The 575,460-nt window shown below is 45.7% G+C and overlaps 3 protein-coding genes and 1 long non-coding RNA gene across 17 annotated transcripts; 2 read left to right on the top strand and 2 right to left on the bottom strand.

Annotated features, from left to right (window-relative positions):
* Positions 1 to 142,554: 142,554 nt before the first annotated feature.
* HAO1 (hydroxyacid oxidase 1) lies at positions 142,555 to 163,211 on the bottom strand. Its single transcript, XM_009093707.4, has 8 exons — positions 163,004 to 163,211; positions 156,710 to 156,861; positions 150,043 to 150,298; positions 147,010 to 147,185; positions 146,437 to 146,528; positions 143,743 to 143,901; positions 143,428 to 143,497; positions 142,555 to 143,049 (listed from the first exon to the last, which is right to left on the bottom strand). The coding sequence occupies exons 1-8, from the start codon at positions 163,138 to 163,140 to the stop codon at positions 142,979 to 142,981; spliced, it is 1,113 nt and encodes a 370-aa protein (XP_009091955.1). The 5' UTR covers positions 163,141 to 163,211; the 3' UTR covers positions 142,555 to 142,978.
* Positions 163,212 to 167,360: 4,149 nt separating this feature from the next.
* Positions 167,361 to 188,062, bottom strand: TMX4 (thioredoxin related transmembrane protein 4). The gene is made up of 8 exons (XM_030235376.2): positions 187,840 to 188,062; positions 179,298 to 179,413; positions 176,114 to 176,159; positions 175,365 to 175,493; positions 174,618 to 174,663; positions 173,067 to 173,168; positions 171,327 to 171,390; positions 167,361 to 170,891 (listed from the first exon to the last, which is right to left on the bottom strand). The coding sequence occupies exons 1-8, from the start codon at positions 188,022 to 188,024 to the stop codon at positions 170,614 to 170,616; spliced, it is 966 nt and encodes a 321-aa protein (XP_030091236.2). The 5' UTR covers positions 188,025 to 188,062; the 3' UTR covers positions 167,361 to 170,613.
* A 44,348-nt stretch (positions 188,063 to 232,410) lies between these two features.
* On the top strand, positions 232,411 to 556,256 carry PLCB1 (phospholipase C beta 1). The gene is made up of 32 exons (XM_030236244.2): positions 232,411 to 232,771; positions 242,567 to 242,644; positions 317,030 to 317,098; positions 421,006 to 421,146; positions 426,788 to 426,867; positions 429,274 to 429,327; positions 429,830 to 429,905; positions 434,674 to 434,774; positions 436,134 to 436,300; positions 449,530 to 449,676; positions 458,407 to 458,564; positions 461,731 to 461,813; positions 467,497 to 467,581; positions 468,052 to 468,229; positions 473,732 to 473,802; positions 474,370 to 474,466; positions 477,922 to 478,006; positions 479,065 to 479,189; positions 479,444 to 479,598; positions 481,229 to 481,393; positions 482,357 to 482,456; positions 484,350 to 484,454; positions 484,905 to 485,014; positions 489,098 to 489,230; positions 490,078 to 490,131; positions 490,645 to 490,864; positions 493,769 to 493,949; positions 496,433 to 496,509; positions 496,600 to 496,689; positions 499,755 to 499,812; positions 501,785 to 501,871; positions 552,931 to 556,256. The coding sequence occupies exons 1-32, from the start codon at positions 232,673 to 232,675 to the stop codon at positions 553,159 to 553,161; spliced, it is 3,660 nt and encodes a 1,219-aa protein (XP_030092104.1). The 5' UTR covers positions 232,411 to 232,672; the 3' UTR covers positions 553,162 to 556,256.
* On the top strand, positions 500,034 to 500,970 carry LOC127059384 (uncharacterized). 14 transcript variants are annotated; one of them, XR_007777128.1, is made up of 5 exons: positions 500,034 to 500,106; positions 500,222 to 500,429; positions 500,636 to 500,681; positions 500,727 to 500,795; positions 500,886 to 500,970. It is a non-coding gene; the product is annotated as an uncharacterized LOC127059384 (long non-coding RNA). The 14 variants fall into 14 exon arrangements; XR_007777129.1 differs by lacking the exon at positions 500,636 to 500,681 and adding an exon at positions 500,452 to 500,497 and having other exon boundaries at positions 500,222 to 500,406; positions 500,704 to 500,772; positions 500,909 to 500,966; XR_007777131.1 differs by having other exon boundaries at positions 500,727 to 500,772; positions 500,909 to 500,966.
* Positions 556,257 to 575,460: the final 19,204 nt, after the last annotated feature.

Genomic DNA, 575,460 nt, shown 5'->3' with positions numbered 1-575,460 from the left:
GCCGGGCTCCGCTCTGGGGCTGCTGGTTTGTCTGTCTGTCTGTCTGTCTGCCCTGTTACACACTGTAAAGAACTGCTGCTCCTTTTCCCTCAGCTCTGCCTGACAGCCCCGTGATTTCAGAGTTATAGTAATTCCAAGGGAAGGGAGTCAGATTTTCTCCCGCCTTCCTTGGCAGACATGTCTTTCACACCAAGACAACAATATAAACCTGGAAACCAATTTTTGAGCATATTTTGAAAAACTTAGTTCAGCTATATTTGACTTTTCTAGAACATAACAAGATTTAATTAAGAGATTTCAGGCTTTTTCTACTTTTGGTTCTCCTGTGATTTCAAATCAGCTTTGTTTCCCCAAACCTGACTTTGCTCAGTGATTAATTGAAGATTAAGGGTTTTCCCAGTTTGAAATGAAGTTCTAAGAATAAGCAAACAAACAGATCACCCTTACAGCATCTCTGAAACCAAAGCAGGTTGTGACTGAGATGCTGTTGGTCCCAACTCATTATATATCCACATATTTGTGTTTTTCAAGACAAATTCACAGTCCAGAGCACCACTGGACTTGCTCCAAAGAGGGATCACCAAACTTGAGAGACGGCCTGGGACTAAAGGCAGGAAAACTGCAGGAGAGCATATCCCAGCTGAGATCCTGCTTATCTGACACAATCTTTCCTTGGGTGATAACCTTGACTTTTGTTGGCTGCCTCTGCCATTCCTTGAACTCTTGCTCCTCAGTGACTCTCAGCATTTAAGTGAACTCATTAAACTTAAAGAGACATTTGAGAGCAATGTAATTGATTCTGAAGGAATCACCATCCGTGGTGGAAAGGCTGAAGGCAGAAAGCAGCTCTCCTTGGACACAGCTTGGAGAACAGGCTGAGTCAGCACTTCTCCCTCGCTCCTAAAGACTTCCTCTACCTTCAGGCACTAATTTGTCTGAAGACTTTTGTAAGGCTTTTGCTAAAGAGAACCAGAAATCCTATGAAAATGTGCTTTACTGGTAACACTTTCCATCTGTTCCCTGGGAGGCAACAGGCAAGGAATGGTGTGTTTGGAAACACCTCAAACTAAAGCACCGGGGCTGTCAGCTCTGCCCTGGGGTTTTTAACAGTTCAGCTGTCACTGACTTCACTGAGGGGGCAAAATTTAAACTCCTATTCCCCAGAAAATGTGATCTCCTTACTTTTTATCTTACACTGGGCTTTCAGGGGTTCAAGCAAGCATTCCAACAGAAGATGCCTATGACAAATGCATAAGCAATGCTGTAGGTGCAATATTTCCACCTGTTCCTTGGAGGAGCATCATGGTACAGTGCTGGATATAAGAACTGCTTTGGGTTGGTGGTTTTTGGGGGGTTGTTTCAGAGTTTGGTTGGTTGGTTGCTGTGGGGGTTTTGTTTTGTTTTTTCTTTGTTTGGGGTTTTTTGTTTGGTTGGGTTTTTTTGGTGGGTTTGTTTTTTTGTTTTTTTACAGTGATACACCAGTCTCTCTGTTCATTCACAGCACCATCCACATGGATCAACTTTTAAAATCAGCCAGATCATCAGCTTGGGGAGAAAAAAAGGCCAAACTCCCAAAATAACCAAAAATACAGTGTTAAAAAAAACCCCCGACCAACCAAGAAAAAAACCATCAAAGTAAACAATGTCAATAGCACTCTTCATTTTAGTATGGAGATGTCATGGCATTTCTATTTTTATCCTGTTACAGCTGATCAAACTTTTCTGAAGTTTGAAATTTCACCTTATTTTTTGATTCTGGCAATCAAGGAGTGTTTCCAAAAGATCTTCAGGGAAAACATAAGCACTCGTAGCAATAACTCGAGTTGAGACTTCATTCCAGAAGCAGGCAAATCAAGGACAACAGAGGTATTCCTGTAGTTCCTGTACTTAACAGAAGTATTTTGCTCTGATTAATCTGTGTTTTGTTGGCTATATAACCTTACTGTTATTCCCTATTAGATCTTTTCCCAAGGTTTAAAAATATATTTATTATTGTAAATCTTCAGCCACTATCGAATATCCACAGCAGAGAAATGAGCCGACCATTAGTCCCATTTAAGTGCTCACAAGTTTTTATCTTAACTGGCTGACTATTCCAGCCACATTCTTAACCTTTGCTGACAACAAATGAAGGAAATCATATGGCTTTAATACCTAAGGAGCTGTTCAAAAGAAAACTAACATACACAGTCTTGCACCCAAAAGATAAGGAACTGCAGAAAGCCAAAGCCACACCACATCTCACAGTAGCTGTACCTAAAACTAAAGCCATTTATAATGTCAAACTATGCTTGAAATGTAAGTCTCAGAAATACATTTCTATCTCATAACATTTTAGCCAGTCTTTACCAGCCAGAAACCACAGGAGGAACTAGCTAAAACTAAGCAATGTTTTCACTAGGAGCCAGCCCTCTAGCTGCTGCCCAAGGCAAGGGCACAGCACTGTGCTTCACAAAGTTCATCCAGTTTGATGCTCAATACAGAAAAGATTTTCTTTTCTGCTGGGGAGATTGGCACAGCATGAGCCACTGGTTCTGTTTTACACTTGCATTTGAAACACTGAAGGTCTTTAATGCAGCAATGGAGAACAAATCACAAAGGAAAGGCAGTTGACTTTGGAAAGGAGAAATTTAGATAAAAAGAAACTTGAAGTGTCTGTGCTAATAGCCAGGATTGGCAAGAATCTGAGTCCACAAGATATTTGCTTAAAAGTGGTTTGGGTTGAATATTTTTTTTCTGTAAAATCAGTCAGTGAAAGGAACAACAGACTAGAGAAGAAAATCTGCAAACCTGAAACAGCCAAGTGCGGACTCAAACTGAGGAGAATCCTTAAAAGTTTATCCCACATCCTCCCAAAAATAGAAGCCCCCTGGCATTATGGGGAAAATTCTAAGGCTTTCAGTCAAAACTCCCACAAATCCATGCAAAAGACATACAGACACTGGGAAGTTTGCTTAAGAGCAACAGGAACGTTAGCATATGTGTGTCAGTCACCTAACATTTCACCTCAGCTGCAGCCAATCTCTAAGGCTTCAAAGAGAAGGGAAAGAACCCCAACTCATCCACAAATAAACAACAAATGGTTTATTGTTTTTGCTCTTGTGATCATCAAGAGCAAAAACAATAAACCACGTTGTTCATAGTAAGGGAAAATAAATCCTCACTGGCTCCCGTGAGCTTCCTTTCCTTTATTGTGTTCTGACTTCCCCAGCCACCAGGTAAGTACAAACAAGTGCTAGTGCAGGCTGGAGCAGTGGAAGAGCCAGGGAAAGTCGGGGATAGTGTTCATTTCAGAGTCACACCTGCATGGAGAAGTAATTACAGTGAGCACAGGCTCTGAATCATTAGGTACCATGGACAGCCTTGCAATAATTTCACTGCAGCATCTCCTGAAGGGCACTTGCTTTGGGAATATTTACAGCACAGGAAGGTGGATCAACACAGATCTTTAAGATTGATCTATGTTAGGATCTCCATGAAAGAAAGCTGAGGGGTTTACTACATTTCCTGTGGAAGATTCCCAATTCCTAGAACTGTCTGGTTGCTGCTTACAACTTCCAGTGCTCAGCAGTTCTCTGGTTACACAGAGGACAGCCAAGCTTCTCCGGGTCACACTCATCCCCCTCATTTACACCTTCTGAACGCCGGTCTCTGCTTTTATTTCAAGTCTCCTCTGTTTCTCCTCTCTCCCTCGGTGCAGTCACCAGGCCACTTTGAACTCTGGAATCAGACCAGGTGCATTAGGTAATCCACAGATACAAAATTTAGCCAATTGCTCCCACCCCTGTTCTCCCCCTTCACTTTTCCTAGAGCTTTTTTCTACTCCCTTTCTCCTCCTACCCCTTTCATCTCCCACATTTGCTTTTAGGCCTAGGAAGGAGGAAGGAGAGATGGAAAACCAGAGGGGCAGGCTCAGCAAAGCTGGGCTCAGCCTTGGCAATTTGTTGTATGAACTCGGTGCTATTCCCTCACTGCTGAGCTGGTGCTTGGAGCTCAGAAGGCTGCACAGTGCCATTGTCCCCCTGCCAATGCTCTTTCCCCACCAGGCCAGTCCTCATTAATAAAGCCCAGCTGGGCTCCACTGACCTCGAAGCAGGTACCCCAGGGCTTGCAGCAGCTCCTTGCTAGACATCAGCCTTGCTCAGCCCACTGGAGGGTGAAGGCAGGCACTGAGGGCTGGCAGGGCCAGCATGTGCAGGCTGCTAGGGCAAGGAAAAGGCAGCAGAGGTGGGTGGCATTTCCCCCATGTCACATTCCTTATCCTGCTTGCCCCAAACATTTGGACAGGACACAGAGAAGGAGCTACAGGCACCTGCAGATGATTCAGCTTCAATAGAGGAAGCTTATGTGGTAGTGAAGGAAACTAATCAGGGTGGCTCTAGGAAAACAAATAAGTGCTGAACAGGCGCCAGCAGCGACTTGGCACTTCCAGTCAACCTCGCAGTTCCTTTCCAGTGCAAGCTGGGAGGTGAATACAAGAAAGTTTTTTCCTGTTGTACATGTGTCACCCTGCAGAGGTCTTGGACATGACAAAGTACAGAGAAGAAAGGAAGCAGCTCAGAGTGAGGGGATGAGTGTGCTATCCTTTGGGATGTTGCAAGGACAGCATACCCAGGGCCACCATATCTCTGGGCACCATAACCCGTGTACCATTCCCAGCTCCAGATGCAATGCCAGCTGCTGAGGGAGGTGAGCAGGGAGCAGGTGGTTATTTCAGGTACACCAAAACATCTTCACACTGACCATGGGGAGCTCTGAAACCAAAATCTTCTTCAAAAGTGAATAACAAGTTAGTTAATAATGCTCCAGAGGTTTGCAGTGGGGAAACAACACAAGTGGTGGGAAGCCCAAGGTTTATCAGCAGACCGGTATCATGAGCAAGTCTGAAGAGGGCTCCTGGATTAAAATCACATAACTTTGAAATAAAGAAAATAAAAGCAAAAATATGAGCTGCACTAATGACCATAGCTGTGGAATACAAATTGCAACAGGCTACTGCGGTTTATAATGTTAACCTTGCTTTTTTTTTTCACAAATCTACTGTGAAGGACAGACATACCACCTACTGCCTCATCCACCAGACTAAGGACTGAAGCTATTTTTGGCATTCGTTATGGTCCAGGTGGCCCATCTGGCCTGATTCACTCGGCCAGTTTTCCTTTCCATCTGGGAATTTTGACCCTCGTGCTTTCCAACTAATTGTATCACATTATCTCCTTTTTGTTCCCCACTTCCCTCACTGCAAAAGCTTGCAAAAATCTCATGCGCTGTGTTAGAAAGTCTCAATTAACCTCTAACCTTGCTTCAGTGCATGCGGCTTGGGTTACTTCTCACACCCAACCGTGGGCCCATTAACACGTTGTCGTAAAACAAAAACTGTTTTGACGGGCTGTAATTGCTGCTAAGTGATGCCGAACAAAGGCGCTCTTGTCCCGGGGCGGCCGGGGCCGAGCCCCGGGCCGGGAGCGGGGCTGGGACCGGGGCTCGGCCCCACCGGATCTCTTTAAGCGCCGGAGCCAAGGCGCTCCCCACCGCTATGAGCTGATGAAGGGGCCGCAAGGCACCCGCAAACCCGGCTGTGCCCCCGCAAGACCCGCGGGAAGATTTGGGGGGGTGGGTTTTACCCCCCTTCCCCCTCCTGCCGCAAATATAATTAGTTTATGTTAGCTGGAAAAGGTCGGAGGTGAGCGAAGGGCAGCGCCCTTTTTGTTTTTAGGCAAGATAGTGGAATAATTGCTTGACGCTCAGATCTGCAGGTGCTTTATGAAGCTCATTTGGGGCTGGCAGCCCGCAGTGAAAGCTGATTTCCCTGGAAAACGCCGGATTCCATGTGACAGAGTTTATTTGCTGCGGCAGGAGTGATTGTCCATTCATGCCATTCATCATTACGGTACCTGTTACAGTCAACACTTCCTTGAGCCGCCAGTCCTTTAAACACTTGCTGTCCTCCTTCCCAAGGCTGGCTATCGGCAGCTGAGGCAGGACCGAGCCTCCACATGCAATTCCGGAGAGGACACAAGGATGCCATGGGGGTTTGTGCCTTCCAGCCTTTCTCCTGTCCCACCAGGACACCGAGAAAGCCCTCACGGACAGTGACAGAGCCACAGGGTGCCCTGCAGGGAGTGATGCTCTCAAACAACCCCCGGCCAGCCCGGCTGTGTCTCCAAGCACCCTGTGACAAATTCCTGAAGCAGGTATTTCCTCTCAGTCAAGCTGCAGAAATGGCAGAGTCCATTCTGCCAGGTGTGCTCACTCAGAGAGCTGTAAATACACAGAGTTTGTCAAACATGCCATGATAAAAACACCTATGCCAAGGGAAAAACATGGACCATCCATTCCCGAGTCCTCCTTGTTTCTTATGCCCATTCAAATTCAAGTTTCAAAGAAACCATCCAGAAGATAGAAGTGGCACACTTTCAACATTGATCTAAAAAGTTATTTTCTGTTTTGTGTTCAATTACATGCAGTTCTTGTGTATGGAGCCTGGTAGTGTCCTGTCCTTTAATGCAGAAACTTCCTCCTGCTAAGCAGCCTGACTTTTTGGATGCCATTTAGTGTCATGAATAATTGTCCTACCTGCTACAAGAGCAGAATTATCCCTCTTTCTTCAGAAGCCTGTGCACAGTCAAAGATCTTTGTTTCACAGTAGAAGATCCTCGTTACACAGCTCCATCAGCTTCCAGAGCACAACCAGAAAACTTCCTGTCCTTTGTGCAAACCAGCAATGGTCAGTCCATGTCTGTACTAACATAAAACCCACCCCATCTTTTTGTCATTTCAAATATCCCCCCATTCCTCCAGATAACACTGGGCTGTTATCTTTGTTTCTTACTGTAAATAACAGCTAAACAGCATTAGCATTTCAAAGCAGGCTGCACTTGGAAACACACCAAAGTAGCAATTCCAGATACTCTGGAAAAGCTGTTTTGGTTAATTTCCAGGCAAAGACAAGCCTTAAGATTTCACCTCCTGATGTTGCCCGCAAGGGGTTGCTGACCCTAAATCCCAGCACTAACCTCCTGTGCCTGGAGGTACCACCTGGCCTCAAGGAAATCAAACTCTCTCAGAGCCAACAATTACAGCTCAGACATTTCCACATCAGTATTTCTGGCCTACTGCACTCATTACTGCTTTATATCTTATTTAGCTATTTATCTCCTGGCTGAGGAACAACGTTTCTACAACATTATCTGAGCCCTGATTAATAGTGCACAGATATTACCTAACCAGTGTCAACTGGCACTTCTCCATGGATCTGCACAGAGCAGCTTGAATTTCTATCAGGTGAGGATCTGGCCTGCCTAAGAGTGTGCTAACAGAAGGCAAAGCCCAAATCAAAGTGTTTTATCTCCAGTGATAAATGCTGCATTACACAGTGCATGGAGGATATACCTTCTGAGAAATGTGATCTTGGCCAAAGCCTGTACTGGGCACAACAGCTGGAAAAATGCAGATATTTTCAAGTAGGAGTGGTTGGAAATTGCCAAGAGCTGTCAGTTGAAGCCTGAATTTAGGCAATTTGTAATTGTCTAAGTAACAAGTGCCCAGATCTATCAGAGAGTTTAAAGAGACAAAAATCAGGTCTCTAACCTACTTTTGCAGCCAAGGAAGGCAGGCATTCCCAGGTGAAAGCTCAGAGCAATCCAGGGCAAAGCACTATCTTTAGTGCTGGCTAAAGACAGACCTGGGCATTAAAGTCAGAGCCCAACATTTCTCTGCCTGTTTTGGAAAGCTAATATGTATCCAGGGAAGCATAAGATCCAAAACAGAGGATCTGAAGAAACTGAAAGCAACAGAAACTGGAGGTGTGCAGCCTGTCCATCTTCTGAATACATTAGTGAAGTTTAGCACCTGAAGTCACACCTACATCCCCTCCTAGGTCCCACTTTGTGGCCATTGCAGGGTGCTCTCCACCAGAACTTCTCTCTTGAGCTCTAAACCTGCCAGAGGAATGTGGACAGCCACACTCCTCATCCTCCCACAGGTCAGGGTTTGCACCTGTAACCCCAGTAGAAATCAGCCCCTGCAATCAGGACAGGTGAGTTCTCTTCCTGGCACTGTTGGGTAACCCTTTTCTGTCTGTTCTTTCCTTTTATATTGAAAAGTTATCCAAGGAGACAGATGATGCACATTTCTTTTTCAGGAGATCCATGTTACAGATATTTCTGCCATTAAACATGGCAATTTGTATAAACAGTACAGGCAAATGATTCAATAAATGCATTTTTAGTCTTCAAGGAGGCACTTTGAGCAAGTTTTTCCCAGGGACAGCACTTGAATCAAGGAGAAAAGACAAGAGCAAAGTTTGACTGTCACATCCCAACTTCTGGCCTGCATAGCTGCAGAATGTTCCTCTGCCCCTTTCACCCATGATTCACCAGCATATTCCACTAAACTGCTGAAGCAAAGCCTATAATTAGGTTATTATCTTTAAGAGAGGAGTCTAATTGTAGGACAACAAATGCCAAGCACATGAAAGATTACTCATGTCTCACAACCAGATGATGATACCTTCCAACACATGCTTCTTTCTGTGTGTGGAAGGCTGGGGTGCCAGTTTCAGACAGGACTGCATCACTGACAGCTACTCAAAAAGACATCTGGAAGTGGATGATCTCATGTGGTGAAAAGGGACAATAAATTAACTACATGAACAAAATCATTTTCCCAGCAGCAAGGAAAAAAAAAAAAGAAAAAAGAAAAAGAATTCAACTGTATGCAAGGGGACTTGCAGTCCAGAGGTAGAAACACATGGGAATCAATAGCAGAGGTGGGAGGACAACTGCCACACAAAGGATGTGGGGAATTTAAGCAAATTAATAGCTGTGGGAAGATGAAACAAAGATGACTAAATTGTCAGGCAAATAATTTTGTTTCCCCCCCAGCCATCATTACCAGTTATTTGTTACAGATTCCATTAGGCTGCCTCAAAGTAGGTCAGAGAAGTTGGACCTGTGGGCTGAGCAAGGCTGTGCTAGAGGTGATGTGAGCTCTTATAGAGAGCTCAGCCTCTGGAGCACAGCCTGGGACTCATCTCCAGGAATGTATCTTGGAGACATGCAGCCTGAACTGGGCTCCTAAAGCCACAAACAGACAGCTCCCAGCTCTATTGGGTTTAAACTCAGTGAGAACTCCCAGGAGATGTGCCCTTAGGAACACAGTAAAGAGCATCATGTAGGGCACAAACCAAAAGTGCTGGTTTTTTAACTGTTTGTCAAGTTTGCCAAAATCATCAGATAAAGTAACAGTTACACTGAAGTACCTTGACTCAGATACCTGACTGTGAAGGCATAAGTTGAGGAATAGATATAAGTTTTAAAATCAAAGCTATTAATTCATGCCCTGGATCAAGCAACCAGATGCAGGGTTGAAGGAAATCTCAGCTCTTGTGGCAGAAGAGTGACCCATCCCATTTCCCAGCCCACTCACACATCTGCCTCAGTGACCTCCCACAGCAGTAAGATTGACAGAATAACTAATACACTGTGTGAAGTAGTACAGTAAAGTCTTGTTAATATTCCCTTTGCTAATCCACACACCTCGTAATTCACACACAGAAAGCCATGGTCTCTTCCCCCTTCTCTGCTAAGATTTAACAGATTGCTTTAAGAAGGTCTCAGATTACAAAGAGCTCAGGAATATTACCAAATGTGCTCCTGGACATTTCTTCCTGTACATGAAGGATAAATGGGAATCATCACAAACATCCACACAACTACTGACCAAACCCACAGCTTTACAGTCATATCCACAGCTGTTAGAAGGAGTGATCAAAGGGGGATTGTTTAATTTGTGTTTCCTATTTCATCTAAACAACCTCAGTTAGTAGTATTATAGGAAAGCTTCATCTCATTATGAAAGAAAGAACGCATTTCTAATGCTTCCTCCAAAATTCCAAGAGCCTTGGGAACACTCCTATTAAACACTTTCTCCCTGCAAAGTTAGTTCATGCTGTACCTTCAGTTACCATCTCCCACAGAAGCAGAATTCTTAACTGAGTTGGGTGGGCTTGTCAGCACTCCTTGGCTGGCCCACAGACAAGGCATTGGACTAGTGAGTACTGCTTGTTGTCCAGTGTCTTCCCATAACTCCTGTTGGGAAGGATGAAAGACAACAAAGTTTTCCCAGATCCATTAAAACACAGTTTGTAGAGCAGTCTAGGCCAGCAGAACTGTCTTGAAGGACTGGGAACCTATGAATGGATTCTTTCATCAGGATTGCCAGGAGAACTGTTGTGTTATTTCTGAGCCCAAGAGAAGTTCAGCCTTTGTCCCCATGGCAAAACAAGTGGGTTGCTCGTCTACCCAAGTCAAACAAGTTCACATCCCTTCTCTCCTCCTGGGAAGGAACATGGAGAAGATCTTGCACAATCTGTCCTCTTACTCATTGTGTGTCCTCAGCACAGCTAACCACAGAGCTGGGGACCACATCCAGAGGCCGCAGTAGCCGTGGGGAAGATCCTTCAGAAATCCACTGGAGTAAGACCTGCCAGCCAATGTTCCATCTGTCACTGCATTAACCAGAAACTCACCAACTGGATGCATGAGTTCCTAGTGCTGGTTTTGTTTCCTCAAAGTACACAAGAAATTCAGAACCTGCTCAATAGAAGAGAATTCTGGTTTCTGCCACCCCTCTCTTTCCCCACATGAGCAGAGCTGGATGAAACGAAACCTTCCTGCTGTGGCCGGCAGTAACATCTGCCCTGTCGGCTGCCCTCACTTAGCTCCACTGAACTTCAGCTTACAACTGCTTGCTGAAAAAACAAGCAAGCAAAACCTCCCAACCCCCACTTTAATAATTAAAATAAATAACTGGCAACAAGTTGCAAACACTTTTCTGACATCACCTTAGCGCCGTGTGTTACAGAAGACCACTTGTGCTGAAATTGGGCCTTGGGGCCAAGTGCCTCAGCTCCTCAGTGCACTCAAGTTCAGGCTGCTCCATTCTTCATTTCTTCTCTTGTGGCTGCTTGGAGTCAACAGCAACTTCACCACGTGCTGCACATGCAATCCCCAATGCAACAAGGATATCACAATTCTGCTCCTGGCCCCAAAACTCTCTGCTGGCAGTCACCCTCAGCAGGGAAGAGCTGCCATCCCCTTCTCTGGGGCTCATCCAGTTGTCCCAGGAATCAGCCTGATTTCCTTTTCTAAGTGATGTATTCGGGGTATCATAAAAGCAAGCTTTGTGTTGTGTCTTTTTTCCATTGTATAACCTCTCAATGGAGTCACTTGGGTCAGGAAAAGGGATTATTTCCCCTCATAGAACAGCTCTGTTGTTTTGACCCTGGTAGATGAAACTATTTATTTTTAAATGAAAGCTAAACAAATAAACGAAAGGCAATGAAACACCGAGAACTTGTTCTTGTTTGTTTGTTCTCGAGTGTTGAAGGCTTTAATTTTTTGGGTAGGTGGGAAGAGAAAAAAGGGTGAATGAACATTTTTTTTTTTAATGGAAATATCTCTTTTGACAGAAAACTGCAGTACCTTAAAAGAACTTCTGGAAGGAAAAATTACAGACTATCTACTTATGCAGCTAAATTCAGCATTTGTTCAGCTCAGAGTAATTTTTATCTAGTCAGGAGTTCCTGGCAAACATGAGTGAACGCAGCAGCATTCCAGCCTTTCCTGCTGTCTGGACTGGCCTTGCCACTCTGTACTGAAATTTCTGCAAAACGCTCCAGATTGGGATTCCTGGATCTACCACTTACAAGCTGCTCCAAATCTGATTTCTTCCCTGAGGATTTTGACTCCCATCAAAACCAACATGGCTTTTCTCTTTGAAATACAGTAAAATTGTCTGTGTCTCCTTCCTCAAACTCTTCTGCAGCAAAGCAGGTGAAGATTCAGAGCTAACTCAGAGAAGCCATTCAGCAGACCCAGGGGTGGGCAGGGATGAACTCTGCCCTGCATGGGGTCAGATTTCCTGCTTGCCCCTTTGCCTCCCCTTCAGTTCTCAGTCTGGTTCCAGAAAGCTCAGGTTCCCCAGGGATGAAACCACCCCAAAAAGAGCAGAGAACATCATCAGCCTCCAGGTGCTGCAGAGCACTTGGCCAGAGCAACTCAGAGCTTTTTGCAAGGTGTGAAGAAGGCATGATTTTAAACCTTGAACCATCTGCCACATATTCATCTGTAATTGCTTCAGGTATAATCCATAAATCAATAATCCTGGTAATCCTTCTGTCATCAGACTAACCTTGCTGCCTAAGCCTACTCCCTGGAGTAAAACATGGAGCTATTTTGAGTCATTACTACTGCCACAAGAGGCAGAGATTCCTGAGCTGGCAGAACTGGAGCCACACTCAGGGATGAGTCCAATGGGGTCCACGAGAGTTTCCGTTCAGTCTGATGGGGGTGAGAGGAAAAATATCCCTTAGAGCTTCCTGGCATTTAGGAATATAACAAAACAAGCCATCCCTTATATTAGTGGGAACCTCCCTTGGAAGTCACCACATGAGCAGTCCCCTCCAGATTATCTCCTGACAATTTGGCTCAGACCTCGAGCTGTGGCCTGTCTGCACCCACTCACCCAAAGGGAGCTCACACTCCTTGCAGCCCAGCTCTGCATCTGGCCATGGTGAAGGAGCAGCTTTAAGACTCTCTGCTTCATAACAGCCAATTTTATACAAACTTCTTTTGTTCAGAAAAGGGTTTTGGTAGAAAAGCTCCAATGTGATTAGTTAAGATGCAGAGTTCCTCAAACAGTACCACCAAAAGCCAGCACCATTAAGAAGAACCTATTTCTGCCTCCCTGCTTATCAAGTTAGACCTTTCTCCCTAGAACATTGCTGTTTATTTTATCAACTTGTTAGAGAAAAGCTGTTCCTCTTGGGGAGCACTGTGCACACACACACACACACAGATAATCACCAGTAATTTGCAAAGCTCTATATTTCACAAATTAATTCTGGCTTTATCTTGCCAATCATAATCTGCCAACAAGTTCTCAGGTCCAGCCATCACATTTTTGGTCACACTAAAAGCAGGAATTTTAATACTTGTATTGCAATTCCATATAATGAAGGTTGATGTTTAAAAAATATTTAAATTAAGGTCAAAAGTTTTTACTTTTTGTATTTATAAAGGAATGATTGCTATTTTTCTGGGAAATTAAGTTTGCACACCTACCTAGAACCTAATTTGTTTCTATTTTCTTAGTATTGTTTTTGACAAGTCTTCCTTTATTAAGCCCCTAAATTTATCCTTGAGTAAATGTGTGCTTGTTTAAAGTAGTTTAACACAGTAGTTAAAACCACTGGGGCTCCCAGGGCAGAACTTTGAACTTCATGCTCCCAGAAATGTGGGGCCCTGACCTTGCCAAACCCCCCTGTTTTATATTTAAATGGTCACAGATTTAATAATGGGCTGCAAGAAAGATTTTCCATTAAGTTCCTCCTTTACTTTGCTCCTAGTTAACAAAACTTACATAGGCAGTGGATGCTGCAAGAATTGAATGAGTTATCTAGGATAATCTGGGTGTCCCACTAGGTCAATACAGAAATTAATTGTGGGATTCTTGTCCAATCCACTTTGTTTCCTGGCGCAGTTGCAAGCCACTCAATTAGACACCTTTCAAGGCCTTTTGCTGGTCTAAATGTAGCTAATTGCTCCAGTTCTGGCTGGGATGATTCATCTCCCAGATGTCTCAGAGCCCTCCCCAGCAGCCCTCAGCAAAGATCAATACATGCACCCAGCCCGCAGGATATTCCTGTGAACAGGATGGTTTTACTCATGCCTTCCTTTTATATGATTAATCCCAAACAAGGAAGGTCTCCTGAATCAGGCTCTTGACACAGCAGCTCCTTTAGGTCTTGCTGGCTTCCCACACACAGGGACAGGCATGAATGCAGCCCCTTTGTCTGGGCCCTCCAGGTGCAGCACCATTCACACTTGAGCCTGACAGCACAACACAACAGTTTTGATTTGCCACTCTCCTCTGTCAAGTATTCTTTTCTCTTGTGCTGCTTCCTCATTTGCCCATGTATCAGTGGCAGGCCTGGCCAAATTGAAAATGAATGAAGCACAAAGACAGACTGGAGTTTCCCCAGTGAGGCTCGATGGGAAAGCAGTGCACGCTTTGGTTCTTTTTAGAGAGTCCTCAAAGGTCACTGGCAGCACTTGTAGCTGTGAGTCCCAGAGGGAAACACCAGAGCATCTGGTCCACTGGACTTTCAAGAAGAAATCCTCATTTGCTGTTGCTTTAGAGCCACAGGAAAAAGGATTGAAAATATAATAACCCTGACATTTCTTCCCCAGCTCCCTTTGCATATGAGAAAATCCAGGAATACAGGAATGAGAGAGGCTGGGCCAGCTTGGCAACTCCTTCCCACGGAGCAGGACACAGAGCTGTAGGTGGGAGCTGTGTTCTCCCAGCCTCGGTGAGTGCCTGCAACACGAGACTTTAACTCCATGTGGGGCAGCACCTTAGGCTGCATAAAACCTCAGCGAGGCCTCCTCACTCACCTGCCATTAACCCAAGCAGCCACCGGATGTCTTCAGTGCTCCATGCCAATAGCCAAGGAACAGCAATCCCCAGCAGTGGGAAACAGGTCTCTTAAGGATGGAGACACAGCAAATGACACCTGGAAGATCACAGTTCACTCACCAAACCTGGGCTTTAGCAGAAACCAATGTGCAGTGGTCAGACATTGCTTGAGGAACAGGTTTTTGTTCAATGCAACAATGGCTGTCCCTGGGACCTTCACCTGCAGCACAGACTGTCTGAGTTTCTCCATCAGCAAACTGGAATGCTGGACACCCCCCACCTGTGGAAGTGTCAAGGGAACTGCACAACACCCAGAGAGAATTTGGAATGCTGAGGTCCCTACTCCAGAACTGCAGGGACCTGGCAGGCACTTGCCCTGTCTGTGCTTCCCACTGTCCCTGTGCTGTTGAGCACATGGCACCAGGCTGACTGAAAGGGGGAAGAGCTGTCTGCCCTTGAGAGCTGCTTCTCACCCAGCTCTGCACACCTGCATCCAGCTCCAGCAGTAAAAGAAAAAGCAGGAAAACAAAGTGGATTTCAGTGATGTACATAAATACACCCACACAGAGGCAGGTGCTGTAAGCACTGTTTGTAGCATGGGGTAGGCAGAGGTGAGCACTGAGCTGGACAGCACCACCCTGAACATGCAGAGCAGAAAGACAGCACCCACCTGCTGTCTCTCTGCAGGCCCTTGGAGAGTGTCTGTTAGTTAACTAATTTCTCTCCATTTCTTCATTTTCTCTCCTAGTAACCCCTCCTTTCCTGTTTTTCCTGGTCAATCCTTTCTTCTTTCTCCTCAGTCTCACTGGTGGCTGTAATTCTGGATCACATCATACCATTGCTCCCCAGGATCAGTGCTGGACACTAAGAATTCCTCTGTGCATCCCAAACTCTCTGTGAAAGAGGACAGAAAGTCTCCCCCAGCTGCCTGCTCACCCTTAGGGATGCCTGCCTCCATGGCAGCTCACACTCCCAGTTGTTACTTCAGGACAGCTCACTGGAAGGAGCTGCACCAGGCTGTGCTCCCCAGCTCCTTCCTGCCCAGAACCTGTGCTGCCAGCACGTGCCTTAGGCACTCCTGGAAATGCCTTTTCCAATCCTGCCCCAGCCAGGTTTGCCAGGGCCATGGCCAGGCAGGAAAGGCTGGAGAGATGCAGCCCAAGTACAGCACTGAAGCAACACAGCTTCAGGAAGGCATGGGGTTGGGATCTCCTGAGGCCTCAGCACAGCACATAAAGAAATTTATCTTTCTTATCAAAACTCTTCATGTGCTAACAACTGCATATTTGTCTAAGTGCTTTCATATGCTTGGGTCTGTCTCACACAACAGCCATTCAGAGCCCTGCTGACTCAGAACTTTCTACTAGGCCTTGGAACAGCTCTGCCTTTGGGGGAGATGTAGCACAGCATTGAAAACAACCTACTTAAGGCTTCTCAGCTGTTCTGTCTCCCCTGGTATGTCCATTCCATTCACTCAAAAATCACTGCATCAGCAAAGGCCCCATCACATCTCTAATATTTCCTATGCCATTGTATATAAGTCACCAGGATTATTTTCATGGTGCAACAAATTAAATAAGCAACCTAGACACTTCTCTATGGTTTTCTAATAAATTTCTGCACTGTTAGTGAGGTGGTAAGCCTGTCTCTGGCTAACAGATGCACTATTTTCATTTCTAAAGAAGCTGAGGTCCCAGTGGCAGCAGACAGTGCTCAGGGCAGTGACTTCTGGCAGGAATACTGAGCAACTTTGATGAGATTCCCATCCAAAAAGTCTGATCTTTCCAGTGACCCTTCTATGGTAACACCTTGAGAAGGCAACCACATAATAGTTTAAATCTGCAATCATATTTTTTTAATAACAGAATCATGTTATTTATATGATTCCTCCACTGTTATCAAACAGCAAGGGAAAATGACTTCAGTGTGATAGTAAATAACATGGACTGCAACTCCTCATAGGAAAATTGATGATGCAGCATCTCTTAATTTTATTTTCTGGCTGTTTTTCTTTAAATATTAAACTTATTTTGATTAATGATCATCTCACACTTGTTTTCTTTGCCCCACTGTCAGGTTTTCAAGCATTTTTTCCTGATCTTTATGGAAAGCTTCAAAAGCTTTGTTAAGCACTCCAGAAAATTAAACAATAACTGAGTCTTTTGCTTTTGCTTTTGAAGACTAAATCTAATGAGAAGTAGATCAAGCTGAACTCTATTTTCCCAAGCCTTATTCCTGAGATCTGTTAGCACCTTGCCCCTTTATTCCTCTCTTAGCACCACAGTGTGTTTACAAGCTCTCTGAGCATGTCCAATTATGCCAAACAGATCTACTCAAACAGGAGGTACCATCCCCAAAATTGAGCAAGCAACTCTTTGGGGTAGCTATTAAAAAAAAAAAAGGAAAAATACCAAAACCACAAAAAACTGACTATCACCCAGATCCACTAATTCACATTGGTTTTGGCTTACTTCCAGGCTGTGTCTAAAGCTTTGAATAGGGACTAAAGCAGAATACACACACAGGAGTTTATTATTCCACTGCTGCTCGGAGAATTTAATGCCAGAGAGAGCAAGGCAACATGAGTAAGGGGACAATAGCTCCTTATTGCAAAGTTTTGCAATTTAAGATGAAAAGCAGTGTTCTGCTCTGCTGACAATTGTAATCCTTGTTACACCAAGCAGTGCCACAAATCCTTGGGCACAGCTCTGAGCTAACCCACGTTGGATGCTGTGGGCCTGGGTAACACAGCCCAGCTCAGCTGCTCCTGCTGGCAAACAGCTCCTGGGGCTCCAGGGTCAGCAGCCAGCCTGAGGTACTTCCTTGAGCTATCAGGGCTCTGGGAAGACATGGCTGCTCTCTAATGAACCCTGATGCAAAGCCATTTCAGGATCCAATCCCTGCAAACAGCCCCTCCCCTCATCACTATTAACCCTTCTGAGCAGTCAGAACCTACACAGGGGCTTTGAGGCTTTGATTTACAGCTCCACTCAGAAGCCTTCCAGCAAAGATCCAAACATGTATTCTCTTTCATCTCTCCATTTCTCCCTGACATTTGATTTTCTACCTCCAAAGGTTTATATGGAAAAGAAGAAGAAATAGCAGCAATCCCAGATTCTGATGCCACAGAACCAGGCTAACACCTGAGAGTTATGTGCCACTACAGGAGACCAGACTACACCAGCAGGCTCAGTGGAAAAATCCCTCCTTAGGAACAGAGGGAGGCTTGGAAAGCAGTGTTAAGGAATACACTTCACCATGGAACTGGATATTCTGCTGGCACCCAAGTACTGAGCCAGAGAATGAATCCCTACTCCCAAAGCTGGGCTGTGGATGGTCCAGCTCAGTTGGAAAGCCACCTGCTGCCTGAAGAAACAGCTCATGGCTGCATCTTCTTGTTGGCCATGAGAAAGCTGGGGAAGAGCCTGAGCCATGGGGTACTTGGATGATTTTTTACCCCTGAGCAAAGAGAAAACTGATTTGCAGCTGAAATCAAGTATTGGTCTTGATCAATCAATCAAAAGGCACGTGGAGGAGGGTCACACTATTGCAGCTCCCTAAACCTGCAACACAAACAAAGCTGGTTCCCTGGCACAGGCTGCACACAAAAAAATTCAAGCAAGATTTTGATTGCTGCAGGAAGAAATAGAACACAATCATGGATTTTTACACAGTTAAGTTGACGAGACTCTCAGATAGCAGAACTACATTGAATTATCATATATTCAATACTAACATGGCTATTATTCTTACAGGATAATTTATTTGTGTCCACCAAGTTGGTGTTTCTTTTCCACTCTGTTGTAATTCCTTTTTCTTTTATGCAATGTAATTACATTTCCACAAAGGCCATGTCTGCAGAGGGAGCATGCCAGAAAGCTGTCAGCCTTTCCTTCGCCCTGCTGCGCTGCCAGATGCAGAATGCATTGATTCTCTGAAGACCATGAGGTGTCTCATTTTGCCCAATTCTCCACGTCTGGGTGAAGCCACACGTGCAGACATCAACACAGCCAGTCTGCAAAGGTGGCAGCTCATAAGATCACTCAGTTTAGCTCCCTTCCACCACAAGGCACCTACATTATTAGGCTAGAAAACAGCACTGAAAGAATGAGAGCTGCTATTTCCACAGCAGATCACTCCAGACCTGCTGCAGCCACCTGAAAGGCAGGACTGCACAAATATGAGCAAACAAAGTAAGAGTTTTACCATTCCTGGATTCCTGTGGAACAAATCTGGAATTTTGCCATGCCTTTTCAATGACAGTGGTTTTGCTATCTTCTACCACCTGCCCCATTAGCAGAAATGAAAGCCTAAGTCATCTTAGGGTAAACTTTTGTTATTCCTTATTAATGCTCCATAAATCAGTCTTGTTATAAATCAGGGAATGTTCATTAATCAATTCTCAAAAAATATTTTATTTGGCTAAGAGTGTCAAATCGTGAAAGTAACAAAGCAAAAATTAAAACCATGTGCTAGAAGCGGGTTCATGACTGCATGCTTACGTCAACAAAGCCTCATAACTGCACAAATAATTACCATAGATCATGTTAACTTTCATTAAATAAAACCATGCTGAAAACCAGTAGTACAATCCTTATAAAGCACACATGTTTTCTAATACTTTTGTGTACTCAGGACAGCATTTTGCACTCAGTTAACTGCAAACTTGGGTTGCACATGTGTAAACGTGGGCAGAAGCTTTCCTGCTGGCTTTCTGTACACAGACATACTAAAAAATGTTGACTTAAAACCCCATTTCTACTACTTTGCTCTGTAGTCAGAGCAATGTTATCCTCATTTTCAGACAGACCATGTTGCTGAGTGACAGAAACAGGGAACCAGAGTTCAGGGATATGCAGACTTCAGTCCTCAGCCTGTTACTACACTGTTATCTAATCTTTGATGAGCCATTTGAAACAAAGTATTTAAACCTGGCTGAGACCAGATCATCAGTTAGTGTGAACTGATTTGTCCATTAATTAAGGTACAGTTCCTTTACTGGGTACTACCTGGCTCTGGTTTCCTTAACTTAATATCAGGCAACATTGTCTTTATTTAGGAGAAGGCAGTAATAAAAAGCTGCGCCAAGAACACAACAGAAGTAAATCCTCCCAGAGAAGAGAAGTTAAACAGCAAAATAACATATCAGTTCCCTGTGCAAGAGAACTCTGCCAATGAGAGAGTGTTTAGTTGGTATCTCTGTCTATTGTAGAAGACTAGAAAAGTATTTGAATAAAAGAAACCATCACATTTGTCACACAAAAAAGCCTAAAGCAGATCTGACCCAAGAGCTGGGCCAAGAGAACATCATGGTCACTTCCCTAGACGACAGCAAACCACAGGAACCGCATGAGTTTCAAATTCCAGCCTAGGCCCATTTCTGGGCCAGCTTTTCTTCTTTTTCCACATTTCTGTTTACTGATATTTATATTACAGCAGTTCCTAGAGGTTCTAAGTGATATCACACTGCTACTGAACTAGGCAACGTAAAAAATAAATACAGCAAAATAAAACACACCGAGAGATCTCCAAGCAATTAGAAATTAAAGCAGACAAGACAGAGAGCAAAGCTGTATCATACTCATTTTGATCACCCCATGCTCAAGTCAGTGAAAGCTAGAGAGGAGGTACTGATACAGGGCCAGGTAAAATGGAAAGGTTCAGAAGGCAGGGGGAACCAAAAAGAGTGAGAGACTCCCCAAAATGCCACTTCTAGAACATCTTAGTGTGCTGTCATTCAGCTCTCCTGGGGCTGCTGGGGGCTGATCCATCACACTGGAAAGCCAAAGGCTGACTTCAAAAGGCAAAACTCCTGCCAAACACAGGGCACGGACATCTGGGCATCGCCTCAGCCTGCCTGGGCACATTTCTCCTATTTAAGTTTCTATGCTCCACTGGTTATCAGATATCAAACTGGCTGTTTGATTTGCACAGTAAAGCCTACCCTGTGGAGCCTCCACTTGAGGCATTTTAAACAAACATTAGCTACAAACTCCAAAATGGGGCATTTACCCAGGCTTTTATATGCATTCAGTTGTGCAGGAAAAACAAATAGAAAAGAAGATAATTTAAGCCTTGGCATGGATGGAGCTTCATCTCAGAACTTTAGCACCTGATGCTTATTAATCAGTTCTGGCCTGAATGTTGGCAGAATCAAAAAATATTCTGCCAGGATTCTAATCAGAGATAAGCACTGACTGAATCTACAGAACAAACTCTGATTCTCTGCACAAAATTCAGGTTATGCAAAAGCCTCTCCTGATCTGCAGCAGGACAACCCCTCCAGTGTTGGGGCAGGACTGAAAGCCCCTGCCACGCAGGGAAAACAAATGCCTGCCCTGTCACAGGCCTGGTGCACATAGCACCCGTTTGCTGATGAGCTGCATTGATTCTGTGAAGTGTCCCATGAAATAGGCCTTCAAAGCAGTAAAGAAAAAACCCACCCTGAAAGAGGACAACCACTGTGAAACCACAGAACCTTCTTTGTGTCTCTGCTCTTCCCCGCCGGCTGGGCTTTGCCAGAGCGCACGCAGCAGAATGGAGGGGAGCTGGGCACCCCCCAGCCTGTGGGCACTGCCCTGCTCACCTGCAGGATGGAGGGGAGCTGGGCACCCCCCAGCCTGTGGGCACTGCCCTGCTCACCTGCAGGATGGAGGGGAGCCTGGGCACCCCCATATCCTATGCTCACTCCCTCCTTACCTGCCTCTGCATCTGTGTTCTGACATTCCAGAGCCAAACTCGCTCCTTTCAATCACCTGGAACTTGTGCCACACTATTATGGCAGCAAGAGGATGGATTAGCACAGCTACAGGTGGCCAATAGAGATCTCCATCACAGGAGTGAGGGGAGAAGGCTCTGCTGAAAGTTTCCAGATAAAATAAGAAGCTGAATAATTAATCAAAAATAATTGAGTTTTATCTGCATTTCCCTTCCTGGGCTTTTTCACATTTTTGCTGAATTGTCTAAAGATGGGTAGGAAAAGAAAGGGGAGAAAATTCCACAATGAAAGGAGGAAAAAGCCAAATAATACCATCTCTAAGGGATGTTGAAAAGCAGAAAGCAGCCCATGCATGTGCAGCATAAAAAATCCATTCTATCTGTCTCTGCTTGCTCATTCACACATCTGCCCTCTGTGCAATTTTCCCCACACACTTGAAGATACGACTAGAGATGCTGAACTTCACTTTCCCCTCACCCCATGGAAAATTGGATTTTTAATTAGAGGAAAATGTCTATTTTCCTTGAACATAGTAATTACATTTTTTTTCCCCCAAGTCACAAAGCTCATTTGGGAAAGTTTTACCTGAATGTTTTTGTTTGCCCAAACTGAGAGGGAGGTTGGTGGTGGAAATAAGTGAGGGCAAGGGGGAAGTTTTTTCTACATTTTTATTTTGGAATAAAAGGCTGGATTTCCTGAAAACGTTGAGATACAGAGTGTGGCAAAGTCTGCAAATTGCACTGAAAAAGAATTCAAATTACACATGTATGTTAATGCTTGCTGAACAGTTCTCTCCCCAAGGAAGGGGTCTGTCCATGGGATAAGCCAGCTCATTCTTCTCCTCCCTGAGCTGGGCTGCAAGTCTCCAGCTGACTGAAACAAGAGCACTTGTGTGCTGAATTGCTGGATGGTTGCTAATGCAGACCTTCACTGATTTCACATTTATCCTGCCTGAAAGCAGCCTGAGGCACAAGCTGAGCCCCTGTTCTAAAACCAGAATCACCAAGTGTTTTCAGTCCAGGAGAAGGGAGTTCAGTGAGAGCAAACCCAGTCCCTCCAGTGCTGGATATGGCTGTTACTTCCAACAAACAGGGGGAAAAGGTTCAGTCCACACCACCTAACCCACAGAATTAGTCTGGATCCAACTTCTCCTTCAGGCTGAAGTACCACAGATACAACAAGTGCAAAAGGGGCTGGATTCTGAAAACAAAGCTATTTACAGAGTAGGCTTGCTTCATAATAACAACCAGGGCCACTGCAGGTTTGCAAAACAGACAGTTTTCACCTGTTTGTTTATATCCAAGGGAGCCTGTGCCAGTGGCAACCATCTGATGATCCCAGGCATCAGTCTGGTGTTCAGAACTTTACCCTGCTCACAGAATAACCAAATGTATGTTTAATAAAGAATGCCATTAGTAGGGGCTTTATTAATGTTTTTCTTACATGACTCCTGGAACTGATTGTGTATGTTCAGCCACAAGTAATGAATGTGTTTTGGGAAGGAGATACTGCAGAAATGGCCAGGATATAATGATCCATAGAATGTGGGTAAATGGGAGAATGGAAAAGGGGGAAATCAAGCAATTCAGAATGTGAGCCAAAGACTCACTGAATCCAGCAGGCTTTGGATAAAGTTTGTTCTAAGGTTAGAGACGTGCCTTGCAAACACTGCAAGTAAAAGGGCAGAGCTGATCTCTTCAGAGAGCAAGCAAACAGAGATGGAAAAGCTCTTGAAAGATGTTTGAGGGGTGACAGGAATAAAATGGCATGGTCATGCAAGAAGGCAAAGGAATAGTGCAGGAAGCTTGGCTGGATATTCACAGCAAGGAGGATTTAGCAAGCAGGGACACCAGGGGGGAAGGGAGATGCATCCTTTGGTGGCTGAGCCCATTGCTGGAGCCACCTGCCACCAGCTCTGAGGGTGGAGATGGAGTTGCCCTCACTGCCACCCCTGTTTCATTTTAACAATGAAACACAGAGGCTTGTGGAAGCTTTTCAATAAACTGCTCTTGTTGGAAAGGAGGAAAATGGCCACAGACCATATGATGAGGGAAAATATAAAGCATTCTATTAAAAAGAATGCTTTAGTTCAGGCATAAAAAGTCCTCAGAAACTGAGTTGCATCTGCCCTGTCCCTCCATATCTGCTGCTAAATCTCACCCATTCCCTTTCCACCTGCACCTTACCTTGCCTTCCTCTTTCCCACTGACCCTCAGATGTGGAAATAGTAAAAGAGAAATAAGACACTGCTCTTGGTTTCTGAACCCCACCAGCTTCTTCTGAATTTACTGCCCAGATCTATTTTTTGGCAGGAAGAACAAGGAAGGTGGAGCTGGGACACAGCTGCAGGTGTGCAGCCACAGCCCACACTGCTGCTTTGTGTGGGGAGCAAGGGAAACACAGCAGGGTCTGAACTGTGCCTGGCAGGCCAGAGGCTCTTTTATCTCTCCTTGAGGGATGCTGGAGGGGAGCAGCTCAGCTGCTGCTCCATCACATCCATTCTTCCTGCTGATTTCTGGGCTGGGCAGTTTTGTATCACAGCTGATCCACACATCTGGCCCTTTCTCCTTTGGTTTTCTTTGCATTGGTGTTGGAAAAGCCAAGAACAAACTAATCTGAAATCAAAGCCAAGTCAGCACCAGAAAGAGACTAGAATAAGGGTTTGATACTTTCACTAGTACAAGAAAACAGAGAAGCTCTTTATGCTCAGCAACAAAACAGGACAACTGCTGTGAGGGATGAAGAAATACTGACACTTGCACTAAAGAAAGGCAGTGATACAGGACTTACATTCTGCTGATATCTCACTTCAGGCCTTACAGATCCCATCTGGGGCTGGAGCAGAACTCCCTGTAAGCATTTGGGAAATTTGTTATTTGGGAGAGGCCAAATCTAGAGCTCTGCAAGAAAAAAGGATACAACTCTGCCCATGTTTCTGGAGGGACAGCAGAGATCCCACAAAACCTGGTTCCATTTCATTTAATTGATGACTACAAAATTATACATTTCCTTTCCACTGCTGCCTCTCAATGTCACCACTGCACAAAGGTACCTGAAACAACTTTGCTCCCAGCAGTTCCCTCTTAGACACCAAAAAGGGGCTGCAGTACAAGAACTCAGTTTTGGGAGGGCAGGGAAAAGCCCCTCAAGCTTTCCCAGACAGGAAGTGAACTTCTCCTGCTGTGTTTTTGGACTGGTGAATGGGACTGAGCACTTTAGGAAATGCAAGCTACTTCCTTTATTTGCTTCAACAGGCACACAAAAATTCAAAGTCAAAAAATTCAGCTTTGTGTCTGCCCAAAAAGCCTGAAATTCAGACTGAAAGCAGTAAGGGCACATCTGTACTGGTGGTGCACACATCATGGAGTGGGATCTGCCAGCCAGGAGCATATCCTGGGGAGGATGTCCAAGTCTCTCTGTAAATCTTACCCATCATCAGGCTCCAGCTCCAGAAAATCTTGGCCTCAAGTAAAAATCACATTCCAAGCAGGTGTACCTCAAGTTTCTCTTTTGTTTTCTAGAAAAGCCAACTTGAAAGCATAAGTAGGCCAGCTCTGCCCTAACCATTTGGCCAACAGCTACAAGCAGCATTATCCAAGATATACACAAAATGTATAACACAGAGTGGACTGTTGTGCTGTGCCTTCACTACGAGTCCTACCAAACTAGCATTGTTGCAAGTATTAGAAATATGCTTTTAATTCCTTCTAGTTCCAGTACTCACTGCCATGGTCTAATTTAAATGTTGTCTCTTAGTTATTTAAATAACCTTTGTTCCTGAAGCATTCATGTCCTCAGAAGATACCACACCTTTTCTTGGCTGGGGAACCAAGGCCCAGACTTGTGAATTGTCCAAGGCCATATAAAAAGATATTAATAGAGGGAATTTATGTCATGGCCAACATCTGGTGTAGATTATTTACAAATAAGTTGGCTCTCGAAAAAAATAAAATAATAGTTTTTAAGTTTGTTTACAAAGTTGCTGCATGTTGTTTCCACTATTTTATTAAGAGCACATGGAGCCACGCTTCCAAACAGCAGCATTAAAAATAGACTAGGATTCACAGTGGATGAAATTCAAGCTTTGGTTTTGATAAGCATCCAGAAGTCAGGATTAGCCAAACTCCTTTGGTCAGCCAAGAATTTATAGCAAGACATTTATTATGGAAAGCTAGGGTAGGAGAAACCTAAACAGAAGCAAGCCAGAGTCTTCCAGACAAACCCACCTGCCCTGTAAAGGTGTGTCAGTGACACCTTGCCACCAAAAGGCAGCAAGGAGAATGAGAAATGTCTAAGCAGGTTGATCTGAAGTACTCAAAGAAGGTCAAATGCAGTTTATTACCCACAGCACCAAAGTCCAACAGATTTTCAGATGAGAATGTTGGAGAAGGATTTGCCTTTTCCATCAACACTAAGTTTCCCTGTGGAATAGCCTGGTTTGTCAGGAGAAGCTTGGAACCTCTAAGTCCAACAAGGAGTGACCTCTGAGATGTCCAGCTCTGTTCCACTTCCATTCACTGCACAGGTAAGCCCCCAAAATTCCAGCTGAGAATGTTCATGGCTTACCCTGGATTGAGTTACACTGTGTCATCTGAAGACACTGGCCAGCTTAAAGAAGGAGTAAAGGAAGAGTATCCAGTGTTTAGGAATTCATTAAAAAATGCAGATTAAAAGAATGAGAGCACATGGAAAAACAGTAGAGCTCTGACCACACAAAATCTGCCAAACCCAGGATTCTGCAGGAGGGAGGTCATAACTGGAAAGCTTTTCTGAGCATGAGTGGTGACCTTCACATAACAGCATCAACTGGATGCCTGCATTTGGATTTTCTATTTGTTTTCCAAACAGCCTGCAAAGGTGAAATGCTCAAATATTAACAAAGGTGAAATGCTCAAATATTAACATAAAAGGTTGGTAAAACATGGCTTAACCCAAACCTCGCTGCGTGCAGTTTCTGGAGATTTTAACTACCAGTTCTGTACATCTGTAAGAAATGTGTGAGTTTACCTTGGAAGCACAACCCTCTGTTCATAAACCTGGAACTAAGATGTACTGAAACAGCTTGCTGTCTTTGTAGGACTCTAACATTTAATCCTGTCAGACTTCTGCAGACCTGGAAATGGTTGGACCTGTTCCTGTCACAGTCAGGAAGGATTACTTCATTCTTTCTTCTCAATTATTTTTACAGAAACTTCAGTTCACCCAAACTAAAGCTGAGGACCTTCCTGTGTGCTGAGTATCTGGCACTTAAAAGAATAAGGCAGATTTACCCACTGCAAAACCAGAACACTGATACCAGACTGCAGCCAGATGCTGTTCTGAAATAATCAACAGGGTAAGGATCTCTCACAATCACTTTCCCTTGCTACTCTGTACCTCCAGATGGATTAGGACTGAGATTCTCATTACCTGGCACAGCTGCTTCTGAGACTTTTCTCCACTCTAAATCCATTTCTCTTCCATCATCACCATCCACATCTCAGCAGATCTTGCTGCTTCCAAGGTTCTTATTTGTGGCAGATCCTGCTTTACCTGACTGGGAGCACATCCACTCCAGCCTGTGCATTATGTGATCAAACTGGTGCAAACAGCAATGCTCACAGGACAATTCAGCAACTAAAGTTGAGGCCCCTTGTTGGCAAAACAAGGCCAGCCTTTGAGTTTCTTGTTTTAGAAAGTGTTAACTTACCAAAATTGAGTGTAACTTAATTCCCCTCTCAGATGATCTGTGGTTTGCTCAGTACAGTGAGAATAAAGACAAATGATTTTTCCTTCACCTGCTCTTTTGCCTCACCACAAAGGTACAGGTGTCCCTTTCATTCTCAAAGCCTGGGACACAAAATCAAAGAAGAGGGGAACCTAAAGCTCTGTTTATGAGGAGTTTAAATTTGTTATAAAATTGGTTCTCTCCACCTGGCATCATTTAAGCAAACAGGTGAATATCACTTATTGAAAAATAATGTGCTTGATTCTGCACTCAGCTCTAATGGAGTTGCAGTGTTATAACTCTGAACAGACCCATGAGATGTTTATGCCCTACAAATAAACAGAAGTAGCTTTTCTTTCAGCAAATACAATCTGTTTCACCCTCATGATCGATGTTTCCACTACTGAAAGAAATCCTAGTCCTACTTGGCTAACCCCACTATTAGCCAATAATGACTTTTAGAGCATTCAGCCAACCTTCTGGGAAAAACAATATTATATATGTGTTTTGCCAAGGCAGAAATCATAAGCAAAAATATTGGACCAGCTGACATAAATTAGCACAGCTCCATTAACAGAGGTTGCACAAACTAGGAGCTCTGCAGGAGAAAAGAAATAATAAGCAAACTTCCCTACTAGTTATAGGAGACAAAACTGATGTTTCAATTACCATATTATCTTAAATCATTGGTTACAATGGTTGAGATTATTTCAGTTCTTTCTATATTTTTCTTTTAAGAACACAAATTCCCACAGCTAATTTGAAAAATTACTCCACATAATATGCACGTGAGAAAATAACAAATCTGCTTTTAAGGCTCTAATTCAGATTTTTGTTATCAGAATGGGGCTCTGAGATGGTGTGCATAAAATTCAGCTTTTGATACGGTACTAAAGGCTACAAGAGATGATCTTGGAGAAGAGCTGGCTAAATCTTTACTCAGCTGCTGCAAATGTCTCTTCCCAAATGCCCAGTTTTACATGAAAGAAAGGACTGCTGTGTCCAGATGTGTCCAAAAGGTGTCCATGGATGAGACCTTTGTCTGGAGTCATTCCAAACATGTTTTACTGAATTCACACCACACAAGTTGAGAAGTGAAAAGTCACAGACAAAAGCACTTAGCTTTCATATGTCAAATAAAATAGAAATTATCTTTTTCAAAATTATCTCCATTTCAGAAAAGGAAAAAGAAAAAAGGTATTTTTCAAAACACAGCCTGCACAAAAGCAATGACTTCTGCTTATTCCTAACAAAGAGGTTGTGGTCCAATGTGGCCACCTTTTAAAATCTCTCCATGATGGAAACACTTATTTGGGTTGACTGTAGGACCAACAGCCTTACAAGTTACCCAGAGAAGTCCAGATGAGATTTTTGTGCTGATAGAGATTTGGCAGATAAAAGGATAAAGTGTTGGGGGGTGATCCCACCTGGAATGAAGGGATTTCTGGGCACTGCTGGCCCGTGCTGATCTCAAGCAGCCGATGCTCCGGCCCTTGGAGACTCCCCCATTGTTCCAAGTCAGCCCTGGGGGTTCATGACCTGCCTTGCTCTGACACCCCATAAACTTGAGCATTTCAAAGGAGCAATGACCCTACCAGCTTGTCTACTGTCTCTGATTACCCCAGGCCAACCCACAGCTGTTCCTCATCAAAAAACTAAAGGAACAAACCCTCCTCACAGCAACCCGAAAATCTGACGGGCATTTTTCCACTCTACTTTGCATATTTGAGTGCTGATTTGCTTATCTCCCAGCCAGTGCTAATTATAAGGTTATTAACCTCTCTGTGAACTTCATTCACATCATAACCTGGTTCCTCTCCCTGCTGACATGCAGAGGCATGAGGAGTGCTCAGTTTAAGAGGTGGAATATTCATCATAGGAAATGCTATTACTGGGATACCTTGTCCAAAACCACTATCCACAATTACTCTACAGCTGAAAAATCATATTAAAGTCAAAGACTTGCTGGTTTGTGGTCTACTGAAACAGCTTTAAAAGTACATTTATTTACAGCCCTGCTCATAGTAAATAAGATGAAATAAGTAATGTTACTCTGCTGATAGAAAAACATGTACACCAGTAACTTTGTCTCTTTAAAACCACATAAAACAGGGTCAATTTGTCATCCTCGTCTGAGCTGTGACAGGGAAATCCCTACTTTCTATAGACACAAAGATGTCAAAGATGTTAGAAAGCCAACACTGCAGGTGTAACAAATTTGGCAGAACCACCTCTCACCTGGCAGGTGGGTCAGAGCAGAGAATGTGTGCCTCCATGAGAAGGCTCAGCTCTCCAGAACTATCACTGCTGCCTGTTTCATTTTTGGGAGGCAAGAAAAACACAACAGCTTTTCTGAAGAACAAGTCTGCCATGAATTACACTGAAGTTCACAGAAATGCCTCCTGTTAATTCCTGTGAGCTTTGGATCAATTCCTGTATTTGGCAACTGAAGGGATGCTCGTGCACTGGAAACAGGAGTAGCTAAAAATAAATCCAGTAACAGAACTGAAGCTCTCTGCTTGTGTGGAGGCTCCTGGCAGAAGTGTTGCTGAGAGAGAATATGTTCAAAAACAAACATAAAACATAGGTTTGCCTTATTTCTCCTTAGTAATAGCAGTATTTTTTATGATGTCCTCTTGAGCATACCTTTACACTTAGAGCTATTTTCAAGTTTGCTCACCTAAAACTACAGGTAGAGGGCACAACAGACAAATCCAAACCCCCAAACTATTAATGAGTGCAAGCTCCTGTGGTACCTGAGCCAAAATGCTACTGCAGAAGTTTGATTTTGCACAAGGATATGGCTCAGAAGGTCCAAAGACCAGAAGCAATGAGCTGCAGGGTTCTGTCTCCTTATCCCCAAGTCTCCAACACACACAGGGGCAAAACTGTAACAGATGGAGACAACAGACAGCTCAAGCTGAGCTTTGCCCATGATAAGGAACTGGCATCAAACAGCCCAGAGGACCCTAAGGGTGTGCCAGAGCTACTGACTTGAGTGCAAAGCAGCCAAAGGCTGCTCTGACACACAGCAAATAAAGCTGAAAAAATGACATCTCTGCCTGGAAAATTCAACCACATGGATTAACTCAGGTATATTTAAATATTGCAGGATAACCTTTCATGTAAGTTCAGTTTTATTTCAGATGGTACCTGAAACTCCTGGATCTCTTACTGCATTTCACCAAAGGAGAAAGAAGAAGAGAAAGGAAGATTCAAGCAGAAATCTTCCCATAACTCATAACAGAGGTGGGAAGCAAGTGAGAGAAAGCCTCTGCTTTATTTGCACAGACACACACATCTTTTTATCTCTTTCAATACAGTGGGGGAGAAACATCCAGACTCAGCAGGCAGAAGCTCCTGAGCACACTGTGGCTAAGGACATCCAGGGCTCCAGAGAGAAGGGGAGCAGATGCAGAAGAGCAAACACTCTGCCCTCTGGAGCACACCATCAGGCAGAGGAGCAAGGACAGGACCCTGCAGAACACAGAACCTGCTCCTCCTCCCTTCCAGGCCTCCTCTGGAAAACCCCCACAAGCCACCCGAGGATGGTCCACAGAGCATTGGGATGATTTCCCATCTGGATGTGAAGCCAGGACTTCAATCCAGATATACCATTCCAGGAAAATATGGCTCAAATAAAGATGGCAATACTGGTATAAACAACCCAAGGTGTTTATGTGCCAGGCTCAGACACTCCTGTCAGCTGGGCAGGGGCTGCAGGCTCTGCCTTTGCTCTGAGCTGAAATCACACTGAATAAAATAAAATTTAAAAACCCACATATATAAAAAGTTCAAAATAATAAAAAATAAAAATAAATCAATTTAAAAATACATTTTTAAAAATAGCCATTCCTCATCAGTCTAAAGTGTTGGATTTCAAACCATTTTTACTTCAAACCAGAAATCTTAAATTTTGCATTTGCTAAAACTAAGTTTTCCAGAGGAATTCATCTGTACTTACACTTCACTTCACATGTTCAAAATGCTTTGTTCAGATTAAAAAGCCAAAAGTCCTAAGCTGCTAAAACCTAGATTAGACACTTCAGATTTCCAAAAATAAGGTGACTTTTCCAGGCTGAGCAAACTCAATTCCCTCAGCCTTTCTTTGTAGGAGAGGTGCTCCATGCCTCTAATGTGAGAAGTTAAATATGTATATATATTTTTTAAGGCAGATTTCATTTTGCTAGAGGTAAGTTTCACACACCAAGTCAACTAAAGGTGCATTCCTCAGCCCAAAAACAAATTCAAGTTGTTAATCTCAATGCTCCCACAATCACAGCAGAGAACAACAACTTCTAACTCACGTTTTACCTCCAAGATAGAGAATGAAAACAAGACTCGTGTAAGTAGTGCCCGTAACTCCTGTTGATGACAAAGGGGGCCCAGGGGACTGGATCAGCTGGGGGAACACCTGAAGGCAGGTGGGTGGAATTCAGTGACACCAGCAAGTCAGCACTGCTCACACATGCACCAAGTCAGTGTGCACAGCTCAAGCAGCAGCCTTCCCCTCCTCAAGAAGCACAGGATGATTCCATGTCTCTCCAGGTGCACTGAGCACCCCTGTCCCCCTTCAGGCTGCTCCCCACACAGCTCCTCAGCACACCACCGAGGCAGCTCTGTGGCTCAGGCACCATCTCCCTGCCCCAGGCTGTGGGTGAGGATTTGGCCATCAAAGCAGTAATGTGCCAATAGCAAAGGAAGTTAAAAACGCCATTGGGCATAGAACAGATTTAGTTTTTCCCACTTAGCTGTAAATACCAAAGCAGGGTGTGCAATTCAAACAGTGCCTTCTCATTCTTAAAGGGTTTAGCCTGGGAATTTGCTGTGTCCATGGAAACACCAGGAAAAGGGATTTCAAGTGAGATTTCCACTTTCTACCCCTTGCTTTATTGAGTCTTTTCACAATGCATGGGTTGCTGTTGGGTTTGCTTGCAAACAAGGACCTGGGCTTAATCCCACCTGTCAGGCAAGCACAGCAGACAGCTTCTCTTCATTATCCTGCTCCAAGCCCACTCTGGAGTCTCACATGGAGGCAATAAATAATCCTGGATTAACATCCAAGATACAGGTGGGTAGAATAGAAGCATGCACACCTTACCCTGAGAATGGGCTGACAGAGTCCATGCTTGGGATGGCTTTGTTAAAGCAGTCAGCAGGGTAGTTGGAAGATGAATAATTGAAGAAACAGCTTCTTTAATATGAACCACGGGCAGCATGTGGTGCAACTTTCCCTCTGTTTCCCCCTCCCCAACAAGAATTCTTCATATCAAGCTGGTTTGGTGCTAAGTGCACATATCTAGGAGGCATTTCTCTCCAAAATTTGGATCCAAACACACATCAAAAATAACAGTTCATCCGTCACGGTTGGGAAGCATGTATGACAAGAAAATATTTGCTTTGCTCTGGTTTTGTGTTTGGTTTGCTGACCGCTTATATCAAAAAGCTAGAACAGCTTTTTCATCTTGCCCTAGTTTAGAAACATTTATAGGACAGATGGTCTAAATTTGTGGGTTTTATAAACTTAATGAGAATGTAAAAAAATAAAAAAAGGCGCATATGGGTGCAATATTTTCTGGGGCTTCTTTGAGCTGGCCAAGAAGTAGCCCACTGCAGAGAGCAGCAACAATTTCATTGGGAGCTCATTCCAAGCTTTACAAACGACTGAGAAGAGGGACTGCCACAGCCTTTCTTCACTTCAGTGGCAGTTTCACTTGCCCTGTGTGGTATAGGGAAAACATACATTTATTTATTCTTCCCAGCAAGCAACGTTTCTTAAACTTTGCCTCCACATAACTGCTGAATGGGCTGGCTGTGGTAGCTCAACAAAGGGCACAGGTGGGGCTGCATCCTCTGTCCTGAACAGCCCCTTGCTCCTGGGGCTCCTTGCTGGCCCAGCAAAGAGTTTAGCTCTCAGGTCCCCTAGCATGATTGTATTATTTTAGTTCTCCATGCAGCTCTCTCTTTCTCCAGGCACCACCATTTCAAAAGGACTCTGGCAATGTCATCTGGGCTTCAGTCACACCAGAGCATGGGGAGCTGGGGTATCCCTATGGAGGTCCTGGTCCCAGGCCAGGCCACCAACTTTGGGCAGTTCAGCATGACTTTTGTCCTCAAGTGGGCTCCAAACAGAGCCACCATGAGCACACGATGAGGGAGGAGAGTTCTCTCTTCAGGGAAGAGCCAAGTATCCCAGTATCCCATTTCTTTCTCCAAGTATCCCAGTATCCCATTTCTTTCTCCAAGTATCCCTGTATCCCATTTCTTTCTCCACTTACTCCAAGAGCTGGTGTGTGTAAGTGTCCCTCAAAGTGAGCAGATCAGTGAACAGAGTAAAATCAACTTGTAAGGTCAGTGAGAGCCCTATTTCCTCACTATGAACCAATTAATAACAAGCACCCTCTTTTCAGGCTCTTAGTACCAGCCAGGCTCTCCATCTGAAAACTTCATTTCACCTGAAACACTTCAGGTTGAAACAAAGTAGGTTGAAGATGTTTTTATGAAACAACATCCTTGGTCTAAGACTGAGAGTAAGATTCTCCTGTTAAGGAAAAATCCTCCTTCATCCAGCTCCCCAGGCTGAAAAAGTGAATTTAAAAGATCAGTTTCCAGTTTTCCCTTATGTGAGCTATTAAAATATTCATGAACAAAGTGTAATCCATCAATACAAGCTCCACTAACTTAAGACCTCAATTTTCATCTTGGACAGTCCTCTTCCAATGAAACACACTAGGAGGTATGAAACTCAAATTATTTTCAGTGAAATATTTCAGAGTGTTGGCACAGAAGCTGTCATTTTTAGTTTGTGCATAAACACAGCATTAAGAACAAACAGGCAGCAATTCTCTCAAAATTATTGTCTAAACCCCTTTGCAATCTTAGGCATTCACTGCTTCATTTTACACCCAGCTGCTGCTTCCAAAATCTTCTTCAGGATTCTGGTGTTTTATATTATTCTCTTTAAATGTGACAGCTCAGACTTTGGTCAGGTGTGAAAGAACTGTGCAATACTTTGAGGAAATCTCAAACAAATCCTTTCTCCCACTAATTTCAGGGGAAATTTAAATGGGCAAGGCTTGCAGACTGTGCAGGCCTTGCTTTATTTTGGATTTCAGGCTCTCTTTTTCCAACCACTGAATAGGAATCTCACTTGTTAGCAAGCAGAGCAAAAGCAGCACAGGGCAGTGCTGTGCCCTGGTCTGACCCCCAGGATTCCTCCACACATTATCAGTTGGAGACAGGACTGCTCTGTGTACAAAGGCCTCATTCCCAAAGAGAAGTCCTCTCTAGACTTCCAACAAAATCCAGCTATGCTGGGAGCAGGAGGCTGTGATTACATAAAAATCACCTTTTCAGGCAAGGCAGAAGCATGTCTGCCCCCCACCAGCTCCCCAGCCACCCCCAACTCCCAATAACTACAGCTCTCAACAAACATTCAGCAAATATTTGGACAAACAGCCAAGGACTTCTCAGAACATCAAATGATTATTAAATCTTAAACTGTACTTTCCAAAAATAATTTTCTGCTGCTGTTGTTTGTTTGAAAGGAAGGGTAGTAAAATCCACAGATGTGTACAGCCATAAACCTTTAGATGAGACTCAATTTCCTTGATGTCCAACGATAAAATCCACTAATAAATGTGTGCAGATGCAAAGGCCTATTTGTTGTCCTGTCAAGTCAGGCCATGTGGAACAAAAAACCTAAAAGCAACCAGGAGAGGAACTAATGATGTAGGCTCGCCTCTGCCAAGATGCACTTACTGCAGTTCCTGTGACATTTAAGGAACATAATGATGGGACATTCCTTTTTAACTTTATTGTTTTGTCAAAAGCGGGGTTTTACAGCTGAAGATCACGTTCCCAAGATAGTCAATTAGGTTATGCAGATTTACACACACACTGTGATCTCCTTTGTGCAGCATGACCAGCTTCTTTGCTAACAATCACTCACATTTGATGACAAAGTTGGGGCTGGTGTCAATATCTCCCATATAGATCCGGGTTATTTTTTATTTTTTTTTATTTTAAATGCTTTCCATGAAAAGCTCTTTAGATCTCCTGGTGCATCAAGACAGCTTTTCTTTTTTCAATCTCCAGATAATTATTTCTGAATGTGCAAATATAGTTTTCAAGGGGAAAAAAACCCACTCTCTGGAGTAACCAAACACCAGATTTCCGCAGTATGAAAGCCATTTTAAGGCACTGTGGTGTGCTTCGTGGTTAGCCCTGCTTCTACTTAATTAGGGACCTAAGTTATAAGTCCACAGCTGCAGGAGAGCAGTAAATAGCTATTGCTGACTTCCTTATTGCCAATATGTACATCATGATTGCAGGGTGAAGAGCAGGGAGCTTTTTGTAAACACTGCCTTGTGCAGCAACAGTACTTTGATGTCATAAAAATGCTGTTACATATTTTAAAGTCTTAATTGTGGTCCACTGTGGTGCTGTCAGCTTCCTGGTGGAGCACTAACCCTTTCTGAGATTTCTGGGGATGCAGAACGCTCCTTTGCAGGTTTCCTAATTAATGCAACCTATCCTCACTGACTGCAAAGCACCAAGTCCCCCTGTAGCACATGATATCCGTGCTGAGGGTGAGGAGAGGGGGGAAGGAAAGGGAAAATGCCCCCCTTCCCCACCCCCCCAGTTTGGAGGGCATTTGCCTGCTCCATATTGTTCTGATTAACAGCATCCGCTTGCTCACTGTTAGGAACACTCCCCCACTAAACACCCTGGCCAGAAACCCCTTCATGCAGTGCCTCCCAGACAAGAGTCCCCACAGCAGTGCTCCCAAATAACCCTCCATCTTTCCCCAACCCTTGCTACAATGTCCAGGCAAACCCTCCCACCTCAGCACATTCTGGCTTTGTGCGTGGACTCTCCAGCCTCTCCCTTCTACCTGCATTCTTCAGGTCACCCAAAATTGAAAACCTTCAAATTTCTTACCTTATATTTTTAATACCCTATCTTCCTTCTATGCCCACTGTTGCCACCTTAGAAAAATTTTTTTCAACCAGTTCTCAGCCTTTTTCAGCCCCTCCATGGCAAGCAACTTCTGATTGCTACCCCAGAAAAGGTGGAAAGCTGTCTGAAAAAGCCTCAAATCTAAACAAGCAAAGCTTGCAGGAGCAAAAACTCACCTGGTGTCACCAAAACTGTTCTGTTCCCTGCCTGGTGCCAAGCCCTGCCCCTGGCTGCAGGGCCAGCTCCCCAGGGTGATAGGACAGACACTGCAGTACCCACCAGCCCTCCTGAGCTCACACCTGGCACCAATCACTGGCTCTGCACACAGCCCCTGCTCCCAAGCACTCTCTCCTCATCTCCAGGATCCACTCCTATGCTCTGGGCCTTGCAGGTTCTCTGCAGGACCACAGAAGTTCCTCCTGGCCTTCAGAGCATGCATTCTTCTGGAGAGGTCAGGCCATTGGCAAGGAAGAACTCAGCCTCAGAAGAAAACTTAAAGGAGTGGACAGGACAATGAAAAGAAGGACTTCTCCTCTTTTCCCACTTCTCTCCACATGTTTCCACAAAGGTTACAGGTGCCATGGAGCCCAGCTCCTCTCAGCACGAGGTATTTGGTAGGTGTGGTGGGCAACACACAGAGGATGGCACTTGCAGGCTCCCATTCTCTTTCATGGCAGTAAATAAAAGGCACCTGCTCCCACTTAGGCTGAGCAGGCTGTCAGGAACAGGCCCCAGGTTCTTCCCCTGTTGCCAGCAATGCATTCAGGGATCAAACATCACCTGCAAACAGGCTGCTGACCTTAAGTAGTCTTTCTAGACATCCTTGTAAACAGAAATCAAGAACAATGCTAGAAACCACAGAGGGAGGGCTTACATCTCCAGAGATGGGATTTGTGCAGAGTCCCTGGTAAACACCAGCACTCTGGAACTTGGCTTGATGAATGGGCTTGTCTGATGGCAACACAATGGGGACTGATGATGAAATGGTGACAAATGGGTTTCCTCCCGGCTGCACTCAGCTATTCTTTGCCATCTGCACAGTCTGTCTCACGGAAATGTATTTTGCAACACTGAGTTCATGCAAAAAACCCCAGAGTCCTGTCTGACAAAGGCAGCTCCCAGAGCAATAAGTGACTGGATTAAAGGCACAGAAGAAGACAACAGCTGTCTCCAAGGGAGTTGCAGACCTCCAAGAATGAGCCAGCAAAGAGAGAGATGGCTTTAGTTTATGCACCTGCATTTACCAAGCCAGCAGAGCATCTGAGAGAAGCCTCCATAGCTCAGTCTTTAGATGAGGGGTGGGGATATCGCCAATGAAAGGAAATGCAGGGAAAAAAGCTGGCCAGGAGAAAGGAGAAGAGTTAAGACAAATTTAATTGACTTCACAGTAGGGAGCAACAAAAGGAAAGACATTTGTGAAGCCATTATAAATTGGCAAGGAAAGCAGGGGAAACAGACAAATCAGTCACACAGGAGAAGAGCTTTGCCAGAGCTGAATTGTCCAGGCTGTTTCAAAGTGACACCCAACCCTTTTTGGTTATGCTTCAATTCAAGCTGAGCTTGTTGGGTGTCTGGGCCTGCAAGCAGCTCTTCTGAAAAGCTACAAATGTCACCCCCAGAGCTGCCTCTGGGTGGGAAGCTCACATCTGGGAGCAGCTTAAGATCCCTACAGGAACAAAAACATCTCCCAGTCCAATTACAGAGTTTGAATTTCTGCTCTGAAAGGGCACACCAGGAACGAGCTAGGGGAACAGAGCCACCATCCAACAGAGCCACCATTTTCCTGCTGTCCTAAGGGGATTAAATGATATAAGAAATGCAGCAGGATAAATGAGAGATTAGAGACAAGTTTTAAAGTCCTGGTTAGTCACTTGGCACGCAGTGGAATCCAAAGGCACACATCATTCCCCTGAAGAGATCCCACAGCATATCACTGATGGTACAGGAGGCACTCACCAGGAAACACAAGCCCTGAATGAAACCAAGCTCTTAGGATCAGGTGTACTGTGGGCTGCTTGGGCATAAATATGAAAATAAATAAGAAACACATGCAAAACCCCCCAGAAACACCACCAAACCAGTACATTTAAATAAATAAAGTTTTATGCTTCATTGACTGGCTATAAGTTTGCATATCCAGCATCACTGGATATATTTGCCTCAAGGCCCTTGCTGGCATCTTGTTGGCCTATTAGAAGTTCAGAGGAAAAATGTTGTATCAATAAGTGCCAAACTACTGACTCAGAGCATAAAGTCAGAACTTTTTCATGCTTAAAGTAAATGGGTGACTTTTCTCTCATCTTTAAAATCAGATAGCTCCTGCTTCTGCCAGTTTCTGTGTCACCTACTGGCCACTTGCTCTGTGCTCTAAGACTTCTGTGCATTTATAAACTGAGGCTGCTAGTGCTTTTCAACAGTCTCTCCTGGCTGCTGTTGGTGAAGCTCTGGGCTCCAGGAACCACTCTCCATTTCAGAAAGGTAGCATCAAGCATGAGAGGCCACCATACCAGCTGGAGTCTACAGCAACAAATAACCCTTATAAACAAATCCATCAAGTCTCCCTTATGCTGTATATATTTTAAGGCCATACAACAATAAAACTGATTTAGCAGCCAGCAGAAGTGGCATATCTTCATTCACAAAGCTTCACTGAGAGACACATCCCTTCCACTTTCATCTTTTTCTGGGGAAAAAAAAATCCTTCCAAAAACTCTTTTATGGGAAAGACCAGTGACCAGTCAGAACCAAACCAAGAGACACAAATCCAGGAACACCAAGTGGGGCTCCACTGCACACTGATTTGATGAATCATGTCAGAGGTGGAGCTTGAAATAACTATAAAACCATTGCCAGAATCCAGATTATAAAAGGATAAATTAGGCAAGCTGTCCCCATCCACAGAGTAATTGGGGAGCAGTTTTTAGCATAACCAAAGGCCCACTGAGGCAATATTAACCCTTAAGGGTCAAGGCAGGAGTTGTATTTACACTGGATGTGAGTGGGTACTTACATCCCCACCTACAGGCATGGACTTGTGGATACCCCCAAATTACTGACTGACTCAGGAGGCAACATTTCTGGAAATAATGATTCAGTGCCATGGGGTGGCTGCATGAATCTGCTCCCTCCCATCAAACCCAGCACAGACACCCTAACCTCAGGTCTGTGGTATTTCTCTCTTTGGAAACATGCAAAAATGTTGGGAGTGTTCAAACAGCTTTAAACAGTACAGAAGATCTTATCTGCTGTGTTGCATGCAGCACCCAATGCTGGCAGGCTACCTAGAAATACCATTCCTTTGGATTTAATTACCAGTATCTGTGTTTGTTTCATTTCCCCACCACCCACCAAAAAAATTTAAAAACCAGTGAGGTCTATAGACAGCTTCATTAGCTTAGGTTTTACAGCTTTATCTCAGCTTAGGTGCTTCTTAAAGCAATTTATGTTAACCTAATTTCTCAAAGGACACTGATTTCTAAAACATATTTATGATCCAAATGAATTCCTTCAAGTTCCTCCAATAAGCTTTCTTTTACCTTAGACAGTACAGAAGCATTTCCAGGCTGAAATCTCATTTGTGTCCTAAATTCCTGGCATGTCCACAGCACTATGTCTATTTTTCAAAGAATGTGAAGTTCTGACAGATGCATGAATAGGAGGCATCAAAAGGAAAGAAAAAGAAAGAAAAAAGCAAAAATGCTTAACTCCTTGAAGCAAACACACCTCAAAAGCCATTATTTTAGGAAGAACACAGTAACATCTGTCCACCTAATAACCAAGATTTAGGATAAGAATCTAGTTTAGGAACAAAACAAAATGGTTGCAGTTACACCTGGGATGAATTTGGTTTAGCAGCCCACTTATCTGTACGTAAAAGTTAAATAAATTCCCCTTAAACAGCAGGTTATCAAGCAGAAATCAGCAACACCTGCTATATTTGTACAATAACAATAACAAGCTGGGATGCCATTCGTTTATGGGAAGAAGAATGCCAAGTTTGCCAGGATTTGTTTTGGCCGCCGGTAACTCCATGGCTAATAGGCAAGGGATGCATTTCATGGAAAATAAGCTGCACCTGGATTTGAGTCATACCTTGTCCCCTTGAAAACCTGTCATATCCTCCTACTTAAATGTCTCTGATACAATAAACACATGAGCATAAACAAGGCCTGACTCTTTTGCCCTGTCTCTCTCTTCATTCCAGACAGGAAACATAAACCAGCTAACAGCCTGAGATGCATGAAACCATTTCTAAAGCTACTTCAGGCCATTTGTTTAATGTCATCCAGGATCTCTTTTGTGCACTGGACAATTTTCCTACCATGTGTTTGCTTATTGTGTTACCTGCTGCTGCATTTCCATGCAGAGAGAGCCATGGGATAGAACTGGAGCCAGCCTAGTCTTCACAGAAGGTGCCTGATCCTGCACCAATGAGGGAAGTAGGAGCTTCAAAAGGGACAGATGGTGCAGGTGGACTCATAAAACGTAGCTATGTTAATATTCTTGCAGTGAAAACTGTGTGAAAAACGTGGAAAAAGTGGTAGGAAAACATGGAAAAAGGGTATCACATGGGAGATACTACACATTTGTTACCAGCCATGGCTAGAAAAATAAAGATAGAATATATTATTATATAGAATATAAAGATAGAATATATTCTTAGGTCCCAGCATGAAGGAAGAGCACGTGGGTGGCAGTGCCAGCTTTGGAGGGGCTGTTGAGTCAGGCAGCACACAGGCCATTGGGAGCAATGCAGCCCCACACCCATCCCAGCAGACAGGGAGCAGGAGGGTGGGGAATGAAGAACTCCCAACACCTGCAAACTGCTGCATTCTCAGCTGGGACAAGTCCCATCACTGCTCCCCAGAGCACATGGCAGCAGGGAGAGCACAGCACTGGCACTCCCACACCAAGCTGCCTGTGCAGGAATGTCAACAATGCTCTCCACCACAGTAACACAGGTAGGTCATGCACACGTTCAGGGCATGGAAACCCCTTGCTTTTGAAAGGCCCCATTCTCCCAGCAGTTAGAAAACCCTTCAGGCCTGCTACAAGTACAAGGATTGTTGCTGTATGAAAATTCCCACTTCTATTTCAGGTTTTAAGTGGCATAATTCAGCCAATTTTCCCCTCTTTGCCTGTCATGTGTCACATTGAAAGGCAGGTGCAAAGCTTGCAGAACTTCAAACTTTCACATTTACCATATTTTTCCCTTCATTTATACATTGACTTTTCCATACAGGATCTACGCATGTCGACACACCTGAAAATGGGTAACAAGATCCCTTTTCCACATTTAATGAGTGCTTCCCTCATTATTCTCCTTCCTGAAGGGCCACACAGGTAGATGTAAAAGGGAAAATTAAAATGACTCAAAGTCACTTTAAGCAATCCCCAGACCACCCATGTCATTAGCTGCTCCTCCAGCAAACGCTCCATTTCCAGGGGTTCCATGTCAGTCGCAATAATTTCGGAGCACGACAGACCATAAAACCTCCTAGAGCTCCTTGACAGAGGCAGTGGGACACACTGTGGCACTCCAATAACTCAGCCTAAACACAGCAGCTCCCCAGCAAGTCACAAGCACTGGTTAACAAAGAACTAGAGCTTCCCACCCACCCCAATGATTTCTCTTAAACTGTCTGGCTCATCTCTCAATTCCGTTTTCTTTCTCGGGCTCTTCAGTGGGTGGAAAGAGGGATCACACAAAACCAGTTTACTGAGCATTTCTGAGAAGAGACTGCCTGGACTGGGGTTGTGTGTGTATGCCTGACTGCTGAAGTAATGTCAGGGCAACCAGGGAGAACATGGTGACCTGGAAAAAAGCCTAACCCTCGGGAAGGGAATGTGGGTAGTGATAACAGGGTTAGACAAGGGACAGAAAGGGAAATGGAGGCTCGATTTGCTGATGTGTGCATGTTCAGGCAAGTAGTATGGGAAATGAAAAGGAGGAACTGAAAGCATCAATACATAATCAAAATTATAGGTTAGTTGGCATAACATATAATGGAATAACTCATATGACTGGAAAATTAACATTGAACATATTCAGGAATAGCGCGCAGGGGAAAAGAAAGTCTGTTCAGAAACAGACAGGGTATATTGCAGGAAGACTGGGTAAAACAGCATGAAAAATGGTAAGAACCACAAATGCAGTTTGTTAAACCCTAAACTTGGAAGGTGATGATGAAGAGGCTTCTTGTTCCCCCCCCAAAATTCTACTGTAAGATTACCCAAGGGGGATTTAAGTCATCCTGATATCTTTTGTAACATCTGCTGTATCTTTCCCAAGATCACAGTGTCCAGGGAAGGCAACAAGGAGCAAACAGAAGCAACTTGGCTTTGATTAGTGAGGAGGAGCCAAAAGAAACACAAAGCAAAAGGCACTTTTGTGACACTAAGTAGCAACAAAGCAATCAGAGCAGCAGGAAGATCACAGACAGCATTAAAGCCACCAAAACTTGCTCACAGTGACACTGCTGTGTACCTCCATGCAGATGTGAGCACAGCAGTGCTGCACTCTGGTTTGGAAGCACAAAGCAGTGTCCCAGAGGAGCTATGATCTGGGTAAAGCTGTGGCATCCAGTTATTACCAACTCTACATTTTCCTCGTGTCCTAAAGGGAAAAGAACAAAAAGTTACAAATGCATTGCTATAATTAAATTTTCATCCGCAAATTAATTCCAAGAGGTGGATGATGAGTTCTGTCTAAATAATGTCTCAGAGGCATCTGGAGCAGCGCCTGCACCTAGTAGTAAAGCTTTTTCAATAAAAACTCCCTGCTCTGTGGCACTGAGTCACTCCTAGTAGCAGAAGTTCACTCCCAATATCACAAATCACCATCAGTGACTCATGTGATCCGGGCTTTCAAGGCAGGGCACTGATGGAGAAGCTGTGTTTGAAATGGTGCTCAAATGCTGGGGTTTCAAACGCTCCCAGGTTCAGTGCCATTTCTAAATGATCAGAGGGTAAGTCTGCTGCTGGTACTCTGATTATCTCCAGGAGCTTTCTCCTTTGCAGGAATTCTACCACTGACTGCAATCACCAAGTCACATTTCTAAGGAAAAAAAAAAGAACAAAACAATAAAAAAAACCAGTGTCCCTCTTCTGCAAGGACAGGTTGAAAGAGTTGGGGTTGTTCAGCCCAGAGAAGAAAAGTTATGGGGAGGCATTCCAGCACCCAAAGGGGCTACAAGAGAGCTGGAGAGGGACTTTTCACATGGGCTGGAATGACAGGACAAGAGGGGATGGATTGAAACTGAAGTGGGGCAGATTTAGAGCAGATAACAGGAATAAATTATTTACTGTGAAGGTGATGAGGCACTGGAAAAGGCTATCCAGATAAAACATGCATGCCCTATCCCTGGCAGTGCTCTAGGCCAGGTTGGATGGGGCTTTGAGCAACCTGGTCTAGTGAAAAGCTCTCCCTGCCCACAGCAGGGCAGCTGGAAGAAGATGGTCTCTAATGTCCGTTCTAGCCCAAACCATTCTGTGATTTGAAGTCCACGCAGGAAATGAATTTACAACCCACAAATATTATCATCCTATCTGTAATATCTGCTGAATTCCCACAGCAGATCCACAGCACACTTAGGATATCCCTGTCAGCCACTTGCAGCAGTTAAATAAAGAGATCATGCAAGATGGTTGGTGAAGCAGACAGCAAACTGGGATCCTTTAGAGGGTAAATCTGTAAATTATCTGGTTTGAGCTTGGGATAGATCTGTAGAGCACAGGTATAGCTGTTTTACCCTTTAGTGGAATCTCAGAGCTTTTCTACTTACCTGGTGATGTTTCTGAACTACATAAAGGAAATATTTAAAATCAAAGGCAAGAGCCCTTCTGCATGTAAAAAAAGATTTGGTCTCCTTGTCAGGGGTAGATGTCACAGCGCAGGGTGTGGCCAGACCACATTTGTGCTTTTGCACACATGGATGGACACCATTTTATTTTCCTTAGCAGCAGTTTACTTGGGATAAATCACTGTTGATATGTCAGGTAAAAACCCAAAACAACAATCACATTCAGAAATTATTACAACAGGCCTTGTGGCCAGGATGCCCTAAGGAGGCTTTGACCTTGTGACAGGAATTACAAAGCCCATAATTATCAATGGCATCGCCACAATACATCATTAAAGCTTTAAAAATTAGTGGGTTTCCTTGTATGCTGGGGATATGCCTTCAGTAGAGACATTCTGGAATGAACCAATCCACACCAGGACTTGTATCTGCACAAATTATGGGACTGTAATTCCACTCAAATATCCCACAGAGATGTGCCCTTTGTAAACCTTTCCCCTCAAGGAAAGGGTCACCTTTTAGGGTGACCTTTTAGGGTCACCTTTTCCTGCACCTTCTAGGCTAGCCACAGCAGCAGCTCTGCTCCTGGGGAGTGTGAGCTGCTGGTGTGTGAAGCACACCCACGTGGTCCATCAGGCAGTGACAGCACAGGCAGTGCTGGCTTGGCTCTCACCTGAGCAGAGAGCAGGGGGAAGCTCTGAGTAGCTCAAAGAATAACTTAATTTCTGTACCCTACGTCAGTCCTGGGTGGGTCACTCATCACTGAGTGCCCTGGTGTTAGTAATTGACTCAAACAGCAGAGCAGGGAGGGATGTTGGCATTTAGGCTTTTTCCACTCCCCTATTCCAGCAGGTATTTGACTGGCACTCAAAGCTACAGAGAACCCACAGAGAAAAGCAACGGCCTTGCCAATCTGTTGAAATTCTAAACAGCCAGATACATTTTAAAGTAAAATGTAAGTGTGCTGTCAGAGTTTAATCCCCTTTTCTGTAGCTGGCAATGGTAAGAGGGATGGAGGAAGCCCTGCAGAAGACAGCCCACATTCCCAGAAACATTTTCCAATCCCAGGTTTCTCTGAAGTGTTGCACATACATTGACACAGACCAAGGACAAACAGTAGCACATACAGAATGGAAAAAGCAGACAAGCCTTCAGAACCTCTCCTGCTCAGTTTCATCCTTAAGAGGAACATTTATTCACACAATTTGCTGCCACAGCTGAAGTGCTGCTCTAAAAAAATTGGCCCTCATTGTTTTTTGATGGACTGCCTTTTCAATTATTTTTCTTGCCTTTAGCATCCATCTTAATACTCTAACAGCTGCTTAAATGGTCAAAAAAATGTGATCTTCTGTAGAGCTGCTTGGAAAGTGCTTGATTTTTCCTGGGCAAAACTTCAGTGGAAATACATAATAGTTTTCATCTCAATTTTTCAAAGGAAAAATTTCAATTTTTTGGCTGAAACTCAAATACCAAAATATTTCAACCAAAACCTAAAATATTTCCATTAGGAAATGTTACTGCATGGTGTCCTGGGAGATGGAATTCCACATCTCATGCTCTCATTTCCCTTTATGCCCCATGATACAGCTGATTTCCCTTTTTCCAGATGAAAGCTGCTGCATCACTGAAGTTGTATTTCCTAATTCCTGGTGGGACACACACTAGAGAAATGAATGGGGATCTGAGGCTGAAGAATACCAGCAAATTCCCACACAACCCCTTCAGATTATACAGATGGAAACATTTTGGTTTTGAAGAAAGGTTTCAAGAGAAAGGTTTCCCTGGAAAGCAAGCCCTTTTTCAAGGTAAGCTTAATTGAAAACCTGTGATTTCTGTCAACAGGCAGTTTCAGGACAGCTATTTTGTTTCAGCTGGTTGAACAGATCCTGCTGTTGAGCATTATTCCAGATTCCCATACAGCCTGAGTGCTGTTAGCTACAGCAGCCAGATTTCCAAGGCTTTCTAGAAGGCATTCCATTTTTGGGGGGTTTGAAATGAACACCCCAATCCTGCAGGCTTTTGAGAAGTAGTGATTAAATGGCTTTTTGAGTTAAGGAAACACCAGTCTGGCTTTACTTTGTGGCACACATAAGTTGCCAGCAGAACTCTAAGCATGCCAGGGTTGCTTTTGGATGTGAAGGATGAATTTACATCTTTGATGAGACTCTTGCTTCTTCACACCACTGCCTGGCAAGCTCCAGGGGTGTGATCCCCTGAGAAAGAAGAGGAACAAGCATTTATGGAGCAGCAGGAACCCCAGACAGCACAACCTTGGGCATCCAAGGGCTGCAAAGCTCTCTGAGGGAAATGCCCTCTGTGAGTCACTAATTTTAGTGGGACAAAACCATTCCTTGGACTCTAAGTGAAGCCCAACTTTGCTCCCTTCCTAGGGACAGAGAAGAGAGAGGGCTGAGAGACACCTTACTGAACTCACAGCTGGGATGGGTTTGAGCATCTCTCCTTGAAGTCCTGTCTACCACTGAGACCTTTTGTCCACAGGTTCAGCTGATTTCCCTTCAAGTTGCCACATCACAGGGCTCTGCTTTGCCTTCCCAATCCAAAGGTCTTGGTATGGTTCTGGGCCTTACCAAGTGATGCAGAACAAAATTTCTTCCCAAATCTGCTAATCAAATCAGTTTGACCAGCCAGTCCTCTGCAAAAAAGAGGATTTCAAGTACCATGTCCAAGCACTGGCCTACCTCCAGTGTCATGTCTCCAGCTGGGAAAAATCTGGTGCCTCAGAGGAAAGCAAACAATAAATCCTTCCCAAGTCCTGCAGGCTGAAACCCTGAAACACGAGATTCAGTTACAGCATTCCATTAAAAAAGGGCTGGGAACCCACTGGAAGCAGCAGGGACCTTCCTGGTCTCCCCAAGAGGGAATGGACACCACCACACCCCAACCAGCTCTTCTCTGGAGCCAGATAACAGCACCAGTACCCTTCAGGCAGACACACTGAGTTTGCTTTTGTTGCATGGTATTTAGGGCTATTTTGGGGGCTGGGCAAGGGAGATGGGTGGGATCCCATGTGCTGCCTCCTCCAGAAGGACAGGAGCACCTGCACTGCTCTTTCACAGCAGCCTAAGTCACATCTCTCTCACACCTTGGCTTTTATACACCTTGGAATTGTCTGTCTGCAAGAAACTGGATCAAGTCCTCAATCTAACTCTGAGGACCTTAAGTGCTGATAAAACAATTTTTAATTCTTTTTTTTCTTTTCTTAATTTATTCCAGGGCTGGGTGATGTCACTGTTATGAAATTTCACCTTCACCCCAGGCTGAAGCTGCCTGACTTTGACCAGCCATTAGATCTAATGCTAAATATCAACAAACCAAGCTCTCTTGCAAGTCTTGGTGCAGCACAGAGAGACAAAAGCACTGCTGGCATGAACCCTTATACAGATCCAGAGGTCACACTTGGCACAGAACTGAACTGAGAACCTGGTCAGAGGTTGGAAGCTTCACAAAGTTTGTATGTTCACTACAGTGGAAACTAATTGACTGACACTTTCAACTAGAACAAGCAAAGAAATACCTCAGCAGTATTTTCACAGATCACACTCTTCCTACCTCCAGCATTTGGTTTCTTCTAACCTCAGATTATTTATTGGAAAGGAAAGCTTGAATTTCCAACCAGACTGATTGAGGGTTGAGCAGGGCTAGCACAAAGGGGGTAAGAACAAGGAAAAGAACCAAGCCCAGACAACACTGCAACACTGCCCAGAGCCAAAACATGCCCCAGCCAGTGAGAACCTCACTGTTCCAATTACCATATACTTTGGAATGGCTACTCTATTTCTGCCTGTTGCCCATATTACTCCTCTACTTCTGGTATTTCTTCCTCTAACAGAGCAATAAACATTTTTGTAACTCACTACCAAAGTAGTTCCTTATGGACCAGTTTAGATACTGTGGCAAACACCCAGGAGGAGCGTGTACATATCCAAATTACATTAATGAACAATCTAGATATTGAATTCATGTGCTGATACAATTTGTGGAAGGATTCTGCAGTTTATTGGTGGCTTTAGCCTTGGTTATCTTTCATATCTGCAGTTGCCCAGCTGTACTTCCTTGATCATCTCTCCCAGAAGACTTCTTGAAGTACAGTCTGGTCCAATATGCCCTTAAAAGCAAGAAAATATCCTATTAACCACTCCAGCTATGCTTCTGGAGAAGCAGTCAGGGCAGCCTTGAGCCAGGAATACTAGATTTTGCATGGATTTCCCTTACAGAGAGCAGATTTCCAAAGCTCTGCAGAGCTTGGGGACTAAACCTCTTGACCCTTGCTCCTATCAAGGAAAAGAATCTTAACCCAAGTTGGACACAATGAAGGTTCTTGATGCCATGCAAGGAGCAGTGCAAAGCTGTGATAACAATAACCACATGTGTGCCAACAGGACCATGCACATGCAGAAACTCTGTGTGCATGCTCGAATACCTTGCTGAATCAGGGCCACAGTAAATGCATTCTTTTCATAGAAACATTTTTCCATGGATCTGATCCAAAGCCCACCGAGGTCAGCAAGAGTCTTTCACTTCAATAGGATTTGGATCAGACCCTGTGAGCATTTCCAACTAAAACCAGCACTGGAATTTGTGCATGCCCTTGCATTGAAACAATTTGAGTCTAGTTCATTGTAAACCCTAAACTCAAATACTCCTCACCTCTGGGAAAGCTGGGAACACAAGCTGGATCTTTGCTTTGCTTTCAAAGGCCAATTCAAAAAAGATTCCAGCTCCAATGAGCACAAGCCTTTGGAACATTCATACCTGAATGAAGGGCTTAATTTAGAGAGAGCTCAAATATCTCTGAGGAGAAAAGTTTCATCATATCTTTCATACAGTACTGCAGGTTAAGTATAAAAATAATAATTAAAGACTAGCTGAAAAGGCATCTGCTGAGGAATGCATTTTAGGGTCTTCCTCCAAAGATAAGGATTCTATTTCCTAATAGCTATATAAATCCATAAAGACTTATCTATGGTTTCACTGCTAGATCATCACTGGAAAAAAAAGAGAGAAATCATAAAAGCATTCCACCTGTATTGCTGGCAGATGGCTTATAAATGTCACACAGACTCAGACCTACTACTGGCTCATACAAGAGGTATTAAATAAACTGCTGAACATCTGCTGGTAAATACACAGCAAACAAGAATGCAACTCAGAGCCAAACATCTGGTGAGTGTGGGCCACATCTCTGCTCATAAACTAAGCAATGTTTTCTGCTAATCATTAACAGAGTTATTGATTTTAGAAGTGTATCACACAGCTATAATTTTGTCAGAGAGTAGACCACATAAGTTGTTCTTTTTCTGGTTGTTTCATTTTGTCTTATTCCAAAAGTCCGTAAATTGACGAGCGGGACAAAAATTATAATTGACATCATCTGTGGGAAATATTTCATAAAACAACAGGCCCAGATGTAGGATTAAAGCCATGTGGTAGTAAAATACCACACTGAAAAAAGTCCAGGTTCCATGATTTCTTATGAAAACAGATGTGCTATTACTCCACTCTACTTGTTTTTCAATGCTTTTTACTCCAAATAATTCTCTTTTTTCCCCTCTTCTTTTTTTTTTTTTCCACAATTGCACTAGGGAGAGATCATAAATTGATTGCAGATGGCAACTTGTACTTCAAAATCCTAACTGTCACAATCTTTGAAATAAAAATAAATGAAACATTTTGTGAAATTATATTGAGCCGTGTTAAAAGTAATGAAGATTATACAAACATACGTCTTTTTGTCATTTATACAGCACCTTCAGGCATGACAACCAGATCTATTAGACAATACTTCTCTCCTTGGGAAGTAGTTATTTTCCAAGTGCAGGATGTACTGAAATATAGAAGGTAACCTATAGCCCGAGCACTCTTTATCCAAGCCTCAAGATGGTTGGAACCTCCTGCAGCACAGAGCCAGGAATGCACCTCCTCGATTCCCTCACATACAAAGAGGCAACATGGAAACAAGAGAGGATTGTTCCACGCATCCTGCTTTGTACATCGTTTCATACGAGTACACTCTTGACAAACACATTGTATAAGGGATCTGGGAAAGGCAGAGGCTTGTATGGTTTGAATCCTCATTTGTCAGTGCTGTGCAGGATGGCAAACAACTGTATTTCTTCCTAAATGACTTACTAACATATGGAGCCCATTATGATGCCACTAATTACAATTCATTAAGTTCTGAATTTATGCAGTTTCACAATGGAGTCAGAGATTCTCCATTTTCCAGTTATCAGAGATTTTGCAAGACATAATAAAATAAAGGTCTGAGTAGACTCCTCTCTGTCACTGCAACATCTTCATGCAAAGCCATTTTTGATAGAACTGATGGGGTTTGGTGCTGACTGAAAAGGGATCAATTGAGGTGCCTAGTGTTGGGATTGCCAAAGAAAGAAAGAATGAATATCTGGGAAGAAAGACCCAGATTCTCATTTGGGACAGGAGATGTTCATGTCCCAGTATACTTTGGGGGGAGCTGTGAAGGAAGTGGGAACGTTGCTTAGTTAAAGGGTAACCCCTTTCTTGACTCACATAAAGGAAGATTAAACCAAAAAATAGCGGGTGGAGAGCCAGAATAAAAGATTTTTGGGGACCACAAAAACCATTAAAAACACCCCTAAATGAGAATAGGAGCAAAGCCAACACCCACAAAAAGATGGGGGAGCAGTCTGAGAAACAGAATTGTTTCTTCTATTAAATCTTTATATCCAAGGGAGTTAACAGGAATGCCTCCAGCATTTTGTCTCCCAGGCAAACCATGCAGAGATGGGCAATCTTTGCCATTTGGCTCTGGAAACTCCACATCCTTGCTGTGAAATGTTTGCTTACAAGGCAGCTCTTGGGGCATCCCTTCAGCAGCAGAAAACCTTGGGCAACCCTTCACACACCAATCCAGAAGAATTCTGGTAGAATTCCTTCTGCCAGAAACGCCAGGAGTAGCCAGACTTGGTTCAAGATATGGAATGTACACTTGTATCTAATGAGATACACGAGAGTTTCCAGAGGCTGAAGGGCTGCTTGAGGGAGAAGGGGTGGGATTGAACTGTTGCTCAGTTGGCTGGAATAAAGGCTTTCGAGCAACAAGGGGAAGGCTTGGAGGAAGTTCAAATCAGGGTCATTTGCTTTTTGTAACAGATGAATGTGGAATCCCATGAAGCCTGGTACTCTGGAGCATGGAAATTCACAGCTCCAGTAAAGCCCCCGTGGAGGGACAGCAGTTTAGCACTCAATCTTCCTCCCTAAAGAGACAAGGTTTGAATCCTCAGTCAGGAAACTCCATTCCTCACATGGCTTGAGCCTACAGGCCAAAATACCAGGCAATGTGTGCTGGATGGGAAGATTTCAGGCAAAAGAACAATACTAGCAGGTCATGGAGAAAGATTGCAAGGGCTTTGCAGGCCAGGTGAGCACTGCAGCAAGAGCTTTGTTTACACAAATATTTATATGGGCTGTCTCCACGACCCTATCCACCCTCTCCCTCAACCTCCCAGTTTCCTAGGGAATGACAGTGTGGATTGCAAAGAACATCACTGCACACAGTAAATAAGAAAAGAACTGCTCTGAATGCTCCTGAACACTTTGTTTTAACCCATCATGATCTGTAGGTTCTGCCTTATGCCACCTCCCATCCCAGACCTCTCCTAGGAGACTTTGCTTTACTTAACCCACTGTAAAAACAACCTTGAGGTCAAATATTTACTGATTGTATGAAGTTTTGGGGTCAGCAATGACTATTGAATACATTATTACTGTTTTTCCTCTCCATAGTTTGTGGTTCAAAACAGACAACCCATTCTTTCTCAATTTGCAATTTTTTCAAAATGAGGTTGGCATTACAATCAAAATTCAGGAGGTATCTCCTCATTTGAAACCTATTTTCCAATTAAAAAGGTCACTAAGAAAACACAACTTTAGTGCAATGCAGTGCCCAGATTAAACAAAATAAATGAGGCACCTTTCTCAGTAAGTTTTTAAAATCAAGTCTTCCTTAAGGATGGGACCTGCCATGCTTAACTTTCAGCAGTTTCCAAGTCTGCAGAAACACTGAAATAGTATTTCTCTTACCTAATTATAATAAATCTCCCCTCTCAAATAAGACATAAATAAGCCTCATAAAATCTTCACCAGGGACATGATATTTTGAAAATCTGAATGTGACAGGGTTTGTTTGGCAGTGCTTTGGGTTTTTTTTTTTTTTTCAGTATGCTTTGGGCATTGTAGTTGTAAGTTATTCTTATTTGGACAGTGGTATCACCTTGGTACCACCTAAAAACCTGCATACCATGGCCAGCTGGCTGCATCCACCACAGCAGCCCAAGAAAATAAATCAGAGCAGATCAGAGACTGGGAAACCAGACATGATTCAGGAGGTGAGGAAAAGAATAGAAAGAAAATTATCCATATGAACACGAAGCAGAGCAGAGGAAAAGCCTAAATTAAGACCTTGATCAGCTGACTCCTGGCCCAGTTTTCTATGAGACAACTCCAAGAACTATCTCATGTTTTCCCATAATGGCTCAGGAGGCTGAAAATATTGCCCAAAGGAAGGTCTCATAGTGCTGCACACTGAGTCAGACACAAACCAGAGGAATGTCACATTTATTGATTTAGCTGGAATATCCAGAGATTTTAAGGGTATTGACCTTTTTTATGGCAGCAGTTTTATCCTTTAAAAACCTGCTGCTGTTCCTAAAAGAGCCAGCAACTTCTCATCCTTCCAGTCTTTACTTTCACACACTGGAAAAAGAAAGGATGTGTTTTAGAGGGATTGAAAAGGTCAGAGAAACAGAAGAACAGTAAAAATGGATGAAAGTGGAAGTTTGTTCCTAAATCAAGATGTGACCTTCACTTGAACAAGGCTGAATTTTTCAAGTTTCTATTCATTTTCAGGGGTTTCCCCATAGCATGTTAAAGGCCTGGAAATGCATTAAATTTTCAAACAAAACTTTTCTGAGCTCACACTGGATGGGCAAACGTGGCCAATAGGCTGCTCCTGAACCCCCAGCTCAAGGCCTCGCCTCAGCTGCTATCATTCCACAGCTTGCAGCAAGAAGGGACTGAGAAGAGAGAACCCACCCAGTCCTGCAATCAAGATTTTGTTTCATCATCACTAAGCCTGCTGGTATTCCTGCCAGAAGCCAAAACCACCCCACCGAGCTGCCTGAAAAAAGGGTGGTCGGTGCTAGAAGAGGATTTCAAACATTTGAGATGGATGAAAGGAAGCCCATGGCCATTAGCACTGTTGGAGACACAATTGTTATTATTAACACCATCTGCAACATGGACATTTTGGTCTTTGATGAAGGAAGGATGGAGCTGGAGACCACCAGCAGCAGCCTGGAGTGGGTGGAGTGGGGAGGAAACATACCACAGTAGCAGCAGCCACAGCATTTGGGATCAATGGTGAGGAGGATGGCTCTGAGCAGGATCTGTTTGCTGAGCAGCCATACGTGCTCGTGGGCATTGGCTCCACGCACATTTCACTAGGAGCAAGGGGAAACAAATCTTGGAGATCCAGTTCTGCTCTGAATTAAGGCCAGCCATTGTAACAAATCACACAGAGATTTGTGTCTATCAGCAGCTGGTCAGAAGTCTCAACAGCAATCAGCAAGAGAAAGTGACATTAGCAGAATCTGCAGTGAGACAAGGCTCTAGCACCAAAACCTACATTCGATGCTACTTAAACATCCTGAACATCCTGGTACCAACTGAGGAAGGCAGAAAACCAAAACAAGACACAACATTGCACATACAATTCACACCAAGGCCAGGCTGCACACAAAGGAGCACACCAACGCCATGGCTCGTGCTTCAGGCCTCGGGAGCTCTCCTTAGCCACACAGCAGCCCCTGAACTGCAAACAGAAACATTTGTCCAAAATACAGCAGCCAGTGGTGGCAGGACAGGCAGCACAATCCTCAACACCAGCAGTGCTGCCAAACACTCCCATCTCCTCCCCTCTCCAATGCTAGCATTAACTGCATTACCTCAGGAAAAGGGCTAATTGTGGCTGACCCCACCTTTTCCATCCTGACACTGGCCTCAGCAACACCCACAAGATGATGGCACTGAGATATCAACCACAGCTCCACACAAGCTGCAATTCAAGCCACAGCAAACACCAGCCCCTACAGCCTGTGGGAAGGCACATGACCTTGCTGATAGGGCAGCTGATACTCCATGTTAGGGTACTGGTGGATGTTTTGCTGCCAGATTCCAGCCTGGAGAGGCTTTCTCACTCTCCAGTAAAAGAGCAGGGTCTAGGAAAATTTACCACAAGACCAAAGTGAACTGGATGCTATAGATGCTAAAAGACTTTATCAGTGCCTTTTCTTCAGAACCAGCTGCTGAGGGAAGGGAAAAGACCAGTTTGGAATAGGCTGGAGGATAGCAGCCAGTAGCAGAGAACTTCTGTGCTTTTAACATCACTTTCTCAGTCTGAGATCTGGCATGAGATCTTTCTGCACCTTTATAAACTGACAGCTTCACTTGGTATCAGAGGTGATTGACCTCACCTTGCTATTTTGGGGATTTTTTAGATCATGGATGATAGGCTGGACTGCACAAGTCTTGGAAACAGACCTTCATTGGGCCATCACGACCTCCCCAAAGGAGCCAAAGATAAACAAGCCCCCTGTATAAATAAGGTCATGTTTTAGCTGGCCAGTCCTACAGGTTCTTCCATGCCAAAATCCAGGGCTAGAAATGACCTTGCAGCAAAGAAAAATCAGGAATTATAATTTTTTACATATGAGTAAAAAAAAAATGCATCATGTCTCGGCTTTGACACAGAACAAAACTTGTCGTTGGCAGGGGACCCACGTCATTTGTCAGAGGAGTAATTTGTGTTCTTGTGTAACAACAGACGCTAATGGGAAGCACACTCACCGCTCCAGCCCCGCTGGCCACCGGCGGTGCATTTGCATACAACCGCCAGCCTCTGAGTCCTGCCCGGAGCCAAATCACCTGGGCTGAGCCCTCATTGTCCCCTCACCCCACCAAAGTCCTCCCTTACAGATGGACCCGGGGTCATCCCTTCTCACTTTATTGTCTGGCAATTTCAATCCAGTTAAGTGACAGGGTCCTTGAGGCTGTTTCTAGGCTCATTTCTTTCATTAGCTTTTAAGAAACACAAAAGCCTGTGAAGCCATGCACTGGATGTCCTGCCAAGAGTCCCTTGGTTTGAGAGCCTCAGGCCCCTCTCAGAGGAAAATTCCCATCAGTCTCATTGCCCACTGAATCTAATCAGACACTTCATGATTTAAACATCACCAGCAAAGTTCAATCAATCCAGTTCACATCTTCCTGATCCACAAAGAAGCAGGGAGCCATGCAAAGTGGAATTTCTTGGCAGTAACTTGAAGAAATCATTTTTCACCCATTTCACCTGATGCACAGGCAGCCTTGAGCAAGGGTGCAGTGACTCAGTTGTCTAAATTGTCAGGAAAGCAGCCAGGGGTTTTCTCAAGCTCACCTCTCCCCATCACCACTGTTCAGCCTAGCAGCAGTAGCTCCATGGGATCTGCTGCCCTCCTGCACATTCCTGTTCAAGCAGCAGCTTTTATTTCACCACTAACAGCAGATCAGGCAGCAGAAATGCTCACTCAGTGGTAGTACCCCATATCCCCTCTGAAGTTTATCAATTCCACAAATTTCCATTTCTTAGCAGAGCATAGTACAATTTAACATTTCACAGGGTCACAGCTTGTCAGCCCAACTCCATCTCAAAAACATTTTAAGTGAGCTTTAGCCAGGTGCTGAGGATTACATATTGTTCCACATGGAGATTCAAGCATTCTACAGTATGGGTAAGGTTGGAAGGGACCACAGTGGGTCACTGAACCTCCCTGTGTGCAGGATCAACAAAAACATCGGCACAACAAATAGGACAATAGTAGAAGAGAGCAGTAAGAAGCAAAAAGATACTTAATCCTGTTTTTTGAGTGATTCTCCTGATGAACTACAGGAGATGAAAGCTGCTTGAGAAATAGCTGCTAAGAGTAGAATAGTGACACTTGAACAATTTTTTTCATAGAAGCACACCAGCAATGCCAAGGCAATTCATTTGGAAATACAGCAAGGGAATTTGCTGTTCTATGAACATCATCTCAGCAGCGAGACTTTGTGGCAATGATCCCAATACCCTTGCAGGTCACTTTTTTTCTGTGTGACATGTGACACTAAAGGGTTTGCTTGTGCAAGGTGCACAGTCCTTCTATTCCATTTAAAACCATGTCTAGCAGATCACAGCAGATCAGAGAAGTATTATTTGCAGAAAGAAGAATTCTTTTCTTTCTTTTCCCAGTTTCAAAACCTGCAGTAATGCACTCCATTTAGCAGACTCATAACAACAACTCAGAAGTAAATTTCTGGTTAACCAGCCGAGCACATTCCTGACCAGATCTTTGAGTAGCATTTTACATCTCTGTTTCTTTAGTACACGCCTGTTTTCCAATGCTAAGTTCTTTACACATTTCTAATTTGCTGACAAGCATTGGAATCCTTTTTCATTGGTCCTCCTACCTATGTTAAGCTCTACATGACAAAACATCATAACTGCTCATATCAAGTGTAGATCTAGACCACCTATAATAGCAAAGAAAAAGAAAAAAAAGAATTGTCCAGTGCTGGCCCACTGTCACTCTGTATTTGTATCAGGATCCTGTCTGTGTAACATTTTCACTTCTGGAACACAGCTCATGGGATGCATTCAGGGCCTGCAAAAAGTATCAGCCTTAGGTATTTGCAGTTTCTATGGACCATTGAAAGTTTGAACAGGCAGCTGGAGAAGCCTCTGGAGGGGTTTCCTCTCTAGAGTTCTTTCTTTTTCTAAAATGGTCAGTTTGCTTACTTACTATTCATCTGAAAAATCACAATAATTTAATCTATGCTGGATAATTTCAAAACCAAAAGATTACCACTTGCATGATACTGTACACAAACTCACATTTCCCAATCTGTCTGTAGCTTTGCTTCAAAGCATTAAAAAACTGCAGGATATAAATCAACATCATACATAAAGCTCAGCAAGAGCTTCATTGAGTAATTATCACAACAACAATTAGTACAGACTAACTTTGTGCTGTGGGAACTGGAAGAGGCACTGTCAGCTTTTCACCTGCTGGCCACTCTCTCAAGTCAGCCAAAGGAGAGAATGCACTCAGAATAACATCCAGGGTGGCATGGGGGACTGTAACTGCATCTTTTCCCCAGAGGTATCACATGGAGGCAATTCAGAGCTGCTTGCCCCAAATCCTAAAGCTGTAAGGTCCATGTGCCCCCCGGTGTTCAAGCACTGCTCTGCTAAAAGAGCAGCACCATCCCCACGCTGAGATGCTGCTTGACTGAGAGGATGATTCCTTAAAGGATGCATTCAGCTAGAGGATCATGTCTTTACATACTGGGGTCCAAAATGTGGAGCTCTCCCTCCCCTCTGAGATGTCTAGAGGCTTTTCCAAGCATCCCCTTTTTGTGATTGATTGTTTTGCAATGATCTTTTTATTCCATTTGGGACAGGAAGGTTTTGTGGTTTTCCTTTTCTGTTTAAAAGCAAAAACCAGCTGTTGCTTACTCATTTTTGTTACCTGCTTGCCAGAGTTGACTCTCTGCAGTTTCTTGTCTTGAGTTAAAAAACTCTGCACACACCTTGGTAATAGCCAGTATATGAAATACATTACAACCATTTTTAACTATCAGTTCCCTACTTTGAACTGCTTTTTCCCATTTTAAGAGCATTTGGAAGAGAGCAGCACTGAAGCACAGATGGCATCATTAGAAGTAAACATTGGCCAGGGTACAGTACAAATACCATACTGTGGCATCTGCTCTAAATTTAGGGCACACCACAGTCAAGTCAATAACATGGGTTGATATTGGTTTACCTTTTAATGAGATCCACAATATTAGTAAAAAGGGGGCAGAACAACATGTGAGACCCTTAGTTTGTGAGTCAGGTATCACTTCCTGAATGCTAACTATCTGGCCCAGGTTCAAAAGTAACTTTTAGGCACAGTCTGGATGCACGATTCTCCACATCCCAGTCCTGCCAAGCCAAAGGGAGGCAGGATTAGTTAATTTATTAAGGTGCTGACAGCGCCTCTGCACACTGATCTGCACTAGCAGTGGCTCTGAGTAGCCCTTAGCTTCTCCCCAGAGGAACAATGAGCCAGCATTTAATGTCTCCATCCACCTCTGTCCCAAGGTTTGATTACTGTGGAAGCAGCAAAAGGCATAACAGTGCCTTAAAACAATCCTACATATAGGCCAATGATAAGAATTTCAAGCACAGAAGTTATTTAGGAAGGCTACTGCTGGGGGATTTGGGAGAAATAAATAACTAGATCTTCTGTTTCTAATGTATTCCTGAAATGCAATGCCTCTTGTGAATACCTCAGGGTGCATTGCAGATCTCAGCAGTTTTTGAAAGAAGCCTTTTTGCCTTCTTTGCTGGCAAGGGTACAATTTTCAGAGCCCCACAGAGAACCAGACATGCCAATTCCCAAGACAATCCCAGCAGGAACTGTCTACTCATTGCTTCATGCAGATTTGAACCTTTCTCCCCAGGTGCTGCATGGACACACGGTAAAGGCCAACAGGCCCATGGTACCTGCTTAGCTCCTTGCCAACAAAGCCAAAAGAAAAGCACAAGAGATGTCTGTGATCCCCACACTGATGATGCCTTTCCCTTCTGTTGGGATGGCCTCCACAAATACAGGTCTTCTGCTTGCATGCACCAGGGCTCATCTTCTTAATGCAAACACTCCATGATTTACGATGGCAGAGGCAGAAAGCAAACCCTTTCTGTTTGTGTACACAACTAACCATCAGTTTGACTCCTGGCCATGCACAAGTTTTGCTGTTTTACTGCCCTCGATCAACACAAAATAAAATGTCTACAGAGAAATTGCTATTCATAGCAAAACAGGAGTTGCCACCTAAGACTTTCTGTTGGATTAAACAGCCAGTCCATTATTTTCTTCTTCATAGCTATTCCTTGTGCATTTCAACTGCTCTGTCAGACGGCTCTTCAGGGATTAAGGAGTAATGTTTCATTTTTCACTGATCCTTAACAAAATACAGCAAAAGTATCTACAATATAACAGAAGGGGTGCTGTCATTGTTCCAAGCATATTATATTTTAGACTAGCTGAATAACCTTTTGGGAGCCAGAACGCTGATTCACACATAAAATGTTACATTCTCTTATCCATTAAGCCACATTTATACAGAAATGCATTCTCTGTTTTGGACTGGGGTTTGCTCATCTGTAAAGAAAGGGACTTTATTCTCAACTAGGGGGTAAGATGAGCTAAGAATCTCATAATATTTTTCTTCCCATTACAGCTGGCCAGGCCATTGAGTACCTCAGTTACATGACCCACAGCATTAGGTAAAGCTATACTGAGTCTCACCTACTCCCTCCCGTTGTATGGCACTAATGGCATGCAAGAATTCCAAATGGGATTATTCTCCTTTTTTTCCTCCCAGATGGGGCTTTACAGTCTCATCTGGTTTCAGCAGCAAGTATTTCTCAATAAAATGCTGCTGCAGCAGAAGAGAGAGAACTGGGGCAGGGAATGAAAATGTCCCAGTAGTTAGGATCACCACCTTCCCTCCTTGATCTGGTTGACCAGGGGGGTCACACCACCTTCACTGTCACCTGCTCACAGCCAGGCTGCAGTCCCAGCTCATGTTACTCATCTGTCACAGCACTGCTACATCAGCTGTGTTTGGGTACATGCTCAGACTGGACCAAGCCTCAAAATCTATTTAAAAAGTTGCAGGCTCTTTCTCACAATGAACAGCATATTTTTGAGAATTACTTCAATAGGAACAGCCATTCAATCATTAGGCTGCTGGCCTTTTGAAAATCTGCTCTGAGTCACTTAGAATCTAATTATCAGTGGTATTTAAATCATCCTCATTAAGGGAACCAAAGATGTTTTCTGTAAAGATTCATTTTTGCCTCCAGATTTGTTTCATCAAGCAAGCAGAGGATGTCAAGATCTCCACAAAAGCAGATCATGGGGAAAAAAAAAAAGTCTCATACTGAGCTGCAGAACATCAGAAAACACTTAAAGATGTTAAGGCTCGAATAATTATGTAGCAAAAGCTTTTACATAATTTGTGTCACCACACTTAAATCTAAGAAAAACTTCAAGGGCCTCAAATATTTAAGATGCATTTGCCAGAGTGTTGGAACCTGGACTTGCAGGGAAGAGAAGAGTAAGCGGTCCAGTCACCAAGGCAAACTCCACCAGGGGAAAAAACTGAAGTCACATATTCGGAGTTTACTGAATGCTAAAAAATTAACAGAGCAGGACACTTTGCCTGTGCTGCCAGCAGTCTTCTCATGCATTTCAAAACGAATGTGAATTTCTGGTCAGAACAACAAACAGGAAACTTTAGCGCTAATCTCGCACTGTGGTGTAGGTGTTTGCATTTCACAAATGCAGGAGAAGTTCCCAGTAATGCAGCCTTTGCTGCAGTTCCTAGCCCAGGGGGCTCCTGCAGGTCGTGCAGTGGAAGTGAAGATGGAGCTTTGCCGTTGGTCGTGGCAGCGCTGGCTCAAGCCAAGTGAACTCCGCAGGGTTTGAGGCTGTGCATGTCCTGGGCTGCCTGGGGAGATGAAAGCCAGCCAGGACCAGCACTGCCACCTCTAATTATCCTGAGAGGTGCCATTCCATAGGAATCACCCACCCTTTGGCAGCAGGGCCTACGGATCACTTCTGGCTCAACCCAGTCCTTTTCAGTGGCAAATCTCTCTGTGCTCACCCTCTGCTCAGGAGAGAATTTCACCCTCCCTTTGGGTTTGGTAGCAAGACATCCACTCTCGCAGATCTTATGAGAACCACTAAATCATTTTCTCTGTCAGGGGCAGGCTTGGCACCATCCTCCCCATCAAATCCCCCTGCAAGTGACCTTTTCCACTCTTCCAACATGAAGGATAAAGGAAACAGAGACTAGCACATATATAAGAATAGACCCTCAAACAGAAAGTATTTGGGTTTCATTCTAGAGAAAAGACTCTGAAATTCCATGGCTCTTGTTGTGTAAATGTTGCCACCTCAAAAATGCTCTCAAGGTAAGGAGCAAAATGAAAAAGACAGAACAATCCAGCAATTTGACTCCAGCTGGTGTTACACAGGCACATCTCACTCCAAGGTCAGATTCAGCACTGATAGAAGCTGGAACACCAACCTCTGGCTACTGCAGTTATCAAAGCTGAGGGACAAATGCCCACCTTCCTTTGGCAAAAATGGGTGTCCTGTTTGGTTTCCCAGAATTGAAGAAAACCTGTACCTGCTGAAATCCATGCAGTGTCAGAAATTCAGGGCATCTGCTCAAAATGGAAATCCTCATTCTCTTCCCATATTGCCAGAGCACAAAGCCTGAATCATTAGGGAGACAGCTCTTTAAGGAACAAGGGAACAGGTTGGCAAAAGAGCCCTTTTACTGCAAAAGAAACTGGAACTGAAACCTGGCCAGGCCACTGAACACTGCTCAGCTGCAGCTCTCTCATGGTAATACCAGAGCTCCTACTCTAAGGCAAAACCTCCTCTTTATTGCAGTTCTTTTAGAGGAACGTGATCAGCTCCTTTCCCAGCACGAGCTGTCTCTCCCCACATCTGCTGCTTCTCCCAGCCCCCAGTGAAAGAGAGAAAAAAAGGAAAAATAGTTTATTAAAGAAAACAAACCCAGAGCTGTGCAACTGCTGTTTTAGCCCCAGTGGAGGAGCTTTTGTCTGGTTTTACAGGGCCTAACATGTGTTCGATCAAGATCAATTTCTGAGAAGATCTAGATGGAAAACAATCAGGTGTTATCAACAGTATCACTGGAGCAACATCAAAGCCTTGCCTCAGTGCATGAGCCTTGATGCACCCCAGCTGCTCCAGACAGAGCTGAAAGAAAAATTCCAGGATCTGACAGAGGTTGTGAGACACCTTGTAAAGATGGAGAAAATTAGCCAAGCAGGTGCCTGATGTGGAATGTTTCTAGAAACTCCTGCCTCAGAACTGAGATGTGTAGGAATAGTAAAAATAAGAAAAAAAATTAAATTATGGATGAATTCTGTAAAAAGTGCTTTTCTTAAAACTAAAATAGCCACAAATAAGGATTCTGGAGATGTCTGTCCCACAGCTGTTTGTAAGGAAGTGCTCCACACAGACCCTGGCACTAATCCCTGCTGGACACAGGATTATGCCCATAGCTGGAGCTGATTTAGAAGAAACACAGATCTGCTGTAATGACTCAGAGGAAACTCATACAAATTGAAACTGCTCATGAACCAGGACTTCGTGCTGGGGTCACAGGCCCTCCTAATTAGATACAGCCACAATTAACACTGCCCTGACAGCTGTCAAGTTCTAACACTTAGTTTGACAGCAGGGCTGTCCCAGTCCTTTTTCCCCATCTCTGAACAGTCCAGGTTGCCTCACACTTCATGTCACTGCTCTACCTAGAGACAGAGGGGAGGGAACAGGGACAGCGAGGCACCCAACAGCTCTAAAGTCTCTCTAAGGGCTTGGTGCTCAGATGCAGAAAAACATGCAGCTTCTATTTCACCTCTACTCACCTTCTATTTTCAATTCTATGCCTCTTCTTGGGCACATGAACTTCTGTGTGGAAAAGGTTAAAAACGTGCTTTGACATTCTGCCGATAGCCCAGGAGACCCACCCTAAGTATGGAGGGAGACCTCCAATCAGTGCTCAAGGCTCACTTAGTGATAAGACATCCCTTGGAGCTAAGCAACACATCTCACCCTGCCATGTGTCTCGCATCTGAGCAGCTTAGGCTACACAGCAGATTTAATCAGTTCCAGCTGGGACACTTCCTGTCTCCCCACAAGCTGCATTAACCCCTTCTTTCTTCAGTTCAGAGGATCTTGGAACATAGTTCTCCCAAGCATCCCACAAACAACACTACTTCTTGTTCCTACCATTTTAAACATTCCAGTATCACTCATGGCCCACACAGCACAGGTTTAACCCCAGCACTGTACAGAGCTGGGCAACCATAGGAGTCTGATCCAAGATGAAGTAGACTAGAAGAGAATCTTCACTACAAATCACTTAACTACTACATATTTCTTCTTAAAGATGGCCTTATTTTTCTGGATTTATACTCAATTATGTTTTTTGAATTAGATGTCCCTTTTTTTCTCTAAGATACATTCACAGCAACAGAACTAGCCCTAGTCAGAAACTCTACCCTTCACCCATATCTGCTTCATGTTTCTAGAAATCCAACAATGTTTGCAAGACAGGCCACCAGAGAAGCAGGCATATACTTCCTGTGACAACAAGCCAAAAACCAAAGCAGGACATAATCACCTCTCTGCTCCCAAGGCACATGGTACAGCTGGCATCCCTGAAAAGCTGGTCCAGTCAGATCACACAGAGAATTCACAGGACAAGTATCCAAATGGAGCAGTGCACCACCTTTCCCAAAGTCAATAGATCTTATGAGCCCATCTGGCTTCAGGACTAATATTAACAAGCTGTGCCACTCACTCTGACCTCCCCATGACCACTAATTCCTTCCTACCCTTACTATCCACTCATCCCAACATGTATTAGCCAGATTTCCCCCAAGCAGACAGGATATACAGAAGTGGTAATCAACACCAGGTGAGGTGCCTCCTGCTTCCTAGAGCCTGCCCTGGCTGCACTGGTGTTTGTCCCAGGGTTCAGCACACCCGAGGCAGCACAAACCCCAGGACGCATTCCAACATCCCCGGCGGCTCCGCAGCCATGCCGACATCCAGGGCCCGCATTCTAAAATAAACACAACTTTGCTTACACTGTATCTTGATCCTTCACCAAGGGCTTGGGCTCTGCCCAGGAGGCAGACACACAGACTCAGCTGGGCACAGAGATGGGCTTGTGGTTGAGGCCCTGGTCTGGGAGTTGACACAGCTGGGACTGGACCCTGCTCCCCTGCCATCTTCCTCCCTGACCTTGGACAAGTTGCTGGTTCCTCCGGGCCTCAGCTTTCTCCTCTTCAAAATGTGATGCAGATCTCTTGGTGCACTTTTCCAGTAGGGACTGACCAGGAATTCAAGTCAAAATTGAACTTCTAAATTGCATTTTAACCACAGTTCCCAACTTTTAAGGTGGTACCAACTAATGCAGATCCTCTGGCCTAGACATTATAACTTAGATGGATGACATTGCTGCTAGAAGGGAATCTGCATTGGAGGACTGGACCAGAGTTCCAAATTAAATTAATGAATTATGTGGCAAAAAACAATATCCAAGAAAATTCAGTAAGTGCAATATCTTTGCACTGAAGTGGGAATACTCATTTATGGCTAGAAGAAGAGGTAAGGACTGTGCAGAAGTGCTGGCTGCATGAAGAGAAGCAGGCTTTTGAATAAATAAAGCCCTAACCATCATCCTGGAACACATAACCAGGAGTAAAAACTGAGAGGCAAATGAAGTGCCCACTTATTCAGCTTTTGCAAGACCTCAGCTGAATAATTACACCCTGATTTGGACCATTTAGAGAAATTCCAGAGAAGAGTCATGGGAATGGTCTGAAGCTCAGGAATCATGAGCTGCCAAAAAAGACTGAGAAACTGGGGTTGCTTTAAGAGAAGAGAAATGGACTGCTGAAAAAAGGGGAAAGAATTAATCCACGGTGGTCAGAACAAATAGAAATATGATTAAGTTACACATATTCAGGAAAACATTGGGAGTAAAGGAGTAGTGAAGCATAAGAATGTTTTTCTTGGACAGAACATCCACCATTAAGAGAATTAAGGGCAGGTTAAATGAAAATCTGTAAAGAGTGGCATAGTTGGGTTTGATCCTGCTCAGTGAGAGGATGCCCTGGAAGAACTGCATCCCTCTCAGCTGCATTTTTTTTATTATTCTTTCATTTCTGAAGAAATTGGTCACCCATGGAGTCCACACCATGGACACATTCATAAAATGGACATACCCGAAACTTCTCAGGGTTTGAGTTTTCCTCAAGTTTCACCACAGCATGTTCAAGATGGGTGTTTGATTGTCACAGTACATCTTCCAGCCAGTTATTTTTAAATGTTTGAAAAAATGGATGTTGCCTTTCAAGCAATCTTGGTTAACAATACAAGATGGACTGAGGTATCCATCCTATCCACAGGTGTGCCCAGCACCTTTATTTTTTAAGGTCTCATTAAATGTTTTGCCTTAGTGACCCCATGGTAAAAAACATTGCAGAAATTGGGTTTCATTCAGAACTGGCTGATGAATCTATAGAAGGAGACACTGGTTAGTGATTTTGTAACACCTTTAACAGTCATTTTCCAGAAAATCAAAATTTTGGGGTTTTTTTCAGGAAAATCTAAGTCCTATAACACAGAGGTTGGACAATTTCATTGTGTTACCAGCACCGAAAGACTGAATCTCAAAAACCAAAAGACTCCACATAATTGGATCCAAGGAGGCAATCCAACCAAAGACCTTGAAATTTTTTACAATGATAGTTATTGATCTGAATATACAAAACTTTTTGCTAGGTTTTAATATCTAAAAAGTCCCCTAGGTGTGAATTTTGAAAAATAAATACATGAATAACCATAGCCCCATTGCTAAATTAGTGAAAGAAGGATATCTCCATAGTTTTAAGCCAAGGAAGTATTATTCAACAACTGCTTTCATTCAGCAAATGGGGGGAAATAGGGACAAATGTCATTAATTAACAATTAATATCCAAATTTCATGTGCACTGCTAAGTCCAGTGCCATGGAAGAAAACCTTCCAGGGCAGGTATGTTCTGGAAGCAGAGAAGAGATTGTTGCCTCTGCAAATACTTGAGGCAGGGGTATTTACAAAGAGACAGACCTGGGTTAACATAACTGCAGACAATCACTCTACAGCCTGGAGAAAAATTGAGTTGGGGGCTGCAAATTATTGCTCTTATGGAGTTTATTTTCTCCCTATCAATGACCTGATTACTACTCCACCCACTGACATTTAGACACTCTTCCACATTTTAGGAATCTATTGGAGAAATTGCTAGATTGTGCCAGAACAGCAAACGCTCTTTGAGCAAGTGCTGAGAACACATCTGCCTGCACAAGGTGCTTGGAGCCACAGAGCAAACCCCACGCTAAACCAGCAGGAAAGGGAGTGTGCATGGAATGTTCCCTCTTCCACCCAGAGTCTTGCACACAGATACTGAGAGATGAACTCTCACAATAAACAGGCTCATTCTCATTGCTGAACAACCACTGCTCTCTCATTGTAACACTCCCAGCTTCCTCCTCTGCTCCAGCCTCATCCATAACTTTTAGACTCCCCAAACAGGAGGAGAAACCCTCCCTTCATACCCCCTGCCAGGCCCAGCAGCAGGAAAAGCATTTCTTGCACTGTTGCTGTCAAACCCAGACTGCAGCAGTCACCTCACTGCACAAGCTCTGCCTCAGCATCTTAACCAGTTTCCACATCAGTTCAGTGAGAGACCACTGTGTTCCTTTTGAAATAGAACCAAGAAGACACTTTGACTACATTATTAATGTCACTGTGAAGATTCCAGAAGGAATCCAGAACAAAACTGAATCACATTCTGATGCACACCAACAGCCACAGCTGTATTAAGTGAGAACAGTCATATTTGTAAAGCACCAAGAAGATGACTTCTAGAGAAAGAGCCCTTTTAAATTCCAGTAGAGGATTAAGTGCATATCTGGGAAGCAAGCAGAAGATCAGAAACAAAATTAAAGCAGCATAATTCCTGAGGTAAACTAAGGAAAAAGGAGCAAGCACCCCTTTCTCAGGGCATCATAAATAACCACCCCTCTGCTCTGCTGCTTTCCTTCCCCATTTGAAAGAAACAATTTTAAAGTTGCAAAGTACAAACCAACCCTGCAACTAAAGAGGAGCCTGGTGTGCAAAGATTTGGATCTTTGCACTTCCCTCAATACAGAAGTTCAGGCAAGCTTGAACATTTGGGGATCATTTTTATTTATGTGTTTTTTCATTGCCCTGATCTTCAGTTCCCTGTAAAGTGAAGACAACAGCAGCTATTTCTGGTTCTAACTATATGACTTAGTTCTCAGAAAAAGAAGAAAACTTTTGGGAAAGGTCAGTGCAAGGCTGCATCTGCTTGGCTGAAAAATGCCTCCAGCCATTTATATGGGTTATACACAAATATTTACTGGGTTTTCAATAAAAAACAAATATTTACTATTCTAATTACAGCAGTGCTTGGCAAACACGATAGTCTGCAAATACAGAGCATCTTCCTAAGGAAATACATCCTCATCCCCTGAAGGAGGGCAAGAGAAAAACCTCTCCTTCAAAGACAGGGTGAGAGAGTTGGAGCTGCTCAGTCTGAAGAAGGCTCTGGAGAGACCTCAGAAACCCTCCAGTGCTTAAAGGGGCTACAAGAGAGCTGGGGAGGGACTTTGACAAGGGCATGGAGCAACGGGACAGGGAGGAACTGCTTCCAGCTGGGAAAGGGTAAGTTTAGATTAGATATTAGGAAGAAATGCTTCATCACTAGGTGGTGAGGCCCTGGCACAGGCTGCCCAGAGAAGCTGTGGCTGCCCCATCCCTGGAAGTGTTCAAGGCCAGGCTGGACAAGGCTTGGAGCCACCTGGTCCAGTGGGAGATGTCCCTGCCCAAGGCAGGAGGGTTGGAACTGGATGATCTTTAAGGCTTCTTCCCGTCCAAACCATTCAGTGACTTTATGAATAAGGGATGATTTTTATAATTTCATTTCCATCCCTGAATGTCAACCAAGTCAAACAGAATAGGATCTGTTTAGTGCATGCTGAAATGCGACTTTGACCGCATGTCATGAACTGATGGAAAGTTTTGCTTTCCCACTCTGCTCTCTATGGCTGAGGGTGCAGAGTACACAGTAGAAGCTTCCAAGGCATCAATATATTAGAGAGGAAACCCCCACATGTTTTAATAACCCACAGCTACAAAACTTCAGTCGAAATGGCAAGTGCTGTGATCCTTAATTGACCACGGCAGATTTGGAAAGCTGGAGAAAGCACTACAACAGTCAGGCTGATTAAAAAGGTTCAGCAGTCATTTTGTTCTAGCTAATATTTCAATACAGGGGAAAAAACTTGAGAACTCCTCCACTTACAACATCTAAGAAGTTTTGGTTATGGATGACTAAACTATTGATTTCTACTCTGGAATACTTCATAATGATGTCTTTAAATATTCAATAAACAGTCAAGTTTAATTTAAAATGACCACATAAGTTCTATATAAGGTTATAAAGAATGAACTGCCTATACACATTCATAGCTAGGCAGGAGGTGAGATAGCAAATAAAGAATGTTCAGCAACACATACAGACAGGTCCCTGATCATCTTAGTCCATACATTTTGGGACACAATGAGGTCTTCAGGCTTCAAAAGCCTCCATTAAATCCTTTTTAAGAGTGACCTGGGCTCCCGAGATAAGTTTGAGACAACCCTGAGTTAAGGCACGTATCAACCTAATCAATACAATTTCCATTTGGTGCGCCCACAGCACACTATCCATCACCAGTAATGGAACTGTGCATTGGAGGTTTGAGGTTAGACAGTCTTAGATTTCTTCCCTCCTTCATCTCACCATAGAAATCTCAAAAAACCTGAGCAGAGAGAAGGGGAGGGAGTTGCTCCCTTTGAATCATTCGTTACCATAAACCTGATGACTTGGATTCCAGTTTGGGACAAGCGTGTCATGAGACCTGTTGAAAAAAGGTCTGTTTCAAATAGACACACACCCATCTGGATGGTCCTTCTGGTTTTGTCTTCATTTTAGGTTTGGTTTGGCACTCCTGGTGCTTGTTATTTCACTTTTCAAAAAAAGCTGCCAAATGTGGACAGCGGGTGTGCCTTGTTGACATCTTGCGGCCCGCACAGTATGTCCATTTTGCTGATTGTCAGGGCAATATGATTAAGACCTTAAAATCAAGGGAGATTTTAGCCTGTGACATGTGTTGAACAGCAGCAGTGTTTGTTGAGCAGCAGCAATTAAGCCTCATTTCAACAGTCAAGGATGGCCACCTCCATCACTCTTCCTCAACCACCCTCCCTCAGTCCCCAGCTGTATCATTTGTCTGGGTCCTCCTTCACCCAGCAGGATTAGGCACAGCTCCGGCCAGAGCAATACCAGCAACCAGACTGAGCTAAATCCAAGGGCCTTCCAGCCCAGTACCCTGTGTCCAGCCACGGCCAGGAAACAGCTGTTTAGGAACAGAAACAAGGCAGGAGAATTATGTTCTTTGCGGTACAGTCTCCAAGTAATCAGCAGTTTAAGGAAATAGTTCCTGATTTCCAGAAGTAGACTGTTCCCACAAGATTATGTGCATCCAAGGCTTGGTGTCCCCTCCCAGCCAACTGGCAGAGGTTGGATATTCAATCTGTCAACCCTGAAACACTGCAGAATAGGCCAAATTCTCTGCCAATAAAAAAAAATAAAATCGTGACATTTCACCAGCGTGAAAGATATTAACATTATATGAGTTCTTTGGAGTCCTGTTTGAAAATGAAAGCATCCTAGGGCCCAGTTCTCATGTAGACAGAGGATCTTTAAATCATAACAGCAATAAGGAAAATATTAGAAGCAATCCTGAATTTTATTTGGCTTCCCCTGAGGCACCTTTGCCCAAGCCTGAGTGAGGTTTCATTATGAATTTAAAAGCTAATAGATAACCCCCAAACATTAATCTCCTTTTAAGCACCACACACTGGACACAGTACTAAGAAAACCAAGGTTCAGATGTGAATATATGAAAGAAATTAAATTTAAGTGCTGCAACTAACTATCCACATGGCTAAAGTGATTTACAGCAGCCACGAATACAGCCAAGCACTGATAGGAAGAGTAGCACACAGTAAAATGATACAGTGTGGCATAATATTTATTAATCTTTTCAAGAATTATTTCAGTATAAATTACTTCAACGACTCAGAAAATGCCTGCCAAAACAGTGTCACATATATCACACACCACACAGAGAGAAAGGGACCAAGGTATGGGATACTCTTATTAAAATCTCAGAATAATTTAAGTAAGAAGGGACCTCTGGAAGTCATCTACTCCAACCTCCAGTTCAAAGCAGGTGTAATTAGACCAGGCTGCTCAGGGACATGTCTAGTTGAGTCTTGAACATTTCCAAGGCCAGAAATTCCGCAAAATTTAAGTCATGATGTTAGAAAAATAATTTCATTTAAGTTGCAACTGTCAAACACCATTATTCCTCCATTACAGCATGCCCGTAACATTTACTACTTCCCACCATTTCTGTTTCTTATTGCTGTTCTGCTGAGACTCCAGAAAATTTCTTCATTATTTGATGAAGAAATTCTTTGTAGAGACCTCCCTCAGCTTCTGGAGCTGCTATGACAGGGAAGAGGACAGGTTCCTAGTTCAGCATTTGTCACTTGAGCCAAAGCATTTGCTAGAAAAAGCATAAGACGAGACAGTATGTGTACACACATTTCTAGGGAAGGATTCAGAACTTCCTCATGGATTGTAGGTTTTGGGCACAGGAAGAGACAGGCAACAGCTACAAGACACCTGAAAGTGCACTCCAGGCCACCCACAGCCCAGCTCAGGGCAGCCATGGATCTGAACAACTCAGCCTACAGAGTGCACCTGCATTTCACTTGTAACTGTTCCTATCAGGATTTTCTCAGGGCCCTCTGGAATTCATCATGGTTACTAAGACATAAACTGTGCTAAAATAAGAAGGAAGAAGCTGAGAAATCAAATTCCAAGACCACAAAAACTTGATAATGGGGGGCAGCAAAACACCTAGACTGTAACTAATCACATCTTCTGAGAAGTAGCAAAAGAATACAAAAGAAGAATACAAAACACATCAACAAGCAAAGGCACCAATAAGAAATATGTAATCAGTGTATACAACAGAGTTAAAATGTAAAAATAAGTACATAATATAAACAATAATCAGCTTCTACTTAATCATATCGGTTAGTTGGCCAAGAGTCCTGAATTTCCCAGAGCTCACACCCCACACCAGGAGCTCCCCAGACCTCTACTGAGATGTTTTTATTGGACAAACCCTCCCTGCCTTCAAGTAGATTCAGTGATTTGCAGGAAGAAATGATCTCCTGCTCCAATCAGAAGTTTGTGGGACTCCATCTTAACAGACCACAAGGTTATTGTGATAAAAGCAAAACCAAAAACCAAACAAAGCCCATCAAGAAGTCCACATGGAGTTCAGGAGTGGCCAGGCTAAGCCACAAAGTGATACACCTGGAACAATAAACCAGCTTCAGGGCCCATGTACACACTGCTCAGTGTCCCTGATCCACAAAGGAACAGGAAAACTTCCAAAAGTTCTGGGTTGGATGAAGGATTTCTATCCCCCTGCCCAGCCCAAACCATAATCTGTTTCAAAAGGAGGGGTTAATTGCATCAGGAATCACTCAGAGCAGGCAAACCATCCCTAGAATTTCCATTGTCCTAAACATTTGACTGCACAACACCATTCCAGACAATCCTTGGGCTGTGGTCCTCATCACTCTGCCATCTAACTTGGTTGGGAGGGATAACTAAGTACCAGTGGACAACAGCAATTAATGGAACAAAGAGAAGGATGATCGTGTAACTTGAAAATGCTTCTCCTGTTTTCCTCGAACTCCCACCCCACATTCTTATAATGAAGCAGAAGCCAAAAATTAACTCAGCAATGTATCGCAGAGTTGCAACAAAAAATCAGGTGGAGGAAACACATCCTCAGCTCAGTATGTGAAAGGCCAGGAAGGATTCTGATGCTTTCCCAAGCACAGAGACAAGGGAAGGCAACTCAGTTCCATCAGTGCCACCACCATCACAAATTCCATTATGCAAATTTTCCCAGTTTCTTATTTCAGTCAAGTTTTCTAACTTGTGGCCCAAAGTCTTTCTCGGGTCACAGATTTCACAGAATATCATGAGCTGGAAGGGACTCCCAAAGATTCTTGAGTCCAGCTCTGAAGTGAATGGCTCATACAGGGATCAAGCAGAGATTGAATCCACACAGTGATCAGAGAGAAGGGACTTTTGCAAGGCACAAAAAGTTTTTGTGGAATAACAACCCATTGGCCATCACCTTGCACATAGTGATGACAAGCCACAGTTAATGCTCCAGAAATTAAGTGTCTCTTAATTAACCTGGGTAACTAAAGAAAAATGGGGTTTTACATCCTAGAACAAAGGATTTCAAGCCTTTCCTTCTAGTGACTAGCAACAGCACGTACCAACATCTCTATTAATTCTTCAAAGCACAACAGAAATGAAGGTCAGGCATTTGACACTTGCAAACTCATCTGGACCAATAAATGTCTGCAGATTTTGGTGAACCTGCTTTAAAAAACATGTCTAAGTGATGTCACCCTTTCCCTGAACCGGCAATATCCCGGGATTTACAACATCCTCCCTGTACTGGAATCAAAGCACCACTGCTTGTTCTGATAAAAGCTTTAGCTTCACAGACATTACCCCGACAACACACCACCAGTTTAACAAAGGGCTCAAATATCAGACTGCATCACAGGACTCAGCCTCACGTTTCCTTCCTGCTCAGCTGCAGGGAGCACTCACTGGTGAGCCACAGGCAGAGGGCACACAGAGCCACTCAGAGCAGGCTGGCAGGCTCACCACAGCTCTGCAGGGGTTATTTATGATTATTTATGCACCTGCCTCTAGAAATGTACATAAAATAAAGCCATCCAGAGTCCATCATCCCTGCAGACTGTGATATCATCCCAAACAAATCTTGGGGCTCTAAGAGCCAACATAGACCCCCTAAAACTCACTCACCATTTTGAACTACCTCTTAATGGTTCATCATTTCCAGGAGCCAAAGTGGATCTCATCTGGGAGCCACTGACAAACAGGTAACAGCAAATGGGCTAATCAACACCCCAGACTTTCAAAGGAGCATTTTCTTGAGGAAAAAGCAACCTCTGATCTCTCACTCTCAGCCCAAGTCAGCCGGGTTTGGTTTCTCTACTTGCTACTATCTTCCAGCTGCACCAGGCAGTGCTTGCCAGGCCTCACTCTGAAGACTCACAGAACAACCAGGGCTGTAACCACATTACCAAGTCTTTCATTCTTACTCCTTGCTCTCAGTATCTACCCTTTTCCAAGGGGGAAAAAGTTGTGACATACCAGGAAACTTGGTGCAAAGCAGCTGAACTCCAGTCCTCACTGCTTCCCCACACTCTTTCCTCTTCCTCAGGAGGCACCTTCCCAGCAGCAGCTTTCATCCAGGCAGTATTCCTCAGTTTAACATCATCACCCTATAAAAAGGTCTCTACCTCAAGCTCAGAAGTGCTTCTGCTCACTCAGAGAGCAGTATATTCCCAATTCAGCTTTTCCTCAGCTTACAGCCCTCCATAAAAGCAGCACGAGCATACTACTTACACACCAGCCTTTCCCTACAAGCCCAGCTCCTTCCTGGCTATGAAACCAAGCGCAGGTGTGGCCAATTGAGCAGGACTGGCCACACTTAGAAGGTGCAAACACCTCCCACGTCCTACCAGTGACTAGAGGGGATTTGCTTTCAGATTGCTCTAATATAGCTGCAATAAGGAGAAGGGGGAAAAAAGTGTATTTGGTTATGGTTTAGGCAGCCTTCTGCTTCACAGGAATCAAAGTTATTTTTAGAATGTTCTTTATTTGAAATGGAAAAGCTCATTTATCTAAGAGCAGCTAAGTATCAAGAACAAACATAAACAGCTGAGGGAAAATTAGGTAGTGATGAACAAGGTGTTTCTAATTATCTGGGACTGGGCTGGAGTAGCCCAGTTTTAGCAGTTAATAAAGCAGTATCTTCCTCCCCTTGCAATGTGAACTGTTAATATGGCATTTGCAGGCGAGATGGAGAAATCATGTGTTCCCTATTTATTGTACCAGGAGGTTTGATGGGTGGCATTGGAACAGGCTAATCCATGTGCCCTGGGCTGCCAGCGCTGCTCATCAGCCTTCTCGTGGGCAGGGCTTTACCCTCAGGGGCCCAGACAATGACAGTAAGGAATTGTTGAAGCCATTCTGCCTCTTTCTAGGAGGTGTGGTCACACTGAAAAGGTGTGGAAAAGGTTTTGTCACTCCCAGGGTCCTTGCCCAGTTCAGAGGAGTGGCACAGCCATTGCAGGCTGTCCTAAAGTCTCTTCCCAGCTGTCAGATGCAGTCCAGCTCCAAGCCTGAACCTCCTATCCCACTCAACAGCAACACAATAAATAAAGGGAATTCTTGTGATGTTAAAGGATTAATTTTGACTGGAAGGGAGACAGAATTGTAACATTTGTTCATTATGGCACTCAAACCCAAGCTTTAACGGAGCTGATAGAAGTCTTTTCATTGACTTCACTTGGCAAAATCAGGGTCATCCTTAGATGAATTCCTTGTTTTCCCTTCAGATCCATTGGCAGCCATAGAGCATTAGAATCATGTGTGAGGTGATATCCTTACCTGTACATGATTGAGTCATGCTGCCATTAAGCAAATAGAAATTATGAAAGATGACAGAAGAAACTGGACTTTCTGCACGTTCCATAACACAAATCCTCTCTGTAGCATTCTTTCTCTTTCTGGAAAACAGGCTTTTACCTATAGATATTTCCCAAAAAGTAGCTCAAACTGACTGATCAGTGCCAATAGCAGGACAAAATCTGTGATTATCTGCATGACTTTTAAAGCCCAGGCTTTCAGGGGTCATGGCAACACAAATGCTACCTGTGAATACCATCATCCTAAACCCAAGAAAGGAAAATATTTAAGGTTTTCAGTCTGCACAAACAACCTTCCGTCATCCTGGCAACTTCATTCCATCTGGAACATCCTGTCTTCATATTTCAGAAAATACAGAATGAGGGAGGACAGGAAATATTGAGAGTTCACGAAGGAATTTTTGAAAGTTCTTTGCGTCAGAATGGAAATAATTTTCCTCCCCACTCCTTTTTGCCCCCTCTACCACCACATGCTACAGTATTTTCCATCTCATTTTGCTTTGTATTTGACCTCTTGGTGAAAGTCAGGAAACATCATCCACCTAATTGTGAGCACCTGCAGAGCTGCAGGTGAGATGGGAGACACATTCAGTGGGTCAGGGAACTCTCTGCTGATTTACAATAGTAACACCCATCACGCCCAGAAAAAGCAGCCTGTGCTCATTGTTGATGCAGGGGCAGAGGGACACGTCAGAAATGCCACTCGTGGTAGTAAAGGTGGGTATGGCTGCTTCATTTTTGAGAAACGAGGTAATCCTTAGTTTCAGCACTGTCTGGTCTGCATTTTCAGCAAACTTTGTTCTCTCTTTTGAAATCTTCCCCTTTTCTGCCTTGACCTAGACTGATGGGAGTACACACACACACACGTTCTGAGGGCGTGAGACACACTGCACTGCCTTCAGCAGCACTGACCACGCACACCATGTGCTGCCTATAGTACATCTGCAGGGCTTTTTCTGTTTAACTTTTAAACTGGACTCATATGAGACTCTCCCCAGCCAGACACCTCATTAAAGCTGACAGATTTACAATCCCCAGCTTGCAGTTTCTGGACTGTGGGTGGCCTTGGCCTTGGCCAACTTGCGAAATTTTGCATGCCACCATTTTCCAGTTGTAGAGTAGGAAGAAGAAGAACCCTCCTTACCTCCCATACTCAGCCCTGCTGCTCAGAGTGAAGCACTAATATTTCAAAGAGGACCTGCCTGTTATGACATGCCTCACCACCGATTGTAACAATGGAACCCCAACCGCAGCTGGGGCTCCTAATAAAAATAAATTAGTGCTGCTGTTGTAAAAACAAATAAATAACACTAATAACTTCAGGAGAATTCTGTCAACACAGATGATGGGCAGGGCTGTCAGAGTATTTATTTACTACATTTCCAGAACTTTGCTGTTGACCTTTTACCTTCTAGAAACAGCCATGCTACAGAAACCTCCCTGAAGAACAGTCTCTGTCTCCCCACACCAACAGCTGAGAACCCTCTGGAGAGCTGCTAGTGAGATATATGCACTGTCTGTCAGTGCTGAAGGAGTCAATTCAACCCCACGATTCAAACAAATGCGCTTTAAGAGCATCTAATGTTTATATTGGCTTTGTGTCTGCAACGCTATTTTGAGAATGGTCTGCCTAAGGCATTTTTCTCATTTCCAGACTGAAAGGTACTTTAATGGGGCCATGCCTGCAATGGTTTGGTTCCTGTGTTGGGCTCCTTGCCGAGGCTTCCACCTGCCTGTTTAATGGCAGAGCTTTCCAACTGCTCTGCACAAGCTGATATCTGGACTTCAGGGACTCTGCAGTGATGGGGCTGCCTGGTATCATGTGCTGCACCCTCCCTGTGTCCCCAGGCTGAGAGCAAGCAGAGCAGGGAAGGAGAAAGAAAAAGCAATATTTACACAGCAAACTTTCCAAGCATTCAGGAGAGAATGGCTTGCAGATGTATATGTTTAAATGACATTTACACTCCCATTGTTTCCTTTAACTTGGTGCTCATCTTACTCTGGGCTTCTTTGGATGAAAATACCCAATTCTGCTGAGAGCCATGTTCTGGGTGAGAAATAACACCCTTCCCCTTCCCTCTCAGATGTACCAAGTGCTAAGAAAAAGAAAATCAGCATGGTGGAATCGTGTGTTTAATGGGGAGGGCTCCCTTAGTTATATGAACTTAAGTCACTTGGGTCCCCTTCAGCCAGAATAGCAAGCAGAAGACTTCAGGTAGCTGGTACAGGAGTTTGGAGCAGAACTGGCACCCATGCCAAGGCTCCAGAGGGAAGGACAAAAGTAAGGAAATCTCAACACAATGTAATATTCAGGACCATTTTCCCCTCAGCAAAGGCACCCAGCTGAACCAAACCTTCTATTATTTTTTTATAAGCTGTGAGTCCAGGATTTCTACACTCTTTCCTTCCTCAGTAATCTTGGTCACACCTAATGCTCTAGGCTAGGCAATGAAAATCAGAACCTTACAGTTCTGGGAGTCAGCAGACAAAATAAAAGCCATTACCTTCTTCAACTGTTGACTGCTTACTTTTGGAATACCTCTGTGGATATGGGACATTGCAGATAATATAAGTCACATCACCCTGATAGTGGGCCAAGCACCAGGAATCAGCAATTGCTCATTACTGGAAGCCAGTGCTGGAGTTAAAGGCTGTTTCCTTCCACATGTGCAGACAGGAGGGCAAGGGGAAACACCACCAGACACTTCCAGTTTCCTCTGTGTTAGTGCTTTTGTTCTACACAAATATCTCATGTGAGAGCTGACAATCAGTGAGTGAAAATCAACACTTGGGCACAGATCACTAGGAAAACATAATGCTACCTTTTCCATAAATAATTAGGATGTTTTACAGACATTCAAAGTCCAATCTATCACTCACCCAAGCCAAGGACTACAGAGACTTTTGCAGGCTTTGCAACACCCTTACCATTTGTTAACATCTCTACAGAAAAATTCTATTTAATTTACCCAGAAGTCTCTTCCCAGATGCAATGATACTTTGGCATCCCACTCTGCAATATCTCTATTTTTGATTTTCTGTCTTGGAAATTGGTTTTGTGGTTGAACCACATATTTTTTTAACTTCCTATGATTGACATATGATCTGGGCTTGGCTAGAGGAGAGGGACATTCTGCATAACACATCATCAAGAAAACCTGCCCCGGACAAGGAATTTGTATGGACTTGGTCTGACTGGTAAAGAAGATCAGAATGAAAACATATGACTTGTAGAGAAACAGCCCTATGAAATTAACATGAAGGCAGGAAGAAAAATCAGATGTCTACTGCAGTGCAGCCCTCCATCCGGGGTACCTTGCACTCCTTGGGGTTTTGCTGAACTGACAATCTGCACACCAACCCCATCTGAAATACCCTGTCACCCCAGGGGTCCTCTGGATGCTGCCCTGCCAACAGAAAATGACAAGTCACAGCCCACAGTGCTGCTCAGGCTCCAGCTGAAGAGTGTGAAATGAGGGCTGAGGTGCCTCCTCCCATGGTGACTCGTGGCATCTGTCCGTCCTGAGATGGGGGGAGAGGGATTCTGCTGCTGTTTCTAATAACACAGTTCCTGATGCAGTCTGTTCCTCTTGGTGCCACTCTGAAAGCATTGCAGAATCACAAGACAGGCATCCAGCAGCACTGATTATGAGATGGTGCATGATTACAAACCAAAATATGACCAGGACCTGTAAAGTCATTCCCTTCACAGCTGAGGAAGCTGTGACCATGTGGATCTCAATTACACAGTGCCAGTGAGGAAAGAATTGTGCCCCCTGAACCCAGCAGACCTAACCAGGACTCTTCAGGATTGCTTTTAGTGTGTGTTTCTTTTCAGATGCCTTTGCAAAATAGCAAGTACCTGCTACAGAGAAAGCAATAACATGCTAGGAATCAACTTAAATCATTCCTATGAAGAATTGTCATAAGTATGTATTTAATTAGCATTGGGAGTGAAAGATCACACTGGATTTGCTACAGATCAATCCTTCTGGTCAATCCTTCACACATGTGAACTGCTGAAAGTACAGTGCACAACCCAACTGTGTAACACAGCAGAAAACCAGCTCCATTTGGTTCATTTTACAAATTCCAAATGTTATTTTTCAACAAAACCTTCTTCTTATTCTTTTTTCTTTTTAAACGGAACTGTCATTCACTACAAGACTGAATGGAAATGATCAAACTGCAGTCACTGGAAAGACTTCTGTACATGTTGGACTGGATTCTACTGGAGTAGCTTGAAGCAAATGTTTATATATACTTCCAGTGAGTTTATTTACTTAGGGTGAATGAAAATAGAAACTTCTTGGAGCAGGGAATGGAGAAAATCAGCTTTCCACGGAAACCACAGCTGAGAAGAATTTGATAACAGTTCAGAATAAGGAGTACTACAATATTTTAGTTTCACTAAAGACTTATCTTCCTTCAGAAATTTATTGCACCTTATATACTTATAACTGGTTACCCACAGGTTGCCTTCATGTGAGCACTCTGAAATACTGATTTTTGCAGAGGTATTTTGGTGTTTTACTAACTTGGGAAACCAAGTCTGAGCTATTTTAGGCAGAAGTCAAACACTTTATTTCCAACACCTCAAGAAATAACAGAACAGCCAATTATTTCCCTCTCCCCCTACAGAACATATGAAATTAGCAATATCACCCAATCACATGTCAAAGCCACAAAACTACTCCGTAAATAGCTTCAATACTTAGCCAAGAATGCAAACATAGGAGAATAAAGGAAGCTCAAGAGGAGTCATGCTATGCCCAGCACTTTTCTAATAAGTCCATCACTTCCATGCAGAAGACAGGTAGGTATGATGTGCTGTTGGCTGATCAGGAGTAAAAGATATGTCCTGTGAGGCTTCAAGGCTTGATGTAGGAGTTCTAGCGTTCTTTTCCAAACCTTAAACATCTTTCTACCCTTCCCTTCAAGGCACACTACAGCATCATCACTCAGTTCTTAACAATCTGTCCCTGACACAAGAAACAAGGAAGGAAACTGGACAATCACTTGACCAAACCCTGTTGTTTTCTTCCACTGAAGAGTTTCAAGCATTTTGGGATTCCTCACTGAGAGGAAAGCAAAGAGAGGGCTCTACCTTGGCAGAAGAGAGAGACATCAGCAGGAGCATGAGGCAAGTTTGGGTGATTTGGACTGGCCAAAAAACCAATGTCATCAGATGGATGTGAGAAACCTCCAGTGCAGAGTGAAAACTTGAGTAATAGGAAAATGGCATTGAAATCAGTTTATTTTAAAGAAATAAATTTTACCTTACGTAAGACTGTAGAACACCTGGTGCAAATGCCTTAGTTTCTGTTACCTCTGTAACAACTCTTACAGACTTCCTTCAGGAAAGGAATGTAAAATGCCTACATGGACAGTCACTCCCAAACTTTTCATTTGGTTCTCAGTGAGAGGATGCAAAACACCCAGAGAAGTAAGTCCCAAACAGATGGGACCCATAAGAGTGACTGGAATCCAAAGAAAAACAAATTAGAAAACACCCCAAAGAATTATTTCTCCTATTGAAAAAGAAGCAGTAATTACATTCTTATTATTCTGCAGGAAAAAAAATCAATTGCCATGTACTTTTCACCAGCAAAAAAAAAAAAAACAAATCACATCCAAATACTTTTTTGGTAAACAAATAATCCCTTCTATGGCTGAAGGTGAATAGCTCTGAATGTGTCACAGCATCTGCACGGCTAAAACCTGCTTTTCTTGCCAGACCTCATCACTCATAAAACAGCGTGGCATCAGAGCAGGCCCTGCAGTGCAATTCAGACACCAGTTGGGTCCTGAGGGAGAGAATAAAACAGGAGAGGCTTGCAACTATGGGTCCCATGGGATACCACCACAAAACAGACACAGATTTATTTCTGTTGTAACAAAATCCTTTTCTGATGGGGAAAGATTTGGTCTGGATTGTCACTTCTGGCCTCATTTATTGTTTGAGTACAAAGCTACAGGAGGAGTCACATTCATTTGTTTTAATACCTCAGAAGCAAAAGGCAATGCACCATTGGTCCGGTTTCATTTCATCTGTTTAAGAGAACATTTTGTCCTGTCAATGGAGTATCAAGTCTTGATTTGTGCCAAGCTCATAATAAAATTGCAGACCAACAATACTTCTGTTTGGAAATAAGGTCAAAGGTAGGAATGACAGGCATGAAAAGACACATCCACAAAGTCAAGACCATGACTTGAAAAGCAAAATAATAAGTTAACAGCCCTGAAACCACAGCTCTCCATGACTTGTGCACATTGTGTGGAAGGACAGACTGGTTTTGACTAAACTACCTCACTCTGCCAAGGAGTTATTTCTCATGAAAACCCCTCAGAGCTTTTCAACCCACAAAAAATCTTCCATTATATTACCTTTTCATTCAGATTTGGAACTGAGACAAACAGCAGTTTGTCAGGTTTTCTTCAAGATGGAAATTCTGGGGAAAGTTGCTCAGCTCTTTTTGTCAGCTGCCATGGAAGATGAATGATTGTCTAAGCAGAAGTATGCCAGGGCTTCCTCCGGGGTGCTTTGGCTGAGATCTGCTGAAGGACTATCCTCCTAGCAGGCACTGTCAAAAAGCACCTTTGTGACTTCTGCTGGACAGCTCCAGAGGGCCAGCAAGGAGAGAGGCACAATTGGGAGAGGTGCAAACAGTGGTCTGTTCACTACAGCCACTTCTGCTGCTGCTAACTGTGACAACACTCAGAAAATTCTTCTGTTTCCATGAGATCCTCTAAGGGCTGTGCAGCTTCCACAGGGTCAGGCTGAATTCTGCAAACAGGCTGTAAAAAGTTCAAGTTGTTCCATGCCTGTAATCACAGCCTTTGTATTTTGTTCATTAATGTTATAGTAAACAATGTGTTTTCTCAGTTCTTTACCAACAGTTGCAGAAACTGGTTCTCTGTGCTCCCCTGCCTGAACATCAGGAGAGGTCATCACATATTTCTCTCAGACTTCCCACCTGGATTATCAGTAACACTCTGTGTAAAGGCTTCCTTTGATAAAAAATGACCACTCAAACGGGCAGCACAGAAGTGGTTTTATCAATCCCTACTGCACATCCCTAAAGGAAACAACCAGATGCTTTTTCATTGGAATTCAGAGAAGGAGAACCATTCCCAGAAGCTTAACATAGCAGACTGGACACTTGCCAAGGCCCTCTGTGCCTGTGCCTGCCACACACACTGGAAGTTCTGCCATCAGAGTAGGCAATTCCTCTGTGAAAAACAGAGCAGCAAAAGGACACCAAAATCACTTGGACTTTGGGTGTGGTTCAGCTCCAGAAAGTGCTGTGTTCAAATTTACCTTCTCCAAGGTATTAACCTGCCACCTGACCAGCAGCTGCTCCAGCTGAGAGGAGGATGAGGTCTATTTATACAGGGCATATGGAAACATGTCTAGGAAAACAGAGGCATGGCCAAAAGTGCACCTGCAGAAAGGGACTTCCTTAATCTGCTTCCCCCAAATAAGGATATCCCCAATGTCAGCATGCTGAATACCTTCTGATTCACACCGGGGACCTTCCTTAGACCTTTCTGCCTTTTTCAAAATGATTCTTCTTTCACTTGTTGATAAATCCTTTTCTGAGGTTGTCTCTCAGCAGTGTGGAACAAGCAGTGAGGTTTACTTGGTTAACAGCACTGTACACACAGAAAACCCCAAGCCATTTGCACAGTACCCCTTCTCTCCTTAAGATCTCCTTCAAAGTACCCAGGCAGGACCTCTCACCATCACAGGGTACCTTGAGAAGCTGAGATTCCACTTGCAAAGTGGGATGTAAATATGGGAGAAGCAAAGCACAGAACCCATCTGTAATATCCTGGAAAATGCAACAATACTCTGGACAATAAGACTGTTCTCCTTAACCCTCCCCCTGTCCATCCACATTACAGCCATCTCTTTCAAATGGCAGAATCTAAACACAGCTGCTGGGTCTGTCCTTAGGCCAAGAGGCTACATCTGGCAGAGCAGCTCTAGATGTCCCTGATTTGGGCATTCCCAAAATAATGTCATCTCCTCTTGGCCTCTGTTCCTGTCACCACCCCAGTGCAAGAGCTCTGCTGTTTCTGTGTCATTCACAAGGAATCCTGCTATCAACCTCTCTTGTGATCATCACTCAGAACCAGGAATCCAGACCATTCCAGCATCCAGCCTGGAAACTGGCTTGTCTAGTGACTGAAACAACTTCAGAAATAACTTTTGGTCTCCACTGTAAGTCCCAGGATATTTTTCGAAGGATTATTTCCTTTACACACCCACTTGCATGCTGAGAATCTAACATTCCTTCCTATCAAAATCTGGGCTGGGCTCATAACCTTCCAAACAAATCATTTCCAAGCTCCTATTAATCATTTCTTTTTCATCTCTACCACAGAGATTATCCCTCTCTGGTCATTTTAACCTGGATGACATGGAAATTTTGAATAGATTTCATTTCATTTTTGCTCAGTAAGTGTCCTGTCCATGGCTGGTGAGAAGATGGGTGAGTTTTTCCAAAGTTAAAGATGTTACATACTATTTTACTTATTTCAGTGTGCACATCCACTGATGATGCCATTTTCCCAAGGTAGAAGGCCCCTGAGTATTTATTTTTCAATCACAGATGTCCCAACTTTTTGCACAGAACATACATTGTAGCAGGATGATCTCTTGGCATGACTAATGGCACTGATTATATTTACTGTTTTTTCTGTTCTATGCTTTCCAGTTCTTCCTGGTGACTTAAACAGCTCCGAGCCAAAGATTTCACATGAAAAATGCAGGATGTACTTCACATAACCCTGTGAAAACATGATGCCAGTACCTGGATGCAAATCCAATTTGGTATTCCCTGAAATCACTAAAACAGGGTGACAGGAGTACCCCAACCCTCTAGGCAGCACATCACATGACATTAAATCTTTGCCTAGGGCAGAGAGCCACTAGGGAAGTTAAACTATTCAGATTGCTTTTTAAACATTTCCTCACAAGCTGACACAAGGGCTGTAACAAGGCTGAAGCTCTGAAATAAAGACTTCAGGAGACATTCTCCTATACAAGAAATACTCTCAGAGCTCTGTTGCATTCCAAGTCTTCCCTGTATTCAGTTGCCACGATTCCACCTTCCCATCCTATGCAGTAGCTCAGACACACTATTCCTCATTTCCAGGAAATCCAAAGGATATTGCAGAGCATGGATATATTGGCTGTCTCTCTTCCCAGCTCATTCTGTAATAGTGACACATTTTCAGTGTTATTTCTGTCAGGGCTGTCTCTCCCCAGCACAGGTTAACCTGTACTAAGCACTGACATATTCACTGGGTGTCTCTGGAAAACATTCACAATCCCTGCAACAACATCCTGAACTCACATCAGCATCTCTTGAGTGACTCTAACATTAAATTTCTTACAGTTGTCCTTCAGCCCCTATTTTGGCATTCCTGAAATGTATCAATGTTCAGACACCAGAACTGACTCCTCAGCAGGGCAAATACTTCATGAGCAGATGACAGCACTGGCCAGACACAGTTGGCTTTGTACTTCCCATAAGATGGTTTTCCAGTTTAACCATGAACATACGATGATACCCTTGCCTATCAATCTAAATCAATCCCTGCCTTGAGAATATCAGCAACCAGCTCCTCTGATCAGGTACTTCAAATTATCAGTATTACCCTAACTGTTATGTTATCTAAAACTGCAAACCCATTTCTGATCCCTGACAGTTTGTCCTATCGGTCTCTGTCAGACAGCACGAATAATTAACTTGCATCTAGTACCTGCAGTCCCTTACTGCCCACAAGATTTTATTCAGTCTCAAGATCATTAACATATGAGTTTTTGCTCAAGAAGAAATTCCTAATGCTTTGAGCCACATCCACTTCCCCTTCTGCCAGCAATTGTCTTTGAATTCTCACATTATTATCTCCACAAACTGAACTACACCTCCAGGACATTTCTAAAGGGAAAATATTCATCTCATCTATTTTAGCTCCACTACAGTCAGAGGGGCATGGCCCAATGTCCACAGCAGCACTCCCTGCAGAGGCTATTTGCAAGGCGAATCCCTTCCATGCCAACACACAAACCCACATCCTGGACTCCTGGTGGACTGCTTCCTCACAGCCTTCCCATTCCTACACCCAGCTCTGGGCTGCAGCTGCTCCTTGCTGGTCCCTGCCGGCCTTCCCTGCCTCACTCCAGCAAGTGGGAGGTGGCAGGAGGAGCAGCCAGGCAGCCACGAGGCCACTGCTGCTGTTAGCACAGAGAGCTTGAGCCTGTCAGGCCCCACAGAGGCTGGCACAGCCAGGGGCAGTGACAGTGCCTGCAAATGAAAAGTTATCTCACCCCCTCCCGAGCTTCCTGGGACTCTTCTGGAGGTGATCCAGATGCTGCATAGCTCCCCATGAGCCAGTTACTGTCCCAACGTGGGGCTTCAGTGCTCAATCCCCACCCCATGCCAAGACTGCCTGAGTAGATTGTTCCACAAGCACGAGCTTTGCAACCCACACCCCACTGTGACTTCTCAGCTGCAACCACAGCCAGAGGTCACAAGCCATTGTACACAACCACCTTCCCCAGGGATCTGTCTCATTCCTGGAATCACTGTCAGAGCCTCTCTTGGGCTAGGTCACAGCAGTTCAGCATGGCCAGCCTGCGCAGGAGGGCAGAGTTTCAAGCAGACTAGAGAAAAGATAAGGAGAAGCTCCAGAGGGTAGTTGGTCACTTGGCAGAGTGTCAGGTTCCAGAAGTGTGTCACAGCTTCGTGGTCAGGGCTGTGCCCCAGACAGACTGGCCAGAACATCAGAGGGTCACTTAGCTACTGTCCCCATTTACACACAAACACCAAGTACACCCATCCAGCTGCCAACACATGTGCCAAGCTGCTGGCAGCACTGCCACATCAGGGCCACTGCTTGTGGAATCACCTGCCAGCATGGTCCATGCTGCTCCTCTCCTGACAAAGCAGCTGTTCCTCTCAGGCAGCCATTTGTTGTGGCATTTGGTGCTGCTCTTTCAGGTGTCTGCTTGGACAGATCCTACATATTGACCTGAACTAGCTTTATTTCCATTCTTAATCTCAACAGCTCACAGACTTTGTGACACTTTTACTCTTCAGCACTACAATCCTGCTACCCACATTATCTGAATTAGTTGTAAAATGGCTTCTCTCAGAACTGGAATACAAATCTGCTCAAAACATCACCCAAACCCTGTGAATTGCTGTCTGGCATCCTAAAGTGGGACCTTGATCTGAGTCTCAATTGGAACCCACTTTGAAGCTGACCTGCTCTGTGCAAGAGGTTTGACCAGATCAGAAGACAACAGAGGGGAAGGTCCAACTCTCACCTCTATTTCTGCTCCCAAGCAGATACACCCATATGAGCACCAGCCTGGAAAATACAAGTTTTTACTCCTGTGGTTGACAGTGCAACTTCCACATGATGCTTCTGCCTTCATTTGGACAAGCAGATGCAAACTGCTGTGCTCCAAGAGCTGTGAGCAAGAAAATAAACCTTCTCTCTCAGCAGCTGGACAGAACTGCTTCCTTAAAATACTTGATATTTCACCTTTCTGTTTAAACAGATATTTGCATCACAAATAGTCATTTACCTCTGGAAAACAAATGATTTCATTTAAATGATGCCAAAAGGGCAACTTCTGGCTGGTGTTGCTCAAAATTAAGTGTAAAAATCAGAAACTGACTGAAACATACTTTCATCTTTGAAGCTGTTCTGGCTTGGAAAAAAATCAGAATCTCCAAATTATATTATAAGAGAGAATAGGCTTAGATCAGATATTAGGAAAAAAGTTCTTCCCTGTGAGGGTGGTGAGGCCCTGGCACAGGTTACCCAGAGAAGCTGTGGATGCTCTATCCCTGGAAGTGTTCAAGGCCAGGATGGACGGGGCTTGGAACAACCTGGGATAGTAAAAGGTGTCCCTGCCCATGGCAGGGGGGTTGGCATGAGATGGTTTTTAAGTTCCCTTCCAACCCAAACCCTTCTGTTATTCTGTGATTGTATAGTCAGAGAATTATCTGCCTGGAAGCTTAGCAGGCTGACTTTAAGTGGTACTTTTTGTTTTTCAGGGACATTTGAACCTTAGGCAATATGCAGGGCAGGTGTGAATGAACAGCAGCAGATACCCATCATGCTTTATAGTGATGGAGCTGAGTGAAGAGGTTTCAATTGCTACTGTGCTTGAGAAAACGAAGCTTTCTCCAAAGCCTGTGGTTAGCCTGGAGAGGATTTCACTTGTTCTTCTTCCTTAATTACACTGCTGCCAGTTGATATAGCTTTCTCAGAACTTAAATATCAAAGGAAAACATGTTCCTGTCAATGCAGTAAAAAGCCATATTTAAAAGAACCGAGGCTTGATGTTCTGTGTTCTCACTTCTGCAAAAATCTGAGTGACTTCAATGGTATTTTCAATTGAATAAAGAACATAAACTAAAGCCAACGTTATTTCTGTGTGGATTTTTCCCCATAAATTTTTTGTTTGTTTTAAAGCAGTTGTTTAACATGGAAGACATTTGATTGATTAAAACTTACTTCCCAACAGCAAATAATTTTAACAACCTTATTCTTATAACCTTGTTTGTTTGTTAGCTGAAGAATTAGATGAAACAAAAAAGTCTCGTGACAGGCCAAGAGGAAAGGCACAAATGGAAAGGGATATAAAAGTCCACTAACACATTAAAGATGTATCAAAGAATGCAAGAGAACATATCTGTGGTCAGTTGAAGATGCTTTGAGCAGAGATAATTTCCCTGAATTATTATGTGATAACATTCTTCATCCCAGTACACAAAGCTCAAAGTTAGGATTCAGATTCTTTTTTACCCCATGAAGGCAAAACATTTCCAGGCCTTTTAACAGCCATCAGCTTGGTTTTCAAAGGAGCACAAACAGCCAATTTGGTTGGAACAGGGGACCAGACTAGAACCAGAAAAAGGATGTAGGCAATTAACTTCCATGTGACCTAAATTTTGTGTCAGAATTCATGGTCAGATGACAGCTCAGCCCACAGGTTTGTAGCCCTCTGTTACCAGCTCCTCTGTGTGTCCCAGTGTGTGCTACCAACTGTGAGTAGCCATGACAGTGACTCCCAGGACTTGCTGTTTACAACTGACACTGGGACACACACTGAGCTGGGCTATTCTTGGAAAATGCAACCAGAGAGGCTTTAAGAGCCACACCTGAAATAGGAACATCAAAGAAAGGGGCACAGTTGGCAGAGGACTAAAAAAACCAAAGTCAGTATAGAAAAATCTGATTATTCATATCATCAGAGCTGCCTCCTTTACTGTCTGTGAAACAGTACTGTCCACCATCAGGCAGTTACTGCCTTCAAGTTCCTCCAGGTTTCCTGTGCTCTTTTCCCTTTCCACCATGCAGGCTTTCTTTCATGTCAATCACTGTGCACCAGAAAAGCTGGGAGCAGAGAAAACTTGCAGCTGGTCACCTTCAGTCCCCTGATCTGTGCAGCAAACCTCCACCTTTGAAAGGCAACCTGCTGACTCCTGGCAGCCATGGAGCTGATTCAGAATCAGTCTCCCATTTGTATCTTGATGGAGTTAAAAATGAGAGTTGGTATCACAGGCATCAGCAACAAAGTTGTGCACATCAGAAGCACTTGGGAGAATTCCTGCTCTAGATGAGCAGTTCTTGTCTTTCTCTGGCCGTACAATCACTAAGGAAAAGTCACGAGGTCAGACACCCCCTGGGCTAGAATCAGTGGATTAATGTTGCTGTCACAAGAGGAAAATGGGACTCAGGATCCCCCCAAGAAACCTCCACAACTCAGCAAGAATGAGCAGCTGCTAGTTCGGCCTTTGGTCTCAGTTTTATTGCCAAGAATATAAAAAGAAATGTTCCAATCTTTTATTCCTTTTTTCCCCCAGCTGCTGACTCAAGTAACTTCCAGCATCACTACCCCTTTTTGCTATCCTCTAAAGCTCTACAGAGATAATAGCCTGATCTATAAAGTGAGAGCAACTCCCCCAGTCACCCAAGTATCTTAAGAAGAGGACATTCAATGCAGTCAGCCCAGATTTAGTGAATTACATTTTCATAGGAAGAACTGAGTATAAAGCAGACAGTGCAGGACAACAGCTGCACTAATGAAATCTTTAGTTACACCAGATGTCAGCTATGAAATGTAAGGAAGAGTCACTTGCATCTTATTTTTTTCTTCTTTCCTCTGTTATCTGTGCCCTGCATTTTATTGTTTAAACGAAATTTCTGAATCATCAGGAGATTTTTGTGGTTGTATAATGGCTGGAGCCCATTCCTACCACCCTTGAATTTCACTGCAGGCATCTGGCATGAGCAGCAGAGCTCTGGAAGGAGTCTTCTGGGTTTAAGACCACCAAAGAAACACAGGCTCTAAAAGGGACACAACTACAGCTGGAGACCAGTGAAAAGGAAACATTATTAGTGGACATTTGTGAAGTCCTTTTTCTTTGGTCTGACTGTAAGCCAGTATCAAACCTACTTAGGTAATGAAGATTTCGAAGTTCAGTTTCAATGAAACCAGCTTTTCCTTATTGCATTTAGGACAGAGAGGATCACTGAGGAGAGACCCAGGTTAGGAGGGTTCACTATGCTGTTCAAGTGTGAACAGTGTTTCTGCAGCCAGCAGAACAAGCTGCAGTGCATAAAGAGAGGTTTCACTGGAGACACTTCCTTGGTGGCTCAGCTTGAAGGAGGTGAGAAGAAGCACAAAAGAGGTACTAACACAGGAGATACTCTCATTTCAGACTCAACAGAGAAACAGTAACTGGCCGAAGGAATGACAACACATTTCACTGCAGACGCATAGCCCAGCCACAAGTGCAAATACAAATCAGGTGCTTAAAAAATGTTTGTGAAACATTTGGAGGAGACAGACAGATTATTTTTCACAGAGCCTCCCTTCATAAAAGGATACAATTCTGTTACATTTTCCATGGAAAGAAATTTTGATGGTTATGTTCTTAACAGGGAGGAGGGTTCTCTAGTACCTTTCAGGAAGAAGGAATTTGATCAAAAACTTTGGTTTTTCAATTCAAAATAGAAGTCATTGCTTTTTGTGAAAGCATGTGAAAGAGCCAGTGGTTTGCATGGACTTGTCTTCATTCCAAGGCAGAATAAAGAGAAATTTCACTTGTCATGAGATGGAGGTGTTATTGCTGGGACAAAGTAGAAATGACTCTTGAGAGCACAAGCACACCCCAGCCACTACAACCTGTAAGGGGGAGTCCCATGGAATCCCTGCAACTTCCCAGCCAACTTTACAGTTTATCAACTGCTTTCAAAAACTCACTGGGATTTATTTGTGCTTTGGTAAAATGCACAGTCATGCTCACACGGCTGAGAGAAGGAAAAAATGCACTTTTCTTTCCCAACAAAAAAATAATTTTTGAAAAAACACAATATGTTAAAAAAGGAAAATCAACTTACAGAGGCTGCTGCAGTACTTCCAAAGAATGGCAACGTGGGCTTATTGGTCAAAATTATAATTTTTTTACTAGAATATTTCAGTCTAGCTGAAGTTATTGCCTCCAGAAAAGGATGCAGGTGTCCTTTTAAAAGACCAGTAATACCCACTGCATCAAAACAGTGATTTCCACAGGTTTTTCTGACCCTTGAAAGCCTTCATCTATGCTAAAAGGCAGCACTACAAATTAATCTCATATGAGAAAGAGCACAATGAAACTGATAGATGAGGGTCATGGATGAATTATTCCTCTACAGGAAATTTAAGTGATCCTAAGATTAAGAAAATAAAGTCCAGCATCTCAGAAAAGGAGAGTACTCTTCAACAGATTTGAAAAATAAAAGTCCTCAAATGAAAACCATGTTGATAATAAGTAGCATGCTGGTGCAAATACTCTGCCTAACTTCTTCTGTGCAATTAAAGACTGTGTTGAAAAGCAAACTTCTGCTTTGCAAAAGACAGATAATTTAGACCATGCTTCTGCATCCACATTCCGGAGTCTCTGGCTTCTCCATGAGAATGGGAATGAGGAACAGCAGCTGCAGATCAGCACAACAGTGACAGTGGTGGTACTGATGGGTGCCTGGCCATGAGGAGCCCATTGGATCCTCCACCTCTCTAAATCCAGGCCTTTGACCCAACAGAAGAATGCAAAGATCCTTCTGGGGCCTGGCTGTAATTATCACCAAAACATTCTCAAATACTTTTTTCAAACTCTGTTTTAAAAAACTTACATGGGACAGTACTGGGTTGCAGCCCTAGTTCTCTAATCCTTAACACTTTGGCTAGTCAAAGTTCTAATCCTGTACCAAAATGTAGTGTCCAGAAAGTTTTAAGCATTTAAGTTTTATATGTTCTTACAGTTTACTTAGCATTACTATAAGCATAGCTTCTTATAAACATTTACATACTTTGGCTCTGCTAATAAAGTGTATCCTCACTCTTTTTTTTTTTTTTTATTGGGGAGCTATAAATTTGTGGAGAGCGAGAAAACCTACAACAACAATGGGGGTAGTGTGGCCCAAGCCAAAGGAAATTCATATATGAGGAAACAATGGGAAGTTGGCAAAAACAACATGAAGAAAAAAGGGAAGTTTATTGGATACACGCAAAGACCACCCTATGTGTGTGGGATATATTTGTGCTAAGTCTCACATCTTTTCTGTGATATTTTTTCTTTACAAGGTTCTAAGCTGTTTTTTATGAGATGAATAAAACACACAAGAGCAAAGTCTCCAGCAGTTAAAGGGCAGTAGTAGATGTCTCTGCTATGCATTTGCCTCTAACAGAATTCCCCTTCACTTTCCTCGAGCAAATCAAAACCATTGTTGGAAAAAGTTCTTTGAAGACCAACGACCCAAATTATCCTTTTGCAAAGGAAAGAGGTATTCAAAGCTTGGAAATCTGCCTCCAAACATATATGCACTAAATGCAGTATGGAGCAAATGAAGTGCACAGTAGTTCCTGCCCAAATCCTGTATGATCCTGAGCTCAAACAGAGACTTCAAAGGGCCTCCAGCAGAAACGTGCTGCAAATCCCACACTGCCTGGCACCACCCCATGGGAGTGTGCTCAGTTCCCCTTGGAGGTGCAACATTTTCCCTCATTTGAATCCAGGTAATTGATTTTATGTCTCAACAGCCATTTTCAAATCATGTTCCCTCAGTATTAGTGACAGGCCTAGCTCTTGTCTTCTTCTCTTCTCGTACAATTTAGCATCTCTAATTTGAATCACCAATTGCACTCTCCAGCCCAACTCCTATTTTTCTGCTCTTCTGTTTTGCTCTTCTGCCCTCCCCTCTCTGTGAGGGCAGCTTTGAGTTATGCACATGGTTACATTCTTCTAAGGATGTGGTAAATCCAACAGGCTTCAGTTACTTCTTATAAGGCCTCGAAACCTGTCAGTGGTGAGGGAAGGATGCTGGCCTCCAATGTGTGGGAGAAATGACTAAAATTAAGCACATGACAAAAATTAGCAGAAGAAAAAAGGAAGCTTCAACACATGGAAGGAATTTTGGTGGAACAAATAAGATTTGCTGGACCCTTCTCATATGATTCAACGATTCTGTTGTTGCACTGCAAGATGCAGTAATGGAAAACAGAACTGCTAGAAGATGGGAGGTAAACTGAAAACAAAACAGTATGCTACCTTACAGTGAAGGAGAGGTGAGAGTTACATGTTTATGGTGCATTAAAATGCATCACTCATTTGTCAAGATAAAATCCATTTTAAAACCCTTTCATTCTTGTTTTCTTACATGTAAGGTATTAGCAGTATTCTGCATTTTACAAAGTAATCCAAGATCTACTCAGAAGAAAGGATTGCTGTCCCTTTCTTGCCCATGAATCTTCAGATACACAGAGTCAGAGCAGAAATTCAACTCTGGCAAATATCTACAACAGGTTCAGGGTGCTGTAAACTCTGCTAACTCATAGTTACGAAGAATGCATGTCACCACATTTCCTGACAGGAGGGTCTCAGCTATGAAGACAGCTTTAATTTTCTACAGCAGGGTTCATTAGCTTTCATTTTACTGCATTTGTACCACTTTACAGTTTACATTTCACGCCACTGTGTTAGGAATCCTTCGGTATTTGTGGTTCTTGTAGAAAAGATTTGGCTTTGCCAGTCAGACACTAAACTGCAATCAGACCTTTCACCTTACAGGCAAAGTTTTCTAATTGTGATAGGAGGAAAAATTTAAAAAAAAAACACATTGAGAACTGAAGATACAGGCACTAATTAGGCACTGGAGAAAGTTTGGCACTCTTCTTATGAGGGATCCGAAGTGCATCCAATTCCAAAAGGATTAAACAACACAGAATGAGCCACCTTCAAGTGAAATGGATGAGAAATCAAATTAAAATAATTCAGTGGTAATAGTATGGTTTTCTCTTGTTTAATGTTTAGGCTGGTATTGCTATTTAGTGAGCCTGGAAAGACAATTTTAGAAAAAATCAGGATAGCCATTCTCATCCTGCTGTGCTTGTCCAGAGCTGAGATTTCACTGGGCTCCTGTGTTCGGTCCTCCAGAAGCAGCTCTTCCCCAAGTTCACTGTACTCCACTGAACTGAGAGTGCTGCTGTTCTGTGTCTGTTCCTGGCTTCCCCACTGCATGCCTGAGGCACAGAATCTGCAGCAGACACCCCTCCTGGCAGGACAAAAAGTGGCAATGAAAGCAGAAGAGCACACATCTTGAAGAATCTTTCATCTTCATCTTGGAGAAGGACAAGTAAAACAAACAAATCATGTTCTGAGCAGTCTCTTGCCTGTCATTCTTCTCTAATGTCTTTTCTCACTCTTGAGTGTCTGGACAGGCAGCTCAGTCAGACACACTCTGAATTTAACAAGAGTTTGGGGGAGCGTACACAGATTCTTGCAGCTCATGATGTCTTTAGCAAAGAACAGTCCCTGGTTCTCAGTCCTCTCTGCCCTTCTGTGGCCCCATGCTCAGAAGCTGTGCTGCTCCACAGAGCAGGAGCTGTGTGGGTTTGTTCCAGCAGGAATTCCATAAGGACACAGAGCTGGGCACTGCTGTGCCAGCTGGCACTGGTGGTGCTGAACTCACGCCTTAGTTTCATGAACAGTGAAGGTGAGGGAAAACAAAACAGCAGAGCTCTTAAGCCAAGATCTCTAAGAAGGCCTGTGCAGAGCAGGTAACTGGAGAGGGGTGTAAAGCCCTGCCTGAGGCTGGGTACTCCATAGACAGGTGCAGTGCAGGAGCAGAAGGTCAGACTGAAGTAACTTCTTGCTGTTACCTAGTTAGTTCACAATGTTCTGTAAAGGCTCTCTAAGTGCTCCACCTTAGCTATTTACTAAATTAAAAAATATGGCCAAGCCCCAGCAGAGATTGAATCACTTGTTCTTAGCAAAGGGTCTCTGACCCCTCCAGTGTGCTTTCTGATCCTACCCACTTGTAGTGCCTGTATCAGAATGAACTGCAGAATGGAACAGAGGCTCTTACATCCATTCAAGATTTAAGAACCTACAGAGCCCACTTAGCACACTTCACCCAGAGAAGCCTACAAAGGCTTTTCCATTGACCTCATAGAAGCTGGATCAGCCCCATAGGAAAGGCTTCAGCACAGCAAATACAATTTCTTGCCATGATTGTACTTGGTTTGCCAGAGAGATTAATTCCAGACATGGTGGGTTAGTCAAAATTTGGATTTCCACCGCACCCACGCAAAATGAAGGGTGAGAGGTTTCCTCCTGTTCCCCCTTCCCTGCCCAACAGCACTGCCACCTGCAAGAGGACAAACCTTGAACTAACACAGACACAGTTACATAAACCGACATTCCAGTTAATAGTCACTTTGGAAATTCCCAAGCTATGAGCTGTCCTGCAATCTAGAAACTGTGGTTTCCAGACATGAGCTAAAATCCCAAACCACTGCACAAGGAGTCATTGCGAACATTTCTGTGTCATTGTTTCAAAACAAAGCTTGTAATATTTTAATGCCACGACCACGAGAGCTTGTCTGCTGCAGCATATAAAGACTATCCAGTGAGTTAGGAAAGCACTCCAGCTTCCAGCCTGCTCCCACTCATTGACAAGTCTATTGGGAATACTGGGAAAAGAGTGCCACAGGGGGCCAGCTACTGGCTTACCTAGAGCAGTAACAATAAATATGCAGATGATGATAAAGACTCCCAGGAAACACTCTCTGCCCTTCTCACAGGTGACACCAGGATCAGTGTCTGCCCAGAGTGTGGGAGGCACAGGCTCTCGGCCTTCTTCAGTCTCTTGTTTAAGCTTGTATTCCCACCTTGCAGCCAGGATAAACTCTCCCTGCTCCTGTAGCCATGCTGTGGTGCAATGAACCATGTCAAGCGCCCTGAATCTTCAGGACAGCGAGCAGTAGCACCTGTATAGACTGGAGAAGGTGTCCTTGTCTCTACCTTCTGAACACTTTCATCTCATCTTAAGACTTTAGAGGTCACAATTGTTCACACCCAGAATTTTATAGCCACCAACTGTGACAGGCAGATCTGCTTTGATTCCTTTAACCATTTTTTCCTGGATCTCACCTTCTAGGGGAGCTTCATCTTCAGTGTTGAAGAAGAGCAGGTTCCACTTTGCCATGTGGAGTAACACCCACCTGAGACAAAGGCTGCTGGGACAAGGACTATCATTTGGCTTCTCCCCTTCATTCTCCTGTAACTCAGCAAACTCACAGGTTTCCTTGCAGGAATTCCTTTCCTGATGTCCTCCCTTAACAACTGGCTTCCTAAATTGTGACTTCTGAGAACCAAGGAAATGACTACATTTTAGATGGCCATTTGAAACTGAACACCTAGAATGGATGGGTGAAAGAATCACCAGTTTCTTTTGTTGCCTGATGATTATTCCTAGCTTGAGTAAGGAAAGCCAGAACCCTGAGAAGTGATACACCAAGGTAAAAAGGGAAGGGCCAGAACAGAAGAAACTAATCCAAGAACAATTATTTTGTCTGTTCTTTCTGAAGTAATAAAATACAACTAAAATTTTCTCACATTTAATTCCACAGGAGAATGCACATGTCTGCAAAAGTAAAAATACCCAAGTATTTCAGCCCACAAAGATTCCAGGAAAGTGACAAGAGTTTGACTGAGTCAGGATAACACAAACTATTAACTTTCTGAAGTTTCAGGACATAGAAAGAATTCCAAATTTTGCTTGATCAGCTGAAGCAATTTAGGGAATAAGTTTCTTTAATTTTATTGCCAGAACTTTAGCAAAGAATTTCATGCCAACATTAAGGAGAGATAGAGCTGTATAATAAAAGACATTATGAGTCCTCCTCCATGGCTTTCCTAGTAAGGTGATACCAGCCTTGGAGAACAAAGCATCTTTCAACTTTATAGAAATCTGGAGGCCAAAAGAATGCTAAAGATTTAAAATAGATTCAAGAAAAAAACAGGTTAAAACAGAAGCTTTACTTGTTTTCATATTAGAGTAGCTTTTCTCACTTTCCCCTTCCCAGGTTAGTTCACCCAGAGTGGTTTGCAATGCTGAATTAATTTTCTGCAGGGTAACACTTCCAACATACACCAGATATATTTTAGATGCTTTCATACTGAAATGTGTTTCAAACACTTATGACATTTGGTCATACCAATCTGTGATATTTATGTCCACCTGGAGAAAACAATTAAGATCTGCTTGGAGGGGATGCATACTCTTGTTTCATTCTGTTTAACAGAAAGAACTCACCAGCAGTCAAGTGTAAGACTGAATATTGCACAGGCCAACTGGGGCTACATAAAATGGTATTTGTAACTATCTGCATGGGGCAGTGGGGAGAGCTTTATATAAGTAATGTCCCTATAAAAATGCATCACAAACTGAAGAAAGCAGATTTTGGCAAGTAACATCATCCTTAAGGAAACTTTTGCTGACAATGCACAGTCTCACTGGGATGGATGTGGTTGACCAGTAAGCCCAGTCCAGTCCCTGACAATTGTCCCTGGTTGGAATCTGCAACTATTTAATTCTTCTTCTACAAAAATGACAAAAATGCTTTAAAGCTGGAGACTAGAATAATAAAACCATGTAGGTTTCTACAGAGAAAGTGTGTTTGGGGGGATCCTTTGATATGCTTTGTTTATTGTTGCAAGCAGCTGTAAACCACAGTCTATTTTGGTTTTTGTCTGATCTGAGTTGCACATCTGGCTGGGTTAGTGTCAGCTTGGTGGGGGAACTCCTCCAGAGATGTGTGCAGGAGAAATATGTGTATTCTGCAGCATGGTGTGCAAGCCTGGGATTTCTTTCCTTCACCTTTCAACCTTACACCAAAGGAAGGCTCTTAAGTAAAGCACAGTGGCTCAGGAATGACATCCAAGGTTTCCAGCTAAGCCCAAAGCTCCTCGGTTACTCACAAGACTTCCAGAAAAGCTAGCATGTCACTTTGGTCTTTGGTAACCACTTTGACCAAAACCTTCTTTGTTTGCCCATGGCCAACCAAACAGCACATTTTAGTGGTCAGCCCTGCTGCTGTGTCCCCACAGGTCCCGTGGAAATGTCAGAGACATGGAGGGACTTGGAATGTCTCAGGGTTCACAAACAGAAAATAGTCAGCTGCAGCACAGACACACCAAGAGCTATTTCTAGAAAAGTATTTACATCCTTGAAGCCTGGAACTTAAATCTGAGTCCCCATTCTGAGAAACTTGCAATGAAGGTCGCACACCTGCACACAGCCTCTAACCTTCCCATTGCTCTCCATGTCCTGAGCTCTCCCAGTGCTCCACAAAGGCCAGGGTCCCACACCCACACCCACCTCAGTGTGCCACGAGAGCACTGTGATTCTGGGAACTCCTTTGCAAACAAAGGTGCCAGTTTCTAAGGAGAACATTGTTGGTTTTGAAACTTGGGCTGGTATATTCATGCTTAATACATGGATTTGGAAAATGGAATTAAGACCAAAAATGTATTTTGAATGTGCTTCCTTTAGTTTTACAGCTCTGTGCAAACCACACAATCTGTTTGGGGTTTATAACACAAAATTTGACCTGAGGATCAAAAAGGCAGAATACGTTGTGTATGCACAGATGAGTTGTAAATAGGCCCCTTCTTTCTTATGAGGAAGAGTTCTTCAAGTGCTTGATACACCGTGGTATGTACTTCTGGAAATATTGGTGACTCCTAAATTTTGGATTGTTGGAACTATCTTTTTATAGTAACCAGTAGAAATTAATGCATTTTATCCAGATATGAAAAGCAAAACAAGTGACACACACATTATTGAAAAAATTCAATACATCTTGAAAGAAAACTGTAGCAATGGCAGAGGATGGTGCCAGCACCAATGCCAGGGTGCAGCATGCTCCAGACATTCCAAATTCTCTCCCATTGAGAGCAAAGAGAGCAAGAGTGCACAAGGAATCTGCTATCCTTTGGACTCTCTGGTGAATGTTGTAGGAAGCTGGGCCTGGCTAAGACATCTTTGAGTACAAATTTGCCATCCCTGTGGCCTGGAGCACCTGACTGAGCAACCACAAAATCATTCATTAATGAAAGCCAGGTTAAAGTGAAGTGCAAATAATCGGATGTACTAATTGCATCTGCAGTTGATGATGCACTCAGATGTTTGCAAAAGATAAAGGAAGAAATGAAAGAATTCTACTTAATTGACTAAATGAAATCAAAAGGGTTTTGAGAGAGACCACGGAAACATTGACAAATTAATCCCTTTGGTTCTCTCTGTTATACTGAACCTGTGACTGCCTGATTCCCTGTTTCCATGATGAGTTTCTCACTAATATTTCTGCCCTGGAGTATTTTGTTGGGAGCTCCCAGTAAGAGACATTTAGGCCACACAGAAATTTCTCCCTACAGCCTGGTCTTTACCCAAGGGGAGGCCAGAAATAGGAATGAGACAGTGTTCCCCCTACCCTCTAAGAATTAAACATGATCCTCAGCAGCTACTGCTTTCCTTTGGAAGCCTGCTGCTCACAGGAAGAAAAGCCTGGTGGTGTTCTGATAACACTTTTTCCACAATCTGTTTCCACTTCAGGATAAGAGAAAGGACATGATAAAGCAGAATCCTCCTCCTCATTCCCAGTGAGGCTACCAAGAATTATCCTGCTACTCTGAAGGACTGCAGGTCACTGTCACAACCTAAGACTTAGATGTGGGACAAAAAAATGTCCAACTTGTTTCGATTTTTCAAGACAGGAGTTGCATCCTGGGGAACTGAATGAGTTTTCCCATCTGTGAAATTCAAGGTATAGAAACACTTAACAGTGGCATCAGGGTATTTGTCAGTGCAAGATGAGCAGATGAAAGTGTTTGGTAAAGCATCTTCATTTAATATCATTTAAATGCAATGTGACAGACTTTACTGACTTGAGTCTCTCGGTCCCTTTTGGATCTGTAACCACCTGCCTAAAACCAGACCTGCTGAGGAGCAAGTGCTAAGCAGAAAACAACAATTCCATTTTGGCAGCAAAACCTGGAGACAGCATTTATCCAAAGGAATATAATTTGTCCAGGGATTACACTGCTTTGCACAAAAATCTTTGCAAAAATCAGCACGAGATGATAAAAGGGAAATAAAGAGAGGTCCAAATAAGAAACATTTCCTGGAACACTGGAAATTTTAATTTTCCCTAGAACATCATAGCTACTTCAGCAATATTTTAGCTAAGAGAACAGCTTTGTTAAGTAAGACTCAAATTAGAAAGGAACCTCATTCACTCCATCAATTCTTTTTCCCCTTTAGTTTGTCTTTACCATCCTAAGATGTTACTTTTGCAACGTAAGGATGGAGCAAAATCCCAGTAAAAGTCTAACAGAGACATTGCCAAGGCTAGCAAAGTTCAGTGAATCCTGAAGCTTTTTCTGTTCCAATTCCAGCTTGTAAATGGCCAAGGCTCTGCAAATTTTATGGGCCATCTGCAGGCCTAAGACAATTTATGTCCCTGGAATTACATCAGATCTTTAAACACCATTTTCATGAAAATAAAAAAATGCATAAAATTTAGGCTTAGCAAAACCACTCATACCCAGCCATATCACCAAAATCAACAAAAGCAGGTGTCTTTCACACTTCCTAATATGTGGTGACCTTTCACTGTTCTACAATGCATTTAGGCTTTTTTAATGTTCTCTTTTCTGCCACTTCCTGACCTCCTCTCTATCTCAGCAGAGAAGCAGGGAGTAAGATTTATTCAGGATAGAGTAAGAAATGACCTGGACATTGATCCAAACCACAAGCCAAGATGCCTGTGGCTTGACAATGTCTGGTTAATATTTTTTTCCAGGTTTTGACTCACATTGGAAGTAAAAGTGACAAAAACTCTACCGAGAGAAGCCTTTTCTTTTAAGATTCCTTTTCTGACTTTGTGCAGCTGTAAGCTTTCAGATTGCCTGGATATCCCATGCACCCAAGGCTTTGTGTGACACAACAAATAAAAAAGGACACACCTTGTTTCTTCTGAAGTAATCCCTAAGGGGTCAAAATCCTCAGGTATAAAGCACAGGATGGCAGAGTTTGTGTGCATTGCTCAGTACAGGGCCACACTCAAAATTCCCAATTGCCTCAACAGAACAGCAGTTTAGTTTTATGCTAAACTGGGAGTTTAGTCTTATTTTAAAACCCACAGTCAGAATGGAGTTTACATTTTTATTTTTCAGGCATGTCTCTCCTTTCCCTAATGAATATTCTGCTTTCATAAGTTGCTTTTGCTTTCAGTTCCAATGATTTTGATTAAAGAAATTGTAGTATGTAAGTACAAGGGAGCTTAGTTCTGTCCAACATGATATTTATTGGCATGAGGGTGCCACCTATTGTCATGACAATTGATGTGAGAAACCTTCAGCAGAGGTTTTTGGAGAGCAATGCCCTGCTCCTTCCTACCTTAGATCACTTCCAATCCTTTAGATGATTCCATTTTGGCAAAATTATGTTTCTGATCATACATGGCCTGATCACACAGGGATTGCTTGTTCCAATATGTGTTAATGTTGTGGAATGTGGTGATTGCAAGATCATACAAGTATCAAAGTACAACCCTCATGCTTGACCCTCAGACCCTGGTCTGCTATACCCACCACTAGGATAACAAATCAGGTCCCAAAAGCACCTGTATTTAGGATTTATCAGTACAAACATATGTATTTAGCAAAAAACATACCTACCAATTTACATTTTTCATGATTACTGAAGTTTTGAACTTCAATATCTAAATTCTACCAGGTACCCAGTTTGGGGACAGGCTTAGTAGTGGGAATAGCAAGAGAACGGTTCTGCTTAAATACCTGGAAAAACCACCACTACACCACCTCTGGAATTTTAAAGTGCTTCCCAAAAGGATTGTTCCATTTCTTTGACCACCAGCAGTCTTTGTAACCATGCAAAGTGTTGTTCTCAGCTATAAAAGTGATTACAGCTTTCTATAGTGCTGACATACCAGTGACAATAACAACAACATACCATTTTTTTAGTCTTTTAACTTTGAAGACAAGTTTTCAGTTTCCTAGCAGCTCAAATCATTAAATATTTCATATAGAAACTACTCCTAAATATGTAGGGAAATGAAAAGTTGTATAAACAAGTGTAATGTATGAAGTGCAAGTTTATTTTTGTGGACACCCACCTTGACACAGCAGTCTTCAGTTCAGGGTGTGGACACTCACCTTTATGCAGTGATCTGAAGTCAAACTGTCCAGCTGCTGCTTCAAGGAAGGAAACACCAATTTCTAGGGTGTGCTGTTTTGAGGGCCTTTGTGTTGACCAAAAAAAAGGCAGAGTAAACACTGGACTGGGAGTCAGTACATCCACATCTGCTTCTTGTGGGGCATTTTTAACACTAGCATTATCTTTAAGTAGATTTGTGGGAAATGCACAAAGACACCACAAAGCTGGTCCTTCATATAAAATATACTCACTGCATTGCTGTCCTAGGATATTCCAAGCTTTTGCCATTTTTCAGAGATACCAGGATACAGATGGATCTTCAGATTTATTTGGTTTGGTATGGATTCATGTTAGGTTTTGAGTTTTCAGCTTAAGGCTATCCCAAAGAAAACTTACCTAATCTGAAGTGACGCAGGGCTGCCTTTTCCTGGGCATGCAGGTAGAGAAAAACAGACCATCAAAGGTAGAATCAGACTGCAAAATACAAACAGCACTGCTGTTAACTGCTAGCTGGAGATCATTTGAGCAGACATGACCCTAAAAGACCACAGGTCTCAGTTTAAAATGCCAAGGCTGTGATTAGTGCCACCACTTTTCCCTCCCAATTCCGAATCCCAAAGACCCGCAAGACTTTGGTTCTTACACGTGCCAGCCATGGTTACTGTAAATGGAGTATTTGTTCAGCTTCATGTCCAGTGTGCAAAGAAAAAGAAATTGAGTTAATTTTCAGAGTAGTGGGAGAAAGAAGAAAACACTATTATAATTTGGCTGCTATTTGTAAAATTACTTTAGAATTTCTTAAGGCCTTCTTACATTAAAAAGGGGGGTGGGGGTGGAAGGAGAGTAAAAAAACAAATCTCTAGTTCCACATCTGTGTCCCCTCTAATCCAACTGAAACTGGTACAGACTATTGATAAGCCACAACAATTCTTACCCGTGAGCTGTAACATTTTTTCACATATAATGGCAGATGAGACCCAAAATGAGTCTGGGGACAGGACCCTCTTCACAATTTGGAGAATATTTCTAAGGCAACAAAGAAAAACCCTTTGTTTAGACTAAGGAGCAGCAAACACACATTTCCTCAGCTGGTAACACGTTCAATGAACTTGCTGACTTGTCACTGATCAACACATTAGATTAAAGGCTTATTTGTTGTATCCTAAATGAGTGAGTTTAATGAAAACAGCTGTTCTAGTAACACACCAGAACCTTTTAATTTGAGCAGCTAATGGGACTCCTAAGGCAATGCCAAAGAACACAGCTTCGCTGGGGAAGACACATTGCTTCTTTGCAGTCACCTCTCCAAAAATAAAAAAGGGATTAAAATAATCACTTTGAGAACTTTGTCTTGGTTAGTGCCAATAAATTCCTCTAGCTTACAGCAGATGCTCCCAGAAGCAGACAGAGGTGACCACAGTGTAGAACAATAGGAACAAGGATATTCCACAAAGACATTCACAGAGGTCCAGACCCCAGAAGGGAGCTTTTCCAGAAGGGTCACTGGGTTTTCAAACCAGCATCATGCATTTAGATTTTAAAAATCAATAAAGGTTTATCAGCAAAATAAATTTTAATGGAATTTATCCTGGCATAACTGGATCCACCTTGCTGAAATATGGAAATCTGTCACTGAAAATGTGCAGAGAACACCCTAAAGCTGGGCTCAGTAGTAAAGCTCTATCTAAGTCTCAACAGCACAATGTGCTTGCTCAGATAAACACAAAATGCTTTAAAACTTTTCCTTTGGGACTTCCCCTCTGTAGTATGCCTAGCTACCTTAATCCCACCACCCAGAAAACCACACATCCTTTCAACAGAATTAAATATTCTTGGTGCCACAGCTTATAATTAGCAAAAACACTGAGGGAAGAAAAAAAAAAACCTAAACCAAAATAAATCCAGCCAGAAGCACTTGGTAAGAGATCCATGCTTATTTAGCATTCCCTCTGTTGGCAGCTAAATGCACATTATTGTCAGGTAGTGTCCATGTGTGTTTGCTTTATCAGTACTGCCAGCTCTTTCTTTTCCCCATCCTAAATTCTATTTTCCTCTTCAGGAGAGCACGGAAAAGAACACAACAAGAAAGCAAACATGGACTCTGACTCTTACAACATTTCCATCCCTTGACATTCAACATGCAGTTGTATACGACTGGGTTTCCGTTTGCACTTCAAGTTACTCTCTTGGCAAAGGCCAGCTTGGAGCTGGCTAGTGAAAAATCTCTCCTTCGCTCTAGTTTTCCCACCTCCTTGCCTCCAAAAGCCAAAAATCACAATGTGCTGCACAAAGGGCACACTCAGTGGCTCTGAGTAGCCTGCCCCCTCTATTTATTTGCACTGTATGTTCTCCCTGGAGGCTGAGCGTGGCCATCGGTTCCCCTCCTCACCTGGGCTTTCTGCTCGACTGACACAGCAGCTTGATTGACACTGGCCATTGTGACACCAAAATGAGCAGACATGAAACGACACCAGAAAGGTGCCTCTGAACAACATTTCCAGCTAGAGAGGGGGAAATAATGGTCTTATTCTTGCACTAATTCCTCACTGAAAATGTGACCACAATGCGTCTGAAAATATGACCACAGCTTGTCTCCCATATAAATATCAGTTGAGAGCTGAAAGCCACCTGGCTGAGAGCCACCTGGCCAAGGCCTTTTACAACCAGGGAGCTAGAAAGAGTTGTAAATGCTAAAAATGCAGTAGTAATCAATGGTAGTGCACAATACCTAAGTATGAAGAAACTGGAATAAAATCCTGAGCTTCCCCATAGCCAGCTTCTTCATTTCTGTATGCAGGAGTCACAATCTGTGCTCCCTCCAGGTCTATGCTCAGCAATCTGACATGGTGGACTGGAAATTGCTCCAGCCCACCTCTGCTGGACTTGCTCCATGTCCAGGAGCCAGCACCTGGCCTTTGTGCCAGGTATGCCCACAGAGCAGGGCCAGGGGAGCACAAGTGGGAAGGGAGGCAATAGATGTCCCAGTGAGGATGCCACATTCCCACTGGGATGTGTGACACTGGCTGATTCTCCTGCTGACTGGCAGCACACAGAACCTGTGTACTGACACAAAATCGTTCATTCTCACAGGCCAAGCTTTCCCTTCACAAACTGGGAGGAAGTTCTAGCAGAAAGGCACAGAGGAAGAGCTCCATGTGGGTGTCAGTCCTAATTGTAGTAGAGCCTTTGTACCATGCACTGGATACTCTCCAGTGCTACTACAGACAGCAGCAAACCTTCTTTTGCCATGCCCAGGTACTCACTTGGTGTCTAAACTCACATAACACCAAATAAAAGCATCCACACTGGGTCTAACTTCTGCTGCTCCCAAAGTCAGTCATAAAAATGATCCAGACTGGAGGTAAAGGAGCCTCACTTGGCAAAATCCCCTCAGTCTCTCGTTAGGTATATTACAGGACATGATAAATTTTCTTCACATAAACGGTGAATAATCTGCTTAGCAGTAATAACAAGAAATGCAAACACTTCCTGAGCCAAAGGCAGACTAATACTATGCTGGCAAGCCCATCTCCCCACCTTAGTTTGGGAATGGTTAAAACAGTATAAAAGTGTAACACCAGTGGATAAAGCCTGTAGCAGGCTGTACAGCCAAGAAGTAATATTTTAATTCATGTGGGGAAACATCTTTGTGTGTTGCAGAGACCAAAACTCAGCTCTAAAGCCCCATGGGAGAGCTGATCTGGAAAGGCTGGATAATTCTGTCTTCGTTGCCTCATGGAGCTGGAGTACAAACAGGTGACGTATTGTGTGTTCTGGACTTCTCTTTGGAAAACTGGGCTCTGAACCACAAACATTTGTACACAGTCTCACCCTCTCAGCAGGGCCATCATCTGTTTAAAAAACATAAGTGCAGGAAATTCGGTGTGACAAGAGGATTGTCACACTCGTGGTTTTTTGCTACTTATTCTGATACCGGATGAGCATTTTCCAGAAAAAGGCAAAAGTTACAAAAAAAAAAAGAAAGAGAGAATCTTGAGAATTTCAGTGTTTCTTTTAGCTCCTCAGAGCTCTCAGTTCTTTTAGTCCACAGAAAGACAGACAAAAACTTGGAAATATGAACCCTATGTTGTTTTTGCTTAAAAATATTGTATAACTCTCTTTACTTTTGAAGCCTTGGTCATAATATTGCAGACATCAACTTGTGATTGAAGAACTAGAACACCAAAACTGTAGATTGCTCCCCTGCATATTCCATAGGCTATGATCAAAACACTACATTCATCCAATCCACGTATTATTTTCTATGCAATATTTTTTTGTGCCTGGAAAGAACCTCCATTTCTTTATCTGTGAAACTTTTCCTATAAACAGATACAGTGAGAGAAAGGATTAATTTTAAAGACAAACATATTTTTCCTGGGGAATTATCTGTTTGCTTGAGCACTTTATATAATTAGGCCAGCCAGTTCAAATTGTGCAAATTGTTTTACATATACACAGTTGCCCTTGTGAGTAATATGGATGTAATTCAAGTTAGAGAGCACACTCAGTGCTGACTGACAGCCCAGTTTTCATTGAGTTTTGTTTTCTTGTGGACATTTGCCCTGGGTGAATCGCGAGCCATACACAGAAAGAACATTTGTTTAAAGTTGAGAAAGTATCTGCAGATTTTTACCATCCCCTGTGGCTCAGCAAAGGAAAAGACTCTACACTGGTAGCCTGGCACTCTCTGGATTTTGCAGTTTGTATGGAGTGCACTGCATCCTTCTCCAGAAAGTACCACAGTAATGACCTTGCCTGCTTGGTCCTGCCAAGTAGCAGTTGGCAAGCGAGGAACACACTTCAGTGAGCAATGCCTTTAACTGATGACATTTTTACCCTTAAAACTCCATTTTTCACCTGAATTGAGTTGACCAAACAAATCAGTATGGGAACAAGAACATCAGTTTGGATGCTTCAGCATAACAACACAAAGCAAACAGGGAGCTGCACATACATATCCAACCTAAATCTGGGGAATTTTCACTTCATTCCTAAACCTTGTGAGCAGCTCCCAGCATCTAATACCCAGCCAGAAAACCATTTCCCTTCCCTTGATAAGTTTATTTCCTGGTGCTGTAAATAAGCCTATTTTTTAACCACAGAAAGGGAATCACAGCCCATGTGCAAAGGGATCTCTGAGACACCTTTGGGATCTGTGTAACCTGTGAGGCCCATCCTACAGGAGCCTAAACTGGAGCCATGCTGGCAGCGTGTAGATTACCTGCTTCCCACGGCTTTAACCTTGTTCTGCCATGCACTGGTAGGAGTCAAGTTTGAGCAGCAGGAGCTGCAAGAGCCTCTCCAGGTCTTGGGACAGATAAAGCTTCACTGACCAAACAGTTTCAGGTGTTCTAGGACTCCCTTATCACAGAAGTGCTCCTTCAGGACACTTCACTAGGCATTAGCAACATCTCCAATAGCTGTGAATAAGAATACCTGCCCAAATCCTCCGTTTCTTTGCTAGGTGGATGGAAATCCAGCTGATCTTGCCAAGTTTCAGGGTTGGCTGGATCAAAAATGACCTTGTGTATATACCCAAGTCCCATTTTTCACCTGGTCACACCAGGCTCCACCACTCAATGAAAGTCTCACTGTAACTGATATGATGTATCCTCCACAGATCCCCAGGCATTTGAGAAAGATGGTTATCTGAGCTTTCATTTCTGGGCTTCTACCTTGAGATTAAAGTACATTCACAAATTTGTATGTATTTAGATAGGAGGAAAAGCTCATGCTAATTTTGAATCCTGCAACTGCTTTCCCATCTGCTTGTATTTACAGCGTGCCAGGCCCTGGAATGAGTGGATTCCAGCAGGCTGGTGTTACTGGCAGCAAGCTGAAGCCTGCTTCAAACTGTTTGCAGGATCAGGGCTTTCTCCTCCTGGAATGCATTGCTGTAAAGGAGCACAGTTTTCAAATAAGGCATCTGCATTCAGACACTGACACTCACTGGAGACTCTTAAATGCTTCTTTTATGTAACTAAAGGTCAAACTGAACCTCCAAATGTGGAATTTCTGACATCCAATTAAGTAGCCCACATTAAAAATTGGGCCAGTGTTTAATTACGTCTGGAGAATACATGAGTTCAGCTGAGACAATTCACACTCACCTCGTGTTTCTCAGTGTTTTTGATGGTGGAACTGAATAAATATTCTTCTGCTCCACAGATGCACTGGATCAAGGTTTAGCTTGTTACACATAAAAAATAAATCAGCTCATATTTCCTTGACTTCATTTTTCCAGCTTTGTCATTCTGTCTAGGAGCACACTGCACGGTCAAGCCAGGCATGGCTATGCATGTTAATAACCCTTGGAACACTATGGATATTTCTGTGCAAACCCCTTTTTATTTTTTCCAAATAAACAGTCAAAGTGCACCTGATTGAAAGATACTTTTTTTTCCCTCTTTTTTTTTTTTTTTAAACTAAAGCCTGTGTTTCAAAAACCCTAAGTGGAACCACAACTGTGGTGCTGCTTTTCAAATCAAAAGGACAGTACAGACTTCACAGGATATGGCTCCCAGCCAATTGTTTAATGCTTGTAGGTCAATATACAACCAACTCAGCTTCTGCTGCCTAATTGACAAACCACGTATCAGGCACGGGAAGGTTAACAACTGAGCTTTCTTTCACCTAAGATCCTCTGTTCAGTCTCTGGGCCCTCAGCCCCCTTTTATTTTATCATTCACAAATATCTACTGTGAGATCCCTCCAGGCACAACAGACAAACTGCATACCTGGAAAAAAGGAGAGCCCTGGTAAAGCAGTGAGTGTCTGGTCACTCAGGAGCCAGCCTAGCTGTTCATCATGCTCCTCCATTCAGTCTGCCAAAGAGGTTTAGACCCACTGCTCCCAGTGTAAATTATTTGTGCATGAATGAACCAGGAAGAATTTCCTCCAAAATATTTTTGATTAATGGAGCCATGACACCAAATGTCAATGCATCACCAAGCAGTCTTGATATAACCCAGTTCCCTACACAAGCCTGTTTGTCAATTGTCAGTGTTTTAAGGTATCTCTTCGCAAAAACAAATGTTAAAAGTCTTTTCATAAAAATGTTTCCCAAAACACCAAAGAAGTAGCCTTCCTTTTATTGTAGGTTTTTCCCTCTGGTATCATTCCTTGCCTGTTTAAAGGAAAAAAACCCAAACTACTGTAAGGAGTTTTTCTGGAAGGGGACACCTGAGAAGAGCAGAGAACACAGATGCCTACCAAGACCCCATGCTCACTACTGCTCAGGAAAATCACCTGATTGTATGACTCCCTTGGTTCCTCCACATCACAGCAGTCACATGTAAATCCATGGAAAAACACCGGGCTTCAGCCAACACTGCAATAATTTAGGATAATGGGATATGCCTCAGACTAGATACATCAGCAATAACAGGGCATGAGAAGCTACTAATATTATTCCACTCAGTATTCTTGTCCAGATTCCTGGGGACGCTGCTCCTACCACATCATCACAGGAATACCTCATACTTCACCCTGACAAAGCTGCAGTGAAGTCCAGCAACACAAGCACAGAGGTTTCAGCTCTGTCTTTGGCCATAAGACAGCCTGTAGTGACATAAAACATCTCTGTGTACTGATCCCAGTAACACTGAATGGATAACTGTCATCTGGAAGAGAAAATCACCTGGTGAAGGCAAGCAGCTACTTCTGAGTACAACAGGCATCCAGTCCCCGCAGAGTCAGTCCCCCAGAGTTGAGTGCAGATTATCTGAAAGGCTAAACCCCTACATTTATCCATGAGTGTGATGTGCACCTCAGAAGGAGACGCAGAGTGGATCCATTAGCAGCACACACAGCAGCTTCCACCTGCTTTTTGTTCTGCTGTTGTTCTACCAGCTCTTGCTTTCAGTATTTTCAGGTGTTTCTGACCTTTGCTGTGTTTGATGGTGCTGAGCCAAGTGTAAGGACTGTGCCCATCCAACAGTGTCAAAGTGACAGACTGACCTTTCCCATGTAGCTCCTCAGAGGACATGGATAACTTCACAGGGATGCAGAGTCTGGGTCTGTGGTTCTATTAATCTGAGTGAAATAACTTTCCCTGAGTTGTTTCTGAAAAGAAGATCCCTCCTAGGCCTCCTTTCTTGCTACTAGTGTTGGTACTGCTGATGGAAAAGATCAGAATGGCTCTGTCTCATCCTTCCACTCAGCCCTTTCATGCAAACCCATCCTTTTGTTATCTTCAAAGGCTCTTGAAGAATCTTCTGAGGATATCCCTTTTCAGGACGGACCTCCTCATGTGACCAGCACAGGTGTGAACATGTAGCAAAGCAACAGCAGTAAATCAGCCCATGCAAAAGAAGGCAAAAGCAGATACAATACTGCAAAATCAGCCCAAAGAAATAAATTCTGCTGTTCTAACACTTGCTGGGAACTCGCAACATGCAGAACACCATGGACAGACAGCAGAAACTGGGCTCTGTGTCTAAGCTTTTCCTTTACCTCAAGAGACAAACCCTCACCTGCTTGAGGACCTCTCTGCCTCCCCCACAATTTCCAGTTTTCCTCCAATACACAGAAAGCTATCTTTACCCAGGTCAGCACAGCACAAAGGGCCCAAATACAGGAGTTCTAACTTTCCATCACAATGATTTCTGGCAGGAAAATTACTTCAGCTTTGGCAACACATATGTACCTTCAAAGATTTGAGGGCCAGTTGCTGTTTCTGCATGTTTGTTTCTCTCCCTCATGTGACATTGAGAAATGCAATTCCTCCTGTAAAGGGGGGGGGGGGGGAATTCCAGTATCCATCATTTTGAAGGATTGCAGTCAGTGCCATTAACTTGTGAATGCAGCTCTAGTCTAAATTACATTTTCTCTTAGGGCACACTCTGAAAGTGAAACTGAGCATGAGGCTTGAAACTAAACTGGATTGGGAACAGAAAGCCTGGGAACCTTCCCCCTTTCCATAAAGTTGCTGGAGCCATTTTACTTCACAACAGCACTGGATAATATATTTCCATTGGCCTGGAAGACAAAGCTCAATTTGTTTGAGTATCTTGAAGAAAGGGAATTGTTACAATTCACATAGTTAAGTAAGAAGTTCTTTTGAATTTGATGTTCAAAAGCCAGTCTTAACCTCCCTAAGTGTAACTTTTCAAGTCTTCATGTATTTTTGAGAAATTTCATTTGCATAAGGCTGTGCTGCTTTTCTTCAGAATTAATCAGGTAGAACTGTCACATCTATTTCTGCACTCATGCAGGACTTAATATTTTTTTCCATCTTTGACATTTTTCACATAACCAAGATGAAAAAAATTACAGTCCCATTTTCAAAATAAACTGCAGACAAGATTTTCAGAAGTGCCTCTGCATTTCTGCTCCCACTGAAATCAACACTCGAAACCTCAATTTTCCTTTCCTGTAATTACAAGCAAACCCATAAAAATGTAAGCTGATGCACTGTTATCTTCTCTAGCCTGTAGACAGCTTGAAACAATGTCTGAGGGATGTGAACTCCTGTCTCTCATCCTGGAGGAGTGAATCTGAAACCAGAAGTTGACAGTCTGTGTCAACATTGTTAACGCTTCCCCAGATGAGGATGTCAACAGAAATGCTCTGCTGAACTTCTGCAGTCTCCCACTTTTTCACTCAGTGCCTTAAAAAAACCCCAACCTCAGATCCTAATATGTACCCACAATCTGTCCGTGCAGCTCTTCCAATCTCCAGAACTCCTCCACAATGGTATCTTCTGCTGCTTTGTTCCTCTTCCATGTTCCTCCTTGCTGCCACCATGGCTCAGGCTGATGCATGACGAGTGCCAAATGTCCAACAGGAGAAAGCATGCTTCCAAGACCACAAAAACCTTATTCCCTACCAATTCCAAACTCTCAAACCAGACAGGAAATAAAAATAACTGAAAGACACTTATTTGAAGCTCTTTCATTAGAAACCAAGTTTATGATTTATGAAAGTATAAGATACGACTCGGGGGGATATTTGAGGTTGGCTGGACTGGATGCAGAACTGTTGTGCTGGGAAGGGACCACTTCCACAGAGGACACCAGAGCTCTGACACACTCTATTAAGCAGCTGAGCAAGAATTCTTGATGATCTTCCTCAAATATGAAATAGCTCCTAGTTGGGCCATACACAGCCACAGCACTGTCCTCAGATGTACTCTCCCTAGGATTTCAGAAGCTCACAGGTTATAAATACAATTACATCAGGACACTTCCTCTCCTTGGACAGAAATTTTTGTACTGCTAAACTGCCTCCTTCTCAGATTGCCCACTTGACTTTTATGCCATTCTTGCTGCTTCTTACTCAGCTGACACAGTGCCACAATGGTAGCATTAGAAAGGCTTCTGCTGTCATCCTAAAAATAATTTCACAACCCCAGCCCAGGCAGATTTACAAGCAGTTAAGAGTCTGATCATTTCAGTGCATCACATACTTGGTAAGATTTTGGAAACATAATCTATTTGTTTTCATTTTAGCTTTTTCCTCTCCCTTTTCTTTCTCCATCATTTACTCTCACCAACACATTTGTTGAAATAGAAATCAAATCTATTTTATGTAGTAAGCTATTTATGTTACAGCTTTTTCAACCCTCAGCCATCAGGTAAATATTTGCAGATATTCTGTGGTTTAATTAATTGGCCATGGGCTGCTGCAAGTGTGTGCACAATGCTGGTCTATTTGCAGAAGAACACCACCAAGGAATGCCTGTTTGTTTCTTCTCTTTTGCATACATAATATTTACCATTACCAGGTATATCAGATCAGGAGTTCTGTAGGAATTTACTGATTCTGCCAATGAAGTTTGGAAGTGGCTGTGTAGATCCTGTTCCTCAGGTCTCTGTGGCAATTCATAAACACTCTGGCCAGCCTCAGTCAATCTATGCCATTTGCAATGAAATAGATTTATTTTTTTTCAAATTGCTGAAATCTGTTTTCTTTCAAAAGTCATTTCAGAGTACTCAGAGAAATTCAGTCGACTTTAATTAATGTCATTTAAAGGATGCCCAATGCAAACACAGTTATTCAGGGCCAGTGTTTACATATTTGGACCAGTACCCCACTTTTATGCATTGTTCACCTCTACACTGATTTTGTAGAGGAGGACAAGGGGGAGGAGTGGAAAGGATGCTGTAATGAAATTTTAAATAACCAAAAGGTCCTTTGGCAGTTTCCTTATTCCCTGAAAAATTAGTGCATTGCCTGGAAAATTCAAAAAAACCTGATCTTAACTCCAGTGGAAACCACTTGTCATCTATTGTCCAGCTATGAGAAATGTTACTTTTCCTCTTCCAGACATGCTGCAAGCAGCAATCCAGCTGAACGCTTCACAGGGACTGGAAGGCCACAGGAGACCAAATGCAATCATCTACCCCGGCTTCCTGGATGACACGAGCCATGGAATTTCAAAGCCTATAACTCCTGCTGTAGCAACAAGCATGGTCATCAGAAAGACATCCATTCTTGATTTAAAGACTTCCAGTGATGGAGATGCACAGTGTTCCTGGGTAATTTTTTCCACCCTGGTTAAATAAGCTCATTGTTCAAAATGCAGCCTTACTCCTGGTTTGAAGGGATCCTCCTTCTTCTGTTTGTTGGCTCCTGTTACACCTTCCTCTGTCAGAGCAGAGCAAACTCCAGCCACAATCTTTAGACTGTGACAAAACTGCACACAATGAACAAGGCACTTCTCAAAATGCACAGCCTGGATTTTTTCATCTTTTGATGCAAAGGAGTATTCCTTGTTTACTCTTGCTTTTTAAATAGGGTATGGAAATAGCCTCTAAACAGATTGTGTCAAGCTTTACCACAAGGATAACTGAGATCTGGTTCAGACTTTCCAGCCTGTAACATTATCAATATTATTCTTATTTTAAAGAGTTATGAACACCTCAATATTCTTCAGCTCCATCCACCATGCCTTAACTGAGCAGATGAAATACCACTAAAAAGGTCTCATTCATCAATATCAGTGTGACATGAGACCTGCAAATATTTGATTCCACCTTCTCTATATCTCAAGGCAGATATACTTGCATTTTCCAAACCTTTTGGTTCATTTTCCCAGCCTTTTGGACAGGAATGGAGTTGAACAGTATGATAAATTTCTTGGGAAACCTCCATCTCTTTTCCTTTGTTTGTGAGTAGCTTGAGATATTTTCAGATTTATTTGAAAGGATTTGTGAACTTGTTTTCCATCTCTCTCTCAGAATAACTTACAAGAAGTTTGCTGTTAATATTTCATTATTTAATTTAGGATGCTGCATTGTGTAAGTTGTCCACAAAAATTAGTCATTACCTTTTCTATCCCATGATTGGTTACTCTGATGAGATCTGCCAAGGTCAAATTAGGAACTTGACACAGAAATAAGAAATGTTTCAGTCAGTGCTTGAAAAGCCATACAAAAAGGTCTTGTGGATGTTACAAAGTGCTCCAGGAAAGATCAGAGAGCAGGACAGGTGAGCTTTGGTGTGGACAGAAAGTTCAGGCTGGAAAATGACAAGCAGTAGAGCTGCCTCTGCAGCTGCTACACAAATGAAATCCCACTTCTTCCAGCACCTACCTGGTTGCTGCACCATGGACAGTTGTCACACTGTGAATACTCTTGCTGGTTCATGCACATTCATGAAAAAATGGACACCAAGACATTCTGAAGAGGCCTGGATTGAAATTCACCCTGATATCACCTGCTCAGGAGGGACAGGATGTGGACAACCAGCTGGAATTTTTAGGAGCAGCATTTAGCCTGACCTTAGACTTATTTAATGACACTTGGGAGCTCACACCCCTAGGACCAAGGGAACAGAGCCATAAATGACAGCTACTTCCTCCCTCCTCCCAAGAGTTTATAAATTGAGGGTATCACCCTGTATTTCTCATGCAGAAGCACCCTTTAAAGATAGCACTTTCAACATTCAGAGCTTATTCTGGAACTCTCTTAACTAATGCCTGAATCCAGTTCAAATCCAGTCCCAATGCTGACATTTGTGCATGCTTCTATCCAGTATTTTCTCAGGCAAAACTCCATTGGCTTTCCAAATCATTTTGCTTGAGCAAGAACATCAGGTTTGACCTTTCAATTGCACAGTGACAATTAATAACAGCTCAAAACAGAGATTATTCTTTTCTTTTTTTTTTTAACACAATAAAAAAATCCACTCTGTTACAGGATGTTTGCTGCCACTGAGGCTCTCTTCTCCCAAAACCAACAGAAATGAAGTGTTTTTTTCCAAAGAGGTTTTAACATCTCCTGAAGAGCCTCTACAGAGTTCAAGAGCTGTTAAATCAGCACCTTTCTGAGTGCCCATGCTTCCATCAAATTCAGCAGCTGATTCAGTCTCTATTCCCTGTATATTTAAATGCTACATATATATATAAACCAGCTATACATACAAGTATGTCTGTGAGGGAGTGGGAGAAAGAGCTCAGCTCCCATCCTGTCCTCTATCCATTCATAAATGTTTTTTTCCCCTCTTAACCTTAAGACAAGCAAGGGATATGGTGTGGTTTGGAGTCCAGTATAATTTATCTCCTCTGTAAATCTTGTGAATTGCTATCTAAACAACTGTTCAGTAGAGCAAAACCTTTGACTGATTGGTCCCACGTGTCACAGAGCCAGGTCAGATAGGTGCCTCTTTCCTTACTCCATGAATGTGAGAGGCCAGCATAAATTTCATGCCAACTCTATGTTTATTTAATTACAATATTAACTACAAGTGACAACAAAACCTGCCACTGAAAGGAAGAAGGTGACTTTATACTGTGGAGGAGACCAGGTGAGTAACTGCAAATGTATGACTTAATCCATCATCTCATTCTGTTCATTTATCCAGTCACACTTTTTTATTTTTTAGTTCTGACATTTAAGTCAGAATCCACTTTCCCAAAGCTCCCTCACCTTTCCAGTGGCTGGAGAAGAAATACTGAATTATGCCCAGATCACACAGTTTAGCCCAGTGACTGCCTGCAAAGTTGGACAAGAGGCACTTTACCTTCTCCTTCAGACTCACAGGCTCCTGAGGTGTGGGTAAAATCCTGGCCCCTTGGAAGAGAAAAGAAAAATTCCCACTAATCTCATCAGAACCAAGGCTTCCCTCCTCATATGTCCTAGCTAGAAAAGATTAGAAAAGCAGCAGTTCTGAATAGTTTAGGGTTACTTTCTATCTACATTCTCTCCAAACCTTGCTAGTATTTTCCTTAGAGCATGGCTGATCCTCAGATGAGAACTCCACTCCTGAATCCACATCCCTGAGATGCTACAAGGGAAAGAAAGCTGAACCTGTGGAGAAAGTACTGCCCAAAACCTCAAGCACTGCTGGTAAAATACCTGTTTCTGCTGTGCTTTTTAATGTTATTTTCCTGGGCTATTTTATGTTACCACACTTTGGTAGCACCTGAGTGATACCCTGACAAATCAAATTGACCAAAATGGAGAGCAATCACAGTGCCCAAGCAACACAGGTTTCTATCTGCCCTGTCTTTGGGAGCTACCAATTCTGCTTTGATAGAACTTTTACCCCAAGTACACTGATTTGTGATTTTAAGATAAATTGACTGCATGCCTTCTTGTTGCTATTTAGTATGAGGCAGGCTGGGTTTTGGATGGGTGGGAGCATTAAGAGGACATGGTCATTATGGTATAAGGGTCACAAGTTTTCCAAAGAAACTTGTAGTATTTCCCACTGATGCTCAGGCCCTTTAATGCCCATGGAATACCTTGCATGTTCAGATCCTTTTGCAAAATAATAGTTTCTTTTCAGCTGTCTCTTCCCAGCTCCACAGTAATGCAGCTGTAATTTCCTCTATTGGCTTCAAAATGAGCCCTGTGTGCCCACAGCTGAAACCAGAGGTGGTTGCTCCCTATTTTGATCAGCATCACTTAAAGAAGTTACCAAAGAACAGAGGGAATGTCACCCTGTTTTCATAGGAACTGGGTCAGCACTTAGTACAGAAGAGCTCTAGAGACCATATGCCATAGTTACTTCTGTAGGGACATTAAAATCAAATCAATTTAATTTGGCTTTTTCTATCTCCTATCCACACTGCACAACACTGAGCTGGCAGTAGAAGGAAAGGGTTTTTAGAGCTGACAAGTGTTACAGTGAGGACAGGCTTGCTGGACTGATGGACTTACAGAAAGGACAGAGTGGTTTAAATACTGCTAAATCAACATCCACCCTGAAATTTTTTTCCTGATCTTCTACCTTCCATTCCAGACTGTGTTCATCTTTATGCTTGCTGCAGTTGTATCTTTTAATCTTTTACCAGCTCATTGTAAATCTTGATATCATTCTAATAACAGAACTGAATCATGCTAAGACAAACATCTTGGCAGGACCGAGAGCTCCAAAACAGGAAGTCTTTAAGATAAGTCCATAGCTCAGAAAGTATCACACAGAGGCCCTAGTAACTCCTGAGCTGTAGAATTACCAGTTTTGCCAAAAGCAACAGATTTCCTTCTGATCTCAGAGCAACTGTTTCCACACAAATCACATGTGGAGACATTTTATAGGGGTTATGTTATCCATGCCTCTTCTGTTTTCTACTTGCATAGATTCTTGTATTTTGACACTACTTCTCCTCCCATATAAATGACCTTGTAAATTAAATTTATAGCTTCACAACTGGGGTCAGATCAGTACAGTTTGTTCTAGTTTGGAATATGGAATAGGAAGGAGTGTTCTTAATGGGCTTAGGATAGACATTACTGCTCGGGAATGGAAACAGACTCCACCAGTCACTAGAACAACAAACTGGGAATTGGGAATCCCTTATTCCATCTTGGCTAGGTGAACAAATCATGAAGTCTTTCTGTGGCTCCTGTTCACCCTTCAGTAAAGAGGAAATTTGATCATTCCTGTCCTCTTTAGAGAGAACTGATCTGCGCTGAGCACTGACGTATTGACATAGAAATGACTATAAACACATAAATCTAGGTCTCAGTGGTAAATGGTAGTAGTTAAATCAACTCACTGTTCACAAGAAAGACTCTGAGCCCAGCTCTCCAGTCATGCTCTGGGCATGCAGATCCTTACCCATGCAGCACTTATCAGATACATCCTTGGGGCTGGCAGGCTCTGTTTTGTTCCCGCGTGCTCCGTGTGCTTTATCCATTTCCTACGGGGAACACAACGAGTGCTGCAGATAGTGCAGCCCTGTTCCGTCTCAGAAATGGAAAAACAGCCCTAATAAAAGCTCATGGCAGCCACTGTACGAGTTGTGTGCCAGCGTGTAAAGCCTTCGGGAGAAGGGACAGAACATTTGTCCAAGTCTTCCTTAAAGGATGGTTTGCCAAGCTTCAAGTTTACACCCCTTCAGCACCTAAAGATGCCTGATTTCATATTTTGCTACTGGGTGATTAATACTGTTCATTACTGGAAAGTTATAAAACAATGCAGTAAACTATCTGGCTGTACAGGCACCATGCAGAGAGAAATGTTGAAACAGAGACAGTGTGAGCAGTCAAGACCCACTAACAAATTTGTTAGATGCAGAACTCAACAGACAGAAACTGTGCTGGCAGTTTTGTCACTGCTAGTGACAAATCCAGAAAATTACAAATTCATAAAAAGCTGAACATGGCTTTTTCTCAGTGTCTTTCTCAACCCTGCTCCCACCCCAGACAATTGCAGCATTTTGGCTGCCATTCTTCTGCTACAGGAGGCAAAGTTTAGTAAGCAGGACACAAGATCAAGAGTCAGCACACTTGGGCTTTATTCTTGGCTATGCCAGTGACCTGCTTGGCCTTTTCCATCACCCCATGGAAACAACCAGCACCTCTGTGAGTCTTTATTTCTGTTCCTGCACTTCCCAAGTCCTATGAGCAGAGTTGTCCCTACATGTGCAACACGTGCAATGCATAACAAATCCCCAGTCTTGGCCAAGGGCCTTAAACACTAAAACAAAATCAAATTATTGTTACTAAATGTCAAAAAATGCACTCTCAGAAAAATCAAATGGTTGGCAGAAGACCTGTAAAGAAATGTCATTTCTTTCCCTTTTTATTCCTCCGTCTCGTTCAACTTTCAACTTTATATATTAATCCTACAAATACTCATCCAAAAAGCAGGAGTCATTCAGTGCTTGTCTTTCAGGCCTAACACTGATGCTGCCCTTACTCAGGTAGTCTATCCATTTTCTAAATTAATTTGCTTTTTTTAAGACCCCATCATGCTCAGTGGTTAATAGATCATGCAGTTTACAGTGATAAAATACCTAACCAAAAAAATAGAGAACAGTCCAGTACCTTACATCCTCTTACGTGTTCTTCTCCTGCTTTCCTCTGCTAGGCTTCCTTGGCTCATGTTTTCAGCGTCTCAGAATAAAAAATGAAACACTTAAAACCTGTCTGAACAGAATGGCCAAAATAATAAGGAAGAGATATCACATAACTCAATGGAAAACTGAGTTTCATGGCAGTTACACCTAAGAGTTCAAACCTGTTCCTAACTCAAATGTGTCCCTAGAATATACCCTGCAACACAACAGGACTGTCTGCACTGCAGGAAGCTGCTGGCACTCCAAGCCAGGGTCAGTTTGGAGCACATTTGGAGGAAAAATGAAATCTTTGTTGCCATTATGATTGTTTCCAATACATCTGATAGAAGTCTAGACATATTATAACTAACCAGGGGGAAGCAATAGGCAGATTGCAGGTAAAAGAGCCAAGGGCTGCATGGCAGACATGGATTATCCATAACCCTCTACATTTCATCACAGGGAATACGAACAATGTGTGTGTTCATTTCACAAACCACACCAAATGGACAGGCTTGAGTCTTTCTGCACCATGGAATGTGGGGCAGCAGCACCAGCACCCTGAGCCTTAGACTCTGCCTTATGATTGACTCCTGGTCAAAGCTGGACTAGAAACAAATGGGGCTGAAGGCATCTGAAAAAATAGTGTTCCTCAGAAGTGAGGTCATCTCCTACTCCATCAGCTAGTAGGTAAGTTGTGTAACAGGAAAATCCAAGTAGAAATATCTCAACTGCCAAAGATTATGAATTCTTTGTTTTGCTTTGGAAACAAATGCACAGTAGAGACCAGAAGCACAGAGCAAGGAAGACAAAACAAAGGCTTTGTTTGTAAGGGGATGGAACCACTGCTCTCTGGTCAGGGATGAGGTTGGCTGATGTGTTTTCCATAATAGTCGATTGAAGAATCTCAGCCCTCAATCCCAGCCAAATACTAATCTGCTGAATTTATTACATTTATATTTTCAAATTAAAATTACCATCTGTAACTTGTGTGGCAAACAGGACAGAACATGTGACAAGAGAAAAAAGGTACCTCATGACAAGGTGGGCAAGTTCCAGTTGGTTTGAGGAGCCCAAAGAACTGGGATACTGCACGATGAACTTTTTCTTGCTGAGCAAAAAGTGCAGCAGTTTTATGAGGTTATTTGTTAAAAACCTCTCCGTTCACCTCAGCAATGGGCTGTGCAGCCCAGGTCTGGAAATGTAGTTGGTTTGACCAAAGTGATACTGTCAACACTACAAAGCCAAATAGCAGAGGAAAAATTACATGATAGCCAGAAATAATACATATGCACAAGCGAGAAGAAAATCTCCGCTTGAGTTTTGGGGGGTTTTGTTTTGTTTTTAAGATTTCTGCTCTCACAACCATAAACATTCTCAGGACAACAAAAAGTGATTCAGCATTGCAGCTACACTGTGTGAGGTGGGTGAAAGTCCAGGCCATGGAGCACTGGGTGTCTGCAGTTCTGCAGTGTCACCCAGCATTTCTGGCCAATCAAGCTGCTGGTGGTGACTTTATGGTCTAATTCTTAGCAAGGCTCAGGGCTTGAACCTTTTTCCTCTTTCACTGCTACTCTGAGACAAGTGAACTCTTTAGAAAAGCAGCCTGCTGGAAACAGCAGGTCCATTCAGCTCCAGTTGAATAAACTGCAAGCTATGAACTCCACTCAGGTAGCCAGCCCATGCTCTCATTGTCCCTGGTGCCAAGCCACGAGTTTAATAGGATTTCTGCACAGAAATGCAGATGGGTCTGGGCTCAGTGCAAATGTCACATTGCACATGCACAAGAGGTACAAATTACCTGCAAAACGATGCAGAGTAAAGCTGGCTTAAAACAATTATTTCAGATCCAGTCTGGTGCCAGAAATACTTTTTTATAAATCTCTTGTCCAAGGGCCTGCAAATCATATAGGTGAATATTTGAATTGATTTTCTAATCAGGGTAGCACATGGCATGTTATTCCATCTTACTGATCCCTGGAGGGTGGGAGCCTTAGGAGCTGCTCAGATGGGGTTTTCTATCCCTGCCATCATACCACTGCTTCCAGTTCCTATTTCCCAGTGCAAATAAAAGCAGAGCTGGAGCCCAAACATGCAAGGTGTTGCACAGACTCCCTGCTTACAGTCCCCTGTGCAGGCATAAGGCATTGACTGAGGGCATCAGGCTCCTTGTGCCCTTAAAGGAGCAGGGCACATTCAAACAACACCAGTGGGATGGGATGTAGGTGCTCATATCTCTTTGCCCTCTAGGAAGAGGTTACCTTGGACAGAAACATTATTGGTTTTCAGTCTTTTAGGGGTTTATTGATGACAAGAGCTAGGTAAGAAAAATCCCAGCTATGAAGCTAACAAAGAGACCTCCTATGCTCATTTTGCAAAAGAGAACAAACAAGACCAAAACAAAATCAGGCCCTTGATCAAGGACATGTAAAAAGTTGCTAGAAAAACTAGAAAACTTTTTTTTTTCCAGTTTAGACCTTCCTTCCCCATGGTGAAGTAGGCAGGAGAAAGGCTCCCACTGCTTTCCAACAAACAGCAGTGCAAAGACATCATTTACTTTTTTCACACTTGGTGATTCCTGTCCATTTCTCTGTGAAAATAACACTGACCCCCTTTTCTTTTTTCCTGACCTAAGCCAAACACAGAAATTTAGCCTACTTTTCCCATTTTCTTGGCATTTATTCCTGGAGACATTGTTTATGTTGTTAATTTCACTGTGGCCTGATTTTCCAACAGAGATTTGAGCAAAATTTGCAACCAGCTTGACTTGATTCAGTCAAGGTCTCAGCCATTACTGCTTCCAGGCAAGAAGTAGAAACCAAATCAGACTTTTTAGTGGGGGGAGGTTGTTCAGGTTTTTTCCAAGCCTCTAATGTGTATGTTCCACACAAGTTTTTCTCTATTTCTGTGTTTAAGAGGTTAATTAATTTTACATGCAAAATACCTTCAAATAATTTTTTTTCCTAACATAAACAGGAACATTAAGAGATACAACTCATGAAACATTTTGGTGGTCTTTTTGTGCATTTAGTTTAATTTCAAATTTTATCTAAATGCAGTCCAGGATGATGGACTGCAAATAGTAGGTACAGGGTGAAATTATATATACTTTTCATCCTTTCCTAGGATAATTCAAATTCTACCAAATTCTGATGGTTAGGAGTCCTAATGTTCTGTCAAATAATTGCTGCATATACATAGGGATAATACTATAGCAAAAGAGGTCAGGACCAGGGATAAAATTTAGTCGAAACATAAACTTTCAAAGATGTAAAAGTAGAAATGAAACAAGGCTGAAGTGGCTTATTCAGTAGATTGCTGACCCTATTTAAAACCAGAAAGGAGATTTTGCCACCCACTGTTTTGCAGCAAGCAGCACAGACTCTCCAGAAGCACCTCTGGGGATTTCTTCCCCCTCCAAAAAGGACCATATTTAGAAAATAAAGCCTAGAGGGCACCCAGTGTACATCTTTTTCTCACTGCATCTCTGGTGTTTTTTGATCATGTGTACAAACATAGCTGTCCTTCCTCTCTCATACACCTAAAAATTCTTTCTCCCTTGTCTGTCATGCTGGTTTGAACATCTGCCCTGCAGCAATCCCTCCCCCATCCCAAGGAAATCTCAGCAGGAGGCAGAGGAACTTTTTCATGGCCACTGCCAGCATTTCACATGATTCTGCTGGCTGTTGTTTGTTTGTAGCTGCTCTGTGGAGCAGAGAGAGTTACTGAGATTGACATCTGTGTTTGTAACATTAACATAATGGAAATGGTGTGTAACTCCCATCTCCCCAGCCATCAAGGGGCTGTCAGCCTTAGTCAGTGTCCCAACGCCCTCTCACTCATCCTCCTTAAAAGCAAACGAGTGGCTCTGCCTCTGTTGTTTCTTCCAGAGGCAAGCCCAGCAGAGTCCTCCTTCCCTCTAACTCACCCTCATCCAGGGGTTTGTGTTTTAGTAACTTGAAACATCCTGTAAAATCTATCAGGATTAGTTTCCAGTATAGAAGCACTTGTACTTGATCCAAGCCAATCAAATATTCCTCAGATACTAAGCCCCAGGGTTTAAGGGAGCACACCCAACATATTAAGCAAAAATGACCTTCTTAGTGCTGCTACTACATTCTCCTTTCTGACCCCTTTTGACACAATTTTGGCTGAGACAAGACTGAGAGTTAAAGCCATTGTGAATGGGCCAAAAATAATATAGTAAGAGTGTCTCTGATGTCACCAGGATGTTATATCCTTAGACAAAAAAAGCAGGGTTTAGATGGAACTGGACATTTTTTACATATTAGTAAAAGAGGCTTTTTAGTAGATAACATTTGGCTTTCAAACTCATTTTTCAATCTTTCCCAATGGAATTAGTAACCAAATTAAGGGGTTTAGGAGCTCCCACTACAATCAAACACAAGCCAGAACTTACAAGTCGTGTATGACCTGGCAGTCCAGAGGTTATGGTGACTAAGAAGGTAGACCACAGAAAACCAAAGAACAGGAAACTTTCAGTCTGGTGTTGATGGAAAAGCTTTGGATTAGATGGATGCAGTACTGAATAACTCATTTCAAAGCAAACAGCTCTACCAGAAGTTTCTGCCCCTTTTATGGAGGAAAGGCTGAAGATGTACGATGTAAGAATTCAGAGTTACATTAAGCTGCAAAGTCTTATTTTGAGTTATATACAGCAAGAACTGGGCTTACACAGCTCCCCTTGAGTGACTTCCCCTTCTGCCATCCACAGGTTCCACTGACTGACTGACTTCCTCAATTTCTAACCCCAGTACTTAATATTCCATCAAAGCTGGTTTGATGCTCAGTTCATCTACATGTACAGGCAATTTAGTGGAATTTCTGGAGGGCCATGGATGTACAATACTTATACAACTCAGTCCAGTCCTCTGTCAAAATCACTCTTTCTGTGCAGCCATGGAAAGAACTTCTTTTTCCACCAGTGGCAATTGCAGAAACATCCAGATGCTGACAATTTAAAAAATGGGAAAGCTTTTCAGTGGGATTAAAATCAAATCTAATCCAACATTTCCCCGTTCTCTGGGAGGGGGTCTTAAAACTGAAATATTGCACATAAGCATGAGCTTCTCTTGCTGACAGATATTAAGGGGCAATAAAAGAATGGTTCAGAAATGTCTGTGCCTCACTGTGTGGGGCTGTGCTGCCTTAGTTCCAGTGTTAGCTTGGATCCAGGTGAGCAGGTGGTTAATTTTAATCCTGACCACTAAAATGCAGCACAACTTTTCAAAGAAAAAGGAGGCTAGACTGAAAACAGGAGCTGATTTCCTTAAGTGAACTTAGGCTTGATTAGGTTTCTGAAAATATAATATAATGCTAAAAACAAAATTAAACTTTGACCGAGGTCAGCTCTTGAATTTCCACTGGAATAAAGGCAAACAGATGTCTCCACAGTAAAATGAACAAAACAAAAAATATTATAAATTGAACAAAAAGTCCAAATCTCACTAGGGCAGTTGTACATTCAGTTCCCATTAATATTAATTTGCAAGCATTCATTTATGAGAACATGTGTCATCAGCTGCTACAGCTCAGCTGATGAGTGGCAACTTGGTGACTTGAGGCCAAAATCTACTAGAGACAGCCTCTTTGTGCTGCCTGATGTTTAAAAGAATGTGGATTTCAATTAATATGGAGGGAGCTAAAGGTTAAAGTTAAAGGTTAAAGAATAAATATTTAAAATAAAGCAGACAAAACTCAAGAAACATTCATTTCAAGGAGCAGAGTTCTCCTCACTCTTTCCATTTTGCATAAACCTGCTTTGGTTACCTTCAGGCTTTCACTGAGGAGGTTCCTCATGACAATGCTGTACAAACCCCAGCTCTGCTCTGTGAGGCAGAAATGAGTTACCTGAATTCAAAGAATCCAGTCCTATCTAAATCCAGCCTAATATCACAGAGACATTTCACTCACTCGACAAAACTCAGACTAACACATACTGACAAAACTGGGGACTAGGGAGAGATAAAAGAGGCTTCCACAATGCCTTGTTTGAGTGCTTATCACAATATACCTTTCACATTCTTAAGAAAAAAGTCCAAAACAAAAGCTCAGTCAAAAAGCCCAAATCACTAAATGGCCAGATGCTCTTCTGGTGTGAATTAGTAAAGCCCAAACCCATGTACTGTGTAGGCATTTTTTTTTTTTTTTAATAACAACTCAGGTACAAGGCATTTGAGATCTGATTCCTTATTCCAGGCAACTATTAGATCCATATTACCATATACTTACAATAATATCTTTTTTGATTTAAAAATATTTCAAGATTTTGGTCAAAGGGGAAAAAAAGAGGAGAAAATAAGTGATTTTTTTTTCTTTTAAAGCCTCCATTCTATTTTCTGTCTTAAAAACCACGAAGTCTTAACTTTGTGGTTTTCTGACATGACATATATTCCTAGATATCAGATGTTGAGAAACATCAAATCACATTGAGAGGCAAATTAGGTTCATTTTCTTCCCAGATCTAGATCACCTGACCTTGACCACAATTTCTAAAGCCAATATCCTGTTCTATCATAAAGGTCAGTATTTGCTGATTACACTGATTTTTGCCATACTCAGCCTATAAAACTGGCTTTAAAACCTCTGAGAAAACACAGTTTGTCTGGAAACAGAAATTGCATACTTGGCTCTCACTTCTCTAAGCCTAATTTATAGAATAATTTAAATATTCTGGGTGACTCCCTGCTTAAAATCTTCATCAGAACACAGCAATAGCACAGGAGGTGTTGGGATGGGACACAGCAGGACCAACACCATGGTACAACTGAGCCACTGGAAGCAACACAGGGTTATTGTTTGGAGGAGGGAAAGTTTAGTGCAGAAAGGGAATGGAGGGCATTCCATTCCCTGGAACAGAGATTAGTGTCAAGGGGGAATCCTGCTGTGAGGAATGTACTGAGCCCAGAAACTGTCTCTGGTTTTATTACTATTTATAATTATAAATAAATGATGGTAAGCTTTCAAACTTTCCTTTCACAGCAAAAACCCAAGGTCATGGGAATCACCAATGCCACAAATAGACGAGTGAGATGAAGACATGAAAAGCTGCCCTGCACAGGGCCTGTCAGCTACAGGCTCCTACTCCTTCACTCCATGTTCCCCTCCTCCCAGAGCTCCTCATCTCCACTGGACAGACTCACTGTAAGGTGGGCACTACCCCAACATTAAGCTGCACTGGCAAATTTAAGAGCAAACCCAGGTTCACCACGCACCAGGCTTGCTGCTCCCCTGTGAGATGCTGCAGGGCTAGTGCAGGCATTCCCTTGAGCTCTGCTCTCAGTGCTGATGGTGATACAGCTGAGGTTGCTGGGAGGCTGGGAGGGCAGCCCAGCACAGACAGCACACCCCCAATGAGAGCTGTGCCTGGAAGGGCACCTCAGCTGTGGCACAGGGAGGGAAAAAGGGACTGGGCCAGGAGAAAGAGACCCATCTGCTCTGAGTGATGGCAAGCAGAGAGCATCAGGAGAGCACAACCACGATTAGGACAGCTGGTCTTCCCTGATGGACTGTCTCCTTCACTGTCCATCACCTTTCAACCTTTGTTTCCTGCTGATCACAATCTTTTAAGATCTTCACATCCTTCATCATTTGCACTCCAAGATTTCCCCAGACAGCCAGACCAACCCAAAACAAAAGATTCTCCTGCCACGTTCTGCTAGCTGCTGTCCCAGCCACTTCATTACACATCCACCCTCCCATTGCTCTGCTGTAGGGAGGTGCAGCTGTCACTCAAACCACACACCTCCTGTAAGCTCTAAAGAGTTCTGTCTTTGCCAGTGCTCAAGTGTGAAAAATCATTCTGCTGGAAATTTGGGAACCATTTAAATTTGAGTGAGAGTAAAAGCCCACAAACTACCTTCAAATCATGTAGAAAACTCATATAATTTTGCTATGAATCAGTTTCATTCTTTGCAAAAACAACCAGAGCCTTTCTACTGCAGGCCCTCAGCAATCACAGCTGTTAGATCACACAGCTCAATACAAGGTCTCACATTACAAGAGTTATTATAGATAACAGTAAATTTATTATTGAAAACAAGGTGTTCTGTGGCTGCTCCTGCACAGCACAAGAAGTCCTGGAATGAAAATTGCCCATCTAAAAAATAATTTTAATTTGGACAGCTTGCAATGAACACAGCCATATGCCAATCCCAGGGTGCTCTGCCTGCACAAGAATTACTGAAATAACTTCGCTGTCACTTGGGAAGCTCATTGAAACACAGTTTCTTTTGAATGTGTGGAGCTGGAGGAAATGTTTCTATTTAAAGCAACCTGTAGGTCACTCAGTACAGTCCCTTCCAAAGCAGGGCTTTGCTTTCCACAGAAAACTGCAACTCTCATCAAAAAGGCTAAAATACACCCAGCAAAAAGATTTTTAGCTTTTCAAATGACAGAAGTTTCTCAGAAAAATAAAATGTTCCCAACATCAGCACCAGGTATGAATTGCCTGGAGCCCCAGGACTAACTGGGCCACTGTTTCCTGCTGTAGTCACTCCCTCCCTGCAGCACTAATCCCCAGCTGAGCCTCTAGTTAAGAAACTGCAGCACCACCATGAGTAAGCATTATAGCTGAGTGAAAATTTCCCTCAGCATTTGTTCCTTTGCGCATGACTAACCAGGATATAACTTAAGGTATTTTTCTTACCCTCTCTTTTTACCATGCAGGCATACAGACAGTTACATTCTAGTGGAAAAATTACTCTGACCACTACCCTCACCAGTAAAGATACACATGCTCCTTTCTTCTGCCCTGTCCTGAATGCAGCAGTTTACCAGCAGGTACCTTGGATTATTTTGTCCTTGGAGCTGCATCCAGCTATGAACCAACAACTGACACCAGCACCATCACAACCACCAGTTCATAAGTCAGTACTACCTTCTGTCAGAAGGATCTTTCTACAGAAAAGCTGCAAACGAGGTTTTCAAAGGGAGATTAAGGATCAGCTTCTCCAAATTGTTTAAGGAGAGGCAGGTACTTCAAGGGGTTCTCAAAGATCCCTACAGAGGTTAAAGATCCAGATCCCTTTGGTAACACAAACATTTAGAACACCTAGATCTCTACTGAAACAACAGCAAGGCCACAAAAGCCTTCAGAGAGACACAATACCCTTTACCAAAAGTAACATAACACTATGTAAGCCCATATAATAAGTTAATGTAGTAAGAAAAAATAATGTAGATGTCATTTCCACAGGAAGAAAAAGTATCTACCTTCTGTAATCTTGGCGGCTAATGATGCTCAAACCCTTACACAGAAAAGCAGTGTGATCTTCGTAACATGACCAAGGGCCTACAGACACTGGAACTCTGGAGATACAAAGTGGCATTTGCTGTAAAACTCTGCTGCATAATCAAAGTTTATGATAATGGAGTTTTTTGTTTCTGTGGCTACAAAAAAAGCAGATTTAAAATGTGAACTGAACTCAGAAAAAAATTTTCATTTTGTCAGGACTACAGATGTTGCTGTTTAATTCCACGTTCAATGCCCAGTTGCAGCCAAAGAGAAACAACTCAGTATCTGTTTGTGGGGACACGCACAGAGCAGTGAGCTGTAGCTGTACTTTTCTGTAGCTGAGGGGCTCACTTCAGAAGCACCATTCTGTCCATTTTATAACTAAACTCTCTAATATCTTCCCCCTCTGTTCCTTGAGGCAGGGTTTGGAAAAGAAAGCCTCTAACTCTGTCATGCAGAGTGGAGATCCATCTCAGCAGGCCAGCCAGCTGCAGTCAGGCCAGGCAAACAACACCTAAATGCTGCCTTCAAACATCTCTCTCTATCCAGGGAGCCTTTTCCTCACACCAGATAAAATTCTAGGCACAGAAAGGGCCTGGCTGAGGGAGGGAAGGAGAAATAATATGGGATTTCCAGTTCTTTTTTTCAGTCACTACGAAAATATCCTTTGAAATAACAACCTTTAAGGTGAAAAAACATTTTTACTGCCCCAAGATGTGATTCTTAAGGGTTTTTTTTTCATTTTTAAAGCAGAACAGAACTCATGCATGCTTTGGTCATTTGTGAGCCCTGGCAGATTTCAGAGACGTTCAGAACTATGGGATATACTGTTTTATCCCTGTCTCTGGAGGCTCGCTGCTGGGAGACTTCTGAGAGCTGCAGGGGCCTCCCCTGTGCCCTCACACAGGGTCCAAGCACTGGAGTACCAGGAGACTTGAAATTGTGGACATTACAATTAAATCCAGTTGTCACTTCCCAGAGCCACAAAGCCCAGCCACGTCACAGCTGAACAGCCTGAATAAAATCTGTGTTTCTCAGAGGACAGGGGACTTTGCTGTACAAGTACCAAAGCCATAGCAGTGACTTTGTTTTTCTCCATGTCAGCCAGGAGCTGACCCATCCATTACCACAAAGGACACTTATTCAATGCTGATGGAGAAGGAAGTGTACCACCTACTGAGTCACCCATGCCACATCCTAACACCTGGCTGTGGCCTTGCTAGGCTTCCACTTAAACATGAATCTACCCTGAGTACAGATGTAGAAAAAGTCTACAATAAAACCTCAAACCACACGAGACTCTCCTGGATGGGAGGGTATACTGTGATCTCCCAAAGTCCATGGACTTCCAGAAGAAAACTAAAATTCATCTGCCTTGCTTTTTTCCAATTTCAGGGGTAACAACCATGCACATCAGATCCCAAAGCAAGGTGCGAAATTAAATCTCCTTTAAATCAGAAGCAAAATCACAGCTACAATTTATTTCTTCTTTTAAATTGACTGCACAAAACTATGGCCAAATCTGGCAAGGTGTTAGAAGCCTAATCTACCACTTACCCTAACTACCTCTGGAAGTTCACCCAAATTATTATCATTCTCACCAGAATTTGCAACACAAAATCGAGGGGTTTTTAAAAGCTAAACTACAGATGTTTGTTGCAAATTAAATTCTCGCCTGCTGGGCAATGAATCACTCACCACCCACAGTACGCCCCATAGTTGACAAACAAAGCAGTATTTGCCACCCTATTGCAAAACATGGTAGGGCTGTATTTTGGGAAATGATTCTTCACTAAATAAACATCACCCAGTGCAGTACAATGCTACAAGAGTCACACAGATATGACGCTACATCCTGTGGCTGGCCCTGAAACAAGCGTAAATCCAGCCCCATTGTGGGAACATCAGCTCACGGGTGGGCTCACTCAGCTTTGGTTTGCCTCAGTCAGACCACAACCCCTTTAACCCCACGCTGAGGACCTCAGCACTCAGGCAGGACGATCCAGCCCCCACCCTCCAAATCACTTTCTCCAAAATGCTGCCACGTGGTTTCCCTACACACTCAGTGTTTACCTACCTAAAGCTGCGTGTCCTTCCAGATCTTCCACCTGAAGAAATGAAGTAGCTCCGTGCTTGAGCTCAGGTTCCAAAACCATAAATGTGAAGTACGAGGGAAGTGAGAGGTAAGCTCAGGAAGAAGGAATAATTCTGTAATCAGCATCCTTTTAAAATCTGACTTGCTTGCCTCTTTTAAACTAATGTTTGCAACGTGTAATTTTGAAAAACCTTAACTGCTGGAAGTATCTACAACACCTGTGCTTGTTCATATACAGGATATCAAGAGCATCACCTAGACTATACAGAGTATCAAGAGCATCACCCACACTGGTGCATCACTGCACTTGAGAGAACATTGACAGTTCCAAAAGAAGAATCACCTCACTTCATTTGGCAAATAAAATTGCTACTAATGCTTCACTGAAAATAAACTTAATTCCTCTGGGACACTCACTGAATTTCCCCATAACTTTGCAATTTTCTTACAGAATAATTATTTTTATTGTCACTCCAACAGCTGCATTCTGAAATATCAATGTGACAAATTAAATAATTTGTTCAATTGCACAGAGCTTACCTTCTCAAAGTGCTCAGGCCAGGCTGTGATCCTGAACAACCTAGTCTAGTGGGAGACTTGTTGTTGCCCATGGCAGGAGGGGTGGGTTGAGATGGTCTTTAAGGTCCTTCTCAACCTTTTTATGATTCTGCAGACCCTGCACGATGAGCTCCTGCAAGAACCCATCCTTTCACACTCTGATTTCCAGCTACTCAAACCATTTGGAATAGAGATACATACAGGCACATTGCAAAAGGACAGAAAAATCACCTCACAGCCCCCTTATTCTGCAAAAGGAACACCAGCATCCATTCCCACAGAGATGAAATAAAAATCTGCATCACACATCAAATCCAAGAATGGCAAAACAGAGTATGGCAAGGAGGAAAAGGTGAGATTACTTGGCAGGCCACAGCAGGAACCTCCAGAAGGGCTGCAGGCCATGACACCATGAGGCTGCTTATGAAATCCACCTTCTACCTGCTAAATCAAAACATAAAGACTACAGCAGAGATCTCCCAATTTTGTTTGTAATTGGAATGAGCCACTTAAACAGCTCCTCTTTCTCTAGGTTATGGGCTAACTTTAGTGGCTTTGGATGCAAAGCCAGAGCAGCCTGGCTTCAGGGGAAATACTTCATGTTTCAGCCTGATGCTTCAGACTGGATTCAAGTTGAGGGGATGAGGCTATCACGTCAGCAGCACTCTTGCTTAATGTTTTGAGTCACACATTGAGTTAGTCACAAGACACAGTAATTGTCTTTCCATCCTTTTTACATCACTGAGATGAATAACCTCTCTTATGGAGCAGGTTTTCCTTGGTGCTTTTGATTAGAAACAAACGGGTCACCTTCCCAAAAAGCTACTGAGCAGATAAAAAACCCAACCAGAAGCCTACACACACACACACATGACTCACAATGATCTAATGATCCTGCAGTGAAAAGTAAAGTTTTTCTATTTACTTGTGAAAGGAATGTGGGCTGTCTCAGTCCTGGGAGCTGCAACTGGAGTCTGTGGAGCATCAGTGTGCAAACCTCTGGGTACAGCCCCACATTTCCTGGATGCAAATTGCTCCACCTCCATCAAGACCCCTCCACTTGCTCCCCTGCTGTCCAGTGAACCATACACAAGTTATCTTTCTCGTCCCACCTGGTTATTAATTTTTTTAACTAAAAAAAATCTCCCCAAACAGAGACCCTTTTCATGTGCAGCATCCACACTGAAATAACCTCCATGTTTTGGATTACAGCAATGAAAAGACGGGAGCAGCCGGACTTTGCTTCTGTCCTCAGGTCACTCTGCAGTTTGGTGCCAGAGGGATCAGGGAAAAGGCTCCACTCTCCAAGTGTGTTGTTGCTCTTCCATTCCACTTCTGCAATATTAAACCATCCAAAAAAACAGCGTGGGGGGAAAATTCAATTTACACAAAATGCCCCAAGCGTCCATAAGCGGGACACACTAGTACTCCTGGCACATCTCTTGCTTTTTAAATACTTTTTCAGCTTTACAGCTCGATGGTATAACAAAAACAGCTGCACAGGGTTGTCCTATATCCTTCCCTAATCTGTGCCTCCCTGTTTGTGCCTTCCCTCCCTGCTGCTTGCTGGTGAGCAGCTCCTCGACCCCTTCTCCTCACAGCACACCATGGATTTACAGGTGCTGGTGGGACAATCTCACAAATAAACACTAAATGTTTCAAGAAGTTGCCTTTTTTCTTACATAACTTTTTCTATTAAAAAAAGGCACCACATCCACACTGGTCCTAGATCACCCTGTCATGTTTTACAGAGCTCCTGCACGAGTATGCCCTGCTTACTCACTGTCCTTCCATGAGTTTCTGCACCTTAGTCTAAATTTCCCATGTCTCTCTCCTTTCCTTTTTTTGGGAGGCTTTTCCTCACTATTTTCACCACAGAAGCTGGAGACAGGTGATGGAGAGAGCAACTGGGCGGCCCCCAGCACCGTGAGGGGAAGCACCCCAAGATTCCTGCTGGGCTGGCAGCAGGGCTGGACGCAAATTCACCATTATTTCTTGGGAGGCCTAGATTTTAAAAAAAAAAAAAAAAAAAAAAAAAAGGTGGGGGGGGGAACTGGACTTTTTTTACGCCCCAAACACCTCCATTCCAAGCCGCGGACACAAACCCAGCACCGACGAAAGTGGCGGGGAGCGAGTCAAACATGGCGGCCCTCCGTGAGGGGAGCCTGCCAAAATCGCCACCGTGAGGGCAAAGCGCCGGGGCCTCATGGCTGCCTCGCCGCCCCCAAACTCCTCCCCGCACACCTTCCCCTCAGTACCAAAGACCCATCCACACCAGAAACTTCTCCGGATATTAGGAAATAACGATGGGGGCATTCGACCAGCCTCGGGAAGGAGCGGAGCTGCACCGGCTGCGTTTGCATTTGTACCGGGCTGCCGTGGGGGAAGGCGGGAAGAGGTTTCCCGCAGGGGCTGGAAGTGACCGGAGGCAGCCCCGAGTAGACTGAGCACAGGTTTTCCCTTTCCAGGGAAATAAATACTTGGTGTGTTGCAGCACCATCTGCTGGTTCCTGTAGATGGGATACACGGGGATCTCCCAACGGGGTGGAAAGGAATAGAAGAAAGTTGAGAGGGGGTTTTTAGCGGTGTCTTGCACGTGGGCTTGTCCTGAAGATGAAGGCATTGAGGTGGCCCTAAATTAGCAGTATAAGAAACGCCACCACCCAGAGAAAAAGTGGGCATATTAGACCCAAGTTTAGGGATTTTTTCTGAAAGAGTACAGTAATCTAAATCCTGTTTTTTTACCTATTCCTCTGAAGCAGAGGGTGGTGAATCTGCTGAGTCTCTGGGGAAGCATTTTCTTAGGTCACCAACTGGTTGTGGGCACTTTTATTTCTTCTGTATATCTAACTCGGGCTTCTTGCCCTTATTTCTTTATGTTTGCATTTCATGAAGCCCTAAACCTCTGAGCCTGTGGTCCTGTGCTGTGGAGGTCCTGTGCTGCTGCCCACCCGCAGCCACCATCGCTGTGCTAATAAGCCCTTGCTGCCTTCCAGTGGCTCCTTTTTCCAGCCGGTTTCCTTCCTGGGCTTGATCCGTCCCAACGCTGAAGTCATGTTGGTAAGCTTTATTGGAAGTTGTTCCTTGCTGGTAATTTACAGCCTGGTGAAGGCAAAAGGAAGAGGTTGGGATTTTTCCCCTCTCAGTGGCTGATTTGAGATAATACAAATATGAAGAAATACATTACTTTGAAACTATGTTATATAGAAAGGAATGGCGCTCACTTCTTTTGCTTCTTTAAAATTCAAGTACAATTTTAATTAAACCATGACTAAACAAAAGAAGACTGGTCTACTCTATGGAGTATTTGAAAAGAAAAAAAACTTCCCTTTACAGGGCCCAGCAAATGTCCAAGGTTCAAACAAAGTACGAGGTGCTAACGAACGGAGTCTTGACAAACCTTGTTTTCCTGCGCAGGGGCTCACTACATAATGATTTCATTCAGCAGCTACTGTTCAAGCATGGAAAGTGTTGGTAAAGAAATCCCACAGAGATCAGACAACCATTTTCCTAACTTAAGCTTCCCCCTCTGCTCCTCCCCCGTTTGCCTTTCGGGCCTCTGCCAGTCATAACATAAATATTCATCAGCTGATATTTGCAGTAGCTGTGAAGTTATGAATGAGGCCAAGCGCCTTTCCCTCCTGCCCCATCTGCAAAATGGCAGCTCCTGGTCTTAGCTCATGGTCAAACGACACTTTCCGAAATCCCCAAAGTGCACTTGCAGGCTTTTCAAATTCATTCGGGCTTTTAATGCACAAAGCAGAAATGCTGTCTACCTAATATTTACCCTGGGATTACTGAAAAAAAAAAATATATATATTACTTTGCTATGCTTTAAACTTTGCGATGCCTTGACGTAATAGACAGAAGTGTTGGCAGCTCAAAATGTTGGTTGGTTTATTTCAGGGGACATGACTGCTGCAGGTTTCCTTTCTGAATTGAATACCAGACACTTGAACCATTTGTTGTGCAGAAAAGAGAAACGGCTTTTATTCTTAATGCTGGTTTCTTAACCACCTGGGTGCTGTCAGAAGGAGCCATATGCACTGGAAAACACTTTTAATAAGACTCCTTTAAGCCTGTCTTAAACCCTGGATCCTGAAAAATGGAATCCCCACTGCCTGTCGTACATGTTTTCTCTCTGCAGATTAGTGAGGGGCTGCTGCTTTAGAAAAGTTCCATTTTCACAAAGCCTGAAATTATGCTCTCAAACCTACTGTGGGTCAGCAAGACAGTGAGATATCTGATGTAGCTACACCAGCAAAGTCAAAAGCAGAGATGTCACAGAAACAAGGTGACAGTGCAGAGCTTTAATGAGTCTAATTCTGCAAGGCATCAACACTGGCTCATAGAGGATTAAAAATCCTAAATGCCCAGAGCCATCGGGAAGTCCTGGTGAAGAGACTCAGCGCCATTCGGGATCAGAAAACTGGAACACCTTTTTGTAGCTTGGGCTGCACAAATCAGTCATGCAAACTATCCTGTCTTGTCTGATTCTCATAGATTCAGCCATAAATTTAAAAAAATACCACCAAAAACATCACCTTCCTAAAGGAAGGTGATAGACTTTGGAAGTTTCAGAGATATTGCAATCACCCCATTTCATTTTGACCATGAAAAATCAGAACATTTCAATCAACAAGTCTCCAATATCTTTTAGCCAAAGTAGAGGATATCTTCTAAAAAAAAATTGTACTTAATTTAAAGACTACAAAGTACAATTTACTGCATCCCTTGAGAACATTCCAACACTCATAATCCTTGTTGCTAAAAAAAAACCAATTTGTTTTAAATACCTTCAACTTTCAGCCCCAGCACCCTGTATGTTCTTTTTTGAGATGAAAGAGCCTCAAAATCATCTCACTTGCACCTCCAAACCAAAACCAAGTACTCACTCCATCTTTTTACTCATCTGTGTATACTTCTTGGAATATTTCCAATGGCAAAGGCTGCAGAAGTTTGGGTCCTGCATGGCAAAAAGGTTTCACCTCTGGGAAATCATACACAGGTTCACCACCAAAAAGTCATGGTCAGGGCAGGAAAACTTTTAAGGCAGATGTTGAATACACACCTTAGCGTGGCTCCTCTGTTCCCAGATACAACTGGGAGCTGCTTGGGCTGTGCACATTACGCATGAGATCAACAGGCAGCCCCTTAGCCAGACACATGTGCATATTTTTGTTGCAAAAACATAAATCACCTGCTGGAATGGATCACACATTCCCATGTATTCATATTTGTAGTAATAGACATATTGCTTTTCCTGTGTTAATAACCAAAAGCTTCTCAGAGGCAACAAAAATCCTCCAAGGTAAATTATCCAGTGCACAGATTCAGAATGGAATGATTGTGCTACAACCACAGCTCTAGAAATGATGGCAGCAGCCACAGTGTTGGCTGAGACACACTTTATGTTGCAGCCAACATCTTTGCTCATCACATGGTTCTGAAGATTTCCAAACACATCAGTAAACAGCAACGCCAATTAATAAATGAGCTAGGGGGCTGGATGTGCTCTACGGTTCCTTGTTCTTTGGATGTGCTCTACATCCTCTATAATAACTTGACAATATGGTCCCATCCATATCAGAGCAATAATGGAAAAAGGATTGAGAGTCAAAGGGAATAATTTTCTTTATCTTTTTATCATTATGGTAAAAGGGCCTTTCTGCAATAGATCAAAAGTATGGTTTTATACTTGCAGAGAGGACATGTACACCCAAACCCAACACACTTGAAACAGATAAAAAGCAGAGCACACAGATGGTTGAACTGTCTGGTTTGATGCTCATTAGCATGCGAGCAAATTATTTCGGTCGGGTGTGGTTTTGTAGTCTGTTATGCAGCAGTTACAAACCTACACTTAACTACTTGCAAGTCTCTGTCCCTAGACTAACAGGAGAAGGACTGTCAATGATGCCAGGAGGTCTTCCCAGTGTCTCTGGCACCACTGAATACCCAGAACATAAACTGGAGCTGGAGCTACCAGAGATGTCTCTCAGCCTGCTAGCAGGGAGCGCACAAAAAGCAAAGGTTGGGAGACTGAATCTGTTTAAGGTATAGTTTATGGATGAATAACACAGAGAGTAAAGTACAGAGATCATAAGCTATTTGGGTTATTTATATATTAAAGTGTGCATGTCATGTACAGGGACTGTTCATCTTTCCATTCACAAAAGCTGGATTGAGTGAAGCTCTGAGCAACCTGGTCTAGTGGAAGATGCCCCTGCCCATAGAAGGAAGGTGGGAACTTGATGGACATTAAGGTCCCTTTCAACCCAAGGCATTCTATGATTCTGTGATTCAGCACCAACTCTGTAACAGGGCAAGTTTGTCTGGGAAATAAACTGTAGCATTTAAAAGGTCGCTGCACAGGCCTTGCCAAACTAAGAACAATCACCACAGCAGCCTTGCCACAGAACTCACTGCTTTCCTCCAGCTGTGGCCTCAAAATTCCTGATAAAAGCAACCATCAAGCACCTCACATGACAGCTGAAAGTCCCTCCAATTCAAGTACTGTAAACTTGATGGGATACCCACAAAAGTTCCAGTGAAACATATGAAAACTTTGGTGTCTCTTGGGAAGGTAGAGAGAACTGAGCCTGTAGGTTCACTTGAAGGTCTTTGCCAGTCTCCTCTTTATATTCCTTACCTGGCTCTGGATGTTATATGGGAACCAGGGACTGGGTTTCTGTGCCACAAGACTCAGTGCTTTCTCTGCTGACATAAAGTGCTGCTGAAGCACCACAGGCCACCAAAGTCCCACCTAAGCAGGTCCCTTGTCTCATCTGGCAAACCTTCAACTTTAATCCCGGGTAGGGGGCTCTTGAAAAATGAAAATGAGCTCTTACCTTCTCACCAAAAATACCCCAGCAACACTCACATCTGTCCATACCTCTTGTCCAACTCTTTCCAAAGGACAAAGGCTCTGCCCAGAAGTCCCACCAATCCTTCTCTTCCCAGGTTCCTTGTGAAATACCACCCAAGGACATCACAGCAGAGGCACAGCAGTAAACACACAGCATGCAGTGAGGTGCAGTGCCACAGCCCCCAGTCCTGCAGCCATGCATTAGGAGCTAGGGAACAAACTCTCCAGCAGGCAGTGAGGAAATGAGGTGGATTAGTGCCAACTCTTACTCTTTAATTTCAGATATATTCTGTTGGTCACAGTTTCAGGAAAGCACAAGTTCCCTTTTCCTAAAATACATTTCTCTGTTTGTAGCTCTCTCAAAGAGCTTGCCAGCAGAGTTTCTTGTATGAAGGGCATTTCTTTATTTCTTCCAGGTTCTTGGGTAGAGACATAAGCTTGCCAAAAGGAATTTATACCAAATTCAGTAATTTTTGCTGCTCTTAACTACCTAATGGGAAGGCTGCAGATGTGTTGCACTAAAATTATAACAGAGACCCCCACCTACACTCTTCAGCCTCTCTCTTGGATAGAATATGTGTGCAGACCCAGAGGAAGGAAGCTTAGATATGGGAGATGATCCTGCTGTTTGAATTCCCATCTCTGATCAGTGTTCAGGTCTCACCTGTTAGGAAGATTGTTCATCTCACACCCATGCTAGGTTTCTGGGTCTGGTAACAGAACATGCTGAACTAATTTGCTGACCATAGAGTAGAGATGTACACAATACCCATCCTGAATTTGTGTAACAGCTGAGTTTATGCCACGTCACCTCATTGTAGGGTCTTCACACCTTCTTTTGAAGTCTTGGTGACTGTTCTCAAACATGAGACTCACCTCACATGAAATAAAACTTATGGTGAATACCTGCTTTGCAGGAACGTTTTTAATGACAACTAAGTGTTTAAAATTCACTACCTTCAGTTCTCCTAAACCAGCTCTGCTCTGTTTGCCTGTGGACCTTCCCTGTGGTTGTTGAATATTTGTGGTGTGTGTTGTCCACCCCAGAGTTACCTGCCTTAGAGAGAACAGCAAATTAAGGTAGTGGAAGGGAAAGTTAAGGGACTTAGCTGGGGGAATCAGTTTGTTTCTTTCCCCATTTTAGAGGGAGACTTTCTCTACCTCTGCCTCTCTACCTCTGACCCTATTGAGCAGAGACTGCTGCCTGCAGAAAAGCATCTCTGCAGAGCACAGCGCTGCCTTGCCCTTGACTGGAACTTACAGCTGCTACTGTCATAAAGTAATAACCAATGTTAACCACCTTCAGTCTAGTTATGTGAATGTCTTCCCTTTGGCTGAATTGCCATCTGTATGCACCTCCCAGCCTTCCACACCATAGAGGTGCCAGTTGGTTACTCGATGTGGATAATTACCTGAGCACCATGCAGGACTGTGGCAGAGTATTGATGGTCTCAGGGCAGTCCTATCAGGGTGCTCTTGGGCACAACTCATCCTGTCCACCTGAAGTGAACCACCTTAGGAGTTGGAAATCCCTAAGGGGGAATCAGATCCTTGAAGTTGTCTCTGGGTGCCCCTTTCCAGAGCCCCAGGCCCTGGGGAAACACAGGGCTGCCCTCAAGGGCGTTCCTGTGTTGGCACATAACCCACGTACCTATGCAAAGGAAGAAGCTGAGCTACAGCACAAAGGCATTTTGCATCTGGAGGACGTGTTCTCGATGCAGCAAAACATCTTTGTTATGAATGTAACATGTGTGGTACTCTTCCTCTGTTTGGCAGGAGATAAGAAAAACAGAAGCAATGCAAAAATGAAAACAAAATGGAGCACATAAGCATCGTGAAACAATTACAATGCTGCATCTCATTAGGATCTAAATCTGGGATTGCCAGTCTTGTTTTAAAACCAGTTTTGTTCAACACCCAGTGACAGAATTAAAAAGCTGACATATCTTGCTGTATTGTGGGCTGCAGTCACAGCTGGTGTAAATCAGAATAAACTAATGAAGTCAATGGAGCTTCTCTGATTTACACTAGCTGAGGTTATGGCTCAATAAGGTTAGGCTTGCTTTCTAGGAGTGTTCAAGGAAGCCAACTTCTGTGTGTCCTGTGATGAAGTGGTTATTTATAATGGCCTTCAGTGTGGTTTTGAGCCAAATTTCCACATCAAAAGTAGCTTTATAAGAGATATCCTTACAGTGAGGTTCAGTGCAAAATCATGACTTCAGAAGCCAGCTTTCCTCATGCACTCAAGTATTTGATTTCAGCCTGAAAACCATTTGAGAAGCCAAGAAAAGCAGAGCCATTCCTGCCTACTTCCCCAGCTCTGCTTCATCTTTGAGTCGCCTGCATATCCAGCAGGCCCGACCTACACTGCCCATTTATCAAGGCGAGTTACTCTAAGTGTCTGTTTATTTATGTTCAGAAATTCCCAGTAAGACAGACAAGTTTCATACTCAACCTGAAAAATTGGGGAATGGGGGTGGAGTTCTTACCAGTTCCAGAGCGATTTGTTTGACTTGGCCACCAGTGCAAATAAAACACAATAAAGTGTCCCGGAGTCACAGCGAGAGGTGGAGGTCACAAGAAAACAGATCATGTCTTTCACAGCTCCTCAGCTTCAGTGCACTGAGTTATGGCTCCTATTATTTACTTACTGGATTCTCCACCCTGTGTGCATGCTCCAAACATTCAAAAAGCAGCAGGTCTCTGCTTCAAAGGACTGACAGGCAAGTGAGAGAGAGGGGAAAATCTGTCCTGAAGCTACAGTAACCTCCTCCTCAGTTTGATCTGAAAGGTCAGATGTTCTCAGAGCCCTCAGCTGACTCCTGCCATCTGCTGAGCCAGCCTACAGTCCTGCACCTCTGTGTTCTCCTCTGCTGAGTTAAACTGCCAGACTCTCATGGCAAAGATGTTCCCAGCGCAGCCAAACCTGCTCAAGGTGGGATTTTCCAGAGGGATATTGGTTTTTTCCTTAGGAGAATCCTGCTCCCTGCATGTCCAGCCTCAGTGTGACCTATCAGCTGTCCAGGAAACATCACGAGCTCTTTCACTGATTTCTTTAGAACTTAGTGCTAAAAATGTGTGTCTTGATCTCAGTTGTTGAGATCCCAAAACAGGGCTGAAGCCTCTCCAAACCTCCTGAGTGGTTTCTGCATATCCTGTGGAGAATGCCGCCCTCTTCTACGGGTTTAATCCTCCAGGAGCTCGCTGGGGCTAAGGAGAAAACTTTGTGGCAATGCTTCCAAAAAGGGAAACTTCTGAACTGCCAGCAACAGAGAACTCCACGCACAGGCTGAACATCAAACACCAGTAAGAGCCTGCCTCGCCTCTGAACCTCTTGGGAAGTACCACTTCCTCCTAAAAAGCACAGGATCATCATCCTCTTTCATACCCTCAGGTTTTGCTTTTGGTCTCTTCTCTCTTCACAAAACATGTGATAAATATTTTTGCATTAAAAGCTGCAATCTCCTTTTCCAGGGAATGTTCCTGGTCCATCTTGGGAGGTGGTTGGAGAGCCCCATTCAGCACTGCAGTGATCATTCACCAGCCTCCCAAACCAGCTGGGATTTTTCTCAGTACCCAGGACACCAGCTGAGTGCTGTCTTTCTTGGTACTAAAATATCACGCATTTACGAAGTTTTTTCTGTGTAGATTTTTTTTCTTTGCATTTGTGACTTAATATGGAGCCCAAGTGAAGCCAGAAAATTATTTCACTATTAAACCCATCATGTTTGTTATTTGACATTTGGGTAGGCAGTTACACTAAAGCATCATAAATGCAAAACACTTCTGCTCCCCTCTACTTCTGTGCCTTGATCTAAGGACTGTCTAATTCTTCCTAAAAATTTGTTGGGTTCACTTGTTACTTAAGACAAATAATTTTCTACTTACGTATTTCACAAAGATCTATTTTTTTTGGTTACATTACTTAACATTCTCCTCAGAAATACTCTCACAAACCATGGAAAGATCTACTATCACCTGTGTGCTTTGATTTTTTTCTCAGCTTCTCCAGATGAAGCAAGTGTGGAGATAGATTTTTTTCTTAGCCTGGACATTGTTCAGTTTTTAAAATGGTTGAGAACACTCAGTCTTTCTCCTTTTTAACCCAAACCAAATAGAATTCCTACCTTTTTTATTATTATTTAATAATTTCAAGAAGTAGTTGTGTTTGGCTGTCTCAAAATCAAAAGAAATTCTCTTCACTGTGGAATATTTTAAAAAGAGAATTCTACCAGACAAATGAATTTACTTTCTGTTAACAGTCTCACAGCCTTTAAGTATTTGGCTCTAATTTTGGTTTTTAATGCTTGTCTAGTCTTACTAGGGTTGAACTGGAAGGCAGTCAGACGATTCTCAGATAACAGGCAGGAAAAAACAATGTAAACCCCTTATCCCAGAGGAACTCAAAATGGTGAATTACGTACAAGTAACAGAACAGTTTCCTCACCATCAGAACTTCTACTGAGCCACAGATTTTCAGAACTTTCCTCCAATCTGGCTGGGGCAAAGACAGGAAACTGCATCTTCTGAGCTTTAGAAATAGATCTTAAACATGTAAACACAAGATATTATGCCCTGTCTTTTAAGTAACATTTATATTATCTCAAATAAACAGTCTTGCCGAAGTTAGTCTGTAATTGACATCTGACACAGTCCACATTGCAACAGATATGATAAGTGCAGTAAACAGCAGAAATTATGTTTCTCTGTTCTCTGAGAAACATTCATATTTCCTTGCACAGATAAACTTTATTTTGTTGCTACGCAACTCTCACACAACAGACCACATTCTGCAGTAAATAAGAGTACAGATTTTACAACTGGAGGGCAAGCATGTGGCCTTTTGGGTTTTCTCCCCATTTCGAGTTCCAGCCCCAGCTTTAGTTCCCATTATAATATTCCATCATTTCATTACAAAGCTGCCTCTAAAGCTCAGTAAAGGATATTTCAAACTGAGCAAAGTGGGAGAGTCAGAATGCTCGAGGCTGATTGGAAACAAATGGTGGAGCTGGTGATGTCAGTGAAACCATGAAATTAAGGGATTTTTCTCTTTTTTGGTCTTTAAAAATGATCATTAAATTTTCACAGCAAGATATTCAAAACCTTTCCCTGTGTGGCCTTTCCCTGCTCCCTGTAAAACTGCCATACCTGCAAGGGAGGTGATTCAGGTGAAGAGCTAGCCCTGGTTTTACCCAAGATGAGAACAGTATAGTCTTAACTCCTTTATTCTTTACAGTTGCAAAATTTCTCCTGAATTCAGTGGATATTTGGGTTGTTTGGAGAACAGAGGCACAGATCCTGTGTGTCTCTGCATCCTCCTCGTGAGCAGAGTGAAGAACACCAACATTTATCTAACTTAAGGGTGTGCATGGAAACTCAATAGAGCCACGAGGCTCTTCCTAAGTCATGGGTTAATGCCTCAGTTATTCAAGTTTCCCTTTTGCACATGGCTGCAAATTCTACAAACTCTCCCAGGCAGCATCAGCCTTCCCTGCCACTATTAGCAAATCAGTCCAGGTGAAAAATGTGACTTGGAGCTCCAGGTGGATGCAGCTGGCACAGTTTGGGCTACAGAGACTTGCAGTAGCCAAGGATCTGACACACATCCAATGCATGTGCATAGCAGCTGTCTGATTGCAGAGGGGCTTGTGCCACTTAAACAGCTGAATTTCCCCAAATTTCCCCAGTTTGGCTTTGCTCTTTGGTTCCTTACAAGGAAGAGTCCTCTGGGCTCTTACAGCCTACGTGCCACAAGCCCTGATGCTTATAAAGTCACTAGGGAAAGGACACTCTGTTCATAGGAAAGCAAGATTTAATCTCTACAATCTACAGTCCAGTTTCTCTAAACAGCGAGCAAGAAGCATCTTTTGCATTTTAAATTTCAGCATTTCTGTTTATAGTTTCACTTTACCAGCTAAATTACTCCCAGGCATGGAAATTAATTATCAGCATTTGTTGCAAAACACCTTGAAGTTTCTGTGCTGGTCTTGTATAAAGGCCCATCTCTAATCACACCTCCCAGAGTAGCAGCTTTCCTTAAGAGCCCGAGAGATTTGGAAGCACCTGTAAAATTTTGAGTTCTTTCTTCAACAAGTGATTTCCTACGGAGCAGAGCGTTCCTGCAATCAGTCAGGACTGCAGGGGGAGGCCCACAGAGGGAATGCAGTTGGATTTTGTCTGGAAGCACAACAGACAAGGCAAGGCAAGAGTCTTCAGACCTAAATCTTGGAAAACAATACTTGATGTCTTCGGATCAGTGTCCTGCCAATTTCTTCTACTCTCCGGCATCCTGGAGGAGAAGTTGCAGATCAGTTCAAGCCCCTGATTTTCCAACCCACTCTAAGCCTTTTCTTTTTCTGCCTCATAAAAATCTCCATTCTGTCAGATGAAATCCACCCCTCAGCGACCAAAGATTTGCCACTAGTTTTCTATGGATTTATTGCTCTCCTTGTGGAAAAAAAAAACTAAAACAAAATAATGTGTTCACCAAATCTACTCAGTTCCCCATTTATAAGGCAGGGATAACAAGTCTTTTTCCCATTTCTCCCTAGACTAACCTGTTTAGATTGCAAACATTCCCCTTGTGCAAGTTGCTATAGCATCTTGCCTGGGGCAAATGAAAGCTCTGAGAAAAGGTGATTTCAGAAAGGAAATGTTGATGTCCCACCTGTCAGTGCCATTGCCAGGCGAAACTCTTCCTTCAGTATCTGGAGAACTTCTTTTGCTCCTTCTTCACCCTGGGCCATTGGGAGACAATGAGAACTACTATGTGTATGTTTATGTGTGTAGGCACGGACATGTATATGTGTGCCAAGAAAGATTTTCTGCACAAACATAAATCCTGAGGGTTGGTCATAGCAAATTTTAGCAAACAGCAAATCAGATGGTCTGGATGCACACAGACACATGCATGTGCATTTAATAGGGCTAAACAGGGAGTCCAGGGATCTAAAGTCATGCATTTGAGCTTTCCCTCACTTACTTGATAAGCCAGTCCCCAGAGGACAGGTCTCCCAATGAAAACAGCTTTGGCACCAAGAGCCAGTGCCTTGAGAACGTCCGTGCCTTTTCTCACACCTCCATCCAGGAACACCTCCACCTTCCCCTCCACAGCCTCCACAATTTCAGGCAAGACATCAATCTAGGAGACAGAAACCAGGAACAAAGCTTGGCTGCTCCTGAAACTCTATTTATTTTTTGAGCCAGTTCTTACACAGAGGATCCAAGCTTTAGAGCAGCTTAATGAGCAGTTGCATGCCTAAATATATACCCAAATAACACAGCTTTGTATTGAGAAGCAGCAGTGACTTTGCAGGGTAGAAGGTACATACAAAGGTCAGATTTATTTGGAGAGTTATATAAACAGAATGAGAATCAGCAGGGTCTCACAAAGTGGCCATCTGACCTCATGACACATATCTGACACAAGCCAGTATCTGATCCTTATGCAGAATATATGAAACAGCAGCACTAAGGAAGCCTTTTGGTGGTGTTACCTCCTAAACTCCCATTGTTCACTAGCTTGGGGATGAAATTGGATCAGCTCACTTTTCAAATAATCATCTTTGCTTCCATGTTTAAATTTCCCATTCATTTATCCTGAGGGCCAGCTCAGGAGCCCAGAGGCAGGCACTGTACCTACACACAAGGAGTGAGAGAAACACATGCCTGGAAGAACTTTGAGGTGGCTGAAAATTTTTAATTAATGCATTTTCCCTTTTGAAAATGCATCTAATTACAGGAATGACTATAGAGAAAAACTTCTTAATATAAGAAAAAATTAACTTTCCTCTAAGTTTTGAGCAAGGTGGGAAATAATTTCTTTTAATGCACATGCATGCAGCTTTCACTGAGCTCTGCTCATCCCCTTTCTCAGCTTATCCCCTACATACAAGTAAGGGGGGAAAGTATTTTACTGTTCTCAAGTTACAAGTGTGTAACCAGGGAATTGAGTAATTCCTCTTGCCATGCAAGAGGTCCCAATGAAAAGATGAGCCTCCTGAACTCAAGCCTGGAGCATTAATTACAGGGCAAATTTTCCTACAAGGCCACCTAAATAGTTCCTATTCATGAAAATCAGGAAAGGAACACCACCAGAAGCCAAGTATTAAGGAGACTGGAAACAGTGTGTGGAAGAAAGACAAAAGACACAAATTCACATCTTTCAAATACGGATGTAATTCATTTCCTTTCTAATGGATAAAAATGACTAGAAGATGGGGGGAAAAACTTGAAAGTGCACTTTGTTTTTAGATTTGGATTAAAATTTTCTTGAAGTTTGGCACTTGCTGTGATTTTCCCCCTCCCTTTGGTTTTGCTCTCTTGCCAGACATATTTTGGATCTATTTCCATATCCAGAGACCACTTTCTACATCCTGACAAACCATACCAACATTAAAGTGCTCTAATAACTAAAGCATGATGCAAACCATAATTAAAACATAGATTTCCTCAATGTGTAACTAGACACTAGAAATATTGACCAGCTTGGGTTCAGCTCACGATCTGAAACCCCACGAAACTGAAGCAAATTATTATGTTTCTAAATCAGAACCATTTAACATGACCTGATACAGATTCTTTATATAAACAGGCATTGTGAAGTAGTGTTCTTTGTACCAGAAATCCAGGGAACACGTCAGTTTTAGCAGCTCTCCTCTGCCCTGTGGTGTGGCAAAGGAGTAACCCCTAACAAGGAGTTTGCAAATGTCTCTTCTGCTGCAGCTGTCAAAAATTAATTTGTATTTCTTGAGCTCTCAGGGGTTCCTCAAAATGATGTTTTTAACAACCTTATACATTGTTGCTGTTGGATTACCTCACAGGCAGGCTTGCCCAAGATTTCAAATACTCTCAGTGAAATTGGGGAATGCATTCCCAGGAGGTGACAGGAGGACCTGTTCCCCTCTCCCTTCAGGGAACCATCATGGAAAACAGGAGGTTTTTCATTGAGAACATATTGGAAATACTCAGAGAGGCACAACTGGGCTTTGATTTCCCCTCCCTTTCATTCTCTTTTTATTTGTGCAGCTTTCCCACACCAAATGAAGCAAGATGAGTGATGACTGGAATTTTGGGGTTTTTCCTTCATCCTGAGCACATACTTTTTCATTTTCCTTTACTTCTTTCTTTTTTGCCGACGGAGAAATTCTCAAATCCCTTTCACCTTTGGAAAAGTCACGGGGTAGCACGACAAGGAAAAGGAAAAAGGAAAAACTGTAATTTAACCACTCTCTCCCTTTTCCAAAGGTGAAAATACTTGAAAGGAGAAAAATTGAGAGTTTCATTCTGCCTTTAGCTGTTCCTTAACTGCAATTTTTCAGAAGCCTCCAAAGAATATTTAAAGAGGAAAAACGACTCTAATACAACTTTCAGTGGACTGCAAATGGCAACCAGGGTTTTTTGAAAAAGAATGAGAAAGAAGACATGGAAGAGGAGAGTGGAAAAAAAATTCTGAAAGGTTTTTCCAATTTGATCTACCAGGGAAAGGCTGTGTCTAACTCAGAGTACAATGTGACATACATAGAAAAGTGGAGAGAGGATATTACTCATGGCTCAAGACATACAACACTTATTCCAGGTTCTTCCTCCAAGTTCCACATGTTAAGAGAAAGCAAACAAGAAGCCAAAAGGCAGAGAAAAGTAGAGATTACTGGAGCATATTGGCATCAGTACTCACAGTAGCAGGGACCCCATCAAGCTGTCGTGCTCCGTGATTTGACACCAGGATCCCGTTTACCCCAAGCTTCACAGCTTCTTTGGCATCATCAGCTAGGAAAAAGCCCAAACAAGATGTGTCCCTCCGTAAGGGGGAACTTGTAGACACCACAATCAGGGAATCACTAGGAAAATCATTGTCAGCTCATGCAAAGCCACCTTAGGACTTCAGCTTTCCAAAGCCTCGCCTCAACACAGAAAAAGGTTTTTATCTTTAAGTAATAAGACCAGAAAAGCATCTTGAAATGGTGGAGCAGAACATTTTATCCCTTTGGATCAGCAGCCACCTTGGTTGCTAGCCCTTATTTTCTCTATTATGTTCCAGAACTCATCAGTAAGAAATTCCTTTGCTGAATGATTTTGTCCACTGCAAAATTACTGGCATGGTGGTATTAATGGTGGCATTGGTGACAACAGCAGGCACTTCTTTAGGCAGCTGCTCCCTCAAACACCTTCACTGGCGAGTTCCTCGCTGTGCAGGAGGAAGTTACAGCCCTCCCCTTGCCCTGCCCTGGGAAGCAGCAGGGCTACCCACCCCTGAGGATCCCTTTCAGCACGATGGGCAGCGAGGTCAGCCCCCGAAGCCACTTGACGTCCTCCCAGCTGACGGTGGCATCGATGGCCTCGGCGACGTACACAGCCAGCCCGCTGTTCTCTCCAAAGTCCTTCCCTGAGGAAAAGGCCAGCTCGCTGCTCGAGAAATTCTTTAGACTAAAGTGACAGAAGACACAGAAAAACACTCTGAGGAGGATTTGCTGTAGTCACCATGGGTCCCTAATGGCAGCACTCAATGTGCCTGAGGTAAAGCTTTGCTGCACTGCAGGGCGGGAGCAAAACCAGCCGGTCCCAGCACGTCAGATCCCCCTCCTCAATGAGCCAAAACCTTTGGCTGACAAAGCATTTGATAATCAACACAAGCACTGGATCTTTAATATCCCATCCAACCCAAGCCTTTCTATCTTTCTGTGATGGTTTCATGATAAATCTGGGACAAGTTTCTCCGGCCCAAGGTAATAGTCTGACTTCTATGGCAAAATCAATAGGGTTGGGTTTTATTTTTCAAATCCAGGGAATTCAGCTGTGAGAAGAATAGGAGATCAGGGAGGAAATAAAGTTTCCTTATGCTCCATGAAACAGATGGATATCCATGAAGCTTTGCAAAGAATTCAGAATTTTCATCTGTCCAATAAGGCCGACAGCCAGCCTGTTTACCTTGTGTCCCTTTTGTACGTTCCTTGTAAAATGTAGAGAGGAAAGGAAGCTCATGTGAAAACATTGCTGTCACTTGGGTTTTTCAGCAACAAAATCTCCCAGGTTCTAGCACATCCATGTCCCAGTTGCCCTGTTCTTCTGAAACTGTGTCCTGTTCCATATTGGGCTATTTAATACTCACATTTCACATATTGGGAAGTGCATGAGTGTTTTTGCATGGAACCTGGCTGGTTTCACTGCTGATTTCATGCCTGCAACAAGCAGCATTTCACATGGCTTTTCTGTTCAGCTCCAGGCCCAGAAGCAAACGAGAAAGGAGCGGGCTCTCAGCAAGATCCAGCTTTTCAGCTGTTGGTTTGTGGAGGGTGGGGTGCCCAGAGAAAAACAGAACCATGGATAAGATTATATAAATAACTGTTGTTTTTCTTGGCCTGCAAAATGCAGATCAACACTTGGATGAATGTTGCCTTACATACATTTCAGAGCACAATGGCACCTTGTTGTTGCTTTGAAACTTTGTTGAAAACCCGAAGCCAAGAAAAAGTTATCACATAAATGAGCAGAGCCCCGTGCTAGGAGAGTTTCACCGCGGCCTCTGCAACAAAGCTCTGCCCGAGCAGCACTCAGGGATCTGCAGTGATTAATTGGAACCTTTAAGGATTTCTCCAGTTTCTCATGATTTCATCCTGTTCACTCGAAACCTTGTTATATTTGGGCAAATATAACAAATATATTTGGGGTGGGGTCAAAGTGCTTCAGAAACGCTCTCCTGCTTCCCTCAAATGTCTTTGGGTTGTTGGACTCATATTCAAGAGCTCCTCAACCCCAGGCCTTAAAATCCTATTGCCCCTAAAAAGTATTTTCATAACTGCCTAATCTTATCTTTTGGAGAAAAAGGTCAATGTACATTGATAATGTGTCAAACACAAATCTATAACATAATTACAATGTAGGGCACACACATACCACTGTGGTACATTTTCATGTTAGATGCATTAGGGCTTTCTTGCTTTCTGGTGCTTTCCTCCTAAAACTGAACTTTAACAGAGAAATCAGAGCAGAGTTCAGTTCCTCTGTCAACTTTCATCTCGTAGCTGCAAGTACAAGTGCATGGGGGAGAGCCAACACCCCAAGCTCTGGAGGCGTTTTTGCCAGTGAGGTAGAGAATCAGATTCACTGCAGAGCCCCATGGCTTATCTTCCTTTTGAATAGTATGGAAATTAGGAAAAAGCTCTAGATGAGATTCTTGCTAAGTACATGCTACATACAATGTGTGCATGGTATAACACAACAGTCTTTGGAGATACAGGAAGAACAATTCAAAATATTCAGAACTAGCTTTCACCCAGAACTCACCTCAAAGTTTATCTGCTTCAAAATACATTAAACTGTCTTTTTTCTCTGTCTCTCAATTTTTGTGTTCATTTTCATGCTCTAAATAATTCTAACATGTGCTATGGTAGACTGTGGTTGTTACCAAGACCTACATGCAAGAACCTCACAAGACTTTGAGTTTCAAGTCCTGGATATCCCATCGAGTAAATGTTCTTCCAGCCAGTCCTTGGCTGCTAGAACTGTGCCAGCACTTCAGCATGTGTTTATCAGGGAAGTCTCTACACTTTATTAATTTGTATTGACAAAAGGCCAGGCAAGTCAGCACCCTTAAACACCATTGTAAGGTTAAAAACACCATTGTAAGGTTAAAATTCTGGTTTAACAGCATTAAAATTGAATTCCTCTTTGGCCCTGCAGTGGGGAGGAAGTAGAATTAGTGCTCGAGTCAATTGTTATGCCACAAATTCTGAGACACAGAAAATGTCCCAAAATACACTGGGGTAAAAACTGCCCTCATGGAGAATTTAGAAAGACTGATACCCATATGTTTCTGTACTGGAGTAAAAGAAGAGTTGAAGTTGCTCAAAAAGGGGCTCAGGTAGCAACATGGCCCTGGACCCAGAGCAGTGTCATAGGACAACACAGAGAGAACTGTAACATCTTTTGGAAGGCAGCTTTGGCCCACTTCTGGAGCCCATCCAATTCTGCTGTTGGATCCCAGTTCAACATGAGAGCAGGTCACTCCAGGCTCTGCCCAGCTGAGGTTTGAAGATAGCCAAGGGCACATTGAAACATGCATCAAGAAATGCCCCACGTCTCTTACTTCAGCAGCCTGCAGCCTCACGCTGCATCTTTTACAGGGTGCCAAGAGCCAGGAAAGCTTTGTTTTGCCCCAGAGCAGATCCCAGCCCAGGCAGACACCCCCACAACCCCACCAGCCATTCCCCAGCCCCAACCTCTCCCCCAGCAGCCCGCGGCGGCCACGGCGCCGGGCCGGTCCCTGGGCGGGCAGCGGAGATACCTGAGGTGCGGGGGCAGCTGGAACTTGTTGCGGACATCGGCCCGGCGGCGGCCGAGGTACGGCGTGTCCACGGTGAGGAAGATGCCGCGGTAGCCGGCTCGCTCGGCACGCCGCACCAGCGCCGCCGTCACCCGCCGCTCCTTGTAGGCGTACAGCTGCAGCCAGCGCAGCCCGGCCGGCGCCGCCTCGGCCACCTCCTCGATGGAGGACGTGGCCCAGGAGCTCAGCATCATCCCCGTCCCCACGGCCTGGCAGGCTGCAGGAACACAAAGGGAGAGTCACTGAACGGGAGCATTCAAATAAAGGCATTCAAGGCTTCCAGCTTGGTGGATGTTGCCACGTTGCCTCCCAAAAATCACCCTCGGCTGCCAGGCCAGGCTGTACCAGCTAACCTCGTACAGATATGTCTCCGTGAATCTACCACTTATTCTTTTTGGAGTCATCTGTCACTTATTGTAAAATAAAGGAAAAACATGCAGTAAAACTCAGAAATATTACAGAAAGCCTTGTTTCCCTTGGTCTACCACAGTATGCATATTTTTAATGTAAATGGACCTCTGTTTCAAGACGTCATCCCCAGCCCATGGAGGAATTAAAAAGTGGTCTTTATGACAACATTTTATTAAATAAGGATTACAAGCCTCTTGGAGTGGAAACTTATGAACAGCTTATTCAAACAAATTGGTTACACCCTCCCAGGGCCACCAGCCAGTTTTCCCTCACTGGAAATACAGCAGCAATCACCCAAACCTCTCTAGTTCGTAACCATCCCGTTCCTCTCCTTTCAACTGCTGGACACAATTCCCTCCACATCAGGAATGCTGTTCACCCTGGAATTGCAAAACCCTCACATCAGATAAGGGAGACATGTAAATGTTATGGTTCAATCTGCCGTTAGGTGTCCATTTATTTCCATTTTTGCTTTTTTATTCCCACATCTACCTCTCTTGCAAAAGCAAAAATTTAGTTAGAAACTGCACAATGAAACGTTTTTGGTGAAGAGAAGATATAAATCATGGGGATATCACCATATCCTTTCAACTTAGCTGCCCATGTAGAAGTAGAGAAAATAGTGCTTTTCTGTTCTTTAAGATCAGGTTTAAGCAGTTTGGTTCAATGAGAGTTCAGCCATCCCAAACGGGGTTATGGCATTTTGAGCATGCAAGCGTGCTCACAAAATTCCCCTCGTCTCTCCTGTAAAGTTCACAGCTCTCTGGTGAAGCACCAGCTCAACACACACAGTTTAGATCTCTCAGGCAAATCCAAAGTTCACAGACAAAATTTTTCAAGGTTTTGGAAATCCCCAGTTCCAGTTCCAGGTCGATCTGTGCTTGATCTTGATCATTTTAAGGCTTATTTTGACAATTTTCTAGACTTCTAAAACCATGAGATACAGAGGCCTGAAGTGCTGCCAGGTTTGCTTGGGTCTTTTTCCTACCTCAGTTATGTTTCTCTAAAAATACACTCCAGCTTCTCACAGATTTAGCTTCAGTTGAAAAAAACAGAAGCAAATAATTTCCTCTAACAACCATATTTTACACTTCACATTTGGGGTGCTGCACATTATTTATTATTTCAAATCAGTCCTACTACAGCCATATTCCCACAGGATACTCTTGCTGCAATATGTGACATTTGCCAGAGTATAAGATGTTTTTGTAAACCAGCCTTTCGTTGTGCCATTGCATGGTTGCTTTTAGTTGCTTGTTTTTTGTGGTGGTTTTTTTTTTTTTTTTTTTCCAGGTCTTTTAATCCCAAGCATCGCCCAAAGGACACATTCACCCTTGTACACCCTGCAGGCTCCTGTTGGGCTCCGTGGCAGCACAGAGAGGGAGCTGGGAAAGTCCATGGGATCACAGAAAGGTAAAGAATCTCTTCCTCATCCTTAATCCAAACCTGCCCTCTGGCAGTTTGAAGCCATTCACTCTTGGAGAACTCAACTGAAGTGCTTTACATAGCTACAAATGGGACAGGATGAACTCTGGAGCCCCAGTGGGGAACACAGCAGTGACATTTCTGAGCCTTTTTTTCATCCTGAAGCCTCAGAGCCCCCTCCCCCCATCTGGTGGGGCATCACTTCCTTCCATGGTTTGGGAAGGGTATGGAATTTGTCACTGTGGGCAGCTCAGAGGAAGAATACTTCAGGGAGGGCACTGGAGAGGAGCCCAGCTCAAGCTTGCAGATTTTGTCAGGGTTACCTTGTATGGGAATGGGAACTGCTTTTTTCCTCTAGCTGGGCAAATTCCCATCATTTCCCTTTTAGGGGCATCTCTGAAGCCCAGCAGTCATTTTTCCCTGAATCCAGAGAAGCCACTGTCCCCAAGCTAAGGGCCAGAGGACATTCCTTGGGATAAACTCCATGTCCTTTTGGCACAGTGGTATTTCTCAGGAGCAGCAGCCATGTTCTTGGAGCATCTCCTGAGAAACAGAGTTGTTTAAAGAACTCCACCTTGCTCTCATGACAAACCACACTTGGCTGAGAGATCTCTGTCAGCCTCTGCTCCCTCAGCCCTTACAAACCTTGTGTGAGAGCCATGTCTGCCATCCTCCCATTGACACAAGGCATTTTGTCAGCTGCACAAGAGGGCTGGAGGGAAAGGGACACGTGGCCAAAATGGATCTGGGATCTGCCTGCCAAGCCAGGCTGCCGGGGCACATTCACAGCACTGAGTCCTCCCAGCCATGCCACTCTTGAGGGGAATCCAGGCCAGGTCAGCCCAGGCCACATGTCCCACATGAATATTGTCCTCTCCATGCCTCTGGAGTGACATTGATTTTGGGATAGGAAAGTTAATCTCATCTTTTGATCACCACATAGGTAACAGGTGGGTACAAAGTCCTGCTGCTTTCACTGTGTCTGAGCACAAAACGTAATCAATGGCCAAATCCCTCCTTCCCAGTCACAGCCACGTCTGATGGGCAGAAGAAACCCAAATTTCAGTGCTCAGCTTCACAGAGAGAAAAAGCACAGTAGCAACCTGTTGAGAGCCAAAGGAACAAAGGTGTTGCTCCCTCTCCAGTGGGAATGACAGAGCTGCCAGAAACTCTGCTAAAACGGGGAAGAGAACAGCTTTGCAGGCAGCACTCCTGTGCTTCATTGGGCAAAGCAAACTGTGCAGTCACATCACAGGTGATGGTGAAACCCTTCCTGCCTCAGCAGCAGCCTGGACAGGAGTGCAGCTGCACAGGGCAAACACAAAAACTCCAGCCTGAGCAAGTGTCAGTGACAGCTCTCCAAAGAGCTGGCCAAGAACACAGTCGGGTCCTCAGCCTGGTTTTCTGTCATTCATGGAGAAGCCAGGGAACTGCAATGCTGCTGTGAGGTGAGAACACAGACATTTAAACCACCCATTAAATGCAATGTGGAATGAGCAGGAAGATAAACATAAATCTCAATAAAATAATGCTACAGATCTGTTCCTAATCAATTAAGGTTGCAAACAACCTCAGCTATTTCTTCTGAGCAGCTGGGTGGTGCCCAGGATTTTGAGTCAGGGTACTCAAGGTGGGTCCTGTTGACACAGGGTTGGTTTGCAAGCACAGCATGAAGTCAGGGTGGCAAGTGAACGCCTTGGCATGGAGGAACAGGGAATCTGCTGATGGACAAGCAAGAGGAAAAAGATCCCATAGAATCAGAAGGGTTCCATTGAAAAATGTTTAGAGAACAGCCTTTTGCTCTTTAGTGGCTAAGATTATTCATCAAATTTGGCAAATATTTTTAGTCAAAGAGGTTGAAATTGGAGTGGGAAGGATGAGAAAAAAAACACCTAAGTCAAAATGTCATGTGTTGATCTTTTCAAAATGGAAATGTTTTCTCCTGAGCTGACACTTTTGTTTCAAAACAGAACTATAGCTAAAAGCATTAGCCAGTAGGAAAATGAAATAAAACATTATGTTTTGGATCAAATGAAACATTTCAGTTAATCCAAAACAATTTTCCTCACAATTTTTCAGTCTCTACTGAACAGAAAATCCATTCTTTGGAAAATTGCCACATACACTGATGAACTACAACTAAAATGCCAGGGAATATACTTGAAGGAAGACCTAGAAAAACTGGGACAACTGCCAAGGTGCATGAAATTGTTTCAAGGACAAGAGAGCTTTCTCTGTAAGGAAGGACTCCTGCTACATTCAGACAAGTATCAGAGAAAACTGAGGTGCAACCTTACTACAGCCTGCATGAACATTTTTAAAAATTCATTTATTAATTTAAAGTCTAGCTAACAGAAGTGCAGGTAAATGCAACACCTGGATTTGAGGCTGTGCAAGGTTTGACCATGACTGCAGTTTATTCTGCTCAGAGTGGGCTCACCTAACCTTTGGAATAACTTACATTGTGTTGGTTGGCCTGTCACCAGCAACTCTTAAAGTGACAATTGGATGATTTTCCTAGAACAGATTCTTTACTCCCACAAAAGCACTGCTCATGAAGGGGTGTTTCAGGTGGGCTGATAGACCCTGCCCTGTTCTGGGAAGGTGCACACCCCTCTCCACCAGCTTGGTTGATGTGAGACAGCATCCCTCAGGAAGCAGCAGCCCCCAGAACCCTGACAAGTCCCAGAGCAAGAAGTTGTGAGAGACACCGTGACATGTCCTTGTCCCCAGAGGGGACATTTACCCTACAGCACATGGCTAAACCTGCCAGGAGAGCAGAGCAGCTCCAAGCAAGACAATTCCTGTCACTCTAGGAAATTCCTCAAGCATTGTTCTCACAACACTGAGAGCTCAGGGAAGGAGCTGCCATTGCTCTCTTCTCCCTGCTCTGCAGGACAGCGTGGGCAGAACCAGGGTTATTCCTGGGGCTCAAGGCAGACTCGTGGCACACAGGGAGGCTCCTCTGGGAGCTGCTGTGTGCCAGGGCACTGGCTGGGAAGGAGCAGGACTCAGGCCACGCTGTGCCTCTCAAGGATCACAGCCACGGCAGAGGCACCACCCCAAACAGCCCTTCCTGCACACCTGAGCCAAGAAAAGCCAGGCTTATGGAGCATGCCAGGCTTTGCAGAAGCCACAGGACTATGGATCAGACTTCCTTGGCTTGTGCAAACCGGTGCAGCTGAAGCAGAAGCTGACTTAAAGTTTGCTGACTTAAACCCTGTGCTACCTCTGGAACACAAGTTGGATGTGGCAAACCCCCTGATCCCGAGTGTCCCTGGTTGAAGAGAACCCTTGAACCAAATGTGTACTTTACAGCTAATTTCTGTCATCTTAGAAGGTCAAACCAAAAGCTTGGCACTGAGTGCCCCTCTCCTCCTCTAACAGCACAAAACCAAAGCCTTTTCTTTTTTCTCCCCCAAATGCCAATGCAATACAGAGGATGTGATTTTAATACTGCCCCTCCTTTGAAAGCCATGAAAAATTCACCAGCTCCAATAGATAGGTTTACACAACCACCCATTCCAACTTTTGGTGGTGCCAGTACACTGAGCTATGCCAGCTTGAAAACCCAAGAACATTAAATGCAATAATCATGTGTTAAAGTTTGCAAATGTGTAGCCAGCCTTGTTGGACCACTCAACTTTGCATGCCAGTGTGGATTTATGCCTTAAAGTGCGGCCGGGCCGCAGCATCAGTGGGAATCTTTGCTAAGAAACATCCAGAATTTTGTGTTTCAAATCTCGCTCTCTCGTTGCATTAATGTTTGCACTTCATGTTTCAGAGTTTCCTCCCTGCACGACCTGGCCCAGCAGCGATCCCGGGAGCTGCCAAAGGATGGGGCAGCCCCGGGCGGCTCTTCCCGAGGCGATCCGAGGTGCTCGAGTGCCATCACGTGGAGCGCGCCGGCACCGACAAACCGGGAAAACGGCGTCGGCTCCGCATCCAGCTCCTGGGAGGGGAAAAGCGCGGCCCCAGCCATGCTGTGAAATGGGAGAGGTGTGTTTTTCAAAGGCAGCGCTGGAGCCCACCGCCGTGCACATCACAGCGATGAGAACTGAGAGCAGCTCCCACTGCAGGGCTCAGAACTCGACCCGCTTCACACCAGGATCTGATGCACTGAGCATGGAAACGCTGTCAGATGAATAAACCAGCCATGCACAGGATTATTTCTTTTTTAAATATCACCTATTTAGGTTTGTGCCCTTTTCCTTTCAGCACGGGAGCACTGATACGCACAGCCCTCACCTCTTCCTCAGATTTGGTGCCATCCTGCAGCTGGATTAAAAGGAGCAGGAGACAGTTCCCCATGTGAATTCTGGTTAATATCCTTTTGAGCTGCAGCCTCTATGCTGGCAACATCTTAGTGCAGCTTCTAGCCCAGAGAGGCCCTTATCTCACTGCCTCACTGGGATGCTCTCAAAGGGCTCTTCCAAACAAGGATTTTTGCCAGGCAAACAGAGGCCTCTAGAAGTTGGATGAATTTCTGGAGTCAATTCTCTAATAGGAAGAATGTTGCTGTGACAATGTTTACTGTTACACAGAGTGTACAGATACACGGATAGATGTTTCAATTTTATATGCAACAAATGATTCCCCTCTTGTATTCCTTCATTCCCCCGCCCCATTTCATGGAGATGGAAACCACACTCAGAAGAGTGAAACAGTAAAACACAAAGGCGAGAACCAACCCGGCTGCCCTGAGCAGCAGCTCCAGCCCCCGCAGGAGCCAGAGCCCGGCCGGGATGCCCAGGCGGGCACTGCCCCGCCCGCCCGGTCCCTCCCCGCTCACCTCGGGCGGTCGCCGTCTCTCCGTGGGGGTGAGCCATGCGCTGCATCGCGGTGGCGGCCACGCACACGGGCACGGTGACCCTGTGCCCCAGGACAGAGGTGGACAGGTCCATCACTGACACGTCCCTGAGCACCCGCGGGTACAGCTTCCACCTGGCACACACAAACACGCTGAATTTAAAGGGCTGCAGCATGGGGGAATGCACAGCTCCCAGTGGGCAAGAGCAGGGTGTGCTGCTGCCAGTGGGGCTGGAACAGAATCCCACCGTGCCACCCAGAGCTGCAGCAAAACCCCTGCAGAGCACAACACCTGGAGGGACCAAAGAGCAGCGAGGGTGAAGGAGGCAAAGACCCCCTGGATATTTTTGGCTGGTATTGTTTGAAAGGAAAGAGAGCAGCTGTAAAACAATGAGGTTCGTGGTGAGTCTCAGCCCCCTAAAAGCCTGGGGCAGAACTGGGTGCCAGAGGCTGTGTGCACATGGGGAAAGTCATCAGCCACCCTCAGTTACCCTTCACGGACTAGGGAACCAAGACACAGGATTATTGGTAACACAAGCCTGGCCTGCAGGCTGGGAACTCCCCTTTCCAAACCAGAGCAAACTGAACCACACTTGACCTGAAATTACCATTTACTGCAGCCAGGCTGGACACCACATGTTTGCACACACAGAAATTTACTTTTTTTTCCCTCCCACACACAGAACAGCATCAGAAGACCGTGATCCCTATTATAGGATCAACTAGACCCCATAATATCCAGAGTTTTATGAGAAGGGCTGCATTCCTGGGGATACCTGGGCCATGGGACTTGTCCCATCATCCAGTGCTGTCACAGCACTGCCACCACTAGAAGCTACAAGAAGGGGTGCAACACCTGGGGCTGCCTCTTCTGAGCTCAGCCAGGCCAAAGCTTCCCTGCAAGCACCAAGCTCTCACCGAGGCCTCCCTCCCTCCAAAAGGGCTCCCGTGGCTCCTGAACTGTAACCGCAGAGAAGAATTAAAAGTGTATGGTCTAATACTGCTGAACCTGAGCCACTGCTCAGCACCAGAGTGCTTGAGACTGATAATACCATGATTACCAGCACAGAGAGAGAATCAGAGGCACTGCTACCCTCCAACAGGGAGTAGAGGTGAGCTTGAGCATTAAAATGAAAATTAAGGGGGAAAAGACAAAATCTGTTTTATAGGAAGATCAAGAGACGTTTCCCCAAAAAGCCTGGGGCAGATCCAGGACAAGACTCACCTTTCTGCAGGCCTGGAGCTTGGGGCTGTGCCAGCTCTCCAGGCAGCGCTCCTCAGGGAGGAGGAGGACAGTTATGATGCTTGGAAGGAGATGTGTGGCTGTGCAAGTCAGCTGTGCTGCTCAGTGCCAAGACACACACGGCAGGAACATCTCCTCACACTTGTTTTCATGCCATTGTCACAGTTTGTTATTTTTCAGGGGAGGATGGGCTGAGGGTGGGACAAAGAAAACATGACTTCTTTCTCCCCCTTTATCTCCTAATCCTCATTCTGAAGGCTTCCACTCTGCCCTGAGGTATCTTTTCCCAGCAAAGAAAGAAAACAAAAATCCCTTTGTAACCTTGGTGATTTATACAGTCAAACCCCAAAGGATGAAGGATGTGAAGCATCTCCCTGTTCCCCAGGCTCCTGGTTTCTCAGATTGGTACCTGCCACTGCCATCTCACAGCCATCCTGTGAGGGTCAGTCCTGAGGTAAAACATCCCTGTGGTGCTTTTGGCTGTGAAGAGAAACAGGAGGAGCCAAAATCCTCCCAGCAGTGCATGCAAGAGAAGTGATGCAGTCCTGAGCAGGGATCCCTGGTCAGGTCCCATCCTCTGAACCAGATCCAGCTGGATGGGTGCTCCTAACCCAGAACTGAGCACACCCACAAAAACACCAAGCAGGTTCACTACCTGACTGTCATCACCCTTTAGAAAACCTGCTCTTGCTTTGGAAACTCGGGTGTTTCCAGCTCTGAGTTGGACAGACGCTTGAAAGCAGTGTTATCTGGGCAGGGAAATGCCCTTCACAGCAGCAAGGAAAGCTCACAGGCAGCATCTCCCCACCACCAGGGCACGTTCACTCAGCTGCACACAGCACCTGCTTCCTCCAAGTCCTTCACTGAAACATTTCCTGCATATTTTGGAAAAAAAAATGGATTTTTTCTTTTTAATTCATCTCCTCATCACCCACATCTTTTTCCAGCCAAGTCCACACTCGTGTGCTGCAATCAGCAAGTGAGAGTGAGTGCATCCTTCTTCCCAGCTGGAAGCAGGAGGTGCTGCAGAGGGAAGGGCAGTGAGCGCTCCCGATTTAGGCAGCCCCAGCTAAAAGCTGTTTGGAAGGAAGGATTAAAGGGAAGGAAAGGGGATTAATCTTTTGGGTTCTTTCCTTTTTTCTTCATGCTCAAAAAAATTTCTGTTTGTAAATGACCTTGCAGTGGGGTAAGAGGGAAGCACTGGCTACTTTCAGCTGGGAAAAACATTGAAATCTTCAAAATGCACCATATTTTCAAGCAGCTCCTCTTGTTCCTCTCCTGAGTTGTCCTAAATCCCCTCATGCTGCAGGGCAAGAAGCACATTTGGGAAAAGACACACTGCTCAGGCCAAGCCTCCATCCTAAACCCAAGCCAGTTTGCTGCCCTTCTGTCTCCTACAGCTCCACTTCCCTTTAGGGGCTGGTGCTGTGCCAGGCTAAGCAACAGCTGCTTTTCCTTGGGGAAAGTTATCTTCCCTCCCAGCATGTCTTGCCATTCACACTCTTTCTGTGCTGCACTGGGAATCTGAGGTGAAAGACATCACAACAACACAACTAAATTATTATTCCAAGCATTCCTTTCCCTTTCTCCCCCTGAACTTCCCAGACTTGTCTGACCCAGTCCCACCATCAGCCTTGCTTTTCTAACCAGGGTTTAAATTACCTCTGTGGTCATTTTAATGCCTTTAATTGCTATAAGGTAACAGCATTGGTGCTGGCACTGCTGAAGCAGCAGCTTCTGCTCCTTGCACAGGACAGAACAAGGCGGCTTCTCCCAGGGCCTCCAGGAATTCCATGGCAGGGTGGATTAGCAGGAGCCTGCTCCATGTCCCCCCTCCCTGGCATGCTGAGAGGGGAGGCTCCAGACTGATTTCCTGAATCCCATTGAGCCAAAGGCATCCCGACCTTGTCACAAAAATCTCTTCTCCATTCAGACCCCTCGCTTCTGTGACAGCTCGAGAGGGGATTTCAGCTCCAGACAGGCCTGGGAGGACACTCAGCATTCCAGGATGCAGAGCAAACCCAAGGAGAAGGCAGGCAGACACCACGGGGAATGACATATGCTCTGCCATCCCCAATCATCCTTTCTGGCCTCACTTCTGCCAGGGCCATTTGAGAACTATGAATAAGAAATACCTTTCTGGCCTCAGGAGGAACACACTGATGTCAGTATCAGTGCTGGTTCTTCCCTCAGCCCCAGAACAGCTGGCAGCTGGGGGAGAGCTGCTGTACCTGGTGTTAAACTCATCTCAAACACTGTCCTTGTGGAGGCAGTCTGGACTCTGGGATCTGATTACACAAAGCACCTCAAGGTCAAAAGGCCAAGACATTCCTCTTATAATCCCATGAGTATGAATTGTGCTGCTCCAAGAATTGCAAAAAGTGTTCCAAAGATGCTGTAGGATCCAGCAACACAACCATCCATTAGGGTTAGTTCTTAATAACAAGAATAATACAAGTCCTTAATAAGATCATCTATTTATTTCTCCAAAAATAAAACCATTTGTTTGCCAAAATAATAGAGAACTCACAGATGAACCCAGCACTGGTTTTCCACCCTCACACCTCACCTGAATAATCCTGCACCATAAAGCTACAGGTTAACCATTCCTGCTTCTGGTTCAGTTTTGTGTTTTCTCTTTAATTTAAACTTATAAATATTTAATAATCTGCAAACTTTCTAAATCAGACTGAACCCTGCAACTAAGCTTCTGACAGGAGAAATCAATGGGAAACAAAGCTGAACATACTGTCTTTCACAAAATCATCTGACTTGGTGATCTTTGTGCCTCAGGGGTGTAAAGTCCATCTGACTTTATATTTACCCACAAGCTGCAGGCAGGAAGAGGCAGGAACACCAGGACTGTGTGAGGCTCAGAGTGAGCAGCACTTCCCTGCCTGTAACAGCTGGGCCATGCTTCTCCCAACAGCATCCAAGGGGAAAAGAAGGGTTTTTCAAAGTCCCTTGTGTCAAATAGGTCTTATAAACAAAAATATGACAGTCTTTAGAGCAGGCTCTACCTTTTAGAGATGTATTCCCAGGAAGCCATTGCAAGCATGGTCTGAGGACTGTTCATGGCAGCATCCCACGTGCTGAGAAATTGGGATCTTGTTTTATGTCAGATAAATGCAAAGGGAGGGAGAGCAAAGACAAACACCTCCCAGCCCCTTCATCCCCACTCTGTTGAGGAGCAGGGACCCAGCACTGAGGGACTTTCAGCCACACCAAGTGTCACTAGCTTCCTCTAATGTCTCAGGCCATTCAAGGCACTGCTACTCAGTATCTCCAGTCCCACGCTGCCTGCAAACACCACAGTTTCAAACACCTAAAACTGCAGGATTTTACTGGAAATCTGATGGAAGATTCCGGAAAGATGAGCTAAGCCTGAAGCCCACAGACAACCAGCCCAATGTAAGGTCTCTTATCAGAGGAATCCATCCCTGTGGCAGGAACAGCTTCAGAGCAGAGCTGCCCTTATCTCCCTGCTCTGCTGATGCCAGCACAGCAAGGGATGTGCCCAGCTCTCTGTTGGCCTGTCCCTGGCAGCTTTAGATCCCACCTCATCATGATCAGCTTCAGCAGCTACAAGTCAAACATTCACTGCTCCTGCAGTTTATTGCCTGCAAGTGCTTCCTTGGAGTGCCCTTTCCTTAATGTCTCATTTTGCTTTTATGACGGCAAGTAGTAACAGAGCATCTGGAAGCATTAAAAAAGGTACAGTAAAAATCAGGTGAGTGCTACTCCATCCCCTCCTGCTCCTATTCACTCCTTAGGGCATTCTTTTGGCTTGTGTTTGAGCAGGGGAATTTCTGTGATGGCAGCTTCTGCATGGAGCTAGGAGGTCTGGAATAATCAGTGGAGGTGAGTTGTCTTCTCTTGACATTATAAAGCTTTTCTATATTTGTCCTTAATTTTAAGGTTCTGACCTTTGAGATCCTGCTAAATGAATTATCACAGAGTCTTCTACAACCTTCAACTTGCATCAGATCTCAGCTGGATGGCCCATAGCCTATGGAAAAGCAACTGGAGCAGTGAGCAGGACTGCAAAAAAGCAAAGCAGGGAGGGATGAAGCAAGGATAAACCAGGACAATCGTGGTTTGCTTTTTTAGGCTCAGAGGAACTAAAGACAAAGCCTTTGCAAAGACAAGTGCAGGGGGTTAAATGCCTGCACCAACACAGTCCCAGAAGGAAGGAGATGTCAGCAGCTGTTTGAGCAGCTTGACTGGGCTCAGCTGGGCTGAGGGGAGCAGCCTGCAGCTGCCTCCTTCCCTCTGCCCTGCTCAGGGACATTCGGGAGCAGGGGACCAACTGAAGGGATGCCATTTGTGACACTTCCACAGCGAGTGCCCCCTGACTTTGTGCTGACCTTCTGCTTCTGAGGCTAAGGCTGACCTGAGCCCAGGTTGTGACAGCAGTTTAGAGGGTCAGACAGCTCCCAGCATTTACAGTATCTCCTCCTGGTAAAGGGCTGACCTCCTGCTGGAAACCCCTGAGCACAGCTGGCCCATCCAGGACTGAGCCCTGGCTTTCGCAGCTCACCCCAGAGCTGGGAGATCCAACTCCTTCCTGCAGCTCTCATCTGGGAAGGCCACAGAACTATTTCAGTTTAGGAGAAGTAAGGAAAAGGCAAAACTGGCTAAGGACCTAAAAAGTACAACCCCACCCCAAGAGCCCCTTGTTGGCACTGTAATCCAAAATGTAGAAATTACAGTTTCATTGGCTGATTAAATACTGGAGCTGAAAGACTCTGGAGAGAACTCATGTTAACAAAAGAACCCAAATGCAGGCAAAACTAAAAAGGTGTTAATGGATTTTAGGGGCTGCCTTTTGACAGAAATTGTTAGGTGGAGGAGTGAAAGGGGAGAGAGTTGTCCTGAAAATCAGCTGAGAGTCTTTTTGCTAAAATAGAAAGGCATGTCAGAGAAATTGAGTTTTGTTCACAGAGCAAAATCTAAAATTGCACCACTAAATCTACCAATAATGCAGAACTTGCACCCCCTGCTTCCCACCCCAGCCTTCAATCATCCTCCTACCTGGAGAAGGCTGCGACATTTTCTGCCAGGGTCTCCTGGTCATCCGCCCCAGAGCGGTAATAATCGTACACGGACTTGGGCAGAAACCTTCTGGCATGCTCCTCAAAATCTGCAATGCACACTGGCTTGCCAGACATGTCTGCAGATCTCACTGGGTTACTTGATTCCCACTCCTTTAAACTCTGGAGTTTTGCCTGTAAATCATTAATATGGGACCTCATCAAGAGTCAACTTGTCTACATTCTCTCCCCCCAGCCCAAAAAAAAAATAAATACACCAAATTCTTGTGTCATATTGGACTTCAGCACCATCTTTTAGTTCATGTGGTCGAGGCCAACCTAAAACATAACAGAATAAAATAGGGTAAAAAGGAAGAATATTAGTAAGCAAGGAAAGAAATATGTAGTTAAACCTCCAGTACCAGGAATGTACCTTCCTCTCTGTCACCCAAAACATCCAGGAGACTGCAAGCAGAAAGAGTTTGCTCACACCCAAATAGCAAACTCTTGATTTGGATGATTTCTAAAAGCAGGACCCTGCCTGCACATTCAGGCTAGCACCCAACACAGGTGAGACTGCAGTTATTGCCATTGGAATCCTGGATACCAAGGCCAGTTGCAGAGACCCAGCTGCCAGAAATCCTTGGGCAAACGGCTCCTAATTTTCAGGTAATTCCATCTCCACAACCCAGAGGGCTCTCGTTATTCCTCAGGAGTCAGATGCACTCACTGGCTGGAAATAAAATCACCTTAAAGACACAGCCCTCAGCCAAAGTGTAACAGACTTGGTTAACATTTCTTGATTTCTCTGTGTTTTGAATTTTAAAAAATATGCAGAGTTTGAAACGAGTTTACAGTAATTGTTTGACAGGGAAATTAAAAGTATATAATGTGTCTATATTGATTTTTTTCAGCTGCAGATTGCACATTAATATCAATTTACACACAATTACACCACAAGGCATTTGTCACATATCAGTGTCAGGAAGAATCCAAATGCAAACTGCTTTAACCTTGGCATTTCACTGTGCTTGCAGCAAAAAACTGGGGACACGTCTGCTTGCATTTATTTAAAGTTTGCATCATCTGTGCTAAAAACAGGTATTTATCCTGGAGCATGAGAAAGGAAGTGCTGCATGATAGCTGAACATTCTAATATGTGCAGCTGAACTCAACCTTAATGAACTCAAAAGGTTTTTATGTTGGGAAGTTGCAAAAAAATCTGGAGGCAACACTGCTCCTCTCTCCCTGTTCTGTAATGTCTGCATTCTTCAAAATTCTTCCCACCTTGATATTTGATATTTATTTTTAATATTTGATATTTATTTTTCCACTTAGATGCTTCTCTGCCACATTCACAGGATATTGGTGATTTATTTCAATTGCCCTAATTTGCCCCTTGGGCTAAGAGTTCCTCTTCCCTCCCCTGCAGTGAAGTTTTTCAGGTGCCACCTTCTATGGATCCTCCCACATGTGCCACTCACACCCCAAAGCTCCTCTGGGACCACTGAATTCCTGCTGCAATGCAGCCAACACAACTTGGGATGCTCCACAGAGCTCAGGGGTCCAACTGGAACAGGAGCCTCCAGCAGGACCCACCACTTCCCCTGCTGGCTAGCTGCTGAGCTGGGGCAAGGTGGAAGGTGCCAGTATCAGCACAGGGGAAGCAGAACTAAGGAAAACGTGAGATTTAATGCCAGGTCTCCCAGCACATCTGACACCAACACACACAGCTTCCCTCCTAGTGATTGGCTCCTCATTTTAATGAATTTCTCTGGGTGAGATTTTCCTTGGCTGCTTAATGAGGCATTGGCTGTCTGACCTTTAACCCTGGAGCCAAGGAACAGCATGGTGGCTGAACAGCCAAGAGCTTCCCTGAGCAACCCCACAAACCTCACAGCCACAGTCCATGCCAAAAACCCCAGAGTCAGGGTGGTGTGAACATCCCCTCCCACATCTCCTGCTTCTCCCCAGCTCCTTTGGCAGGAGCTACAAACAGAGAATGGGGTCACACCTGGAGCTCAGCTGAACCAGGCTCTGCAATGCAAACTTGACTGTGGTTCAGAAAGATCCATCACCAATTCCAGAGGAAAAACCCCACAGAGGGTTACTGAACAGACACAACTTGTGGCTCAGAAAGCACTACCTGCAAAAGCAAAAGAGGCTTCAGAGAAAACCACAACCTGCTTGTCCTGGTGGCTGTGACCTGCTAGCAAGGGAGACTTCTGCACAGCATTCCAATGTGTCCTGTGTCCTTCTGCAGGATCGGAGAGACAACATCAATTGTCTCCTGTCAGCACACAAAAACCTCTGCAGGGGAAACATCACCCAGCTGGGACTTTCTCCCTTAGTTAGCTGCAGTAAAGATTAACTGGAGAAGTTAACTGCAGCATAGAATTCAAACATTTAGTGTACAAGCCATTGCCATTTCTCAAGACTGTTGTGCAAAGCTGCTTTATCAAGTACCTTCAGTAAGTAAAACAGTTATTTTGGCTTCTGAATTCCCCACCAACAATGTCTCCAAATAAAGTCATAAAACACCTGTTTTCTAGAGTGATTTTGGACACCATCTTACATCAGCCAAAGCTGAACCAATTCATTTTGTCCCCTCCAAGCCAACCAGGAGAACCAACAGAAAATACTTGTGGAGTTTTTACCCCAGCAGCCATCTGGCAACTCCACGGTGAGAGTCCAAGCCAAGGGATGCTGCAGGGATGAGGACAGCTCCTTGGCCATTTAGCAAGGGGCTGGAACAGGCCCCTGGATGGCTGTTTTGGGAAGTCTGGAGACTGCTGGGATGGCAGAAGAGTGCAGCGCTGAGCAGAGGACTCATTCTCTTGGGAGGAGCTGGATGGTTCCAATTACAATGAAACCAATCCAGGGTAGATTGTTACAAAGATCTCAGTGTTACTGTTGTCCCCGCAAGCACAGCAACAAAGACATAAAAAGTGTCCTTATCAAGGGGATCCTGTCATTTCCTGATGCGTGACTGGCACTTGGAATGGCCACTGTCCTTTCTGCATCCTCTGCAAGCACGTGAGGCACTGGCCCAGCCTGTGCCAGGAAAATCCGTGGTGTGCAGGTTCAGCTCCCTCTGAAATCCAGATTAACAGATGTAAAAGTCTGAAGTACCAGCAAGCTCCAAGTAATTCTAATGAGCCATAAAAAAAACCAGCCTTTCCATGTAAAATGGGAATTTAAATGAAAATATTAGGATAAACACATCCCCATTTATTCTGTGTGTTTAAATAGGAAGCTTTCCTTTCTCCTCAGGAAAGATGAAGTGAAAGTAAAAGCAGAGAGTTTTAGGGGTTTTTCTAATGGGAGAGGAATGAAGATGTTTGGTTAAAATTAAGTCATCACCACAGTGCTCACTGAAGTGAAACCCAACTCACTCCCCAGTAGAAGGGAATGACAGCACACTACTGGGCAGCTGTATTCCCAGAGCTGGGACTTAACACTGGTCCAGTTCCAGATAGAAAAATGAAGCTTTTCTTCCACTTGGGTTCTGTTCAGTCTTTCCCCTACAAAACTGGAGCTTGGATTTGTCTGACTGCTTGAACCTGATCAATACCTGATCCACTTTTGCCTGTAGTATTCCACATGGTGTTTTCATGGAGATAATTTCATATTCTCATGTCAGAAAACAGAACAAGAAGGAGCTGATGAGACAGCAAACAAAACGCTCCCAAGGCTTCATGTGATACCATTCCAACTTGCACTTTGCATTCAGAAATGAACCCAGTGGAAAAGAAGAAAACCAAAGTGAATGACAAATGGCCCAGGCACTGCAGCTGCTCCATGCACAGGGAGAGGCAGCTCAGGTAACTCACCTGAGCAGGAATCTGGGTGTCAGATCCAGCAGCTGCTCCAAGGAGGTCCAGGGATGGTTCCTGGCAGTCCCTTCTCCATCTGCACAGCTGCCCCTACAGCCTATTCCTGCAGCACTGCCTGGAATGTGAACCACACCCTGAGGATGGCTCTTTTAGGTCTGTGCATTTCTTGCTGGCCTCCAAATCCCAGAGGGAGTCAGCACAGCTTTGGCAGAGTTAGGGAGTTTCTCAGGGAGGGGAAAGAACTACTTCATGTGCAGGTGAAGCCTTCAAGGGTTCAGTTATGCTGTTCTACCCAGCCCCATTCTGAACCTCTGAGAGCCCTGGGTTCTCCAGGGAAACCCTCCAAAAGGAAGCAGTTCATTGATGTCCAGGTTCCTTTCAAAGTTTTTAAGGAATCTTCACAAGTCACAACCCCGATGATTAATTGGAAGGTCAGCATTATTTAAAAAAACCCAAAACTTTTGTTAACGACACAGATGAACCAACTCTGCACTGAGAAAATGAAGATTGACTCCAAGCAGGTCATAAATACAAAATTTTATGTGGCATTTCAGTAAAAATACGCCTAAGTATAAATCTGCAACACTTTCATGTAACAGACAACCCTGTGTAACATTTCCAAGAAGAAAACCCACATAACACGTGCCACTCCCACGGGGGCAGTAGATACAGAGCATTCCAAGACACACATACAGGTTTCACACAGATCCCAAGGACAGGAGGTTTGGAATGCTGGATGGATTTCCAGCCTCTCGAAAAAGGAACCTGCCAGATTTCTTTCCATGAGCTGCTGTTAAGCATTCCCGTTCCAGTGGCATGCAGCCCAATTGATATTTAAATTGCTTCTCAACAATTTCAAATTAATTTTGACACACAGCTCCAGTTCACAAGCCTTAAGGCACTGTCCTCCATCAAAACATTTTGAACAGTGCCAACAGCAGCTTCTCCAAGGCCCTTTTGTCTATACTGAGGTTGCAAGAACAAATTCCATTTCTTCATGATTAATCCTCACAGAACAGAGATAACAGTACACCCAGATTTCACAAAAGGTTGATCCTGACTGTTTGGAAACACACCAAGTTTAAAACTACTGTCATAGTCTAATTAGCACTACTCTCATGATCTAATTAAAATGCTTTTTAGTGGAAAAATACCTGATCCTGGAAGGTATATTAACATGACACTGCTACTGCACAGCTAATAGTTTTTCTGTTAAACACCAATTTAGCCTTTACAGTGTTTGCTGCCTGCTGTTTCCCTGATAAATATTAGTCAAAACTGACTACCTCCAGTATCACACTACAGTAATTTTCCTACAAACGTAAAATTAAGTTGGAGAGATCCATGGCTGCACAGTATCACCTTTTCTAAGCAAAGCCTTAACCACAGTTCAGTGATCTTTGCAGTAAGATCCACCAACACACATCAAACAGGGTCAAACCCAGCCACCACTAATACTCTCTACTGATGAAAACACAGGAACAACATCCACCCTCTGTTCAAGAGCCCTCAGAAGCCCCTGACCAAGCTCATTTCTAGATTCATCAGACAGATCTAAGCTGCTGTCACCTGCTGCCTGCTTACTTAACCCCTGCTCATCCGTGATCTTACAGCTCAGTCTGCCATGATGGAAAACACTTCTGACCTTTAGTTTTAATAACCCAAACCCAGCTGTTGTGACAAGCCACAACAGAGGAAACGTGAGCTGAGAATTCAGACCCACCACACCAAGGGGCTTCTGATCTCTGCCACAGCATCTCACAGACCATGTGCCTTTTAGGACAGAGTGCCACTTGTGGGTTTGTTTGCTTGTGAAATCCACAGGGAAACCCAACTCTTGTGAGAACACCTTTATGTCTTCTAAGTGCACCGTTCTTCTCTTCTCACTGTAGTGGCCACAAAGTTCTCCTGGTCTCTGCTGACAGAAGTGACAAAATACATTTTGTATTTATGACAGTAGCTTTCACCAGGCTGCTGTGTGCCTCACCTGCTGCTGGGCCATCTTTACCTGCTCACTTACATGGGACAACAGCCAAACACCACAAGCTCTTCTCAAGATAGTGCAATGTGTAGATATCATCAAGTCTGTGTTTCCACCCATGTGAAAGCACTTTTAGAGGTGTCCACTACATGGAAATCAAACTCCAGACTGGGAGTACTCCTTAAGAAATTCAAATTCAGGATATGCAGTGTCAATTTCTTCTTTGAGCAGCTCTACCAGACAAATGCAGAGCTTCTACCATATAGTTTGAAAACCTATGGGACAGGACATAAGATGGGAAAGCTGAGCTTTCTTGGCAATTATGTTCTTTGTAAGCATTAAAAAACAACAACAAAACAGCTTTCAACACAAATTGCCCCTATTAATCTCAGTCTCAAAGGAAACCAGCATTATGCATTTGCAGCTTCTAATAAGAGATGATCTCGCCTCTGACCACTCTTCATTCTTGAAGAACAAGATGAAATTCATGCATGTTAGCAAGGTTTATGCAACATATATATATATATTTTAAAATAATATCAAGATTAGGACACATCTTACGTTCATGGTCATACATCAAAGCAGGAACATACAGGATCTCATGGAGGGTACTCCTCACCAAAAAGACTTACATATTAACCCAAAGGAGTGATACACTGATATGTGTGATGACCCAAGTCTAACCACACCTAATGCTGTCTACCTGACAAGCCATGTACACAGGTCAACACTGGCACATTTGTTCTGACAGAAGCAGCAGAACCCAAAGCTCCTCACCACTATCCACCTGTCCCCTCTCTTTCCCCAACGTGGTGATTCCAAAAGTAGAAAAGTGATCAAAGCTAAAACCCCAAGTGTCTCTTCAGACAGCATGACTAAAGCAGCCTGAGCTCTGCCAAAAGCATTCTGAGTTGGGAATGACAGGACTGCACTGCACATGACAAACTTGTACTGGCAAGATAAACACAACTTACTGACTCCAAAGTGAGCATTTCCTGCTGCAATCTCCTGATGGGAATAAATTACCAAAAGAAAAAAAAACCTGTGCTTTGGCAAAATTTCCCCCCCCCCCACCAAAATAATTTCCTTTAAACCTTCTAGAAGTTCTAATACATTTCAAACATTTAGCTGCCACTCTCTTTCTGCCTGATGTTTTTAATTACTCCAACTCCTTGGGTCAAACAACTCAAGCTACATAGCCTCTGGATCACCAAAACTGACACATCTGGGGGTGAGCTGCAGGATCAACTTCCAAAACAAACACAAATAGAAATGGAAGAGAAAGGTGCTTCAGCTGAAAGTGATAAAAAAACCCCCACGGTACACAACATTTCTGATAGAAGACCAGTAAAGTGCCTCCTTTCACTAGTGAATTGTCTCTGTGCTTCTGTGGCATTTGGGAACAATCAACATTCAGACAGAAAAGTCACAGTCCTGCCAAGCTACTGTGGAGTTAAAAGTCCTGATCTTGCTTCAGGTCAGTCCTTAGAGGGACACACACACAAATGATCATTTCAGAGCTGCTGAACTGAGGCTGACACCCCCTTTTCCTCAGAGGACATGGAACAGATAAGACACTGATTCTGATTGTCACAGCTAAGGTCACACAACACACAGCAAATGTGCTTATCAAAGAAAGTAAGCAAGTACTAAGCTTAAAAAAAGAGGAGCCTGCTGGCAGAGCAGAGCTTTGCGTAAACACCAACGACAAATCAAGTGTAAGCTCCAGCTTCAGACCCTGGAGGGGCCTGACACATCTTTGGTCCGAGTGTACAAGAGACAGCGCTGGGGAAGCTATAGCTCCTTCTCAGCGCCCTGACTCTTTCGCTGCCTCACTGTGCTTTCAGTCTCTGATTCAGCTAAAGGCTGCTCGCTCAAGTCTTCCGTTTCTTCTCCCCCTGATTCTTTTCCAAGTGCTAAATCCTCCTCTGACTCATCAGCACTCGAGTTTGCTGCATCTTCTCCATCTGAGAGATCTTTGACGTCGGCAGCCTCGTCGGCGGAGAGCTGCTCGGCCTCGTCCGGCTGCTCCAGCGCCGCGTTCTCCGCGTTCTCCTTGCTGATTGCTTCTTCTAAACAAAGCAGAGACTGCAGTTAGACTGACCCTCACAGCAAAGCCTTCCCAAGCTGCAGGGACATTCTCTGGAATACTGATGAACATTACAATTGATTACAATTATTATTCCAACTGGGACTGGAACCAGATGATCCTTTAACTCCCTTCTGACCTGAACCATTCTGTGGTTCTGATTGAAAGCCTTTCCTTACTTTTCAGTTATTTCCTTAAATCTTCAGTAGATTTCTTCTCCACTTCCATTTACTCTCCTTGCATGGCAGGCACACACAGACTTTCATTTTATTCCACTGAGTTACAAACCAAAGACAAACCAATTTTACTTGGCTCCTGGGTTTTCGGTTCACACCTAAGATCTGAACAGTGTGCTGCCCTTCCTCCTACAAATTCACACCAGAAACTCCAGCTCCCCAGCCTCTTAAAGAGTTCTTACCAGGTGTTTCAGCTCTGTGTTTTGACTTGGCTGGGCAGAGACAGTCTGAAATCAAAACCAGGACCTGTGGAAAGGAAGAAGGCATTCATTAGCAATAATAAAAACAGCATTTATTAGCAATTGCAAAAGTCCCTGCACTTATTCCTATTAGATAGAGATACACAATCAAACTTACAAAACTGTATTATCTTGCTTAGAGATAAGAGCTAAATAAAAACATGGAAAAAAGTGCATTCTTAGTGTGTACTAACCAGCATTCCTTGCCTTCTACTACCCATTTTCTGCCTCCTACTTTACTAAATTTATTCAGTACTGACACTGCTCAAGCTGAAGGACAGCTCAGAGCACAGTTGAGAATTTTTACTTTCTGAAAATCCCTGAAAAAATCTTGGTCAAGATTTGCTGTATTTTGGGATGTTATTCCATTCCTATATCTGGCTCTCCAGTACAGGTGTGTGTTCCACCTCCTGTGCTCATTATTTGACCAGCCCAGTGCAGAACTCAAAATGCAAGGAAGACATTTGTGCCTCACTGTCACAAGCTAAGAATACTGCACAGAAAAAGAGAGAGCTGACACCATGTGAAAAATATATTTCAATCTTTGAAAAGCTTTCCAAAAAGAACTGGGAGATTAACTTCACATTTTTTTCAGTTTTTTTTTTTCAGTGAAGCAGTAAGAAGGAGATTTATCTTTTAAAACATGACATTGACTTGCTCCTAGATATACTAACTTGTTTTGCTCTCATTTGGTGAAAATCTACCATCTAGAAAAATAAAAGTTGTTGAAATTGAATAATCAAAAACATTTGCCCGTATACAACAGTTCTGTATGCACACTGAGTAGAAAATATGATTTTGCCTAAATTCAAATTTCAACTGCTTTGAAGTCACTTCCCAGAACTACTGGGAAATATACTGACAAAAATTTTTCTTTATTTCACTAATATTTGCTGAAGGGCAGAGATCCATGTCCCAGAAACAACTTCTACACATCTTACAAGGAACAGTGACTAAGCAGCAGGCTAAACCAGTTATCAGCAGAACTGTTTGAACTGCCCTTGCAGGTGCACAATGCACTTTTGGAACAGGCAACTAACCTGAAAAAACCTAAACCCCCAAACCTCCAAAGCCATAAAAACATTCTCATCCTTTGATTTTGAGTAACAATGTGGCAGACCCCTTACACTGCTGACTGCCACAAAACCAATTCCTCTGTGGTTAATAAAACTCTCCTCCACAAAGCCTGTGTTCTTACAAAGTTGGAATCTTGACCAACTCTGACCACACTCTCCACCTTTAAGTAGAAAAGTCGTGGATACAAAAAGGCCAATACAAGAGTCACTCCTTTTAGTGAATGGACTGAACAAATCTAAACTGAAGCATTCCATAAGAATTTGAAAAGATTTCCTACGAAGGTGACCTGGTTTGTATTGAGGGCAGTGTCCAAATGCTTCTTGAGCAGGGACAGGCCTGGGGCACTGACCACCTCTCTGGGGAGCCTTTTGCAGTGTTTAACCACTCTCTGCTTCCTCATGTCCAGGCTAAACCTCCCTGGCACAGCTTTAACCCCCTCTCACACACCCTGCATGTCACAGGGAAGAGATATTAGTATCCTATATTATTAAAGCAAGGTATATTTAAGTGTATCTTATGAGCAAAGTTGGTTTTATTTTTTTCACAAGATAACGCAAAGCAAGAGTTCTAGTTAACCAAGAAAAAAAAAAAGGAATGTTTTCTTACCAAACCCAAGAGCAGGCCAATCAGTAAGGTAGCTAAGATGAAGATGGCATAGGAAATCCAAACATGAACTCCAAGAGTGCCAGTGAGGTAGTTATGAATTTGCTGGAAATTAGAACAAGATACTTAACTTCATACCTGAGACCACTTAGGATTTCTACTGCCAACCCCATTGCATGAATTGCTGTCTGATCAAGCCCTTTCATTTAACAGTATTTATACTGAAATCTTCCCTTTTTGACACCATTAAATCTAATGGTGTCAAAAGGGTTTTTACTAATTTGTTCACATGGAAAGGCTTTTTAAGCAGAGGATGCACAATTCCTTCTCCCTGAGACACTCAGCATTACAGATGCCACACAACCTTTACTGCAAATGGATGGATGAGGAGCCTTAGAGCTTTCAGCAAAGTATCACAACATCCTTCATCCTCGTGTGGCATCTGCTCATTCACTAAATCAAACCATTCAGCTCTTCCTTAAGATTTTTCGCTCCTACAAGGAGCCACACACTCAAGAAATTATTTCACTTCTAAATTTAAATATAATAACCCAAACACACTATCAAGATTTCTTTCAAACTTCAATCTGTTCCTCAAACCTACAAATTCAACTGGCTGAGTCAAGAAGCACATGGAGTCAGTGAGCTGGTAAGAAGTCAATTATGACATTAAATCTCTTTCAAAACAAACCACAAGCAGCATTTACAGGAGTTTAAACACAAAAATTCCAGAGTCTTCTTTTTAAATGTCAGAACATCTTTTGATATTTGTTAAGGCCTAAGCAAAGATAGCAGAACAGGAGGAGTGAGGAAATGTACACCTGAAATATTCATCTAAGTGCAACACAAATTAGAGGTCTCTTCCCAGGACAGTTAATCTTTCAGGAAGAAAGAGTAGAGAAACAGCACCATTTCAGAGCAACTATGGGACAGAAACATCAGAAGGCTATAAAACGTAAATATTATCCAGTGAAAGAATCAAAGATACACAACTCAGAGCTCTGCTTGATTCTGTGTTAGTTTGGTGCTCAGTAAAAGTGATACGAACTTGTTCCAACTCTCAAGTACATTTCTTTTCTGAAGTACATTTTACAATAGTAACATATTTTGCTGCAATCAAATACAGCCTCTCAATCTCACTGACACTCAAAGGTTTTAAGAGGATGCTTCCTAACCACAGTCTGAAAATTCTCAGTATTTGGATGCCATGGAAAAACTTGGATAGTTCCCAAATGAAAGCATCTTGAAATATTTTAAAGTAAAAAATGCTTTAATATTTTAAAGCCTACATCAGTGTAGCTAAGCACTTCTCCTTTACTTCTGATAATTACTCTATTATCCAAATTCATCGTGTTCCTACACAAGTGGTATTGCCAGTTTGAACCCCAGACCCAGAAATTATTACTAAAAAACCCCTGTCCTCCCTTCTCCTGTGCAATACACAATGCAAGTCCCATAAAAAGATAATAAAAATACTAAGTTATGTACTGACTTTCGAACATATGATTATTCTAAGCATAAAAGGAGCATGGAAAGCACTACACAGTTACTTACCCTGATCCATCCCGAGAAGTGAAACAGCCCTGCCATGCCATGCATCCTGGAAAACAAGGAAATGGAAGGACAGGTTCAAAGCAGCCCTGCAGCTTCTCTCCCCATTCCTAAAAATGCTACAGCTCTTCTTCCTTCTCACATGGAAAATAAGGACCCTCTCTGGATCTCTGATGTGAATTTATACAAAATGGCTGTAGTCAGAATGAACTGCAGGCCACTCACGTCTTTGGTTCATCCTTTGTGCCATGCAAGCTTTCTACAATATTTCTAAGCAAATCCCTCTCTCTAAAAACAAATTCTTATACATCCTGTAAGCACTACACTGTTTGCTATTCCAAAGGGAGACAAAAGTCTCTCTTGTAAAGAAATAAACAAGAAACCCTTAAAGCTAAAGTACCAGTAGCCAGAAGTCATGAAGCAGTAATTTAAATAAACACACACTTGATTCCAGGATTCAGGAGATACTAGAAATGCCACTTTACATAATGCTCAGTGGCTATATTTTTTCTTTTAATCTCTTTTCCAAGATGACATAAACAAGCCCTAGCAGACAAACAAAAGCAAATGCAGAAAATCAGCTGCCTTCATAGGTGAGAAGCTGGGAATCAGGCTGTCAATACTGATGGCTTCTGCAAAGCCTGCAAGCCTAAGGAATAAAGGCCTTTTGTCTTTAAACTGTCAACAGAGGACCCTCAGTGAATAATGAGATATAAAACGTTGCTCTTGTTAACAAAAACCAAGTGTTACATTATAGAAGATGGAGACTTCCATCCTGCTACAGGCTCCACAGCTTCCCATTTCCTCTCCAAGATGTAGCCTTGAAGATCCTCCAAGGTGCGGGAGCCGCGGTATCTGCGAAACACTCCATCGTTGGCACTGCAAAACAAACCCCATCAGCACACACAGCCCCCAAACTCCGGGGAAAAACCCAGCCAAAACCCCAAAGGCATCACAGATCTCACTGGCTCGGAGCTGAGGGCCTGGGAACTGTAATCCATCATGGAAAAACCTCAGGTTTTGAACAGCAGGGGTTTTGCCATCTATAAAGCTGCTCTTTTTCTTAAATATTCACTGGCACTGCAGTAAATGCACAAAGCACGTGAGGTTAACAACCAACCCATTTCTAAATACAAGTCAGAATTAAAAGTGCACAAATATATTTCTTTTGTATATAAACAAATATATATGTATTTGTTTGTATATCTGCACAACTCCTAATACTGACTTAATGCAGGGTTCAATATTTTAAGGATGGCATCACCTTATTGGAGAAGAGATACAGCAAATGTCTTCTCTGCTCCATTTTTGATAGTATGGATAACAGGGAAACTTAGTAAAGTCACTTAAACTACAGACAAGCTTCACATAAGGATTTCATCACGCAATCAAAGGTACAGTAACCTGAACTGAATTCAAAACCACTGTTCCTTCATTTTCCCCTAAATCAAGTGACAAGTAGGAGTCAACAGCTGCTGTTTCCAGTATGACACACTTACTGGTAAATTGTAGGAAGTGTTGTGACAAAGAAACGACCACTCAAGCCTAGAAAGGGAAGAAAACCACACAAACAGTTCAGTAACACTGCAATTTCTCAGCATTCTGACTTGTCTATAAATAGCTACATATCTGTCTTTTAGAGCAGGCTGTACAGCTTTCACCACTGTTTTGTAAATACAGGTTAGTATGTCTTCAGATTTCCTATAAACAGTAACAGATACTGAATATGGGATATAAAGGAAGGAAGAATGTTTAGCTTGAAGGATGTTTACTGAGAGGTAATTTTCCTCATCAATGGATTTGTCTCCTCAGTATTTGCACACAGCTGAAGTTTTGGACTAGCCCAGCATTAGATGCACTCAGAGTCCATCAGAAAGGGCTGAATTCCTATAGGCAGCATCTGCAATTCATACAAAGTACCAGTGTAAAGAGTATGGTTATTTAACTTTGTCTTTCGGAAAATTCTGTGAAAATCTTTTGGGAAATGAAGGCCTTGTGCAGCCTTCAATAAAGCAAACAGCTCTAGGCAACAGGATTAGCCATGGAAAAGTATTGTAGCAAGAAGGTTCCTGCCTTTAGAGACAAAGACGAGCCATATTGAAATAAGCCAGGTATTTTTAACAGTTTCACTGGTAATGTTTCCCTCAGTGTGAATTCCTCTATGGAATAGTCAAAGGGTTATGGCTTTCTTTGTTGTTTGGTTTTTTTTTTGAAGACACATTAAGCAAATGATCTTTAAAGTCCCAGAAAGGAAAGCTTCTTTACTTCAACTTTTGAGCTCTCTGCCTTTATTGCTACAAGAGGCAGGGTGATGAAAAACTTTCTGAAACAGCTAAAAGTTGTGCCAGCACAGGGAGATAGAAAGCAAACAAACCCACAAGTGTAACAGCAGAATTAATAAAGCAGACAGCACAGCTGCACAAGGAAAAGTGGGTGGAGAGTCACAAAGAACATAATTAGCTGAACAACAGAGAAAGTCATGGGAACACTGACAGGCTTTTTGAAGTTCTTATGAATGCCACTCAGGCAAAGGAAATAAAACCACTCAAACCTCTTACCTGTGACCTGTCCTAGGATGAGCACCTCAGAAGCAACTCTGAAATCTAAAAGTTATGAAATGCATCTAAGCTCCCCCAGTATTTTTGGTGGAGGTTTGCTGGTTATCTAAGGCACCTCCCTAGATTGGTAAAAGCAGATGCGAGTCAGCTACAAAATTTAATAACACATTTAATTGTTTTGGTGCCTGTTTAATACAATCTTGAATTGGCTACAGTTAAGCATCTGTCTCTGTCTGTAAATCAGAAGCTGACACCCACTATGAAACCAGCAGTTAATCAAAAATTTAAAAACCATCTGAGGTATTTCAGAGGTATGCACCTCTGAAAATGCACAGAGAATAGAGATGTCATCTAAAACTCCAACTGTTTTCAGCCAACAACTACTCAAAGAAAACACAGAAGATCCAAGAAGTCTTGCTGTAATTCTCAGGTAAACATTTTGATCAGGAGCTTAAAAAAGGCACCACAAATATGCAGAATTCAAGGGTCCATAAGCATCTCCACTATGTGCTTATTCCATACTGAATGTCTCAATGGAGAAGATGAGGCAAGAGGAAGCACTTGAAGGCTGGAACATCAAGGGACTGATACAAGCTGGGAAGCCATTAAGACTCTGGTGGATTCATTCTTCAGGCATCTCCTGCAATTAAGCACCATGAATGGCCACTTTCTCCTGCCGGTTTGGGAAGTGCAATTATATGTAACTCTGCACTCATCTCGTGGTTTTCCCCTAATTTCACACATTTTGACTACTTTCAATTCAATGAAGGGGTTACATAACTAAGACTAATTAAAGTACCATTGTGCAATCAAGAAAGGAGACAGAGCACTTAAGCACAACTGAAAGGCTGATGCAAAGCCCACAGTAAAAATACCTCAGTAAGTTTGGAGAGCTCCATAGAAACTCATATCTTCCAAATTACATCAGCACCAAAGGCCAAATACGTAATAAATGTTTGTTTTCCACTTTGAGCATTCCTTAATTCTAGAAGTGCCTGCAGCTCTCAGCACTGAGCTGGATGTTGGAGGTTTATTACATGAGCTTTGGAACAAATTCATCATTTTGGTCAGTCCTTGGACTCAGAAGAAACCCACGCTTAGGGGTCAGGACTCTCAGCAACATTAGAAATCCAAGTACTAAGTTTACATCTATTAAAATAAGGTAATATTAAAACTCATCTGTTTAATACACTATATAATGATTAGTACAGGCAGCTTTTTGATACCAGATTTTCTGTATACTTGTGAACTTTTAACAAGACATGAACCTACACAGGGTCCAGAACAGGTGGCATTTTCTTGTCAACTTAGATTGCCGATTCTGAGACAAGAGTTTTGATACAGTAAATCTGTTCAGGATGTATTCAACTAATAAACACATTTATTTTTCACACACTTTATAAGGCAAAAACAAAGAAAAATCAGTGAAGTCTGGCTTCTTTTTTTCTAATAACATCTCATCCCTCAGTCTTTTGATACTTCTGATAAAGTCCTTTATCCCCTTAAAGCCCAAACATGAAGCATGAAGCATTCTCAGGAGATGCAGAGGTTTATACAATATTAATACTGCTTGTACTAAGAAACACTCAAAACTTTGAAGGGAGTCACCAAAGGAATAAATTAGATTGCACTTGTGCTTCTGTGAACAGTTAGGGAAGTGTTTTTATAAACATATTTGCATATGTGCATCACCAACAGGAAACAGTAATAACATCTTTAATACAAAGCACTGCCACAATTAAAGCAGACAATAAACCAGCAACATGCTGGAAACAGTTAGCAGCTTTAATTAAAGGAGGCTTGCTCTACCACACCCAGAAATTCTCCTAACAGGAGGCTCCAGAGCTGGAATCTTCTGCAGACAGGCTGGAGGAATGAGACAGGCAACACCTTCCAGTGAAGATTAAAATAGAGAATAAGCCTCTTGTAAGTCAGTATTAAGCCAAATCAGCCTCCAAATCTTTAATCCTTTAAACTGAGTTTATAAACTTCAGCTCAGAAATATGAACTGTATGGAGAAACACAGTGTGGAGAACATGATTTTGACTTGGAAGCCTAAACAAACAGCAAATGGTAGTTGTGCTGAATAACTGCTGTTAGTGAAACCCTCTGTTTCATGCAGTACCTGGCTCCTGAGTGACATCCACTTTCCCCACGGTGATGCCGAGCCGCTCGCTTTCCTTGGCAAAGCTCTCCCAGGCCACCTCCATCTGCTGACAGGCTGGACACCAAGGAGCGTAACTGAAGGGGGAAGGCAGGGAAATATTTTAACACACTTCCACTTACAGACATGCAAATAGATTTATCACACTGAGAATGTACAAACATGTCAATCACAAAGGAAAAAACCTACAGTTTTTTTAATCAAGTCTACTGAGTAAGACAATCAAAGCTTTTTTATCAATTCCTATGTTCCTCCCATGCTATTAGAACAAAACAAATCAGATTTGAGAAATTCATTTCCAAACTCCTCACCACTTCTGATTTATTCTACTTAAATAGGAAATAAAACACATTTCCATGGCAGCTATCTAAATTATTGAAGCCAGGTTGTCCTTTGAAGCAGTATCCTTCATCACAACATTTTGTATTGATTTCCCACACCTCAGAACTTCCTGAAATTACATTTGCCTTAACCCACTACTCCATACATCACAACATGCCCTTTTTGATAGCAGCCATGAGAGACTTAAAAAGAGCACACATCAAATTCCTGCTGCTCATACTTATTATCTTGTTTTTACCCAGGATTTATTTCAGAAAAATAGGAGTGCTCTTTTCAAGAGCTGAATTTTCTACACTCTCAATCAGAAGAATTAAACCAATTTTGCACCTATTGTCTGGAAACAGAACAGCTAATATAAAGGATAACATCAGATAAAATTGATGGTAAAATCCCCTTTTTCCACCTTTCTGTATTTTAGCCTAACTTGGTTGGCCAAGTCTGCATGAAACTTGTGCAGGGAACCAGGACTGGGAGGTACAGACTGAGCTGGAGCAATTGCCCATGCACAGACTCAGCCTTTTTCCAATGAGGAGAGACCTTCATGGGCTTGAATCTGATTTACCAGGGCAGGGATGGAGGCTCCTGGCAGCAAAAGCAGTGTGAGTCAGGGGACACTGTCCCTGTCATAGGGCTCCACAGATGCCACCATAAAAGCAGTGAGTCTGGGGACACTCTCCTGGTCACAGGGCTCCACAGATGCCACCATGCTCCCCATCCACTGCAAAGCACAGAAACACATTCCCTCCTGGGCAGGGTCCTTAGCACTAAACAATCACTGGGAACCTTTCCAAGGTTCTCCACTCCTTGGGTTTGTCTGCCACCACTGCTGTGTGACCTAGGGACTGGCAATCCCTGCTCTCTGGCTCTCAGCAGGAATGCTTACTTCTCTACTGGCTGCAGACAGAGATATCCCCAGCCACCCCCAGATGTTTCATATGAATAAAGCTTCATGTAAAACAGGTCATTTCTCACAGAAGAGGCGAAATGAAATGTACTCTGAGTGCTTTCTGGTAGTTTTTAAACTCCTGTGTTTAAAAAAGGAAATCTTGTCACTTGGCAGTTTATAGGACACAAATTAAAAATACTTGATTTATTTAACTATATTGGAATTTATGAGTCTAACTGTGGAAGCCTACATCTTGTCTTTTTAAGTCAACATCATTCTGTGTGAAAGCATCTGCAAAAAGGACATAAATCTTATCCTGCCAAGAGACAGCCCCTCAGTATCTTCCCAAAAGATGTTGGAAACAAGTCTCGCATGCAGTGATGTTTTCCATTGTGCTGCTGGCCCAGAGAGAGCTTTTAATAACAGTCTGGCAGGTACTGTACTTTACAAACAGGATTATTTCATTATACAAGCTTGACTGATAAATAAGAACCTGCTAACATCCATCAGATAATGCAGCCGGTGTTGATCTAAAATGAGAGAGAAGTTTGACTGTTTTCTAAATCCAGCTGCTCTAGATGTCTCAGATTCACACCATGAGATTTCAAAATGAATACATCCTTTAGGCCATTTAATCTGACTTTGGAATAGAAATATCAACCCCATCAAAATTTATATTCATATTTGACCTCCATGAGCATTTCTCCTGAATGAAGTAGAATATTCAATACACAACCAACACTCATATGATTGAAAATATATCCTTTAGCTCAAAGCAGCATGAAAATCTAAGCATGTCACAGTTCAGCAGTGGCAGGACATTACAGTGAATTTCACAAAAAGCCAAGGTTGTTGGCTGTCTAATTTTTAGTATCAATATTGGACATAGGATGGCAATAGTTCCATATAATGCTGCAAATCCAGCCACTCCAGGTGAACACTGGCACAGACAATCGGGATTAAAATATTTGCTTTACATTCCTGAAATTACACATCCAATTCTTGCCAGCCAGGAAACAGCCTGTCCCCACAAGCTCAAGAAAGAACTTGTAACAGACATCAGATTTCTGCCAGAGTTACCTCTGCTGTTTACCTCAACACCCTCACCTTCCTGAAGCTTTCATGTCTGCATTTGTTGTGCAGCATCAAGGAATTCATGACTGCCCTCCAAACATAACAAAAAAATTACATTACCGAAGCTTCATTGTGTCTCTTTCTCAGTCTTAAAATACTGAAAGAGTACGTGTAAGGGGAGGTAAGTTACTGAACAGTAAAATACCTCACACTTAGGACATCTTATCAAAAGTCTCAAAAAACTTTCTGCACCCTGAAGGACTGTGGGAAGTACTTGATTTCAACAGGGTTTTTAGAACTGTGGCAGACTTGTATTTCCAAAGGAATTATGGTACAACTGCCATTCTTAAATTCACAGAAAAAAATATCATCTGTAGGAGCAGGGAAACAGACCCTGGTGTCTGCTGTGGAACCAGTCTTTGTTACTTTCCAAGGCACAACATGCAAGAGCAGGTCCCTGGCAAAAGCAGATGTAACCAATTTCTTCTGCCATACTCCAGGCAGGCCAGGAAACAATCAGCACTTTGTCAACACCACCAAATTTTGGGCTGTCACTCCCATTCCTCCTCCCTGGGCACAGGGGGTAGCTCTATTAACCTGTAGGGCACAGGTGCAGTGCAAACAAGTGTGACAAGAAAACAGGCCTCTCCAAGTCAAAAGTCAAAGTCTTCTGGAATTTAAATCAGGACTTGGGCACTCTGCTAAGGAAAGAAAGCCTTCAGGAGCCTGTTACACATTAAAAGGCAATTCACTGATCTCCATCAAAGCTACAAGTGACACACTGCCAAACTATTCACTGCAAGCAGGTACTGCACATTCCTCAACACACACCTCATTCCTGATGCTTCCAGACCTCTTCCACAGCAGAGTTTTTCAGCTGAAATGCTCTCACACACGGTCATCCCACCACAAAAAAGGCAGCAAACATCTATCACTGCAGCAACACCTGACCTCAGCAGAATAAACTCACTATTTCCAAGGATCCAGGTGTGTTCTCCTGCCCCCTACTCCATTACAATACCTAAAGCTTTTTGCAGAGGGCATAAAGAAAGCAATTGAAAAGCAAAGTTTGAAGCGCTCAGACTCAGGCTTTGTTTTTGACTTCTATTTAACTCTGATCTAAATCATGAAATAACCTTAGGTTTTCAAATACCAACAGCTTCACTGAGGCCGTACAACGAAACCCAGTCAAGTGAAAACCAGTCAGAGCAAAGATGCCATTCTGCCTATCACCCCCAGTGGATCAGTAAACACAAAGACTTTGCTAAGATGTACTGATATTTGCCAGCTCCCAGCCACTTCTCTCTGTGCTTGCACCTGCCTGGCTACTGAATTCACCATTCCACCCTTTTCAAGTACATTTCACTGACTCTTTATCTGCCTTCTCACTACCATCACCAACAACCACAGATGGAACCTCGAGTACTATTCCACACTCTGCTCAAATGGCAATTTCACCAAGTTGCACCAGTCAAGGAGAAAGGAAAAACAGCTCATGGATACAGGCATGAGAGCATTTGCTGAACAGAAAATAGCAAAACCTGCTGAAACCAAGCAGCTTGATGGCATTCATACTGGGAATGCTATTGAAATAAGAGTAAAAATGTGGGGACAATACCCAACAGAATGGTAAAAGCAGCATCAGAACAAAATTCTTATTTTTATTGTTTTAAATAGTTTTGCCTTATTGCTACAGATCTCACAAGCATACAAAATGGAAAAAAAAAGACAATTCTAAACACAGCTAGGCCTTGGGGCACGTTAGGCAGCTTTGTAATACCAACAAAAGAAAAGCTCTAGATGAACTGTGTTTTCTCCTGGCCAGTGCCAAACCCTTCCAAACCAAACAAGGCTTTTTTTTTAAGAAGGAGAAATTATTTTTAAAATAGAAAGCACATCAATCAATGAAAAATTATGCTAATTATCATTGTCCATGTTTTTAAGTCCCCTTCTGCACCTGTTTTGTTTCTTCTACAAAGTATATTTCAGCATCACATATTTGCAGTTTCTGTTCAACCTATGCCCTGCATAACACTCAGCTGTGTGTTCAGTTATTAAATAAAATGTTTGATCACTTCCTCTGGACTCAGCCAGCAGAGCTGCAGAGGCTTCAAAACCAAAACAGAGTTTTGATAACTTGATTTTCATTGCCCCTGCTTTTTGGCCTTTATTGGGTTTTGGCTTGCTGGGTATTTTTCAGAATAGGAGAAGAAGTAAAAGACTAGACACCCTTAAGTGACAGAAAATTCTCAATCTTGTTGAATTCTTAACCTAGGTGACAACAACGGTTAAATATTTAGCGCATCTTTTGGGATTTTATTTGCACAAAGTATTTCAAGGCAACCAATGAAACCATCCACATGCCAAAACATTCAGTTTCATTTTGAGCACACTCCCCCGAAGCTGCAGACTCAAGGTGCTGGTGGGAGGGCTGAAGCCTTGCAACCAGCTGGCCACGGAGACAGCAGGGCAAGGTTTCATGACAAGTGACAGTGAAAAAATAAAAAGTATTCTTACACTGTAAGCCTTAGAAACATGACTATTAACTGGTCTCCTGATTTTCACCTGGCTAGAACTAAATGGACAATGAAGACATTCTTTTTCAGGTGCACACAGCAATAAGCCCGTGCTGAAACAAAGAGAAACATTTAATACATTTAATACCCAACGTGGGAACAAGCACATGAAGTACTGCAGATGCACCAAGAGCATAAACAGCTTTTTTAACCAGAAATACAAAGACAACGAGTTCATTGATAGGTTGGGGTTTTTGTTTGCTTGTTTTAATTTACATCAACAACAAGAGGATGTTAAATTAAGATAAATGAAGTTTGGAACAAGTTTAGTTTACAAATGCAAAATGCTGCTTTTAAGTAAGCAGACCAGAAATTAGTTTTGTGTTCCAGACAGACACAATATTAAAGACAAAAAGAAAACTCATCATAATGAATCATTATCTCAGCTACAGAACAGAGATAAGGAAAGAGGGAAACTTTCAAACACAGCTCATCCCAGCACCACACTCACAGCACTCCAGCCCAGACCTGTGTGCTGTGATAGCAACACCATCCAAAAAATGGTGCAATGTCTGGCAGATACAGAACCTTCTCCACAACATTTTTATCAATAAAATGCAGCAGCGCTTCCAGGGCCTGCAATTTTTCCACCTATTAATAATGAAATATTTGCAAAAAGCCAGACAAGTACACACACCTCAGCTAGGGGAAATGAAGGAAAAAAATCCCATTTCTGCTCCACAAGTAATTTCAAACTTAAGTTTCCCTATTCATGCACCTGGGAAGAACAAAAAAGTGGAATTACACAGTGATTTTCCAATATCCCAAATAAAAAAATGACATTAAACAGCAGCTGTACCTGTTCCTATCATGGCAGGAGGCCTCAAAAAAGCAGCTGATGAAAAAAATATTTTCTTTCATGAAGATGCAATAGTAAAAAAAAAAAGTACTGCTCAGAAAACAAGGGTCTTATCAATAAATACGAGGTTCTTCAAACAAATGAGGTTTTAATGAAGATCACTGCAGTCCTGCCAGCCAGCCTGAGACAGCATGGAAGGAATGCATGGACTGACAAGCAGGGCTCCTGTTTGGATCACCAGCTCTAAACCAGACAAAACCCATCAGAACGGCAACTACTGCAAGAATTGGATTAGGCTGCGTTTGCTGCTCTCCCCACTGAGGCCACTTGGGCTGAGATCTCACCCTAAGTTTCGGCCACGAGCCCAGAGGAACATTTAGACAAGAAGGACGCAGCTGCTGCCCATGGAAAAACTCACTGGCTGTAAGATGCTGCCTGCCCCAGCTTCACTCCCAAAATAAAACTGAATTTTCTCCCTTCTCTCAAAGATATTTGGAGGATGAGGACCCAGAGCAAGGATGGGGGGAAACTCGGATCAGATTTCACCCGGAAAGCGCACAGGGGAAAAAGCCCGGACCGGATTCTGCCTGGGAAACATTAAAAACAAAAACAAAAAAAAAAAAAATCAGTCCTAGAGCTCAAACTCCCACTAATTCCACACAGACAGCACTGAGTTTGCATCCTCATTAAAGACAAAGGTCCCTCCTCAGGAGAAAAGCAGAAAGCCTCAGTAATGAACCACAGGAAATAGTGTGAAGACCTGAGAATCTCTCACACATCAAACACCAAATGTAATTAGAGACTGATTTAAGTAGTGCAGCAACATGTACCATGCCCAGCTAACTCTAAAGCTAACTCTGCCACCATTGCTGTGGTCAGCAACCTCTCACTCCAAACCAAAAACCAATTTTTCAATTGCAGTAAAAGCTTCCCAAGGACTCTGTTTGCTACCCCAACCACTTCTCATTTCAGTCAATTTCTCTCTTTTTTCTTCTTCGGAGGCACACACCACTAGTTATTTAAATATTTTCGTTTAGAAATAAAAACTTTGAGTCACCATAAATATCCTTTTTTCTTAAAAAACACAACCTGTGTATGAACCAGTAACTTCCATACAATTGCTTCCACCTTGAACTAAGTGAAAAAACTTCAATTTAAAACATAACCTCAGAGCAGAAGAAAACAAATTTATTTTTCTCTCCACCTTTTAGATCTCAATAAATGGAGACACAAAAGCCATTCTAAATCGTCAACCACAACAGCTGGCATCCCCGGGTCACTATCAGGTGTTTCAAGATCATTACCACCTATTCACTGATTAACACCAGGGTCAAGTAGAATCCTGAGCCCTAAGAAAGGTGATAGTCCATCCTGCTATGAGACTGGAGATAAAACAAATTCAAGGGCAAGCCAAAACTTTCAGGAGCTAGTTAAGTACTTAGGAGGAAGGACGAGTTCAGATGTTCAAACTGCTTTAAACTCAAGCACTTGAGCAGAGTAACACACATGCCACAGTAAAATCCTATTTTATAGCTGCACAGCCCACAGGTACCACGTGGCTGTACTGCCTACTTAAACTACTTTTTTATTCATTGCTGTCTTAAAAAAACCCCTCAAGCTCCTTCCCCCCCCTTCTAAATACAAGCAGGTGAGCGAGGCTCCACCAAAAATAAAGTCACGTGCATATCAAGAACTGTGTCATGTCCCAAGCAAAGCCACCACTCCAGAACAGTCAGAAGTTAATGAAATCTGATGCATCTCCCTCGAATGAGAATTCTGAGCTCAAGTCAAGGCTGGGATATTATGTAATCCTGCCTTGGAAGCCTGCTCCTACTAAATGTTCCCTATGGAATTCAGCCCTCTCAGAGCCCACACAGAAACTGGTGGGGGAGCAGGGCAAGGGGCAGCACTGGACACTGTTCCCAGAGTGACCCTTTTAACCTTGGACACTCAGATGAGAAGCTGAGGGACAGCAGCTTCACAGGATCACGGAATGGCTGGGGCTGGAAGGGGACCTTGAAAGTTATCCAGTGCCAAGCCCACATCATGGACAGGGACACCTTTTTCTATCCCAAGGTGCTACAAGCCCCGTTCAACCTGGCCTCAAACACTTCCAGGGATCCAGGGGCATCCACAGCTTCTCTGGGCAACCTGTGGCAGGCCTCACCATCCCCATAGTGAAGAATTTCTTCCCCAATATCCAATTTAACCCAACTCTCTGTCAGCTCCCCCTTGGCCTGTCATGGCACACTCTTGTAAACAGTCTTCCCCCATCTTCCCTGTAAATTCCCCTCAGGTACTGGAAGGTCCCAATTAGGTTACCCAAAGCCTTCTATTTTCCAGGGTGAACAACCCCAATTCTCTCAGCCTTTCCTCAAAGGACAGCTGCTCCACTCCCCTGATTTACTCGGTGGCCTGCTCTGGGCTCGCTCCGACACCTCCACGTCCTTCATTCAACATCCCTCATTCCCCTCTGTCTGGAGTGACCCGTTTAACCTTGGGCACTCCGTGCCCGCACAGGCCGGGAACCGGCGGGGTTCTGCGGGGTTCCATCCCCGCAGACGGGGCAGTGCCCGCCGGCTGAGGGCGGGCACCGGGCACCGCGGGCACCGCCCGCCGCTCCCTCTCGCCGTGCCCGGCAGCCCCTGCCGGCGTGGGGAAGCAGCGCGGCCCCTCCGCAGGGCGGGAAGGCCGGCCCGGCGCCCTTCTCCCCACAGCGGGCCTGGAGGCACCGGCCATGCCCGCGGGGAACTCCTCGCAGGGAACCCCCCTCGCCCCCCCGGCCACGCTGCCTCCGAAGCGGGCGGGAAAGCGGCCGCTACTCACAACTCCAACATCCACTGGCCCTGCAACACCAGGCTCCAGTTGGAGCCGCACAGCACTCGCACGCTGCTCCGCGGCTCGCCGGGGCTGTAGAAGGAGGAAGAAAAGCAGGCGGCGGGACCCAGCAGCGCCACGAGCAGCAGAGCGCGGAGGAGCCGCCGCCCCTGGCGCCAGCGGCCCGGCGCCATCTTGGGCCCGCCCGCCCTCAGGAAGTCGGGGCAGGAGCGGCCCCGCGGGGGCGGTGCCTGCGCCGGGCAGGGGCGGCTCCTGCCGCGGCCGTTCCCGCCCCGCCCCTCACGGGGGGAGCGGCCGGACACGGGCTCCGAGCGGTCCCCGTGCCCGCCCCTCACGGCGAGAGCGGCCGGACACGGGCCCCGAGCGGTCCCCGTGCCCGCCCCTCACGGACGGCCGACGGGCCCGAGCGGTCCCCGTGCCCGCCCCTCACGGCGAGAGCGGCCGGACACGGGCCCCGAGCGGTCCCCGTGCCCGCCCCTCACGGCGAGAGCGGCCGGACACGGGCCCCGAGCCCGCCCCTCACGGCGAGAGCGGCCGGACACGGGCCCCGAGCGGTCCCCAGCTTTGAGTCCTGCTCCAGCGGGGCCTCAGGGCACCTGCTCCGGCTGCAGCTCGCAGTGCGCTCGGCCAGGTTTCCTGAGCTCTCTTGTCACCGACGCCGTGTGTTGAACGGCGGTGATGGCTCCAGCGGGTGCTGTGAGGCACCGGCGCTGCGGGCTCGCCCTAAAGCAAGTGCTCCCCGTTCCGAGGGGCTATCGTCCTTTTTTTTCTTTTCTGCTGCTAATAAGAATCCCAGCGCAGAGCCCCAGAGCAGTTCAGGATTCTGTCTAAGCAGGGCAGGGTTACCCAGAGCAGGTGACACAGGAGCACCTCCAGGTGCACCAAAAAGTTGCTCGATGCCTCCCTAGGCTGCCTTTCCGGTGCCGTATCAACCTGAACATAAAGCATTTCTTCCTCACTTTGAGGTGAAACTTTTTGGTGCATTCTTCACCCCATCCCAGACACATAACTCTGTTTTCCTTGACTTCAATGAGATTCCTGTCAGCCTCATCCTTTTGGTTTATCCAGGTGCCTCTGAACAACAGCCCTGCCCTTGAGTGGGATGACTGCACTCTTAATTAATGGAAATTAAGAGAATCGATTTCTTTAGTCAGCCTGGTAAATTGACCAGGAAAAAAGTAAAATAGAAGAGATCACCATACAGATCTAGGCTGCCTTCTTGTCTGTTGTGATAATCTGCGATCTGCCTGGAGATTATTTTGGCATAAAAGTAACTTGTGCTGAACAATTTAATAACAGTTACTACAACACGAGGCTGACAAGTTCTGTTAATAAAACACTCACACTTTTTTTCCCTCTGTAGAGGAAATAGTAACACTTATCACCTTAGAATTTTGTTGCACTTTACCAGTTCATTTTATGAGGCTCCTTTACATCAGTCCCATATTTCCCCACAGAGATTCTGAGCTTGATCAAACCATTCCTTAAAGCCCAAATATTGTTCTGGCCTTTACTTGTTGTCTTAGAGAGCACCAAGTTCTAACACCATTCTAGTGCAAGGATTTCACATCCCCAGAACTTCATACCTCCTGGATGTTTCTCACAGGCAGCTCCTCTCAGCACTGACCGTTCCTGGTCCCTGCAGCAGCCATCTGACTCCAGAGCCCACCAACCCACTCTTTTATAGCACTTGTTCTTATTGGCTTCAGCTGTGCCCTGTTAAGATCAGGCCTGCTTCTAATCTTTAGTAATTGGTCCAGCTGCAACTCATTGGGGGATAAGATTACCTTCTATGCCACCTTCATTTACCCATTCTGTATCCCCCTACATTTATTGTCACTGAAGCAGACTCAGGGTTAATACTTGGTGACAGAAGCAGAAGATGCCCCTAGCACCACTCTCACTGTGCAGAAATGGAACCAAGACATTTTTTTTTCTCTTTTTACTTCTCAGGAGTAGTGAGGCCTCTCCCAAGGGACTCAGTGACATTCTCCTCACCAGGTATTCCAACAGTACTGCTCTTACCAAAGAAGAGTGTTACTGACAGCTTCCCAGAGATCCCTTCATTTTCTGAGCCATCTTGCCACTGCAATTAATTCCAGCTGAGGATTAAATAAGTAAAAGCCTCTGAGAACAGGATTGTTGTAATATTTTTCATGTGGTACACGAACTCAGAGTCTCTATATTACAATTTTTCTAATCCTTTTGTGATTTGTAAAAGAAAAAAAGAAAAACCAACCCTTCTCTAATTTGTCATTGCCCTTCCTAAATGGATAGTGTAAAATTGGATGGCTTAACAATGTTTAAACCTGGGATATGTAGTGAACAGAAAAAAATGCAGGAGTAGAATTTATTTGAGAAGACACACACTTGGCTGATGTTTCTTTGTGAGAAGGCAATAAAGAAATTACTTTTTTTTTTCCTTTTCTTCTGCTAATAAGAACTTGGGAAACTTGAAGGAAACATTCTAATCTTTCTATAGATTTTCTAGGGAAAGAAGAAAAAGTGATTGGCCAAAGCAGAGTGAGGGTTGAGATCTGGTGGAGCCAAATTAGGAGAATTCAAGTGACAAAGAACTGATGGCACAGAAGGGAAGGCTGAGGAACATCTTATTTAGTGGTGGTACAGGGTGGTGAACAATTATAGCTGTGTCATTAAAGAACATGCAAATGAAGGGGCTGAGAAGGAACAACATGTAAAATGATGGCTCCAAATAAATGGGAGTGTTCCTGTGAATTCCAAAGAACAAGGAAAGAAAAACTTACTTTGTAACTAATTTATCAGTAGTTTCTAGCCACATCCAGCACAGAGGAGGTTTGCATTTCAGGCAAACGCTGATCAGGAAGGAGGCAGAGCTGGTTTCATTCCTGAAAGAGAACAGAGTGTTCCTAGATCAGGGGAGACATGTCATGGAGCTGCTAATCCCTGTGAAGCAGGTCAGGCTGGCCAAGATGGAGATGGCTCACCTCATTGAACCTGATTAGGAACATCCTTTAGGAAATGGGTAAAAAGGGAAAGCAAGGAGGGCCAGTCAGAGAAAACAAGTGTCTGGGCCAGGCCTTCTCTTGCTTCTGTGATGACTTCTGTTACTCTGTTCCTTCCACAATATACTCTCCTTTAGCTTCAGTGTGCTTCTGTTAACCTGCACTGCTCCAACCCTTTCAGTGTGTGTGTGGTGCTCTGTTGGCTCTGCACAGACCTGGAGAGCCACAGTTTTCCAGCTTCCAAACTCCCACTACTGCTGCAGAAAACCTGCAGGAATCAAGCTGGCACTTTAGGTTTCCACAGCTGTTGATTGCAGTGTAGCCATGAACCCCTGGTTAGTTTTGGACAGAATTTGATTAAAAAAAAAATAAAAAATCTAGTGTTTGTTTGTTTTAATCTTGATTATAAAATGGGAAGTTTAAGTACAGTATGAAAAGAACAAGTGAAGCTACATGGAGGGAAAGATGCCAACCTGACTTTCTCTTGTGACTCAGCTCTCAAATATTTCTGTGCTGGAATGATAATTTATCTGGGTGACCAGCCCTTGCTCTGCACAGAGGACACCACCAAAATACATTGTTTCCTAGACTTCCCCATCAGTAATTTCACTGTTTCCCTTGAGCTCTGCGAGCAAGACAGGGTTTTGTATTTTACCAATAGTGTCTGCATAGAGAGGCTGAGCTAGGTGACTTTTAAAAGGTCCCTTCCCACTCAAACTTCTGTGTCTCTGTGTTCACTGGACTAAAATTTGCCTCCTCTGATAGTGTGGTTTTCTAGTGGAGAAGAAGAGAGTTTAAAACTTTAGAGATTTTAGGTGTGTGGCACAAAGGATGAAGTTGGAAAATTCTTTCCCAACTTTTCTTAGCTTGGTTTCTATTAGGTTTATTTTCTACTTTATTGAATGTTGTCCTATTATTAGTTTGTGTGGGTGTCTTGTGGTAAGGAAAGGTATTCCAGCATTCTTGACATGTTCTCTCTCTCTCTCTGTGTGCCATGATGGATTCATGACACTGCCTAGAGCTGAATAAATTACTGCAACACTCATTTTCCTAAAATACTCTTGATATCACCAGCTACGTCATTTTTTCCAGTTCTCTACTGGATCTCCAGAACTACTCTCCTAAACTTTTGGAATTTGTTCTTGATGGGTTGGTTGAGAAAGTAGAAAACAAGAGGTTATCATCATACAGACAACAGTAATGTTGACATTTCTAATTTTAATTTGTGCATGTTTCTAAGAAAACAACACAAATAACAGTTGCAATATACTTTTCACCATGTGAATGCTAAAAGAGTTTTATAACTTAAATAATATAGTAGAGAGTAAATGAGATGTGGCCAAAAATACATATTCAATGCATTTTTTACCATGGATTTATTAACAATAAAGCTTGTTATGTTTAAGGAGAATGGTTTGGTTTAGAACAGGTAAATCAATAAATACACAGTGCTGTAACTGTTGGAAAGGCACCAGGGCTGTCCCTTTGATATCCAATAAAAATGAACAAAAGCTTTCAGACAAAACTTTGGCTTTTGACAAGGAATGTTCATATCTGTGCTTCAAAAATCAGACTAAAGAATTCATTGGAACATTAATATAATATACAGAAAGAGTTTTCTTGTTCATATTCATCAAGTTAATGTGAATCTAATGACTGCTCACCAAAAGGTAGGTATGCAATGAGAGGAGGAAATATTTACAGGGTCCTGTCCCCAGAATACATCCAGCTGAACATCTCTGACTAACTTTGAGTTTTGCTGTTCTCCAGAAATGTGAAGAATTAGTCCTGCCGAGATTTGGAATCAAGTTATCAAGGGTATGCAGCATGGAAAAATATATCTTATTTTCAAAAAAATATCACTCTCACTTTTATGCTTCTTACACAGGTAAGCTGACGTGCACCAACAGTTCTTCCCTACCCTCCTGAGTGGCTCTTGTTAAACTAGTAGTATTAAATAACTTTGAAAGTTCTGCTTTTTCACCTTGCCTGCATGTCCAGAGGGGAAGTTTGTCATGCACAGTCTGGAACAGAAGCGCACCAGAGTACAGCAGTGCTCAGTGTACAGCCAGAGGTATCTGAGCTCCAGGGAGCAGGGATAACACCAGAGCACACTCTGTCCTGGAAGCAGAAATGCCCCCGTGGGAGCAAGAGGAGCAGCCTGCTTGCTGCCTCTGGAAAGGTGACAGCTCAGCAGGGGAACTGGCACACAAAGAAGGAGTGTGGAGCCTGCAGGGCAGCCTGTTCTCCTGCAGTGCCTCCCTGCTGGCATCTCCCGAGGTCCCGAGGGGAGGGAGAAGAGGCACTGCCAAGCCTTATGTAAGCCCAGCCCTGTAAAGAAGCGCACGCCGGGGCTCCCTCTCCCCACACAGCCCCCCAGCACACAGGCACGCCTCCACAGCCTTCTCTGCACAAGGCAAGAGAGACGTCCCACAAGATCTTCTCCCACCTCTACTGTGCATCTGTTCATTTTCTGCCTGTCAAGCCTTTTCAGAATTTAAAAGATCTTACAAGAGATAGGAGAGCAAGCTTTCAAGTTTGAGTGCATCAGATCGGGACAGATCCCATATCAAAAGTGAATTTTTATTGCTTTGATTTTCCTTACCCTTTTTTTTTCCAAAGTGGAAAAGAGAGAGAACTGCAGTGTAAGGCATTGTTGCTTGCAATATATTTTTCTAAACAATAAAAATACCTTAAAGACAGCAGTACAATTCTCTCTTTAGGCTTGACACCTCCAAAGCCTGATATATGTGGCTGAGTTAGATGGAAAGGTATTATTGGGGTTTTATTAGATTATGGTGCATGCTCAAGCTGGCTGGGCTCATCAGGCAGTGAATCTGCTGCCAACAGCTGTGGCCAAATTCTGCTCCTGTACCTGTTACTGGTGGGGGTTTCCCTCTGGTTTTCTGTCAGTTGTGAGAAGGGCATGCATGTACCAGGACAGGATTTACAGCATAACCTGTCACTGACAGAGTAGTTATGATTGTGCTCCCAAATTAACCAGGAATCATTCTATTAAAGGAAGAAGAGTTATTCTTCCTTACACAGTACAGAAACCCAAAATTCAGGCCTTAATCACACAACTAAGGCTTGTTAGATATGTCATGGGTATTATTTAGACGTGGCTTTTACCATCTGGGACTTCTTGTTTCAACAGTAACCTTTTTCCAGCTCCTGTCTGGCAGCCACAGAGTTGTGTTGAAGAAGTGAATCAAGCTGGGTTAGTCAGGCAGGCCTGGAGACTCCAGCTGCCCTCAGCAGGGACTGCACAAGAATTGTGTATCCAAAAGCTGCCCTGGGCCCTGTGATCACAGTAAGTGCTGTTTCCATTCCAGGCAGTGCCACAGTCCCAGTTCTGGAATGCCAAACTCATTTTTAGCCTGTTTTGACTGCTGCAGGAGCTCAGCAGTGAAGCAAAGACTCGGATGGAAACCCAGACCAAGCCCACAGATGTCCTGTGGCAGAGGAGCTGCTGTGCACTCTGTAACACACAGAATAGATGCTGTGGTCTTAAAGGTTACAATGCATCAAAACTTCCTGCAGAAAGAATAAGAGCTCACCTGACAAGATGGCAGGTTTGGGAAAATGAAAGCTGTCGTGTCATAAGCCAAATTCTTGCTCGTAGTCAGTTTTTGGATAAGCATCTTAGAGACAAAGTGCAGCAGAGCCATAAATCCAGATGCCACTGCATATAGCTCTCAAGCAAAGGTTCCAAAAATCCCAGCCTCTGCAAATATCCTTTTTTATTCATCTGAACTCGGGCTGGACTAAGCAATTTCTGATAAAAGCAGCAGGATATACATGAAACAATGTTTCCCAGTGCATTGCTGTATCCACTTTTCAGAGTTTGTAGCATTCTCTCCCACCCTAAGAAAACGTTTTCACCTAAAGGCAATGAAAAATAATATTTCTGCTCCCCATCTGAACAATTAATGGATGTTCTGCCTTGATATTTATTCCAGTCTTCTGAGGCTCCTATGGGATCAGTCTTCTCTAATAATTTTCAAGTTTTGGAAAGTAATGTTCATTTCCAGATATTTCAAAACAAGCATTAAATCCTTATCTTCTGGATCTCCTGTTTAACCAGATCTCCTGTTCCTTTCCCACTTACCAGTGCATGATGTGGACTGAGTACAAGGAATGCTCAGCCTCTGTTTCTTTTTCCCTGGCAACCATTTAAACAAAGTAACAACTGTACAGGACTTTGCAAAGTGCTGGAGAAACCAACCTGTCCAGAGAAAGTTACTGAAATCCCCACTGAATGTAAGAAATGCAATTATGTAACTGTATTGTGCCATAGCTTTACCACTGTAATCCTCCTTCTCCTCCCTCTCCCAGAGACTGTTGAAAAGGAGTTGTTTGAAAGAAGAATTACATGCAATATGATCTGAGTTTAACTCGGCACTTATCTTTCATCACTAGTGTCCAATAGACAGTTCAGACCATTTATTCTTGGGACAATGATCTCAAACTGTTCCTGGAATTTCAGGAACAAAACCACTTTCAGTGAGAGTCAAAAATCAGTGGGGTGATTTTATGATAAGTTAGTTGCATGAAAATTGGAATCAATCCAAAAAGTTTTCTATACTGCAGTCTAAACCAGGTGGAGCTCAAAATTCTTGGTCCAGAAAAAAATATTTATTCATAACCAAAAATGCAGGTGAAAGATGAGCCAGCTAAACAAAGGTGATTTTCTCACCAGGCTGCAGAATTCCTACAAAATGGAATGCAAAGATTGCTTCCATCCCATAGTAATTTAAGTGGTCACAGCAACAGCTCTGCTCCAAAGAGCAGGTTAGGCTGCAGATTGTTCAGTGGAGAAATTGGGTCTGGTTGCTGAGCCACAGGAAAGCAGAAGTCTTTTAAAATGCAAATTGTCTGCAAAAAAAGAGAAAAGGCTACTCAAACTTCCAAGAAGCTGAAATTCTAATCTTTAGTTTGCCAAGGCCACAGAAATCTTCACATACACAATCAACAACTCCTAATTAAATGCAACCTCCAGAGTGCCCATAAATATTTCAGCCTATTGCAACTTTCTGACACATGGTTTGATAATTAAGGTGATCCCACAAGGAAAATGATTGATTTTGATCTGGGGGTGGTTCCTGAGCAGAGCACTTGTGATCCAGCCCTAGAGCACAAGGGTCTCAGGCACCAAATCCAGAGATTTTCCTTTTGAAAGAAAAGGAAAACTGTGGAGGGTGCACATTTATCTGAAGTGTGGGCTGATGATATGGGCTGATTTAAGAGTTTCTTTCAGAGCTACCCCTTTGCCAAAGAATGCATTAGCAGATATCTAGAAATAGCAGGCTTTATATGGAATATGAAGTTGGTGACTGCTCAGAGGATCCTTTGCCATCCTTCTCCCTTAAGAACTGTTCAGCTCCACAAGTGGACAATGCAAACCAGTTCTAATACCTGGATTATGTATGGTGACAATCTGATGGATATAAGCATGTGATGGATATTCTTTAAGCTGATATTTTACATTTTGCTGTCCCATTTCTGTGACTTTTTCCATGATAAGTTAATAGGAAAAAATGGCAACACAGAAGACAATGATGGCATTCTCTCTTTATGTCTCCAATTCCACAGGGAGATGTTTTGCTTCTGTTCTGGAGATTAATTTGTGAAGGGAAACCACCAGGAGTGTAAACCTGAAGCCAAAGGCATCTTGAATCAAGCCGTGTTCAGTGGCTGAGCAGGCACAGACACTTGTGACACTGACAGAGCCTTGGCCACAAACACAGGGGAAGATTATTTCCTGACTTGGATTCACAGGGAATTGTACTTTTGGCAAACTGTTAGGGTGTAACTATAAATTTACAGTTTATTTTTTGATTTAAACACGAGAAACATGTCCTGCTAAATCACAGCTTCTGACAGCACTCCTGGTCCTTCTTTCATACACGTTTGGGAATAAGCTGAATTAAATGCCTCGGTGAGGTAGAAGAGAAGAAAACTCTGTTGCAGTTTAGAGAACAGTAAAACATGTTTTAAAATTAATAACCCTCCAAGCAGTTTCTGAAATGCAAGGGTGTGATTTCTGTTGCAGAAAGGGGAAAAAAAGCCCTAAGAATGTGCAGGGAGTCAGGCAAGTCCCACCACACCCTAAGAAATGAGCTCTGCTGTCACTCTCTAAAACAGAGGGCTGTCATTTGGAAATGTAAGAGAGATTTTTTGAAGTCTTCCTGTCTGCCTACCATTTGCTGTTGCTTGTGGTTCAGTATTTCCCAGTAAAATCTGGGCTATGAACAAAAGGCCAGACAATGATAACTTTTTTAGCTGGTGACAGGTACTGGTTACTTCTGCCTAAGAAGAACTGTGGATTTTATGCCCAGAACATCCTTTGGGGCTCAGAACTATCCCTTAATATAAGTATCAAAAAATATCAAATCACGAGGGAATGAAATGAAAGCATGATCCCTCCATTAGTGCTACTGCAGCATCAATCTGCTATTTTCACATTGCATTCCTGTATTTTTTAAGTCTCTAGTAAAAGCACAGACAGCTTTTAAACCACCTGCTTGTTTCTCATCAAGGTAAATTCTAGAACCTTCTTTGGGGAAAAAAAAAACCCAAATCCATGCTGCAGAGGGGGCTTAACAAGAAACAGCTGCAGCAGAGCCCTGAGAGCACCAATCAGCCTCGTTAGCCCTGATCAGCTTCACCTGGGCCCCCCACCCACACCCTTCCCCAGGGCCTTGGGCCCTATTTAAGCTCAAGCTCAAGAGCTGTTGGGTCCTGCTGTGCCTGATGCTTGTCCTCAGGGCTTTGTCTGCTGTGTTCTCCCCATGCCAAGTGGCTCCTGTGCCTGGTTCCTCCTTGCTGTGTTGGAGGTAGGTGATGGGTTTTGTTATTTATACCTGGTTCAGCTCCTCTGGGGTGTTGTTCTGCTTAGGTCTGAGCTGGGCTTCTCAGCCCTGCTCCAGCTTTTGCTGCTCTCTCCTATCAGGAGATGGACGGACAGGGGCTGGAATGGAGCTCTGGGAGGTGAGAGTGGGAACTTTAAAAGCTAAATCCATATTTCTGACACTTTAGTAGCACTGGGAAGCATTTACACTTGCTTTAAAACCTCTAGATGTGGGCAACTTGTGATTTAATGCACTAAATTGTTTGGCTAGGTTATTTTTTTTAGTTTAATTGGCCTAAGTAAGGGGAGAAAGCTTCTCAGCTGGCAACTGCTCCACCCTGTTACACTGAGATGTGTGCTTGTCCCAGGCTCCTGTCCCTGAAGCCAGCAGGATTAGAGAGTGGGATTTGCTCCTGTGCTCCAGAATAGGCTGTTCAGGGGAGTAGATTACTGCAAGCCAAGCTAATCCTCTGACAGAGCCATTCCTCAGCCTGCAGAGGAATGGAGATTACTGCTGGTTCCTCAGCAGAAGAGAGCTAAGAAAGGAGGTATTTAATGCTGTCAAGAGAGCATTTTTTATGTCTGCTCTGAAAGCAGGTGTCACATTCAGCTCCAAAGCCCATTTCAGAGTATCTGAGTTCTGCGAATTATTATCAGCAGCTTCCTGGAGAAATCAGACAGGGACTGTGGGTGAATTAGTGCACCTAGGCCAGATGCAGTTAAAGCTTTTGGAAGTGCTGCAGTTTCAGTGCTCATCAGAGTCACCCAGCTGCTTATGTTTGGATTCCAATTAGCATCACTTGGTGTTTTTCTGCAGGGTAGCATAGCAAACCTGCCATATTTAATAAGATTGCTGTGCTGCTTTCACAGCTTTAGCTGTCAACCTGCTTTTGTTCTGAGGAAATGAAAAGATGGTTTGTTCAAATCCAAGCTGGAAGGGGGGAAGGTGTTGAAGAGGATGTGTGGACTTCTGAGCTTTGATGAGGCCTGAGAAAACAATGAGAGTGTGGAACTCTATATGGTAACTAACTGCCCAGTAAAAATATTTCTTTAGATCAAAAATTTCCTTTTTTTCTGACTGAAAACTCTCATCTTTCCCTCTGCCAGTGCCTCTTGCAGTTTGCAATAGTCTTGCTGTCTTTGAGCTGCTTTGCAGTCTCACTTCAGTTGTTGGTGTCTCAGAGCATCCAGGGGAGTGTAACATTATGAGGGGTTTAAGGAAGATAATGAGAAATAAAGCAGTTTCTTCTGCAGCATCTGGGTTTAGGAGACTTGAAGAGGTCTGTGTAGGCCTTTTTTTACACAATACTGTGTGCACACCCCAAATGTATTGCTGTCCTGAATACCTCACTGAAGGTAGTGGTGCTGATGCAAATAGGGAATGACTGATGTGGCCCAAGGCCTTCAAGCTCATCTGAGTAGAGCAGAGTTAAATGTGCTTCCTTCACTGGGCTGTTCTAACAACTTAGTTGTGTTTTCTGCATTTCATCTTGGTGCTTTATTCATTTGGACATAGCAAATACCTACTGCTCTTCCATTTCCAATGGGCCAGTCTTCACAGGATGATAAATGTTTTATTGATGTCTTTGCTAATAGGAATTTTGCTCTATTTTTGATTTGGAGTTACTTCCCTGACAGAGGCAAGGGGCTGGCTGGAAACAGTCTGGTTTTTTGAAATTCTGTTTTTGTGTTCAGAGGTACTTGACAAGCTGTATGACACTAGAAGTGAGCTGAGGGGTTTTCCCATTGTCTTCCCTTTATTCCTCCTGGTCACTAATGCTGTGCACATCACCAGTGCTTTGTGCAGGTGACTGCCTTTGAAAACACCCAGCAGAATGCCCTAGTGAGGAATGCTAATATTATTGCTGTTCTAATTAAAAATTATAGCAGATACCCTACTGTGGCTGCATTTCTCTTCACAGAGAAAAGCAAGGCACAACTTCCCAAGGATTTTCTGGGGTTCACATACTCTGAACCTCAGAGAAAGAAAAAACAGTTCTTATCCCATTTACTGCTCCTGTGTTTTGGAACAAGTGGAATGCATGGTGGAAGGTTGTTTACCTGAAGGGAATTGGGAATTGGATGCTGGTCTGAGTGTTGGGATTCACTGACCAGTTGAATCCAGGTGTGTGTTGGGACTGTCACTGACAGTCAGAGATGCTGTGGAGTGAGTGCTTGTGCAGATTTAGTTTAGATGTAATAGAATATAGAATAATATAGTGTAATAAAGTAATTAATTAGCCTTCTGATACCAATGGAGTCCTCCTTGTCGTTTCCTCCCCTTTGATGGGGGTTGCCTTCCTTCTGATACCCTGGGCCAGCTCATCCTGTGCTATTGGTGTTGAAAGGAAAAAAGTTGCTAAAATTGAGTTTGTGGAATTTCCCTTAGTTCCCTCCAAGGACTGTCAGACCAGGCCCATCTTTCTCATCTGACTGAACTTCAGGATGAGAATTGGAAGGCTGGATTGGACAAATTTCTGTCAAACCAAGGGTCTTGTCTCAACACAGGTTAATAACAATTTCCTGAGGAAAGAGTGTAAGTTAGGGCTGTGTGTGATGTTGGAAACTCTTGGCACCAATAGGGGTTTCTGGAGCATTTAATTTATCTTTAACTATCAGCAATGGACTTGTATGAATTTATTTATTTGGACTTGTTCATAGTTCTTGGGTTCTTTAACAGGTGGTTCCAGACCTTGATTGTGCTTTGTATTACAAAAGTAGCTCCTGCTTTTGCTTAGGACCTGTGGCCTCCTAAATCCAGCCCTTCAAGAGCTAGATAACTTTTTTTTCTTCCTCTCTCTTTTAGTATTTTGTAGACCAAATGACTGTGATGGAAGCTGGGCCAATGTTTTATGAAGTGGAAATAAACTCCTGCTCTCCCTTTCCTACCCCACTCCCAGTTAGCTGGCAGTGCAGTATGTTAATGACAGCTTGGGGCAGGTGTGATTTCCATTTGTGTGATGAACCAGTTGTGTACTTATCCTTTGCAAATGTGGTGACAGATTGGGAATGCATCCAGTTAGACAACCCATGTCCTCCTCAACACTTGCTTGTGTTGGTGGATGCTGAGCTCCAGTCAATTAACAGTTTGTCAACAGCTGATTACAGGATGGCAAATTTAAGATAGAGCCTCCTGCTAAGTGGATTTTGCCTCCCTTAGGATATCAGCCCCCAGTTATGATTCTGTTTTCAGGCTGAGCTTGTTTTCCTTGCTGCTGCTGCTACAGAGCCTGAACAGCAATTTTGTTGAAGTCTGTGAAACTCTGAAGGCTTTCTAAAATTTTCTCCAAAAAGAAAAAAGGGAAAGCAACGCTAGCATTGAAATATCTTGGTGACAAATCAAGCCTCAAGCTGCTGTGGAAAAATACTGTTTCACAAAAAGTGAAGGGACTATTTTGGTTACTGAGTCATAGGAGAGATGAGGTTGGAAGGGGCCTCAAAATATCCTGTGCTCCAGCCTGTCATGGCCAAGGGAGGAGAGAGAAGCCCCTCAAGCCCTTGTCCAGCTGCAGCTTGAAAACCTCCAGTGATGGTGTCTCCCTGTCCTTGGGGGAAGGTGAGCTCTCTTGTGAGGTGTGAGCTTAGATGTGAGCACTGTGTGTGCTTGCTCTTTAGCAGGACTGCAGGCTTTTGAGGACATGCTTGTCCTGCTCTTCCCAAGGTTTGCTCCCAAATGTGCAGCTGTCTCTTGAACCTGAGGCAGGTCTATAGCAGCAGATGGAGTGGCTGGCTCTTTCTCCTTTCATTGTTTGCTTCTGTTCAGCCATATCCATATTTCCAGAGACCCTCTATGTTTATTCCAGCTGTTTTCTGATGCTAAGGTGATGCCTGGGGTTATTTCTTCCACGTGTGCAGCATCCTGTGTTTATTTGTAGCATTTTAGGGTGTGTTCTTAGACATCAGTTCTCTGCAAGGCACAGATACCAGGCAGCTCATGCATTTCCTTAGCTTGAAATGAGAGACAAGTAGAGGCACAGAGTGCTTCAGGGATAAATAGATAAATAGTAATAAGTTGTCTTGACACTTCCATTTCTGCACTTAATGGAAGGCACTGAGAGCTGTATGGGCAAATGCTATTGGAAATATTTCTGTCAATGTAGAGGGGGGGAAAAACAGCACCAGATCAGAAAGCAGCATTCAATGCTGCCTTTTTCCAGGAATGTGTAAGGGCCCAGGCTTCCTGGGAGGATAGTCAGTCTGAGAGAATGTCATTATCTGACTCTGTGTACAAAGTAAAGATGGTTTTCTCAACTTTCTCTGCCCTGGAAATTGCAGGGCACCAGCATAAATGGAGTGCACAGGCTTGAAATGAGTTCCCTGCTTTTTTGCTCTTCCTCTTCTGTGTTGCCAGAGTGGATGTGGGAGGGGGGAAACTTAAAGCCTGGAACTGGGATGGCAAGGGAAGACTCTCCATGGAGATGTGCTCTCTGTGAAAGGAAGGATCATAGGTTGGAGGCAGAATGCTGAACTTCAGGCATCACTCCAAATGATATTGTGGTTTGGAGATACTGCTGGAGTTCAGGCAGCCTCTCAAGGCTAAGTTGTCCAGAGAGCCTTCTTCCATCCAACCCTCCACCTCTGCATGGCTGAGGCAAGAAGTGGGAATTATCTGTGTGATTGCTTCCTTTCACTATTCATGCTGCTTTTCACCTTGACCTGGCTTGCTGGGTACAGTTTGGGCTCTGCTTTTGTTTAGGAGTAGCACAGGAAGGAATGTCGATGGGAAATATGCAGACAACTTATAATTGCTCATCAGATATGACCCAAAGAGTTTTAGGATTTATTCAGAAAGTTTAACATGAAACAATTGAAATGTAAGATCAGGATGCCCCCATGAAAGTGCATTGAACAGATTTAAATCTAAGTGTACTTTCCTTCAGGGATAAAAACCCCTAATATGGGGTGAAACCTCTTTCAAGATCCATCAGTTCTGGAAAATACCAGTATCATTCTAAGCATTCAGAGATTTACTTGAGTTGTTTTGGGTACTGGGAAGTTTTCTGCCTTGACTTTGCTGTAGTAAGGAAGGTGTGTGGTGGTGAACCTCATTTGAAGTCCTTTGAGTGTGCAGCCCAGTGATAACTTTATTGGGTGCTTGAGTGATGTCTTTCCCCTGCTCTCCCTCCCTGCCCCAGTTCCTTGTGGCAGAAATCACTCCTGCAATTCACTTTAATGGGACTTTCCCAGGCCAGAGACAATTGCTATGGGACAGGTGTAAACTGGGATGATTCGTCGTGCTGAGTGCTTGATGAACTCTGTTCAGAGACACTTCCCCTGGCAGAGCTTCACTGATTGCAGTGGGCTGCTTTCTAACAGTATCATTCCATACCTGAGAATTAAATTTTCATATGGACTGGACATTTTTCTTTGCTGTTTTTTAACCACCTGCGTTTGGAGGCATTTAGGGGACAATTCCTTGTAGGTCTTGAATTGCAGTTTAACTTCAACCACAAGGAATGCAGGACCCTTACTAAAACTAGACAGTGTTCCTAACCTGCTGTGCTCACCCTGGGATGTATTTCAGCTCAGTACTGGACTCTTGGGTGGCTGTTGCTCCCATACATATTTAGAATTTCTTTTGCTGCCTCTAGAGAAAGTAATCAACTTGTCACCTTGTGCCCTTTGTATGTGTTATAAATGACAAAACTGACTAAAAGTGAAACCATGAAAATCACAAACTAAATCTGCCTGCATCTTCAGCAGCATTTTTAGTTAGTTTTGAAAACAAGGGGAATAAATCAAATATAACAAGATGTGCTGTCTCTGGATTTTGGGAGTGACAGCTTTTGACAGTTGGTCTGTTCTCTGCCTGAGAGAAAACTCAGCTGTACATAAACATGGGAAATAAAATTACTTCTTGGAGGCCCTGGTTATTGAACAGTCTATGTTGGCTGAAACTTGGCAGCATCAGCCTGTTCACCTCATTTATGGAAAGATGATCTGTCATTGTGCTATATGAAAAATGAGCTCTCTTTCTGGAATCATCTCTATTAATTACCAGGTTAAGGATCAGATTTCCTTGCTAAAATGAATTTGGACTTTGATAATTACTTTAAAGGGAGCAGTTCCATGGTTTTGTCTTGACTTTTCTTGTCAAAACATGGCTTCATAATGCATTATTTTATTGCAGTGTATTGAAGGAAAAAAAATGCTTAAAAAAGGACACAGAAATTGTGCAAGGCATGGTGGCAGGCTGAGATCTGAATAATTGTACATTTTTTGGAAGGAGTGAAAATGCTTGTGTCACTCTCTGCCACCAGCTCCTTCCATGATGTGCTTGGGAGCCTGGAAAACATTCCTGCCTGTTTCTTTCCTTTGGGGTGAACCAGCCAGGGCCATGGAGAGAATAGGAATAGCCAGACTGTCAAATTGCTCTTCCACCCTCTGGCCCAGGAGTGGGTGAGAACCAGGAAGCTCCTGTGGGAATAAACAGTGGTTTTAAAATGCCCTGTGAATAGTGAGCACTTGGCATCCTGCCTCTCCTCGAAAGCCAAGACAATGAGGCTCCTTGCCAGATTTAAAAGGTAATCAGGCTGAGCATTGGCAATCAGATGTTTTCCTGAGTGAGTTTGGATTCTGAATTTTATTTTGAAATCGAGCTCTGTTGACTTTTGTGTCCTTGTGTAACAGACTCAAGGAGAAAGAAACACTAAAAAATCCTGGAGATTTATTCAATAAGTTCTGAGCTGTAAAGCTTCTGCAGGCTACTTGTCAGGCACGTTCCAGCTGTAAAATAAGTGTTACTGAAAATATCTTAAGATCACTGTATAATTTAGTCAGCTTTGAATGTCAGATCATACAATGGAGCACATGAGCATATTTTAGAAGAAGAGGACTGGTAAAATTAGCCTGTTTCTGCTGAGACACTGCTTGAAGAGATGCTTGCTTGCAGTTGCCATTGCCTCAGGTGTGTGGCAGGGTGGATGGAGCTGCAGGAGGAGGAAGGGCTCTGGTCCCCTCTGGCACTGAACAATTCCCCTCCCCTTCACCTCCCTGTCTGTAAATCGGCACTGATAAAAAGCCTTCTCTAAAAGATTAGAGAACATTTCTACACTCCTGAGGGTTTTACTGTGCACTTGAATATTTTTTTCATTAGGAAAGAGTATTATTGATTAGCAATAACATGGCCACTTAGCATTTTTAAGGCAGATGCATATTATGTTCTTTCATCAGCTGTGATTCTGTGGGCACCATAATAATTCAGCTCTCGTTGTTCTTGAAATACCTTTATGGGAAATTATGTTAAAAAGCTTCAGGTCAGAGTAACTTTATTTCAACACTTGAAAAACTGTGTTCTTCTGTTTTGTTTTATTGATATCCAAATGCTCAAAGCATCCTGTGCAAGTTCATCATTTCTAAAAAGCAGCTTGCTCCAAAAACTGTGCTCAGTTTTTGGGTAAATGGAATAGCACATTTACTGAATGGCATTGTTAGACCCCCCCATTTTCTGAAAACTAGCAACTCTTTGGAAGAAGCAATGAGTTTTTACTGCTTCTCTCCTGCAAATGGATAGCACAATTCATCCCAGATTGCTCCGAGTCATCCAATTTTGATTGTTACTAAAGACAAAGAGTCACCAGTTCCCTTTGTGCTGTGCTCTGAGATGAGCAGTCTGGGGCTGATGGTCATGGTGGGAGAGAGAAATATCCACTCCAGTGAAATATCCATTTCACTCCAGTGAAATCCTCTGTGCAGATGTTGAAATCAAAGGAGTGCTGAAAATGCCAATTCTTTCCTTTTAGCACACTCTTTGCATGTTCTATCAGTTCTGCTTGATTTCCTGATGGAAAAAAAGTTCCTGCATTACACACTGGGGATAAATACTTAAACATGAATCAGAATTGGACAGAGGGATGTTGCCTCTGAACTTCCAAGGGGAAATGAGAGCCAGCAATGCAAATCTGTCCTGTCAGAGGATTGGTGATGAAACAATAGTTGTTTTTAATAGATCTGGTTTTCATTAACTTCAGAAAGGTGGTGGAACTTAAGAAGCTGTGTATTAACTGTGAATATATTGATTGATGTGCACAAAGCAGTTACTTAAATGGGAAGAGCAAAGTATTTTTTGCCAAACCTAAGTGAATAAATGCTTTTTTTTAATAAAGGGATTTGATCCCAATTCCATTCTGCCAAGACTGCCATGTATTTGAGGAAAAGGAGAAAAGGACTCAAATGGTGTGGGAAAAACAAACTCCCTGCACTCATAGGAATATATTTTACTTATTTGGATATTGGATACTTTTGAAGATTTATGTGGGCCTACTAGGAAAAGAATTTTCATGTTCTACAAATCTCAACAACCAGAGTGGAAGAGGAGCCAGGAGTGGAGCATGAGGATAATGCAGGCAGGAGGGATCAGAGTCAGATCACACTCAGGATTGTGTTTTTAAAATAGGAAATATATTCTGGAGGCTTTTATTCCTACCTTGTGTTTGTGCATCCACAAACAGCAGTTTAAATTCTTAGCAATTGCTACATTAGTGTGAGTTTCCAAGGATTTTAATATTTTGTGTATCACTGCAAACTGTGGCTCATAGTTGCAGCTCTGCTCAATTTGCCTTACTCCTGCCAGTTTTAAATTGTGACTATTTAGTTGAACTGCAGTCTGCTAAGACTGAAGTTTTTAAAGCTTTGAACTTGTAATCAATTAGACCTACAAAAGAAAAAGATGATGGAATTATTATAGAGTGGGGCTCAAAATTGAGTTTTGTTGGTTTTTTTTTTTTGGTTCAAGCAGAGATAAGGATGAACTCCAAGTTTAAAAAATTCCTTTATAGAAAATGTGCAGGCCCAAAGTATAATGATTGAAATGAGTGCTTTGAAGGTCAGTAAATTAGGCCTATCTTCACAAGGGGAGCTGAGATTTGATAAAGGCATTTCATCCCTATGTGACGTTATTGCAGCTATGAATTGTCATCAAAGGGCCCCAAAGTCATCTCTCCCTGGTCTTTTACATAACCAAAGGTGTGTAGTGGAACTTTCTCTTGTATTTTCATTTTAGGCTAACAGTGAGCATGTTTCAGGCATTCAGTGCTTATTCAGAAACAGATATTTCTGCCAGAAAGTCTCCATTAAAGGTTGCAGTTAAAGATCTGGCTTTGCCTTGGAAAATTTCCCTTCTGGTGGATTTTCTCCTGGCTCATGAGTCACAGCAGCTCTGTTCCTTCTGGATAGGAACACAGCTCAGGGTTACATGTTTTTGTGATGGTATGGACTTCTTTAACTGCTTCTTTAACTTCTTCAATTCCAGCTCTGCAGTTGGAGTTGAAGCACTGTCACAGCTAAAAAAGAGGAGGAGGTTGATCCCATAGGTATGGGATTAACAATTAGAATTCTTTGAACTGCTAGAATGCCCAGAGAATTTGAATTCTTTGAGTTGGGGAACAAGACAAGATTAGAGAGAAGAGATGAATTAGGGGAAAAAGATCAATTAGAGAACAATACAAGAATTCCATGAATGCTTGTATCTCACCTGCTCACAGAGGAATGCAGTTCAGCTTTGGCCCTACATGCTTAGAGCAGAGCAGGGTGGAAGAACTGAGGGCAAGGCAGCTCTGTGTGCATGGAAGGAAGAGAGGCCACTGGAAGATGCCTTTTAGTGGGAGCTTCCCAGAGGGAAAACCTGTTCCTGCTGTGTGTGTGTGTGTATGGAGCAAACCCCAAGGAGAAGTGGCTCAAGCAGGCCAAGAAAACAACAAAGGGAATTAGCACTGGAAGCAGGCTGGCAGAATGATGGATGGCTGCTGGGTTAGTCACTGCATGGCAAACTTTATTTGGCTTTCACGTAGTCTTGAGCCTCAAAGAAGCAGCAGAGTGTTCCCTTGGGAGGTTATTTTAAGCTCCCAAAGAATGTGTGTGCTGTTCCTCAGTATTGAGGAGCACCATGTGCTCACCCACCCTGGGTTCTTTAATTTAGGAGTGAAAATGCACAGCATCCCCTGGATGCAGAGCTACTGCTGCTCTGTGGGGACAGAAGGAGAAGGGATCTCAGTTCCACATCCACAGCAAGTTATTTTCCTTCAGGATCCATTTTGCAGCACACTGCAGCCTTTGGATCTCACTTATTTCATAGTCATGAGCCACTAGAAAAGGGAATAGAGATCACATTTGGCATAATGCCACATAGCGGAAATTGTTTTAGCTGCTAAATAGAAATTTAATTCAAATTAATTGTAAAACTGGCTTCAAGGTTCACTTTCAGACAGATTTCTTGAGGCTTACTTTTTAAAAGTGGGGATTTTGCAGGTTTTGTTGTTTCAGGAATAAAATGCTCCCATAATCAAACCAAAATGAGGTTTGAAGTGCAGCTGTGTGTAATGTTGGCATTTGGGCATGAATATCCAGACATTTATGATATTTGAAATATCCTTTTCTTGTGCAATGCACTTTGAACAGCAGCTAAATTAATTATGCCAACAATAGTTTGGTTTTGGTATGCTAATAGCATATAGATTATTGTGGAGATGATGCAAAAAATAAAGATTTCCTAAGAAACATTCAGACAAGTTTTTTCATCTTCTTGCAGAAGTCAAATGAGATATAGAAGCAGGCATCAGGTGTTCCTCTGAGCCATGCATGTTGTAAGCCTTGTTTTACCTTCAAATACACCTGATTCCCCCAAAAAGAGCAGCAAAACTTTCAATCCCCAAAGGTGAAGAACTTCAGTTTTGGGAGTTTGCTTTTAAGTTAAAATTTAGCAAATTTTCAGACTGTTTCTTGTGCAGATTCAGTAACTGCCTGTGCCTTTTCCAGCCAGGGAGGCTTCCACAGAGTGTGGTGATTCCCTGAGTGGCTGTATTTCTCATTTTCTGTCAGTGGTTGAGCAGAGCAGTGGTGCTCTGGCAGGCAGGGCACTCCTCAGTGCAGTGTGTGATGGAGATGGATGGATGTGATGCTTCCAGGACAGCTGTGCTCATTTCCAGGTGCTGAATAAACTCCCCACTCTACACTTCAGTAGGTGCAGGCTCTCTATGCAGCACAGATACCCAGTGGAGACAGACTGTTCTAATTTTTCAAGTCATGAAAGGCTTTTGACACTAGCTCTATTAATTTTCCACTAAGGGCAGGGAGTCCTTAAAATAACTGTTTAGCTAACCTCTGTGTGGAAGGGCTCTGCCTGTCACTGCTAAAATTGGAAGCACTCATTGTACTGATGGATTTTGGCTCTTCTCTGCTGCTTCACCTTTATCTCTTAAGCATAGATGTTATTGTTTGAACGTTGGTTTTCTGAGAAAAAAAGATCAAATGTGCATTTTAAATTAATCCTCCTTATCCTCTTTGCTGCCCTCTTCCCTTACAATTTCCTCCTGGAAGCTCAGAAGTGCTGAATGGCCGTGCAGTTGCTCTAGAGGGGTCCTGTCAGCTGAACCACCACCCCAAGGGCTTGGCCTGGCTTTTCCAGCTCACCTGTCCCTAGGCTGGGGCATATTTTAGTTTGGCTTCTCTGAGTCTTCACTCTCAGGACACAATTATTAATATTAATTCATTAACCCAGCTCAGAGTCCTCTGTTGTGGATTGCAGAGAGGTGCATGGCTTCACAGTTTTGTGCTGTCACTGCATTACCAATTATTTCCCTGTGTCAAGTACTTTGTTGTATTTTGATTTTTTCCATTCCACAAGTTGAAAAGCTCAGTGTGAAGGCTCAGGGCTGTTTTAGTGGATGGAGTTCATCACTTGGTGATTCAAACCTTCATGCCACATATGTCCAGCTTCAAAGATGTATTTACTGCTCAGCCTCAAATCCTAAAATAAATCCTAAAATCCCAACTGGAGTATTAGCAGCAGATGTCCAAGTAATTTCCTGACCACCTTGGAGGGGACAAAAATCAGCTGCAGCTGTGTACAAGGGGGGTGAGCTGAACCTTGGAATTGTTATGCATTTGCATGCAATTAATTTTCTTCTGATTTAAGATCTCCAAGTTTTTGAAAAGCAAAAAGGTCACCCTTTAGATGTGTTTTATAAAACTGCTTGTCTTTGTGAGGGGGAGAACAAGTGTTCTAGAACAATCTATTCTGTGAAAAACCTGTATGAAGCCAGCCTAGCATGACATTATTCATGGACTGCTCTCAGGACAAGTTAGATGAAAACACAGAGGATGAATCTGTAGTGTTTGAATTAATGATGCTCTAAACTTTATTTTAACATCATCCATTTGAAATTGAAAAAAATTCCCAACTGATGAAAGCTCTGAAGTGATGTTATACCTACAGTTCCTGGTGCATACTCTGTCCCAAATATTCTTAATGGTTTTTTCCTCCAAGGTATCCACTTTGGAGGTGCTCTCACACTATTAGGTCTGATGACAAAATGATCAAGATTTTTTTTCTCCCTTTTTAATGGGCCTTTAGTGCAAACAATACTGTAAAAAGTGTTGCTGGCTCTGTCTCTGTTGAGGCCCCATTTTTTTCACTTCTGTTATTTCACTCTGGAGTTTTTCTTCTACAGCTGGCAGTGCTTAGACAATCATCACATGGCTGCTGCCTGGTGGATTTCAAAGTGTTGATGTGAGTCTTCTGGGCCTATTTCTAGCAGCACTGATTGGTTTTTACATGGTGCTTATGTATTGCACTGCCTTAGATAATAGATATAATAAGTATAATACTTTTAATGGGTATAATAAATGTAATAGGTATAGAATAGGTATAATACATATGGGTGTTATAATACACATAATGGATATAATATACGGTGTAATAAGGCACATAATGGATATAATATACGGTGTAATAAGGCACATAATGGATATAATATACGGTGTAATAAGGCACATAATGGATATAATATACGGTGCAATAAGGCACATAATGGATATAATATACGGTGTAATAAGGCACATAATGGATATAATATACGGTGCAATAAGGCACATAATGGATATAATATACGGTGCAATAAGGCACATAATGGATATAATATACGGTGCAATAAGGCACATAATGGGTATAATATACGGTGCAATAAGGCACATAATGGGTATAATATACGGTGTAATAAGGCACATAATGGATATAATATACGGTGCAATAATGCATATATAATATCCATTATGGTACATGTATATGTATATATGTGTTATTGCAACATATATCTATAATATGTGTTGCACCTGGCACATCCTTAGATATTGCATCCAAGACCTTGCCAGTTTCTGGGTGGCTGGTGCTGAGGTGGCCCAGGAACAGGGAACACAAATCATTGATGTAGCTGCACTAATGAGCTGTGTAGTTCATTAGTGCAGCTAAATGCATTAATTAGCTGCCCAGTTGATGGCAGCAGCTCACATGGCCTGGGCAGCGTGTTGGCTTCCAGGGATTGTCAGCTCAGGGTGGCAGTGACTCCTGGCTGGCTGCAGTGGCTGTGAGCAGGGTGAGAGGATGAGGATGGCTTGGAGTTAGCACACCTGGGATGGGCTGAAGGGCTCGTTGCAGTGGGACTGAGCTGGAGCCTGGCTGCATGTTAGCCACACTTCCCACCACAGCAAGGCTGTTCTGTGTTTGCAGGCCACACAATTGTTTGACAAGCGTGTTCTCAGGCAGTACATCTCAAAGCACACAGCTTTCTCAATCCAAGTGCCATATGGCTTGTCAGGAAGGTCTCTGCTGAGTCAGAAGGATATTGCACGCAACCCTTGGCACGTGGCAGGAGAAGCATCTGCTTTGTGACGTGAGGAAGTGTGAAATGGAAGTAAATCACTTGGGTTTGTGTTACTGCAGTGCCCACTGGGGCTGCACTCTGCAGGCACTGCACAAACACAACGGGGTCCCAGATCCAAGGGCTCAAAAGCCTCTCTGCGCTGGGTTGGAAAATGTACCACTAAAAGTCAGTGTGTGAGGAAGAGCCTCCTGCATTACTGCATAGAGATCAGCTCAGAGTGCTGTAAAACAGTCAAATATTCTCACTGGCTGCACACCTGGCCTACCTCAATTGGAATCCAAGCTATCACAGCAAGGTTGATCATGTTAAAATCAGTGCTTTATCCTACTGTCCAACCTCCTCTGTTGCAGTCAGCAAGTCTGCAAAAAAGTATTTAGAGAATCAGCCTTTCCTTAGTAAGCCTTAAGAAAGCAGCACACTTGTTTTAGATGTTATTTATTAAATATGGCTTAATTAAAAACTGGTTTAGCTGAGTTTGGAGCCTGAAACAATTCCCGTTAATTCCTTTGAGAATATTTTATTCAATTTTATTAGCAATTAAATCTAGCCCTTAACCCTTTGGAGACTGGCAACAAATTGCATATTTGGGGAAAGCAGCTTAGTATTCATTGGTCAGCTGTCTGGAGACTGTAAATGTTCCAAGGATTAAATTGATACTTTTTTTTGCCACTGGGCAAAGTTGTCTGCCAAGTTTTCACCAGATGCCTGTTAGGCTGGGATTTACAAACAGTTCTGAGGCAGGGATCAGGGCAATCTGAGTGACTCAGCTGCTCCTCTTAGCTCTCATTTGAGCTGAGATGCCAGCTGTAAGCGAATTAAAGCATTATTTGGTAGTGTTCCCTGAAAACAGCGAGGTCAAAGCCATTCTCCCAGCTGACAAGAGGCACACCTCAGAGGAGCTGTGTGGCTGGCATTACCTGACTGCTTTGGGAATCCTCAGAGCAGCCAAGGAGCAGAGACACGAGGGATGAATTGCCTTTGTGGCACCAGCAGTGCCTTGCCAGCAGCAGGTGGGAGAGCTGCTGCTCCTCTCTGTGTTCTGGGCTCTTGGGATGGCCCTTGGGATGAGCATTCCCCTCTGGGCACTGCAGGCAGGCTGGAGAGCTCTTGGCTTTGCCAGCAGCTGCAGACTCTGGACAACCTGCAGGGAGCTCCAGTCCAGCTGAGGTTTAGCAAGAGGACAAAGTCTGAGGAAGAGAAGGCCAGATGATTGCTGCTCTGAAGTTTTGCCACTCTGAGGCTGAGCATGTAGCAGCTCTCAACTACAGCTACCAACCTAGGGGAGCAGGGGAATGTAGGAGGTGCTGAGGCTCCTTTCCAGCCCATTTCTCCTGACAGGACAGCAGAGGGCAAGTGTGTGGAAGGTAAGGATGGGAGGAGAATCCCTGTTTCCTGTTCATTCCAGCACTCAGAATGCCTGAAATCCATGAGATCTCTTTGCCACTGCAACTTACCAAGACCCTTGTGTGGCTCTGTGCTGTTGGTCCCTAGTGGTGTGAGTGAGGGCCCTAGAGAACTCATGGAATAGTCCAGAGCTGAAGCCAAGTCAAGATCTACCCCCAAAATTTCCTGCTGGTGACAACTGCCTGAGAAGAGAAATGGAGTTGGTAGAGGAAATACTGCTCCTGTGTGGCTCCACAGATGTTTATGGTCTCAATTTAGAACAGAGTCCCTCCCAGCAGCCAGAGCCCTGATTGTCTGCAGCCATCAGCACAAGCTGCTGTGCATGATTGAGGCACCAGATTGTCTTGTGTTATCCTGCAAGTGAAATACAAGCACAGCTTCCAAGGCTATGCTTCCTTTCTTCCAGGGCTGTTGTTTTTTTATTGGCCTTGATAGTCCAGGGAGCTTACTGCTGCAGACTTCTTCCCACGAACATTTGTGTTCCTGTTGCCAATGCATTCTGCTGTGTTTTGTCTTGTTTGCTGCTCTTCCCCCAAGTTGGCTGAGTTTTTAATATTAATAGCTGCTTCCTTCAGAGCTGTCTCTCCACGTGACCACTGTGGAGATGTTAATTCTTGACAAATAACAAGATACAACAATGGCTGTAGCAGAAAGGAAATCCTTTGGATGAGAGAGCTGGAGGTGTGACTGGTAACCAGCACACTGAGACTGGGTGTGTGCCTAACTCAGTCTGGCCCTTGATTTAATCCTGGGCAATTTAATTCTCTTTATCCTTTCTTTTTGCTTTTCAAGTGTGGGGATATTGCCCAATCATGTGCTAACTTGTTGACTCCTATGAGGATCCCAAGCTGTGTTGTTACCCAGTGTTGAAATAGAACTTACATACTCAGAACAGCATTATTATTCCTGTTATTAACTCTTTTTGCACTTTGTCTAAGCTGGATGAAAGCCCATTCAGTCTTGCTCCATGTGAACTTTTCACAATTCATACTCATATATAATGCATAATTCATATATTAAAGAAACATTTTTATTACCGTGCTAAGTGCAAGCAAAGGTAGGGGAGAACAAAGATACATATTTTACAATCTATTAATTCTGGGCCATTTTAGAGAGAGCAAAATACTGAGTGGATCACTCAGGCTAGTATCTGCTCTCCAGGCTGCTCAGGGCCATACACAATGGATGCTGGACCTTTCTCTGTATGAGGTGCATTATGCAGAGTTTTTTGGAGAAGTTGTAATCAAGACTAGGAATTATGCCAGTTCACTACTGGAGAAATTTATGGTATTTAGCACTTGCATAGCATTTACATTGTTCAAGGGGAATTGTAACAAACCAACCCTTGCATGTCAGCAGAGTACCATTGGTGCAGGTGTGAAATATAGTTACAAGAAGCCTTTTTAAAAAAAAGTTAATACCAAAATCAGAATTAAACCTCAAGCTCTTTACCTTTTGTAATGTGATCCATTTTATAGGCCTTCCTTTATCTCAAAAAGGAGTTCCTGAAATAAGGAGTGGAAGTTAGTTAAACCCAAGAATATTCTGCTTTATTGGAGGGCTTGACTCCCTGGATGTTAATATGGTGTTAGAGGTGAGCAAGTGAACTTGAAATGGATGCATCCTGTCTTTGGGTCTTAGACTGAGAACATCCTGCTTGGCAAGGACCCACAGCTGCCAGGAGAGTGGGGGTTTGGTTTTTAATAGATTTACCCCTTTTTGATTGACCTGTGGACTCCAAAGCTGTGAAACCACGAACTGCAGGTGACAGTGAAAGCTGGAGGCTGCACAACGGAGCACAAAGGAGAGATGAGAGAGGCATAGAAAGTTCCCTGGCTAAAAAAGTTGTTGTTATGAGTCATTATTGCCTGGGCTTGCCAAAAATCTTCTGACAGTTTTCTGTCTGCTAATTACCTATGACTCTTGGAATGCAACTCTTATAAAGCCAGTTTCTCTACTCTTCCCTTTCCTGGGAAAATAACCATCATGGATTTACTGAACAAGCTTGTAGTGCTGTGCTACCAAAGGGAGAAAGAACAGCTTTAGATGAGGATCCTTGATGCTGTGTTTCTCTTGTGCTCAGCACCAGCAGCCCTGCCTCTAAAGGAGTGCCCAGAATGGCTGGAGACCCTCTGGAGCTTCTTGCTGAGCTCATTTCTCCAAAATGCCCTGCTGTAGGCTCAGGACTGGCATGGGTGGGAAAGTCTGGCTTTTTCCTCCTTGTGTGACTTCACTGTATGATTGCACTTCCAGTGGGATTAGATTCTTTGTCACTTTCTATTTCTACTTGTTTGTAAAGGCTGGTAAATGTTTTAGCGTTTGTGACTGATCTGATTCTTCTTTTCATTTGTAAAATCGTGTGATAAAAGAGCTTTTTGAGAAGTCTCTCACAGTCTGTGTTTTGCTTTTAAGTCAGTGTATCTCTGGAAATTGGGGCAGCACAAACCAACTGTATTGGGATTTATTTCAGTGTTTTATTGAGACAGTCACCAGTTTCCTCTGGGAGGACACTGGGTGAATGGCTTTTCTTCATTAAGTGCTATTTGTTCTGGTCAGCATGGCTGCTCCTATTCCCATTCAAGTCTGATTCCTGTTTCCTTCCAGATCAGATTTTAGAGTAAATGGTCTGGGCACAATGAGGCAGCTGCAGTGAAAGCTCAGGGGCTCAGGTTCTGATGTGCATTTGAGGTCACTCTAACCTGAGGTGCTGGTTTCAAGCTGGAACAATGGGAGAAGGACAGGATCATGTTACTGTGAAGGCATCATTCATCTGGCTGTCTTTCAGCTCCCCACACTATTAGGCCTATTAAGAATCTGAAAAACTCTGAAGAGGCATTAAAGACTTGATGAGAGAAGTTCCCATCAAAGTCCATTAGCATAAATGAGTGGTCAGAGGGGCTGGGCCTGACATGTTTCATATTCTTTTGCTACAAGGGTAAATCTGAATTTCTGAAGAGCTTTCAGGCTCAATCCAATTCAAGATGATCTCACATGGCACTTAGCATTCCCACTGCTTTTCAGGCACTCTGAGAACAAGGCATGCATTCACTTCAGCAGATAAAAGGGAGGTGGGAGGAGGGAAGAGACCTGAAGCATGGCTGCAAGGGAAGACAGATTCCTGGGTGATCAGCTTTGCATGCAAATGGACCTCAGAATGGTCACTCGATATTCTACAGAAAGGAAAGAAAAGCTCCCATTCTGCTGTCAGAATTAGCAATAGATCCTTGGACATGGAAACACCACATGGATGCAGGAAACACCAAAACTTTGTGGTTTAATAAACCTGATTTTAGGTGTGGTGACACTGAGCAGTCCAAAGCAGGCTGAGCTGTACAGGTCACTGGGACAAACCTGCAGCTTTTTAAAGAATATACAGATTAAAGGAACTAATCATAATATCCTGCAATGTAACCCACCTCAGCCAATTCAGCCTTGTTTATACACGTCTGTGTCCACAGAAAGTTCCAGGAATGCGGTGTTCTGGCTCAGCCTGCCCATGGCAAAGAGTAGGAGCCAAGGTAGGAGCAGCTCCATTGGTGCCTGTGTGGCTGGGCTCCCCAAAAGGGCTCAGAGCACACTGGTCCCAAACTGCTCTTCTGGAGTGAGGCAGCCTGCAGGCACAATGAGCAGGAGACATCTGAAATAGAAGCAGTGTTAAAAAAAGGCTTAGAAACTTGCAGCAATGCCTGAGACCAAAACTGGACCTGGCACTGCCAGCAGCTTTCCTGTGGCATCAAGGCCTTCCCCATCTGTCCCTGGCTGAGCAGCCTCTGTGGTGGCACCAGGAGCAGCTTCCAGCAGGGCGGGGCACTCTCAGGTCAGGGTGTGGCCAGCAGGGATCCATCCCCCTGTGGGGTGTTTCCCTGCTGGGATGTGTTCAGGTCCTGCATGGTGATGTGCTGGTGTACCACCAGTGAGAGCACAGCCAGTGGAATGTGGAAATCAGGAGAAGGCTTCTAGAACTCGGTGTTTTAAAGCAAATTTGGGTTCAATTATAGCTGCTTGTTCTCAGATTTGAGGTGGGCAGGATGGTAAATCAGGTGTTGAGTAGTTTATTTAGCTCAGTTTCCAGGAGTAGCTCAGCATGCAAAGCACAGATTTCTCCATGCAGTGAATGCAGTTCAATACCTGCCTGTGTTTTCCCTTTGGGTATTTTGGCATCGAGGCATGGACCCTCCTAGGGGATCCTGAACTGAGTGCCAGAGGTCTTGGGAAAGTCTTGGTCAAACCACAAGCACAGGGCGTGTGCTGATGTGGATCAGTGCAAACTTAATCCCACTTAGCTACACACAGGCAGATTGTTACTTTGAGCAGTTTTACAGTGATTACAGCAGGCTTTGTGCTTATTTAAACCATGCCAGGGGAACAAATTTGAGAGGAAAATTCTCTTCAAATAGCTTATGAATGGATCAGGAAATCAAATTTCTACTTTTTGTGTTTACAAGTTCAGAAATATCTAACATGAAAAACATTCAGCATTTTAACTGGGTATTTAAACTGTTTATACTCTAAGCAACCATTAAATGTGTACTTGTAATTATGTATTAAAATTATTTGCTTGAGGAGGAGAGGTTAAATCAGTGGTCTATTAGAATACATTGCTTATTCATGTAATCATAAACATGTCAAGTAGGGAATAAAGCTGTAACCTTGCTAGCTGACAACAGGAATATCTGTAAGCAGGCTCACATTTCTTGGCCAGTTGGTCATATTTTGATAAATGGCATTAAACAGGAGTGCTATCTTCTGTGGATTAGCCACTGACTGGTGCCTCAGTATTCCATGTGAGCATGGATCCCTGAGAGACATATCCTGCATTTTTGAAGGCATGTCACAAAGTTGACAAAAAGCAATATCAGTTAGCAAATGTTGCTCCAAACTAGGATGTTCAACAATATAATTTATATGTCTATGTTAATGTAAGTTCATAGCTTTAGGTTATCACCGAAATTGCCCCTTCAATGGTTATATACCTTTCAGTCTGTGTTCTAAATGTAATAAATGAGCAGAAGGTGGGCTAGAACTTGCCTTTTCCTCATCCCCTGTCACTGTTTCCTCTTGCATCCACTGAAGGATGGAGATTCTCCTTTAGTGTTGCTTTGTACCAGTTCCTATCACTTGGTTGGATCTTGGTTTCCTCCTAAGTGGCAAATGAATGGTGACAGGTCTGATGTATCACAGGAGGAAGACTTGTGGGAAATGCTCATCCTCTCACCTCTTGCTTTCCTCTCTACCACATTCTGAAGGCTGTGAATGCAGGCATTTCCTACCACAGATCTTTCTCACCACCTCACAGGGCTGCAGTTGCTGTCCTGAAGGAGCCCCTTCTGCACCAGTTCTGTCTCTGCAAACACTGGATTTTGTGCTTCACAAATCCACCTGGGCTACAGCCTGATGAAGCAGTTCACAGGGAAATGTGTCCTGTGAATGGAACCAGCTCTGCCTGTCCATCTTTGCTTTCCCACCCCATGCCTCTCTGCAAGTCCTGTGTGCTGTAAGTGCCTGTTGTCTGACAAGTGATCCATGTTTCCATCACCTTCTGACTTTATGGTCCTTAAGGAAGCTTTTAGGTGAAAGTGGTTTATGAAAAGCACCAGGGCTGAACCTGGAGTCAAGCAAATGTGTTTTAAGTCCAACCTAAAAGTAATAGAGGTTAGAATCACCCTGCAAAGACTTTGATTTGATAATAATTTGACTGAAATGCAGGTGCCATTGCTAGGAGCCTTATTTCTGAAATACCCTGGTAATAATTTCTCTCATATTTTAGGAGTATACTGTAATTAGTAAGGATTTTTTTCCTTTAATCTCATCCATTGTGCTGGACCAGTTATATTTGTAATACAATACTTGATGAATATTCATATGTGACTCCTCATAAAGTTCTCTTAAAATCGATACTAAAAGGCTGAAATTGTTTGAGAGGTGGCAATTACCGACTGCAAGGGAATTATTCTCCACTGAACACTTGCAACAAAAATCACTGCCAAAATGCTGCTGATGGAAAGAGCATTAAATAGTGAGTGTAAATCACAAAGCTATTACAGAGGCTGATATAAAATAGTTCACTAATGGATCACAAACCGTGGCAGTTAGGTTTATAACCAGCAGACTCCTGAATTTAGACAAATAATAGGGTGTTTTATTGCATGAGGGCTTGAAGATCACTATATCCTTTATTGCTGGGCTGTTTAACAGTTACTGGTGAGCCTGTGCACTGTGTGCAGTGGGTGAGTGCTGCCCTGCCTGGGACAGTGTATTTGGCTGTGCTGTGAAGTGAGGCACATCTCTGACACTGAGCTCTTGGGGGTTTGATGCAGCAGGGCCAGCTGGATGTGTCTTTAGGAGTGCACCAGAGCTATTTGGTGGTTTGTGGGGCAGAGCTTCCAAATGCAGCCTCTCCTTTACCTGTGGGCACCCAGCACTTTCTGTGTGCTGTGGTGGGTTAAACTGGTACACAACAAATCAAGTTTGCTCACTGATGTGAGGATGGGCAGATGGAGGTATGGAGATCCTACAGCTTCCTTTAGAGCTTCTGGCAGCATTCCACATGCACTTTGCTGCCTTCTCTTTGTTCCATGTAGGGTTTAGCTGTTCAGAATGGTTTAAATTACAAATGGAGGGGTGATTTGAGTGTGTTTTGCAGACAGCCAGATTTTACCCACAGAGCTGCTTACCTGAAATATGAAAGAGATTTTTGACTCAAATGTGTGGTCCAGGTGAAGGAAGCAGAGCTAATCAAGAATGAGCAGTAATGCAGTGGGAAATGAAATTGTTATCCTGCATTTGGAGCAATTCATCTGTATGCCAGGGCACAGACAAAGCCCCCCTGGTTTGCCCCTTGTGTCACACCTCGTTATCCCTTGAGAGCCTTCAGGAGTAAATACTGCAGGAGAACAAATCCACAGAGTGCAGCATGGTCCCTGTGCATGTAGCACACCCCTTTCTGAAAGTCTGCCTGCAGCAAAGGCACAGAAATGTCTGTGTTTATTGCCAACAACTAAACACCTAAGATGGGGGAGTTAGAAAGAAAACACCTCTGGGGGTGTAAGGACAGCAACTCCATCATGGCCACAATAGCTTCACCTGCTGCAGTTCCCTTGGATAATGTCATTATTGCCACCATAGCTTCACCTGCTGCAGTTCCCTTGGATAATGTCATTATTGCCACCATAGCTTCACCTGCTGCAGTTCCCTTGGATAATGTCATTATTGCCACCATAGCTTCACCTGCTGCAGTTCCCTTTGATAATGTCATTATTTTTCTTGCACAGCTGACCTTGCATCATTTGGCATTAGGGGACACATAATAGCCCTTTAAATATTCAACAGTGTTTTCATATATTGAAACCTGTTGGTGATATTATCTATTATGCATAAGCAACCTTTCCTTTTTCATTTTCCACCCATGAAGATGTGTTGTACATTTCTCCCTCTCGAATTGGAGATGACAGGGTTTTTCTGAGTGGCTGTAGATATAAAATACCTAGCAGCAAGATGGCTTTTAACTCATTTTTATAGCACTGCAAGGCAGTATCTTCCTAACAGCCTTTTCTCAAACATGGAACTGCTGCCAGTAGAGGAGAGCTGTGGCTGTCTCTCTCTTAGAAAGGATGTTGTCTTTCACTGGGGTTAAGACTCTTCATTGCAGCTTTATATATTCAAGCAAAAATGAAGTCCTGTCTGTTTTCCAAGCTATGAGATGTTTTACAGGAAAAAGTTATGCAGAAAAGCCTCTTTGAAGCTAAACTGTTAGAGGCAATGCAGGCCAAATTCAAATAGTTATCCCATGTGGTAGGTGCTGCCCAAGCATGAATCCTCCACTTGTGCCAAAATGTCAAGTAACTGCAAATGCATCTCCCTGTTATCTGAGCAGGCAGCCTCTCACTCAGACTTTAACTTGGTTGGTGAGACAAGAATACCTTTATTTGGGAATACAGGCACAACTTTGAGATGAAAACACGACCTCCTGGTGGCTTGGAGAGCAGCCTGGGAAGGTGCAGGTCCCAGGGAGGAGAAGGCCATGGCCAAGGGGCCAGTGCTGCTTCCTGACAAGCAGCAGGGAGGAGATGAAGAACTGATGGGTTTTGTTTCCTTTGGGAAGTGGTGGCTGGTGCTTTCCTGCACTACCAGCCCCATGAGCTGCTCTCAGCTGGGATTTATCCACTGGTGAGTGCTGCAGTCTGGCTGGCTGCTGCTTTAGTGGCAGAAATGAGGTTTAAGAGGTTGGCAAAAGCAGCTGTAATTGAGGATTTAAGTGTTGCAGCAAGGAAAACAAGTGTTCCTTCTGTTGGAGAGGGATAATGTTGCAGATTGCTGGATTTAGAAAATGAAGGAAGAGCTCAGTGAGATGTCTAGGTGGAATACTTGTATGCTGTGCTGCAAACAACATTGCTAGTTAAATGTAACTAGGAATGTGTACACACACAGATGACATATGTTTAACACTTATTTTAACCACAAAAAGGGGAAAAAACCTACCAATTCCTTTCTTCCTACCTCAGAAAATTCCATACCCAATGTTCTTGTTAAATACCTAACAGAGTATGCTGAGGCAATACTATCCCAAAAGATTAATTCTTGCAGAAGATGTCTGAGAACAGCAGATTAAAAAATGTTCAGCCACCAGCAGTATCTAGTTTTATTTGAAATGCCTTTTTTTTTTTTTTAATGGAGGAATAAACTGTATTTCAGATAATTGCACTTTTAGCTTTGGTGGAACTAGAGGATCTTCAGGGTCCCTTCCAAGCCATTTTATGACTCAAACACACAAAAGTAGCTGAGAGTGCAGCATCCACTGCCTTGCCAGAAACAAGCCCCAGATCACACTGGACATCTGCTGCCCAGGCCACTCAGTGCCTGCACAGCAGTGTTTGCTAAAGCTCCCCAAATTCAGTGCCCACCCTCCAGAGAAACAAAGTCTGAGCAGATGTGAGAAGTTGCCCAGGCTGGAGCAGCAGTGAGGAGCAGTGATCTGCCCACTGTGTGAGAACTTTAAAGCTCTTCCAGCTGAAGTCTGTGGAGATTGGCACTCTATTCCAAAATATAATTGCAGTTCAGGAAGGAGATGAAGGAGATGGGCACTCCAGTGGCATCCTGGAAGTTGGCCTTTTCCTGCTGGTGAATGCTGGGATGTCAGAGCACTGCTGGATTATCTCTGGGGCTCTGAGCCACTGCTGTGGTCTTGGATATTTGCAGTTTGGTTTGAACTTGCTAGGTGGCTCCAAACATTTTCCATGCTCCCACCATAACTGGAATTATTCCCTTCTGTTAACAATCTGGTATTAAAACACTTCTAGCACAAAGGGAAGTGATCTTAGCCAAGTACTGGGGCAGGGGCTGAGGTGTGGATGGGCTTCCCCAGGGGAGGAAGGTGAGGAAAAATTAAACAGGGGGGTCTTGGGTGCAGAGACCTCACCTGTGGAAGAGACAAGGTCACAGAGCTGATCCTGAGCACCTGGATCTGGGGATTGAGTTCCTCACCTTCACACTTGGTTATGAGAATGAGGGGCCTGACTATTTCCACAAAAAGATTGGGGGAAACAGTTTTCCACCAGGGAAGCAAACTGGTCCCAAACCAATGCCTGTGTCTCCACTGCCCAAACTTGGTGTGTTTTTATATTTTTCTGCAGTGAAGCTGGCACTTTTTAGCAATATTCCATGGTACAACTAGATGTTCATTGCAGCTTGCAAGTCCCTTAGCAGGTAATAGCCCTGTCCTTTTTTAGGTGGGTGAGAAGGAGGTTTTCAGGGATGGGCAGTGGCAGGGGAAGGCAAGGAGCTCTGCCTCTGGAGTGGCAGTTTCAGAGCCTGTGTGAGAACACTCCTGTGGCAGCATTTTGCATCTCCTGGACAAATGGATTCCAGGCATGAGTTTGCATGTGAAAGGGCCCACGTTAAGGGGCTTTTGAGCTCCTGTGTGCCATTTCTGTCTGTGAAAATCATCTTTCCTGAACTGGTCCTGAAAGGAATCAGCACCTGCAGCTCATGGCAGTCAGTGAGGAGCCAAGGAGGGTCAGTGCTGTGTGTGATCAGGCACTTGGATGCTTGGAGCAGGGCTGCTGCTCTGGCATTGTAGTGATGAGCTCACGTTATGGAATTTGTGGTGGCTTTGTTTGCAGTGCCAAGCTGAAGTCACATTGCTGTTCCCCTTCTATTTTAGGTGTGTTTCTGAACTAGTCTGCAAGGCAGCTGTGCTTTAATTTAAATCCTTCTTCAATAATAGCTCCTATTGTGCCAGCTTTGAGATGGCATCAATGGCTACAATTTTATTGAGAGACTTGGGACCAGTATTTATTAAACACTACTCCTCAATTGCTATTTTTATAGTGCTACTCACAAGATCTTCTCCCCACACTGCTCTGTTGATTCTTGCTATTGTATCATATCTAAAACATCTCTTTTTTTTTTTTTGTTTTGTTTTGTTGTGTTTTATCAGTGTTGTAAGGGATGAAGGAGAACAGAGAAACACTACTTGATTAGGTTTCTTGGAAATCTGGACCTGGGTCTCAGCTTATCTAAGACTTCTTGTAAGATCATGGTCTCCAGGGGCAGTGATAATCCTTGCTCTGAGCACGCTTCCTTTGTGTGCTGAGACTGTAACAAACACTCCAAACTGCTGAAAATGTCTGTGTGCACTCCTGCTTGAATCCCTGGTGCATTACAAGCGTAGGAATCCCTTAACATCTTCTTGGTACTGTGAAAGCAAATAACTGCTATAGTTCTGGCTTTTCTGAAATAAATAAAAATATACTTTAAGGATAAGCACCTACATTCAGATGAATTCTAGAAGCAGACAGCCTGCTGGTAGATGATCTGAGATTTCACTGAGGCAGCACTGGTGGGGGAATGTTCATTCAAATGAGCCCCTGTGCCAGGCATTCCTTAGGAGTGCTGCAGATCTCATGGTGTAAAGTCAAGAGGTGTTTTTTATTGCAGCCTGTGACGTTCACTCAGCTTTGTTTTGCTTCAAGTTCTTTAGCTGCTGGCTGCTCTGAAACATAAGGTTTCCTTACAATAATTGCTCTTCCCTATTTGAAATTATACGTTGTGACCTTTTATGTGTTTACAAGACTACTGGGAAAATGAATGTTGAAACTTAAATTCATCATGAGTTGTTTCATCAAAACCATTGCATAATCTCAGAAAAAAGATAATTGCAAGACCATCTATTTGCTTTGAGTGCCTTTTTGAACCTGCACCAAAGCCCACAGAATGACTTCAACCCAAGTGTGACTGGGGCCTTTCAGTTTAACCTATTAGTCCTTTCCTTCTCACTTTTCCTGGAACAAGAGGACTTTTGGGAGCTGTGGAGCTGAATATCTGATAAAAAATGTGAGTGAGGCAGCAGCACTTTGGTGGTGATCTTGCAGTGCTATGGAATAGAGACAGGGGCTGTTTCTCCCTCTCCTCCTCCTGCCTGTGTTCTGCTGATAAATATCAAGATGCAGCCTATGGTGGCCTTATAGAAGGCATTTTTCCTCCCTTTTGAACCTCCTCCCTTTCCCTGGCAGTGTCTCCTAGTTGGTAAATGATGTTTCTGATTGCTCAGCAGGCATCCTGTTAGAGCAGATTGCCTCCCAGACAGCCAAGAGCTGCAGTGAGTGCTTTTCCTTGCCACACAGGGACAGGACCATCAGCAGAGCCATTCCTGCTCTGCATGTCAGGCTCTGTGGCTGTCACACAGGGACAGGGCCATCAGCAGAGCCATTCCTGCTCTGCATGTCAGGCTCTGTGGCTCTCACACAAGGACAGGACCATCAGCAGAGCCATTCCTGCTCTGCATGTCAGGCTCTGTGACTCTCACACAGGGACAGGACCCTCAGCAGAGCCATTCCTGCTCTGCATGTCAGGCTCTGTGGCTGTCACACAGGGACAGGACCATCAGCAGAGCCATTCCTGCACTGCATGTCAGGCTCTGTGGCTCTCACACAGGGACAGGACCATCAGCAGAGCCATTCCTGCACTGCATGTCAGGCTCTGTGGCTCTCACACAAGGACAGAACCCTCAGCAGAGCCATTCCTGCTCTGCATGTCAGGCTCTGTGGCTCTCACACAGGGACAGGACCCTCAGCAGAGCCATTCCTGCTCTGCATGTCAGGCTCTGGGGCTCTCACACAGGGACAGGACCATCAGCAGAGCCATTCCTGCACTGCATGTCAGGCTCTGTGACACTCAGAGAGGGACAGGGCCATCAGCAGAGCCATTCCTGCACTGCATGTCAGGCTCTGTGGCTCTCACACAGGGACAGGGCCATCAGCAGAGCCATTCCTGCCCTGCATGTCAGGCTCTGTGACACTCAGAGAGGGACAGGGCCATCAGCAGAGCCATTCCTGCACTGCATGTCAGGCTCTGTGGCTGTCACACAGGGACAGGGCCATCAGCAGAGCCATTCCTGCACTGCATGTCAGGCTCTGTGGCTGTCACACAGGGACAGGACCATCAGCAGAGCCATTCCTGCTCTGCATGTCAGGCTCTGTGACACTCAGAGAGGGACAGGACCATCAGCAGAGCCATTCCTGCTCTGCATGTCAGGCTCTGTGACACTCACGAGAGGGACAGGACCATCAGCAGAGCCATTCCTGCACTGCATGTCAGGCTCTGTGACACTCAGAGAGGGACAGGACCATCAGCAGAGCCATTCCTGCTCTGCATGTCAGGCTCTGTGGCACTCACACAGGGACAGGACCCTCAGCAGAGCCATTCCTGCCCTGCATGTCAGGCTCTGTGGCACTCACACAGGGACAGGGCCATCAGCAGAGCCATTCCTGCTCTGCATGTCAGGCTCTGGGGCTCTCACACAGGGACAGGGCCATCAGCAGAGCCATTCCTGCTCTGCATGTCAGGCTCTGTGGCTGTCACACAGGGACAGGACCATCAGCAGAGCCATTCCTGCTCTGCATGTCAGGCTCTGGGGCTCTCACACAAGGACAGAACCCTCAGCAGAGCCATTCCTGCTCTGCATGTCAGGCTCTGTGACACTCACACAGGGACAGGACCATCAGCAGAGCCATTCCTGCTCTGCATGTCAGGCTCTGTGGCTCTCACACAGGGACAGGACCATCAGCAGAGCCATTCCTGCCCTGCATGTCAGGCTCTGTGACACTCACAGAGGGACAGGGCCATCAGCAGAGCCATTCCTGCACTGCATGTCAGGCTCTGTGGCTGTCACACAGGGACAGGACCATCAGCAGAGCCATTCCTGCCCTGCATGTCAGGCTCTGTGGCTGTCACACAGGGACAGGACCATCAGCAGAGCCATTCCTGCTCTGCATGTCAGGCTCTGTGACACTCATACAGGGACAGGACCATCAGCAGAGCCATTCCTGCCCTGCATGTCAGGCTCTGTGACACTCATACAGGGACAGGACCATCAGCAGAGCCATTCCTGCCCTGCATGTCAGGCTCTGTGGCTCCCACCTAAAACCCTACACAACTGTTAGTTCCTGGTGAAGGGTGCTCTATTTTTTTTCAAGAAGATGCACTACATGTTGGAAAATGCTTCTTGTGGGTATGAATAAGAGCATCAGAGTTTGGCCAGGCCATGCTAGCTTTCAGCTTTGTGGTGATGGGGGACACTGTGCCTAGCTAGCCACTGGAAGTTGGGCTGGGACAGCTCACAGGTGGTAGGGGGCTGAGTCCTCTCTTCCATTCCAGGTGTTGTTGGTGACCTGAGCTTTATTCAGGTTGGCAACATTAAGAACTTTTCAGCTTCTCTGAACAGTAACTGGAAATTGAGGGGGTTTTTTTGCCATTAAGAGTTTCAATTCCCTGCAGGAGATGTGGCTTAAAGACCTGCATCACAAGGAAATTGCTCCAAGTTTTAGGAACACAGCTGAAAGCAAGTGTTTTCAGCCACGTAAATGGTGTCCTATTGCTTCCTGACTCATGTTTTGTCACTTGAGGAATTTCACCCTTCACAACTGCAGGGTCTGTGAAATAGCCAGAGTTGTAATGCAAGTCTGATGATTCATCAGAGGCTATTATGAGAATATTTCTGAAATGAACTTAGAGAAAAGTGTTAGTGGGAAAGGCATAAAGTTTCAAGAGGAGGGATGGCATCAAAATCTTTCTGTATTCATTTAGGACTATAATGAGATAAAAACAGCAATTGGGAAATCCAAAAATTGAAGATATGTCAAATTTCCCATGCAAAAAATTAAACACAAATTTTCTCCTTAACTTTGTAGCATCAGAATGAGTTGTACATGTTTTTTTCTCCAAATGCTTAATGGAAATGAAATATTCCTGCTGGCATACAGGAGTTTTTAGGGTACTCAAACTCTGGTGATCCCCAGAATCCAGGGTGGATGTATGCTGGGCTCATTGCCTTTAGGAATGAAATGGACAAAAGCCATCTAGAAGGACCTGAAAGCTGAATTCATTTGAGTTTAAAGGAAGAGGATTAGGCCAGATCTGTGAGCACTTTTTCACACTCATACTCTCCCATCTTTCTGAAGACAAACCACCCTGCCACCAGTTTCAATATATGTATTTTTTAACTGTACCAAACGTGTAAGCCAGGCTGAAATGAATTAGCTACCATGGGACAGGACTCCACCATGGTCATGGGAAATAGAGCTGGGAGCTGTTAGTTCAGTATTGCTCTGCCACAGCCATCCATGCAAAGGCTTTGGAATTGCAGCTGGGAATCCAGAGCAAGGCTGTGCTGGCTCATGATGTGCATGCTGGGCATCCACGTAGTGCAGGAGCCTCTTTGTGCCTCTGCAAGGCAGCAGGAGGTGTCTGTCCTTCCCAGACACTGCAAGAAGAGCACAAACCAGCCTCCTTCTCCTTGCAGGAAGCACAGAGGTGCCATTCATGCAGCAGCCACCTCCTTCAGAGTGCATCATTTCTGCTCTGCAGAAGGGCTGGGGGGTTTCAAGGCAAGTGCTGCCTTGCAGCCCATTTGATATTTTTGTCTTTTAGCTCCCCTCAGGGCTCAGCTTGGATGTAAATTAAAGCAGGTGAGAGGGAGCCTGCTTTTGAGAGGGCTCCAATCTGCCTCTGCAGCTGGGACTAGAGTTAAGAGCTGGAAGAGAACAAACAAGGCAAGGGTGCTGTGTTCTGGGATGAATAAATGCACAGCTTGGAAGTCAAACCTGGTAGGCCATGAAATCTTTCATAACTAACTTCAACCTTCTTGAATGTGTTGTGTGTTTCATGGACTGGTTTTAACCATCTGTAAAATAAATATATTCTGCTGTAAATTGAGCAGGGAAGTAAGAACAGATTCCAGTACCCAAAAGGTGAATTAACACATCCTGGGGAATGCACCAGCTGATTTTTTTAACTTGCCCTTTTAACTGCTGCAAGAATGGCAATTTTGGGTTCTTCTGGAAATAGTTTGGGGTGTTTTTGGCAGAGGTGAAGTAGGCAGGGAGTGTCAGGGCTGGCTGGGGGACATGGAGAGGGGCCCATGGGATGGAGCAGCATCAGGGAGGGGCCTCTCAAACCAGGGAAGAGCAGGGGAAGAGGTCTCATGAGTGAGGAGCTCTGCTGGCAGCACCTTCTGTCCACGCCATCCAGGACTCATTCTTTTTCACACAGGTGCTTTCTGGGGCATTGTGGGCTGTTTCTGGTGATGTGGAGCTCCACAGGTGTCAGTTGTGCCTCAGGTCAAAATCCATCCAAAATAAAACATGGTCCCTGTGAGTGCAGCAGTGACCCAGCCCCTTCATTTCCACAAAGACACTGTTTGTGTCATAATTTCCATCACTGTGCATTAATCTTTATTCTCCCAGTATCATAAAAACATTTGTGATTCTGATGTGAGGGAAAAATTAGGATGATTTCAACAGGAAATGGACTCTTGTACAAGATTCCCCTCCCCTTCCAGTTTCTGTGCAGCAGCTGCTGTTGCCAGGCTCTCTTTGTTGCTATGGTGGTGGTTTGTGTGCCAGAATTTTATATTCACTCTTCAGGAGTCACCTGATGGAGTGGCTGTGCCACCCAAGTGATCAGGCTCCCTCCTGGAGATGAAGGCAGTGTTTGGCTGCTGGTCTGTGTGTGTGGCACCAGGGGAAGGGAGCAGATTAAACATCCACCCATTCCTCTGGCCCTCAGCTTACAGGAGAACTAGCAGACTGGCTCTCTCAGTAAATGAGTGACTTGTGCCTCTCTCAGCACACCAGGCAGCTGCACCACACCTTGTGGCACTCCTTGGTCAGGTGGGAGCTTTGCTGTCTGCACCATGTAAGTAGGTTTTTATCACAAGGACTGAGCTCTCATCAGAGAGAGGGTCACATTTTCTGTGTTTCTTTCCCATAGAATTTAATGATCCTGCTCCCACTGATAATTAGAGTATAATTTGACCCAATTTAAAATGCAGTTAAGATGATAAGCTCAGGCTTCATCAGAAGTGTAATCCCAAATCCTGCATACACTTCTGTTTAACTCTTAGTATGCTCAGTGCACCTTTGCAGGGAAGCACGTGCAAGGCTGAGGCTCCTGCTTCTCTTCAAAATCTAGAATTATAACATTAAACTCAGGATAGCCAGTGAAATAGAGATTTAATATCTATTTCTCTGAACCCAACTTTAAAGCAGTAAATTTAGGTTTTAGAGCATTTCTCCTATCACTTCACAGAGTCCTTCTGTGTAGCTTTTGCCATGTCTTCATTTGACCTGGCTTTGGTCAAAGCCATCTGTTATTTAAATCAAGAATTACTCTTTTCCTGTTTTGTTCACACACACATCCAGATGTGTATCTAAAATTTTGTGTAGTCAGTTATTCCCCTGGAAATGAAATATTGGGACCTAAACACCTTCCATAAAGAATAATGCTTTATGGGTATATTGCATTCTAACCACTTGTGTTATCCATGCAAGGCAATCCCTTGGCTGTCTGGGCTGGGATTTTTGAGCCTAGAGAAATGAAGTGTCCTGAAATAGCTCTTGCAGCAACATGAGAGCAGCAGGTATCAGATCTGGTTTGTAGGATTTGGAATAACCACTTGAATAAGCCTATTGCTGAGTGGGATTTTTTCTAACACCACATCTTTCCTTCACTCTTGGAATGGAAGGGGCTGAGTGAAGAAAGAGAAGATAAGCACTTAGATGTTGAACTGAGCCTTTGGAGGAAGGTGTCTGGCTCTTCTGTTGTGGAGCTTGGTCCAACCATTTAAGGACAAGATCTTTGTACTCTTTCTGGGTGTGACAATCCTGCTGAGTGGAGCTGGTTTCCAGGTCACTGATCCCAAGCTTTGTGGAAAAGGAACTAGAGTGAGACAGGCTCTGAATTTGTGTTTGCAGTATGTCCTAGGCACTAAGAAATGTGCTGCCTGCTGCAGCAGATGCCAGTGAAGCAATAGCAGTAACACATGAGCCAGCTATCTGGGTTGAAACTAAAATTCCCACTGCTTTCACAGAGCCCAGGATCTTTCAGCACAGGCTGAATCATAGGCACTTTCCAGAGCTGTTGTTTAAAAGGCATAATGCCATTTCCTTTTGTGCTGCTTCTTCCTTTTGGTGGAAAATTCCTTAGGTACCTGCCATATCAAAGGTGTGATTCTCTTCAAATACTCTCAGATTAAAATACTCAAGTCTGAAAAAGCACAGAATTGCTCCAGACAAAGCTTCCCATCTGCAATGACAGGCAGCAATGTTAGAGCTTATCCTAATGCACAGGCCTGCTTCTTCCATGTTCACATCAATGGCTGCTGGGAGCCTCTGGCATCATCATGAATCCTCAGGTATCCTAAGTTGTGGTTTGTTTTCCCCTAACAAACACTGTAAATGAGCCCAGGGCAAGTGAAAGTGGATTTGTGGGTTTGTTGAGAGCTGCCACAGGAGCGCCACCATCCCTGGCAGGTTTGCATCTTCCCAAGATCTGATTTCACTAGACTGCTGGGAATGCAAGGGCTTAAAGCATCATAAGCACTGTAGCACCAGTACTCTCTGCTCTTATTTTCTGGGGATTTTAGGAGCACTTTCATTCTTTTGTCTGCTCTAAGAAACAAGATGAAAAGGCAGTTGTGAAAATGGCCCTGAAAATCTCTCCCTTTTCCCCCATCACGGAGCAACCCCATCCGTCAGCACAGCCAAAGGCAGAATTGGTTATTGCTGCTTTAAGCCATGGCAAATGGTTGGGAATCCCAGCCCAGCAGGCAGAGAGCAGGCTCTCCTCCTGACTGATGTGACACCCACGTCTGCAGGGAAGGTTAATAGGAACAGAAAATAGATCCAATGGGTTAATTGGCCTTGAAATGTGTTTGCTGTGTGCACGGGCTGTGGGGAGGGAGCACGTTCCCCTCCCACTAAAGGCAATCCAAAGCCTTTCCTTGAAGGGAAAGAATCTGGAAAAGGCCCAGAGGAAAAGCTTTAGCAACTCTTTACAGTAGGAGCAAATCAGCAGTCCAATATGCCAGTTTTGTGGCTTTTTAATTAAAAAACCAGAACCAACATCTCCACACTCAGATTGAGGAAAAAATACTTAGTACCTGTTTAAAACATCATTCCTCCAAACTAAGTTAAAAATACAGTCAAAGACTTTTTTTTTTTCTGTGCAATTTGTTTTGTCTATAGCAGAAGTTTGGCCTGGTGCCCCTAAATCCCAAGGGTCAGCTGGAAACCCCTACAGAGAAATTAGAAATCTCATGTGCTGTGTTATCTGATGTTTTATCTCTGTGATTGCACAGGGGCTCTCACAGAGAGAAGGTCGTTGGTGGAGCACTTTGCTCTTCAAAAACATTTTCCTTAAAACCTCTGGATTCAGAATTTTGCTGGGTGAGAGGATGTTTTTCCATCTTTATGCCTTCTGAGTTAAGTATACCTAAAATTGAATTAAGGTCACATTGCTTTGTTCTGAGGAAGCCTCTTCATCTTATGAGATCAAAAAGCTGTGGTAAAGCAGTTTGTGTATTTAAAGCAAGAAGCTTTGGGAATTGTTTGTGCCACTCTTTCAATTATAAGTTGTTCCTCTTTTGGCGTCACTGTGCGGGCTCATCGCTGTCCCTCTGCTTTTGCCATCACTTCTCTCAAAACTGAAAGCCAAGAAGTTTCACTCAACAAGAGGGAGAACTTCGGTGTTGAAGGTGGCAGAGTGCTGGAACAGCTGCACAGAGAGGCTGTGGGGTCTCCCTGTCTGGAGACATCCCAAACCCACCTGGACACGTTCTTTTGTCACCTGCCCCGGATCCCTCTGCCTCGGAGGAGGCTGGGCTGGGTGATCTCCACAGGTCCATGGTGAGATTCAGCGCCTCATCTCAGTGGGACGAGACGCAGGGACGCTCACTCTTGCTCTCTTGCTGGGCATTTCGGAGCGGTACCGGAGCCCCACGCGTGCTTCCCGCGGAGGGAGCCGGGTGCTTCTCCCATTCCCAGAGAGTGCCTGCCGGGGCTGTGCCAAGGGAAGGCGGCCGGGCGGTGCTGTGCCAAGGGAAGGCGGCCGGGCTGCTCTGTGCAGGAGGCAGCAGGGCGGTGCTGTGCCAAGGGAAGGCGGCCGGGCTGCTCTGTGCAGGAGGCGGCCGGGCGGTGCTGTGCCGAAGGAAGGCGGCCGGGCGGTGCCGGCAGCCGGGAGGTGGCGCCGCGGCGCCGCGGGCGCTGCCCTGGGCGCGGGGGAACCTCGGGGGCCGAGCCTGGCGGGGCGGGAGGAGGAGCGGTGAGGCGGGGAGGAGGGAGGGAGCGGAGCGGAGCGGGCAGCGCGGCGGCTCCGTGCCCTGCGTGCGTGCGTGTGTGTGCGAGGAGCGGGCGGGCCGGCGGTATATAGAGGATGTGCCGCCGCATGGCTCGCCCCGGCCGCTGCCGCGCCAGCTCCTTGGGCCAGCGCCAGTGAAGCCTTGTCGCCCTCGCCGCCCGGGCTGCCGCCTCCCTGCCCGCTGCCGGCGCCTCCGCCGGCCTCTCCGCCGGGTTTCCGGCGTCCCTCCCGCAGCGGCCGCTTGCCGCGGCTCCTCCGCGCCGGGGCAGAGCCAGCGCGTCCATGCGGTGCAGATGGCCGGGGCACAGCCAGGGGTGCACGCTCTGCAGCTCAAGCCCGTCTGCGTCTCCGAAACGCTCAAGAAAGGCGTCAAATTCGTCAAGTGGGACGATGTGAGTAGCCGGCGCTTCCCCCGGCGGGGCGATGGGGGCGGGAGGGCTGCGGGCCGTGTGCGGGCGGCACGGAGGTGTCCCCTGCCCCGCCGGGCCGAGCGGCGGCCGAAGGCCGGGCAAACTTTGTGCGAGGGCTGTCCTGTGGCATTGTGCCGGGCCGGTGCGGGCTGTGCCGGGCTGGCTCCTGTCGGGAGCGCCTTCCCCTCCCGCCTGCCGCGTTTCGGTGTGCGTGTTGCCACCTCTGTCCTCGGAACAGAGTTGTTTCTGCCTGGTCTCTCGTTCCATCTCCCGTCTCCTCCTCCCAGCTTCTCCTTTTCCTTCTGGCTCCTGCTCCTCTCGCTGTCTCGCTCGTTCTGGTGGAGTTGTCAAGCCCTGATGTTTTCTCACGGTTCGGGTACCCTTGGTCACCTTACTCCCTCCGCAGAAGACACTCTTCTTCCTTGGCTCCTTAGGGCATGAAGTGGCCTCACCCTCACATCTGCTTTCCCTGTACTGCTTGCTGCTTCCCAGCCCTTTACATTTGTGTAGCCTCACGTAGGAAAGGAGTGTGGTTTCCACCTCACCTTTGGTAGAGCAGCTGCTGGGCAGCTGGGATGTCCTCCCTGGCACGCTGGCTGTGCCTGGGACACTTTGGGAGGACAGGAGAGCTAAACAGGTGGAGTTGTCATTTCCAAAGCCTGCCGAGAAGGAGAGCAGGACGAGTTCTCTGCTGGCTTTGCTCCGGCAGTCCAGCCCTGGCTGTTGGTGTCTCAGTTGTGCGGGAGGAGCAGGTGCCCCAGAAAGTCTGTGAGTGCTGTCTTGGGCCACAGAGGCATCGAGAGACTCGAGCTGAGGCAGAGAAATGCTTGGGAGAGAAGACAGACAAGCTGAATGCCAGGGGGATTTTTGAGAATGAGTTGTTTCAGAGCTCTTGTATGTTTGCTGTGAGCTTGGCTGTGCTAAAGGCGTCCACGGCAACACCTGGAGGGACAGGTGGAACTTGGCTTGTCATATCTTGCTCTTTTGCCGCTGTTTTCAGCCTGTCCAGCAGCCAAATGTGTGAGCCTGACCCCTGTAAACCTGTGATAAACACTCTCAAGGAGAAAGAGAACATCAGAAACCAAACCACTTGTGGTGTGAAGTTTTATTTACAGTAATAAGCGAACACGTTTGTGAAAGCCTCAGCAAACTGACCTTGTCTGCAGTACCAAACAGTGGCTTGATACAGGTTCTGCACGTTTAGGAGCTAGGCTTGAATGAGAAAACGTTTGCTTTGGGTTGACATTTTCCTTAGGGTAGGAAAAGGCAGCCTTGTCGTTTGCAGTTATTGTTTTATTTTTGGTAAGTTACCAAGGCGTTTCCGTGTGTGTATGCAGAGGTCGAGCTAACAGTGATTTCAGTCTCCAGACTGAAAGCCCAAGCCCTCAGCCAACAGTTTGAGTTATTAGAGTTCTGTTTCCCCAACAATAAATGTATAGATAGAATGAAAAGATGAAGAGGAGTTCTCCACTCACAGTGGATGTTCACCTGCCTGCTACAGGCTGGTTGGTAAAAAGATTTACAATTGTAAACCTGAAAGCTGCACTAATAAAACATGGCTAAATTCTGGAGAAAGATCTGTGTTTTGGGTTCAAGGTGTTACTCAGCAGCCCACAGGTGTTACCTGGAGTGTGTGACTGAGTTGAGTCCTGTGGTGCTTTCACTGCAGCCCTGTGAAAGGTGATGCCTTTTTAGGCACACCGTGGTGAAGAATTCTGGCCTTAACTCGTTGTTGACTGTGCATGGTGTGCATTTCTGCACATTTCCCACCCCTCAGCCCTCCTGCCTTGCCTGTAGCATTCTCAGCAGTGGAAGCCCCACCAAGTCCAAGGTTTCAAGGGGAGGGAGTCTCCTCTGGCTCACACTCTGATGTTTGTTATTCACCATTTCTTCTGACTGTGTGTGAGAGTGGGAGTTCAGTTCTTCCATGCCTGTGCGTTGGGGCAGCTCTGTCCTCCCCTTGTTCCCTTCCCTGCTGTTTTGGGTTGTAGTTTAAAGATGGTCCTACTGCCTTTGCTTTGTACTTCATGAAGCAGAAGGGGTTCTTTTGAATTCTTACCACTTGTACCAAGTTTAGCCCGAAGCAAAGTTTCCTAGCTGAGCTTTAAACCACTGAGAATTTTTAAATGGGAATGCTGGAAGCTTTTAAACAAGAGTGTTGAGAAGGAATGCTGTGTTGTGTGGAGTAGCACCACAGAGTGTTTGCCAGCTTTGGGAGGGACACTGGGGCAAGGAGTGCAGAGCAGCCTGACAGAGGCTGTGGAGGTGCAGATGTGAAAGCCAGTCCAGGTGTGGAGCTCCCCTCCTGAGCCTCTGCTGGCTCTGTGCCTGGCCAGTGGCTGAGGTGCTGAAGCAGATGTGGGGCTGACAGTCCTCATGGACCCCTCTCTGAGGAGCAGCACTGAGATCTGCTGTGGGTCCCTGTGAGCCCCATCCAGTGCCTGCTGCCCCTGCCCTGGGGGGATGGTGCACTGGAAGGGGAAATGCTGGGGAGGGGGTCACATCAGCCACTCCAGGTCACAGGCAGGGGAAGGTTTGGGCTTCCATCTCCTCTGCACACCCTCTTCAGTTCTGAATTGAGACAGCATTAGGGTCAGTTAAAAAGCTCTGGCTTTGCAGGACAAGTCACTCCTTCATGCCTCAGGATTGGATGTGATGCTGCCCCCCCCCCCCCCCCCCCATCCAGTGCCTGATACACTGCTCACAAATTCCACGGGGATCGGGGTGTGAAGCACTGAAGTCAAGCAGTTCATTGTTGTCCTGTAGCTTTGCTTCTCCTCACACTGTTTGTGTTGTGTTCTGTGACACTATTCCAGGTCAGAAAGCAAGTTTCAGAATGGTGTGATGCTCTTGGTGTGTAGCTTTGGATTCACAAGGCACTGAGCAGAGAGCTGCTCTTGGGATCTGTGGAAGACAAAGGTGGCTGGCTGCTTTGGTCTGTCCTGTGCCTGTGTCCCCGTGTGTGCCTGGGTCAGACAATTAGCTCGGCTGAACTGTTTCTTGAGCTGGGCCTCTGTAGCTGCTTCTCCCCGAGTGCTGGGAGAGGCTCTGAGCCTGCTGGCTGCTGGTTTGGACAGCTGTGCCTTGTGTTCCTGGAGAGAGCTGACCAGGGGAAGGACTGGCTGCATCCCCCTGCCGTGCTTAGAGCAGCTCTTCCCCAGCAGGGTTTCAAGGGGTTAATAAATAAATGGAATTAAGTTCACAGGTGGAACTGCTTTGGTGAGAGTTTAAGTTTAATGTGGCAGAATGTGTTGCTAGGCTGAGAAGGGTAAGGGAACTTGAGTCTAAAGAGCAACTTCTCCCAGGAATTATCTGTCTTGAGGGCTGCAATCTGCCCTGGCTGACTTCTTCCCTTGTTTTTGTCTGGCCTGTAGTGGGAACAGAATAGACTTAACTGAGGCTGTCAGTAGCTCAGGAGGCAGAGCACAGCTGAGCTGATATTCCCTGAGAGCTGGAATTGGCACACTCTGGCCAGTTAATGTGATGGTGTAGGTTCAAAAATAGGTTTGTTTTCATTTCTTGCTTTAAAGGCTTTCTTATCTTCCCCAGTGATAATATGTACTGTGCATAAAGATTTGGACTGATCTCTGTGCCTCACACTATTTACTTTCACTTCTAAGTGAAGTGTGTTGCTAAGGTGAGTTCTACCTAAACTGAGGGCCAGGGTTGCAATTTTCTAGCCCCATCTTTTTTTTTTCTAAGCACTGGATTAGTGCAGCAAGCCTGGCTGGTAGCATTGCTTAGTGGCTGCAGAACTTCCCCAGGTGAGCAGCAAAATAGAACCCAGGTCTTTTCAATTTTTATTTTAATGCCTTTCTCTTAGAGCACTTTGAGCTCACAAATGCTTTATTCAGACAGAGTGAGTGCTCTGTTTAGGATGTTTTAGAGAAGACTATCAAGAGTATCCCCTTTAACCTTCCAAGTAAACATAACATCAGAGCATCTTTATTATGGACAGGCTGAGATGAAACAAATCAACAACTTGGAATTTTTCAGAAGTTACTTAAAATAACTCTTTTTTCCCCCCTGCCTTTTTTTGTTTGTTTTTAAACTGCACAAGCCTGCCACTCCAGTACATTAGTGAGGACATGAAAAATGAGAAACCATTGTTCTGTGTGTATAAAACTAAAACAATAAGCTGGAGAGTTTATTTTTTTTTTGTGAACACTTTCAGTCTGGAGTGAAGAGGTCAAGTCCAGCATTCCAGAGTTTTTGTTGTTTCTTCTTTGCTGCTAATCTTTATATAGTAAACCAGTATCAGCTCTGGGCTGCTTCAAAGTATTTTATCTGAATGAGTGTAAGTTGTGGCTTTGGTCCTTTGCAACGCAGGAGATTGAATTTACAGTTGTAAAGAGTTAATTTTTAGTAATTGGAGAGCCTGAACTTGGCTGGCTCTGTTGGAAAGCTCTTTATAACTCCAGTATGGGGAAAAATAAGATTTGGAACTGCTGCAGATGGGTTAAATGCCTGCCTGGGAGGATCTGGTGTTCAGGTCATAGATGGCATCTCTGTTAGTGGGATTTTGGAGCCCTTTGGAGTGGTTGGTGGGTACATGGGAAAGTGAAAACAGAAAACAACTCCTGAATAAGTCAGCATTCTTTGGGAGAGGGAACTGAGCTGGGAGTTTGGGTTGTGCACTGTGTGCTTTCCTCACCTCAGTGTGTGAATGCTCAAGACTGTTTTGGGTTTTTTTAACCAAACCTGGAGGGAAATAGTTAACACTCAATTAACTCTTGCAGTCTGTTTCTAACTATGCAGTCTTTGATCTATTAGAAAGTAAATGCTTCATAAGCACTTCTTAATTTATTTTCACAAGACCCATTAAATGACAGAATTGTCCAGTTTCCAGTTATTCTGTTGTAGATCCAAAAAAGGACCAGCATTAAAATCTCCTAGTTTTTAATCTGTGATGAGAGACCTTGGACCTCATTTTCAGCCTGCAGTGCCACACTGTCAGATGTTCAGAATGCCTCCCCTGTGATTTCAGCCAAATTTGAGCTCAGCATCTCTGAAAATTAGGAAATGAAATGTGGAAATGTAATTCCAGTGTTCTCTCACAATCAGAAGGCAGCCTTTGTGCTGATCAGCAGACTGGTGTAAATTATTTTCTCAGCATCACACAAGAACTCTGGCCATGCTGAAAACCTTCCTGGCTGGCATTTCACTGCCTTTGCTCTAAAGTTCTCTCTTTGTTCCTTGGCTGTTTAGCTTGCAGCATTTAGGGAATCATGCTAAAAATGCAGTAAGAGGCTGATTAGCTTGAGTGTGATATGCTGGGAGATGGGGTGGGGTAGGAGAGACTTGTGAGAAATCCCACTCAAGGCAGGCCTTCAGAACCTGCAGTGTTTGGGCAGCAGAAGGAGGATTTCTGTCCTGGGGTGCCATCACCAAAGCTTCTCCAGGGTAATAGTGAAGGATATCTCCTTGCATGTTCCTGTTGAGCAAGGGAATTTCATTTTACACTTGTAAGATCCATTCCAGTTTGGTTTTATGTTGTCCTTGCAGCACTCGTGTGACCTTCCCCAGCACTTTGCTCTTTGCAGGCTGTTCCCCTGTGGCAGGTTTGGTTCCTCTGCCCTGGGGAAGGAGGGAATCCTTTCCCTTCCACACTGTTTCAGGGGTTCACTGCAGGTGGGGTGGGCACTTTGTCCCTTTCACTGTGGTTCAGCTGTCAGCCTGAGGAGGTTCTTGCTTTTGGCTGTCTGGGTGCTCCTGTTCAGTCCCAGTACCCTCAGGGTATTTTGGAATTCTCAGCTGAGGGTCTGCTGGCCCTGGGCAAATTCTGCTGTCCCTTGTCCTTGGCTCCTTCTCTGCTTCCCCCAGGCCTGGAATCCACCTGACCTGGGGGTGGCACAAGAGCTCTTCTTGGGGGCTGTCCCCAGGTCTGACCCCTCTGCTCCACCAGATCTCAGGCCCTTTGGCCAAAGGGAAAGAAATGCTCAAGAGTATTTTGCCTCTGCCAGAAGGGTCCATACTTCTCAGCTGTGTGCTTCAAAGCAGTTTGGTAGAAATTTTCCAGAAGATTGTGAGATAATGATGTGTGAAAGTTTTCAGGTTGTATTTGAGGATGTTGAGTGTCTCTGAAAATCTGAGGCAAACCAGGAAAGAACAGCCAGCCTTAATAAGGCAGTGTCATGAGCCCCACCAGTCAGAAGAGCTGAGGACAGAGGCTGCTCTGCTTTTCTTTGGAGAATGATGTGAATTTGGACTGCAGCTGTTTCTAAGAGCTATCATCATTACCTGGATGTGATTGATGAAAACACAAGCTTGTGGTCATGCAGGGAAAGGTTCCACCGTGTGCCCAGCCAGGCCATGGTGGTGCTCTGATAAATATGCTCAGAAAGGAGCTCAAGCCAAGCTTTACCTCTTCACTAATTCTGTTTGTGTGATGATCTTTCCTGGTCAGTAGCAATGGAATGGAGGTGGCACTTTTTGCTCACAGGTGGTCTGAGGGCCCATCCCTTAACATCAGAGCCTGAAGCAGCCCTTTAATTGTGGGTTTGCCCACTGTGCTTGTGTTCTGCTGTGCCTGGCTGGTGAGGATCCCAGAGCTCCTTGTGGCACCTTCTGGGCACTGAGTTGAAACCTCTGCCTTCAAGTGTAAAAGAGTGAATATTGCTAATGCAGGCTCTGGGTTTGTGCAGCCAATTTGGAGGCACCTGAATGGAGTAAGCAGAGAGCAGCCCCATTACTCCTTTGAGGCAAAGTGGAGAATTGGCCCCGAGTCAGCCAAGAGGAAGGTGGAAAACTTCTAAAGGGGAAATTAAAAGCCCTTGAGGAAAATGGTTCTCTTTAGCTGAGGCTGTGATGCACTTTGGGACAGCCAGGAGCTGGCAGGGGCAGGCTCTGGGACACCAAGGCACTGCTTGGCATGGGCACCCAGGCTGGCACTGAACACTTGGTAACCCACAGGCACTGGGACCCCCTCGTTGCTCTTCCCTTCTGCTCACAGCTGGTTTTTGCCTTGCTCACCTCATCCTGGACCTTTTTTATGGACTTGGAATTGCCCCAGGAGTCTGGCCTGCTGCTCAAGGGGCTGGTTGTTAGTACCCAGAGGGATGGATAGAGGATAGAGGCTGCTCCCCTACTACACATTTAAATTTCCAAACCCTTCAGCTTCAGAGATGGGCAACACTTGCTTTTTCTTCTGTTTTATTCTCACTTTTTCATCTGAGTGGGCTAGGGGAGATATGAATGTCTGCCCCTGATTAGTTTGTCCTTGCGATTTTGTTATTTTTGTTTTCCTCCCCTTCCATTGTGTTCTGTCCGTAACCTTTTTGTTCAGAGCTGTGTGTGTTGGTCAGTCTGTTCAGGAGAGTTATGAGGTCAGCTCTTTGGGTGAGCAAATTGAATTAATGGACTTCAGGATGCTCATAAATGACTGCAGGTGTGTCCCACGGGTCATAAACCACAGCCATTCCCTGACCAGTCCAACAGTGTTTGTAAATAAATGCAGCAGTCAGTGTTGGTGGAAGCAAATATCTATTTCAGGGCCTTGAACTGGAATGTATCTTGCAGAAGGCTTTTTCAGGAGTCCTTTTGATTGTTTCCTGCCTTTGCAGAGTGGTACAAAAGCAAGAGACCTGTCCCAGGTGACAGAGGGCTCTGCTTTGCTCTGGGGTGGGTGGAAGGGCTTGCAGAGCTGCCTCCAGAAGTTGATTTCCATGGCTCCACACCCAGAAGTGAGCGTGGCCCTGATGTCAGGGCTGTCCCAGAGTGCTGATTACCTGGCAGAACATAGAAAGTGTGATGCACATGGCTTTTATTGCTGGGAGATGGATCCTCCTCCTCGGGGAGGATCTATCACCATTATCTAGCACCAGTACATGTGCAGAGCTCTTCTCAGAGCCTCCTGTTCATCAGCACCTTAATTGTGCTGTGCCTAGACCAGAGTTAATTACAAACACCCAAACACAAATCCCAGCACAGCCCAGCAGCTCTCTGGAGCAGATTCCCAGAGCAGGACTCACCCTGTTGGGATCAAGCTTCCTTTAGGCCTCCTGATGGATACTGGAGGTTCTTCCCCTCGTCCTCTCTTTGAGTCTGGGTTTAGTTGACATGTTACACATTGCTCTGAGAGCTGTGTGCCCTCCAGCACCCTTGGGTTGGGAGTGAGGAAGCAGCAGAATGAGTTCATCCTAGACAGAATTGCTTTGTGTCTGTTCCCCATCGCTTCCTTCCCTTTCCCCCTGCAGTTCCTCCTCTCTCATCCCAAGGCAGAAGGACAATGAGTCCTGGTCTTTCCTCAGTTCATATTTTCATGCACAGGCTGCAAATGACACAAGGAAATCAGCTCAAAAATGAGAGTTATGTCTCCAGAAAAGGGATTTTTTTTCCCCCTCCTTTTGAATGGTGGAGGTCTAAGAACCCTTTTTTAGGCTCTTGTGGCTACAGACAGATTCCTTCAGGGTCTGATGTATTTTAAACCCAAATTTGCACGTTGCTTCAAACAGTGTCCAACTCTCAGGTGTAAGGGATGTTAAAAACTAGGAGGAAATGGGAGGAAATAAGATTCTGCAGATTCTGCATGTCTGTTCTCTTAGGGAAGGGCAGTGTTTTAATGAAGGGTCAGTGACAGAGCTTTGGGCCCACCTGGGACATTCCTGGTTGATTTATTTGGTTGATTTGTGTTGTGTCACTTCCATCAACTTTCTTTGTGCTTCTGCTCCACTCTGAAATATGTTGGATTTAAACCTGAACCTGTTACAGCCCCTTTTTTTTTTTCCTCAAAGCCACATGGGCTGACCTCACACATTCCTGCTTTGGAAATAGGTGGATGCTAAAGCTGTGAAATACCTGCAGCACCTCAAGAGAAATAGGAATCCTCCCTGAGGAGGAGCTGTGTGCTTAGCCTGGGGAGCTGAGCCTTGAGCAATTTTTCTGTCCCTTTGTCTTTTTCCCTTCTGTGCCCCTTCCACAGCTCCTGAATGGAGTTTGGAAAATGGGTGGAGGTCTTGAGGCAGCAGTGTCTTTATGGATGCCATGGAAAAGAGAGGAGAAAGAGAGGAGAAATCCTGCTGGGAGCAGGGTCAGTTGGTGTTGGGCACCAGGGCAGCCTGATGGGAGAGAGAAGATGAGCTCCAGCTGTGGAAAAGGCCTGGGGAGAGCTTGTGGCTCAGTCAGGCTTTGCTGTCCCTCACTCAGAAAACAGGAATTTTAGGTGACAAGGCTGCCTTGCTCACTGTGCTAAGACATGGGCCTGGTTTTAAGTGACCTGAGCTGAGGATGTTACCAAATTAGACAGGTTTTCAACCAGTTTGAAAGTCAGGTGGAATACAGATAAATTCCCATTACTGAGATTTTCATGGTTTGATTAAACAAGAGATAAATATTGGAATGTTACAAAAGTTACAGACAAAAGTCTGAAGGCAAGGAATGCTGCTCCATGTTTTCTAGGCCAATTCAGCCTTTGCACAAATGAGTTTTAGAGGTGTTTGGTGTTGCTGTCTGAAGGGGATCAGATCAAGGGGCAGTGGACACCCAGCTGTGATGTTTTGCTGGGGGCTCTGGTTTGACATCCAGGGTGTTCTGCCTGTTGAGCTTCACCCTCTTCCAGCTCAGCTGGGCTAACTCTGGGTGCTGACAGGCCTGCAGTTATTGGGTTGTGTCAGAAAAAGGGAGGTGAGGCAGGTGATACTGAATCCTTTCAGAGCTAGTGATACCTTCAGGGTGATTCCTGGGTGTTGCAATTCATTAGCACGGATGGCAGAGCAGCTTGTGCATAATTATGTGTTCTGTGTGCTGACATGGATTTCTTGTTTGTCCTTTCTCTGCCAGGACTCCACTGTTGTGACTCCAATTATCCTCAGAACAGACCCACAGGGATTTTTCTTCTACTGGACAGATCAAAATAAGGTAAGAGAAAAGCTTCCAGCTCCAGAGTGGTTCTTCCTTTTCTCTGTGGTGTGCTGAGCAGTCCTGGCACAGCAGGCAGGCATTTACCAGCACGTTTTCTGGAGAGCAAAGACAGCAAGCTCATCCCTGAGCACAAATCTTGGAGAGCTGGATGGAAGATTTGGGAATTCCAGCCGTGCTGCTGCTGGGATGCCCAGTGAGGTGTGCACTTGTCCTGGTAAGGACAGGAATGATCCCTTTGGGATGCTGTTGTGGTTCATAGTTGGTTTGTGGCTTCTCTTGCCTCCTGCACGTGGAGGATTTTGTCTGTGATGAGTGGCAGAGTTCCCAGAGGCCACAGCTCCCTTTGGATCCTTCCTCCTGAGCAGCCATGTGCTCCCTGCCATGCCTGGTGGGCCACGTCACCGAGTCCCTCCTGATCCTCCCTGGCCACTCCGGAACATTCCGGAGTGCTGAGCTCACCCCGAGCGCTTGGGAAAGCTCAGAGCCTGATTCACCCTGCCCTGCCCCAGTTCCACATCCCTGCCACCCCTCAGAGCCACCTCCCAAGGGAACACAGGGCAGGAGGGCAGCACCTGGGGGCTGCTGGTTTGGTGCCCAGGTTTATCTATAGAATATATACAGAGGGATTGTTAGCATCCTGAGCACCTGGGGGCTGCTGGTTTGGTACCCAGGTTTATCTATAGAATATATACAGAGGGATTGTTAGCATCCTGAGCACCTGGGGGCTGCTGGTTTGGTACCCAGGTTTATCTATAGAAAATATAGAGCACCTGAGGGCTGCTGTTTGGTACCCAGGTTTATCTATAGAAAATATAGAAAGTGAATTTTAGCATCCTGAGCACCTGGGGGCTGCTGGTTTGGTACCCAGGTTTATCTATAGAATATATACAGAGTGAATGTTAGCATGCTGAGCACCTGGGGGCTGCTGTTTGGTACCCAGGTCTATCTATAAATGTATAGAAAGTGATTGTTAGCTCCCTGAGCACCTCAGGGCTGCTTGTTTGGTACCTAGTTTATCTATAAATGTATAGAAAGTGATTGTTAGCTCCCTGAGCACCTCAGGGCTGCTTGTTTGGTACCTAGTTTATCTATAAATGTATAGAAAGTGAGTGTTAGCTCCCTGAGCACCTGAGGGCTGCTGGTTTGGTACCCAGGTCTATCTATAAATGTGTAGAAAGTGAGTGTTAGCTCCCTGAGCACCTGGGGGCTGCTGGTTTGGTACCCAGGTTTATCTATAGAATATATACAGAGTGAAAGTTAGCATCCTGAGCACCTGGGGGCTGCTGGTTTGGTACCTAGTCTATCTATAAATGTGTAGAAAGTGATTGTTAGCTCCCTGAGCACCTGAGGGCTGCTGGTTTGGTACCCAGGTTTATCTATAAATACATAGAAAGTGAGTGTTAGCTCCCTGAGCACCTGGAGACTGCTGTTTGGTACCCAGGTCTATCTATAAATGTGTAGAAAGTGAGTGTTGGCTCCCTGAGCACCTGGAGACTGCTGTTTGGTACCCAGGTCTATCTATAGAATGTGTAGAAAGTGAGTGTTAGCTCCCTGAGCACCTGGAGACTGCTGTTTGGTACCCAGGTCTATCTATAAATGTGTAGAAGGTGAGAGTTGCAGTTGGTGTTGCAGAAAGCTGTATCCAAGCTGGGAATGGAGTGAGTTTCTCCTGTTACAGAGGTGAATTTTCAAGTGCCTGTCAAGGAAGTGCTTGTGCTGGCTGCCTGCTGGGGTTGGTGTTGAACTTGGTGGTGCTTGAGCTCTGGCCTTGGATGAGGATGTGCCAAAGAGCCCCCAGGTGTGGCTGCAGAGAGCTGGGGTGCCAGTTGTGGGGCTGTTTTTGGAGTCCTTGGTGATGTTGTTTAGGTAGCAGGGCAGAAATAGCTGGAGGAGACAGCAGCCATGCAAGGGGCAGGCACACAGGGAGCCTGTTGTGTTAGATGGTGTTAGATTGTGTTTGTTTATCTTCCTGTGAGTGCTTTGGAGGGGAGATGCAGCAGGGCTTGCAGTCAGTCTGTTTGGGAGCGTGCTTTCTCATTTTCTGATGGCAATCCTGCCTCTGCCCGTGCTCCTGCAAGGTTTTGGTGGGCAGTGGGGAGCTGGGCAGAGTTGGTGTCGATTGCTGGCAGTGAGTGCCCTCAGGAGCTGTGCCTGATCTCCAGAGTGTAAACCCAAATCCTGTGCCAGGACACAGTGCAGCCTTTTGCTCTGTTCCTTCCCTTGCATAAACTAATTGTATAAGCTAAAAAAGAACGATGGCCTTTGTAAGAATAAGTGGAAGCCCAGAGCTGGTTGGAGAGTTTATTTCACTTTTAATGTGTTTGGCGCTGGGGCCTCCTTCAGTTTCCTACTGTTGTCTGTAAAAACAATGTCTCGGAGCAGTTCTGTGAGGAATGGCTATTTATAGAATTGTTGTTCTCATATTCATGAAAAAATGCATTTCTAATGCTCAGAGCATTTTTTTTAAAGGTTAGGTATTTATACAAGAGGTTGAAGTGTCAGTTGGGTTTTTAAACTTGCAAATCAAGACTCTGTGAAGAACAAGAGGGATTTTTTCTGGTTAATAATTCATGACAACTAGGTGAAGCTTGTTTCTAAACACCATTCTAGCAGGGCCTATTTAAAGAAAGTGAATTTATATCTGCTGGGGTGCTGATAGTGCAAGGAGTGGAAAGGAAATGCCATTTTCTGCTCTTACAGAGGGTTTGGGTCCGTGTTGATGGCGAGATTGCCAGCACATGAAAAAAGGAGGTTGTATAGGAGATCCTCTTTAATTTCCTTCTCTTTGTGTGCAGTCCTCCTGTGATGACAGTGGAACTCTGTGAAGGAGTATGAGGACAATGCACCCTCTGTGTGATCACTCTCTTTTTTCCCTGTGTTATTTTGTTTAAGCAGTTGCTGTTGTCACCAGCAAAGCCTGCTGTTGTCTGTGTGTGGCAAGATAAGGCTTTTGGAGCAGGGGATGGAGAGGGAGAAGCCTGCTGCCTTGGTCAGGGCTGTGTTCCTGGGTGCAGGAGTGTGGAGGGGAGGCTGGGCAGGAGCCATCCCTGCAGCCCTGGGTGGGTCCTGTTTGCCAGAGCCTGTGGAACATGGAATCACTGCTGGACAGGGTGGGCTGCCTTGTCCTAATTGTGTTTTTCAGCGTGGAGTTCTTTTATTGCTGAAGATTCTGGAATATTTTCTTCTTCATCTGTATGCAGACTGCTGGCTGATCCCATATTATTACTTGAGTGATTCTCAACGTGGACTTGAAAAGAAAAGTTAATTAATGTGACAAGCTTATGTCTGTTACTTATCTTATTGTTTGGGTAACATTTCTTAACCACAGCAAATCCAGACAGTATTCATTGTGGGGTTGTTTTTTTATGACCTGACTAAAACATAATTCTGTTTCTTGGTTTGTTTTTTTTTTTTCTTTTAACACAGAATGCCATTTCTTCCATTTGTTCTTATTCTGGTCATGAGTGTGGAAGAAAGATAAAATTTACCCAGGTGGAGAGAGTGTGCTGGAGTAAAAAGGAGTGATAATCAAAAGCATTTTTGAGGAGATGAGCAGAGGCTGGAAGCATTTGGTGTGTTTAGCCCAGCTAGCACAGCAAAGCCAGGCTAAGACTGATTTCTGTCTATGGATAAATGTATTAATGGATGCACAGGCAGACTGGGAGAAGACAAAGGTGTTGTCAGGCAGCTGGAGTGTTGTTGCTCCTGCCTCCTTGGTCTGGAAGTTGTTATGCAGTCAGAAGGATGTGGGGAGAGGACACTCAGCCACTGCCTCAGTGAGATTGCACCGCTGTGCAAGGAGAGGAGGAGAGCAGCTGATTGCTGCTGTGCTGGGTCCATTGAGGGCTGTAAAAGTCTGAGGATGCTCTGTGTGCTGTGCTCTCTCCCAGCAGCACATGCTGGTTTGCCAGCTGGGCAGCTGCAGTGCCAGGGCAGCAGGCTGGGAGCGCAGGGCAGGCAGAGCCAGTGGCACTCCTGCCCCAGGAGCAGGCACTGAGCTGTGCCTGGTTTCTGGGAGCCTGCAGCACCCTCTCATGCCTGCTGTCACCAGAGGAAGATCTGGTTTGTCCCAAGGAATGCTTGTTGAGAAGCCCCTGCTGGTGATGTGAGGCTGGAGCTGCCCTCCTCAGCCCTGGGCCATTGGGGCATGGAGAGCCCAGCCAAGGGCTCCAGCTCCAGGGTGTGCAGGGCACCACTGCTGCCTCAGATTGAAAGGGCATTGGAGGGAAAATGGGTGGTGGAGCCACAGGAATGCTCACAGGCAGCCATTCCTGCCCCACTGACAGGCTGAGGGATCTCAGGGCAGAGAGGTTTGATCCTATTCAGTTTTTTCACAGAATTCTCAGAGTGACCAGGTTGGGAGAGACCTTCAGATCACTGAGTCCAGCCCAGCCCCAAGCCCTCAGCTGGCACCCAGTGCCACATCCAGGCTTTGTTAAACACCCCCAGGGATGGGGACTCCACCACCCCCCTGGGTTGATAATTCCAGAACTTTATCACCTTTCTGCAATAAACTATTCCCTGATATCCACCCTGTATTTCCCTCAATGGAGCCTGAGGCTGTGTGCTCAGTCCTGTCAGTGCTGCCTGGGGAAAGAGCCCAGCCCCCTGCCCACAGCCCCCTTTCACCTCTTCACTGAGGGTTTTGTGGTTTCCAAGGAAAAAGGGGGAGTTTGAGAGGAGCAGGGCTCTTCATCCCTGGCAGAGCATCCCTGGCAGAGCTGGTGCCAGTGCTGCAGCTGGGCACAGGAGCCTGCAGCAGTAATCCTGGGCTCTGAGAGGGCATGAAGGGACTCCTGGGGAGCAAAGGGAAAGGTGGGAAGGGTTTTCCTGACTTTGGAAGCTCCTCTCCCTCCTTGTCCTGCTGTGATCCTGAGTTCCTTTGGGCCTGCCAAGCCAGGAGTGTGGGAAGGGGGAGCCTGAGGGCTGTGGGATTAGGTCTGGCTTCAGCATGTCTGTAAATTCTCTGGCAGCCCCGTTGCCCCTTTCCAAGTGGAAGGTGATGTGGCATTTTCCCAGCTGCTGGGGATTTTGCCTCTCATGTAAGAGAGTGCTTTTGTGTCTTTTTTGAAGCAGAGCTGTAAAACACTTGGGTGGCTATTTGTGTTTTGACCTGTGGGTCAAAAATTACATTTACATTACATCTCTACATGCCTTACAGCACACTTGACACACAGACAGTAAAGACTGGAGCTAATATATCAATATTTAAAATACACCTAGCAATTTCATGGGAATGGAATATTTACTAGTACCAGGTTTAAAAATACCTGCTCCAAATCTCAGCTGTTTGGCTTGATTTATTCAAGAGCAAGGTTGCTCAGTTGTGCATCTCAGCCCTGAAAACATCCAACAAGTGCATCATTAAACATGTATTCACACTTCTCTCCTGGCTTTTAAGCAGAAGAAAACCTAAATGACTTAAACCCTTAGAAACCCCAAAAAATTGCATCATTAAACATGTATTCACACTTCTCTCCTGGCATGTAAGCAGGAAAAAAACCTAAATAACTTAAACCCTTAGAAACCCAAGAAAACCCCAAATCTTAAACCCTTAAAAACACAGGTCCATGTCCTGGCATTCTACCAGGGATAAGCAAGACTTGTGGAGGGTTTTTTTTGTTTGTTTCTTTTGTTTGTTTGGGTTTTTTGGGGGGATTTTTTTGTTTGTTTTTAGTTGGTTTTGGTTTTGGGTTTTTTTAATTTCTGTATGAGCTGCCTGGTGCCCTCAGTGCTCTTTTACTCCTGAGGCTTCTCCATGGACTTCTATAAAAATAAAAACCAAACTCTAATTAACACCTGCACGTTCTCCAGTGTCAAGGGGAAATAATGGCACAACTGGGGAAGTTTTTTATCCACTGGACACGTTTGACATCAGATGACAATCTTCCCCTACTGAAGGCAAAGTGGAATTGATTAGTGGATGGTTTTGCTCTAAACTTGCCCCATTCCTGCCTGTGTGAACTCAGTGCCAAGCTGGAAGTGGATTGCCCCTGATTTTTGAGAGCAGAAATTGATTTTTGCTTGTTGTATTTCAGTTGGGGATTTAAGGATAAGGTGGAGATGGCTCTGTGGAGGTTCTGCTCATCTTTTCACTGGGAATCTGGGTGAGGAGCCCTTGGGACAAGGAGATGTGAGGTTTTGCTTCTTCCTGAGCCTGGAAATGGGGAGTGAACCTGAGGCAGACAGTGCAGTAATGGTGGTGGCACAGCAAATAATCTGGGTTTGCACTCTTGGTGATGGATGAGTTTGAGGTGTGGCATCAGGAGGCACCGTGGTGATGTTGGGAACTTGAGAAGAAGCTCTTGTTGTTTTTCCCAACAACTTAAAATCAGCGTGTGAGAGGAATGAAGGAAGGCTGGGGAAGTGACAGGGAATTGCCACAGACAGTCAAAATGGGAGGAAATATTTCATGGAGGTCAGCTTCCCATCAGGCTGCTGATTTAAAGGAAATCTCTCTGCTTTCAAAACATGGAAATTGTTCAAGGCCCATTAGGGAAATGGTACAACATCAAACACAGATCTCGGAGCATTTCCCACTGCTCAGAAATGGAGGAGTTGGGTTTGATGCACAGCCCAGCTCCAATTGCTGAAGGGAGGAAGGCAGAGACCCTGAGACTGGGGCTGGGTGACTCTGGAGTCAGCCAAATTGATGTGCTGCTGAGATCTCAGGCACTCAGAACAGCCCTAGCCTCTTACTTCATGTGAGAATGTTTTCCTTGCCCTCTGCTGAGTGTGGGCTCTGACTTTGCTGCAAAGATGAGATTGTAGGGTCTCTTCTGTTTCCAAGGACTGAGACTTGGTAAGCTTTGGCTGTAGATGGGTGTAAATGCCAAATGTTACAAGAAAATTGGGAATTTCAGTTTTTATGCAAGAGATTTTCATGACCTGTCTGCTGGAGGCTGTTTGGCTTTTACAATGTTCAATTTCAAGAGCTCAGTGAGGAAAGCTTGTGTCCAACATTCCCTGGAGTCCCTTCCTGGGCTGCTGTGTGTGTCCCAGCTGAGCAGGGCTTGCAGTGAGCACAGCCACAATCCAGCCTGCCCTCTCTTCTTTGGCTCTTTAATTGAAGCAAGTCTCTTGTGTTGGTGCCTGCAGCTTGGACATGGATTTGGCTGAATGTGCAGCTTCAGCTTTGCTGACTGAGCCATTATTAGCACGGGTCCAAAATTGGCTGCTAGCACATCAGCCTTGCTGCTCTTTGGGAGAGGGGCTGATCTCCTGGGGTGCTGCTGGATTCACTTCTCCCTAATGCTTCACATCCTGGCTCTTCCTTCTCCCTCATTTGCTTTCAAGGTTTTTTTGTGGGTTTTCTTTTTTTTTTTTTTTTTTTTTTCAGCTGTGTTCCAAAAATAACCATCTTTAAATCAGATATATTCTGTCTCCATACCTGTGTCAACACACACACTCCCCTGCTCATCAGTGCTATGGGATAAATGTGTTAGAAATTTGGGCTTTTTTTTTTTTTAATTCAGGAGTCTGAAAGATTCTCTTAAAATACAAGTGAGTGGCAATAAATGTCAGTTTTGCACTAATCCTTATTTACCTTAAGGCTTTTTAGCACTAAAAATGTGGGCTGGACTCTGGTTCCTTCTCCTGCTGCTCCTGCAGATCTGGCATCCTGCCCACCCTGCAGTGCCCCATTGTGCCCCCCCTGCCAGTTTGGTGTGGGTTGGTGTGTGAGGACAGGAGGCTCTCTGCAGCTCCCTGTCCTGGGGAACCTGCTCAGTCCTGACTCTGGGACATTTTCAAGATACTCTGTATTTCAGGCAACTTTTAGAGCAATACAGCAATGGGTTTACTCTTTAATTTCCCTAAAAATAGAGATAAGTGAAATAAAGGAGGGTTTTCTGCTTTGAATCCAGATTTGCATGCTAAGTAAGCAAAATAAGCATAGGGCCATGTTGTCCATGGAGAAAATCCTTCTAAATTGGGGTAACATAACACAGTGGAGGACCAAGCTGAGTCAATAAATATACAAATGATTTCTCTGACAGAAAAAAATCCCTGGTTATGGTGATTGTGGAATTTGGAGATAAGGGAACTTTGCCTTTCAGTTCCTCGCAACAGCAGTGTGATTTGCTGCAATGCCCCAGTGGTCCATAACTCAGGGAGGTGTTTGAGTGCCTGGCACCAAGGACAGTGCAGGGCTCAGAGCAGCTGCTGGGAGTGCTGTGTGTCTCTGGGAATGCTCCTGGGGGCAGTGCCCCATCAGCACCCTGCCCTTGGGGCTGCCTGGAAATCCCCATGGCAGGGCAGGCTGGGCTCTTGGCAGTGATGCTGGCACTGCTGGGGAAGGATCCCAGCCAGAGCTGGGGCTCTGCTTCCTTCCCCTGACAGACACAGACCTGCAGGTGTTTTTGCCAGTGGAAGTGGCTGGGAGAGCCTGTCAGGGCTGCAGGAGGAGCACAGGGCTGCCATCCATGCTGGAGGGGTGAGGTGCAGGGCTCCTCTGCCCAGACCTGCGTGCTGTAAATCCCAAAAGATGCCAGAGCAGCTTGGAGAGTGGCTCTGCTTTTCTCCTGCCAGAAGGAGATGTTGTCAGTGTGCTGCCTGCAAATCTGTCTTGTCACTGGCAGCTCATCCCAGTGTCCTCTGCACACCCAGGCTGAGATCCCTCTTCCACAGCATTTTGGGCTCCCAGTCTGTGTTTCTGCTGGAATGAGGGACCCAGGCAGGGGCTGTAGCTAAGGTGAAGGAAGCTGGAGGCCAACCCAGCTCTTCTGACTGAAATATTTGCACTTTTTTCACCAAATTGTTTAGACCTCGCAGCCTTTGTGAAAGGGGGAAATGATCTGCCCTTTAGTAGCCACTGTGTGTGTTTGGAATTATCCAAAGGCTTATCTTGGTCCTGCTGCAAAGCTGCCTGTTAAAGTAAGATCTCTTAATTCCTTGAAAATGTATTTTTTCCTCTTGGTTGAGAATGGAGAAAAGACATTTCATAATGATGAGTAAATCTACTTTTTTTCCTTCCCTCTGCCTCCCCTTTTCCCTGGCATTTCAGTCAGTATTTGCAGGGTTTCAGGCTAAAACTGGGGGTCCTTTTTCCTCTCTTTGCTCTTCCTGCCTCAGGTAGTGCTTCACAGCTCTGTCTGGAGCAATATCTGAGTTCCTGGGCATGTCCTGTGTCCTCATGCAGCAATCCTGGCAGTGCCAAAGGATGGCTTTTGGCTTTTCTCCCATCCCTGGAGCTGCTTTACAGCACACACAGACTGTGCCACTCTGCTGTGTTTGTGTTCTGTTCAAGCAGCTCTTCCCAAACTGCCTTCAGAGCAGAATTAAAATGGGACAGAGCCTTGGGGATGGCTGGACTGGCAGTTGCAGGTGTCACTGGGTATGGCATGTCACTTTGTGCCTCCTCATTTGGAGTGCTTAGACACCTGGATGACATTGTAGCTGAAAACGTGGGCCTGGAAAGAGCAAGGTGAGGCTGCCACCAGTGAGGAGTGCAGGAATTCAGCCCCAGCCATGGCTCCAAATCCTTTGGGTTTGTGCTGGTACTTGGTCATGGCCACTCAGCAGCTTCCCTGGGCTTCTGCCAGGGGCATGGCAAGAGCAGCAAGGGCTGAAATCCCCTGGGCTGTTGGGGATGGCCAGATGTGCTGGGGATCCTGCAGCAGATCCAAGTTTGCACTTACAGGAACCCTGCACTTCCTCTCCGAGTCATGCCCAGAACTGGGAGCTTCTCCTTGGTTGCCACATTGTTCCATGGCCAGGACCAGGAGGAGCAGAAGGGGTGACTCCAGGGAGCCAGTCAGGAGTGCCAGTCTGCAGCAGGGCCAGCCCTGAGCCCCAGCAGTGCCACCACCGCCACCAAGGGCTGCTCTGCAGGGGACTCCCAGACCCCAGTGCCATCTGAGGACTGCCAGGGTTGAAATACAAACCCAAACTTGCTGCAGCTGCCCTGTGTCATGGGACTGGAGGCACCTTTGGCTCCTGCTGCTGCTGCAGTGGTGTGACCTCAAACTGTGGCCCCTGAAGGACAGATGGCCAACACCTGGAGCTGGCTTGTGCCCCCCCCCCCCCAGCCTGCACAGCTGGCCTGTGCCCCCCCCAGCCTGCACAGCTGGCCTGTGCCCCCCCCAGCCTGCACAGCTGGCCTCATTCAGCCTTAGCTGGCCTGTGCAGAGCCTGATGGTGGCTAACCCCTCTCCTCCTGACTGCTCAGTGGGCTTGGAGGTGGAGTGTGGTCTTCAGGGAGCCCCCAGTGCAGGGAATGATTGGCATCTGACTCCATTGATTCAGGATGCTGAACAATTGCTGTATTAAACTGTATTCTATTTAATTAATACTGTATTATAGCTATGCTAAAGATACTGTACTCTAGAACACTAAAAGATAGATGCTAAAGACAAACCTGTGCCTGCCTCCAGACAGCCAGGACACAACAGGACAATTAATATAAACAAGCATCACCAAAATCCAGTTACCAAATGCCTTCAGGTAAACAGTCTTCCTAACACATTCCACATGTGCAAGAAACAACAGGAGCAGAGAAGAAAGGTAAGAGTTGTTTTCTCTTCATCTCTCTGTGCTTCCAGGGAAAAACCTGGGAGAGAGAATTCTCTCTCTGTTCAGAGAATGTGAATGCCACAGTGGAGGGGAAAGGGAGAGGTGAAGTGAAGGATCCAGCTGGTGGCACTGGCTGGATTTCCTTCTGGGAACCTTAGGACAAAGCCCTTGAGTTTTGATCCTTGTGTAAATTGTGATTGACCAGTGTGAGGTCCCTCAGGGTCTGGAGAGACTGGAGCCCCCTCTCCCTGTGCCTGATTCAAAAGAGGGATTTGAAGCACATCCGTATCTGAGGCTGGTGAAACTGAGCTGTTTCAGCCATTTATTAATTTTGTAATTAATCTGCATGGTGATGACACCAACATGAGGATTATCTCTGAGTCATGAGGGCATTACAAGTCAATTCCCCAGACACTAAAAAATGCCAATTATATGGGCATGCCTGGCAGAGTAACATCCACGGGAATAAATCACACATAATCTTCATGGGCTGTTTCAGAAACTGTAAAATCGACTCCATTAGTGTGATAAATATCCTAGTGGCATTAGATACATTGTGTAATTGGCTTGGCTTTATGTTGGGAATATAGACTGTTGGGTGGTCTGAATGTTTATGTATTGATGTGATTAATTTAGGTGCAAATGATTTGCAGGACTAGCCTGAGAATGAGCTGTTGTGACCTCATAAAATTTCATGCCAAAAAAGGAAGGAAACAGCACAGTTTCAAGCCCAAGACCCCCCTGCAAAGGCAGCTTTTGTCCACCATCAAAGGCCAACATCCCCACTGGGTGTAGGACACAGAGTTTGCATCATTGGAGGAAGGAATTGCTGAGTGGAAGCCCCACTGCTTTCATCTGTGTTTGTGATTTCATCTGTATTTGTGCCCTCAGAGGTGGAGAGCTGTCCTTTGGCTGCTGGGCAGTGAATGAGCTGTCCATAAATGCCCCTCTCCTTCAGGTGGATTCACCTGGCACGTGGTGCTGTGTGGGTAGCAGGGACAAGGGACCAGGCTTTGGTGGCTCTGTGACCTCTGGGAAATGCCAACACCCAGATATTCTCCCTGGATTTCACAGCTGGGGTTTTCAAGTGTTGGTTAACACTCAGGTCTGTAGGTGTGGCTAAAATGCAATAGGTAACTGGGGGATCAGTCCCTGCTCTGAGCTGGGGAAGGTGCCTGGCACTGCCTGGAATGCTCATGGAATGTCGTGTTTGACTGCAGCTCCAGTCCTGGGGAGCAGGGACAGACACGAGTGTCTGCCTGCTGTCCTCTCAGGGGAGTGAGCAGTTCTGGTGTGAGTCCAGCTCACCTGAGTGTTGTTACAGACAAATCTGATGGAGTTATTTTCATCTACATCTCTGCTTTGCCCTGCACTGATCAGTTGGGGTGGCAGTGCAGTACTCTAACCTGAATTTCCCTGGAGACACAAGCCATCCTCTGATGGGGGTTAATAAATTCATCTTCTGTTCACTTTAGACATCAGTCCTATCTCTTGTGTCTGATTTTTTTTCCCCCAGAGGTTGTCTAAAAGGAGATTGTGGAGTTTTAAATGTGCCACAAACATAGAGCTCTGTGCATGTGCTTCATTTTTTTTGGTGTTTTTTCTCTTTTTTCCCCTCCCCATCCTCTCCTCCCAAGAAGTTAATGTACTTTGAAATGTGTGATCTCCCAGGAGTGGCCTGAGATTGTCTTGGACTGCTGTTGTGATGGGAATGGCAGTGTTTGCTCTGGAGACTCCGTTCCAGTCAGGCAGCTTCTGCTGAACAAACAAACAAACAGCCTGAGAAAAAATGCAATTTATTGAAGGTGCTGCAGTTGTGTGACCTGCAGATCTTTGTGTGTTCTGTCCAACTGCATCCTCAAGGCTTTTCTCCACCATTCTTAGAGAGCTGGTGGTGTGTCAGAGGTGCCCCAGGGGTTCAGGGGGTGTTGGAGCTGTGGGTGAGCCCAGGGCAGTGCTGGGTGCTGCTCTCACGGTGCTGGTGTGCCCTGGGTGTGTTCCAGAGGGAGCTGGGCTGGAGGAGCTCTGCTGCCCACCTGGCAGCTCCCAGCTGTCAGACCTCTGCTCTCCACTCACTTCAGAGTGATAAACAGCGGTGATAAACAGCTTTTGAAATGGAAACCTCAGATCAGGAGGCAAATAACCAAGGAATATTGCATTAGAGTGCAAAAAATCCTCCCTCTGCAAGCCACGGGGAGAGAGCTTGGAGCATTTTGTTTGAACTCCAGAATCTTTTCCACTTAGACCATTTTCTGAGCTGTGTGGGGTTTCAGCTTCAGAGTGAGGTGAAGGTGTGTGGGTGTGCAGTCACACAGCTGGGCAAGGAAAGGTCCCTCACTGAAGGAGGAAAACATGTTGGGTCTTCTGGAGCTTTATTTATTTAGTTTTAGCAGAAAGCATAAATTTGTGTCTGAGAATTCCAAATCAGGCAGTATTGAAGTGGGTTCATGTTGTGCAGAAAGCAAGCCAGGTGCAGAGCTTGGTCTTGGGGGCTAAATCAGTTTTCAGGGATGAGCTTTCATGTCTTGTCTCAGATTTGTGCCCAGGGATCTTTTTCTTTCTAGCAAGGCCCTTTCTTAAGAGGAGATAATTCAGGTGGTAATTCATGATCTCCATGTCACCAGCACACCCTGGGGTGGGCATTTGTGTCCTCAGGTCCTTCAGCACTGTCCAGCTTTTGTGAGAGTGACAAGAGTCACACCTGGGGACTTGGGCTACGTCTGGGATGCTCATTTGGTGTCCTGGTGTAGTCAGTGTTCCTGCTCCATGGTGGTTTTCCATGGATGTTCCTGTCCCATGGTGGTTGTTTCTCTGAGGTTCCCATAGATGTTCCTGTTCCATGGTTGTTTTTCTGATGTTTCCATGGTGGTTTTTTTCCTGAGGTTCCCATGGGTGTTCCTGTTCCATGGTGGTTGTTTCTCTCAGGTTTCCATGGATGTTCCTGTTCATGGTGGTTGTTTCTCTGAGGTTCCCATGGATGTTCCTGTTCCACAGTGGTTGTTTCTCTGAGGTTTCCATGGATGTTCCTGTTCATGGTGGTTGTTTCTCTCAGGTTTCCATGGATGTTCCTGTTCCATGGTGGTTGTTTCTCTGATGTTCCCATGGATGTTCCTGTTCCACAGTGGTTGTTTCTCTGAGTTTTCCATGGGTGTTCCTGTCCCATGGTGGTTGTTTCTCTGATGTTCCCATGGGTGTCCCACCTCTCAGCCCTTGCTGGTGTCCTGCACTCCCTGAGGTGTTGCTGGTGGCTGCTGACCCTTCACTTCATCCCTGGGAGTTCCTTCCTGGGCTGGGGAACACCTCCAGGTGCTCCCACCCAGCAGGATGTCCTTGAGGGTGTCCCAGGGGGACAATGGTGTGGCAGAGGGAGGGGAGCAGCCGGGATGGAGCTGGCTGCAGAGAAGGTGACACGAGGGAGGAAGGACCACGTTGTGGTTCTGTGAGTGTCTGGGTGTGCCACTGTCACATCCATGCTGTGCATGGTGTCTGACAGCTGTGGCACCCTGAATGCACTGCTTCTCACAGGATAGGTGGGGTAGAGGGGATTGGGATGTGGATCGAGTTCTAGGTGGGATTTTAAGGGTTTTCACTCAGCAGGCAGGTGGTGATTTCTGTAAAGCCAGCCCAGGCTGGCTGAGCTCTTCTGAGCACCCTTATTGCTGGTGGTATGAGAAGCAAATCCTTTAGTGTAGAGCTGGATTAAAGCAGAATTCACTGCACTTTGTTGTTTGGGGAGGGAAGGAACATTTGGGGTTTTTTTTCCCCATTTTTACCCCCCCATCTCCAGGCACTCTGTGCAGTGTGTGTGAGCAGGGCTGCTGGTTTAACTCCTGCCACGGGACAGCTTCTTCTCTGGGAGCTGGCATGTGGCAGCAGTGCTTCATTCCTGCACAATTCACGAGTCAGTCACAGGGATGGAGGCATTGATGCAATTTCCTCATTGCTGGAGCTGCCTGATCCTGGAGTGACAGGGAAGTGGTGGCCCAAGGAGCTGGGAGCTTCCCTGCAGGCTCTCAAAGCTCTGCACTAAACTTCTGTAGTCCTACAGCAGGTGTAGGAGAGGGAAGGTCTGGTGGAATGTGTTGGATACTGGGGGGTGATTCAACCCTGGCTGTAGTTTTTCTAGGCTTTCTTGAGTTTTCTGAAGTTAACCTAATTTGTCATTTGGGAGGAAGATGAGATGGGAGCCACCAAGCAGCCTCTGACAGTGTCCCCAGTGTCTCAGCTAATGGAGATGTTAGCTGGTGTCATCTGCTGGGAGAGTGCTTTTCCTCCTGCCAAGGCATTTCTGCGGAGTGGGGCTTTGCCTCACCAGCTCCTGGCACTGGGAAATGGGATTTCCTGAGCTCTCAGCACCCAGCACCTCCTCAGTGTCCCTCAGGTGTTGCTGCAGCCCTGCTCCAGGAGCAGGCAGCTGCTCCAAGCCCTCCGAGGGTGGCTCTAAATGCCCTTTAGGAGGTGGAGGTGAAGGGAGGGAGAGGTGCTGTCCTCCCAGGGGTGTGCTGTGTGACAGGGGCTTTGCTGGCCCTCTCCCACCTCGGGACAATCATTAGCAGTGTCTGAGGCTTCTCCCCATGGCTTTGGGCTGGGGAGAAGCAGAGAGGAGAGGCTTGCTGCCAGCTGGGGAGAGCCCACACCTGCTGCTCCAGGTGTAATCATTAGCTCAGCCTTGGGAAGTGCCTGGAAATCATTATCAGGCTGCTAGGTGCTAAGGGAGACTCCAGGCTTCTTCTGGAGAGGTGGTGTGGCTGGTTGTGGGCAAGCCTTGTTGGCACTCAGGGCAGAGCTGAGCCTTTCTCTGCACCTCTGGAGCCAAAGAGGAGAGCCTGTCATCCAGGGAGTGACTGCATCTGCTGCTTTAGGACTTTCTCTGCAGCCCAGATGGTTTCCTTGTGGAGTTCTTGCCCTCCCAGGGAAGGTGGAGCTGGGGAGGGCACAGGAGCTGCTGTTCATCACCTGTGCTGGCAGAGAGCAGAGCCCAGGGTTGGGGGGGTGCTGCTGCACTGGGCAGTGCTGAAGGATGCTGCTCTAGCAGAGGTGCTGATGGTTGGTCCCATCAAGTAATGCTGAATTTTGAGAAGAAATACCAACAACTGAAAATTTTGAAATAGAGTTACAGCTCTAGTGGAGGATGCAGTGGTTGTGGCTTTTCTGATGTTGTCATTGAAAACATAAAAAATGTGGGAAATGGGAATGAATTTTTGTTGGGTTGCTGTTTGGCATCTGTGGCTACTTCAGTTTCAACTTGTTCTCCCTTTTTTTGAAAAAGCTTGGTTTAGGTTTAAGTTCATTTCTGCTGTGTTAGTATGAGGGGCAATGAGTTCAGAGTGGTTGCAGAAGCAGCTGTGCCTGCTGTGTGAGCTGGTGTGGTTCCCAAAGCTCAGGGTGCATCCCCTGAAGGAAAACTCCAGAATTAATGAGCATACTGGCTCATTTGTTTTAGGAAGAGTGACCTGTCAGCTTACATTGGTAGGGAGACTAAAAGTGAAGCTGCTTTCTGGTGAAGGGGAAGCTGTGGAGGGCTGGGAGAGCAGTTCTGCCTGTGAGCCACATCTTGCTGGATTCCACCTTTCCCTGTCAGTTTGGGGCTGGTCAGTTCTGCTCAGCAGATCTAACTCTGGGCACCCTCTGCCATGCAGGGCACAGATCCCACTGGTCATGGTCACCTCTGTGCTCCTGGGGACAGCAATTCCTCTGGAGAGCAAAGCTGCTCCACTGCTTCCATCCCTGCATTCCGTGAGGAAAAGGGAAGGTGTAAGAATTGCTTTCTCCTTTTTGATTGACTGCAGTAATTAATGGCAGTATGTTTCTAACATTGAAGCTGACAGAAATGTAATCTGATGTCAAGTTCACTGGCATTACTTGGTGAGAGTGACTGACAGCTCTGGGGGAAAGGAGCTGGAATTGTGTTCGTATGGAACCCACAGCGTTTGTCTCGAACTCATCCAGCAAAAGTTACTGAAAATGTCCCCAGACCTTCCCACAGCCCTTCATGTTGAAAGGTTTTTGGATTTTTAAGGCAAAATGTCAATGTAAAACAGTTTGTGGACTTGGACATGCGAAAGTGAGAAAATTTGTGGGTGCAGCTGAATGAATTCATTTCTTAATTTAAAATCTACTATAAATTCTTCTCCCAGAGTGCAGCTGTTGTGGCAGAGCTCAGTGTGTCCCTGTGAAACCTGAAAGCTTTGACAGCTCTGAGGTGGAGCAGCAGAACTCAGATCCTCTGCTGCTTGAGGAGAGGGTTGGCTTGGTGTTGGCAGGTGCTTCAAAAGGTGCCAAGTGCTTCTGGAAGCTCCCCTGTAATTTCAGTGGGAGTCCTTGGAGTGATTCCACTGCTGTGTGTTGGCTGCTGGCTCAGGTTTGGGAAATGCTGGGTTTGGGCTGGGCTCCTTCCCTGCCTGTGACAGCACAGACTCAGGTGGGGCAATGCCAAGTTGTTTAGTGGTGCAGCACTGAAGGGTTCACACAGACACCTCAGAGCATTCAAATATCAGTGTTTGGGAAGGTCCACCTTGATCCTTGTGTGTGTTCTCAACAGAAATGCTTGGAAATGGTGTCATTTCCTGGGAAATTCTGTGGGTTTTAATGCAGTTCTTGAAAGCTCTTGGCTAACCTGTACTCAGCAGGACTCAGGCTGAGCCTGTTCTTAGTCTGGGCTCTGTCCTTTATCAAGGCAGGGTTTCTCTTTGGAAAGAAATGGTTCCTGTGGGAAGAGGGAGTGCTGACATTGGTGGGGGGCTGAGCCCCCCTCTGGCAGGCAAGGCTCTCTCCTGCCCTCTTCCAGTCCCAGCCCTAAAACCATTGGCAGGATGGGATCCTGACCTGTGCCTGGGCATCCTGCAGTGCCCATGATCTGGTGTCCTTAGCAGTCTCTAATGTGTGTGTCATATTTGAGGCCTCAAGTCAAAAGTGAAAAGCTCCTGGGGTAGCTGTCAGCTAAATGCTTTTTTTTTTGTTGGCTGTTGTGCTGCTTCTCACTGGACATTTAGAGACCAGTTTGGAATGAGGTTTGTGTTTTTATTGCCCACCTGAGAGAAGTTCTGTGAGTAATTAGCAGATGTAGTGCTGTGTGTTGTTGGGGAGAAAGCTTAGAGCTCAGCACTTCCACACCCATTATTTCCCTGATATCCCTTGGGGAATGGAAGTGTTGTTACAATTCTTGCAATGCTTTTCCATTTGATATCCATTTCTGATGGCCAAGTGTGCTCTCCTATTTTGCATAAACAATAACAGTAAATCCATTTCTTTTGCCTTCTGTTGTGTATCATCCCTGCAAGTTTCAGCCACTTGAGCTTCTTTTATTGCATGTATCTGCTTGTGTTGAATGTGTTCCAGCTCTGCATTTCCCAGGGCACATAAAATTGGTCAAATCCCCTAGGAGAGGATTGTTTTGGGCATGTAAACATGGTGTCAAGAGTTTGTAAAGCTCTGGAAGTGCAGGCACTTTATAGTTGTGGGAGTCAGGCCCATCCAGGTGTGCTTGTGCACGTTCCTGCAGGCAGTGTGCCGTGGTGGGACATCCCAGGATGGGGCTGGTTCATTGGGGGGTTTGTTTGAGGTCAGGCTTCCCCCAAGAGCTCTGTCCATGTAGAGGAGGTCAGGAAGACAACAAGTCAGCTGTTATTTCCTGGATTATGTGGGTTGACCTCCCAGAGAAGTTGTGCAATGAATGGAGAAGGGCTTGGCCTGGCCAGCGGTGGCTGCTTCTGATGGAGCCCTTGTGGCACTTGCTAGGAAGAGAAACAGACCTGTGAGCAGGGAAGATGAGCTCAAGTCAGGCAGATATTTATTGTGAAATGTGTGATTTGCAGGTCTTTCTTGCAGGACAAACACTGTCCCAGAAAACAGATGGAAGGTGCTCACCAGTGTCCAGCTGTGGCACCCTGTCCCTCAGCCAGCAACCAAACCTTCATGAGATGTGCTGATTGAAGGTGTTTTGTCTTCTCCTTGCTAGCTTGGCCAAGCCAGCCCAGTTTTTCTACGTTTTCCCACGTTTTTGCATGTGGCTGTCCAGCCAACCCTGCCCCTCCAGCCATCAGTGGGTGTCCCATGGGAGGCTGCTGGGGTTTGCACCACAATGCTCAGTGCCAGGTGCTGAGGGCTCAGAAGGGGAGGATCTGTGACCATTAAAGCAGAGCAGCTGAGCTGGCTGAGGGCTGAGGGGCTGCCAGATCCCTGGGGGAGCAGGGGGGTGTTTGCTTTGGGGGCACAGGGGCTGCTGGGCTGCTTGCCCATCAGTGGGCAGAGGGATTTGGGCTCCCATTAAATTGCTGTTGCTGAGAGCCCTCTAAGGAGTTCCCATAAAAGTCAGAGTGCAGTGCAATCCTCCTTCCCACCATCCTGCTGCCCCTTGCTTATTCACAAGAACCTTTCCTTCCCCAAGAACCTTTTGGAGGTGCCACCCTGGTCAAAGGGCTGGAGAAGCAGCACACCCTGTCCTTCCTTCTGTGCCTTGCTCAGTGAGACAAGCAGCCTTTTTTTGTGTGCTTTGAGAAGCTTTGGGAAAGTTTTGTCCTTGCTGGTGTCCTTTGAAATATTTTTTTTCTGAGGGAGTGAACTTGGAAATAATTAATTGGACCTTGGAAATCAAGTGATGATCTCCCAGATAGGCTGTCTGAGATGTCTGTGTTCAGAGCAATGCCTCAGATGCTTAACATTTCCAAATGCCATTGGAAGTAAACAATCCTTGGGAGTGTTTGCTGGAGATGTCACTGCCAAGTGAAGGTGGAAATTGTGGAACCATAGAACAGGAGCTCCTGAGGGACCATGAATTTCTTCTGGAATATTCTCAGGGGGTTCAATGGGCTGCACAGGGGTTTTCTTTGTGGGTTTAACAGGTAGAACAGCGTAGAGAAGGTTTTTTTAAGAAAAGCAGAATGCATAAATGGAGATGAGTGGAGCCTGGGATGGTCACTGGAAGAGGCCACTGCTGCTGGTGTCACTTTCTCAAGTGCAGTGGCAGGTGGCAGAACTTCTGTCTGGTTTTGGCCAGCAGAAAGGGCTGTTTGTCTCTGGAGTGCTTTGGGGGCATTTCAGATCTGTGTAAATAATTTCAGCAGGCATTTTTGGAGCTGCCACAGGAATTGATGGCAGAGCCTTTACCTGAACATTTCCAGGTAACTCTCTAAGTTAAAAATAATTATTTACCAGAGTTGGTTTTTGCTATTCTGCTGACACCTGACTCATGAGCATTCCAGGTTAGAGACACCAAGGCTTGCCAAGCTCTCTTACTCCTTTGTGTTTGTGTCCATAATCCTCCCCAGTGGCAGAATCAAGTTTATTATATGCATCCCCAAGTTCCTGGAGCAGGGTTTGAGCTGTATTTCCTGGGAGATAAGTGCTCCTCCAGACTTGGGCTGGCTTGGAGTGCCAGGTTCCACCTGGCCATTATTGGTGCTGGCACTAATCATGCTGTTGAGCTGGGCCCCAGCAGAGCTCAGGTCCTTGCTGTTCCCTTCCTGCTCTCCCTGCAGCACAGAAAATGTCAGGAATTATCCCCACATTACTTTAAATGCCACTGCTAAGGCCAAGTGCCTTCAAATGCCAGTTCTGCTTAAGCTTGCAGGTATTGTCATGATGTTTAGGCTGGGAGGGATTTGAATGAAACAGTGACCTGTGGCTCCTTGGAAGTTTTAATAAGTGATTTCCTTTGCTGGTAACAGAATCTCTTTTACCCTCATGTGTGGTTCCAAAGCAAAGAATCCCCTATTTCTGAGGGACACCTTCCTTGGGCCATAAGGACAGTTCTGGCAGCCTCAGAATGCAAGTGGAAAACGCTGGGATTTGTGCAGGGCAAGAACTGCAGTGCTTCTGCTTCACTCAGATGCTTTGGGCAGAATAAAAGAACTCTTCTGTCATTAATGGGCTGAAGATGTTACTGCTTCTACAGCAAGCACTTCCAGGTGTCCTTTTCTCTGCAGTCCAGGTGGTAAGGTGGGAGAGGAAGGAGGACTGGCACGAGCTGTGGGGTGTTTTGGGGACTGTGTGCTGGCAGTGTGCAGGTGTCCTGCAGCTCACCTGACAAGTTTGTCTCCTGGCTCAGATACTCTCTAGGCCAGTCTGCATTTGAGTTTCTACATTTGTGGTCTCAGTGTCTAGGAACTATTCATTCTCTCTGGACACGGACCAATCCTGACCTTCTCAGTGTAGCCATTTTCAGAAATTAAATTTTCTTATTAGTTTTCCTTTCATTCCCTTTGCTCCCTGGCACTTGCAGGCCATGATTTAGTTCCTTCCTGTTTTGGCCAAAGCAGCTCCAAAGCACGTGGGTCACTGATTCCTGGATGCAGTGTGAAACCCTCTGCTCCTGTGTGCAGCTGCAATATTGGTGGCACCAAGTCCTCAGCCATTTCAGATGGGTGAGTTCACTGCTGTGGAAGCACGATTGGAGATGAGTCTGATGCCCAGAGGAAGGGCTGGGTGGGTGTGCAGGTTTGGTGTGCAGTCCCTGTGCTCAGAGGGATGAGGTGCAGGTGTTCCCAGAGTCTGTGAGGCTTTGGGAGGGTGGCTGTGGCTGGATTCTCTTGGGGCTGTGTTCCCTGTGCCCTCAGAGCAGCCACAGGGCACAGGAGCTGTGCAGGGCTCAGGTCTGACCCTGCCCCAGGGTCACCTCCAGCGAGGCTTGGCTCTTCTGGGGCTCATGCCCACCCTGGGATGGAGCTCAGCCAGGGGAACACCCCTGAGCTCCTTTCCTGCCCATCAAACTCACATGGCTGTGCATCCCCATGGTCCTGCACCCAGTGGCAGGTCCCTATCACATGGTGTTAACTGGCTGCTAAGGTCCAAAATGCCCCTTCCCGAGGGAAGGAGGCTGCTGAGGGACACAGCCTGGGGATGGCTTCCCCCTTCCTGGTGCTGTGTGTTGGTGTTCATCCTGTGTCTGCATCCTTCTGAGCCACACACAGCTGGAACATCGTGTTATTTCCAGGCTGCCTGCTGAACTCACTCAGCTTGGCATGGCCAGGAAAGGAAGTTGGCATCCCCAGACCTTACTGTTGGCTTTCCCATCAGCTACATGACACAGCATGTGAGTGGTTCTTGCACTGAAATTGGTTCTGCTCCTGATGCTGCCTGCTTCAAAGATCATTTCATGGCATTCTCCAAATCACTTGTCCCCGTGCTCCATCCCCAGCAGATCTGCATTCCCTTGCTGAAGTGCCATAAAGGTCTGAGGGGAACTTTAAAAGGGTGTGGAAGAAGGATTTGTTGTGCTAGTCTGGACTAGAGCTGTCCTGTGTGCCTTTGTCTGCTTCCCGTGGTGAAATGGGCAGGCAGCAGTCAGCTGGCAAGTGAACATGGTGCAGGTGGCAGGAGCTGAACTGTTGCTTCAGGAATCTCAATCTCATGTAACATCAGCATGAAATTTGCTGTTGCTGAGTGCACCATGGATTTCAGGCAGTTCTGGCAGGAAGTGATCATCAGAGATTAATTTAAGAAACATTTTTGAGATGTGACTGAATAAGTTATTGCCAAAGGCATTTCTGTTGTTTCATGGCACTTCTGATCTGTGCTCAGTTAGAGCTCCAGAAGTGCTGGGGTGTGTCAGCAGCCAGCTCTCACCATGCAAATCCTTGTCCCTGTTGCACTGAGTGCTGCTGTCTCTGTGGCAGAAGGAAAAGTGCTGTGGGAACAGAGCTGGCTGTCAGTCTGTCCAGTTTCTGCTGCCTGATCCCTGCTGGCCCCTCAGGTCTGTAAGGAATCACATTCCTCACAGCACAAGAAATAGGCAGTGGGTCAAGCATTGATCTGGAGTTGCAGTTGGGACATGAATTGCCAGCCTTGAGGGCTGTTGGATGCCTCTTCCAAGTGCATTAAATATTGTCCTGTTTTGTCCCCTTTCCTTTGGGTGCACACAGCCACTGTGGCTGCAAGGACAGGGTGAAATCCCATTTTTGGGAGGTGCTTGATGTCCTTTCATGCCTGTAGCTCACACAGGCAGAGCTGCCTTTTAGACTTGCATGGAAAGTAGCTGTCATGCTGAAGTTAATCTGCCAATAACAGGATTATTAAAGTGCCCTGTTTGATTAAAGACACTCTGCTTTCAGATCAGGGTGGGTAAAAATAAGCCTTAGGCATGGAGCTGCCTCAGGATCAAGGAACAGGAGCCCAGAGTTGGTTTGTGAGAAGCTGGCTTGGGTGATGGTTTATTTGTGTGGAAATTGCTTTTTATGTCCCACAGACACAATTAAAGCTGAATTATTGGAATGAGCAGCCTCGCTGGCACCCGGGTGGAAGAGAGCTAATAAAGACATCTGTGCTGCTGCAGTGAAGCCCCCAAGAAGGAATGGTCAGAGAGGGTGAAATCAGATTGTCTGGCTGCTGTGATGGGAAGAGTCAGGTTTGCTTTTATCCCTGCAGCCCGCTGGGAACACAGGGGGCTGCATTTTGGGAGGGGAGGTTGTGCTGTCCTCTGGAGATCATTACAGTGCAAGCCATCTCCAGTTGATTTTGGCCCACTCAGTCCAGCATTTGATGTATCTGATACATGGTTTACACTGTGAAGTTTAAATATTTTATCTGTTTCATTTAAATGAAAATAAACAGCCCCAAAGGAGGGAAAAGGCGTGCTGAGTAAACACTGGGGGGAAAATATTCCTCTGTTCTTACAGCACTTCAGTCATGAAAGAGAGAAAATAATGCTTGCAATGCATTCTTGTGATGTTTCTTTTATTCTTGTTAGCTCCTCTGAAGAGCGAGTGGACACAGTGCCTGATTTGTGGAATTTCTAGAATTGTACAGGGATCTCATGGAGAACCTGCATACCTGTACCCTTCCTTTCTGTCAGGATGCTAAATTACAAAGCAGAGCCATCCCACCCTGCTGTTCATGTGACATATCAACAAAAATTTAAACATTTAAAACCACCCAGGACTGTCATATTGAGAATTCTCATTTAACCTGAAGTGTTCATTAACCCTTGGCTCTTGCCATTGTCCCTGTAAATGGTGAGCACACAAAACCAGGCCCTCAGAAGGCAAAATGAAGTCTGGACCCCGAGGTTGGATGGATGCAGAGCTGCAGCTGACCATTTTGAGATAAAATGTTACTATTCCTGGAGTCCCTTCATTTTCCCAGAAGTTATTTAGTAAGCCATGGAGCCATCAGATTTATAGGACTGTCCAAATCCAGCTCCATTTTTAAATGTGCTGTTTGTCCAGCTAGAAAGGCTTTGAGCTCTGCTGGGAGTACTGAGCTCTGCCTGCCTATTTCACACCTGCCTAAAACCCTGTGGGCTTTTATTTGCCTCTTGGGTTCCTTGCTGCCAGGTGCTGTCTGGTGGGGTCTTTCCTGCCAAGCTCCTGGAAAAGAGCAGGTTTTCTTTGCCACAGCAGGTTTCATGGAAGTGTCAGTGATATCTGTGGTTCTGAGCCCCAGAATTGCTGTCTCTAGAATTGCCTGCATGCTTTTCTCAGGAAAAGGTGTGATCACCTTCAGAAGCCACGTGCTCCTGGAGCTTGGGAATTAATGGCTGATTGCAGCCGTGGGTTTTGCCTCCAAAACCTCTGAATACCTGCAGGGCTCGTGTGTGAGAATCCTTGGAGCCAAGCCCCTGGAAGGCACTCCAGATCCTCTCCTCAGTGCCCCTGGCTTGCTGTTCTTAAAAGATCTCAGCATCAGCCACAGCAGAGGATGAAGTGAGTGTGTTTTCAAGGTGTGGGATGGATGATTTCCCATCCCATGGAATGGCTGTTCATGAGCAGAGTGCACTTGGCACCTGAGTTTCAGGCTGTGGGAAGGGGAAGGATGGAGCTGCTCACCTGAGTTTCAGGCTGTGGGATGTGTAGGGATGGAGCTGCTCCCATCAGGAGCTCCTGGCACACCTGGGCTTTCAGTTCACCAGGTCTCCTTGCCAAAACCTCCAGCACAGCACTTGAATTTGGACTTTCTGTTCACTTCAGGCTGTAGGAATCCTTCTCCTGAAGGGCTCAGGCAGCTCACCCTGGCTCTCTGAGCTTGAGAGGAGACTGAAGGCTGAGTTCCTGCCACCTGGGATGAGCTAGAGCTAAATTCCCTAGTACCAAGTTTCAAAGTGCAGCTGCTGGGGGATTGCTGCTGTCCCAGACCTTCTCTGGTGTCTGCTCAGTCCTGGAGTTACTCAGAAGACTGGAGCTGGTTTTTGTTGAGCCTGAGCTAATCAGAGGCACCAGGTACTTCCCCCGGGCTGAGTACAGCAGGGACAGAAGGGAGCAGGTTCTTCCCCTCCTGGAAATTCAGGAGAACTGTCTGGGGGCTCCTCCAGCAGGGAGGGAGGAGCACAGGGAGGGTGAGAGACCCCTTTGTGCTCCTTGCTCCTAAAGCTTAGCAGAGAAATTGGGTGCAGGTTCACCCCAGGGTCCTCTGGCTGGTGGATTGCACAGGGATGGGACTTGGAACTTCATCTCACTGTTGCACAGTTTCATGCAAATACAGAAGGGTTTTGATTTAACATTTGTTTGTTTTTATCCCACACTCTTTTAAATACTTACCTGCAGTGACTTCAGCTTCCTTTTGTATGCTTGGGGACTGATTCCAGAGGTGCTGCAACACTAGAGCAGGATTGTTTCCTGCTGGACTCTTCCCTCCTACACTTTATGGCTTAAATAATAATAATTAAAATGCCTGAGCATGTGCATAGTGTATTCTAGGAGCAGCTGGTAGCTCAACACAAGGTCTGGGGAGTTGCCATCTCTTGGAGGGATGTAGGATGTGACTTCACATGGCAGGCAGTGCTTGAACCCAGGAAATCCGGGCTGGGAATTGATCTGGGCTGAAGAAAAGATAAGGGCTGCTGCATCCACCTGATGGTGTGGGACAGGCTGTGTTGTTCCTGTGCCTGGAGAGGGGGAGGAAGCCAGGACAAGATCAGGAATGGGCTGCAGTGAGTACAGGACAGCAGAGTGAGTAGATGATGGCTGTGATACCCATGCACATCCTGAACTTGTTTATTTATAGCTTGCCTGGGTCATGTGTTTGGAAATAGAAGAGCTGTTTGGTCACAGCCCTGCAGTGGCACATGCTTGGCAAGGTGCAGCGAGTTAGTGCTTTTAATTTTCATTTATTTTTTAATATTTATCACTCCTGGAGGTTTCTCAGAGTTTATCAATTTGATTGTTTTAAGGTGAGTGTGTTTCCCCAAGACTGACAGCCACCTACTGTTTCTAAATCATCCAGACACAAAGCCATCATTCTTCATTTGCTGGCCTAAACTTGAGATGTGTCTCAGCTTTGCCAAAGGATAAATTCTGGCCTGGGTCCAGGGTCTGAAGATTTGACCATATCTGGATGTCCCCTTGGCTGTGTTTGTTCTGCTTTGCCTTTCACCTTTCCCCAGCTCCCTGGCAGTGCTGGGGGTGAGGGGCAGCCCTGCTGAGCAAGTGCCACTGCTCCCATTGGAGCTTTCCATCCCCAGGATTTGTCTCCTTGCCCTGGGGAGCAGGGAGGGTGGCTCAGTGGCTGAGCAGCAGCTGGGGCTCCCCAAGTTCTGGGTGGCCAGGAGAGCTGATTTGGGGTGACCCCTGGGGGCACCTCTCTGCAGAGCCTGCTCAGTGACACACAGGGAGCTGTCCCTTCCCTGGCTCTGCTGCTCTGTGACAAGTGCAGAGTGTGGGGAGCAGGAGGAGATCTGGGGTGTTCAGGAATGATTGAGGTCCCACAGCCAGGCTGGCACCGTGCTGGATGTGGGAGCTGGCAGTGCCTCTGAGGAACCACCTGAGACTGCAGCAGGGATCTCAGCTCTGCTCTGTGCCCCAGCACATTTCCTGCCCTCGGGTTTGAGTTGAGCAGGGCTGCAGCAAAGGGGGTCTAGAGGTGCCCTGGAGCATCTCCAGCTGGTCCCAGATGTGCAGGGAGAGGGCAGGAGCTGGCAGCAGGGGAGCCAGCTCTGATGGGCAGAGTTCCTTACAGCTTTGGCTGTGACATGTGGGGACATTTGTGCCAGCAGTGAGTGGGGAGAGGAGCCTTGGGATCCCTGTGCCAGGAATGAGTGGGGAGAGGAGCCTTGGGATCCCTGTGCCAGCAGTGAGTGGGGAGAGGAGCCTTGGGATCCCTGTGCCAGCAGTGGGTTTGGGGCTGTTTGGCCACTGGGCTCTTTGCTTCCAGACCCATTTGGGGTTGCTGGGCTATGGAGGCACAGGATGCTGTGGGTGTGGGCAGCTCCACCTTTATCTCCTGTCACATCACTTGCATCTGTGTTAAATACTGTCCCCAGCTCGTGTGAAATACTTGGTGTTCAAGCACACCACTGAAAGCAGCAGTGGTGGTGAGGTAATTTCCTAGGTTGTTGCAAGTGTAAGCCTGAGACAGTTTAAAGTTATTTTTATGTCTAATTAATTCATTCTGTATGTCTATTTTTCTTATATAAGCCTCTTGAAAATAAAGACAAACACCAGCAAGTCTGCCTGCTGATAAGCCAGGAGCAGTGAGTTCATGAAAGAACTGGCCAGCCTGTAAGTTTAAGCACTCTGAGCAATTTCTTTCCCCAGAGGAGTTTTTTTTTGTGAAGGCAATTCCCTGACAGAACTGGCCAGCATTTGTCTTTCTGTGCACAGCAGTAGCAAGCAAAGTAGTAAAGTTATTTTCTTGGCACCAGGTTGCAACATAACCAGGTAAAAAAGTTTTATTGCTAGGCTTTTAAGCAAAATATTCCTCCATTTTAAGTTTCAAAGAAACACTTTAATTTAAGCTTTAATAGTCTTATTGTTTGGGTTTTTTATTTGATTGAGTGGGAAGTTTGGGTCCCTATTTTGCTTGGATACACGTGGCTTCAATCAATGACTGCTTTCTGGCCTTCGTGTTGGATTCAAAGCAATAAAGGGCAATAAAGCAGATTATTGCACAGGATCAGGTGGAGAAGATTTCCCCATTCACCATTCCAAACACACACTCTCACAATTCTCCTGGTAGATGTTTTACAGCTGTGTAAATACTCAGTTTATGTGCTGCTGCTTATCTTGCTTGCTCCATTTTTAAAACCATAACACTGCTCCTAATTCTGTGTATAATGCCTTCCTACCAACTCAAACAGCCTCTTCCCTTGGGCTCACGTTTCTAATTGCAGCTTTAGATCAGCTCTCTTCGGTGTAACATTTCTTTCCTTTTGATCTTGATGCCTGCCTCAGTCATGTTGTAATTAAATATGCATCTGCCACCTCCCAAGCATTCAGCCTGGGGATCTGCTGGGGAGCTGAAGCTGCTCTCAGGAGCCAGGAAGGTCTAAAGAAAAGCTTGGGAGCCTCAGATTTGGTTTGTGCTGTCATTTGAGATGTTGCAGTAATTTTGAGCTGGCTGGTTTTAGTTTTGTTGTTTTAAGAGCAATGAACTTGTCTCAGACTCCAAGGGCAGTTAAATAATTTTAAATGATTTGTAGATCTTAGCCAGCAGCTTCGTTTTGGATGTGGCTGTGGTGGGAAGATGTGGAGAGAAGGCAGATTTGGGGGATGTGCCCAGTGCTGTGCCCTGTTTAATCAGGGCCCTGGGAGCCCCGTGCCAGCCCCGGTGGCTGTGCTGGGAGCTGAGTCCTGACCAGGCTGTGCCTGGCTCCTGGCTGAGGAGTGGGTGGTGAAGGCAGTCATGGCTCTTTATTGCCTGGCAAGGCACCCGAGTGTCTGTCAGGTTGCTCTGGTGGAGATCCACAGGTGCACGTGGTGCAATAATGAGCTATAAAAGTGCATTTATGTGCCCTGCATGCCTGAAGTCTGTTCTGGAGAGAGATCTTCCTTTGCAGCTCCACTGAGAGACCTCCCCCTGTAGTGCTGCAGCATTTCTGTGCACACGTGGCTGAGGTTTAATTCTCTCTGGGGGAAATAAGCAGTGATTTGGGGAGTCAGAGGTTACCTGAGACCTCCTTTGGGCTCTTCACCTGCATCCTTCCCTGCCAGCAGGAGCTGTAAAATCCAGTGTCTAGTCTTGAGGCAGCACTGTCAAACTTACCTGCCTTGTCTTTCCTCCGAGGTGTTTGACATGCCTTGGCCATTCCTGTTGGGCTTTGCTGGGCTGGCTTGCAGCAAAGCCTGGCTGAGAGGTTAGAGGTGGGAATGTGCTTTGGATGGTGCATGTGGAGCAGGGTCTCTGCTGGTTGAACTTGTTTAAAGCAAAACCAAAAGGTGCTCCAGACCCTCCTCCCACCCCCTCAAAACTGCACTGGGTGCCTCTCACCAAATTCCAAAAAAGGCTGAGTGTTTTTCTGCAGTGTAACCCACTGAAACACCTCAGCAGAAACACTCTTTATTTTATAACTGGGTGACTTTTCCAGGGAGCTCACTTCAATTTAGTGATTTCCTCACATTAGCAACTGGAATACTGTCATGTGAGAAAGTGAAATTCCATTTAATCAGGGTAATGGTGTTAAAATGTAGCCTTCCTAGAGAGCTAGTGAGTGGAAGAGCACATGGGAAAGCTAATATCAGTTAACTTTTCAAAGCAGCTTGTTGCACTGCATAAAACCTCTGTGTGGATGCTTTTCCTCACCATTAAAGTGGCCTAATTCAATTGAGTTCCCTTCCAAACTTCAGTAAAGGAATCATATTAAAGCCACTTGTCTGAGAGCTTCCCTCAGCCTCAGTGACAATTGTATTTCAGATAAATGTGGCAGTCAGGCCCCTCTGTAACTGCAGAGTGTGACAAAAATGCAAATATGGAATTAATTCCCACCCTGTAGAGATGCCTGCCATATCCTAATATGGTTTAATCCTGAGTTAATGAACCTCTAAAATGTTTTTCAAGTAGGATGTTATAATTTGTTTCATCTTTATGTGTATTGACTATTGCAGCCTTTTGAAATAAAAATGCATGCAATGTGTTTTAAGTGATGTTTACCTTTGTTACAGGTGGGACAGGGTACCTGTTACTGGTTAGGATATCAAAGTTGGGGCTGGTTGCACTAAAGTAGCTGTAACCTCTTTCTGTGATTGATTTATAGCTTTTAAAAAAGATAACAAACAGGTTAGAGGGTATGAGAGGCTCCTTGTAGATGCCACAGAATAAATGCACTGATAAATGTCTGTGTTTTACTGTGTGTTTATGTCATCATCACCTAGCTGTGGGACCCAAAGTGGTTCCTGAGAACTGGAACTGGTGTTGGCCCAGAAATGTTCTGCAGAGGAGGAGCTCAGCTTTGTTTCAGAGGTCATACCCAGGTGTTCACCTTGTTTTTCAGTGTTTTCCCTGAAGTCTGGGGATTAGCCAAGGCTTGCACTGACCTCGCTGGGGTTTTTGAAGCAGATCTCAGCCCTCAAGAAGAATCCTCATGGTGTGATACATCCCTTAGGCAGACTCCAGAAAGAAATAGCTCGTGCCTCTCTTGGCAGGTGGGAATGTTGGAAGTGCACAGGGTGAAGCCTCTGGCTGAGCTGGCCTTCTCCTTGGCAGGCAGGGATCCAGGGATTCCCATCACCTGTGTGCCCCAGTCCCAGCAGTTTCCAGCTGTGGCTGATCTGCTGTTCTGGGATTGCATCCTCCTGTCCCAGCTCCCTCCTGGAGGCCGTGCTGCAGGTGATCTTGGGGCAGGGGAGGCTGCTGAGTGCCCAGGTTTGGGATGTCTGCAGGGATATCTGCTGGCTCTGTTTCAGCTGGCTCTGGGGGGGATTGGGGTGGAAGCTGCTGGTGCTTCCAGAGCTCTGGGCTCTTGTGTGCACTTGCTGGGTGTCCATGCAAGCAGTGCCAGAAGAGCTGGTGAGTTTGGGCCCTAGTTTGCCCTCTAGGCTGGTTTGTGAGATGCTCTCCAAGTGAGGCACTGTCCTGGAGGTCAGTCCCTGCTGCCCTGGGGTTTGCCCTGCTCAGAGGCAGCCCCAGCACTGATCTCTGAGCCGAGAGGAGAATGGACAGCCTGTTAACAAGTGCTGATTGCAGCCACAGGGGATGGTGGCCATCCTGGAATGGGTCAGAGCTGTGTCCCATGAAATTGCCTTGGGAGGGGCAGAGCTGCCTGGGGGATTGCCCAGGCAAGTGGGGCAGGATCAGCATCTCCTCCTGGCTCCATCCCCGTGCCCCTGCTCAGGGCTGGCAGAGTCTCTCCTTCCTTGAACACCATGGTTCCCTTGAGCAGAGCAGATCCAGCACAGCCCTGTCTGGCAGCTGCTCCTGCTGACAGTCTTGGCATCTCTGGGAGAGAATTCTCTCTGGCTTCTCCTGATGGGGATCCTCCTCCCTGCATTACCCCATCTGTTCATCCCTCTCACCCACAGAGCCTGAGGTTTTGTTTGCCTGTCCAAAACTTGCTCCAGTGCTGTCAGTGGAGAGCTCCCATGTCCTGCTGCCTTTCCTGAGGTGGCTGATCAGACAGCAGAGGCTCTTCCAGGCTTGTAGGAGCCTCGCATTTCTGCAGTTTGTGTTTGTGCTGGTTGTGTTGGGAATAGCTGTTCTTTCCCTGGGCTGTTAAGGGTGCCATTGGCAGGGCTGGGTGCCAGGCTGTAACTCCTTGCCATTCCTTCAAGGTGCATGACACTGGTGTGCTGACTCCTAGGCAGGTTGGGTGTCCCCATAAATTAATGAGAAGTGTTTAGCAAGGGATTCATCCTTTGCTGAGATGGTGATGTAGCCTCTCTTCTTCAAACTCTGATTGCCTTGCATCCCTCCTGATGAGAGAGGAGCCTTCCCAAAAGGCACAGAGCTGAGACTGTGCATCTCTAGCAATGCTCTGTGCCCCTGCAGAGGGCTGGGTCTGTGGGCCAGTGCCTGACACAGCTCCACAGACAGCTCTTTTCATTTCTCTGCAGAGCTTTGGCCTTGCCTTGGCCAGGTCACTTCATTTGTGACCTTTTCCCGAGGAGGGGAGTGAAAGTAACCCTTTCCTTTCCCTTCTGTAGTCCTTGCTTTGATTTAAACTCCTCAGGGTGGGGGCTGCTCCTTATCCCACCCAGCCAGCACTTGGTGCATCTGTCTCATGGCACAGAGGTAGGAGAGCACCAGCATCCTTGACTCTTTATCTCTTTATGCTGATGAGGCCCTGACTGACATTGCCATGCCAGCCTAGAGATAATTTAGTTTATTTTTTCTTGGTAGAGCTCACTTTGTTTTGCTGAGTTGACAGAGCTGACCTATAAATAGTTACAATAACCTTGTCTGTAATAAGCCAATTTCTTGGTGAGTCGTTGTGGCAAAGTTGACCAAAAGTAGTTTTACTTCATTCCAGTGCCTGCCCAGGGCTGAGGGCAGTTAAGCAGCAGAGTGACAAATAAAGCAGTGCTGCCCTGCAGCTGGGGTGTTGAGCCAGCCACCTCCCCTGGCCAGGAGAAGCTTTGTCAGGAGGGTGTCAGGAGGTGACACAGCAGGAGTGTCCCGTGCTGTGCAGTGCAGGGTCAGGGGGTTCAACCCCCCCTGGGTTTGAGGTAATTCAGATTGTTTGGTTCTGCTTTGTTTCTTTGTTTTTGTCCCAAGCAGAGAGATGAGAGGGTGGGAGGCTGTGAGTTCTGCTGGGAGAGCATAAGCAGTTTTTCACAAGGTTTCAGTGCTTTCTGGCTGAGATTTTTGCTGGAAAATTCAGTGTGCTCTGAGCAGGTCTAGTGCTGGAAAGGAATTAAAATGCTGTTCCAAGGTAGGAATGTTGGTGTTAGGCAATATCAGCACCAATCCCTCACCTCCCAACAGACTTTGGAGTGAGTTCTGAATATTTTGCTGGGCTTATCTACTGCCTTTAGCTCAGCAGAGCAATCCTGGGCTCTGCTTTCTAAAATTGGGCTTCAGTGACATCCCTTGGAGTTCCTGGGTGTGCTGCACAATCAGCCCAGCCAGCATGCAAGGCCAGACTTTGGCTGGGAGTATTTTCTTTTCAAGGAAGACCTGGTAAGATCTAATTTCTTTGATCAAGTCCCAACCCACTGTCTGTTTGTTCAATAAAAAATGAGCAGCAGAGGTGGAGGCTGGAGCCTTGGCTGGGTGTCAGAGCATCCCTTGGAGGGCAGGCAGTGCCTGCAGCACCTGCCAGGTCCTGGGGCAGAGCTGGAGTCCTGGCTGCCCCGGGGCTGTGGGTGAGCCCAGGGAAAGCCCTGGCTTTCAGGGGCTGGAAGGAGACAAATCCCTGCCCTGTGGCTGCAGAGGAATGCCTGAGCTGCACTCAGGAGCTCTTCAGTGCATCCCCAGGGTCTGCCCCCCCAAAAATGGCATTTTATCCTGTCTCTGTGGCAGTGCCACCTGCTCTGACCCAGTTTGCCTCATAGAAATAGGCAGAGCCCTTTCTTTTATGTGCTTAGAATTTACACTTTCTGGTGGCTGAATGATTCCTGTGGCTTAGGCACAGCCATGTCCAAGGGGTTTTGCCTGGGAACTTCCCAGAGTCTGGCAATTCCTGTGCCCAGTGCAGAGATCCCATGGGATACAGGGCATGCTGCTGAGTTCTCCTTGGATGGGAGCCTCAAAGTGATGATTTCAGTGTTGCACCATCCTTAAAAAAATATTCCTTTGGGCTATTTAGCTTCAAAGTTGAATAGAGCACGTGTGAGTGCAAAGCAGTTCTGCAGTAGCTTTGCTTTGAGAGGGTGATTAATGCAAGGTTTGTAGAAGGAAAATGATTTCTTCCAGTGGCTTGACTGTAATAACTGAGAAGAATAACTGTCCTCATTTAATATTTATGTAGGTGTCTCAGTAACAGGCATCCTACATCCTAATTATGTAAGAAAGAAAAGTGTTGGTGCTGACATGAGCTCGTAGGTGCCTGTAGGAGAAGGAGCACAGATAGATTATCTGCCCCTTGGTTTGCCCTCTGTCATTAAAACTTCTTGAAATGAATAAAAGCAGGTTTAGGGTGCATTAAATGACAGTTGTTCCGTGTTGGGTTAAATAAGAACTGGGTGCTGCTCTCAGCTTTTCTCAGATGGTGCAGTCTGGGAGCTTTCTTACCCCTCCAAGATGTTAGCAGAGAAAAGATTTATTCATCAGGGATTTGTACCTGAACACAGCCTCATTTTGGATCTCTAATACCTTTGGAGTTTTGCTCTGTATTGGTTTTATTTGTTGATGGCCAGAAAAGAATTCCATCCTGTTTTTATTGATAAACCAGAAAATAATGAGCTGTTTTCCATTGCTTGGTTTTCTACACTGAGTTTGGCAAACATTGGACCTTTTCATTTGTGGGCAAACTTGAGAGAGAGAAATTTATGTTACCAACAATGTTACCAACTTCAGTGTTGTCTGGCAATGGGAAGGAGTGAGCATCTCTAGAAATAAAGTCCTAGGTGTAACTGGGCATGAATTCTTCAGTCCTTCTGAACCAGAAATCTTTTTAATTTCATTTATTGTGGCCATTTGTTGTAGTAAGAAATTTTCCAAGGCGCACATTGCTGTTTTCTGGGGAGTGCAGGCTGTTTAAATGTCCTTTTGTGCCTTTGAAACCTCCTCTAAAGTTTTTATGAAGCATAAAACAGAGGGAATGCAATTAATTAGTGCAGTCTCTTATCATTCAGCAGCAAAGAGGAACTGTTAAATGCTTTTAGAGCACTACATTATAATAGAAAATGATTGTTATTCTTTAATACCAAGCTGACAAATCAGAGCATGCAAGGACTAATTATGAAGGATGGAAAACAAACAGAGTTTACAAAGGCTTTGTTTGTGGCACGAGTTTGCCTGTCAAAGCAGACAGGAGAAAACCACAGAATTATGTGGAACCTTTTGTGCTCCAAGTCACCGTTTTTTTTGGTTGGAAATTGATGCTTCTCTGTGATTTAGATAATTCCTCTAAATCTCAGGTGCTCTAAAAAATTGTCTTTTTAAGCAGTGCTTTGCAAATTAAAGTCTACGCAGTGGTGCAGAGCAGCTGAAGGGTTTGCTGCTTTTAATGGAAACAGGCAGGGATTTTAATCTGTGCCTGGATGAGGGTTGCTGCCTTGACTCTTGTGTTTTCAGAGCTCTCCTGGTTCAGAAATGCTTTGGATTATTGGGGTGTAGACAGAAGTTATCATCTGTTTGACATGTTCCTGGGTAGGGGATGGAAATGAGCCACTACCAAAATTTCTCTGCTGGTTTTGGAGGAGCTTTCAGGGAGGTGAGGGAAGATCAAGTGCTGCTCTGTGGCTCAGACTGGGATGCTGCCCCAGCCTCTGCCCCAACTCCTCAGTGCTGAGGAGTTCCTGAATGTGCTATCAATGTCCTCCTCTTCTTCCATCAATGCTAACAGCACACCTGGGCTGCAAGGTGAATGCTTTGGGATGGGTGAGAACAGGAATGAAAGAGAATAAAAATAAACTGGATAATGTGGCTGCAGTAGGGGAAGAGCCAGGCTCTGTTCCAGTCAGTACCAAAATTTCTCTGTTGGTTTTGGAGGAGCTTTCAGGGAGGTGAGGGAAGATCAAGTGCTGCTCTCTGGCTCAGACTGGGATGCTGCCCCAGCCTCTGCCCCAACTCCTCAGCTGAGGAGTTCCTGAATGTGCTATCAATGTCCTCCTCTTCTTCCATCAATGCTAACAGCACACCTGGGCTGCAAGGTGAATGCTTTGGGCTGGGTGAGAACAGGAATGAAAGAGAATAAAAATAAACTGGATAATGTGGATGCAATAGGGGAAGAGCCAGGCTCTGTTCCAGCCAGTACCAAAATTTCCATGAGCTTTGCTGCTTTTTGTTCACAGTACTCCATGTGCACCTCGATATGACAAAACTTGGGGCTGGGACTGGAGTGTTTGCATCTTAAATAATCTGTGACAAAGTTTTAAACTGATCTTTTCAGTTTAAAACAGGGTGGAAATACATAAGCAAGGAAGGGCAGCATTTTTTCCCAGGGCAAGGCAGCCTTGAACCACTGCTCAGGTGTGGGGCTGTGTTCAGGTGCCCAGCTGAGCTCTGTGTCACAGTGGCTGGAAAAGAAATCATGGTACAAGTGTTGTGCTCCAGTTGCTTTGAACAATTTTCCCTTTTGAACCAGCTACAATCCTAGCTTGGACATAAAATGGAGTTTGCAGTTACCTGTCCTGACTAATCCTCCAGTTCTGCAGTGTTTGAGTGTGATGCTCTGTGCTGTGAGGCTGCTCCTGCCTTTTAGTGGAGCTGGGAGCAGATGTGTTCTGCAAGTGTTTGAGATGGTAATTCTTCTGAACAGAGATTGCTTAGTTCATCAAATAGCTTATGTAAAACACTTCTGTTTTCATAAGAAATATGTGCAGTTACTCTGCAAAACACGGAGCTCTTCCTTTCCTGGGCTGCCAAAGAGAAAATGTTTCCTTTTTCTGCAAGAAAATATTTTTTTAATGAAAGCCTGACAACGTGCTGTTTCTCACCAAAATTTCCTGAGAGAAAAATTCCTGCTCATCAACTCTTTGCCTCCCCCAGGGGAAGGACTCCTTGTGCTGCAGCCTCTCCTTGTGGGGGCAGCCTGATCAGAAATGGGGCAGTGGTGGCTGCTGGCCCTCTGGAAAGCCAGGGCTTGTTTTGGCAGGCTGGGAGGGGACAAGTGTGCAGTGAGATCTGGCTCTGGAATAAGTGGTTGGGGTCAAAATCCACAGCAAGGGATGTCGCTGCTTTAGGAAATGTTTGGGGTTTTTTCTTTTTCTCACTGTGAAGTAAGTGGCAGTGGTGTCACTTCTTTTCAGCTGGTGCCCATCACTAAGTCCATTTATTAGTACTGACTCTTTGAAACTGCAGAAATTGAGGGATTGCTTCTGTCTATTCCCTTTCTTCTTTTTTTCAGCATACAGCAGAGCTGGTAGGTGTTTAATGGCTTTTTATAGTTTCTTTTTTAAATGTACTTAACATTTTTTTTTTTTAAAGGAGTGCAAGGGAGTATAAGCAGTGCAATTGCCTGAGTGTTTGGAGCTTTTATTAACATGCTCCATCCCACAGATGAGAACATGTCTTCAAGTTCTTAAGTTCAAGTTTAATCTGGGCATGAGACCAAGGACTTCAAATTTATGTCCAAATCTTGTATCTGATCCTATGTTAAACACATCCAGATGGAAGGTGATATTCTAATGCTAACAATCTGCTTCCCCTCCCTCTGCTGCCTCTCTAAGAAGTTGCTGACAAGTTTTTCTGACAGTCTTTTTTAAGTAAATGAGATCAAGTGTATTGAAGGTCTTTTATAGCAACAACCTCTGAGAAAGATGAGACTTTGCAGCAGCACTGCAGAATGTGGATTTGCTGATATTCTCCCCTCAGTCCTGGCTGGCACAGCTCACCCCACGGCTCCCAGGACTTGAGGCTGGTTCTGCTCTTTCCATTCTCTGCATGCCATGCAAATAGATACCATTTGTACAGTTTAGTGTTAGTAATTTGTAAGACTTTACTAGGTCAATAATTTCTTGATGAATCTGTTTCTCCTATATTGTTGTGATTTTTGGCTCATCCTTTGCACGGCGTCTTGGGCAGCTCAGGTGACGTTACTGCAGTTGATTGAAGGATGTAGAAATGAAATGATGACTGGGATGTGAGAGGCACAGTGAGTCTTTGACAAAGGATAGTTTTTGGTTTGGCCTCATGACGTGCTGGGCTTGCTGCATTTCGGCTCTTGCACTCCTTGTGCCTGTGCAGTTGGTGTGTGTTGGCTTTAGCCCAGTCTGTCAGGAGAGCTGCATTTCAGTCATCTGGCACCACTGGAACCAGTGGGATCTGTCTGGTGTAGGGTCAGAGTCCTCCCATCCCCTCTGGCACCACTGGAACCAGTGGGATCTGTCTGGTGTAGGGTCAGAGTCCTCCCATCCCATCTGGATGTGCCCCCTGGGCAGTTACAGAGCCTCCTCCATCCTCTGCCCTCCTGCTCTGCAGGTCCAAGAGGCAAACAGGGCTTGGCTGGAGCTTGGGCTGGGTGAGCTTGGCCTGGTTTTTTACCAGCTGTGCTAAAAGGCATCAAACCCCTTTAGGATTCCATGTGAGGTTTTTCAGAGCTGCTGTCTCCTGCCTTCGCTGGAGCCATTTGTAATGCTGAGTGTGCTGGAGTTGCCTGGTTTGTGAGTGCTGCATCCAAGCCCTCCTCTATCTGGGGAGGAGGTGTGCTGTGTCCTGAGCTGATCAGCTGGGGAGCCATTGTGTGCCTCCTGCTCTTTCTTCCTCCTGGAAGAAATCCATGGGAGCATTCATCTGTAACAGCACCAGAGAGCAGATCCTGCAGAGGAACATCCATTAAAGTGTGCTCCCTGAGGGGTGGGATTGTGCTCTTGTGCAGGAGCAGAATCCCCAAGGAGTTTTACCAGTTGTTTTACAGAAATATTTAGGGCTGTTTAAAATTGTTCATTTTAAAATGGCACTAGCATGCCTTGGAGTCTGACTTGAGCTTTACAAGGGGTGATGCCTGAAAGTCTGCAGATGGTGTTCACTGCAGCTGGACTGGCTCCAGGTGGAGTTCTGGCTGTGTCCAGGGTTTCCATCCCACTGGAGAAACAAACACTGGTGATGGGACAGGAGCTGCACTGACCACCTTCAGCATTCAGGCATTCAGCAGGTCCTGGGCCATTGCTGAAACAGAAATATTCCCTTCACAATCCAAGAGCAGGATCTTCACACACTCACACAAAACTGTAACTTGGCAGTGGATTTTGTGTAAATAAATATAAATAAATGTCACCTGCTGGGGTGACGTTCTCAATATGCTGCACAGGACCCTGCAGGTGCAGTGTCAGCAGCAGGGACAGTGCATCACCTGAGCTGCAGATCTCCAGCTCTTACCTGACAGCCTGAGCACCCCTGTGCCCAGACTGGCTCCTGCAAACCCTGGTGGCAGCCAGCAGAGAGTTAAAGGAAAAAGGGTTTATTCATTCCTGTTCAGCTAACAGCAACTTCTCACTTTGCAGCTAATTTGTATTGATTGAATTTCAGCCTGGCCCCCTGGCTGCCTTGTGGAGCTCACAGGCAGGCTGGAACTCCAGAATGTTTGGCTTCCTGCTGGAATGCAGGCAGCAGGTGATGCCCAGGGGTTTCTGTGATCCTTGGGGACCATCTCACAGCTTCCAGCAGGCAGAGCTCAGGCTGTTCAGCTCCTTGGGAAGGAGGCTGCGCTGCACAGGGCCCTGAAAGCCCCTCAGACTAATTCACATGGCTGTGATCATCTGTCTAATTGTCTCTCCTTTAGCTGCCATTAGCGGGTTCTGCACGGCTCCATTTGTCTCCTGGGCAAAGATGAAGATGAATTCAGTGGAGCTGCAGCAGTGCAGCAAGAGACACAAGCTGTGTGCACATGATGGGCAGAGATGATGATTTATTGGCCTGTGTGGTGGCAGGAGAGGGTGTGCTGGGGAAGGGCCAGAAAGAGAAATGCCTAAAAGGATCATCTCCCCCAGTATTTTTATCTGTTCCTGTTTTCCCCTGAGTGCATCTGCATTCTGTCTCCTGCTGTGAGAGATGTGCTGCTTTGCCTGCGTGCAAACATCGAGCTGGAATTCCTGTAAGCTTTTATTTGTTGGAAGGAAGTCTGTTTCTGTTTTGTGGCTCAGAGGCTGGGCTGGAAATTAGGAGACTTGGACTTGTCTTCCAGGCTAGATGCAGACTTCCTGGGTAAACAAAGAAGGTTCATTTAATCTTCCTTTACTTCAGGTCTTGATCTCCAGTGTGGGGATTAATAGTACTTCCTTTGTCTCTTCCTGAATATCCCCTCTGTTGATGCCTCTTTGAGATCCTTTTGAGGATGGAATGAAAACTGTTTTGTGGGGTTTTTCCATTTATTCCACAGTCTTAGGAAAGAATTGTCCTCCAGAGAGGTGGGACCTTAAAGCAGGAGCAAGACAATCTGCAGCTGCTGCTGTTCTCCCAGCTGTGGCATGTTCTACTGATCAAACACAGAAATCTGGGCAAATAGAAGCAAGGGAATTCCAGCTGGGATACCATGGCCAGCTGAAAAGTGCCTGGGAGCAGGTGCTTGTGATCTGCACCACGTGTGGAGAACCCTTCAGGAGGTTTAGAGGATGGGCTGTGGGTAATGCAGGGCTGGTGCTGGGCCTTGGTGGGTTGTTGACAGCTCTGGTGGAGGGCAGTGAGAGGCTTCATCTGCTGCTGGTGAGATTCCTCTGCAAGCACTGCCAGCTCCCCATCCTGCCATCTGCAGAGCAGACAAATGGGGGGTTTGTGTGGAGAGCACTGTGGTACCAAGCCTGCACTTCTGGCTTCTGCAAAATGCACAGTTCTCATCCTTGGGAAACTTTCTCAGCAAGGTATGAGCATGGCTTGGGGTCTGCATGATGCAGAGGGCTAAAAATGGTGTTTGTGGTGTTCATCTTCTCATTGCTGATGAGGAATGCTGTTCTGGCAAGGCTGTGTGTCAGTGCTGCTTCATCCCATTGCCCTTGTCTCCATGTGGAGCTCTCCTGCCTGCAGAGCCAGGTGTGTGGAGCTCACCTGGGACAGCCTTGTCAGGAGTCACAGCCTGTGAAGGGACAGCCCTGCCCTGGCCCTGCTGCAGCCCAGGGATGGGGCAGCCTGGGAGGAGCCCCTGGGGGAGCCCTTTAGCCCCTGGGGGAGCCCTTTAGCCCCTGGGGGAGCCCTTTAGCCCCTGGGGAGCCACTGAGCTCCAGCCCCTGCCTGCAAGCCCAAAGCTCAGTGACTCATCTGTGTCTCTCCAGCCTTCTGACTTCCTCACCATGCTCCCTGCAGTTGGGCTTAAATGATCTGATCATCATTATTTCAGGATCTCTCCTCCCTCTGAAAACTTGCTTTCAGCTCTGCAAACACACCAACAACCCCCAGTCTCCAGAATCTTCTCCTGTTCACTGGAGAGGAAAAAGGTGAATTCCAAGGGTTTGCTTTAAATTCCTTCCTGAACACCACTGGGAGCATTATTTGTCTTTACACCGTGCATTATCTTAAATCCTCCTTAGAGAGATCTGCCCAGTTTTTAATTTCCCTTCCAGTTCTGAGTCTGAGCTGGAGCAGGAGAGACTTGGGCTCAAATCAGTGGTGAGGGTAGAAAAAACCAAGGAATAACCAGAATCAACCTCTGGCTGTGTGTGTGACCCACAGCCTGTCCCAGCCTGAGTGCCCCATGAGATATTCCTGCTCCCTTGGCCTCTGGGGTGCAGTTGGTTCCATCTGGGCTGGCAGGGGTGCCAGGGGGGCTCCATGGAGGCTGTGAGTGACCCCACTCAGGGCAGGGCTGTGTCACCCTGAGCACCCTGGCACAGCTGGAGCTGCCTGGTGCAAGGACAAACCCTGGAGTTCCCCCCAGCCTGCCTCCCTCAGCCCATTAATCCACCCTCCCTGGCTCTGCACACTCGTCTCCTTCTTTGGGCTCTGGCAGAATCCTTCAGAAATACTTTGTGCTGTGCTCAGCAGGGCTGAGGAGGAGCTGCTGGCCCCCAGCACTGCTTGTCCTCCTGTGTCCTCTGTCACCTGTCACAAGCAATCAGGGCTGGAGGGGCTGGAGCCTGCCCTGCTTGTCCAGGGACAGGGGCTGGATCATTTCCCTCCTGCCAGGTCACTCCTGCTGTCATCTGCTGGTCTGACCAAGGTCTCTCTGCAGAAAGAGGTGTCTCAAAGGTTTAGGAATTGAAATATGACCTTTTTCCCCTGCTCTCTTTGTTCTTTAAATACCTCCTTTTAATTCCTGCTTCCTGTGCTGCCTGAATTTCTGCCAAACCATTTCTTATGAATTCTGTGGGGCATAGACAAGAGGTGATATTTCATTGCATATTTGAAAAATTGTATTCTTTTCATGGACTGATGGATCTTGTGACTTACTTCAGACCAGGGCATTCACTGGATTTGCTGAAAGCTGGTTTTTTTTCCTTTTTTTTTCCCTTCCCTGTCCAGTGTTTCTTCACACCATGGCCAGTGAAAGCTGTAGTGTTTTGCAGCCTTTTGGTAAAGCTAGGGACGGAGAATTGAGGATATGGGTTTGACAGTCATCACTTGCATAGAATGAAGCTGAGAAATGTCATGTTGGCTGCTAATGTGCCTGGGAGTGAATTTATTCACTGCCACCTGAGACTCCTGAGGCCATCTCCCCTCAGTGCAGGACCTGGGAAAAAAAACTCAGTAAAATTACTAATCTAGAATTGAATGACCAGAGAGGAAAAAATATTCACAAAGGAGGACAAGGGTTTATCAAAATTTCTGATTTGTAGAAAATGTCAGAAATTTGCTGTTTCTATTAGAGCCATGTGCATTCAGCTCTGTTGAGCTGCTGCTATTGCATGTAATGTGTTTTTAATACTGTTTATTGTCCATTATTAAAGGTTATCTATTCTGCTGTAGGATGTGAGCAAAGTTTCTATAAATAAAATGTTAACATTTTTATTGGCAGAACAGCTTTAAACTTTTTTTTTCCCCTAGAAACCCAAGTCTTAAATGTGCAGCTCTGTTTTTAAAGCCTGGGGACAAAAATCTGCAGTAAAAATGTAAAGCTTCTTTAGTGGCCCTGATCAGAACTGATGGATGGCTTTTCCAAACTCTGTGGCATTCCAGGTGAGACAGATGTGTTTAGGATTCTTCCTTGCAAAAAAAAAAAAAAAAAAAAAAGAAAAAAAAGGACTATATGTCTGGCTTTGTTTTGTAGATAGAAATAAAAAGTTTGTTATTCTTAGCCATGTACTTTTGGTAACGTGAGAAATACCTTCAGATTTTTCTGCTAGACTGAGAGATGTGCTACAGGACACGCTTTCTTATCATTGAAGAGGTTTAAAGGAACGGATGCTTTTGGAATGTAGCTAAGAAAATGCTCGTAGTTAATTTTCATTCTCTTCTTGGGGATGTCCAGCTCATCCCATTTACAGCCTGTATCCACCAGAAGCCCATATCCATCTCCTCTCCTATCCCAGGGGAGCTAAGGAGGGTGCTGGGCTTCTCCAGACCAGGCAGCCAGATTTTTTCAGGAGCCTCCCAGCTGGGCAGCTCTTGGCCAAACAGGCAGCACTGGTGTCTGTGAGCTGCAGAATCTGGGAGGCCTGGGCTGAAAAGGGCTGAAATCACTTTCCTTTGGCGTCAGGGGAGATCTGAATCAGTCCTGCAGTGAGAGCAAAACAGGAAATCACCCATTCAAAAAGCCAGATTTGTTGAGTAATGATGGAGATTCAGCCACTGGTCATTCCACTCTGTGCTGAGCAAACAGGAGTGGATAAAAGCCCCCTGAAGCAGTTTTTAGATAAATATGTTATTAGGGAATGTTAGGAGAAGGTGTGAGGAATGTAGCCGGAGTGGCAGCATCACTCTTTTGTTTTGGGTTACAGGAAAAGACTCCTTTAATTTTTATTTTCTCATTGGGCTGCTATGAAAAAGAGAAAAGGGGGGACACAGCTCATTCACAGAAGGGAGGTCTTGGCATGAACAAATATTCATCAAGGACCACATAATGAAAATGCCTTCATTTTCTCTGAAATCATGGTTCTTCTAAGCACTGCAGGCAGGCTCTGGGCTTTTCCCCTCCCACATCTCTTCTGGAGATCCTTTTCAACACTTGCTCAGGTAACCTGTGGGGCAGGTGCTGTACCTGCAGGATTCCTGGGTGTCTGGGTGCCAGCCCAGTGTGTGCTTCCCTCTGGAGAGCCCAGTGCCAGCACAGAGGGGATGGCTGGGCTCCCTTTGCCTCCTGTTTTGGCCATCCAGGGCATTGCAAGTGTCCTTTGGAACTCGAGGACAGTAAGTGTGTGCACTGGGTTGGCTCAGGTCAGATGTTGTAGGAAAAGGTTCTCGACCATGAGGGCGAGCCCCTAGAGAAGCTGTGGCTGCCTCATCCCTGGAAGTGTCCAAGCTGCGACAGGGGAAGGTGTCCTCCAAGGCAGGGCATTGGAACCAGATCATCTCTAAGGTCCCTTCCAACCTAGACCATTCTATGGTTATACACACAGCATTTAATTTGAAGGTCAGTTTTCCAAAAACGTGGAATTCCTGTAGGAATTCTCACCAGCTCACAAAAACACTAGTAAAATAGTAGTGAAGAAGGCATGAGAGGTGGATGTGGCTGGTGTTGTGGCTGATTTCTGGCCTTTCTGGCAGGGGTGTTGATGAGCATTGGAATGGTTGGAGGGCTGAGAGCCACTCTCAGCTAAGTGAGGCTAGACAGGCTGGATTGCTGCTGTGGCTGAGCTGGGAGCACATCTGTGCTGGCTCTGTGCTGGAGTGGCGCTGGCTGCTGTCCTGCAGCAAACCTGGCTGCCTCAGGGCCCCACAGAGGCCAGGGCAGGTGCCGAGGCTGCTGCAGGTCAGTCTGGCCCCAGAGCTAAAATTCATCCTCAGCTCTGGCTTCAGGCCCTGGGGTGTGCCTCAGACCTGTCCTCCAGGCAGTGCCCTGCTAGCCTCTGGTGGAGCAGGCACCCATGGAGAGCTGGGACTGGATGTGCCCGACGTGTTAGACGTGGATGTGTCTGCCACATCCAGAGGTGTTTCACTGCAGAACATCTGGCAGAGCCCTTGCTGCCTCCTCAGCATCTGCTGCCTCTTCTCATGGCTGCCTCTGTGCTGTGTTTGCCTCTCTCCCCTCGTTCTGCTGGCGCCCAGCTCGGGGGGATCAGAAGTGAGGTCGGATGGAGAGGAGCAGCATTGCCTGAAGTCCTTGGGCAGATGTCACAGGAACCTGCAGGAGACAGAAGCAGATGTTTGCATCTGTGTGGGATGGAGAGGGAGGCTGTCGTGCTGCAGAGTTGTTTGTAGATCTGCTTCAGAGGATATTCAGTTTCCAGGCTTGGGAACAAGTGGCTTGTCTGTTGTTGTTCAAGTTGGAAAGGGCAGTAGGACAATCCACTGTCTGCCTTGTGTTCTTTAGCTGGGACACAAAAAGTGTTTAGCTTGTACTGCATAGAAAGGTGTAAAATTACAGGCTGTGGAAGAGAAGTAGAAGTGGCTGTTGAAGAGATAAGGCTGAAGCTGAATCCTTGATTTCTCCAGCCTGCAGGTCACACCGCTGCCCTTGGTGCTCTCTGTGAGGGAAAATGATAACGTGGTAGCTATTGGTGAAGCCACAAATTCCTGTCCAGGCTTTGAAATACCCTCCTGCAGCATTACTGTAGCTGCCCTGTGAAATGCAATCTGTGTCAGTAATCCTGCTGACAGCTGTGTGCCCCAGCCCTGCCTTCAGTGCTCATCTGGTGCCTGCCGATGGCACTGCCCTGTTTCCATGGCACTGCTCTGCCTGTGGAAGCAGTGCTGGAGTGTGCCTGGTGCATTCTGCTGTCTTAATTGTTCTCATCTGGGAAAGAGGTAGCAGCTCGACCGGCTCAATGAAGTTTGTCAGAAATGAGGTATGAATCAGTGACTGCAGCTACCCAAAGCCTGATGCCAGGGGCTGCAGACTTGATGCAGTATCTCTAAAAGAAGTGGAAAGAGGTTTTGTCTTACCCTGAGCTTTGTTTTGCTCTTTCCTACAGTTGGGGGATTAAGCTGTAAGTTTAGGGTAATATCTTCAAGAATCTCGATGACTTAGAGTAAATTACAGTTTTAAAAATGCATTTTTTCATGCCAGTGATTCAGAGTGTTGTCTCTGGTGCTTTGATGAGAACAGCTGCAGTGCTGGGGGGCACATGCAGCACATAGGAAGGATTAAAACTTCCTAGAAGTATTTGCCATGGACAAGTGGACCCCAGATCTTTCATGTGAAGAAGGTCAACTGCCTGACTACTTATGAGTCACGTTAATTGTCTTGTGACGGTTTTACCTGGCAAACCTTGCTGTGGTATCAGAGAACCACTACGAAGATTTGATCTCTGTTTAGTGCATCACTGTCATGCAGGACATGCTTCCAAATCAGCTGCATTTTAAGGAAGTAAGGCACAGAGTGTGGGGGCAGAACGTGTCCCCTGACTTTGGCACCTGTAGGTAGGATTAGTTCACGGGTGTCTTGGTTTGAAAACTGCGCGGGAAGGCGGGAACCTCTCGGAATGGAAAATTTGACTCCCTTCCCTCGGAATTACTATAACTCTGAAATCACGGGGCTGTCAGGCAGAGCTGAGGGAAAAGGAGCAGCAGTTCTTTACAGTGTGTAACAGGGCAGACAGACAGACAGACAGACAGACAAACCAGCAGCCCCAGAGCGGAGCCCGGCCGCGGGCGCTTTCCCTGCGCTGCAGTTCCGGGCGCGGCCACCAGGGGCGCTGCTGGCTGCTGGCCGGCCGGGGGCGGGGACTCCCCCTCCAGCAGGGGGCGCCGCGGCTCGGCCGCGTCTCCCTCAGGCGGCGATGGCGGCCGGGCTGGGCAGCGACGGGGCTGAGGGGAACCTCGGAGCGGAGCTGGGAGGGCCAGCAGGCCCCACGGGGACACGGGAGATGTAGCAGAAACTCTGCAGCTCCAGCAGGAGCTGCCAAGCAGACATGAGGTTCTGGGTTAGAGAGTGAAAAAGCTCAAGGCAGCGGCGGCCTGGCTCCTCTGCGAGGGAGACGTGCCCGGGTTTTCCCCTGAGGCACTCGAGCAGATGGCGACAGTCCCTGCCAGTGGCGTCAGGTCCCAGTGCATTGGCTGCTCTAGACAGTGAAGGCTCACCCACGGCAGGAGAAGCAATGGGAGGACAAAAGCTCCACAGTGGCAGAGAATCCTCTGGGCAGTGACCACAGACCGGCTGTGCCTCCTCGGATGCCCAGGGTGAGAGGAGCCGAGCCCAGGCCCTCACCACCCGGCCAACGTCCCGTGGTGTCTTTGCTGTTCCAAAGAGAAAAGATGAGCCAGCTGGACCCTTCCCACACCTTGGCTGTTTCTTTAGTCTCAAATACTCGTCATTATTGTCTCTTAGCTACAGGTGGGACAAAATTCCATGAAACAAACAAAAGAAAAAATCATAACACCCCCCCCCCCCCCCAACAAGAGGCTTCTTTAAATTAGGCTCTGTTTTACGTGCTCCAAGCACAGCTACTGCTGATTCGAAAGATACTGGCCTTGCAGCAGATGAGTCTTATGGGTTCCTGCTGTACATCCTCTCCCTTTTCCCTGAAATGGGGAATGCATTGGCAGCCTTTTGTGCAAGGATTAAAATTCTGCTCGCTGCAAAGCTTCTGGGGTGTTTGGCACTCAGGCTGCAGGGCTCAGATGTGCTGGAACCCCCCTGTCTCAATCCCCGTGCCCCTGAGGTCTCCCTGCGATGGTAGCATGGGGAACCCGTGAACTACGGGATCAATGCTCACCTTTCCCAAACTCCAGGGAGACGGATACCACTGGAGGGCTGAGGGATGTCTCTGCTGCTCAGGGGGCTGGGTATGAGCCAAAATAGAAATGGATGTTGGGCGTGTGCCCGTGGTGCTGCCCAGCCAGCTCAGCAGGGTCACACAGGGGTTGTGGGAGTCGATGGACTTGGGAGCAGCCTCTGCATACTGGATGGGAACAGCTTGGCTGCTCAGGCCGGCCCTGAGAGGCTGCCTGGCTGCTCCAGGAAACTCTGGAGACAAGAGGACAGCTGAAGGCAAAACTGGGATTGTGACCAGAGGACTCTTGCTTGTCCTCCTGCACTTCCCAGCCTCATTTCCCTGTTTTGTTTGAGTTCTCTGAATAAATGAAGCAGAGATCAGCAGCCTCTGTCACTGCACATCCCATGGCTTAAGGGGGTCTCTCATGGGACAGTCTGGTTGGCAAATCCTCCAGAGCAGTCTCGGTGCCTCTTGGGTGGCACAGACACCCAGAGCTGGGCTTCCACAGGATCTATGGGCATTGGTCAGGAAGTCTCCAGCCTCCACATGAGGGTTTGTAGTCACGCCCCAAAAAAGGACTTGCTAGAGAAACCTGTAAGCGGTGTTCTCTTCTCCAATCCAAAGTACTAATTCGACATTAAAAATGCATTAACACAAGGAAAGAAAGGCTTTTGAAGTGCCTTGTTCTCCTTGTGAGATCACCCTATAGATATGGTCCACTTAATTGCAGTGCTTAATTGAGACAGCCACTTTTACTGGGACATCTCCCAGGGAGCCATTGTAGCCTAATGATTACCAATGCCAATGGTTGGTTCCTAATCAGGTCAGTGCCATAAATCCCTCCTAACAAGAATACATCCAGCGAGTATCAAGTGATTAAACAGTGTTTAAACAGGTGTTAAGTAAGTGTGGGAGGCCATGTTTAAACACATGGAAAACCAAAATAAAGTGGAAAGCAATTGGTGCGAATCTCAAAAAGAATAAGTGCTATTTTTGTCCTTTTCATTAACTGCAGGGCTTTCTGTGATCAGTCTCAAATCTCACTTGGAATTTTTCATCTTTTATAGTGGGATGACGAGTGAATGAAAGCTGGCCAAAGGCTTAAGGAATCAGCACTAACTCTCAGTAGGAGGGGGTAGGGCTTCCCAAAGATCCTCAACTCCTCTAGGAATTTCTGTATATGCCAGGATGGATTTTTGGGGTGGATGGGGGGGAGGGAGAATGCTTTTTAGTGATGGTTGATATAGCATAGCTGTGAAATGGAGTGATAGCCATGCTGCTGGGACAGCTGAATCCTTCTGTTGCTATTGATTTAACAGCCTGAGGGTCATGTGGACAGCCAGTAGTGTCTATGGACTGCCAGAATGCTCTGCTGCTGTCCTGAACACAAATGGCAGTTGTCCACCTTCGTCCCCTCCCTGGCCAGATAAGCACCTCCATTTCCCATGGCACAAGTTACCCTGTAATGGGAAGCTTTGCTGTGTCAGGATTCTGCTGTGCAGGGGGTGTTCTTCTCCATTTTTTACCTGATTATGTGCCCTACAGTCCCTATTGATTTACAGCACAATCCAGTTGTGACATATTTGATGAGCACGCAGTGCTAAATTAAATTTGGGAGAGGAGCTTAATCAGCTCTCTCTGTAAGAATCCAGAGGTGGGCATTTCCAACAGAAAGCTGCTCTTCAGTATCTGACAGAAATCTTATGGCATCAAAGTGAAGCCTTGGGAGTGTGGGAGCGTGCTGGGAGCCTGGAGGCTGTGGGTCCATCCCACTGGTGCCACGTGAAAGCCACACAAGTGCCTTGTGCCTCCAGAACAGCTGCTCACAGCTGCCTTTTCCTTATCTTGGTTTGCTAAGACACAGGTCTCTTTTCTGAGCACTGCCACGGCCCTGATTGCTCTAACATTTTGTTTGCAGACTTCTAGGTTTTCACAGCTGTTTTCCTAGCAACCCCGTGCTTGTGAGAGGAGTAATTTCGTGTTTGTTCACTTGCAGTGCAGGGAGAGTCTTTGCAGCCATTGCTGTAGGTTGAAAGGCAGTTGTTTTGTTGTTATTTTTGTTTTGACGTGAGGTTAGATCCCAGGGCAAAAGAGCTGTAGTGCAAGGAGGTACTAGCCCTGTTCTCTTGATGCACTTCCTATTTATTAATCAGCAGCTGGAGCTCTGTCAGGTCCTTTGGTGAAAGTTTATTTCACCTTTGAGTCTGGTTCTGTTTTCTGCTTGGCCTTCAGTAATGTAGAAAATCAGAAATCGTTCATCTGTTACTTCAGAACAAGTTTTATGCATTGCATCACTCCACTGTACTAGAATAACCTTTCTTAAATTGACAAAAGTGTCATTTGAAACCTGATGTAAGGTTTGGCAAACTTTTTTTAATTACCCTCTAGCTCCTATTGATGTTTATAAAAATAAACAGCTAAAACAACACCCTTCCCTCCTCCTGCCATCCACTCATTTAATGGATCATTAGGAGCTGGAAATACAGATTACCCTGTATTTTGTTACACAGCAAGCTCCATGTCCAGAGATATTTTGGAACTCACAGGAAGCACGGCTGGCATTACAGCAGCTCATTGATTTTTGCAGTGCTTCTCCAGCTTTGCAGTACACAGCCACCAGATGCAATGGGACAGGTTGTGATCAATCTTTAATTAGAGCCATATTTAGTATTGCAGAACTAAAAACTTCCATAGAAACGGTAGAGTTGTTACTCACATGTATTTACAGCATCAAGGTATGTTCCCAAGCTGGCTGAATTTCCATTCTGGCACAAAACTGAAATCTTTGTTGTTTAAAGTGTTCTGGTGCATCACTGAGATATGCAGCTTTTCTTTTTTTATTTTGTTATTTTCAAATTTTGCATTTGCTTTTCGTTTGTAGATGAAGTTCCAAACAAGCAGAGAATTTAGCCTTTTTTCTGTGAAAACAAACAGGCAAGCTCATAAATGACAAAGCAAAGTCTGGAATGCAAGAAACTACTGTTATTCTAATTTTCAATCCAAAGCGAGCCTGAAACATAGTGAAAGTTAGTGGTCTGGTGATGGTCCTACCAGAGACTTAGCAAGGACAGAAAATGATTGTTAATCTGCAGCTTAGTCTGGGGGTGGAAGTGTAAACCCAGCCTTCCTCTTCAGCTGGGGGTCAGAGGGAGTTATGGTGTGAGAGCTCCAGGAGAGCTTGTCTGGCACTGCATCCAGCCCAGTTGCAGAAGGACAGAAGGGAAGGCCATCAAAACTCATCTCTGGGGTCTCAGCCTCCTTGCCAGACTTTCCAGAAGCACTCTTTCCCCTCCGCAGTGGAGCCCACCAAGGTGGCCATCCTTTGCTTTCCTTTTGCTTTGTGCCATCCTTTGCTTTCCTCTGTTTGTGCCAGAGCCCACCTCGCCTCAGGTGCCCCCGGAGCACAGGAAGGAACCTTGGCACTAAGTAAAGGCAGTCCTGTGTTTGCCTGTTCCCACTTCATTCCCAGTGCAGGGGTTCCTCCTCTCCTTCTGCTGTGCCCCAGGCCTTCACCAGCAGAAGGTCATTCCCAATCTGCTCCAGTGCAAAGCAGCATCAAAATCTTCTTTTCCCTGTTCCCCCCTGCAGTGCTGGTGTACATCAGGACTAGGCTGGGTTGGACCTGTCACATCCATTGATTGTGTGATGGGAGAGGTGAGGATGTGGGGGAAGGCAACACGAACCTCCCTGAACTCTGCTTTGGCTTGCACAAGCCACAAAACAACCTCTTGAAATATGCAAGAAGGTCAGTGAGATAATGGAAGGATTTTGCTGCCTGAGCACCAGAGGCTGTGCTCTTGAAAAACAGGGAGGGGTGGGTGTGCAGCTCATCTTGGCTCCTTTCCAGAGTCACAGCACACCTGGAGAAGGAGAGAGCAATGCCAGTGACTGGGCATGTCAGACTGGGAGCAGAACAGCTGTGAAGGAGCTGACTGGGAATGCTAATGGGGAGTGTTAGAGTGGGTATTGGATGTAGCTGAAAGATGAGCTTGAGTCAGCAAACTCAGGAGAGATGCAGAGTAATGGCAGAAATAGAAATTACCATCAGATTCTTCTTAATAGGTGTTAGGATAGCTCACTGCCACATGTCCAATTCTTTGTGAAATTTGGCCACTTCCTCTCTTGCTCAAATGGAAACTAACTGAGTCCCTTATGAAACTTTGATCCCAAGGATGAGTTGAATGCTTTTGAGGTAGTGGATGGGATCAAAATGCTGTAATTTATTCCGAGTTTGAATTCTTTCCTTGGCAGCAGCCATCCTTTGGGGCATGGTTGACTTGCTTTGTTCCCTCCCATCCTGCTGGTCCCCTGCCTTTCTGTATTAATGCTCTCTTGGTTTGTAACTTATTTTAAGGGCTGCTTTGGGCTGTCATTTGGCTCCCATCTTAGAGAATCAATGCTGTTCTGTTCATCCAAATATAATTTTTTTTTTCTTGGCCTTTCCTTTTGTTTTGTTTTTTCTCCGTGTGAAGAACCCAAGTGATCTGATCCCCCACAGCAACATTCTGTTTCTAGAGCAGGAGCATGGTAACTGAAGACAAAACCCAAATAAACCCAACAAAACAAGAACAAATCCTCTGCCCCCAAACCTTGCAGGTTTTCAGAGCTCTATGTCTTGGGACTGTGTAGATAAGAGAGGAAGGGCACTTTTTATTAAAGGAAGGAAATTTTAGTCATCGGTTGGGATGATTAAAATAATTCCAAAGAAAGCAGATGAAAGGGTAAACAGAAGAAATAGGTGCTGTTGACATGGAGGAGTAACAAATCCTGGGAATAGGAGGTGATTGGTGGAAACAAACACAGAATACGAGGAAAATGGAGAAAAGATAATTCTCCCTCGAGCCTGATGAACCTTCCAGTCTGTCAGGTGCCTTTCAGAAAATCCAGAAGGATTTTGGTACCCAAATTTAAGGCTGGATTTTCAGCATTACTTCCATGGCATCCCAGCTTTGCTCTCATTGCAGCTTCCCTGGATGGCTCAGCAGCAGTGGCTGGACATGAAACAACTTCAGACCAAGTTCTGTCATCTAGACCTCCAGTTCCCCCAGCCCCAGGCTCCTGTGGATGTCAGATGAGGCCAGAGAAGGTAGCATTTACAAGCTGTAGCTGTTAGTGGGTCACACCAGCACCAAAACCAACATTTTCAGAAGACCTCGGTCTGCTAATGGGGAACACAGCTTATGAAAATAATCTTAAAATTAGACCTGATCTGTAGCTGGTCAGGATCCTGTTGAATTTGTGTGTTTGAAGACTGGTCTGAGCAGGTTACAGGTTCATGGGTATCTTCTCACAGTGCAGCTAGTCAGTGCTGTTTGTTGAAAGCAGTGTTCTTTAGAGGCTCAGTGTTCCGAGCTGTGTGTGTTTATGTACCAGGCTTTTGGCTGTAGCTCCTTGGATATATTTGGCATTGTTCTGTGCCACTGACAGTGTGGAGACCCGGGTTTGCTTTGTTCTCAGTTGGTGCTTCCTGGTCAACAGAAATAGAAAGCTGCTTGTGTTAAGAGCTGACAAGGTAAACTCTGTGGTACAGGGCCTGCAAGCTGGGTGCTCTCCTCTCCTGAAAGGCGTGCTCCTGCACATGCTGGCTTCAGTTTTCTCACCTCAGTCCCTTCCTCTTCTTTTTCCAGGGAGTTGCTGACTTGCACTTATGGGTTCACTTGCCTCTGACAGAGGAGCTGTAGCTCTCTTTTCTTGCCAAGATGGCTTTTGGCATGTGCTTTATAAACCAGGAGCTGAGCACCCCAGCTGGAGGTGCAGTGAATTCCTCAGGAGGGTCTGTGCCACAGGGGAGGGGAGGCTTGGGGCAGAACACAGCCAAATCCTGGGCTTCCTGCTGGCAATGCCTCGTTTGCAGGGGGTGCAGAAAGGTGTGGGAGGGCAGGAACAAAAGAGAAAACAGGGCTCTGGGTTAGAGGTGGGAATTGAAAGGAGCAGGAAGACTCACTGCTGGATGGAGCTGGTGGCCAGAATCCACTTCCATAAGGTGCAGGTTCATCTTCCCCGTGTTTCAGTCTGGAGTAGAGAAATCTGAACACAGTGTTCACTAGAACCCTGTTCTTCCTGCACTGGGAACAATTCCCTTTAGGGGGTAAACAGCAAATACAAGTCACTTGTCTCTCTGGTGCATGCTTAATGCTCTGCCTTCCAGAGAGCCTTTCCATGCTTGTGGTAGCAGGTATAACTTATTCTTAGCCATGGAAACCCAGAACTGGGAGGCTGATGTCACCATCTCTGCTGTTCTTTCTGTATTCGGTTTCCTGCTTTTTCAGATCTGTTTCCAACCTGTCTGTCTCCAAATCCTTCTTCCTAAAATAATTCTTTGTGAACTGACAGGCACACAGGGACCTGAAAAAGAAAGTAAGCTGAGGATGACTGAAGGTGCTGATGAAAGGCAATCAGCTGGAGAGAGCAAAGCATCAGATGTGATCTGTCTGGCATGTGCCTAATTATCCTGTGCCTTCAGGCATGCAGCCGGGCAAGAGGCTCCAAGTTCACTGAGCAAGTTCACTTCATTTCCCTCTGCTGCTTTTCACACATAGGGGAAAAAAAAGTGGAAAAAAAAATGTTCCTTAGGATAAGCAACAGGACCATAAGAGGCGATAGAAAGGAAAAAGGCTTGACTGGTGTAGTGAAGCACATAATGAGGTAATTAGAGCTGTGGAAAGTTGACAAAGCACTAGACCAAGATGAATTGCATCCCCCAAGTGCTCCGGAGATGGGCAAGGAACTAGAGCAGCCTCCCTGAACGAGCTTCCACAAACAACCCTCAGTAGTGTTTTTGTCCTTTTGACGTGTAGAGCTTCCACAGGGCTGGAGGGGGGTTGGCATTATGCACACAGTTTACAAGGAAAACGAGAAGGAGTAAAAATAAATATAGATGGCTTTGCTAGCAATGAGGAAAACCAGGGAGGGAGGACATTGCTTCAAGCTGCTGGGGAGATTTATTTGCTGGAAGTGGTAGAGCTGCTGTTGAAGTAGCTATAAAGTCAACATTTAAGTAAAAATATTTTCATTCCCAGTCTATATCCAATTGGCAGCAATTAAAAGAGCATCCCTGTAACATGTGTCCTTCTGAGGAGGGTCTGTCCTGCAGTGTGTTTGTGTTGGACCCAGCCAAAGACAGCACAAATCCAAATAATAACAGCCCTGTCCATCCTTGCAGCTTTTCCTGACATGCTTCTGGTGTGATGCAGCCCTCTCTTCCTCCCATCACCTGGCCATTATTTGGTATAAAAACCAGAAAAGCTCTAAAGCAAAGTGGTAAAGATTTGTCTGAGGGGATGCTGCCACTTGCTGCCCTTAAGTGAGGGTAAGGAGAGAACACAGAAATCTGTTGTAGCCAGAATCCCACTTGTGTACTTGTTAAAACACATCATTTGCAGAACTTGTGAGGAGAAAAAGTTGCTTTTCCTTTTTGTAAATGAGTGCCTGAGACTAATGAGTGTTTCTGCTTGGAAAAAGAGGCATTTTCTTCAGCTGTTCTTTTCATATACTGTGTTTTGGTTTCTCTACATTGATCAATACTTTCAGTGGCACTGGAAGGCTGCACTGCCCTGGAGTTGCCTGCACGTATCCCATGCACTCACATGAGTTCTGTCAGTACCTGCTGGGGTTTTTTTGAATTTTACATGATTAATTTAGTTTGAAGCTAACCCTGAACAAAGTAGAGTAAGGGAAACAGCAGCTCTTTCCCACTGACATAAGGCATTTTGATATGAAAATGCTCTCACTGGTTGTGTTCTTTTCCTCTGATTTGATGGTTTTTGGTGTGCTGGGTTTGTCCTAGGACTCCTGAGCACAGCAGATCCCTGTGTGAGGCAGGAGGAGAGCAGGGGTTTGCATTCTGACCTTACAGAAGCTGATTCAGGTTTATTAAGATGAATGGAAAGGCTGCCATTGATTTCAGGGGAGTTGAATCAGGCTCATATCCTCAATCTAATGAAAATCATTATCCACATGACTCTCATTAGCTCTGTTTGCAAAACAGACAGCAAGATATGACTCCAGATTTCTTCTGAGACCTATGACAGTGATGATGATGATGATTATCCTGTAGAACAGGCAGAACCTTGTGTTTAGAAGAGAGTCACTGCCTGAATTATGCCTGAATTTGTCCCTATTGCACCTGCTTTGTGCTCAGGCTTTTTTCTGTGGTGCAGAGGATCTTGAGGGTGGCTGCTCTGGAGCCCCTGTGAAAATACAGATGTTGAGGTGCTGCTGGAGCCATGGCTTTGGGGGTCAGCACATCTCCCTGGCTCTGCTGGGGCTGTGGTAAAAGGCAAATTCATCACCGGTCAGAATTTATTTTTAAGGTTTTCTTATCAGGAGAGTGACCAAAGTGTGCACTTTTGGGAAAGCTGCTGCAATACTTCATTGTGATGTTTGGTTGGCAGTAGGAAATCTCATTTCCTTGCACCTTTTTTTAACCTTGAAAACTAATTTACAAATTGTGGCTTGCAACAGGAGGGCAAAATGCCAAGGCATAATCGACTGACACAAAAGAAATTAAGTTTGGGCAGGCAGTATAAGAACCTGATGCTGTTGAAATCAGTGGTATAATTCCTGTTGTTATTTTTACCTTTGGTTTCACTGATTCCTTCAGATGTTCTCAGATTCTCTGAAGCTTAAACCTCATCCTATTTTGTGTTTTTTAAAAGTCCCAATTTCTGCAGTCCCATCATGACTTCACAAATTTTTTTGCTTGTTTTGAGAGAGGAATTTTCTTGCTCTTGTAGGTGAACATTTTAAAATAGTGTAAAAAACTGGATCAAGAACATGTAAAAAAAAAGCCTAAATGCATGATTTAAAGAGTCTTATAATACATAAACTTGTTTAAATTTTGTTGTTGTAATTTTGGATCACTGGACACAACTATAAAATACAAGGTGTCATGTACATGATGTGTCTGTCATATGTATGCACATGCCCTGAATGTGCTTTTTTTGGTGAGGTGGAGAGTACCCACACCAGCATTATTTTTTCCTGGTAATCAAAATTATATTCTGGAAAATTTCGGTGTGACTTGCCAACTTGAAATACTGAGCTACAATTCAAACAACCTTTAATATCTTTTGAAGATGGCAGGATCTGTAAACACTGTAGTCTGCAGACACACACACATGCAGACGCCTCACTGGTTAGTTTTTGGTTGCTGTTGATGGATCTCTGAAGTATCACAGCAGCTCTCAATTTATTTCTGCACAGGGAGGAGATAGATGGGCTGCATGTCCTGTTTGTTATTTTGAAGTGGTTGCCAAATGTTCTTTTGAAAGGTGGCACACTTTAAGGAATTTGATGCTTGTTTGGGTTTTTTTTAAGTTTATTTCCTCTGGGGTTATTGTTTGTTTGACTTTGGGTCTTTTGGTGTGTGTGAGTAAGGAGGAGTGGGTTTGGAGGAGTGGAGGGGGGTTGTTTATTTTTCTTTTTTACCGCAAAAAGAAATAACTTCCTCTTCTCCCTTGTGGCTAAACAAGCCATCAAAGTCTAGGAGGAGTTGAAGCTGATGGTCCTTGACATACACCCTCGGTTTAAACAAACCAAAAAGTATGTTTCCATATATATTTTTAAACACATGTGTGATTTAAAAATATTCCCCAAATAATTTTGGCTTGCCTGGTTGTGGGAGGACAAACACAGTTTCCTTTTTTCTTAGATTCCAAGTACAGACACGTTCTGTTTCTTGCTGTGGGTTACTAAAGACACATTTTGTGAGTCAAGACACATTATTTCTGCAAGATAGCAACTGGAAGGAAATGAGCTTCTTTAGAGAGGGTTAATTTTCTTCTTGTAGAAAGTGTTCAGGCAGCATTAAAAGCTAATGTCTCAATATCTTCATTTTTAAGTGAAGTCTGCTTTTGCCTTGCCCTGCCTGTTTTCCAAGCGAATGGTCTCAGATCAGCTGCATTTTCTTCTTGCTCCAAACTCCCCCCAGATAGAACCTATGGGAGAAGGCAGGTTTGGTCTTCCAAAATGCCTTATCTGTGTCTCTTGTCCATGTGCTGGTCAGTCAGAGCTGTGCTTCACTAACCTTGTTGTGTAACCATGACACTTGAATAAAGCCCAGGCACTTCCTCATGGCCAGAGCAACCACCCTGAGCCTGGAATCCCAGTGTGTTTGGGATTGCACCAGGAGGGAGATTTGCAGGAAGGGTCGTTGGTGAAATCCTGCCTTGCACAGATGGCTCCAGCCCAGGCTCCACAGAGCCAAAATTGCTGGCAGAGAACTTCACTGGGATGTATGGATGATGATGTGAGAGCTGCAGCAAATCTGTTTGGCTGCTGCAGCTATGTCTCCCCCTGTACCTGGATGGCCAAACTTCCAGTCCAGTGGAATGTGTGAATTAAGCACAACCTTCCCTCAAACCCTGCAGGCAGCAGCTGGATCCACCAGCCAGGGCTGTGTGAGGACAGAGACCTGAGTGAGCAGGAATAGCTCGGGGCAGGAGAGTTCCCATGCTAGCAAGTCAGGCTGATGCCACAGGCAGCACTGGGAAGTGTCTGTTTGTCTTCTGGCTGTCCCTTTGTGTTGGCAAGGTGACTTTTACAAGAGTTCAGGAGGTCACTTTTGTAAATGCACAAAAACCTTGGAACAGACAAGTGGTGGGTAGGAGATGGCAAGCCTGGGAGGGGAGGCCAAGACAGAGGAGTCTTTGGAGGAATAAGGGGAAAGGATGAAGGAGAGAAAATCCAACATGAGCACTTCTGCCTGTGGCAGTATGGGCAGCATCTCAGGGATGATGTTAGGAGACAGAGCTGGCAGGGGCTGCTGGAGCTGGAGAAGGAATTTAGTCTTTTTGACCCTTAGCATTTTCTCACTACTCAGCTTAGAAGTATTTTACTGTTTCTTGGTGTCTTGTTAATTTATTTTTTTTAAACAAGAAAATACTTCTTATCTGCAAACAGCAAAAATTAAAGGAAAGTGATGGGATCTGTTGGCTCAACTTGCCAACAAGAGGCTGCTCAAATGTTGTCACCCTGAATTGTGTGAAATTTTCGTCTCTGCCATTGGAGTGGGACTGAGCCTATCAGGTAATGTTGCCCCTGGAGGCAGGGACAGGGATGGTGGGTGCTCTCAGCTGAGCTCAAAGCAGAACTGGCAGCCTGTGGGCGTGCAGCCGCTCCTTTCCCAGCCTGGAGGAGATGTCTTGCAGCCTGGTTTAGTGGAAACATCAGCATGGTGCTGCCATGGCTGCAGGAGCTGCTCAGATGGGGCACTGGGGAGGCACACGTGAGCAGAGGAGCAGAACAATTCCTTCCATCACTTGTTTGCCTCAGGAGAAGCAGAAGTGGCACAGGGCTTGTTGAGGGATTGCTGCACAAGTCCATTCTTGTGCTTGCTGAGATATGGTTTTGTCTTCCAGTTTTACTTCCTAGAATCCCTTCATGAGCAGTGGATGAGGCATTGAACTCTGCTGCCACTTGATTCTGGTCAGGTTATTTGTGTTGGTGTGTCAGTCTGCACCATTTTTGCTGAAGGATTCAGGTATTGGGCAATGCCTGATCCCTCATCTTTCACAGGGATGTGCAAAGAGAAGTGTTGAAAGGGTTTAGAAGTTATCTTTTGCTTTTTGTTAGAGTTGCACTTCAGAACAGAATGTGTGCTGTTTTACTATATTTAGCACAAAGCTAAATTATATTGCTGCAGCTTTTTTTGGCCTGCCATTGTTCATTTAGACTAATTTGGCTGGCTTAGAGAAATGTTGAAGTGCAGCTTTGCCCAAGCTCCCTTGTCCTCCAAGAGTCCTGTCAGGGTAGGTAATTCAGACGAGCTGATGTCTCAGGGGAATCACCCATTAGCTAATCCTCCATTAGCACTGCTAGTGCTTACACCGTTTATTCCTGGGGGAATTGTGCAACTCCCACACTCCCTGCATTTGCACATTCCAGCCTGCAGCTTCCTCTTAGCACTCACTAGAAGATGCTCACATAAAGGAGCCTGAAAGCAAGGGAGGGGCACCAAGATGTGGTTACTTGCGAAGAGCCTTGAAAGCAAGTACAGACAGGGTGGATTTTGTCATGTACTTGATATTGACACTCCTGTGGCTCCCCCCTGCCTCTCCCTTCTACCTTTCCATAGAAAATATCTTGGCTGTCCCAGGAGCAGAAGAGAGAAGCTTGGATGTGGCTGGATACTAGACTGGTACCTGCCTGATCTGCCTTTAGATATTCAGAGGGCAAGTTCAGGACCTCTGGCCATTAGGAGATTTTATCACGTGCCAAATTTAATCAGTTCACAGGAACTTTATCTCCCTCTTGAAATATCACATCAGAAATTTTTCAGCTGAAAGAAACTCCATAATCTGCTCAGTTGAACCTGAATCAAGCTGAGTTTAACTTTTGAACTGTAACTTCTGTGGGTAGCAGGTCCATGCTTACACCAGGTCCTGTCTCCCTGGTGTGGAACGTTGGATTTTTGTTGAAAGCATGGGTCTAGAGGACCGCAGTTATGTTGTGGGTTTTAGCCCTAAGCAGGATCTCTGTTGTGGGGTGGTAGAAGTGGGATTTTGCAGTGCAGGTTCAGGCAGCTGCTGGTCACCACAGATCAGGAAAACAAAGGGTGTTGAATTGTGAAGGAAACATGAACAAAGAAGGGTTTTCGTAGAGGGTTTTTAGTGCTAGCTTACCGTATACTTTGTATTTAGAGAGATGCATTGCAGAGTGCTGTTAGGAATGTAATTTCATACTGGTATTATTTTCCTCCTGTATCTTCCATCTGCATCACTTACCAAATGCATTTTGAATAATTATAGGGCAAAGTCCTATCTGGACTTGACAATTAGGCAGAGATACTACAGCGGAAACACACACAAAAGCATAATTGTAAATAATGGATATTGACTGGATCTGCCAAAAGTTGCAATAAAAAAGCCTTGCCTTAGGTCAATTGTTCCTGGCATATGGATGGAAAAAGGAATCCAGCAGTGTGTTATAACATGAGCTGCTGTACATCAACGTTTGCCAGCCAGCCTTTTTTTTTCTCCTTGTTTTTGACTTCTTATGGAGTTCATATCTATCACAAAGATAGATAACAAGCTGTTGAAAACATTCAGCACTTCTGCACTGGCTGCTTGTATTGGTTTCTTGTTTTGTTGGTTTTTTTTAACAATGAAGAGTGAGGTAAGGGAGATAGCCAAGCTGATGCTTGCTGGTCATCCTTCTCCTGCAAACTGGGGCTTTGTTGTGACTGTTGTCAATCAGGACCTGTGTGTCACCCAGAAGGTCACACCTGAATAGGAAGGAACCCTCCAGGATGGATCTGTGGAGTTCTTCAGAGCAGGGACACCACTCTGTGTGGTCCCACAGCCAGTCCTTTTCCGTGACAGCTGCATCCCAGAGACCTGACTGCTCTCAGCAGCCTGCTGGGCTGAATTACACTGTGGAATCAGAAATTTCCTAATGAGGAGCTGTCCTCTAATGTCTGCTGGGAATTGGCCTTTGGCTTCTGCTCAGACTCTTGATGTAGCCAAAGGAGAACAAAACTCGGGGGAGTCTTGCTGGCTGTGCAGCCTGGGCTGTGGATTAAGGCTATCATGAACTACAGGAGCCTTTGCAATTGTTTATGCCAGCCCTTGGAGAACAAGTGTGAAATTAAGATCGTGGTCTGATTTATATATATAATTTCCGTGATGTGCTCCTGTGATGCTGCAGAGCCAATTATAGAAAACTATAAATATGCTATTGGGAGTCTTTAAAACATTTATTTTAGCGCTTTTGAGGAAGCCTGTACTAAGTTTAATAGACTGTGGTGAATTATTGACTGAACAAATTGTAACCATGGACCAGAGTATGGTATTGACATTACAGATTGTACGGCCGTCTTTAGGAGTCATTACAGGATTTAATTCAGGGCATGCTGAACTTTGAGATTTACACTGGGAGGGATATTGACTCCACAATGTGAGAGACATATGTTAACCTGCATGCATAGCAGATCACTCTTAACAAGCCTAACATCAACACCATAGAGATGACATCATAAATTCAAATCAGATTTTTTTTTTCCCCCTATCTCTTTATGCTCAGGGAGCTGCACATGCAGATGTAGGAAGTTCTGTGGTGAGTGGCAATTACTGCCATAGAAACAGATCCATTTTCCTATCAGGTATCAGAAGTTTTGGTTTGGTTTTTTTCTTTCCTTTTTAAATAACCTAAAGCATTCTGAAAACTCATTTTGGGATTGAAAGAGGAACAGGGACTCGCTCCATGCACGTCTAAAGGGAGAAGTGATGATTCTGCACAGGGCATGTTTTATTGCCGAGTGGGGGCTGGTTCCTGGCCTTGTAAAGCAGCAAAAGGCGTGGGATGTGTTTCTTTCCCTATGCTCTGAAGCTCCCCAAAGGCTGTGGCGCTGCAGGGAGTCCCAGCAGGAGTGACCCAGGGAGCCAAGCTCAGGCACTGGGCTGTGCAGCCAAAGCACCCGCGCTCCCTGAGCCACACAGCGGGGTTTGTAGGGACAGCTCGGGAGCCATCCCTACAGAGGGAAACCCAGCGGCTGCCAGGGCACAGACACAGCCCTGAGGAGCGGTTCTGTATTCCAGGGAAACTTCAGGAGGCCTTCTGTAGCCAAAGTAAATGTTAACTCTGCCTGTTTCCACAGTTTACTTTATAAATCCGTTTGGGAAATGGTTTTTCCTGTTTCTTCGTAGTGTCTGGTGTTTAGTTTGCCTTGGATTCTGATGGAGCATGAAATCCCTTCAGAAACCAAATCCATCAGACACTAGTGGACATTGAGATCTGTTCCCTACGTTGCTGATGTTTCCTGGGGATTTATTGCTGGGGAAAAGACAAAGTGCAGATTCCTGTCCCTGTGTGGCAAGTGCAGAAGAAACAAATGTCTCCAATATTTCTGAAGTGAGCAGAGTCTGTATGCCCAGCCTGCTTCTTTAATTATGAATTTTGGAGGGGGAGAGGCTGTGTGCCATCAATGGAATAGTAATAGTACGTTATTTAGGCTTCTGCCTGATAATGGACCATTCAAACTCTTCTGAGAATCAGAGGTGAGCAATTATTTATGAGATGGCCAAATGTGGATTCTATATCCGGGGCAATAAAAGTCGAGATCGGTTGATTTATTTGGTGGAGGTTGGATGTGCTGCTCAAATATTGATAGGATCTTCCTGAAGCACAAATGAGTCTGTTCAACTCATAACAAAAGTTACACAAAATAGTGGAAGAAGTATTAAAAGGCCATTCCTACTGGTGCTTTCCCAATGCCTGAATGATCTGTATTCCTCCTTCAGGGCTGTAATGACAGCAGGGACACGCAGGGTTGTGGCTGCTGAGCTCTCCCATCTTGGGCATGTACTTGTTAAGGAAATTAATCTCGTGTTTAATCTGGTTTGAGACTGTATCTTAATTTGTTTTGCTGCTGCAATAATTGGCTAAGGTTTGTTTATCCATAAGGGTAATTTCAAGTTTAATATAAAACTCCGTCTCCTTCATCTTTTTAATTGGTCACGTTATTCTGTTCTCTTTTAATTGAAGTGGTAAACAATCCTTTTGAAAGGTTGAGGCTACTGAGAGACACTAAGCCTCTACCAGCCTAAATAAAAACTTATTTCAAAGAACAGATAGTATTTAAGAGACTTTTCTGTACAGAAAAAGGTAAATTTAGGATCTGGACTGTCAGTAAAGCTGGATTTTCAGAGAAATGAAAGGTGTTTTTTTCTGAATGGAAAATTGTATTTGCTGTGGGAAAGGAAGTGAGAATGCCATTACCCCGTCATATACCCACATTTCCAAAACTGTTGATACACAGATGAGTGTTTTGAATCAGGTTTGGAAGATCCTGGAGATAATCCAGACTAAGAAAGAAATATAAAATGTTGCATCATGTGTCTGAGGGGGGATTTTATTTGTTACAAAAGAGCCAAGTTTTGTAACAGGAATAGATGTAAAGGTGTGGAAGAAAAATAAACACAGTGACTTGTGACACTCTACTTGTTTTTGAGAGAATTGCAGTTTCTGCCAGTTTTGTGTGTGCCCATTATTAGGTAGAACACGTTCATTGTGGTCACTCTTGACTCTTCTGGGAGATGCTCTGTGAATTGTTGTGTAAAACATCCTGCAAAAAACAGGGGAAGGTGGTGAACTGTGAGTGTGCTTATCCTGGGGAAGGATAATGAGGATCTGAGAGTCTGGTTTAACTGGAGAAAGTGTTTTTTATTGTGTACACAGACCAGGGGATACGTGCCTAAAAACGTGTGTCCCTCTGCACATCCCAATCTATGTTTAATCCTGTAATTCTCATACAGGACCTTGGACTCACAAACAGCAGTAGGGGGAAAAAAAAAAATCACCAAATAGAACCCTAAATATCATAATTATCATTATAAGGCTGCAAGGGCTGACCACAAAACACACAGACATGACCTTCTGGCAAGTTCCTGTTCATCTGCTCTCTCCCCCACCACGTGTGTTTTACAGGCCTTAGCTGTCACCCAGGTTCTAATTAGGAGTGCCTGTGTCATCACCCCTCCTGTCCTGACTTACAGCCAGCCCAGCTGTGTGTCGTGAAGGTGACAAGCTGCAGTTAAATTCTTGTCAGTAAAATCCTGACCTGATGTGTCCATGGACTAAAATCACAGTTGGTGATGCCACTGAACCCAGCCTCTACCCAAGCACTGATCTCCTTGTTCTCCTAAAGAGATTTGCTGTTTCATGTTGCTTTTCAAACCATCATTTTTCTGAGAGGGAAAAAAAAAAAGTTGTTTTTCTAATTTTCCTCTGTTTATGTTCCATAACTCGAATGGTCTCTTTGAAGATGTTAACAAAAATAGCTGTTTCTCAATCTACGTAATTACAGAAAAATCATTCCTTTTCTAAGCATGTGAGGTTTTTTTTTTCCCCCAACTATCCTGCTTTTTACTCAATAATAACACTTTTTTGGTATTATTCCTGAGGCAGCCTAGCCTGCTTTGAAACACATGCTAAATCAAACCCTTGATTCCTAATGATAATTTCATTACACGTGAAATTTTATTTAGAAAGAAACAAGACACTTGTTAAGACATTACTTAAGCTACAAGCTTAACCACTTAGCTATTGTGAAATGCTAGATTAAACACTTAATTTCCCTTACACATTTTGAGAATAACAGCATCCATATATATATTTTTAAGTTCATTGTGTGTGAAAGGAGCTGTTGCAGGAGCTTCTCCAAACTTGGCTGTATTTTCACAGATGTGCTAGTCACAACCTTACTGACTGTTGGAATCCAAAGGTATTTTTCCAAGCAGGAAGGCATTAGATCTTCCCACATGCAAGAGGTAGCTGGTATTTTAGAGCACCTGTGCAACATTTCCCAAAGCATTTCTGACTCCCATTCATCTCCTTCGCTAGGATGTGCCTTATTTCAGAAATTGCAGCTTCATTGGAGGAAATTGGTGAAATCACCTTGGCTGCTACATTAAGAATAATAACAGCCAACCCAGCCCAGGCAATCATCCAGCAGGATTATTTCATGCTGAGTGGTTCAGGTCTGGAAAAGAAACGCAGAGCTGACATCCAGGTCCTGTCAGGGAGGGCACTGGAGAAGAGAGACCATTTTTCTGGCAATATGAGACACAAATGGATTCAAATCAGTGTGTTTGGGTGTTAAACACCCCTCAGGCCTGCAGGTTGGGTGTGCCATGAAAAATGCCCTGGAGGTTTTTTAAAAATTGTGCATCACAGAGGCTTGGGGGACCTGCAGAGTATTTGGGTCTCTCCTTCTTTTGTTATTTCCCTGCCAGGACTGAGTCCTTCAATACTTCAAGTCGTGTTTCAGTCACCTTCAAGAACATGAACTTTCTTTTGCAAAGTCAAGAAGTCTTGGTGTGCTGCTGCTGGGGGAAAGGTACTTGGAATAATTATGCTCCAGAGAACAGAACTGAGAACATTTCTGGGGGAGAAAGCAGCAACTGCAGTCAAACGAGCTGCTAAATAAAGAAACATCATTAGACAGCAGGGCTAACCTTGGGTTTGCTGCCTTGCTTTTAGTTCCACATAGTAGAGAAAATATAAACAGGAAAGAGCCCAAGAGTGCCCTGATAGGAGAGGAAAATATCTTCTCATGTCTTCTTGTATCTGTGCTGCCAAGAAGACACAGTTAGCAAAAAATCCCCTGCTTGTAACAGCCCCAAAATGTTGGATTCAGGCAAGGGGTAAAATGAGTGTGCTGAGTGTAATGCAGCTCTTGGAAAACTTCAGGTGTAGGCTGAAGTGAGTCCCTGTTAAGAAAAGTGTGTTCTTTATTTTGATGAAGGATAAGAAGAGCTAATCATCCATCTTTACAGGTCTTTTGCTGAATGACAGCTTGGTTCTGTTCTGTGTACGTGCCTTTGATGCTCAGAGCAGCTGGCTCCTGCTGGAGAGGAGAGAGTAGCTGGTAATTGAGGCTTGAGTGTGGTGTAGGGCAAAATATTTTGGGAAACGTGGCTTGGCAAGAATTCAAGGTCTTCCAACAAGTTGCCATTGACTTCATCTCTGTTGTGTTTGCAGAATGACCCGTGTTTCCTCACTCAGTGTAAATTCCAATTTCAGGCACGGCTGCCAAGACAAAAAGTGTCTGAGGCATGTGCATGCAAATACTTCAATAAAAATAATTTCCCAGCTCTAGCTTGAGATGTATAAAATAATGGTGAAGAATATTATGCATTCAGATTAATAGCAGATGAATATAAATTAAATCTGTAGAGATTCACCCACTGATTCTGGTCTGGGGATTCTTTTTTTTCTTTTTTCCTTTGATTTTGAAGATGCACTTATCCATAAACCCTGAGAGCATGCAAAAATAATAATGATTACACCTTGTAAAGAATAAATTAGCAAGAAATTCTTACTCCCCTCTAATTAATTCCCTAATAACACTGAACAAGTAACTGTTTTAAGCTCACTTATATTTATTTACAAGGTAAGCAGCAAATGGAGGTAATAAGGGAAATTAAAGTGTGGCAGCAGCAGGTGAAGTGAAAAGGGACTGTGGGAAATGAAGTGAGAGGAGAATGAAGGGAGGAGAACATGGAAAATTGCTGCCCAGCTCCTGCACTAGGGTCTGTGCATTTAGAAGAAGGAAAATAGGATTTCCCTCGGAACAAACCAGTGCTTCCTTAGGGAGCTGTTGTGCCCTCACCTCTCTGGTGTGTGTGGACACCTTCAGCTGATGCTGTTTGTGTGCTTGCTCCTCCCTGAGAGCAGCAAACAGCCGAGGATCTGGCTGGGAAAAGCTCTTCCCTCTGCATGTGCAGCTTCTGCTGCCTTTTTCTGAGGTTCATCTAAGGAGCCTGGAAGTAGAAATCGCCTCTGAAATTGATGGAGTATCAACACTTGCCAGATAGGTCACTTACAAATGAGCATTTAATGAATTACTCTCTGAACTACCCAGTGGTAACTTTGCAGATAAAGCTGCCTGGTGGTTGGAGTGGGGAGAATGCAAAGATTTAGCTGTGAATAAATACAGTTCCTTTAGATCACTCCTGCAGAAAAACATTTTCTGTGCTCTATGTTTATGGATATTGTGTAGTGCATGTATTAGTATTCAGAAACATATCTCAAACCCCTTTTTAAGTGATTTTTGCTTTCAAATTCTGAAGGAAAAAATAGTCCTAATTTTGCCCACGCTTATTAGAATCCATATAACTGAGTTCTTATTTCTTTCTAGACTGAATAGCTCCTCTTCCTCTCAGCTGATTACACAATGCATGCATTTATAGACAATATTCATCCCCCTCTTAGCTCTTTGGTGGAAGCCAAGCTCTGAGTCTCTTCTAACAAGAGCCTGCACTGGGTTCTGTGATCACTTCTGGAACATTCTCCGTAGCTCCTTCAGGTTAAATGTACCCTCAGAGTACTGGTGACCAGAGTTTGGGATGATGACTTGCCAGTTCTAGCTCATGCCATTAATCAAATTCAGGCAGAGAAAAAAACTCCCTGTGTGAAGGAAAAAGAAAAATTAGAAGTTTAGGTATGATCTGGCCAGCAAGCTCATGCTGTCTCTTATTTTTTTTGTTGTTTTACCTTCATGTAATTAATACTCCTTTCATCATCTCCTCCAAAGCTTTGCTGATCAGGCCAACGTGCATGCAGCTGCTGGGGTTATTTCTCCTCCCTTGTCTGAAATTGTAGGAGCTTTAGGTTCTTCCCAGGTTCTGAGCTTCTCCAGGTTTTGAGGTGCTGTTGTTAGTGCTCAAACAGAATGTTATAGCTGGAGTCTCCAGTTGGAGTTGTGCCTGGGCTGTGGATTTTCCAGTTCAGTAACACACGCCAGGGCTGTAGCTAGAGGAGCTGGCAGGGATGTACATTCTGCTCCCATGCAGTTCTTAGCTGATTCTCTTTATCCATGCATGGAAGTGGCAGGCCTCGAAGTAGGGCATGGATTGCTGTGTTTGTGCCTTAACATTAAAACTCCCTGTGGTATGTGGGGAGCAGAGCAACGAGGTCCTAATCTCCTCATTGTGTTACATTCAGATCTGGAAAAAGCATTTATTCCTTTGATACAGGCAAACCAAACGCTCTGTGCTGTTGACATGAATGTGCAGTCTCCAACCCCTCCAGAGAACCCAACTAGTCAGAAGGAGAACTACTCCAGAGCAGTGCAGTTCTGCCAAAACCCCCTCACCTGCTGAAGTAGCTTCTGAAATCAAACAGCCAGAGCCATTAATTTGTTGATATCTGTTTGGATGCCTCCAACTTATGCTGCATGCATTAAAAAAGGGCTTTTCTAAAGTTCAAAACCTTCACTCTCATTCAGTCTTGGAAAAAACATTTGTTGATGGACAGATTTTCCTGAGGAGGAGCTGTGCTGTCAGGTGTGGGAGAGCAAGAGTGGTGCAGTGGTTTTCCATGTGGGGTGAAAGTCTCTGCTCCTGCTGTTCACTGTTTGGGGCACTCTGTTGAAAATAATACATTTTACTTGCTTCAAGGGAAAAACCATAATCTCTGTGTAGTCTCTGATCCCCTGTCAGTGGGAAATAATGGCATGAGAACATCACCCCCAAAATATGATAGATCCCTTCTTGGACAGGCAGTTAATCATCATAATCATACATGTTTTGAGTTGTGATTTGAAAGAAAAAGTTTCTTAAGAGAAGTATTGGGTTTTTTTGTTTTTTTTTTTTTTTTTTAATATACTGCCTAAACTTCAATTCACTGTACTCTTCCCTGTGACTCTAAAGCTACAAATTGCCAGGTTATTCTCAGTTATGTGAATAAAAATCAGTCAAGTGCCATTATGAGGGCTGCCTACAAGGTGCTTTTGTACTTTCTTCTGGAGCAGGTCCTCCCCCAGCTCTTTTCTTTTCATTTTTGAATATGGCTGCACTTCATGAATTCTCCTTTTGCTCCTGTTGTTCCCTGCCTGTGTGAGTGGGATGGGCAGGGGTGTGAGAGCAATTTTAGCAGATCCAAACCAGGGCCAACCAGCTACATTCAAGGTGTTCCTGTCCATACAATTCCCACTGCCTGCTGTAACAAACCCAAGTTGTTTGGATGAGGAGCTTCTGGGTTTGACTGTTCTTGTGGTGGAGCCTTTCCTGGAAGGGGAGAGCACTGGCACAGGCAGTGGGATAGGGAGATGCCATGTTCATGTGTCCTTTGCCCCTTTGTGATGGTCAGTTTGCTGGGATGAAGGCAGGCAGCAAATCTTTACTGTGTTCTTCTGCTTCCTCCTTCTTTGCACTCAGATTTGTATTGTCAAATCTCTGTGACCGTTTCTAGGCTGCTCAGCCACAGCATCTGTAAATCCAAGTAAATGAAATTTTCCTTTGATGAAGCAGCAAAGAACTCTATGCATAGCTGCAGAATTGTTTCGCTTTCATTATTAAAAGGGCACTTAGCATGAAAATTCCCTCTCATTTTTGTCCTAATAGCTCAATGTTTTATGCTTTGTATAAACCCTAGATCATTTTCTCTGTACTAGGAAATATTGCTGTTCTTACAACTCCAGGGATACATTGAGAGACTCTGTGTTATTAAGATAGCTAAAACTTTTCAGTTTGGGGCTTGTTTTTCCAGAGGAATGCTTCCTATGGGGCCTTGAATGAGGGATGTCATCTAACTCTCCTTGGAGGTTCTTCCTAAAGTGCCAGGAAACCTTTCAAGGTGTTTAGAGCTCATTCCCAGAGCAGTTGAGTCAAATAATAAATGCTGGTTCTTGCCTTGCTGAGGTCCTCAAGTCTTTTGGAATTAAGAACTGGTGACCACCCTGTAAAGATTAGCACAAGTTCAGATCTACAGATAATATGTTTTGGGTAGTCAGAAGTCATTCTGTTCTCATTCTGTTCAAGTGGTTTTTTTGGAAAATTTCCATTCTCTGTGATACCAAGCCCTGCGGTTCTGCCGTTGTTCAGAAAGGCGAGTCCAGACCTAGAGAACCATGGGTTTAAAGCAGGGTTTAAACCCATCCCTTCTTGTTTTCCAAGCTGCTGTTCTGAGTAAGAGGAGCACATCTCTGTCCTTTCTCCCAAATCTGTCACTCCCTGCCTCGAGGGATGTCCCTTGTCACCCTTAGGAGATGTCCCCTGCCACTGCAGCTAACAGAGCAGCTCCTCCCCAACTCCACGGGGAGCTGCTGATGACAGACAGTCCCCTCTTCTGGACCCTCCTCAAATTCCCCAGAGTGTGGGGTGAGCTGGAACGGGCCTGACATGGATGAGGCTGTGGGGATTTTCTGCCAGTGCTCGTTGGCCTGAAAGGAAAAGCCTGAAAAGCTTGGATTCTGACTGGAGTAGTGGAGGCAGCAGTGTTTGCTGTGTTTCCCCTCATGAACAGCTGTGCCTCTCACCCAAATTTTCATTTCGTGTGCCAGGGTGGTGGATTTGTTTTGGGCTTTGGATTTTGTAATGGATGTTTAGAACGCAGAGAATTCAGAAGCCACTGTAACCAAGTTAAAATTTCATGTGTTTCATTGTTCCTTGAGATGTCAGTGGCTACTCTAGGACTAAGAGCCTTTGTTCCATCATTTGAGTGCTTTGCTGCTGCTTTCTCCATCACCTGCAAGGAGCTAGCTAGAAGGAGGTCTGGTTGCTTTGGGCAGGTTGGCAAGTTTAGCATTAAAACCATAATTTTACATTTTTTTCTTTGAGTGTGTGGGATGGTAACAAGGTCCTTTGAATTTGTGAAGGACCAACTGTGCAGCAGAAGACTTTGGTGTTGTTGAGGAGAGTTCTCCTGTTGATGTGAGGTGTAGGTGCTGCTCTGCTGCTGCCTTATTGACACAGCCCATCATTTTGATGGCCAATAATTGAATTGTGTGCTGCCAGGAGGAAGCATGGAGACAGCTCCTTCAGGGACTGTCTCTCTCTAGTGGGATGCAGCTTATGAATTATATAATGGCACTTTTGGGGAAGCACAGCACTACCTTAGCCCAGCTCCAATTACAGTCATTGACAACCTTGCTGCTCCTACTTGCAGCTGGTTTCTGTTAAATCACTCTCACCAGTCCTCCAAGGTTTCCCTTTGGGATGAGGAGACAAATTGCTGTGTTTCATCCAATTTATTCTCATTGGTAATAAGGAAAAATAGGTTTGTTCTGAGCAGGGGAATGACACGTGAATCCCCTAGCTCTGCAAGCACCCTTTTGGAACTGGCACTAGGTGTTCAATCCCACTGTGGAGAAATTCATCCTGGAGTTAATCAGAGTGTGGCTGATGGATCACTGTCCAAATCCCTGAAACCTGAGCGAGGTGTGTTCCACAAGTGCCTGTAAATGGATAAATTTCAATACCTATTTACCTAAGGTAGTTCTTTAGCATAGCTTGTCATTTCTTTGTAGCTTGTAAATTCTTCACACGAGGGTGGCTAGACATGGCAGTGGGCTGCCCAGGGAGGTGGTGGAGTCACCATCCCTGCAGGTGCTTAGGGAAGGACTGCACAGAGCCCTTGGTACCAAGGTGGTATTTGGTCAAAGGTTGGACTCGGTGATCTCAGAGGTCTTTTCCAACTGAAATGGTTCTTTGATTCTCTAATTGCTCCTCATCAGATTCAAGTATTGTTCTTAATGTTTTCTTTCTGACATATTGTTAGGACAGTAGTCATGTGGTTTTATTGAAAATATCATTTCTAAAATGCTGAATAAAATAAATATAGCACAGGACTGCATACATTTTTTTCTTCCAGATATTCAGTGCTTTCATGTTCAGAGAATGATAAAACAGAGACTTTCAATATTAAAGCAGTATTTCATTTTGATTAGCTATTCCAAATAAAAAGTGTTGTTTGACTCTCTGTTTGAAGTTTGTTTCAGCAAATTGGCTTTGCCCCTTTGAAAACTTTGACCAGGTGTTGCCATCCAGTAGCAATAAGTGGTGCTTGTTTAGAAATCCAGCTTAGTTTTCCTAAGTTTACATTGCTAGTGGTGTATGAAGCAAAATTTGAAGGCAGTCTTGTGTCTTCTAGACTGACTGGTAAGAAGAATCAGAAGAATTAGATAAGCTTTCAGGCACAGAATTTCCTCCTCAGATTTGAGACTGTGAAGCCCCAGGTTTTCCAGCTAAGTGGAGAATGAGTTTACAGAGTTTAATTGGTTCGACCTTCTCCCTAAGTGGCACTGGCTGAGAGCTGTGCCGTACACTGGGAAAAAAGAACATCCAGCCAGAAGGGATGTGAAAACAGAGGTTGAACAGTTGAGGTCAGAGCAGCACACCACTCCTGAGCCACGAGGAGTGCTTGCAGAAGAGTGCAGTTATTTTTGTCAGGGATGTCTAGGAAGCAGTTGGCTCTCTGGACTAACCCATGCAGCTGTTGCAATGCACACCTGCTCTCGCTGGGTCTCCTCGACGCAGTTCTGGGAGGTTCTGTAGTTGATCCTGCTCTCAGCCTGCCCTGCTGCTGCTGGCTCTCCAGGAGAGCTCTCCAGTGGTATCCAGGAGAATTCCTGCTCTGGAGCTGGGGTTATGTCACAAGCACGTTCCCAAGGCACCCTGACTCAGTCGGCATCATTTTGGGCAGTTTAAAATAGAAGTGAGCCAGATCCTCAGCTGGTATAAATTGGTGTTATTATATTAAATTCAGATGGGCCTCATTACAAGTGCTCAAGCAGGCACTGAGGGTTGCACAATCCATTGCTTTTGTGAGTGTGTGCTCACCCATAAAAGTGAGATTGCACAACACAGCCCTCTCTGAATGCTCCTCTGTCTTGGCTGCTAATTGAAAACAAAGATGGTAGGACTGGTAACTGCTCCAGATTTTTTATCTCATGAATGATTGGAGGGATCTACCACGTGCATTAAGAGATGTTGCTCTATTGCAGGGTGAAGTCCCAGCAGCAATGACTGGAGGTCTCTAAACAGGGAAAAGTTGGACTTGCATTTTTCTTTCCCCACCATGTGCTATGGCTTCCATGCCCCCTGCAACACAGAGTGCATTTCCAAGCCTGGCTGGAGGAAGTCATGAACAACACTCCTGTTTATTTGGGTGGAGGAGGGCTTGGGTTGTTTTGCTGCACAGAAAATGGGGCATTTCTTTGGCCACTGCTCAAGTGTATTTTCCTTTTACAAAAATCCCCCCCAGCATTTTGCAGTAGGGAAATAGGAAATTGTATTTCCTCTGACTTGCAAGGAAGCTGATCTCTGCCCTCTTAATTAGCTGTTTAAAAGATGAAAGCAAGTGCCTGGGGTGAGGGAATTCCAGGAGGTTTCTTTGAACCAAAGAACTAAGAAATGGCCCATTATGAATTTTGATTTATCCAAGCCCCACTGAACACTGCCTGCAGAGGCACTTCCATGGATGCAGGTCCTGCTCTCAGCTGCTTATATTAAATGATGTTGTCAAACAGGGATAGAAAGGATTCTGGGGATAGGGTTACAAACCCTGTGTTCTCTGCCAGAGAGGTACCAGGGCAGGAAGGCCCTGAGGTGCATGCTCAGGGATCAGCTTTCCCACAGCCCTGGCAGCTGGGCTGAGCCAGGAAGCACCACAAAATCCACTTTTCCCTCCCTCTTAGACTGCCCTGGTCAGTTCTTGGATCCTCAGGTGGCCACATATTCTGCACATGGCTTGGTGGCATGAGGGCAGCTTGGAAGCAGTAGTCAGAGCTCCAAACCAGCCCTATGCCTGCTCATCCTCCTCCATCTGGGAGGATGCAGACCTGGCCAGGGCTGTTCAGGTCCTTGGGAGTGCTGGTCATTGCCTTTTCCTTTTTGTCTGTTTTTAATGCGTGCTATTCCACTTAAAAGGGTCTTTTGGTGTTTGTGTTATGGGAGGTCTAGTTGCACTTTTGTAAGTGACTAATTCTGTTAGCTGTTCTTCTCTTTTTTTAAAAACCAAAATACCAGACAAATAAAAAAAAAAAAACCTTTTGAAATTCGCACTGTGTGGCTCAGGGTCTCTGTGATCTCTAAGATCCATTTTTCTTCAGCATATTTAATTTCCCTCATGTGTTTGCTGTTAAAGCCTTTATTTTTAGTGCTCCTTAGTCCTTTCACTTGGGGAAATCTGATTTTTATGATCTGCATGTGCCTGGAGCTTCTGTGGAACATTTCACCATGGGCTTGAGACCACTTTGTGTTGTGAAAATAACCACTGGGTGTTGTAAATATAACTACTGTTTCCCACCTGAGTTCTTGCTCCAAGTGTGATAAACTCATATGTAGCCCTGCCATATTCCATAGTTTTCATTCCTGCATGGATCTTAGTGGCCATATGGATTGCCTCCAAGTTAAAAGGACTCAAAGCCCTCCAGTGCACTCAGTTGTGAATTGTTTTTATTTAAAGTTTCACCTGCACTGTCAGACAAGTGCTTGTGTCCATATGCCCTGAGTATTGGTGGAGTTTGGGTTATTTCCACCTTTTATCTCCCTGCTTCTTTCTAATCTCTGCAAGTTTTTAAAGGCTTGTCCTCTTTCAGGCAAGTGAGAGCAAAAAATAGCCATCTCAAGAGTGCAAGTTTCTCTAAACAGGCTCCATGAAGAGGGGGGAAAAGTGTTCATGGAGCTCAGCAAGTACTAGAAAAGAAGGGAATTGGGATTGCTAGGAGGGACAGAGGGAAATGTGATCAATGTACAGTGATGTGAAAAGTTGTTGGTAGAGTTTGTCTTAGTAGAAAACAAAGCTCTGCAAGAGCTGAGCAGGAGTGGCTTCCTTAAAATGAAAAACAAATCAGGATCCCGAGTAACCCTTGGCAAAATAACATGTCCATCAATTATTTTTTCTCTTTTCTCCTTGGAATTGAAAAGAAAAGGAGTAGTGGCTTTGACCAGCATGAAAATTTCCCTGCACAGGAGTGCAGTTACTGCTCTGGAAGGCTGAAATGCTTGCAAGTGGTGTGGCTCTCCCTGCAGTGGGGTCACACTCCTGCTGGAGTACTTGGATTGCTGCTGGCAGCTGGGAATCACACTGCTCCACATCCATCCTCCTTCCAAATGCTCAAATCAGGGAAAGAGGATTCTTCATGTTATTGTGCGTAGGGGAGGGCAGGAATTTGCCCAACAGAAGCTGTCATGATGTGCCAGCTTTGTTGTATAACCCATAACTCAAGAGTAGCACACGAGCTATGAAATGCCTGTCAGAAAGTGCATGTGTCTTACTGAGCAGCAGTCACTGAAATTGTTGAACCTTGTTATCATTACAGATAAAACACTTCTTGGGGTTTATGAGCACTTTTCAGAGCGTTCTGGCAATAATAAAGCAGGATTTCTATGGCAGAGGCAGGGTTTTCTGTTTGTGACACTGCCTTTTGTCACACTGGGACAAGCAGCAAAATGCTAAAGCTGTATTAAAAGGATTAAACCAAAAGCACAGCAGCTGCTGTTTAGCAATCCAGGAAATCAGCTTGACTCTTATGGCTTCTATAGAACCTATACATGCTAGGAGAGCTGCACAGTGTTGCTGTTGGAATTGCCTGGGTGCACCTGAGCTCTCCTAGAAGCTGATCTCCATTTGGACAAACAGATGGGGGAAGTGGGACACTGATAACTCAACAAGGCTTCCTGAATAATGTAATAATTGCTTGTGTTGCAATTTCTCCTTCTAGGAGACTGAGCTGCTGGATATCAGCCTTGTCAAAGATGCCAGATGTGGAAAACATGCCAGAGCTCCCAAGGTAGGAATTCTTGCTGTGTGCTTTCTTGTTAAGTTGATGACCTGGTTAAAAAAGAATGGGAATTATATGCAAGAATTGAAAAGAAGAAAAAATGTTCCCACAGCTAAAAGGAAGCGTTTTGCCTTTTCTTTGTTTTCAACTGTTTCTGTTGAGAACTGTTGGGATTGTTGAGATTTTGTCTTTGGATTCTGTGTGTAAAATCCATCTGGAAGCTCTGCTGGCAGCACAGGAGCAAAAATCCTGGTTTGTCAAGGTACGCTTACAGGAATTCTTGGCTTCCCTGGTGGCAAGGAGCTGATATTTGTTTGAGTCCATGTTGTATTTTGTGCTGGTGATTTTCCTCTTTCAGTGCCTCCTGAGGCCAAGAAGGAGGATTTGGGATTTTTTTAAACTGCTGTCAGAGAGGTCAGGATATCAGCTCCCTTTGGGTTTGCCCTGATGTACTGTGCACTCATTTCCAGTCACTACAGACAGCAGGCTGTGGATATAAGTTCTCTCTGGTGTTTTTGTTTGGGCAGACATAGCACATGAGAGGAAAAGCCCAAGCACTCAGCTCTGGAAGCAAGAGAATGCCTCAGAGAATCCTAGGAGTGATAGGAAAAAAATGAAATCTCCCAGGGCCTGGAAAGTTTGGCCTTGCTGCTGCTTAGCCCGGATTGAGCAGACCAAAAGAATGTTTCTCCCACTCTCATCTTGGGGGAGGAATATTCCTGGGTCTGGATGACCTCTCTTCCTTGCAGCCCTGGGCCCAGGCACAGCCCCAGGGGCTGCTCAGCCCCCTGAGGGCCAGCAGGAATGGAAAAGATTGCTTTTCTGTGCCAGAAAGCAGTTGTAGTTATCTCTGAACAGACTATTCATATTTGGCTTTCAAAGCTCTCCATGTAGTGCTGGCAGCATTTTAAAGGCTGAGTTATAATTGAAATGCAACAGAAGTACTTTATGACATCCACATTAATACCAAATGAGCTCACCATGATTAATGGTTCTATGATGAATAGCAATAAAGTATTAACAGTGTCTAGAACATTATTTTAAAATGCTACCTGCTTTGCAGAGGACATTCATGTTCTTCTAACAAAATGTTTTTAGCTAGAATTTATACACAGCTATTGCCTTGGTGACTTTTATTTATCGGGTTCCATAAAGGCTGAGTGAAGGACACACCTAAGCTTTCCAGGGGCTCTTTTCCACAGCTCTGCTTCCAGGTGGGAGCACCCCCTGCTTTTACTGTAAACCAAGAGACTGAAGTGATTTTCTCTACATCGCCCCTTCTGCCCATGGTTTTGTACAGTTTTTATATCAGGGGACTTCTGACAGTTTATGCAAATTTTTAAATCTCTCTTCAGAATTCTAAGGGTTGATTTCACCCATGGGTTGTCATTACAAACTTTATGGGAATCTTTAAACCTCATTTGGTGTATTTCTGATCTACTGCTGCTTTTTGATGGAAAGAAGTGTCTTTTTTAATAAGCCTTGACTTCCCCATTAAATAAAAAGGAGTAATTCCGTTTTATTTTTATAGTAAGCTAAGTTTCAGTGTCATTAGCTTCACCCACAGTAAGTGATCAGAATGTGTGAGGTGTGCTGCCACACAAGGCACCAGCAAGAATTGATTTTAAGGGACTGTAGGCAGTCCTGGTTTCCCAAACTCAGCCTGTTCTCATGCTGCACTCAGCACTGCCATGGGTATTCATTTCTGCAAAAGGACTGAGAAGCACAAAGGGTTTTGCTGTTTCTCTTTTTTGGTTGATACTCAGCTTTCATAGTGTTTTTCCATAAGGCCAGTCCCATATGTTTTGTGGTTGTTCTTGCATGGTTTTTGCATCTTCCTGGGTTTCTCACCCAGCTGGTCTGGTTGTTGTCTCCATTCCCTCAGTGTTGAGCCTCAAAGGTTCCCTTGAAGGCACAGAAGTGCAGCTCTCACCCTGCAGTCCTTACATCAATGTGGCACAAGCGAGGAGCTGAGAACACATTTTTGGGTGCTGCAGTGAATGTGTGGCTGCCCCTGAGCAGTGCTCAGCAGGGCAGGAGCTGGGGTTTCTAACCATGTACAAGGGAGTTTTTGTGGGTACCGAGGCACTTGATGCTCAGGAGATTGAAAGCAATCTACTGAAATGACCCTGAGAAGCTCCAGCATCGCTTTCTTTTTGCACCTTGTCAGGGATGGCTCCTTCTGTCTTCAGCTGCTATTTTCAGAAATGGTAGCAGAGTTTTCCATCTCAATGCAATATACATGCAAAGGATGGTTCCTTGGTAGAAAGGCAAAATCTCAGGCAGCACAGAGCACCGCAGCAGAGCTCTACACAGGGAAAAAATTAAAGTCATGTTCTGATGGGAACAAGAAAAGACACGTTAATTGTGGATGTTAGGAAGAAGTGCCTCCATTCAAAGTAAAATGACATTTATAAAGAAGTGAGGGAATTATAAAATGATTATCAGGACTCTGCTTTTTAATTTTGTATTAGAATCAGGTAGGAAAGGGAGCAAGAGGAATTTTGGGAGCAGAAGAAAATCACTAGTTGTGATGAAGCAACGTTTATTTCCCTTTGTTTGCACATTACCTGGTAATACCCTCTCAAGCTTTGGTTTGATGTGCAGTCTGAGGCATCTTTTCCCTTGTAAAGTTCAGTGACAAGGTCTGCAAAATCAAATAACACCAAATGTGCTTTTGTACTAGGAGGCATAGGAATAGCTATGAATATTCCCATGCCTTCTGGAAAGCAGGGAAGTGCCTCTAAAAGAGTGGCCGTGCTCTTTAAAGGGAGCTGCAGCTAAAAATGTCAGGCACCAGTAAATACTGAGAAATGAATGGTCAGGTGGTGAAAACTTGGCAGCTGCAAACGTGCTCACAGGACTAGGGAAGGCACACTTTTTTCCATCTTGTATTTACTTTAGCCAATAACAGTTTCTATGGAAACTGAAATCTTAAGCAACTATGTGTGTTTTTACTAGCGAGAAGAAATAGCAGGATTAGTTGACAGGGAGAAGGAAATAACTCCATGGTAAATGCTCATATTGAGAACTTCTGATGCATTTGATCAGTATGTTTTCCCTTAGCATCCTGTTTTCCCTCATAAATCATTCAGCAGGAAATGAATTTCTTTAAATAACATATACTGTGAACCTGTAGGAGATGAAATTATGAATGATAGAATCACTCTCATGCCAAGATGTGTTTAGAGAGTAATCCCCAATTTTAAAGAATCTGGTGGCTCCCCCGCCCCAAGTTTTCTCACTTTAACAAGCAAGCTCTACAGAGAAAAATAATTCAGATGCCTGAATGTCAGAAGTTTGCCAAGGCTCCAACTGCTATTTTAATATCAGCACCAGCCTCTCTGTATTTGGTAGCTTTTCTTGAAATGCTCCAAGATGATTTTGGACCTATCCCAGTTGTAATCCAGAAGCTGCTGTGCAAGGTTTGCTGGCTTCTAACACATCCATAGAGGAAAAGCAGCATTTCCTGAACTAGGGGGGCTCAGGAACGAAAAGGAAAAGTAGCAAGGGAAGTCTAAATCGTTGTTTAACTGAAAATCAGGTGATTTTGGGGGGAAAATGAGGATGGGCAAGTCCATTTGAACTGTCAGAGCTGCCCGGACTGTGGTGTTTGCTGCTGTGCTCTCCATGGCACTGACTGGGAGCCAGCAGGACTGACAGTTGTGCAGGGACATTGATGCTGTGTTTGGTACCACCCTGATCAGGCTGCCTGTGTGAAATGGCAGATGATTTGGGTTTTTTCCTTTCTGTGCACTCAGTGCATTCCCTGGAGAAGCCAGCTGTGTCCATGGCTGGCACAGGACAGCAGCACACCCTCTGCCCTCTGCAGCACCAGCTTCTGTCACCCTGCTCAGAATGTCTCAATTCTGTCTCAAATGCTGCTGTTGCTGTTATTTTTGGCTGCTGATAGAAATGCACGCTGCTTTCCCTTCAACAACCTTGATGCTAAATTAGAAAACGTAAATTATGCCGAAGCAGTGTTCTATTTCTGCCAAAAAGAAATAAAAATGGAATGTGCTCACCTTCTTCCCACTCACCTTGGGGATAACAGCGACAGCCACAAACATCCACCCCAAATGGGTTTGTTCTTTTACATAACTGCTTTTTATTTTTTTCATAATACTGATTGAGTTGCAGAAACATTTTGTCTAGGTTGAGTTTTACTTTGTTAAGGAAGGTTGAGATGAATTTCTTTGTGTGATATTGGGCTAGGGCTCAGGTGGAAGTGGTTTAAATGCTGCCAGGAGTGTGGGAGCTGTGGGCCCTGAGAGTGAGGGGGCTTTTCCTTGGACCCTCCAATGGCTCAAATTGGTGACTTTATTCACAACCTCTAATGTTTGGGGAACTGGGACCTTTTCAGCAGCATGTCATTCACTGTGTAACTTTGCTCTGTCTGGCCAGCTCATTGAAATCACTATTTACTAACATTCAGGCCATGGCAGAAATCACAGGGTTTTTTCCAAGGCTTTCACTATGAAGCATTTCCAGAAAGAAGTAATTTTATTTTTGTCCCTGCTTGCTGACTGTTTCAGTTAGCTTTCTGAGCTGGTTGGTTTTATACTTTTCTTTGTTGTACTTATAAAGCCTTCATATTTTTTTTGTTTGCCAAAGTTTGCAGTGCAAAGCCTGTAATAAGAAATTCCATATTTTAAGAAGCACAGAGGCATCTTACAACTGTAATTTTAAAACTTGACATTTAAATTTGAAAAGGTAGGCCCTGCTCAATTAAATAGGTGATATTTGAGTTATTGAAAACACTAGGAATTATTGCTAAGGCTGTGCTTTAAATGCTGCTGCTGCTTTTGGATAAATCTGTGTACAGGCACAATTTATTTTTTTTTCCTCTGTCCCTTTTGGTATGAGCAGTGGTGCTGCCCGTGATCCAGGACAGGGATGTCTCACTCCTGCTTTCCCAGCTCATGGTGCTAATGAGCAGAGGGTGCAGCTGGGACAGCACCCCCACGCCCTGTCACTCGGGATAAACCTCACCTGAACCTGACAAATGGCATTTTTGCAGCAGCTGCACAGCATTTAAAAATTGGTGGGATGACAAAAGTCATTTTGGAGGCACTTCTAACAATGCTAAGGTGTTGATACTGCCTATTAATTTCTAGTATAATCTGTTTGTTACCTTGCAGATCCATGTGTTACCTTTTGACTTGCCCCAAGATCACAAAGTCTTGGGAAAGCACAACCCTAGTGCAATACTAATGCAAGAATTAATAAATAAAACGTTGCTATCTGTAAAAATAAGGAATGTTCCATTTAGCCTGTCATGAACGCTCAGTCTGAGAAGAATTTCAAAATTTTTCACTGGAAAATGTAAAGGTACTCAATAATGAGCCATGCTAGTCTTTGCTTCAGAGCCATAATCTCCACCTAGAAATATTTCATAAATATTAAAGTACATATTTTAGCAGCAGCGTGGAGAGATCTGGTGGCAGTGCAATACCCTCGAGCTTCAAATGTGGGATCAACAGGCTCAACTGAAAATGTCACAGCAGATGCATCTTTCTGCAACTGTTTAGAACAAATGATTAAAATTTCCCTGCTTTATTGGAAACCAGCTTGGTGATTTGTCATTACATCCCTTAGCTTGTAAACAGCCCTTTGGAGAAAGCTGTCAGGTTTTAATTAGTTGCAAAGGTTTGATATGCTTGTTATCATCTGCATATAAATGGGGTTTTTGGGACCTCCTGATGGAGCTGTGAGGCTTTTTGGTCTGTGTGTGTCCCCAAGGCATGGCTGTGCCACTGGGATGCCCCAGCTGCACCAGACACCTTGCAGGGACACAGGTGTCCTGCAAAGAGACCTCAGCCAGTATTACTGGCAGACATTTCATTAGGAATATGAGAGCAGGACCAAAAATTCAGCTCCAGGTAAGGTACTGAATGGGAGCCAATAAAAATAGCCAGGGGCCCATGTGAAGTGCAAAGCAGCAGCAAACGATGGATTTCCAGGGTGGTGATATCAACGGATTCATGGTAAATCCATTCTCCCAAAGCATCAGGCAGAAAGGAGGCTTCTTTCTTCTGCTTTGTCTGCTCTGGGTGTGCAGGAACGTGGGCAAGGGCATCCAAATATCTGCCTGGGGTTTTTAATACAGTAGCTTATTTCTGAACCCAAACCAAACAAAGCTCCCTTCCTATTTAATAGGATTATGCTACCAAGTAAGGCTTGCAAATAGTTCATTTTTAAATAAGTCCTGGGCAGTATTTGTGTGGTGATAACAAAAACCCTTTACAGCTGTATTGAGTGCGAGTTGTTTGTCTGTGGCTGTCTCAGCTCTGTCACCTCACAAACTAATCCTGGTTAAATAAACAAAATTATCAGCTGTTGCCACTGGGGAATTCAGACACTCCTGGGCTGGTAATGAGCCATCCCCAGGGTGTTCCTGCAAAATGGATGGCACAGGGGAAGCAAAATGGTTCTCTCTAGGCCAGAACAGCAAGAATATTTTTCTGAGGGCCAAAAGTTGGTTTAATGCATTTTCCCACCCTTTGTGGTTCACAAGAACAAGGTGCAGCGAATTCCTGGTGAAAACTGCTCTGTGTGAAGACTGATGCACAGCTATACAGGGTTTAGGAAGGTTTTTCTTACTGTGGAGCACATTGTGGGTTGAGTCTTTCCAAAGAGAAGCATTTCTGTACCTACAGACTGGAGGAGCAGGAGCTGCACAGCTGCTGACCTGCACTAGCACTGCCCAGAGACAGAAGGAGGAGCAGTTTTCTGCACCTGGATCTTCTTCTCTGTGGTTCATAGCATTGGGAGTGTCCAACACCCTTCATAAGTTGGCTTCAGATGGCAAAAGTCAGGTCTTTAGTGAGAAAGGCTGACCTGCAGAGAAATCTTTTTTGTGAATGTGATTCTTGGTGGGCAGAAACCATTTTAGGGGCTGGGTAAGAAAGCAGGTGAATTAAACATTGCCCAAAGCTAGCCACTCTTGAGTTTGAGCTTGCCTTCATACCCTCAGGTGTAGGCTGGATGATGAACCAGCCTGAAGTGTGGAGAAATACAGAAATAGTGCCAGAAATGTCTCAGTGCTCTGGGGCTGTGCCGTGGTGCAGGAAGGGATGGTCCCACGCTGATCTCACACCAAGGTTCAGGTAGCTCTCCATTTAGTTGGTACCACGGTCCTGACTTGCCAGGCAGCACAGAAAGGAGCCTGAGTGTGTTTCTGTAAAGTGCAGCAATCTGTTAAAATGCAGGTTTGCCCTTTGACAGCTATGTTCTGTAAGCTTTAGGTTTGTGATCTCTGAGTTCCACTGTTTGTCTGGAGCAATCTGGATAAAGCACAGTTGCCTTCCTTTGGAGAAGAAATCCCCTTGGCTGGAAGTCTCTTAGGGAGCTCCTGGCTGTGATATTTTGCAGTATCCAGTTTCTTTCTTGTCTTTTAGAATCAGAGTGAACTCAGAGGTGTGATTTAGAATCAGGCCTGGATGGAAGCTGATACTGTCCCACTCTGTTGTGCACTGTCTCCGTGTCTGGGGCTCATTCCCATCAAGGGAGACTGGTTTCCACATACCAGACCTCCAATGGTGGTTAATTACCATAACATCTGGTAAAAGAGGTGTTATGGTAATTAACCACCAGATTATTTCCAGGAGGAATCCTAAAACAAGTGTCAGTATAACTTGAAAATACTAATGCAACATGATCTTGTTTGAATGCACAAAAGTTCTGTCCAGTCCTGGTGCTAGGTTAGTGTTAAAACATAGTTTACTGCAACTGGTAAATAATTGGGTTTTTAAAAAAAATATAGTTCAGAGAAAATGAGATCTTTCTGTGGTGTTGAAACACAGAAAAATTATTATCAACACAGTCATTTTTATAAGAAATTACTGTGATGGAAGGTTCTGGTAGTTCAGGGGAGCTGTGCTGATGGTGGGTCAGGCTTGCTATGCATCCCATGCTGCTTTCACCTTTTCTGAAACACATCCAATATTGATAATGCCATAAGTGAAATTACACAAGGATTTTTTTGTTCTTGCGTCTGCTCGGAGTTAACCTCCTTCCTCTGAGATTAATGAAATACATTTAAAATAATTTATGTGAGAAATGGTGTGCTGTACTTGGGAATGTTTAGCGTAATTGGCTTCAAAATGGTGTTTGCTAATGAAGTGGCAGAGGCAGAAAATCCATGCTAGGTAAGGTCATGTATAAAGGGGAAACATTAATCTTGGAAATAATGGCTGTGATTTGCATGCTGTTAAAATGCTTAAGGAAGGACAAACCTGAATTCAGATAAACTAAATGGTCTGTGTGAATGGCTACCCTTGTGTTGGGACCAATGGAAGAGGCTGATGGGTGTGGGGATAGCTGGGAGAGCTCTGGGAGCAGATCCCAGCTCTGCTTTGGCTGCTGCAGAGAGCCAGACCCCCTTGAGAGGCTTCAGGATCAAAGCCAGCACAGGAAGGTTTCCTACAGCACAATTTTGGTAAAAAGTCTAAACCTCCAGATGGTTATTTGGCACTTTGGGAGGGAAGGCTGATTTAGCTATCCCAGTTAGCTCAGTTTTGCTGAGTTGTGCCTTGATAAGGACAAAGATCCCTTTCTGCCCTTGCTCCCAAAGCTGTCTCTGGGGATCTGCCCACGCTGCTGCTTCCATGCCCAGAAGGCTGGAGCTGCAGCCCAGCAGTTAACCCTCCTTCCTCCTCTGTGTTTATCCACCCTCAGAGCACACTGACTGTGCAGGAGAACACACCTTCCCCAGAAATACTGATGTGTTTGGTTTGGGCAGTGGTGAAGTGTTCCTGACTGTTACTAGCAGGGTGAACATGCTCGGTGCTGGACAGAGGCAGGAGGGAGGGCAGGACAGGAGCTTGCTGGGGTCTCGTGTTGTGTGTTTTACAGGTCACTGCATGAACTTGTTCAGAACTGCTGCAGGGCTTGGGCTTTGCTTGGCTTTGGCTGGAAGAAGAGAAGTTCTTCTGGAGCTGCTTTCATACCGTCCTTCAGAGTTTCTGTGCAGTGGCCCAAGGCTCTGGGGTGATTTGGGAGCTGAGGCTGCTGATGCTGCAGAGTTTGAGTCTGATGAAAGTCTTCAAGGCCGGTTTGGGTGGACCTCTGAGCACCCTGGTCCAGTGGAAGGATGTCCCTGCCCATGCCAGTGGGTTGGAACAAGATGGTCTTTAAGGCTTCTTCCAACCCAAGGCGTTGTGCAGTTCTCTGAGCTCCTTGGTTGCTCCCTCTCATACCTGATGTGTTCATCATCACTGCACCCTGTTTGTCCCTGCACTGAGAGGTGGCAGCACTTGTGCCTGTTTGATTTGAAGGGAGCTATTGCTGCTGGGAGTTCTTGTAGGCATCACTGAATGGGATCTAGCTCGTTTTTAAGGCACTTAGAAGTTCCTGGCAGTATTTCAGTTGTGGGAAGTGATTTTGTTTGCAAGACTAATTTTTTCAACCTGCTGGAGTCAGGAGAGTTTCAGGTGGTGGGAGGAGAAGTGGAATTATTTAACTGTTGCTTACATAATGAAAAGGGAGAATTTGCAAGCTGTGCTTAGGTCTCCTCATATTTTGATGATGCTTGGCTTTTCCTTTTGGCCCATATTTAAAGTGTTCTCTGAAAGCATCATCACTTGATATTGCTAATTTAAATGTTTGCATGTGACACTTGCAAATTTTGTAATTAAAAGGAACCCTTTACTGGTGTTTTTAAGAATCAGATACCAGCTTGATTGAGAGCATTTAAATGTCCATGTGTTTGAAAGGGAGGTGCTGTGTTTTCTACTTCAACTGAAAACTTCTTTAGACAAATTATGAGTGCCAAGGTAAAACTTATCAGGCTGTAAACAAACGTTACACAATCTCTGTTAGCTTTCTGCCATCTGGCAAAACCCAGTGATTCTCAGACAGTCTTGTGCTCTTCTCAGCAGTGCTGTGCTTGGCAACGTGGGAGAAGCTGCCCACAGCTGGCAGTGCTGCCAGGGCAGGAGAAGGTGTGGGGCAGGAGCCACAGGTTCTTGTCCTGTCTCTGTGTGCACCAAAACAAACCCTTTTGCTTGTAGGGGATGGGGATGTGAGGTTCCCTCCCCTGCTCCCAGACCAGCTGCCTGCTGCTGGCACTGTGGGTACCTCCCCGTGCCTTTAGGAAATTTTGTGTTTGTGAGCTGTTTGAATATTTAGAATAATCTGCAGATGTTCAGTTCAATAGCTTTAAGCAAACTGAGGAGGTTGTGCAACTCCACAGCAGGGAGGACTCAAGTGAGCACCCCTAGTGCTCCTCTACAGGTTTGCTCAATGCTGGTTAAGTTTCCTGTGACAATCAGCACCCACTGTGAACTCCCTTCCTGCTGGAAGAGGGAATTGCCTGGGCTGGGATTGCACATGCCATGGAAGGGAAGTGGATCCCTGCCCTGCCTGCCTGTGGAGCCTGATTCATCAAGGCACTTGGCACGGGCTCCAGAAGCCTTGTAGGAAGAAGCCCTGCAATGACCAAGAACTTGTTTAGCACATTCAGGAAAGGTGTGATCCCAGGATAAGAGCTGGGAGACAAAGTGTTGTTTAAAGAGAAGTCTATATTAAGTAGCCAGAACTAAGATGAGTGATGAGAATGTAGAACTGTTGTCAGCAGCTTTCCCCTGAGTGGGAATTGTGCCTGTTAGTCATGCAGTTTATCCTGATGATAAATTCAAAACTATGTGCGAGATTATTTAGGGTATGAGGAAAAAAATAACCATTTTACTTTACTCTTTGAGCTATGTCAAATGTGATACAAAGCTATTTGATCTAAAGTTATTTCAATTGTAGTTGAATATTAGAGACATGCTTAGAATTCTAATGTGCTTATAAACCAGAGGGAAAGGTGAGGAGAGATGTTTTTATTTGCATGAAAATAGTGCACCCCTGATGTGGATGCAGATGGTCACTTTTCTTTGGGTGTGCATTGTCTGTTGCCCCTGGGAGTACAGAACTGAATTGCATGAATACACAGTTCAGTCTGGCCAGATGAATGTGCTACAGTTGCTCTACCTGCTGCAAATAAGAGAAGTGGAGATTAAAAAAAAAGTTCAGTACTTGCTTCTCTCTGCTTTTCTGCATGGGATTGTGCTTGAGAATTGCAAGGACCACCATGCAAGTGTAAATACAGGCTCTGTGGTCTCAGCAGCACAAAACAGAAAAGCTCAAGGCACACAGCAAAAGCCCTCCTTGGAGCCCTGTGCCCAGTTGTGCAGGGAGAGAGCTGGGGAGTGGATTTCATCCTCCCTTGAACCATGGAGACAGCTGTTTACACAGCCAAGCCGTGTCAGAGTAGTGTTTGTCACAGGCTTTATAGCCAGAGCTTATTTACATCAATTGCTGCAAATCAGAGCGCTTGGGCCCAGCCAAAATCTATTTATAGGGCACTTATCAGTAGGTCACGTGTTTTCCAGTTCCCTTGGTGGTGGATGAGCCCACCCCCAGGGAAAGAAAGAAAGAAAGAAATGCTGTTCTAGCTGGGCCTGTGAGCAGAGGCAGCACAAACACAGGGCCTGGTGTGCTGCCTCTGCTCTTTGCTCCCCCATCAGTGGGTGATTGCAGTTTGGGGGCATGGATTGATTTTGTTTGGGTTTAGGGATGTAGAAGGCTTAGAAATGTCTCCAGGAAATGAAAAGGCAATCAACAGGCAAATCACCAAAGGAAAGGGGAAAAAAAAAAAAAAGCTGTATTTCAGTTATTTATTTTTGAGATGTGCAGCAGGGTTCTTTAAAATTCCCATCACCCAGAGGGAGCTGATTGGCTTCCTTTTAATTTTGCTTCAAATAATAAAATCTTAGCTTGAAAAGCCAACTTGAATGGGCTCTGCTCATCCAGAATCTCTCTTTCCCAAGTTGCTCTCAATACTGATTAGTGGATATAACAAAGAAAAACCTCATCACATTGCAAAAAACTGGGCTGGCTGGTCGTGTCCTGTGTGCGGAAGAGAAAATAATGTGCATGCTCAGAACAAAAGCACTAATGTTTGAAACTGTGGCTGGGGAAGAAATATGATGGCTTATTGTGTTTGAGGAGCTTTCTTGAAATGCAGGGCCCAGTGATGTGGGCAGCAGCTGGCTCTGGTTTAAATTCTTCTGCAAACCCTGGCCCGGGAGGGCACAGTTTAGTCTGGGCACAAAGAGCAGAGCCAGGCTGCTTCATTCTGCTGGGTTGGTTTGGTTTTCAGCAGAACCTGATGTGTGTTCTGATTTCTTTGTATTTCTGCATTGGGAGCTTCGTTAAAAGTTGCATTTTAACAAATGTAGAATAATTTTTATTTCTTAAGTGTGAGACTGGAACGAGACAAAACCAGTTCTGATGGGCTTCTTTAGCAAACAGCATCACGAGGGAGACTTGGAGGAAAAATCCACGCAAATTCATATTTAGCCTAAAATTCCACATTTTAGAAGCAGTCGTTAGTTATCGATTTAAATATTTTGCAAATATTTCTGTTGGTTTTCTCATTTTAAATACTTGATATCAGTGGAAATCATCTACATTTTTCTAGACCAGAGACAGATTTCTAGTGAAACAAATTGCTGTTTCTTAAATTAAAAAAAAACCACAGAGTGGGTACGGTTGGAAGGGACCACAGTGGGTCATCTGAGCCAAGCAGAATCTTTGCTATTTCTGACTTGAAATCTGTTTCTCTCTGTTGTTTATCGATGTTACAGAGAGGAGTGCAGTTACAAAGCAGGAACTGTGCTGGCTGAACTAGACTTCTTTAGAGCTGTGGGAAATGGTTTTGTCGATTGTGCCTGTCATCTGTTAAAAGTGGCTTTTTCTCCTGGAGGGAAGGGCTGGGTGGTGCTCACATGCTTTGTCTGGTGGGAATGAAGTGCCAGCAGCTGACTGCAATTCCATTGTCTTGGAAGAGGCCACCACAGACCAGCCAGGGGACATGAAACTGGAGTGACACTCGGCCAGGGGAGCTGAGAGATGTGGAAATGGAGACCCCAAGGAGAGGGGCAGAGCTCTGGAATCACACTGAGGTGCTGTGAGTTGGTGCCAGCCCCACAGCACTACAAGCACTGCCTTGGCCATGGATTCTCACCCCAGGCAGAGGCACGTGGGCACAGAGCACCAGGGAGCCCTCGGGGCCTGGGAGCAGCAGAGATGTCTTCTCCAAGCATCATCTGGCAAGATGTGGGGGCAAAGAGCTGCTTGTGCAATCTTAGCAGCTGTTTGGTTTTTATTGGGAAACAGCTGAGCCAGGAAAAACCCCAATAAGCAGCAATTAGTAATGCTGGTGCAGTTTTAGTGCACTGATGTGTTTATTTTCCTACTCTTTCTACATCTGTATTTACTTAACTCCTAGCTGGAGTCCAAACAGTTGCTCCTTTGAAGGGGTTTGAAGTGCTGTGTGAAGCACCTTCAGCCATGGAGTTCAGCTGATGTTGGATAATTTCAGGATCACACAATCATTAAGGTTGGAAAAGAGCTCTGAGGCCATTGAGTCCAAGCTGTGGCTGAGCCTTCACCACGTCGAGCAGAGCAGAGCACTGTGCCATGTCTGGCCATTCCTTGGCCAGGGATGGTGACTCCATCACCTCCCTTGGCAGTCCCAACCAATGCTGAACAGCCTTTTCCATGGAGAAACTCCTTGATGTCCTGCCTGAGCCTGCAAAGCATTTTTACTTGGTGACATCTCATTTTTAGTGCATTTCCCACTTTTCTTTCATTTTCCCTTTTCTTGGTGGTCAGTCCTGTTTCTTGAAGACTGTGTGTGAAGTCACCCTGAACCAGGAGCTCAGTTCAGCGATGTGCAGCCTGCAGTGCTGCGTGCCTTTGGTCTGGATCCTGCATTAACCTGTAATCAGTTTAAATAGGGTTTATAATCTATTTACAATTTCATTCCTTTATCTAGGACATGTTTCTTTGAGGAAGAAATTGCGTTTGACAGCACACTTGATGTTTGAGAGCTGAAATCCAATTTGTCTGATCCTAGAAAGCTGGCTCCCATCTTTCTGTTAATGAAACCCTCCTATCATCCTGCTGTCCAGAGCAGCAGCAATGGCCACTAACCCTGCATTTCCATCACTCAGCACCTCACAGCCACAGCCCCAGACACGTGGGGAGATGGATGGAAACAAATCCCTGCCCTCCTGCCAGCCTGACCTTCCCCTCTGAGCACTGCAATCTAATTCCATAAATATTTTCATGGTTTTTCCCGGTGTATTTGAAGCCCAAACCGTGTCTGCCCCTGCAGCTGCATGGTTCCCTACTGACATGATTTCAGGGATGAAAGAGCTGCCTGAAAGTGAAGGATGAAGATATGTTAACTGTGCTTTATACTGAGCTGAGGCTGGCAGGCCCAGCATGGAGAGCGTTTGCAGATTTTGTGCATGTTTTGTTTAGAAGTTGAGGAGCAGAATAGTTATTATTTTGGGATCTGTGCCTAATGCAATCTCCCAGTAGTAACTCAATCAGACAGTGCCCTCAATATCTGTTTGCTTTTCATGCAGTGAAGTGGGAATAGTGGGGATATTTTAAAATGGGAGTCAAGCCCTAAGCAGGAGCAGCATTTACAAAGGCATTTGTATTTGTGTTACTCAAGTATTTCTTCTCCATTACGCTTTGCTAATGACCATTCAAGTCCTTTCCAAGTTTACATTTCTTCAATTTTATGGATCTTATTTATAAAAAATAAGCTCTAATTCATTCTTTTTTCCAATAACCTTTAAACTATGGAAGAGAGTACTTGTAATTCTAAGCAAATCTTTCATTTTGGAATAGTAAATTGTTCTAAATTGATGATTTGCTGTAGAGCTTAACCTTGGTGATCAGTGAGGAGTTTATGTAATGTCTCATCTGTTTCTCCTAAATTTGGGAGGAAAATCCTGACAGCCTTGTCACATTTGCTTTCCCTAACCTGGCATATCTCAGTCTAATTGTGCACCTCTGAATCATCCCTTATTTTTTCTCTTGGAGAAACAGAGCTTGTTCTTAACTGTCGACACCCAGGAGAATGGAACTGGAAAACCAAAGGTTTCTAAAGCTTTTCAGGAGGCATGAGAAAGATTATCTGAATAAACTTTGGTGCTACATGCGTGTCTGATAATTGAAGGAAGACACATCTGCTGCCACTGAATTGCTGCTCCTGGTTTGCATGACTCCTTGGCTTTCTGCTCTGAATTGTTTGACATCAAATACAGATGTCTTGGAAGGAGGAGCTGCAGGAAGGCAGCTTCCTAAAGGCATTGCCTGGCAGTGAAACACTGGAGTTGGAGCTGCTCTAGTTCCAGCCTCAGGCTCAGAGGATCTGAGATCAGCAGCTGCAGATAAGCAAATGGTGCAGTGGTTCATGTTATGGCACTGGGAAAATGAACTTGATGTCAAGTTTGTGTCGCTTTATCAAGAATGTGAAATGTCCTGGTAGTGCAATTTCCTAATTGAGCTTTGCCTGTTACTTCCTGACTGAGAGATGGTATTAACACTAGGGTGCTGGATTTTCTGCTTAAAACAAAAAAAAAAAAGAGGGCTGAAAAGAGCCAGAGCTGAAATGTACTGCTTGGGAAAGATGCTGAGTGAGTGAAGTGGACTGGAGTTCTGTTGCCAACAGAACAGAAAGCTCTTGAAATCATCAGCCCGAGCAGGTGCTGGACATGGTGCTGTTGTATTCATTTTCCTCTCCACCTTCAGCTTATTCAGTCCTGTCTTGAACTTCCTTTCCTTGGCAGAGGTCTCTGCACAAGTGTAGAGCAATTTCTTCTGCAAGCAGCTCGACTGGAGCCTCTGTGGGAGCAGCACCCTTCCTTGCCAGCCAAGACCGTGTTCCTTTTTGACATCCAACCACAGTGTCTTTAACAAGCTGCCTCAGCTGAGCTGTGGTATTTAAAACAAGGTGATGGCTGTACCTGCAAGCAATTCACACAAAAGGATATTTCAAAACCTCTCGAGCGAAACAGTGGCTAAATAAACACTGCCCTGGGCACAGAGTTAAGGGCAGTGGAGAGAGTCCTTTCTGCAAATGCTTCTTCTCTTCCAGGGTCCAGGGAGCCAGCTCCCCTTGGTATCCCTGGGTGATCTCTGACGAAGGGTGCTGGTAATTAATCAGGGACTCTCTGTTCACTGAAGGACGTGCAACCAAGTGCTAATTGTGCAGGAATTAGCAGCAGTGGAGGAGGCTGTGTGGAGAGCATGTCTTACATAAGGTTATGCTGCCTGGCAAGAATACAAATTCCCTGGTGCTGAGATCTGACAACCTGAGCAAGTTGTCGAGGAGCAGGTGGGGTCTGAAGAAGCCAATGTGGAGATTGGATTTACAGAGAGAGCATGGAACAGGAGCTTGTTCTGGAAGTGCCAGCAGCTCTGTGCTTTGGATGAGCCATTCCAGAACATGGGAGATGCAGCTGCTTGGGCCCCCCCTCGCATCCTGGCTGTTTAATTTCTCTCAGTGCAGTGACTTTCTGTGTGCTTTAAAAGCCAGAGACACACAAAACATCAGCACTTTCAACACAGCCCTGATTGCATCCTTGCATTTTGGTGTGCCACTGTGTGTTCTCCTTGGAGCGCAGTTCTGGAGCTTTGGGGTTTAATTGCTTTTAATTGTAATCTAGAAATCAGGTTCTTAAAGTACTAATAGGTTGAATAAGAGCTTCTTTGTATTTAAATTTAATTTCAAAGCACTTGCTTTTCCTTACTGAATTTTCATGTTAATGGCTGGTGGTTTAATGAAAAGATCTTTGCTAAGATTTACAAGCAAGCCAAAGTTTATAATGGAAGTTCAGATAAGCAGCTGAGCCACAAACTTTGGAAAAAGTAAATGCTTACAAGTCAGCTTCATTTTGTTTCTGAGCCCCTGTGCCAGCTACAAGAATTCTCATCAGAACTATTTTAACAGAACTCAGAGCATGACTAATGCTTGGTGGGAAAGACTTGTGCAAACAAAAATGGCCCAAGGAGGTCAGATCTGCAGCAAAATATTTAACAGGATAAAACCCCAAACTTCTCATGCACCAAATAACCTTTTCCCCCAAGGAAAGACTATCAGGGCTTCAGTGTAGGAAGTGCAATACAGCCTTTTGGAAGCACATCAGTGACCAAAATGTTCTACATGTTGGAGACATCTACGGGGAATGTATTTTTTAAATTGAATTATCTTGCTCATGCAAACTGCTTCTTCCAGATAAACAAAACCAGGCAGGCTGTAAGCAGATTATTAAAATATTGGACAATTAAAGCAAACTCTCGGAAATACAAACAATTTTGTGTGTTGTTGGTATAACCTAAAGGCTGCTACCACAAGTATATGTAAACCAGGCTTTAAACATCTGAGCTGCACAAGTTCTGGTGCCCAGCAGTAATTATTCAAGACTTAACCTCACTTAGGGTAAAGTTTCTATCTAAACTAAATTGAGAGCTGGGAGCTGGAGTTGTTCTGTACCTGGGCAGGAGCACTCAGCATCATGGAAAATCAGTGCTCACAAGCAGCAGATTCCATGAGCTAAGTCCTTTCATCACTGAGGGGTTGGCTGCAGTTTGTGCTGTAGGGGAGCCAGAAGGAGAGGAATTAATGGTTCCATAAGTTATCCAGGGCCAGGCTCTGAATCCAGCCCTGGGATTTCTTTTGAAGTGGAGATGGCAGATAATGACATAGAAACAAAGAGTCTGCCCAGAGCCCCTTTACAGCCTGTCCATAGGAGCTCAGGGAAGGAGGAAAGCTCTCCTGTGGGAATTTGTTATATGGAGGTGTGTCTACAGCGTTGTCCAGTTGTGTTTTATAAAATCCTGTGCAGCAAGGCCATTTCTGGGGGTTGATCTGTCTGTATAAAGTAGAGGATTATGATATAAAGCAGTGCTGGTGCAGTTGGTTTTGTTGCTTGATTTTGGTTTTAATAGAGACAATTTAGGCTTTGCTCTTGCTGTTTTTTTGGCTGACTGACTGTGTGCTTGTGCTGGGATTCCCTCTGGAAGGATTGGTTTAATCTCAGTTTGCCATGTTTCCAGGACTCAGCTGGCACTGTAAGGCTGCTCCTGGTGGTGCCATTATTCCCCACCTGCTGGGAATTGCAGGATGCATGGCTCCACAAGGGGCTGAGCCTCAGAGGCAGGGAAGTGAGCCTGCTCAATCCTTCATGTACCACTCCAAAAAGGAGTTAATGCTTCCCTGTGGGCATGACAAAGGAGCTGGGGAGTTTGTGTGCTTGTAAAAATTCCTCTCTTGGGCCTCACCAGCTCTCAGCCCAATAACTCACCTGGAAGCACAGCTCCTCAGAAGCCCTAGGGGAGATTCAGTTCTTGGGAGCCTGATATACTTCCAGAGGTTTTGCTACAAAAATTTGGGTAGTAAAAGTTGTGTTACAAGCAGAGCTGTGGAAGCTGATCAGTTCTTGTACTGGCAGGAATGTGTGTGTGTGCTCTGGTGAAATGGTTTTATTGGCACAGTAACTCAGTGTGAGCACAAAACTGCCTGCACTGAGTTGAATTTTTCATGCTGACCAGCACCTAAACTCATGCCTACATGGTAAATTTGTGGTTTGCATGGTAAATTTGATGGCTGCTGGTACCTTCCAGCCAGGCTCCAAGTCTGGCAGACCTTGAGTTTGGGGAAGGGAAGGGCCACCTGTGACTGCTGAGTGACAGGAACTGAGAATTAGTGCTCCCAATATACAAAAGAGGAGGCTGTGATTGATTGCTGCTGTCGCTTAAACAAGGAGGAAGATCCAGCAATCCACACTAATGGATCTGAGATACTGAAATTAAATTTAGGAGTGAAAAATGCCCTGGCTCATCCACTCAGTTGTAATTGTATACTTGCAATTCCTTCATCTGGGCTGGACCTAAAATATGTACTTTGGTGATCAGATTAAATGAAATTTTAATGATCAGCTGGGGTTATACAAAATGCTAATTAAACCCAGGGAAGTCTATTAATATAATTAGCCTTGGGAAAAAACAGTTTAAGAACTGGAAACATTATTTGTAGAGTCCTGTCATTTCCTAAGTACAACATTTGAGTCTGGAGACAAGAGACAAAAAGTGGAATTCTTTTTGAGGGTATTTTTGATATGTTTTGTATCTTCTGGGTGTCTTTAGGTCACTCCTGACTTCTGGCACCAACGTGAGGTAGCCCTGTGCATTTTAAGCATTTTAAGCAGCCCAAAAAGGAGCCCCCATGATTGGGTTTGAAGAAGTGCCCTCTTCACCTGCAAAGGTGCCTGTGAGTTGAGTGGGTGCTGGAAAAAAAAAAAGGACTCAAATACCATTTGGATTTATGTTACTCTTCTCCTGTCAGATCATAAGCTTGAGAATGAGCTTTTTAAAGCATGGGGAGAAGTTTTTGTGCTTTTTCTGGGCCCCTGTTTTTAATGCTGGTTGGATTTCCTTTCCTGTGAGGACTTGTCAAAAATGAATTTGTGTTTACTTCATCCAGTTTTTAATTCTACATTTTAGAAAACGTTTAACTTTCAAATTTCTCATGAACTAAAGAGAAGGAAGTGTTGGATTCCTTGTTTGTTATTACTTTGGAGGCCTGGTGGAGGATGAATAGTTTGTCTTTTTGGCTTCCAGGAGTCTAACACAGGCTCTTTGGCATGAAAAAGAAAATCAATGATAATAAAAAAATCATTAAAAGGATGGTAAGACCTAATAATCTTCAGGTGTCCCAGACAGCACTTGCAAGCAGGTTACAAAGCTGGAGTTTAAACCTGTAAATAGTTCTTTTTTCTTCCATCAGTGACAGATTTAATGTCACCCGTGCTGTGACGTAGCAGGCATTTCTTTGTGCCAGATCAAAACCACTATGAAAGTGTTCATGTAGCATCCTTAAACCCCTTTGGCATCTTCTTCTGGCCTTTCATCCAAAGGACAAATGCATGAGGCATCTTATCTGAGCTCCTGCAGATCATTAGAAAATGTTTTATTTTAGCTCTGGGAAGCGTCGTGTCCTTAAATATATGTGTGAATGGTACTGAGGCAGTTCCGGTCTCTGTTCTTCAACTGAGATGATTCAAATTGGAAAATTCCATTTTAGGAACTTGAGATAAAGTTTGAAAAGCATCAGAGTTACTTGTCTGGAATGCATGTTTCAAAATTGAGCAGAATGTCAAGATTAGGATTAATGGTATTAATTCAGAACAGAATATCGGTGAGAACTGGTGGGGTTTTCCAGAATTTTTCATACTTGTTACCTCCATTAGACCTCAAGGTTAATTTAAGAATCCTGTCTTCACAAAACAGCTCAAAAATGTCTTTTAGTAAGGGTATACAAGGGCTGTGTTAGTTCCACATAAAAGGGAACAGTTTTTTTACACTGCTGAACCATTTCCTGTCCCTCTGCTGGTTTTGGTTTGATGTACAGGTTTGCATTCTGCACTCTGATGAAAGAGAGAGAAAGTGAATTTTGGTTTCTGTAACAGACTGAGTTGGAGCCCTGTGATCCCTGTAAGCCCTTTCTTTGTCTTCAGCTGCTGTAGGATGGAGCAGCAGCAGCAGAGGAGCTCCGGGGTCCTTTGGGAAATGATGCTGGGCAGGCAGCCCTCTCCCGTGGGGCTCTGTAAACACAGGCAGGACTCTGACAGAGATGCCGGGGCTCTGGCTAGCTCACCATTAATCTTTTCAAAGTAACTAAAGCTGAACCTCAGACACAAGCAGCCACAGAATCCAAAATTCACCAGGGCTGTTCACAGCAGGGTGAATAAATGTGCACATCCAGCCTCTTGTGAAGGAGTTTTATGTTCTTACTGCTCCCCCCCGCCAGGAGATGCTTAACACTGCTGAACTGTTATTAAAGAAGTGTATGAAGAAATTAGGGAAGTTTAAAAGCAAACAGAAAAGTAATGAAAGATTCGGATGTGTCTGTTTATATTGCAACTGCTGGATGAAGATTCGTGGCTTAATATAGGTTCTGTTCTTAATACAGTAATTGATGATTAAATTTGCCCTTTGTGGAAGCCATTCCTAAGGGAGAAGGAAACAATAAATCAATCCCATGCTCATCCTCTTTGAGTATCAACAAAAGCATGTTTGAGCTGTCAGGGTATCTGTGCCTGATATTAGTGACCCACTATAAACATCTATAAATGTATACCTGTATAAAGTATTTTAAAATGTAGTTTTGGTGTGTATAAACAGGAGATTGCTGTCACAAAAAGAGTGAAGCGCTTGTTCTGCATGAGCTGTGCTGCTTATTGTGATGCTTTGGATTTATTTTATTAAGTGTGAAGCTTGGGAAAGGTTTGTTATCATTTCTCCTGGTCTCCCAGGAGCTGGGAGCTGCAGCTGTCACCAAGGCTAGAATAATGGTACAAGATGGATGAAGGTGGTACCAAGCAGGAGATTTTTCATGATTTATCTTCAGAGCAGCGATTGGTATTTGCCAAGAGTTGCACAGAACTTTTGTAGGTTTGTTGTGCAGAAATTAAACATACATACTTAAAAATGGAGAAAAGCCACTAATTTACCATGTAGGCATGAGTTTAGGTGCTGGTCAGCATGAAAAATTAGTTGTACTGGGATGAGTTTAAGCGTGTCTCTGAAATTAAAATTGTAGGTTTTTCTTTGTGTTAGTAGTAATGACTAAATGTTGAAATTTGTTGTTTAAAAAGGATGTCAGAGAGCAGCATTCTGTGAAAAATCTGGAGGCTACAAGCCCAATATTACCAACACACGTGTGTAAGTATATATTTATGTGTGTGGTGTTAATGGATGCACACACACTTTACGTGGCAAATTGAAAGGAATTGGGTGAAATGACCACAGTTGTAATTGTACTGATTTATGTAGAAAGCAGGAAATGTTTTTCACTCCTCTGAGTAATGGCCAAGAGCTGTGACAGAGCAGAGTTTCTACAAGAAGAAGGGAAACAATATCCTCTGCAGGCAGAAGAACCCAAACAAGCCTTATCTTCCCTGCTGCCTTCTGGGGGAGAAGGAGTGGCAGCAGCCATCAAAGCAGCAGTGCTGCCTGCAGACAGGATGTGGGTGATAATTCAATCCCTTTCCCTGGCTGCTGAGCCTGCTTTCCACTCCAGGGCACTAAAACATGTCCTGCCTCTGCAGAAGCTCAGCCTGGTCCGTGCTGTGGGAGCCCAGCACTCTGGTGGTGTGAAGCAGGCAAGTGCCCAGTGACTGCAAGTCCTTGACCCAAGGTAGCTCTTCCCTAAGTAGTTCCTTTGGGAAGTGGAGGTACCTGTGTGCTCCCCTGGACTGCCTAAAATGTGAGAAGGTAACTCGTGGCTATGTGGAAATGCAGTAAACCTCACCATTTTTTGTATCTTGTCAGGGTTTTATTTAATGAAGTGGCTCTGCTCTAATCATCAGTTAATTGCCTGAAATTTGGATGGTACTTCATGGACTCAGGGCAGCCTGGTGCTGGTTCTCTGATGTTGCCAATGTAATTGAAGTTTTATCATGCAGGACTTGGTTCTCTCTGCAAGGGAGCATCAGGCTGAGTGCTGAGCTTTCTCCTGACATGGGTCCCGAGAGACTTTCCCTGGACTGGCTGGGCTAAGTCACTGCCATGTGCTGAGAATCCTCTCAGGCCCAGCTCCAGGAAAGCACTCAGGCATGTATAGAACTTGTGATTGTAGCTGCAATTGGTCATTGACATCAGTGGGAATACTGACGTAATAAAAATTATGCACATGATTGAGTGCTTGGCTGGGCAAAGGCCTGAGCTAATTCTCTTTTGTAAGCAGATTTGGACACAAATTGACACTACATTTCTGTTTTCTTTAATTTATTATAGGAATTTCGGGTGAAGGTAATTTAATCTCCCATCAAAGACTTCAGCAAACACAAGCATTAGAACAAAGCATTTTAAAGTAATTATAATAGAGCTTGTCAAAACCACTTAGCATCACATAGCTAAGATCTTATTGGGCCTAAGCTCTCTTAGTTTAAGCACCTTGAAAGTAGATGATTAAATAGAAAATGGCAACAAAAAGAATGCTTTAGCATTTCTATTTGTTAAATTTCGGGGATAATGTATCTGCATGAAGAAGCAGGACTGTATTCAAGTCATCCATCTCCATCACAAGTCTCTGTGTACCTTTGTGATCAAATCACCCTGGCTGGGTTAGGATCTGGTGTGAAACTCCGCAGCTTGGGGGCCAGCTGAGGGTGTGCTGTGCATTCTTTAGCTCTGAAACCGCTCTGCTGTGTGGGGCTTTGGCACTGAGGGAAATGCTGGTGGTGGATTTAAAGGCTGTGCCCGTTTCTGAGCCGACTCCGTTTCGCTCCGTCTGTATTCCAGCTCGGTCAAGGCGCTGCCCTGGAGGGAAGGGGGAGCAGCTGGGGGCCTGCAAATGTGATCCAGTGCTTTGTAAAATGGCCACGTTCCTGTGTCTGATTGCTCTGTGCAGGGTTATGATTGTGTCTGAGATGCTTTCATTTATTAAATGGGTGTGAGCTGCTGTTTATAAAAAATATCTGCATGACAGGCTCAATTTTCAAGGCATACAGGCAATAATTCTGTACTGAACAAAAGGCTGGCGTGCTTGTCTTGGGTAAATGCTTATTACTAGAAAATGCTAAGTGAACTGGTTGGCTTTCTTTCAAAACTTAAAAGCAGTGGTGCTTTCTGTTGGAGCTGAACACTAAATGACTTCTCCTCTGTTTCACTGATGGCGAGAGAAAAACAAGAGCTGTGTTTCTGTGAAGTTTGTGCTGTTATTTCAAATAGGATGCTTTCTGGAAACTGTGAAGTTGGGGCTTTATTTTTTTTTTTCAATGAATGTATATTTAAGTTGCCTTTATTCCTGGTACCATTTTTATTTGACGTGCTTTCCAGTAGTAAGTTTTCTTCGTGCAGCACAGGAGGTTTTCTGGAGTTGGCTGGAGCTGGTGTCATGAGCACCAAGCCTGTGCCTCATTTAGCTCTGTTTTTGTTTTGGTAGTGTCATTTCATCTTACACTGAATCCCAGAATTGTTTGGGTTGGAAGGGACCTTAAACACCACCTGGTCCAACCCCCCTGCCATGGGCAGAGACATCTCCACTATCCCAGGTTGCTCCAAGCCCCGTCCAAGCTGGTTTTGGGATGGGGCTTGGAGCAATGGGGCAGCCACAACTTCTCTGGACAACCTGTGCCAGGGCTGCACCTTTCTCACAGGAAACAATTTCACCATTGGTTTTGTGAGAAGAGGACATTTCAAAATAAAATGTTTTAAAAAATCTATTTCCCAGTAGTTTTGTAAACAGAAGCGTAGTGTGAAAGGATAAGCTATTGACAATTTCTGCCCTCTAAAATACTTTATTGAGCTTTATACCCCAGGAGATCCATCCAGTCTCTTGTGAAGTCTGCTGTGCTGCCCCAGAGTTTCTGCAGAGCGCTCTGGCACTCAGCAGTTCTGGTTCTCCACGTCAGCACCTCAAGGTGTTCCCCCTCTGTGAGCACCTTGGTGGTGGGAGCTCTGCTGCTCATCCCAGGGGGAGCTGTGGAAATCCAGCCCTCCATTCCCCACAGATTCACAGCTGAGGTGGATTAGGTGTTGGGAAATGAGTCTCACGCTGAGTTAACTCAACAGAAACATTGTCTATCAATATTAAACTGAGGCAGTTGTTTGGTCTTTCTGCTTGAAGAATGGATCGAATCCCTGAACAAGCCGCTCTGAGGGTTAATTGCCTGCAGAAATAAAAGGATGTGACCTTTTCCAGCTCTCAGTTCAGCCTTGCTTCACAGGCAGTAGCTCTTGTGCAGGCTTCTGTTTGGACAGCTCTTGCATTTTCTCCCAATTAATTCCCATCCGGGTTGCTGGAAGTAATAAATCAAGCTTTTGGAAAACCAAACAATGTTAGTCTTTTGGGGAGGAATGAATGAAGTCAGGTGGTTATTGGCTTCACAATACAATTGCTATCTATCTCCTGCTCTGGCACATGATAAAATGAGCAGAGAGCCTCATTTTTCCCTGTAGCCTTACAAGACACACTTAGCCTGGGCACATGAACTTTGGTGGTCCCAAAAGTTTGGGAAAAGAAAGCTGTCAGATCTCTTTCAGACTGGCAGGTACCTATTAGTGGGAATATAACCAGGTCCAGAGCCTGGGTCAGCACAACTGGTCTTCATCTCATGGAGCAAAAGCCATGAGCACATTCCGTCAGAGCTTTTGAGTTTTTGGAAAATGATCTGGGCTTGAAAAAGTTGCAAATAGCAAATGTGTTTTGAAAAACTGCAGATAGCCACATTCAGTCTGTGAAATCTTCCTGCTTCTCTCTGCTTGCAACAATTTTGTCATTATGTCACCTCCTAAAGATTTAGTTGTTACTGACAGTCAGCAGGACACAGCCTTAGTGTTACTTGGGTGATTTTGAAGATGAGATATTTCTTTTTTTTTTAAAAAAAAACCACTTTTCTAACGAAACTCGGCACCAAGCACAGATTTTTTTGCCACTTAGTACAGAAACAGTTGCTGTGTTTGCAGGAGGACAAAATACATCTCGGAGATGGCACTTGCTGATTGTGAATGAGAAGGACATTTTTCTAAATTGGGGAATGTTTTTTTGCTGATGGAAATATTATACACTGCTGTCAGTGGGAGGGAAGACAGTATGAGAGAAGGAATATGCAGGAATGACTTGAGTCCCCTTGGGGTCAGCTGGAATGTTTCACAGCACAGAGGTTCTGACCCTATCGTGAAAGCCTCAGGTTATACTGACTTTTGCTCATATTTCTCAGCAGTAGTACACAGAGGTCAAAATATCAGATTCTGACCTAATTATTGAAGAACAATATTACATTTTCCCTGAGGTACCTCAGGGTCAGCTGTATAGCTTTTAATGGGCAAATATTTCAAAGAGATGTTAAGTTATAAGCTTACCAATCTATTATCTAAAATAAAAAAAAGATGTTTTCACACTGTGCCTACATTAGGGCTTCCAAGTGCCTAAAATGTCTCTTTTAATTGGTATAGTGGCAAAAACCTGTGGTTCAGGGCAGTGTGCTGCTGGATTGTGTGACTGCAGCTAAAGCTCATGTAGAATTTGAGTTTGTTTCTTTGTGTCATCTCCTTGCTTGGGTTCCATGTCATCAGCTCTTTGCCTGTCCAGAAGTGTGGTTGTGGTGTACTTGTTTTAAAACTTTAAAGCTTAGGAACTTATGAACTATGTTACCCTGGATTCAGCTTAAATAATCAGAATTGTGTCACTTCATACGAGGTAATAGCAATAAATTGTCATAGCTCTAAAAACTCCCAATAATTTCTAAAACAAGGTTGAAGAGAAAATGGGATGTGCTTTTTAGGCAGGTGAAACAAAAACCTGTTTGATGTTTTCTCTTCTGTGTGCTCCTGGTCATGGGGTGGAGGTGGGCACATCTCAGTGGACAAACTCATCGCTGTCCTGGGTCCACCCAGGCATGCCACAAGCATGGACACAGGGTCCTTTCTGGATGGAGCAACAGTGTTGGCAGATGCTGTACAAACAGCCCTAATGAATGTGAGTCACTTTATTCTTGGAATTTGTTTCTGTGCTGCAAATGGACATAATTATGTGGCTAAACGGAGAGGAGCCATAAACAAAACAGAGCTGTCAACCAAGTCCTGCAGGAAGCAACAGGCTGAGAGCCTCCCACTGCTGGCTTGTGGAAAAAGGGCTGCCAGGAGAGGCCTGGGGGAAGGAAGACCACCTTGGGCTCTGTGGGCAGGGTCAGCAGGGAGGAGCTGGGGGAGCTGCCATCCCTGCAGGAGTGGGTTTTCCCTTGCCTTCACTGCACACGTTCTGCCAGGAGACTCTCCTAGGGATGGGATCACTGCTTTCATAGTCATGATGGAAATAGTCATGGGCTCCTTATGTTTTAGTGGGGGCCTTCCACACCTCGGGGCTCAGCCAGGCATGCTGTCCTAGGTGGGAAGTTCTGGAAGTGGCTGAGGCATTTAGAAACCCAAGTGCTGTTTGTCAGTCCCTGTGCCTTACCCCTGAGCACAGAGGCTGTCCTTGGGGACAGGTCATTCATTGAACACGGGAATTGGATGGATGTGTCTCTCCTTTCCTGTACAGCTCTGTTTTTGCAAGGTGGCTTCAGCCTTTTCATGAGCTTTCAGGGTGGCTGCAAGGTGCTCAGTGTGGGTTCTGGGAGACCTGTAAACCCTTCCCATACTTGTCTGATAAATGCAGGGGGGCAGAGGACAGGAAGGTGTGATAAAAACAAAAAAAAACCAGGGACAGCTAAAATAGAGGTTCCTGTTATATACTCAGGATCACAAGAAAAAGGAGAGTTGTCCCTTGCCCTGCCAGCAGAGAAGGCAGCACTGCTGAAATGCCTGTGCTGTTCATGTCACACTTCCTCTCCCCAGCTCTTCCAGCAGCTCGGAGGAGGCAGGGCCAGAGTGTGGCATCTTTCCATGCATTTATCTTTGCAGGGCCCCTTCCATCCTTTCCTCAGATCAACAGTGGCTGGCACTCATCCTTCCCCGAGCTGGCACTGGGGCACTTCTGCTCCCTCCTTCCTGCCAGCTCCTCTGCCAGGCCAGCATTCAGAGCACCACAATGGGATATTGTGCCATGGGGACTGTGTGCTGCTGTTGGGATGGGGTGGGGAAGGGCTCATTATTTTTTTGGTACAGTGGGAGGCAGCAATCTGGAACAAACTGCTTTAGAAAGCAACCAACGTGCCTTTCATTACTGCCAAAATAAGAAATGCATTATCTGGCAAAAAGACTCCATGCTGCTTATGTTGTGCAGGGCTTTCTTTCTTCCACCCTTCTGGGATGTTTTTACCGAGCAAAAAAGGCTCAGGAAACCCTTTAAGGAATGTTAGTGTTCAACCTTTTGTGAGGGGAGGACTTGCTGCTAATGGTTGGTAATTATACCTTTTTTTTTTTTCTCCGAGGAAATTCACAAATCTGACTTCTTTTTCTTTGGGAAGGCAGCAGTCCCTTTGTGTGTGGTTAAATGGCTGGTTTGCTTCAGAACAAGCCTGCAGAAGCATTGTTTGGAACCAGAAAGAAGTGAAAGGTGGCAGCCTAATTACTGAGCTGAGGTGCCTCTAGAGACAAGTGAGGTGCCACCCAGCTTTCTGAGGGAATCAGCCCATTCAGCTCCAGGAGCACTTGGGAACATTCAGTAAAAACAGAGGTATTCTAGAGTCTGAGCAATCAGAAGAGGAAAATCAATATTGTGTATTAGGGACTGTGTTTTAATTAGCAGGCAATAGATGTCAGATCCTGCTGTGTGGTGTTCCCAGCCAGCCAGGCTTTGGCTGGGGTGCCAGGAATGTCCACATCGGGGTTTCCACCTCCCAGATTTCTCTTTAGAAGTGATGGTGCAATTGGCCCTCATCCTCCCCTCCTACCCCTTCATCATCCCCACGTGTAATTGCTCCAAGTTTCCTCTGGTGAGCTCAAAGAGGAAGCAATAAAACAGTTCCAGCACTCTTTGACCTTCCATGGTCACACAGTACAGATTATTATTGGGGTTTTGTCTTAGATATTGGCCTGACGTTTTGCAATAATTGTTCTAATACAGCAGACACGGTGTTGCTCTGTTTCAGACATGTAAATCAACCATCTAGGTTTTTCCTCCTTAATTTTGGGATATTTGTGCTTTTACATAGTTTTGACTAATCTTTCAGTGGTGTGACTACTTGATCTCTGGCCATGGAGATTTGAGAGAAATTCTTCAATATAAGCAATAATTCAGGTCATTTTAGGAACTAAAAAACCAGTTCCTAATGGACTCCTGTCCATGGGTGCAGCAGATCCACTCCTCACCTCAGGCATTCATCAGTCAGGTTTTCAGCACCAGCAGATGTGCTCTTGGTGTCCACACTGTACAGGAATCTACAGGGCTATCTTAAGCTTTTCCCCTCCTGATTTAAGTTATGGCATCCTGTGCTGAACTTGTGTAATAAGTGATCTTAATCTCCCTGACAGGCTGGTTTCTTTTTGCTGGCAGTGTTAGACACACTCAGCCTGTAGTCACTGGGCTTTCCATTGAAAGCTGCTTCAGGGTTTATTGTGCTTTACCTGTGCTGCATGGGAAGGTCGAGCTGGGAGGGATTTACCAGGTCTTTAGGTCCCTGGTAAATCCCTGGATCCCCTGGTTTCTCAAGCTTTGCCCTAAAATCCTATTCAGAGACTTCCTAAATTCCTTTGATTCCCAAGTTATCCTATGATGGGATTATAGGTTGGGCTGCCCACTTCCCCATCCCAACCCTGACTGGCGCTGAAGTTTGTGGATGTGGTGTTTTGTCCAGCTGGCATCTGAGCCTGTCACACCTTAGGCAAAAAGAGGGGCAGAGATGGAGGTGCTTCCTGTAGAAGTGACGTGCCAGGGGAAGTGTCCCTTGGTTTTTGACATCTGTTTTTCCTTGAAATGTTTGTCTTTGGCTCCATAAGCACTGAGTCCTCTGAAGACACACGGTAGGGAAATATGGAGCTGGCAAACTGAGCTGGAAATGCAGGTTGTGCTGTTGGATGGGTGAGCCCTCCTGACACCCAGAGTTTAGCATGGACCTCTCCTGATCAGATGTTCCCATTGGCCTGGGAGGATTTGTGTCAGTCTGCTCAAAGCTGTCTTGGTTCCTGTGGAACCTTACACTGGCCAGTCTTGGAGCACTGGGAAAACCATTTCTTTCCCTCTGTCTCACTTCTCTGCTGGTGTGGAAAAGGAGGGGCAGATTATAAATGGTTTCATTTTGTGGGAGTGTTATGATTTGGCGCCTGCGGGAGTAATGAAGGTGGCATTGTCTTTTCCTGGATTTATGCTGACATGGAATAACAACCCTCGAGGCTTTTTCTCTGTCAAACCTCTTGCCTTCAGAAGTTCTCTAAGGAAGCCCAACTTCCCCTTGAGTAGCTCTGTGAGCTCACCAGCCTTGCTCATGTCCCTGTAAATGTGCCATTTTCCCATGGGTTTCAAACCGCTTTTCTCCCCTCCATTTGCCAGCATGCAATAATAGGATTGTTCCAGTGGGAAAGGAAATGTGTTTTGACACCATTGTGTCAGAGTGCCACTTTGAGGGTGATTTGTTTAACTTGTGTGAAGTTCCTGTTGGCGTTTCTTTGCAGTTATTATCATTTTGTAAACATTACAGAGCGGGCTGCAGAGTGCCAACTGCCTCATGTTTTCTGTTAAATCAAACACACAGTGCAGCCCATTCACATGACCTCATCCCCTGAGCCCGAGTTGTTTTGCAGTTCTGGGACCAAGATCTCCAAAAAGAGTGAATTTGGAATCCAAAGGCACAAGGCTCTGCTGAGCCCGGTGGAAGGGCAGGTCCTGACACCCACAGCGACTCAGGTTGGCAGAGGAATGATTCCCTCTCCTTCCACGCAGATCTGTGACTCTGAGTTGTGAAAAAAAATAGGAATGAGGAGTTAGGGAATCCTTGGGTTTGTGTTACCCTACTCACTATGAGCTGCTGCATTCAGGTGCTACCTCAAAGTGAGAAAATCCCTAAGTTTTATGTTTTTTAAAGTAATGTACATAAGTTTTTTTCCCCATAAACACATCCAGTGTCTATAGAGGTGGCAGGGTTGCCTGAGCATTCCTTTTCCCAGCCTGAGCATTAGCAGTGCTGGGCTGGGTGCATTTATGGCCCCAGGCTGTCCTGCCCTGGGAGGACGTGAAGCAGCACTGCTGGGCACGGCACTGGTCACTCCTGGAGTGCCAGGGCTCCCCCTGAGACATCTGGGAAGGTCACTGTGTGTCCCTGTGCCACAAGCTGCTCAGGGCTCATGTGCCACTGCAGTTATGGTCCCGTCAGCCTGGCAAACGAACCGTGCCTAAGTGATGGAGCATCAAAGCATTTACAAGGTGCAGTTTCCACTGGAAAGCCACCGTGGCCTAAGGAATGACAACAGGCAGAGAAGGTTATTTTAGTTCTGGGTTTTTAACAGCTGTCCCTCCCTCTGTCCTTGTGGTGGTCAGCCTTTCCAGCCAGATGGACCACGCAGCCTTTTCCAGAGGCAGGGACACGCGATGCTCTCCTCTTGTCCCCTGTAACTTGTCATGCAAGGCTGGTGGCTTTGTTCTTGCACGCTCCATCCAGTGCTTCTGGGAAGCTTTGGGCTGAGATATATTACAGGCGGGATAAATTCATTTTGCCTCCCCCGTGCTTTATGTCTTCTAATGGTGACAGAAAAAATGGCAGTAGGAAAAGGCTGCTATTGTTAAAATAATTAATCTGGCTGATAGCCTCTTCCTAAAGGGCCCTTGGGAAAGAGGACTGCCAAAAGTAGGCTGCAGGCTGGGCAAATTTGCATAGTGTGAAAGGTGGGACATTTAATAATAAATCTGTATTTGTTATCTTGGCCTTGTGCAATGCGGTGGAAGTACCGCCAGCACTGTGACGTCCAGAGTAAATACCCTACAGTATTTACTGGGCAAGGCTGAAACAGGCTCTCCTGGGGAGGTTAAAATACAAATGAAAAGCAGAGTATTGTGAAGTGAGTTTTGAAATGCTGAAAATGATGAGTTTCTCTGGTTTGGATTTCTGGAACTCTTGAGGAGATTAGCATTAATTTGGTTACATGAAGGATAAACCCTGTTGTTAAAAGTGGTGGCAGTGAATCCAGCACAGCATAAATATAATAATCTGCTTCTGCTGGTTTTCATCTTTTTCATAATGTTTCCTTGACAGAATTATCTGCTCTGAATTGAAGTCCAAATCCATCATCCAGTATTTCAGTCTGTCGCTGGTTTTTGAGAATAAGTGGCTGTTTAGAGAGGTACCCAGACTTCACATAAAGGCCCTAGCAGTGGCATATCTGTGACGTCCCAGGGATGTGACTGAGTGCTCCTCAACACTCAGTATCACATCATTCATCAGCCATGACTGCAAGCTTCCTCTCTGCATGAATGCTAATTAATGATCATGTCATGTCATTAGAAGTTATTCTTTACCAGTAGCTGGGCTACTCAGTCTGAGTGGTGACATACTCAGAGCAATGAAAATGTGTTGTTTTAAGAGGCAGCAGTGCTGAGCTGGGTGAACATGGTTCACTTCTGCAGAAATGCATCAGCTCCAGTCTCTTGTTTCCCTGCAAATGAAGCAACAGGAAGGTGGCTGCCCGTGGCACCTCTGCTGTCTGTGCAGGGGAAGGTGAGCTAATTTTAGCACACAGAGAGATGCTGCTGATGTGGGACACTCGGGGAAACATCTCTTATTCTCCTCTTGTCTTCTGAAAGCGCTGAAGCATTCCATGGAACACTGGGGAAGGTGTTTTGTTTAAATCTGGAGCTTTCCAGTGCTTGTGGTGCCCTGGAAGCTGCTCTGTTGCAGTCTCTTCGCTCCACATCGAGCGCAGGGGTTGAGTTGGGTTACACCAGCAAAGGGTGTGTGAAGAACTGTGGGGGCAGCTCTCTGGTCGCAGAGAGAAATAGATAGCTTCCCAGGCATTGTTCTGGGAAAAGCTGGGAGAAGCTCAGAGAAGAGAATTAGAAACAATCCTTAATCCCTGCAGCTGTGATCATGTTAACGTGTGCTATGTGCCTTTACGGTAAGCTTATTTACCAAATGGGTGTCTTGTTAATTAGCCACTCATGTGAAATGCATTGATTAAATGACCAATCAGGTCAACCTGTAGTGAACTAAGAAATAAAATAAGATATCTGAATAAAGGAGAGGCTTTTTGCCTCTTTTTGTGCCTTCTGAATGATGGAGTCCATATGTCACCTTCTTTACTGTCCCCTGTGCCTTCGGTGACAGAGAACAAGCAGAAACCCAAACCATGACCAGGGATGGCCACCCCCAGGCAGCAAGTCCAGGTTTTTGGGAGGATGCCCCAGTTGTTGGAAGGGATGGGCTGATGCCCAGCCCTCAGCCAGGTTTCCCAGGGCCTGGTGCCCCGTGGGGAGGAGCCGGTCAAGAGCGGCACACGGAGTGCAGGGACGCGCTCCACGCATCAGGGGACAGTTTTGGACAGGCTCACTGGACTTGTTCAGCCAAGATGCACATGGAAATTCTGTCTTAGAATCATCTAAATGCTTTATCCTGCTCTTCAGAATATCCACTCTTGGTTTCAGCAGTCACCAGCTGTCCCTGGCTGCTGTAGGGAGGAACAGCGGTGCTGACTCAGCCCAGCTGCTTAAGCACAGTTTATATCCAGGATCTGCAGCACTGGGCTGGGGAGGGAGGGCTCTAACCCAGCTCTGGCTGCAGTAGTGCCAAGCCTGCAGTTACCAGGATTGCTGTCTGCTTTCCTGCTTTCGATGCTTACTGTGACTTTCCTGATCCTTTTCCTGCCCCCCTGTCCCTGCAATTGCCCAACACGTTATAATTAACTTGTCATTCTCTAGAATCAATGCCTTTCCAGAGATATGTCCATGGTTCCCTGGCTGGCTTCACTGGCAGATGCTTCGGGGCAAAATCTTCAGCTGGTAAAAATAGAGCTCCCTGCAAGCGCGGTAATTTACACCAGCTGACAATTGGCCGCTTGGATATCTTAAAATATCCATCTCTGAGAAGCAATTTGTTACTTAATGAAGAAAATGCTCCTCGTCATCTATTTCTCATTTCCAAACACCATGAATATGGTTGGGTGTTTTTTCAGACTAGGCTTTGTTTTTAATAGAAGCAGTGTTGTGTAATCTGGACTGTAACACATGCTGATGAAAGTGTCTTTGAAATATGCATTTTATTTCTTCTTAAAATATTTTAAGGAAAACATTCTGTATTTTGCTATTAGATGTGTAAATGCTTCAAACCTGCCAAATCTTTTTGTTTGGGAAGTAGCCCTTCCACATTTTGGCAGGATAAGTGTGGTTCTCCCCTGCCCTTTTCCAATACCTTCTCTACAGCCAATTTCTTTTCTCTGACTCTAAGCATATTCTCCATTTTGAAATGTTGGTGGGTGAGATAATTTTGTTTTAATTGTAATATCTTTTCATAGAAATTAATGGACAAAAATACAACTTGCAAGTCTATTTTATAAGCCTCTAGTGTCAAGGAGTGGACTGTAGCTGTAAGATCATCTTCCTGTTAATGGCTGTGCTGTGGTTTCTCCTTGCTCACACGTGTCCAGATAAACCCCACACCAAACTGCAGGGCTTTTTTCAGAGTAAAAAGAACTCTTGTTTCTCTCTTCTTTAAAGGACAGAGCATTTAGGTGGTGCTGCTGTTTCCTTTCTTAAGCTTCGTTTGGAGGAGTGGGAGAAGTTCATTTTTGTTGTCTGAAGTAATACAGACCCCTGAGGCTGCCCTTCCTTTAGGACCCTAAAATGCTGAAAGTTTTATGCTGCACAGACCCTGCAGTGGGTTCCCAGGGGTGCCCTGCTCTGTGTTAATTTGTTATCTATAGCAATATGAAGAGATTGTGTGTTTCTGTTCATATCTGGATTGGATGGTCATATCTTTATAAATAGAGGGGTCTATTTCATGTTGGAAAGTGTAGGGTGAGATAGTGGAGAGATGGATTTGGGGAGGTTTGGGACTGTTCAGGATGCTGTTACTGCATTAGGTGAAGTCTGGCCTCCTGCATAATGCATTAGAGCTGCCAGGCTTGCTGCTTCCTTCCAAGGCATCTAAATTGTGATTCAATTGCCCCAGGAAGATAAAAGACTTTCTGAAGTGGGAGAAGGTGCATTGATTTCAGTAGAGTTTGATTTGGGGCTTTGCTGGGAAGTTCTGTTGTTCAGTTTTAGGGGGTTGGATGTTTTTGTTCTCTTTGGTTGGGGGGTTTCCCCTCCATCAAAAGGAAAAGGGAAAAAGTCCCCAAACAAATGAAGCACCTTCATGCTGGATTTTCCATAAGGGCAGTTTGAAGGATTTCCCAGCTTTAGCTCTGCAGAAGCAGCACTGGGAGCTGTGCTGCTGACAGAAGAGAGGGCTGGAAGTCGTGAGTGCTGCTGAGGATGATCAGTGACAAGGATTGTTGTGTTAGTTTTTGTCTCTGCTTGTTCCAGCTCCTTCAGCCCTACCTGGTAACTGCAGTTCCTCCTGAGACCCACCCAGCTGTCCCAGCACTGGCAGTGCAAACCTTCTCTTAGAGCCTGCTTCTACTAATTAGCTACCCTTCAGATTTCACAGACATGTGGGAATCTGTTTGAAAGCTTCCAAGGGTGATTTCTGCATTTTATGCAAGTGGTTCAAACAGTAGCTGAGACAACTCATTCACCAGTGAGCTACAGAGCCTGTGGTTGACTAGAAATTATCAGAAATCCGAAACAGAAGAACCCTATTCCAAAGAAGTGCAGCATGGGCACCCTTCTTTTGTGGCTCTGGCATCTGTGCTGTAGCCCAAAGGATTCCACGAGCTCCACACAGATTAAACACGGAGAAAAAGGTAAAATTACAAAACCAGAATGGCTCTTTAGTGTTCACTTTTTTGTATGAGGAAAGGGCAAGGTATAAACAATTATATGAACAGTCTCCCCTCTGAAATGAGGAGAGATCCCATAGGAAAGATTGTTTGTCCTCCCCTTTTCCTCCCTTCTTACACTGGCCAGAATTTGCATCTGCCTGGGTTTTTTGCAACAGGTTACTTCATTTATTTCCAGCATTCATGCAAGTGGAAAGCTACATCTGGGCTTTCCTTTGCTGAAGGATAGATGGCTCCTGGTCAGATGATGTGACTGCAGCAAAGGAAACAGAGAGAAGAGTCCAAAAGTCTGGGTCCTGCCCCAAGTGCAACACTAGTGAGCATCAGCAGCCTGAATGTGAGCTTTGTGCTCAGGCAGGTGGGCTGGAAATCAGGTTGTTATGGGCTCAGTGCCCGAGCTGGATGTGACAGTCCCATCTTGGTGCTGTTTTGCTGGGCATCATGAGCATGCTGGGCATCATGAGCATGCCAGCAGAGAGCTGGGAGGCAGCTGGGGAGCATTAATGGGCAGCACGCAGCAAAGCTGCAGCAGCTCCTGAATGGAAAATGACAGTGCCTGAGCCGTTCTGTGGGAATTGTCCAGCAAATGAGGATGTCTGACAGAGCAGGCAGGACATGATGTCATTTTCCCAGGACGGGGCTTGCAAAGGACACTGCAGCTCCTGCATTCAGCATCTCTTCCTCTCCTCTGCTGAACACTTTTGTTGCAGCAGCCCCTTAAGTAGTTCTTTGGCAATATCATTCTGAGAACACAGTAAATTCCAGGCATTTAAATGAGAATGGCTTTGGTTCCATTTTATTTTTGTCTCCCATGGAGAACATATGGTTTTCTCTAATTGATGCTGAACAAATCAACATTTAGGCATTACTATACCAATAAATCTACTGCTGTGTCTGTTCTTTTCTTTCAGGTGTGCATTCTGGCTAACTGGGCTTGTTAATTCCTAAATTCTGTGTGTGCAGGGCCTCCCAAAGCCAGAGGAATGGGTAGTTCTGCACTCTGTTGAGAAGAGCTTGTGCATTCCAATGAATTGCCCAATGCATGTGACCCAGGCAGTTTTCCTCAGTGTTGGTTTATTTGAGGGCCAGTACAAACGATCACATTCTTAGCCTAAAAGTTGCTGAGGGCAACTTCCCAAGAAATGATTGAAAATGGATTCTCTAAAAATTAGCAGCAGCTGAAATAGTAGGAGAACAAAATTTCTTTAATGAGGTTCTTGTTTATTGGTGGTATCTCCATTTCTTAACCCTTTGATTACCAGATTAACATGTATAGCAGTAAATACCTGCCTAACAGTGTCATCAATGTGTGGAACTCAGTTTTTACATCAAATTCAGATGGGAACACCCCATATTAATGCTGTGCCTGCTCTTAAGGCTCTGGTGTCAAATCAGTTTAAAGTGGTGTTGTCTAATGGAAAACTGGAAGTTACTCCTGAAGCTGAAATGCCAGGTTTGCATCTTGTGAAGGGTTGCACAGACAGAATTGTCCTGCAGGTGAGATTGTGTAACTGGGCTTCTGAACCTTCTCTTGGCATTGCAAGTAAATAAACAGTTGTAAATAGTAAATAAAGAAATGAAGAGCAGGCCCATTTAAATCCTGGCAGCCCTGCTGCAGTAAGTGTGGAAGCAGTCTCAGAGTGCAGTGACTGACTCCAGGGCTCAGTCCTCCATTTCCTAGTGCTGGTCCTCCTCCCATCCCAAAATCAGGCAAGGATGTGGGGTGAGGAGTTTGCCCCACAGCTGGCAGCTGTGCTAATGCAGCATGCAGCTGCAAACCTCTCCTTGGTCTGTGTTAAGCTGATTCAGCCCAGCTCACTGCAGCAGGACTGGAAATCAAAACTGCTTGCTGCACTACGTAGGATTGGTTTAGGTGTTTTCTCTGGTTTTTGTGGGAATAATTGTCACCTGCTTGTGTTCTCTGGGCTGTTCTCTGATGTTCTGGACCACGTTCCTAACGTGCATTTCACTTCCAAGCTGCAGAATTCTGGGCTTGGAGTTATTGACCTACCCTCTCTTCTACATATCATAGTCTCAGACTTTGCCTTCTCCTTGTAGTGGGGAGTTTTGAAATTTTAGTCTTTAACTATTTAACATCTTAATTGTAATATGCATCGTCTTTGTTTCTTGATCATTTTGTTGACAGTGATTTCAGTTTTCCCTTTCAGAAAAGAAAACCATTCATTTGCCTCGTGAATATCAAAAATGAGGCTTACTGATAACACAAAAGGGGAACTTACTGGAAGAAACACTGCAACTTTGTTTTAAAAGTCTTTCACTTGTGTTTTAGCATTGATATTACACGGTGTCAAAAATTACACTGCAGCCTCCTTTCTTTTCTTGCCCACACAGAGTGTTTAATAAAAGAACAGAAAATGTCACTGGATCTGTGAGTGTCTGTGTGTGTTTGTCAGAGCCCCACAGCAGAGTGGCATTGTGTTGAGGACCCAGTCAGGCTGGTAATTATTCTCCCAGCAGTTTAAGGCTCTACCTGTTCCCTGTGTTTTAAGTGCCTGCTGGAGAACGAGGCACTGCAAATTGATTAAGTGTTAATGGTGACAGTGACATTTTCTGTCACGTGCTGCTGAGCTGCACTGATCTCTAACCTGCATTTGAACACTGTGAAGCAACTGCTTGAATACAGTGAAAGTTTTTAGGGGAAATCCATCTCCAACTGGGTGCAAAAAGACATTTTTGCCTCGCAGGGTACCTTGGGAACTCGCTCCCTGTTAGTTCTGCACACACAAGTGACAGTGAGGTTAAATGAATGTTTCCAGCCTAAAGGGTTTGTCTTGTAGGTTAGGGGGATTTTGGTAAGTGAAGCTTTGATAGCCTTCACAGGAGGATTTTATTTAGATTCCAAATATGGGTCAGTGCGAGGCTTCTGCAATCAAGAGTTTGTAAGCTGCCACAGGCTGTGTCCTGTGCACTCTGAGATGCCTTTTGAAGCCATTTCTCTCCTTACTGAGGCACAGTGCAATCAATAAAGGATATTAACAGGCTTTGTACTCCATTTGCACACCTCCACGGTTTCTTACCCTGATGTTTAACATACCCCAAGCCCTGTCACACCCCAAGGAGACGTTTGCTACCTCTGGTAAAGCACCACAACCTTGTTGGTCTTCTGCTCCAGCCTGCAAGGGGTGCTCTGTGCTGTGCTGCCTGTCTGCTGGGACACACTTGTCCTGTTCCTGAAAGGTCTTTGAGTTCTCTGGTACTGCAGTGACACAGACACTTTGCTCTCTGCTCTGCCACACCTGGGACACTTGAGGTTGTCCTTGCCCCTGTGGATGAGTGACCAACAACTCCTCCATTGTGGCTGCTCCTGAGCACGCTGCAGGTGTGAAAATATCCACCCATCCCTCCCTCCCTCCATCCATCCCTCCATCCATCCATCCATCCATCCATCCCTCCATCCATCCATCCCTCCATCCATCCCTCCCTCCATCCATCCCTCCCTCCGTCCATCCCTCCCTCCCTCCGTCCATCCGTCCATCCATCCATCCGTCCCTCCCTCCGTCCGTCCATCCATCCATCCATCCATCCATCCATCCATCCATCCATCCATCCATCCATCCATCCATCCATCCATCCATCCATCCATCCATCCATCCATCCATCCATCCATCCATCCATCCATCCCTCCGTCCGTCCGCCCATCCATCCATCCATCCCTCCCTCCCTCCCTCCGTCCGTCCATCCGTCCATCCATCCATCCCTCCCTCCGTCCATCCATCCATCCCTCCCTCCCTCCCTCCGTCCGTCCATCCATCCATCCATCCATCCATCCATCCATCCATCCATCCCTCCCTCCCTCCCTCCATCCCTCCAGCCAGCTCTCCAAGGGCATTTTGGATTAATTTTTGCCTTGTATTGCCCAAAGTTGGCACAGTGCATGTTTAAACCACAGCAATCACGGGTAATCAGTTTACTATAGATTTTAATGGATGTTAATACAGTTTTCCCTCCAAGTGGAATAAAATTTACTCTTAATTTGATCTTGCCATCAAAAAAGCTTTTCAATGTTTTGATTTTATTTGGTATATTTTTAATCACTTCCCATTTCAAAGCACATAATTTTGCATTAATATACTACTGGGGGACTTGTTCTGTCCTAAAAACATTGGTTGTTTTAATATTGAAGTGTTTCACTTGGTGCATTTCCACTACTGGAGATTAAGATATTTCTCCAATTTTGGCACGTTTCATGCTTTAAAAATCCTTACCTCAAGCTGTTTTTCCTGTTTTGTTTTCTCCCCTGAGGCGTTTCACGTGCTGAAGGGAATCTGCATCTTGTGCATTTTTGAAATGCTCTGTGAAGATTTGCTTTGGAAGCTCTGAGAGGGGATAGTTCACAGATGGGGGTGTGTGTGCCTGTGTAAATGTTTCATGCTTTTCAGTCCTCCTGATCTCACATTTAACAATTGCACAGGCTAAGTATACAATTTAGCTGTAAATAGAAAGTGCAGAAATCCAGTGTTTACTCCCCAGTGTCTGATTTAAAGTGCTGACCCTTCAACCTGGCAGTGCCCAGTCTAAGGTAGATCCCCTTCTGCAGCCCCAGCTCCCTTATTCCCATATTCCACTGGTCTCCTTCCATCCTTTTCCCATTTGGTTTGAGCTGCTAGTTTAAATTTCCCAGCTGAAGTCTTTAAGGCCTGCCCTGTTACCTGCTTTGCCATCCTCATTGCTGGAGCCTCACATTTCCTGCCCTGCCTGTTCTCTCTGTAGGCTTTGTGGCACTCTCTGCAAGGGTCAGGGAAGGTTTCAGGGCAGCTGCTGGGTTTTCTATTATCTTTATTCTGGATGTGCCTGCTGTAGCCTTGTTGGTGTTTTAGAAGATTTCATCAGAGGCCCTGGTGGGAGGTGATAGGTTTAGTGGGAATCAGAGAATATTCTCTGCAGCCCTCTGTGTCAGTGTCCATTCCCCTCTGCTCCCTCTCCCCTAAGTGCTGCTCTGTTCTCTGCAGTGGGGAGCAGAGCTGTGAATTGTGTGGTGCCAGCCCAGCTCCTGGCATAAGGGAGAGTGTTTATCCAGAGGCTCTTGTGGATTCAGCAGTCAGCACTCACCTCTTTTAGCACCTGGTTTTGTGTTTTCTGGGACCAGAGCTCTCTAAGCTGGCCAGCAGCTTCACCCCTTCGTTCCTTCCTACCTGGGGATCCCTCCAGTTTGCAGCTGGCCCTGGCACATGGTGCCTGATGGTTATCCTGCCTTCCCTTCAGGCCAGCGACCCTCTGAGTTGTTCTATTTGTCTGTTTTGTGCAGCTCCTTGGCTGCCTAAAGTAATGTGTGAAAGTTACTGTTCCCTTTGAGAGCTCCAGTTCCACTGTCCAGGATGGGATTTGCACAGGTCAGGGGTGATGCTGAAGCCATCATTAAAGCTTTGCTGTAACCTCAGCTCTTACAGATAAAATGCAGCTTCTGATGAAAGAAAAAAATATAAAAATAAACTTCTAAAGTTCATCCTTTTTCTTACCACCTCTTTTTTTACTAAAACTGGATGTGTTCACCCTGCTGCTTTTTTTTTTCTCTACCAAAACCCTCATAAAAATCAACAACATAAAAACTAAACCCTGGTTTTGGCTAAACAGGATAGAACTTTTATTAATTTAGTATCCCCAGGAGCTAAGAAGAGGAGAATGTGAGCAAATAAAACTCCAGTTTGGGAACCAAATTGGATACTGAAGGAGCTCCCATACTGGTTTGGCTTAATTGAAATAAATGGTTTATGAGATTTGCTTCACGTGTTGTAGAATGCAGAGTGTACTTGGTATTTTGTTTGACTTTTCAAGCCTGTTTGGTTTTGTTTTGGTGTTTTGTTTTGGTTTTTTTCCTCCTCCTTCTTGCTCTTGAGGTGGCTATAGGAGAAACAGCCCTCCAAGAAGTAACTTCTGGGGTTTTTTCTGACTGCAAAACAGAAGAAGGACTTTCTACTCCCCTTTAAAATAGATGCTAAATTTTTGCTCCCTCACTCACAGGCTGGGCTGAAGTCAGGGATATGGCCCCTTGTCTGTTCAGCCCCACTTGCTCATCCACAGGATGATCCCGTGTCACTGCTCTCTGGAGCAGCACAGATCTGCCCCTAGCACAGCTCTAGAGGTATGGACAAGACAAGGAGGAGACTGAGTAACAGGAGCAGTGTCAGCCTGGGAGGACTTCCTGATAAATAGGAAATGCTTCCAATGGATTCCTGGCTGTTTTGTTGGCCTGTATGGAACAGCTTAGAAATTGCAGCATAAGCTGCAAATTAAAGACAGTTTAAAAATAAAAGCTGGTTTAGAGGAGGTAGTGCATGCTCTGGTAAGCCTGAATTAGCCTTACTTTCCAGCCTGATATTTGTGGATTAGGCTTCCGTGGCTCAATCCTCAAGCTACTGAGCAAATCTGGCTTTATCCACTTAGGGCAGGCTGTGCTTTAGTGTGTGCATGGGCTGCAGAGGTGCAGTGCTGTGTGCTGGAGGGTGCTGGGGATGTGTCCTCAGAGCCTCCTGTGGCACTGCCCGATCAGCATCTTGTAATGCCTGCTCTCACTCGGTTCATTCCCAATAACCTGTGAACCAAAGTGTGGATTTCAGAGGGGGTTTGCATCAGGCACCTGTCTGAGAGCCTTCAGCAAGGGCTGCTTCCTACCTAGGACAGCTCCAAAGCTGCTCCTGAGCTGCAGCACAAACCTTGGTGTGGTTCATGCTCACTGCTTCTCGCTCTGCTCTCTTTGACTCCTTTCTCACCCTCCATTTCTTCAGTTCCCTTTTTGTTCATCTCTCCTTTAATATCAGTGCCCTCAGTGCTCCTCTCTGAGTGCCCCCAGCTGGGACTCACAGAGATGGGGGATTTATCCTCACTGCTGTGGGTGTGCCCCAGGTTGGTGCCTGGCAGCTTTGCAAACAGCACAACAACGTTCATGATGCCTCTAACAAACAATAAAACACTGAGCCCTGCCTGGGGAGGTTTCCAGGAGATGGAAGGTTCAGGAGGAAGCTGAGTGTGGGTAGGGAAGCTATTTCAGGTGCTGATCCTTGATCTCTGGCACCTCTGGAGATGCTAAATACCCTCACCTCAGCAGGACACTCAGTAAAAACAGTCACTGCAGAATAAAATACCATTTTAAGAGGGGGTGGGCTGCTCAGACTCTTTATGCCTCCATTAGTGGTTGGCAAACCCACTGTATTTCAAAGAGAAGGGAAAAGGTGACTTGGAACCAAAACTCTGCCTTTTTTCCTTGCACTGAGCCCCTCCTGAATGCCCCTAATTCCTCCCCACTTTGCCAGGCAGGTACTGAGCACAGCCTCCCCCAGCAAGGAGGCATCCTGGGATCACACCAAGAATTCCTCCCCTGCACAACCCGCGGCTTTATTTTGGCACAAGAATCCCAAAGTGGCAACCCAGGGGGAAGACAAATTCAAATTCCAGCTTCCCACACGCACCCAGAGACTTACACTGAGTCACCAAAGCTGCTTAGGAATAGCATTGGGATACTTCCTGCAAACAGCATCCCTGCCTGGTAAGCTGGAAAGTGTTCAGGCTTTAAAACTTGAGTTCCCTGCTTCAAGAGTCCATTTGCAGCTGCTTTTTTTAACTGATTTTAAGAGACCTTGTATCTTAAAGTGCTTTTCAGCCAAGGGTAACTGAGCTGGAGGTTCATTTATGGATCAGCTTATATTGAAGCTTCAGGTGCTTGGGAAGAACAAGCTAGAGAGCAAGAAGACTCTGTTTAATGGGAGCACCTTTGGTTCTTGTGGTCTTTGCAGGACAAACAATACTAAAGAGAGTGCTTTCTTTGCATCTTGGATGGAGGAGTCACAGCATGCATTGTGCCTCATCCTGCTGTCCCTGAATGCATTTCAGTTCAAAGGGAACGTTTAAGTGCTCAGTTTCATTGTCTCCGAAGTTCTTTCTCGGGCTTTGATTCTTGTAATGTATTTGGTTTGTGTTGTGCTGTGCAAGACAAAATGCAGAAATGGAGCAGCATCAGGCGTTGGCTGTTTCCAGCAGTTTAATTGTGTTGTGCTAGGAGATCTGGGCTGGTAATGACTGATAATAGCAGCTCTGTACTCAGAAGTATCACTTGGGTGTTTTGGGAATGAGCCTTCAGACAAATTCCCTCTGCTGCTCTGAGCTAGGACTGTCTATAATGAAATAAAGAAAATGGTCCTGTATGTTGCAGAAATAGACTCCAAATGAATATCATAACTATTCCTGCAGGAATCAAAGATTCACAGTTCACAGGACTGATGCTTTAGCTCTTAGCAGAAGTTCATTAATATGCCTATTTTGAAGGGATGGATCTCTGACTATTAGAATTACATCAAACAGGAATCCAGGATTCCAATCTTAAGCCCTGATGGAGAAAATTGTGGTTTGCAGCTTCAGACATGTGTGTTTTCAGTTCAAATCTGTGCCACCATACAGAGAAAATTAAGAAAGAAAAGGGTGGAGGAAAAGCAAACATCAAGGAATATTTTGACTAAAGAATTGATTTTCAGGATTTGTGTATGTGTAGGGGTTAGCTGTTAGGGTTTTTAGCTGTAGTTTCTTGCTGGAAAAGCCTTTACATGTTCTCAGAGTCACAGAATCCTTTAGACTTGAAAAGACCTCTGAGATCATCGAGTCCAGCTGTTCCCCCAGGTGGCTAAGGCCACCACTAAACCATGTCCCCAAGTGCCACATCAATTAAATACCTCCAGGCAGGGTGGCTCTGCCCCTTCCCTGGGCAGCCTTGTGCCAGTGCTTAATTTCTCACTGAAGTTAATTTAGATTTGCACGATTGACCTTTATATCTGAGGACAAAGACATCCAGAATTTCCATCCCACTTAGAACTGGATTCATTGAATTAGGCCTAGACCTAATTGCACCATGAATTTGCAAAGCACAGCTCTGTCTGTGAGATGCTTTCATATTGTGGCCTCATTATAATAAGGTGTTAATGGCACAGTGCATTGAATTGATCTTGGTAATTGTATTTCTGCTGCTCCACAGGATCTTGCTGATTTTTAGGCGATGCAGGGCGAGCTGATGATGAATAAATTTAAACTGAGTAGCAATAATTACATTGCTCTTGTCTGCATGTGATATTTGTACTATATGTTGGGAAAACTGAAGATTTGTAGTATTTTGTTCTCATCTTTTACCCCATGTTTTCATCTTCCACTGCAATGACATAACTCCCTGCAGATCCCCAACCAGGACCCCTACCTTTCCCAGGTGCCATGTTTTCACTAGGATGGAGGAAGAAGATGCTATTAAATCCAGAGTTCATGCAGCTGAATTTACTTAAAAAAGGAATTGGATGCACATATCCTTGGGTGTTCTGATCACAGGAATCTTTCTTGGTTTGATTGGAAGGAGCTGCTTGGAGTGGGTTGGATTTTCTGTTCCTCTTCCAGGTCTTGCTAGCTGACCCACAAAGGACAGCTCCTTGGAGGGTCAGGTTTTGGATATGGACATCAAATGTCTAAAGATTGAAGCTTAATTAAAATGTTAAGTTTTTTTTTTTTCATCTGAAAAATTAAGATTTTCAGAAGAACCTGAGGATTTAGCATACTGAATCCCACTGGAATTGTGATGGAAGTTGACTTCCCAAGTCGTTAATTTTTAATTCTCTATCATCTACATGTTTTGTTACCCAACACAAAAGTTGGAGGTTATGTAAGTGGCAAAACAAGTTGGAGAAGTAGAAGTGCCAGTTTTCTGCTGGTTGTTTAGCCATGTTGCTGACATTTCCCTAAGAAGTGAAATGATGATTATTTTAGCACTTCATAACTTAACTGAATCTCACTGAAATTCCATCGGAAAAGCGTGAAACATTTCTGAGGCTTAAGGAACATTTCCCTGCTTTCTGTGGGAAGCTTTCTGCAAGTGATGGAGAGCATCAGTACCTGGAGTAGATTCCTGGAATTGGCAAAATAGGCTCCTCCTCTCACTGGAGAGATTTTGGGCTGGTCCCTCATGCTTTGGCCCCATCTGTAACTCTGGAAGAGCTGGCTATTGCAGCAGCTAAATCCAGGGAAAATTGCTAATATTTTACATGATGAAAATTTTAAGTTACTCTCAGCATTTGGATTAAAAAACTAAAATCAGTTGAACTGTGAAGAAGCAGACAGGTCTGTTGTGGGATGAAGTTAATGATTCCCCTGTGATTTCAGGGGTTGTACTGTCATTTTCATCTGAGGGATTCTAGCCTGCAGTTTTTAGGAGAAAACTTGGAATTTTCCTCATATTTGGCTGCTCAAAGGGTATAATCTTAATCAGGCTGTGCATCAGTGAGGATGGGAAAATGGGAGTGGGGTGATGCTAGAGCAGAGAGCAGTGGTAGCTGGATTTCTGGTCTTGGTGCTCCTGTCCTTGAGGAACTGGCTGTGAATGTCAAATCTCTAAGTAATTGTCCTCCAAATTACAAAAGAATTCATTTTCTTTTTGAAGTGCCTTATCTGTGTAGCTCTTCTTCTGTTGCTTTGTGGGACAGAGATCTTTTTCTCTTGCCCGTTTCAGGGAGAAAACCAGTCTGCTCCTCTTTAGGGATTTAGTGTGTTAACTGTGATTTTATGTTTCTGCTGGAAACTCTGCTTTCGTGCTCTCCTGTGCAAAATAAACGAGTGAGCAAACCAGAAATTGCCTAGAGGCTGAACCTTTTTATTTTTTATAAGTGTGCCTTTAAACAAATCCTGGCTGCTGGTTGAGAGACTTCTCTGGCATCCCTGAGGAGCTGCTGGGATGTGTCTGCTTGTACAGGGCAGGGAAAGCAGCAGGCTTGAGGAAAGTTATGTAGCAAAATTAATTGCATTAATTAATTGGCACCTTTATTGTCATTATCTGCAGGAGGGTGGCACCTGGATCAAACTGCCCTAAACTCTGGCTGAAATGACCAAAGTGTTATTTACAAAATGCCTGGAAGTTTCTAAGCTGGCAAACAGGATGCTCTCCTGTCCCAGGAAGTTTTCTGGCAGATGAAATGAGATTTATTAGATGAAATTAGCACTATTTAGGTAGCTTGTTTTATATTTTATCCCATTCAAGCTGCAATAGGGAGTGCTCTTGGCAAGGCTGGTGCCCTGTATCCCCCACAAATGCCCAAACTCCAGACATTTCCATGGCTTTGCAGAGAGGGTGCCATTAACACATCCTCTCTCAAACCCATCAGAGCATGGGGAAGGAAAGGCTTTTAGCCAGAACAGGCAAGCCCTAACTCCTGCCTGAGTGGGGGTTTGGCTGGCTGATGTCTGTGTCAGGGACAGGGCTGTTGGCATTGTCTTGGCTCTCAGGGTTGTTTGTGCTGCTCTGTGTCGGTGAAGATGGCCATGAAAGTGGAGAATGCTGCCTCCTGTTGAAGCTCTCCAGCTTTTCCAGTTTCCTGCTGGATGAAGCTCTTGGATATAGAGAGGGCAGGTAGAGACCAGCAGAACACACAGCTTGGCTCAAGCTCTCATTTCTGGGGAAAAATACCTGGTCAGCATTAAAGAGGTCCTGTTTGTAGAGGTTAAAAAATAAAATCCATCAGCAGAGAGGTGGCAGCCTTTCAGGGCAGAATGGGAGTTACAGAGCCAGCAGCAGCACAGAGAAAGGTGATCTGAGCACAGTGCCACTCCTGAGGCAGGCTGGAAATAATTCCTGTGTTCTGTAGAGAAGGATCAAGAATGCACCCTGGCTGGGCTAATGCCACAAGACTCATGGTCCTGATTGTCATTTTGCCTCCTGCCTTTATTGCCTTTTGAGACAAGTTTCTTCACTAAGTTAAATATTGAGCCTCACACCTGGACTCCTGTTTTTCAATTACACCAAACAAAATAAATTTGTAGAAGAGGATGAGAAAGTGGAGAAAGCAAGAAGTCACACAATTGCATGGGTTTCTTCAGATTTATCATTATATTTATTTAATATTAAATTTGCAGTTCTGGCTCCCCTTGAATATCAAAATAGTGGCAAAAAGATGCAGTTCACATTTTGCCAGAATACAGGGTTACAGCAGAGGGGCAAATACAAGTTCTTCTCTGTTTAATAACCTTAATGAAGTTTTATTGAGAGGAAAGAATGACAAATAGTTTAAAAAAAATCAGAAAATGATCTGGCACTCTCTTTTAAGATAAATGCATGCATTATAAAAAGATTAAAATTGGGAAGGAGATAATAATTATTTTAAGGAAGGTTATGAACCTTCCCGTGGTGGCTTGGAGACCATCAGTATTTTTTATTAAACTTCAAATAGCTGATTTGGAGTCTTTCATTTGCTCATTTCAATTTGTTATGGTGCCACTGAATTCTGTGAAACTGCTGTGGATCTTCCAAGAGGTTTCAGTGGTTGTGGGTGTTCTTTTCATCTCACTCACCACACGCTCCTGCTTTGCTCTTGCTGGTTCAGCTGTGTTTGGAACCTTACACCTATCTGTTGTTCAGAATGGTCCTTGGACATAGAACTTCTGTTTAAATAAATAAATTTACAGCTGAAAGACAGCAGCAGTTTTGATCTGGGGTGTGCACAACAGGAACACAAGGGTTTAACTCTGCTCTTGTGCTCTGTTGTGTTGCTCTTCATGCTGCCTTATCTTTCTGCCTTATTAAAACTGCCTGGTCCTTCAAATATTCCATAATCAATCCTTTCTGAAACTCTTGTGTCTCTGCAAAATGGCTCCTTGAAGATGTTTCCATAAGCATTGTGACACATGGTCCCAACTGCAACCCTTAAAGAATTCAATTAGTCTTGGCTAGGCAGATTCCCCACATTGTTTATAGGGAATGCAGATTTTGCTCTCAGATGTGAGGGTTTGGATTGAGTTTGGCAGTAATTTCTTGCACCCACGTTGCTAAATGGAAGATGTTAAATAAGGAAAAGGAGGTTTTCCTCTTGTAGGACATTATTCAGGCTTGTGTAAGTAATGAGAAGGTTGGGTGAAGAATCTTGCTGGTGGTTTTTCTGCCACTTTCAAGGTTTATTATCTGAATTTTAGACTCTTTCACCTTTTTATTTCTACTAATAGAGCTCAATAAGTCTGTACTCTGGACTGATCATTCCACTCAAAGCAATTTACTTTTATTCTTAAAATTAATTCAAAGTCTGTCAAGGAGCTGGGGAAGATGAATAATTTATATTTTGAAATCTAGAGCCACTGATAGCAGAAGATATAAGAAAGCTTTACTTTCTGGGCTGTGTGTGTGTGCTTCCTTACTAAAAATGCCATCCCTTTCCAGGCACTTTTTGTTACTGAAAATATTTCAGCCATCTAAGCAGGAGAGTTTGTAATTTCTTCTCTCAGCATGGGCAGGGGTCATGTGCTTGTAATCGGTGAGAGTTGTCAGAATGGTCAAGTGAGTAATGTGAGAATGAATTCTGCTTTTCTCATCCCTTTGTGCTGAAGTGTTGGAGCATTTGAAGCTTGTGGAAAGCAGAATGACCCAGCAGAATGGAAATGCTTGTGGAAAGCAGAATGCTCCTGAGGAAACAGAACTGGCAGGTCCTCAGCAGGAGCTTTGCTTGCCAGATGGGTGAGCAGCCCCAGCATCACTGGAGCTGTGCTGAGCTGTCCTGGCTTGAAGGTCTGGCCCTCAAGGTTCTGAATTTAGTATGAACTGGGGAATCCTGTCAGAGTGGAGCTCTCCCAGTGTCCTGGTGGTCTGGAAATAATCCTGAGGATAACGCTATGGATGCACCTGTGGCAACAGCAGTGGAGTCTGAGCACATCTCAGCTTTGCCACACTTTAGGAAAATATTTCCAGTTATTAGGGGGCTGCTGAAGAACAATTAAAGAGCCAGTTGACTGAAATGGTTCCAAGGTTCAGTTTTGCATGCAATCATTAAATGAATTAAGTTCTGGTGGCTGAATAATTTGAGAGCTTTAAATAATCCAACTTTTGACAGAAATATAGGTAATGGAGAGGGAATCTGCACTTAGTGCAGAAAGAAATTAGGCTCATTTCTTATGAATTTGGGAGATCATTTGGAAGAGAGAGTAACTCCTGGGAACTAGGAAGGAGCGTTGATGCATTATTAAAATGAGCATATGTGGATTGTTCCATATTTTAGAGGCAAATAACCAAAGAAGCCCAGCTGAATTTGGATCTTTCAAACATTTTACTCTTCTGGGGAGTGCCCAGAGCCATTCTCACATCATGTTTCCTATCAAGTGGAAGGATCCTGACACTGAGGGTTGTGGGAAAAGGAAGAAAGGAGCAAGGTGGCTGTGCCTGGTCCCTGTGCCAGGGGGAGGGGTTCAGGTCTCCCTGTGCTCACACAGAGTGTCCCAGGAACTACAGGCTGGTTGTGGAGCAAGTTTTCCAGTTGTTTTTCCAAATTCCTCCTGGGATTCAACAGGATTTGGCCCCCTGATGCACACAGAGGTTTAGCCATGGTCTCATCTTATCTTTCTTAAAAGCCATTTGTGATTGTTTTGAAAAAGTGCAAGTTTTTTTCTGTCTGACTCTGCAAAGGAAGCTTGAATTGAAAATCCTTTAGCTGAAATCTGGAATCTTCTCTTTTTCCTTCACCCCCCCCTTTCATGATTTCCCACATTTGACAATGCTATGTGTGCCATCACTTGGAATATTTCACTGCTAATGAGGCAATTTCTGCCTTGCTGGAAAGCTGTAATCATCTAGACACATTTTGAAAGGAATACATGGATGGCACAAAGTGAAATGTGCTCTATTAGGAATTTATATCCTTTCCAACTGCATCAATTATTCTAATAAACAATATTATTTTCCCTGCAGACCTTGCATCCCTCATATCTATCATGGCTATAATTATATTAAATTTTCACATAATCATGGAACCAGTGAGTGCTTTGGGTTGGGAGGCACCTCCAAGCTCATCTTGTTCCGACCCCCTGCCATGGACAGGGCCACCTCCCACTATCCCAGCTTGTTCCAAGCACCATCCTGCCTGGTTGTGAACATTCCCAGATACAGGGCAGCCACATGGCCTCTCCACACGCAGAGTAATTTTTTTTAATCTAATATTGCATCTAAAACTGCTCTCTGACAGTTAAAGCCATTCCCTGTGTTCTGTCCCTCCATCCCTTGTCCCCAGTCCCTCTCCAGCTCTCCTGGAGCTGCTTTAGGTCCTGGCAGGGGCTCTGAGCTCTCCCTGCAGCCTCCAATTCTCTGTCTAGGAAAGGTGCTGCAGCCTTCAATCAACTTTGTGGCCTCCTCTGGTTTCAAATCCTTCACTCAACCTGCTTAAAGTTCTTCTTGGGTTTCCACCACACAGTGCTGTTCTCCTCCTGTCCAACGGCACCATCGCGTCCTCTGTGTGCCCCTGGTGCCCTGGGGAGGCTGGCCCACAGCAGGGGCTGGGCAGAGCTACAGAATAAAGCAGGGATTGATTCCAAGGATCTCCTCCATGGCTCCACCTTGGGCAGCACCAGAGCCCAGCCAGGGCTGCGCCCAAGATGACCCAAAATGGCCCCAAAATGCCCGGCCGGGCATGGGGTCTCTCCCTGGGATCAGCTCTGCTCCATTTCCCCTTGCAGTTCATTGTCCCAGCCCAGCTTTAGCCCAGGCACTCCCACCCTGCTTGTTTTTCTCTCTCCAGCCCACGGGGTTTGTGCTCCTGGGCTGAGATTTGGCTCATTTGTCCTTGGTGCCCAGCTGGGAATTGTTTTGTCTCCCTGCCCTGTGCACAGAGCTCACCATCCCATAATATGGAGCCCAGACCCACCCACCAAAGCAGCACAGAACCTGAACAATAGAAAAGCCAAACCTGAGGCATCCCAGCACCATCAGCATTGTTTCCTGAGCACTGTGATTTCACTCAGCCCTGGCCCCGTGGCACAGACCTGTTGATTGTCTGGCAGAGCGTGGAGCAGGAACAGCCAGGAGTTCTGGGTGATAAATAAAAGATGTTGCCTCTTCTTAGTTAAGCCTCTCTGTGGTAGGCAGAGGGACAAGAGAAACTGAACCACTTGAAAACAATGGGCAGCCTTTCAGATTGACAGTGATTTCCATAAATTTCTTGATGGATGCTTTTTCAGAGGAGCAGCATCTCCTTTGCAGAGCGCTCCCCTAAGCTGGGATTTGGCTGTGCTGCTCCCAAGCCCCCATCTGCAGGATTTTGGAGACTGCTGTTAGTGCTGCCTGAGTCACACAAACTCCAGGAAGAAAGAAAACAAATCTTCCAGAGACTGGCTCTTTTATTTTGTCATTCACAGCTCTGGGAAAGGGAAATACCGTCTAGTGCTCTTTTTGTTTCAAACAGAACATTCTTTTTTTGTCTAAATAAAGGAGTTGGATCGTTGTTCCTTTCGTTGAGTCACAGAAAACACAGAGGAAAAGGTACCTAAAATGATATAAATACTGGTGGGGTTTTACTGTTTTCATAGTCCAACTCTAGATTTTGAAATATTGTTTTCTTAAACTGGGTAAAGGTCTTTTAAATTTCTTGAAATCTTGTAAGCGCCGGAAGTTTTTCCTATTTCTCGTTTATTTCTGGAATTTGCTTGGTAGCAAACCCGTAGGTGTAAAAGGACTAGAAAATGTTTCCATTTGAGCATGGCCAGCTCTTATTTTAACAAGTCCTGCTTAGTCCATGGCCGTGTTCTTAAGACCTTTATCAGCATGGGCCTGCCACTTGAAGTCCATGGCAGTCAGCTGGTATGAGGCAAATGGAAAAATGACTTTACTCATAAAAGCCCTTATTTGTTTGGTTTTTCATGGTTTTTTTTTCCTTATTCCAGTACAGTCAGAGTTTGGAGCATGAGGCAGAGTTGTCCAGTGAAGTTATTTAATGTTTATTCTACCTGATTAACTATTGATGTGTTGGGTTTGCAAGCACTTTTTGGAGAGTAGTACTTCAGTCCTCAGGAATAAAGAAAATGACATCATTAGTAGGCACATAAAGAAAACTACTAAAGTTGGTTCTTTTGATCAGTCACAGAATTAATTTGGTAGACTACTCTTTTCAAAGTGCCTTTTAGTAGAATGCTTTCATTCCCACTTTTGATATCTTGTTTACAGGCTAAAAAGAATATTGCAGAAATGCAGAGAATGATCTTTATATTAGATTACACTCTTTAGAAAACAGTGAAAAAACCCAAAATAATTACTTTGCTGGGTGACTTTAAATGAGGTTGTAATATATACACTACGAGGAATATTAATGAAATGTCCTGTTAAAGGTCCATAGCTGTTTTTTTTTTCAAAACCTACCAGGTCATTTTATTTTCTCTGGGTTTTAACAATGCCATTAATATCCTGATAAGGAATTTATCTGGAAACCCTCACAACTTCATTTGAGTTATGACAACATTGCTGAGGACTCTGAACTTCCACAGTCTCCACAATAAAAACACAGTGGAAATTGAGGTAGAGCAGTAGTGCTTTTATGAGTAAAAGTGGTAGAATAGACCTGATTTGCCAGGTGACAAAGGAGTTACAGCCACCAGAGATATGTGCACTTGATTTCCAAGCTCCTTAAGAGCTTAATGAGCAAACCCAGCATGGATGGGGCAGGATTTGGCTCCAGGTGGGGTTTTGGAATTCTCGGTGGGGAGGAGCTGCTGCTTTGAGGGACTCAGAGTCCCTAAATTAAAGTGTGATATCCTGACCTGTGATTGCCCTTGCACTGCCAGCCCTTTCCAGCTGGCTGTTGGAGGGTGAATTGTTGCCCTCTCTCCATCCTGCTGGTGATGGAGAACAGGCACATCTGTGGGCTGGGGTTTCACCTGCCTGGTGAAATCCCTCCACATGCCACTGTTTGCAACTGAGGTGGGTCTTTCCCTGGCTTTTTGTGCTGAATGCCAAATTCTTCTTGGTGTTTGTGGGTGTTCAAATCTTCCTGCTGCGTGTTCTCTCTGTTCCTGACAGCGGAAGAGAATGAGCTCTGAGTTTATTGCCTGTCAGCAAAACCTCTGTTTTCACTTGGATTTCTGTTGTTCTAGCTGGGTAAACAGGACACAAGTATCCTACAAGACTGAAAGCTTGCTTTATATCTAGCATGAAGAAGAAAAAAGACAAACAGAACTTATTAAAAAAATAAAGGTATGTATTTTTCTTGTTGAAATAGTTGAGGCAGCCTCAAAAGAACTGTCCTGACTGGGGCTTAAGGCTCAGGAGCTGTTGTTTTTGCCATCTCTGGTGGCAGGGCCTTTAGGAGCTCTGTGTTTCCCTCAGGTATTCACACACTGTCCTTAACAGGTGATGCACCCTGAAAGGTGTGAGGCAGAGTGCCTCATTCTGGAAGAGAATTCTCCATGTGTCAGAGTGCACATGACCCAGAGGCAGCCTGGGCTCCAGCCCTGAACTGAAGGCAGGATGAATTATCCCACCCCAACAGCTACAAATGCTCATTGGTTGTCTATTGGAGGGTTCACAGGGCTTGACACCCCTGTTATAAAAATACTTCCAAAGATAGTGGGGTTTCAAAAACACATTTCTCTTCAGCTGGTTTGCTTTCATAGGCTTTTAAAGCTAACTTTCTCTTTGCAAAGAAGATTGGCAACACCAAAACCTGCCCAGAAAGTCTCATCAGGAAGAAGCCTTCCAATCCTTGTGAGTAACACCCTGGACAGAAGCAGTGTTCCTCAACATGTGAGCAGCAAGTCTTGGGGCTCTTGAAGTGGTGCAGAGGAAGCAGGAAAGAAGAGGTGCAGGCAGGAGGACAGAGGGAGCAAAGAAATGAAAATAAAAGCTATTTTTGGCAAAGACAAGGCCAAAGTTGGGAGCTGGGGCAGAGGTTCAGGGGCTCAGATTAAGAGTATTTATTGCCAGTTGGCACTGGCAGAGAGACAGCAGGAAGGTTTTGCTGAGAGCATTTCAAGTAGGGGAAGGAAGAGGGAAGAGAAAGCCCTGGATGGGTGTTTGGCAGCTGGGCAAGAGCTTGCCCTTGTTCTTGCCAAGTGACCCGATGGGATTTTGGAAAGGATGTTGGAGGGGAGGCCAGAGGCTTCGAGCAGGGCTATGGGAGCAACTTTTTGCTGAAGCCAACTTTAGGGTAGGGGCTGCAGGGAGGGGATTTCTCCACGTCCTGCAGGAGGGAAACAGCATCTCAAACCATGAGCACAAGGACTGGCTTTTATTAACTGGGAGGGGGAAGGAGAGCAGAGTTCACCTTGCAGTGTTTGCTGGCAGAAAAATTCCCATACTGAGATGGCACTGTCAGCTCGCTTCCCAGTAGGACTTTCCCCTTTGCCTGCTGGAATCCTTGCTCTTCCCACTGCAGAGTCTCTCCTGCCTCAGAGTCAGAGCCTTGACCACCTTTGCAATGTAGGGAATCTTGCCTGCTGGAATCCTTGCTCTTCCCACTGCAGTCTCTCCTGCCTCAGAGTCAGAGCCTTGACCACCTTTGCAATGTAGGGATGTTCAGAGCATACCACCTGTGGAATGGTACCTGGGGAAAGCCTGCTTTTCCCTCCTGATCTTGGTGTTTTTACAGCATCACCCATTTTGTGTCTGATCACCAAGGCTGTTCTTGGTAGTGCTTTATTTACAGTGTACTTTAAAATGTCTGAACTAACTTCAGTGTGAAAAACTATGGACATCATTCTGTACCAGACATGTCTGGAATGAGCCCTAAAAGATGATTTTATCTCCACAGTTGAAAAGGGATGTTCTGCAAGGCACCCAGGGCCCTCAATTCAAATGCATTTAATTGCAGTTGACATTATTATTGCATGAGTAAATATCAGCATCTTAAATATTGCCCGGTGACCTTGAAGTTTCCCCAGCTTGGCATGTGTGGTGCTATTAAATCCATAGGGAAGCCAGTGCCTGATTCTCTGTCCCCACAGCCAGCAGGGTGCCAGGCTGCACGTGGCCAGGATTTTAGTGTCCTTTGGGACATGGAGAGCCAGTGTGCTCCCCTGCCTGGAGAATTCAGCCAGAAGTCACTGACTGACTTTGTCCTTGCTCCCCATGAACCTGGCATTGTGCAGGAGCCACCCCTCCTGTCACCCCCTCTGCACTATTCTAGCACCTCATTCCATGAAGGAGAAGCCAGGAGAACTGGACATTGTCCCTTCAGGTGTGTGGGACTGGGAGGGACAGGTGGGGAGGTGACTGTGTTCTGCTTTTAACGGCTGGGGATCAGTTCAGGGACACAAATGGCACCAAGAGAGTTTTGGGGATAACCCTCCTGGGTGTCATTAGCTTTAAGAGATACCTTCAGCATCCTGCAGCTCTGCAGAGGATTTCACTGAGGCTGTGCACAGCAGAGCTCCTCCTGGTTGCCAGCAGCTGTCAGGGGTTGTTGGTGAGGAGGAGAGCAGTTCCACTCAGCCTTGCCCAGCCAGACCTCACCACTCTCTGTTTCTGGCACCCATTCCCTTTCCAGCCTTCACCAGGTGACAGCCAAGCAACAGGAGAAGCACGGGGATGTATTTCATAGAAATCTTCTGTACAATGAAGTTGTGCAAGGCTTGCCTCAGATTTTTTTCTTTGGGGAAATCCAGATTTCTTTCCTTCTTAAAGCTCTCTGAACCAATAGTGTTTATTTGTTCTTTCAGCAGCCTTACATCCTGCAGCTTCAATATTACCACTTTGTGGCACTTGCTTGGTGGCTTGTACCCCTCCAGCTGCTGGCAACCATCAAGCTTTCAATCTATAATAACTGAGCAAGGTGCTTTTCTGAAAGAAAATAAGCAGATGTCAAGGTTGCACTTGCTCTGGGGACGACAAGTCCCTGGTAATAAGCACTGTGTTTCAAAAGACACACTCAATAGTTCTGCAGGAAATTTTAGCATTCAGGCTTCTGTTGTGAGTCACAAAAGCTTTTGTTTTACCCGAGACAGGCGAGCTCAAAGCCGTGTTATTTCCTGGGCATGGCACGAGTGGGCTGGGGATTATTCAGGGGTTTCAGGCTCGGGGCAGCTGTGGGGGCTGAGGACTCCATGAGGTTGTCATTTCCAACTCCCACCATCTCCACAGCCCTTATTTGCTGCAGCACTTTTCCTTTGCACCAGATTCTTCACTGATGTAAACCAGAGAGAGATTTTTGTAGGTGGAATCGTTTTGTGCTGCTTTTTCTATTTTTGGTTTTATTCCTTTCAGGAGTGTCCAGGCTGGAGTTTGGGGCTGATTCCTGGTGGGAAAGCTTTCACCTCCTCTGGACTTCACAGTCAGGCCAGAGACCCTCAGGAGTTACCCAGGAAGAGCCTCCTTGCTCTCTCACTCTTTATTCCCCCCGTGTCTCCCTCCCACTCCCAGCCTGTAAATCTTGTCATGCTTGTGTGTGTCTGATCCCCCAGAGCCAGAGCTGCCAGCACCCCATCCTTCCTGGCCCTGCCAGCAGGGAAATCTCCTCCTGGGCACCCCCAGTGCAGCCTTCCTCCCTCCCAGCACACCAGGGCTTAAATACAGAACCAGCTGGGGTCTTTGTGAGGGGGCTTTTCTGTCTGCAGCCATTGTGGGGCTTCTTAGGGAACATTTACACAACATTTTATGTGCTTTGAAAACAAGCATTGAACAAATCACAGGGCACTTGGGGATGTTTTTAAATTAAATGCAGAAAATTCAGTAAAAACTGTCTATGGGAGGGTGGGGGGGGGAAAGGATAAGACCTTTTCATTAAATGACTTGTGGATAAAGCATTTCAGCAAGCAAGTTTTGTGGATTTTTTCCAGATTCAGGTATGGAACTATGACAGGACAGGCTGTTAGAAACCTCAGCTGGGTGTCATAGCAAAGCTAATTTTAGGAGAGTAGACAATTAGGCATAAACAGGTAAAGTGGCACAGTGTTTTCTCACAGATTTGGCAGTCAAGTGGAGTGGCTTTCTTTTTTTTTTTTCACTGTAATTACTCCATGGGTGAGTGTCATCTTTAACTTCACCCCTACATTTTCACCTGTCCTGTAACAGTGTAAATCCAGGAAAAAGCTGGATGCAATAAAATCCATAAATCCTGGATGTAATCAGTGTGGTGGGAAGGTGCTGCATTCCTGTCAGAATATTCAAATTTGTCTCTGCCTCCTTCCCCTTCTTGTTCCCCAGAATATCCTTTACTCAAACTTTTCATCAAGATCCTCCCTCCCATATTCCTAAAAGAAACTTCAGGAGGATTTCAGTTTCAGTGATGTTAGAAGTTATCAGCATGCTCTCAGATAATATAATCAAATCATTCCTTCTGAGTTTCCTCTGCTATTAAGGGGAAAAAAAATAAATTAGAACCTTCTGGTAAAACGCTGTTTTCCATCCAGATGGATTTATGGGCTTGGGGTTTTTTCTGAAGTCCAGTGGACAAAATAGATACATTTTGAGTTACCTGGTCTGAGAATAGGGACTCTGGGTCAAGGTGTTGAGGCTTAATAAAGTACAGATTTCCTTGAGTATGAGTGCTGATGGTGAGAAAAGGCTGGATCCAGCACTCCTTTTCCCCAGTTTTGTTTCTCTGATTCAAACTTGAAAATTAAACTGATGAGGGAGAGTGCAGGTGAGTCAGTGTCCTGGAACAGAGCTTTGTAGCTTGAATTAACATCTGGTGGTTTCTTTGTCCACGGTGCCATTTATCTGAGAGCCTGTCATGGAGGGAGCCATTAACACAGGGAGCTGGGAAGAATTAATTACTTTGGCACTGCTGGCCTTGGGAAGGGCACTTCTGCAGAAAACCTCCAGGATGCAAACCCTGGAGTAATTGCCCATTTTCCAGCTGGATTCACAAAATGCTGGAGCTGCATTAGCTCTTCCAGAGAGCTGAGAAGGTGCCACCATCTGCTTTGTTTGCTGTGAACCTGCTCACACTGCTTTCCTTCCCTGCTGTGGGTCCCACACATCCCTCCAGGAGTTGGTGCCCTTTCCTGATTTGACAGTGGGAGAACAGGCAGGGTGGGTGCTTTCCAGCAGTTATCATTTCAGTTGTCTTGCCCAGACTTTTCACAGAATTTCTCACAGGATCACTGGGTTGGAGGAGACCTTAAAGGTCATCAAGTCCAGCCCAGCCCCAAGCCCTCAGCTGGCACCCAGTGCCACATCCAGGCTTTGTTAAACACCCCCAGGAATGGGGACTCCACCACCTCCCTGGGCAGCCATTGCAGAACTTTATCACCTTTCTGTGAAAAACTTCTTCCTAATAGCCAACCTGTATTTCCCTTGGTGCAGGGAAATCTGTTTTTCATTCTGCTTGCATAGTTTGTGACATTGTAGTCATGTTTTCACTTGTAGTCATGTTTTCACTTTAGTCATGTTTTCACTTGTAGTTTAGATTTCCCTGCCTTTAAGCATCCAATAAATGTATTAAATCGTTCCTGTCCTGTCTGGAAACTAAACTTAATTTTCATCTACATCAAAACCACGAGGCACCATCACCTCTTCTTGTGCAGTTTGTTTTGGAGTTGGAGAAGCCACAATTAGGGATAGAGTTCCATTTTTAAAGGATTAGGGCTTTTCAGCTGTGATTGCAAAGAGAGCCAGTGCTGCTGACCTCCCTCTGGCACATGCAGGGTGTGAGGGATGTAAATGTTGCATTTCTGTTCCCTAATTGCTGTGTGTGGTGGGAAAGGGATGTGATTCAGGTTTGCTAAGCTGTCAGCTGTGTGCTTCAACACAGAGAAATCTTGGAATGCTGAAGTTGTGAACGTTTTTCCAGGGAATGCAGTATTGCACTCTGGGCTATCCTGGGACCAAAACTTCCCTTGAATTTTCACTGCTGATAGCAGAGGGGCATGTGATGCATTGGCACTGTCAGGAAGCCAGATACACACAAGAGTTGGATTTTAAAACTTACTGGGGTGTGTCTTCAAGTTAGAAATAATGTTATTGATTCATTTATGCACTGAGACTAGAGACTGAAACTTATCAGCTTTATCAGCTGAAGCAGAAAAGTAATCCTACTTCCCATTCCAGACAGGGACACTGAGAGCATGAAACTGGATTTCCTGAATTTCCAAGCTTCTAAAGGCTTTTTTGGGCTTTCAGCTCTCTGATTTCTTAATGGGACCACGGGGTTTCAAACAACAGATTCTTAGTCCTTTAGGTGATGTGCAGAGAGACTGCAGCTGAAAAGTTCCTTTGGGAAGAATCACAACAACTCTGTTGAAACCAGGATTTCACTCCTGGGGCTTTAAAACGAGCCAAGGAGCTGAGGAGAGATTCTGTGTGTGGGGAGCACAAATTGCAAGTTCTTTGTGCCATTTGGAGAAGTCCCCTGGCAGGCTGGGATCTGCTCACCTCCCTCTGCTCTGCAGTGGAAAATCACCCTCCTGCTTCTCTTGGGCATGATCTGCATCCAGGGCTGCACACTTGGCACCAGCTGGATTCTTCTTACACTTTGAGTCATCCATGACATCTCTTTGGGTCTGTGGGGTTTTGAACTCCCTGTGAGGTAAATTCTTGGATGTAAGTGAGCAAAATGTAGGGATTTAGTTAAGTCAGTCCAGCCACTTGCTTATAGGCACTTCTGTGCATGATACTTAATGGGATTGATTTCCTAAAGGACTTCAGTTGGAAGGGCAGAAGTCAAGTTTCTCTGACTGATCTGTATTTAATGGAGAGGTTTGGGTCAGTTGTCTTCACCTGAACTCTGATGTGCAGTGTGACATTTCAGCACGTGGGATTTGAGACAGAAAATGCCATCAGTCTCTCCTCAGGAATATCAAAGTTAATGAGGAAAGATCAGCCACTTGTAGGGAGGGGCCTCTCCCCCCTGGCCTCACTCATTCACAGGCAGATTTATCCCAAGGCAGCAAAAAGTGCTGCAAAAACCTGTCAGAAGGACTGGGCTTCTTGCTGTGTGCTCAGAAGAGGATTGGGAAGCCCAGCAAGGAGACAAGCCAGGTTTGCTGTGCTGTAGGAAATGCTTTGCCCCCGGGGCAGGGTGCTAGGCACAAAGGGGGGTTGGTGGTTCTTCCAGTGGCACAGCTGCCTGCAGTGGAGCTGTCACCCAGCCTGGGGATTCTGTGCCTCTCCCCAATTCCCAGGTCTTAGTTCTTCCAAAAGAAGAAGTGACAGGGCCGTAATGTAACTTTAAGTAACTTCAAAGAGTATTTTCAAGGCTTTTTAATAACACAGGAGAACTTATTTAATGCTCCAGTTATAGAGGAGTTACTATAATAAGAACTCTTCAAATGTGATTGTGCTCTGTGAAGTATCATCCCTCTTAAATCAGTGGTGTTATTATGGAAAAGGCTTGTTCATGCACCCAGTGCATGATTGAAAATTGCTTTTATAATTCAGGTTCCGAGTAAGAGAAAATGATCACCAATTTCCTGATCAGAAGCACCAGAAAGCAGTGCAGTTCAGCTTACCTGACTAGCTCTGCAGAGGCCCACGGAATTGCTGTAGTGTGCAAACAAAACAGGGTTTGATGTCAAGTCTTCAGTGCTGTCTCAGAAACGGGGAGCTTGGACAGTGGTTTATAGCGTGTCAGTGTTCCTGACAGATTGAGCAATGTACCAAACCTGTTCAAATTTGGGGTTCCTTCCCAGAGTTTAGGAACCAGAGCTCCCCTGGTACAGGGAATGTGGGCACTTTTCCCTGTCTCACGCTGAGGTGATGTTCCTGGATCTCAGAGCATTGTAAAAGCAGCTGCTCTTGGTTTAGATCAGAGCCCTCTGGATCTGTCTTTGCTGCCTTGCCCTGCACACAGGCACACACAGCTTGCCGTGCTTCCTTTCTCCCACCTTGCCAGCCCAGCATTGCAGGGCAGCCTGGGAGATCCTTTCCCAGATCTGGTTTTCCAAGAGGAGGAAAAGACAAAAATAGAACACTTGGAGAAAATCCCTGGCAGGAATTGAAAGGCTGTAGCCCTCCCAACAGCCCTTGTCACGGGAGTTCTGCTGTTTCAGTGCTTTTCTCCTGCTTTGTCCCATAGAAGAGGTTGTTACATCTCTTTCCCTCAAGAAATGCAGAGCTCACAGAGCTGCCCTGGTGTCAGAGGCATCACTGCCAAGGCTGGCTGTGGATCCAGCTGTGCTGGAACACCTGCAGGGGCTCTGGGGATGGGCCCAAGGCTCCTGCACCTCCCGGGGCAGGTACAAAGGAGCTGCTGCCAAACAGAGCCCGGGACACTCTGGCAGAGCTTCCTCAAATGGCTTTTATCAGATGCCATCCCTGTTACTGTTCCAATCATTTGATGAGACAGGCCAGAACCCTTTGGATTCAGAATTTTATTTTGGCTGTCCTTCAGCTGCTTGTGCTTTGTGGGGCTGCAATTTCTGAGGTTAAACTTTTCCAGTACCACATTGCTGTGATCAGCACTAAGTGCTGTGATCTGTTCTTTGGGCTTATCTGGAGAATGATAAAGAAAAAGACATCTTCTGTCTTCCAGCCTCACTGGGATCAGTGTTAATCTTCACTGCAGGCTCATGAATAAATAAATAAATGGGGTTTGATGGTGCTGTGAAGAGCACAGATTATTGGAGCAGTGATCCTCACTCGGAGGGCATTGTCATCTGTCAGTGCTGTGTGGTAGATGGGTGTTATCTGTTGGGAATTTTGTCAGCCAAGCTTATGCAGACCATTAAAAAGTCAGGTTTTGTCAACAGCTGCCAGACAGCAGTCTGGAGGAAAAAAAAAACCCAGTGATTTTATATAGGAGAGAAGCTGTGAAGTTTTGTAATTTCCATTTTTCACAGAATTCACCAAAAACTGACCTCTCATTACTTTTGGAATTCTTTCCCTGTTATGTGCAGAAATACATAATGAAACAATCTCTATGTAAGTGTAGGGCCTGCTCCTCTGACTGGGAGCAACGCTGAGATGTGTTTGGGACACATTTTCCCCTCCCTACATTTCCCCTCAAAAAAAAGGGCTCAGAAACTCCAGTTTCTAAATGTTTTCTCTTCATTTGCATTTGTGCAAATTCTGGCTGGTGGGGGAGTTACTTGACAGAAGAGTTAGCAATAAAGGGATGGTCATGTTTGTATAGAGATTATTGAAGATGGTTGAGTTTAAGAACAAGGCAAGTGTTCCTAATGTGCATTTCTGAAAATTTGTATTTTGGGGTTTGCAAACTTTATGTGGTGGGAAAATGTGCTTGGTAAAAAAGCTGCAATTGATAAACTGGGTTGTCAAGTTGACAGAGAATTCATAAAAACCACAGCACTAACAGAGCTGGAAGAGACAGGATAAACTTTTTATTAGAACAAAGTATCATTTGATTGTATGCTTGGCTCCATCATTGGGATCTGTCTGTTTCCAAGATGTATTTAAATTGTTTACTCCATTGCTCAAATGTCTTGTCACTTGATAGCTCCCAAGGTCAACATGTCCTTTCCTGTCGGGCCTAATCCTTTATTCATAGCCAGGCAGGCAGAGATTGAATTATAAATGCATTAAGCTCATTGGGGGAACATGAAAGTGAACAAAGGACTGTATTGAGGAGAAAAACTCCAATTATCACTGCACAGAGGAGCTCTTTGTTTCTGATACACTGGGTTTTGCTGTCCTTGTTTGTGTCTTTATTAAAAAGTTTTTGGTCACTTATGTTCCAGGTGTTGCAATAAATGGCTCTTCAGGCTGATTAGGAAGGCCTTGATTGATTTTGTAGGACCTGAATGAGAGATTTTGTTCCTCTGCAGCTTCTCCAGGCACCAGAGGTGCTGGATTTGGTGTAACCTCAGCTTCCTTTGCTGCCACAGGTCCTGCAGCCTCTGAGGGAATGGCAAGAAGGAAAAGAAACCAGGGGGAAAGGAGGTTCCCTGGGAGGTGCCCAGGAGCAGGACAGGTGTCCAGACAACAGGAAAAGAGAGAAATGAAGTGGGAGAGCTAAGCCAGAATTGGAACAAGGTGCTTTTGGAAAAGTCTGATGTGTTTGAGAGCAGCCCATGGCAAAACACATCCATTTTTTTCTTGTTGTTATTACTTGGGACACAGAATACCTGGAAATGGGAGAACAGCTTGCTGTCCCTCTGTGCCTTGATGCAGCAGGTGTGTTACAGGGGTTCATGCCTTTGTACCCCCTCTGTCAGTGTCAGGCTGGGACAGCAGCTGAGCTGCTCAGGGACAGAGAAGGGGCAATAACAATGTTCCTTTTCCCTGCCCAAGTTGCTGCCTTCAAACACTGCATTTTGAAAGCTGGGGAAATATCATTTAATCATTTTTGCTTTCCTGCACATTTCCCAAAACGCTTGTTATTCTCTTGCAGCTGAAATAAGGTTGATCATGTGAAAAAGGGTAAAATAGAAGTGGTTTATTATAGCTTTTTCTTTTACTAGCTCACAGAGTAAAAAACCACAGTGAGAGCAACTGAAAGGCTGACTTAAATTTATGTTTGTTCTTGGCCTGGCACTATTTACAGGAGAAGTTGTGGTGTTCCCTTCTGAACATTCTGGTAACTATTACCATGAAGGATCATGGACCTCAATTAATATTTGCAAATTCCTGCTCGTAAGTAAAAATAGCCAGAAGTTATGACTGTCCTCGAAAAACAAGGTTATTGACGTCAATAAAATATGTAATAACATTATCCAGGAGAAACAGAAGGTGCCACAGGCAGAATGTCAGTGGTGTGACAAGGAGCCACAAGTGGACACCTCTGTCTCTGTGTGCTCAGAGTGGAGCAGCCTCAGTGCATGTGCACACACTGAATTAATTGCTGTGATGATCTTTATGGCTTGAAGCCTTTTTGCTCTCGATGGCCAGATTGTCATGGTCAGGTGTCTGTGAATTCACTGCCTTCTCTGCAGCTTTGTAGAAATCCTGGGCTGCTTTGACACCCATTCTGCTCCAACACAGCCTTGGCAGGGGAGCTGCCCAGCACCTGCTGAGATTCTCCAGTTCTCTGCCCCTGATGGCATCGGATCATCCCTCTGTGCCAAACCCAGAGCTTCAGCAGCTGTACCAGGGAAAGCATTCCCCAGGTCCTGGGGGAACTGATGAAATGTGCTTTCAAAACAGCCAGGTGGGAAAGGGCTCCAGAGGTGGCATTTGGGCACTGCTGGTGTGATAGCTGGAGTGGCAAGATGTTGGTTTGGACCCGTGTCCTGCTCGATGGGGTTGGTGCCTTCTCTTTTTTCCCCCCATTTTTATTTTCCTTTTTCACTATGACCAGCATTGCTGTATTTTTACACAACTTTAAGCATTTATTTTCATTTTATATTTGTTCAGTTGTGACAGTCTATGTACCCTGAGAGCTTAACTCCATCTTGTGCATCACAAGATTTCTTACATTACTTATTGGACCTGTTGGGATTTCATGGCACAGACCTTTACACTTGGCAAGTTCTCCTCTTCTGTTTCTCGCAAATTTTTCCTTTTTTTTTCTCTTTTTTTAGGGGAGCAACTGTAAGTGAATTGATGTTTAGTGCTAAGGAGCGCATAACAGCCTTTTCCTTTGTTCTTTTCCTTATTTTATTTCCATCATTGCCTGTGTTTTAATGGCCATAGATCTCACAGAGTAGATTTAAGCTGTTAATTCCAGCTGTTCCACGTGTATGGAGCTGTGCATTACATTGTCAGCCTGAAAATAGTGCTGTACTTGTTCAAGGTGCAGGACTATAAAATGCCCATCACTGCAGTGGGAAATTGCAGGGTCAGTCATGCAGCTTTTGTCAGGATATCAAGTTGAAAAATAAGGAAAAGGCCAGTTGAGCCTCTGAGGTGCAGTCAGTGATGTGAAGTTATCCCAGGGACACTTTTTTTGGCTGAACCTCAAGGGATTTTTCTCACCCCACAACACATCACCTGCCTTGAGTGCCCCCTTCATGGCTGGAAGTGCCACAGCCACCTCAGCATCCCAAATCCATAACATCAGATCCTTGAAATATTTTTCTGCTTTTCTGGGCAAAATCCACAAAGGACAGGAGAACCTGCCTGTGGCTATGGAGAAGGTACAGCCCTGCCCAAACGTGGCAGGAAACAGAGACTTTGGAAATTCACTTTGGTGCCAGGGAGCATCTTTAGCCTTGTGGCATTTGGTGGCCCAGCAGCAGGAGATGTTTCAAAGAGGAATTCTTGCTTCACTTCCCAGCACCACTTTCTCTCCTATTTAAAACCACATCTCGTGCAGCATTTTGTTGCTAGGTGCCTGCTTGGCCGAGTGCTGGTTTCCAAGCAGGCTTTTATATTTAACTAACCCCTGCACAGCTTGTGAGGCATTTTGCCCCCATGAGTTCTAATTTTCCCTTCTTTGTTTTCTGTATTTTTGGGCGAGGAAAATTCCTTCTTTCTCTTCATAAATTTAATATAGATAATGTCTCCCAGCTAAATGTAGGAGATTTACATCCCCCCTCCTTGGAACTAGAGAAATTATGTGCAGGAATAGTACAGCTGGATTGGGGCTGCCATCAGAAAATGCTGTGAAAAAATAAATCAAATTAAGCATTATTTCATTTTAGCTCTGTAATTTTTAGTTTTGCATCACTTAAAGAACTTTAAAAACAAAAATAGAGAATTTATTGCTATTTGCTCATGATAGATGCAAGCAAATTCCACAGAGATTCGAGGGGAAACAAAGGTAACATAGAGCACAAAAGCCTGGGTTTCCAAAAGCAGAGGCCATGCACCTTTCCATGGATTTAAAATAAGCAGGAGTTGGATTAAAAGTTCCTCTGAGCTGTTTAACCAGCCTCCCTATGAGGGGTCTCCCTTCAGGGAGTTATTTATCTGGGGCTGCCTCTGGTGAGGAGGTCCTGTGGGAGGGAAATGCCCATGGTTTGTTCCCAGGGATGGGGTGATTTGGGGAGGAATATCTTAAATATCACATTTCCAGTTGCTTTGCTTCCTTGCTGCTTTTTTTGGGTTTTTTATTCTGATCAGAGGGGAGGGATGTTGCCTGAATTACACCTAAAGACACTCTGAAGCAGCAGCAACTGAGAGCCATAAACCCACATCCACAGCTGCCAGTTTTTCTTACAGAGGTTGGAGAAAAAGCAAAATTGAGGACAAAATGTTGGCCTAACACTCTGAAGCTTCTGAAGTTGTTCTATCAGCCTGTGTGACATATTAACCAAAATTCTGTGGGTACTTGTGGGCTTCAGGGGCTGCCCTTGGAGTGCAACTGCGGCCCTCAATTGATCAGAATGTATTGCCAGGATAAAAAGGGTGATCAGAGCAGTCTCTTCATACCTGGAATTACACTAACAAGGCCATTTTATTGCTTTTCTGTAAAGGGAAGAATTACCCAAGAATTATTTGGAATTACCATGAGAAGCTGGTTTCATTTCCCCCAGCAGCAGCAATAAAATCAGGATGAAAAGTCAATTGCTTTCACTAAAGCAGCAGCAGTCTGAGTAAATTGTTTTGCTGAAATTCTACTAAAATAATTTCAAATAAACCCAGATATTTACTCTCTGGAGTTCATTGTAGTGAGATTCTCATCTAGGGCTAAACAGTGGTGCTGGTTCTGCAGTGGGGGTGAGTCTGCCTGACTTGCAGGGTGATGTGCTCTGGAAATCCTCACGGAGTGTCCCCAGTTACAAATCCTGCAGCAGCTGATTCCTGCTCCTTTCTGTCATTTGTAGCTGAGGCTGGAACAGAAACTGCCCTTGCCTTGCTCTGGTCCAGAGCAGATCAAGCTGCAGAACTGAATGTGAGCCTGTGTTTAAATGGAATTTACCTTTGCCTCCATCTCCCCTGCCTTGGGTACAGCTGGGCTTGACTCTCTGCTCCTCTTACAGCACTGTGTTTAGGGAGATGTATTTATTGAAACCAGCTCAGAGTGTTCTCAGAGCAGCTTCTTGCATTTGCCATTGAAAGTTCCTGCTCAGGCTCCATCTCCTATGATAATGTTTGTTAAACTTTGACTCCTTCTGATGATGAAGTTACAAGATATGCTGGTGGTTACTAAAGGATGTAGCTCACTGACATTTACATACTGCTCTGGAAGAGAAATCTGCTCAATGGAATATATATTGCAATTATTGTGGTCCTTTTAGTCTCATTCTTCTCTTTTTGCCCTCTTCCTTTTTCCTCTTCCTTTTTCCTCTTTTCTATTCCCTTTTCCCCTCTTCTTTTTCTTCCTTTTCCCATCCTTTTTTCTTCTTCCCTTCTTTTTTCCTCTTCCTTTCCTCTTCCTTTCCTCTTCCTTTCCTCTTCCTTTCTTCTTCCTTTCTTCTTCCTTTCCTCTTCCTTTCCTTTTCCTTTCCTTTTCCTCTCCTCTTCCTTTTTCCTCTTTTCTATTCCCTTTTCCCCTCTTCTTTTTCTTCCTTTTCCCATCCTTTTTTCTTCTTCCCTTCTTTTTTCCTCTTCTTTTCTTATTTTTCTTACTTTTCTGTCTACTCTTCACTCTTGTTGCTCTCATATTTTCAGGTAAGACCATGCCTCTGTTCCCTTTCACTTGTTTACAACCAGAAATTTTGTGTGCATGGAATCAAAAGTGAAACCTGGAGCTCACTGATGGCAGCAGCAGCATTTTGTTGGCATAAGCAATCCGGACTGGGATTTTACCTCCCAGGCCACTCCTTACCATTTTATTTGACCAGCCACTGTCAGAGGAACATTTTAGGACTTGATCAGCTAAGCCAAAATCTGTGTAAAATACAGAGTAAACATGGATGAGAAGTTAAGGAAGAAGAGAAAGCCTCTTTTTAAAATGCTGCAGTTTTTATAACTTGAATACATTTTCTCTATGGAGACACTGATTATAACAGATCCTTCCTTCCCTGTCCACTGTTGGGAAGGACAGGATTCTTTTTAGTTTTCAACAGAAGTCAGGCCTCGAGCTCTCTGCCCAGTGTTGCCATGTGAAATGGTTTGGGGCTGGGAATATTTGGATTTAGGCAGGAGGCTCCCAGTCCTGCTCCAAAGCTTGTGGTGCTTGAGCATCTCCACAGCCACGGTGGGGCTGCTCTCAGTGGGCTTTCAGTCACTGCAGACTGGGCAGAGGCCACTTTTGCACAAGCCATCCAGGGCTGTAATTTCTCCTGCAAGTCTGCAGTGTGTCTTGGAGGGCTGAGGCACCCACCCCTGTAGCCTTTGCTCAGCTCAGAGCCCTGCTCTTCCTGAGGTTAAAGCAGCGTTTTTGGAAAGTGAGATAAAGCCTTTCCTGGGGCTGCACATCAGCTGGGAGCCTGGAGCCAAGTCCTGAGCAATAGAAACACCCAGCTGGCCTCAGCCAAGTTCCCTTTTAGCAGGAGAATGTTTGGCTGATGCCTCTGTGTTTCCCAGGCTGGGCTGCTGGGATGAGCTCACGCTCTGGTTCTGTGCCTTGGCCTCGCTCAGCTCCTGCCCCTGTGTGAAACACTCGCCTGGGGAGGGCAAAGCCTGGGATAGCCTGGGCTAAAGGGGATTGCTGGCTTCATTCCAGAGCTCCCAGGGCACCCTCAGGCATGTCCTGGCTCACTAGGCACCCTGGATCCAGGCACCTTCACTGCACTTAGCCTAGCTCTAGGAAAGGCCGCTGGGGTTTAGGTATTAAGGAGAACAAATGGATATTTAGAGAGAATTGTGCCTCAGGGAAATGGTGCTGCTTCATCCTTGCCTGGTCCTGACTGGAGACTTCCAAACACCTGGAAGCAGGCATGAGGAAAAGTCTTTTGTTGTCTGGAAAGGAACAAAGCTGGAGTTTTCTTCCTTTTCCCTCATTGCTGTGTGTGTTCCTTCAGGGCTTTTTTTGGTTTCCCTTTGGGAGCTCCATAGCCGTTTTTTGGGTCAAGCAGTTCAGCACTACTCTACAGGCAAACCTTGCCAGAAAGACTGTGTAACACCTGAGCACGTGTTAGCTTGGCAAAAGGGCATCTAAACCTTAATTTCTCAGGTGCCTACTGAATAAATAATAAACAATGCAGGATTCTTTCCAGCTTGCATCACTCTTCCTTATTTAAACTGGGAGAGTTTGGGGGTGAGAGCAACATTGGTAGGAAAGATTCATCACCATTGCTTACTGCAGTACGTTGGTACAGCATTAGAATTGAATTTCTCCTATTTCCCAAGACAGCTCTTCCTGAAGGGTACACCTGTGCTCACTCTTTGGAATGTATCAGGAAGAATGGAATGTACATTTTAGGCTGTTCAGGCTCAGGGAAGAGAAAGCATCATTTGTTGCCATAAAACAGTCACTGTAAGAGCTGTTTTCACATGTGAAGTAAAAGCCAAGATGATTTTCAGATTTCTGTTCTGATCCAGCCTGCTGCAGGATACAAAAACTGCAGCAGGCAGTTTGTCCATGTCCACTCTGCTTTAAAAGCACCAGGCTTGGAACATCCCAATGAAACTGACACTGTGATGTGTGGTTCAGCATGGGGCTGCACCCTCCAAGCATGAATATAAACCTTCCTGTTGTATGAGATGCTCATGAGGCTTTTGTGTCTGTCTGCAAACAGAGAAAAACAGAGCACAGGACTCGATGTTTCGGGGGAGGGAGGTGTCCTTGCAGTGGGAATGGAAGAATAATGTTTGTGTAGGCAGGCAAACACACCTTGAGCTTATCAGAGATAACGTCCACGCCTGATTCATGTGCATGGTTCTGCCTCTTGGTCTCATTTCAGTTCTGCTGGCCACAGGTTGTTTCCAGACCCTTTCAGTGACAGCCCCAAACACGTTTTCCTGGGGAGGAATCAGAGCAGTGCTCAGATCCTGTATAATGTGGGAGCTGATACAGGCTTTGGGGGGTTTTGGTGAGCCTGGATCTGGCTCAGCCCGTAAGGAAACAGAACCCCCAGCTACAGCAGCCCTGGCACAGGGCTGAGCTCTCAGCTCTCTGCAGAAGGCAGATTCTGCTGAATCTGTTCCACAGCTTCTTGCACAGTTTTCAGTCCAGTAAGGCTCAGGCATTTCTGTAAAAATGCTCCATAAACAGAAGTGTGGCTCAGCTGGGTGGGGGAGAGCTCAGCTTGCATGTCTTCAAGATTGATAGTATTAAATGTATTTTATTCTCTTAAATTAGATGGACATAACACTTGCTACAAGAACCTTCATCAAAATTAATAAATCATGCATTGTGTTTTGAAGCCAAAGGCTGCTGTGCTCACAGCATGCTTCCTTCTTCCTCCCCCTGAGATGTTAGCCATTAAAAGAGTCCAAGATGTGTTTCCTTGTATTCCTTTAGAGCTATTAATGCTTTCTGTGTATGCCATCATGTCACTGCAGGTGACCAGCTGCAAGATTACACCTGAAAAGTGTGTTAGTATTTGTTATTTGTCTGGCCAGAAGGGTTTCTGGCAAAGGGCCCCAGCACTGTTTCATGCCTGGAGAGCTCTAGATGCACCCATGACTCCACAGCTGCTTGAAGAGAGAGCTGGGGACACTTGGATGGCCCTGAAAAGCTTCTGAGATGCAACCCCAAACCAGAGTCATACACCTGGGTGCCTTCATGGTTATGTCTGCCTGATGTACCACAGCCCTGATCTGCAGGAGCAGAGTTTGGGAGGGCTGGGAAAGCAGGGTGCAAGGAGAAATGGCATGAGGGGATGGACAGTGTTTGCCTGGAGCCCCCTCAGTGAGGTGGTGGTGATGTGCTCCAGCCCAGAACCCTCAGAGAGAACACTGAGCACCTGAAATGAGGCATCAAACACCACCAACTAATGCAAAAGGCAAGAGATGAGGCATCAAACACCACCAACTAATGCAAAAGGCAAGAGATGAGGCATCAAACACCACCAAATAATGCAAAAGGCAAGAGATGAGCACCACACTCTGCTTGCTTTTCCTCCAAGCTCGTGCCCCAGCAAAACAAGGTGTGGTTTTTCTCTTGTTCTCTTGGTCCCTTTCCTGTGCACGGTGTGTCTTCAGCAGAGCAGCTGCTGTCACAGTGACACACTAACCCAGTTTAGCCTCAGGTCCTTTTTCTGTGGGGTGGGGGAAAGAACAGGCTGCCTGTGCTTGTGACAGTGCTGTGTGATAGAGGGGACTGGCCCTGAGTCTCTGTGCATGCAATCCTTGCTGAGGGGTGTCCTTAAAAACGTTAAATATATGGAACAGGAGCTTGTTAGTCATGGATCTGAATTTTCTGGCATTCCTCTAAGGTTTTGCATCCTTTTATTGTCTCCTGAGAGCCTTGTGCACAGTTGTTTGGTCGTTGTACACCCCACACTGGGTTCTTTTTGCCCAGCATAAAGAAATTTCTGTGTTTCCAGCAGATGACACCTGGGTGAAGACTTGTCTAGACACTCCTTAAAATCTTGTCTGTAGGAAATGGGTTTTCAGCTTGAAGTAAAATCTCACTGGAGAGCAGGCTGCTTGTAGACTGAGTTTATATTGGCCACTCAAAACAAACTGTCCTGTAGTGTGGGAGAGATTAAACCTGTGAAAACCAGAAACTTGCCCTTCTTCACCAGGCTTTGATCCTGTATCAATCACCATGTATCACTTAGCCATGTCGATTGCTCCTTTAATTTCAGGTGTTTATTCTGGTTTGCCTTTGTTCATGATTTACTCTAGAAATCAGTGAATTAAGTATTTTATTCACTCCTTTACTTGGGTAAGTTAAACACAGGAAATTCTCTGAGGGGAAATCTGTTAACACTCAAAAATGAATTCCTCAGAAGAGTGGGAAAGGCAGAGCTAAGGCTGTCTGTGGTACCCAGGCACATAGGAGAGGTGGGTGGGGATGGATTGGGAATATTCTACCCCTTGCCCTGCCAGTGTGCATCCTTTTAAACTGCTCAACAGGAAAGGGATCCTCAAGAAACAGCACTGCTAAAATTCCCTGCCCCTCGTTAGCAAGCGCAGAGTCCATCTTGCAAAGCTCTGGCTTTGCTGGAAATGGTGTTCACAGAAAGAGCTGCACGTGAAGCTCAGCAAAGAAGGCCAAGGTGGAAATCCCAGGCCTTGGCTGACAAGTGGAGTGGCTCTGAGGTGGTGGCACCAGTGGTGTGTGCTCTAGAGGGTCCCTACACAGGGGAAATTTGAGCTCACATTTGCTTGGGAAGGAGACAATTGTGCTCAGGGGAGCTCAGGCACCTTCTCTAGAGCACGGTGCCTTCCTCCCCCTGTTCCCATCACGCCTCCTCTCTCTGACAGACAAACCCTTGGCTGACATTTGGGCTCACAGAATCTCCCACTCCTTTTAAAAGGAGAGGATTGTTACCTGGTGGGAGAAAGCCAAGCCTGTTACAGCAGCAGCACAGCACACCTGTGCATACCTGGTCTCATGCTTGGCTGCAGGCTCCTCCTTGGCCATCCTGCCCCTCCAGGGGGAATCAGTGCTCCTCCAGCAGACATTCCTGGCAGGAGATCCATCCCCTGAAGCTTGCAGCATTTTTAGAGAGGCACAAATGAATGGCTGAACCGACAACCCCTTCCCCAGTTTAGGGATTGGCTTTCAGCAAGAGAAACATTGGCCTTAAAGGAAAGATCTTTCATGTCCATCCAATTCCCTGATGCAGATTCTTCAGGAAGGTGTCAAAGCACTTGTCTAACAAGACAGTGCCTAACCAATGTCTAGAAAGAGAATTCTAAGCCATGTCTACTGTATGTAAGCATGTACACATATATGCACATATATGTGTGAGTATTAACTGGCTTTTAATCCACCATGGCATTTGCTTGACTCTAGAGAAATCATACAAGCTTTGGATTTGGGCCATTCCTCCTTCTCCTCATGGTCTTTCTGGATTTCCTTGTCCTTCCATTCCATGATTCTTTTTCCCCAGGTGTGTTTCTGTGGAAGGACATGTAGCACAAGTTGTCAGGGAGCTGTCAGGTTGTTTGCCCTGTTTCCTTCAGCTTGTGCCCTGGGTTCTTTTCATGTTTGGCTCAGTCATGCCAATAAACATTTGCAGATGACAATGGTGTTTATTCAGAAAAGATGCCAAAGGTCTCAGACTTAGAACATGAATAAATTCAAGGTCAGTGTTCTTGTGCTGAGCCACTGCTTTCAAATTCCTATGAATTATTCTGGATTTTTTTCCTGCTTCGGTTGGCTTCAAATATCTCTTTCAACATACCTATTCATCAGCATCAAATCAAAAGCTTGGCAGCTATTTCTTGATTAAATAATTATTCCCAAACTAATAAACATCACAGCAGGCTTTAATTAATACATGTCAGTCATATGGCTTTTTTTTCTCTGGCAATTTTTTTTTCCTTCCTAAAAATACCACGTTCTGAAATTAGTATCTGCAGAATAAAGGTGTGGGCTTTTTTCTGCAGTGAGCCATGGGAAAGACAATTAAGGAATCTGTTGATTGCATCCAGTTCTCTTTCTGTTTAGGCATGGATATCTCATGTTTGAAAGCTTCCTGCTAGAAAAGCTTCAAAAGTCTCACTGGAAAGCCTCCTTGCCCCTGTAGGACTGTTGCTATTGTAAAATTATATTGTAAAATACCAACAAATGAAAACAACTCTGCTGCAACTTTATCTTTTATGAAAAACCTTCCTCTAACAACTTAGTTTTATTAACCACCTCGCAGACCAGAACCTGTGGAGACATTGAGACAGAGCTGGGGATAAAACTTTATAATTTAGAAATGTAAACCCCAGAGTGCTGCCCAGGACTGTGGGTTTTGGAGTTATGCATTTGGAGCATCTGAGCAGCTCTGAATGTCAAGTGTGATGAAGAGACGTTGATATCTCTGACCCTAGATGAGATAGCAATTAAGAAACATAATTGCTTGGATTTGTGTTTAGTTCTTCTTTTGGTGTTGTTGGTAATGAATGTCTCTTTATGCATAAGCTTCAAATTAACTTAGCCGAGTGAAAAGCGTTTTAATGTAAACAGACAGAAAAAACTCCTTAAATTAGTCTAAGAAAATAAAGCAGCCTTTTAAATTAATGGGTTCAGTGTAGTTTTCCTGGTAGTTTCAGCATGTTCTTCCTGTTCACACTTCCCAGAGACTTCTGGGGCAATATACAGAAATCAGGCTTTAAAATGAGCAAGCAGTCACAGTCCCTCAAGTGGATCTGACCTTGATGAAATGAATATTTCTAATGTGCTGAAGGGATGGGTAATTATTACCATATTCTGCAAGAAGCATGCTCTGCTTTGAAGCTGGCAGAATCTTTTCCTGGGGACTTTGTAGGATTAGACTTTCGAGATGAGCAGAATTGCTTCCTTTAAGGACTGCATTTCCAGATGGAGCGATGCTCGGCTGGCACACACCGAGGTGCAGAATGCCTTCAAACAGCCCTGAGATCTCATGGGAAGGGATGTTATTCATCACCCCATCAGGAACTGCACCCAGGCAGGGTATGGAACTTTTATCTGGACCGTGTCATGTATTCTGCCTTCAGCAGGGCCCTGGTGAAACACTGCCTGGCTGATTAATTTATTTTCAGTTTTCAGGAAAGCTTCTGTGCCTGTCAATATTTTTAGGTACGTGCATAGGTTTGCACTGAAGTAACGCCTTTGAAGGGAGTTGGAGAAATGATTGGCTCATTTGGTCCAGAAAAAGTACTCATTTTGGAGTTTAATCTTATTGTATGGCTTCTTTGGTTGCCCAGTCCTGCTTGCACTGCTTCCTTTGTTCCAGTGGTTCTACAGGTCTGATCTTTGAAGGAGGAGAATATTGCTTGGCATTCTGTATTCTTCACTTTATATAAATCATCTGCTTTGAGATTTGCTGGTTTTGCAGTAATTGGGTACTTAATTAGTAGTAAATGTTCAGAAAACATTGAATTTCTTTCCACAAGGAAAGTAATCCCAGGATTTTAAGACTGAGTTTCCTGTCTCCTGTTAAATATACATTTCCAAGTGTGCTGGATGGTTGACTGATGTGTTTATAAATGAATACATATGCTTTATGACAATTAGACAAAATTGGAACAAAAATTTGTCAGACAAGGAGGGCAGTGACAAAATCCCCGTGTTTGTGGCAAGAGTTTTGTGCCAGCCTTGGCAAAGAGCTGAGATGCCAGGAGAACATCTGGTGAGTGCCTTGGTTTGGGAGAGACCTTGGTGTCTTCCCCTGAGGAGGGGGAATTTCAGCCCAGCTCTGGGAAGGCATTGCCTGCCTCCAGTGCCCCTCAGGGGTTTATGGAGTCGGTCACACCATGCTGGGCTGTGCTGAAAGGGTCCCTGGGAGACCTTTGGGATGTGTCTGAGGGGGTGTTACCTGCAGGGCCTGAATGGACAGCTGGGGACTCTCAGAGCCTCTGCAGCTGTGGTCACAGCTGGCGAGCCTGGAGTGAGGAGTGAGTGCAGCCACAAGGGAATGGTGCTGAGGCCACAGGAGTGGAGCATTCAGCTCCTGGGCCCCCCAGCCCCAGGGAGGGGCTGCACATGGAGTATCAATGAGCTGCTTCTCAGGAGGGAACCTGGGAGGAAGCTGAGGTCTTAGTTAGCCCCAATCCTTGCTCCCAATATTTGGAGGATAAACTCCACCCTGCTGGATGCAGCATTGTTCTGCTCGTGGCTGAGCTCTCTGGGAGCCCCCCCAGGACAGCTGGGCTAAGCTCAGGGCTGGGGACATCTGTAAGCCAATTGTTCCTGTCTGGATTCCCTGATAAAATGTCTCTCTCGGGTCTGCCATACACAATCCTCAGCACATTTCACTGGCAGAGGATGGGCTGGATTTCCCAAGCTCTGGAGGCTCTTTGCAGCGTGATTTTGGATGATTTTTACACCAGACAGAGATGTCTGCACTGGCAGAGAGGCACAGGATCTGACAGCACACCTTGTCCCCCAGTATTGTAGCTCTTGATTAAATGAGTTTACTGGGTCCAAGTTTGGGCATTGTTCTGCACCTTCTGCAGTGCTCTGGGAGTCTGTGCTCAGTTCCAGCCACTGCTGCTCAGTGTGAGGGAAAGTCCAGCCTGCTTCTCAGCAAAATGTGTGGCACAGGTTTTCTTTTTTGCTGTACCCACTTTACTACATAAACATGGACAAAATTCTCCAGGGTGCGGTGTGTTAAAGCAGCGTGAAACCCATTGCCTCCCTCTCTTCAGAAAGTATAAAAATAGACAGCTCTGCAAGCAGAGCCCTTCTCCCTGAGTAGAAATAGATGAAATAGGAGGGACCTTCACTGCAGAGTGGTTTGGACAGCCTTTAATGACCAGCAGTCATTCTTGTGCTAATCTGTCCCTCTGTAGGAATATTTCCAGTTACTCTTGAATTGCACAAATCCATTTTATTTTGATCCCTCAGCTGGCAGGTGAGAGCTCTCAGGGCTGGAGGCAGCAGAAATGAATATTCCACTGGGAAGGGAGACAGATGTGTGATCACTGCATCAAGTTAAGGAGGGCTGGGGAGGAAGGTGTCATTTATCAAACACCATTAACTTTGCAAGGACTTTCTGCTTCACAGATGAATCTGGACATTTTCATTACTTAGTAGACAATGGATTGGGTCGGCTGCATAATATAAACCATTTGGGAATGCTTTAAAACATTATCTGACAAAAGTTTTTCCCCAAAAAAAAAAAAAAAAAAGAAAAATCAAACCAAAACAGATCCAAAGAGCATTTGTGAGAGCCATTCTTCATTAAAACAAATAACATTTGTCTCTGTTCAGAGCCAGAGGAGAGAGCACTTTATTTCGTCTTCCCTGATGGGGATTGTCTGCTTTTCCCTGCTTACAACTCTGCTGGAAAATTACGTATTTGCTTTCAAAACTGGCAGTGTTGCAATAGAGTTTCAAAAGAATTGGTTGGTAACCTTTCCTTTCTCAAAGCCACACTGTGAATAAAATATGAAAGGGCTGCTTTTTTTAATATTATTTCTAGGCACGCAAATTTTAGCATTAAGCATTTTTCTGGTTGTATTTTATTATTACAAAACTCACCTATTGTTATCTGGGAACAAAAGAAGAGATATAAACTTCAAGTTTAAAAAATCCCATGGAGGCACTGGGCAAATCATAGTAATGGCACAGTTTACATTGAAGTATCAATGTGCACCTGCAATTTTTAGTCTAAAAAATGACTGTGAAGGGCAAGATTGCTGCACCCCATTTACACAGGTGGCAGTGACTGGATGTGGTTAAATGTCCCTGCTGGGAACATGAGCATCAAGAACTCACTTTATATTCAGCTGTGAAGCGTGGCTTTTCTTAATTTTAATGTTTGATGGCACAGACTGAAATAGATGCGTTATGTAATGCTAAAATGGGAGAGAAAGTTGAAGCAAAGTTGAGAATCCAGCCACCCCCACAACGTAGGTGTCTGCGAGTCTGGGGTTGCATCTGAATCAGATGATCAGAGCCTGAAGTTTTCCAGAATGTCAGAAGTCCAAAATTAAATGCAGACACATAAAGGGACTGAGCTGAACCTACGGGGGAGATGTGACCCTGGCAGCTCTGTTCCAGCTCTTGCCCAGTGTAGAGCTTGGAGAGCAGGTCTGGGAAGGTGGTGAAGGAGGCCGTGCTTGCAGGAGTCCCAGTGGGCACCTGTGGGCAGATACAGACTTTTGGACGGTCACCAAAAGCCCTTTTAGAAAATGTTTGGAATTTCTTTCATAATTTAGGAAGAAACTTCTGTATAGGAAGCCTGTGCCTGATCTGTCAGGTGGATTTTAGTGCATGAGCCCACCCCAATTAACAACAACAACAACAGCAAAGTGTGGGAAATAAAAGCATCTGATAAAAACGTGGTTACAAAGCAAGGATTCATTCTTGTGGCTGGGTCTCGCTTGAGGTGGGATTTGGTTTTCTCCAAGTTGCTCTTTTTCTGTCTGTAATTGATATCCCACTTTCAGTAACTGATGGAAGTGCAAATGTTAGATTGGGTGAAGATGTTTCACCGAGAAGATTAATTAACTATCGAGGCAGCAAATTAACAGCTCTGACTACCAGTCCACAGAGCTGTTTTTTGTGTAGGATTAAACTGCAGCACTTTATCCCAAGTGGGACACAGGGATGCAAAGCCTCATTCCAGTCCACAGAGCTCTCCAGAGCAGAGCTGACACCGCTGCTGCTCGCAGAAGGTGCACAAGAGGAAACTCAGGAAGGCAGATCTGTCTTGGAAAAAGAGGAATCACATTGCTTTGGTGTTGCATTTCATCTGCTTTTGGCTTCAGCCACAGTTTCCTACATACAAGTAAAATCCTGTCAGATGTTACCGTGGCTGCCTGACTGATGGAGTGGTGCAATTCCCTGCCTTGGAGCCCTTCCCACTCTGTTCTGGAAGCAGCAGCTGCCTCCTCCTGCTCCCTGAGTGTCTGATCCTGAGCATTTGCTTAAGCCAGACTTTCAGCTCTCCATCTCTGGGCTCTGCAGGCACAGAGGTTGCACAGCTGGCAGTCAGTGCTCCGGGCTCAGTTTAGCACCTGACACAAATCAGGCTCAGCTTTTACTGCTGCTCCTGCTGGAGAAGGTCTTGCCTCTGTCCTCAGCTCATTTTGAACGTGCTAATTGCTCCGTGCTGTTCAAGTGGATGCAAGGGGGGAATGCTGCACCTGCAGTGGGGCTGAATTCTCTCCCACTGAAATTTTCATGCATGGCTGCAGAGCAGTTCCTCCTGAGCTTGATTTCCAGTCATCTCTGGGGTGTTACTTGTCCACAGACTTCAGGATTGCTTGATAGTTGTGCTTTTCATATGACTAAATGCTGAAAAACACTTTACACATTGCTGTGCATCACAATTACACCTCATTAATATAATCTCGTATACCAGAGCAAATGGAGGTAGAACAAATAATTTAAAATAATTTGAGTATGCAGAAAGTTCATTAGGAGTAAAATCTCATTTTCAGTGTTACAAAACAATTCAGTGTCATTAGTATAGTGTTGTTTACACGTATGGTGAACTTCCACCAAATATTTATACTGCCTTAATTTGGAGCTGACATTCAGAAGACTGTGCTGATTTACAGCCATGAACCCAGGTAAATAATTCCAATCTGGTCGCATTAAAATTCATTTCTGTAATTAAGTTACTGCTGTCACTGAGAATTTTGCTCCAAGTTGCAGCGTGGATCCCAGCCTTCTTTTGCTCTCTTCCCTTTCCTAGGAAGAGCGTGGAAGGAGCTGTTGCCATGTCTGTATCCAGCCCAACTGTTTATAGTTATGCTGTACTTTGAATTTCTCTGAGCAGCTCTGGGTGTGCCTTCAAGCCCTGCAGATACCTTTTACAAGACAAAAGCCAGTGATTTCCATCAGAATGCACCCCGGTAGATGCACAGCACCCTCCAGAGCCCGCCTGCCAGCTTGAAGTGCTGACAGTCTGTGTAGAAAGCCACACTGTTGTGCTTTTAAACACTCACCCGTGTCATTCTGCTCCAAGCAAGGCTTAAGTTTTTGAAAGACACTTGACAGATGGGGTGTTTGCTCCTTGAGCAGCTCCTGTTGGACTCCAACAGCCAAAGCCTTTCTGCAGCCAGGGCAGTGGGACTCAGGTCTCCATGTCCTTGTTTTCAGCATCCATCCTACTGCTGCTGCCTCAGCACAGCCCTGCTTTAGGGACTCCAGCATCCAGGGGTTGGTTGATGTGCCTGCCAGCTGTGAAACACCCCTCTGGTTTGTCAGCCCCCTCAGGGACCTCTGCTCCTTATCGTCCCTGCTCCCACTTCTCTGCCAATCTTAATTACTCCCTGTCAGGAGAAGCCACAAATTACTTGTCAGATCAATGACTGGATTCCCCCTGCTCTGCCTTGGGCTTTCAGGAAGAAAGGCTATCACTTACCCTGGGTGGATTATCAGAGTGGGTTAGGGTGGGTTCTGCCACCAAGAGTAAGGAGAATCTGCTCTGGCAGCTGCAGGTCAGTACACACTTTCTATCAAATGAAACGAGCTGCTCAAAGACACCCTGGAGTTTGGGAGGCAAGCAGGAGGCTGCAGGAACCTGAGATCCCAGGCTCTGTACTTTGATGGGCATTTATACCCAGCTGCACATATTAAGGCTTTGGCAGGCTTGGGGAAGAAGGTGCTCAGGATATCCCATTTATTAAGTTGGAGTTTATTGAATTTCCTCCGAATTCCTTTGGGGCTGGAATGTCACTCCAGTGCTGGTCATGTGCAGGGGGCTGTGTACAGGGCTTGTGTGTGCAGCAGGGAATAAATGCTGGAACTTGCTTTGCCTGTGTTACCCCAAGATCTGAAAGGATCAGCAGGATTTTGGAAAACTCTGAAAGCTTTGTTGCTGTTGTTGACTTGAATCGCTGAAGCACAGATTTGTTGTCCCTGGGGCAGAATTTCTGTGCAATATCTCTCTGTATTTATTGCTACAAAGAAAGACTCTTAAGTTACAGGTTATTAATTCTGTCTTAGGCACTTGCTGCAGGATGGAACTGAAATTAGCAGAGCCTTGTCTTTGAAGTGTCATAAATGTATTTCTGCTACGTTTTATTAACCTTTCTCTGTCATTAAAAAGGTAATGGCAGTGAGATCTGAGAGTGAGGTTGGTTCAGGTAATTCACCTTTCTGACACAGCTTTTCCATGGCTCTGCTTGGGCTTGAATTTCATTGCAGATATTTGTAGGATCCTTCTTTTCCTGACTTTTATTTACAAAGGCTCAAGGATGAGCTTGTCAAAGCTGCTTGCTTGTACTTCTCTGCTTGCTTCCCTTCATGCCACACGCGTTTTGGATTTCTCAAATCTCTTCCCTGAAGAGAAATAAATTCCACTTCTTTCTTCATGCTGCCAGCTTCTCAGGATTTCTTATGGAGCTCAAACTTCTGATAGCTGCGAAGCCAGTGTGGTTTTTTTATAATACTTTGGACTGACATTACCACTCTTTGCAGGTTGTAGGAGTTGCTACAGCCTCTTTGTGCTTGAAATTGCTTCCACTGACACCAAATATTGGTATTGATGCTTGTTACTGGCTCAGTTTAAATCAGACAATATCTCTTTAAGGTCTGTTTGATTCCTCTTCCAATCTAAAGAAGTTTCTGTTCTCAGTCATAAATTCGAGTTGAAATGCTTTTTTTTTCTCCCCAAATAAAAGCATAATACACATTTTGGAAGGAATTCAGGGGCTTAAAGTTCTGCCAATTTTCAAGGCCAGTTCTTTTTGTAATATTACAAGTTACACCTCTCAGTAGGATCTTCCAAAGCACTCATGCTTTATCTGGGCACTGTTTTCCCTGTCAAGCAGCCTTTCAGTAGCTCTGCATGCAGAGCACTTCCACCACTGAGCCCTTATTTCTTTGCTGTCTGTGAGTTGCATAATATTGCAAAAATGCTGTTACATTCCAGTACCAATGTACTGCTCAAGAGAAAGTCCTTCTGTTTACAGAGAGCAGTAATAATGTGGTTTATATAGATATATATTTTACCTTTTATTTTTAACTTTTTGTCCTTGCACTCAGCTGTCTCCTCTTGGGGAGCTGTTTTGTAACCACGGGGGCAGCTGTGTCTGAGCTGGGATTTATTCCCTGCCAGGGAAGGGAGGCAGAACAGATCAGGAACCACTGCAAAAACAAACCAACCTTATTCCTCTGTGAGGGAAATCAGTCTCTGGGAAGAGTGTCCTTTTTTGGGGAGGTGTTGCAGCGGGCTGTGTGCCCACATCCATGGCTTTGGGAGCCTGCTGGAAGGGCTGGGGCAGCAACAGCCTGCACAGGGTTCTGACAGTGCAGAGTCCATTCCCTGCTCGATAGGAACAAATCTGGGAGGGTTTCCTTTGGCCACCCTGCCTCTTCCAGCTCTCTGATACAGAGCCCTAATCCCTCTGAGGCTCTCCCTGTCCTGCCATTTGGTTTGCCTGTTTAAAGAGAATTTCCCTCCTCACTCTGTGTGCTGAGGCACAGCTGTCACACTGCTTTAGCAGCAAACTTTACAGAAATAACGTTCTAACATTTTTATTGCTGTTTATATTGCTTTAAAGGACCTGATTCATGGCCAGTGGACAGTTTTATTGCGTTCTGTGAGCTTCGTGTCTCAGGCAGAATGCTTTTATTATTGGATGGGTACCGTTGGTTTTGGGAAGCACCTCCCTTTGGATACTGACCTACTAAAAGGGAGCAATCCCTTCAAAAGCCACAAGGCTCTGAATTCTTGGCCTTTAGGACTTGATGGCTGGGTGCCCAGGGGTGCCCAGGGGCTTGAGCCCCTTGGCAGTGCCATGCCAGGAAAATTCCAGCTCCAGTCCCAAAGCCCTTCAGAGAGCTCAGAAGTGGCTGTGAGACACCCAGAAGGTTGATAGCTTTTGGTGCCTTTATCACCTCAGCTTTAGGTGTGCAGTCTAAAGGCACAAAGAATGGTTTTTTTGGTAGTTCCAGATGTTTTCAGTGCTCCTCCAGGCTGGAGCATCCCCACAATGAACTGAGCCAAGCTGTTGGGAAGAGGTGAGCTGTGAAGTGATCCTAGACCAGGGATTGGGCAGGTGTTGCATGGCTCATCTCTGATTATTTTCCCCTGTATAAATTGTCATTTTGCTTACCTAAAACCTGGAGACCCAGCCAGGCTGTGTCTCTTGGTGCTGCTCTAGCAGCAGGCACCTCCCTCTGGAAGTGCTGTCTTGTTCCATTGGCCAAGAGAGGATTTAGGCTACGAGTCTGGGCAAAATGAGAAACTTTTGCTTTAAAGTGTGCTGAGGTGAAGCCCCACCCTGGATTTTTGTGATGGGTTTCCATGCAATGTCCCAGTTATTATTCCCTTGTATTTGGCTCTTCAGAACCAAATATAAAGTCAGGCAGCTCCATTACTCTGTCTTTTTGTAGACAGATCTTTCCTGCTCCAGTCTCCCCACGAGGCCCAGGTCTTCACAGAAAAGGGAAATGCCATCCTAAGTTTCATGTTTCTTCCAAGTCCATTCAAGCCTCTGTTTCCAGGCAGGGCTGGATGGAGGAGGTGTCTCTCCATGATGTTGTAGTGGTGACACAGCACTGGGTGCAGTGACAATAAATGTCTGTGTTTCATCCAGGTGTCACCTCCTCCCTGGAGCTGCTGAACGTGGAGCTTTGCAGGGAATTGGCTGTAGGAATGTGAGAGCAAAATGGTGAGGGCCCAGTGGGGGATGTCTTTCACATCTGGCCTTCTACCTCTGTTAGTTTGTACTGAAACATCCCAATTACCAAGGGGCTTTTTTACCTGCTGGGAGGCAGCATAAGTACAGGTGATCCCCTGTGTGTTTGTGCTGTTCACAATAGACCTTGTTAGACCTTGTTCAGCATTTAAATGAATTCATTCAGTGCAGGCAGCTCCTGTAATTGCAGGGGAGCAGCCCCAGTGCTGCTGCTTGTCATAGCTGAGGATCAAGACACTGAGAAATTCTCTCCCCACACCTTTTCTCTGGTAGCTTTAATGAGCTGGGATTTTACAGCCTGGGCTGAGCTCCCTGGGCTCACAATTAGCAAAGCCAGCAGAATGAGCAAACAGCTTGGAAAGCTGGTGAAGCAATGAGTGTGAAGCCCTTCATGTGGGGGAACAGGATGCTGCTGCTAGATCCAGGGACAAAGCCTGACCTCTGCAAGTCCTCAGGAGGAGATTTCCAAAGCAGATCAAATGCCAGAGTGTCTGACTGCATCCTGCAGCACGTGCCATTTGCCAAAACCTGCACTGAGTTAGGAAGCTGGAGTGAAGTAGGTTTGTGATCCTGGAAAAAGGAGAAATGGAATCATTGCAGTCAGAATGAGAACTGGTGTCAGGGTGGTCACATGGATCATCTACCAGGTACAATTTAAAGTCATTTCTCAAGAATGGCTTAGTAAGGGGATATCTGGGGGAGCAGAAATGTTCTTTTGCATCCCATGATCAGCCAGGGACAGAGGCAGGGTGTGGGGACTTGCAGGTTGTCTCCAGGATTCCTGAATGGATTGGACATGGATTAAACCTGAATACTTCACTGATGCCTCTGGCTGAGAATCTGCCTCATGTCTCCAGAGTGGTTTAATAGGAAAGGACTGAAATTATTACCAAGAAAGGCAAATAACTGCAGGCTAATAGTGAATCTGATTTTGGTTCTGACACTGAAGCCTCTTCAGGTCTTGATCAGTGTCAGGCTTTATCAGGAGCTCCTGTGATTCAAGCAGGATGAGGTTCTTTGATCAGGGATGTCCTTGTCATTTAAAATGAGATTAATGCAGCCATGGATTAGGATGTGATTGTGCACTAAGGGTATTGCATGACTTTTAAAAATAAACAAAGCCACTAAAGACATTCTGCATTAATTAAAACTTCCAAAGTGGATACTGCAAATTTAAATTAGCTTTTGCTCAGATCTAAAACTTTCAGATATTTCATTGGGAAGAAAAAAAAAAAGGAATAATATTGTCTATTTTTTTCCTTCTCCAGGAAGTTCCTGCCAGCCATGAACTGTGGGTTATCTCATCCAGGACTGGGGTGTTTTGGGGTGAATTCCTGGAGGGTGACAGGGCTGCAGTAATGGCAGCAGTTGTGCAGAGACAGCACCTCTGCAAGTCCACATTCCATCAGGCTGCAGTTTTCCAAGGAAACCGAGTTTTCTTCTGGGTTTTATTATTTGTTTGTTTGGGGTTTGTTGTTGTTTTCTTGGGTTTGGGTTTTTTTTTAGTGGCAGCAAGGCAGGTTTTCTGATGGTGAGGGGTTTGTAAGTGGAAAGCTGAGGGACCATCTTAGTTTTGGGCTTTGTGTGATGATTTTGGTGGGGATTTTTCAGGGGTTGTTGATCAGAGCCTGAATTTATGAGAATTTATTAATTTATTGAATTTATTAATTTGTAAACTATAAATAATAATTTATTTATTAATTTTCATGCTCTCCAGACATTGAGTAGGAAACACTGGTGATTTCTGCATTGCTTTGTGAAATAGTGATGAGGGCCATCATTGCCAACATGTCCAGAGGGGAGAAATCCCCCAGCCAACAAGAGAACAAAATAACACAGTGTGGTTTCCACAGGCTTTCAGGGCATGACAAATTTCTATTCCCTAACAAAAGGGAGATTTTAGATACTTTGCTTTAATCCTCATATTTTTCCCCCCATTTCTCCTTTGCCTCAGGAATGTGTTTAGCAATAGCAGAACAGACTTTTTAAGTGTTTAAAAATCAGCAATCATCCACAAGGCATCCTGCCAAGGGGAAGGGAGGCAGTGTGCAGGCTCTGCACAAAACCTTTCCACCATTCAGCACCTGCAATTTCTTCTTACAGTTTGATCTCAAGATATGGCACCCTGTTAACAGGAGAACAATCTGGGTAAATATTCCTGAATTGCTCTCTGGAACATTTTTGCTGGCAAAAAGCAGTGAGGGCAGCTTTTGGTTACCTGTTAAAGAATAGCCTGGGCTGTGCCAGATGCTGATGAGAAGTTAATCAGTTTTTTTGTGTGGATACATTCACTGCTAAAAATAAGAGATGGGAATACAATGGAGGCATAATTGCTGTGCTGGGGAAGAAAGGCTGAGAACTGCACCTTGCATAATTTGGTGCTAGGCCAGGTATTTTTAGGGACAGATGGTTTTACTGAATGAAATGTTTTCTGTGCTTGTCTTGTGGACTGTCTGATGAGGAATTCCACTGATTAATTTTCATGCTGTGTCTCACGCTGGAGAGACCTTTGAATTTCTTTTGAGAGGCTAAATGTCTGTTATTTAACATACATTTCCTGTCACCTACACAGAAAAAGCAGCATTTCTGTAAGATGTCAAAAAGCAACCACAAATAGAATTTTGGGATGGATCCCTCATGATCTTTATGCAAGATCTGAACAGCAAATCATTGCAGTAAAATTGCTTAAAAAAAAAGAGAAAAATCCAAACAAAAAACCAGCCCTGTTCTTCTCAAAGTATTTATTTACCTGACTTTTTCATGCTCATGTCTGGCTTTCCTGTTCAGTGTTTGCAGTGAATGGGAGCAGAACTGTGAAGGTGTGTGCATCTTTCAGAGCTGCAGATGGTGTCTCCAGGTTCCTGTTCCGAGGTCATTAAACCTTTTGAGCACTTCAGTTCTCTTATCCATGAAATTAAGTTCATTTCCCATCATTTTAGCTGTCCAGCAGCTGAAGATTGAGCCCAGGGTAATCATGCAGGCTCTTTCCATGGCAGCAGGGATGGTGCAGCTCCTGGATTTTCAGTAGCTGTTTGCATGGAAGGGAGGTGACTCACAGCTTTTTGGCTACCTGGGATTGACAGTGGGCTGAGCAGTGTTAAACAAAGCCCGAGGTGCACTATGTGGATAAAAAACAGCAAATGGCGTTTTACCAACTGGGGGCACTTTGGTGGAGTACTTTAAAATTCCAATTCTCCTGCTAGAACTTCAGTAAATAGACTGATTTAATCTGCTAGTCACTGGGAGCACTTAGTGCTGAGCCCTTCTTCAGCTCCCACAAAGGCTGTGCACAGAACTTGTGGTTTTATGTGGTTCTGTTTTGCAGAGCTGAACAAACACTGTATTATTTTATCAAAAACAATTACAAGCCTGTTAACAGCAAATAAAACCCGAGCTATTACACCCCAACAGTTAGGACAAAGGAAAATGAGCATATGTAGGCTGATTAAATGGTGTATATTTAATTTTCCTTTCAACCAGAGAAAATGAGGGATGTCAGCTGCTGAAATTCACAGAAGACAGAATACAGTGAGAGCCACATGGGCTGAAACAATGATGCAGGAAAATCAAGTTCGTAGGGGCTCTTAAAAGAAATCTGGAGAAAAAAGAACTGAAATACAACAGAGGAGGAATCTCTTGGGAGAAAGAAGAAAAAAATAGAAGAAACATCACCCTGAAAGCTTTAAATTGCTAATGTTTACATCCATGGTACCATAGATGATGGTGTTATCTAAAACCTATGATTTTCTCTCGTAAAGTTAATTTCAGAATTGAGACCTTTTCACAAACGAGGAGTTTTTATGGTAAGAAGCAGTGATGCAGAAAGACTCATGGAAAGAAAAGGTGCAGGGAGATTGAGAAAGACTTTCAGGTGAGCAACTGGCAGCCACTGTCAAAGATTAATCTTAAAAACTTTGTCCTCATTGGAAAAACTGTCTCAGGTGTGTGAGACTTCTTCCTCATCTCCTTTTCTGCTGCTTTCTTCCCAGACAGCTGGGGAGTTAACAGAAAACATTTCTTTTTCCCCTTAGGAATTACTTCTTTTTTTTGTGTGTCTGAAAATATGGAGAGGCTTCTTGCTGCTTGAAAGTCCGAATATTTAGAAAAAGGCTTGGAAAGGGAGAAGCAAGTGACATTGTCTGCATCATCTTAGAAATATCAAAGCCACTTACTCATTTTTTTTCTATTGCCTGAAGAATAATCAGTTTTTTCAGAATTTTGGGCCTCAGCAATAGAATTCTTCAAGGATTTTAAGGGGTTTTTTTTTGAGCTCCTCTTGAATCCGGGCTCCTGCAAAAATCTATAGCCTTCTCTAAATTTCTTTCTTCTTAAGCCCACGTTAAAATGTCACACCTTGGCAAAAGAAATGTGTCAGAAACAGAACAAATACACTAAACAAGGGGAAAAAAAACACTTTTTTTTTTTTTTTTTTTTTAAATGAAAATCTGTAGTGTAAAGAGGAATTGTCGATTTTCCTTGAAAAAGCCAAAACAAAGCCAAAGGGAAGTTTCTGGGCAGGTTCCTCAGGAATCTGCAGATCTGGATGTCACCAGGGCTGCTCAGGTGCCTCAGGTCAGTGTCTGCATCACTGTTCTGCTCCCAGCATGGATGGGAGTTCCACCAGAAATCTGGGATAAACTGCAGCCCATCAGCCTCAGCTCATTCCCCTCTCCTGCAGAGCTCCCAGGAGCATCACAGGAGTCCATGGCAACAGGAGGAGGAAGGGGCATCCTTTTGCTTCTTGGTGCCTTGGTTTAGGATTGCCCAATGAATTCCTGCAGCATCCCAGGGCATCCCATTCCAGCAGGCACAGCTCTTTAACTCCTGCACTCTGAGAGCATCTGCTTTTCTTTCTGCTCTTGGGAATGGGGGACCTGGCAGGTTACCCTCAGGGGGGAACTCACACTGTGCTCCCTGTGGCACAGCTTCTGGAAGGCCAGCAGAGCTCATCCCAAGGCTCCTCTGCTCCCAGAGTCCTGAGCACAGCCCTTCCTGGCTCAGATCCAGCATCTCCTGAGTCTTCCTGCATAGTGCTTCCATTGATGGCATCACTTCAGGATTTGGAAGCTTTTTAAGCAACCTTCACAGAAACCTGCTCAGAAAAGCCTGCCCTATTTTGCCTTTTTTCCCCCTTTTTAGGGAGTATGGCCCTTTTTTTTTTTTGTTTTGTTTTGAAGGCAAAGTGGAATTTGCCTGACAGCTGATCTAATAAAATATGCTCTGCTCAGATATTTGCTCTGCTGCTGCTGCCACTTGATCTGAAGGGAAGCAGCACAGTGAGCTGCTCTGAGCTTCAAAAAACGAGGAGCTTGTTAGTCAGTGTTTGCTTTTGTACATCCTGGTCTGGGCAGGATCTGGCAGGAGGCCTCAGGAGAGGCAGCAGCCAGCTCGTGGTGTTGTGTCCATGGAAGTGAATTTTCCTTTCCTTGTTTTTAAAGGTGTGAGGTTCCAGCTTTGTGTTCTCACACAAAGTTAGCTGGGATCCGTTCAGCTTCTCCTCCCAGTTCATGCAGGACACCCTTGTGGAGCAGCTGGCTCACCCCACAGGCAGGGGCTGTGCTGAGGGCACCAAAAGGCAAATACAATAAATACATTTGGTGTGCTCTGTGCTTTCCTGGTCCACCAAACGAAGCACAAACCTGCAGCTGCACTGCCAGGATTCTGGAGGAAGGTGCAGAACCCCCATGTGAGGCTCCAGGAGGGTCTGATCTGACCAAACCCCAGAAGCCAAGGGGTGTGCAGGGAATGGGGCTCAGTCAGGTGGCACTAGGTGACTGGGAGAGCCATCCCTCTGCCTTGGGGCTCCTCTGAGTGCTCCCTCACAGTGCCAGCCACGGGCTGAGAGCTGGGCCATGGCTTTCTCTGACTCCTCAGAAGGATAACGGGGGGCGTTCATTACCCCAAACATCAGAAAGGCTGAGTGAGACCCAAAGAACAGAACCCAAAGGAATGCAAAGAGCATTTCCAAGAGGCACTGGCAGGAAGAGGGAGGAGGGCATTGTTAGACACCAGATCTGTCCAGAAGAGTGGAGCTTTTCCTTGGGAGGAACAAGTCAAACAAATGCAGCCCTTGGATGGCACTTGGCAGCTTTTCTAGGTCACAGGAGCCTTGACAGAAGATGTGGATATCAGCAGATGTGTTTTACACATGGAAGAAGCAAACACAACTCCAAATGGCAGCAGGAAAGATCAGGTACTGAGGCAAGGACTCATCCAATACATGGAAATTTGATTTTATTTAGGGCTGGCAGGGAAAAGCAGTACCAGATTAGGGTATAACCCCTCTAAAGATGCTAAATGATCAAACACATTAAGGGATGTTTGATAAAGGTTCTGGCAAACTGATTTGAGAGCAGTGAGTTTATTCATGTCAGTTGCTCTAACTTTCTATATTTTTTAAAACTGTCTCCATGGCAATTTAAATGTCTCCATTCCTTTGCATTAATATGAACATCCCAGCAGTGGTAAGAGGGGGGTGTTTGGGTTGTTTTTATAGTTTGATTGAGGGTTTTTGTGTGTTGTTTGTTTGTGGGGTTTTTTAAAATGGTGTTTAGTTGTGGTCTTTATTATTTATTTTTTGAATCCATTTGAATCCTGAGTACAGCCTGGTTGTGGACAAGCTCCTGCAGTACCTCCTCAGAGCTGCAGTTAGAGGTCTCAGAGGTCAGATTCTGGGTAGATTATATCCACTGCTGCCTGAAAGTTTCTGTCTCTGTTGGGAATTTCCTGCCATTCAGGAGATTTACACCTATTCAGCAGCCTGGTTTAAAAAACTGATTGGAAACTTGATAAGGCAGAGATGAATTTCTGCTGGGAATCCTGCCCAGGAGGCTGCTCAAGCACTTCCATTCCCTGTGAGTTGTATTGGCACAGGTTGTTTTTCCTGGGAAGGTGTAAGGCTGTACTTTGATTCCATTTCCCAGGCTGGCATTCATCCCTCTTTCCAAACATCCTGTTGTTCCCTTCCTCCAGGAGCTCAGTTATGAGTTGGGATGAAAACCAAAATCAAACAGACATTTAAAGAATTTGCTGAGAATTTACTCCCTGTTGTTAGTTGTGCTTGCACAGAAAGGGGCAAATGCCACAAATGAAGAAAGTTAAAACCAGATGGGGGTGCCAATATGAATTATCTCACAGAAATATTAAAGAAATATGTTTGTTATAGTATATATAAAAAATGCACATTCTTCTGAAAGGATTACAGATTGCCAAAGACAGGATTTTTTCCAATAAGCCCACTGAGCAAATTTAACAAATCCTAAGCTATTTAAGTGTCAAAATGGTATGAGATGGTGCTGAGATGTTCAGCAGACCCCAGAGAACTGAAACTGGCACCTTCAGAGTGCCCCAGGGGTGCTGAGAGGTTCAGCAGACCCAGGCACTTTGCTCTCACTTAGTGTGCTGGTGGTCCCAGGAGAGGGAAGGGATGAGAATCTTGACTCCATGTTTCAGAAGGCTGATTTATTGTTTTATGATCTATATTATATTAAAAGGAAATGATATATTAAAACTTACTAAAGGAACAGAAGAAAGGATTTCATCAGAAGGCTTGAAAGGAAAGAATTGGAAAGAATGGAATGATAAGAAAAGCTCGTGCTGACAGGGATTGGCCATTAATTAGAAACAACCAGGCACAGATGCACCTGCTGCATTCCACAGCAGCAGATAATCACTGCTCTTCTTTTCCTCTGAGGCTTCTCAGGAGAAAAGTCCTGGCAAAGGGATTTTCCAGAAAATATCATGGTGACACTCCAGGACACAAAACAGCACCAGCACACACACTGCTGTTCTCCAGGTGAAAAAAGGCAACTTTATTCTCTGACTCCAACATTTATAGATTTCCAAAAGTGACAGTGGGTTGGAGGGTGACAGTGCCACCTCTCCAATGCCACTGGACAAACCAACAGCCCATCAAATTTCTCTTCTTCTATAAAAGAATGTAAAACAATGAGTTATTTACAAGAAAGTGTGTGAGAAAGTTGGTTACAAGAATGTAAACATCAGGAGGCTTAGGAAATCTTAAAAACTCAGGGTGACACGTTGTTCTGCATCACCTCTGGGTCATGGGAGACTTTGTACATGGACATCTAGAGGGAAAAACTCTACAGCAACGCTGCTGCTGGGAGAGGCTGCTCTGGAGGGGGCTGGAATAGAGAAATAAATAAATAGAGAGGTGTGGGTGGCCTGACAGCACCCCTCCAGCTGCCTGGGGAAAGTGCAGCACTCCCCAGCTCCTGGCAGGATGAGGCAGCCTCTGCAGTGGCCAGTGGGAAGCAGTGCCAGGCTGGCAGAATTGTTATCCAGGTGTCTCTTGCAGTTTGAAGCTCAGCAGGTGTAAATGCCTGAAGGGCACCGTGCCCTCTTCTGTGAGCCAGGCTGGGCATGGCTCTGGTGGCTTTTCAAAGCAGCAACCCAGGGACACAAGCAGGCAAGGAAGGGAAGGGAAGGGAAGGTCTTACCTCTGCTGATGTGAATGCAGTGAGGTTTTGTGCTTCATCACTGCAGAGCTCATTCAGATGTCTAAGGGTGAAGCATGCATTTATTCCTCATGAAAATCCATCAAAGGGGAAAAAAGGCTTCTGCTGTGTTAACACTCTGTGAGGCAAGAGGGGTTGAGCAGAATGTAAGAAAAATGAAACTCAGATTTTAGAGAAGCAGAAGAGAGAAAAAAATCAGTTTACAGAGGGGGGGAAATGAAGGCACTGAAATTCAGGATTTTTCACCTCTCTTATCACGAGAGATGTCCAGGTTTTGTTTGTCTCCTTGTTAAAGGATGAGGGGGAAAAAGAACTCAGAACAGCAAGGTATTAATGCATCTTTATTTAAAACCCAGTGTCAAATTGTTGTTTTGGGGAAGTGACATTTAGAATATTCTCATATTTGCAGAATATCCCTTTCCAAATTGCCTCCATTATAACTGTTTGTTTTCCCAAGGATGTATTGGAAGGGATCCAACTGGAGGAAGTGTACCCTCAGTGCCATAAACTTCTGTGCACAAAATATTTTTAATTCCCTTTTCAAAAAGCACTGGACTTTGTAACCTTTCAGAAATATGTTGGTCAAACCCTGGAGTTCAGGGTTTTGCTCAGTCAAGTGCTCCACTGGGGATCCTTGGGAAGTTCAGCAAAGGGGGGAGCACAAAGTGTGGCCTGGAGTTTGTGCAGGAATTTTCCAGCCTCCTCTACTCTTTTCTGGACTCCTTTCTCCTGCCAAGCCTATTCACTTGACATCCTCCAGCTAAAATTTTATTTTTATCATTGAAAATGAACTGCTTGGGTAGTTCATACACATCAAAGTGGGGTTTATTTTCCTTTAAGGCTGTTTTAGCCTTCAAGTTGGAAAGCTTCTTATCTAGATGAAACAGCCTTAAATGGCTGGATTTAGTTCATTAAATTCTTGGATAACTGGGAGTCTGTCTGGCACTTAGCAAGTGAAATTAGGAAGAGAAGTGCTGATCCACCCTCTGAATGTAAGAAATGGAATTCTTTGCAGCTGCCATGATTTGTACCAGGAGCTTTAAAAACAATCAATCGTGGTTAAACTTCCTCTGCCAATTTTTTCCCCTTTCTGAGCTCCTGTAAGTGCAGGTGAACCTCTCTGAACTGAGGAGGGCTGTTGGGTTTGTGCATTAGAGCAGCATTCCCATTATCTCTTGGTTTCTGTGCTTCACCTGGTGTAGGTACCTAGGCAGGGGTCACCTGAGGTTCTGGGGTGGAAAATGTTCTTTGTGTCCTTGTGCTCTCCCAAGGTTTAATGATTTCTGCTGTGGAAGAGAAATTTCTGCTGGCTTTCCCTGTGAGCCATGAGGAAAACTGGTGGGATTGGAGGAGTTTGAAGGACCAAGTTTGGTGCAGTTCTCTTGGTGCTCTGGATCTGCACTTAGGAGTGAATTTTGGTTCTAGAACTGGTGTGAATGATTCAGATGCCCAAAACTGCTCACTCTGAAGTTTGCAGCTGGATTTTTTGGGACCGTTTCCATCGCTTTCTGCTCGTACTGATTTTTCCTCTTCCATGGCTTGGTGTTCTCACATTGTTTGGCTGCTCACAAATATGTGCTCTGTGACACTCAGGAGTTTCAGCACTGTTCTCCAAGTGATGTGTTGTGTTCTTCAGGCTTGATTTTAAATTGATCCAGCCACCCTTTGTATATTCCCTTCCCCAATTAGTTCTCAAAATCGTGGAGTACAAAACCAATGCCTTTAATAATGTCCATGGCATCCCCTGAAGGTTCCTCTCTGCAGCTGCTTGCCAGAGAATCAGTTCTTGGATGTCCTTTTCCAGGCAGTGACTGAAGATGGTTCCTGTATTCCACAGGTGCTGATTAACCTGTCATTAAACCACCCAAACCCAGGGTCTGCATTTATTCTCTGTTGTCTCTCCCTCCTCAGCCAGCAAAGCATATTTGTGGTTCTTACTCCTTGTAGGTTTTACTAGTTTGTTTTTTCTTCAGTAGTCATGTTGTCTTCTAAACCAGGAACCTATTTCTAGTTGGTTTTTTTTCCTGTTAGATACTTATTTTAGAAGTTAAAATGTACTTAGAGAAAATCCTCCTCTCTGGAGTAAATAGAAACTGACCAAGCTGTAAAAAGCAGTCTTAATTTGATTTTTATTATACATTACTTCTTCTCTATTAACTTTGCCATCTGAGGCAGTGGCATCTGCCATATGATTTTGCCATGTGCTTTTTAGCTGATTTTCTGGATTTTCAGAGTCAAGTCCCTTGGCTTTGTGGTCCCCTGGCTCCAATTCCCAGCGAGCTGGGTTGTCCCCAGGAACCAGGGCAGCTCCATCAAGCTCTGCAGGGAATGAGTTGGTCTGTGGGGCTCATTTGGCATCAGTTTGTGGGTGTCAGGTGTCTAGGTGTATTTCTGCTTCTGCACGAGGGGGCAGGGAAGGCTTTGTGACACAGGACAGTGCAGGACAACTCCTCCTCAGCCAGCAATAATCAATCAGATGTGCCATGAAGAGCCTGCTCTGAGCTCACAGGCTGAGTGGCAGGAGCTGAGTGTTTGCTGCAGCCCAAGAAAGAAACAATTTCCACTTCTGTTGCATCATCATTGAGATGGTTTATTTTTCTTTCCTATGCTGCAAATGAGTTTCCTAGAATTAAATACTTAAAGGTAATGGGAGCAGTGAGTGTTTACAATAATTAAAATCAGGTAAATTGAACCCTTTAGCATTAAGCATCCCACGTGACTGTGTAATTGAAAATAAAGACACCAAAATGTGTCTCTGACAGGTAAGAGTGAGCAAAATACTGCTGGCATGGCACACAGGCTCTTCTCTTGGTTTTTTTGTTTTTCTCCTCTGCTGCTGAGTGTGTCTGAATGTTGCAATAAGGAGCAGCTCATCAGTCAGATGTTTTCAATTCTGGGTTTCTGTTCTCTCTGTGTGGGGTGGGCTCTTGGTGCAGGGTGCACTCATTTCCACCAGCTAAAAACCAAAAGGATGCATTCCAATGCAAGTGCCTGTCCTGCAGCCCTGGTGGAGCCCTCCAGAGCAGCCTGGTGGGACTCCCACAGTGCCTCTCATCCAGCTCAGGCTTTGGCAAATTCAGATAAATGAAGAGCTGATTGTGCCTCAACCTCTGAAGTAACACTGTTAAATTAACTCCACACAGCAATTCCGAATGGGAAGAACAATGCATGTGAGATTCCTAGAGAAGTGAGAGTGAAGCTGCTGTTCCAGCTATTCCTGCCCTTAGGTGCTGTGCAAGTTGCTGTAGAAATAATTTCATTTAAAGACTTTTGAAAGGCTTTGCAGTAGTCTCATACAGAGCAAAGAAAACGAGTTCATAAAAGTGACATGAAAATGAGATGAGTTTCTTTTCCCCACTGTCTGTTCATCTCTTCCTTTAAAATTAAATTGAAGAAAAACTCGTGGAATTTTGAGGAAGGAAAAGCAGGGAAGGGAAGTGTGTGTGTTTAAAGGTCATCTTAAAAATAATGAGCCATCTGCAGCTGATAAAATTGGTAAAAAATGTTGGAGTTAAAGAACACCTAAAAAACGCTTGAGTTAGGAAGGTTGTGATGGTGCAGCTGCTCAGTATTTCACCTTTTTCGAGTTGGCATCATTATAAATTAAGATTTACACTGTGATAAGTAAAGCTTTTTTGTGTTAATCACAACCACATCCAAAAGCACTGAAAACCACCACATTTGGTCTGATTTTACTTAGATGGTTTATGCTGTCTCTTGTTTTTTGTTAGAACACACAGTCTTGCAAACAATCTAAAACTCAAATACCACGAGCCTAGGAAAAAAAAAAACATCTTGAGAAATATGAGTGTTGGGATGGAAAATGAAAATAAAATCCAGGCTGAATATTTGCTTCATGTTCTGCCATGAGAGCATGAGAGACCCAGGGAAGCTGGATTGGGGTCACTGGAACTGTGAGAAAGGTCAGGAAAAGAGGAATGAGGTGGCCCTGGTTTTCTCCCTGGGCTTTTCCTCAGCACGTGCAAACAAATTCCCTTTGTATTTCAGATAAAATCCTGGTTCCACTGGGTTTGCCATAGATATCCTGTGGGCATCTCTCTGCCTCTCCCCCAGACATCAATCTGATTTTGGACTCTCAGCAGCATCTTCACCAAAACTGGCTCTGAACCACCCTCAGTGAATTTGTAGTGTCGTCCCCAGTAAACTTCTGCAGCACAGCTGGTACAGAAATGATGGGGTGAAAGGAGACCTGTCAGCCTGTCTGTCCAGCACAAGGCTGCTCCCTCAGCCTGGTGTGGCCTGGCAGCTTCCAAAGGATGATTCTGCCCTCCTGGTGGGGTGCCTGGCATGGGACTGGCAGGTTGTCTGGAGGGATGTCCCTAAGTGTTGTAAAAATACTGATTTATCACATTGGGTGTTTTTAAATGACCTGTGTCTTGCGACATAGGTGTTGCAAGAATTCATCCTGCATTTTCAGAGCTCACAGCTGGAATTCTCTTTGGAAATGTCCATTGCCACAGTCCTCTCTTTTCCAAAGTTCCTTTGTACAGGCAGAGAGTGGCTTCCCTCTCACTCCTCTGCCAAAGAAAAGGATGGATTAAGCTGGCAGGTGTGCTCTCTCTTCCTCAGAAACTGCACATCACAGAAAAAGAAGTATCTTCACTCTTGTCCTAGCCTGCTCCTGGGAAAACTTGCTGTATTGATGCTCTTACTTGGAGCATGGAATTGGACCAAGCTGTTTGAGGAAAAGCAGGCATTGTTGTGGACCAGGTGTTTCACAGAGAAGGTTCATCAGCACTGAGTGTCTGAGGTGTGATTGATGGCACCCTGCCCTCCCTGGTAAGATCTGTGGGAAGAACAGCCCTGGGGTTTTAGTTGCATCTGAGGTATTTGGGATTGCTGCAGGAGCCAGTGGATGCCTTGGATCTCCCTCCCTAGGGGCTGACTGAAGCATTTCTGACTCCTTTTACCTCATGCTGTGTCATATGTCAGAAATATTCCGCTGTATTAGCTGAGCAGATGGTCAAATTGAGACCACTTTAGATGAGTGAGATTGTTTTTTAAAGAAACTTCCTCTTGTTTTGTGCACGCTGTCTTGGTTTGCACAGAAATGATGTCTGGATGTGTTTAAACAAGATCCTGGCTCTGTTTCTGTGCATGGGCAGCCGTGGTGATATCACACCAAATTTGGAATCCATTCTGAAACCTTAGAACGGAGGAGAAATTTATTTGCGAATATTTTGGTTATATCTTGATCTGATACTCTTTTGTGAAATGTGTGAAGACATTGTTTGTGTTGGAACCATACTGCAGTGTTTGTTGGGCTAATGAGATTTCTGGTTTAATGACAATGATTTTGGTAAGGATAGCTTCATACATGGAAATCCATGTAGCTCTCAAACTTCCTGTGTCTTGTGTGGCATGAAAGAGAGTGTGGAGAGCACTCTTTTGGGATATCTTTGAGATCTTAATTGCAGTCTGTTCATTTCTCATGGCTGTCATTGAGACAGACAGACAAAATCCTGTCCCTGGGTTCTGCAGATGTGCTTCCCACCTATGGCCATTGTCCTTAATCAGTGAGAGGCACTGCTGGAAGAGAAACTCGAGAGTTTTGGCCTTGCTCTCAGCAAAGGGGAGAGAAGAGGATTTCTCTGGAGGATGAGTCTGTCCGAGCGCTCGATGGGGAGCTCTCAGTGATGTGTGGCACAAAGGGAATTTGAGCCAGCTGTGAGGTCTGGGTGGGGATTGTTAGCAGTGAATTTCAGCCAGCTGAAAAGGACACTTTGCTTCTGAGGGTCAGGCTGGTGCCCACACAAAGATGAGAAGCAGCTCTCAGGTATCATCCTGGCAGAGCAGAGCTGTGTGCCTCGGGTGCCACAGGGGGTACAAAGGAACTCTGAGAGCCTCAGGAAGAAATTCCTGCCTTTAGTTGGTGTTCTGTGCTGGGCAGCTGGCACTGAGGAGTTGGGCTGGGTCACTGCAGCAGAGCTGGGGCTTGGCAACTCAGCTGAGCCCTCAGCTGGCCACAGGGGTACGTGCTGGGATTTTAGGGGTCACCCATTATCTCCTGTGTTCCTGCCCCTAAGCCAGCACCTTTCCTGGGGCTTTAAGGGTTAAGAGCTTTTGAAATTTGGGTCAGATATATGAGATATCCTTGCTGTCTATATATATGCATGGATATACATTTTTTGTTGATAAACACTCTGTGATAAGGAGTTCTTGAAGACAAGACATTGTTCTATTTGTAGAAAATCTGTGGGAGTTCTGCCTTCAATGGAGTCACAATGTAAAGCCCTAATTTAGGAAGGTTCTTTGTTTAATTTAAGCCTCAAGCTCCAGTGTTGCCTGGAAAAGTCTTTGCATGTGTGGCTAGCTTCTCTCCTCCCCTATATTCCCTCTTCTGGGATACATACTGAGCTAGAAAAATAGAAATGCACTTTGGAGTGCTTGGAAATCTCACTTTGATGAGCAGAAAACGAAGATGAAAATTGTTGGTTTTGTTTTTGTTTCAAGTCTCTCCTGAAGTTGTCAGGATCCAAATGCAACGATTTGGGATTGTGATAGTTACAGGCAGTAATGTAGACCATGACAGTGGCAGTGCAGGGAATTCTGAAGTACCCTATGGCAGTGTGAGATAGTTTTGAGAGCTTTTTGCATTGTAAATTAATGTCTTCACCAAAAACTCCCAATATTTAGTTGCAAACCTATTCCAGCAACCCAAGGAGTTCTGATTCTCTGGATAATCACCTAGCTTGGCCATCACATTATCTGTAACCATCACACCCAGGAAAACCTTCAGCACTGGGCAGATTCCTTTCCTTTTTAAAGGGATCAGGAGCTGCTCTCTGAGATGGTGCTGCTGGTGCCCTGGGGAGGCTGGCCCAGAGCAGAGATTGGATGGAGTTAAAGATAAAGCAGGGATTGATTCCAAGGATCTCCTCCATGGCTCCACCTTGGGCAGCACCAGAGCCCAGCCAGGGCTGCACCCAAGATGACCCAAAATGGCCCCAAAATGCCCCAGCGCTCCCGGGGTCTCTCCCTGGGATCAGCTCTGCTCCATTCCCACCTTGCAGTTCATTGTCCCAGCCCAGCTTTAGCCCAGGCACTCCCACCCTGCTTGTTTTTCTCTCTCCAGCCCACGGGGTTTGTGCTCCTGGGCTGAGATTTGGCTCATTTGTCCTTGGTGCCCAGCTGGGAATTGTTTTGTCTCCCTGCTCTGTGCACAGAGCTCACCATCCCATAATATGGAGCCCAGACCCACCCACTAAAGCAGCACAGAATGTGAACCACAGAAAAGCCAACCTGAGGCAGCCCTGCAGCTTTGGGAAGCATCAGTGAGCAGAGGGGGCTGGCCTGCTGCTCCCTGGTGTGCTGAACTCAGTGTTGGGTGCCACAGAACCTTTTCTAACCCTGCATGAGGACCCAGAGCCTTCCCACAGGCAGATGGTGGGCTGCAGGTTTCCAGAAGAAAAAAAGCAGTGTAAAGAGCTGGTGATACTAATAAAAGATGTGATGGCATTTGCTGTGCTGTGCAGAGCACACACTAATTGGGATTTCAGGGTTAGGACCTGCATTTTAATAACACCAGTCACAGTGGCAAGCAGGGATTGGGATGTGGCTGAGGTGCCTCTCTAAGTTTCTGTTCTTCTTATGATTTCCAGTGAAAAGGAAATACAGCAGGAGCAAGTTTGGGAAGTCTGATTGAAATCTATTTTTATCCATCTGTCTACAGGACCCTGGTTTCTAACAAAAAGCCATTATTTTGCATTCCTTCATGAAAATGGAAGGACTTCCATAAGCTTTTTTTTTTTTTTTTAATGTTTCTTTCCCCCTCCCCCTATTCTCTCTTAATTTCCCATTGATTTAAGGTATATTTTCTTTGATAAGTTTCCCAAGACAGCAGAACCAAATAGGGAAGATTTTTTCCAATGAGCAGATAATCCTCTGACCAACCTTAGCCCCAGTTTGACATGACTAATTTGATTTTTGATAGATTCTAAAGCTCTTTGTGCTGCCAACACCATCCTTATCACCTCCTCCACATTTGCCTGCTCACAAATTCCATCTCCCTCTGGGAATTTAGGCAGCACTGTCCCATCCAAACACTGATTTTCCTGACCTATTTCTGGGGCAGTCTTCAGGCACCTCCAGTCCTTGAGCTGAAGCTCCTTCCAGACTCCAGCAGAAGGGAAAAGCCAAGCTGATCCCTTTTGACTGCAAGAAGCAAAAGGAAACATCAAAAACTTAAAATATTGAGCTACCAAGGGAACTTGGATGAGTTATGTGGGTATTGCCAATGGCTGCTGTTTATTGGCCATCCCATGGGTGTGTTCCCAAACTTCAGCAGCTCAGGTGTTCCAGAAGTTACTGCCATCAATATTAAATAGGTATCATTCTTCTGAATGCCCAAAAAAAGAGCTCAGGATGTTGCTAATAAAGAACTTATCCCAAAACCCATCTGTGCCCTCCTGAGCCAGTGTGTGAAACACAACCCCAACCAGCAGCAGGCTTCCCAGTGTCAGTCCCTCAAATGGAATCACCAAATCAATCCCATTTCCATAAAAGAAGCTAAATTTGGTCTTGCTGCTTGCTTTGGGTTTTTTTTTCCCCATGTGCTTTCCTGCCATCTCCACGGGAAAACCTGCTGGCATTTTCCACAGGGCTTTGATTCATAGGGCACTGAGAGTCTTCAAGATGTTGGGAGAGGATGTTGTGCTCATCTCCTCAGCAGTGCTTGCAGCAAAGGGAGCTGAGGAATGAGGAATGAATGTGGGAGCTGGCAGGGGGGTTTGGTGTGTGAGAACTTCAGATCCAAGCACCAATCATACCTAGATCATCAGCTGAGGGCAAGGCTGGCACTGACAAGGGCATCTGTCACCCCTGAAGGGCAAATACATCCATGGCAGGGGTCAGCATGGCTGGGAGCCACGTGAGCATCAACATTATTCTCTTGCACTGAACTGAAACATAGAAAACTTCTAAAAATACTAAAAAGCAGCTGTTAAAATATGTCTTTGGGGTCTGTGGGTTGCACTGAGACAGCCCAGGAATTGTGGTGTGTTCCCCTCATGGACAGCTGGGATGGTGCTGGACAGTGCACTGCTGTCATGGACTGTGTGCTTCCAGCTGTGCTAGACAAGCCTTAAACAGAGCAGAAAAATGCACATTTTAGCCATTAAACACAGCAGCCCAAAGACAATGGTCTGTCTAACTGCTTCTTGTAAAACCTGGCCAAAAAAAACCCCCTTGGATTTGGAAAACCAAACCCACACTCACATTGCTTGATTTGCCACTAATTTGCACTTCTGAAAACGGAGCCAGTGCCAGATGACTTCGCTTGTGATGAATTTCCTTGGGAAAAGCATCTCGTTGCAAATATGTTTGTTTCTTTATTCCATGGCTGATGCCTGTCTTGGTCCAAGTGGAGTGTGATTCACCCCTGAGACATCCCCTGGCCAGGTGGAAATACAGGAGGAGGTTCTGCCCTCTTCTCTTGGTGCTCCCACTGCAGTCCCTCATGCAGAGCAGAGCTGTGAGCAGCAGGCTCAGCCAGGGAGAGGCAGGGAGCAGTGGCAGTGATGGGAAGGAGGAGAGCAGATAGACAATCCCCTTCTGTCTGAGCCCAGGAAGAATGATGCTGTTCCCAGACAGGCCCTTGAGCAGAGGCATTTATCTGTCTGATTTGGGCTTGGAACGGCAGAGGGTAAAAAGGAGATGGATTCTCATCTCCCAGAGACATAAAACAAAGCTTTGAAACATCCAGCCTGTAAATAAAAGAGAAAGGAACCCATCAAGTAATACCCCACGACTGACTTGGCAACTGCAGGGCATTTCTCCAGCTCTTCTCCAGATCTAAAGGATACCATTTCTTTGTCTTTCTCCTTTGAATCCTCTGAAAGCTCTGAAACACAACTACTATTTCTGTATCCCCCTCCTGTTTTCCTCTCCTGTGAAAGGCTGTGATTAACTTGTTTACCCACGAAACCATCTTTGTCTGGGAGCACAATGATTTTCACAATTTACAGAGCCCTTAAATAGGATCATTCTGTCTCTTCTCCTGTAACACTTGGCATCATACCCAGTATTTAAAGAGGCTCAGCACTTGTGATAGACAGCCCTGTACTTTCTTTGCAGTTTCTACCTCATGCTCCAAAACTGTTTTCCTAAATCTGGTGAAGTGTTTGATGAACACACACCCAGCTCCACTGCCTCCCAGAAGGTATGATACCCATCAGGAGATGCCCTTTAGATTGATGTCTTGTGGGTACAGGAATTCCTGCAAGATCCATGACAAATGGCCCTTTTTTATCATCTTAACCTTGTTTTATTACATTTAATTGGTATCAGTTGGTGGAAATTTAGATTATTATTCAAAAAGTTATTAAATATTAAGAATACCACAAACTGAACATATGCAGGCGGTGTGAGGAGAGGGTTCACAGGAGAGTGAAATTCAAAGTGCAGAGCATTTATTGTGTCAGTTTTGAAATAAGTTGATCTCTGCCATCCCACAGGGATTCCCTTGCTAGCCAATTTTTAGTTTCTGTAGGAGACTGAGCAGTTTTGCCTTCTAGGAAAGCTGAGCTTTCACATGATCCAGGCCCTTTCCAAAGGGCTGGATCCAATCATGCAGGGCAGCTTTTCATCTGTCTCCATAAACTTCACCGTGAGGCCAAGGACCCATTTTCTTCATTTCAAACACACTGAGTGCATTTCTTGGAAATGGAGCAGCCTGATAGAAATGAGCAGAGTCACCAAATAACCTGAGGTTTTTACTCACATTTAGGTGGCCAGTGCAGCTGAGGTTCAGGCTATTAATAGCTGGTAAAAATCCTTGAATGCAGCTTTCCTTCACAGGAGTGTCAGGTGGTGACTCCTCTGGCAGGCTGGAACAAGGTGCCCACGGAAGGGGTTGAGTCACCATCCCTGGAGGGGTTAAACAGACGTGTGGAGGTGGCATCTGGGGACGTGGGGTGGTGGTGCCTTTGGCAGTGCAGGGGCTGCAGCTGGACTCCATGCTCTTAAAGGTCTTTTCCAACCTAAATGAGTCCATGGTTCTGTATTGGATACAAACTGGGGGGTGGGAAGGCTAAAAGCTAAATCTAAATGGAATATAGCTAATAATTGCAATAATACATGACCTGTTGAACAAGAAGAAGGAAGAGGAGGGCAATGCCAAAATTCTGTTTTTAATTTGGGAGAGTTTAAGAAAGTTAATTCCAGAAGTCTTCTTAATTCCTTAGGAAAAACTGAAGTTCTCATTTTCAGCTTTATCTAAAATCCATTGAAATCACTGCTGGGGACAGTAGCCTTTGGACAGATTGTGTTGTTTTGACAAGCAAGACAGTTTGTGTTTGCTGAACTTCTGCAGGACTGAGAACAGGACTGTGCAGCCATCAGCTGGACAGCTCTGAGCCTGTCCAGCACCAACACAGAGCTCCAAGCTCTGGAGGATTTACAGCTCTGATTTCCTTTCCATTCGGGGCTAAGAACTTCAAGTGTTTTATTGAGCCATTAGCTGTGGAGTCTGGCTGTTTGTCTCTGTCCCCACACACACTCAGGCACCTTTTCTTCGGCCCACCTTTGCCAGTTGCCGGGGTCTCTCTCTCTCTAGCTGGTCAGAGTGACCCCGAAAAAGTTCAAAAGTTTCTTTTCCCAGCCCGGTGCTTGAAGAAGGAGTCAGGGCTCTTCATTTTTCGGTCTCAAGGTTATTTATTACATCTTATCTATAAAATTCTTTCTCCCTGTCCAGCCGAGATCGTTCAGAGACAGTCAGAGGCACTCCCCCTCCCCCAGGGCAGTGTTATCTTTATATACTACAAACTACCTGTACAATATTTACAGTTATTCTCCAATACCTATCATCTATGCTAGACAGTGAGTTTCTACTCTAGACCAATCTAAAAGTGCCAACATCACCAGACAGGATGGAGGCAGAGAAGAAGAAGAAAGGCTGGACACGCCCAAATCCCTCCATCTTGTCACCAGAAACCCCTATACCAAAAATCCTAAAACCTACATTTCCACTCTGTGAATACTTTATCCCTATACCATCTAAACTGCCGTGGCCTCTATCTCCTCATGCAAAGGTGCCAAGCTGTTCCATGGCCCGCACTCCAACCCGCTGGTGTTCTGGGCTGTGTACCAGGGTCTCTGAGCCCCCTGGCAAGGGTCCCAGGAGACTCCGGACTCCCAGAGGGATGTCCTGAGTTCCGACAATTAGCCAGACCACAACCAACAGGCCAGCACCTTTCAAATGTTCAGAATGGCCCAGATTTTCCAGGTGGGAGTGTTTGCAGTTCCTGCACCTGTTTCAGTGCATTTGCAGCAGTGTTTAATGTTACCTCGTTCAGAGGGGTCCCAGGATGAGGGACGAGACGACAAAGTTGACTCCATGTATCAGAAGGCTTGATTTATTATTATATGATAGATAAGATATAAAAACTATCCTAAAAGAATAAAGAGAAGGATTTCACTACATGCTAAGCTAAGAATAGAAAAAGAATGTGTAAACTGAGGTCTTCTCAGACCGAGACCAGCAGAACAGGTGATCTGTGATAGGCTCTCAATTGCAAACAGTCTGACGGGGCCAATCACAGATTTCTCCCCGTTGCATTCCACAGCAGCAGATAAGAATTGCTTGCAGTTTGTTCCTGAGGCTTCTCAGCTCTCAAGAGAGGAAAAAATCCTAAGTAAAGGATTTCTCATAAACCATGTGGGTGACAGTTTAACCCTTTGGTTGCCTGCAGGACCCGAAGCTGCGCGAGCTGCTGGAGGCGGGGAACGCGGGAGGCCGGCTGGAGAACCGCATGATCACCGTGGTCTACGGGCCAGACCTGGTCAACATCTCCTACCTGAACCTGGTGGCATTCCAGGATGACATAGCAAAGGTAACAACCTGGCAGGGGAAGGTCTGTCACAGCAGAGGCAGGCTGTGGAGGGAGTGTTTCGAGAGAGGCATAGCTGAGCTGAAAGTGGGAGTTGCCGTGAGATGAAGCACAGTTCAGCTCTGGAGCTGGGCCACTCAGTTCCCAGGAAGAAATGTGCCATCTTTTTTTGGTTTGTGGGGTTTTTTTTTTTCCCAAGGAGTTTATTCAGCAAGATTGATGCCCCTGGTAAGTGTGCTGGTGTTCAGAACGTTGCTTGTAAATCCCAAATAATCACAGGAAAAACAGTGTTACATACAAATTTTAGCTCAGGAAGGAGATGTTACACTCTGGCTCCCCAAACACACATCAATATTTCAGTAGCAGCGTCACATTTTGCCTGCTGAGAGGCCTTGATAAGGCTTGTAGTCAATATAATTTTCTTAGAAAAGTATTTTTTTCCGTGCAGGTCCATCAGTTTCCTCTGTCCAACCCACAACATAAAACTACACTTAGCACATTTGGGTTTGGATTTTTTCCTTCTTCTTCCAATTTCTCTACAATTCAAGCCAGTTTAATGAAGTGGGAACTTTTGCTTTATCTATTTCCAACAGACATCCCAAAGCTGCTCCTCTCTCCACTTCCACTGGTGTGGGCACGCTCTGCTCCCAGCCTCCAGCCATCCACACACAGAACACTTTCAGAGGGCATTTTTACATCCTGGCCTTCACCAGATGGTGTGAGAAGAGCTTCTCTGCAGCCTGCTGGGATTTAACAACAGCAAGGGATTATTTTATCACCTCACAGCAACAGGGATTGTTAGGCCAGGTGCAGAAAGGTCACAGGATGAAAGCCTTCAGGGAGGAGGGGACACTTCTGCTTGCCAAATTCCCATTTCTGCTCATCTTCTTTAGCCAACTGGCAAAACCAGGATTTCCAGTTTTCCCTTGACACAGAAGAATAGAGACAGAAGGAGTTTGTGGTGGTCCACGAGGAGCTGAGAGGGAGGTGCAGTTCTTGGGCTTGAAAATGCAGAGCTCCACAGGGTGAGAAATCTTAACACTGCAGAAATGAAAGCAATTGCAATAACTCTTCAGGAGAAGAAAAGGAGCTATGCTTACCAAGGAAAATGAAAAGGTATGCTAAAGCTTTACCAGCAGAAATTGCTGTCCCTTATCAAGGGGCAGGGAAAATCACCCCAGTCAGAAGCTTATGTCCTTCTTTTGCACTTTCCTGTCTAGCCAGCAGTCAGTGAGCCATAATCTATTGGCTAAAACAGCACAGAAATGGGTATTTTAGGGCTGTTTTCTGTTTGATAATGGAACCTTAAAGTGGATAAAATCATATTTTGTGAAAGCTTGGCTGCTCTAAATCTTGAGTAACTCCTACCATCCGAGTAACTAAGAATCTGAGTCTTCCTTTTTATTTGTAAATGCAATGGAGGAAATAAATTAATATTTGATCAGTTGGGCACTGTGGCCTGAGGATGCAATTTTTAAGGCAGTGCAGATGAGCTGTGTGTGCTTTGAGGCCATGTTAAATATCCTGATTGTTCGAATCAAAACAGTTTTGATCCCATCTAAAAATTCCTCCCTCTTTAACCTGTTTACCAACTTGATATGAAGCAGAGCACAGAATTTGGTCTCTATTGTCTCTGAGCCCCATGCAGTGAGTCAGAGAAAGTGTAATAAATAAGCACATCAGGCACCTCTCAGGGAGCTCTGGGGAGGAATGTCAGAACAAGGCGTTTTCAGCGCCACGCTTGCAAATTTTGACCCTTCTGATGTTCCAGGGAAAGCAAGTGCCAACAGAAATCCCTCCCACCTTGCCTTTCCAGTGCATGAATAGTTTTTTGTTAACCCTTCATTGGTGACACCTTGTTTTTCAAGTTGTGTGGCAAGTGTTGACCAGCCCAGTTCAAGTCCTTCCATCAGAGGATTTTCTCCCTTTGCAGAGGGCTGCCTTTTCTGCTGCTACCTCTGCTATCACATCCACTGGCCAAGTCATGGGAAAAGGAGGAAAATGCAAGTCTTGGCTTATTCAGCTTGCCTCAGGTGCAGTAAATAGAAATGGCAGTGTGCTGGTTTTTTTGTTCCTTCGGGGAAAAGTGACTGATGTTTAAAGCGCATCAGTGATGAGAGACAAAGAATGATCTTGATCAAAGAATGCAGCTTGAAATTCATTAGGTTTAAAGGGCAGGCAGGAAGGGGTGTCCTGGTGGGGGGAGAAGCAGCACTGAGAGAGCCCTCACTTGTTCTCATCTGAGAGGGCCTGTCTGGGGTAGGAGTTCTTTGTGAGCATCCACAGATTGCTGCAGAAGCAGCAGAGTTTATTCTCAAACCCTGCTCTGAGCAAAGGCTCCCTGATAGAGAAAATCTAGATATTTCTCTCTATCTAGTGGAGATAGATTTTCTCTGTCTCCACTCGCAACATGAAGAAGTCCAGCCCATCAGCCTCTGGCTGCTCCCAAAGCAGTTCCCTCTCTTCCCAAATCCAGCAGGTTCAGAAGGGAGCATCTCATTGTTCCCACCTCTTTGCTCAGGCTCCCTTTGGTGCCTCTCATGGCAGCTCTGTTCTTTCTGCACTGCCAATCCTGGCCCTGTCCAGAGCCCCAGGAAATCTCTTTCTCCTCGGTTTGATGAGCTTTGGGTAAAATGCATCACTCAGAGCTGATGAATTCCTCCAGAAGTAAAATGATGTCATCAGGGATGATTCACAAGTCACGCTTTACTATCCTTTCCAGCATACATCTTTATTTTTCTAGCTTCCCCTGTGTATGTAAGAGCTTGAACAGTAGAATAAAATAAATTCCATCCATTTGAAGTGGTTTTTTAAAAAATGAAATTCTGAAAGTGTAGAATTCCAGCAGCTTGCTTTGTTAACCTCCCACCAGAAAGAAATGTGCGAGGAGCATTGCCTTCACACGTAGTCAGGCCTGATTTGAAGGGAGAGCTTTCAAGGCTCTGTGCTGCCTTTTCTTGTGAAAAAGGTCCCATCTCTTGTGCTGCACTGAATGCCTGATGGTGCCCTGGTGCATGCAGAGGAGGAGAGGCTGCTGCACTGAGCAGCACATTTCCAAAGGAGCTGCTGCTCATCTGCTGCTGCCAAAGCACTGAGCGGCTGCATTGCTGGTCAGCCAGGTTCACAGGGCTGGCAGAAGGTGAACTGGCAGGGCAGGACACAGCCAGGAGGAAGCTCTCTCATCACGATGGATGTGGCTTGCTTGGAGTGGAAGATCAGCAGGCCAGATCCTTCCACTCCCACAAGGACTCAGTGCTGGGTGCTGGCACTGCTGCAGCCCTTTTTTTGTTTCAAAAAGCCCAGGTTTCTGTTTTCCTGTTGAATCACATCTGTGCAGAGGCTGCAGCACCCGTGGCACTCTGGAGGCTGCTGTCACCTCCCCACAGCTGGCTGTTTGCTCTCCACACAGAGCAGCCCTCCATCCCTGGGAGTGCTCCCCCCGAGCTCTGCCTGCTGGAATTGGGCTGTGGGCTTGGGCTGTGGGCTCTGCTCTCTGCCCTGCAGCAAACCCAAGGACATGGAGCCCTTTGGCTGCTGAAGCAGCAAGGCACACCTTGGCCCAAGCATCTCTCTGTTGTTTAGCTCTGTCCTCAGTGCTGCTGTTCCCCCTCCTGCCAGGGGCTGAGGTCAGTGGCTGCAGAGCTGGTGTGATCCTGGCAGATCTCAGATCTTTCTGGCTGTGCCTCTGGGGTGGCTGCACCCTAAAGGGAGAGACAATGAGCAAGTGGTGCCCTGGTTAGGAAGGGCTCAGCCTGCAGGTGGCCCTCAGAGTGCTTGGCAAGAGCGATGGGGTTGCTCTGGAGAGCCAGGGAAAGGCAGCAGAGGAACAGAATGGAAGGAATGGCAAGAGTGCTCACAGAAATAACGTGTGTGACAGGCTCATAATGAGTGAGCTCCCCTCACATTCCTGTCAACAAGAGCTCGGACAAAGGGAAGGAAGAGCTGGGGCTGTGGGATGCTCTTGAAGTGCCCTACTTCTGTTTCACACAAAATATTTCACCTTCAAGCCCAGCAGCAGCAGCAGCAGGATGAAAACAGTGCATCAAGGTGTGTTAAAAGGCAGCGTATTTTCCATTTCCAGCCAGTGTTTGGTGTTGCTGTTAGTCTCTGTGGCTGTTAGTGTCCCAGGGAGAAGCCTGAGCAGCTATTATTAGTGCCTAAACAAAGCAGTGTTTACAAGATGAGCCTATTTTGAGCCTGGAAAAATGAGTTGCCAAGAAGAAAAACAGATGCTGCACTTAATATGCTCCCTGTTCCAGGACTCACAGCAAAGCAGTTGTGTTGCTAACAAGCCTGACTCCTCCTCCTCTGCTTTCTCACACCCCTGATTTTTTCAAACTAGACCTAAGAAGGAAAAACAATGAAAGAAGAAGAATGGCACAAGAAAGAGCTGGGGGACAGCAAAGGCCACCAAAGCCCTGGGCATGCAGGCAGCCTTGTCCTTGGCAGCACGGGTGGGAGACCAGTTTCAGGAACAAGGTCTGAGAACGTCAGGGAGAAACCTTAGCATATAAACAAGATGGAAAACACCCCCAGCTTCTCCAATCAATCACCTGGCCATGTGGGAAAATGAGGATTTTTGGGTAAAACAGGCTCTAAGCTCCAAAGTGACACAGGAAGATTTGCTTCAGTGGAAGTCAATGACACTTCCCATCCCTATCCATTTTTGTCAGAATGGAATCCTCCTTTATATATATATATATATATATTTTTTTTTCTTTTCTGAAGAAAAAGAAAGACCAAGGAGAAGGGAATATTTCCCAAAGAGTGTGGCAGTGGGAATTTTGGATTTGGACTGTTATGAAAGGAAACATAACTTTAGTTTGGAACAAAACTCCGAAAGCTTTGTCAACTAAAACAGAAAAAAAATCACATTGTTTGCAAAGGCACTGCTTGTTTCCTTCCCTTTCTTTCACTGGGGTGAAACAAAGCCAATCCAAAACCACAGTTGTGATGGAAAAGGTTTGCAATTAAAGCAAATAAGCACCAAGTTAGAAAGGAAAAACACACTGAAGCTGTCAATGAAAAGCTGTGGGAGAGACCTGCAAGGGAGGAGAGCAGCACAAACTCTGGGAGTCTAAAATTCAGTTTACAATCATGGCTCAGCCCTGCTGGGAACCTGGGAAAGGTCAGGGAGGCAAGGGAAGGCCTGGAGCAGTGAGGAGCAGCCTGCTCTAGGAGAAGGTGTCCATCTGGGTCCTCTTGGACTGCCCTTCCAACCCAAACCATTCCATGACTCTGTAGCATCTCCTCCCTACACCAGGAAAATGGGAGAATATTTAGTGAGGGATAGGACCACAGTGTGAGGATGTGCAATCAGGGAGAAAGAGTCCTTTGGAGCTGCATCTGCCTTGCACATCAGAGTAATTGAAATGTACTCCTGTGTATTTCTGCTGCTCGGGGAGTTTTTAAGCTTGCTTCTTATCTTGGGTAGAGCCAGGACTTCAATTTGTAACAGTCTTCATTTTTTTTTGTAGCATGAGGAAAAGAGGTCTCCCAGATGAGGAGGGAAGATGTAATCGGAAAAATCAAGTTCAGGCTTTAATTAGGCCCTTTTCTCCAAAGCATAATTGCCAAAAACATGTTGCATTGTGTCAGTGAGCATCTAAACTGAGCCTCATTAATTCGCTTTTTCTCTTCACAGGAATGGTCAGATGAAGTGTTCAGTTTGGCCACAAACTTGTTGGCCCAGAACATGTCAAGGGACGCGTTTCTGGAGAAGGCGTAAGTGGCCCTGTCACCCTGAGGGAGCTGCTCCTGCTCCTCTGCATCATTCCCTCCAGCTTCTTACTCACCTTGCCATCTATTGTTTCTGCTCTGCTGCCTTGTCACTGCTGTAAACACAGCTCTGGTTCCTGGGGTTCTAAAAGCCTGTCATCTAAGCAAAATCCCTTTGCAGGGTTCTCCTGGCAGACTGTTCAATCACTGCACAAAAAGTCACAATTGAATCTTCTCTGCCCCTTGTCCAGCTGTAGGCTGAAGGTCTGCATTTAAAAAGAAAGAATATTCTGGACTGACTTGCCTCTGGTTTGTTTTCCTTTTTGTCTTTTTTTTTTTTTGATAGCAAAACAAAAAAGAGAAATGCCAGAAGTTCCTTTTCCTCAGTCAGATCTCTGGTTTCCGTGGGATCCAGAGAGAATTCATCCCTGTGCATTGCTTGGCAGAGTGGGCAGAGGCTGAGTTGCTTTCCATGAAGCAGGAAAGCTGTTTGTGAGAAGGTCTGGGGTGAAATACACACCTGAAAGGGAAGAGGGCTAAACCTGATGGTAGCAATTCTCAGTTTTGTGGAAATCAGAGCTTTGAGAACAGCGTGGCAAAGCCTGCCAGGAAGTGCTGGTTGAACTGGGATACCCACTGGCCTTTGGGCTTCTAAAGGAGGGGCTGCACCTCCCCAGCCTGTGAGTTAGCTGCTTGAAGTCAGCTTAGTGTCCCCCCCAAACACCTTTCCCTGCTCACAGCCAGGGGCTCAGTCCTGCTAAATACTAACCTGACCTTCCTAAAACCTCCTTCTCTCCAAATTAACTTTCCCTGCACTTCCTGAGGCTACTTCCACTGGCTGCAGGCACAGTCAGAATGTCCCAGAGTGCTGAACTTGAATCCCCCAGAGCCCCAGGTGCCTGCTGTGGGAAGGAGGGGTGTGCATCCCTGGGTTTCCTCCCCGTGCTGTTTGCTGGGGTGCAGCTGCAGTGCACAGGAGTTCTGGAGGCAGCTCTGAAGGGTGGCTCTTGCTGGAACTGCAGCATTGTGGCTGATGTGGTGCTTGGGGCAGCAGGGATGTTCTAGGCAGACAAAATCCCACGTGGATGGGAGCATTTAACATTCCCTGTCGGCCCTGCCTGCTGGCAGTGGGGACTGTGCCCACCTGAGCTGGTGACTTCCTTCAGCTCCACGGGCTGGAGATGGGTTTGGAGGGGGGTTTGGTTCTACAGTTCTGCCATCCCCAGGTGCCCAGGGGGCTCTGCTGACAGCTCTGCACTGGGGAGGGTGGGGCTGTACCTAATGGGCCCTTTCCTCCCCAAATCAGGGGAGAAATGTGTCATCACACGCTGCAGCAGAGCTCCCTGTCTGGAGCTGCTCTTTGGCAGGTTTTCAAGGCATATTAATTAAAGATGAAGTCACTGGACACACTGTGTGGATTCAGTGGCAGGCAAGCATGGCATTCCTGTGTCTTTTCCCACTAATTAATAAATCACTTGGAAACCGTAAGGTTTCCCAGCTCCTCTGCACGGATGCCAAATCAGTCACTTAAGAAATGTATGACTTTGAAGATTAAATTATTGCCCCATTATAATCAGTGTACTAAGCAAAGGGTGGGTTGGAGTCCTGTCAGATCCCTTTTGTTGAAAGAGAAGACCAGATTGCATTAAAGCAGAATGAAGGGTTTTTTCTGTGTGACATTCAGTTCCTTGGAGCACTGGAAGTGCAATAATAAACAGATTTTGCCCATCTTCTGTTATTTCTAACTTCCTTGGTTATAGAGGAAAACAGTGTCACCAAAATGTAGTTAAAATTTTCAAAAAACAGAAGGCAAAATAAAAGAAACTTTGGGTTTTTTTTTTAACAACTGCTGTGATTTTCTTTGTTTTAATCTCCCTCAGTGCTGGGAGTTGTGCTTGGTGACACAGTAGCACGAAAGGCTTCAGTTTCCAGAAGATGAAACTGTGAGGAGTCAAGGATTTGTGGGAACGTTCCTATCCCAGTTATCCTAGTTTCAGCATGCACTGTGGTTTTGAAGTGGTTGCTAATGGCATTTTCTCTTGGGAAGAAAAGGAAAGTTTATTAGAACCACGCAGTTTGTTCTTCTTTTGGCAGACCACTGGGTGATGTGAAAAAGCTGAGTTTTTTAACAAAAAAAAAATCTCCTCTGAAATATCTAATATTGCCAATATCTAATAATATCTTGCCACGTTTTTTACCAGATGATGTTAGTGCAAAACTCACTGACAGTTATCTCAGGACAGACAGGAGAAGGTTTGTAGTCAATAATGACATCCCAACGCGTTTTCATACTGGGAGAAGGAGCTGAGTGGGACTTGCCACATGATCAGATCACCAGCCCAGAGCCAGGAAGGGGATGGAGAAGGCCTTGAAAAGGCTGTGAAATAAAGCAGGGTGCTTTTCTCTCCACAGCTACACGAAACTCAAGCTGCAGGTGACTCCAGAGGGGCGCATTCCTCTGAAGAAGTAAGTGCTGTTCCCTTCCTTACCACGTGCTCTCTGCTGACTTTGGGCTGTGAAGATGTGTTGGGGTTGAGCATGGGACCCCTGTGCCTAGAGGAATCATTTTACCTTCTTTTTCTAACAGTGGTGATGGGGTGTCTCTGTTGAAATGCCCTTTGGGCACAGACATTCTGCCCCTCTGCCCTGCTTCTTTCCACTTGTGAAAATTTACAAAAAGAACAAACAGCAGCATCGTTTCTTTGTCTCAGGATGTGTGAAAATAAACAGATTCAAATTGCAATGTCAGTGGGGGAATGAAGATCCCAGTGATGGCTGAAATAAATGCCTGCTGTGATAGGGGCTGGTGTGGGGCAGAGCTAAAGCTGAGCACTGCCAGCAGTGAGCAGCCAGCAGATGGAAATAAACAGCTAAAGAGGCAATAGGCTGCTGAGAGATATTCACCCTTGAGGCACCAGGGCCATCAGGGCCTGTCTCTAAAGCAGCCCCTCTGTTTGTGTCCCTGCAGCATCTACCGCCTGTTCTCCTCGGACAGGAAGCGCGTGGAGACGGCGCTGGAAGCCTGCAACCTGCCCTCCTCCAGGGTAAGCAGCTCAGCTCTGCTCTCTGCAGCCTGGGCTGTGCCCTCTCCTCTGGGCTGGGCCATGGCTCAGCTGCTGTGCTGCCCTTGCTGCTGGGGGCTCCTCAGAACAGCTCCGGCTTTCCCACACTGAGGGTCTGAGACCCCTCTGAGCGCCTCTGCTCTGGAGTTGTTTGGGATCAGGGGCACTGGAGGAAGCCTGAAAGGATTCAAAGGGAGGGCAGAGTTTGTGTGACCTGCCCTGGAGGAGTCCTGTGAGAGCATTTGACCTGTGCACAGTTTCCAAGGCTTGGTTTCAGTGTTAGCCTGAGGTGTGATCTGTAGCTGGAGATAAGTGACAGGTTAAACCCCCCTGCCTTATCCAAAAGGTGCTTGAAGGAAAGGTGGGAATGTGGTGAGCCATTGCATCCTGCTCATCCAGGAGCTCTGCTCAACCCAGAGCATTTCCAGGATGGTACCTGGCCCTCAAGAAGGTCTTTTTCAGATGGGAATGACCTCGAGCAGGTGATTCCAGTTAATGCTGGAGTCACAGGGACCACAGTGGGACATCTGCTCCCACCTCCCTGCTCAAGCTGGGTTTTAATCCCAGGAAAGCTTCTTGCAGCATAATTCCTTCTTTCAGGGGTCCAAGAGGTGGGGTAAAACCCTTCTGTAGCAGAGAGAGCCTGCATCTCCTGATGCCTTGACTTAAACAAAGCTCTGTGCTGGGAGGTTTCCTTGACATCTGCTCCCCCAGTGGTTTAACAGAGCCCATTCCTGGAGCTCCAGAGCAGTGGGGCAGAATCTTCCCCAGCCAACCCTCAGACACCCCTTACAGCCAGACCTTCCTTCATAGGTTGAAATAAAATTCCAAGGAATGTAGCAAAGTAGGTATAAAATACACAATAATCTTATCTGAAGTAATACTGTGAGGTTAGAAATGTGGAGAGAAAGGTTTTGAAGGTGAGATTCCATTTAATTGATGGCAAACAAGACAAAGTGTGCAAAAAATAATCTCTGAGGCTCTGCTTTCTGAATCATCTGATTTATTCCTTCCGTTTACTACATGTCTCTGAAAAGAAAATTTAAATATCATTTGGGTCTTTGGAAGAAACTGCAGCCTTTTCCTGCTATTTATCTAAGTAGAGCCAGTTTTACATACACACTGCTGAATGCTTGTTGCTGGGATACCATCTTGAAAATTATTCAGAGTATGAAGGAGAGCCTTTCTTTGGTTGGGACAAAGAGGAATGTGCTGCATACACCAGAGAAAACTGTGCCATCATCTTTGGAAAACACTGAGGAAGGGCAAAACTGAATCTCGTGGAGGTAAGGGAACAGAAGAACAGCAGAACTTCAGCCACAGCTCCTTTCCTTTGTGTCCCTGTTTATCTGAGCAAGTGAAATTCTCAGCTTCAACCTCCAGCTTTTGTGCCCTGTTGAACTGGAGGACACATGGTGTTCCCATAAAGCCTTGGAAGAGCAAGAGCCTCCAGCAGCGTGCAAGATGTGAATACAGGGAGTCTTGCTCAGCCAAGTAGCACCAGGTTATCGAGAGAATTCATGGAAATCTCTCAGGGATGGCAGCAGTTCAGGCTCTGGATTTTGATATTCATGGATTTTCTCCCCGGGGCTGCACACCTCTCATGGAGCTCGTTGGCCATGAGCTTCTCACCACGTTTGGCTGCAGCTCTTGGAACTGAGGAGTGGCTCTTGGAGCCTGGGGCAGTGCCTCTCACAGTGACCTGGGCACAGGGGACAGGGGACAGTGTCCCTGTGTGACTTTGCTGTGCCAGGACAGTACCCCATCCACCAGCCCCCCTGCCCAGGGAATTCTTTGTGTCTGTGCCAGACCCTGTGGCACCAGCTGCAGGCTCTGCATTTAGGGAAGAGGAGCAAGAGTTCTCCCTGCCCAGGTAATTGTTTTCCTCCTGAGGAGTAGCACCAGAGAGGACCCTTGGAATTGCTGGAAAGAAATCCTTTATTTTGTCTTTAAGGACCTGAATAAGGGGTGGATTCTCTGCAGTGCTGAGTGAGCTGAGCAGCAGGGCATGATCACAGGGGGGTGACCCATGGACCTCAAGTCAGGCCCTTTTTTAATAATGGCTTTATTAAATTCTCTCTTTCTGGGTTACAACTGGACTCTGTGGGGTCTGGCAGAATTAAGGCCTGATTTTTGGAACAGTTATCACCCAGCAGATCTGAAAGGAGAAATCTCTTTAAACAAATGTTTAAACAAAGTTTTAAAATACCCCAGTGAATTTCTGACTTTGGGATCTGATTCCCCCATGTTGTTGCTTTTTTAAAAAAATCTTGGCTGTTTTTTGGAAATGGGGTTGCTTTTTGTTATTGTTGGATCTTTTTGTTTGTTTTGGTTAAAGGTAAAGAAATAGAATTTGGAGAGCTTTATTTTAGCTGGCCTTTTGGCTGTGAAAAGTGGGTTTTGCCTTCTAGTTAATGTGGAGGTTCCCAGTGGAGCAGCAGTGAGCTTCACAGTTAAAATAAAATAACCAGCTCTTGAGTCCAGTCCGTGCAAATAATCTGAATTAGCTCTCATGCTGCCAAAGAGGTGACAGACTGGATACAGATGTTGGGAAAGCAGGCAGGTTAGCAGGCAAATCCTCAATCAGCAGGGCTGGAAATCAGAGTCTAATGAAGGAATGGAATGGAATGGCAGTACTGAGCTGAGCTGGAAACGAGGGCTGCTCTCGTGTGCTGCAGAAGGTTTGTGCTTTGTTCCCTGGTGTCAAGAAGAGATGAGCCCATAAGGTGTGTGGGTGGTTCCTCTGAAACGGGGATGGCTCAGACCAGGCTGAGTAAGGGGGCAGTGTATTTTAATCCCTGGGGGCAGACAGGCTTTTGGAAGCCAAATATCGCTGTGGGAGCTTGTGCCTGAGGTGGCTTTCCTCTCCCACCTGGATGTTTGTGGTTTGCAGCCCACTGATGATGATGCTGGTAGGAAATGCCTATTAAAAGTTCTGTACCCTTCTGCCTGAAGGCTCCTGTTGGTTATTCTCCTTGCAGTGGGTGCTTGGAGACACCAGGGAGGCAAACTGGTGTCTGTTAGTTGGGTCTGAGTGGCAAATCAGAGCCTGGATCTCAGGTTGTTGGAAGTTTGTTCAGCTGGGCACCTTCAAATCCCTTGGAAAGAAAAAAATAGTACCTAGATGGGGAGGCTGTAGTTCTGTGGGGATCAGAGAACCATCCAAAAGGCTCTGGCTGAGGAGCAGCACCCTGCTGGACAGGGGTTGTCAGCAGAGGAGCAGGGGAGGGCAGGGTGCAAACCCTAACAGGAAAAAATTCCCAAGCTTTGGGAATCCCAGCCTGAAGGCAAACACAGGTGTTGGCACTCAGAGCTCCCCAGCCTGGATTTTTCAGTGTCTTGGGGGCAGTGCCACTGGCAGCCCTCCCTGCAGGGAGCTGTTTCCATCCTCTGCCCTCAGCATTCCCACTCCTCCATGCACCCTTGCACCACTCCTGGCTCAGGGATTGACCCCCTGGGAAACACACAGGGAAGTTTGGAACCAGCTCACCCTGCAGCCTCTCCCAGTCTGCCAGGAAAGGGAGGGCACAGGGCTCTGATGGGGTCACCCTGGAATGCTGGAGCTTGGAGATGGTTGTCCAGGCAGAGCAGAGGAGCAGCCCAGACTGCTCAGTGTGGGACAGACGGACTCCTGGGGACAGAAACAGGACCAAGCCCTCTCAAGGCCAGGTGGGTTTCAGGTGAGAGGAGACAAAGCGAGGCCTGTGGCATTGTTTATTTATTGTTACCCAAAGCAGGAAGAGCACAGCAAAGTTTCCTTGGTCTGACAAAGGCTTGAGCTGTGCTTCAGGTTCCCCTGGCAACGCTGCTGAGCAGGCACAGCAATGCAGGCACTGCTTGGCCAGGCAAGCAGCTTTGTGCCCAAGTTACCATCCTCCTCCTCTAGTTCATCCCTTCTGGAGCGTGGAGAGGCATCCTGGGAGCCCCTGGTGCTCCCAGAGCCCACGTGCCACAGCTTTGGATGGAGGACTCTCCAGCTTCATGCAAAGGACTTACCCAGTACAGTAATGGCCTCCAGTAATTTGATTTTTTTGGACAAAAACATAGTGAGGGTGATGAAATTGTCATCTAGAAGATGGACTAAATTTAAATCACTTTAAATTGTAGAGGATGTAAGAAGAAAAAAAACAAAAAAAAGCAGGCATTTTGTCCTCTGCAGGTGAGCATTTTTATCAGCTCCTCTAAAAGCAGCCTGGTTGCCAGGTGTGTTCCACTGAGTGTTTGGGACAAAGGCAATGGCAAAGCTGTGCTGCTCGAGTCCTGCCCAGACCTGTGGCACCTTGAACTGGCATCTCCAGGAAGGAAAAGGCAGAATCACTGCTGCTGAGAGGGAACAAGTGTATTAGTAGTGACACAGTGACCCAGTTTGTTGCCCAGCTGTGTGACAGCTCTGGAAAGATGAGTGACATCCTCACCCCCTGTGCTGCTGCTGTTCTGCTCACTGAAAACCACAGGCTCAGCACTGCTGGGGTGAGCTCAGAGGCCTCAGCAGGGCTGATAGACATTTCTCTCCTGCTCAGAGAATGAGGTGGCTGTGCCTCATAGAAGCTGACAGATATATTTGGATGTGTTCTTTAAGGATGTACTCTTTCAGCTGCTCTGGGATTCAGGGGAACTCACAATCCTGCGGAATCTGGGCTCCTCTGGGTGGCAGGAAGGCAATCAAAGGCAGCCAAAGAGTGAGTGCTCAGTTTGCAAAGGTCTTACAGAAGTGCTGTGTGTCTCTCACTGTTTGTTTCCCATCTCACAGAATGATTCCATCCCTCAAGACGACTTCACGCCAGAAGTGTACAGAGTGTTCCTCAACAACCTCTGCCCTCGGCCTGAGATCGACCACATCTTTTCTGAGTTGTAAGGAAGGACTCTCAGTGCTTCATTTATTTCCTTTTCCCATTCACTGGTTTTCTGGGCTGGCCAAGGCAAAGTAGGTTATTTACACTCGAGCAGCAGGCAGTGCTGGCCAGTAACAGATTTAAATGTCAAGCAGGGCTGTTATTTAATCTTGGATCAAGGGCTCCTTCTCTCCCAGCCTTTTACCTCCACTTCTGATGGCTTGAGTTTTAAAGGAATTTGTTCCTAGAGGAGCAGAACTGCCAGGTCTTGTTTTTCTGCATTGACCAGGACAGTTTAGGTTTCCAAGAAAGTAAAGAAAGAAGAGTAATAAGCAATAACAGCACGAAATAGGCACGAGAATGTGTATAATCACCCCCAAAAGCTTCATGAGGACTGGCAAAAAAATGCAGTAACTTTTAGGATCTGTGTATGATGAATTCACGCCGTGAAATTAAACTAGCAGCCAGCTACAACTGATTTCATCCATTCAGTTGTGAGCTCTGTAACTCCTGGTGCTTCTACAGGAGCAACCAGGAGTTACAGAGCAACCTTGCAGCAGCCTGTGTACTTCCACTTCCAGCAGAGCCTGATCCAAGGAGGCAGGGCAGGGAGCACCATGAGAGGACATCAATCTCCAGAGTACACCCCCCAACCCCCAAAGCAGCTGGTGAATGTATTTCACAGCCCCACTGTGCTCTCATTCCCCTTTTGGGGCTGCTGTCCCCAAGGTCAGGGTTTAGAGGAGCACAGCCCTGTCCCAGGAGAGGTTTCCCATTGCTCCCTGGCAGGGCAGGACTGGGTGCTGCAGACAGCCCTCAGCTCAGCTCCTGGCCCAGAGGCTCCCTGGATTTCTGTCTGGGCACAGCTTGGACCAAGCTCTGCTCTCTGCACTGACTCTTCTTTGTGAAGAGCACCTCAGAGCTTTTAGAAGGTTTATAAAAAAAAGGACCCAGGCAAATTAGCAGAATAATGAAATCAGGGCTGCTGTTATTCAGCAGTAAACCCAAATAGCTGGGCCAGGAATGCCAGCAGGGTGTTTGTGGCAAGCTGGGGATTGAATCCCACGGCTGTTTTCTCTTTTGCTTTTTTAAATAGCTTCATTCCAAGAATTCAGAGGGATGAAAGGCTTTTAGCACTGCTCCAAGTCTTCCCATTGTGCCAGTAATGCTGAACATTGTCAAAGATCTTCCTCCTAGATGGCTGATGGAGAGCCTTTGGCAAAATAAATTAGTCCAGAGACAGAGTGGAGCGATGTTTTTGTTGTAGGATGGTTTTGTATGAATCTTGTTTCCATTTCCTCAGGAAGTCTCAGACACAGAACAAGAGTTCAAGGAAGTGTATTAAAATGACTTTGCTGTTGCTTTAATTTCTCTCCAGTGGTGCCAAGAGCAAACCCTACCTTACTGTGGATCAGATGATGGACTTCATCAATTTGAAGCAGCGGGACCCACGGTTAAATGAGATCCTTTATCCACCACTCAAACAAGAACAAGTTCAAGTGCTGATTGAGAAGTATGAACCTAACAGCAACCTAGCAAAGAAAGGTCAGTGCATTTCACACCCCTGCTGCACTCAGGAGCAGGAACTCAGCTGTCCTACATGCTAGAGCAAAATTTGGTTCAAAGTCCAGCTGCTTTCCCAGCTGTCTGCTTTGGGACCACACAGGCCAGTGAGAATTCCTGTGGTGCATTTAAAATGTGGGGAAGGATGGGGCTGCTTTCCCTGCTTGCTTTGCAGTGTGTGGGATTGACAGAAGAGCTGCTCTGGTGTGTGCCCCTCAGCAGAAAGCTGACTGTCACAGTGGCTCTTTACCAGCATCTAAGTGGAAAGAAAAAGATCAGGGACAGTGGAACTCAGAGCGTGATAATTCTATCATTTAATAGCACTATTAAGTCTGGCCCTCTGCTTTTGGATAGAGTGGTCTACAATGCAAGCTATGAGATCAACTCAGTGTATTTCATGCTATAATCAGAAAATTCCCTTTTGAACATCTCAAGTGTTGTCAGGACTTAGCTGGGCACTTAGCCAAAACCAATGAAAGAGCTCCTGCACAAATCTCTGCAGATTTTTGCTACCACCACAGGTCTTAAAATAGCATTGAGTTTGTATCTGCATCCTGGTTTATTCCAATCCACATATCCTGATGATCAGCCCAGCTTTTGGTGTCTTTACACTTTAGAAATTTTACATGCATGGGAGTATCCTGAAAAACAGATCTAATATGAAGATAAGATGGTTTGGTCCAGAGATTGGACCAAAAAGTCAAAAAAGAGACTCACCCAAGAGTCCAGAGGTGAACTGAAGGCACTGCCACCTCTCCCTGGAAGCCTTCTCACCTTGACATCTTCCTGAAGGAAATCGATGTCACCATCAATGGTCTCTCTCACACACTTCTAATTTTCTTCTCTTAAGGCTTCTGATTTTTCTAGTCCAACCCAACAGAGTGTTTCCAGAGGTTTTGCTGGAGGGTTAAATCCTGCTGCTTGGCCATATTTATGCAAACTGTCTCTTGACATCAGCAGGAGCAGAACCTTGAGGAAATGGATCCACGTTGTGACCTCCTTTCTCATCTGTGCAAATATTGGAGCTGAACCCTCTGCTTACCTCATTTCCCACCTGCAGCAGGGAAGTCTGTTACCTAAAAGATCATCCTTGTTACCCAAATATCAGCACTCCATATCAACCAAAGAAAGGATTGATTAGAAGGAGGTGTGCTGGTGTGCCAGAGTCACACCTCTGCCCAGCAACGAGGAGGAAACATGAAACAGAGCCCAGGGAGAAGGGTGCTGTGGTGGTGTTTGCCCCCAGAGGGATCTGTTCACCCTGTTCCCTTTGGGGCACACAGGTTTTTGGGGTGGTGTTTGCTCCCAGCCCCAGAGGGATCTGTTCACCCTGTTCCCTTTGGGGCACACAGGTTTTTGTGGTGGTGTTTGCCCCCAGCCCCAGAGGGATCTGTTCACCCTGTTCCCTTTGGGGCACACAGGTTTTTGTGGTGGTGTTTGCTCCCAGCCCCAGAGGGATCTGTTCACCCTGTTCCCTTTGGGGCACACAGGTTTTTGTGGTGGTGTTTGCCCCCAGCCCCAGAGGGATCTGTTCACCCTGCTCACCCTGGGGCACACCTTTGCTGTTCCACAGGTGTCTCTGGTCCTGGGTGTGATTTGTGCTGCTCCTGAAGAATCAGTTCTCTCTGAAAATGCTGGCCTGAGCAAGGGAAAGGCAGATCACAGAGAGTTAATTCTTTTAGTGGGATTGTTGTGGGGTTTTTTCTTTCCCCTTTCCAGGCTTGTGCACTGGGGTCCAGCTGGCACAACCTGAGAACCACCCCTGTGCTGAAGAACCACCTCCCTGTCTGGCAGCTGAGCTGCAGGAACTGGCAGCAACTCCAGTGTAAATCCCAAGCTTACAGCCTTAAAATGACAGGAATTGGCTAATCAGGGATGACATGGGGACACAATATTTTCTGTGCATCTGGGAATGCAATTCACTGTATATTAAATGAAGTGTAGGTGTGCATTCATTTCTGCACTCATGGAATCATTGTCAGAAAATGCTTGGTGTCTATAAAATGTCACCAAAATTAAGCACATATTTACAGCAGTGATTTAACCTTTTAATGTGGTGCTCTGGAAAAGGGATGATCACCCAGGCTTCCTGCTGCCAGGGCTGTTGAAGTGAAATTTCCAGTCAGTTTTTGGCCAGAAACATGAACACAGGTCCCCAGACAACCTCCAGAAGTGTGATGCACATGCTTGTCAGCAAATAAAATTTCATGCATTGAAAAGTTATTTTAAATAAAATCAGGGAATTTTTTTTTTTACCTTGAAAATGTACATCCAGATTTATGAAGTGGAAGCCATGTGCTCCCTGTTTGGATAGTGCTGGACCTTCACTCCTTGATGATTGCTCTTCCTAATTTCCTGCCCCAGCTCTCTGTCTGTGCACATCCACTGTGCCACAATATTCCCTTCTAATGATTCTCTCACAGCTGATTAAAGTTGAGTTGCTGTGCAGTATTCAGGTGCTTTTGGGATCTCACAATGCCCCTGGTCCCCATTGCAGCCTGCTGTTGCTCACCTGCACTGCTGTGCACACAGCAAGCAGGGGCTGTCCATCATGTTTGACATTTTTGCAGCTCCTCGGGTACCTGGTACAATCTTTTGCTGGTGAGGTTACAGAGGTCTGAGTGAAACTCCTGCCTGTCACTGATGTATTTTAGGTGCATTTATTGCTGGGATATGGTGGAGCTTTTGCAAAATCAGCACGAGGTGGGTTTGACATCTGCACAGGTGAAGTGTCTGCAGCAGTGTTGTACTGTGAGCTGCTGTGATTAATGCTTTGTGTCGTGCTGGGAAGGAGATGAATTCCCTGCAGAGCTGTTCCCTGATCAGCTGGGAGCAGGAGCAAGCCCCTGGTGGTGCTGAGCAGTCTCTCCCTGTGTGCTGGGAGGCTGGAGAAGAATTTCCCACAGCTCTGTGTGTTTCCCATTCCACAGAAACACGTGGCTCTTCCTCACCTAACAATGCAATTCAATTCTGAAAGTTTCTGAGCTCAGAGGGAGCTTTGAGAGCTCAAATCCCAATGTCTCAGTTGAAAGCTTTCATTCTGAAAGAGGTGAGGGCTCTGGAAGCCCCAAGCCACAGCCCCTGGGTCACTCCCACACTCCAGGAATGCAGGAAGAGCTGTCCCCAGCACCAGGCTGGACATGAAAGCACAAACCCAAGGTCTGCTAGGGAAAGGAGTGTGAAAAAACCAATATAAAATGTCTGCTTCCACATTGTCCTCGGAGGGAGCAAGGCAAGGGTTAGGTTATTATCAGCCTTCATTTTTAGAGTGGTTTTTGTGGTGCAAGCTTTAAAAATAGAGCGTGAAAGTGCTTTAAAGTAATGGCATAAATGTGTTGGTTTTTTTTGTAAGGATGAATTTATTTAAATATTCTCTCTGCTTCTTTAATTTTAAAGGGCCAGACCTTTAGATCTGTACAGAGAAAAAGAGCTCTGCTCTTACATTTCACAGTGTTTCCTTCTCCAGGTTTTCTCTCTATTTGCTGTGTGTCAGCCTTGGTTTGACAGGCATTTGTAAGGATTGCAGAGGAGCTGGTTGCATGGCTCTCTCCATGAATTCCAGTATTAATTCTGATTTGCAGTGCACATTTATTGGTAGTTGTTGCGCTGAGTTTTTCTTAGGTAATAAAATAAATTAAGCAATTATCATTCAATTAAGTTCTATTTAATTTTATACAGCATCTATTGTATGTATTTTTCCCATGGCAGCCTTAACACCAGGCAGTATTCACTCCAGCATAAATGTGGTTTTCCTCCTTTAAAATTGATGCAATTTAAACATTTTCACCCCACTGCATTAAATTCACCTTTTATTAAGTGCTTAGGAATAATTGCACCCTGGATTCCTTTGGTGGCAGCAGGGGCTCATTTCCTAGGTGACAGATTTTTATGGCAAAAACAAGCACCATGCAGCCACAGCTCTACTTTTAAGACATACTTCATAATATTTAAAGCATAAATTCTGACATACAAATCACTCAGGCAAATGGTTGGGATGAAACATTTGTAGGAAGTGTTCCAACAGAACAGCTGGAATTCTTTGGCCTCCCAGCTGGACAGTGAGAATGCTTCCCCAAGAGCCCTTTAACTTTGGGGTTGTCAGTGTTTTCCAGCATTCCAGGTGCACAGGAGAAGAGCTCTGTGCACTGTTTCTGTCTCAAACATTGACAGAACAATAGATCCCAGTCATGATTTCGTACTCTCTGAAATGTTTAAGCCACACCAAAGTTGTAGGCTGGCCCAGGCTGCCAGCAGCAAGTGCTAAGCTAGGTAGATTACCAGAAAACCTTTTTTAAAAATTGTTTAAAATATATATATCTGTGCAACAAGTGTTAGCATGGATAATGTGTCAGCATAAATATGTGAATGCAAACTATTTGTCAAAATGAGTTTGCAAAATGTATTTCTGTAATACTCTGGAGGTTGCTTTTTCTAGTTAAGCTGTAAAATTAATTTCAGACCTTGCATTTGTTTGGAACATTGCATCTCAAGTGAAAAACTAAATGTAAAAATCCTTTAGAACGGAAAGTCTTCAATTACAAGGAAAAACAGAAAACTTAATGGTAACCAGTAACCTTCAATAGCCACCAGTAACCTTCAATAGCCACCAGTGTCCTTCAACAGCCACCAGTGTCCTTCAACAGCCACCAGTAACCTTCAACAGCCACCAGTGTCCTTCAGCAGCCACCAGTGTCCTTCAGTAGCCACCAGTGTCCTTCAGCAGCCACCAGTGTCCTTCAGTAGCCACCAGTGTCCTTCAACAGCCACCAGTGTCCTTCAACAGCCACCAGTGTCCTTCAATAGCCACCAGTGTCCTTCAATAGCCACCAGTGTCCTTCAATAGCCACCAGTGTCCTTCAGTAGCCCCCAGTGTCCTTCAGTAGCCACCAGTGTCCTTCAATAGCCACCAGTGTCCTTCAACAGCCACCAGTAACCTTCAATAGCCACCAGTGTCCTTCAGTAGCCACCAGTGTCCTTCAATAGCCACCAGTGTCCTTCAATAGCCACCAGTGTCCTTCAATAGCCACCAGTGTCCTTCAGCAGCCACCAGTGTCCTTCAATAGCCACCAGTGTCCTTCAGTAGCCACCAGTGTCCTTCAACAGCCACCAGTAACCTTCAACAGCCACCAGTGTCCTTCAACAGCCACCAGTGTCCTTCAACAGCCACCAGTGTCCTTCAGTAGCCACCAGTGTCCTTCAACAGCCACCAGTAACCTTCAACAGCCACCAGTGTCCTTCAGTAGCCACCAGTGTTCTTCAACAGCCACCAGTGTCCTTCAATAGCCACCAGTGTCCTTCAACAGCCACCAGTAACCTTCAACAGCCACCAGTGTCCTTCAACAGCCACCAGTGTCCTTCAATAGCCACCAGTGTCCTTCAATAGCCACCAGTGTCCTTCAACAGCCACCAGTGTCCTTCAATAGCCACCAGTGTCCTTCAACAGCCACCAGTGTCCTTCAATAGCCACCAGTGTCCTTCAAGAGCCACCAGTGTCCTTCAACAGCCACCAGTGTCCTTCAACAGCCACCAGTGTCCTTCAATAGCCACCTGTGTCCTTCAACAGCCACCAGTGTCCTTCAATAGCCACCAGTGTCCTTCAGTAGCCACCAGTGTCCTTCAACAGCCACCAGTGTCCTTCAATAGCCACCAGTGTCCTTCAGTAGCCACCAGTGTCCTTCAATAGCCACCAGTGTCCTTCAACAGCCACCAGTACCTTCAACAGCCACCAGTGTCCTTCAACAGCCACCAGTGTCCTTCCACAGCCACCAGTGTCCTTCAACGGCCACCAGTGTCCTTTAATAGCCACCAGTGTCCTTCAGTAGCCACCAGTATCCTTCAGTAGCCACCAGTATCCTTCAGTAGCCCCCAGTGTCCTTCAACAGCCACCAGTGTCCTTCAGTAGCCCCCAGTGTCCTTCAGTAGCCACCAGTGTCCTTCAACAGCCACCAGTGTCCTTCAACAGCCACCAGTGTCCTTCAGTAGCCACCAGTGTCCTTCAACAGCCACCAGTGTCCTTCAATAGCCACCAGTGTCCTTCAACAGCCACCAGTGTCCTTCAATAGCCACCAGTGTCCTTCAACAGCCACCAGTGTCCTTCAACAGCCACCAGTGTCCTTCAATAGCCACCAGTGTCCTTCAGTAGCCACCAGTGTCCTTCAATAGCCACCAGTATCCTTCAGTAGCCACCAGTGTCCTTCAATAGCCACCAGTGTCCTTCAGTAGCCACCAGTGTCCTTCAGGTGGGGAGCCAAGGGACAGTGCTGGCACAAGAACACACAGGGATCCAGTGGCCTTGAATACCTTTAGGCTGGAAATGAGGAAGACTTTCCTAAAAACAAGATGGTTCTGGCACGGAGTACCAGAGGTGGTGAAGAGGGCAAAAAAAGCAATTGTTGTTAGGAGAGAGCTCAGGTTGTTTATGGAAGGGATTGGCCACTGCAGTGCCTGCAGCTGCAGAACCAAGTTTAAAGAACAGATAAGGAAGGCCCTTTAAAGGGACTAAAATCCCTTCTTTTCAGCTGATTTGCACTGTCTTTGCAGTGCCACCCCTTTGTTCTTTTCCACTTCTCTTTACTATTAATCTATTTTCAGTTGCAGGAGTTGGTGGAAGTAAAAATGCGTGGTTTTTCTCTTCAGATGTTTTTCAGCACTTGGAGCACACTGACACACTTCTCTTACCTCTTCCCCTGATACTACAGGGCAGTCTTTTTGGCAGGTGCATTAATAGCTTTTGTAGAGAACTATCACTTAGCAGAAAAATTCCATATTTTTAGATATATTTTTTGCCTTCCCTCCCTGACTTGTGCTCATCTCTTAGTGCAACTTAGCAATTGGAAGTAAGCCAACATTTAACATTATTCCACCTCCCAGGACCACTCTGAGGCATTGCACAGAGGATGTTTTTGAGAGGTTTGGCAAGACAGTGACATATTCCAGTGCTGTCCCTGTTTCAGGTCTGTCAGAAATAGCTGTAGTATTGCTGGGATGGAGGGTGTTTTTATCTGTCTGATTTCAATCCTTTCCTCTCAGCTGCCTCAGAAATCTGCCGTGTTGCAAAGTGCTCATTGCACTGCTGGCTGGGGACTGGTGTAAGGTGGTTTTGGAGTGGCTTTGTGGATTTAGTTGGATCTAAACTAACTGTCTGGGAGGGATGTCCTGTCAGAAACAATTCCTCCTACATCTCTGCTGAGAAGTCGAGAGCAGAGGGTGGGTTTGTGGCTGTAAAACCCTGCTTCAGTCTTGAGACTTTGGAGAGATTGATTGCTTGGAGTTCCCCCCTACTCCTTAACAATTACTGGCTATTTAAGTTTGCCTTCTGACAAGTTTAGCATCTGCCTGCTGAAGTTTAGAAACTGCTCCAAGCCTTGTTTTCCTTCTCAAGACAGCTCTGCTTACCAGAAGCTCTGAACTGTGACCAGGCATTGGAACAGCAGAGGGTTTTGAAGCTGCTGAAGGCATTTAAGGGATCAACAGCCATCAAAATAAATGTGTTTCCAAGGTAGAAATTGTAAGGAAGAGAAAATGTTGAGTGCTTAGAATCTTCCCTGCTTCAGTGTGTGTTTTGCTGTTTCCTAGCACTACTGGAGAAAAACCCCTCCTTTTTGTGGGCTGTGTAGCCCCTGTGGGTTAGAGCCCTTCCTTCCTGAGAGCCTGAAAAGGGCTGGAAAAGCCTGGGACTCCTAATAAAAGGAGGAAATAAATACCACACTCAATAGTTGGCTTGAAGATCTTGTTAAACCTGGGTGGTTTGGAAATCTGCTTTTCCCTCAGGTGCCCCTCCATCTTCCTTTCCCTTGGAGATGGCAGTGTCCTTGGAATGCTCCTGAAGTTTTAATGCTGATTTCAGTAGATTTGCTCTTTGGCATGGCTCTTGTGGAAGCTTGTAGGAAATATTTCTTCCCTGGAGTGAATTCAGTGTCTTGGGCTGCAGTGCCTCATCTTGATGGTTCAGAAAACTGGTTTTCCATCTGCAAACATTTTCTTGCCACCCCCCAAAATGGGAGGTAGTTGTATCCACTCTTGGTTTTCTCAGTGCACTTGCCCAGATGACCAAGTGGATATGACAGCCTCATTAGAATGGCAAGCATTCCTGATTTAGACCCCCTGAACTCTGCTGGACTGGAGCAGCCTTGCTGTGCACACAGCTCTGGATCTCAGGGTCCTTGGGCATGTGGTGTTTCCCCCTGGGTTAGCAGGGACTGAGCAAGCTCTGCTGTGCAGCCAGGTTTGCCTTCCCCTGCCTTCCCTCCCTGACTTGGGCTCATCTGCTTCTCAGGGAGAGAGATTCCCAGGCATTTCTTCCCTGTTCCCCTCTGTATTTTGGATTTTCCTTTGCTCTGGTGATTAGCTGTGTAGCTGGAATGGTTGTTGGTGTTTGTGTCCCATTCAGCAAGCATTTACCCTGATCTTGGGTCAGGTTAAACCATATCTATAGGATGATTGATCCTGATCCTGAATCACTCTCTGTGTTCACATCTGTACCCATTCAAGGCTGCAGTGGGGACTCTTGCTCTGTTCCTTTCTCACCGAGGGAGTTTTCCATTTCTCTTTCAAGAGCACATTCCCCAAGACAGCTTGTTTTGCTTTGTGCAGAAGGTGTTTCAGTGACTCTAACTGAGGGCAGCATTATGTTTTCCTCCAAGTTTAGAGAGAGGAAATGAGATTGGAGCACAACAGGATATTGTCCGGGTTTAATTTTAAAGGATTTTAGCAATGAGACAAGCAATAAATCCCCTGCAAGACTGTTTCCTAGCACACTTAATTGAAGCTCTGCCAAGCTTTTTCAGACACTCCCCCCAAGTTTTCTGGTGCTCACTCTGGTCTCATTACCTGTTTCATTCCTTTTTCTTAATCACCTTTTTTGATGCAGCTCCCTTTCCAGATGGGTTGCTGGTCTCTGCATCTCATCTGCTTCTCAGGGTGATCGATTGCCAGGCTTCTTCTTCCCTGTTCACCTCTGTATTTTGGATTTCTCTTTGCTCCAGTGATTAGCTATGAATTGTTATTTGTGTGTTTTCATTTGGTTTGTGTCCCATTTTACCTGGTTCATGGCAGCTTTGCCCTCTTGTTTTGCTAACAGGCACCAGAACTGTCTGGTTTTTAAACCCTGTGTTGTTGATTCTACTTTTTCACATTTTTAAGGACTTTATGAAACCAGACCTTTCACTGATCAGTGTTCAGCCTCTGGACGTTTTGTGCAGTCCAGCTTTCAAATTCAAAGAAACCCTGATCTTTTAAGCTGACCTCAGTTTATTTCTGTCTGAGCTCTTTTGCAGATTAGTTTTTCCAATTAGGAAAAATCTGAGTTTAAAACTTCATTAAATGCCTCACTAATAACCAGAAGCAGTAATTCAGATATATTGCTGTTGCTGTAATTATGAATTTGATAAGGCTGTCTGACCAGTGTGAATTTTGGCCCTCACTGATCACTGAGAGAACTGCTGAGCTGGAGGAGCCAGTGGTGATTTCTGCCCCTGGTGTGTAAATGGTGGCTGCTGCTCTGATCTTTTCATCAATCTGCACATCCTGACCCAAAGCCTGAGAGTCTTTGCCATGCTCACTGGTTTTGCTAAAACAAAGCAGCCCTAGGATAACTGGGGTGAGGTCTTTACCCACTTGTGGGGTTGGGGTCTTCTCAGTCTGGCTGAGCTTGTGCAGTGCTCTCTCCTTGTGGTGACACTGTCACCAGGAGTGGCACAGAGGGGACAGTGCAGTGGGACAGTCCTGTCCTGCCCAAAGCAGGGTGCAGACAGAAAATGCAGTTAGCCCCTAGAAATGGGTCTGAAAGCCAAGCAGCTTTCACATCACTGGGATGCCAGCGCTGCAAGTGCCACCAGAGTGGCCCTGGCACTCTGTGTCCCACACTGTGGGAATTTCATGGAAATTGATCCTGGGAGTTTCTCTGCTGGCTCACAGAGCCAGGGAGCACACAGTAGCTAACGTGGGCCCAGTGTCAAGAGACACACCAGGACTCTGCTTCCTGCTCCACACTCTGCATGAAATTTTAATCCCTAATGAGCTCTGAGTTGCAGTGCTTGTTTGTGAGAGAGTTCCCAATGGGATTCACAGATCTCTCCCTGGATTATCAAGTGTCTGCTTTGCTTGTTGGATTCTTATCTTCAAATTGAGAGGGCTGCTCAGTTGTGTGGGATTACAGCAAATGTGATTATTGTTACAGATTGCATTGGAATAAAGCTGATTTCACTGTCAGACAAAATACTGTTGCAGTTCTGTGCTGCTGACTGGGAGATACAAGGTGCCAATTAATTGTCTCGCTTCCTTTGTGTTTGTTTTCTTTCTTGCTTTAATAACATCTCTTGGCACAATCGTGTCTCCAGTTCCATTATAACTGAGTGGATAACAGCATGGGTGTAACAAATGGAAAGCACTGGGAAGTTTGCAAATATACAGATAGAAATGTTTCAAATCCACACCACCTAACCTGTTTACTGTGTACAATCAAGTGCACATTTTGTCATACAGATCATCCACAAATTTTAAGGGACAAGTGAAGGTAGAAGGAATGAAATGCAAAGCTGCAAGAATGAAATGCAAAGAGAAGTGTTCACATATGTTGTCTTTTCTGCTGTGCCTTTCTTGTTTTCCATCCCAAGACTTTTCCTGGAGGACTGGAAGGCTCCTGGCAGCAGGCTGGCAGATCCTAGGAAAGTTAAGTAGCTGCACATCCAGCACACCCACCAAAACAAGGGGATGAAGTTTAGATCAAGCAGCTCTTGGAGAAGTTCTCAGGGTTGGCTGCACCTTTATTACCTCTCCCCAGACTGCTGCACTGCTGGTGTTTTGGTCCTGGGGCTCTGCAGAGGGCACAGAACTGCAGGAGAAGCTGCTCTGGGAAGCTGGAGCCTGCTTTGAGCCCTGATGTGTTTTAGCAGGTGCTGAGTGAGCAGGGCTTTGTTTACATGCTCCTGCTGAGGAGCTGGCCAGCTCCCAGGGACACAGAGCATTTCCCCAGCCAGGGCAGCATGCTGGTCCTGCTGGCTGCTGAAGGCCTTGGCCAAGCAGGATCTTGTCAAGCTACCTGTGTCTTAGTGGGCAGTGGGAGAGGCATTTCTGTGTCAGGAGCAGCCTGTGCCTTTTCCCAGCCCTGGAGGCTGCATGGGAGCAGATTTCCACGGGCTGTCACCTGTGTCTGCCCTAGCACTGCCACAGCCACACAGGAGAAAGTGCCTGCTGCTCTGGAGCTGGCCAGACAGGGCTCAGATAACCCAGCAAGAGTGTGATCTCACTGTTCCTGTGGGAATCTCCAAAGAGAGGAGCCTCTGAGAAGTGCATTGGCAAAGGCCAGGCTGTCCTGCCAACCAGTGGCTGCAGCTCCTGCTTGGTGGAGGAGCCACAGATGTGTCATCACCATCTCCCAGGGATGGGGATATTGCAGCTCTCGTGTGCTACGGGAGAAAACATTTTGATTGATGAGTGTTGACAAGATCTAAGAACCCTGGAAAGGAGGATTCATTTAATTACCCCTGGAAATTCTGTGAATTTTTGATAGATCATTTGCCAGAAGTGTGTCACCTGCCTGAAGACTGCTCCCAGGAAAAAGGAGCTGGGATAACAGAAGTGCCTTCTGGTGTATTTAGAGCAGACTGGAAAAGAGCCTTGATACTTGTGGACAAAGCAACAGTTACATTTTTATGTGGTTTTCCCTGAACCAGGAACATTCATGTGTTTGACCCCCTGTAATAGATCTTGTAAGGGATGGGATGGAGTAGCTGGAGCTAGTAAGGAATTACTGTGAAATGGGTAGAACTTGCCACTTCATTTGTGCTTTTCTTTTCCTTTTCCCTCCCTTGTAACTATTTTGGAACAATCAGGTGGAGCCAGGGATGCAGAAAAAGATCAGGCTGCACAAACACTTCCCGTGTTCCATGTAATGAAGCTGAAATTCAGTCAGGAAATTCAATAGAACCTCTCAACATACTCCTCTTCTAGTGGGAAATTACTTCTCCTTCCTGTCAAATTGTAATGAAAAAATGCCAGACTCTGTTGGCTTCACTGTGGTGGTTCTTTTCTGATCTCTGCATCAGTTCCACCAGGCTGGAGTTGGCAGAGCAGCAGTTTGAGGTGTTCTGTGGAACCATCTGCTGAGAAACTGCCTCAAGTGTTTCTGCATGTGGGTATAAATACAGAGAGAGGCACAGAGAGGCATTTCCACACTGGGCAGTGCCTTCCCAAACTCAAAGTTTCTAATTCAGGTGCATTTCTAGAGTTAGAGCCAAGCCTAGACAATCTTTGTGCAAGTGTGCAGCTACACATCTCTAATTTTGAGGTTTAGGAATGTCTGTGGCTGAGGAAGCATTAGACACTTTTGTATTTCTCCTCCACACTTGTTCTTATATTTTTCAGGCCTGTTCCAATGCCCAATAAAAACATTCAAATGGATTTGTTACTTACCAAACTTTAGCTGGCACACTTATGTGTGCTTTGGGAATCAAGTCAAAGATATGCAGAGTGTGAGAAAAAGGGCAAAAGTGCAGAAAGAGTGCAGTGGGTGAGGGGGAAAAAGGCAGAGTGTGAGGGAAAGAGGACAAAGTGAGAGGGGAGGATGAGGAAGGTCTTGCCCTCTTCAGCAGGAGGTGCCTCTGTGGCACTGAGTTGTGTTGAACATTTCAATTGGCCAGGTGCCTCAGGAAAAAGGAGGCATTTTTATCTTTGTGCTGGTTTTAAGTGTTTCAGTAAAGCACTACTGAGTGACCCCATAGGGAGGGGAATTGTAATTAATCAGATAAATCAGAGAAGAGGTCTTTGAAGGGGAAGAAAAATAAATTTCTTGTGCTGGCAAGCTCCAAACCCTGCAGAGAGAAGGATCTCACTGTAACTGCTGACGTGGCTTCTGCTGTGGTTCCATCCCAAGAAGAGACAGCAGATCAAATTTACCATGGCAGTGGTGAGAGAAAAAGACCAGCCAATTAACTCTACAACTTGAACTATTTAAAGCACAGTGGTGATACTTTTTGAAGTTTCATGCAGATTTTAGGGGCTAAGATAATTTTAATGCAAAAAGCCAAGAAAAAGCGCAAGCGGGAATCTGTCATATCCCGGTGCCTTTGCATGATGTGTCTCTTCTCTCTCTGACTTTTTCTACCTGAAGATACCTTGAAATCTCTGTGTGCAGAGGTGGAGGGTGGCAGCTGTGATGTGCACGTGGCAGAGGGTGCAGGTGGGTAACTGTGCTGCCCTGTGTGCTCTCCCAGGACAGATCTCCGTGGACGGCTTCATGCGCTACCTGAGCGGCGAGGAGAACGGCGTGGTGCCCCCCGAGAAACTGGACTTGAACGAGGACATGTCCCAGCCCCTGTCACACTACTTCATCAACTCCTCACACAACACCTACCTCACAGGTACAGCACCTGGGGGGGCACTGCTCGTGATGCTGTGTGCTCTCAGTGCTCACAGAACATGCGCTGAAATCTAAACACAGATTTAGGGTGGGGTTGGTTCTTCAGGGAAGCAAGATTTGTGTGGCAGCTGCACCACAAGTGCATCAAACATTCTTTAATTTAGCTGAGCAGCAGTGGCTTTGTTCAGAAAAGGTCTGGTCAGAAAGCCAGTGAGGTGCCTGGAAAGTTTCCCTCAAATGGGATTGCAGGTTAAGGCCCATCTTTGGGGAGGAGAATGAACATTGTGCTTTTTATGGCAGCAAAGACAGCAAGGCAAGTGTGCAGAGCAGAATATGGGAACACCCCTGGAGCTCATAAATTTGCCCATAAACATGAAATCTGGCAGCTTGCTGTGCTCCATGAAATTTGCTTTGATTCAGAGATTAGCATGGCACATAACTTCCTGGCAGCCCATAAGTGCAGGGAGGGAGATCTGTTCCCTGACAGTATCTAACCTCTCAGCTGGAACTTTTAGGTGCTGCCATGTTTTTCAGAGGGCTGAGCACCCAGAAGCTCCTGTTAATTAGAGTTCCAGGCTGAACTGTATTGTTTGCACAGCAAAGCCAACAGTGCTTGAAACTCAGAAAAGCTAAGGCAGTTTAGGAATTTGACTTTTGGCATTTGTTTTCTAGTCCAAGGTTCTGTTAACTCGTGAGAAAAGAATTGTAAATTTACTATTTTGGTTTGGTTTACATAGGAACAAATGTTTGGGGCAAGCAGATGATGCACAGGGGGTTCTCTCCTGTTTGATTTGATCTTTGCTTTGCTAATGACTTAGCATTATGTTGAATTTTAAAAAATGATGCTGCACTGAGTGCTAAAAATGTGGTTTATGTGTAATGCAGGCTTCTTAATGCTATTAACAGAGTGGCCTTAGCTGACCAACTCCTTCAGAGTGCCAGTGTGCCAAAACATACCCAGGCCCAGTGGTGATGCCCACTTTAAACAGCCCTCAGGGGAGTTCTTGTCTTCTGCTCTGTGTGGGTTACAGCTCCTTCTCCAGCACCTTTGCCAGCTTTCACAGAGTGAAGGAACTGTCCTTGTTTCCATTAGACACTGCTTTTCAGGGAATTCCATCTCAGCTGTAAAACGTGCTTGGTGCTAGAACTTGTCCCACCAGTATTTGTTTTGGCAGGGATTAATTTGTTTTAATTCTTTCTCTGAATTAAAAGAAACGAAAATCAGTGTCGTGACCACCTTGAAGTCATGATTCCAGTATGCAGAGATTTGTGCTCTTTGGTGGAGTGAAGACATGGCCACAGCAAAAGCAGGTTTTAAGGGTGCTTTGCAGCCCTCTTACCTCCAGAACAGACTTTGTTCTCTCACTGAGCATTAGCTGGTGCTTGAGCCGAATTGCTGCAGCTCCCGCAGATGTGCAGGAAGGAAGCAGCAAGCTGCAGAGCTGAAGGGAGAAGCACAGGCCCACAGGAGGTGTAAAGACCGTGCAATGTAAGGTTGATCTGAAGAGATAAAAGCCTGCTCTCCCCTCTACCAGCAGGAATTTATAGCCTGGTCCATAGCACAGATTTTTATCGGGGCTGCTCAGGACAGGGATGTGTTCCAAAGGTTTAGAGGTACAAAAGCCAAACCCCAAAGAATTAAGGACGGGAATTCATCATTAGTCCAACCTCTTCTAATTTTTTAGCTGCACTGCAAGTGACCTCACATGTTTAATTATTTACCTGGACACTTGCTACACTTGCTTTGACTTGTGTGTGAAAGCCTGCAAACCATCTCAGATTGCATCTCCAGGTTTCTTTGCCTGCATTTCCAAGGAACTCCAGAGGCTGTCCTTGGAAACATGATCTTCAGTCTTCAGCTGACAAAATATCCCTAGCCTAGTAACCTGGAGGGAGTAAATCAGGATAGTGGGAGAGTAGTTTGAAACTCTTTCAAATCCCTTTCCACATTGACAGGCACACACCACAAGCCCTTCCCTTTCTGTGGGTTCATTATGTTCAGTGAATGTGTGGCAGCTGGCCCACAGTGGGATTAATGATTTGATTTTTATCTCTGCATTACGAAAACTGACAGCCTGGGATTTTGCTCTGAACCTGCATGGGACACAGCAATCACACTCCCATTTGCTTTCTTCCAAAAATAAAAGGAAGGAAATAAAAGGAATAAAAATAAGGAAATAAAATTAATGAAATTAATAAAATTACCAGTGGCAGGCTATTCCCTTTCCCAAAAGTTTGAAGGATCTGCTCAAGTGCTCATGGCTTTGGAAGGGAAGCCTTGGAAGCACCTTTGCCCTGGCTGAGGCCATGAAGTAGCAACTAGTCATGTAATAATTGTCAGGACAAGAAGAAAACCATTCAGCCTGGCATTACTTTACGATTACTGAGCTTAATGCCCTGCCAATTATCTCTCCCTTTGTTCGTTTTTTTAACCCAGAAAAAGTATGCACAAAGAAACAACATTATAACATAAAAAGCACCATGTGCACACTCTGAATTTATTTTTAATTATGCTGATCATTTTCCTAGCCTTTAGTAGAAACCCTTGGCAGTACATCAAGTCCTGATTATTTATTTAGAAGTGTTACTGCTTTCTTTTTTCTTAGGGAAATGTAATTTTTCAGAACAAAGGTAAAAGCCCATGAAGGAAGAAGTGATTTGCAGTGAACCTAGGCTAACTTAAAGAAATGTCATCCTTGAGAAACTTTTTGCATGGTCTCATCTTTTTTCCTCACTGGGATCATATTTATTTCTTTATTCCTTTGAACCCCTAAAGTGCAGCCCTGCTTGTTCCTGGAGTCTCCCCTCAGGATTCTGCTGTGGGCACAGTGGGGAGTGATTTTTTTGGGCAGCATTTCTTTCAGCAGGACCCAAAGTCAGAGACAAATGGTGACGTGTCACACTCAGCCTTGCAGGTTTTGAGGGCTGGGCAACTTGCTGTTGTTTATGGGAAGTGCAAAATACTGAAATCACCCACCTTTAACACGTGTTTTGGCTGAAAGGAACAATAATCTCAGCTGAGCACGTGTAGCCAGAGTGGGACTATCCCATCCACCCTCAGCCTGTGCTTCCCTGCTTTCACTCTGTGTTCCAGTGGTTCCTAGAGCAATGCCTCACCAGGGCACTTCTCTCCTCTGGGGCTGCCCCTGACCTCTCATGGACCATCCAGTCCCCACTGGTGCTGCTGATTATCTGCACTCAGCCCTTCCCTGAATCCTCCTTCACCTCCAGAGCAGGTTCCAGGCTGGCAGCACCGCAGGGAAGGGGAGGAAGGCTGGGGACACCTCCCTGCTTTGGTCCAGTGGGAAGTGCTCAGAACAACAGGCAAGAGCCTGATTCTGGCTGACACACAGCAGGAGCAGAGTGGGGCACAGTGTGGGGTCTGATCCACTTGTCCTGCACGTGGGGAACTCCTCAGGAGCAAAAGAAGCTCAGATAAATGGGCTGGGTCTAAAGAATCTCAGCTGCCAGCACCTTGTGTGGCTGCTGGAGTGAGGAGCCAGGCTCCCAGCAGTGTGGGGCTCTCTCTTGCACACTGCAAACCCCAGTGCATCATCCAGGGCACTGGTGCTCCTCCAGGGCTTGTCTGGAGAGGGGAGATGTAGCAGCTGATGTCTGTGCCCAGCAAAGGGAGGATACAGGCACCTTGTGCTGGGAGAAACTGGGAAGAAGCAGCCTCTGGTTCTAGAATAGTGAAGAGTCAGGTGATTCCCAACAGCTGGATCCAAAAATCCCCCAGTTTGGGGAGGAAAGATGTCTTAAATACATAGCAACCACATTTTGACTCCATGCATTGCAAATAGCTTTCAAATAGCTGGGAAAACAATGGTGGATGAAGCCAGCAAGGATGCACTTCCTGAGACAGGAGCAGCTTAAAGCTACAGAGCTGTGGAAGTGTGGGGAAACCTGGGTCATGTCCTCAGCTCAGATCAGTCAGCATCCTGTCCTGGCAGGTATGGTTTAGCCAATCCCATTTTTCAGAAAAGTGATTTTTTTTTTTTGTCCAAATCCATTTCTCCTTAGGCCACACAGGGTGATGGGATGCAAATGTTATGCATGGTATTACTGCAGACACTGCTTGTATTGTAGAAGGGAATACACAGTGCTTTCAATTTCCAGTATTGAAAAATTGATCTGTACTCAGGCTGTTGAAAATATACTGGGAGTGTTCCCTTGAGTGTCTGTGTTATCACATTTTAGAATGCAAAAGGGGTATTTTAAACCAAATGCAAATAGGGACTCACACAGCAGACATTTCTAAATAATGTATGCAAAACCCCCACGTTTGGGAGGACATTTCTCATGCTCTGTATTTCAGAAAAACAAGCTGTTGGGGCTGTTAAAATGTGTGCTAGCATTTTCCACTCTGCCTGGGGGTCCTTCTGAAGGTTGTGTGGTTTGGAGGTTGAATATCCTCTTATCCTTTGCAGGAATCCTTCCAAAACGCCTGAGCCTTATTAATAAGGTGTGGGAAGTGTCGTGTGGCAAGTGATGCATGCCATGATTTACTTAAGCACTTTTGGAAGGTGAAGGATCTCAGAGCCCAAAACACTCAGCCCTGATAACCACCAGGAGTCTCTTGGGAAACAGTTTGTTAATCCAGACTCTCCGTGCTCTGAGGGAAAAGAAACACAACTTCAGAGCAGTTTTCTAAGTGAAAATGGGTTTTTTAGGCAGTAGAGTTCAGTGGATCCCTATGAGAGCCAAGATTTCATCAGCAGATGCTCAGGGATAAGCACATGGAATGTGAGTTGTTATCCCCTGATCCGTGCTTATGCTTGTTTGCACCCTGCACAGAGAAGGAGCCACTACTTAACCCAGACATTGGAATTGCACCAAAAAGGTTTTTGTGGTAGGAAAGATAATCTGCCATAACCAAAGGGGAGCAGGAAAAAGCTTAATCCCAAAAGAAAAATTTAAAAAGAGACACGTTGTCACTTTGCTGACTCCATTTGGATTTTCAGAGTTTCCAGCCCTGGCCAGTTCCTTCTGTTATTAACAGATATTTGTCACTGGTTCCAGCAGGATCTGAGAATTCTGATGGATTTCAGCAGGAGTAATGTTAATACCTTGTGGAGCATTTATGGTTGCTGCACCTCGTGTATCAGACAGAAACTGGAGACAGGGATCTGCAAGTAAGGGGTTCTGTTACACGGGTTTTAGCACAAGGTAAAAACAGCAAAAGCAGACAGTGCTGGTTTGTGAAGCAAATCCCACAATGTGCATTTCCCAGCATAACCTAAACACAGAATCACAGAGACAATAAAATGAGGATTCATCTGCATTATAGCACATGCCAGTCTAGATGAAGTATTTATATGTCCCCAGTCAGCAAAGAATCTTTGCAGTAAATGAACTCACTGCCTCCTTAAAAAGAAAAGTAATTTCCTTCAAGAAATCCAGGAAGATCTCAGCAAGTCTGCTAGAAAGCAGGGAACTGCATCCATTTTCTTCACATCTAAAAGAGGCACAAAGCCATTCTTCCATTACTGTTACCTCTCTGCTGCAAGAGATTTGTATCTGAATGGCTGGAATCAAACCTGTTGCAGCAGATGAACACAACGTGGCTGGATATCCTTCCCTGAATCCAACTGGACTTCTTTGTTGGCTTGGGTTGGAATTTTTTTGGGGGGTTTCTCTTTTAATACTTTGCAAGTTTGGAAAAAATGAGTTTTTCTTCTTAATTTTAAGATTTATATTATCTCATTCTTGCAAAAGGACAGTTTAATTGAATCTGCATAATCCAGTATCACATCAGGAAATTTAACTGACCAGCTCATTGCAGTGGTTAGCCTATTAAATATTGATTTGAGACCTAATGGTGGTGCCATTAGTGACTGCAGGGGGTTTGTTTCATCTTGTACTAAACTGCAGTGCATGTTGTGAGAAAATGTGGTCTTGGTCTCCTGAGTCTGAATTTCACATCGCTGGGCAAGGGATAACAAAATCTCATGGAACTAAGTTGTTGTTGTTGTTATTATTATTGTTGTTGTTGTTATTACTATAATTATTTGAGTTCATGTATTTGATGCTGCCCATCAGAAGCTTTGGAGCTGGCTCCAGCTGGGTTATTTCTCTGTTAGACTGAGGGCAGGATCCAGACCATGGCACTGACTGTGCCCAAGGGATGGATCCAGACCATGGCACTGACTGTGCCCGAGGGATGGATCCAGACCATGGCACTGACTGTGCCCGAGGGATCCATCCAGACCATGGCACTGACTGTGCCCGAGGGATGGATCCAGACCATGGCACTGACTGTGCCCAAGGGATGGATCCAGACCATGGCACTGACTGTGCCCGAGGGATCCATCCAGACCATGGCACTGACTGTGCCCAAGGGATGGATCCAGACCGTGGCACTGACTGTGCCCGAGGAATGGATCCAGACCATGGCACTGACTGTGCCCAAGGGCAGGATCCAGACCATGGCACTGACTGTGCCAATAGATGGATCCAGACCATGGCACTGACTGTGCCCGAGGGATGGATCCAGACCGTGGCACTGACTGTGCCAATAGATGGATCCAGACCATGGCACTGACTGTGCCCGAGGGATGGATCCAGACCGTGGCACTGACTGTGCCAATCGATGGATCCAGACCATGGCACTGACTGTGCCAATAGATGGATCCAGACCATGGCACTGACTGTGCCCCAGGGATGGATCCAGACCATGGCACTGACTGTGCCCCAGGGATGGATCAACCTGCACGATGCCCGATGGTCCAGCCTGCACTGACTGTGCCCAGGGATGGATCCAGACCATGGCACTGACTGTGCCCCAGGGATGGATCCAGACCATGGCACTGACTGTGCCCAGGATGGATCCAGACCATGGCACTGACGTGCCCAGGGATGGATCCAGACCATGGCACTGACTGTGCCCGAGGGATGGATCCAGACCATGGCACTGACTGTGCCCAGGGATGGATCCAGACCATGGCACTGACTGTGCCCAGGGATGGATCCAGACCATGGCACTGACTGTGCCCCAGGGATGGATCCAGACCATGGCACTGACTGTGCCCAGGGATGGATCCAGACCATGGCACTGACTGTGCCCAGGATGGATCCAGACCATGGCACTGACTGTGCCCAGGGATGGATCCAGACCATGGCACTGACGTGCCCAGGGATGGATCCAGACCATGGCACTGACTGTGCCCAGGATGGATCCAGACCATGGCACTGACTGTGCCCAGGGAGGATCCAGACCATGGCACTGACTGTGCCAATGGATGGATCCAGACCATGGCACTGACTGTGCCCGAGGGATGGATCCAGACCATGGCACTGACTGTGCCCGAGGATGGATCCAGACCATGGCACTGACTGTGCCCGAGGGATGGATCCAGACCATGGCACTGACTGTGCCCAGGGATGGATCCAGACCATGGCACTGACTGTGCCCCAGGATGGATCCAGACCATGGCACTGACTGTGCCCAAGGGATGGATCCAGACCATGGCACTGACTGTGCCCAAGGGCAGGATCCAGACCATGGGACTGACTGTGCCAATCGATGGATCCAGACCATGGCACTGACTGTGCCAATCGATGGATCCAGACCATGGCACTGACTGTGCCCAATGGATGGATCCAGACCATGGCACTGACTGTGCCCAATGGATGGATCCAGACCATGGCACTGACTGTGCCCAGGGATGGATCCAGACCATGGCACTGACTGTGCCCAAGGGATGGATCCAGACCATGGCACTGACTGTGCCCAAGGGATGGATCCAGACCATGGCACTGACTGTGCCAGATGGATCCAGCCATGGCACTGACTGTGCCCCAGGGATGGATCCAGACCATGGCACTGACTGTGCCCAGGATGGATCCAGACCATGGCACTGACTGTGCCCCAGGGATGGATCCAGACCATGGCACTGACTGTGCCCGAGGGATGGATCCAGACCATGGCACTGACTGTGCCCCAGGGATGGATCCAGACCATGGCACTGACTGTGCCCGAGGGATGGATCCAGACCATGGCACTGACTGTGCCCCAGGGATGGATCCAGACCATGGCACTGACTGTGCCCGAGGGCAGGATCCAGACCATGGCACTGACTGTGCCCAAGGGATGGATCCAGACCATGGCACTGACTGTGCCCGAGGAATGGATCCAGACCATGGCACTGACTGTGCCCAAGGGATGGATCCAGACCATGGCACTGACTGTGCCCAATGGATGGATCCAGACCATGGCACTGACTGTGCCCCAGGGATGGATCCAGCCCATGGCACTGACTGTGCCAATAGATGGATCCAGACCATGGCACTGACTGTGCCCCAGGGATGGATCCAGACCATGGCACTGACTGTGCCAATCGATGGATCCAGACCGTGGCACTGACTGTGCCCGAGGGATGGATCCAGACCATGGCACTGACTGTGCCCGAGGGATGGATCCAGACCATGGCACTGACTGTGCCCAAGGGATGGATCCAGAGCATGGCACTGACTGTGCCCGAGGGATGGATCCAGACCATGGCACTGACTGTGCCCAGGGGTTGGATCCAGACCATGGCACTGACTGTGCCCAGGAGATGGATCCAGACCATGGCACTGACTGTGCCAGGGATCTCCGTTGCGTTCTCGCGCTGTTCGCCTTTGGAGCGCTGTCCCTCTGAGCCGAGCGCCAGAGGTGCTGTAGCTCTGTGCCAGGTGAGTTGTGCCAGTCCTGGTGCCAGCCTGACGTGCCTGTGTGTGCTCTGTGCAGCTGGCCAGCTGGCTGGCAACTCCTCGGTGGAGATGTACCGTCAGGTGCTGCTGTCGGGCTGCCGCTGCGTGGAGCTGGACTGCTGGAAGGGCCGCACGGCCGAGGAGGAGCCCGTCATCACCCACGGCTTCACCATGACCACTGAGATCTCCTTCAAGGTACTCCTCTGGGCTCCTGCCTCACCTGGGCTGGGCTCTGCTCCTGCAAAACCCTCCCGAGGAGCAGGAATGGGAGGGCAAAAAGCTGCTGCAAGAGGAAATGACAGCGCAGCTGCAGAAGGGCTGGGAGAGAGGAGTTGTGGCATTTGGACCTGGCGCGGGGAGAGGCTCCGGGTGGTGGTGGCAGAGGGAGGAAAAGGGATTATGTGGTGTGACAGCAGTGCCATCTGCCTGGGCCCGGTGCCCAGGTCCATGCTCCTGTGCACGTCCCTGCAGCGAATCTCACAGGGACAGATGCCACAGCCAGGGCTGAAGGACCAGGCACAGCCACCACAGCTGGCTCTGCACAGAGACAAATGGGGGTGTGGAGGCACTGGGACAAACAACTGGTTGGGTTACAGCTCCAGGGGACAGAGCTGGACAGGATTTGGACAGCAGTAACCAGCACATCAGTTCACCCCTTTTCTCCTCTCTGCCTGGTCACTGGCAGTGGGAGGCAAAAATCCTGAGCTGAGGCAGGAAGTTAGCAGCTAGATCTCAACCATCTGCAAGCCTTTAAGTTCCTGTGAGCAGAGAAGATGCTGCTCATGGCCAGATGGACAGGCTCCATGCACAGAGCCCAGACACTTGGCTTTGCATTTGAAAAGAATTACTAAGTGTGTGTGCAGTGTCATCCCTGATTCTTGGGACCAGACCCAAGCACTGGAGGGTGAAAAGGAAAAATCAGCATCTTTGGGGGCTGTGAAGGGATATTTGTGCCATTCAAACCCCAAACATGTCATCTTATTTATTGAATTTCATCTTCCCTTTCCTTTTCTACAGTATGAGGTAGAGACCATACCCTTAGCAATAACCTTAAATTGTTATTTTCTTGTTCTTCTTCCAGATGTTTTTGATCTGAGGTGTTAGAGGAGCATAATGGAGGTGTTTGCCTGTAGTATCAGGATTGGTAGTCAGCACAGCAAATCATTTTTGAAGTGTGAAGAAATAATTCTTCTTCATCTGAGACACTAACTCACCGTGGAAATACATTTCTAGCACACATTTATTGTGTGCAAGGATATGTGGGAAAATGTTCATTACTGACTTTGGTTGTGTTCCAGGTATTAAGTGTGGCTGCAGCTCTGAGACATTTCTCCCATCCCTGAAACCTGTTGTTGGGTGGGGTTTTTTGTTTTAGGGAAGAAAGCAAACAGGTCTGCCACAGAAGGAGCACTAAGTTTCACTTGTACCAGAACAATCCCTTTTTTCCAGTTTGCTTTCTCTAATTCTTCCCTGATTGAGTTAATCACAGAAACAGGTAAAACAACCTTCTTGCACGTTTGTTATTAACTTCCCAGTTATGTTGATGGGAAGCCAATTATGCTTATAGGCATGGGGTTTGATTGCTGGAAGTCTTTTAATTGAGGGAGATGGCTTTGACTGCTTTGGTCATGAGCAGGAATTTAAAACAAAGTTAATCTGATTTTTAAAAGGATCATTAGCAGGAACGAGGATTATCCTTGGATATTTAGATGTTCAACCCTTGGCATTGTGCTGGCAGGAGGATTGGAAGGTGTTTTAAAGCTCCTCAGGAGTATTTCATAGGTCATTTCAGGGCAGGCAGTTTTTAATCCAGCCAGAACAATGTGAAAAACATCTCGATTTCTTTTCAGCACTCAAACACTCAGTGGTTTGAGCGTGTGCTGCCTGGCTGGGGAGGAGCAAAATGGCAGGGAAATCATGTGTCAGGAGTGTGAGAATCACTTCATGCCTTGAATGCTCAATCAAGTATCAGCTCACATTTCTGCTGTGACCAGGGCACAGGGCTCTGCTCAGCCTGGCAGCTTTCACAGCCTCAGCCAGCCTTCCTCAAGCAGCACTGGCACTGCCCATGCCCCTGTCCAGGACTCAGAAATCCCTGGGGTGTGTCTCAGCTGTGAGTTGAGCTGCTGCCAGGCTGGGGCCCTGCAGGGATCAGCCATGGATCCATGCCATGGCCAGGGGTCTCTGTGTGTGGACCCATGTTGGAGCCTGCAGAGCTGATCCAGGTGAGGCATTCTGCAGCTGCAGCCAAGAATGGAGCCTGCCAGCTTCTCTCCCTCTGGCCATGCAGCATTTGCCTTGGCTCAGCCTGAGCTCTTCATCCTCACCTCTCATCTGCTCAATCCTAATTCCACTCTCCAGGTTATTTCCCCACTCCTGCAGGGTTCCATCCCCTCTTGCAGCAGGAGGGCAACTGAAATCAAGTGGGCCAGAAGAATGGAGCAGAAGCTCAGCTTTTCTTTTAGGAAGTGGATTTCTTACTGTTATGCTTCTCAGCTGAGCCTCTAAAAGTGCAGAAAATGAAGCAGAGGAATCCCCAGAGAAAGCTTGTTTAACATAAATACATCCTTTAGGTTTTAGTCATCCCTATGATTTGGTGTGGCAGAGCCTTATGGGTTCTTAGAAACTCCAGAGTTTGCCAGCACATGAAAATCTTCAGTGTTTTCTGTGTTCTGGAAGAGAGATTTGTTCAGGAGGGAAATATTTCATAATTTGTAACAATGAGTGCATTTATTGTGCACCTCACTAAAATCATTGTTGTCAAATGACTTTTCTGCTGGATTTTGGGTTTCCATTTTCTGTAGGGTTAACAGGAAACTTTATGGGCTTTCTGATAATTACCACAGAACCAACTGTTTTAATTGAGTAAAGATTGCTTTTTTCCTTTCTTTTGCCTTAAAGGGATTTCTGTCATCAAAAAAAAAAGTTTTAAAAAAGGGGGAACTAAAATGTGAGTCAGAGTAACTAAGGATTTAATGGATGGATGCTTGTGGCTGCTGATGTTTGGAAGATCTGCCTTTGTCAGAGCATTTTTATTGTAGCACATGAAAACTGTAGCTGCAGGCACGGAACAGCTCCCCACCAAAACCAAGCTTTACATTTCAGCTATTGATTTTGGCAGACATAAGTCATTTCTTGAGAAATGTGGTGCTTGGAGATGTTTTGGAGATTCAGTTACAGCTCAGGTTGAAAAACTGGGTTGTGGCAAGAGCACATCCAGAGCTCTCTGGGATGTTTAGGAAGGAAGGTCTGATCTCAGGGAATGATCTTGGAGCTTGTTGGGTCCTTCCTGTCCTCAAAGGCTCCAAGTGTGCTTCTTTGGAGAGTTGAGTTTGTAACTGTGTTTATTTTGATTCTTTAGGAAGTAATAGAAGCTATTGCTGAGTGTGCATTTAAGACATCACCCTTTCCAATCCTCCTTTCCTTTGAAAACCACGTGGACTCGTAAGTAATCCCCACCTTCTCCTTGGCTGATGGTTCATTTTCTGTGAGGTCTAGGCATGGAATTGGGTGTGCACCTGTGACCCAAACAGCAGCTCTCACCCAGAAGGGAAATTGGGCCTGTTCTTGCAAAGCTCCCTGAATCAGAGCCCTTTCTGGGGAGGGGAAGTTGGGTTGTGAGAAGGATTTTGTGACCTCTTCACTCAGTGTGTCCTGCTGGAATGCAGCAATACTCCAGATAAAAGCAGGCAGTATTTCACCTGCTTGTGAGCCTGTTCTGTGCTACAAACACCTTCAGCATTTGCTCTGTCTCGTGTTAGAGGCAGAGGCCAGAGCCATGGACTTCTAGGACTGCAGAATGGCTGGTGGGGATGGCCAGGAACTGCTCATTTCTGCCAAAAATAACAGTTTGCATACATTAATTTCATTTCATTTTCTTTTTTTTTTTTTTTTTTGTAGTTACAAGAACAGGACAATTTTTCCGTGTAAGAAAAGAAAAAAATAGATGAGAGCACTTCTAGCTTTGTCCCAGTGATCTGTTTTATTTTTATAGTTCTGATTTTTTTTTTTAACATCAACCTTGGTTTTGAATGCAGGGACCACGTGGTTCAAAGAGAGTGACACTGACACATAACTTGTGCCTCAACTTGAATTTTCTTTCCCTTCTTGTGTTTTTTTTTGGTGTAGAAACATTTCCAACACTTCTGGGGGCAGTTTGGACTTAGAAACTAATTTTTGGGTTTGCTTTTGGTTTTTGTTTATTTTTTTCAATGTAAAATAAAAATATTCTTGGGGGCATCTCTGAATGTTTTAACACAACTCAGAAATGGTGTTGGCACTTTTGTTTCTCAAAGAGCAAAAGGTGAGGGCTAACAGCTTTTCCTTTTCTTTAGGAGGAACATTCTTGTCCTCCTAAAGGGAAGGAACTGCTGGAAGAAGCTGTGTAAGAATGTTTTTAAAGAACAGATGTGACAATTATGTAGGTAGAAGAATTAAAATCAGAGGGCTGAGCTCCACTGCCTGAATAGCTCAGGGTACAAATTTACCTCTTGGGGGCAGATATGTGTTTGCTGTGCACACATTTTGAGGCCACATGGTTGTGATCCAAGGAGCTGCCTCTTGAATGCTGCTCAGTCCTCCCTGTCTGCCTCTGCCACCCCTCTGCCTTCCATTGCCTTCTCCATGGCCCCTCGTTTCTTTTGGTGCCCGTTGTGTCCCTTTGGGTTGCCCTCACCTGTCCTGCAGGTGTGAGCTCACAGCACTTCCAAACACAGCCTCTGGCCCTTAGGAAGGATGCCAACCATCATTTCTGGAAGTGTTATGTTTTGTACTCCTTCTTCTGGATTTATTATAGTATACATTGACTCTGTTCATCTGAGGCAGAGGAAGAACAACAGCTCAATTATTTTAACCACAAGGGTTACATTTTTCTTCCTTTAAAGTCATCATGACTTGAATCTTCAACTGTTCCAGGCTGATCTGTTCTATTTTAGGAAGGTGAAGAAGTAAAAAGATTTATTTCATAAACTCCTGTCAGATGTAAGTTAAATACAAAAGTGGCTTTAAGATGCTGAGAATGAGCCAGTGTCAGAATTGAAGGCAGTGTGGCACTGCAGGAATGTGACTGAAAAGGGACAGGGTTCCTGCTGCATTGCTGTTATTCACAGCTTGCCCCATGGAAGGCACTGCACCTCTCTCTCCAGGATCCCCCAACCATGGAATAAGAATTAACCTGGTGTGTGCTCTCTGAAATCCTTTCCATACATTGCTCAGACACAGGTTTTTACAGAGCAAGTTTGCAAGCCATGACCTGATGCTTTCTCTTTCTGAGGCTTTCCTGCTAGTGGCTCTTTCTGCTGTGCTAAATGATCAGATTCAGGCTCTGTGTTTTCTGGGTTTGTTTTGCCTGAAAATAATTTCTAGTTATTTTACCAGCTTCTACAAATCCCCCTTAATTCCTTCACTAGTTGCTGGTTTTTGTTTTGCCTGAAAATAATTTCTAGTTATTTTACCAACTTCTTAATTCCTTCACTAGTCGCTGGAGAAATCTGCAATTACTCATGTCACTCACAGAAAAGTTCACCTAATTTCATGGAATGCTCCTTTTGTCTTCTCATTTACTTGGAATGTTGTTTTTCTCCTGGATCTTAAGGCTGGACTTTGCCCTAAATGTTAACAAAAAGTGCCAATGTTTTTTTGGAATTGCTCTCAAGCAAATCCTGTTTCATCAGTTCCTACTTCTAGGGGACCAAATATTTTTTCTGCTTTTCAAGTTGTGAGTGTAATTTGTGAAATTCTGCTCCCCTAGAAATGTTGGCATTGGCTCAGACAAAAATATGTTTTTAGCCTGTGTTCATGGCTTGTAAACAGACTGCAATTATCAGAGGTAAATAAGTTTCACATCATCACATAGATATGACAGTGTTAATCAGCACTGGACTTAAAACACAATTTTCCTTTCTTCTGGTTTATGTTCAGGGGAATATTTTTGACACTTTTTGTCCACCTGGGGGAAAAATCACTTTTCAGCACATTGTGTTAATCATCTCATTTGCTTTCCTTTGATGTGTCTCCTAGAAGGGCTCCTCTCCAATATCTTCACAGAACATGAAGGATTTTATTTCCTTTACTATAACTCCACTATTATTGTATTTTTTTTTTCTTGCCTGTTTGTATGCAATCAAAAGCAAAAGAGGCAAGCACGTAGCTTTTAGATGACATAAAATATTATGTATGTCATCATTTCTAGTGAAGTCAAGGCATGCCCACTGAGAAGAAGAGCACTGAACCAAGCTGTGGCTCTGTGAAAAAAGCAGAGGAGTGCCCTGAAAGTGTTGGAAGGACCTCAAGGAGACCTTGGTGTCTGAAATGGGGCTTGCAAGGCGATAAGCAATCTGCAGGTCTGCAAGCAGACACTCTATAATTAGAAATGCACTGATGACATAGCAGAAAGGTTAAGTGATCCTTGAGCAGTATCCATATAAGATTGCTTCCAAGATTGAATTTAATTACAGTTATTCATGCTGCTGGTTTCTGGCTGGAATTGTTGCTTCAGATATTAACAGGATTTTTATCGCTTTTTCATCCCACACTTTGAATTATTTTAGACTCTTCTGGGAAGCATCTGTGCCTTTGTCTTATGCAGAGGAAGTATCTCTGCAGAAGTGATAAAAATGTGATGTTGGGAGCAGCAGTTGTGCCAGGGAGCCTCTGTGGCTGACCTTCATGACAGGCATGACACAAACCCAGTAACACAAAGTGCAGGCACTGCAATGATGGTCATGAAAACATTCCTTTATATTTCTGTATCTGCAGGTATCATGCTCCTACGTTATGTCCCCTTGCCCTGGCACATTTTGGGGGCAGCTCTGACAGTTCTGTGTGCTGCCTGGCTGTGTCTGCACAGTGAAAATCACAAAGCAGATAAAGTCAGCCAGTCAGTGTTCACTGCAATGCATGAATGCTGAGAGAGTTTCCAGTAAGAGGAGATGTGGACCAAGAAACACTTGGGTTTTGACTTCCTAGCAAAACTGGGGGAACGTATTGATGTACAAAACTTGGTGTTTCTGTTGCTCTGGTTCATAGTTTTCAAAGAATGGAAAATGAAGAGAAACCAATATTCCAACTTCTTAAAATGGGGATATTAATCTGCCATTCCTAATGATCTCTCTTGCAGCAGCACATACACAGGTATGTGTGTTAGGGAGAGAGAACACAAAGATCTCCCACACAGTTAAATCCTGGTACTCCTAAAGTTTTTCTGTCCCCTCTTAGGAGCTTTTAAAAATATTTGCACACATGGTCCAGTTCACAGAGACAAGTAATTTTGAAATGTCAAATGATTTTCTTCATTTGGCCTTGTTTGCTACCTCAAGGGGGGTTTGTGGTATTAAAACCTATTGGTTTTTCCCATAATTTTCCTGCTTTCTGCCCCTGGGATGCAGTGACATTGGGATTTATAAGCTGAACCAACGTCGTGTTGCATTACATTTTTCTGGTTTGCAGAAATGAAAGTTCTCACTGTGCTCTCTTTGAGGTAAACATGTAATTAAACACGGGAGATCAGAAGGATTTGTTCTAGCTGTGGTGGTGACTGGGAATTTATTACATTTAACTCTTGCTTTTTATTTTTTCAATTCCTATGGAGAGTTCTATTTGGAGTTGTGCCCATTTGAGGATGATGATGATGATGATGATGTCACAGCTAATTACTCCCGTTTCAGTAAATGCCCTCTTTTGATGCAGGGAGTTGTCCTTTGAGCTTCCTGGCTTCTGAGGGTGTGGATCTGTTCAAAACACACGCAGGTGGAGCAGACTGAACTCAAACTCACCAGTGACCCCTGGATTTCGGGCACGTGCACTCTGCTGGGGTGGTGCCTTTGTTCCCCTTGCTGGCTGAGGGCTGCAAATTCCCAGCTCAATGTCCCAGCCTGGTCTGCTCTCCCATCACCTTCTCCCATGTGGGTTCTTTGTTCTGCTGCCTTGCTTGTCTTCAGCTTGATTTTCCACCCTCAGCTCAAAGTGCCTTTTAGCTGCTGTTTGGGCAGAATTGGCTGCGTGCAAAACACAGCATTTGTGAAATGCTGTTGGGATTTAAACTGCACGCAGCTCCTGCTCTGGGGAATAATTTGAAGCCTCCTGGCAGTATTTTTTGTCAGTGACTGAGCTAATGACTGCTTCACCCCCTCTCTGCTTCCAGGGGCAGCCAGGATGCTGATCCCAGGGGAATGACATTTTCTGATTGAAATGTCATTTGGCCACCCAGCCTTTTCCTCAGCTCTGGTTTGGCCACGCTGACCCTGGCAGTTGGTACCCACTGACCAGCTGGGCACAGCCAGGCCTGAACTCCTGCTTTGCAAGAGAAAAATGAGCTTTTTTTTTTTCTTTTTTCCTCTATTCCCAGCTCTAGTTTGTCATGAAGAGTAGCTCCATGGTAACATAGCAGCTTACAGCATCCCTGTCTCCTCCATGACATGCAGATCCTAATTAGCAGGAGCTGAGGAAGTTATATTAAGCCATATAAACCTGTCCTTTAATCGAGGCTTCCCAGCAGAGTGTCAAAAAAGGAAACTTTCAGAGATGCCTCAGCTCAGATGCTACGCATTTTAAACAGGCACATGTAACAAAAATCCTCAGCTTGCTAAAATTAGAGAGTGGCTGTGGAGCTGAGCTGCATTTTGAGAGGGTTGGAGTGATGTTTCTCAGCTCTAACACCTATCTTCAGTCCTAGAACTTCCATCTCTGGCGTGCAGGAGTACTTCATCTTCTGGTTGCACTTTGGGAGAACTGGTTCTAGGCAGAGTTTGCTGAGGCTCAGGTTACTCACAGAGGATGTTGGGAGAACTGCTGTAGTGCAAGAAAAATGCCAGGCATGTGTAGAAAGTAACATGAGGGGGAAATACTTCAATTTGGAATAAAAGCATTGCCTGAAAGAGGCAAATTCATGCTGTGGCTGTATCACTGTTATTCCATTGACTTAGGCCTTTACTTTGTGTATGTTCCCTTTGATAAACTCCATCAGAGACATTGAAATAATTGCATGATATGTGTAGGTCTGACTGAAAAATCCACAGCTATTGGATCAGGAAATTCCATGCAGTTTAGGGCTGTGAGGTACTCCATGACTGCTGCTGTCACTCTGGAGTGTTTGTAGGACTCATTTCTTTCTCTCTTTTCTTCCCTTCAGCCCTAAACAACAGGCAAAAATGGCAGAGTACTGCAGATTAATATTTGGAGATGCCCTGCTGATGGATCCCTTGGAGAAGTACCCGGTAACGTGTCCTTGGTGTCCATCCCATCCCAGCTGCCTGGGGCTGTTCCCTGGGCTGCCTCAGCCCTGCCTCGCTCTTCTTGTGAAGCCTCTCAGTCTGGAGGAGGGAACTGAGAGCTGGTGGTGACTTCAGCATCATTTGTGATGCAGAGATTGCCCCGATAGAGTGGATTGTGATCTTTTAAATGCAGTTGAGCCTCACAGCTGCCATTTTAAAGCCTAGGCTCTCCCATCTGAGCTAACACTTATTTTGGTTATTACTGCAGACACTTCATCAAGCATTTTTCTTCTGAAGTGCCCTCAGTAGCCCTGTTTCATTCAATGTTGGCATTGCCTCTTGTGCAAAATCCATTTCATTTCAACAGGGCTTGCAGAGGTCACAGAAGTGTCCTGTACCCTGTGCTCCCTGGAAATGCCATAAGGCTGTTTCTTCTGCTGCTCTAACAAATCTCTCCTCTCTCTTCCTGGAAGCTGGAAGCTGGGGTTCCTCTCCCAAGCCCTATGGATTTAATGTACAAAATCCTGGTGAAGAACAAGAAGAAGTCTCACAAGTCAGCAGATGGGAGTGCCAAGAAGAAGCTGTCGGAGCAAGCTTCCAACACTTGCAGTGACACATCCAGCATGTTTGAGCCTTCCTCCCCTGGCGCAGGTAGGACTTGGCTCTGCTGATCCTCTTCTCCCTCAAGCAGGAGTGCAGCTGCAGTCCCACCCGTTTGCAGAGGTGCAGCAGTGGGGGATGCTCAGCAGGAAGCAGCCCTGAGGTGTCCCTGATCCTGGAGGCTGTTCTGTGAGGAGCTCTCATGGAATGACCCAGGGCTCACTGATGCCTGCTAACATTTCTCTGCCCTGCTTATTAGGGACAGGCAGCTGCCAACTCCTCCACCCTTGGCTGCCTTTCCTGTGTGCCCAAGAGCAAACAGAAATGTTTTCCTTTCCTTGTTGCCTCTGGGCTGTGCCTGCCATGATTTGGTGCCCTTTCAGACAGAACCCATTCCCAGAGCCTGCAGAGTGTCTGCAGTGCCTCAGGCTTTAGGATAAAGGGATGAGATCCTGTTCCTCAGGCAGGGGAGGCTCAGCCTGCTGATGTCCTGCATGTCACAGACCTCTCTTTAAAGTGCTCTAAGGTGTTCTTCTGTTCCAGAGGGGGAAACAGGCAGAAACAACAAAGTCTCTCTATCCTGATTCCCAGCCCAGTGTCTGTTCCCTCAACTGCAGTTTCTTCTCCTATCCAGACTGAAATTTTGTGTTCTTACAAGCACAGATATTTATGCCCCAGCAGTAGAAAACTCAACAGAGTAAATTGAAAGCTCTGCTGAAATATCAGTTCATTGCCATTTGCCATTAAAAAACTTTTCCCCATTGTGTGTAGTTTTTTCTGATCTCTGATTAACTGAGCTGAAAATTTTCCTGCTGGCAGTTTGCCCCAAGCTGAATTAAGGAGAAAGAAATCCTGCTTCTTTTTTGGAGAACATTGTTTATCCTGTTAGCAGCAAAAAAGAGTTTTCAGCTGTTGTTTTTAAGGAACTATGGAAAGAGCATGCTTTGGAGTATGCTCTGGATTTCAAAGGAAGATTCATCCCTGTGTCAGGGATGACTTAATACTGTTTTCTTGATTTGCTTTAGACAAATCCCAAGCAGGAGAGAAACAGGTGTGTGTTCAGCTGCCTCCTCTCCAGCACTTGAATTCAGCCCTGCATTCCCAACTCGCCCTTTCTGTGGGCAGCACAGGGTGAGGACAGGGGCAGAGCCACAGCCTTGGCTTTCTGAGGGCCTGGGCTGCACAGGGACCACAGCTCTGGCCTCCAGGAGCCTCTCTGGGAGCTGTCCTGGGAAGAGCCCTGGGCTGTGAATAAAGGTGATGATGATGATGATGATGATGATGCCAGGCAGAAGGCTCAATCCCATAACAGGGTGTGTGATTTTACAAATTAACTGTGACTGCCATGCCTGTATTACCTCTGCAGCAGCTTCTGATTATGGAGATGAGCACTTACAAATTAGAAATGCTGGAGCTGAGAGTGCCAGCTTGCTGTGGTCACTGGGTTCACCCATGGCTGCCAACACACACTGCTTGCAGTCCTTGTGTCAGCCTCTGCTTCTCCTTTAGCACCTGTGCCTCTCTCTGGGAATGCAATTAGTCAATATTTCTCCTCTCTCTGTCATTCAGTGCTTGATCCTAGATGGAGCATCCTCAGTGAGTTTCTGTGGGGGTATCCAGGCTGCCTGGGAGCTCCTGAAAACAGCAGTGAATTTATCTGAATGGTACCTGTGGGAAGTGCAGTGTCATTAAAGCTGTTTTAGCTGAGGACAGACAATCTGACAGAACTGAAGAACACTCCAGGGATGAGTGGTGAGGAACACCCAGAATGTCACTTTTCTGGAGTGCTTTGAATTTTTCAGTATTCAGATCTCCAGAGACTCCAGCTACAGCTTGCAGCTATGAGGATGCAGCATTTCTGTAAGTCAGGTGCCAGTTTTTCTGACTGTGGACAGTTAAAAAAAAAAAGTTCCTCATTTTATAAGAACCTTGAGGTAGTGAAGAGTTTCCACAGGGCAGAGCCCAGGAGTGACCATGACACTTTTCTGCTCACATCTCCATACTGGCAGTGTGTCACCCTGGAGCTCTGCAAGCCTTGTGCCCCTCTGCACCCAGCACCAGTTTCTTTCTGGAGTAATGCAATTAATCAGAAGCCTGATCCTTAACATTTCCCAACGTTAAGTGTTTCAGTGCTCCAGCCTTAATATAATCTTGACATTTAGCAACTTGGACACATTATTCAAACTCTATTGGGTTCTGTAGCTCCTGTCAGAATTGCTGCTGATCTCCAGGAGAAAGTTGTGCTGATTTGGCCTTCTGGAGATTCTAAATGAGTTTTTTCACAGCAGTGCAAAACTCAGTGGAAATTCATGCTGGAGTTGATATCAAGATTTGCTGTGTCTTGCAGTGCTTGAGGTCAGATTTAAACTCAAGTAAAGCCACGTTTTTGATGTGTTATAAGACCATATGAAAGTGTAGTGCTGGTGAAATAGTAGCAGTAATTAAAGAAAGAATTCTGAGCTTTGTAGGATTGCCTTGCCTTGCAGGATGCCCATGAAGCTGATGTAGGAAGTGACTTCAATACATGTCAGGGGAAGAAACTTTTTCTCAAAGTAGAGCAAAGCTGACAGAGCAGAAGAAGAGTTTCTGAGATAGCCCTTGTGAGCTAGATTGCAGTTTTGGTAAACTGACCTCTTAGACCTGGCTGCTCCTGCTCCAGGAACAGAGGTGGGCAGCAAGGTTTCCAAAGCTCTGGCACAGCACAGAGGGAGCAGTGGCAGTGCTGCAGGATGTGCATTTCACCAAAAGCAGGCCCATACTGAAGGCAGCTCCAGCTTCCTGATGGAGCAGTCGTTCAGTGCTGTTCAGTGCAGATTGTTTGGTTCTCACTGGTAGGAGGGTGGTGTTGTCTGAGCCGTGCAAGGAAGGAGTCATGGAAGACACAGACAGAGGGCAGAGCTGGCTCCATGGTTTCATGATGGAAAATGGATAAATGGATGGAAGGTTTTGGGCTCAGTGTATGGAAGTGCTGCTGGTGCCAGCTGGGACCATGGCCCTTTGTTACAAAGCAAAATGGTTGATCAAACTGGATGAAGGTTATTTTTAAAGATCAGCCAGTGCTGAGGTACAGTGGGAAAATCCCAAAAGGTGATTGTCCCCCGGGATGCTGGTGGCTGCCTAAATATTGCAGAGTTAACACCAGCAAGCACCACACTGATAATTCATCCTGGCCATTGTTTGAGAGGGTCTGAGAGAGCAGATTAGCAGATTGCTCTGAATTTCAAGCACTGCCTACCCTTTGGTTTTCTTAGGCTGTCAGTCTCTGCCAGGATGATGACAATGGATAATGTTTAGCACACTGCTTCCCAAGGATTTGGCTTGTCATTCCCAGCTCTCCTGATGATCCTCCAGTCAGTATTGCTCTGTTAAACCCCTCTACCCTCCAGCTGGGCTTCAGCCTCCTTTGCCCTCATTGTTTCTCCCAAGCAGCACTTTTCTATCCCTCCACACTGCCCCACTCAGCAGGGACAGCTCCTTGACAACACCCTCCAAGCTGCCCTTGGGGTTTCCTGTGCCCTCCTGCCCATCAGAGGTTGGCAGTAGCTGTGTTTTAACTGGTGGTGGGAGCAGCATCCTCTAATTTCTCAATATTCTTCTGGCTGCCTCTGTCCACTGGTTTTTGTTTGGCTTCCTTGGAGAAGGGCTCTGTTTTCACTGCATTTTTGTGCCAGGGAGCACTGCAGAGGTGCTGTGCTGACCTGGGTGTGCAGTCCCATCTGCATGCAGACAGTAATGATGGTATTACAGCTAATTGTCCCTTGGACAGCCTCAGGGTGGCTTTGTGTCCCTGCCATGAGCCAGGGAGAGAGGCTGGCTGGGAGCACAGGGCTGTGCTGCTGGGCAAAGGCAGTGCAGACCTCCTGAAACTCTCATCTTGATTCCACACTGCCAGTCCTGGCTGTTACTTGTCCTGGTTTTGCTGTCTGATGCAGAACTTGAAAATGAGATTTGATCTCCTTGGGAGCATTTGTGTTAAATGTTTTTAAACAAACCCACCATGCCCTGTGCACTTTCCTCTCTGGACACTTCCAGCAGGAACAGGCTACCATGTACCTCGGGTCTCAGAGGTGAGAGCTGGCCAAAACCTGCCCTCCTCCCCCTTCTGGTGTTCTTTTGCCAGTCTGGTTAAATCAATGGAGAGCTCCCCATCCAGAGATTGTCAGTGCAAATCCTGGGAGAGCTTGCCTGGCTGAGGCTCCCTGAGCCATCCCCTGAGCCTGTTGAGCAATCCTGTTATTTTCCTCAATGAAACGTTCAGGAAGAAGTGTGTTGGTGAATAAAAGGCTGACATTTCAACATCTGCATCTGGAAGGAAGTGCAGGCTGGGATGTCATCCTTGGGTTGTGCAAGGCACTCTCCTGTGTGCTCCCTGGGCCACACTGGAGACCTGCTGCAGCAAAGAGGAGCCTCTTCATTCACTCAGTGGGCTTGGGATTCTGCCCCAGACTGACAGGAGGAGCTGAGACTGAATTACCATTCTCTGGAGAATTTGGGAATGCTGCACAATAGTTAGATTGTTGTGCTGGCACTGCTGAAGAAAGCTGGAAGATTTGTGGAATGAAATCTTCAGGGAGAGCTGTCACTCTTGCAGGTGTGGACAGGGGACTGCAGGATAAGGAAATCTTTCTTTCCAGAGCCTTAAGAGGCACAGGTACACTTGATGGCAGCCAGCCCCACAGGAGGAGTCTCTAAAGGGAAAGATAAACTTGATATTCCTTAATGATTTAATTTCTGATGCGGCCAATCAGACCATTTTGGAGGCGAGGGGGGGCCTTTGTTAATTGGCATGAAAGAACTCTCACCTTGCCGTGGAAGTTCTGAGTGCCCTGCGGTTGGGAGGGAGGCAGTGGCCGTGCTTTGTTGGAGCCCTTGGAGCTCTCAGGGACAGGATGAGCCTTGGGCAGCTCCTGCCATGGCTGGGCTTGCACTGCCCTCAGCTGGCACGGCTCAGCTCTGCTCCAGAGCCCTGCCAGGCACCTCCTGTGCTTTGGCCTCTGTGCCAGCCCCTGCCCAGAGCAGGGCTGTGGCATGCCCAGCACAGATGGGTTCTGAGCAGCCCTTGGTAGCACAGCACAGCAGCAGCCCATGGATTTTCAGGGTGGTTTCTCCCCTCCCTGTGCTGGCTGCTGCTCCCCAGAGGGGCTGAGGCACTCCTGGAGGTCCTGCAGGGACCCTGCAGCAGCAGCAGCAGGGTGAACTCACACCTCCAAACCCTGGGGCTGTGTCCCAGAGTCGGGAATGTCTCAGAGCACTCTGAGACCCTGCCCACCCACGGAGCACACTGCACTCTCCTCCCAGTGCTGAGTGCCAAAGAATGAGCATCCTCCAGCTGCAGAGGAAGAGCTCCTGCTGGCTGGGCAGGGGGAGCTGGAATCCACACTGAGCATGGACGAGTCTCTCGGGAGCAGGGCTGGGTTTGGTGGGGCTGGGACAAAGCACAGGCCCAGCACAGGCTGCCCCAGGCAGTGCCACTTGCACATCCTTCCTGGGTGTGTCACTGCCACTTGTCACTGCTGCCTCAGGCAGTCATTGTCCTCTGCTTGGGACTTCCAGGAGAAGCAGAGATGGAGAGCGACGACGACGATGACTACGACGACGACTGTAAGAAGTCCTCGATGGATGAAGTAAGGGCAGAGATGCTGGGGGAGTGGGTTGGTGTGTGTTAGCAGGAGTGGAGCTGCCATCCAGTGGAGGAAGGAGGGCAGAGCACAGCACTGGCATCCCCAGCTGGCTGGGCTGGTGGTGGCTGTGGGAGCACAGCTTTGCTGTGTTTGTACCTCCGTTCTCTCGAGGTGAAGGACAAATAGCACCACAAATAGCACCACAAATAGCACCACAAATAGCAGATCTGCTCGAGGCAGCTGCCTGGGGTGTGTTTATCTTTGTTGGATGAGAACCTGCCATCAAACCCTGCGAGGGTCATTATTTGTGGAGAAGTACTCTAGCATGTGCTCAGCACAGTGCAGGGGAGGAGGCAACGCTGTCCCTTCCCTGGGAGCCACGGGAAAAGGATGAGCAGTAAACATTTACATCCTCCTGCCCACTTTGCTCTTTCCCATGTGGCATTCCCTGCACTGCCTTCTCTGGCCAGGGCCAGTGAAAGACACCACAGTTGACAGAAAACTGGGCTTTGGCATTTGTGGCTTCTGATGGACAGACCCAGCTGCAGCATTTTCCCTTCTCTTCCCTAGGGTACTGCTGGAAGTGAGGCTATGGCCACTGAAGAGATGTCTAACCTGGTAAACTACATTCAGCCTGTGAAGTTTGAGTCATTTGAAGTATCAAAAAGTAAGTAAGAAACATCTTATACTTAAAATTACCTGGCAAGTGTTTGGCAGAGTTCTGCAGAAATGCTGCTTGGCTTCCTCTCAGTTAGGTACAGGAACACAGAAAATGTTCCCTTGGTATCCAGCCAAATAAATCCACTTTTGTTTTGAAACCTCTTTTAGTCTAAATATCCAACTTCATCAACAGTAAACATGCTGACATTTCAAAAACAGTTTTGAAAGTCACGTGCTTACATTGTCTTTGTTGTCTGTGACTGAGGAGTAACTTTTGCAGTTTGAGAAAGGTGGTCATAAATATTCCTACTTCTTTTTGCCTCTAGTACTTTTATAGAAGATCCAGGGCCGGCAGAGTCTGCCCTTCCCCACGTGCAGATTCACTCTCCTGCCTCTCTGTGTTGTAAAGAAAGGGCCATCATTTCACCCCCTGCTGGAATGCACTCCGTGGCATCCTCAGTAAACACTGCAGCATCTCTGCCTTCCTTGATGCACACCCCCTGCTGTTTGCCTGCCCTCCTTCACTTTGTTTTGACAGGTTTTAATGTGCTTTTGGAGCTTTTTAGTTCAAGAAGTGCACAGCCCTTTAATTTATTCCGGATTTGTGGTGTCCTTGGCAGAGGACAGGTAATTGTTGCCTTAGTCCACGTCTGTGTACAAGGTTTGGCATTTGCTGAGATGAATAGCAAACGTGTAGGAAGTTCCCAAGTGTCCATTTGTGTGGGGTATTTACCCAGATAGCACACAGCAGCAGTGCCAGCCCCATGCAGGGAGCTGTGCTTGCTCCCTGCAGTGGTGGCCCTTGGGGTGTTGATCATCTCCTCCAGCTCTGATGAGAGTTACAGGAGCACAGTGGGAAGGAGCTGTGCCTTCTGGAAAGGAAGCCATGTGAATCCTAGCACTACAAGCTGATGCAGCTGTTAGAGAATTGTCTCATGTTGGGGTTTTTTTGTTGTTTTTTTTTTCTGTTCACACGCCTTTGCCTTTCTGAGTTTTGCTTTTTGTAAAGATCTGCTGCTGTCCAGGTTTTTCTCCTAAGTCCTGATGGGACCTTTGATCAATAATAGAGTTTCAGTGAACTCATATTGTCAAGGAATTAAAATTTTGGTGGTTTTGTCAAAAAATCGTGATGTGATAAATATGGCCCTAGGTGGTCAATGTTGCTGGCAGGCTAAAGGACAACTTGGGTGTTCTGGTCTCAGTCTTGGCCTGGGCTCACTGCTGGGTCTTCATTAAATGAGCTGAATAAAGAAGGGATTAAATGAGGAGTGCTTTCAGCTTGCTGGCTGTCCAGCTGCTTCCCAAAAATGTTACTGCTGTCACCACAGTTCCCTTGGCCTCACCTTCTCAGGTGCAGAGATCCATACTTGTCTTTTACACAGTTTTATAGTTTCAATGGTACAGCACTTTGCTAATTCATGATGTTTTATTCAGAGTTGGTTTGGATTTGTGATCCAGAGCTGTGTGGTGACAGCAGTGCCTCACTGCTCCTGTCACTCACACCTTTTAAAGTGCATTTTCTGGTCTTGCATCCAAGCTGGTAACAGAAGTACTGAACAGCAGTGGACCTGTACCAGTGCCCTGATTGCCCTCTCTAGAAAGGCTCCCTGTTCTCTGGCAGCAAGGAGCTGGAAGTGTATTTCCCCACGTTTTCCAGACAGTTTTCAATGAGTTATTTGTTCACTCTGCAGTAATTTGCTCCTGGTAAGATAGCACAGTGCAATGTATCACAGAGAGAAATGGCTCTCCTGCAGTTTTTTCTTCAAAGAGCAGGTCCCTTAATCCTCTCTGGATACTACAAGGAAATGATGGTTCTTGTTTTAATTGTGAGCCTGATTAAGCTCTGGACAGTTGGTAACCAAATCCTTTACCAGCTACCAGCTCTGCTTTCCTGCAAATGCTCCACTTAAAGGCAAGGCTGAGAAATAAGAGTTTTGCTGGCAGGAATTCCAGCACCTCCATTCCAAACAGGATCAGGCCAGTACAGGAGTGTGGCTGCTGCTCTGCCATCACTAGGGGGTGGCTGCAATAACAATAACCCCATGGCTTTGTGGGAAGCTGAGATGGAGGTGAGCCAGCTGGAGAAGGAAAGGATATTGTGTGTTGGGAAGGAAGAGGGAGTGGTAGGAGAGCAGCCTTTAGGAGCCATGGGAATTTTTCACCATTAGGAGATAACAGCTGTGAATATTAGCAGTAGCATGATGGTGCCTGGTTAGAAATAGGGACCACCATAAAGGGTGAGTGCCAGCTCTCCTAGAGGCAGGGAATTACTTTTGGAAACCCATGTTCATCCTCTGACTCTTCAGCATAGGCTGAGAATGGTTTGTAGTTCCCAGGCTGGCAGCACATTTTCCTCTCACAGTGGCCCAAACAATTTCCTTGGATCCACTGCCTCCTTTCTGGCTCCCTGGGAGGACAGGGCCCACCTGTTCCTGTCCTGCTCCTCTGAGCTTTTGCTCAGTTTTGTCCCTCCCTTGCAGCTTGGCTCTTTGGCCTGGGTTGCTGCAGCACACTTGGAGCCATTTCTGCACCTTCTCTCTGCCTTTCTGGCTGCCTGCAGTGAGGTGAGAGGTGAGGCTGGAGAGGTCCTGCTCCACCACAGGCACTGTCCCCTCCTTTTTAAACACATCACAGCTGAGTTAAAGGCTTTGCCTGCAGAGCTGTGACCCTTCTAGGCAAGCCCAGGGCTGGCTGGCATGGAGTGGGAGTGTTGGTTTACAGAAAGCCTTTGCTCTGCTCAAAGGGGAGGTTCTGAACCTGGCAGGGTCTTGACATGGGCTCTGCTGCATCCTGGTGCCTGTGCCCACACCAGGCCAAGGTGAGTGACAAGCAGTGCCCAAATTAGTGTTGGTTCCTGCCAGCTCAGACCTTGAGGAGGAGCTGTTCCCACCTGCAGATCAGAAAGTTGAACCAAATGCAAGAGATCATAAAAGCCTGGCATCACTTGGGGAGTAGGTCTGACTCCCTGCTGGGGCGCAGGAGTGTCCCTTCAGGGATGGCTGGATGGTGGTGGGTGGTGGCTTGGAGAGCTGTGACCTCGCCCCTGATGCACCCAGAGCCACTGCAGGCCCAGCAGTGCTCCCTTTCCCCTGACATGGACATCAGTTCTGAGAGCCCCAGGTGGCTCCCAGCCTGACATCAGCCTGCAGAGACAGGGCAGGGGTCCAGCAGTGCCCACAGTGAGTGCTGAGCCCCTGTGTCACAGCTGGGATCTCTGGGCTCACCCTCTCCACTACAGCCACAGGGTGCTTTGCCCCTGCTGCCTGCAGCTGCCCCAGCCTCAGCCCTGCCCTTCTCTGGGGCTCTCAGGGTGTGCAGGGCAAGGGCACAGCCATCAGTCCCTTGGGATCAGGGTGAGCAGAGCTGCTGAGCTCTGGGGGGGTGAGGGGATTGCCACTGACCACAGCAGTTTGTGCTCTAACCTCTTCTACCCCTGGTTTTGTCTCCCCTCTCCACCTGCAGAACGCAACAAAAGCTTTGAAATGTCTTCCTTTGTGGAAACCAAAGGGCTTGAGCAGCTCACCAAGTCTCCTGTGGAATTTGTGGAGTATCCTTGACTTTGACAAAGTGGCTTCCCAAGTCCTTCCGTGTCTGAGGTCTGCTACAGAGCTTTATTGGAATTCAGAGACGGGAGCTGGGGAAATAGGGAGCCCAAATGAAATTTGTAGATTAGATCTTATTCTTTCTAAAGATTTTAGTCTTTCTAAAGGAATTAATTGGCCTGAGTTCTGATGAGCTAATTTAAAAACTGGCATGAGTCCTCGTGCTGAGGGCTAGGACTAGAGGGAATAGGCATAAATGACATATTGGAGACCTAATTCTGCTTGTTAAATTTATCATCCTACATGGAGAGCTAAGAGTTACGGTGAGCAAATTGTCAAAATGTGGCTGACTTCTTCGCAAAGTCACATGAGAGTGCTCACTTTGCCATCCTGCCTCCACTGATTTATTGGCACACAATTCCTCAATATTGTGATTTTTATAGCTTCTAAGGAAAAGCTAAGGAGCGTTCTGCTTAGACCTTTTGATGCTTCTCTCCTCATGGCTGCAGTTAATAATGAGCAAAGTAAAATAGATGAACAGATAAAGCAGTGCCCCAAAGGGGATGAGTGGAAAGCTCCTTCCAAGGATTGCCTGCAGCACATTCCCATCTCAGAGGTCTGGAGACTCAGCCATGAGATGGGTACACTTGTCATTTCTGTCCACGTGGAGGCCAATTCTCATCTCTCTGCAGAAAACCACCTTTTAACTGAGCACCTCTCCCTGCTCCAGAGGAAGAGTCACTGGTTGCAACCAGCTGGCCTCTGGAAATGTAATCCCAGGGAATCCCAAAGTAGGAACTGTGAAGATAAATGGAATTTTGTGAATAATGCATCTGCCTGAGCTCTTTCCTTGCCTGTTCTGAGCACCTTTAACTGCCCCATATTTATCATATCTCCTACAAAACTGTGGGCATCTGGAAGCATGATGCTTGCAGAAATCCAGCAAGGACCCCATGGCCATTCTGTAAAGAGTTCCCTGTGTTTAATTTAACCCTGCAGTGCCCTTCTCACTTGCCAGGTGATTCTTGTCCCACGTTGTGCACCTTAGCTGCTCACTGATCAGGTACAACAAGATGCAGCTGAGCAGGATTTACCCCAAGGGAACACGAGTGGACTCTTCCAACTACATGCCCCAAGTCTTCTGGAATGCTGGCTGCCAGATGGTGGCCCTCAACTTCCAAACTGTGGGTAAGTCCAGTCCTGCTGCTCTCTGCCTCTGGGGAGCTCTGCATGTCTCCCATACACGTGCTGATTCATAGGTAGGAAAGGAAAAATTATCTAGGGATTAAAGGGTACTACAGAGCTGTTAATTCCAGTGTTTAACCCAGGCTTGTACTGTTTCTGTTACACTCAGGGTGAAATCACAGTAATTTTTAAAATGTTACTGCTTTTCGAATTTATCTGTCCAGAAGATAACTCTTTTCCAATATTTTTCCCTCCAGATTTGTCTATGCAAATAAACATGGGAATGTACGAGTACAATGGCAAAAGTGGCTACAGGTTAAAGCCAGAATTCATGAGAAGGCCAGACAAGCACTTTGACCCATTTACTGAGGGAATCGTGGATGGAATAGTGGCCAACACTCTCTCTGTCAAGGTAGGGATCTCCCTGCTGGAAGTGCTCTCATGGCAATGCCAGAGCATGGATATATTTCTATCTCTGTGCTGCAGGGGCCTTGAATAGGACTACACTAAGCCAAGAAAATGAAATTAATTGAATTTCATGGAGCAACATTTAATTTTTAAACTCTGCCTCACATTTTGCATTGTAGGAGAAATCAATATACAATTTTACATGCAATTCCTTGCCATACATGGCAAAGAACACATACCATTTTTATTGTATGTATTCTTTACCATAGAAATAATTACAGAATCTCAGAACTGGGAAGTGTTTGGATTTAGGAGCAGTTTGGCTGTGGTTTTAGAAACAGAGGGCTGGATTTAAAGCATGCTGTTGTGAAGGGAGAGGTTGGGCTGGAGCAGCTAGAACACCACATGCTTAGGATAAATCAATTTTTCTGGTTTTCTGAAAGTTCTCCAGCAGAACTGTGGAACCATAAATGTCAGCTGCAGTTCATTGCCAACTTGTTTTCCCTTGTTCCTTTTAAAGGCCTCTGATGAAGTTCAGGGACTGCCAGGAGTCTGCAGATGGGGAATCACCTGCATAGGTGTCCAAGGGGATGGATTGCACTGGCTGTGACAGGGGAGCAAATTCACTTGGTGAATTCACTTTAATATCTGCAGCTGTCAAACCATGAATGTTCTGGAGCCCTGCTGCTCCTTGATGGGCTCCTCCCTTGGAACAGCCTGTGTGTTCAGAGTGATATCCTCCTGTTTTCACTGAGGGAAGTGTTTCCCTGCAGGCAGGAGGGCAGCAGAGCCTGCAGGGAGGGATGTGGGTAAGGAATAAGCTGGGGGTAAGCACAGGGAGAAGAGGGTGTGTGGGGTGCCCTGTGCACTCCTGGCAGCTCTCAGTCCCTCCTGTGGGGTCAGGGACCCTTTCCTGTGCTCAGGGGGAGCATGCAGGAGGCTCTGCAGGTGACAGGGACACTGCTCACACTGGCACAGCTGGCACTGCACGCAGGTTTGCTCTGGGCAAGCCCCAGTTTGCCAAGGGACACTGCTGCACACTCCTGAGCCTCTTCACCTTTCTGAAGTAATTTCTTCCCCTTTTTCAAGCTGAGAGCTGTGCTGCCAGTTAAAAATAAGAACTGGGAAAGATCAGCTATTTTACAATTTCACTTTCATATTAAAACTCCTCTGTCAAGAGCCTTTATTAGAACATAAACTTTTAAGATTGCTTTCTCCCTCACAGCTCAAAGCATCTATATAATTTCTCTGCCATGTAAGCCTCTGTTTTTTCAAGCATTGTTTGAACCTGTTGTTGAGACTAGAGAGAATTGAAGGGTTCTCAGGAGCTGGCATACAGATTGAGGAGGAGATCCAAATGAGTATTCCTGCTGAGGGGAGGGCAGCAGCCTGGTCTCAAGCACATTATTGCTCACAGGGGAATTCAGGAGCACAGGGTCACAGCAAACCAGGCCTCACAAGCTGTTTTTCTGTCTCTGCTGTTAAATATTGGGGTTTTTTTCCAGTTTGTTGTGGGCTTGGTGCTGTTTGGGTTCTGTTTTAAATGCCCACTAGTGATCATTAATGAGAGCTATACAGCAATACTCATTCCTCATCCAGCACAGCCATCTCTGACAAAGCTTCTTTGGCTCTAGATCATTTCAGGTCAGTTCCTTTCTGATAAAAAAGTTGGTACCTATGTGGAGGTGGACATGTTTGGTCTGCCTGTGGATACCAGGAGGAAAGCTCTGAAGACCAAGACCTCCCAAGGCAATGCAGTGAATCCAGTCTGGGAGGAGGAAGCCATAGTGTTCAAGAAGGTTGGTGTCACCCTTGCTTCCCAAAAAGGAATTGTGGGGCTTTTTATCCCTGGCCAGTGGGGCCTTTCCATGGCTTACTGAAACTCTGCCCTTGTTAGAAAGCAGGAAAAAGATTGTGAGTAGTGATTCCACAGTTCAGCTGCTGCTGACAGGAGTGGGTCTGGAGTGCCCTTGGTGCTTTGGGGGGCAGCAGGCACAGATGCCAGCAGCAGCTCAGTGCCTGGCAGTGTGCCCTGGCTGTGCAGCCCTCCTGGGAGCCTGGGGCAGCAGGACAATGGCAAAGCAGCTCCATGGCCTGGCTGGCTGAGCTGGCACAGCCCCAGCAGCCTGCTGCTGCACTGGGCTGGGAACTCACTGCCTGGGTGATGAACCCAAATCCCATCCCCCTGAGATGGGACTTGAGCTGCTGAGGTGCAGAAGGCACTGGGCACCTGCAGTGGGGATGTTTTATTGCCCTTTGCAATGTGCCTGCAGTATTTGAGCAGAGCCTCTGGGTTTTGCTCACTGAGCACCTTGGTTAAGCACATCCCCAGTCCAGGTGCCTGTAAAACAGTTTCTCTTGGATTTCTCTCACAAGTGGGGCTCACAAGGGTGTTTAGACACCTGGTGCTTGCAGCAGTGCTCTTTTCCCTGAATAATCTGGCCTTCTGAATGGCTTTCCTTTGGCAGCCTGCCAGAGCTTAAGTTTGGAAACATCACCAGCATTTTTCTTCTGTAATGAACTCCTAATTAGTGTACTTCATTTCTGGATTTAGTTAAGGATCCTGCCTGACTGCCCCTGTGCTCAGAGACGACTGTTTTTAGAAGCTGAAAATAAATCAGAAAAGCTTTTTTCTTTGCTTTCTTTTTGTTTGCTTTCTCCTTCCCATGACCAGATAAACTTTAGCATGTGTGCTGTGCAGCCTGTGGAAGGAGCTGCATCCTTCAGAGGTGCATTACCAATGCAGTAATATTGCCTTGCAGGTGGTTTTGCCTTCCCTGGCCTGTTTAAGGCTGGCAGTGTATGAAGAAGGAGGGAAATTCATTGGCCACAGGATCCTGCCAGTCTCAGCAATCCGACCAGGTAAAAGCTTTTCCCCATCCAGACAGACATTGGGTGCTGAAAAGAGACAGCCAGGCAGAATCTCAGCTGCTCCACACCAGCACCACTCAGCAGCTCATGGCAGATGAGGACTTGAAAAACAACAATGCCATATTTCAGCAGAAATTGTAATTTTGGACCATCCAGGAAAAGCAATGGAATTAAAGCCCTGGGGGCATAGTTGGCACTTCCTTCTCTCCAGTACACCAATGTCATGCTCACAGGTTTGTGCTGAAAAGTGCAAGTGCACACATTTAGGAGGAAAGAGAGCAGCAGGAGCCAGTTTTGGTGTCATCTTTGTGAGAATGGGATGTGGCTGGGAATGAAAGTAAACCCTGCTCCTCCTGGTGTAATTTCTGCACACGTGAAAGACTGACCTCTATGCCAGCTGTTATATCCCTGCAATACCTTTAAATCAACCCAAAATCACTATCATCCTCAGTGCTGAAAATGAAAAGAAAAAGATCATTATTGGCCTCTTCTAAATCACATTATTTCTACTACAATTAGTGGCCACTTCAATGAAAATTACCTTGTGTGACAGCTGTGGCCACATTTTCCAGGCTAGAGACTTTGTTAGAGATCCTGTTTCAGAAGGATGCAGTGACCCTGGCAGGTGGAGCAAGGGAAGTGCTCACATTCAGTGCCAGATTTTCCAGCCAGGGGAGGAAACTGAATTAGGGCAGCATGTGGGCCATGAGTGTGGTCCCAGCTTTACTCCCTGCAAAAGGAAGGGCAGCTCTGTCTGGCCTGTGCCTTATCCAACACAAAACTCACTCGTCCCCACATCTGACAGCTGGCCAAATTACTGCTGAGGAATAATCTCCACACCTTTTCCATGAGCAAGCTTAGTTTGTCAGTCCAGCAGACACCTTTTTATGCCAGCTGCATTTTCTGCTGGAGCTGTCTCCTGGAGGAGCTGCTGAGTGCCAGAGGAAGGGGTGGGTGGGTGACTGGGGAGGAGAAAGGGGATGGGAAGGGTTTCCCTCTTCTGGCAAGTGAAATCTGAGCAGAGCTGTTCCCCCCAGGCCCATTCTCTGTGCTTCTGGCTCCAGCAATCCTCAGTTTACAGCATGGTGGGCTCAGTTTGTGTCCCTGCTGGGAACTTGGAGGAGGTTGAGAGAACTGAGAACCCTCTGTAGTATTTCATTTCTCTCTTCTGCATTGCTGCTGATAGTTGTATCCTGCTGTCACATGAATGCACAGACTTGTCACTATTGCCAAAGCAAGGATTTAGCCTTTGCTTGGAGGGAGAGTGGCTTACATCAGCCAGGTGAGGATTCCCCCAGGTAAATGCATCCTGCTCCTGCCTTGGGTCCTGGCACCTCTCCCAGGGGTGGCTCCCAAGCTGGACACAGCCCTCAGTGCCACAAGGTGATCAGTCCAAGGCTGGGCTGCCAGCTTTCAAAGCAGCCTGGAATTCCTCTTTGTACAGATGTATTCCTGAGGATGGTCACACAGCAGGATTCACACCCTGTGGTCATCAGGGAGTGGTTTTTAAATTAGATGCTGTGTGTGGATGGGCTGTTACATCTCAGTTTACTTTGGTTGTTCAGGTTGCTGGGTACTACCAGGGTCACTTTTGAAAATCAAATGTACTAAACTCAAAAAATCCAGACATGGGTATTAAACCAGAATGCATGAAAAATTTAAATAAAGTATCGTTTTTAGCACATATGTAAGAATAAACAGAAAATAGAATTTTGAGCTGCAGTGCCACGTGCCTTTGCAGCAGTCTGTACAGTTACCCCTGAAAGCCTCAGGTAAACCTGAGGAGTCCCTGGAGGGGACACTAAATGACAAATGCAGCAGAGATGCATTGGGAGTGCCCCTGGAAGGGTTGATGCTGTGAACTGGTTGTTCCTTACTTTGCAGGCTATCACTACATCTGCTTGAGGAATGAGAGGAACCAGCCCCTGACACTGCCAGCTCTCTTTGTGTACATCGAGGTCAAGGACTACGTCCCTGACACTTATGCAGGTAGCTCTGGGTCCTGCAGGGGCTTCTCCAGCTGGGGAGCAGAGGGGTCAACTGAAACACAAAGTGCATGGGCTGGGAGGGCTTGCAGGCTGGGATAACAGTCCTGGGAGCAGAGATGTGCAGCAGGGTGTCTCCTCACTCCTGGGAGATGGGCTGATTTGCAGCCCCTTAGGGCTGAGCCTTAGGGCCAGCTCTCCAAAGGAGCACAGAGCCCAGGCACTTGCAAAGTTTCACTTGTGTTCCACTGGCATTTCACAGGAGGGTGAAATTGTTCTCTGGGCAGAGTGCCATGCTCCAGGGAGAGAACTGGGCTTTGGCACTGGCTCTGAACAGGCCAGACAGTGAAAGAGCATCTCCATGGAGAAACACTGCTCTGCCTTTCCCCCAAACCCTGAGTGCCAGAGCCATAACTGCAGGGCTCTGGAACTGAAGTGTTTGCCTTGTTCCTAGATGTGATTGAGGCCTTATCCAACCCAATCAGATATGTGAACCTGATGGAGCAGAGAGCTAAGCAGCTGGCTGCCCTGACTCTGGAAGATGAGGAGGAGGTCAAGAAGGAGGTAAGGGAGGTTTCTGAGTCCCTGGAGATCGTGCTGTGGTATTTAAAAACACCTGGTTTGCTTGGGAAGGCAAATACTGAAAATCCCTGATTCCAGAACACCTGTACACATCATCCTGGGCAGGGCTGGGCCACAGGCCACCCCACCCAGCAGCGTGGCACTGGGACTGTGCTGTCACTCAGAGCAGTGTGCTGTGCACTGCAGCTCTCTGCTCTGAGCTGGGACTGGCAGAGCTGGGTTCTTGTGTGCTCTGAAATCTCTGGGAGACAATGCCTGCTGTTTCCCAGTGTGCTGCTGGAAAATGACAGCTCTGTGCCAGGAGTTTTTCCTGAAAACATTACAAATTGCAGAGAATTCCAGACTGTCTCTGGAGAGGTCATTCTGCTGAGAAACATTTGTCTATCTCAGATTATGATGTCTCTATAGATCCTCTGTGGGCAAGCATGTCCTGAAGAGACACAGGGTAACCCTACAATAATTTTAGTGGGGAGTTCAGCCCTGTCAGAAATGAAGAGGGAGGAGACCTCTGACAGGCAGTGAATGAACAGGCTGTTGCAGCTCAGCTGAAGGCTGTGGGAGCCCCAGTTTTAGCTCAGTGTGGTTCCCTGCAGACGGAGCTGTTCCTGTGCTACTGAAGGTGCTGTGCAGCCCAAAGCACAGATGTTGTTCTGAGTAGAGCTGTGGCTCCTGATGGCTCTGCATGGTCAGACATTGTGCTCCAGACACTGGCTCTGGGGCTTCCAGCAGTGTTTGGGAGCATCAGCTCTGTCTGTCAGTGTTGTGCCAGGTGCTGTGCACACCCAGGGGTCAAAAGGCTCTCAGCAGTCTCCAGCTAAGACAGAGGAATGCTTTTCAATCCTGATCTGCCCTCTGCTCCGGTGCCTGCCTCCTGCACGTCTCAGATGTGCAGAGCCTTTGCTGAACTAGATTTTGTAGCCCAGAATACGTCCCCAAAGCAGACCAGATGAGTGACAGTAGCCAGCACTTCACTCTGGGTGCAGTGTCACCAGCTGCTGAATGAGGACACTGAGATGCTCAATAGTGTCTTAGACATTTATCTGGGACACACCACACGTGAGAGTCTGTATTAATAGCAAAGCCTTTTTTTAACAGAATCCTTTAAATACCTTAGAGGTCATTTTTACTTTTGAAAAACTACAGATTTTCCTGGTATATACAGGCTTGTTTGTTAGTCAGAAAAATTCTTGTAGTAGAGTTATCTTCTGCAGCAAGTGGAAGGAGGGATGACTGGTGAGGAGCTTGGAAACTCACAGGATAGAGGAGGATGTTTTTGTAAAAGAAAACTCTGTTTGCTACAAATGTGTAATGACTGAGTTAGCTGCAGCACCAGGGGACAGGGGCAAAACTCAAGTGTCAGTCTGAGTTCACCAGAGTTACCTTCTGCTTTAAAGGCACTTTTTGGGTGAGGTATTTTGGTCTGTACTTGGAAATCTTGAATTCCCTGCCCATGCTTTGTGATGATAACATTTTCCTCACCTGTCACTCTGTTTTCTTCCCTTTTACTGGCCCACAGCAGTCCCAGTGATCCATGATTGCTGGCAGCCCAGCTGAACAAAGCCCAGGGTCAGGCTTACCCACTGTACCTGAGGGTGTGCAAAGCTGAGCTGGCTCCCAGCACACATTCTGCTCCCCACTCCTCTTTCCTTCCCCTCTCTGACATTTCTGATCTGAGCAGCTGTCAGAGCAAAGCTCAGAGGTTTTTGCTTTGCTCTCTTTGCTGTACAAGTTTAAACACAACCTCTGTAGGGAGTTCCACAGGCTCCTGACAGAACAGTGAACTGTGAACTTGTTTAAACCAAGAAATCAGCTTCTCTTCAGGCTTCACACAGCCTTGTCTGTTCATGGGCACTGCAATCTCACTCTCCTCTGGATTTATTTACAAAGTTCCCATCTTAAATATGACAGGAGTTCCTACCTTTTCTTTCCTTGGCCAGCTCTTGCCTTGCAGCCTGGCCTGGGAAGAGCTGGTGTTGGGGAAAGTCAGCAGTGGGAGATTTGCACCTTTCAGTGATCCCATTGTAAATCTCTCAGAGCCTACAGGTAGGGAAGGCTGCCCTCTCTTCCCTGCCAGGTGTCCTTTACAGACAGGAGGAGCAATCCAAAGGAATTCCCAGAGAATTCCTTGGGAAGAGCTGATCCCAGCCTGCAGTAGCTCCTTTTCTCTGCAGAAATAAAACCAGACCAGATAGAGTCCTCTGTGGTGTGGATCTCTCTGCTTAGTAAATGCACTGTCTTGCAATAGACATGGCAGTGTGAAATAGAAACCACTCTGTGTGAATAGTAAAACTGTAAATTAGAAGGCTGGGTTACATCGTGTTTTGAAAACATCATGACTGTGCTGCTTGCACTCAGCCCAGCAGCACAGTCATGGCTGTTGCTGTAAAAGACTTGGAATTAAACATTTACTTCTTTTACCTCCAGGTTCTGTTCTAAAAGGAAAAAAAAAATTAAAGGAAAAAATCATGTTTATTTTAGCATTCTTTTAGCATAGTGTGATGAATTATGGGAAGAGAAAGTGCTTTTTAATGAGATTAGATTGCTTGATGTAGTGAAAATTATTCCTTCTTCACTTTGTGATCCTGCCTCCCATTTCTGCTGCAGTTTCTGCAAACAGATGTTCTGTGTCCCAAAGTGAGAGGTTATATTAATAGCTCCTCACCAAGGTGGGGTGCAGCATTTCACAGCACATCAAACCAGGCCTCAGAAGAAGGCAATACCCACCTCCCATGCGGTGGGCACAGAGCTGCCAGGAGTCAGGGATTCTGACCTGAATTGTTGGTGATCTGTGTAGCAAACATTGTTTTTATTAAAGCAATGAACTGCAGCCTGAGGAGAGCTGTGAGGATAACACATCTGTGTGTGTTTATCACAGCTACAGCTTTTGCCTGTCACGCTGTTCCTCTGCTAGAAATGTTGGCTGAATGAGGATTTTCTGTGTTTCACTGCAGTCATTGCTGCTTGGTGTAAATGAAGCTGTTGGCACTGCTTTTCACTTGCATCATGCTGCTGCCTGCAGGATCTCTCTGTCACTCTGGTGGGAGCAGGCTGGTGGGACAGGGATTGTGCAGTGCACAGAGTGGTGTCAGGGCCAGGCTGAGGGAGCCCAGCAGCAGCAGCACAAACCCTTGGAGCAGAATCCACTCTGCCTCTCTTGGTGCAGCACAGGCTGATGGTCTGCAAGTGTGGGGCACAATACAAAACCAGCTGTGGTGTCCTGCCTCCTTGTGTAATGGGATTGCCTTCAGAGGAGGAGATGGAAGCAGCTGGAGGAACAAATCCCAAACTTCCCTGAGACACCCTGGCACCCAGCCCTGGCAGGGACAGCAGGAGGAGGGAACATTTCAAAACACAAAGGGCTTTGAGTGACCTTGCTGGGTGCCTGCTTAAATCCTGATGGTCACAGGGGCATTTCAGCTGTTCAGGGTGTAGTGCAGTGCCCAGTGCCAGCTGAGCCTTCAGGAGACTGGAGAGAAGGAAGAGACAGTGGGAAATGCTTCAGTGTTTGGGTCCCACAGAGGTGCAGCAGAAGGGAGGTACTGTTCCAGCTTACCTTGGAGTGCAGCTACAGGAATGCCAGCTCCTGGGGCTCAGAAGGGTGTCCTGCTCCTGGGAATGGTGAGGAATGGCACTGCTGGGTGTGTCTGTGAAATTTAGAAGTGATCTTGTCTACATGTTTTGCTCACAGCAGGGATTTCAGGAGCATTCTCCTGGCAGCACCTACAGTTATTTCTGGGAGATTTTATGGCTCTCCACTGCACTACAGCCTTCACATCTGGTGCAGCTAATATATGTTGCACTAAAAGATGTCCCTGATGAGTTATATCTGCTTAAAATACTTCTTCAGAATAATGCATGCTCCATTTCTTCTTGAAACTCACCCAGCACAAATGAGCCACCTGGGTTACCACAGCTCTCAAGGATGTCTTCTTGTGTTGGTTTGTTTTAGAATCATTTTTAGGTACAACATTTGCAGAATTTAGCATTTAAAAACCTAAACTGGACCTGCAAGTAAATGAAGTCTGTGTGTTGGGAAGAATGATGTGGATTATGATGTGATTTCAGGTTGACCACGGGGATGCACCGTCTGAAGCCAACAATGAGCCCAGGCCAACACCAGCAGAAAATGGGGTCAGTTTCACTGCCTCCCTCACACCAAAACCAGCTACTCAGGTGGTGCACAGCCAGCCAGCACCAGGTAAAAAATAACAAACACCAAAACAAAGGAAAAGGGGAAAAAAAAAAAAAGCCCCATCTTTTCTAAATTAGTCTGGATAATAATTTTTCAAGTGCTTTGTGTCTAAAGAACAAGGATGGGAAGTTGTGGTGTTTGTTTTGTTTGTCTAAAATAGGTAGAAACTTTCCCACCACTTTTCTCTGCTTCAAATATACAAATATCTCCTACTTAACAGTTTCACTGGTGGTGAAACTGAAATTCTTTACAAGCAAGAAAATGTGCTGGGGTTTTTTTTGTTGTTGCTGCAAGTGCAGGAATCTCTTGGAATATTTTTTGCACTATGCCTATTTCCTGCATGTAGTGACCCCTAATCCCACACACAGACCCAGTCTGAGGCCCTTGTGTGCTTTGTATTGACTCATCTCCTGTGGCAAAGGCTTGTTAAGCCCAGTGGTTGGGGTGCTGTGGCTGCAGTCCCTGCAGGCAGGATCTGCCTGACTCCCAGGGAGCTGGGTCCCTGCTCTGTGCAGCAATTCTGCAATTGTACAAGATCACATTGTGTCATGGGGCTGTACTGCCAGCCTCATGGCACTCAGTCACTCCTGGGAGGGGTGTCAGGGAGTTCATCCTCCTCATCAGTCACACAGCACAGCTCAGCTGGGTTTTTGGAAGGTCACCTTTCTGTCCTGGCCCAGAGGGTTGGTGTGTTCATGTTGCTCCTCTCCTGCTCAAAAGATGTGTTTCCTCCAGTGATTAAAAGCTGTGTGTCCTGTGTCACCTGCCATGTTCTAGCACTCAGCCCAGCAGCACAGTCATGGCTGTTGCTGTAAAAGACTTGGAATTAAACATTTACCTCTTTTACCTCCAGGTTCTGTGAAAGCACCTGCAAAGACAGAAGATCTTATCCAGAGTGTCCTCACAGGTAATAAATCCACAGGTCACACTGCAAGAATGATGAGCTTCCTTGCCAAGGAAAACATCTTTTTTATGACATAGGCACCTGGCTTAGGCATTTCTGCAGTGGGTGGCACTGCAGTAACTCCTAGAAAATGCACGTGCCCAGTGGTTTTCCTCAGGGCTGAAGTAAACAATGCTTGGGCACATCTCATGAGATGGGGTGCCAACAGGGAATGTTTTAGGAATTGTTGTACTTTTGTGACCACCAGGTTACCATGTAAGCCAGAAAAAGGAGCAGCATGATTGTGAGAGCAGGGGCACCATTTGTTTGTAGGGAATAGTAGTGGAACCATTTTATCCCAGTGCTTTCAAGCCAGCTGACTCATTTCAGGTGAAACTACTCAGCTTGTGCCATTTTTCCTTTGCCCCAGTAAACAAGCAGGGTTTGTTCATTCCTGCTGGGGGCCATCCCAGGCTCCTCTGGCTGGAATCCTGCACTGCTGCACAGCTGAAGTGCCTCGTGTTATCCTCCCTGCAGAAGTGGAAGCACAGACCATCGAGGAGCTGAAGCAGCAGAAGTCCTTTGTTAAGCTGCAGAAGAAGCACTACAAGGAGATGAAGGAGCTGGTGAAGAGGCACCACAAGAAAACCACTGACCTTATCAAGGAGCACACGGCCAAGTACAACGAGATCCAGAACGACTACCTGCGGCGCAGGGCCGTGCTGGAGAAAACTGCCAAGAGGGACAGCAAGAAAAGGTGGGGGAAGCACTCCTCCTCAGCCCTGGGCTGCTGGACACCTCTCCTCACACACCTGTGCTTCTTTTACAGCAGAGAGATCATACAGAGGTGGCAGAGCACGGAGGAATCCAAAGCAGCAGGTTCCTGGTTAATGGGGAGGCAGAGCCATGGCTGCAGGGTAGAGCCTGGAAAACTCAGGCCACAGGAGAGGAGAGGGCAGCAGGTGTAGGATTAGGGGAAAGGAGCACCTGGAGATTGTAAACACCTGACTGCTGGTACATCATGGCTGATCTGCAGCACCCCTTCTGTGCCTTCTCTTTCCAAGCCTTGCACCACCCTCTCTCTTTCCCTGTCCTGATACAATTTTTATATGATTTATTTATTAACTGTTATTACCAAATTAAATGCAAAAAACTGCAATGAATTCTTACTAGCCTTTCCACAACGATTGCCTTGTTCTATTGGTAAGGAGCTGTGTGTAAATAAAGATCAGTTGATAGCTCCTGGCAAAGCATGTGCACACACAGAGCCAGTCAGTGTCAGAGGCTCTTGCAAATGAACTTTTTATTTCTCCCATTGGTGCAGCCTTTTTGTCTTAACATCAGTTATTTTTTAAAGTAACCAGATAAGCACTAAAGCCCTCTTAACTTTTCCATGAAATTGATGGAGCTGCAGTTCTTAAATATGATGATATTGAGTGAACTTTAAAAAAAATTACTTTTGGTAGGAGATGATCAGAGATAAAAGCTGCCAACCTTGTTGATAGTACCTCTAAATGGAGGTGAGTGGGACTCAGGCCATGACTTGTCCCTGGGCAGGAGCTTATTCATTTCTGCCTTCCTGATGACAGAATGTCACTGCCTTAATAAGAGCTCGACACTCACAATAGATCTGTGCTCTGCTGGCCTTCACTGCTGCCAGCTGAGGCTTCCAGGTTCTGTACTTTAGTTTAACAAACTCCCTTTAATGGCTGGCTGTCAGCTGCAAGCCCAGGGATGGTTTATCTGCAGTGTTTTCCACCTCCAAAGTGAGTGACAGTGGCAGGCAAAACAACAGCACGTTTCTGCCTTTCCTGCTATTCCCACTTAAGCAGAAAATCAAGCTGGATAAATAAAATGACTCATCTGTTTCTGAGCAAAAAAAGGGCTGGAGGTTTTTTGCTGTGTTGTGATGTGGCTGCAAACCCCTGCTGATGTCAGGCAGCAAAACTCTGCAGTCTGCTACGTGGAGCTGCCTCAGGGGGTCAGGGATGTGCAGTTTTATGTGCAGAAACAGACAAGGCTGGAGGTTACATTTTAAAAAAGGCACAAATAGGTTTTCAGGGATTTTCAAGCTTGCAACTACATAATATCTCCAGCAGCAGACTTCTAACAGAGCACAAGAGAAAGGGGATTTTTTTACCATTTTAAATTATTGCTGGCACTATTTGCCTGTAACTGCAAAGTATAAATCACTGCTTGACAGGAGTCCCTGTATCAGATGGCCATAAAAATGTGTGGTCTCTGTCAGGAGCAATCTCTGCTTTCTGCCCTTGTCCAAAACTGAGCCAAGATTCAGTAATGCCCTTGTCTGCAGGAAGTTGGAAATATTTATTTATGCACGTGCACAAGGGTTGTGTTGGTGTTGCTCTGAAGTTTCTTTAATGATCACATCCCATAAAAACAGCCAGTATTTTAGCCAGTGTTTAGAAAGAGGCCTGATTCCTTTTTCCCAGAAACACAAGAGCAATGTCAGCTTTAAAGTATCTGTTGTGTAATGGCATCCTGTGCTGGCTGTGGCATTCACTCACGCTGTCTCTGGCTCTGGAATGTTTAAATTCCCCTCACCCATCACCCTGCCACCACTTCACCTCTCAGCAGAATATTCAAACACAACGCAAACCCCAGAAATAAAAGGAGGCTACCTTGGCATTGTTGTCCTCGGAGGGATGAGAGCAGGATCACATTACTTCAGGAGAGGGAACTCTGAGGGACAGCAGCTGCCCACTTCAACCTGGGAGAGAGAAGAGAGGCAGAGCCAGCTCTCTGCACTGGAGGCTCTGCACATTTCTGAGGAGCAAACTCATTTTTCTCCCCGTGTCAGCCCTCCCTGCTCAAGGTTTTGTTGTTTTGTCCATCTCCTGTGCTGTTCTGACGTTTCCCAGGCAACTGATTTAGCACCTGAGCATGGCAGTAAACACAGCAGCAGAGCAGGGACACAGCATCATCTTATTTCTTTTCTGTATTTTCCTTGCCTTTGCTTTAGTGCTGGCCCGAGAGTGATGCTGGATTTGCTGCTTATTTTTCTCTTGGGCACTTTAGTGTCATCACAGCCCCTTTCACAGTTCCATCTATCCTTCCTTCTGTCTTAAGAAAGAGTAAACCAGACCCAAAGTGTTCCTGGGTGTTGTTTTTAGCTTTGTTCTGGTGTTTTTCCCTTGCTGCTGAGAGCTGCCTGGTGAGGTTTGCTCCCCACTGGGGTGTGAGCTTTCCTTCTGGAGGCAGCAGCCCACGGAGCCCTTTGCTGTGTGTGCTATGCATGGCATTTCCTGAAGGGGGGAGAAAACACCAAGTAAAGGATGTTCCTGCCGTGGGAAGCGTTTGGTAAATGCAGATGGAACGTTCAGCTTTTCAACTCATTGCTGAGTGTCTGCAGGGATGACTTGGTTTCCAAAAGCCTCAGCATTCCCCCCTCCTGCTGAAGGCTCAGTGTGCTGTGTCTGGTTGCCACCACCCTGGTGGGTCAGTCAGATGAGCTTTAAAAGCTGTAGCCATCCCATTAATAATTCATTAACGATTTCATTTTAACTTACCAGGGCTAAAATCACCCCTCTTCTTGCTCTCTGTGTGTGGTGCTGAGGAGCTTTTTACCAGGCTGCTCATAGCCATGTGCCAGGGGCAGGCAGGGTGTGGTGCTGCTGACCCTTGTGCTGTGTCCCTGCAGGTCTGAGACCAGCAGCCCCGACCACAGCTCCTCCACCATCGAGCAGGAGCTGGCTGCCCTGGACTCTGAGATGAGCCAGAAGCTGGTGGAGCTGAAGGAGAAGCAGCAGCAGCAGCTGCTGAACCTCAGGCAGGAGCAGTACTACAGTGAGAAGTACCAGAAACGGGAGCACATCAAGCTGGTAGGTGTGTGGGGCTGGGCTCGGGGGCACCAGGACCAATTCTCATCAGCTGGGGCTTCCTCCCACTTGGGGTCCCTTCCAGAGCCCCACTCCTGTGTCCTGCTGCAGCTCCAAGGGACTCTTGGGTCACTTGGTCACTTCCAGCAGCTTGGAGGGCTTTGGGTGGAAGGCACAAAGGATTGTTGTTACCTCTGGTTACATAACTCCTTTTACTGCAGCTCTTGGATGGTGTTCCTGTGTTGTTCTGCCACTTTTTCAAACCTGCAACGCACAAGGAGGCAGGATTAGCCAGAAAATAAAGGGAAAATAGATCTGAACATTCCTCAGGACACCTGGGCTGTGCCCAAGAGTGTTCCTGTGGCAGGTGAACACTCTGAGGGGGTGCAGGACACCTGGGATGTGCCCAAGAGTGTTCCTGTGACAGGTGAACACTCTCAGGGGGTGCAGGACACCTGGGATGTGCCCAAGAGTGTTCCTGTGGCAGGTGAACACTCTCAGGGGGTGCAGGACACCTGGGATGTGCCCAAGAGTGTTCCTGTGACAGGTGAACACTCTCAGGGGGTGCAGGACACCTGGGCTGTGCCCAAGAGTGTTCCTGTGGCAGGTGAACACTCTCAGGGGGTGCAGGACATCCTCTGTACATGGTGAAGAAGTGTTTTGCATTCATTGGTCCAAGCCAGCTTTGTTTTTCCAGCTGGAGTTTGGCTGACAACTGCAGCAGGATCATGGGCCCTCTGAGCTGAAACAGAGGAGTTGGGCAGATGGGAGCTGATGTTCATGGATATCAGGCAGAAATGAACATTTTTAAAGGGTGGTATGGGAGTGCAAGCTGTCTCTCAGCTCCAGACAACCCCCTCTTGCAGTTTTTTCTATCACCTGATGTTTTGCCTCCCTCCTGTTGGTGAAGTGATTTGTCTGGTTTGTCTCCTGTGCCCTGGCAGCCCCAAAGAGCAGGTGAGAGGAGTGGTTTGTGTGTGAGAGGAGTGGTTTGTGTGTGAGAGGAGTGATTTGTGTGTGAGAGGAGTGGTTTGTGTGTGAGAGGAGTGATTTGTGTGTGAGAGGAGTGGTTTGTGTGTGAGAGGAGTGGTTTGTGTGTGAGAGGAGTGGTTTGTGTGTGAGAGGAGTGGTTTGTGTGTGAGAGGAGTGATTTGTGTGTGAGAGGAGTGGTTTGTGTGTGGAGCTGCCCAGCAGAGCCCTGCCCAGACTGGTCCATGCTCCCTGCACAGAGCTGGGATGTTTGTCCCCACCCCTGTGTGAGTCACAGCTCCAGGGTGGGGGTGTGGGCACAGGGACCTGCACCCCAGGGGGACAGTCCCCATCCCAGTGACAGCTGGTGGCTGCTTCTCAGAGATCTGGACTTTTATAAAAAGAACCATTCTAGACCCACATGGTTGGGGGCTTCTCTCCTGAGGTGGCTTGGTTCTCATTCCAGAATGGGAAATGGCATTTCCCAAAGCCAAGGTGCATTTCTGCATTATCCTGTTAGGTGGGGGCACAGTAAATTCATTTTTTTAGCACAGAACTTCTGGGTAGCTTTCCCTGTGAGCTGGGCAGGAGTTAATATTCCAATTCAAACTTGCCTTTCAGCTGAGAGATTCTTTCTGATGGCTTTCTATTGCTGGGACCTTTCTGCTTTTATCTAAGGAATGGAAAGTTGGATCAGACCAGCTGTGCCTTGCTACACTCTCCTGGTCCATCCCCCTGGGAGGGTGATTTTACAGAATCAGAGTTAACCTAGAAGGGAGATCAACCCAAGAGGGAGGGTCCCAGTTCCCACTTCACTCCCTGCTCCCTGGGCTGGCACAGGAGCCCTGCCCACAGCTCCCCTCCTGCCAGCAGCCCCAGCACAGCTCTGCCTGTTGTTGCTGCTTTGGGCACCAAGGAGAACAAGCCCACAGCAGATTTCAAACCAGTGACTCAGAGATTTTTCCTTCTGTGACCAAAATGCAGGTTCTGCTTCTCTGTGCTTGGCTTTCATGCCCATCGTGCCTGATTTTCAACATCCCCCTGAGCACCCCAAAGTCCAAAGCATTCCTTGTAAAAATCCTCATTACAGGAGGAACATTTCAGCCCTCCCAGGAAACCTGGATGTTCAGTGGCACGGGAATTCAGCTGGCAATCAGCAATGTGTGAATTCAATTTGTGACCCCTTGTGTTTTTTCACAGGCATTTTCATTCCTAGCAAAGGTAAAATACCTGAAATATGTTCTGGTTTTACATTTAATGTTGTTGGAAGTGTGTCACCTCGATGTACAGAGAAGTAGCAGTGTCTGGGGGAGTTGGGAATGCACCATTCTGGCTGAACTCCACAAGTTAATCATGTGTTTACACTGATAATAATGTTTGCTGGCTTTTGATCACTGCTGATTCCTCTGGGGATGGTGTAACACCTTCCTGTCTGCTGCAGGCTTTTGAGGAAATTGAGCTGCCTCGGTGATGTTCAGCTGAAAATGCATATTTTTATTTTGGGGATTTTTTTCTAGCTAATTCAGAAGCTGACAGATGTAGCAGAGGAGTGTCAGAACAACCAGCTAAAGAAACTGAAAGAAACATGTGAAAAGTAAGTGCTGTTCCCTTTACCATGGACTGCTGCTCCTCGTGGGATTTGTTTAGACACTTTGTGTACTCCCCTTTATTTTTTATGCTTTAGAGAAAAGAAAGAACTGAAGAAAAAAATGGACAAGAAGAGGCAGGAGAAGATCACAGAAGCAAAGTCCAAGGATAAAAATCAGATGGAAGAGTAAGTTTATCCCTAGATTCATATCACTGCACAGGATTTCTCTCAGCTGGTAAATCAAAGGAAGATCTCGACCCTAAACCCAAGGCAGCCTCCAGCCAGCCCTCCCCAGAGTCCTTTCCCTGATAATAATTTCATTTCCTGGGGCTGATGCAATCTCCTGTCCAGGAGCAGGGCCAGCAGCAGAGGTGCTGCTCTCAGGAGGGCTCTGTTCCCCTGGGTGCCAGCAGCCTCCTGTTCCATCCCTGCTCCTGCAGGCTCTGTGCCCTGGGTGCCTCCTGTTCCACCCCTGCTCCTGCAGGCTCTGTTGCCCTGGGTGCCTCCTGTTCCATCCCTGCTCCTGCAGGCTCTGTCCCCTGGGTGCCAGCAGCCTCCTGTTCCATCCCTGCTCCTGCAGGCTCTGTGCCCTGGGTGCCAGCAGCCTCCTGTTCCACCCCTGCTCCTGCAGGCTCTGTGCCCTGGGTGCCAGCAGCCTCCTGTTCCACCCCTGCTCCTGCAGGCTCTGTTCCCCTGGGTGCCTCCTGTTCCAGCCCTGCTCCTGCAGGCTCTGTCCCCTGGGTGCCAGCAGCCTCCTGTTCCATCCCTGCTCCTGCAGGCTCTGTGCCCTGGGTGCCAGCAGCCTCCTGTTCCACCCCTGCTCCTGCAGGCTGTGTGCCCTGGGTGCCAGCAGCCTCCTGTTCCATCCCTGCTCCTGCAGGCTCTGTGCCCTGGGTGCCAGCAGCCTCCTGTTCACCCCTGCTCCTGCAGGCTCTGTGCCCTGGGTGCCAGCAGCCTCCTGTTCACCCCTGCTCCTGCAGGCTCTGTGCCCGGGGTGCCAGCAGCCTCCTGTTCCACCCCTGCTCCTGCAGGCTCTGTGCTCTGGGTGCCAGCAGCCTCCTGTTCCACCCCTGCTCCTGCAGGCTGTGTGCCCTGGGTGCCAGCAGCCTCCTGTTCCACCCCTGCTCCTGCAGGCTGTGTGCTCTGGGTGCCAGCAGCCTCCTGTTCCACCCTGCTCCTGCAGGCTGTGTGCCCTGGGTGCCAGCAGCCTCCTGTTCCACCCCTGCTCCTGCAGGCTCTGTGCCCTGGGTGCCAGCAGCCTCCTGTTCCACCCCTGCTCCTGCAGGCTCTGTGCCCGGGGTGCCAGCAGCCTCCTGTTCCACCCTGCTCCTGCAGGCTCTGTGCCCTGGGTGCCAGCAGCCTCCTGTTCCACCCCTGCTCCTGCAGGCTCTGTGCCCTGGGTGCCAGCAGCCTCCTGTTCCACCCCTGCTCCTGCAGGCTGGGAGTTCATCCTGCCCTGGCTCCTCTTGGGGCTCCTCTGGTCTTCTGCACTCCATTCTGCTGCTCTCCAGGAGAAAGGGCAGCACCACTGTGGGGGTCACTCTGCTCTTGGCATGAACTCCCCTCAGACTCTGCCAGGGACCCTCCACTGGAGACAGTGACACCTGGGGGGACACAGGGTGCTGTCCCTGGGCAGGCACAGCAGCCCCAGTTCCACTGATGCACCCCCAGGCAGCTGTGCCAGCTGTGACTGTGTTCCTCCCAAGGGCACAGATCTAGCTTTGTTTGTCCTCCTCCATTTGTCTTGGCAAGCAGCTCAGAAAGAAAATGGAGCTTTTTAATCTTGCACTGCTATTCTTGTTACCAGGCTTTACTTTAGAGCAGTTAAAAATACAAGAGGAGCAAACAGAGCAAAACAAAAAAGGAAAGCCTCTAATGTTTGAGTTTTACCATGTAACAAGGGCACAACTGTGGGTTGATTTTCACCTGCAGAATACCAATTAACAAACTGTTACTTGGTTTTCTGCAGGTGAAAGGGTTTACACAGGGTCTGGAGCCTCTCAGAGAGAATCTGTGTTTGTAACCCTGAAAGGAAATCACAGACACACACAGGGAAGGGTTCAGGTAGTTTCAGAATCAGCACGTTAAAAATGTCAATAAACATCCTATTAAAAAAAAAGATGAGAATAATTTATTATGAAAATGAGGAGAAATACTTAACATAGTTAGAGCTGTTCAGAGGGCATGGAGTTCATTTCAGACAAGCAGCTGGTCACTGTGGAAATGCTGCAGCAGTAAAAATCAATTGCAGGAGGAAATGATTTGCTGAGAGGTAAATGGGGCACTAGTGAGAGAGGCCTGGAGACAAGTAGCAGGTCTTTTCTCTTTCCCTTTCATTTTCTTTCTCATTTTTCCCAAGGGCTTTCCTCTGTCAGGCTTTTCACAGAGCCCTTGAGAGAGGTGAGATGGGAACCCTATTGAAAGTCAGCTTTCCCCTGTCTGTGACACAGCTTGTCCTCACTTTGGAGCAGGGCAGAGAGGTGTGAGACCTTCTGGTGAATCCCTTCCGAGTCACTCTGGCTCCACTGCTGCTCATCTGAAGCTTTTGCACAAGTTTGGGAAGGGATATTACACAGATCCACTGTTTCAATTGGTTCCACTTTGTGCTTTGACACCCACCCAGGGCCTGCCTAAGTCCTCCTGACTTTAGGAGCAGTGCCCTGCTCCTGCCTGAGGCAGTCAGGATTTGGAGTGGCTGTCCTGAGACAGATCAACTGCAGCAGGCACAGATTGTTGTTGTGTGTGCATCTACCCCTCTGGGGGCTCTTGTGCCCAGCCTGTGGCTGAGGGTCACCAGATAACTCTCTGAGTGTGCCATAAAGCCCAGTTTGCCTAAATCCAGCTCTGTGGGGGCCAGGCTGTGCCTGCCCTGCTGCCCTGGGAGCTTGGTGCCAGTGTCAGCAGCACTGCCTGCCCTGGCAGCACAGCCTGCTGCTCTGCCACAGCGTGGCACTGTGCCTCTGCTCACAGCTCTGCAGCTCCCAGGGACACTGGGCACTGTGGCAGCCCCTGGAAAACAGGGCAGCATCCTGTGGGAGGAGCAGGGGGTGCTGTGGGGAGCTCTGAGCCCCTGGTGCCATAAAGGGCAGCCTGGCACAGGGACACGTTCAGGGGGTGCAGAGAGGGTGATCAGGCAGGTCCTTGGGCATGGCCTTGGTGGGGCAAAGAGCTGCAGGGAGGTGAAAGCCATGGGTGGGCTCTAGCCCAGCTGTGCTCCTGTGCCCCCACTAATGCTGGAATGCTTCCCCCAGGGAGAAGACGGAGATGATCCGCTCCTACATCCAGGAGGTGGTGCAGTACATCAAGAGGGTAGGTCAGGCTCTGCTCCTGCTGCTGCTGCTGCTGGGGCAGGAAATGGCACCTTGCACCTTCTAGCTTGTGTCCTGCTGCAGGTTCTGGGCTTCAGCAGGAGGATTCTGCACCTGCTGGCCTCCAGCAGATGCAGTGCAGGCTCTGCTTCCTGTTCCAGGTAAAGGAGAGCTGGGACTGCAGGTAAAGGATTGCAGGTAAAGGATTGCAGGTAAAGGATTGCAGGTAAAGGAGAGCTGGGACTGCAGGTAAAGGAGAGCTGGGACTGCAGGTAAAGGAGAGCTGGGACTGCAGGTAAAGGAGAGTTGGGACTGCAGGTAAAGGAGAGCTGGGAGTGCAGGTAAAGGAGAGCTGGGATTGCAGGTGAAGGAGAGCTGGGATTGCAGGTGAAGGAGAGCTGGGACTGCAGGTAAAGGAGAGCTGGGACTGCAGGTAAAGGAGAGCTGGGATTAGCAGGTAAAGGAGAGCTGGGATTGCAGGTAAAGGAGAGCTGGGATTGCAGGTAAAGGAGAGCTGGGATTGCAGGTAAAGGAGAGCTGGGACTGCAGGTAAAGGAGAGCTGGGACTGCAGGTAAAGGAGAGCTGGGACTGCAGGTAAAGGAGAGCTGGGACTGCAGGTAAGGAGAGCTGGGACTGCAGGTAAAGGAGAGCTGGGATTGCAGGTAAAGGAGAGCTGGGACTGCAGGTAAAGCAGAGCTGGGACTGCAGGTAAAGGAGAGCTGGGACTGCAGGTAAAGGAGAGCTGGGAGTGCAGGTAAAGCAGAGCTGGGAGTGCAGGTAAAGGAGAGTTGGGACTGCAGGTAAAGCAGAGCTGGGACTGCAGGTAAAGGAGAGCTGGGACTGCAGGTAAAGGAGAGCTGGGACTGCAGGTAAAGGAGAGCTGGGATGCAGGTAAAGGAGAGCTGGGATTGCAGGTAAAGGAGAGCTGGGACTGCAGGTAAAGGAGAGCTGGGAGTGCAGGTAAAGGAGAGCTGGGAGTGCAGGTAAGGAGAGCTGGGATGCAGGTCAAGGAGAGTGGGAGTGCAGGTAAAGGAGAGCTGGGATTAGCAGGTGAAGGAGAGCTGGGAGTGCAGGTAAAGGAGAGCTGGGAGTGCAGGTAAAGGAGAGCTGGGACTGCAGGTAAAGGAGAGCTGGGATTGCAGGTAAAGGAGAGCTGGGATTTCAGACAGTCCCTCATTAATTGTTAGTCAGCACTTGGGGGATGATGCTGAGGAGGGAAGATTTTAATACAGTTTCATCTCTGAATATCCCGTGTGTATCCATGGAAAATGCACCCATTTTTAATGGGCTGGCTCACAAATGCAAAGATTGCATAAGGAAAGTCAATGAACATTTAATTGTGGAGTATATCCCAACTTTAATTGCATTTGTACAGTTACTGAAATGTAAAAAGCATTCTGTGAGCTCTGTAAACACCAATTAAAGAATTCTATTACAGCTGTTAGCTTTTCTGAAGCTACAGGTGGCTCACACCAGGCTGAAATCATGGCCTGCAGTGCTTTGGGGTGTAAAATCCCTATGGAACGTGTGCAGCCATTGAATTCTCCTCCTAATTTCAGTGCAAAGATAGCTAGGTTCTAAAGTTGGCCCACTTTTGCTTAGAAAAGCCTTGATTTAGGAGGCAGCCTAAAGAATGAAGTAAATTAAGCAGGTTTTGCTTCTGAGGGTTTTACTAAGTGAAGGCCAAAATTTGCAATTGAATGACCTTAGCAGTCTGCAGTAGGTCCTTCAGACATTTGTGATCCTGAGTGTTCCATGTGAAATCTGATGTTCCATGTGCCCACCTGGCTGTTGAAGAGCTGTGCTCAGGGATGCTCAGGCTGTGCTGTGCCATTTGGGTCATTTCAGCTTGGAATTGCTCACAGCTTGGATGACAATGTCTCAGTTCTGATGGGTGGAATGTGTGCTGGGGAGGAGGGGAAAGTGAGGATGTGCAGCCCACAAACAAAGATTCTCTGCTCTTTTCTGACAGCTAGAAGATGCTCAGAGCAAAAGGCAGGAGAAACTTGTAGAGAAACACAAGGAGATCCGCCAGCAAATACTGGATGAAAAGCCCAAGGTAAAGAGTTTTTGAACCTATGTTAGAGTGCTAAAATTGTCCTTCAGGAGAGAAGGAGCTCTGGCAGCAGGTAGGCTGATGGTGCAGCATGAGAGAAGCCAGTGGCAGCGTCAGAGGCACCCTCCCTGGCACCCAGGGTGAGAGGAGTCAGGAGCAGCCTGCTGGGGCACCCCCTCCCCTGCAGATGTGACATGAGGGCTCCTTTCAGCAGCCAGGCTGTTCAAAGGCTGCCAGTGCTGCTAAAGGTGCTGGGACCAGCAGAGTGTGCCCTTCCCTGCCCCGTGCCTGAGCTGCACAGAAGCAAAACACAGTTCCCATTGGAAGGAAAAAGAGATATCTCCTTGGCATGCTGCCCCAGGATGGGCTGCTGTGGGAAACAGCCAGCTTTGTGCAGGAGCAGTGCTTTCCAATGCACACTGCTTGCTGCATTGCCTCTCTTGGATTTCATGCACTGCATCCACAGGGAACATGCTGAAATGCAGGTTTTGCTCCTTAGGCCTGGGGCTCACTCTTGCTCCAGGTGGAGCTGGGGCAGTTTTGTCTCCAGCTTCAGAGTGCCTGATCTGATTTCCTGCAGGAACACCAGCCACAGCCAGACCTGCACATGGAGGGACACTGGTGCTCAGCAGGGCTCCCAGCCAGGTGCAGCTCTCCCAGCCCACTGTGTCACGTCTGCTGTCACTGTTCTGCTCTTGCTCAGACCTGTGTCCTTGGCTCAGTTCCCCTTCCCTGTCTGTGCCCACAGTCCCAGTGTTCCTGTGCCCGTGCTACAGCTGCAATCCTGGCACTGCCTGGGAGTTAATCACTGCTGCCATGCCATCCCTGAGGTAGCAGAGAGTAAGTGAGGCTGAGGGCTGAACAGCCAGGGGTTTCCCATAGTTTGGGAAAATTAAAATGTTTGCATTTCCAGTTTTCTGCTCCTGTTTGTAAAATGGGGTTTGCAAACAAGCTGGACCTTTTTGGTGTTGTGGGCATCTCGTAGGTGTAAAAAGTATACATACTTTTATGTTTGGTGCTGTAGGATCGTGAGGTTATCAGGCTTGTGAGCTGGAATTGAAACACTGGAACTTAAAATGCCAAAGAATAATCAGTCAGTGCTTCTCCCACTGGATCCTTGGGCACTCAATTATTCTGTTTAGCTGTGTCCTTCCTTCCTTCTTATTTTTTCCTTTATTTTTTATTTTTAATTTATCCATGTACTGAGGAGTAGCATAAAGCACTGGAAATTTGTCACTGAGGACTTGAACTGAATTTGGAAAGGTGCTGGGCCAGCCACGTTTGACTCTTTGACCAGTTCCCTCTCAGCCAGGGCTGGCTCTTGGCACAGAGCAGCTCCAGATCCCTGTGCCCCCCCTGTGGGCACAGAGCAGCTCCAGACCCCTGTGGGCACAGAGCAGCTCCAGCCTCCTGTGGCACAGAGCAGCTCCAGATCCCTGTGCCCTCCCTGTGGCACAGAGCAGCTCCAGATCCCTGTGCCCTCCCTGTGGCACAGAGCAGCTCCAGATCCCTGTGCCCTCCCTGTGGCACAGAACAGCTCCAGATCCCTGTGCCCTCCCTGTGGGCACAGAGCAGCCCCAGATCCCTGTGCCCTCCCTGTGGCACAGAGCAGCTCCAGATCCCTGTGCCCTGCCTGTGGCACAGAGCAGCCCCAGATCCCTGTGCCCTCCCTGTGGGCACAGAGCAGCCCCAGATCCCTGTGCCCTCCCTGTGGGCACAGTGGCAGCTCCAGATCCCTGTGCCCTCCCTGTGGGCACAGAGCAGCTCCAGATCCCTGTGCCCTCCCTGTGGCACAGAGCAGCCCCAGATCCCTGTGCCCTCCCTGTGGCACAGAGCAGTCCCAGATCCCTGTGCCCTCCCTGTGGCACAGAGCAGTCCCAGATCCCTGTGCCCTGCCTGTGGCACAGAGCAGCCCCAGATCCCTGTGCCATGCCTGTGGCACAGAGCAGTCCCAGATCCCTGTGCCCTGCCTGTGGCACAGAGCAGCCCCAGATCCCTGTGCCATGCCTGTGGCACAGAGCAGCTCCAGATCCCTGTGCCCTCCCTGTGGGCACAGAGCAGCTCCAGACCCCTGTGGGCACAGTGGCAGCTCCAGATCCCTGTGCCCTCCCTGTGGGCACAGAGCAGTCCCAGATCCCTGTGCCCTCCCTGTGGGCACAGAGCAGCCCCAGATCCCTGTGCCCTCCCTGTGGCACAGAGCAGCTCCAGATCCCTGTGGGCACAGAGCAGTCCCAGATCCCTGTGCCCTCCCTGTGGCACAGAGCAGCTCCAGATCCCTGTGCCCTCCCTGTGGGCACAGAGCAGCCCCAGATCCCTGTGCCCTCCCTGTGGGCACAGAGCAGTTCCAGCCCCCTGTGCCCTCCCTGTGGCACAGTGGCAGCCCCCAGCCTGCCCTGCCACCCCTCCTCTCAGGGCTGTGCTCACAGGGCCTGGCTCCAGGGCTTTTCCCTTTCCCACACTGAAATGGGCTCTGTGCTCAGTTTATGGTGCTGGTGCCTCCTGCTTGCCTGAGAGGCTTTAGGAAAACATAATCACTCATTTTATTAAGTCTCTTTTTATGTTTTGCTCCGTGTCCATATTTCATTCCCATATTTGCCTCCTCAGTGCCGGGGTGGATGATATAAAATAGATCAAATGATTTCCCAGCTGAGCAGAGCTGCTGTGTTTTCTGCAGGCTGCAGCCTTTCTGGGGGCTGCTTTTTCAACAGCCCAGCCTCTCCTGCTTCAAACACCCACTGAAATTTATGCTGGCTGTGTTAAAAGGCTTTTCTGGCAGCATCAAGTCAACCCCAAACAAAGAGTTTAATAGATTAAGGGGGAAAGAATTTTCAGTGTTCTCACCAGTAACTCCACTGGAGACAGATCTGCTGTCATCCATCAGTGCTGCTTGGTGATTTATTCGTGCTCACAGTTTGTTGTGCTCTGACTCTGCTCAGAGCTCTCTCCCAGCCAGGGAGGATGCTGTGGCACCCAGGGCTGCCAGCACACTGCCACAGCCTCTCCCATTCCATTGCTTTTCTCAAAGCAGGAGTTAGCAGTTCCTCTCTGGGGTTTGTGCAGGGCACCAGCAGAAAATCTGCCCTGGAGGGCTGTTGTTTAGACTGCACAGACTGGCTGCAGAGTGCTTCCCTGTCCTGGAGGCTGGTTTGGTTTGGTTTGTTATAAATAGCACAGGGTTAGCTGAAAGTGCTTGACTCAGGACTGAGTTATAGCCCTAAGCTCTGCCTCTCCCTCACATGTATCATTTCTTTCTAGGGTTTGGATCTGAGGCTGTTTTGCAGCTTTCATTTGCAGGGCTATTGTAGAAGAAAGAGCTTTTTGCTCCTGTGAGAGTTGGAGACTTCCTGAACTGGAACTTTCAGGCACAAGGCTGGAAACAGCTCCTTGTGGTGCTGCAGGAGTCAGGGCAGGATTGGCTTTAGTGAGCCCAAAAGGTGGCAGTGACACAGTGACCTGTGTGTGATGGCAGTGACACACTGCCCTGTGTGTGTGATGGCAGTGACACAGTGACCTGTGTGTGTGATGGCAGTGACACACTGCCCTGTGTGTGATGGCAGTGACACACTGCCCTGTGTGCGATGGCAGTGTCTGTGTGACACACTGCCCTGTGTGTGATGGCAGTGACACACTGCCCTGTGTGCGATGGCAGTGTCTGTGTGACACACTGCCCTGTGTGCGATGGCAGTGTCTGTGTGACACACTGCCCTGTGTGTGATGGCAGTGTCTGTGTGACACACTGCCCTGTGTGTGATGGCAGTGACACACTGCCCTGTGTGTGATGGCAGTGACACACTGACCTGTGTGTGATGGCAGTGTCTGTGTGACACACTGCCTGTGTGTGATGGCAGTGACACACTTACCTGTGTGTGATGGCAGTGACACACTGCCCTGTGTGTGTGATGGCAGTGACACACTGCCCTGTGTGTGATGGCAGTGACACACTGCCCTGTGTGTGATGGCAGTGACACACTGACCTGTGTGTGTGATGGCAGTGACACACTGCCCTGTGTGTGTGATGGCAGTGACACACTGCCCTGTGTGTGATGGCAGTGTCTGTGTGACACACTGCCCTGTGTGTGATGGCAGTGACACACTGCCCTGTGTGTGTGATGGCAGTGACACACTGCCCTGTGTGTGATGGCAGTGTCTGTGTGACACACTGCCCTGTGTGTGATGGCAGTGACACAGTGACCTGTGTGTGATGGCAGTGACACACTGCCCTGTGTGTGTGATGGCAGTGACACAGTGACCTGTGTGTGTGATGGCAGTGTCTGTGTGACACACTGCCCTGTGTGTGATGGCAGTGACACACTGCCCTGTGTGCGATGGCAGTGTCTGTGTGACACACTGACCTGTGTGTGATGGCAGTGACACAGTGACCTGTGTGTGATGGCAGTGACACACTGCCCTGTGTGTGTGATGGCAGTGACACACTGCCCTGTGTGTGATGGCAGTGTCTGTGTGACACACTGCCCTGTGTGTGATGGCAGTGACACAGTGACTGTGGTGATGGCAGTGACACACTGCCCTGTGTGTGTGATGGCAGTGACACACTGCCCTGTGTGTGATGGCAGTGACACACTGCCCTGTGTGTGATGGCAGTGTCTGTGTGACACACTGCCCTGTGTGTGATGGCAGTGACACACTTACCTGTGTGTGATGGCAGTGACACACTGCCCTGTGTGTGATGGCAGTGACACAGTGACCTGTGTGTGATGGCAGTGACACACTGACCTGTGTGTGATGGCAGTGACACACTGCCCTGTGTGTGATGGCAGTGACACACTGACCTGTGTGTGATGGCAGTGACACACTGCCCTGTGTGTGATGGCAGTGACACACTGCCCTGTGTGTGATGGCAGTGACACACTGCCCTGTGTGTGTGATGGCAGTGACACACTGCCCTGTGTGTGATGGCAGTGACACACTGACCTGTGTGTGATGGCAGTGACACACTGACCTGTGTGTGTGATGGCAGTGACACACTGCCCTGTGTGTGATGGCAGTGACACACTGCCCTGTGTGTGATGGCAGTGACACACTGACCTGTGTGTGTGATGGCAGTGACACACTGACCTGTGTGTGATGGCAGTGACACACTGACCTGTGTGTGATGGCAGTGTCTGTGTGACACACTGCCCTGTGTGTGATGGCAGTGACACACTGCCCTGTGTGTGATGGCAGTGACACAGTGACCTGTGTGTGATGGCTGTGACACACTGCCCTGTGTGTGATGGCAGTGACACACTGCCCTGTGTGTGTGATGGCAGTGACACACTGACCTGTGTGTGATGGCAGTGACACACTGCCCTGTGTGTGTGATGGCAGTGACACACTGCCCTGTGTGTGATGGCAGTGACACACTGCCCTGTGACCCTGCACAGCCTGGCTGGTACATTCAGGTGTAGAGCCAGGTTCTGTAGTTCCAGCTGTGGAACCAGGCCACCCCTCCCACAGACATGCTTGGGAAGGGAGACTGTCACCTGACTGTCCCCTGTCCAATGCTGTCCTGCCCCTGGGTAAAGCTCCCTCACCTCCCATTTCAGTGAAATCCCATGGGAAGCAAAGCTGATTCCCTCCTGCTGGCTTTTCCTGGCAGCACCAGGACCAAGCAAGGCCATTTTGTATTCTCAACTTGTATTTTCTTTCTCTGCCATCCTGCTGCTTTGTCTCCTGCTCTTAGTCACTGATGCACATGGAGCTTGTCCTGTCCTCATCTTGTCCCCTGGGCACCTCTCCTGCCTGCACTGGGGGCTCTGTGCCCTGCAGGTGCCAGGGCAGGGTGGGATTCTGGATCCTGCACTGTGGCACAGAGAGCACCCAGGATGGGCACGGCCACACATTGCTGTGTCCCTGACAGCTTGTGCATCAACTTAAACACAGATCCAGTGCATTTCCTTCCCCCTGCACCCTTGCCTCCAATTCCATTGTAATTACAAAAATCAATACACGTGAGACATGACAAGCAGTTAATTATTTTTCTGGGAATCGACTCAGTTCCAGTAAATAGACCCAAGCCTCCTCTAATTGGACTCAGTGGGACTTTGGTTACCTGTGCTCGTGGGCCAGAGCCACCCCTGGATCCCAGTGTGACACTGACACTCCTGGGCTTTTGCACAGAGCTCCTCCAGGGACTCTCCTGGCTGCCCTGTGTCCCTGCAGCCCCAGCTGCCAGGAAGGTGTCACTCCTGTGGTTCCACCCCTGGATCCCAGTGTGACAGTGACCTCAGCTCTGCAGGGACTCTCCTGGCTGCCCTGTGTCCCTGCAGCCCCAGCTGCCAGGAAGGTGTCACTCCTGTGGTTCCACCCCTGGATCCCAGTGTGACAGTGACCTCAGCTCTGCAGGGACTCTCCTGGCTGCCCTGTGTCCCTGCAGCCCCAGCTGCCAGGAAGGTGTCACTGGTGTGGTTCCACCCCTGGATCCCAGTGTGACAGTGACCTCAGCTCTGCAGGGACTCTCCTGGCTGCCCTGTGTCCCTGCAGCCCCAGCTGCCAGGAAGGTGTCACTCCTGTGGTTCCCCAGCTTGCAGCAGTTTGTGCCCACACTGCCCTGCTCTGCAGTGCCCCAGGGCTGCCAGCTGCTCTGGGCTCCTGCAGGGGTGGAAACTGGCCTGGGTCAGGCTGGGGCTTGGTGGGAAAGGCTCCAACAGACCTGCAGAGGCACCAGAGCTGGGCACTCTTTGTTCTAAGCATTGCACCTCTGTGCTCTGTCCAGGGAAGGAAGAGAATATTCAGCCTTAAGGTATGAAATCCCTTTTGCTCCTCAAAAAGTGTAATGAAAACAATTCTTCAAAATGATAAATCTGTTCCTGTAAATGGAAAATAGAAGCACCTGATGCATACTAACTCACTTTCCTACATTTATTGTCTCCCAGTTTGGCACCTGCTGTTAATTGGGTGTTAATTTCTGATTCACATCCAATCAGAAATCAAAATCAACAGTGTACCTGAAAAATTCCTGGAGGCACAGAATGAGACATATTGACATGGCAGGGCCAGATGAACAAGGTGCTGATCCTTTCCAGCCCTGGTACCTCCAGGGCTGCACCTTTGGTGCTTTGGGTGAGGCTCTGGGGCCACCTGGTGCAGGTGATGCTCTTGAGTGGAGCTGTTCCCTGCAGGAAAGCCAAAGAGCAGATGTGACCTGAAATATCTTCTAGAAGGGATTTCAGCTGCCCTCAGAGCCCCTCTCTGCCCCTGTGGAAGGGAGCAGCCCTGAGGAGCTTTGATGAGGGTTCCAGTGTCACCTCAGCTCCCTGGGAACTCACAGCAGCCATGCTGTGTCCACCAACACCCCCTTCTATCCCTGACACCTCTGCAGGAAGCCAAGCTGGCTTTTGGGCAAGCTGCACTCAATTCAAACACTTCCAGATGCATTCCACTTCAACCACAGGCAGCTCTCCAAGAATTTTGGGGAAGGAGTTTGGAGGAAAAGGTTACTTCAGTTTACTGGGGTTCATGGGACTTGCCTGGCTTTGGATTGGACAGGGGAAAGTCGTCCTCCCAAAAAAATCAGTATTCAGGCTCATGGCAAAAAACCCCATACAAATGATCTGATAGCCAGTGTCACATTTAAGAAGTTCTTCTGTTTTTCCCTGTTTGGGTAAAATTTTCTTTTGTTAGTTTGTTCAATTTGAACATTTCCAAAGTTCAAAAAGAAATCTGTCTTCCATCTGTGGCTGCTAAGCTAAAATGACTTTTGGCATTAGCTGCCAAAAAAGCAGGGAATTAAGAGGATTGAAATCATTTACTGTTGTTTCACTGTTCAGCTCTGGGCTTTGGTGCTTGTGTACTCATCAGAGGGGAATAATAAAATGTTTATTTACCTCATAAAGCAGGCAACAGCACGGAGAAATGAATGGAATTTTCACAGCCTCAGTGACCAAGAAATATTTTGAAGGAATATTTAAAAAACAGCTGTGTGGGAGCAGTGAGCAGTGAGGGTCATCACTGACCTCTGTGCAGTACCAAGGTGTGTTCCCAGTGTGTGGGAGCAGTGAGGGTCATCACTGACCTCTGTGCAGGTACCAAGGTGTGTTCCCAGCTGGGTGGGGTGAGGGTCATCACTGACCTCTGTGCAGGTACCAAGGTGTGTTCCCAGCTGTGTGGGAGCAGTGAGGGTCATCACTGACCTCTGTGCAGGTACCAAGGTGTGTTCCCAGCTGGGTGGGTGCCAGGCCCATCAGCTGGGGCACATTCCCAGTTTGCCTGGAGCTGGGAGCAGCCAGCACAGCCTCCCCCAGTGCACACTCACCCACCTGGTAGCAGCAGGAATTGCCTCCTTTGTTGGGTGGCAGATCTTACTGTACTGCCTGCTCCTCTAGTTCTTAGTTTGGGTCACAGAGCAGATCCATTAAGGCAGAAAAGGGAAGCAATGAATGGCTATTAAAATTATCAGCTGTGGAGCAAACACCAAAAAGCAAAAACTGCCTTATTTTTCCCTTGTAGCACAGAGTCATAGGTGGTTTGGTTTGGAAGGTTCCTTAAAGCTCATCCCATTCCCACCTTCTGCCCTGGGCAGGGACACCTTCCCCTATCCCAGCTTGCTCTGAGCCCCATCCAGCCTGGCCTTGGACCCCTCCAGGCGTGGGGCAGCCACAGCTCCTCTGGGCAAATGCAATTTCTAACCTGTGATTTGAACATTTGTGAGTAGCTGATCCCTCTGAAAACAAGAGAGCTCCCTGTGCAGACAAGAGTGCAGCGTGGTTCTCCACAGACTGCAGAGAAACTGGGGAAGGGGTGTGAAAAATCAATATATTGCTGCTTTCTGCAAGGTGGCATTCAGGATGGTGACAGTCTAGGGAGGGAGTGTTTGCTGTGCACAAGATGCTCCTCTGGGCACTGTGGGTGTTGAGATGACAGGGAGTGAGCACTGGGACACTGACAGGCCCTTCCTGCTCTCTGTGGCCTCTCAAACACCTCCCCTGCTGCCCCATTCCCTGCCCAGCCCCAGAGCTCCTGGGTGGGTCCCCTGTGTCCCCTCCTGCCCTCCCTGTGCCCCCACATTTATTGTTTTCCATGGCAAGCACTCCCAGAGCAGGGCCAGCCAGGGAGGGCACAGAGCTGACTGCTGTGCTAACCTGGTGGGCTCTGAGCAGAAAACAACCAAGGCCATGCTAAAACATTGAAGGAGCCAGGGAGTGTGAAGGTTTTGTGGCAGGATGTTTGGCTTAGGCCGTGCAATATTTAATCCTGTGCTGGGGAAATGGTTGTGGTTGTGCAAAGGCAACCAAAGTGCTTTGCATGCTGAAATCAGGGAGCACCAGGGCACCCCAGGCTGCTGAGTGCCCTTGTTCCCTTCAGGAGCTGGGCTGGCACTCCAGAGGTGCTGGGTGATGAAGCCCCCTGAGTTATGGGTGTGCACAGACAGAGCCCAGGCTGCAGTGCATGGCAGCACAGCACACCCAGACATCCCCCTGCACACAGCCCTGCCTCCCTGGCCCAGCCACCAACACCCAGAGGCACAACCCAACCCTCCTGCACAGCAGCAGCAGCAGCAGCACTGTGGCTCTCCACTGTCAGCCCCAGTGCAGCATGACAAATGGCTCCAGATCCAGTTGGACACAGCTAATGGGGAGCTGCTGAAAGAAATATGAATGCTGGGTGTGTGAACTCGTTAGAGAGATGCTTTAAAATGCATGGGATGGGGGGGAATGTGCTCTTTAATGAACAGAGGAATAAAATCAGTGGTCCTGTGAGCAGGAAGGGCTCTGTGTGTGTGTGCAGCCATCAGGCAGGAGAGTGGCAGTTTCTGTGCACAATCACCCTGCAGAGCAGAGGCACTGCTCAAGCACTGCTGCACAGGAGGGACTGCTGCCTTAACTGGGCACTCATGGCAAGGCTCATGGGCTCATCTCACACTGAGACCCTTCAGGATGAGAAATACTCTGCTGGAAGGGGTAACAGAAGTAACAAAGCTGTGTTAGAGCTTCAAAGCTATACCTGATTTAAAGAGTGTCTTGAAAATCACGTGTAGCTGTCTCAGGGACTTTTCTTTCTAGAAACACCCAAAATGAGAAGAAAATGCTGTTGTGTTGAGATGCAGGCTCTTCCCCAGGAGGTTGAGAGTACTGAGCTTGGTAGGAGATGAAAGCCCTGCACATCCAGAAGGGAGAGAAAGTGGCAGGGAAAGATTCCAGCCCCCTTCCCACCCTGCTCCCAGTGCTGCCTGGGGGGGCTTCAAGGGTCTGGCAGCCCTCTGGAGTCAGTAGCAGAATAGCTGGGAAAGATGTTCCCTGGAAAGATTACTTTTCATTGAACATCTCCTGTGAGTCACCTGCACCACAGCAGCATTTTCCAGCAGAGCAGGTGCACAGGGTTGCTGCTGTTGCATTTTCCAGGAGCTGTGGGTGATGACAGCCCCTAGGCTGGACTGCAGTGACTCAGTAAATTCCCATTATTCAGCCCTGGCTTGGAGGCAGGTTTTGCCAGGAGACTGTGGGGTGTGACTGAGCAGCTAAACTGCAGCTCTGCACCTGAAAATGATCTCTCTTGAGGGGTCCCAGGGGTCTGTAAGCTTTGTGTGGCACCACTGGATGTGCCTGGGGAGGGGAGGACTCATCCAGATGTGCTTTGATACAGAGCCTGCCTCTAGGATGGGCAAAGCAAAATTTAAACTTTTTAACATTTTCTTTTAACATTGGAGCCCAGACTTGTAACGTGGAGTTTTCCAGTCATGAGGGTGGTGAAAGTTCACAGGTTTTGTTCTTTTTCCACTGCTCCCTTTTAAAAATATGAAAGATAAAGCAGTTCTGATGTTCATGTGATAGAAAAATCCTTCTTTTTAAACCTGCTGAGTATGGGATGGGAGATCTCAGCTTTGGTTCATTCCACCATCCTCCCAGCTCTCCAGACTGGCCCATGGTCTGTGGAATGAAGTCATGCACTAAAGGAAGTTACCAGGCACCATGTTACCCTGCTGATAATGGAAGGAGGTCTCTCAGCCTTTTACATTTCTCCTTTTTTCTGTATCCACACTTTCCCCATTTCACCTGCTCTCCTACTTGTCCTTCTCCACCTTCCATCAAGCTCCTTTTCACAGTGGGTGGTTTCCTTCTCCTGCTCTTTCTGTAGCCCTTATTTACTCCCACTTTCCTCTCCTTGCCCTTTGCCATCACTGGCTGCTGTCACATTTGCAGGAGTGCTGCAAGTGCTGTGGGATGGGGGCTGCTCAAGGGGAGAGGTGTCCAAGAGCTGCCAGCAGTGCTCTGCGTGTTTGTGAGCTCTGCTCCCTCCCACCAGGTGGCAGAGAGGATGCACAGGTTCCAGAGAAGTGTGGAAACGCTGCAGGGGTGGAGCAGCTCCAGGTGCAGAGCAGGAGCTGCCTGGGCCCTGCCCTCTGCTCTGCTGTGCTTCTGAGGGGCCAAACACACACAGAGTTTAGGGATGAGAGACTGGATCCCATCAAATACAAACCTTTTTAGCTTGTCTTTTCAGCATGCCTGAATCTAAACATATTTATACCAAAACCCTTCCCTTTAGGACCTGATCAGCCATTTACACAGTCCTGTTCATTGTCAGACTCATCTCCAGTAATATTCTACATTTCCTTTGATTTCTCTCACATCTCTTAAATCAAGGTGACTGCTGGCAAGCAATTACATGCCAGCTTTAGTGTGACAAACACTCTTGATTTATACATCAAGGAAGCCCAGATGTATAAATCACTTGGCAACAGAAGCAGCCCTCAATTAGGATGAGATAAAATGAGGAAAGCTGATTTCTGTGATGCCATAACAGCACCCACTTTCTTCTTCTCTAGCAAAATGTGCTGTGCCAGTTGTGGTTATAGAACAGCCAGGGGGTGTAGGAGTGTGCAGATGCCCTAGAGCACATCCCACCAGCAGAGCTGTGCTGTGCATTGATAGCCAGGGACACTGAGAATTGCAGCAGGTAAAGGTGCTGAACAGGGCACAGCTCTGTGATCCAGCACTCTGGGAACACAGGGCAGATGGAATTGTCTTCTGACCTCTGAAGACTCCTGAATGGAGCAGCTCTTAGGAGCCAGGCTGTTACCTGTTACTGAGCTGGCCAGCCTGAATTTTATCACAGGATGGGGAAGTGGAGTGGAGAGAATCCATTTGTTTACACTGATGAGTAAATGTGGTTTTCTATATGTCCCAGTCAATATTTGCCTGTGTGTGCCTAGGCACACATGCTCACTAGCTATATTAGGAACAAGCATATGCTATAATTTTAGAGATTTGGTTTGATGCATGTACATTTTGGATGCATCTGTTAAATTACAGTTATTCACAGCCTTGCAGGATGGAAAATTCACTATCATAAAATTCTGTTGGTGATTTCCAAACTGGCATGAGCACCATGTTAATTACAGTGTGATAGTGTGATTCAAACCTTTTTTTTTTTTTTACTTTCTTTTTTCCCCCCTGTCCTTTAAAATTGCCTGCTTAATATTCTGCTCCTCTTCTGGAAAGACAATAAATGGGGGAAGTTTTTCCTGCCCATTGGGAGCCTTCCTTGGCACAAAGGAAAGGGCACTCAGGCAGCTGATGGGAGTGCAAGGTTTGGTCAGGAGAAGGCAGCCCAGAGCACTGAAGCTGCTTTGCAGAGCTCAGGAGGGGCTGTGCTGGGGCAGCAGCTGATCAGTGCTTCCTGGAGCCATCTCCTTCCTTTCAGCAACCACAGAGTGTCTGTGCAGCAGCTTCAGCTCCAGGGGCAGGAATTCCATCACCCCTGCTGGGCTCTGAATGGACCTGTCAGGGATTTGTTAGGTGTAGCAGGTGGGGCATTCTGAGGTGTTCAGATAATAGAGGGCATGGAAATGCAAATCAGACAGTAAATGTTGGAGGAGGTCACTGAGGGCTTCCCTGAGAATTATCTGCTGGAGAAATTCTCCTCTCAGCAAACTGCAGTGGCTCTTCCCTCCTCAGAGAGGCTCTCTGCAGTGCTGAGCAGGGACCTGCTCTCAGAAAGAGCCCACACAGATTTATCTCCTGAGCCCAGAGATGAACACAGCCTCAGGAGTGACAGGTTGCAAAGCAGAGAGATGGACTGGCAGGGGAGAAGACAAGTGAAGCATCAAAATGTCATCCTGCATTCATGATGTTTTTGGCTTCCCAATTAATGCCCAGAATCTCTCCTCTTCATGGAATCCTCACCTCTAGAGCTGCAGAAACCATTCTGCCTAACACTGTTTGATTTTCCCCTCCTGCTCATTGTGAAAGCTTAGTTTGATGGCTTGAAAACAAATGTTCCCTTTCTCCCCATCACTTTCCTCTTCTGTTTTTCTGACTGGAAATTACATTTCTGATTTTTCCTCATGTTTATTACTCCAGCATTCCTCCTTCCTGGGGTTATCCAGGTGCCTTTGCCTCCCCACCAGCCCCACCTGGTGTGGGGATAGGGAAAGCTCCACCTCTGAGAGCTCTTGTACCTGAACTGAGATTCACAGTGATAGTTCCACAGTCCCACTCTTGGTTGTGTGGATTCAGTCATGAAACCCATTCTCTGGCCCTGCACTGAGGTTTCTGCTGTATTCTGGGACATCCTGTGGGCAGTTCCTGCTCCTGCAGACAAGAGGAACTGACTCCTTATTGCCCCAGCTGAGTGATCTCTCTGTGTCCACCATCCCCTGCTCAGCTGGGGAGGTGTGTGAGTACATTTAGGCACTGGAACTCCTGGCTTTTCCTTCATGTTTCTCTTTTGCTGAAGGGCATCAGCCCAGCATTTTTATCTTCTTTACACACGGATACCAAAGCTGTGTAAGGATCCCCCTGAGTGGAAAGCTGCTGTGTCAGTGCTCCCCCAGCCACCCTTCTCTCACCCATTGCTCAGATTCACTCCCTGGTTGGTGTAGCAGAATAAAATAATGTGGAAAAACGTTGCCCTTGGAGCTGGCAACATACAGTGAGCAAATGGATTTGGTTTTGGTTTGTGGAGTTCATTGTCTGCCCTGCTTGCAGGTGGTGTTACTCCCTGTGCAGAGGGCACTTAGCAATGCCCTTTCTGAACTCACTTGCTGTTTCCAAGAGCTGTGCTCTCCAGTAACTTTGGTGGTGCCTTTCAGGTCAAGGCTCCTGTTTCTCCCTCTGAGGGCTGGGCAGTTACTGTCTGGTGCACAGGCTGTGACAAGATGCAATATGAATAACACAGCAGGGAAAACCAGCAGTGGATTATTCATGCCATGGGAACAGTCACAGCCTGGCCTGTGCTTTCTGTGAAAAGCCTTCAGAGCAGTGACTGATCCCAGTCCATCTTGTGCCTCCCTAGATTTACATTTTCCTGAGCAAGCCTTTGGAGAGGATGGTCTCTGCTGTCCCACACTCTTGTTGTAGTATGGGAAGCACAAATTGCTCTTCTTTACCCAGAGCTCTCCAGTCTCCCTCTCAGCAGACTCAGGATTCCTCAGTATTTCTCAGTCCTGTTTGCAGCTCTTGCTGCTCTTCCTGTCACTCACACTCGAGTCCTTCCTCCTCAAAGCAGGATTCCTGAGTGCCTGTGCAGCCCTGGCTCCTGAGACACCGGGGGAGCCTCCCCAGCATCCTGCCAGCTCAGGAGGAAAGGCAGCCATGGCCAGCAGCACTCACAGAAGATCTGTCTCTTTCTCATTTCACAGAATGGCTTTTAGAAATGTTTTCAGCACTCAGCAGCTCCTGGTTCAGACAGCTCCTGCTCTGAGGGCAGTAGGTGCAGGAATGGGGGTAAGGCCCATCTGCCCTGAATTTACATAGCCACAAGAAACCTGGGCAGGACTCCAGTCCTCCAAGGGAAGGAGATGCTGGGAAGCATTTCAAATAACCCATCTTGGTGCCTCCTCTGCAGGAAGAGCAGCCCAGAACTCACAGCAGCACCTGTGGCACATGTTTTGATTAAAAATTAGACTGAGGGTGAGGGGTTTAAATGGTGTCAGCAGAACTGCCTGCACCCCTCTAATGAAGGGGACAGGGTTTGCATTTCTGAAGCAGAGGATGAATGGAGATTAACTCTTCTGACAGGTGTGAAGCTTTCTTGATGCATGTGAAAACAAATATGGGATACCCTCCAAATTGCTGCACCTCATTTTTATCTGTGAAATGGATCTCTATAGGAGAATAATTCTTGTCTAGCTGTCCAAGAAGATTCTTTAATGGCCCTTAACAACAAAAGAGGGATTTATCCTGGCTATTTTTGTGTCACTCAGTGAATGCAGTACCTCTGGGTTGCAGTGCTTTCAGTAACCCCCACTAAGTGTTGTCCAAGGACTCTCTGGAGTCCAGAGGTGCCCCAGGCTGAGAATGGGGCCCTGTGTGTCCTCAGGGAGTTTCCTGGCTCTCAGCACAGCTGGGCAGCCAGCAGCTCTGTGCTCACACTGGGCTTTAACCCTGCCCAGGGAAGGCCAGTGTTTAAAAAATCCATTAGCTCTGTTAGAAGATGTTCTTCAGCTCCCAGGGAAAAGGAAACATTGAGAATAGGAGGGAGGAAGGAAGGAAGGAAGGAAGGCAGGAAGGCAGGAAGGCAGGAAGGCAGGAAGGAAGGAAGGAAGGAAGGAAGGAAGGAAGGAAGGAAGGAAGGAAGGAAGGAAGGAAGGAAGGAAGGAAGGAAGGAAGGAAGGAAGGAAGGAAGGAAGGAAGGAAGGAGTGCATCAGAGAATGAGGATATGGACATTGGTAGGTGGTGTGGGGGAGAGGAATGCTTGGAGAGATGCAGGAGGGAGATGGAAACTGGGAGGCAAATTCTGGTGTTCCATTGCCTGCCAGTACAAAGCAGTGCCAGGATGCTCTGGTACAGGCTGTTCCAAGGTAGCTTCAATTGCCCCACACTGGTGAATCTAAAGGTAAATAAGATTTATCAGTTGCATTGTCTGTCTTCAGATCAGAAGGAATAACTCTTCTACTGTTTCATTCATTACTGATAGACATATATCTTTATATACATATTTAATAACAAAAAGCAAGGAAAAATTATTAGAATTAAGACTAAATGTTTTTCATTTCATTAGTTCAGGAATTTTAGCTTTTGGAAAAACTAAACTATCAAAAGAGAAATGCAGACTGTAATTGTGGTGTTAAGTTAAAGCCAAGCCCCTTTTAAAGAGTGAGAATTGGCATTCCAGTAACCACTTATCTGCAGAGACAAGCAGTGAATTTCACCTTGCATGCCATCAGATGAAATTCTTTTATTTTGTAAGAATTATTGGAGGATTTGCAGAGAAAGCTCTTGGATGTATTGAGGTGCTTCCTTTGTTCCCATGTGAGCTTTGCTGGTGGCCATTTCTGCTGCATTCCTTTAGCAGGGAGCAGCTCTGTGTTTTGATCAGCCAGGTGTCTCTACTAAGATTTTAAATCCAAGATTTGGAGAGTAACTAAGTAAGGGAGAGTAGCTTTTACTGTCAAGAAGAAAGGTTGCATTCCATCTGTGATTTTGCCTGTGAAAACAAGTTAAAGCTAGGTATAAATTCAAGTTTTGCTTTCTAACGCTGTAACAACAAAATTGAGTTTCTGTTGCTCATGGTCTGCTTCACCTACAAACAGTTTGCAGAAAGGAACTCAGGAAAGTGTGGAGTGCCTTTGCTGCTAACCCATGGAGAGCCGGGCAGCACTGCTTTAGTGGCAGGGCAGGAGCAGGGAGGGACATGGAGGTGTCAGATGGAAGTGCCAGGGCTCAGAGGTGCAGTTTGCAGGCAGAGCATGGCATCCCTGGCAGGCTGTGCTGCAGCCTGCCCGCTACATTGGACAGTGCCCTGTGCCCTGCACACACCACAGCTCTGCCTGCCCTGGCAGCAGGAACATCCCCTGGGCAGGCTGCTCCAGCAGCCCAGCTCCCAGCTGGGGAGTGTTTGTGATGGGTGGAACCTGCCTGGCACTGCTGGTGCAGGGACACAGCCACAGGAACCTTCCAGTGCTGCTTGTGCCTTGGAGAAACCCCCTGGGACACAGCTCCTGTCTTTCAGTACAGAGAGAGGAGAAAGCTCCTCCTCCTGTTGATCTTCCCCCTTGCCTGTATCCTCTCCCTGCTGAGGTTTTTAAGGATGCTCTGCAGACTCACTGAACTCTGCTCTCTCCAGGCACATGCTCCCACACACTGGGCTTGGCTGTGCCCTTGTTCTCAGCCACTTCCAAACTGGGAGCTCTTGGAAATTCCTGCTGCTTGCCTCTGGGGCTTTGGGCACGTTTTTTTCCCCTTTTGGCTCAGTCTTCATTAGAGCCCTACAAGCACATCCAGAGTTGTGGTGCAGGGAGAGCTGTGAGCAGAGCTGACAGCTCTGGAGCAGTTGTCCCTGCAGTCAGGGACCTGGGGAGAGCTGTTCATCTCCAGGCTGATTCACTGGCTGATGCCCTGTGCTGCCTGCCCAAGCAAACATTTTGGATACCATCAATTTTTTTGCCCCTCTGACTTAATTTAGGCATTCCATGTGGCACTTTAAAATACAGAATTCCCTCATGGTCCATTATGGAAGCAGAGTTTCCTTTGGCCTTTGCCCAGTGTTATACCAAGGGATCACTTTTAAGGCCATCTATTGGAGCTATTGCCTAGAAAAAGCAGTTCAGCCATAACAGGTTGCTTGTACACTTTCAGCAAACCTTTAAATATTTATACTTTCTAATTTATGGTGTGTGCTCCCTTCCTTAAATAAAGAGCTAGCCTGAATATTATCCATCTAACTCTTCCAAAAAACCAAACCAGAGCACTAACCCAAACAAAACTCTTCAATTGTATTGTTATTCTTGGGTTACCCCAGTTCCACACTATTTAAGAGTATTTTTTCCCTTTTGTGAGTGTTCATGCAGGTGAAGCAGTTGCCAACTCCTGTTGCAAGGATCTAAAGAGCAAGCAAGGATGGGTTTTACTAAATTCCTCTCTTTCCAAGACAGACTTGCCCCCAAAGGACCTTTTTCTTCAAAGTATTGTTAACACAACAGTAGCAACCTGTGATTTCTGTGAAGGACTGAAAGATAATTAATATTTAAGTTGAACCAAAGAGGTAAAAACCCTCAAGCCAGTGGATTTGACAGCAGAAGGATCAGGGGATGTAACTTCTGATGAAGCATCTCTGTTGACTTTGTTGTCTTTGAGGAGACTCTCCTCACTGCTGTTTGTTTTTGGTGGCACCTTGCTTATGAGCTGCAGAGCAGAGAGCTCCCAGCAGAGCCCAGAGTATAGACACTTTGGCTCCTTTCCACAGCACAGCAAATGGAGCAGACACTTGCCCCCTGCTCAGGCTGTGAAGTCCAAGAGCAGTCAGACCCCAGAGGGGGTGTTCTCTGCTGAGCAGCCCAGGGCAGCCTCCCTGCCTCCCTCAGGGCTGCCTCTGCTGGGATATCCTTCCTAGGCATCTTCCCAGTCCTGGGAACTTCTTGCTGGAGGTAACACCACGTGTGGCACACAGATAATGTGATGATACATCCTGAGAGTAGCCCTGCAAATCTTGATTCAGTAATAAAATACTTGGTTTGCTGCTAAGTTTTTATTTTAGGCAGCACCCTGCCAGTTATTTTCACTTACTGTGCCACCTACAGTCACCTCCTTAGCAGTGTCTACACTGTGATACAACTGCTTCTCCCTGGATTTGTCCTTCCCTTTCCATTTTCCCCAAATAAACACTATTAATATGTGATGGGATGGTTTCCAAGCAGGCTCTGCCACCTCTCCCTCAGTGTAAAATGTGATGTCAGGCTTGTTCCTCTGCAGCTTTCTGGGTTCTGTGTTCTCCTGGCCTGAAGGATTTGTGTTTTAGCAAGCATGCTGCTTTCATTTAGGAGAGTTGCTGAGTTGTGTGTGCCCCCATTCACCAGCACTCAGCTCTCTGGTGGTGAACTTTCCCTAGAGGAGCTGCTGAGCACTGGAATGCTCAGTTTTAGCAGTTCCACTTCATTGATTGGTGCCAAGCCCTTGAAACATCTGTCAGAAGCTGAGGAGATTCAAAAGTGGTTGGAGACCACTCTAGAAATTAAATCTTTTCAGCACTGAAGTTCTTGCTGACTGACACTTTGACAAGAGCTAAAACTTGAACTGCAGGACTTGGGCCAGTGTTTGAGGGCTCAGGACCAGGAAGGGGTGCTCAGAGGTGGGAAGTGTTTTATCTCTCTGCTCTAGGACCCTTTTTCCCTTGGACAGCAGCCAGGGGCAGAGGCAGAGCTCAGGTCTGTCAGCTCTGAGCCAGCCTGGCAGAGTGGCACTGCTGCAGCCCTGAGCAGTTGGGGAAGCTGGCCTGCAGTGACCAGATGTCACTTCCATTATTCTCACATCCCTTCACAGTGGAGCTCATTACTGCAGAAATCCCCTGCTCCTGCTGATCCTGTAAATAGATCTGTGACTTTGAGCAGGGACAGAGAGTTTCCCCATGATTTCCCCTGGATTTGATTGGGAGCCCTACATGAATTTTGTCTCTGTCCTGTCTGTTCTCTCCTCTGGAGCAGACACAGGACTGTTGTCACTCTGTCTTTGTGTGGTGCCAGCATGGGGTGCCTGGCTCTTCATTAGCTGTCCATATGCACACCAAGAAGTTGTGATTACTTCTGAGAGTGCCTTCAGGAAGCAGGGGGTGGCACTCACACATCCCCAGGCCCTGTTCCAGAGGAAGGGAGGCACCATGCCACTGCCCTGCTGGAGCACCTGTGTCTGGGATGCAGAGTGCACATGCCACATGTGGGCCAGCTCTGAAACAAAATGACAAATTAAATCCAAGTCCCCTGCATTTCCCAAGCATTAGGCAGCAGATTGCTGGGAGTGGAAGTGGGTCACACGTTGTGCTGAGTGATTGTGCTTTGTCCTTTGCCATCTGGCAGCATGAATCAACGTCAGCTGCGTGCACACAGAGCTCTGCAAGGTCACCTTGGCAGCAGGAGCAGCCTGGGCAGGCACTGCAGAGGCTCACCTGCAATCCTGGCAGGGAAACCCCAAAGGAAGAGACTCTGGGAGCCCTTATGGCCACCCCTGCCAGTCTGGGAGTTGGCTGTTTGCAGTGCAGCCGTGGGGTGGCATTGCTTTCAGCTCTGCATGGACACTGGGCAGGGCCAGGGACACACTGGGGCTCAGAGCAGGTGGGAATGGGATGGAGGGTGCCAAGGATCACTGGGGCTCAGAGCAGGTGGGAATGGGATGGAGGGGGCCAGGAGTGGCCAAGGATCACTGGGGCTCAGAGCAGGTGGGAATGGGATGGAGGGTGCCAAGGATCACTGGGGCTCAGAGCAGGTGGGAATGGGATGGAGGGGGCCAGGAATGGCCAAGGATCACTGGGGCTCAGAGCAGGTGGGAATGGGATGGAGGGGGCCAGGAATGGCCAGGGACCCACTGGGGCTCAGAGCAGGTGGGAATGGGATGGAGGGGGCCAGGAATGGCCAAGGATCACTGGGGCTCAGAGCAGGTGGGAATGGGATGGAGGGGCCAGGAATGGCCAAGGATCACTGGGGCTCAGAGCAGGTGGGAATGGGATGGAGGGGGCCAGGAGTGGCCAAGGATCACTGGGGCTCAGAGCAGGTGGGAATGGGATGGAGGGGCCAGGAATGGCCAAGGATCACTGAGGCTCAGAGCAGGTGGGAATGGGATGGAGGGTGCCAAAATCCCTTGGTCATTCTGGCCAGTTATTCCTAGAAACAGAGCTTGCAGGTGTTATTACCCTAGGATATGTTTTTGAGGGAACCTGGCTTCTGAAGGAGTCTGAATTTAAAGGTCTCTGAAGCTGAACCTGGCAAATAGCACAGGTAGAGATAGAAGGTACAGATACAAATAGAAGGTATTTGTAGCTCAGTTGAAATGACACTGTCAAGACAAATTTAGCTGTGAGTTTTAAATGTGTGGGTCTGAAAAACAAAAATCAATAGACAATTCCAAAAAGGAAAATTAGGTGTGATAAAACTTCCTTGTGGTGCTTCCAGCTCAAACCAGTACAGTGGTCTTTGTGCATTGAAGGCTTTGCTAGGCTAACTTGCATTTTGCTGCCTTACTTTAGGTGTCAATGTTTGAAATCTTTGGCTCAAGCATCTTTCAGAGTGAATTATCTGCATGACACAGTTAGAATCCAGTTCTGATGGTTCCCAGTCCTGTTTTGAAACCAGCAATCCCAGAAAGGAGTTTTGTGGTCTACTCCAGTTTTCCTAGTTGGCTGCATTAACAATGCAGTCAGAGTTTCCCCTGCATGGCAACCAAGAGAGGGGAAAGGCAGATTTATGGGTTCCCATGTTCCCTGCTCTCTGCAGAGTGGATTTGCCACGTGCCAGAGCTGCAGCAGAGAGGTTCCCTGGTACCTGGAGCTGGACAGCAGCAGCATTTCCCTCTGGCACAAGTGCTGTGGAGCATGGAGGCCATCAGCTTTCCTCAGCTGCCTTCCCAAGCTGTGACTCGTGTTAAAAACACCACTGCAAAACCAGAGCTCAGTGCTGCTGTCTGCACACAGGCTCTCAAATTTAAAACCTCTGGGGACTAATTGTCTTCAAAACCCAGAGTCACTGGGTTCCTCCAGCTGCAGCCAGGCCCTGCTGGAGTTGATGGCTTTTTGTCATTGTTTTTATTATTACTGTCATTATTATTTCTGAGAGCATTGTATGGGAACATAGAAACTACTCTTCTTGCACAGCACATTTTTCTGTTTCTCCAGCACTAATGTAGGGAAAGTGCTGCTTAAAAGTGTGTGTGAATCTGTCAGGATGTGAGCAGGAGGCAGCCAGGTGTTTATACCTGCCAAAGGGATGGGAAATATATTGCCATGTATTTTCAATAGATGAGGAAAAAATGGTGTTTTTAGTACTGAAACTGCTAAGAAGTGCATTTATCTAAATTAGTGTGTCTCAGAGAAAGTTTGCCATAACTCATGGCCCACGTCCACGATATATGGAGCAAGCAGAACATCTAATTTTGCTTTATTTTATTTATATTTTTACATAAGTATTATAAATTGATCTGTGACTCCAGGCTGCCTTGGTATATCTAGATTTGTGATCAGTGCACAGTGTAAGTTATTTTTAGATGTGAAATGCTCTTGCATCCACAAAGAGTGTGGTTATTCACTGCCATTAATGCACTGGGGAAATAAGTCATTCCAGGGCTTTCAAGTGGTTTGCAGCCATCTTCTTTGGCTCTATTGGATTTCCATATTTTCCCAGTTCTCATGAGCCATTCAGTGGGGTGGATCTGTTTCTAATTGATCACCCAGATGTGCCAGTGTGATCTCCAGTGTCTGCTTGCAGTCCAAGGCCAGGATTTGCAAGCCTTACACAAACTTCATTAAGGGCACTCAGGACAAGAGGGAGGCCCCTGGTGCAATTGTGAATTCTCTGTGAAGTTCTGGGTGGGAAGGGCAGAGGTTTGGGTCAGTGCAGCAGCAGGCATTTCCTGGGATATCCCTGCACTCTTGCAGAGCTCCATGGAGCTGGATCATGGTGGGGACCCTTGGCACAGGCTCATACCCAGAGCAGGGCTCAGAACTCACTGCAGCCATGGCTGGAGGGCACAGCCAGGTGAGCTCTGTCTGACAGGAGCCAAGGGCAGCAGCATTCCCAGGGATGTACAGACTTTGGGGGCAAATGGCTTTGATCCAAAGCAGGCAGGGGGGGAGCAGAGGCTCAGAATGCCAGACAAGGGCTGGGACACCTGGACAGGGAACATGGGGAGCATTCCTCATCCTGCTTGTGTAGGTGTATTCTCAGTCATCTCCCAGAGTCTGTTCATTTTGGGGGGTTTGCTTCATGCCATTTACAAACCAATTCAGTCTAACTTTTACTTTTAATTAGGAAAGTTAATTGGAAAATGTCCTTAGAAATTAGGTTTCTCCCTTGACATGCTGTAAATAAATAAGTTATGTTGGAAAACAAGATTAAGATAAACAAGGGGCTGTTTCAAGCCAGCAGAAAAAAGGAGCAGCTTGTTCCTCTGAACAACAGAACTACATTTTATCATCTAAATATCAACACATTCATATTTATATTTATCATTATTAATTGGATTGCATTCTTTTAATAAGAAATGCAGATAGAATAAGTGTTCTTGCAAATATTTGCTTGCCTTCCAATCTCTTCCCATGATTTCTGCATGTTGTCAGTGGTCTGGGCTGCTGAGCAGCTTGGTGGCCCCAGCTGGGGCAGCCCCCAGAGCCTGGGGGAAGTTGTCACTGAAGAGCTTCAGGCTCCCAGCCCTGGCCCAGCAGGGCTCAGGTTTGCCCAGGGGGAGGGAGCTGCCCCTGTCCCTTCTTCATTCCCTGTCTGACAGCATCAGCACTGCTGCTTTAGCAGCTTGCCAGGCAGGCTGACCTGCTGCAATAAATGAGACTGAAGGGAACCAAAATGTTGGTTTGGGTCAGAAGTGAGCAGCAGTCTGTGGGTTCTGCTTCTGTGACCCTCAGAGAGCTGTGTCCCAGGGGAGCTGGCTCCAGCACTCCCCTCAGCTTTCTGCCCTTCCCTCCCCTGCAGGGAGACAAGAAACCCCAACTTTCTTCCTTCCTCGTGCTCCTGCCTGGAAATGTGAGCTCCACTTGGCAGCAGAGTGCATCCATGCCCTCCATCAACTGGAGCTACAGCAGCTCCAAGCAGGTGCAGGTTTGCTCAGGCATGCCTGCAAGAATGGAATCATCCTGGGGAGAGGGAGGGATGCTGCCTGCTTCAGCTACACCACTTCAGGTCATCCATGAATTTGAACTGGAGTCCTCCATCTGTAAAAAATTTGAAACACAGGAGCATTTCAGCCTCCTTGTATTTTTCCAGGTATTAGCAGGACTCCATCTCTTCAAGAAATGACAATGTTCATGAATTTGCAGGAGCTTAGTGCAGGACCAGAGACCCTAAAACCCTTGGCTGGTTCTGCAGGGACCTCTCACAAACACAGTCCCTGCCCAGTTGCTTTTTAAACACAGTTTCCAACCAAAAGAATTACGGAAGTATTTGAGCAGGAATCAGGCACTCATACAACGGAAGACAACTCAAAGTACTTCTGACTTACTGAAAGTAGTGAATATACATTCAACACAATTATTTCATTAATTATACACCTTTTTTATTGCCAAGCTATTGCTATCACCAAGCACTGTTTTAAAAAAATAATCTACCTAAGAAATTAAAAGAAGACTGTCTGGGAAAGCTGTTTGAATAAGTATTTTTGGGGTGTCCAAGCAAATGCTAGTAACAAAGTCAGACACTAATAATTGCTTTTGAATGTTACCTCCAGACCAGATCCTCCAGAATGACCTTTGGCATCTTACAAAAAATTGAAAACCAAAGGATAACAAAAATTAGTGCTGTTTTTCATAGCAGTTAATGGTTAGAGTCCCAAACTGTCCCCATGTGCAGTGCTCAGGCAGCTGACTTAGCTGGGGGTGTGAAGTGAAACTGTGAAGGAGGTGTATCTCTGTGTCACTGAGGACTTGGTGCCAGGAAAGAAGCATTTGGTGGCACCTGGCTGGCCAAAGCTCTGGAGGTCTGCAGGGCTCCTTCCTGGAGAGCTTTTACCTTTCAGTGTCACTTTTGCCATGGTGTCCTGCACTCAGAGTTCTGGGTGGAAATGCACTCCAGGCTGCTGGGCTTTATTAAATCACCCAGGATGAGCCTGAGCAGGTTTTAGGCTTTTGATGTGGGAATGAGGCAAAGATTTATTAATAGGCATTTTCCTGCTGGAAGTGCATCTTGTGTCAGATGGATTAATGTGGATTTGGGAGCCAGGGATGGCACAGCCCTTCTCTGTGCCCTCTGGAAGTTTGGTGCCATCCCAGTGGAGCCCAGCAGGTGCTGCTCTCCTGGGAACTCAGCAGTTCAGGCACTCGCAGATCTCAGGGACCGGAATGCCCCGGGCAGTGCACAGAAAGCACTGGGTGGGATCATCCTTCACTCAGAAGCACTCCAAGATTTCCATTTGTCATGCTGTTCCCAAGCTTGTGTGCTTTCCTGGCTGACCTGTGTTCCAGAAGAGAAAGAATTGACCTGTTTGTGGCCAGCACAATCGGTTGGGAACTGTTTGTGTGGAGCTGAGCAGAGGAGTGTGGGTGGGTGAGGTTAAGCCCAGATGGCACTGCAGATATCCCCTTGGCACACAGCTGCAGTATTCTTCTCTCCAGGGCAGGAAAGGGCTGCAGCTGAGGCAGAAAGGCCCAGATTTCATCTGCCCAGGGAGAGTTGCAGGCTGTGTGCCCTGGGAGGCACAGCTGAGCCTTGTGCACTGCACAGCCTGGAGAAGACAAATCTCAGCTCTTGCCCCCCACACCTGACCTCCCTCTGCCTGCTTTGTCATGCCTGAGGGCAGCTGCTCTTGCAAACCCTGGAATGGGGGGGAAAATCTACATCTAATGCCCCAGCTGAGTCAATAGCACTCGGGCTTGGAGCTCATTTTTCAGGCTTATATGCAGTTTGGAACAGGAAATCTGTGATTTTAATTAGCAATAAATAGGAAATAGTCTGCTGCGAATTGATCTTAAGCAGGTACTGCTGTACTAAATTAGTTCAAAATAAGCAGGATTTTCCATTCAGCAAATTGATGTTCAGACATCTTGGGTTTGTTAGCAGCAGCTCCATTATCTGTCTGAGGCTAACTTTGGTTGCAGAAAGGAATGAAGCTGAAAATCTGTTCTTAGACACAAACAAATGAGCTTATCATAAAGCACAGAGCATCAGGACAGAAGGGATTTCCCCCATGTAGTCCTTTGAAGAACTAACTGTCAAATGTATTCTGTCTTAGCTGGTAAATGGAACTAATAACAATTTGTCATTAAAAAAATCAACATTTTTTGTTTGTTAATTCACAGTCATTTCATGTTTAATGAAATTCTGGGAGATGGCATTTTCTTGATGTGTCTGTGCAGAAGATTCTTTCATCTGACACTTCATTAGGGAAAGGATTTGGCTTTTGAATGTTCTTAGGAAGTAAAGCTCCTTTTATTGCAGAGGAAACTGTGCAATCTGCTCTGTTTAATACAGAGAAGGCCCTGAAATTGCCTAAGCCATCATGCTTGTCTGTAAGACAAGCCCATGCTGTTGCTTTCAATTTCTAATATATTAAAATCTGAACCTGTAACTGGCATTTCATGCAGTTCTGCAGATGGTCAGAGTCCCAGACTGGACTTTCTCTGTCTAACACTCATTGTATGAATGGAAATACATTTCTGAGCCATGAAGTCCATTCTCTTGATCTCTGTCCATCTTGCAAGTTAGTAAATGTTATGCCACAGGTGGTAAAGGTGATAAATAAAATGTTTTGTACAGACAGAATTTCAGTGATGCTCTGTTGGACCCTGGAGTGAGGTTTGGGAGTTTTGTTTTGAGCTGAAAGATGCATATTCTGCCTTCATCTTCTGCCATTTAGGGAGCTGCTGTATAACTGCAGGGGATTTTCTTTAAAGGTTGGATCTGAAATAGTCAATATGAAGCAGGAAGGGAATGTTCTTTGCCCAGGGTGAGAAACAGGAGTGCATCTGAAGATGTTGCTGCAGCAGTTGGGTTCTGTGTGTAACTGAAGGGTGAAATTGCACAGGGTGGGCTGCAGACATGCTGCTGTTAAACCAGCCATTTTCACTGACATGCAGTAGAATTCATCTGAATAATTTATTTTTCTTTATTGTCTCACTGGGTGAGATCAAAGCCAGGACCAAGCTCTTCCTCCTGCATTTCCTCCTGTGCCTGCCACACAGTCAGTCTGGGATCAATTGATGAACAGACCTGACCTGTGCTGTCTCTGACAGGCATGGGAAGGATCTCCTCTGGTCCAGCGAAGATGAGAACATAACTGGCTCTCACAGCTTGCAAAATACAAACACAGGTTGCTGCCTTAAGTGTTCTGTGCTGTTTGTGAGCTGGCACGAGGTGGATTTTGTCCTGAGTGTCTGTTTGTGCCAGCCTGCTGTGGGTGACAGCCCTGGGAAAGCACATCCCCTGCCCCTGGCTCTTCTGATCTCTTGGTTTGCCCATTCATCTTCTGTCAGTAGATCCTACAGAAAGAGCCTAAAGCACATCTGACATCTTCTGTCAGTAGATCCCTATAGAAAGAGAGCCTAAAGCACATCTGATATCTTCTGTCAGTAGATCCCTACAGACAGAGAGCCTAAAGCACATCTGATATCTTCTGTCAGTAGATCCCTACAGACAGAGAGCCTAAAGCACATCTGACACATGGTAGTGCAGAGGAACTCCACACACACACACAACACAGCTGGAAACAAAGTCTGAGAAGGAGTCATGGCTTAGGAATTTAGGCCAGGGCTGCTCCTGTAAAGAGCAAGACAATTTTTCTTGGTCCATTGGAGAGAATGTGCTGTTTTCCAGAGGGTTGGGCTTTCCCCCAGCTTCGTGGCCAGTGAGCACTGCTTGCTTCTCCTTCAGCTGGCCAGAGTTTCAGAAGAGCTGCCCCCAGAGAAGAAGGATCCTTTAGTCAGCTGCAGCCTTGCTGAGAGCAGGAAAAGGAGAAGGCTCTAGGCAGGAAGGTTTCATTTCTGAAATATTTCCATTTCCCCTCAAACTGCCCTTACAAATCCTCCCTGCTCTCTTGAGTGCTGCTTTGTGCTGCTGTGGTCTCAGAAGAGCCTGCAGGTGCCTGCCAGGGGCAGGGCCAGCAGCAGCACAGGTGAGTCTGTGCACAGCTGGGAGGAGTGGCAATGCCTGAGGGAACTCAAGGCTGTGCTGTGAGGCAGCTCTTGTGGACAAGCACTGTTTGCTTTCCCTTCTCCTGAGACACACTTCTTCATTGTGCTTTCTAAGGGTCATCAATGGATAACTGTGAAGAGCAGTCCTGTTAACAAGAGCTGACTGGAGGTGTTAGGTCAGCACAGTTTATTGTGGGCACTGACAAGACTCTGTGTGCCAGCAAGAAGAGAAATCCTGGCTAATTATGGCAGTAGTTCTTTACAGGAGTGGCACAATACCTGACAACACAACCCAGTTTTCCATGACAGCTTAGAAACCAGAAATAGAAAGTGCAGCTTTTTTGGTGGCCCTTTGCACACCCAGGACCATCAGATAAACCAGATTATATTCAGCTTCAATATTTAAAAAGCTTAAACATTTACTGGATTGATTTCTGGACTTTGTGGTGTCTCCAGAAAGCTTCTGGGAAACCAGCATTAGGTAGGCAGTGACTGTGGATAGCAGACAGTGTTTTATCACTTCCCCTTGTCATCAGTGTTCTTCTGCATCTGGTTTCTGTGTGTGTCTTCCCTAAAATGTTGTCTCAGCTCTAACAAAAGCAACAGATATATGGCTGCTCTATGGTTTGGGAAAGTGTGTGTATTTTCTGTGTTTTATTCCCCCTGTGTCAGAGATTTCACCAAGAGCTGCTTGATGCAATGTCTGTACAAGCACAAAGGTTCAGCTCACACCACAATCAAGAAGTTGCTCAGGCATTTTCAAACCAGGCAATTTTGCAAGTACAGCCATGACCATCAGAACAGAAAAGAGCTTGAAAAAGTCAGTGTTTGTTTTAATCCCTGTGTTTCTCTCTGCCTTTCTCTCTCTTACACTGCAAGGCTGTGGTAACATCTGATGTTTGTCTGCTGCACCAGCATCTCTTGGATCAGGAGCATCCCAGGGCTGCAAGGGCACAGACTGTATTCTAAAACAGAAAACAGAGGGTTGGAGGGGTGCCTGCCCTACTCCCAGCTGGCAGGTTCTGTCTGGTAACCTTGGTGTCCTCTGCCTGTGGAGCTCATGCTACCCAGATATCTCTGTTACTTCCCATGGACTGTGTTTTGGTCAATAATCAAGGGGAAATTCCTCACTTTGGTTAAGTAGAGGGGGGTTGTTTCCAAGTTGGAATGCTGCTTTTTGTTGAAATGTTGACTTACTTCTGATGTTCATCCTGCAGGTAGGTAAAGGCTGGACATTGGCAGATGTGTGCCTCCCTTGCACACCCAGATCCTGGGGTGTGAGCACAACACACAAAGTACCCAGACCTTTGCCCAAAGCAAAATGTGCTCTTTAACAGGGAGGCTGGCTAAAAAGGGTGCCAGAAGAAAGGAAAAGTATTCATGTTGCACAAACTAAGAAATTTAGCAAGAGGATGCTTAGCAGTGTTTTCCAAGACTGGTTTTAAGGGAATTTTTAATTGAATCTTAAGCTGCTTTCAGTAGTTACAAACCTCACTGAGGTAACTAGGCCAACACCCCCAGCAACAAAATGGTTTTGTGCTGCAGTTACATGTCATTTAGTAAAAATTGCCCATTTTCTGTGAGTTGCTTTATCTGATTTGTCTGTCAGTGGGAGCACAGCACCAGTGAGGTACATAGATCAAAGGGGCAGGAAAATGAAGTGCATCAGGAGGAGGGATAAGGAACTGTGCAAAATTAAGTAGCTTTCTTATTTCACTTTACACTTCACCTTCTTTGCTGCTACAAACTGTCACCTTCTGCTTGCTCAGCTAAGATTCTAGGTTCATTTTGCATGTCAAGACGGTGCAAGCTGCCACAGCCACACCCATTTCCTGAGCATCCTATGGCCCACACGGATCCCTGCCACCCTTTGTGTCAGTGCTCACGCCACAGCTTTACAGCCCACTGCTGCCACAGTGACAAAGACTGCAAGGAGAGCAGAAACAAAATTCATTTCGTTCTTTTGCTGCAAATCAGCATGAGAAGGTGCCATAGGTTCCCTTACACCCATTTCAGTCACACCCAGCCAGTTGTTAGCTAATGGCATTTTCTGCCTGCATTGTGACTCAATTAGAAGGGATTTATGAATCTGCATGGAAGGAAAATGAGGACACAGTGCTCAGACATATTGTTCTGCTTCTTTGCCCATTACCAAGGAAGTGACTCAATAATTGTATTCAGTTTAAGAAAATGCTTTGAGAGGAAATGTTTTGTAACAAATATTAAGAGTACTGCCTTGGTTTCTAAGCTATTTCATCTTTTTTAAATGAGAAGCTTTATTTTGTGTTATTGTCTGTTTGTATTTCTTTTTAAAGGTTTCCATCTTCAGTTTCATTCCTAACAAACCTGACACCTAAGCCAAAGCACAGGTGACCTCAGTGGGCTCACATGCAGTTGTTCCATGGCTGGCTGTCACCTGTGTGTCCCCTGTGTGTGACAGGGGGTGCCACTGCAGCTCTGGCTGCTGGATAGTGCAGACACAAAAGTGTCCAGAACACAGGATCAAGTATAAAGTATAAAGTATATGATGTGGGAAGTCAAGACTTTGGTGGCACCAGCCCTGTCATGACTGAGCTGTGATTTAATTTCTGCAAGCAGAACCAAGTTCAGTGATAGACTCCTGCCCTGGCTCCCACATGGAGCAGTAAATCACTTATTGCTGAAGTAACAGTGATTTTAGAGTGAGACAAGACAGTTTCCACAATAATTTAACTCAACAGAGAAGGGAACATGCTGCAGCCACTTGCAATTGGCAGGGCAGTGATATTTAAGGACTGCACTTAGCAACAACCAAAAGGTCACCCAGTTTTTCACTCCCTGGCTATAATTTCATAGCCATCTTCTAGTAACTGCAAGAACTAAGGAACACAAACTTGTGTCTTTCTGGTTGCTGCTGGATTACCTTCAGGAATTCTCTGCTCCAGACCTTGGATCTCTCCAAGACAGAGAGTTTGAGTTCAGGGTGCTCAGAGTGGTGCAGGATGCAGTGAGTCAAATCAAAAGGGCCTTTGGGACAGTCTGACAGTCCTGGAGCTCTCCAGGGCCTTTGGGACAGTCTGACAGTCCCAGAGCTCTCCAGGGCCTTTGGGACAGTCTGACAGTCCGGAGCTCTCCAGGCCTTTGGGACAGTCTGACAGTCCCTGGAGCTCTCCAGGCTTTGGGACAGTCTGACAGTCCTGGAGCCTCCGGCTTTGAGGACAGTTCCAGCCTCAGGAATCAGGGGCCTTGGGACAGTCTGACAGTCCTGGAGCTCTCCAGGGCCTTTGGGACAGTCTGACAGTCCCGGAGCTCTCCAGGGCCTTTGGGACAGTCCAGGGCCTTTGGGACAATGGCAGTCCTGGAGCTCCTTGAGCTGCCAAAGCCAAGGTTGAGCTCCAGAGATAAGGAGCAGCTCAGGGTGAAGGTGAGAGCTGTGGGCACAGCTCCATGAGCAGCATGTCCCACCATTTCCTGCCAGACTGACTCCAGGGGAAGGGGCTGGAGCAGCCCCCCTCCTGTAAGCACCTGGGGACATCCCTGGGGGTTTGCCATGCCAACTGCCCTGAGTTCATGGCATCAGGCAGGATCACAGGCTAACCCAGGGGTGTCTCTTCCAGCACACACTTCAGCTGCATGGCTGATGCTCGTTCCCCCTCCACGCACACTTCCTTCCCTCTCCCAGAAAACAGTGACACTTCTTGCAACCTGCATAAGCTGCAGCTTCAGCTAAAGCTGGATCTCCCTCAAGCACAGCTGGAATATTGGAATACTCCTCTTGTAGCATGGAGTGACAGGTTGTGATAAATAGACTGTTTCTCTGACTAATGTGTACCTAGTCAAATATTAATGAGCCAGCACACAGAGCATGAAGTAATCTTTTGTTTTTCATTAAGTGCATAGATTAAAGAGATGTTGCTGTACTGTAATGCACAGAATTATGTCATTTCAGCTTAGAGTAATTGTTAATCACCTCAAATTGAAATGATCCTTGGTTTTGTTTTAAAGAGCATAGAAGAACAAGAAGTAGAGGAAAAACAGAAGTAGAAATGGAATATGAGACTATAGTGAAAGTGAGTGAAAAATTCCCCTTTTTATCCAGTAATGCTGATGTTGTTTTCATTTTACATGTCAAAACCAAGTCAGGATCATCCACAATGAACTGCCTGGTGGTTTTTCTGAAGCCTTTGAGCAATTCCAGCCCTGATTATTACCTGCTAGCTGCATAACACTGACCATGACATCCCTGGAGAGCGTGCGAGCGATTTGTGCCTTCTCGGGTCATACCCACCCCATCATCTCCCCGTGCCTGTTCTATGGATTGCTGCTTCTGCCCCCTCAGTGCAGCCAGCAGGGGCTCTGTGGGACAGCATGAGTGTCCCAGCTTCCCTGCACAGCCCTTGGCTCATGGGAATCGCCTCTGTTCTCTGCTCACAGTAGCTGCAGTACTGTCAGATCAGAACACCAGGCACTGTGCAGTTTCCCTCTGAAGAGGCAAAGGAGATTGATTGATTGATTGATTGATTGATTGATTGATTGATTGATTGATTGATTGATGTGGGGTAGGAATGGAGAGCATTTGAATGTAGAAGTGGGAGGTGGGGAAAGGTGTTGAAGTAGGAATTCTGGGTACCTCTGAAGATGAAGCTTACCAAGTAGATCAATTAGGGATTTGTCATCTGGGACACCAGAGTATGGGATAAAGATGGGATTAACCAGGGCATCACAGCAGGAGGAAGAACTGGGGGACAGAGAGAAAGAACTGATGAATGGGGATCAGTAAAACAGGATTAGTGAAGCCTAAAAGGGAAGGCTGAAAGGTAAGAGGGTGAATTTCTCAGGGAGGAAGAAGAGAACAGAAGACAATGGAGGAAAAGCAGGCAAAGCCTGGAAGAAAGATGAAAGCAGATTAAAGTAAGGGGGTTTTCTTCCTTGCTTTATGGAAGGGCTAATGATGACAAGGTGGGGATGGAATGAAGTATTATTTCAGGTGTGTTCATCAGGAGACATGATTATGTGTAAGTAAACTTCCTGCATCCTCCTGCAGACACAGCCATGCCAGGAGGGCTGGGGCTTTCACTTCAAGGGGGTGGCAATCAGCCACAACTTTGTCACTAAATCAGGGAATCCTGCTTGCTCTGTATTTGTATTTACTATTTCACTCCTACTGCTTTCTCCTGGGTTGCTTTGATATGCTTTGCTTGTTTGGAGAGAACTGCCATGGCTCTCAGTGAGGCTGTGTTTGTTCTCTCAGCCTGCCTGGGGCTGTTGTTTGGGTTTTTAAGTACTGATCACATCCCTTTCTGCGGACATGCACTGGCAAGGAAGAGGGAACCAGCCCTGGGTGTTAGATTGTGGGAGCATGGATTGCAGAAGAATAAGAGAGAGTGCTGAAGGCAGTCTCACCCCTGAAGAGTTCAGCTGCACCAATTACCAAGGGTTACCAACAGGGCTGCCCTTACCAGGCCCCAGGTGTCTCCAGTGAGTGTCACCAAGGGTGGGCTGGCAGTGCTGTGCTGGAGGGAGCCAGCCAGCCCCAGGAGCTGCCCATGGAATTCTCAGAGGAGGCAGGGGAGTTTTACAGTAAGACAACAACAACAACATTTGATCTGTGCCCTGCACCACACAGACTGAGTCCTGTGCTTTGCAGAGAGGCAAGTGCTAAGTTTGGTTTGTGAAGTGGCTGTAAATTTGATTTGCCAGGCTTCTCTTTCTGTCAATCAGCTGCTCTGCTCACCAGACCCCACCATGTTCCTCAGCTGTCGACTCACATCATTGCAGCTTATTGGAAGGTTTTTACTGTTGCATAAGCACTGAACATTTTTCTCAAGTGCTTGTTAAAGAGAACACAATTGCAAGTATTGTGTTTAGTTCTCTCATTGTGGCAGGGTTAGAGATTAAAACTGTGAGGTGGGGCCTTGGTTTCATGAGTGCTGTTTTCCTCTTGGACACAGGCAAGGGAACTAAATGTGGATTTCCTGAGCACAGTGGTTGTGACAAAAGAAAGCAGAGCCCATAATGAATATGTTGGCACCTCCACAGCATTCAAAGGAGTGACTTACTGAAGATGGCAAGATTAAACTGGCAATTGCTCACTAGGGGACTGGGATTTCTTTGTTGTTTGTGTTTAAGTGACAGGAGAATATTGATTTCTGTTCCTGAGGGATGTGCTGTCTTCCTTTCCTGAAAAGCAGGAGGATGGGAATAGAGATGAGCTCCCTTGAAACAGCTCCCTGAACATTTGAAAAAAGCAGAACTTGTTTTAACTCTGTTCTTGTCATCCATCACTTATATTTTAAATATATGAGGCCAGCCTCATATCACCTGCCTGGGTCGAGTGAGGATATCTTGGGAGGCTGCTGGGAACCCAGGCAAATCCAGTGGCTCCTGCACAGGTAAAGGAAAGCAGACCCCAGGAAAAACCTCCTCCAGTGACAGTAACTCCTCATGACACCCCTGGAGCTCCTCCTTCCTCCAGCCTGCTCTCAGGGCTCCAGCCCCAGAGGCTGTGTACAGGGCCAGGAGAAGCTGTGCAGGGGGGAGTGTCCCTCAGGGCACCCTCCCTGTGCAGCACACCTGCAAAGGGGGCTGGCAGCGAGCACGCAGGGAGCTCCAGCACAAACATTGCTTCAGCCCTTTCTGCTCCAAGCTCTCCCTGTTACATACACAGCTCAGGGCTTTTGGGATGCTCTGAGTGCCAGGATGAGGGAGGGAAGGCAGGGCTGAAGAAGGGAGTCAATGTTTCCTGCAGGCCAGAGAGGAATATCTCAGCTCCTGCTCTGGTGGAGTAAAGCACTGGCTTTGGGCTGAACAAAACTGATCACCCTAGAGAATATCTCTGTGCAGGAGAGGCACAGAATCCTTCTAGGGCACCCTGACAGCTATGCAGAAATCTAGAGAAATTACCTAAATTACAGCTTCATTCAGGAGCTGTTTGAATCCTCTAGTGACTAAGTGTTGGAGAGCTACAGGAAGAACTCCCAGTTCACAATTTTGTTTATCAGCAGTAGATAAAATTTTGAAACAAAAAGAAATAATGTAGATTTACAAGCCTGGTCTGAACCTGCAGCCTTTGTTTTTATTTTGTGCTTTTGCACAGAGATTTATTTTTTTGCTGGATAGGAATGGCTTTTAGGAAGTCTAAAAAGCAGAACCTAAAAGCTGCTGCCACACTCTTCTCAGCGTTTCAGCTGTGTTTCAAATGGACACTAAAGTGCACCAGGGATTTTTTCAGTGAGGCTTCAGCCATATGCAGGTGCTGTCTAGGATCAAGCTGGGCTTTTTCCTAAACCTGGAATCTTCTGAAAAGTCTTTTGGTAGCTGCTGCACACATCCAGAATTGAGTTCAACTTCAGCCTCCAGGTTCAGCTCTGCCCAGCCTCTGGGGATGGTGCTGCACTGTGCTGCCTCTTCTCTTGACAGCTTTATTTTCACTAAGGAGGTGTTCATGCCTGAATAAAACATTTGGTGTGGAGCTTATAGGGCAGATTATTTCACAGCCTGCTGCTGCTGAAGGTTAGCATTTCTAGAAACAGCTTACAGCCCCTCTCTGGGCTCCTCCTTGAGAGAATTCCTCTTAGTGAATGCAGAAGTGCCTGTTGGGATCAGCTTTGTTCTGCAGGGTCTGTGAGATCTCACTGGAGTATTTCTGCTCTCAAAATGCTCCTTGCTGCTGAAAATGTTGCAGGTTCAGTTTGCAGAGCAGAGGTCAAGTTTCAGAAATCAGTATTCCTGATGGGATTGACATGCAGCAATTAAATGTTTCCCTGTTATTTCAGTAATCCACACCACACAGCTTGGGTGCTGCTGGAGGTGGGCAGAGCAGCCTGGGAACTGCAGGAGCTGCTGGGAGGGATCCCTCACTGTCAGTCTGTCTGTCAGGGGATCATTGGAATTCCAAGCAGGGGCTGCTGCTGTCCATGCCATAAGGGAATCAATTCTGCAGTGACTTCTCCCAGTTCTGTGGCAGTGTTCCTGCCTCCTCCTGGCCTGGAGAACCCTTCATTCCCATTTGTATTCAGACAGGCACTACTGCAGCTCCCACTTGAAAATACTAATTGGTTGAAAATGAATTCCAATTTTTAAATGATTGCTTAGCTTTTTCACTTTTGAAGTGATCTCTTTTCTAAGACTGGAGTTAATTTCTTGTAATATCAGCTGCCATGTAATGGGTGCAACTCTTAAGCAGATTTAATTCAGGGATCAAGCCATGTTTGAGGATTTACATGGGCCAGGGTCCTCTCTGTTGGCTCCTGCAGGGATTGATTTCATGGGGAAAAGCAGTAAGCCTGCTCACAGGCCCACATCCTCCTGGGAAGAGGTGTCTGTTTTCCCATCCAGTCACCAGGAGGGAGGACATACTGTCAGTATGGATGTTGCCTGCTCAGAAGTTGAAATATTCTGTGCCTTTCTGAAATCCCTTTAGAAAAGTTTTCTGGGCAGATAAGCAAAGCTTCACCACCAGTCATCTGTCAGAGTGCCCACAGAGTGCTTTTGTGTCCAGTTCTGTCATTGCCCAGACACCCTGAGCACATCCCTCTCCAGAGTGTGCTGGAGATCAGAAAAAAAATACAGATCTTTGATAAATATCTCACCAAAGATCTCTTTGTACCTGTCCTCCCTGAACAAACTGCATCTTTTGTATGAATATTTCAGTAACATGATTTTTTTTCCACCAAACCCCATGTTTATGACAGTGGAGCAATTATGTGGATGTACTTAGAAATATTCAGATGTCTTCCCTTTTTCTGTGTGTCTGTGCATCCACGGGCACACAGACCTGTCACAAGAGCACTGACTCAGGACTAACCCTCGTGTCCTCCCTGCAGCTCATTAATAGGAGTAGGAGGCTGCCCTGCCTGTCCTTGTTTGAAAGTACAATAACCATGGGTGCAGGAGCCAGGGACCTGCAGGAGGAGCAGGCAGAGGCTGACAGGCAGTGAGCTGCAGTGGCTGGTCTGATTTAAGGAAGTTTCTCTCCCAGGTGTGGCTCCATCCATCACAACACTCCAGCTGCTTTTATTCTGATTCCTGTGGCAGGAAGATGCCATTCCCAAGATTTCTGGAGCAGCTCTCTGAATCCTCTGCACTGCAGGCCCAGAGGATTAGGGAAGATAACACCTGCCAGGGAATGGCTGCACTTTTAAACTCCCTTGCTGGTCAGTGCTGCTGTGCAGTCCCTGCTGTGCCTGTGACAGGTGCCAGCAGGAACCGGCCCAGAGGGAATGGGACAAGTGCCAAAGTGTAGCTTCAGTCTCTCTGTGAAGCCAAATAAGAGCAGACAAGAGGAGTTCAGCTGTCCTTAGATCTGCTCTGCAGAGACAGGAAGACTTAAAAGCCTGGGTTGGAGGCTTCTTGGAGAGCCTCGAGCCATAACAGCAGGGGAAATTAAAATTGGTGTCTTCTCCTGGTGTATGGAGCAGATATTCCTCTGCAAACAGCCTCCCCTGCCTTCTGAAGGAGTGCCTTCACCCTTTAAATCCCCCATCCACGGGGTTTGGCATTGCCCTGTGCAAAATGTCCTGGAGCAGCTCTCCTCCTCTGCTGAGTGGGGCTGCCTTTCCTTTGCCTCAGTCCTGGGAGCAGCCATGGCAGGCAGTGGGAAAATGGACTGGGGAATGTGCAGGGAAAGCAATGGGGAATGGCTGGGAAATATGCAGGGAAAACAGTGGGGAAATGGCTGGGAAAAGGGGCAGGGAAAGCAATGGGGAATGTGCAGGGAAGACAATGGGGAATGTGCAGAGAATGCAGTGGGGAATGGCTGGGAAAAGGGGCAGGGAGAGCAATGGGGAATGTGCAGGGAATGCAGTGGGGAATGTGCAGGGAACGCAGTGGGAAATGTGCAGGGAAAGCAATGGGGAATGTGCAGGGAAAGCAATGGGAAATGTGCAGGGAAAGCAATGGGGAATGTGCAGGGAATGCAGTGGGGAATGCAGGGAAAGCAATGGGGAATGTGCAGGGAATGCAGTGGGGAATGTGCAGGGAACGCAGTGGGGAATGTGCAGGGAAAGCAATGGGGAATGTGCAGGGAAAGCAATGGGGAATGGCTGGGAAATATGCAGGGAAAACAGTGGGGAAATGGCTGGGAAAAGGGGCAGGGAGAGCAATGGGGAATGTGCAGGGAATGCAGTGGGGAATGTGCAGGGAACGCAGTGGGAAATGTGCAGGGAAAGCAATGGGGAATGTGCAGGGAACGCAGTGGGGAATGTGCAGGGAATGCAGTGGGAAATGCACAGGGAAAGCAATGGGGAATGTGCAGGGAAAGCAATGGGAAATGTGCAGGGAAAGCAGTGGGGAATGTGCAGGGAAAGCAATGGGGAATGCGCAGGGAAAGCAATGGGGAATGTGCAGGGAAAGCAATGGGGAATGTGCAGGGAAAGCAATGGGGAATGCGCAGGGAAAGCAATGGGGAATGTGCAGGGAATGCAGTGGGAAATGTGCAGGGAATGCAGTGGGAAATGTGCAGGGAATGCAGTGGGAAATGTGCAGGGAACGCAGTGGGGAATGTGCAGGGAATGCAGTGGGAAATGCACAGGGAAAGCAATGGGGAATGTGCAGGGAAAGCAATGGGAAATGTGCAGGGAAAGCAGTGGGGAATGTGCAGGGAAAGCACTGGGGAATGCGCAGGGAAAGCAATGGGGAATGTGCAGGGAAAGCACTGGGGAATGTGCAGGGAAAGCAATGGGGAATGCGCAGGGAAAGCAATGGGGAATGTGCAGGGAAAGCAATGGGGAATGTGCAGGGAATGCAGTGGGAAATGTGCAGGGAACGCAGTGGGGAATGTGCAGGGAATGCAGTGGGAAATGTGCAGGGAACGCAGTGGGGAATGTGCAGGGAATGCAGTGGGAAATGTGCAGGGAATGCAGTGGGAAATGCACAGGGAAAGCAATGGGGAATGTGCAGGGAAAGCAATGGGAAATGTGCAGGGAAAGCAATGGGGAATGTGCAGGGAATGCAGTGGGGAATGTGCAGGGAACACAGTGGGGAATGTGCAGGGAATGCAGTGGGAAATGTGCAGGGAATGCAGTGGGGAATGTGCAAGGAACGCAGCCCTGCAGCCCCTCGGGGCTCTCACCCTGTGCCCTGCGCAGCCTGTGGCAGGAGGGAGCTGTAACTCAGGAATCTGAGTTCTCCTGTGGATTCTGTGCCCCCATTCTCTCTCCTGCTCTATCCAAAGGGCTGAGGAAATCTTTTTTGTTAGCCAAGACAGCTTGGTGCTTCAGCTTAATTTTCAGTGTGTAATTTTAAACACAGATCGTGCCGACAGTGCTGCAATTAATAGATAGCCTAAAGACTTATTATTTCAAACTAATTGATATGTAAGAAAGTTTAAATAACAGAAGTGATAAGAATTTTTTAGGAATAACTTCTGTGACTAATTCAGAATAACCTTTTCACTGTTATTTAGAGGAGCAGATGACTTTATTATTCACTCACCATCACTAAATCTAGTGTTTGTCTGTATTTCTCTAATGCTAAACATATTTCCACAAGATGGGGAAGAGATGGCATTTTATAGTCATTGTTCTAAAAGTTGTTTTTGCGAGTTAATAATCTCATTCATTTCTCATACTTTCTACTGTCATTTGAAATAAATACTCCCCAAGTTCCAGAGGAATTTCTGTTGCAGAGATGTGCCCTCTGCACAGTTTTAAAATAGGGCTCTAAAGGAAGAAACACGTGTTCTTAAAGTACCCTTTTGCTTCTTCAAATCACTTGATCACTCATGAAAGGCCTTTATTTTTCTAGTGTTCATTAAACTTATCTTCAGCTAGATTGTGATCAGAATTGGCATCAGAGAATACACTGTAAAGCTGTAAGACCTCTCAAGAACTTTTTAATGCTTTTGGAAGATGTCAAGTACCAAAATAATAATAAAGCACTGATAGAGCATTAAAAAGATGAGTTCTTGTAATGAAAAGAAGTTTTGTTCTACTGCCAGTGTTTTTTTTTTTTCTTAAATAAGGTTTTGCATGGTGCAAAACCTTTCCAAGAGAGAAGCTACCAATAGTGATACACAGAAATGAAATCAGATTAAAACCAAAGTGGAGCTCTAGGGGGATCATGTTAGGCATTTTGATGGCATCCCTCTCAGTGGAAAAAGAAGCAAAGGGCTTAGTGAAGTTCCATGAGCTTCATCTCAGCTCAGGCTTGACCCTGTGGTGAACTGAGCTTTGATGAACTGTGCTAAGCTCAGGAGGAGAGAAGGAGCAGCTCCAGCTCACAGTGAGGTCAGTGAGGAGCTCAGGGTTCCTTCAGTGGGGGTGGGGAGGCCCAGAGGGACCTTCCCGTGCCCACTGGGCTCAGTGGGGACAGGAGGCACCAGGGGAACTGATCCTCAGGGGCTTTAAAGCTGTGCTGTCCCTTATCCTCCTGCCCCTGCTGGCTCCTAAGGAACGAGTGTGTCCCTTCTCCTGGCAACAGCAAGGTCTGAGCTGAGCTCAGTGGCAATCTCTTTAAGAGCTGTGTTCAAGAGCACTTCCAGAGCCAGGGGAAGTGTCCCATGGCACAGCCTCACACACAGGCCCTGTGACACATTTCTGTCACAGCTCCTCACTGGACTTATCCCACCACACCTGAGACCAGGCTGTGAGGCTGCAGCATGAGCAGGGTGGCAGTTCCTCACCCAGGAGCATCAGGAGGGAGAAGCACCCTCAGCAGCAGTTTCCCTTCCCCAGGAGCTCAGGTGCTGCAGGGAGACCCAGGTGGGGGTGTACCCAGAGGGAGCAAGGTCTGCAGGTGAGAAAGGCATCTGCCCTTCTCTGTGGGAGAAGTTATCTTGTTATCTCTTGGCTGTTGGAGCAGGCTTGGATTTTAAGCAGCAACCTGGTCCCTTTTCCTGGTCCCTTCACCCTTTGCAGTTTGCTTCAATTGGAAAAAGGAGTGATGTTCAGGTGCAAACCCTGAGCCACTGCAACACCTGAGCTTTTGCACCTCTCCTTTGAGAGGCAGATTGCAATTACCCCAGATCCCTGCTGGGTCAGGAGCAAGCATTTCATGCCCTTTGGTGCCAGCAGTTCCTTCACTTGATCTGCTCTGTTTGCACCTGTGCTTGTGTGGCTGTAGATCCAAATGGCAGATCCAAAGCCCATTAAAGCCAGTCTCTGCCTGTGGACTGGAGTGAGCTTTGGGTATGTGCTGTACCAGGCAGGAGTTCAGGCTGCTCTGGGCAGCTCTGTCCTGTTGATCTGGCTTGATGAAATTACCTTATTTGTCAATTTTTGCATTGTGGGGTGCTTGCTGAACATCACTGAAATAAAGTTTTCTGCATGGGTCATTTAAACTTGATGGGTAATTAGAGAGTTGTCTAAGCTTGCAGCAGTCAGCGTTGATATGAACTTTGGAGAAAATGTTTAAATGGAAAACAACTGAACTGAAATATTAATCCCTTGAACTTAATCATGAGGATGGCTCAGTCATGCTCCTAGTGCATAGTACTGCTTAATCCAGTAACAGCAGCACAGACAGCAAGAGGAGGGTTTTTTCCTTTAAAGCTCATTGTAGTATCAGGAAGTAAAAACCTTCAGGCTATTTTTAATTAGGCTGAACCACTGGGCAGTGTTGCTCTTACATTAAGCTCTCAAGTTTTTAATAGTTGCAGTTAAAATTCTGCACTAATTTTGCTTCTCAAGTTAAACAACAAAGCCAAGTGTGTTGTGTAGTGCAGCATGAAGAGATGAGCAGTGTGGATCTATGGATGGACTCCTGGTGGAAGCAGAGGGATGTGAAGATAATCACAGTATGTAAACACAGAGCAGCCCTCAGCTCACCAGCCCCAGTGCCCAGCAGCAATGATCCATCTCCATTTGATGGCCAGTAGCTAATAAGGAACATAGACAGCACACAGAAGTTTGAACCCAGCCCCAGCTGTTTGTCATGGTTAAACCCAGCTCAGAACTTCCCTGGCACTTGGGAGTACAAGGACCAAAACACTGAGCCATCCTTTCTGGAGGATGGAACAGGAGGGACAGTGGCTCTGTCTCCACTGCTAGACTTCTGCCAGGTTCTGGATGGATTTTTTCATTAGCCTGTTATGTTCACTGGGTCTGTCACTAACTTGGCTCATTATTTGGGGAGAGCCAGTCCAAAAGTCTCTGCTGATAGCAAAAAGGAAGCCAGATTCGTGTTGTTGATGAGTTAGGAAATATTTTGGAATAGCCTTCACTGTTACAAGGGATTATAGAACTGCAACTGCTTGAAAAGGTTTTCAAAGAAACTCTGAAGGCTTTGATCTTTATTCACAGTGTGCTTGCTTTCCAGTCTAGAAACATTCATTTTTAACAAGAAATTAGGGGATGGACTGACTGCTCAGTAGTTTTCCAAGCAGACCTTTCAGTGGGGCTCCATCTTGCAGAGCTCCACTGGCATGGAGAGCAAGGTAACCTTCAGAGTGCAGCAGAGGCTTTGTCAGTGTGGTTATTTCTGAGCTAATGGTGGCTGCTTCCAAAGCTCCAGGCCATGGGGATGGAGTGAGTGTGCACCTTCAGGAAGGAGCTGTCTGGACATGCACAGCTCCTGTCCTCAGAGCAGCCTGGAGGCTCGGGGCAGAGCAGGGATGGATGGCAGTGAAAGGAGGTGCCAGCCTCAGTCACAGGCTGAGCTGCTCCCCTGGCTTCGAGGAGCACAGGGATGCCCTGGGGAGAGACAGACAAAGGGATTATTTATTTCCTTTTCATTCTCCTAGTGCAGGAGGAGTCTCTGGCTCAGAGGGAATTTTCTGTGGCTCTGCTGGGCTCTGTTAGAGATGTCCTGCCAAGAGTCAGGCACAGCCAGCACTGTCATTACCTGTTAGCAACGTGGGTATGGGGGACTGCCAAGTGCTTTGATAAACTGAGCCCAGAGTTCAGTTCAGGTGAGAATCCAAGAGCTCTGCTGTGGGTTCCACCCTTTTTTTTCCAGATCTGAACTCCAGCAGCTCCTGAGCCCTCACACAGGAGGCCTTAAGCACCTGGAACTTTCTTTTCTTGTCTCTCCTCTTTCCAAAATGGCCAGAATCTCTCACTCTGGGGCCAGACACAGTAAATAGTGAGTGGCCTGCAGATCCCATGGCTGCTGGGGACACCCTGCTCTGCAGCCATGGTGCTGCTGCTGACTCCAGTGCTCGCTCTGCCCGGGGTTTGGAATATTTCTGGAATATGTTGTTGCTGTTGTAACCTCAAGATGTCATTTAAAATGAGTTTCCAAGGCACTGCCATGACCTCTTGAGATGAGGATTACAATACTGCTGCTCTTGGAAGGCCTGTGCTGTTTACAGGCTGCCTTGGAGGCATTGTGGAAGTGGAAAAACATCATTTATTAGAAGGCAATGGCTGCACTGATTCTTTTTGTTGTTTGTTTGTCTTGCAGTATCCAAAATATGGACAGCACTTTAAAAAAGGACCAGCTAAGACGCTCTCTTTGAGCTCTGTCACTCCAGTAATTTACCCTGGATCCACCCCAATAAACTAAGGGCAGTATCTGCTGATAGATGAGACTTCAGGGGAGTTTCTCTGGATTTATTGCTCTGAAACTGAGCAGATTCTCCTTTGCTTACACTGAAGCTTACTCTAGGGATGATGAAAAAGAACAGAATCTCAGAATCTACCCTTCAAATGCCCATAGAAAGGGGATTTTTTCCTGTTCATTCCAGCTGAAATTATTTTTATTCGTATGCATTATGAGGTACATAGGTCATGCTTTTGTGGTGTTGTCTAAGAGCCACTTGACAGCTTAAGAAAGCGTTTTATCCACAAAAGCAAACTGTTACATGAGGTAATCACCAGAAAGAGGAGTAATTCCAAGTATGCAGCTTGCAAGGCACAGAGCAGGGCTGTGCCTGAGAATAAACTGCCAGACTTTTGAAGGAACAGGAAACGAGTTACTGTGAAGAAAATCCTCCCACAGAGCTCAGTACAAGCTATTTCTTTAAATCATTTCTTTAAAGAAAATGCAAGAGATCTGAAATTGCTGCTAATAATACAATTGCCAGTAGGAAAAGATCAGCAGTTTAGGCTTTTGCTGTAGGACCTTCTCTGACCCAGAAGGTCTCAGCAGAGACATTGTACAGTTGAATGTGTGTTCAGTATGTCTGTAACCTGGGCAGCACTGATGGGCAACCTCACCACCCAGACATTTATTTTAATTCAGCTATTGGAGCAAATGCTGGTTTACTGCACAAAGGTGGATGTGAGCTGCCTTATAAACATGAAAATCCAGGAGCCAGGAAAAAAAAAATCCAGAGCCCTGGCACAGCAGATATCAGAGGGACTCATTCATTTGGCACTGGGGGAGGCAGAGCACATCACCTGTGCCTCAGCAGGCAGGGGAGGGAGGGGCAGGGCTGTGCAAGGGCAGGTAACAGGGCTCTGTCACCCACTGCCTGGCCTCTGCTGTGCCTGCTGGTGCTTTCCTCCAGGACAGGGCCTGGGCTGTGCAGCCTGCTGCCATGGGGGGCAGAGGGCCAGAGGGGAGCTGAGCCAGCAGCCCTGCTCTCAGGGGAGCAGTGTGGGCACTGGGGGTGTGAGGGGAGCTGAGCCAGCAGCCCTGCTCTCAGGGGAGCAGTGTGGGCACTGGGGGTGTGAGGGGAGCTGAGCCAGCAGCCCTGCTCTCAGGGGAGCAGCATGGGGGGCACTGGGGGTGCTGAGGGGAGCTGGGCCAGCAGCCCTGCTCTCAGGGGAGCAGCATGGGGGGCACTGGGGGTGCTAAGGGGAGCTGGGCCAGCAGCCCTGCTCTCAGGGGAGCAGCATGGGGGCACTGGGGGTGTGAGGGGAGCTGAGCCAGCAGCCCTGCTCTCAGGGGAGCAGTGTGGGGGGCACTGGGGGTGCTGAGGGGAGCTGGGCCAGCAGCCCTGCTCTCAGGGGAGCAGCATGGGGGGCACTGGGGGTGCTGAGGAGAGCTGAGCCAGCAGCCCTGCTCTCAGGGGAGCAGCATGGGGGGCACTGGGGGTGTGAGGGGAGCTGAGCCAGCAGCCCTGCTCTCAGGGGAGCAGTGTGGGCACTGGGGGTGCTAAGGGGAGCTGGGCCAGCAGCCCTGCTCTCAGGGGAGCAGTGTGGGCACTGGGGGTGCTGAGGGGACTGAGCCAGCAGCCCTGCTCTCAGGGAGCAGTGTGGCACTGGGGGTGCTGAGGGGAGCTGACCAGCAGCCCTGCTCTCAGGGAGCAGCATGGGGGCACTGGGGGTGTGAGGGGAGCTGGGCCAGCAGCCCTGCTCTCAGGGGAGCAGCATGGGGGGCACTGGGGGTGTGAGGGGAGCTGAGCCAGCAGCCCTGCTCTCAGGGGAGCAGCATGGGGGGCACTGGGGGTGGCCAGGTCAGCCTGATGGCCTCGTGTGAAGGACATGGGGAGCATCACCTCCAGGCAGGGAGGCAGAGAAGGACTCAGGAATTGGTGTGCCTGCTGTCTCTCCTGTCTGGAAAGTAACCTTTGTTTGAAATGCAGACATGACCTTGTCTGAGGACAGGGCTCATCAGGGAGCTTTCCAGACAGCAGGAAGGCATTTCCTGCTGCTGTTTCCCTGGTGCCCTCAGGCTCCCCTTGGTGACTCCACATCTCCTGAGAGAAAACCCTGCCTACCTGGCTGGTTCCAGCTCAGGGTTAGCAGGGCTGCCCTTGAAGTGCATTAAGGCCAAATGTTACCGTGGTTGGCACGTCCCTTAATGCACTTCCCTGGGATGGAGCCTTCAGGTGCCCTCTGCACCTGCAGGGGGAACTCCCTTCCCAGGCCTGGGCAGCTCCCAAGAACCTGCTGCCCCAGCTGCTGCCTTGGGGCCATCCTGACAGGGCAGAGAGGTCTGCAGCCAGTGCTGCACAGGGACTGTGGCCCTGAGGCATGAGGACATCTGAGCTGTGGTTACTCCTCTGCCTTCCCAGCAGAAATCTGCTTAGTGGAGGGAATAACATGGTCCTTAATAAGGAACTCCTACTGTTTCCAATTAAACAAAAATTGCTGCCTATAAATCACTTGATCCCTGAGCTCTGTTCCTCAATTTCACCCTGCCTGTTACTGAGCCTCCATCTGCTTTTAACAGTTCTTGCTACTCATATGTCTTTTAATGCTGTATCCCTCCAGAATGGCTTTCTAATTAAGTCAGCTCTGCAAATGAAAAGCAGAGGAACAGCAGCCTTCTTGCTCTCTGTACCCTTAATCTGGGAGTCCTCTATGTGCTATTTTGGAAGCTAAATTGAGGTCGCTGACATTATGCATATTTGTTGTCTGATGCAGGCTTAAAAGCCCCAAATCCTCTATTTAAAAGTATCCTAAGGCACATGGGTCAGATATTTGCAGGAAGACAAATAAGTATTTGTAGCTTTAGCAGATTTAGAGAAGGAGGGGAGGAGTGAGGAAGGGGCCCCAGTCCCAGCCCGGTGTTGCTGTTGCAATATGGCAGCACTGACCACTGAAAATATCAGTGGTGCTGGTGTTAGCAAAACAAACATTTCCATGGCATGTGATAAGGGAAAGGGAGCTCTGCTGAACAGAAATTCCCTGGAGAGCTTGCAGCCCCCCTTTGATTACAAATGGTGCAGTGGCCACTCACAGCCTCCTGTCAGAATACATTCTGCTGAAATTGCACAGAAGAAACAAATGCAGTTGAGTTTCTCATCAGTAAAACAAAAAGCACAGGCAGTGTCTGTGTGGAATTAAATAACATCCTGCATGTGGGCAGTGCCAGGGTAATTATGGATACAAACGAGCACCACATTTCAACTGGTGAGTAAATGCAACAATCAAATATCAAGAGTAAGATTTTTTTAATATTTTGCTGCACTCTGCCTCCAGGAGAAATAACACAGTTTTAAAATGTCTCACATTTGAAATCTTAACTCAAAAATTGTGAAAAAACTTAAGAATAAAGAGTTTACTGTTGGAAATGTCAGAGATTGTTGGAGATACTGAACTATTTAGTCCTCAGAGTCTATTTTTACCTAAATTGTTGAGCCAGGATATTTGAATAATTTTCCATTCATAATTCACTGCATCATTCAGGGAAAGAAAGTCATCAGAAAAACAAAATAAGATAAATTTAAAAGGAGATATAACAGAAACACCAAACTTAAAATCTGCCCTTAGAGAAAAATTCCCAGTGGAATGGAAAAACCTAGGACTTAAAAAAGTGACTTATTTGGAGCCATGTCAAATCTTTGCAGTGGGAGAACTTCATCACACCAAATATGGCCATCATTAATGTTTTTGTTTCAACAAAACTGTGTTTTGGTGGGGTTTTTCACCAAAATGTGTAATTGGTTGTGTTTCATGCAGAACTTTCTCGAAAGGTTTTTGGCTGAAGAGTAATTCTGGAGGTGCTTTTCCAGCAGTGACCCTTGGGTTACTCCTGAGCTGCAGATACATTTTAAGAAGGCGTGTGAGCTGCAGGAATGGCAGTGTGGGTGGGCTGGCCTTGCATCAGCTGGGATGTGCCAGCAGCACAAGGCTGGTCCCAGGCCAGGTCCCAGGCCCAGCCTGCCGTGTCCCAGGGCGTGTGGGGACCAGCAGAGGGGACAAACACGGGCACCTCTGGATGGCCACTCACCCTTGGGGTGCAGGGAGGGCAGCAGGGTCAGGTCAGAGGGGCTGCAGGAAGGGCTGGACGTGCCTCCCCCCAGTTCCCCTTTCCCTTGGGCTGCTGGGCTGCAGCAGGAGGGGAGGGGAGGTGTGGGGCCAGCTGTGCCCACCTCTGGTCACTGTGCCTGTCCCCCAGGGCTGCTCTCTTTGGGCTCTTGTGCAAACAGGGCTTCTTTAGATCACCTGGCAAGAAGGAGTCTGCAGGGGCTTGGTCAGGAGCATCTAAACCCACAGCCCCTGCTGCTGCAATCCTTTCTTGATCACAGTCACTGCTTCTAGTGCTGCTCATTTGGGAGTTCTAATGGTAACAGCAAGGTACAAAGATGAATGTAAACAGTTTTAATAATACCATCTGTTTCCTTTCCTGAGGTGTTTCCCTTGCTTTCAGCTGAACAGCCAGAATCACTGTCCCCTCCCACATTCCAAGGAAGGGCTGCAAGGCTCTTTCCTGACTCTTGGCCCTCTTTGGAAAGCAGTTGCAGCCAAGGATGCTGAAGAGCCCTCAGAAGTGGGAGGGAAGTGATCCCAGGAGCTGGGCTGGCTGGCCAGCAGGAGCTCTGCTCACCTGTAAGGCCCTGCTCGTGTCCTGCCCCTCAGCTCAGGGATGCATTGGTTGGATTTGAGGTGCAGATGGTGCTGTTTGTCCAGGGCAGATTTTGTGTAAAGTTGAGGTGAGCATCAGCTGGCATTTTTTAAATATAAAAGGTAGGAGATAGAAGCACACATTCAAGAGCTTCTGGCCACAGGCATCAAGAGGGGCTAACAGATTCATCTCCTGTCCCTAAGGGCCCAACTGCAAACACCTAATGATGGCTCTGAATTTTCAAGTTTTAACTCACTGCCTCTCAGTAAAGTACAAAGGGAGTGAGATCTACCTGAACAAGAAATAGTGTCCAGCTGTGGGACACCAAAGCCACATGGGGGTGACATTGGTGTTGTTTTTGTTGTGGGTTAAGGAGAGGACAAAGGATCTGTAAGAGGGCAGGCAGTGAGATAACAGAAGGAAGAAGGTTGTTAGGTGTTAATGAGGACAGTGGTCCAGATAATGATCTGCCAGTCTCATTCCCCCCCTTGTCTGACTCCAAAATCCTAACAGCAAGTGTAGGTCACCTTGTTTAGTAGCTGGGGAGCAGAGAAATTGGGGTAGGTGGACTTGTGATGGGAAGCAGCCCAAGGGAACAGCAAACTGAGCAGGAAGGCCCCCTGGGTGGAGCCTGGTGAGGTGCTGGTGGAGCAGAGAGGTTTTTACTCACACACTAAGGTGGCACCTTGTCTTGCCATCAGCCAGCCACATGAGAGCTGTGGTGGCTACTGCTGCTGGGAGGGCAGCTCCCCATTCATTGCCACGAGCTGTAATGTCCCTGTAAAGCCACAGAATGGATAGGAGGGCACTGAGGCTTTTAAGAGAAAAACAGCTGGGTTTCTTTAGGCCAGCTGGTTTTAAGCAGGCAACTTCTCTCCTTAACCTTGTGTGGTAGCTCAGGGGCCAGAGAATGGGTGGGATCTGAGGGCCTTGTCGGACACTGAGCAAGGGGGAGAACTGACAGAGCCTTTGGAGTCAAAAAGAAAACCAATTTTTACTGATGCAGTTTAACCAACCCTCCTTGTCTGCTGGCTGCTCCTTCTCAACTAACTTCAACCTTCTCATGATTAGATATCTATGTAGACTGTCTCTGGAGACAGAGGGGTGGCTCCAGAGCCATGTCATTCCCATTAAACACTCAACTTAGGGGGGATTGGCCACTGGAGGTGCTTGAGGAGAATATGAGATGCAATTATTACCTTACAACATGCTTATGGCTGCACTGGGTTCACATAATGTTCAGTTTCTGAGGGATTTCAAATATTTCCTTTGCTTTTAAAAATTAAGCAAATCAAGGTTCTGAAGGAAGTTGAGAGCCAGGAGACTTTTCCCTGACTTAGGATACTACACACCTTCTTCCATAGCTGAGGTGCCCAAAATTGGCAAATGCCATGTGTGACAGTGAGGGGGGGGAATGCAGCAGCCCTTCTCTGGCTTGGACACTCCTGTGTTTTTAGCAGGGCAGGTATTTAGCCACAAACTGTAACCCCAAGCCCCAAGAAGGAAGAATTGAATCTTTTGCCCAGAATTTAATCTTTGCTTTTGCGGTGTGAGTGCCGTGCTGCTGACACTGCAGCAGTGCAGAGGTGATCTCGTGGGGGCTGAGGAGCTCCCTGGGCAGCAGGAGCCACTCCTGGGGCTGTGGGGAGCAGGGCAGAGAGGGAGCATCATTTCAGTTTTCTCCACCAGCCACCCCAGGCACTGTTCCTCTGATGATGCCTGTGCTTGTGAGAGTGTTTGCAACATGGAGACAAAAGGAGGATTCCTTCAGAAAATTTGTATCTCAACATAAATCCTGAAGGGGTGCAGGAAAAGAAGAAGGGTGTTCTGATAGTGATTAACTACCACAGTGACAACTATCTATTTCTAGCTGATAGAAATATGTATTTTAGACACAGGGTGTGTTTGAATGGAGCCATTTGTGCCTCAGACTTGGTTTTATCAGAGATGGAAAACAGAGGCCAGGACATCAGAAGAATTGCCAGAAAGAAGGCAGGAAAAGAGCTTTAGCAGGGAAACCAAAAGGAAAAAGAACAGATCTCAGATCTTGAGGAAGAAAAGCTGCAGAATTTGTCTAATTAAGGAATGTAGAACTAGACCGGGTGAGCTAAGGACATTGATTTGCACATCAGGAGAAAGGAGAAGAGGCCTCACAAAAATAAAGTCAGAGATGCAGGATGAAAACCAGGACAGAAGCATGGGGAATGGGATTGGAAGGGCTCAGAGGGAGGGGCAGTGATAGAGTCACATGGTGTGTGTGGACAGGTCAAGAATGGTAAGCCTAGGGTAGGACCTAATGTTCAGGTGAAAATTTGCATTGCCTGTTGAGAGCTGTTGCAGTGGGGTGAAGGAGACCTGAAACTGCACAGGACAGACTCAGGCCTAGGGCTGATGTATCAGAATTCCTAGCACCTTTATCCTGGAAATCCTGGGAAAATACCTAGCTGAAAACACAATTGCCTAAGAAACCATTGCAAAACTGCTGCAGCTACAGTTAGCAGAACCTGACTCCCTCTTTTTAAGAAGGTGGGTAGATGGATGGATGGATGGATGGATGGATGGATGGATGGATGGATGGATGGATGGATGGATGGATGGATGGACGGACAGATGGAGCGGGTCTGGCTTTGGAACTCACCCCTTTTGCTTCCTGCTGTGCTCATATTGGTCATGATGAAAAAATTGGCTTTGTCTTCAGTTGAAACTTTGATACGCATTAATGTTTTTCAAATAATGGATCGTGCAGATCCTAATATGGGCACTAAAAACAAAGGCTGTACTAATAAATACTGGGAAAGGACCCACTGCTTCCTGAAGACTGATAGCCAGATTTCTTTCTGCATGCCTTTTGCATCCTGTTGATGATATGACACTTTTTCCCCAGTAATGTCCAAGACACATTCTGCATTAATCCGATAATGTAACTTTCCATGATCTAGCCCTAAGAAATGTAATTTAACTTGTTTTCCCTCCCTCTCTGACTCCCTTTGACAACTGACTTTTTCCTAATGATTTCTCCAACCCAAGAAATCTGGCACAAGTTGTTTTATTGTTCTCAGAGTAACGTTTGTGGTGTGTTTGATGTGTGATTAACCACCTGAAGCTCAATGAAGGCCTTGCTCTTTCAAAGGCTTATCCGTGATCCATACTGCACCTGAACGGGGTCTCGTCAGAGCCAGTGGGAGTATGGACACCATTTCAGTTAAATCCACATGAATTTGCAGGATTTGGGTACCCGAGGATGGTACCCAAAACCAGCCTTATGAGTGCACGTTCCTCCAGCTTTGCAATGACTGCATGGACATTGACAGGCCCTTTGGATGCGTGGTGCTAATACGGGAAAGAAGGGAGCGCGCTCTTGAATTGTGCAAAAATGCCTTGTTAATTCCCCTCCTGCCTGGTGTGGTACTTTCCCCATCCTGTAGCACTGGCCACATCAGACACACCTGAGGACAGCTTGTCTCTTTTGTTGTAGTTGCAGGTGGAACTTGATCAGGAGTATCAAGACAAATTCAAAAGACTGCCTTTGGAAATTCTGGAGTTCGTACAGGAAGCCATGAAAGGGAAAATCAGTGAGGATGGAGACCACAGTTCTGCCCCCTCTTCCCTGGCATCTGACAGTGGAAAATCAAATCATAAACCTCCACAAAGTGAGGAGGAATTGGAAGAAGATAACCAAGAGAAAGTGTTTGATACTACTTTTTAACTGCCCAAGAAACAATCAGTGCACCGGGGCGCACCATTCCCAACTGCCCGTCTCTGCTCTCCCGGGGTGAGCTGCGCCGGAGCTCCTGGGAGGCAGGAGGAATCTGCATTCAAGTGCACATTTCCCCAAAGGAACATTTTATAACAAGTATTCTGCAAAGGTCTTCATTCTCATTCTTCATCCGATTATTGTCCTAAAGCTTAGTGCAGTTGTAACGGGAAAATTAATATGTTAACCTCCCTCTTCTCTTTATTTTTCTTCTTTTTTTTTTTTTTGGCCAGTTTACAATGGTAATTTTCTGGCTGTGTTCACTGTTGAGAATGTTTAATGAAGACCAGTGTATTGTACAGAGAAAAGTGTGTGCAGATTTCCTTTTGGAGTGCCGGAGCAAAGTGCTCCAAACTAACAGAGATCCTGGCGAATATTACAACAGTACTTAATCATATTTGTTTCCTTCTTTATAACTGCACCTTGACAGCTGTACCATCCTTTTACATTTGCACTGAAACCCTGGATCCTTTTTAGCTCTGCAAGCACTGGTGGCTTGCTGTCTTGATATTATGTTTATCCCATGGAGAGACATATATTTGCTGCTGAAAATCCTTGGAACTGTGGGGACGAGAGGAAAACGGAGAGAAGAACCCGCGTGGAGATTGTCGGTGTCTGTGTCCGTCTGTGTTTGTTACACCGTGTGAGTGCATATATGTTTGTATATATAGATATATCTCTATATTTATATATATATAGCTGTATGTGCACACACAGCTGTCTATATACACACACAGCATGTTGCTATTTGAAGTTGATGTGGTCTCTTGGCCAAGTGAAATGTTTCAGGGATCCGTGAGTAGGGAGAACCTTTCTGAGAGCTAACATCTGGGTTATACTGCTTTAGAATAATCATGGAATCATAGAGTTCTTTTTGTGGTGTTAGTGGTGTAAATCAAAGTAGTTTTAGAATATAAATTTGATATATATTTTGCAGACTCGAAAGTATTGATTTTAAGTATCATATTTTAAGCTTACTGAATTTGATAGGATTATAAAATGTTTAGGACTACAGTATTTGAAATCTAACAGAATCTTCCATTATTTTTAAGACTGAGGTTCAGTTTTACTAAGGTCTAAAATTTAAAAGCAAAGTATAAAAACCTGACCACTGTTATTTAAAAATGTATATTGATCTGTTTGACTGACTTGTTGAAATAAGAACAATCAAAGTTAGCGTACTGTATGGTATGCATGAGAGAAGCAACAGCACATTCTGGGAAATTTCTCTCAGATGCCAGCGACACATTGTGAAAGTCAAGATATTTGAAAAGGTAAAGAAATGCTGTTCTGTGGATCCCCCCAGCAAAAAGGGAATCACGAGACACCTCAGACAACGGGGATTGTACCTGGGCCAGTGCGCGATCCTTCCCCCCGCTGGAGGGGCCGTGGGGCAAGGCAGAAACCAGCCCAGAAGGCCCAGGCTGGCCTGGAGACACTCGGTCCTGCAGAGTTGTGCTCTCCTGCACCACTGGGCTCGGGAGCTGGGCTGGGAATAACATTCACATCCACCTTTGCAAGATCAGGGCCTTACCTAGGGTTACAGGCAATCGGAGAAAGCAATCAATTAGTAGGGAGGCATTTTAACACATCCTAACAGTTGAGTTACCTTACTTCCATTCCCTCAGGAGTTTAGTACTTAAAGTAACTTATTTTATTTAAATTTAAGCAATAAAATACAAATAAAGCTTAAGTTTAAAGTTAAATAATGGTGTATATATATATAAGTTCAAATCTTGGAAAACAAACAGTATTTTGATGTTTCCTTTTTAAACTTAGAGCAGAAAGAAAGAAAAATTGCACATTGTTTGGAGATCATATTTTGAATTAAACTCTTCTGGTTTATGATGATGAAATCAGTGCACATGCAATTCAAAAATCTGACTTTCATCTTACCGCTAGGAAAGGTGACTCCTCTGCTAATCCTAGTTTTGCACTTTGAAATCAATCTTGATTAATCACTCATTGAAAACGTAGAGTCGAGATTTAATGCTGCATTTTATAAAGTTAAACCGACGTGTTGTCTAAATTATTACAAGAATAACCTGCTAGCAGTGTTGATACTGAAACTGAAACTGTTGCATTACAGACCCGTTGTACAGCGCAGGCTCTCCGGGACAGTCCCGGCTCCTCTGAACCTCGGTGCGACATTCCCGAGGACTCCAGGGGAGCCAGGACTTCACACGGTCCTCAGAGAAACTCGGGCAAACGCCAGTTAACCTTTTATTTATATTTAATAAGAAATAAATAGACTGGTTGGGTTCAATATACTATCAGCTGTAGTCATTTTACAGTACGTTTGTATTTGGCCATTTCCTGTACTCACATTTTTTATATCTGTACAGTGCCACTTTCTGCAGGTGTAAGGTAGTGTGTGATCCTGGACATCTTGCATCCTTCAGACTATTTCAGTGAAACAGATATCATTTAATATTGATATTACTTGAACTAGAGTAAGATAATGACAAAAGGGTCTTTATGATGTGCAAGTCTTGTGCCTTTTATGTATTTGCCTTGTTCCGTGTTGAATGTGTGGAAATGCTGTATTGTGGACTTTCTGCTGTATAGAATAGAGCTGTCTATATTAAACTAGGTCGTGCACTTCAGATATCTTTACACTACTGAAAATAGCTTGGTTTTGGCAGTATAAACAGAATTTTAAAAATTCTAATGAAGGCCAGACATTTTAGATTTAACATGTTCATAATTATGTTAATTAATGCTCATGTATTAGCTAAACATTCACTGACAGATAACTAAAGGGACATCATTGCTTGCCTTTCTTTGAAATCAGTGTTGCTCTTGTACATTGTATTAATAGTGTCCGTGATTGATTAGTCCTTGATGATTTGCTTTCAGAGTAGGATGAAATATTCCAGTTAACATGTACATATTTTTTCGGTTCCTCGATCTATGATTGTTTCAGAGGCATAATTCACATTTTTGTAAAAATTCTATGCAATTTTGTGGCATGATGTTTCTTCCACTTGTAATTTTATGTGCTTACATTACAGATCCAAAGGACAAATAAAAATTTCTTAACACAAGCCCGGTTTTCTCCGTTCGTTGACTCGAGATCCCCAGGTGACTCAGGAGAGCTTACCCTGAGCCCTTTGCTGGCAGGAGGGGCAGTGCCAGGAGAAGGTAGGGAACTCTCCCTGCAGGCTCTTGTGTTCACACCAAGAACAAGAAATTGCACGTGCCCGTGCCTCCAGCCCCTGCCCATCCCAGCACAATGAGCATTTGCTGTGACTCTGAAACAATGGGAAACAAAAAGCAGAGTGCAGGAGCCAATGAACTGGTAAGAAAATGCGTTGGTTTACAGGAAGGCTTTTGCAGGAGAGCTGGGATGTTATTTCCAGCTATACCAATCAACTGTCTCAACAAATAACAGCACCTGGACTTCTGTTCCACTGCCCCAGCTGTTTCACTCATCACCTTCTTTATTTTCTTTCTGCATACCCACAGCAGAGATGATGGATTGCAGGCACTGATGGGATGGTGCCACAGCAGGTACTTGCACCATGTGGTTGGTGTGGATGCAGCAGAGGGGACTGTGATGGACAGGCCAGACCAGATGATCTCACAGCATCTCATGGCCTTAAGATCTTTTGCTCTTAGTATAGTGTTCTTTTCTTCCAGGGTTTTTTCCCCTGGAGGGCACTTCCACACGTGATGGCCCCAAGGCTGTGATTCCCCTTGGAAAGGCTTTCTAATGTCCTCTTAATTGCCAGGGTCAGTAAAGTAACCCTGAATGGTGATTCAGCCATGTGGGATCTCTCCCAGAAAACGAGTCACCTCTCTCCAAGGGTGTAAATCAGCCCAACTGTGGCATCCCAGGAGCCCTCAGCAATAAATAAACTCGAGCCAAGTGCTCTTGCAGCTCGCCACCAGCTGAGCAGAGCAGATGAAGGCCCTGGCAGGGGGCAGAGCCGGCTGTGCAGCCTGTGGTAAGATCATGTCTGACTCACAAGTGCAGCCTGGCAGCCTCGGGGAGCAGCTGAGACAGAGCCCCAGTCAGGAGGAGCCGTGGTGTGGCTTGGACATCTCCATCCCAGTGCAGTGACCTCTGCAGAGAGCTCGTTCCTGAGCTGGGGGAAAGCCTCTCCTGATGGGAAGGGACTTGGACAAGCAGGAAAGAGCCTGTGTTCCTCTCAGTAAATAAATATCACCCTCTGATGGGAAGGGACTTGGAGAAGTAGGAAAGAGCCTGTGTTCCCCTCAGTAAATAAATATTACCCTCTGCTTTCGCTTTGCTGCCGCAGAGCCTCCCTCTAATCGTTCAGCCCCAGACCACAGCCTGGCCCTCAGCAGGGCTGTTTGCTGCCCTGATTTATGGGCTGGAAGTGACCACAGAGCCCCTTCATGCCACTGCTCTCTTCTGTGCCATGCTCAGAAACCTGCAGCAGCTGCCAGGCCCGGCTGGAGAGGAGGGGAGGGACAGAAGTCTTCTCCTGCACCTGTGGACATGTAGGGGTTGGGGACCCCTGGGAAGGGCTGGCGATGGTGCAGAGTGGCACAGGTGTCCTGTGTCACCTGTGCTGGTACCACACGTGGAGTGGTGCCATGAAATGCCTCTGGGCTGTGGCAGCCCGGGCCTGTGCTCTGCCCTGCTGAGAAACCCTGTGCTGCCTCTCTGGCACAGGACCTGATTTAGCTGGGTGCACGAGAGCGTTCACCGGTGCGTGGCTCCTACATCTTGCTGCTATTAGCTCCTTTTATTATATCAGGGGTCTAGAAATAGGAAGAAAACACCCTGGTATTGCCTTGGAAGCAACAAAACAGCTGCTCTGCTTTCCCCAAGGAAACCCAGCTTTGGGCATTCGCTCTCCCTTTCCCTAAAAAGCAACTGTTTTCTATTGCCATAATTTAAAACCTGTATCTGCTTTAAAATTCCTGTTCCCTCAGACCAGTGACAGACTGGGGAGCTGTGATAACTTTCTTGTGTCAAGGTAACTAATGAGAGGGAAATTATGTGGCTCTCGATGGAAATGCTGCTGTTCTCAGCTATTTGAGGAAAGCTGCAACTCCTCACCTCATACTGGGACTGGCTGTGGACAGAGGATGCCAGTGGTGCCAGAAGGGGTCCAGGGCACAGGGACAGGCATTTGCTGCTGTTACACACAGTGGTAAAAATCTTGTGGTTTAACTGGCCCTGCTTCAGTCTGCGTTAGGGTGAAGTTGACACAATTATCATTATTTTGCTTCATGGAGCTAACAGAGTTAAACACCTCTTTTCTCCATGCTCGCTGAGAGCATTGCAGCAAAGCCCTCTCTGTCAAAGCACAGCACTCCCTTAGGACCAGCTGTATGAAACGCAGCACCTGAGCTGCATGTGAAGTGAGGAGTGTGTTTGTGTACCAGCGGCTGCTGCTGCAGGTTGGTGCCTCCCCCTCGGGCTGCACGTTCCTTTCCCAGCCTTTCCCATCTGCTGGCGCTAGCTGCCGCTCTGCAGCAGCCTGGCAGGCACCAGGGGGGAGCCTGACTGTCCCCAGCAGGGACAGTCGTCAGGCTGGGCAGATCCAGATCCCACTCGTGGCTCTGTTCAGCTCAGTCCCAAAATGCAGAACTGTCTGATGTTTGATCTCTGTTTGCAATGCCGATGCACACTGCACATCCTGTTTCTTCCCTGCTCACTTGGTTTTTCAGCACTCTGGAGCACTGCCAAAAGCAAAGGGCCAGCTCCACAAAATAACACAGCTTTTTGTTCCAGAAGGCAAGTTCTTCAATATTTCTAAAAGAAATACAAAGGGTGTTTCTTGAGCAGTCTGTCTAATCCGATGCACACAGCACAGTGCTCCTGATCCTCTTGTTAGTTCCACAGCAATTAGTACCCAGTGTTGGGAGCTCTTTGTGCCACAAACTGCTTCAAGTGTCAGAATTCACTAGCCAGGTGAATATTGACTTTTTGCCTATGTAGAATAAAGAGTAAAAAATCCAATACTGTTTTTTATGAAAAACCACTTCATACTTTCATAATAGACATCATAAAATTCCATCAATTACTGGGGTCTCTTCAGGGGACCTAATTATTGTGCTATGCATACCTAGTCTGAAAACTTAATAATATCTCCAGATGCTGCCAAAAGTCCTTTGGAGGTCTTACATTCCACAAGGGAACCCTCTGCTCTGTTTGGTTTTTTTCCTTTCTTTCAAATGAATTATCAAATGTTCAGTGAGGGAGATGAACTGGAAAGCCTGCATTCACACAAATTCAGGGTGGTATTGTTCCTGGAAGGCAGGGAGGGAGAGAGGGTATTTATTTTATTTTTTAATAATTAGATCATCTGGGATTTGCCTTAGGCCAGCTATGTAATGGTGACTGCCCAGTGTCACAGGCTCAAGGAGCTGCAGATAGATCCCTCCATTGCTGAAGGAATTGTCAGTGCTGTAGCAATTAATGGGCAGCTTTGGGATTGCTTTTGGGGGGAGAGAGGTTATCCTAGCAGAAGGTGCATGCCAACAGAAGCAAAGCTGTTTTAGTGACTCCTTGTGTGAAGGCAACAAGATCCTGGGAATTTTATCCATGGACTGCTCGATGAATGCCCAGCAGAGCAGCAGGTTCCAGCCCAGCACAAAAGCACTCTGATGACTGTGATCACACTGGGTGAGGTGTTCCTGGAGCCTTTCCCCTCTTTCAGAGCTCCAGGCTCCAAGGCCTGTTGCAGTCTGTGGCACTGTGTGTCAGACAGAAACAGGTGTGGTGCAAGCTCCCAGCACAAAAGGCAGCTCTCAGCCCTCTGAGAAGGGGACGTGTGGCCCATGGGAAGACAGCCCAGAGCCATAGAACAAGCTCCCAGCTTCCCATTTTCACATCCAGATGGCTGTTATGAAACAAGGAAACATGGTGTGCCTGAGTGTGTCTGAGAGGACAAAACCACGCTGGTGGAGCCTGCTAATCCCTTCATGTCTGAACCCCAACTCCTCTTGGGTGCATTACTCATCCCTGTGGCTCTCCAAAGAACCAGATTTTCCTTTAGATGTCTGATTTTGCTGGAGGATCTGAGAAATGCTCAAGGGCATAAATTATTCTTTTCATAGCCTGTGATAATGTATGATTCTTAAATTGCCACCAGATCTGCCTCCTTCAGATAGTGGAATGAAAATAATGCTGTGCTTGCCCCGAGCCAGGAGAGGAACTGGTCCAAACCACGTCGTCTTCCAGCAACCCAGCAGCATCGTGGATGCAGATGGTGGGGATACTGGGACAAATGCAAGGGTTGGAGGATCAGAATTCAACAACAGCCACTCAAATTAATTTCTTATTTCAGTCCTCAGAACTGGGACCAGGTTTGTGGGCATGCTGTCAGCATGGTGTAAATCAGTGTGACGTGTACACTGCGGGGTGATGGAGCACTGGCGTCCAGTAGGACAGGAGGTGGTTTCTTCCTCTGTACTACCACCCACTCAAAACCCAAACTGGGACATTCTTAAAGCCTCCTTCAAATAAAAACTTCATTTTCGTTTGTAATTTTAAGAATTATCTCCACTAATATTACTGGTGCTTACAGCAGTTACGATCTGCAAGCTTGCAACCTTCCTTGACCAGCAGCAGACATGAGACCATTATGAGCTGTGAAATGGAAACTGTTTTCACATAACTCAAGGAGATGATACTTGCAAAAAAATCAATCAACATTATAGCACCTGCAGTAAAATCAGAGTTAGCAACCCCAAATCAGTGAAGGCTGCAAAACCACCAACACAGGGAGCTATAGAAGACAGGTAATTGATTTAAAGTAGGCAGTATTTATATAAAATGCGGGGGAAGCCACTCAGAGGATGTTTCTATCCAACAACTTTGGGTTTTCTGGCTAGCATTCCTTACCAGCAGAAATACAGGCATCAGCCAACAGTGCCTGGTCCTGCTTTGCCTGGCAAAACTGCAATTTGCCACGAGTTACAGCAGGAGCGGGACTCGTCTTACAATGCAACCATCCATTTCCCAGGCAGCTTTCTGAGGGAGCCCCACTGTGCCTTTGATTGCAGATGGAGCCCATCCAGGCACGCTGACAGCCAGGCACTCGTGATCACGGTGGCTGCCCCCGGGCTAAACCCCTGCTCGCCCTACAGGAGACTTGTAAGGCAAGGCATCAACACACAGTTTAGGCACAGGTCTGCCAAGACCCTTCCTACTGCCACAGTGATATTTCTGCCATATGTGAGCCAAAAAAAAAGGCATGTTAATTTAATAGTGGAGGAGACATTCTACCACACTCATTTATTGTAACTGATGAAAAGGCTGTAATGCAAATCGCTGTGCCAAGCTGCCTGTGCTAGCCAACATTTTGGCATGCTACATTCCTATCTAGGCAGCTTTTAATTATTAATCATTTCAAGTGTTTGGAGGTTGAATTGCCATGGATTTTAACTGATGGGTTATCAGGACATTAAACACTGAGCCCAAGTGTCAGTGTGAGGGTGTTGGCGGTGATCGCGCCCCGCTGCTTCTGGCTGTGGGTGGCTGCAGAGGAGGACAGCTGAAACTGCAAATGTGAGAAACTCTCAAATGTGCATCCATATGAGACAGGCCCTGTGGGCTGACATTTCTGCATTGCTATCCACTGCAGTAACTGACTGTTAGCCAGTGTCCTAGGTTCAAACAAAACCAAAGCTTCTGCTTTTCCCACGTTCACTGGTAGAGGTTTCGGGATGCGTGCGATCATTCCCAAGAGTTTATTGTTGTTGGCCAAGCAGGACTTTCCATGGATAAGAGAAATACAACTGGAAACGGAGAGCTCCTGGTTCAACACTAAGTGATTCCAATCACGTGGGATAATTTCAAATGGATCTCAGTGTGAGTGAGCCAATGATCACGTGCCCATACCCTGAGACAGTGACTGATCTGAAAAATGATACATCCATGTAACCCTGGGATCAGAAGTGTTTGCTTCCTATATTTCCAGCTATTTGTCAAAGCTGAACAACTCCAGCTTTAGCAACTATATTGATAGAATATGATCATTTCAAACCAGAAAGAGTTTGCAAGTCTTTTATACATGCATTAATGTTAAATCCTCTGGAAAAATTCAAAATGTGACTTTGCACCGAGTCCCCTGTGACAGGACATCACCCATGAGAAAGAATGAGAGGGGAGAATGTAGCTCAGCAAAGCTGACAGTTCAAACATCCCCAGAGAAAAATATAACCAAGGAAATTATTTTTGTGTATGTGCCGGGCTTGGGGGAGGAGGCTGGGTTTATTTTATTAAGCAAATGACCCTTGGCACTTCTGCAAAGAAGAAGGCAGATTTTAGACAGCAAAACTGTGCATCTTACTTGGAATCAGTGGTCTGTGAAGACTGTTGGAAGTTACCACTTTTAAAAGATGCCTGTCCTGTGTTCAGTCCAGCTAAACAACTTGGGCAGTCAACCCTGGGACTTTAATGGATGGATGGATGTTGTCAGGAAGAAAAGAGCCTGGACTTATCTACAGAGACGTGGAACATTGGGGGCAAGTGTTCCAAATTAAGAAAGAAAACATTCCATGATTTACGTCAAAACTATAAAAATAAGCGTTTTGCACGGCTCATGCTCTGACCGAAGTCAGCATCCAAAACATGCAAAAATTACTTTTAATTACTCCAGCTCATGACAAATGAAATTCTCCTTGGTGTTCCACAGCTGAAATATCTGTCTTGTCCTGATTTTTTTCCTGCATCCATTCCCAGCCACAAGAGGTTCAGAACAATGTCATTATATCCATGACAGAGGACACAGGAGAGGGGGAAGGGAGAAAGCAAAAGGCATTATTTGTAGTTCTTACAATATTGATATAGTAATATTAATGTATACTATGAGCCTCCCACAAAGCTCCAGCTAAGCCTGTGGCCCTAGAGGACTGGTGCTGCCTTAGAAATATGTGGACACAAAAGGCAAGGAAGGGACAGTTGGTTTGTAAAGGGATGAAAGAGGCTGGGTATGTCAGTCTGTGTGGTACCTCGAGCTCCTCTAAGCTGCCAGTGAGGATTTCCCTGCCAGCAGCACCTGGCTGTTGCTCCTCAGGCTGAAAACTTTCCTTTTGCTGCAAGGGCTCCTCTGCAAGAAGTGCCAGGTGCAGAGTGAAGCCCTTGAAGGCATTCCCTTGACAGAAGGGTGATGCTGATTGGGAGTACAGCACCAGTTAGCAGTGTACTGCCTAAGAGAAAGGACACTTCAGCTGGGGGAATAATTTGCAGTAATGAGGGCGAAAGCTAAACTGTGCAGCATAGCTCTTGTCAAACAGAAAGGTACCAAAGTCACAGTGAATTCCTGCAATACCTGACAGGCATTTCTTCTGGGTAGGGCTCCATAACACACACTCACTTCACAAGCCATTTGTTTTGCCTTACAAACTGTCACTGTTGAGCTGATGCCACCAGAAGCTGGAAGGAAATGTGACTGGAGCTCCTCCATCAGCACTTCTAATTTCCTTCCCCAAGGTGGGAGGAGTGGCACAGAGAGAGAAAACTTGTGTGTGTGTCTCTATGGAGAACGCCAACGAGGCACCACAAATGAGCAGGATTGTTTATGCTGGGTTATCAGATGGTGTTGCTACCAAGTCCTATGTGTGATCAGAAGAGGGAAAAAAAAAGATACTTTATCCTGAATTTTTGGTGCTAGAGTGGCTGGGTGTATCTGCTCTTGGCATGCTGTTGGGTTAGGAAGATGCATTCCTAGCACCCACAGGTGTGCAGAGCAAAGGCCTCTCCTGGTGACCAAGGTCTCCAGGTGCTGCTGCAGGCTCCTGAAGGAGCAGAGCAGTGGGAACACGTGGCTGGGGTCCCAGCAGGGCTGCTCTGCTGCAGCTTGTACCAGGCTGAGTGCACAATGTGCTGTGCAGAGGTGACTCCAGGAGTCTCATGCTCTTCTGAGGGCTGCTGGGTTTTCATCTGAGGTAAACCTTGGTCTGTACAGGATCTGACCCTTCATTACACCAAGAAATGCACCTGCATTCCCCAAATCCCTCACTGAAATCCTGGCATGGACATGCACAGCAAGCAGCAGTTTGGGGTAGGGGGATACAATCTAAGAAAATAAAGGTAGTATAGAAAGTAATCTTACCCTTAAAGGAGTTGCAGCTGAGCCAATTATTAGAGATTAGGAACAGACCTGACTCTAACAGGCCACAGCTGTAGCCAAGAAGAAGAAGAGTGTTATAAAAGAGTGGGTTGGGTGGTTGAGGGGAACTGGAGTCAGTTGGTTACTGTGGGAAGAGTCAGTGCTTATAGGAACTGCCTATGAGAAACAGCAAGGAGGTACAAAACTCCAGCAATATGGGACCTTTGCAATATAACAACAACAGTTTGGATTTTGGGTCAGTGGCCACTGGGGCAGGAAATCACTGTGGTATCCCCATGATCAGCACGGCTTTGTGTGGATGCAGAGTCACACCTTAACTCTGAGCCCAGCTAGCGATTCCTGGGATAAGTGTCTTTGGCTTTTCCCTAAGAAAGGCAGCTTGAGACAGGTCATCCCTTCACCCCAGCTGGGCTGAGATCTTCATGCCTGTATGAAAAATGAATCTGGGAGAGAGGGCTGCTGTGAAATAAACATCAGATGTGACAACCACACAGACTTAAGAGGAGAAATAGTGGTTTGGGGTGAACAATAACCGACCGTGGCCAAAGAAGGAGGCAGGGAAAGAACCCATTGTGGATCTTCCTTGGCATCCCACCCTCTTCTGCAGTGAAAGCTGGCATATTGCAGGACAGATGATTTCCCTGCCTAGTTTTTTTATAGTGCTTTACACTTCCCAGGAGTTGTTTCTATATGACTGTAATAGAGCTGTCAAAATAACAGCTTGGGGTGGAGGATGCAGTGGCACCTCTCGGCTCCGTGCTGCCCTTCTCCTCCTGCAGCACCTGCTTCCAGGGAATGGCTGCAGGACCAGGCCAAATGAAGGTGACACTGCCTGTGAGTGCAGGACATGGCTCAGTGCTCATTTGGCTGACCTTCCCAGCAGAGCCACGGCCTCAGGCCTCCCCTTACAGCCTTCTGCACTGTAAGCCTGGCCCCAACAATGGTCTCCTTAGCCCCGTGACCTGTAGAAGGTCTCTTGCACCTTCCAGCCTCAAGTTCTGCATCCTGCCCTTCCTGCCCAGCATTTCTGATCCAACCACACTGCAGGCAACACGGAGCACAGTCACAGACAGCCAGCTGATGATGTGGGGTTTTGGCAATTTTATTGCAATATAATATTGCAGTATTATTCCACTGCAGCTGAACAGGGCAGTGAGGGTAGAGGTGGGACTAGATCTAGTCCCTGTCCACTGCAAAATGGCTGTTGGGTAGGCTATGGAATATATCTCAAGGGGGAATTGCTTCAGAACTGCCTGGAGGGAGGCAGCATCTTGGTGCTGGAGTAATGATGGCTCTCCCATGCCTGGGGAAAAGAGTGCTAGGAAGTGTCCAGACCTGCTCTGTCTGGGAATAATTGTGTACAGTCACATGGGTGCAAAATCAGAGCAAAACATGACTGAAGGGACTGGAGTTCATCCACCCGTGTCCATTTGCTTCCATCAGACATCTTCAGTGCCCTACAGGTGCCTGCTTGCAAGGTCAGCATTTCCTATGCGTGAGAGCAGTGGCTCTGCTGAAGATGAAGGCTGCATAGATCCAACGTAGCAGCTCAATCAGATGTTGAAGTATCTCTGCAGGAATGATCACTGTCATCTAATTTGCTGATTAGTGTTGTCATACCTATTTGCAGAATACAGTATAATTTATGGTGAGATCCCTGGAGGATCTTCAGCAAATGCTACAAGTAATTGAATCTGCTGATTTCTAAAGGTCAGGTGAAAACTGAGCATCATTATAACACAGATGAGGTGATGATGACACCAGGTAGCTTTAGATTTCAAATGTAAAAACTTGTACTTACTGATCATTGCTGTATGCCTTCACTGTGGAAGATGAGTGAATAAGACAACCAACCATAATGTCCACTTCCAAGCCTGTCAGTAAAGCAATGCAGTTCCTGAAGAGAAGAAAAGGGACCTACATTTCCAAATCAAAAGCTCGGGGTGGGGAGAAGAATTTCAGAGAGGCGTGATGGGGAAGCATCAGGAAATTGTTTGGGTGATTTTACTGAAGAAGTGGCTCACTGATGAACTCTGAGGCTGAGTGCTGCTATTTCCAGTCCTGGCTCAGAACGATCCCCGAGCTGGCACAGCTACTTTCCAGCAAACAAGCGGATTTCCCTTATCAGCAAAACTAATTTTGTCTGGCTGACAAGTTATAAAAATTAAGTCTTTTAATTTGGATTGTACAGTCTGGAGTTCACTTCTGCAGAAATGAGGGAGAAACGGAAGGAAGGTGGTCTGGAAAGTGGCAGGGACAATCAGCCTTTGAGAGCACCAGACGAAAGCAGCTCACTGAAGAAGTGGTTTGGCCAAGGGACAAAGCTGATGGAGGGTACCAGCAACACAAAGCTCAAGCTGGGCTGCTGGTTTGCACTAAAAAATCTGCATACTGATAATAAGTTGAGATTTTTTTCCCAATAAAACCAAACTGGTTTTGGTTTTGTTTTTGTTTAAAGAAGAAAAGTATTTCTTCAGGACTAGGCTTTTGTTGTCAAACTTGTCTGGGCCCATCAGAAACTCCCCCAGCCTTCTGGAATGCCACTAGTTCCCATCTGCTTCCCTCAAAGTAACCAAGACAGTGGAGAGCTGGGCAGGAACCAAATTGGCAAGGGGTGGGTTGGAACAGTGGCTAAATGTGGGATGTGTCTATGCCTATGAAGCTGCTGCTTACCCAAGCACACTGTATGGTGTGTAACAGGCATTTATAGGCCATGCACCACTGACTGCTCCTGCAGCAGCTCCTGCCTACAGGTGCTCTGCACAGGGCAAGGCTGCGCTGAGGTCATAAACTTTGTGGCTGAAATGCCTAATAAAAAGGGTAAATGTATGTTTGCTTGTAACAGCCCTTCCCCAGAATGGATTAAACAAGTTAACCTGTGCTTTTTCACTGCAGAAATATGTGTATGCTGCAAACTTTCTTCTTTAGCTGCTCTGTTAATCATCAGCCTCGAGCACTGCAGGCTACAAGAGCTGCCAGGACGAAAACCTGAAGCTTTAAGCTCAGCAAAGACTTAAATGCCCACCTTACTTTCCATGGCCTGGTGACAGCAGTATGGATGTGCCTAAGGCTGAGTGCTCCCATGCTCCCATGGATCAGGGCCTAAATACACACGGACACTTCAAACAGAGGCATCTGTCTGCAAAAACTTCCTCTCCTTGGGAGGAGGCTTCTCTCCCAGCTCCTGCGTGGGTGTCAGGGCACATAAATCCCCCAGACTTTGTTGTTCTGCCAGCAAGCAGGACAGAAGAGCAGTAAAAACCTGCCAGGTCAGTTAGAAACCAGCTGAGTCACAATGCTGCAACAGGGCCACCTGAAAATAAACAGGCCAACAACAAAAGCCGCACAGGGGCCAAGCCAGAAGCCTGACTCTGGGTGGGTGCAGGTTTGCCTGCTGCAGGGGCTCTGGCACTGTGGATGCTCCCTGCATGCCTCCCTCTGTGCTAACCCAGGGCCTGGCAGAGCTGGGTCCCCATCACCTGCTGCACAGCACACGAGTGGAGTTGAACATTTGGAAAAGCAGCACCAGAGCAAGAACCCTACAGGATACCTTCAGCAGGAAGCCTTTTCTCTGTCCCCAGCAGTGCTCCCCTCAGGGTGACAGCAGGCACCACCGATTACAAGGGTATGCCAGCCCACGTGCACCAAATGGGGACCTGTTAGGTTATTTTGGTGCTCTCTGGGGAGGAAGGCAGGGCACGCAAACATGGATAAATAACCGCTCCCGGTTCTGGGTCTCTTATATAAGGGGATGATTATAGAAACTGCCGTGTTCGAGGGGGTGGAAAGGGATGCAAAGATCAGAGTTTTTAAAGGAAAGTAGGTCTGGGTGTTGAGGGGGGAAATGGAAATTACCAGCCTTCCTTGAGGCTTGATGAAACCAAAGAGGGTTGTGCTGTATTGTAGCGATGTCCTGGCCGCAGACAAGACATGAGCGTCCTGTGCTGGGGAAGAGCCGCTCAAAGACCTTATATAGATCCTCTCTTCTGGAGAGCTGATGTATGGGACTGTCAGCTGAGCACAGAGCTGGGAATCAATGATTTAATAGCACAAATGGTTTCCAAAGAGAGCTGGGAGAGTATTGTCCCCAAGTAACCAACACTTCGTGTTCCGTCGCAAGCACAAAAGATAACTGAATTATTACAGACATGTAGAAAGCAATTTTGTAGCCATCCTGACACTAATGTTGGTTGGTTGGTTGATTGGTTAGTGAAGAATTTTTCACTATATATTTTCCTTTCTTTTAAGCTTAGTGAAGAATGCAGGATTAACACTCAATACTTTTTAATCCTAATCAGAAATGAAGCTGCTTACAAACTAGGTTTAAGCATCTTTAAATCCTTATCATAGAGGAGCTGGCTGTGTTAAGACAGGCTTCTATTTTATTCAGAATTGTTTAGAGAAAAACTGGGGAGGGTTTCATAAAGCATTAAACATTACACCCAGATATTTGCCATCTCCTCCTCTTTTAAACACAGACTGTAACTCGCCGGTTCCCTAAGCTGCAATTTATTTTCTTATAGCCAGGTTGTGGAAGCTGTGGGAATGGAAGTGATCCGTTGTTCTAACCTGTACTGAGAGTACCAAACCCCTCTATGTGTTCAGCCTGATTGTGGTGGCAAGGTGTGCATTTACAGATTCACTGGTGAGTGTCTGGAGGTTACCCTTCAATGCGTGCTCTTTATGACCTGACCAGAGCATACCCCACAGAGCAGGTGTCTCACAGCAGTGTAATTCTGAGTTACACTGCCTGAGTGCATTTCTCTCCCTGCTGGGTTCCTGACTGCTGGACCAGGAGCAGCATCCCAGCTTCTTTCACCAAGTGGGTTTTGGTGCACGGCCACTGGAAAGGCTCCTTTGGAAGAATCCTTGTGCTCATGTAGGACACGGTTATGGAGCAGGGCTGGCACACAGCCCTGGGATGGATCTGGGAAGATAACCAGTGTACTGTATGATAGGGATACTGCCTGGGTGCCATTCAGGCTTCTGTATCTCTCATTCCTAGCACACATCCGCCTTTGGCGTGTGCTCCACAGGTCAATTCACACAAGGACACAGAGAGAATCCTCCAGGATGTTTTTGGTACCTCCCTTCCTTGGGGCCAAGTCTGCTCTCACCGCAATTAGCAGGAGCTGCTGGTGCAGTTCTTGTGCGTAAGCCCTGCTCAGCTGAGCAGTCTCCCTGACCTCAGTGGGGGCCTTGTGTGCCTAATTTAGGGCTGGAATTTGCCAGCACCCATCGGGATGCTGGTAAGACCTACTCAGTCTCTAGACCTGCTGTTTTAAATCATGCCAAAGAGTGCCCCTGATGGGCCCTGCCAGAGGGAGCCCAGGACACAGAGAGGAGCCAGAGCTGCTGGAGGGTCCCAGCCGTGAGCTGTGCCCCAGTCTGTGGGCACTCATTAGTGACAGCAGGAAGGACAGAGAGATGATCATGGCTTCATGGCACAGCGTTTTCATGAGGCAGGGTTGATAAATGAGAAGCAGAAGGGGCACAGGTGAAGGTGCTCTGACACTGCCTTTACAGGCTCTGGGCTGCAAGGATCCTGGTTGTCACCCTTCCTCCTGCAAGGCTGCAAAGGGAAGAGCTAAGGCAGCAAATCCTGCTCTTGTTTTGGCTTCCTTCACGTGCCTGCTAAGGCATTGCAGTGTGAGAATCCTGGCAGGGGGTGGGAAATGCTGTGTCTGCTGGAGCTGAACAAGTTCCTGTGTGCTTAGCAGTTGTGGTGTCCTTGTTTGCTCTTTCCTGCCAGGCGTGTGAATGGAGTCCTTTGTACATCAGGACATGTGCTAGTGCCCAGGTACTCCTTGGGTATAAAGGAATATTTGTGCAGTGGCAGCTGAGCCATGGAGATGGTAGAAGCAGGTGCCTTGTCTAGATTTCATAGGAAAATGGAGTATGTTTCATTGAATAAATCAAGGCTTTGTTAGCTAGGCCACCTTATTCCTGCAGGGAATCCGTAGGAAGAATTTATATTAAGTGTTCTCTGATGATAATGATGCTTTTAAAATAGAATTCAGAATATTATGCCACCTAAATCTTGATAGCCCATTCCTTTAGCTCAGAAATACTAATGCAAGGTGTATCTTGTACTGCATATTTCATGGCTGTTCCAATTTCTTTTCTTTTTGAGCTAGATATTAATGTGGAGTTAGAGGCTTTATCTCCACAGCTACACAGTCCCCCTCACAAGCCTCTCCAGACATGCAATTTAGCAAAAAAAAAAGCTTGCTTTGTTCCTCAGCATTATATGGTGTAATCAGGAGAATGAATAGAGATGCCAGAAAGATTTATGGCTTGATTTTTTTCAGAGATGGAGAGGACAACTAATACACAATATTGATTTCATGAGAAACTGGGGATCCTCACACCAGAGAAGCATTTCTTTTCAATATCCACTTCAGAAATATCACCCAAAATGAGTGGGATTTTTGAGAAACTAAAGGATGAATAGGAAAAATTTTCAAGATGGACTGCTTTTTTTTCTTTTCCAAAACATGAAGATATGTTTAGATAATCTAGAACACAGCAGGATTTAGCTCTCATTGCCATTTGGCATCCTACCCAATGCTGATCCACCCTTCAGAAAATGTGCTACAACCTCACTACCCCTGAAGCATCATTTCAATGAAAATGTTTTGGTTTTTTATTTAAATCACCTAAGAGTGCAGCATTTATGGACATTCATAAACCAAACCAGAACACAGCATTTCAGTTTCAAATCAAACTCTTAGCTGGTTTAAACTCTCTGTTTCACAAGTGCAGCTGAATACAGTTCTGTCTTTTTAACTATCCTAAATACAAATGCAAGCACTTAGTGACATCTCTTTTTTTTGGCTGGGTTTATGATATTTCTTGAGATCAGCCTTTGGTTCCAAAGGGGTGGGGAGCTGCTCTGCTCCCACCCCTGAGATACTGAGCCTGAAGTCTAATTACGCTCTTTCCATCCTTCTGGGCTCTTCCCTGCTACAGTGGTGACAAATTTAGCACAAAACCTCCAGCTGTGCTGAGACTGTGGAAGGAGTTGAGGCTTGGGGTTAGAGCTTGAATTGCTGCAACCTCTTATTTCCTACCCTGTCTGCCTCTGAATGGCAGCTATGCAAATTATATGCATACACTTTCTGCTGTAGGTTGGTTTTAGGGGGCTTTCAGTGCAGTGGGTGAACTTTGAACAAATAATTTTAAGCTGGTAACTTTAATCAATGCAATTTTTTCACATTTTTTTTCCTCTCAAAACCAGATTCTTCAATGTCCCTTGTAATTCAGCGCTAGTTAAATACTGCTGGTTTCCTAGGGAAGAGGTGCTGTTGTTTAAATCAGAAAGGTGAATACAAATGGAAGGCAGCATCCTGTCTACCAAACCTGTGGGACATGCAGATGAACAACTTCTAGTCAAGCTGCAAATGCAGCTTAGTTTCCATTCTTCTTTCAGTTCCTGGAAAAAAGATCTGCACAAAGAATGGGGCTCTTAAAATCCCAGTCTGAAACCAGTTGTAATGGAAGTCAGCTACTGTAGCCCTATAGCTCTGGACCTCTGTGCCTTCAGAAATGAAAAGCCCTGTTCCTACTGACTTTTTAAAATGAATATTTAATAATAGTAAAAGCATGAATTCCATGTCAGAGGAGGGTTTCTTCCTAACAAAATCTTTCTTTTGAGGCAACTCAGAGGTCTTGCCTGTCACTGTTGGACCACAGGATCCTCCAGCATCTCTGGCTTCTGGAGTCAAGTGAACCCCTTGTTCTCTCCCTGCACATCCCTTATCCAGCCTGATATCCCAAATCCTGGGGCACCCAGCACCACAGAGTGGACTAAAACACCTTTGTCTCCCATCCTAGCACAATAATAGTCTCTGTGGTTTATACCTACCTTCTAAAAGTACAAATAACTGCTCTCAGCTCTTGGGGCTACGGGGCAGCACAGCAGAGTGCTAATGAGACCTGCTCCTTGCTGCCACTTCAGCTCTGTGTGGGCCAGTGGGTGCTACCCTGAATTTTACACTGCTGGCAACGAGCACCTTTATTATATGGCTGTGCCTAGGGGCTCTGCAGGTTTGTGCACCACACACAGCCTGCTCAGGGGGAAGCTGAGCTTGTGGCTGAGCATTTAGGAGAGAAAAAGCAGTTCTCAGTTTCTGCTGATTGCCAGCAATACAATGGAAACCAGCTCTTTTTCTCCACCATCTACACACAGATGTACCTTGCTGGGATGAGCATAGCTGGAGGGTATTTCTGTTTGGATGGAGAAGTGGAGAGGAAAGAAGTGTCGGCCCCCAAAATGTGCTGGATAAAAATGTGCACACAGCACACACACCAAATACTTGTACCACACACGTGGGACTGATCCAGCTCTCCTTTGCCATCCCAAAGATATCAGTATACAAGGGACACAAATCTTTCCTTTCCTTGTTTTTATCAGGCTTATTTTAATCTGCTTGCCTAAATTAGCCACAGGTCCTGTTAGTCAGCAGCAAAACACCAATTTCTGTGGGCAGGGCCTTGGGGATTTCTGTCCTGTATCTGAAGAAAGGCACGTTAGCATGAGAGATCCAGGGAGTTTATGAGATCCTGATACTTCGTGGCTCTCTCCCAGCTCTATTAGTAATCCAGTCACCAGCTCCTGTCTCTCCCCTTGTTCTACAATTTCACACACTCCTGCCATTGTGTCTGCTGCACCTCTGATTCACAAAGCTTCTTCCTTCAACTTCAAATCACTTTTGCAGAGTAACTCCTGGTAAGAAAATCTTTTAAACCTATTTAATAAGACTATGGCCAGTGCAAGTGTGGGGCAACTGATGTTTAAGGGGAAAGGAATAAAGGAAAGTTTTAATATAAAGAGAGCCCATCAAAGGTTCTTAAAAAGAAATTGCTAAAGAAGTTGCACAAGTGACTTACTGCACACATCTGTGGTTTTTAAAATTGTCTTTTAAGTTTTTCAACAACATTTTAATTAAAGGCTTTATTAGCAAGTGCCTCATTACAAAAGACTGACATTTTTTATTATTTTCTACTCCATAATTTTTGCAAGTGACTTTCTCCAAATGTTTTGCTCTAGAAAGGTCATTCTGGGAGAAAGTAAAGGAAGTAACAGTGTTAAATCAGTCATGCAAAAGGTGTGATGTGAGGCATAGCTTGTTTTAATGAATTTCGTTCACTAAGTGAGTCTAATTTCTGGTCACAGCAACTTTGGTGCATTGATTTCCAGCCCCACGCTTGCCTGGTAAACAAGATCTCATCACAGACCCTGGTTTGTGTCAGTAAGTGCTTTCTGCTCAGGCAAATCAAATATTTTAATCTCCAGGTCCTCCCAGCCTTTGTGCTCAGCTGCACACAAGCCTCTGAAGGAAGAGGCTCCTTTAGAGGGGCAGGGCAGGGCCTGGAGGGGCTCACGTCCCCATCAGTGCTCCTGGCCTGGGGCTCCCTGTGCCAGCTCCCTGTGCCAGCTGTTTGCAGCTGCACAGCTTCTCCCTGTGCACCTGGGCAGGCTCAGCCCTGGCTGTGCCTGGGCTGTGGCACAGGGGGCAGCAGCAAGGGAAGGCTGGCTGCAGCAGCAGGATGCTCGGGGCAGCCCAGGCTGGGTCCTGTCCCCAGGCTGCTCTAGGGATGTCTCACAGCTTACTCTGTGCTCACACCTTGGCTGCTGGGCTGATGAAGATCTATCTAGCCATTGCTTTTTCACAACATTCTGAAGACTTAATATAGTTTTCAGATATAGCAATCAAGCCAATAAGCAACTGGACCCAAAATCTTAAATTTAGATCTGATGGGGAAGCAAAATTCTGAATGCAAACCGACTGCTGCTGCTCGGTTGCTTGTGGATTTAGACTGCTGTCTTTAGGTACCTTTGCAGGTTGCTCACACAGTAACATAAACTATAAGAAAAACATCCATACAACCTCCAAAAATAAGAATTAGCTCCTGTTCCCCCCAGTTTAGCCCATCAGTCACTGCTCTTCTCCATTCCTGTGGCCAGTTGTCCAATGACTACCCTGTGTGTACTGAGCCAGTGCTGATGTCTCAGCTGTAAGTAACACCCAGCAAGGCAGCACTGCATATATTTAAAGTGTGCAAGGACCCAGCAGATATTGTGCCAAGATTGGATTTTTGTGCCTATCTGAGAGCTCCTCCTTGGAGGATTTGTTCTTGAGTGTTGCATAACACCTTTCCTTCTGCACTGACCTCTGAGATGATGTGCATCAGGAACATCATATTGTCAAGAGAGCCAGGCAGCAGCTTGGGACTTGGTACAAGGGCACATGAATAATGGCATTATTTCCAATCAGAAAATTGCTAAATTTAAGTCTATTACTGAATCCAACAGAACACTGTGCAGCTTGGCACCTTATGCAGGGTGTGCACCTACATAAGATTTTGTTCATAACAGGAATCAATAAGGTCTAAAGAAAAAGCTGGAAAACATCTCCATGAGCATGTGGAAGGGAATACTAAATGTTTTGTGATATTTTTAGCTGACCTCTTGATTTCATAGTTCTTTTTACTCAACATATCCTTCCCTAACAAAGTGAAATAGTAAGTGACAACCTGAAAAAAAACAGAGGGATGGGAAAAAAATCGTACAAGGTTGGAGCTTGTTTTGCCTTCAGCTGAGATGGTTCATGCAGGGCGTGCTGAACTCCTTACACCTGCCAGATCCATGGACCATAACAGAAAGGGACAGACACAGTCCTTTACTTAAAACTAACCCCTGTGAGGCTGTCTGGGAGCACCAGAATGTGGAGCAATTTTGTGCAGCTGAACATAAAAGTCCTTAAAATAATCCTTCCTCACACAACTGCCACCAAAAGTACTGTCAGCAAAGGGAACTGCTCTGCTGAGTGGGGATGGTTCCCTCTTCCAGCCTCTGCAATGTGGCATCACTGGGTCTGTTGTAAGCAACCTGTCAGTACCTGTAAGGTGATTGTCTGTGCCTTAGAACACAGAAGTAATAACCTGCAAAATTAAGACAGTGTAAATTCTAACATTTCCCAGGAGTGTCTGGCTTTGCAGCCTCTGGTACAAGGCAGGGCTTTTTTTTTTTTTTTTCTTTTATGGTAATACATTTGATTCAGCATTTACAATCAGGAAGTTCTAAAAGTAACGATGCAAATTCACTCCCAGGAAAAAAAAAAATTAAATGGGGCTTTCCTATCCAAACAGCAGGATGATGAGCCAAAAGTAATAATGGCAGTGGTGG

The sequence above is a fragment of the Serinus canaria genome, chromosome 3 (assembly GCF_022539315.1).
Source record: "Serinus canaria isolate serCan28SL12 chromosome 3, serCan2020, whole genome shotgun sequence".
In the NCBI taxonomy this organism is placed as follows: Eukaryota; Metazoa; Chordata; class Aves; order Passeriformes; family Fringillidae; genus Serinus; species Serinus canaria.
The sequence above is the reverse complement of the archived record's forward strand: the minus strand, read 5'-3'. Positions and strand labels throughout refer to the sequence as shown.

Coding starts and splice junctions, on each gene's coding strand:
- HAO1 (XM_009093707.4), bottom strand. CDS start 163,140: ATGTCTGGCAAGCCAGTGTGCATTGCAGATTTTGAGGAGCATGCCAGA. Junction 143,902..146,436: donor TTGATGGGGTCCCTGCTACT/GTGAGTACTGAT, acceptor TCTGTCTCCTAG/ATTGATGTCTTGCCTGAAAT. Junction 143,050..143,427: donor CCTGGCAATGGCACTGACAG/GTGGGACATCAA, acceptor CTTCTCCTCCAG/GATGCCGGAGAGTAGAAGAA.
- TMX4 (XM_030235376.2), bottom strand. CDS start 188,024: ATGGCGCCGGGCCGCTGGCGCCAGGGGCGGCGGCTCCTCCGCGCTCTG. Junction 179,414..187,839: donor GGCCAGTGGATGTTGGAGTT/GTGAGTAGCGGC, acceptor TTCCCCCTTCAG/TTACGCTCCTTGGTGTCCAG. Junction 176,160..179,297: donor GGATGTCACTCAGGAGCCAG/GTACTGCATGAA, acceptor TTCCCTTTCTAG/GCTTGAGTGGTCGTTTCTTT.
- PLCB1 (XM_030236244.2), top strand. CDS start 232,673: ATGGCCGGGGCACAGCCAGGGGTGCACGCTCTGCAGCTCAAGCCCGTC. Junction 436,301..449,529: donor CAGCAACCTAGCAAAGAAAG/GTCAGTGCATTT, acceptor GTGCTCTCCCAG/GACAGATCTCCGTGGACGGC. Junction 479,190..479,443: donor CCTCAACTTCCAAACTGTGG/GTAAGTCCAGTC, acceptor TTTTCCCTCCAG/ATTTGTCTATGCAAATAAAC.